The sequence below is a fragment of the Antechinus flavipes genome, chromosome 5 (assembly GCF_016432865.1).
Source record: "Antechinus flavipes isolate AdamAnt ecotype Samford, QLD, Australia chromosome 5, AdamAnt_v2, whole genome shotgun sequence".
In the NCBI taxonomy this organism is placed as follows: domain Eukaryota; kingdom Metazoa; phylum Chordata; class Mammalia; order Dasyuromorphia; family Dasyuridae; genus Antechinus; species Antechinus flavipes.
This window is the reverse complement of record NC_067402.1, coordinates 112,552,178-113,053,413: the sequence shown is the minus strand read 5'-3', so window position 1 is coordinate 113,053,413 and position 501,236 is coordinate 112,552,178. Positions and strand designations below refer to the sequence as shown.

General features: G+C 35.8%; 3 protein-coding genes and 3 long non-coding RNA genes across 10 annotated transcripts; 2 read left to right on the top strand and 4 right to left on the bottom strand.

Moving 5' to 3' along the window:
- Positions 1-19,479: 19,479 nt before the first annotated feature.
- On the bottom strand, positions 19,480-48,572 carry LOC127564360 (mortality factor 4-like protein 1). Its single transcript, XM_052000841.1, has 2 exons — positions 48,465-48,572; positions 19,480-21,248 (listed from the first exon to the last, which is right to left on the bottom strand). Exon 2 carries the CDS (start codon positions 21,164-21,166, stop codon positions 20,105-20,107), a length of 1,062 nt encoding a protein of 353 aa, XP_051856801.1. The 5' UTR covers positions 21,167-21,248; positions 48,465-48,572; the 3' UTR covers positions 19,480-20,104.
- A 30,042-nt stretch (positions 48,573-78,614) lies between these two features.
- Positions 78,615-133,765, top strand: LOC127538451 (uncharacterized). Its single transcript, XR_007947742.1, has 3 exons — positions 78,615-78,767; positions 131,438-131,485; positions 133,563-133,765. It is a non-coding gene; the product is annotated as an uncharacterized LOC127538451 (long non-coding RNA).
- Positions 115,460-173,341, bottom strand: LOC127538449 (uncharacterized). 2 transcript variants are annotated; one of them, XR_007947738.1, is made up of 4 exons: positions 173,247-173,341; positions 156,485-156,590; positions 119,496-119,606; positions 115,460-115,769 (listed from the first exon to the last, which is right to left on the bottom strand). It is a non-coding gene; the product is annotated as an uncharacterized LOC127538449 (long non-coding RNA). The 2 variants fall into 2 exon arrangements; XR_007947737.1 differs by lacking the exon at positions 173,247-173,341 and adding an exon at positions 173,112-173,200.
- A 67-nt stretch (positions 173,342-173,408) lies between these two features.
- Positions 173,409-403,940, top strand: MKLN1 (muskelin 1). Of its 2 annotated transcripts, none has more exons than XM_051962233.1 (18): positions 173,409-173,587; positions 202,339-202,408; positions 238,353-238,495; positions 239,987-240,075; positions 250,334-250,443; positions 257,887-258,079; positions 282,088-282,165; positions 284,619-284,684; positions 315,377-315,489; positions 329,516-329,728; positions 338,506-338,727; positions 339,575-339,704; positions 370,274-370,421; positions 371,619-371,733; positions 377,421-377,560; positions 383,726-383,828; positions 390,067-390,121; positions 394,782-403,940. In XM_051962233.1, the coding sequence occupies exons 1-18, from the start codon at positions 173,490-173,492 to the stop codon at positions 394,901-394,903; spliced, it is 2,208 nt and encodes a 735-aa protein (XP_051818193.1). In that variant the 5' UTR covers positions 173,409-173,489; the 3' UTR covers positions 394,904-403,940. The 2 variants fall into 2 exon arrangements, with proteins under 2 accessions (XP_051818193.1, XP_051818192.1); XM_051962232.1 differs by having other exon boundaries at positions 173,489-173,587; positions 329,513-329,728.
- LOC127538450 (uncharacterized) lies at positions 202,828-219,054 on the bottom strand. 3 transcript variants are annotated; one of them, XR_007947739.1, is made up of 6 exons: positions 218,945-219,054; positions 218,552-218,580; positions 218,141-218,359; positions 212,184-212,279; positions 205,814-205,898; positions 202,828-204,397 (listed from the first exon to the last, which is right to left on the bottom strand). It is a non-coding gene; the product is annotated as an uncharacterized LOC127538450 (long non-coding RNA). The 3 variants fall into 3 exon arrangements; XR_007947741.1 differs by having other exon boundaries at positions 218,141-218,165; XR_007947740.1 differs by having other exon boundaries at positions 218,141-218,162.
- Positions 403,941-406,661: 2,721 nt separating the features above from the next.
- Positions 406,662-461,198, bottom strand: PODXL (podocalyxin like). Its single transcript, XM_051962234.1, has 8 exons — positions 460,809-461,198; positions 419,046-419,450; positions 417,447-417,898; positions 416,875-416,946; positions 413,811-413,964; positions 413,580-413,641; positions 412,543-412,710; positions 406,662-412,028 (listed from the first exon to the last, which is right to left on the bottom strand). The coding sequence occupies exons 1-8, from the start codon at positions 460,870-460,872 to the stop codon at positions 411,828-411,830; spliced, it is 1,578 nt and encodes a 525-aa protein (XP_051818194.1). The 5' UTR covers positions 460,873-461,198; the 3' UTR covers positions 406,662-411,827.
- Between the last annotated feature and the right edge of the window lie 40,038 nt (positions 461,199-501,236).

Genomic DNA, 501,236 nt, shown 5'->3' with positions numbered 1-501,236 from the left:
AAAACCCACACGCTGTTAGAAATGACATCTCAGTATTTCCTATTTTATGTTTCCCTGGCCGTAATGAGTTCCCCAACAGATATGAGTCATTTTAAAAGGCTGAAAAAAATAAAATAAAATAAAATAAGACAAAAACAAAATTTTACTTTTCCCTCTGCAACTCCAATCTGATTTGTGGTGGAGCAGCAACGACCAAACAGTAAGACTACAGCACTAATAACCAGGCTCCCTTGAACGCATCATTACCAGCCCTAAAGCTTTCTAGAATTAGAATCCCCCCGGTAACTGTGTCGATGATGCATGAGGAAGGCAAAAGGCAATGCAGTTTTTCTCTTCCGCAGCTAAATTAGGGTTTGGGTGCTGACAGCAGTAAAAACTTGTTTGTGTCAGGAAGCAAAGTTCTCAGATATGACCCGGAAGGTACAGATGAAACTAAGGTGTTACTTTTTCTTTTCAGTTATTTTTCTGGCCATCTTCTTTCGGATAAGTGAAACATTGTAGGGTGTCTTTGTGGGATAAAATATCATTTAAAAAACGTATTTCATATAAAAATTTCATGCTTGATTATATTAAAATTAGGAAAAATCTCATGTAGACTAGATTTGGAAGCACTATTTCTACCAAGAGGACTTATGAATGTCCTTTGAAACAGTGAAGAATGTATTCAGTAATTTCAACATTCTGACATATTCTTTCCCAATATTTAACTTTTTAGTTCTCAAAATGTGCTCTCATTTGGTGGGTTTAGGAAACTGGGAGGAGAGGAAGAGAGGGAAAAAGATGGAGAGGGAATCTTTTAATCAACGGAGAGGGTTTTGCTGTCTGCGCTGATGGAGGAAGTTCAGTTTCATATGCTTACTTCTATACTGATGGATCACAGATTTCTTGTTACTTTTTATTTCTCCACATACCTCTGCACTGTCAGAAAATTTCAAACCTTTGAAAGAATGTCATTCTCCCTCCCCCTCCCCCCCCAAAAGTTAATGCTATGATGCCTTATGTATTTTGTAGGAGAAAAATAAGAAATATTCCCAGTGTAGACGGAATTATGTAAAACTTAGCAGAAACTCTAAGGTGGAAGAGCTCTGAGCATCCTTCCATCAGTTTTCCCCTCAGGCTGGCTCTGTCCTTATCCCATTTCCCATCAGTGATAAAACTTTTCCATTGCACCACTTCATATCCTAAAATGTTCCCACAGGTTCCCCCCTCCCTAATTAATGCTTTTCTTCCATATTTATATCTCCTTTCTCTTTCTCCTGGAACCAAATTTGAGTTTTTTCTCTACTAGCATCTTAACTCTGGCCTCTCAAAGCTCTCCATTCCCCTTTCTCCCTTCCTCCACCAGCTCATCTTTTCCCAAACCTTTTTATCTCACCTCTGCCTCTCCCCACCGCCACCATCCTCGAACCTCTCTGACTTCCCAGAAGCACTATCTTTCTCTTAGTCGCCTACCCAATTCCCTTGCCCACCACCATCTTCGATGAAGACACTCCTCCTACTGAGGTTCCCGTTCAGAATCCCCTCAAGCAGGTCTTCATCCATCGTGACCCCAATTGCCCATGCTCCATCGTGTTCACCGCCTTCCTCTCTCTGGCCTCTTTGCTTCTCACCTGCGAGGCCCTAGCCCCACCTTGCTCCCCTGTAGGTGGGCAGGAACGGGTGCTCTAGAAGCAGGGGAGTGGGGGATTCCCCTCCTTTCTACGTCTCCTTCTCCTCTCCGCCCCCCGCCCTTCCTGCGTTGCTGCGCTTCCTGGGCCACTGGGTTTGGACTACTGCAGCAGCTGCTGTTCTGCTGTGTCATGGAAGGAGGCAGCGGCGGTGGCTGGCGCTCAAGGGGGAGGAGGGGAGGAACCCGATCTCCGGTACCGAGGGGCTGGAGGCAGCCCAGCTCTCCCAGAGCCGCCTTATAGCGGGACAGGTGGCAGCCCTCCTATCCCGGGTGACACCCACCTCGGGGACCATGGTAAGTAGGGCGACCCAGGTGGGAGATGGGCAGGGAGGTAGGATGTGGAACGGGAGAGCGGGTCTTCGCCGCCAGCCCAGCTGAGATGGATACAGAGCTCTACAGCTTGAACCCAAAGCCGGACCACAAGAGGGAATGATTCACGGCCTGAGATGCCTCATCATCACAGTTTCATCTTATCCCATCAGCCCTGGCGCTTTAGGTGAACAGGAGGAGGAAACACTGGATTCCTGTAGACTGAGGCTTTAGTTTTGCTCCACTTGTTTATAATTTGCCTTGCCCAGGACTAGAGAAAGGGATGGGATGGGAAATCTGCCCAACCCCACTTTAGTCCCGAAAATAATATCCTTGGCTCAAAGCCTGAAAGAAACAGCCTTTGGTGCTATTAAACAATCGATAAGAAAAGCCTCACCGACCCCCTCTTAGTATATGTTTGGGGAAGTGTTGGATTAAAGGAGAAAGCGAATTCTCCTTCATTATTGTATTCTCCAACCCCTAGCAGTCTCACGGGTTGACATTTAAAGTCTACGGGGACTTTAAAAATACTGCTTGCTAACCCGTTCAGCTCCAAGGTCCTATACTGTCAGGGAATTGAAACACCCCAAAATGAAAAATAATGCATTTAAAAATAAACTGGAGCCATTGAAACATTTCAAATCTGTCATTAGTGCAGTTAATAACAATATTTTAAATAATTACCTAGTTCTAGGCTATCCTTCACCCAAAACTCTCAGCCCATAGTATTGAAGAGAAATTGCAGTACCAAAAAGGCTCAATTTCTGCCTCAAAAGCAATTGCTAGAGATAGAGGCCAGGTTCCAGATACTTTAATCATTATATTTTTATGTAGATCAGTATTTTAGGAGTGAGTATTAAAATCAGTGTCATTATTTAATGCTTTCTTGCTTTTGTATAGCATCCTGATTGTTTATATAAATCTGATTTGTTTTCCTTACTGGTTTTCTTTATTTATTTCATGGCTATGGACAAGCAGACTAGACTGGTGAGGCTGACTACTTAATTTGTCAAGATAGATTTATTTGTCTACAGAATTACAGCATCTTAGGATAACAGATCCAGAGCTGGAAACTTTCTTCTCCAAACTCCTAATTTTATAAAAACTGAGACCCAAATGTAAGAAGTGGGATAAAACTTTACCACAGATATTTTCTTGTAATTCAAATCAACTCAACAAACATTTATAAAGCTTCTAATATAGGCACAACATGGGAAAACAATCAGCACCTATGGTGCTCCAGTTCTGTGCCTGGAACTGTGCTAAGTGCTGGAGATATAGGAGTAGGAGTGGGGGAGAGACAAGTCCCTATCTTCAAGGAGTTTACATCTTAATGGGGGTGACAACACACTACTACACAAACAACTACATACAAACAGATATATACAGGATAAATTAGAGATAATCACAAAGGAAAGGCTTTTGTGTTAACTAGAGTTTAGGGGAATTAGGAAAGGATTCTTGTAGACTATGGGAATTATTAACTGGGATTTGAAGAAAGCCAGGAAAGCCAGGAAATGGAAATTTGGAAGAAGATAATTTCAAGCAGAAAGGATATGAAGTTAACAACTATGCTAAGTGTTGAAGATAGAAGGATGAAAAACAAAATACCTTTCTCCTTATTTATTGGTGATTTAATAAGGAGCATTATACATGTGCAAAATAAGTTTACTACAAGGCAGGTTGTTGTAATCCATCATCCAAAGTGTGATAAGGGGATAAAAGAACTAGATGAAGTACTATAAGAAAAATTTTAATATCTCTTTTAGTTGAAAGGATCAAAGTAGGTAACACATGATCCAGGCCTTGAATGAAAATATAAATTGCTATGATAAGTGAAAACATTAAGATTTTATACTTTTGAAATATATAGTTTCTCTCTCTCTCTCTCTCTCTCTCTCTCTCTCTCTCTCTCTCTCTCTCTCTCTCTCTCTCTCTCTCTTTCTCTCTCTCTCTCTCTCTCTCTCTCTCTCTCTCTCTCTCTCTGTCTCTCTCTCTCTCTCTCTCTTTCTCTCTCTCTCTCTCTCTCCTTGTCTTTGACTTCCTCCTCTTCCTTCTCCTCCTTCTCTTCTCCTCCTTCTCCTCCTCTCTCTCTCCTCTCCCCCTGATTTCAGAGCCATTGCTCTATCCACTGTATCACCTGGCTGCCCCCAGTTTGTTTCTTAAAGGGCAATTAACATTGAATCTCAAGAGTTGAAAGGAATTTCAGAGGTAATATAGTCTAACCCATATATGAAGTATGAATCCCTCTAAAACATATCCAATATCCATTCAATCTTAACTTGGAGTTAACCAAGGAAGAACTTACTAGCTTCTCCTTGGCTTCTCCACCCCAAGACAAATTACTTTATTTTCAGATGGTTCTATTAGGATTTATTTCCCTGTATTGAACTAAAATTTGCAATTAATAGGTTCTAGCTCTTCTCTTCAGAATCAAATAAAAGGTTAATATCTCTTCCAAATGATAGCCTTCCACATATTTTAAGGCAAGAATGATGTTTTCCTCCCTTCCTTCCAAAAAAATCTGTTCTAAAGTCATCAATATAACTGTGTATCCTTCATTTCCTAGCCTTGTACTCAGCAGATAGTAGGTATTTAATATTTGTTTTATAAATTACATGGAACTCATTGTGCTTTATACTTGGGCAGGTAGTCTCCGATGTAATGCATTTATTTAATTAGAGGAAAAGAAAGTAGATTTATATGATGAAATGAAAAGGGTATTGGCCTAGAAGAAGGAAATTTTGGGTTCTTGACCTGGATTTGCCATTCATTTATCCACTTAACAATTCACTTAATCTTGCTAAGCCTCGGTTTCTTCATTTGTAAAATGGGGACTCGAGCCAGATAATTTTCAATTTCTTTTCCAGCTCTAATATTCAAAAGAAACCATTGACCTAATCATGCCTTTCTTGTCACGTGCTTTCAACTTAAGATGGATCTAGGCATATTTATTCTCTTAGCACACAATTTTATACTTTGATATCCAACTCAAAAAGGCTTTGGGAGGAATAATAATGGGGGAAAAATGGGTTCCTGGCACATCATCTTTTTAGTGTTAATCGCCAGATCATCACTTTAAGTTTATGTCTCAGTACTCTTAGCTAAAGCAAAGGTCACTATTGTAAAAAAGATGGACTAAGAAACATGAAAACTTAATCATCAGATTTTACAACCAACTATTATGACACATCTAAGTTCTTTGATAAGAATGGAATGGTGACAATAAGGGAATTGATGATATGAATTGAACCCTCAAGAAACTTATCATCTACTTGAAAAGCTAATAATCTTGCTAGCAGGAGTAGGGTAACATTTCCAGTTCAGGCTTTAGAGATTTTAGGATTTCAAATGTTGGGCAAAGGCCTAATGTTTATTATCAGGGAATATGAACTTTTTTCAAAAACCAGTTCATAATTGACAACTCTGGTCATCTCTATTATGGAATTTAGCAGTTGAGTATTTCCTGATATTAAGAACAGGTTTTCTTAGTTGAGAGCACTAGACTGTGGAGCTCTTTACAGGAAGTTGTTCAACAGAAACTGGAAATTGATACACTTCAGAAAAGATGCAATGGCTTTGGCCTTTGAATGAGTAAACAAAAAAAAATGCAGATTCCTATTGATCTAGATCTAGAATAAATTTTATTTTAAGAAAAAAAATCTTTCTTCTCTTTATGGTTTGTTCTTCCACTAAATATTGAGATGTCATAGTATTCCAGGGTTCCTGGGATGCCCTTCCCCCATCTCTGCCTATCAAAATTCATTGATCCTTCAAGGCATATCACAAATTTCATTGTGGTCACTAAGCTTTTTCTTATTCTCTCCAATTAGACTTGATCTTTTCTTCCTCTGAACTCCTATAGGACACTTACAGATCTTATGACATTTCATTTCCTATGTTATGATATTTTTTAACTTTTCTTATTTCTCCAACTAAATTATAATATTCTTGAGAATAGGATTGTGCATTAATTATTTTTCATCCCTTCTAACTTGCCCTGAACTTAGTATGGCATACTATTCATAATAGGAGCTCAATAAATATTTGTTGAATCAAAGCATTTTGATGAGTAATACCCATCACCTCATCTTATCTTTATGAGTCACCATCCTTTTTTTAAGCCCAAGGTATTGATAAAAATAGGAATTTGCCTTTCTTCTTCTATTTGACTCCATTTTGTCACATGTTGATGAGAACTAAGACCATAGAGGAACCAGCTTCTAGTACTTCTACCTCTTTGTATTCTCAACAAAAGCTCACAAGGTTTGCCTAATGCTAGTTTCTCAACAGTGGAAAATATGAAGCCTGGAAGAATGAGATTGATAATCTCTTAGAAAACCCAGTTCAGCTTACCACTATTACTTTGGAAAGGCCTCGCTGCTCCGGAGAGAAGAATGCTAACAGAAAAGACATTGGCATTGGCATTGCTTAGGGGCTGCTGGGAGAGGCAGTCAAATGAGTAGCTTGTTCTCTCCCCATTGAGAGATCACCTTATGACATTAGTTTTGTATTCCAGAATAAGAAACAAATATATTAAAGTAAAATGATATTTTATATGTATATGCGTGTGTGTCTATGTATATTTATTTATTTACAGATTTTATTAAAGTGCCACTGTACCCTATTGTTATTTATTTTCACAAAATTGTACATTCTGATCATATCCTGGGTGGCTTTCAGTTACAGTTTTCTGATACTATCAATTTATGTTTTGTAGGAATCATAATTTTTATTCTTATATTTATTTGAACATATATTTGACCACATTTTACCTATTTTGGAATAGAACCAATGTTTTCTTACTCCGTTCAAGCACATCATCTCCTTATTATTATATATACATATATATTTAAATTAGACATGAAAAAATCTCTACCACTTGATTTTATTGGAATTTACAAACTGACATGATATTGTCTTTCAAATCACATTCTGGTGGATATTCATTCATTCAATAAACATTTATTACTTGTAATAATTGCTAGTATTTATGTAGTGTTTTAAGACTTATGAACTGCTTTACATTTACTATCTCTTTTGATCCTTAAACCTCTGCTAGGTAGGTGATATTATTAATCCCATTTTAGAAAAGAGAAAAGGGTCACTCATCTAGTTAAGTATCTAAGATAAGATTTGGAATCCAGCATTCTTATCAATGGTGTCACTTTGCTACCAACTAGTTTGAGCAACTAATACCGACATAGTACCATGCTGTATGCTTTGGTGTATACAAGAAAAGTTGAAGTTATACATATATGAAAAAGAAAATTATTCCAGAGTAACATGATGCCAAGTTAGGGATTCTGAGGAAAGATATTTATACTCAAATGATAATGAAATTCAAAATAAGATCATCATGAATAGGCAAAGTCAAGGAAGGCTTCACGGAAGAAGAAAAGCTTGAGATTAAATGGAAATTATGAATCAAACATTACAATGTGCCTCTGAAATTATTCAACCTGAGAATATTTCTACATGAAATGTGTTAGTTTGATACAGTATCACAAAACTTAAGATATAGTCTAATGAATAGATTAATATTCCTCTTCCTATGACAATAGTTCATTGTAGAATCTACAAAGCCATACAAAACTGACATATCATTATTTTTTCCTCTTGATCACTCTTGGTTTCATATGATTTCCTCCAAATAATTAGAACTTCAAAATGCTCAACAACCTCTATTACATCTCATTTTTATTCCCATACTTAAAGACAAAAACAGCATACCTTTAGGTTAGTCATCTTTAGAGTTCATCACTATTATTTCTCTGTCCACTAATCTATCCATTCATTTATCTCTTTCATTTATTGTAGCATCCGATAATGAACTTTATAACAGAAGACAGACATTTACAACTGATCTTAAAAATACACCACCATATCCAATCAATTTTGAGTTCTAATCTTTTTTTCCCTCCAATATCTCTCAATTTATCTTTCTTTTCTGTTCCTGTTGTTAATATATAGTTCAGGTCCTCATAGCCTCATTCTTAGCCTACCATGGTTGCCTCATAACTACTTTTCCCTATCTACAGTTTTTTTTTGCCCCTTCATCCCCATCAATCTATCTAGTACAGTGAATTTGATTAGTCTTCCTAAAACAGATTTCATTACGTTACTCCATGCCCATAATCTTTCAGTGACTTCTCATTGCCTGCATGATGAAGTGTAGCTGTTTTAACTTGGCAGTCAAGATTTCCATTAGCAAACTTCAGTCCACTTTTCTAGAATTTTCTAGAATTACTCTCATGCATTACCTGTCTCTTTTAGTAAAACTAGTTTATTTATTATCCCCCAAACACAATTTGTATGCTCTTGCTTTTGCTTACACAATTCCTTCTGCTTAGAATGTTCTGCCCACTTCACTAGCTCTATCCAAAGCTTCTGCATCCACCTCCTCCTTGAAGTCTTCCCAGATCTCTCTGGCCAACAGTGGACTCTGAACTCATGACATTTCTTTTGTGTCATATTCATTTAGCAATTGCTAGATTCCTTGTGTGCCTGCTCAGGTCCTACCTCTTACATGAAGTCTTTTCTGATTATCTCCCTTCATAAATCATCTCATATTTTCTTCTCTGTTCATGATTTGCATCCACCTGTTTAACATAAACTTCTTGTGTATCAGAGTCTTTCATTTTTATTTTTATATATTTAGTACTAAACACAATGCTTTATACATTACAGGTACTTAATGTTTGCTTAATCAACTTGATTGTGTGCTTCCAATGGCACTTCTTGTATTATTACATTATATTATTATATCTAGGTCCCTAGGATCAGCCTAGCTAAGCAGAGAGGCTTATCGATAGACTGGCTACTAGTTGACGAATTTGGCTAAGACGACCCTTAAAACAAAGAAAAGTACAAAATGGCTTTATGTTCATTTTATCCCCTCCATCGGTAACAGAAAAATGGTCAGTGGGTTTAAGAATCAGTTTTTAGATTCTCTATAAACATTAATATTGGTCCTCTAGTCTAAACAAAAGCATCTTATTCAATTACCAACTTGTTGATTTATTACTGGAGGAAGTGAATCATCAATACTGACATTTGCACTATAAATGAAAGCAGAGAAAATTACAACTAAATCGAAGAAAGGCTCACCAGTTTTTCTTGAAGAGGCAAATGAATATATTGGTGGAGTTGGTTATCTTGTTTGTCCAAAGGCAACAAGAAGCATCATTCTATGGAGCCCTTGTTCACTTCACATTCCAATGCTCATGATGAGCAAGCACAAAAAGACAAATGTGAAGATAACTGTAGTTTATTCATCAAAAGAATGAAGAAAGTTCAGTGTCAAGAGTTCTGTCACATCTGATAGGGATCAATTTCAGAAAATAAAGATGGACTCTGAAAGTGTTGTCAAAAGAAACAGAGTGTACAGTAAATAAATCATTAGATTTGAAGTAAAAAAAAAAAAAAAAGACTTGGGTTTAAATCCCAGCTCTTCCAGCTCTCCCATCACCTTTGTGATCTTGGACTACTGTCATTTCTCTGGACCTCATTTTTTTCATCTATAAAATTAGAGGGCTGATCTAAATCATTCATTTTTTAAAATTTCAAGGATCTACTATGTGCCAAAAACTGTCCTAGGCACTGAAAATACAACTCCTCACCAAAAAAAGAAAACAGCAATTGCTCTCAAGGAACTAACATTCAATTGGGGAAACAATATGCATAAATTTAAGTTAATGTTAATGTTTTTGATAGGGGAGGCACTAAAAATTAAAGGGATCTGGACAGGTTCTATATAGAAGATTGTACCCAAGCTAATCTTTGAAAGAAATATTCCAATAGGTAGAGGTGAGAACAGAATGCAAAGGCATAGATACAGGAAACAGAAAAACTCTAAAATCCTTTCTTGCTCAAAATCCATGATCCAATGATTTTTTGTTACAAAAGATAAATAGAAAATGTGACAACTGGGCAATCAAGAAACTCTAAATAAAATTAACATATTTTTATACTCCATGACTTAAACATAAAGGTAAGAATAGAGTAATATATTGAAAAATATGCTAGAAAATATGTCTGAGCATCAAGAAACAACATAGGTCAAAAGCTTGTAAATGAAGACAAAAGTTTCATACTCATCATTAATTCTTTTTTTCAAGAGGAGTTGGGATGTGCGAGATATGGCAAACTCTGAATAACCTCACAAAATATGACTTTGTTATAGCTTGAAATAACTGGTATTGATGTGGGAGTCATTTCACATATAGCTACTTATATACAGAAAAGCAAAAACAAAAACATCACATTAGAAGGGGAAAAAAGCAATCAAAGCAATTTCAACCTAAGCAATTTAAACCAGATATTGAAAAGGAAAATAGATAAAGGAACAGACATCAACACTGACTTATCATCACTTATGATGGACCGTTAATGTAAAGCAATCACCATAGAGAGGAAGCCAAAAAAAATATTGGAAACCAGATTAGCCAGCCAATACTTCATCTCTTTGACAAGCAGTGAGACATAGCAACCTAAAGAAATACCAATTTAAAATATAAACTTATTTGTGAAATCTTATACATAAGGATACAAGATAATTATGATATTAGAAACAATGTCACTTCATAAAATAGCTAGAAAAGGTCAAAGGAAAAAGAAGTTTATAGAAAGCTTGATGTGAGACCCCATTAATCCAGATCATCCAAAAACATTTAAATGTGAAATTCTAAAATAAAGATAAATCAAATAGATAAAAAAGTAGAAACAATCTGTAAAGTTGTCTATTTTTCCATCAATGATAGTGAAACTATTACATTTTAACTGTAACATCACAATCCCTGGTTTACTACATAAAGAAGTAGAAACAAAACTAAAAATAATTGGAAGCTCAGTTAGGCCAATTAGGCACAAAGAAAATACATTATGGAAACTCCACAAATTTAAAGGTACTGAAGGACGAGTTATTAAAATATCTGAAAAAGAAGAATAAAACAAATTGTTAGGAAAAGCTACAAGTATTATGATTACCCCCCAAAAGTAATTACCCATACCTATTTCCTTATCTCTGTAAAACCTCTATAAAAGTAACTTAAACATGTATCGAGGGGCTTTTATTGTTCATTCATTTCAGTTCTAACTCTTCATGACCCCACTAGTTTGTCATTCTCCACATTATTTTATAGATAAGGAAAGTAGACCAAACTGGGTTAAGTGACTTGCCCAGGGTTACACAGCTCTTTAGTGTCTGAGGCCAACTTGAACTCAGTAAAAGGAATCTTTCTGACTATAGGCCCATCTTTGATGAAAATATGAGAAGGAAACAGGCAGTCTTTTACTAATAGTGTTCTATAGTACATCATATCTTTATTCAATTGACTGACAATAAACAACACCTTGTTGTTTGTTAATTATAAAAAAGCATTTGTCCAATAGAGCAAAATGCTTCCTTAAAGATTCTCCTCCAAGTTGTCTCCTATGCATGTGTTAAGATCATACAAAATTCATTGACAAAATAAAGGTAACTTTTTTGAGGATCCTCTGATGGCCATAGCAAGCAAAAAATAAAATAGATAAACATAATAAGCACACCAAAAGTGTTTGCCATAGGTATGGGGGATTTAAAATTCAGGCTTCAAATGGAAGAATAATTTCATAAAAATGGTTTTGTTTGTATAGAACGTTATACTGATTACATCAAAAATTTTGCAGTCTCCAAAATGAGATCTATTATCACTCAGAAGCATTTAGCCTAAAACAATCTCCATTATTCTACCAAGTAGCTGAAGAATACTATCAAAAAAGACTTCTAAATTTAGTTGAATGGGCAACCCATAGCTCTTACCTTTCAGTATAGCTGCACTAGATATGTACTGCATTTGAACAATGAACTAGTCCCCGAATTTAACAGGAAGATTAGAGTAGATTACACTGCATTTGGGGAATTGTGCAGTGTTTTCAACAATGTCAATTTTTAACTTGAAACAAATTCCCATTCTTCTAATATAATTATCCTTACAGTATTATCATATGACTGGAATCATGGAATAGCTCAGTCTCTGAGCAATAAAAAATGTCTATAACTCAATAGAAAGGAATACAGTAGGAATAAACATTTGCAGCATTTTATCCACAAAGATACCATCAACAAGATGTATAACTAGAAAAGGAGATGATTCAATTAATAAAATAATAAGCATTTATTAAGTGCCTGCTATGTGCCAGAGAATGTTTTAAGCAATAGATTGTACACAGCACTGACACCCACATATTTTTCTTTTTTCCTTTAATATTTTATTTTTCTCCAAGTTACATATAAAAAAATTTTAACATTTGTTTTTAAAACTTTTGAATTCCAGATTCTCTCCTTTCCTCCTTCTCTACCTTCTCTTATTGAGAAGGCAAGCAATTATAATATAGGGTCCATATACTTTAAAGAGATCTAGGAGAAGGTCCCTAACTTGTTGAGGGGAGGAATTACAGGAGTATATGGACAAGGATTGCTAAAGAAAGGCAGCTATGGATGAGCTTTGTTCCATACCAGTGGAGGGTAAATTGGGGATCCATGAAAGTAAGAAGCATTGTTATTCAACTCTGTGTAGCACCATACTAGCACTTAATATTTTTTAGTTGATTTAACTCTACAAGTATATTTCAATATATCAACATACTTTCCATTTAAATTTCAGAATGAAGGTAGTTTAATTAAAAGTTTAGTTGAAGCAATACAAAACATAAAAAACAATCTAGTTTTGGTGCTATTGAGACCAATTTGTATCAATCATTTAACTTTTTGTGGGATTCAGTTTGAGTCCAGCTGAGCCTACCATTTTACTCCCTTCTGTGCCTCAGTTGGTTTTATGCATTATTTCTAAAATGACAATGACATTATTTACATCCTAAAAACATTATTGGTATGAGTTGGATAATACAAAATGGCTAATGATATCTTCTTTGAAAAAACAGGTGCATTATCACTTCATTTTTCCTTTTCAATCTTGTTAAATGGAAATGAAACTAAAACTCTGTTTAAAATAAACCCAATGCAAACTTGTATGAAGTGTTTTCAAAATCACCAGCTAAGAACTACAAGATCTATATAGTTTAGCTTATATGTGTATAAGCAAGAACTATAGAATTAATTTACAATATGTTTATGTATAGCCTATAATATGCCATTGTTCTTCATCTTGTCTGTGTATCGCATCACAAATTGCAGATAGTTAAGAGTTTCTGTTCTGTACATTTGAAAGCATAATACCCTAGTGTGAGTATAATTCCGAATGGAGGCTAAAATTAAACAAAGTCCATATGAGAAGCTGGCTCCAATATACAATCTCAATGCTATTTCAAGCCCCCATTGTCATGGCAGGGTCCTGGACCAGGATTAACCATTTATCTTCTTTTGTTAAGATCAAATTACTTTCCTATCACCACCAGATCAGCATCATTCACCCAGCATTCAGTATTCAATAAATATTAAGCACCTACTATGTGCATCACATTAGAGAAGATGCAAAGATAAATAAAGCCTCCAAAGCAGAGTTTTCATATCTCCCCACCAGCTAGCAGGGGTAAGTGTGGGGGGCCCACTGGTGTGCCAGGAGAGTAAGAAGTGGGGATAAACCAGCAAGCATGAGAGTGGACAGCAGGTGGCAGTAGAGTGACTGTGCCCTAAAAGGACAGCACCTGTGGTGACCACCTCCTTGACTGTATTATTGCAGGGCATGGCTGACCCTGGTCCACTTCATTAAATCTAGGTGTTCAGCTATATAAAGTCTTCATCCACATGTTTATGAATGGTTCTACATAACTGCAACTGAATCAGAGAAGAACCAAAATACTTGGTCTATCCAATACCCAGGGGACTTTCTTTACAAAAGAACAATGGAATGAGAAGGGTTTTTAGTAAATGGCCAATGTGCTAACTAGCCTGCGTCTTTTCATCTTCCCTTGTAACTGGGAAGAGGGAGGGGAAAGCATTTAAAGTCAGGACACCTGATTTTACTCCTGACTTACTGTGTGATATTGGGCAATTTACTTAACTGCTAAATGTCTCACTTCCTCAAAAGGTGTTGGGAGGATTCACAGCAGCTAGACTCTATTCTCTCTACCCACTGTAAAGCTCGGGAGAGTCCTATATCCCCTCTCATGTGTAGTGAAAATAAATTCTTCGCCCCCTCCCCCTTTTAAAAAAATTCTTACATTTTGTCTAAGTATAGAGTTGCATTTGGGGGGGACATTCTGACCATCAGCTGGCAAAATGCTAAAGTCTTTGCTATTGGGAAAAAAGAATAATTGCAATTAACTTCAAGGTGAGAGCTATTCTGTAGCACTTATAACTATGAGGTTGTGCAGCCTCATAGCCATGGTTGAGGCTGATCCTACATCTATTAGATGTAGTCATACGGATTACTATAGTCCTAGTCCTTCTGTAGTTCTATATATCAAAAGTTAACTAGTCCTAGCATTTAAGGAGATGACAACAATAGGCTGGTATGAATCCTTATTTGGTATTTTCTGTGGCATGCTAAAAATCTAATTTCCTAAAAATATATCACCTCTTCCCTGACACACTCTATCCTTGCCCAGCAGCCTGCTTCATATTTTCAACATTACAATCCTTATTTTGGATTAAGGCATTATTTCCAGAAGGCTGCTATAATAATTTGTATATTATTAGGCAGTCAGATAGCACAATAGAGTCCTGGGCTTGAAGTCAAGAGAATCCGAGTTCAAATCCAGTCTCTGACACTTCTTAAAAGACCTTAATCTCTGGCAGCTAGATGGTGCAGTGGATAGAGCACCAGCCCTGAATTCAGGAAGATCTGAGTTCAAATCTGACTTCAGACACTTAACACTTCCTAGCTGTGTGATCCTGGGCAAGTCACTTAACCCTGATTGCTTCAGCCAAAAGAAAAATCACTTAATCTCTGTCTGCCTCTGTGTTCTCAATTGCAAAATTGTTTATCTGATTTTTTAATTATAAAATGGGGATCGCAATAACACCTACCTCCCAGGGTTGTTGTGAGGATCAGATGAGATAATATTTGTGAAACACTTAGCATGATTCTTGGCACATAGAAAGTGCTATATAAAAGCTTGTTCAACTTCCTCTTTTTACAAATGAAGAAACTGGCTTCTAGTGAGGTTGAATGACAAAGTCACAGAAGTAGTAAAGTGACACTCAAGCTGAGTCCTAGCAGGAGGCATAATCTTGACAGAAAAGCCTAGAAAGGCTCTATAACCTAAGACAGGTATAACCAGCTCATGACTCCACATTAAGGATCCCAAGAGGCTCAATGCTAATTGATTTATTGATTGGGGGACCTGAGGCTGAGTGCCTAAAATGTAGGGTCAGTGAAAGGTACAAATGAAATGAAGGATGGAGAACAGTAAATAATGAAGATCTGCCTTTCCCATTTCACAATTTTGTCATATACAGCCTAGAATGATGGACTGCAGGAACATCCCATACCACAGCTCCTCTTCATCTAGTCATATGGCAGTACTAGGAGCTCATGTTCCCAGGAGCCACTGAGGAAACAAAAAAGTACTAAGTATTTTCATATGCCTCTTTTTCATTCCTGGGATGGAGATGTTAGGAGTGATTAGTAGGAAAAGTCCTACAATAGATGCTAAATGTTATCATTATGACATAGTTAAAAATAAATCTCAGATTTATCTTGAACTATTTATAATTACATTCATGAAGGCTATCCCTCATGACTTCCTCAACTATACCCACTATAATGCTTCCCTTCCCTCAAGGAAAGGCTCAAGTATGACTTCCTCTAATTTGATTCAATTTGACAATCACTTAGTAAGCTTCTATATGTGTAAGATGCTATTCGAGGAGCTGAAGGTACAAAGACAAAAATGAAACAGCCTCTGCTCTCTGTGAAATCCTTCCTTGGTTCTACTGGCAGAAAGTGGATAACATTTTTTTCAAATCTCACAGAATTACCAAGAGTTGGAAAGCCATCTTGTCCAACTCCTGTCTGAAAAAGAATTCCTTCAGCCATCCCCATTGACAAGCAGATCCCACTGTTTGAAGACCTCTAATGGGACAGAATCCAAAGCTCCTAAGTAATTTATTCTGTAATTTTTATTTCAGTGCTGATTCTTCATGAGTCCATTTGGAGTTTTCTTGGTAAAGATACAGGGGGAGCTTGCCATTTTCCTCTTCAGTTCTCTTTATAGATGAGGAAAACTGAGACAAATGGAGTTAAGTGACTTATAGTGTCTAAGGCTAGATTTGAACTCAGGAAAATGTATCTTTCTGACTCCATGTCCAGTGTTCTATATACTATGTCATTTTGCTGCTCTAAGGCAGCCCCTTTTACCTACTTTTATATAGCTGTTATGGTAAGGGAGCTTTTCTTTTCATTAAATTAGTCCTGACTCATTATTCCTATTTCCACTCACTGCCTCCAATCCTTTCATCTAGAACTACACAAAACAAATCCAATCATGTATATGTTCTTTATATTTGTGACGATTGTCCTATCTCTCTGAAGTCTTCTTGTTTTCCAACTTAAACACCTTCAATTTTTTCAACTACATAATGCTCTTGAAGACAACCTCTTTTCTAAAATTGCAAACCTGGACACTAGACTCCAAATGTGGGCTAACCATGGCCAAGTAGAGTGATTTATTCTCATTTCCATTGCTCTGAAGGCTGTACTTTTCAAGCCAGCCTAAGATCAAATCTCTAATTTTGTGGCCCTTATTATACTGTTGATTCATATTGAGCTTGTGGTCTTTTAAAACCCCCAGATTTTTTTCTGATAAAGTCTAGCTAATCACAGTAAACCCCATCTTATACATCCTTTAGTCCTTTAACTCTCTAGCTTTTTATACATACATACATATATGTGTGTGTGTGTGTGTGTGTGTGTGTGTATACACACACACACACACACACACACACACACACACACACCAAATCCCCTTAGTAAAGCATAGGTCTTTTAGGACTGAAACTATTTTTCATCCTAAGCATCCTAAGGTTCCAAACATGCATTTTTCAGTCATGTTTAACTCTTCATGACTTCATTCGGGATTTTCTTGGCAGAAGTACAAAAGTAATTTGAAATTTCCTTCTTCAATTCATTTTACAGTGAAGAAACTGAAGCAAACAAATTAAGTGATTTGCCCAGGATCACATAGCTAGTAAATTTAAATGCAGGTTTTCCTGACTCCAGACCTGGTACTCTACCCACTGTGTTATTTGCCAGCTCAGATATTTAATATTTATAAAAATAAATTCTAATCCATGTGCTTAAAAAGTATCTATCATATGTGTAGCACTATGCAAAGACTCAAAGATTACCTGCTCCAGAATCCATCCATGTTAGTCAGCTGTGACAGTTCCTTACATGCTCTGATTAAAGCTTTAGTGAATGAATGAGTGAGTGAATAAATGAACCAATTTGGCATGTCCTATATAGCCTCAGGAAGATGAACAGTTAGGAGAGTATTTCTCATTTGTCCCATTTAGGTTTCTTCTCCAGTCTTCAAAAATCTAGGCTCCTGGGGCTGTGTTTGTGGGTCACCCAAATAAATCTTGTGCTCTTGGCATTTTGTCTACCGTTGGATGCACAGTCCACTCCATACTTTAGAGGAACTGAAGCAGACCAATAGGAAGGATATGGCAAGTGATTGATTTTAAGTAGTTTAAATAGTTTTATGATTGATTAGTCGAAAACTTATTATATGAGTCATGATAATTTTTTACGAAGCATCAGCTATCACTACTCAGCTAGATGGCACTGTGGATGGAGTACTAAATATGAAGTTAAGAAGACCTTGGTTGAAATTCTGCCTCATAAACTAGCTGTGTGATCCTGAGCAAGTCACTTCTCTCTGTACTTCAGTTTCCTTATATGTAAAAATGTAGATAAGATTACCGATTGCCAAAGTTGTTGTAAAGATCAGATGAGTTAATACATGTAAAGTGCTTTGTAAATCTTAAATAAGAATATAAATGCTACCTATTACTATCATGCATGTGAACTCAAAAAAAGTGAGACATTATAATGAAGGCATAAATTGACTCTTCCCCTTGATGGAGCCTTCATTTTCAGGCAGTTTCCTACGCAGCCTCTTTGGAAACTATATAGACACAAGGAGTCTTCAAAAGTTCTCCTCAATGAATATTGTTTAACATATTGTTTTTATTATACATGACATGTCCAAGTTGTCTCCAATTTTGTAACAATTTTTAACTGAAATTTAAGTAGGAAAAGGTAGTTTCTAGAAAGTCAAATAGAAAGGCCTAACATTATTCTGACATGGGGTCATGAACACTAAATTCTAGTTTAATGAAAGAACTGTAAACTTGGATTTAGGACAACAAGGGTTTGCGTCCCAGCTGGGAAACTGCCTGCCCAACTGAGCCACCCAAGCAAGAAATATAATCTCTCAGAATTTTAGACAGTGATCTCCTTGAGATTAGGAACTGTCTTTAACATTTCTTTATTTCCTCACAACTTAGCACAGTGCCTGGCATGTTGTTATTATACAGTTATATCTGTCTCTTCACCCTGTGAACCATATTATGCCAATACTATGCCTGGGATTTTCTTTGGCAAAGATATTGGAGTGATTTGTGACTTCTTTCTCCCGTGGATTAAAGCAAACTTAGGTGAAGTCATTTGCCCAGAGTCACACAACTAGTATCTGATCAGGGTCACTTGAAATCGGGTCTTTCTGACTCCAGGCCCAGGAGATCCAAATCACCTAGCTTCCTGGCATACAGTAAATGCTAAATAACTGTTTGATGACTAAATCAGTTTATTCATAGATACTGACCCAAAGCTCCATCACAAGTCTCTACAGAAGCAAAATTGTGAAAATGTAAACTTGTTCATAACTGCACTAAGACTTTTGGGACACCCTGACCTTTTTGTACCACCTACCTCGGAGAAAATACTTTGTAATCCTCAAAGCATTAAACAATTCTGAATTATTAATACATGTGTGCAGTGCATAGGAAACTGGGCCTGAAGTCAGGAAGAATGGCATTCAGATATGGCTTCAGACATTTACTAGATATGGGACTCTGGGCAAATAAAACTCTGTTTCAGTTTCTTAAACAATAAAATAGGGTTAATAATAGCACCTATGTCCCAGGGTTGTTGGAAGGAATCAAATGAGATATTTGCTAAGTGCTTTGCAAATAAATGTGATGATGGTAATGATGATTTCTTGCTGGTAACAAAATGATCAAACCAAGAATTTTAATATCCCTTTGTGTCAGTTAATTTGACATACAAATCTACTTATCTATGGTGTCCTAAGAATTAAATGAGATCATATTTGCAAAGCATTTAGAAAGTCCTTAGACCATAGTAGGTGCTTAATAAATTAGACTTTCTTTCCTTATTACACAGAGCCAAATCCTGACACAAATTCTGTTCTTGCCAGTATATTGTAAGCAGCTCAATTGATCAGAAATTTTTAAAAATCCTTATAGAAAATTAAACACTTAGGTTTTTTTTCCCCCAGAGCATCAGAAATGGAAGGAACTTCAGTGAAGGTTTAGTCCAATGCCCTTTTATTTAATTTCACAGGGGGAAAAAGACTTGTAAAATAACTCCTACAAGACCAATTTTCCCAGAAAACCACAGTTATACAGCAATAGCATTCAGAAAGTCAGAATGTTCATTAGAATATAAAATTCTCACACACACACAAAAAAAGATTACCACTCTTTCCCAATCTAGACAAAGAGAAATGTCTATGAATAATACAATCACATTTCACAAAGGGGCTCTATTTACTTAAAGCATCAAAAAAAAAAAAAATGAGCACCAAAAAAAAAAAAGTTCTCAACTGGACCCCGTGAGTTAACTCTCTGAAACCAGAAATCATTGTTTTATCACTTTGCATTAACATAGAGTATAAAATCATTTAAAGAAATGGAACCATAGAATTCAAGCAAGTTTTGTCAATTACATAATGAAACATCCTTCATTGTGTCACTCTATATTCATTATCTCATATACTGGTTTAAAAAAAACTCCTTAAAGAAGGGACTAGCCTTTCACTTGGTTTCAAACAGAACACTTTAGAAACATACATGAATCCTGCAATACACAAACACAATTTTAGGAACTAACAAAACACCTTATAAACCCAAATATAACAGATAGGTTTATGCTCTTAGGCAACCTTTTGAACATATTCGGGAGGAGCATCCTTGTACTCACTGGCATTAAAAAAAGCAGACGGATTCTCTGCTAAGAACTTTAAGAAATCGTGCAGATAGCTGAACAACGAAGCCAGACTCCTCTCATCAAAAGGCGAGCGTGCCAGTATTGCTCCAATTGGAACAAACAATCTCAGTAGATGCGGAGCTCCGTAGAGTTGAGACATGGGGACACCAGGATGAGCGGCCACAATCTCAGCATACTGCGGCCTCTCGAACTCGTAGAGGAGCTGGGTGCCCAACAGGACGTTGAAGTGGGCCCGGATCCCATTTACCATTTCCTCCGCGGCGTACTCCGTGTTATCCCCCTTGCCACGTGCTTTCTTGTAGGCGACATACTCCTCCAGGATGGAGTCCACGTTCTTGTTGGCCGGAAGAGCGAACAGCTGTCTTTTCTGGGAGATCAGGTCCCAGTCCTGCACCAGCAGCGGCTTCAGCTCCTCGGGGATCTGGACTCTGGCCTCGGCATGGGTGGAGGACGCCCCTTCGTCTCTGGACGATGGGTGGCCTCGGGTCCTTCTTCTCTGGAGAGGCTGGGGGGCCCCCCTGGCCGGGCTGGTGCCGGCACCGCCGCTGCTCCCCTTCCCCGTGCCCGTTTTCTGCTTGCTTTTTCTGGTTTGGCGCCCCGGGACCTCCCAGGTGGCCGTGGCCGAGGAGGTGGAGGGCGTGATGCGAATGTTCTGGAAGAGCGTCTCCACGTTCTGCTGCTGCTGCTGCAGGGAGGCCGCGGCGCCGACCCGGCGGCCCTGGGCAGCCCCTCGCGCCCGCTGCTCCTGGTTGGCCCTCTGAAGGTCGCGCTGCTTCTGCAGGTTGGCCTCCGAGTGCCTGAGGATGCGGCTCTCAGGGACCCACTCGTCCCAGTTCTTGTTCCAGCCGCTGTAGTGGATCAGGTAGCGCACCTGCTTGTCCTCCGGGACCACCTGCAGGCACTTGGCCTCGTAGAGAAGCGGCCCGTGGAAGCACAGCACTCGCTCACCCTCCTGGAACGCAGGCTTAGGGGGTTGCTTGGGCGCCATGATGGAGCCTTGGTGGTCTCAAGCCTCTTAGGACACTCAGGGGCAGGCAGTGGCCCTCGGGGCTGCGGCTGCTGGCACAGTCCTAGGGAGTAAGAAGTTATTACTCCTACTTTCCTACAAGAATCTTAGGAAACTATATAGTAATTTCTTTTGCACCTATCCAGTTCTATTCTGCCTGTTGGTTTAAAAAACAAAACAAAACAAAACAAACATTAAAAACGGCTGGCTTTTATGCTCCCAGAAGATCAGAACATCCCAGACCTAAAGCTGGAAGGGACCTTAAAGAGCAGCTAATCTACTTTACAGATGAGAAAACTAAGGGCCAGCCCCCTATGACCTTATTCAAGGTAATAGAGCTAGTAAATAGCAACTGAGATATCTTCTCTAACTTCAAATCCAACATTCCTTTAACTTAACGATGCTAACTTTGGACAAGTAACAGCCAGGATTTCGCTACTTATTAAAAAAAAAATTATATCATTGTAATTTTTTCCCTCTGTTTTTTTCAGGTTTCATTTTTCGACCCTGAACAGCCACAATTTGGCACTGTTTGTTTGGTTTTTTTTCAAAGTCAGCAATCTGTACTCTAGGGATTTGGGTCTTTTATTAATAGGAGTTGTTGACTGGCACTGATGTAGCAATTTTTAAACTCTTTGTTTCAATTTCTCTAAAATAAAAAGAGACATGATACAAAACTTTACAACTAAACAGAAGATTAAATACAATGTATGTGGGAAAAGGAAACAGGGGAAGAAATTCTCACACCAAGGAGATCCCAGATCCAGCTAGCTAAATATCTAAGTTACATAAATTCTGCTTTCGCTATCCTAGAAATTGACTTTCTCTTGCAAAGACCTTCACCTGAGAAGCCCTAATCTCACCAAAAGAACTGAATGCTTGTTCTGGCTCTGCTACTAATGAGCTACATGGCCTTGGACAAACCATTTCTCAGAACTCAGTTTCTTTATTTGTGGAATGATAGTATTGGACTAAATGATTCTCCCAGGTCTAATTGTCTATGAGTGTTACCATCAGGTTTTTACTCTTTTTTTCCCAATGAAATTCAACATTTATCCAGTGCCTGCTATACTTAAGGTATTTGGAACACAAAGTTTTATTTTAAAAATGATCGTCCCTATCCTCCAGAATCCTGTAGTCAAATAGTAAAGAAAAAGTGTATTCCCAAAGGAATATGATACATGTAGACTATGAAAGGAGCAAAAAAGATATCTAGAGCAAGTGCTTTAAGAAAATTTAAAGGGAGAGATTGTTTTTAGCTGAAGGGATCAAACAAGTTTTTCAGAGGTGAGGGGTCCTTTGTTGAACCTGGAATGGAGAGAAAATTTAACTGGGAAAGATGAAGAGAGAGCAGGTATTCTGGGTATAGAGGTATGGCTACTGAATACAAATCAAGTTGAGACAACAAGCTTTTATTAAGCACTTACTGTATGTGCTTCAGGTCCCATGCTAAGGAATTGGGGATACAGAATAAGACAAAAATAGTCTCTGTCCTCAAGGAGTTTATATCTAAATGGGAAGATGGCATAGAAACAACTATATACAATCAAGATATAGATAGGGGAAACTGGAAGTAACTCAGAGGGAAGATATTAACATTAAAGGGGAGCAGAAAGTGGGATTTTAGCTGATACTTGAAAGTCAGAGAAGCCAGGAATCAGAGATGAGAAATTTGTGTATTATAGGAGTGGGAAACAGTCACTGAAAATGTATAGAGTTGGAAGATAGGTAATTTATGCAAGGAACAATAAGGAGGCCAATGTTACTAGACTATGACATAAGTGGGGAAAGGAAGGGAAAGATGAAAGAAAAAAAATAGGTAGAAAGAAGGAAGATAGGACGCAAGGGAGAGAAGAAGGGAAGAAAGAGGGAAGGGAGGAAGGAAAAGAGGAAGTAGAGGAGGAAGGGAAGGAGGGAAGAAGGAAAGGAGGGAGGAAAGAAGAAAGAAAGGAAAAAAGGAAGGAAGGAAGGAAGGGAGAGAGGAAGAAAAAGGAGAGGATGGAAGAAGGGAGGGATAAAGGAAACAAGTATTAATCAAATACCTACTATGTGCTAAGAACTGTGCTAAACACAACAACCCTGGGAGATAAGTATTCTTCGTCCCTAGTTTACAAATAAGGAAGTGAGGCAGACAGAGTTGAAGGGACTGACATGCCAGATTAGAACTCAGAAGATTGGAAAGATAGGAAGATAGGTTTGTGAAGAAGTCTGAGAACTGAACAGAGCATTTTATATTTGATTCTGGGGGAGATAGGAAGCTACTGGAGTTTATTGAAAAGACTGGTAACATGGTCAGTCCCGCTTTTTAGACAGATTATTTAATTGATGAGTGAAGGATAACCAGAATGAAGAGAAACTTGAGAAGTGAGCTGAATGAGTAAGATGCCACAATGGTCCAGGTGTGAGATGATGAAGTTCAACATAAGGTTGGGAAAATGGCCAAGAAAGAAAATGGCATAGCTGGTAATCCAATTTAGCTGTAACATAGACTTCATAGAGAGAAATTGTATGAAATAAGATTGAAAGATTAAGCTGGAGCATAATTGTGGAAGACTTTAAATACCAGGCACTTTATATTTTCTGTGCTATAAGCAATAAGAAGAATCTTGTTTTTGAATAAGGAAGTGAAATGGTTAGAACTATTTTACTTCCAGGCTGGTCCACTTGGTGGCTTTCCAACAAGCAATATTTCTTGTTTGGCTTCAAGCATACTTCTTTAGTTTCAGGTAGAAATTGTCTTCTCTCTACTTTCCCAATTCCTCATTTAAAAGTCCCCTTGGGTTTTGCCAATATTCTCTTTTATCAAATCGAGACTTTTTTATCCCTAGATTTTTTATTTCCTCAGACAAATTCACACAAGTTAAAGAAAGACCTTCTCTAAGTGACTTTGTTTTTGTAACTATCCCAATTTCCATCTCTGGACACTTACTTTCTTTGTATATTAAAATGGGCTTATCAGCTCAGCAGAGGAGAAGTCAGAAAGGTGTGGGGTGTCTGGATGGGTACATGTATTTATATTAGAATATGGCATGATCTAGATGCATTCCAAGCTTCCTTTCACCTCTAAAACCTTATGGTCTATGAGCATAACAAGGAGACCTGAAGGTCACTTATGGAGTCAGATTTAGGCTCCATATATTGGGAGGGAGTTAGATAATTCAGTGGATAGATTGGTGGATCAGAGAATCAGGAAGATCTGAGTCTGAATTCTGCCTTAGATAATTGCTAATTGTAAAACCTCAGTAAATCACTTAATCGCCCTAGATCTCAGTATCCTCAACTGTAAAATGGGGGTCATAATACCATCTCCCTCACAAGGTTGTTGTGAGGATCAAATAAGATTACATGTGTAACACTTTGTAAATGTTATGTACTATGTAAGTATAATCATTATTATTAATAATAATCAAAGAAACTTCCAAATAATGAGAGTTGCCTAACAATGTAATGGGCAACCTTCGGAGGTACTGCCTCCAAACCATAACTAGGTATTTTACGCAGTTTGGATGACCATCTGTCAGGGCCCTTTAAATGGGATTGCTTCCTCTGAGTAAAAGATCATCTCTGAGTTCACTCCTAACACAAGGATTATACGATTTTATGAGAAAGAGAAAATGAGAGAGGGAACACATAGTTACTCAAATTGTCAAGGGTCTATCTCTAAAATGAAATACAAAACCAAAAACTTTGAGTTAAAAAAAAGTCAATCCAGTACTTTTTGGGGGAGGTGTCAGTTCACTTGGTTTGTTTTATAACTATTCTAACTAAATATACAAATATATTTAGTATTTTTCTAAATTGCTGAAGAAATCATCTCAACCAAAAAGTCCAGTTAATGGCTGCTTATAGACATGAACTAGGTGGTCTAAGTACTTGACTATAGTTTTAAGACTACTTCTCCACTACTATATCTGGAAACCTAGTATCTTTATGGAAACTTCTAGGGTTAGCAGCAAGAGAAAAGAAAGTATTCTTTACTTCAAAGAGATTTTGAGTTTTTGTTTTCTTAACAGACATATATCTATTTCAATGCTTGGCTGTTTTGTGCCATAAAGTTCTGTTTTCCTACAATCAAATGCTTGGAGACTCTGTTCTTAAAATGAAAGAACTAAGTGGTAGTAATAGAATTTCATTATGCTATTGTCAGTCAACAAATGCTGCTGACAATGTGCCAAGTACTGTTCTAAGTTCTAGAAATATAGATTCCTAATCAAGAAAAAAAAAGCAAGTCTTTTCTCTCAAGAATCTTACATTCTATTCAAAGAAAGCAGTACATAAAGCTAAAAAGCTAAATAGGAGGAGGAGGGGGAGAAAAAAGAGGGGTGCCTAGGACATAGTAAAGAAATCTGGAGATTATGTATAAGGAGAATCTGGAAGAGAAGTGAAGGCATGAGCATGGGGCTGTTATAAGGCTTCCTCATAATGGAAGTTCATCAATTAGAAGATGAGATCATAGAAGCATATGGAGAAGTCCAGAGTCAGGAAAGCCATTCTCTTTAAACTCTAAAATTCCAATCTCAAACTTTAGTTATAAGCACACTTCTATGAAAGTTTCCTAGAGTACATTTTCCTGGTTGTATCTATTAAGTAAATATTGTTGGAGGAGGATATAATCTTTACTGATGTTCCATAAAGACTCTTCTATTATGCTATCAGTATATCGAACAAGGATACTGATGGAAATTGCATTTTATTTCCCTAGAATAAAAGGTTTTGCATGGTGTTTTGTAGATTCTTTATCTTGGACAAGTCATGTATAAATTTGTCAGGGACCAAGACTTCTGAAATGAACATATCCTCAGGATAAAGATATAAGCTTTAGTAAGAAGTTTTAGGCAAATAGTAGGAAACTGAGTTTTTTTGTCAGTCAACCTGTCATTGATCACTTTGTCCAAAACCTTTTGCTTCCATTGTCCAAGTTAGAAAACTGGTACTGCAGAGTGATGCTGGGCAACCTCTTGAGGTAACAGACACTTCCATATCATGTCATAAAAAATTTACAGAGAAGGAAAGGAAATAAAATGTTCAAGGACTACCATGTCCACATTGACTAATTTGTTTCAGAAAGGTCTTCAAAACCTTCCTTTAGAATTATTCTATACTTCCACCTTCCCCTATGGAATGCTATCAGTCAGGCTAGCTAACACCATTGGTTTACCATTTCTAAAGCTTATTCCTAATAGACTACAGGTAATAATTGCCTTTGCACCATAAGATTGGCACCCAGATTTTCCCAGGGTCCAGATTTGTAATCAGGCTACTCCTCCTTCCTGTGATTCTAGGGGCCCAGAGCTTCCTTTTATCATATGTTATGGTTTGGTTTGTTGTTCAATACTTTTTTTAGTTACAAGAAACCAAAATCTCACAAATGCACACCTCTCACCATCAAGTCAACAAAAACTGGAAAAATTTTCTCAAATTTTCCATTTTTGACTAGATATGGAGGTAAATTACTTTGAAAAACCACAACTCACATACAATTCCTCCTCCCCATCCCCCACAGGATTATGAGCAAATGAATACTATGCTGGCATTTAGGCCACAACTTTAATTAAAGTTCTCAGTCCCCATACTATGTAATTTGCAGAAGTTGAGGTTTTCAGTGCTTAACTATGAATTCCTTGGGGTAAAAAAAAGTCTAGAAATCATTTCCAGAACCAACTTGTTCATGTTTATCTTTTACTTGTTGGTCACTATTTATTCTTAAGTCGAAGGAAGTATAAACATTAGGTTTGGTTTTGTTGGGTTTTTTAAAGATGAAGGCAGGAAGCAGCTACCTGTTTGCTATAAAGAAAAAGCCTCTTAATCTCCCTTCTCTTCCTAATGTTTTTGGCAGAGAGTTCTTAACCTCTGGATTAGTCCTGGCTCCAAAATGCCCATCAGTAGCATGTCACATCCTTGTTTCTTCTGAGGAAGTGAAGAACCTGGGTCTTTGCCTTTTGGAACCAGGTAGATTAAATGTTAGACTTTAAACAAACCTGTAACTTTATCATGTGCTATTATGGAGGTTTATATGACACACAATACATATGTTAGCCTGTATTAGGGCAGTGAGATAACAAGTTGATAGAGGACTGAAATTGGAGTCAGAAAGACCTGAATTCAAAGCAGGCCTCGGGTACTTTCTAGTTGTGTGATCCTGGGCAAAACACTTGACTTTTTTGTGCCTCAGTTTCCTTATCTGTAAAAATGGGGATAACAATAGCATTTATTGCCCAGAGTTGTTGTGAGGATCATATGAGATAATATAGATAAATTGCTTTGCAAATCATAAAGTGCTATATAAATATTAGCTATTAGTGTTACTAACTGCTCAGATTTATATAGCTATCTGTCATTGGACAAGACTCTTTATCCCTGCCTCAGTTTCTTCAACTGAAAAAAGGATTTAATAATAGCACTTATCTCTCAGGGTGATTGTGAGGATCAAATGAGATAAAATTTTGTAATGTGTTAGCATGATGCCTGGCATATAGTAGGTGCTGTAGAAATGTCATTTCTCATTATCATCATCATTATTATTATGTAACATTTAATAATGTGTTTTCCTTGCAACCACACTGTGAAATAGGTTGTTTTTAAACACCATTAGCCTCATTTTATAGAAAAGGAAACTGAGATTTGTTTAAGTAAAGTGACTTGCCTAAGATCACACACCTGGCAAGTCAAGAAGAGTTATTAACCTGGATCTCTTATTTTCCATTGAAAAATAGCAATTCCTTCTCAGAGAATTAAGTATAAAAGAATAGAAATGATACAGTTCTTTCATCAGAGGTCCTCATGTTTGAAAAGGGAAATAGGATAATTATTTACAAATGTACATGGAATTCAATGGAAGTATAGGTGAGAGAGTAGAAAACCCAATCCTTTAAGTAGCACCATAAAGGAAGACTGCCAAGTGGATGATGGAGATTATATCAATGCAGTTAGATGAGCAGCCCATTGAGTTAGTCCGTCAAGGCATTTATCTTGAAGGTGAACAGTGAACTGAAACCAAAATTGAGCAGAAAGCAAGAGAGTTGAATTTACTTATGAGAAATTACAGTGCCTTCAATGATTCCAAAATGCTTCTTGACTTCATTTTTTAGCACAGGTATTCTCTCAATGATGCTGTATGGGAAGAGTAAGAGAATACTATGATCTCTGTAAAATCAAAATTATAGCTAGTCCAAAGGTTAATGGAGAAATGCATAGTGGGGGTAAGGAGGATTTCAAATATTACTAAAAAGAACTTTTATGAAAGAAGGAGCATAAAAACATCACTAATGATTGAAAAAAGGAAGTGGGTATAGTTAGGTAGCAAGAGAGAGGAATAACAGATGGCCAGCCCATATTACACTGATACCCCTGAACTATTTTTAAAAAACCATAGAAATATCTTTAGTCCATTGGGGGAAATCCTCTATGAAAGATTTGCTTTTTAAAAAACTGAACAATCAGGCAAGATGACAAGACATGGATGTATTGCTGCTTTGGTGTATGGAATTATCAGATAAATAACTTTACAATTCTATCAAAATAGAGAAGTAATTCTCTCAAGCATTTATTAAATAAAGGGCTTCTTCCAATAACTGAGTAAAATGGTGGAGTTCAAAACGTGGAGTTTACTGTAGATTACACATGTAAGATAAAAATACTACAATAAAAATGCCAATTTATTTCATAATGGTCCTCATAAGAATAAAGTCAAATTTTAATTGGGAAAGAAGAGGTAAAGACAAATGTGAAAGAAGTTCATGGAAAATCTTATCTTGCTACCATCATTCAAAATATAATTTGGGGAAAATAACAAAGTGCCCTGGAAAAAATACTGGACTAGTAATTCTCTCACTAATCTATAAAATTATTTTAATAGTTGAGAACAGCATGTAGCCATGAACTAAATTGTCCATTTATTCAACTATGGTTCCAAGATCACCTCTCTTCTCATATAGCCAGCGTTCTAATACTCTTGCTGAAACCATTAGTACAGGAGACAAAGCGGGGTAAGAATATTTAGATCCACACTCTTACTCTGGAAACTGTATATTTATTTTTAAACACATTTTTATAATGGTATTCCAATAAAACTGGTTTCCCATGAATTTTTATTTTATGCATTTAAAAACAATTCTGAAAGAGACTGTTTCATTGTACTGCCCAGTGTTTCATGATTTTAAAAAGGTTAAGAACCCCTAAATTAGAATACTATATAATTGTTGTGGTGATCTACTTATAGCCATTGAATTTACTGGGGAGAAGAGAGGAATGTTCAATTATCTAAGTAATTTTTTAAAATTGATTAGTTCAAATTTAGAGTGATCCAAATCAGCTATTAATATGGCCAAAACTCTCAGATTGACTTTTTCAGATCTGTTTTCCATCAAATAGCCGTGGCCTTGGATCTACAATAATTTCACAAATGCAAGGGGAGCTAAGGGTGTAAACTTACAGCTTGTTGATATTTTTTAAATTACCAATGCATCTGAAAACAAGAAAAAGAAGAAAGCTCGTCTTCTGACCCATTTAATTTTTTTTTAAGTTTTGTCCCCAGCTGCCCATAACTAATGTTGTAGTTAAAATTGCAAGAGAATTTTCTTTTCTTTAGAAGCTTGTTCTCATCTGTAAGTTATTTGACTGAAACCTGAGGTGCTTGGTTTCAGCACAAAGGTGACTTTGGAGGGGAAAGTTTATGCCAGACTGGTTCAGTTGTTTTTGTGTTATGCAAGCATAAGAAAAAAAAATTAACTGTTTACTCCTGAGTTATAAATTTCAGATTCGTTTTAGGGCAAATGGCAAAATGTCCAAGCTTCAAACCTCAATTTTGTATTAGTATGTAGATGGAATATCATCTGTTTCTGTTCAAAACTAAAACTGAGACGCTGAAGGATATTAAATAATAGGCTTTTGCCCATTTAAGGAAACTATTTTAAGGTCTGACATTTCTTGCAGCAAAAATAACAATGAATTACTTTTTAATTGTGATCATTTAAATTTTTAAATGTTTAAATTTACATAAATAAATTTCTATCATTTGGGTATATCAGGTAAAGTGATTTTTTTTAACTTTTTCTCCCAGAAAAACTTTGTGAAAAATCAAAACAAAACAAAAGATGTCAAAAACACACTAAGAGCTAAACATGGTAGTATATGCCTGTAAGCCTGGTCTGAGATTAAAGAATCTCTTGAATTTAGAGGTCCTGAATTAAAGTGGACTTAAAACCCATCAGCCATCTTCATTAGGTCTGGCACTAATATGATGAGCTTCTGAGAGCAGAGGATCACCAAGCAGCCTAAGAACGGATGAATTGACTTTAATCTATTTGGAAACGGAACTGGTCAAAACTTCTATATCAGTCAGCAGGGATTGGACCTATGAGGAAGTACATCCTACTTCCAGCATGAATGAGATAGAAAATAAGAAGGAAGGAAGGAAGGAAGGAAGGAAAGGACTAATGTATTTAGCATTTAAATTATAAATTATGACCTAACACATTACAAAGATTGCTATTACCCTTATCCAGTCTAATGTATGATAATGAGCTAATACACTACTATTTTGGTTTCTAACCTAATAGTAAAGAAGATTATATGATGCTGGTGATGTTAATTTAACTGTAAAATTATTTACTATTTCATTTTTAGATTTGTTTTTAGGTTTAACTTTAACTTCGAATAGATATATGTATATATGTGATTTTTATATGTGTGTATATATAAATTAAATTTGATATGGATACTATTTCAAGTCCTCCCTACTTGAAACAGTCTCCCTATTCATCTCTACCTTCTGACTTCCCTGATTTCAAGTTTCAATTAAGAAGCGTTTTCCAATTGTCCTTAACTTTAATTCCTTCTTTCTGAGATGACCTCTAATTCAGCTCACACACACATATATACAACATGTATGTATGCATAAATACATAAAATATATGTTGTTTTTAATATGGTTGTTTACATGTTGTCTCCTCCATTCAATTATGAGCTCCTAGAGAACATGGGCTGTTTTTGACTTTTTTTTTTAATTCCCTGGCACTAGTACCTGGAACACAGTAGGAGCTTAATAAATGCTTGTTAACTTTACATATATCATAGCATGTAAATGAAGCCTTATTTGTATGAAATAATGTATGGAAAATTCTATCAAAATTTTAAGTACTATATTTATTATTTTTTTACTGTTTACTGCAGAAACTTCTATCTAGTCAAGTCAGCATTCTTTCTGCAGCTTAGAGCTTTGTAGAATTGCCTGAACTCATTGATAGAAAGTGCTCAATCAATGTTTGTCATTGAAATAGTGATATTGACTTAGGAAATGTCACCTCAGGAATCAGTTTCTATGATACTTTCCCTGCCAATTAAAATTATTATGAGTAAAAAAAAAAGTATTAGAAAAATTAAGTTTTCTCCCCTAACTTATGGAAGACACATAAATATATTATGGAAGAGTATTCTGTTGCAAAGCATTTGGCAGTATAGAACTATGTGATAGAGGCTGCTTTACTTGGGTGTATCAATACATATATAAATCATGATTTAAAAATCCCTCTACTTATCTGTGTATGTCATCATATATTTTCAAAACAACAAGGCAATTAGGAATTCTGAAGAATGCAAGTTAGTAATTTATTTACAATTGAGGGAAAATTTTTAAATCTAGTTTCCCATATTATTTCCACTTACAGTTTGAAATTCTACCATCAGAGATTCATTCCTTTTGATTCTATTGCAGGTCTTCTTTTTTTTTAAATGCAAGTTAATTATAATACATTAAGCTAATTCACATGAAGGTATCAGTGACTCATCAGATAATTTCCTCTGGTCAGAAGAATGGAAACAGTGAAAGAATATTGAATACTCTTAGGAAGCATTATAAAAGTTATTTATGGGGGAAAAAAAGAAAGGGTCACCAAGAATAACCTTAGCCTACTTAATAATATTCTCCTGGTATTCCCTTGTACTAGGAGGAATTAATCAAAGCAGTTTCTGATATCAGTTAATTTCCCCAGCATAATCTGATAACCCATCCACAAAGTTGGAACATTTTAGTTAGAAGCTATATATTTCCACAGCAGCATGTAATTATTACTACTAATCAAGTTCTAAGGATACTACAAAAAGGGCATTCGCTATGTCTTAGAGATGGCAGCCACTGGCAACTCATACTTTTGCCTGGACTTATTTAAGAAACCTGAGGACCTTCTCCTGCTGCAGATGTTTTTAAGAAGCCTGGGAGTAGAAACTTAGCTTCTGGGTGTGGTTTTGAAAGTGATCCAACCAGGGCAGAAGATCTGTTCTGTTGACCTTGGCAGGGTCACCAAAGAGTTGTCACAGGGAGATCCAAGAGAAGAGAAGCCTTTGGGAAGGTTAAAAAAAATAAAATAAACCAAAAACCACTTTTAAAAATATGCAGAAGTCTTATTATAATTGACTAGCGTACATAACAACAGCTTGTTAAGAATCTACTGTTTACAGACCACTCTTAGGTATAGAGAGAGATATATGAAGTTTAAATATAGGATCTCTGCTCTCGTGGAACCAAAAATTATATAACTACTAGCCCTCAGATGGAGTTTACATAAATTGCAATTTGAGAGATTCAGGTTAGCTATAAGAAAGCACTGCCTGAAGGGAGATTTTTAAAATGCTAAAATGGAGGTAACAGTAGGGACTTTTATTTAAAACAAACTAACAAAAAAAAAACCAAAAAAAAAAAAAAAACACGTTGAAAAATCAAAACACCAACTCTGTGTTTCAAATAGTTGAGGGGATAGTTTATCAGAAGGCAGAAATGATATAATAGTCTACCCTCACTTCCATTACATTCAGCTCTTGAGATCCAATGGAATGAGTGAAAGTATTGATCCCTTTTTTTTTTTCATTTTGTTTGTTTTGTTTTGAAAGACTTTCACTTCAAGCTCATCTCTTTTGAGCAAGAAATAAAATTTATGAGAGTCTCCCCTGTTTTTTCTTTTACTATATTTGCTCCCTCTCCTTAAGGGAGTAAATGGTCAGAGGTAGGTAGGAAAAAGAGAACCTTGCCACATCATTGGTTTTCCCCAGCCATGAATTCTGCCTTTCTGAGAAAACAAATTCTACATTCTGTCATCCCATTCTTTCTTGCAAGGGCAGCAGTATTTGTTATTTACAAAGAACATTTATTTACACATGATTAATACCAGCTATTATTATCCTCTTAATAGAATTATTTTACCCTCCTTCTATACATATTAGCATATGTTTGTTGCATGCATCATATATATAAGTGTGTGTGTATATGTAAATTAATGTAAAATTTCATTATTTAAATTCAAATACAAAAGGGCAGGTTCAGTTTGTAAAAACAGCCTCTTGAGCTAATTTTCAAGTTTAACTGTCTGAATTAGGACAAATTAGGAAAATATGTTTAGCCTCAAGCTCTTCTTCCCTAAATTTTAGGCTTTCTGAATATTTTATGAGGCATGGAAATGTTGTGGAGTTGTTGATTGATCAAAATCCTATGAACTGATTTTTTGTTTGGACTCGAATCCCCAAAACATTTAAGTTTAGTTAAGAAATCAGACTCTGAGAAGTTATGAGATTTCAAAACATGATAAAAATCAGTTGTGTTATGATTTTTTCTTGTAGTCATTTTTCTGTGCCTCAAAGATGTTCTTTTGAAGTTTTAGCCACCAGGACTTGGGAGACAAATTAATGAGGTTTTTACCCTTTCTTTCTTTTAAAGCTCATTTATCAGTTAATTAGCCATCCCACCACAAAAGGGTGATGGTTCCATCATATTAATATGAAAAATAGGTCTAAGTGAACATACATAAAGGAAAGGGATATTTGTTAAATTTTTAAAAACTTCCTTGGCAATTCCAAATAATATTTAAATGAACTAGGTGTAGTTCATTTAGTTGGAAAGGCAGTAGATGTAGATCACATAATGGTCTGGACCTCATGAGAACCAGCTTCTTGACCAAACCTCCATTAGGAGGTCTTTACTGATCTCTCATAGCTTGGAGACTTTCCCATAGAGATGAAATACTTAAATACATACATACATATATATATACACACACACATATATATATTTGTGCATATACATAAGTATATATAAGTGAGTACATAATATATATGTGCATAAATTTTGCATTGTATATTGTGTATGAATGTTTGTTGCCTTATATACGTGTTTATAGAAAATACTTTTTTTATATATATCTATATATCTCATACATACATACCTATATACCATACATGCCTAGTTCTTTACATGTTCTCTCTCTCATTAGAATGTGAGCTTGGCACATAATAAGCATATCATAAATATTAATTGATTATTAGAATATAGGAAAATCTCCTAATTTCTCTGGGCTTCAGTTTTATCAGCTATAAAATGAAGGAGTTGGACTAGATGATCTCTCAAGGTCCTTTCCAACTCCAAAATGCTATGATTCTATGAAATAGACTAATAAAATTTTGCTTGAACTACCAAATTTGAATTTTCTCAGCACAAAAACTGTGTGTAGATTTGTTTCTAACCAAAACAATATTGGTCTAAAACTAATGTGTTTCACAGATTGGTCTATCCAGAAGCACTTTTCAACATTCAAAATATCACTCAATAGAGACATCTAAAAAAAGTTTATTTTTATTATCTCCAAATATTTGTTTATGCAAAAATGTTTGAAGCAAACTGCCACTCCAAATTGAAAAATAGACATTTTCCTCAGGAACAAACATTTTGGCAGTTAAGGGCCCCCTAATGAAACATTTTGTTGAGAAATGGGTATTTGATTTGAGAGATGTTTGCCAATGTCATTCGTGGCCTGAATGCTACCATCACACAATACTGGAAGCTAGAGCAAAATATATAGCAAACCCCTGGGAAAAACTCCACGACTGTGCTATCTATGGCTATGTGTATATCCGTACACAACAGGATAGGCTTCAACTTTTCATGAAATTATTAATGTCAGTAATTACGATGACTAATAATTACCTTGGTTACGTATAGCCATGACTTCTATCTACATCTCTTGAAAGAATGTGGAAAATTTAGCAATGGTCTGAATAACTCAAGCTAAAAACTTCTCCTTATATATCTAGATAATTGAAGTAAAATGTCTTTTGGCCTGACCAAGATTCAGTTATCCTGTTCTTGCTATGTGTAGTTAAAACCTCAGAACTTCCTGTAAACCACCCCCATCCCCTTAATTCATGATTCTTTGCACTTGAAGTTGTATTTTCCACTACGGTTGACTCAATAGAGGGAAGGCTAGATAGATTTTCAGTCAAGAAGTTCAATTCCTGCCTCAGAAACTATGTGACCCTGGGCACAGCCTCTGTTTGTCTCAGTTTCTTCATCACCAAAATGGAGTTCTCTACAGCCCCTACATCCCAGAATGGTTATAACAATCAAATGAGATATTATTTGCAAAATGCTTTGCAAACATTAAAGCATTTTATAAATGTTTTTATTATTGCTGTTGCTGCTATGTCAGTATTTCATTGGATCTATGGTCTCTCTAGTGCCAGAGCTCTCTCCATTGGAGCAGAACATAGCCTTTCCATATTTTCTCATTCTATGTGATTCTTCCCCATTGTTTTCTGTATATCCTCTATATAACGTATGCTCAACATCCTGGGTTCCTTCTTCCGGTCCTTTCATTATGTCATGGCTACCAGTATACCACTCAAATATTTTAACCAGTCATACATATCACCTATTCCTCTGCCAATCACCTATGTCCTTTATGATGTGTTTTAATGCCACTTCTCATGCACACATTATTATTGGTAAAGTGTTGAGGTCTATTTGTAACACTTTGTGTCTTTCTATTGCCTTTTGGAGCACCTATAGCTTTGATTCTTCTGATACTCTTATATTTCAACAAAGTCATACAGCAGCATTAAGTTTTCAGTTTAAAAAAATCAGTTGCCTCAATTCTAGATGTTCCATTTTTTTAAGTTTTCATATTCTTTAAATAAAATATTTCTCTTCTTCCTACTATTACTACTGAAGATGATGATAAGAGAAAGGAAGAGAAGGAGGAAGAAAAGGAGAAGAAAAAGGCTGATAAAGATAAGGAGGAAAAGGTGGCAGAGGAGGAAGAAGAAGAGGAAGAGAAAGAGGAGGAAAAGGAGATGAGGAAGAAAACAAGGAAGAAGAAAAGAAAAAAAGAAAATGAAGAAGAGAAGAAGAAGAAAATTAAGAAGGAAAGAAGAGGAAAAGGAAGAGGAGGAGAAAAAGGAGGAGGAGGAGGAGGAGGAAAGAAGAAAAGGAAGAAGAAGAAGAAGAAAAGGAAAAAGAAGAAGAGGAAAGAGGAGGCAGAAGAAAGCCAAAGAAGATGATGACAATGAAGATGAAGGCAAAGATAACAATGATGACCTTGACTTGAGTTCAAATATAACCTCAGACAACTGTGCTCCTGGACAATTCACTTAACCTTTGTTTACCTCAGCTTCCTCAACTGTAAAATGGAGGTGTTAATAATAGCACTTACATCCCAAGGTTATTGTGACAATCAGATGAGGTAATATTTGTAAAGTGTTTAGCAGAGTGCCTGACACATGGTAGGTGCTTAATAAATGCTTGTTCCATTCTTCTCTTCTCTCTCCTTTCTATTTGACACCTTAAAATTTACAAGATAAATTTATCTCATTTGAACCTCTTAATAACCCTATTAAGTATTTTTGGAGGAATTCCCTCTACCAAGGCAACTTCATCGTAAATGTGCAACCTTAAGGACTCTAAGAGGTTAAGTTAAGCTTGCCTAGAGTCACACAGCCAATATGTATCAATAATAATACTTAAATACAAGTCTTTTTAATTCTAAAACCCTTTTTCTGTTCCCGACATTACAATGCTTTTTAAGATAGGTTATTTTACTACACCTGTCTAAATAAAAGTAAATTAAACCCTTCATTTTATTAAATGATTAAATCATATTTTGTTAACTAGTTCTTTGTTTCTGACTAGATATTGAACATATTTGCAAAGCATTTCATGTTTTACAAAATGTTTTTAGACTTTTGACCATGGAGGACAAAAGGTCAAATCCAGTTACAATAATGGAAATATTTGTCTCACAAAATGAGTTGCCTAAATTGATGACCCATTTATTTCAAACACTCCTTGATTCACTAAAAGAATCAGACATTCTCTTGGAGTTTGTTGTAATGGGATTTAAAGAAGCTGAATTAAATGTTCCAAGAAATTTTTCCCTTGATGGTTAAGGGAGGCTCAATCCCATTATAACTGTTGGACAAAACTCTTATCAATTTTCTGTGGCTACAGCCCTATCTAGAAATTGACTTTACTTCATTTCTAGCTTTGAATTGAGAAGCCAGAATCTAAGAGCACTATGAGAGAAAATTACAAGAAAAATTAAATGTAAAAGTGCATGTAATGGTTGCTTTTCCTTTTTGTATAATGCTGAGTACATTTTTTAAAGTTTAGCTTGAATCTATAGCTTTTATGTAAAAAGTTCTAACTAATGCTCAGTTATGGTAGAGGTAAATTTCTATCCAAAGGACCAGCTCAGTAAAGATTAAATTTTAGAAATCTAAATTTTATTAAATTGGGAGGGAGTGCGTAGATTCACAGGATCTAAGAAATAATCAAAAGAAATCAAATCTTGTCATTTTGTTTTGTACCAAATGAAGAGGTGAGGAAAAGTCTCACACTTGATTTTTTTAACCGTCTGAAAAAACATGTCCCTGCTTTGATAATCTGTATTTTCACTAAAAGCTAAGAAACAAAGAAAACATTTTGGAATCCAGAGGTTTGCTACCAAATATTTGTCTTTTAGCTAAAAGGAAATAAGAAGGTAAGAAACTATCTTAAGTCTGTGCATGGAGGCTTTGGCTGAGATCTTGTCTTCCTTCCAAAGGTTTTTAAAAACAGCTTCACTGGAAACCATTAACTCATCTGGTGGAGGGGTGAGGAGGAAGTTCCAAAAGAAAAGACAAAAGATCCCGAATCCTTTTTTTTTCTTTATCAGTTCAGTTGTTTTCCTTATTCCATTTGCACAGTCATCCTCAGGATCAGAAGATAATTCATTCATTTCATCAAATAAATATTTGTTAAACATCTATTCTACCCTTAGCACCTACATACTGTGGGGAATTCAAACAAGTATAATATGTGGTCCTTGATCCATCTCTCTATGTACACATATGTTAATTTATAGTTATGTACCAGTGTACTTGAAGATATATATGTGCACATACTTATATATAACACATGCATATATGTGTGTACATATACATATACAAATACTCATAACTGTGCCAATAAGGAATAGGACAGACAATAAGTTCTCTAGGTTCAGAAGGAGAAAGTATTAGATTGAGTTGGAACTTCATGGAATACATACTTGAATTAAGCCTTGACTGAAGGTCAGAATTGAATAAATCAGCATCAATTTAAATAGAATAAGGAATGCAATTTGAGGTGAAAATGACAGCATGAAAGTGGTCATTCATATAGGAAGTTCTAGGAATAGTAAATAGCCCAAGTTAGTTAGAACAGTAGAAAAATAATGAAAAATAAAATGGGAAAAGTTTATTAGGTCTGGATGATACAAGACCTTGAAAACCAGGATAAGGAATTTGGACTTTGTTCTGTAGTCAGTAATATATTGAAGGTTTTTGAATAGAGAAGTGACATCATGAAAGCTGAGCCTGAGGAAGTCTGGCATCTGGCAATAATGTATAAAACAGATTGAAAGGGGGAGAGATTTTGGAGCATCATCAAAGCATTAAAATTATTATCAAGTAACTATGATGGCCCAAATGAAGTTAAGAAGCTAAAGCTAGTCATAGAGTCTAGAGCTAAAAAACAAACAAAAAAAACCACCTTTGAGATTATCTGTTACAATTTTCTCGTTTTATATCTAGGGAAACTAGACATACTTTCCCATCATCAACAAGGTCACTTCATTCTGCCATAATTAATTTCAATTAATTCAAACCTACATGTCTAAAAGGCCTGGCAAGACTAGAGGGCACAACTTCTGACATAATAGAAGTTGTTGAGAATATAGGTAGAAGCAGACAACTTTAAACCTAATGCTGAATTTTCAAGAAAAGATAAAGACTTGATACAGTTCTCACATGAAAATTGGGAATTGATGATTGATCTTGACCTATGGTATTAATTCTTAAAGAAATACCTATATAACATTTTATCTGTTAGTATATCAGCTATAAAAGATGTAAAGTCTAAATAGAAATTCCTTGTCAGTTTTTGTAAAGTAAGTGAAATGTTTTATGGAATTTATTTTTAGGAAATTTGTTTTTTAGATATGTTAGTATCATGTTTATTTTATATACTGATAGTAGTGATTACATTTACATGCATAATATATAACTACATTTTTAAAAAAAACCTTATTTGCTTATTCTTATAAGCCTATCACCAGGGCAAAAAAATGGTAGATGACTTATTATTTTTACAAGCCAACCTGCCCAGAAATGTGGAAAAGGAAATGAAGAAAAATATTCTATCCAGGCAAAATTTAAATCATACATTGAATTCACTTGTTTACTGATGTGAATCAATATCTGGTGAAATTTCTTTGCTGATTTCTAATAAATAGAAAATAGCCTAAGAATAGGAATATATAGGCATACTTAACAGGAATGGAGTAAGCATGATAGGAGGGGATAGTATGGTGACATTTGAAAAGGTTCTTAATTTTATTGATATCTTGTTTTTATATCACTTTCCATACTGAAAAATAACCCTTCCCTTTCCATATCTTTTAAAGCACTCCTTGTAACAAAGAAAGAGGATAAAACAGTCTAGAAAAACTTACCAAAATATCAACTGAATATGACTGTAGATACAAAATTTAATACCCATAGTCCCCCATCTCTTCAAAAGAGGGAGGAGGAAAGTGCATTTTTTTTTCATTTTTCCTCTAGGGAGTTTTGATCCTCTATCCTCTAGTTTTGATATGTTTTTTGTTTTTTCCGTGTGCCTTATTGTAGTCCTTGTGCATATTGTTTTCCTGACTCTACTTACCTCATTCTACATCTGTTCATATATTTTCCCATGCCTCTCTGAATTCTTCAAAGTCATCATTTCTCATAGTAGCAATAATATTTCATTACATTTATGTACCACAACTTATTTAGCTATTTTCCTATCAATGGACATTGTCTCCCTCCCTCTCTCCCTCCCCCACCCAATTCTCAGTTACCATAAAATGTACTGCTATCAGTATATATCAGATCTTTCATTCTGGATGACCATATTCTCCAAATCAAAAATCAGGATGCACATTTTATTTTCTTTTTAAATATGCATTTATTTTGATAAACATTTATTACCTCTCCCTCCCACTTCTTTCATCCCAGTTGAACAATAAAAAATCCCAAACCCTCATAAGAAAGCTATGTAGTACAGCAAAAACAATTTCTACATTGGCCATATCCACAAATGCATTTCTCATTTTGAATTTTAAGTCCATTACCTCTCTGGCAGGAGGTAAGTGGTGTGATTCATCTTCAGTCCTCTGGACTCATGGTTTATAATTGCATTAATCAGAGTTCTAAAAGAACCCACATTTTCATATTTCATAAAACATTTTAACAGCTTATCAGTTGTTGTTTTCTCCCCCCTTCTCTGAGCAGTTAAGCATCTTCATTCTTTACATTAACAACAGCTGGTTTGAGGTCCTGGATTAGGTCAGAAATAAGTTTTGTTGGTTCAAAATTAAAAATGATATATATATTGAACTAAAAGGATTTTTCATGTTTCAAAATTTATGTACACTTCTTGCTTTTTGTTTCCTACTGTACTTATTATTGGCTTGCCAGTAACATGCTAAAATAAAGCTGGGACTAAATTTTCAATAATTTCATTGATTCATATTCAGCCTTCTTTAGCAGGGTTTACTCAATATTGTTCTCCATTCAACTACTACCCGAGCTAACTGAAACAGTTTGTTGTCTGAAATGAATAATTAGAAACATTGCGCTTAATTCGTTCTCTGAAAGTAACAATTCATCCATTTAGTGCTTTTCTGGTGATTCTCAGTTCTGTGCTGGGGCTACCTGGTATCTGATGCTCAGCTAGGATGAGTCCCAGGAAGAATTACTTTCCATCCGGAGATACGCCCTCGCAATGTAAACTGGCAAATCAATGCAGTGCACCACAGTTCTTCTTTAGAGATGCATGGTAGCTCATTAGTATCGTCCTCAGGGAACTAAGTGAAGAATTCAAAAATTCTAGACTAGGAGAGAAAATTTTTGGCTTTTGCTATCATTAGGCAAATCCTGTCACTCATCTCGTTGTCTTGCACCTATACCATTTGTTGAAACCTGCTTGAATAATACTAACCATATTTCTGCTACTTATCAAAAGATAGCCTTCAATTACTGGAAAAGATGAATAACCCCCATAGCTCAACAGTGAGATAGCAGGAATACAAAAAACAGCCTCATTGATTCTGTGTGACAACTGACATAGTGTAGCAGGCAGTGGCTATTATCCTCCCCCATTTAACAGAATGATACACTGAGATACAGAGGAAAGTTTCTACCACTTAGTATCACAGGCAAGATCAGAAATGAGCCACGTGAGACCCAATTCCCCTTCTTGTGTGCTGCAGTAACACTAAGCCATGTGAGGCCCCATTCTCCTTTCTATGTGCTGCAACTGATAATGCTTTACAGATAATATTCAGGGTCTGCCTTTTTCAGGAAAAATAATATATAACCCTGGCTATTTTCATCATAAAATTTCAGAAGCCCTTTATAACCTTGAATTATGATAGCTATTCATCCTTCCACTTCTCTATATATTCTCTGGAGAGCAAATTATTATCAATGATAATCCAATAATAGTCATAAAAGTAATGTAATCATATCAGAAGAGGCAGCAATGGGTTGTTATGCTGATGTAAGTAAGCTTTGGAAGCCCCTCTAAAGCAAGGGGAAGAGAGGAAATAAGCACCTATTGTGTGCCATACAGAGCTCACTATGCTAAACACTTTACAAATACTTCATTTGATCCTCACAACCATCTTGGGAAGGAGGTGTTATTATGATCCTTATTGTACAAATGAGGAAACTGAGGCAGGAATGTTAATAAGTAACTTACCCAGAGTCAGATCACACAGCTAATAAGCGGCTAAGACTGAATTTGAATTTGAATCTTCCTGACTACAGGCCTAGTGCTCTATTCACTATACTACCAGTTGCTTTTAGACAAAAGCAGGGTTCTAAAAACTGTTCCAGAAGAACCCAGAGTCCTAGCTTATTTGGATTCCAAGGACTATTTCATATATGAACATAAGTGGAGAAAGATTTTCGTTGTCTTGTCCTGTCACACACAAGTAATTACTTGTGTAAGAGTGCTATTTTTGAACCTAGTTTTCTTTCCTTCCTTGTACTGTAGCTCCAAATAATGCTCTCATCTTCATCTTGATGCAGGTTCATTTGTTCCCAAAGGGCAACAAGTCTACACTAGGAATAGTGCAAGTGTTACCATTATAAGGAGAAATATATTAAAATTTATTTTAACCTGACCCAGATACAGAACCACATAAAAAGGAAAGAGATGTCATTTAAAATCTCCATACTTTGTTGCCTTAACATTTACTAACTTTTATTGTTTCATATGCATCCATGTTAGGATGCATGATTGTTGATTATAGATTGTTGTGAAGTTAGAATTATGCAAATATACCTTGCTTATCATTAATTCTTACTCATGGTGATACATATTACCTTAACATGTGAAGTAATGGATTTGGTACAAGTTGAGACTTATTTTTTTGACCTAGTCAATGTGTTATTGTTACAAGGTTTTGGTTTTTGTTTTTTCAAAATGGGGAGGAAGAATTTTTTTTTTTTGGCTGAGGCAATTGAGGTTGAGTGACTTGGAAGTGTTAAGTGTCTAAGAGCAGATTTGAACTCATGTCCTCCTGATTTCAGGGTTGGTTCCCTAGCTGCCCCAGGGGAGGATTTTTTAATTGAAAAATAAATAAAATTTAATTGAAAGAAATAAAAAAGTAGGCACTTTTTAAAAGTTCATATCTCTTAATCAAAAAGTTTCCTTCACTTCAAAAAGTTTGCATGGCTCTACTCTAAAGGATAAGTAATTCCTATATTGCCCCAAGGGATAAGACCTGATGATTTTTAAATTTGTTCAATTCCAGTTTTTTCTCTGATACACTTTTAGGAAGCAGGTGCCATCCTAATTATAGGAAGGAAGATGTGAGTGCTCAGCAAGACATTTTCTATTATTACATTTTCATAAAAACAAAAGAGAAAATGTCTTAAAAGCACTCAATTTCAATTTCTAGATCCAGGCACTTTCTTCTCCATTCATTGTCAAACTATGGTCCCCTACATAGAAAATACCACCAGAGATCAAAGAGAACACAGTTTTAATCCTGTGTTTAAGCAGGATTTGGATCCTGCAACAGTAAGTATATGAATCCTATCCCGCCCCACCCCCAAGTCTTGAATCTCCAAGTGCATCTTTAAAAAAGAAAGAAAACTATCAATGTAATCTCAAAGTTTAGTGCATAATGAGGCTCCATCAGAATAATTTGCCAGGCTTAAATTCTCCTCTGGAAGTTCCAAGAGTTTGGGAATGGTTGTGATGAGTATAGTTTGGGTACTCTGAAAAAAAGAAAACCATTGTGGCTCCTGTCCACAGGAAGGGAATTTCCATACTGAATGATCGTCCCTAAGGAATCCCGGAGAGATTTTTGAGTATGTGAGAAATGTGTATGGGAAACTTGATTTTGGAAAATGATACTTTCCAAAATGGCAGCAATTTTTATAATAGCACAGCTGCTTCTGAGAGTTATAGACTTGCATAGTGACCAAGAATAGCACATAAATATAAACTTACAGCAAGGCTTGTGCCCACCTGAATGTATGTTCCTTTGGATTTTTCCAGCATACACTAAATACTTTCTTTCCCTCCTTCGCATTTTCTTCTTCCTTTTGCCAATTAAATTCCAATAAGCTCTTTGAGGACAGGCACTATCTTTCTTTTTCATATTTCTGTCTCCAGTGATCAGCACAGGACCTGGCATATAGCAGTAAATAATTAATAAGTGTTTATTGATCAACTGTCCCCTTATTTCCAGGTTTGGTCCTGGCAGCGTAACCCTGAAGGGTTGGTTTCTTAGGTCCTTTGTCTCTAGGGGGTGTATGGGGGATTCCTGAATAAAGTTTAGGTAAATCTTGTATGTGGGTAAGAGAATTCTAAATTTAGATGTGGAAGTGACTTCACAGACCATTGAGTTCAAATCCCTCATCTTAGAGGTAAGGAAACTGAGGCATGAAGAGATTAATGACTTTCCTAGAGTGATAGCTATTTACATGTCTGAGGCAGAATTTGAATCCAGGTCTTCTTGATTTCAAGTTCATTGCTTTATCCTCTATTCCCACATGTAGGTATTGTGTTATTTTACCCACCACAGAAAATGAATAAAGGACTCAAAGGAGACCAGACACAAATATAGAAATATAAAGCACTCCAATAGCCCATTAAGCTCAACATCTTGGCAAACATTCTTTTTCTGGGACTGATGAACAATGCTCCCCCATTTACCCCAGATCCGAATCATTCCAGCAACCCATAGCAACAGCAGGCTTGACAAGGTCCAGATCTCTCTCCCTATCATGGCACAGATTTAGTCCTTCAGCTGTTAAGGATCGTCTTTTCTTCTCTCAATAATACGTTGGTAAGACAAACTTCTCCTTTTATGAAAGTCAAACTGGAATAGAAAATCAGTTCTCAGGAACTTTGATCTCTTACCTATGTTCAGAAAAGGAAAAAGAAAGGCAGAAGAAATTGCCCAGAAACTAGGGGTTCAGAAACTCCCCTGTCAGCCAGATGTGTACTCTTCCTGCAAGGACTCTTTTTTTTTCTCTTGAGGGAGAGAAGGGAGAAATCCCCTTCACTCCTTCTTTGCTGAATTCCAGGCTGGAAGTTCAAGGAACTTTGGAATCTTGGGAAAAGAAAGCATGAGTCATCTTGTATTTCATTTTTATAGACCACAAAGGAAGTGGTCCTAGGTAGGACTCTATTCCTTTGAAGTTGAGTCAACAAGTCTAAATAATAAGGCTCCAATAGATGTAGAGAACCTGATCAACCCTTTCTTCCCTACAGGTATGAAAGCCAGTTCGTGAATTCTAGTTGTTTATTTATTTTATTTGAATTTATTTCCTTGCGAGAAGGGATTGTCTTTTGCCCTTTGTATCTCCAGCATTTAGCACAGTGCCTGATAACAAAGAAGAAGTTTAACCAATGTTTGATTGATTGGTTGAATAGTAAACTAGAATTTGAGGAAATGGCTCTGGTAATGAATGGTACATATGTGGTAAATTCTAAGCAAGTTGTCTGACTTCAGTATCATCATTTTTTTTTCATCTTGACAGTGAAAAAGAAGAAGGATATTAATGAGTGATGTTTTGAGAAATAACTGAGTTTAAAAAGATTTTCGAGTGTATCATGTAAGATTCAGATGGTACAGAGAACTGAATAGAAATTGCATTCTGTTAGTAAATGGAGGAGAAAAAAGAAACCTAAAACATCTGTTTGAAAAAGTATCTCTTCTTTTTAAATTTTTTTCTGCTTAAAGTGCAAAGGCTTCTTTCATTTTTCTCACACTGTTAGGGACTATTGTTGATACTAAAATTAATATTCAGTCTTTCAGCAAATATTTTGAAAGAATCTACTTGTGCAAATCATGGGTGCTAGACTTTAGTGGAGGTACAAAGAAAATAAACATATATCCTCTGTCCTCATGAAGCTTGCAATCTACAGAGAGCATATGATGCACAGATATATAAAAATTGTGGTTATTCCAATAACTAGAATGCAGAACATATAAAAAAGAACATAAGAAAAGAAAATTACTAGGCAAGATCAGTGGAAGAAAAGATTATTTCTAATTGGAAGAAGGGGAAAAGTTAGGTGGATGTATCTGATAGACAATTGACAATTTTGACTGGAACTCTGGGGAGAAATTGGGGAGAGATGTAGGTTTGGGAGTTCATCTGCCTGGTGGTCATAATTAATAAAACAGGAGTGAATGAAACAGCTAAAGGAAAAGTCAGAAAGATGAGAAAAGGTCAAGGACAACTCTTTAACTAAACTTTATTAATAAGGCAAGCATATATATTTAATTTAGCACAAGACACAGACCTAGACTTAGGTCTATGTTGTTTTTTTTTATGTTCTTATACTTGAATTAATGTTATAGTGTTTGAACTACTTACCAGTAGTAAATTCCTAATTACATTATAATGGAAGGCATGAGTACTCCAAAACAGCAGGAAAAGTAAACAAAAATTTAAAAAATATATTCCTTACCATAGATCATTATGGAGAGAATGCTCATGATACATCTATTTTCTCAAACAAACAATGCCTATGGATCAGAATCACCATTTAGAAATTTCACCTTTGAATAAAGGGACCAAAATCTTTCAGGTAATGATGGGGGTAAAGAGAAAGTAGAGAAAAGGGAGGAAGGAAAGAAGAGACTGTCAGTACACCAAGGAAATCTCTTTAAATGTCATATTGGTCCAGTTCAACATTCTTTGATGGACTAGTTTTCTTTTTGTTTGGTTTAGTCCTTTTTTTGGGAGGGGGAAGAATAGGACTAATATAACTATTTACTGAACTTAACTAATCATTGGCTTTTTGAAAAACCCTGGAATCATACATATGTCCCTTAAGTTTCATACCAGAATAACCTGGAGTTTAAGGAAAAGAAGAATGTTGTGCTCACTTTCTATTATTTTAGATTTACATAATTGTCTTTAGAAAAAAAAAAGATTGTGCATACAGTAAGCACTTAATATATGTTGAATTGAGTCAACTGTTTTCAGTTGCATAAAAAAATACAGAGGAAGGTAGTTAACATTTGATAATAAACCTGGAAGTCCGAAGACTTGAGTTTGAGTCATAGTTTCCTGATGTTAGGCAAGCTCCTTTCTCTTTCTGAGACACCATTTTCTTATCTTGACTGTCTATGATTCTGTGAATTTAAGGAGAATCAACATAAGTTTACTTGCCTACAGTCTCTAGCTCCCTTCCACTTTTCTCCAGAGCAATATGGTCCATTGAATTCAAAGAAGACCCTGCTAATGGTGATTATTATCTCTCAGATTAGACCAGAAAAAAAAAACCCAATATGGGATGCATCTTTACTTTTGCACTGAATTAAAGGAAAATTACATTTGCATTTCTTGCTGTATTACTTTCTGGATTACTATAAGGACATTTAGTTGCAAATATTAAGGCAATAATCACTTTGCTTGTCCTTTCCCCCCCCCCAAAAAATCCATGGATTATTATTAGCAAGAAAGCAATAGAGACTGCAGGATTTAAAGTTAGAAGGGACTTGGAGATTATCAAATGCAACTAGCTTACTTATAATGAAGGAAACAAAATCCCAGAAATTCTGTGTAGTTTACCCCAAATCATATAGGTCATAAATAGCAGAGCCAGGATTTGAACCTAGACATTTGTACTCCAACAAATCTTTACACTGCACCACGATGCTTCATCCAAGTGGCAGACTCATATTTATTGCTTCTCAAAGGAATTTAGTATGTTGAAGGAAATCAAAAATCTATTCACCCTACCCCACCCACAACACCCATACACTCCTCCCATAACCTCCCCCACACACACACACTCACACACTCATGTGCATGTGCAAACCTGGAACATTCTTTCTGGGATAAATACTTCCAGCCACCATCCTTGATCCCATTTGCCAATTCCTCTATTGCTAATTGCTTTTGAAATCACTGCCATCACTGAGATTTCTTTCTTTGAAGTAGCTGCTAGGCGGGGAAGGCCTATGACAGATTTGAAGTTTTTCTTTGGGTGCCTATTGAATCAGAAAGGTCAGGAAGAGCTGAGATGGAGAATTTCTTTGAACCTACATATTATGAAAAAGAATCTAGTTTTGGGAGGGACACAGATGCTTATAATTGACCAGTTAAGTGGGTGCTTTCGTAAACACCAGGAGCTCTCAAATCTATAGGGAATCTAAAATCTGCATGCAATTTCAATAAAGAAGTAAAGGGAAGGTCACTTAAGAATGGTCTCGAGAACCCTGCAGGCTGCCAGGGAGAGACTGACAAATAAAGGTGAGAGGCTCACAGGTGTTAGCAGTCAGCAAAACTCACCTGCTCACACCCAGGTGGATGGATGGAGCAGTGACTGCCTTTTTTTGCCTGTCCCCACTGGTCACAGTTTGGAGGCAGGACAACTATACTCCCTCCTGCAGAGGAAGGGTTTGGCTTCTCCAAGACTTACCTTGGCATTCCTTGATGTCTTGGGGAAGCAGATGACCCCAACTGAGCGAGACAGTCAGCAGAACAGCAGCCCTTGATGCTGCAATGGGAAATTTCCATTCTTTGCTTGCAGCCCTGAAAAGAAAAAAAAAATCTAAAGAGCTTGGTAGCTGGGAAATTTCCATCATGGAAAATTTTAACATATTCTTTAGCTCTAAACTCTGCTGGTTTACAGGGACCCTTCTCTTCTCTTTTGATAATTTCTTTCTTTAAAAATTATTGTGAAAATGGCAAAGCTAGAAATATGATCCTCTGAGGCTAAGGAAGATGATGTGATGGGGAAAAAAAAGTTCAGGGTCAGTCTAGTACTGATATCCACCTTTGTCTACCAAAGCCTTAGAAATGTAAATAGCTACCAGACCCACTGTTTGGGAACCCTTCCAAAAGAACGAAGTATCTTCTGTTGGAGCACAGCAAGTAGCAGATGGATGGATGGATGGGTGCAACTTTGGAACATGACATAGTGAATGAACTCTGCTGTTGGAGAAAACAGTCCCAGGCAGACCCTATAGAGTTCCTCAACTTCATGAGACCAGCTTATCTTGAACTGAAAATCCCATCCAGAGCTAGCAGCAAGTGAGCTCCTGAACTTAATGTCTATTCTTCCAGCAGGTGAGTCAAAATAGGAGTTCTTAAGCTTTTCTGAGTCACAGACCCCTTGGGCAATCTAGTGAAGCCAATGGACCCCTTCTCAGGATAAGGCTTTTAAATGCATAAAATACATAGAGTTACAAAAGAAACCAATTCTATTGAAATACAGTTTATCAGAATGTTGTTTAAAAAAATAAACAAAAATAAAAACAAGTTCACAGACCTCAAAATAAGAGCCCCAGATCTAATAGGAGGTGCTCTGTCCAGACTGGATGAGATGATAGATGCTTTAATGAACTGTGAAGATAGAAACCTGGGACCCAAAGGCTGCCTGACTCCACCCAGGTGGAAGTTGATGGATGACCTCTAAAAAAAAATAATGCCATGCCAGAGACAGCCTCCAATTCAAATTGGCCACAGTTCCCTTATTGCATCCTATATTGTTCCAAATATAAATTGACTCTGACTCTTAGTCAACATTTTGGTGTCTTCATATACATTTCAAGGGATGGATTTAAAAATGTGGCCATGAAAAGGATGAGAGAGGAAAAAGTTAGGACTTGATATCTGTCTCAGAAGGTTGTTCAGAGAATCAAATGAGACAATGTATATAAACTTTAAAGTTACTAGATAACTGTTATTGTTACAATTACTAATAAGAATAAATTACTTTCTAGTTGGTTCAAAATATTAAAAACATTTTTATTCTTATAAAAAGAAAAAAAATGAAGAAGGAAGGAAATCTTCCTGGTGCCCAAGAGCGTCTATCCTGACTAACCCACGTGTGCCTGTAACATTGAATCAAAGTGAAACAAAAGCTGCCCAAACCTGTTATCATTGTGTACTAGCAGCTGGGCTCTGCCTCTGACCTCCAAGGTCATGCCTAGGAAACCTGGACTGATCAGTAATGCACATGCTGCCTGGGCAGATATTTTAAGCACCGTTTGTTCTCTTCTTTTTGCATTCAGTAAATTCTTTGGCTGGATTATTATCAATTTTCAAATCAAAGTCCTCAGAGTAGCACAGTGAGGGAGGGGGAAAGGATGGAAGAATAGGAAATATGGCAATGCAGCACTAGATTCTGACAAGCATGAAGTCAATATTTTTTTATAAAATGAAAAAGAATAAAAAGAAATACATTGGGAGGTAACAGCCCATCATCAACATATTATTATCAGGCTTTTGTTGAATAATTTAGGCCAACATAGATCAAATGAAACCTTTCCTTTCAAAGTCTCTGGTTGGAAATATTGCTGTGGACCACAGAAAGAGAAATTGGGATGAGTTACCTGATCATTTAGCTTGAAATGGTTGTGTTATATTTCAGATTGAACCATTTAATTCCTCTGTTTCTTCATTTACAAAATAAGGGTTTTAAATTAAATTGTGGCTCATGACTTTTTTTTTTATCATGGATCCCTCAGGTGGTTTGGTGAAGCCTATGAACTGGACTCCCTTTCAGAATAATGTTTTCAGAGGCATAAAACAGATTCATAGGATTACAAAAGATACAATTAGATTGAAACATAGTTATCAATATATACTTTTTTAAAGTTCAAAGGCCCCAGGTAATGAAGCCCTTAGACTAGAAGAGAATGGCTAAAGTCTCTTAAATTCTGTGGATCCACAGGTCTTATGAGGGCAAATATCCAACTTCTAAATCAATTTGTGGAACTGACTCTCAAACTGCACACATTCAAGAGGAAAATTCATTTGACTGACAGAAATAGCTGACATTTATATCACACTTTAAAATAAATTATTTAATGTGATTTTATCAGAATCTTGGAAAGTAGAATGTTGTTGTCTGTGTAGGGACCTTGGTGTGGGAACATAGACACTCCCAGTACTACAGATTTACCGCTTATCAACCACTTACATTTTACAGAAGGACCTGCGGCACAGGAAGGCCAAGTGATCTGCTAACAGCTAGTGTTTGCCAGAGACAGCATTTGAATCCAGGTTGTCTTGATTTCAGATCTAACTTTCTGTTTACTAAACCATATTGCCTTTGTCCTAAGACAACTTAACTGTCACTTCCCTATGGTCAACACATTTAGTGTTTGCCAGAGGCAGTCCCTGAACAAGATCTTTGGGACCCAAGAGCCAACAGTATTTACTACATCAAAATCTTAGGGCAAGTTAGCTCCTTACCAATTAAAAGAATGTAATAACCTGAGCCATTTTCTACTCTAGACCATTAGAAATGGAAAATAAGGCATGGAAAAGTTAAATGACTCACCCAAGATGACAAAGCTAGATTAGAACCTGATTTCCTGATTCCTGAACTAGTGATCTTATCTACTCCATATTGCTTCCATAATATCCCTGGAATTATATTTCCTTTAAATTTGATCCCAGAGTATCCTAGAGTTTAAGGAAAAGTAAAATATTTTGCACATTTTTTGTTGCTCTTTGTTTATTGAAATGATTTAGTCTAGTCTTATTCTTTGTGATCCCATTTGGGGTAGACTTATATGATTATCTTTTTTATTGTTTGTGTGTATATAGTAGACTCTTACTGTATATTGAGTTGACTGTGATCATTTGCATAAATAGATAAGGAGGCAGGTAATTGACATTTGATAATTTAGGGGCAGATTATACCTTAGTAGATTATGTGGCCTCCTGGCTTCTCTTAGAGGCTTGTCTTCCCCACCCCCCTTTATCTCAGTTCCTGGAACAAGTAGAAGCTCTAGTTAATAGATCATACTCTTTCTTAACACCTTTATTGGCAGAAAAAAATCAAAACAACTGGGTAAATAAGGCCTGAACTAATACAGATAGCTTAAATTTATACAACCCTCTAAGGTTTACTCTTCTTACATCAGCTTCATGAGGTTAGGACCTACAAGCTTTATTATAGAAGAGGAAATTGAGAGACAGGTTAAGTGAATTGCTTATTAACCACAAAACAAAGGAGTATAAGAAAGGAGATTCAAATACAGATCCTTTAACTCCAAGTCCAAGTTATTTTTGGTTATTTTATAGTTCTTCCCACATCCATCCCTAGATGTGTTGTTCAGTTGTTTTTCAGCTATGTCTGATTGTCCATGACCTCATTTGGGATTTTCTTGGCAAAGATACTGGTTTGTTGTGTCCTTCTCTAGCTGATTTTACACGAGAGGGAACTGAGGTAAACAGAATTAAGTGACTTGGCCAGGATAACACACCTAGTAAGTGTCTGAAACTGGATTTGAACTCAGGAAGAGGAGTCTTTCTGATTCCAGGCACTTTATTCACTGTGTCACCTAGCTGTCCTAGGTGATTACAGTCTGGTGCAGATCTTACATGAGATTTCCCCACTGTTCTTCCTCCCAAATATCCTTATATAGCCAAAATAAGATTGTAAAGAATGTTACTCTTGAAAAAGTAGTAAGGCCATCTAAATAGTCAGGCCATCTAACTGTGAAGATAAAAGGTTGACCTAGACCAGGATGGGGAACATCTGATTCGCAAACCCTAGAAGACCCTTGAAATCATTTGCTAAGGCAACCACAGGCGATGATGAGCTGAAAGCTAGGAACAACAACCTCTCACTGATTGAGTTCCTAAGTTGAAAATTTTATATGATCCTCAAATGATGTTATAAATATCCAAATGGACCTTGGCAGAAAAAAGGCTCCCCACTCCAGTCTAGACAAGTAGTTCCCATTTAGTGGTTCATTTCCCAAGAATGGTCCAAGGGGTTCATACTAAAAATTCTTTAATAGTGTCTTAAGCAGTGACTAATTGTAAAGAATATTTATTATGAGTAGTTTTTATTTCCCTGGGGATTTACAACATATATTTTTTATTGTTGTTGAAAGGGATTAGAGGAACAAAAAATGTTGAGAATCACTGGTCTAGAGCACAACTTCTTAATCTTTTTTTTTTTTTTTTGGATGCCTTTAACAGTTTTGTGAACCTATGGACTTCTTTAGATAATGTTTTTAAATGCATAAAATAGGATTACAAAAGGAATCAAATATTAGTGAAAATAAAGGTGTAACTTTTCTCACTCAAGTTCACAGACCCTCTATAATCTATTCATGTACCTCCTGAAGTTTTATGGATTCCAGATTAACAACCACTAGTTTAGGAAAACATTATGAAATGACTAAGAGCATTCAAAAACCTTCATTCATTGGCTCCAACCTACAAATACAGTTTTCTTATATACATAACTCCTTTTCTAGTTCTAGCCACACTGAATTTCTTACTATTCTTCTTGTAGTATTCTCCATCTCCATATTTTTGCCCAGGCAATACTGATGCCTGTAGCATGAATATTTCCTTACCTCCAGCTTTTAAAATCTGTCGTTTTCTTAAAAACTCAGCTCACATACCACTTTCTATATGAATTCTTCCTTGTTTTCTCCAACTAACTGCTCATGTCTCTCTATTCTGCTCCCCATGCTACATCATTCCCCCAGCCCTAAAATTCATTTTGCCCATACTTGTCTGGATTCATTGATTCCTGCTTTAATAAAATGTAAGCTCTTTGAATGTAGGAAATACTTTATTTTTGTATTTGTCTCTATAGTGCCTATTATAGGACGTAGAGTAGATGCTTAATAAATGCTTATTGATTGTATATATGTCACCTATAGTTTCCCTTCTTTTCTGAGCTCACACAATCCCCAGGGCTTGACTCCTTTTAAAACAAGATTAGGTATAGTCTTTTTTTAATCTACAATTTCCCTATATGTCAGTACTGGGGATACTCTCCCTTAAAGGTATTTATTCAGTATACAAATGAGTATTAGGTATGAGACAGCTTATTATTTCCTCTACTACAGAAAATATATAAGACACAAAGGCCAGACAGTCTTGTATAAACAAATACAGGAAACATAAAACATTCTAATAGTCTATTATATTCATTAAACTCTCCTGGAAGATACTTCATACTGAACAAATATCCCCATTCACCTGGAACCTGCTTCATCTGACAAATAAATTTCATAAAGAGGGTAGCAGGAGGCCCCTCACCACACAACTTTAGCTCTCCATCTGTCAGCTCTCATCTCCCTCTCTGAGAAAGGTGTCTGCTTCTCCACTCAGGAGTTGTTGAAGGAATTCAGCTTGGCCAACAAGGTAAACTGCAAGTCTGGAAAAATCTCTTCTTGGGATCAATATTCACTGACTAATACCCAGTAGAGGAAACAGAAAAGCCAAAGACAGCCAGATTTAGGAGGTTTAGAAACCACCCTCCCAGAAACTGTGCTAACCCATGTTTTCCAGTGTTCTGTATTTCTATTGTAAATCACTATTGTTGCTACTGATAGGGAGGAAGTAGAGAGAAAACCCTTCTGCAACACCCCCCCCCCCCGCCCAATTTCTCTAACCCAGTTTGCTATATTGTAGTCTGGAAATCAAAGGAAGAGAAATGTAAAAGTGGTGGCTTATTCTTATAAACGACAAGGAGGATGGTTTCTCTGAAAAGAGATGATCTTCATTCTACTTCAGTTAACCAATAATTAGGCAAAAGCCTTAGTCCCTAGTACCAATACTGTACTGTCAAAGAGGTCCAACACATGGCTAGCTCCATGAGGGGGTTCTCCCTTCTATTTTTCTTTGTTGTTTACATTAAATTTTATTTTATTTTCATGAAAATTTGCTTTCTCTCCTCCCCACCCCATTGAGAAAGAAAAACAAACAAAAACTAACCAAACAAAAATCAACCTGCTACAAATATATACATATTCAAGCAAAACAAATTACTTAATTGTCCATGTCCAAAAGAAAAATCTCTCAATCTGCACTTTGAATCCATCCCTTCTCTGTTATGAGGTATGCCTTTGTAAGAATGGTGCAAACTCTATAATCTTATGAAATTGATTTTGGAAAACTCACTAAATTGATTACAGCATTCCCTAATCAGCCCCTGGATTTTTTTTGTGTGTTTATAAATCATATTTACACTCTTTTTATACATACTCTTCTCCCCAATTATAATATGAGTTCATCATAAAAAGGAATTTTCATCCTTTGCACTTATATTTCTAGCATCTAGCATAGTGCCAGGTACATGGTAAATCCTTAATAAATACTTGTTGATTGATTGATTGATTTTAATTATTGACTTAGTTGGTGGTCCTTTCCCCCCTCTCACCTTTCTAGTCACTGTCCAATAGTTTGCATCAGACTATCATTCCAAAGGCAATCCTTGATTCCCTATTGGCTCTGCTTCTTCCCTATTACAACCAATAATATAGAATTACCAACAGCTATAATTAGCTTCTAGATGCACTCATGTTTAAAAAATTGAACAACCTTTCCTGTCCCCTTAGAAAAAGGCCTTTCAAGAAAGCTGGAGCCATTTCAGTAAGCAGTTTTCAGAAAAAAATTATAGAATCATAGAATTTTCTAGCTGGAAGAGATCATTTAATTCAATCCTTTCATTTTACAAAGGGCAAAGCTGAAACTAGAGCCTAGGCTTCCTGGCTCTGTCCAATCCCGACTACCTCTAAACTGCACTGTCATTATTCCATGCTGATAAATGCCACATTGCAAGCTTTAACAATTTCATAAAGCCTTATTTAAATACTGTATCTACCATTAGCTTGTTGCAGCTGCCTTTTCAGTAGCAATGCATAAAGTCCAGGCAAACCCTTTGGAAGAGATGATTATAAACCTGGGAAAATGAAGTCTAAGAAACAGGTGCATTCATCAAATGAAAAGCAGAGGATTATGTTAATGTTATATTCAGGTGGCAAATTTAAAGTCGCTAAAATCAGGGGTATAAAAAGATTTTCAAATCAAAATGAACTAACTCCCTCCTTGGTGGGGAATTTGCTGTGTTAAATGTATGAATTTGCAACAGCCTATAGGGGGAATAGCAGTGATCTTGGACTCATTCTCATGTTTGCAATCCATGTTCTTTTTCCAATTTCTTGGCTCTCTTAAAGAAAAGAAAGGCCTGGAATGAAACAGCTATGGATATAAGTGCTCTTTTATAGTAGGATTCTGGCACTGATTTCACAAGCAGAACAGTAAGTTCTTTTGGAAGAGAAAGGGCATCTTAATGGAGACTTTATAAATTTCTGGGAAGGCGCTTCCAAGTTTGGGCTAGATAAGAAGTCACATTAATAGTAATAGTAATTAGTATTTGTATGGTACCTACTATGTGACAGGCACTGTGCTAAGTAAGCGCTTTACAAACATCTCATTTGATCCTCCCAACCCTGGGAAGGAGGTATTATTATGATCCTCCTTCTGTAATTGAGGCAGGCAAAGGTTAAGTGATTTGCCCAGGATTGACTCTCAGGGGAAATAAATGTCTGGTAGAATTGAATTCAGGTCTTCCAGCTTTCAGGCTTTATCCATTGTTATATCTATTGTGCCATCTAACATAAAACACTTTACAATTTACAAAGTGCTTTATTTTTTAAAAGTGCTTTCATCATAATGATCTTGTGAGATAGATCAAATGTTATAATGCCCATTTTACAGTTAGGAAATTAAGATTCATCAAGATGACATTACTAACCTACAGCCACACCCAGCTAATTAGTGAGGGAGCTAAAATTCAAACCCAAGTTGTCTGTTGTTATTGTTGATGGGGGTGGGGGTGGTCCTTTGTTTCCAAGAAAACAGATGACCAGTTTTTCTAACATCAAATCCTGTGTTCTCCTAATTATACACTATACCACAGTTGCCTCTCTCACCTCCACGAGGTTGATAGTACGATTATTAGTCCTATTTTACAGATGAGAAAACTAAGCCTCAGAGTAGATAAGTAACTAGTCTTAGTTGACATGAATAGTAAGTGGCAATGACAGAACTGAAGGGATATTCAAACATCCAGGGTTCAAATCCAGTACTTTTTCCACATTAAGATGGACCAATTATCTTCTTTTTCCACTTCAGTTCTTTATTGTAAAATTGCAAATCAATTAATATTTCCTATTAACTCTTTTTTCTCTGGTGCAAAATACAGATTTAGCCTTATAGAAAGGCTGCACACACAATCTTAAATCTTCTAATTCCTTTATCACCTAATAGAAACCCCTAACATACCATGTCACTTAGGAAAAAATAGAACGTTTAGAATTTTGAATAAGTCTCAATCAAATGAATATTTGAACCTGTGAGCTGTAGAGGCAAAAGATTTGACAAACATAAGTATTTTGTAGGGATGTGCTGGCACCTGCTCCACCCAGTTCCCAAGAGTCAATGGTTAAATTTTCAGTGTAAGCATTTATACTTCAGAAATCAGCAAATGCTATGTAAATCAAGGCTTGACTTACTGTTTCGTTGATTGTTTAGACTTAAGAAAGTGATGGAGAAAATGTTAATAATACAGGAGGCCTGATTTTATAGAACTTCTGAAATGTTTTTGGAAAATTTCTCTTCCTTTTGAGATAATTTTGAATTTATTCATCTTTGTACATGTTGTATTGTGCTGATTAAAAGAAAAGACAGGTCTTTGAAAAAAATTTTGTCTTTGTATCATCAGTGCTCAGCAAGGTGTCTCACATATAGAGACTAGATGGATCCACAAGTGACTTCAACCAAACATTTAAAGAAAAATTAATCACAATGCTATATGAACTATTTGGGGAAAATAAGTGAAGAAAAAAATCCTACTAAATTTCTTTTATGATATAGATATCACCTAAACCTGGAAAAGCCAAAATAGAGGAAAAAAATTATTGACCAATTTCCCTAATGAATTTTGATATAAAATTTTTAGATAAAATACTAGTAAGGAGATTGCAATAATATATCATAAGGATTATACACTATGACCCGGTAAGGATTTATAACAAAAATGTAGGACTGGTTCAATATTAAGAAAACTATCAACATAATTAACTATATCAATAACATATAGTGGGAAGCTATATAAATACTTGTTAAGTTGAATTGAAAACTATTCTCCCAATTCAATTCAGTAGGTATTCATTGAGTATCCATTATGTGCCTAGTACTGAGCAAGATTCTTTCCCTTACATCTCTGAGAACAATCTGGCTCTCTTTCCAGATAAAGCTAACTCCCTTATGCCCTTCATGCTCCCGTATGTACAGCTCACTCGGCAACTTCTTGCTCCTCTGAATATAAGCAAAACAAGTCTCAATCCCTTTTCTACATAATAGTTCTTCAAGTTCTTGAAGATAATTGTTATTGTTCCCCCCTAAGTTTTCTCTCTTTTTTTTTTCTTTCTTTTTTCCCCCTGAGGCAATTGCAGTTAAGTGACTTGCCCAGGGTCACATAGCTAGTAACTATTTAGTGCCTGAGGCCGAAATTGAATTCAGGACCTTGTGAGGAAAGGGACAGTTCTCTACAGACTGAGCCATCTACCTGCTTTCTCCCCCCCCCCCCACTTCCCTCTTTCCCCCTCCACACACACCTGGCAAGTTTTCTCTTCTCCAGGTTAAACATCTCCAGATCCTTCAGGAAGTGACAAGAATTGTTATTCAGATCCTGAGCCAATCATTCATAGCTTAATCCAAGTATCATTTTTTCAAATAGACACTTTCTCCATTTCCCAGTGCTTCCCCCTCTCCTCCAAAAAAAAAACAAAAAAACCACCACAACCCTTGTATTTCTTTTGAGTATGTTGTGTATATACACACATAAATCATAATGTCCCTCCCTTAGAAATTCTTTGAGGATAAAGATTATTTCATTTCAGTCTTTGAATCCCTAGCATTTAGTGTAGGACCTAGAATGTAATACCTAGTAGATACATAAATGCTTGTTGCTTGATTAATTAGATTTCCTCAAATTAGTTTTTAATAATAGGTCTAGGGCTCCAAGGCCTCCAAAATTTGGCTCCAAACTCTCTTTCCAGGCTTATTTCACATTACTCTTGGTCAGGTACTCCTTATTCTAACCAAACTAGACAAGTCTTCATCTCCCAAACACTTCCCAAGCTTTCCCATGTTCCCACATAAAATTTTTCTTTATCTATGAAATGCCCTTTCCCATACTCATGGATTGAAACCCTATTCAGCTTTTTATACCCTTCTCAAATATTGCCTCTTCATTCATTTGTTCGTTCTGTCAACAAGTTTCTGTCTGCCAGAACAGCTGGAAGTGAATTCTTCCTTACTGGATCTCTTGGTACTTTGCACTTCTCTTATGTACTTTCTTGTATTGTTTACCATTATACAAATTTATCACTCTAACTAGATTCTAATCTTCTTGACAACAAGACCTGTATGTTATTAATGCTTCTTTCCAAAGCCCCTACCACATTGAGTTTTACTGTGCAGCTCACAACTTCCTAACAAATTTTTATTAGATATTTTTGTTGAATGTGAACTAATAGGTATTAGTCTCTTGCTATCTGAACAACATAAATAATAAAAATAATAATGCTTACACTATATATCTCACAGGTTTTTTTGTGGAAAGTGCTTAATGCTCCACAAAAATATGAATTTTTATAGTGAGGCTGCTTAAAAAACCAGGAATGAGGATTGTTTGTCACAAGCCACTTACCCATAATAAAGACAGGAAGTTGAAACAAAGAATTGAAGTGGAGGAAGGTGATACTTATCCTGGCTCAGTCTAGGATATTTTACTCTCTTCATTATCCTTCCTTTAGCTGCATGGGCAAACCAAAGCATCTTGAAGAGATGAGAAAAATTATGGAAATTCAGGCCCAGATAGATTTTAGGAATCTATTGAAGGGCAAGAACCATTTAAAATTTTATTTTGAAGGAGGGTAGGGTGGCAATCAGAAAGAAGCTGGTGAAAGTTAAAAGGAACTTTCTAACCTTAAATCAGATACTGGCTTGGGTTTAAAAAAAAAGTTTTTCCCAGTGAATATAAGAAAGTATATTCAAAGATAGGACTAAATCTATGGATTGTACTTAGCTTGCTAGCTGTTCTGCATTCCAAAAGAACGTCACCCCTAAAGGCATGACTCTCCTGGTGAGAATAATATTAGTAGAGATTCTAGGATCTGACAAATTCTTCTCCTTAGGGAAAGAGAGGAAAGAAAAGTTTCTCCCTCATCTTATAACTAGGTGTGTGACAGACCTGTCCTCTCATTAAAAAAAAAATAAACAAACAAGATGGATGTTTAAGTCTTTGTGCTCTAAGATAAAAGAAAGATAGATGACAGAGACCTGTCTCATGATGAAGAAACATCACTTCATCTGCAGACTCTAGTTGAAGCCAAAAGCTGTTAGCAGAGAAACAAGCTCAGCAACCATATGCTCAGTGGAGCAAAGTCTCCAGTGATGATGAGTCTAGCTGATGCTGTGTTCCAGGACTACATCCTATTAGAGATCAACAAGAAGCAGGATCAGCAGGCGCTTCTTTAGAGCATCACCAGAAGACATTGGCAGCCTCACAGTGTCAACTACTTTCGTTTCTTCTTTGTATACAGGGGTCACATAAGATACTTTGGTTCTCCCATATAAACATAAGGTAGGGAAAGTCCTTCATGTATATTCACTGTGTATTTCTACTTTAATGTTGCACACATTTGTAGGAGAGTGTGCCCCAGATTTATAGGTGAGATGTTTGAATCCCAAGCACTTAGTATAGGACCGAGGATCTGACACACCTAGTAGATACTCTATTTGCTTAACTGCTGTAGTATTTTATTAAATGCCTTTGCTATGAACTAGTTGCTTGGGTCATAAACTATGAGGTTCTTTCAGTAGATGTGAACCCACAGAATATCTTTTATGGAAGAAATTTTTTAAGGCCCTAAATAAGGTGTGGGTGACTTTGGTGCTGTTATAATTGTTGTCCTTCTTGCTCAAAAAAGATCAAAATGACATCACTGTGTTGGGGTCAAGGTACAGTTTGTCCAACTTGAGCACAAATAATTCACGTAAACATTTGGAATGGAAATGTCTCTAAATCTGCATATCTCATGTTTCTTTTGAGGTACTTCAATTATGCTTTGTCATAAAACACAGCACCTTCTTTGATGTGGGGATGCCATGCGGGGCAGTCCTGTGCCAGTATTTCCCATGTCTCACAGTCAATTCACAACAGTAACAATTCTATTTGTACAATCAACCATCACTGCTCTTTTGTAAGAGAGGCAATTCAAAAAGTGCTCAGTGAATCATAAAAATGGAAATATTACTGATTACTATTATATTTTTGATTAGCTACTTGAGTTTTTTATGCTTAGTACCTTAAATGTAGATTAAGTAAGGAGAGGTCAATAATTATTAGTAAAAGTATGAATTGAAAAGTTGAGGCGTTTGGGGGAAATGAGTTTTTAAGGACGAGTCAAAGATGATATAGGATTTACATATAGAAAGAACCTAGGAAATCATCTTATTCAACTCTTTCATTTTGCAGATGATGAAACTGAAGCTCAGTGAAGTTAAATGATTTGTCCAAGATCACACAGCAAAGTTGGAATTTAATCAAATTTCTCAGATTCTTTAGTCTACCATACCTGGTTCTCAAATAACCAACTACATTTGACTATTGACTGCCAAGTACAATTTTTTTTTCCTAATCCTTCTCTACTGAACAAATGAGACCCTAATATAGTCTGTGTAAATAAATGTTGCTAAAATATTGGAATTTATTTTAGAAAGCATCATGGAAGGCTGACTATATACTTGGCACTAGGTTAGAATATAGTTTGTCTTCAGGAAGTTGAGCATTATCTCTATTGCTTTTTACAATATTTTGCTTGGCAAATCCATTTTTTAAAAGCATAGATTTGTAGTTGCAACAAAGTATTTCAACTCCAAATAAGTGTGATTTCATTGGTCATGGACATGTTGAATATAATTTTTTAACCAAGGACCAAAATCAAGCAAGTAATAAATAAATTATTATTGTCTGGTTCTTTGTGATCCGGTGGACCATAAGCACCTCAATATTGAAAAAACCCATGAACCCATGAAAATCATGGGGTTTTCTTGACAAAGATACTGGAGTGGTTTGCCATTTTCTTCTTCAGTGAATTATGGCAAAGAGAAGTTAAATGACTCATCTGAAGTCACACAACTAAGTATCTGATGCTGGATTTGAATTAAAGTTTTTCAAGCCCACCACTCTATCCACTGATGGATAGCCTCCTAGCTCCCCTAGCTCCCCTAGCTAGCATTTATATGGTGCTATAAGATTTGAAAAGCACTTTATATGTACTATCTCATTTGATTCTCACAATAAAGTCATTGAATCAGGTGCTATTTAAATTTTTTTTTTTTTTTTTTTTTTTTTTTTTTTACGAATGAAGAAAGTAAGGTTAATAGGTTAAGTGATTTTTGCAGAATCACACAGCTATTAAATATTTGAGTCAGAATTTGAACTCGGGCTTTCTGGCTAGCCTTCCAGATGCCCAGAATAGATTCAATGGGGAACACAAATGTGCAAGACATTCTGAGTGAATTCTGTATAAATTGCAGATAAAAATGAAAATCATTTCCTTAATCTCTGGACCACATTCTTCAAAATTAGATGGAAAGTTTAGTTATTTTTCTGATGTGGGAAATCAATTATCAAAAAAGCCTTCCCAATGATCGAAAAAATTCTGGTTTATTTTGGTTCCTGGAAATTGCCAGAAGGTCTTAAAGGAAGAGAAAAAAAAAAAAAAGGTGGGGTAGGGGATAGTGATGAAATTTTCCCTGTGGGCAATTGAGGAAAACAAAAAATGTTTTTATACTGGTGGAGAGTTCTTCAGAAAAGAGGGTTGGCCAGTAGCAGCCACTTCTGTGCAAGGGGAATTTCCACATTTGGGAAAACATGGTCATAATTAATGACTTAGAAAAGCCAGGAAAATGGACTGCTGTAGGAAAATGAGATATTTAATGACCAAGTCATTGTCAGAAGATTGGGCCAGAGAATTGGTTTGAGAAGGTGTTTTCTATTTGTGGATCTCAGGCTGCTGCCCCTTCTTGCTGTGGGTCTAATATGCACCCCACCCAAGCTCCAGGATTCAGCTTCCCAGATCCAGCAACTTCCTTTTTGTCTCTGCCAACCCTAAAGGATTGTCTGCATTAAGGCTTCTGACCTGGAATCTTTTATTCTAGGCTGTGATGCTTAGTCTAGCCAACAGGGCAATTAAGCTCCATTTAGAGTAGAAAGATGAACGTGTTTGTCTAGAATTCCAAGACAAAACAACAGAGAAGAATGCAGGAGAAATGATTATGAACATTCAAAATAAGAATCCTCCATTCTCTTGGAACTTGGGGCCTATCCTTAGAAAAGTCCTTTCACACCCACTACTGGAATTTCCTCATTCTGTTTGCAACCTCTAATTTGCTAAACTCCTCTCTTCTTCTTCCTCCTAGCCCACTCTTCTACGCAAAGGCAGCTAATGCAACGGAAAGAGCACTGGGCCAGCAGCCAGGAAAACCCCAGTCTCACACACTTACAAGGTGTGTGACCTTAGGTAAGTATCTTAACCTTTGCTTGCCATAATTTACTTTCCCACTCCATGCCCCCAGACCAAATCCATTTGCTGTGTCAAACTTTTCAAACCAAATCATTTCAAAGAGGTTCTGGTAGTCAGTCATTAAAACAAAAACCTGATCAACAGGCTCAACACTATTCATTACTTTTTTTTTTTTTAATAGCAGGACCAGTCATATAGCCAGAAACACTGTGTAGCTCATATTTCTCCCCCTATCTGTATGATCACTTTTAAATAAAAACTGGTTTTGTGACATTTTGACCTTCTCTTGTATAATTTTCTCAGAAGTATAAGATGGCTCCAATGTAAATCATCAAATATTAGTTTTGTTAAGCACCTGCTGTATGCCAGAAACTAAAGATATCAAGACAAAATAAACAATTCCTGCCCTCAAGGAACTTACGTTCTAATTATTTGAAATAGCATGTACTCAGATAAGTAAGTATAAAGTAAGTTCAAGAGAAAGAGAATATTTGCAAGGGCATAGGAAATCATCTTGAAAAGCCTTGCATAGGAGGTGGCACCTCAGCTGATACTTTAGGTTAGGGATTTTAAGAACTGGAGGTGAGGTGGGAGTGCATTGAAACTTGGAAGACAGGGAGTACAAAATCACAGAGGTGGGAGATTACATGTTAAGTTTGAGAACAGCTAGAAAATAGCTAGTCTGGCTAGTCTAGTCTGACTTGACATTGGAGTGTTTAAATTAAGAGTAACATGACATGTTTGGAAAAGCAGATGAGATGCTAGACAATGGAGAGCTTTAATGCCAAATTGAGGGTTTTGTGTTGTGTTCTAGAGGCCATAAGAATCCACAGAAGTTTTCTGAGTAGGGAAGTGACAGGGTCCAACCTGTGTCTTTAGGAATACAGATTTGGTAACTGTGTGGAGAGTGCGTTGGAGAAGGGAGGGATTTGAATTAAAATCAATTAGTTAAGAGACCACAAGAGATGATAAGTACTTGAAACATAGCAATAAATGAGTAAAACAGAAGAAAACATGTATTGGTGGAGGTAGAATCAGTAAGACCTAGAAACTTTCTAAATACAAAAGCAGAGTGATGAGTCAACATTGATTCCAAAGTGGCAAAGAAAGATGGTGGGCAAGAAGTTTGTAGGAAAGATAGATTTAAAGGAAAAATGAAATCTGTTTTAGATATGTTGAGTTTGAATTGCCAATGGAGATGTCCAGGAGACAGTTGTCAAAAAAGAAATTTCAAAAAAGAAATAAAAACTAGATGGCTTGTTGTATTGTAATGTATTTTCTAAGGTAAAGGATCAGACTTTCTAAGATGGAAATACAGATGAAAAAGAATGGCATCCGAGTCGTAGATTTGAATTTAGAAGACCTGATTTTGAGTCCTAGCCTCAGTTTCTTTGTCTTTAAATGAAGGACATTGACTGGGTGATCCCTAAGGTTCCTTCAATTTCCAAATCTAGATATCTATCATCAACCACGTTTTGAAGATTTCCCCAAATTAAAATTTGAGGGAGTTGGGCATTTGAATCAAACCTCTAAGCAGAAAAATGTAGGGAAAATCTCCAATAAACAATCAAGAAGTCCATTATCTGTGTCTCATTGTTATGTAAGTATAGCTGCAGCAAACACTTTTAAGTGTGGGTGGATTAATGGAAGTTAAGAACCTGAGTAAAGCTAGAGTTCATTCACTTAGGCATCAGTGGCTTTAGATACTCCATTGCCCTAGTCATCTAACTTTCTCTTTGTATTCCTTATCTTAACTGACAAACCCTCTATTGCCTTCAGGCCTGGTTTGTATACTTCAAATCTACATTCCTTCCTTTTCCAAATGACTTTGGGATTGTCGGGTTCATTCCAACTTTATTTTCACTCACTCACTGGCTTCTTTAGCTTTCAACATCTTCATGTGATAACTGGGAATCTCTTCTCCTTTCTCTCTCTCTCTCTCTCTCTCTCTCTCTCTCTCTCTCTCTCTCTCTCTCTCTCTCTCTCCTCTCTCTCCTCTCTCTCTCTTCTCTCTCTCTCTTCTCTCCTCTCCTCTCTCTCTCTTATTTTTTTCCACGTACATGTAAAGATAATTTTCAACATTCATTTTTGTAAGACTTTGAGTTCCAAATTTTTCTCTCTCCCTCCCTCCCTTACTTCTCCTCTCCCCAAGATAGCAAGCAATATGATATAGGTTAGTATTGCAGTCCTTTAAAAATATTTCCATATTTGTCTTGATGTATAAGAAAAAATCAGATTAAAAGGGGGGGGGGGAACCCAACCAAACAAATAACAAAAAAGATGAAAATACAATATTTCGATCTACATTCAGTCTCCATAATTCTATCTCTGGATGCAGATGGCATTTTCCATCCCAAGTCTATTAGAATTGCTTTGAATCACCCCATTGTTTAAAAGAGCCAAATCCATCATAATTGATCACCACATAATCTTATTACTGTATACAATGTTCTTTTGGTTCTGCTCACTTCACTCAGCATCAGAAAGTCTTTCCAGGCGTTCTTGAAATCAGCCTACTCATCATTTCTTATAGAACAATAATATTCCATTACATTCATATACCTTAGCTTATTCAATCATTCAATTCATTCAATTTCCAATTTTCTGCCACCTCAAAAAGGGCTGCTACAAATATGTGTGTCCTTTTCCCTCTTTTATGATCTCTTTGGGATACAGACCCAATAGTAATACTGCTGGATCAAAGAGATGCACAGTTTTATAGTCCTTTGGGCATGTTTCCAAATTGCTCTCCAAAATGGTTGGATCATTTCATGACTCCACTAACAATGTATCAGTGTCCCAGTTTTCCCACATCCCCTCCAACATTAATCTCAAAGTTGTTTTAATTTGTATTCTCTAATCAGTAGTTATTTATAGTTTGTTTATTTATTTGTTGTTGACGCAATTGGGATCAAGTGACTTACCCAGAGTCACACAGCTAGGCAGTGTTAAGTGTCCGAAGTTGGATTTGAACTCAGGTCCTCCTGACTTCAAGGCTGGTATTCTATCTACTGCCCCTAGCTGCCCCAATTTATAGTAATTTTTAAGAATCTATTTGACCACAATTCTCAGATTAAAATCTGTCTAGTTGAAATGATTATCAAATCTTAGATACTATAGGTATGCTCTACTGCCATTTTTTTTTCATCCAACAAGCATTTCTTAAGCACTTACTATGTTCCAAGAACTATGCTAATCACAGGGGCACAAAGAAAGGCAAGAATGGTCCTTGCCCTCAAGGAGCTTGCCTTGGAATGAGAGATAGCATGTAAAGAAAACAATAAATGAAAAATACATACAGAGTAGATAGAAGGTAATCTTATAGGGAGGATGGCTAGGTGGCATAGTGCGCAGATTATTGTGCCTGGAGCCAGGAAGACTCATCTTTGTGAGTTCAAATCTTAGCCTCAGACACTTACTGGTTGTATGACTCTAGGTAAGTACTGTTTGCCTCAGTTTTCTCACTTGTAAAATGAGCTGGAAAAGGAAATGGCAAACCACTCTGTACCTTTGTCACAAAAACCTCAAATGGGGTCAGAAAGAGTTGAAAGTTACTGGAAAATGACTGAACAACTACAAATATTATAAGAAAGGATGCTTGTAGCTAGGGAGATGAAGGAAGGTCTCCTATAGACGCTATTTGAGCTGAGCCTGGAAAGAGGCACTGGTAGAAAGTTGAAGGAAAAGAGTATATTAATATCCCCTTGAGTTGAATGTAAGTTTCTTGAGGAGAGGGACTGGTTTATTTTTATTTTTATATCTCCTCTTCCCTCCCCATCCCTCAATCTTGTTAGCACAATATCTTGCTTATATCAGACACTTAATCAATATTTATTGATCTGAATTAAATACTATAATGGTATATTAGGTTGGAGGACAGAATATTTGTGTTTGTGTATCAGATCTGTCCCTGACTTTTAGGAGTTGTATAATTTTGAGCAAGCCATGATATCTCTATGAGCCTTGATTTCTATTTATGTGTTTATACATATATATGAAAGGGAAATTGAGATAAGTGATCTCTAAAGTTACTTCCTATTCTAACATCTTATCATTCTGTATATTAAGCTTTCCTAAGGCTGCCAGTTCACTGCATGTAGATGCCGATCCCATTCCAAGTGAAGCAGTGACATAAGGAATTTCTAAAGCAGAATTCCCCATGATCCTCCTTCTTGTTTTTCTTGTTCAGTTATGTTTCAGTCATTCCTTATATTCCTATTTTGGATTCTCTCAGCAAAGATATTGAAGTGGTTTGTCATTGCCTTCTTTAGGTTTTTTAACAGCTGAGAAAACTGAGGAAAACAGGATTAAGTGATTTGCCCGGGATCTTGCAACTAGTAAATATGTGAGGTCACATTTGAACTCCACTTTTCCCATCTAGCTGCCAACAATATGCTCGATGATCCTTCCTACAATTCACTTAAAGTGAAGAAACAAAGAAAAGCAGGAACTCCCAAAGCTAAGCTACAATAAAGTTCTGTACAGTATGTAAAAGAATGCATTTATTATATATTACATCTTTGGAGAAAACTACAGACTAAAACCTTTCCCTCAAAGCTACATTTTTGTACAATAAAGTAGTACAATGAAGTAGCTCTTTAAAATGAGTATTAATCCTTTCTGGCAACTATTTTAGTATTTTGAAAGCATTCCAGTGGTTACAAGGGAAAAAATTACCTGATTATAGGGTCAAAAAATCTAATTCCTCAATGTTTATGCTTTAATACATTGGAAATTAATAGTTCAATGAAATTAGGTTAATATTTGTTAGTGAAATTACTAATGAAAATCCAGAGCACCATGGGAAGTAATAATAATATATTATATTGTACTTTCTCTTCTGTGGAACTCAAAGCACTATATCAATACTTTGGAAGTAGTCACATGCTATCATTTTTATTTCTCAATTTTTGGTCTTCATATGTGATTTCTCAGTAAGAGAGAACTTGTAATTGGAAACTCCCTCCATAGACAGAGGTAAACACCCCCTCTTTGAGTGTCTTTGAGAGTTTCCTGGGGCACTAATAGGTTAAGTGACTTTCCCATGGCCACAAAATACTCTACTCTTCCTGTCATCTTTATTTTATAAGTGGGAAAGCTGCCTGGGGACAGGAGCATCAACAGCAGAGAAAAGGTCATTCAGGAACTCAACTCTACCATCCAGAAATAATAAAAAGAGACCCTAGGTGTCCTGCATCCTAGGACTTGTTCAGACGAGAAATGTTCCCAAGGCATTTATAAAAATGAACTCTAACGACAAAGTACCTTTGAAAGTGAAATCCTTCTGTTATGTTCTGTGTGCCAGTTCAGAAAGTCTCAAAGGCTAGGAATCCCTTGTGAATAAATTGTGGGAGGTATTTGGGGGCAGAGCTTTTTAACAGAGACGCGTTTTGCTATCTGCTGCAGTCAACATCACCAGGGAGCAATGCACCAAATGTCCTAATAATAATGACTGTGGGAGCTAGAAGGTCTCTTAAGAGATCTTTTAATCCAGCTTAGTCATTTTACAGATGAGAAGGCTACGGTCCAAAGGAGACCTTACCCAGCATCACAGGGATGGGTAAAAATAAATGACAGAGCTGACACTTGAACTCAGCTCTACTGATTCCCACCTCAGGATTCTCTTTCTATCATTGTATACTGCCTGTAATAATACTTTATTTTATTTTATTTTATTTATTTATTTATTTATTTTTTTACCAATTAGCACTTTAGAGTTTATAAAGTACTTTCACAACCATCATCCCCCTTGACATGTGACCTTCCCAAGTATTTTTATTTCATAGCACAATGGCCTCCCCACTAAAGTTTTCCTCTGCTGCTTTATGGTTGTGGCAATGTCCCTGGTGTCCCCAAGGCTATAGCAAAGGAATGTATGCAGTCAGGGATTTTACCACTCTCTTTCAGCTGTCTTTTCCTTCCCTTCTTTGTGGCATCTTCCTCCCATTGGTGAATTCTCCCCAGCATTTCCATTTTGAGAAAAAGCCCAGACAGCCATTCTTTATTCCCTAATTTTGCACTTAAACTCTATGAAGGTTTTTCTTAGTGATCTTTTTTATGTGTTAAGCTCCAATTAGGATGTAAGCTCTTTGAAGTCAAGGAATGTCTTTCTTTTTGTCTGTTTTTGTATCTTTAGCACTTCACATAGTGCTCAGAATAGAACAAGTGCTTAATGAATTCTTGCTGGTTTGACTTGACTACCACGCTGGACAGGCTTTAAGTACAAATCTAGGAACAAACTGTGTTACCCCCAGGCCAGCTGGGCTAAATTTGGAAAGGCATGTCAATAAAAAGGTGACTGCCTAGTGATGGATTTGGGAGGTCCTGACAACTCACAGAATCTGTCAACTAAAATGTGGAGGGGTTGTAATCTACATTAGTAGAAGGAGCACACATGATGATGAAAGACAGATCTCATGGAGTCATTATTGATGAAGCATAATTATAAATTCTTGATTTTGTCACGGCATATCTGGTAGGCAATGGATATATGTATGTATCTGTGTCCCAAATCTTGTACAGTATACAACAGGTTTGTACTGTCCTTCAGGGAAGGGTCAAGTGGAGCACTGTATTTTGGGGAGGAGTCAGAGGAAGTGAGGGAAAGCAGATAGCTACCTGAGGGATGGGAGTGGCAAAGAATATGAAAAAGTTAAGGGAAGCACCAAAGGGGGAATAGCATCTATTCAGGGTAAAACTCTCTTTCTTTACCATTTCCCTTAACTTGTAGCTGTAAGTATACTCACTGATAACAGATTAAATTTGGAGAGTATGCCATAAGTTGACCTTTAAAAATAATGTTCTTTTCACTTTAAATAGTATTTGATTTTTTAAATCACATTTAAAGATAAAATTTTTAATTTTTTAAAATAAAATTTTGAATTTCAAATTTCCTTCCTCCCTCCCTTTTCTTCCTCTTTCATAAGAGAGTAAGCAATTTGATATAGGTTATATATGTGATACATTATTACATGCATGATATAGATTTTATATATATATATGTACATATATATATATGGGTAGTAAATATATATATATGTTCAATCATGTAAATATATTTTCATGTTAATCATTTTATATTAGAAGAAACAGAGCAAAAGGAAAAAAACATGAAAAAATAAAATGAAAATATATACTTTTATCTGTATTCAGAATCCAGCTCTTTCTAAGGAGCTGAATAGCATTTTCCATCATTAGTCTTGGACTTGTCTTGGATCATTGTATTTCAGAGAAGAGCTAAATTATCTCACAATGTTGCTGTTACTGTATACTATGTTCTCTTGATTTTGCTTGCTTCACTTTGCATCAGTTCACATAAGTCTCTCTAGGTGAAAATAATACCTTTAAAAGGAAAAAAAAAGCAATTAAGCAAATCTAACCAATACATTGACTGTGTCTAACAATAAGCACACTGCTCCATATCTATAATCTTCCACCTCTCCTAATTGAGAAAAATATATATTTTCTCCACTGTCCTCTAGGGTCAACCTTGACCATTATAACTATACAGGATTCAGTTTGATCTTTTTTTCCTTTGAATTTATACTTTTATTATTGGATATGTTGTTTTCCTGCTTCTGTTTAATTCATTCTCTATTCAATTCACATAGATTTTTCACGTGCTTTCCTGAATTCTTCATATTCATCATTTCTTATGATATACTACTACTTCATTATATTTCTTTCCCAAACAATGGGCATTTACTTTGATGCCACAAAATTCAAAGTCATGAAAAAAAAGAAAAGAATACTTTTAGAAACATGAGACTCAAGAAAATAAACCCAAAATTTCATGGATTTCTTAGAATTTCCATTATGGACTTTTCATATTTTTCTCTTCAAATAAAATTTTAAAAAATAAACCTGAAAAATAATTTCTCCCCCAAATTATACAATCTTCTTTAGTCCTTCATGTCTCTAAATATACCAAACATGGCAGTGATAAATATGATCATTTTAATGAACAAGCTAAGTTTTATACATAATTATTTATGTTCCTCAGCAAATAATGACTTCTGTTCCACCAAAAATATTTTAAAATATGGCAATGTTTAGATTTTGCTCAGAATTTCCAACTGAAATTTTTTTAAAAAGAAATTTCTCCTATGACATTTAAGTTTCTGTAGATTTAATATTTCTACATTTGACTCTGATGAAAAGGAAAAAGGAAAGAAAGATTTAAGAGAAAGCCATTTGTTAATCTGTTTTGTGTGTGTGTGTGTGTATGTATACACACACATATATATAATATATATGCATATACATATACAATATATGTTCTCTTTGAGAATAAAAGAGAAACAACAACAATAACAACACAATAGACATACAAACAAGCTTATAGAAGTGAAATTTTTGGAATAATATACAATTTTATTTTTCCGTTCTTTTTGTATGTTGAAATGTTCATGTTTGTTGATTCTTAAGTTCATAATAAAAAAGAAAAGAAAATTTAATCAAAAAGGCTCCAAGAGGCCCTACTGATTTGCCTCAGTGACTTTAGAATTGCATAAGTGACAGAGTCTTAATTTAAACAGGTGACTCCAAATGTCCAGATTTACCAGATTTCTACTGGACTGTCCTACCCACCTCTAATTTTCCCTATACATAACTTTATTTCAACGTCTTTCTTTGTATTCCTGTAATAATTTTTAAAATGTTATGTGCCAAATTCTAAGTCATCTATGACTAGACCACATTTTCTCAATATTTTGTACTCCTTTTATATTCCTGTACATATGTATATTGTGAGGTACATTTGGAGGATTTCAATAAGTATTAATAGAAATAGAAAGAATGAAAGACTTCATGACATTTTATCCTGCTGACCATAATTTTATTTTCCCATGAGACAGTAGTATATACAATAAAAAGAGCATTGCCTTTGAAATCAAAGGACTTGAGTTCCAATACTGCCTTTATCATTTACTACCTTGTGTCTCTACATAAAGAATTGAACCTTTCAGAATTTGTCTTTCCTCATTTATAAAAGAATGAGTTCGAATTAGATGGTTTCACAGGTCCCTTTTAGTTCTAAATCTATGATTTTATGAAATGTCATGCCCAAAAACTTTAGCTAAAATACTGACTAATGCTTATGTATTTGGGAACTTTGGATCAACTTTAGCATTCTTCTCTTTCACTATAAGAGAATGATAATCGCCTTTAAGGGATATGTGAAAAAATAATGAAAGAAATAGATCATAAGGAAACCCTTTGAAAGTATGAAAATCTCGAGAAATGATAAAGTCATCTGGATCAAACAAGGCTTATCATAACTATTCCCTGATCCCTTAAGCATTATTTACTACTGTGGAGGTTTGCTATCTGAACCTGTCTGCTGGGGAGTGATTGAGCTCTTTCTTTTACCATCTCTGGCAGCAGTTATGTCTTTTTCACTTAAGCCCTACTTGATCAGGTTGGGTTTTCTTCCAAAGTCAACTTCCCAGGGTAGTTTTCAATATGTCATGCAGCTCTCTAACAATTTTTTCTTTTATACTAGAGCAGGCTGACTTCCTTTCCTAGCCACCCCCAGCCCTTACTTACACATTTTAACTTCCTGGCAGATTTCCCTTCCAGAAGGTAAGGACCACTTTCTTAGTCTGGCAAGGACCCAAGCCCTGTGGTAACTAAAATAAGTTCTCATGTACATTCCATCACAGCACTACTCAGCAAACTCCATTGCCTTCAGAGAAGCTAATCTCTTTATCTTACCTCTTTGTATTCTCTTCCTGATTTGTTCCAAGAGACTTCAGGCCCCAGGAATAGGACCATGGACAGAGGAAAATGCCTACCCATTTAGCAGCAGTAATTACAGGGAAGCCAAGATTCATCATTCCTAATAAAGATCACTAAGAATAATCTTGAAACGAACAAAACTCCTCCCTGTCAAAGATAAGATTTTTCTTACCTTATTCCCATTTAGAGGACATATTTTTCCCCTAATACTCTGGGTCTCCCTCCACCAATTTATTAACAGTATTAGAATTATGAAGTAAAAAGAGTTTTGGTTCTAGTCCTGCCTCTGCTATTAATTCTGTATGACTTTAGGCAAATCATTTAAGCTGTCCAAAGCTTAGTTCCTCATTATAAAATAGAGGTTCTAGGTGAGGTGAACTCTAAGGTTCCTTCCACTGTACTGTATTGGAATTTTGAATAACAGTCGTCTGTTCCTGGAGTGAATGGAAAACTATCAGAATTACAAATGTTTATTTTCTAAAAAGTCTTTAGAGACTCTTTCTATGATTGATATGGCATATAGAATTGTAATATTAACTATATATAGTTTATCCTTTGTGACTTTTGCCTCTTTATTCTTCATAAAGATGAAGGTTATATAGTGTATGGGTAATCAGCATTTCTCTTCACTGCACACCTAGGGAAATTGCAATCTATTGCTGGCATGTGGCTCAAAAAAGACCAATCCAGACTCATGCATGCTGTCTAGCCCAGTGGACTTGCACTTAACAGATTCACTGTGATGAGTGAAAAAGGAGGTCCTGATGAGTGGATGTAGGAGCTGTGCAAAGTGCCAGGATATTGGATCAGGAAGGAAAAGAGGGGCTACAAAGAAAAACAGCAAAAACTAGATAAAGGAATGGAATAGAACTCTCTGTGGCATTGTGCCTGATAACTGATTTTGGATTTATATTTATGCCCTGGAATTTTTATAATTTAATCTTTGGTTAAAAAAAAACTACTTTGAGATGTACATTACATTATTAAGCTTGTAAAGTTTATTTAAAATATGCAAACAAGAAAACAGCCAGGACTGTTGTGACTAACATGAAAGGAAAAGAGAGAAGGAAAAAGACAGACAGACATACAGATAGGCTTAAAATCTTTGATATAGTTGTATGCAGCCCCTTCAATAGGAGATGGCTTAAAAAAGGTAAATTTGTATCAAGGTCATAAAATGAAGACTTTAAAGGATGAAGTCAGAATGAAGCCTTGACTTATCCCTAAGTCATCTAAGGGACTTTTGAGATACTGAGTTAGTTCTGGGGCTAATCCACTGTTCAGATCTACTTTAAGCCATCAGTCAGTCTGAGCCGTTCCATTGCATTGAGGTTTCTATAGAACCTTGCTTTTCTAGTCTTAAAGTCCAGATCAGGACTAGAATTGTCCAAGATTTATGGAATTCTTCAGATCAGTTCTTTGAACACAAACTGACACTTTCAGAACCGATCTAGATTTGGAGCAGTAAACAATGTATAATGTGACAAAGATAGCACTCCTTCCTTCAAGTAGGCTGAATCAATGTACTAAAAGTAGAAGGCTATGCATATTTACGTCCTACCTCTTAGAAGTAAATTCACTTCCACAAATATTTATAAAGTGTTCACTATACTTAAAGAAGATACATAGCAGAGGGTGCTTAGGCTGCAAGTCAGAAGACTTGGTTCAAATTCTGCCCCTGTCACTTACTGAGTCTGTGACCTTGGGTAAATTCTTTAAGTTAAATTGTCTCATATGATGCTTTGTGCTTATCTGCTAAGTCATAGATGGATAAAAATTTGCATTGGTGGAGAAAATTCCCTGGAAATTCCCTGCAGTGATGAAATCATAGAGCCTTTTCATATTTGTGCATATACAAGGCACTCTTCTAGAAAGATACAAAGAAAAGCAAATAACAGTATAAGTCATTCCATAGGCAAGTAATTCCTGAGAACTTTTGGGGGGAGATCCCCTGCTACCACTACTCAATACTTCCTTTGACGTCACCATGACAGTTGAATCATTTAAAGGGATATTAAGCTATACACAGCTGTCTTGGAATTTTCTTGGACAATTATCTCAGTCTGATTGATGAGATATGGGTATACATTTTGAAGGAAACAGAAGACTGAATGCAGCTTTCTTCTACCTTAGTCAGAGAATATTAAAAGAATTCCCATTGTGAACCAATTTTAGGAAATTAAATCCTCATTTCATGAAGTAGCAATAATGTGGTCTTACTCATACATAAAGATATGACTTCTGATTCATTCCTTTTTCCCTCATCAATAAGAACATTAACTTAAGTTTGTTTTTCTATTAATGGAGTTGATTTTGTACTGAGCAACCCATACCATCTGGTTCCTCTTGTGATCAATGGCACAAAGTTTCAGATGGTTACTGGAGATCAAAAGTACATCAGTTAATCTGGAAGAATAAAATATTATGGACTCTTTAACCTAGAACTACAAAACCTTTTCACATTACTGAACATTTCAAGCTTCTGCTCTTTTTGTTCACCAAATGATTTTTACTTGTTAAAAATTTACATTAATGGACATAAAGAAAGAATTAGCATAGCTGACACCTTTATAATCTTGATAGAGGCAGAGGGCTTTTTGAATCTGTGAATTTTAATCTCACCCATTCCTGAAATCTTTTCCAAATTTCCTCCTTTAACATCCAGATATTTGTATAATATCTCATCCCCATAGAGTTGGCTTTTCTCAGGAAGTTGACACTTTGAAAACTAATCCTGGATATTATCAGTAGCTGTTGAATTTAGGCCATTGAACACACCCAGTAAATATTTATATCTTAATGTGGTGTCATTGGACCCAAAATATTCAGAACAAAGACAATTCATGTGCCATCAAGGAATAATCTTCAGTATTAGAACAGAAGCTTTATCCATAGATGATAATAAAGACGTATATTTCATATAGGTCAATATCAATGTTAATGACACTGCTAGTCTGGGATGCAACCTCCCAAATTTTATCAGCTATTGCATCGACTGTATTCCTGAATCCATTGAGATACCAGTACTGCTGAGATCTTTTGTCTTTGGGTTGCCAAAAAAACTCCAGAGGGAAAAATATTTAATGGAGATTATCAGGCTAGAGGCTAACAAGTAATTTTTAGCTAAAGTAGTAAACATGCTAATCTAGTACAAATTGAACTAACAAGTACAAAATTCATGAACCATCATGGAAATCCTTAGTTTAATAACATATATTCCCAAGGAATGACATCTATAGAAGCAAAAAGTAGTCCTGAACAATAATACTAAACATACAGTACACAGTTATTCCTATGAACAGAATGGTCCTGGACTACTTTCCTAGGCTCATTGGGCATTTTTAGGTGGTGAGAGAAAGAAAGAGAAAGAGAGAGAGGAGAGGGAAAAGGATAAGGAGAGAGAAAAGGAGAAGGAAGAGGAGGAGGAAAAGGAAAGAGGAAGAGGAGGAGGAGAAAAAGGAAGAGGAGGAGGAGGAACAGTAGCAGTAGTAGTAGTAGTAAGAGGAGAAGGAGTATGAAGACATAGAGAAGGATAAGGGAGAATAATCAGAAGGGGATTAAAGCCATCAGTCTCCTGTTCTTTCTGCTCCCTTCACAGTAGTAAAGTATGGGGTAAAAGTAGACTTCATCAATATGAACATTGACTTGACTTGACTATTCTCATCATGGTTAAGGGAAGATAGCAACAGAAAGAAAGTTTAAGGGCTCAAACGCCCCAAATCCTGTCTGTACTTGGTGCCATGCTCAGTAATCTCAGTTATCTGTTTCTTGCTAGCTTCCAACTCCTTACAGGTAATAAAGACCCTGCCTAGTCATGTTGGCTACATTGCCTTTGCTGCCAAAGGTCAATATTAAATGAAGTGGAATCTGCCTTATGTCTATGATAGGAAACATATCTTCTATTGGATCTTCTATTGGAAAAAGCTAGTTTAGAGATAATCTGAGGAAACATTGGGACTATTTGGGGCGGGGGGGAATGTACTCACACCCATTCAAATAGCCAGAAGTTATCAATTATTAAGCATGACATTGCAGGGGATAGGGGAACTAGCTGGGAGCAATTCATAGCACCCCCACTTGGTAGTGTAATTGCTACCCATGCTAATTGGTAAGCTAGTGCTGCCCATGAACATGCTTACATCATTATCCAAAGAATGGGAAGTAGGGATACCCCTAGCATCATCAATATGAGAACAAATTACTCATTCTTTCATTTTGTTATCCTGGGTAGCGGGGCAATTTAAGCAGAAAGAAGGCATGATGGCATGGATAGAATCCAGTCACCAGAAACTGGAAGAGCTGGGTTCAAATTCTACCTCTGACACAGATTGACTCTGAGACACTGGACAAATCATTTAAAGCTTCAGTGTCCCTGAAGTTGCAGAGAAGGTTTTAATATTCCTAGCAGGGAGAGTCTCTCATTGGAAGTTCCCTATTCTGGTGAAATCATAGTTATGGAATAACAACAAAAAACATGAACTTGTTAAGTAGGGAGTTAACTTCTGCAACAGAGGAACATACCCTATGTGACATAAGACACTGAAAAAACTTTCAAGGAACCAAAGAGGGAATCTCTAGTAGGGAATTTCTTCCTATTAGATAGGGGACTCATTTCAAATAATTCCTCATGGGTGATTGCCTATTATATGTGCCAGGGTGATAAAATTTACAAGTTCCCAGGTGAATTAAGCCCCTTGAATGAGAAGAAATGTCTGAAATTTTGCCCTAAGTTTTCCCAGTCTTTCAGGATCTGAGACCTCCCATCCTAATCAGTTCAAGGCCATGATAACTGGATGGGGGTCCTTTTCCAAGTGGGGGATTTCCTATGATGTCATGGAAATGCTCAGCATATCCCAGAAGTGGGAGTCCTGCCAGGAAAGGCTGAAGTGGAGAAGAGGCTTGGCCTTCGGGGAAAAGGGCTGGTGTCATTGAGGGCCGGAAATGTCTGTTCCAGCTGGCTGCCTTGTAATGGCAGGCCTCTTTCATCAGCTGATTGCTTGCATTAATACACTTTTGACCCAGGAAAAGAATAAGGGGATAAACAACAGAGGCTTCAGTTATTGTCAGCAGTGAAAGTCTGGTATTGGGGATATGGCCCAGATTCTGGACCACTGGCCCAGGTGTCCGACTCTCTCAGTTTGATTTAAGAAGTTCTGGAGCCTGCTTCCATGCAGCTAAGCATTTATCTTGCTCATCCCTTTTCTCTTCTCCTTTTACCCTTTTATTTACTCTTCTCTTAGTTCAGAGAAGATGGAGAGATAGTTCCTTATTTCCCCACCTCCCTCAGCTATTGGAATCTGCCATCAACTTATGCTGGCTGCTGTCTCTGGCCTACCATGGTTTTATAATTGTCTCTGGTTAAAATTTAAATAGACGTGTTTCAGCCTGAGAGGGGAAAAAATGTAAACAAGCCCTTTCTGCAGTGTTTCAGAACTGCTGACTTCTAGTGCTTTCAATTTCTGCACTGGGAGACTCATTCAGCTCCTAATAATCAGGGAACTGAGAAGTGCCACAGGCCTGTCTTTTGAAAGGAGCTCTGAATCCATTAAGAGACTCTGCTATGCTTTTGCATCACTTAAATTTTTGGGATCCAGCTTCTATTGGGGAACATCTTTATGGTGAGTTGAGGGAGACCTAATTTATATGCCTTCATAGAATTATAGGTTTCAGGTAACTGGAAGCAACCTCTGAGATTCTAGTCAATGCAGTGACTCAAGACCTCTAGATTAAGAAGTGATGGGCTCAAGATGCAGAGAGAGACATGTAGTTTTGGCCATGGTAAATGTGGGGATTTGTTTTGTTTGACTATATATATTTACTAAGAGCGCTTTGCTTTTGTTTTCTTGGTGGGGTGGGGAGAGGATGATCATGAATGGAATCTCCTCCTTTTACCCCAAAAGAGAAAAAAAAATAGAAGGAAGGCCAGACAAACAGGACAGCTGTGAAAATTACATGTTGAATTTATTTAGTGCTTTAAGAAAGTAACAAGTATTGCATAACAGAGATTATCAGTTTCAAGTGCAAGCCTCTTCTTCTGTCCCACAATGTATAAGAAATATTTATTTTATTTGGTGTTTATTAAGTTCAGAAAGAAATAACAACAAAAACCTCAGAGGTAATCTAGGAGTTCTGAACTTTTTAAATGTTTTAGATTTCTTTACCATTCTGGTAAAACCTATGAACCCCTTCCCCCAAAATGTTTTAAAAGACATAAAACTACAAGATTACAAAGGAAATAAATTGAATTAAAATAATTATCTTAATATTTTCTAAAAATTCATCCTAAGTTCATGGACTGCTGATTAAGACCCTCTCAAACTATCATTATATAGAGGAAGAAAGAAGTACCCAAAGAAAGGGAAATGACTTGTATAAGATCATACAACCTGTTAGTGGTAGTATTGGTATTTGAACTCGTCTCCTCAGGCTCTTTCCACTACCCCATTTTGCTTCATCCCTGCGCTATCCAGGCTTTCTGAATAATTTGGGGAAAGAACTGCCAGTTCTTTCCCTGCTGAGATTTTTATTGTTGTTGTTGCTCTATCCTCATGAAAAATGGGTCTGTATTTCTGGTGAAATAAGGGCAATAACTAAAACAACAACAATAACCCTTCCAAACCCTGGAGAAATAACTGATTCATGTGTCAGCCTCTTCCTTTCTACCTTCTTTTTGTACCAGAGTATGAATCTATTATGACTCAGTTGGTTCTCTAGAATTGGGGGAAGGGTGGTTCTCCTCCTGGTGGAGATGATGATTTTCCTATTATATTTGCCTCTCAACTGAGCAACAGACATAGCTTTTCCTGAGAATGGGTTTGTCATTGTCCAGTTTAGGGAATGGACAATTTATCCAGGAGTAGTCAGCCTACTTTTTGGAATCTCAATCAAGAAAATTGATCTTGTGCATTTTGCTTTTTTAATGTCATATATTGCTTTGTTTTCTGATAGAAGGATAGACTCAGCACTAAATTGGGAGGTTTTTTGGAGACAAGGATGTGGTCAAGTATTTCTACCTTTATGAAAGGTTGGCAGTACAGATAGAAGGACTGCTGAAAATAGATTTTGATTCAGGAAACTTCTTACCTCTGATAAGGAGGGCAGGAATAGGAATCTTATTCTTCCAATTAATAGAACAAAAACTTTTCCACTGGTGATATAGCCATGCATGATAAGAATATTTCTTCCCATTGGTATAAAAAGATCAGTTTTCCACCAGTAAAGTTGGATTTGTTTTAAACCCAATTTATCAACTTAGACAAAGGTATCCATATATGTCCAGGACAAAAAATAAATGAAAATTGTTCTATTTGAATATCTATACCATCATGATGATCCATATCATCTACAAAAACAAATAGAATTAAAAAGTGACCTTACTATATTTTGAATCTTCCCTGATGTTCTGCTGGCACATGATAATATTTTAGTTTTTTTAATTTTCTTTTTCTGTCTTTTTTCTAAAATAAATAAATAAATGGGGGGAGGGGCAGTGATCTTACCAGAAGGGATAGAGAGAAAGTTTAGGCAACCCCCAAAAGATGTCAATGAAAATTTATGTTAAAAAATAAAAGGACTCTTATATAAAAGCATATGGTTCATATTGTTTCTATTTTGTTTTGAAAAGCTATAAATTAACTTTCATAAAATGAAAACACTGCTGTCCTGATATAGTATCAATTAAAGTAATCTTAATATATTCCTTCTGATATTATCCCATATTTATATGTACACATACATAAACACATACATAGATATATATCTTCTATGTAATTGGTTGCTTGTGGTCTCCTTCATTAGACTATGAGCTCCTTGGGGACAGCAGCTAGTTTTGGGGAGTTGGGTTTTTTTTTGCCTTTCTTTGTATCCACAATGCTTAGCAACCTGGCATATGTTGTTGTTCAATCATTTCAATTACATTCAACTCTTCTGACCTCATTTGGTATCTCCTTGACAAGGACAGAATTGTTTGCATCTCCTTTTCCAGCTCATTTTATAAATGAGGAAATTGAGGCAACCAGGATTAAATGATTTGTTCAGGATCACACAGCTAATAAGTGTCTAAGGTTGGATTTGAACTCAGGAAAATGAGCTTTCCTGATACCAAGCCTAATGTTTCATTCACTACGGCATCCTCTAGCTGGTCCTGCACATAGGTGATTAATAAATGTTACTGTTTTCTGACTGGAAAAGGAAAGGATTAGTCCTATGGTAAGATGACTTTACCTGGACCATTTTAACTGCCACCCTTACAAAATGTTGCAAGACCTAGGAAAAAGCAGTGGAAAGAGTGCTGGTTCTGGAATCAGGGAATCTGGGTTCAAGTCTCATCCCTGACACAGTACCTATGCAACCTTTCACAAGCCACTTAAAACTCCCAAGACCTCAGTTTCTTCAACTGTAAAATGAAGGAATGGGACTCCAATGCCTTCTGAAATCCATTCAGATTCTAGATTTATGGCCCTGAGATCTGTAGCATAGTGGATGTTTTTATGGAGCATGGACAAGAATCACAAGGGACAAAGACTATATAAATGAGTTGCCATTTTTACTAAGAGGAAGGAATGCTCACTTTGATGAAATCACAGATACAGTTTAAAATTATTAGTTCAATGATTTTTTACTTTTTTCTCTTCCTAATGTTTTTTTTTCTGATTAGAGGTAAAGATAGTTTTCAACATTCACTTTTATAAGATTTTAAGTTTCAATTTCTTTTCCTCCCTTCCTTTTTCCCCTTCCCCAAGATGGCAAGTTATCTGCTATAGGTTATACATGACAATCATGTTAAACATATTTTCACAGTAGTCAGGTTGTGAAAGAAGAATCAGAAAAAAAATCACAAGAAAGAGAAAACAAAAAAGTGAGAATAGTATGCTTTGATCTGCATTCAGATTATACTGTTCTTTTTCTGGATGTGGATAGCATTTTTCCATGATGAGTCCTTTGGCATTGTTTTGGATCATTTTATTGCTGAAAAAAAAGTTAAGTCAATTACAGTTGGTCATCAAACAATGTTGTTAGTACTATATATAATGTTCTCCTGATTTTGCTTACTTCACTCAGCATAAGTTCATGTAAGTCTTTTCAGGTTTTTCTGACATCCACTGGCTCATCATTTCTCATAGCACAGTAGTATTCTATTAAATGCATATACCATAGTTTGTTCAGTTATTCCCCAATTGATAGAAATCCCCACTGTTTCCAATTCTTTGCCACTACAAAAAAAAGCTGCTGTGAACTGATGCTGAGTGAAACGAGCAGAACCAGGAATACATTGTACACAGTAACAGCAAAATTGGGCAATGATCAACTCTGAAAGACTTGGTTTTTCTCAGCAGTGGGTTCAGTGATCCAGGGCAATCCCAATAAACTTTGAAAGGAAAATGCCATGTGCATCCAGAGAGAGAACTATGAAGATGGAATGGAAATCTGCATATATTATGTTCACTTTTTTCCTCTTTTTCTTCTGTTTTTTTTTCCTCTTATGGTTTTTCCATTTTGTTCTGATTTTTTCTTTCCCAACTTGATTCGTAGGATATGCAAAAAAAAATGAACATACATGTATAACCAGAAAAAATATAAAGGTTTCTTTGTTTAAAAAAAAAAGCTGCTATGAATATTTTTGTACATGTGAGTCCGTCTCTGTTTTTTTTTTTTTATCTCTTTAGGATACAGACTAAGTAGTAGTATTGTTGGATCAAAGGGTATGCACAACTTTATAGCCCTTTGTGTATAGTTCCAAATTGCTAACCAGAATGGTTAGATCAGTTCATAATTCCATCAACAATGCACTAGTGTTCCAATTTCCCACATTCTCTCCAACTTTTATCATATACTTTTTCATATTAGCTAATCTGATAAGAGGTGGTACTCTGGAGTTATTTAATTTGTATTTCTCTAATCAATAATGATTTAGGGCATTTTTTCATATGACTATAGATAACTTTAATGTCAGACATATTACCAAATCTTCATTTGCTTCCATGATCTTGAAGAAAGCTAATCTTGAAATCAGGAAACTCTTCATTCAAATTCTGCTTCTGACACATAATAATAGTTTGGCTCTGGGCAATGCTGACCTGCATTAGAAGAAGTCTATTTGTTTGTTTGTTTCAGAAGTTTCCTATATAAGTGAAACTATCCTATTTTGTTTTCTTTTTTCTTCTGGCCAGAGAGTAGTCCCTTTTATTTTCTGGAGGTGAGGAGCAGAGTTTCTAGGTTGCTGAAGGGGAATTATGTCTAGATTAGAAATTTATGACAGCTTCTTCCTCCACTCCTTACCTGGCTAGAGATCCATGACCTACTTAACCATGAACACTGGAGAAAAAAGATTGATCACAGTGGACCACTGGTATGAGGTTAGGAGCAAAATATGGATCATCAGCAAAAGTCATATGAGTCTGAGATGGGCTGGGAGAGAAAAGGGGAAATCAGGAAATAGCTGAAAAAGGAAGACAAGAACATCCCATTTCCTTGTCCCTCCCGAGACACATCTGGTAACTTTTAAATCTTAAAATACTAATTAAATGCTAAAAAAGCAAAACAACTTACAAATAAAATAATAGAATAATGTTTTTCATTAAAAGGGATGGCTTTGATATTATTTTAATTTGACATACTTAGTATAATATCATAGTTTTGAGAGGTTTTTAAAGTTATAAACTCCAAGGAAAGACTTAAGGTAAGTCATGGAATCCAGTGACTCCAGAGGATCTTAATTCAATCCTGACTCATACCTTCTTCAACTGGGGCAAATCTCAGGGGTGGAAAGGATCTCAGGGATGCCTTGACAGGGTCATGGCTGAGCCAGTTCCGAATACCACCACCCTTATCTCTGCTGTTCACCCTCATCAAGGGGTGGAGAATCCACTGGGTAATGAATGGAATCCTTAACTGAGATTCTGAGGGACTTACATTCAAATCATATTTCAAACACTGGACAAGTACCTCAGGTGTAAAATGAAGGAATTTGATTTGCTGGTCTTTAAGGTCCTTTCCAGCTCTAAATCTTTGATCCTGTGCTCTTCCGTACTACTGCTACTGACCCCTATAAATGTCAATGCAACTACTTTCTCTAAAGGGAGGGAGTTCAGTGGTAAAGTGGAGAGGACCAGCTCTTGAATCAAAAGGACCTAAGCTTAAATGAAGCCTCAAACATTTACAAGCTATGCAATCCTGGACTTAATCCCGATTGCCTCAAACCAAAATAAATAAACGAATTAATTAATTAATTAATTAAAGTTAAAAAATAAATAAACGAAAAGGGGGAGATGTGCAGAACCACTGATTCCAGCTTCTACCTCTCATTCCCTACTCCAGCTCCCTACTATTGCCATCACTGTTGCCCTCACTATGGCTCTGGGTCATTCTATTCAGAATAGTCTAGTGTTTTAAAAACAAAACCACAAAAAAAATTAATATAAATTTTATTTTAAAACATTTATTTTTGCATGGTAAATGCTTCATAAATACTGGCTGATGTACATTTATCATTTGTTTCTCCTACTGGTTACCCCTTCATTTTTTTAAAACCAACAATCTAAGCTTTAAATTTTACTTATTTGTTTTACATATTTGTTTAATCTATCCTTACTGCTTCATTCTTCCCCCATCTGTCTCAAGTTTCATTTTTTTAAAACCAAAAATCTGAACTTTAAAAATATACTTAGTTTACATGCATGTATAATCTGTTTTTACTGCCTTCTACTCCCAATTGGAGTTTCTTCTAAAGCCCTTAACAATAACTGCAGCCACTAAGAGACAATTGAAACTAAGAGGTTGGTTGCTGCCCCAGGCCATGTCTTTGTGGCTAAGTGGAAAGAGAAATGAGTATGTATTCTATCAGGTGCATTTGGACTGGGGAGAGCATTTGCAGCCACCTGCACCTTCAGAGAAGACAAAAGGGGAAATTCAAGAACCTGAAATGGAAGTCACAATCTTGAAGATCACAAGAGGGTTCAAGATGGGGCTGATCAAAATACCCTCTACCAAAAGAATGAGAAAAAGGAAAGGAAGTTGAATTTGAAGAGGAAGAAGGTCAGTGTCATATTGAAGAACCACAAATGCCACAAAATAAAAACAAAACATGCAATTCTTATGGGATGGGGACTACTGATCATGCTGCTGGAATATCTTATATCATCATACACTGAAGAGTTCATGACAGTATTTGTTTGGACTGTTCATTTACAAATTACATATAACCTATAGGGTGCCAGACTTGGGAGTCAGAAAGACCTAGCTCTGAGGCAAAATAATTGGGGAACTAAAGGCCAATGACCTAACCTCTTAGTGACCTGTTATAGACAAGTAGCCCATATCTATTTATGGAGGAAATTTTTGCACTGAGTTTCCTTCACTGATAAAATCATAGTTCTGCCCTGTCCTTTTTTCCTCCTGACTTTTTTCTTTTATTTTGGTATGAAAGAAGTTTTCTACTTATGAGGGTATGAGAGCTAGGTTCTGGGGTAAAGGTAAAAGCTGATGTTTAATTTGCTCTTCATTGATTACAAAGACCCCCTTACAAAAATTATCTCACCCAAGCTCCTCATTGACCCCAAGAAGTTGGTATTATAGGTAAAAAAAATTACAGTTTAGAGGACTGAAGTTGAAAGAGTTTAAGTAATTTGCTTATGTTTTAATCAAATGGTGCCACATGAAGGATTCGAAATAAATCCATCCTGAATGTAAACCCATTACTCATCTACACCATGCTTTAACCAAAGAACAGAGAGCTTTGTGATTATGAGCACTATTAGATGAGTTTAGTACATACTTCTAATGATGATGAGATGATTGGGAATGTCAGAACAAGACAGCTAACCCTAGGGGTGCTATTAAAATGGTCGCATCTCTAGTTCATGTGGAAATATTCATTCCATTTACCAGAACACGTAAAGGGGGGTTTTCATTATGATTAAGTCCCTACAATTGTAAAAAAGTGTAATTTATAGAGGGAATATTTTTCTTTTAAAAATGGAAATGTCACACAAGAACAGGTTGGTTATGTAGGGATTGGCTGGATTTCCTTTGAATCTCGTATTTCAGAAATTTGGACAGACATATGAAGTAACCTTGTAGCTCTTCTCCTTTTCTTTCCTCTTTTTTCTCTTTTTTTCCTTTCTTTTTCTTCTTTGCAAAAACTTTTTTAATAGCAAGGCTTTAGTACCTTAGAGAGTTTTCCTTTTATTCACAGTTTTAGTATTCTGGGAACATTTGTAAAGTGCTGCTGTGGGTCTTGAGACAAATGCAGTCCCCGACTCACAGGTGTTTCTACTCAAATGGAGAAAATGAAATGCAGACTGTCTCTCTTCTTTGATCCCCCATTGAACATTACTTATACTTCTTCCATTATCATCCCAGTTTGCTTCATATTCTGGTTATTTGTGAACATATCTTATTCTTCTGTTTGTTCCTTGAAGGCAGACTCTGGTCTTAGTGACTCAGTAACCCCAATAAGGCTAGCAAACTCTGTGGCACATAATATAGAAGCTAAATATATATATATATATATTTCCATTAGCCAAATGAACTTGTTAGGATTGTGGGGTTGAAGAAGTTCCCTTTAGTATCCTGTCTATTTCTGGGCTATTGTCTCATATACCCTCTTGTGTCCTCCATCACTTTTCTAAGGTTTTGATAGCCACTTGAAATGTTTAACTGGTCTGTCAGCTTTCCAAAAAACCAAATAAAATACATTTATTTTTGACAATGAGTTTTAGTGGCGTTTTCTAAGTGTGCTATTTTAACTTTAACAGTATTTTCCAATTTTAATAAATTCTTGGTACATTCTCAAAGATGGACTCCTAAAGGAGGGAAAAGCAGGAGGATGTAAAATGGAAACAAAGTGAAGATATCACTTCCTTTGTTATATGAATAAATATTTGTTGGAATGCACAAAAGCATGAATGAGAAGCATAACAAGATTGGTCTAAGCCGCAAGGTGACAAAGATTCCAAAGCAAATTTGAGTTTTATATAATGGCCCAAGCTATTTCTTTGGTTAGACCCCAATTGATGCCTACTTAAGACCCCATTTAGGAAGGTGTTGGTAGATGCTAATAAAAGCCAGTACTATACAGGGTCTGGATATAACTTCAATGTGTTTTACCCTGAAATCTGTTTGTCCCTCGCTGCCCCTGATGTTTGCTTTGGGATTCCCTATAGACTTTTTATTTACAAAGCTATCTTGACCTGATCTATTCTTAAGCCTAAGTTTTGTAATGTTCTTCCAAGACTGAAAAATCAAGTGAGTGAATGACTGTGGGCCCTTTATGGTATAAGAAAACAGCATTAGAGCTAGAAGATCTGAGTTTAAATGATGACTCTGCTGCATACTACATATATGGGCAAGTTACTTAATTGGTTTAAGTCTTGTTTTCTACATTTGTAAAATTAGAAGATTGGATTAGATGAGCTCTAAACCTGTGATACAATAATTCTCCCCTATGATGCCATAAAAAAGATCTAGAGATGGGAATTTTTCAAACTATAGAGGATGCCATCCCACTATTGTTTATTGCTTTTTATTCCCATGGGAAGAAAAGAAAAATAGCACATTTTGGAAAAAATGCAAATATATTAATAATTCCCATTTATATAGTAGTAAACAATTAACATATATTATCTTGAATCTCACAATAATTTAATGAATAGTAAACTGAAATTCAGAGAGATGTAGCTACTTGTCTCAAATCACATAATTAGCAAATTTGATGGGGTCAGACTTAAAACCAATTTTATTTTATTTTTCCAAAGACATGTAAAGATAGTTTTCAACATTCATTTTTGTAAAACTTTGTGTTCTAAATTTTTCTCCTTCTCTTCCTTACCTCTCCCCTCCTCAAGATTGGAAACAATCTGATATAGGTTGAATATGTGCAATCCTTTTAAGCAAATTTTCAAATTTGTCATGAAAAGAAAGAAAAATCAGACTAAAAGAGAACTTCCCTACAAACAACCAATCATAAAGATGAAAATACTATGCTTTGATCCACATTCAGTCTCCATAGTTCTCTTTCTGGATATGACTGACATTTCCATCTCCACTATATTGGGATTGCCCTCAATCACTGAATTGTTGAAAAGTCAAGTCCCTCATCAGCTGATCATCACGTAATCTTGTTCTTACTATGTACTATTTCCTCCTGTTTCTACTCGTTTTACTCAGCATCAGTTTCTTGTAGGTCTTTCCAGCCTTTTCTGAAAGCAGCCTGCTCATCATTTGCTATGGAACAATAATATTCCATTACTTTCATATACCATAACTTATTCAACCATTTCCCACCCAATAGGCATCCACTCAATCTCCAGTTCCTTGGCACTACAAAAAGAGCTGCTACAAATATTTTTGCATATATGGGTCCTTTTTACTTTTTATCTTTTTATCAAACCCAAGTTTTTGATTCTCATTTTAGTACTCTTAATATGCCCACATGCATGCACATATTTGTTTATGAATGTACCCACATATATGTGAAATTATATATTCAATAATTTACTACTCTATATAGCTCTGAAGTCACCTTGTTTATTTAGAAATAGGAAAAAATACATTACCTATAATTTGATTTGCTCATAAAATATTTATGTTTGGTATATTGAATTTTGGAATAGTCTGTATTCAGGGAAAATATTTGAACTTATATGAAAATGTTTTAAATTTTTTATAAATGGGACTACAATCAGGTGAACTTTAAGGAATATGGAAACTTTTATGTTTTATCAGTGTATGAGTAGTAGCAAAAACCCATATGAAGAATCCATTTAATAGGAATAAATGTAAAGTCTTGAATTAGGGTACAAAAAATCAAGTACAGGATAGGGATAAAATGCCTTGAGAGAGAACAATGGAGAAGCTTAGCCTAGAGAAGAGGAAGCTTGGGGGGGAATATGACTGTGTTATTCAAATATTTCAAAGATAGTCATATGAAAAAAGGATTCGATTGGTTCAAGTTGGCCCCAAAGGGCAGGACAGAACTAGGATCAGTGGGCTCAAATTACAGAGAACAAGATTTTAGTTCAGTCTAAGAGGAAAGAATCACCTAGAAGTGGAATGATGTATATTACCTTTGGAAATAGTGAGTTTTCCCCTTTAGAGACCTTTAAGCAGAGGCTGAATTGTTATTCTTCAGGGTTGTTGAAAAGAAGATTTACCCCTTACATAGAGATTGAATTAGATGGTCCCCAAGGTTCTTTCCAACTCATATTCTTTATTTTTTCATATGGATGTCCTTCACAAACCCAAGAAGATACAGAAAGCACTGATTTTCAGAAAGGAATGAAGCTGATAATAAAATGAGAAAAAAACTCCCACAGAACTATCTGAATATAACATTTACTACATGTTCTGTAGCCCAATCATTCTCATTGTCTGAGCTGCTGTAATCAGCAGTTTCTGCTGCCTCCCAATGCTTCATTTTAGTCTTTTCTCAGGCTTCTGAAAATGGAAAGCTTGCTAAGAATGATACAAGCTCCTTTCCACTTTACATATTACTCTACTTCTTAATTTAATGCAAGCATTTACAAATGTAGGCCAGTTTCTTCCAAATGTAACCCCCCAAAAAAATCAGGTACTTCAAAAAATGAAGAATTATTTTGCAATTTATTTTCAGTTCCATATTCTCTCTCTCCTTCACCCAGTTGAGAAGGCAAGTCCCATGGTAGCCATTATACATACACAGTCATGCAAAATATTTTTGCATTACCCATGTTCTGAAAAAAAGCAAGAAAAATATGCTGCAATCTGCACTCTGAGTCTAACAATTCTCTATTTGAAGATGATAGTTTTATATATATACATATATATATATATATATATGTATATATATAAATCATGAGTCCTTTAGAGTTATGGTGACTTATTGTATTGATAAGTTACTAAATCTTTCACAGTAATTATCATTATGATTTTTGAAGATTATTTTCCTGGTTCTGCTCACTTCACTTTGCATCAGTTTATACAGTTCTCCCAAAGGTTTTCTGAAACCATCCCAGAAGATGGATAAATCTGAAGCAAGTGAGAAATGAATCTGCTTGATTCTTTGACTTCTTGAGAGTTTGTCTTTTAAGGATCCCATCACCATATTGCAAGGGGGATGTCATTGGGAGGTACAAAGGCCAGTTAGCAATATATAGCCCTTATCTTAAATATATTGTCGTCATTCTGAAATTATTTTCCATCTTCTAAAAGAAATCCTAGGTGCAGAACAGGAAGGTTCCTACTTCTTCCAATTTATTTTGATTTTCCTCACCTAGAACTTTATACTTCAAATTGTGCCCCATTAATGAATATTATTTAATTTGTTTTTTAAGATAGATACTTTAAAAATCAGAGAACTAGAACTAGTGTTGTGACTATTGCTGTGTATTTTTGTGACTATAGTTTAACCTCTATGAGCCCCAGGCTCCTCATCTAAAAAGGAAGGGAGACTGAATGAGATGAGGTCTTAGGTTACTTCCAGCTGTGGCATTCAATGAGTCCATGTGTTTCTAAGTCTCTTGGCCCTCCCAGATGATGCCCATAAACAACCTCCTTCATCTGGGAATTCTTGGAAGCCCACTATCCCTGATGGGATAAGAACACCAAATATGTGTTATTCAAAGGGAAAAAAATGGGAACAAAGGTAAGATGAATAGGTAAAGTTTTGTTTCATTTTTTTCAATGATAGAACTCTTCTATGAGATTTCAGGTTTTATAATGCTAGAATTTCCTCCTAATTTCTAGTTATGAAAACTACTGTAGAAAATATCTATTTCCTCTGACGTTGCAAGGAATTTCACTCTTTGCCAATATACCCCTCTCCAGAGTAGTTTCCCATTTTTTAAAGTAATGCTGCCATGTCATATTGCACTGCCCTTGAACCAGACAACTTTCTCTGCTTGTCTTCATCTGTCTAAATAAAGCTAACCTACATTTGCTGTCTAATTCATTCTGATGCTTACTGATGCTATTTAAAGCATCCCTTAGGGCCTGGTGGAAAACAAAATGCATTACCACAAGTAGGGAATTTTCACATTTTTTGGTCATTAAGAGAACTTTAAAGAATTGTCCAAGTTTCCCATGCTTTGGATACAAAGGGTAAAGGAGTTCTTTGTGTGTGTGAAGAAAGAAGCACACTCCATCTTCCAAGTTTGTGAGGTATGGCAATATCAACATACCTGGAAAGTATGTTCTCTCAGGCAATCTCTCTCCCTCCCTCTCTCCTTCTTTCTCACTCTCCTTCTTTCTTCTTCTTCTTCCTTCTTCTTTCCTCTCCCTTTCTGTCTCTTCCCCCCTCTGTCTCTTTCTCCCTTCTCCCTCTCCATCCTCTGAGCTCCTATTCAGTCTCACGTAGTCCAGCCTTCCCAAAGATTAATTGCTCTACAGAATGGATTTTCCTCTCTGCATTCAACTATTTGTTTAGTCCATTGTGGGTTTACTTTCCGCTCTCTGGGAACAAACAGTGTTGTTATTACTTACCACTGAAATGAGTTCCCCAAAGGGTGGAGACTCAGAACAGATTTTAGAGGTAAGCCTAACACAATCCAACTGACTGACTTATTTGTGAAGCCTTCAATGTGGTGGCCAGTTGGGTAATCAGGCTTTGGGGGAGCTATTGGGTTTTGTTTTGCTTTGTTTTGTTTTCCAGTCTGGCATTTTAAAGGAACCTAGTGCGCTCACATTCCAGGGAGGGGAGAGATATTAAGCAGGGAAAAAGAACAATGTAATGGAATGATAACATGAACCTATTTGAGGACTAACATTTGCCTAGGTGCTCTTCAGCATTCTAGGTCTGGTGCTTTTCTTGTTTGGATTTCATACTTATGTTGCTCTGTTGGCTTAGTGAGAAAGAAACCTGGAATGAAGGGATTGTTTTAACCATTAAAGTTTTGACCCTGCTATTGTCTTTCAGGACATGTGTTTATCACTAACAACTGCAATTCTCAATTCTAGAGTCCAATCTAAAGACAAAAACTTTGACTGCTACGGGTCTGTTCCTTCAAAGTATTCCCTGGGAATTACCTTTGAACCATCAACCACAGGAAATGCAGTATAAAATCTTGGGCTTCAATAGGATATTTGCCCAGAAAGTTTAAGAGAACAGGCAATAATGCTTCCCAAAGTTACTAAATGATAGTGAATTCTTCCTTCAAAGAGTCATAGGAGAGACAGCTTAGTATAGTGGGTGAAAAAAAAAAAGGGCTTGACCTAGAATCAGGAGATTGTTTTTGTCTTTATATTTTCAATGCCTAGAACATGCCTTGTACATAGTAGATACTTAATAAATGTCTATTCAATCAATACACATTTATTAAGCATCTACTTTGTGCCAGGCATTGTGCTAAGTGCTGGGGCTACAAAAAAGAAGTAAAAGACAACTTTTGCCTTAAAAAGTAGAAAATCTAACCAGGGAGACAACATATAAACAAATATATAAAAATAAGAAAAAAAATTAACAGAAGGAAGGCATAAGAATTAAGAAGAGATGGAAAAGGTTTACTGACCAAGATGGAATTTTAGTTTGTATTTTAGTTGATGCTGACTTTTTTATTATGATTATTAATCTTGCTAAACTTTTTATTCTTATTATTTTTCTATTATAAAAATGACTTTGGGAGGAAGAGAAGAAAAAGAAACTTAAATAATATAGTTGATATAAAAATAAAATAAAAGAATACCAATAAAATTTATTTTAAAATACATTTTAATTATAAATATATAATCATATTTGTAATGCCACTATAGTCCAAAGGGCATAGCAAGGGACATAGAAACAGAAGAAATTAAGTTTCTAAGGTAAGAGATGCATTCCCACTCCTGGGGAAAAGTGAAGGAGACACCATTAAACAAGGTCCCTGAAACAAGGATACTCCTTTTCTCTTGGTATCCAATGAATAAAATGTAGCAACTAGGATTCCTCCTCAGATATGAGCCCCAGAAAGCTTTTCTAAGTTTCTAAGTTTCTGTAGGTGACTACTCCTTCAAAACATAAGCTACAACTAATGTGTTTACTTCTATCAGCCAATCAGAGAACATTAGTTCAAAGCAAAAGACATGAAATCAAATAATCTAGCAAATAAAGAGTCACTAAAAGAGTCCCCTTATGAATGTATGGGCTATAGTTTGTTATAGGTTACCATATTATCAGTCAGGGAGAGAACACACAGAGAATCTACATGGAGAGCTCAAATAAAGTTAACATATATGGCTAGATGTTTTGCATGTTGCCCAATTCCTCTGCTAATAGAGCAGTTCTCAAGGAGTAGGAATCCCTGTTCACTGGGAGCATGAACTTAATGTGTGCCATAAAGGATGGGTCAATCCCAATCTTGGTTAGCAACTCATGAACTAAAGAAGGTGGAATTCCCTGACACTGGGACATAAAATTAAGACCCACAATCCTTGCATTCACATCCTGCATCACAACCCCATGCTCATCAAGATAATAGTACAATTGCTGTAGATATTAGTCCTAACTTTGGACAGTACCTCATATACTTACCTAACACTAGCTCAGACCTGATTCATTTGGATGCCAGCAACATCTAGCTGGAACAATGAATTGCGCTCTGGGCCTAGACTCAGGAAGGTGTAAAGACGAATCCAGCCTCAAACATTTACTTAACTGTGTGACCCTGAGCAAGTCACTTAACCCCCTTTTTGACTCAGTTTCCTCATCTGTAAAATAGGGACAATAACACCATCTATCTCATATAGTTGTTATGCGAATCAAATGAGATGATTATTGTAAAGCACTTAGCAAAGTGCCTGATACATAGTAAGTACTATGTAAATATTCGTTTATTATTATTATTATTATTAGAAGGAAGGTAGAGTTATTGATATTGCATTGCCACTTACCATAGCCAGTGGTTGGCAACAATAAGAGGGTGATGAATTGGGGGAGTAACATAGCAAAACTAGGAAGGGACAGCTTTCTCCAGCATAATCCAAGAATGGAGAATACTCACTTAGTCCTGGGGTCAGAGAAAGAAGCTATCAACTGGGAAGACACTACAAGGGGTTTTTAGACTTTCCTGTGGGTGAAGGTCAGTCTTCTCAGAGATAGCAGGTTATGGTTTCTGGATTGTTTGGACCAGAAATTTCAAAGCGGGGTCTTAAAGTGGGGGTTCTCTTCTGTACCCATTTTCCTGACACCTGTCAAGAAAGTGTGGTATCTGCACCTTACAGGCCACCAAGGATGCTTATTTCAGCCTTCTAGATGAGCATAATGGGGTACAAGCTGTGCCCCACTAACTACAAGAACATACAAGCCACTGAGTTAAAGAGGAGTACAAGGAAGCCTGGGGATCTTGCACATCTTTAGAGGAATTCACAGAGAGCCAGTATCAATGAATCATAAAAGCATTACATATATATCACAAGGGAATGTACATAAGGGAAACATGGGACTAGAGTATATTCATAACCAGGAAGACTTACACCACTATAACCAGACAATTGCCAATGTCCTCTAATGAGATTCTCACGCTGCTCTCTGCTTGTTATCTCTGGTGGCTTCATGGTCATTGAACTGCTCTTCGCTACCATGTCCTGGACATCAGGCAAGAAGATAGTCTCTGTGGGGTCAGCTAGTCTCTTTGGGGCTGTCTACTGTGTTCTGCTACCAAGGGCTAGAAAGAGAGGCTAGTGCATGGTTAGGTCTCCGAGTCATCAGGGCATTTAGGTGGTGTAGTGGATAGAGCAATGGGCTTAGAACAGGAAAGGCTCACCTATCTAAATTCAAATCTGGCCTCAAATATTATTAGCTGTGTGACCATGGACAAGTCACTTAATTCTGGTTTCCTCATCTATAAAATGAGCTGAAGAGGAAAATGCCAAATGACCCTAGCATCTTTGCCAAGAAAACCCCAAATGGGGTCATGAAGACAAGAGTAGGACACCCAAACAACAATATCAAATGAGTCATTGCACCTTACCGGGAGGTAAACAAATTCCAGCAGGATACTCCAGGCATTAAAGCTATTCTTTTCCCCCCATCCCAGAAAGCCAGGTCTTTTGTCACAGGTAATTTAATAATGATGATGATGGCAATTAAAGTATATGTTTATATAGTGCTTTAAGATTTATACAAAGTACTTTATATACATTATCTCTGGAGAAAAAAACTTCCTTTTAACTTATGTGACTTTCTTATTTGTCAGTCTGTATTTCCAACCCTTATTTAAGGAATTTCACTCCCCCTCCAAACTTGTAGGAGCCAAGGTTGCCCTCATCTCCAGCATGCTCCTTGATTGACATGAAAATGAAGCAAGAGCAAAAACAAAAGGCTAGGTAAATCATGGCTTCACCTCTGTTTCCAATTCCTTCTTTAATTCTGAACTATACAGTTTGTCTGTAACAATGAGGGGAGTTGAATGAGATGGCCCTTCCAACTCCAAATCTAGGCTGCCAGGTTTCATGATTGCACACAGCAGTCTGTGATTTGTGTGCTCCATTTTGGCCGACACAAACCTTGCCATTCTCTTTGCAGGAAGAAAACAAGGTTTGGTTGTTTTGTTTTTTTTAAACCATTTATGTTGAGTTTTGTTTAAGACTATACGACATAGACTTCAATGCCTGTGGAAAACTTTGAGTCATAGAGATACAAGAACTCAGCTGCCAACATCGGAATTATAAGACTGAATAAAGGCAAAAAAGCTATAAACCCTTTGAGAGTCTTTAGTTGGACTATGCCAGAGGGCAGTCAACTCTGACCTGTGGGCACTCTTTGCACTTTTATGTTGTGTTGATGAAATATGGAGTTAAATATTCAAATTGAGCTTGTGCCACATTGGGACCGTTTTAGAAAACCATGATCCTTAGTTCCAGCTTTTTCTTCTTACTCATGATCCTACTAGCTTCTCTACTGTTACCACATTCTCCATTTGCAAACATTACTAAAGAGCATGCCATTGTTCACAAAGACCTCTAAGCAAGAAACTGTGGATGGGTCAGCCAGACCTTACTGTTATAAAAACAATTCAAAGCACCTACCCCAAGCATGACGGATTGATAATGTCATTTCAGCACTTGTCCCAGGTGTTTTGTGTCAGATCCGTAGATGAAACCGACTGTGTTGACAGGTCCTGGTAAGTAAGGTAATGACTAGGTCTGAGAGGAAACCCTTCCTAAGGATAGGTAGGAACTGGGATGAAGTTGAAATATAAAAGGGGAATAAACTGTGGGCCAGAACAGGTCATAGTGTTTTAGGAAGGCCAAAACTAGAGAAGGAAACCAGAGGCAAAGTAAATGTTTCAATCTAGGGGAGCCTTTACCATATTAGGAGGCTCACAGAATTGGGGCATTAGTGAAATGACAGATCTTTTAAAATATTTTTTTCTTATTTCCTGAGAGGAGAAGTAATAGCTTCTGGGCTTGCTTGTATGAGCTGAATTGACATAGTCATCCCAGAACATGTACTAAAGGTATACTTTGCCTCTCCCATTAGAATGTAAGGTTCTTGAAAACAGAGGCTGTTTCATTTTTGTCATTATATCTCCATAGCTTAGTCCAGGGTTTGGAACATAGTTGTTATCTAATATTGATGGACTGATTCCTGGCACATACTTGATACCTCTGTCTTGTGCTGGCAAGTTGGTGTATATATAGGCTGGGGAGGGAAGCCATAGGATTGGTCCTCGAGGGGTTGCCAAATCCTTGCTATATGACTTTAAGCTTTTTGCATGACATCTCAGTTTCCATCCCCCAAAATGATGATTATCCCTGGCCAAGTTTTTATAATAAAAAAATCTAAACATATTAGATTATTTATGTGACATACTCAATCATTCATTGACTGATTATAAATAAACATTTATTAAACACCTGCTCTTTGGTGGCACCCTGCTAAGCGCTGGGGATATTGAAAGGCAAATGAGACAGTCCTTGTTCTCAAGGGGCTTACAATCTAATGGGGGAAAGAAAGAGAAACACAGGGCCTTATTTCCCTGATTACTATGTCATTTGTTTAAAAAAAAAAAAAAGCAGCGTCAGTTTCATCACCTTTCCTTCTCAGGGATGGGATGACAAAGCGATACAGGTGGGCATTCTAAGATCCTGGGAGGTCCTCGTCCCTGGAGAGGATTCAACATTTCTCCAAGCACAGGAGGTTCCAGATTCCTTTCTCTCATTCTCTGGCCTCAGACGCAGTTTTCTCCCTGTGTTTTTCTTGCGGATCTCCCCCTCCCTCCAGCCCGAGGGCCCGTAGGCTGTGCTCTGAGTAACATCGTGTCCCTGGCCTCCCAGCTCGGTTTGAACATTTGCCTCAGCAATGCTCCTTTGAGTAATTTCCTCCGCCACCCCCGCCCCCTTTCCATGCTAATCTTTGTCTGATTCAGTCAATGAGTCATCCCGTTCATTAGCTGAACTCTGAATGTCTCTTTATCCGCTGGATCTCTTTCAACCTCTTCTCTATTAACTGGTTTCCTGGCAGCCTGAAGCTCCTCCTCTGCCTCCTTCTCTCCCCTCCTCTCCATCTATCCCCACTCCCAGTCCCTTTCCAGCCCCCCATTCCCCCCACTCACACACACATACGTCTGCTGGGCTGCTCCTTCTTCGCCATACCCTAGACAACTCTGAGAATAGAGATTTGACCTGCCCCTTAGGAGGGGCTCCTAAGGAAATAGGCTGACAAGCAATGAGGACTTTTTTTTTCCTTTTTAATCTCACACAAGCCTTCCTGAACAGCCACTGTCAGAGTTGGCGTGTTTTTGTCAACAGAGGCTCACAGAGGAACTGGAAGCTCAGGGTACTTTCCATCTAGAGCTAGTATTCTCTCACTTTCCTCTTCTCCCTTTATGGGCAGCCACACACACACACACACACACACACTCTCTCTCTCTCTCTTCTCTCTCTCTCTCTCTCTCTCTCTCTCTCTCTCTCTTTCTGTCTTCTCTCTCTCTCTCTCCCTCTCCCTCCTCCCTCTCTCTCCTCTTCCTCCTCTCCCTCTCCCTCTCTCTCCTTTCTCTTCCCCCCTCTCTCTCCTTTCCCTCCTCCCTCTCTCTCCTCTCCCTCCTCCTTCTCTCCCTCTTCTCTCTCTCTCTCTCTCTCTCTCTCTCTCTCTCTCTCTCTCTCTCTCTCTCTCTCTCTCTCTCTTCTTCCCCCTGCTTTCTCTTCTCTCTTCTTTCTCTCCTCTCTTCTTCTCTCCTCATCCATTTTCTGTCTCCTCTCTCCCTCTCTTTTGGTCTCTGTTTCTCTCTCCATCTGATTCTCTGTCTCTCTCTTTCTCTTTTACCTTTTCTTCCTCCTCCTCTTCTTCCTCCCAACTCTTCCCCTATAAAATACAGAAGCAGATTTTCCCATGCTGCCCATGTTCCTAAACTGCCTTCCTTTCTTCCAGACTTGTTCTCCTAAGCCTATTGCTGTCTATTCTTCAGGGCTGCCCCACCCCATCCCCTAGTAGGAGCAGCACACAGGGCTGAGAGCCAGGACTCCTGGGTTCTCTTATTGACACTGCACCTTCCCTTCCCCCTCATTTTAGGTGAGTAACTTCCTCTCTGTGGCTTTTCTATTCTTTTTTTTTTCTTTTGTGAAATTTGGATAAAGAGAGCAGAATTAATGCCTCTTTGGTGCCTCTAAGTTGTGGTATTAATGCTGTGCTTTGAAGAAATGAAAAAATAGTCATGACAAAACCATGTGTTACTATTAACTTATTACACTGGTCTTCCTCTCCTTGCATCCTCTCCCCCCCAACACACACATGCGCGCGCGTGCACACACACACACACACAGAGGTTTCATACTTTAGTGAACTGGACAGTGACTAAGGGAATCAAAGAATGTAAGAGCCGGCAGCAGAGCCAACTAGAGTCATTTATTTGTAGGCCTTAGGCAAAATTTGACAATTGTGCCCCCTGTGTATTAGTTTCTACCAAAGCTTTGAGCCTTCACAATAATACATGTGATTTACTACAAGATAAATACCCAAAGGGACTGGCAGTTTTAGGCATTTAAAACATGTTCTTTTATAACAGTATTTGTAGCCTAATTTGTTTGAATCTTTCTTCCAAAAAGACTTATGATTTCTCCAGTGTAAGGAAGTCCTAATTAGTAAACCTCCTCTATCAATGAAGATTCACAACTGTTATGCAACTTATAGCATTTTGTGACATGATCTTAGTTGCCTGGGGGTACCAATAAGTAAAGTCACATGCCCAGGATCATATACAGTTAATAATGAGTAAGAGATAGCTCCTGAACCTATCATCTTGCTAATTATCACAACCCTTCCCTTCTGTTCCCCACTGAATGAATTGATAATTTCTGGAGTTAATGCCTGTTTGGATTATTCAGTTCCATACCTTAGCAAACTAAGTGTATCATTAAGCTGAGGAACATGAACTATTTATGCAGGACAAAATGAACAATAAAGCAACATAAAGTAATAGAAGGCCATATTCATAGTGAGTGCTATCTTTTACAGAGAAGCAAGAATGGGGTTGACTGGTAGGGTTTTGGAAATGCCTTTTTATGAAGGCAGTGACTGTATGGCTGATCAGATCTCAATACTTTGCAACATCCAGTTGATTTCCTTTCTTTGCTTCTCTACTCAAGACTGCTTTGAAGCTGGCCTGACAGCAAAAGCCCTGCCTGGCCCCCTTTCAGGGAGCCTCCCTCATGGGATCCTCCTTTCCAGAAGTCTTCATGTCTCTCCAACAGTCAGTGCCAGACTCAAGGCCATACAGCATCCTGGGAAAGTGAGATCCTGCTCTTTTCTAATCAGCAAATATGCCTTGAGACCAAGATCTCATAAGAAAGGGAGGCTTCATTCACCATTACCATATTTTGTACCCATTCCATGTGCATTTCCCTGCCTCTGTGCAAAGATAGGAAAAGAAAAATAAGATTATTTCTTATCCTGCTTGCTACATACTATAGAATCCCTTTTTGTGACTAAATACTTTTCCTTCCCTTACTTTCTTCTCTGCTGGGGATGCAGTGTATTGTTGTAGAAAAGGCATTAGATTTGGAAAATGAGGATAGTAATTCAAAACTCAATTCTACATACTATGAGGATGAGATCCAGCAATTCATTTTATCTCTCTAAGCTTCAAGTTCATTATTTGCAAAATGAGAAAGCCGAATGAGATAGATCAAACTCACAACTTTTTTTTTTGCCATTTTTTAAAGCAGCATTAAGGATCTATCTAAGTGCCATTGGAGCCAGATTAAACAAAAAATAGATTAAAATGCAATGTATTCTAGACAATGTTAATTTGTGTTTTTTTTAAGTCAATATGCAGTTTCCAGGTGTAGAGGGCCAGAACTCTGGAGAAGTATACTTGAAACAAGGTGTTAACTCAGTGGAATTGATGAGATGATGATTCTCTAATTCACATATATACTTAGCACATAGTATGGTGATATAATGGTTCTATAATTCACACATAATCAGTATGCTGTAATGATGTAATTGTAATAAGGGCTAAGAAGGACTGGAAGAGGGAGATTACATTTTTGATCATCCTTCTGGTGGCTCTCCTGTCTCCTGCATTAAGATCAAGGCTGGTCCTGATGTCCTTCAGAAAGCTAGATCAAACATTACATCCAGGGATCTGTTTCTATTTAAATTTGACATCATTGGATTGGACAAACTCTACAATTCCTTTCAGCTCTATCTCCTTTGGAAGTATTCTTGTCCAACTTCCTTACCTATTGTAGAAATTAATTCTGTTTCTAAGGATTTGAATAAATTTGGTACTGGTTAAAAAATAGAGTGAGTGATTAATAGAATAGACTAAGTATACAATATATAGAAGCAAACAAGCCCAGTAGTCTAGTATTTGATGAACATAAAGATCCCAGTTATTGGGACAAAAACTTACAATACTAAAAAAAGTTGGAAAAACTGGAAAGTTGTCTGGCAGAAACAAGGCACAGATCAACATTTATCAATATATACGAAGATACCAAGATACTCAAAATGGGTACTAAATATAGACATAAAGGGTGCTATTTTAACAACTTAGAGTGATATGGAAAAGATTACCTTTAAGATGTATGGCTAGGGGAAAAGTTTATGATTAAACAAGAGATGGGATTGTGAGAGATTTTTGATTATAGAGAATTTTGATTATATTAAGTTAAAAAGGTTTTACAGAATCAAAACCAATGCAGTCAGAATTAGAAGGAAAATGGGAAACTGGGAACATGTTTTCATAAGAAGTTTCTCTGATAAATGTCTTATTTCTCAAAAATAGAGAGATCTAAATCAAATTTATAAAAATTAAGAACCATTTCCTAATTAAAAACATGGTCAAAAACCAGGCAGTTTTCAGGCAAAAGAATCAAAGCTATATAATCATATAAAATGATTAAAAATCCAAGTATATAATCATATAAAATGCTCTGAATTACTATTAATTAAAGAAATGCAAATTAAAACAACTCTGAGGTATCACCGCACATTTATCAAATTGACTAATAAGACAAAAAAGAAAAACGATAAATGTTGAAGGGAATATGGAGAAATTGAGACACTAATGCATTGTTGATGGTTATGAACTGATCCAACCATTCTGAAGAACAATTTGGAACTGTGTTCAAAGGGCTATAAAACTATACATACTTTTTGACTCAAAAATACCACTACTAGGTCTATATCCCAAGGAAAATAAAGAAAAAAGGAAAAGGTATGTATATGTATAGCAGCCCTTTTTGTTGTTGGGAAAGAATTGGAAATTGAGGGGATCTTCATCAATGGGGAATAACCGAACAAGTTATATTATTTAATTCGGATGGAATACTATTTATTATGCTCTAAGAAATAACTAAGAGGGTGGTTTCTGAAAAATATAGGAAGATTGATGAACTGATGCAAAGTGAAATAAGCAGTACCAGGAAAACACATATACAATAAGAGTATAATTATGATGATAATAAATTCTTCAATGCAGATTTTAGCAACTCTGATTAAGACAGTGATTCACAGTAATTACAAAAGATTCATGATGGAAAATGATATTCACCTCCAGATAGTGATCTGATGGACTCTAAATGTAGATGGATGCATTTTTTCCTTTATTTTTCTTGCTTTTTATCCTCTATATTATGAGTAATATAGAAATATTTTATATCACTTCATATGTATAATGAATATTATATTTCTTGCCTTATCTATATGTGGGAAAGGGGATGGAAAGAGGGAGAAAATTTAGAAGTAAGAATAAATTTAAAAATTTTTAAAAATCTGACAACAGTACTTAATGATTCTCAATTTTCCTCATTTGATGTTTATTAAGTATATACTAGGTGAATGCAATTAAATAAAACAGCATTGGTCTAAGGGAAAGAACATTTAGTAGGGCACTAGAGAGCCTAAATTTTGCTCATCATTAACTAGCTGTGTTACCTTGAGCAAGTCATTTTACTTCTCTAATCCATAGTCTTTTTATCTACAAGTAGGAAGAAGGAAGGAAGGTAGGAAATAAACATTTATTTAGTATCTACTGTCTTTTGCACTGTGCCTGGTGCTTTACAAATATTTTCTCATTCAGTCCAAGTATTATTATTCCAATTTTATACTTGAGAGAACTGAGACGGAGTTAAGTGAATTGCCCTGGATCACATAAGATCAATGAAACAATGTGGTACAATGGAAAAAAAATGCCAAATTGGAATTATGGCTGTGGGCAAATCATGTAACTTCTCCTAGCCTGTTTCCTCATTTGGAAAATAGGAATGACAATAAATACAGGTAGATATATACCTTATGTAGGTGTGAGGATCAAGTGAGATGCTCAAAAGGTAAAAGTGCTTTGAGCCAGGAATTGTAATTCCAGCTACTGGGAAGGCTGAAGGTGGTGTATCTGTTGAGTTCTGGATTTGAGATATTATGGGGTAAGCCAATTAGATGTACTTGCTAAGTTTGGCATTAGTATCATGAGCCCCTTGGAACAAGGGGCCATTGAGTTACCTAAAGAGTATTCAACCAGCCTATACTGGAAACAAAACAGGTAAATATTCCTATACTGACCTGACTGGGACTGGGCCTTTAAATAGCTCCTGTACTTTCAGCCTAGGTAACATAGGAAGACCCAGGCTAAAAACAAAACAAAACAAAATAAAAGTGCTTTGCAAATCCTAACATACTACATCAATCGTTATTACTATTCTTTAACTTATATGATTGCTGAAGGGATAAAATAAAATAATCAGCATATTGTCATATATTCTAAAAAGGTAAGGCACTGATTACTTCATTTTAATTATTCAGAATAATCTGATAATTACATCTTAATTGTATGGGCCTCCAATAAATACATCACAAGAATCTGTTGGAACTATAGTCACCAAATGATTCAGCAAATATTGGCAAGTACCACCTTCTGAACTGTTATAAACATTATTGCATCATTATTGCTCTGTAAGATGCCCAGTTGATGCATTTCTAAAACCCCCCTGGTGGCTGAGATGATGATAGTAACAAGCTTACTTTTACATAGTGTTTTACAATTTACCAAGATTTCATCAGGGCAGACAGTATTATCATTTTACAGATGACAATTGTAATTGTGCCTATTTAGGGAGGAACAAATGGAATGGGGCTGAGTCCATATGTTCTTTATTTCCTCATTTTAAACCCCTTTGTCTGTCTAACTTCCTGGGTGAAAGCTGTCTTCTGTCACCAAAATTATCTTCCTAAAACATTTATTTTATCAAGTCATTTCCCTGCTTAAAACCTACAAGGAGCTTCCATTGTGCATGGGCTAAATTCTGACCTCTTCAGTCTAGTATCCAAAGCTTAGGGTAATCTTAGCCTACTTTCAAATACCTTCTCTAGGCAGATCTTCCATTTTTTGAAATACTGGTCTCCTCTTTATTCCCTAGCTGTGCTACTCTCCTTCCTAGGCTCTTCCCTTCCCTTGGATTGTACTTAAATTCAAATCTTAACCATTCTTCAAGATCTAACTAACGTTTCACCTGTTTTATGAGATAGCTCCAGACCATAATGATTTCCTCATCAAAGCTCCTCTAGTTTTTACTGTTTATATCACTATTTTATGCCACTTAAAACGTCTTAATTATATTTTTTCTTATATTTTTGTCTTTTTTCAATGAGAACCTAAGCTCCTAGGGGGATAGGGACTAAAGCTTATATTTCTTTTGTATCCCTCATAGTTCCTTATACAATTCAATTCATTTCAATTTAATTTAATTGCATTTATTGAGTAATTCAAAGAACATAGGAAGACTTATATGAGCTGATACAGAATGAAGTTAAATAGGACCAGGAGAATGATAGTCACAGTCACCTAAGTAATATAAATATTAACATGACTAGAAGTTTAACCAATTACAGTAATCCATTTCAGTCACACACACAAAAAAAACAAAAAACAAAAAAACAAGTGATATAACATATGTTGTCCTACAGGAGAAGAATGGAAGGGTATGGTTGTAAATGGTATTGATATGTTGGTTGGTTTTTCTTAGCTATTTTTGGACTTATCAGAGTGGGTTGGGGGTGGAGAGACTGTGTGCAGAGGGGGTTGGGAAGATTCTATATTGGGAAATGTCTATGATAGAAAAATGAAAGTCATCAATAAATTTTTAAAACATCTTTATTAAGTAAGTTCATGTGGAAAGGATTTTATTTGAGACTGGGAATACGAAAACAAAAAGTAAAGCCATTCTGTGAGAATATATGTTCTATAGCCAATGTACAAGTGAGTAAATACAAAGTAAATTGATAAGGGAGAGAATATCAACTACTGAGGAAATAAAGGAAAGTTTATTGAGTGAAGTCAAAGATGTGGCATGTGAGCTGAGCCATGAAGAAAGATAATGATTCTAAGACAAGTAAGGATGGCTTACATTCCAGGCATGTTGAGATAGATAATCTATGCAAATTCACAGAGGCAGGAGATAGCATGCTGAGCTAGGGAAATAGCTTTCTGTTTTGTTTGGCTTGACAATGCATATAATAGGTGCTCAACAAATAGTTGTTGGACTAATCCATGAGAAATTTATAATGCCCTGAATTTATAAATTGGGAGTCCCTAAATTCCTATAGAGCATCTCTTCTATAGAAGACAGTAAAAGGTAAATAAGACATGTTTGAGATGAAGGACATGAAAGGATATTAAAAACTATTGATCTAGTTAGAGATATTAGTGAATCTGCATAATAGAATAAGCACGGATTCTAGACTCTAAAATTAGAGAAGTTGGGTTCAGATCCTATTCTCAAATATTACCTGCATGTTCTTGGAAAATTCAGCTATCCTTTTGGACCTCACTTTCCTTGTCTGTAAAAAATAAGAGTTTGGGCTAGATGGTCTCTGCGGTAACTTCCAGTTCTTGCTCAATCTACACATAAAGAATAATAGAGTGAGTCATATATTTCTGATCTGAGTTTAGGTCAATAGTAGGAACATGGATTTGTAAATACAGATAAATAAGCAGAAATATCAGAAAGAATGGTTTCAGAAGATAAAAGGGCAGTTCTAGGTTTGAATCTTAGAGCAGTAGTATCAAACTCAAATAGAAATGGGGATCACTAAACCACATCTAAAGATCTCCATGGGCCATGTATTGACTTGATTTTCAAATGTAATGTTTATGTTTTATTGTATATTTATTTTGTTAAGTATTTCCCAACTATATTTTAATCTGGTTCAAGTGATACTCCAAAGTATTATAGACTATATGAGGCTGTGTGTTTAATGCTTGTATCTTAGAATATAGAGTGATTGAGACAGGCTAGTTAATGATTCAGTTGAGTTTTTGCAAGGTAATAATCAATGAGGCCATGCTGATGGAGAAGTTAAATTAGTGTAGTACCCCCTCTGGGCTACCTCTCCAACTTGGCAATTACAGTTTATAAGTTGAGTCCTTCATGGAAGGACAATTCTCAGGTTTTAAGGCTCCTTTGGGACTACTCTTCTAAAACTATGATTCATGAGCCCTGACCAGTAAGTTTTCTATTAGCAATCAGCCAGTAGACATAATTAGCTCTTAGCAAAGGCATTTACTAAGATGGTATAAGAACAATAGTTACAAAATATTCTTGACACTCCAGAAACCTGGCCATACTCTCCCACAAATATACGTAGCACCCATAGAAAGAAAGAAAGGGATAGTGTATACTTCTAAGAAACAAAACTGAAACAAACTTAGAGCATAAGGGAAGTGAGGCACATGTCAGGAGCACAAGGGGGACCAAGCCAGCTTACAATTCCTAATACTACAGAACCTCAATATTTCTTCTTTCTTGTGGAATTCTAACAAAACCTGGCTTTTAATTACCAGAAATAGCTTTTTTGAGTCCATCACCAGTCTTTTTCTTTTACTAGAAGTCCTTCTCCTTGAAGCTACCTCAAGTGACTGCCTTTTTGTACATATGTCTATCTAGAATGTGTCTCTTCTCCCTGTTAAATATGATATATCTTACTGTTGAGTAGCTCCACAACTAAGTAAAATGACCTATGAAGGTAGGGAGATTAGAAAAATTACTGTCTTCCAACATGGGGACAATTCCATCTCAGGGACCAAGTTCTCTTTCCTTTGTTGGCTACAAATGAATAGCTCTAAATGTATATGTGTGTGTGTGTACACACATATACTCACAATACATATATAAATAAAATACCATATATTGTGCATATGTATATGTCTATGTATGTGTGTATAGAGTGAATATATGTGTGCCTGTATACACACATACATATGTATGTAAATATATGCATTATATGTATATACATGTGTGTGTTTGTTATATTCCTACCTCACTTTCTCCTGCATCCCTAAATCTTAAAAATCTACTGGCCATGTACGTATTCTTGGAAAATCAGGCAGTAAGATCACAGAATCTTCATGTAATCAACTGTCACTTCTCACTTGGAGTTTGTCTAGATGTCTACCTACTCATTCTCTGAGTTGGTTTGCTCATTCCACCCTGCTGTCACACTAGCACATCTAGGTTCCCAGAGATAGATCACCACTACATAGTTAAATGCAAATTCTCTCAGGGTCCTATAGGTAACCATGTTGAGAGGAAAAACATTTCTCCTTTCCACCACTATAACTTCTGAGTACTAACTGATATATTTCTATTTATATAAGTAATTATTCATAATGTATCACATCACACTGGGCTACAGTGGGTGTCGACAGCCCATATACCAAGTTTTTTATTTATACAAACTAGCCATTCATAATAATAATACTTTTAGATCTTAAACACAACCATTTTAGCAGTAACAAAATAAATAACATCACAATTATTAAAGATATATATTATCATCTATTAAGTAAAATGCATGAATAATAAATATACATTGTAATTTATATATAAACCTGAATCACACTTTGCCAGCAATACAGTCCATATTGTGGGGATAAGTGGGTCCACACTTACAGGGATCTGGTAGAAAATCATATGAAGGAGAAAAATCAATGTACTTTGGATTACTCACAACTCTGGACTTCAGACTTTAATGCCATTTTCTGTTGAGAACTATCTACACCCCTGAAACCTCATCTCTATTAACTGATTGTTTGTTGGTCCTCTCTAGCTATACACATCATCTTCCCTTTTATATATGTATATAACATTCAAAATCTTTCGACTTATAGTCACTCTTATAAAGCCAATTAGAAAAATCTTACTCTTTTAAGGTAAATAGCAGTAACCTTTAAAAGGCAGAGAACTGCAAAGCTAAAGATATCGGTTCTACTAAGAACAAATAGCCAGGCCCAGCCAGTAATTAATTCACTCACCCAGATGCTGCATTGTCCAATCAGAATAGAACTTATTAGCAAACAACTCAGGTTGACTCTCTGAGCATGGCAAACAAGCCTAACCTGCTCTTTCAATAAAGCAGCAACAGATAGATAGGTAGATAGATAGATAGCCAGACAGAAAGATCAAGAGAGACAGAGAGACAGAGATAGAAACATAGAGAGAAATAATTCTTATCCTTTTCCTTTACTGCTTTCCCCTTCAAACCAGAGAAGGAAAGAAATAGCATATACTTCTAAGAAATTTTACTTCTCTTAAGCTATTATTAAGATAATGCTGAAGAGTAGTAACTAAAACTACATTCTTCATTCAGTCAATTAAGAATCAAATAACTAGGGGCAGCTAGTAGGTACAGTGGATAGAGCACCAGCCCTGAAGTCAGGAGGACCTGCGTTCAAATTTGACCTCAGACACTCAACACTTCTAGCTGTGTGACCCTGAGTAAGTTACTTAACTCCAATTGCCTCAGCAAAAAAAAAAAAAAAAATTTTGAATAGCTAAAGCCTTTTGTCAGTTGACTTTCTATTGGTCAAACCCCTTTTCCAAAAAGTCCAACAAATTGCTTTTCTGCTCCCCTTCTGTTTCTTCATTCTTTATATGCCAGGTTCTTCTTCCTTCAATCTTAGGTTCTTATCTTGTCTCCAATATTTTTAGTGATTTAAATCAAAGCCTCCTAGTTCTCTGTAACTTTCTTTTTATTAAAAAAAAATCCCCATATTTTCCCTTGGAAATTTTTCAATCATATCTCAGTCTCCAAATGTTTACAGATTCTTTTTTTTTTGTTTTATCCCCTTTAGTTATAAAAGTTATTTGCTAATGAGCTAAAGGACCGTAATGCTTTGCAACTCTAGATTCTCAGCATGTTCCTCCAACAGATTTTGTTTCCTTCAAACTATTTCTTTATACTTATTTCTAATTTCCAATAAACAAAAGTTATCTTGGCCCCATTAAGCTATCAGTGTGTTCATATACACATGAGGCATCATCTTCTATCATTCACAAGTTTTAGTAAATGTTCATATTTATATCACAATATATTTTGTGGTTTAAAAAAAAACCCAACAATCCTACTAAAATCCCATCTGAAAGCTGTGTTGCTTCATATACATATTTCATAGTTCTTATCAAAATAACATTCTTCCTGCTCCTTTCAGGCATATTCTTATACAATAAAGACAATAATTTATATACTTATATGTGACTTAGATGTTTTCCTTTACCCCAAAAGACTTTCTAGACTTCTCAGCACTAAACTGATGAAAAGAGGCAACAACAGGCTCAGCAAATGGAGTACAATGCCTGGAATTAGGAAGATGAGTCTTTCTGAGTTCAGATCTGACCTCAGATACTTTCTAGTTGTATGATGCTGGGCAAGTTCCTTAATCCTGTTTGACTCAGTTTACTCACCTGTAAAATGAGCTGGAGAAGGAAATAGCAAACTATTCCAATACTTTTACCAGGGTAACTCCAAATGGGAGTCACAAAGAGTCAAATACGACTGAACAGCAACCATAACAAATTACAATAGGCTCATAAATTTAGGGTTAAAAAAAGAATTTTGAGGTCCCTTTGGATTAGATGATCCAATCCTGTCATTTTATATGTGAGAAAACTGAGTTCAAATACAATGATAGAAATGAGGCAAAGCTGGAATTTGAATCCAAGTCTAGTTCTAAATTCAGAACTCTTTCCACAGCATTATAAGATAAAGGGATTTTTTTTTCTCTTCCACTTGCAAAGTGGATTAAGATAATATCAGGAAGCACTTTGAGCTCTACTAGGAAGAAAGATACTGGAGAAATACCAGATTGTAGTGTTATTATTAAGCAGTTCAAAGAACATTCTGGACAGGGAGCCTGGCACGAATGCAGTCCCAAGAGCTCTAAACAGCTTTATTGTGCTCTGAAAACATTGCCCCACTAGCCAGGATATGAGTTTGGCAGCTGCATGTAGGAGAATTGGGCTGTTCTTGATATTGGTCTGTTATTTGCAGCTCAGACCTGAACTATTATGCCAAAGAGAAACCTTCATGCAGGTGAGCTCTTAAACTTTAGTCTCTAAGATAGAACTGTTAACCCTTTGTTGATTACTTTTTCTATCCTCTTAATAAAGGATAGAGATTATTGACCTTGGCATCCAAGGTCTACAGGTGGCTAATGACAGTGTTTGCCTGTAGGAAGTCAGAGAGAGTCAGTACAAATTAAGGCAAGTCCATAGGCAGTAGTAATAATCCTGTAGGATATAAACCCGTGCTGCAAAGACAGCTGAGCTATAAATTGAGAAATGACTTTGTGAAGCTGGAAACCTGCTGGCAGCCTTCTGCCCTAAATAGCCAAAGGAGGCTGTTTCCCAGTGGGGAGAGTCTCAGTATTGAGCTTATAGGTGGTAGGGGGTGGAGCAAAGAACCAGGCGCAAGAATATAGAACTAGCAAAGGGGTGAGAATAGAAATTATTTATTCTGGGAAAGCTACCAGTTCATTGCTAGTCAATTGTTTACCTATGATACAGCTAAATCATTTGCATATGGATGTAGCTAGAAGATTTGTAATCCCTATGTGTCTTTTCAATGATTAATAGCTTCAAGTTCTCTGTTTATTGGGTTGTAATTTAAGATGGATTTATTCTTTCATTGGAATAAGGTGCTAATAAGGTGAAGGTCAGTAGTTGATTGTGCATAGAAGTCAGTTTAAATTGAGAAAATCTTGATTCCAAAGCCAGGGACAATCAAGTCTAATTCCTAGACCTCAGCCAGACATGTCACAAGATAATAGAAAAGGAATAATAATGACTCAGTTCAAGACCACCCACTATGACTTAAAGCACATATACTACTAACAGTGGGAGGCAATAAATAGAATGGAAAGAAAAAAATTGATTTGAAGTCATAAGATCTTGGTTCCAATTTCAATGATGCTTTGCAAAATTCCAGTGACCTTAGACAAAGTCCATTGATCTTCTGGGAAACTCAGTTTCCCCATTTGTAAAATGAAGGAATTTAGTCTGTAAGATCCCTTCCAGCTCTCAAATCAATTAACTACAAATCTGAGTGTGAGGGCTGGTTCTGCCACCTATGTGACACTTACATGACCTTGAGCTATTTAACCTCTCTGAATTTCAATTCCATCATCTATAAAATGGGAATAAAAATGTCTGAACTACTTAACATATAAGGATATTATGAGAAAAACACTTTATTAACACTTCAAGGTTAGAAATAGAAATAGGGTCAGTGAAGTGGGGTCAGTAGGGTTAACCATAATGTCATACATATTCAGCTGGATCTATGATCTTACTCATTTTGGATATTTCCTCCAAAAAAAGCAGATAGCAACCAATTTATGCTTTATGGCTATTATCCATAACACTCCATAAATTTATCATAGGGGATTTACCCAGTGTATTGGGAGCCTCTATTGACATAAGAATTATATTATCACAGTATGACTGATATAAAGATATGTCTCCATTTATCAAAATATACCATATGATCCATATATCACAATAAAACGAGGCAACAAGGGAGTGAAGTGCCCCACCCCAGGGCACTGAATAAGAAGACTGGTCTCATGATTGATCCTGACTGGTATCTGCTGCGTACCAGCAATATTCTCTCTCTTTATTTTTTCCACTTGGAATATACCAGGGAGATTCTTCTGGGAGCTGTTATGTAAGGCTTCAGCTTGGGCAAATGTGATCTTTGAATGTTTTTTTTTATCCTAGCATACTAACCCCCAGACTACCTCCAATTTAATTGTCAGATGTCTTTCCACATAAACCAATAACCCCATAGAAGAGAGGAGAGAATAGTGATAAGGATAAGAGAAAAGGAGAATCAGCAGGATGGGGGGCAGGGGAATAAAGGATTGACCCAAGCAGAATGCTTCAGTGAAAGAAAATGTTTCAAACTACCTTATCAATCAAAAGCCCACCAGAAGGAGCTGACTAAAGATTTCTAATCAAGATGTTAACATCCGGGAAGGAAATTGCAAAAGTACCCTGATTAGGCATCCCCAAAAAGGTCACAAGTGATTTGGGTTGTTTAATGTAGACAAATAAGAAACACTTATGGAAACATAATGTTTTGTGAGCCACGCTGGATATCTTTAATCAAGGAGGCCATTTATATTACCAGAATTTAGCAGATATACCACACAATTTGTGCCTCAGTGGACCATGCTATCTCCCTCTCTGAATAGCTCAGCAAACTTTTTGAGCAGAGAAAAAAGGAAATAGGGCTGACGTTGTAGCAGGAATCATAGGAGACACAACCCTTGACTAGCTTGCTAGTGCTGCGCTTTGCTTTGCAAAAGGGAATCATAAGTGTTAACCTCTATACAGTCTACTGGATTGTGTATTATCCCCTTTTATACTCTCTGCTCAGGCCCCCAACGGAGCCATGAGTCTGTGCACACTCAGAACAGCGTGACAAAGCAGTCCAAACAAACCCCAAGGGAGGATGTAGGAGATGAGGCAGAACCAGCTGCAGGAGTCCAGACTTAGAGAGCTAGAGCTGTTGATGTTGTTGTTATTGTTGTTGTTTTCCCTCTTTCCTTGTACTTTCTTTTTGGCTAATTTTTAGCAGCTCCTTGCTTTTTTTTACTCCCACAACTCCGATCACTGAGCACCCAGGATGCCTCACATTATTGGCATTGTGCCTTCAAGCAAAGCTGGCTTTCCAGAGAGCACAATTCTGTTTTAGGAGAGAATTTCATCTTTGCATTTTGAAGGATCAGTATCTGGTTTTTGCAAGACATAGCATGTAATATCAAACAACATATTCTCTGGGTTTTCTTCATGATCTTTTCCCACCCCAAATATTGGAGACAATACAACAGGGGATTAGGCATTTTCCTAGGTCAGAAAGAGCAATTAAGAATTCAAATCCATTTTGGAGCTCAGAAGGAACAGAACAGAATATTTTATAATCTCGGAATAATCCTGTTATATAGAGGCTAGATCCAGTCCAACACTGGGATAAGAGAGCGAATATTTTGTTTCATGATCTGTTTGGGATAGGGGGTGAGATTTAGGAGGATTATGAAATCATCTTTTTTTAATGCTTCTGTGTCCTGACACTCTTTAGTGAGTATAAATTGGTAAAAATATTAATTTGATACTTTGTTACCACTGTCTGCTTTGATCAAGTGTATGTTTTGCCAAATGATACTCATTAAAGATCATCCAGAAATAGAAAAATTATTTATATGTGGTTTAAGTACCCTCAAATAAAGTAGCTAGGGATGCAGGTGGTAAATGGTTAATAACTGGAGTTCTGGGGGAAACTGTATCACATACCTTTACGCTTAATTGAATTATTTACACTTTATTAAATCTAGATTATAAACAATAAGTCAAGACTTGATGTGTAGTGACTGAGATTTCTGCGTTGTAAATGTTCACATTGCAAATTTAACAATCAGCTCTCACAAAATGGCTAGAGCTGGCTCCAGCACATCCTTGCTTGTACCCTGGATTACTGAAAGCTAAACCTAGTTTCAAAGCACTGGCTCATCACCTTTTCAAAAATATTTCTCGAGAGCCTCTTTTCATATGATGATACTTTTCATGATACCAAAACAGAGTCGTATTAATTCAAAGTATTAATTTTAGGTTCAATTAGATTACTCTGAACCTTCCCTTAGTAAGACTGCAGGGGGTGGATGAAACCTTTGTCCTGAATTGCTCCAGTGGCACCCAAGTTAGTGCAGTACTATTTATTTTTCAAACTATGTTACATGGTATTTAGGACTCAGCTTGGGATTTCTTAGACACTCAAAAGCCAAGAGCAGAATTTTAAGAACCAGAGCAAATGTAAACTCAGTTGAACAAGCAAATTCTGTGAGCTCTGCAGACTAGTTTCTAGCCCTAATCTTGATGAAATACTGAACCCACAACCCCATCCCCCACCTTCCAACCCATCCATCAATCCACCCACCTCACCTTCTAAATTGACTTATATATCCAGTATATGTAAATGTACCTTTCTCGTTTGTTATTAGTGTTCCTTGAATTAGTATAGTATAGAACAATCCCAGGACCCATTTATGCTCTTAAAAATTAGTGAAGATCCCCAGAAGAGTGTTTATGTGGGTTACAGTATTGATATTTAGCAATTTATAAATTAAAATGTCTTCATATTAATATGAAAATACTTTCGACTCCAGACGTCCCCTGAAAGATTTCACTATGAGGGCTGCTGGTCTGTGTCAAGAATGTCAAGATCAGTATGATTCAGTTCCTCCAGAAATGTGTCCATGAGTAGGTCATTGGATAAATATCTCACATTTAGAGTACCAACAATCAAATTAAAGTCTGTTGATGATCTAAACATAGATTCTTAGTATTCTCTGCTTCCCTTCTCTTTCTTCGTCCCTCCTCCCTCTCCCAACAGCAGAAGTAGACTGCTGGTCTGAGGGTACTTTTAAATTTTTTTTTGTTTCACTGATTGCCATTATATCCTAGGTTTTTAAAAACAATGTGATTTTCATACATGTAGATTATTGATCCATTTGGAATTGATTATGGTACATGGTATGAGATACTGGTCTGCTCACATTTTTTTCCTACCAAACTTTTGACTAGTTTTACCAACAGTTTTTCCTTCAAATTATGAATACTTTCCATAGTATTTTTTGATGATGAGTTTACTGTACATTAAATTAATATATATGTATATATATGTATACACACACACACACATATATATGTCATTCTAGTTCATTACTATCTAATCTTTTCCATTACCAGGCAATTTTAATAATTATCTTTATAATATAATTTGAAATTTAGCAGTACATCTTCCCTGCATTTTCTTTTTCACATTTTCCCCTTGATTTTTTTTTTTTACTTTTTATGCTTCTATTTTTAAAAAATTAATTTATCTAGTTCTATGAAGTATTCCATTAGTGGGGCGATCATTAGGGATGGGGATTGAGACTAAACTTGTAGTTTCATTGCCCAAGATAATTCTTTCTGGAAATGTTGCCTTGAACCTTCTTTGCAGCTTCTAGTCTTTTAGACTAGCAGGGATTAAGTCTTGTCTAGGATTATATAACTATAATGCATTAGAGGCCAGACTTGAACCCAGGTCTGTCTTCCTGACTTGGAGGTCTCTCCAATTCCAGGCTGCCTCTTAAGGAATTTTGATCAGCATAGCATTAAATTGCAAAAGCATTAAAAGCTTTATGGAAAGAGGACTAGTTTAGAATCCAAAAAGTAGCATCTGAATCTCTGGCTCTATCACTTTCTAAGCTTCTCTGGGCCTTAGTTTCCTTAAGTATGAAATAAGAGACTTCTTTTCAGTTTTAAATCTGAGATCCTATCAACAATGAATATCTCCTCAATGATTAGATTTTTCCTTAATTTTTAGATTTGTCTTTAACTCTTATGTGTCCCTTAATAGGTTAATTCCCAGCTACTTTGTTAAAATAGTATTTCTCTATAAGTAATGTTTTCTGATTTGAATTGGTAATATATAGACATGCCCATGATTTTCGTGCATTTATTACCTTTTAATTTTTAATATTACTAAATAGGAAAAGGAAGCTAACTAGCACAACAGATAGCGCACTAGAACTGGAGTCAGGAGGACATTGAGTTCAAATTTTATTTCATACTTACTATATATATGACTCTGGACTGATTGCTTAACCCTGCTTGCCTCAGTTTCCTCATCTGAAAACTGAGCTGGAGAAGAAAATGGCTTTTAAGAAAACCCCAAATGGGTTCACAAAGAGGCAGATACAACTGAAGTGACTGAACAACAAGTAGGACAAAAGTATAACTGATCTTTTATCTTCTCTTCTTTTTAATCTCTCTTCTTGTCACTTCATTTCTCTTCTCTCTCATTTCCTCTTTTTTTTGTAGCTCTTCTTCCTCTTTACTTTTAGCTTCCTGGACTGGAAACCAGAAGAACAGTTCATTAAAGTCTTACCCCTTCTATTTACAAGCCAATTTAATCATGTGCAAGTCAGTTTCCTCATCTCTAAAATGGGAATAATAATAATATTTGTTTTGACTACCTTACTGTGTTCTTATGAGGAAAGCATTTTAAACTGAAAAAATACCATATTAATTTATTAATTTAACAAACATTGAATAAGCATCAACTATGTGCAAGGCAGTGTGTTAGGTGACAGAGAACCAAAGACTTAAAAATGAAAAAGTCCTTCCCTTCAAGGAACTTACATTCCCTTGGGAGTGGACATTGTAACATCACATGTACTGAAGTACACATATCACGTGGAGAGTAATGGGGTAAAGAATACATCCAGACAAAATGCCTTTATAGAAATTTGAGAAGGGTAAGAATACTTTCTACTAATGGCATCAGAAAAAGCTACATGCTAGAGGTTCTTTCTAAGGTAAGCCTTGGAGGAAGAAGGATTCCAAAAGTGGAGATGAAGAGAAAATTCATTTCAGGAGTGAGAGAGAGCCTACATGAATGTGTAGAAAAGGGAGTCTGCTTGTGAAGTTTACAGAATAGCTGAAAATCTTGTTTGGCTAGAATGTCATTTGCAAAGCTGATGTGAAATGAAGCTATAAAAGTGGGTTAGTATCAGATTGTAGAAGACTTCCAGAGCCAGGTAATGAATTTTTGTTTTATCCTAGAAGCAATAGGGAGCCACTGAAAATTGCTGAGCAGGAGTGTGATATAGACAGCTGTGCCTTAGGAAAATGTTTCTGGCAGTTATTTAAATGATAAACAAAAGAGAAATGCAGGCAACATGACCAATTAGAGGTATTGAAAGTTCCTTCATGCCCTTCTCTTTCTTCTCTTTTTCTTTCCTTCCTTTTTTCACTATTATATAAGCCAGGACTATATGTTGAAAATCAAGTCCCAGGGGGAAAGATCAGCCAGTCAGTGATAGGGGGCCACTTAGGAGAACCCAAGGGAAAGAATTCTCCCAGGAAAGAGGGTGGGGTCCAAAGTCTTAATAGAAGAAAGTAAACAGAAAGCCCTGCCAAGTAAAGCGGAGATCATGGGGCCCTACGCAGGCAAATCCAAGGAGTTAGGAAGCAGAAAAGAAATTTGTAGCAGAAGTTCATAGATGTAGAGATTGTCTATAGCTAAAAAGAATGCACTACTAAGAGGAGTAGTAGATATGAGTGAGATGATTGCTCATCTATCCACAAATTGCATGATAAACTTTTTCTCCAGGTGTCATGCACAACTCATTCTTTTTGCTTCTGACTACAATAACATTGGATGATATGGAGCAACATATATCTTTTTTTCTTTTTTTTTTTTAAGGACTAGAATCTCAGCTTTAATTAACTTCAAATTCTATTAAAAGGAACACATTAAATCATTTTCAATGTAAAATTCATTTTTAAATTGAAATAGGATAGGAATATAATAGATGAAATTTCAGTCTAGAGTTCTAATTTTCCTGGCTCACTAGCCTCATAAGATACCCCTCTTCCATTTTTAAAAACATTTTTATTTAAATTTTTGAATTCCGAATTCTCTCTTCCTCCTTCTATCCCTTTGGTAAGCAATCAAATATAAGTTACACGTGTTCAATTTTGTGAAACAGTTCTATATTAGTCATCTTGCACAAGAAGACTTGAATAAAAGAAAAAATTGAAAGAAAGAAAATGAAAAACAGCATGCTTCAGTCTATATTTAATCAATATCAGTTCTTTCTCTGGAGGCAGATAGTGTGCTTCATTATTAGTCCTTTAGGATTCTCTTGGATAATTGTATTGCTGAAAATAGCAAAGTCATTCCTAGTTCTTCATCCCACATTACATACAATGTTTTCCTGATTCTGTTCACTGTGTATTAGTTCACATAAGTCTTTGTGGTTTTTTTTCTGAAATCATCCTGTTTGTCATTTCTTATGGCACAATAATATTCCACTGCAATCATATACTATACCTTGTGTAGCCATTCTCCAATTGATGGGCATCCCTTTAATTTCCAGTTTCTTAGCCACCATAAAAAAGCTGTTATAAATATTTTTGTACAGTTTTTGGAATTTTTAGAGATATAGATATGGTAGTGGTTTTGCTCAACCAAAGAATATTCACAGTTTTGTAGCGCTTTGGGCATAGTTTCAAATTGTTCTCCAAAATGGTTAGATTAATTCACAACTCCCTGAACAGTGCATTGGGTCCCAGTTTTCCCACATCCCCTCCAACAGCTAACATTTTCTCTTTTTGTCATATTAGCCAATCTGATAGGTGTGAGATAGCGTTGTTTTGATTTTCATTTCTTTAATCAATAGTGATTTAGACATTTTTCATATGACTATAGATAGCTTTGATTTCTTTATCTGAAAACTATCCACTGACCATTTATTAATTAAGGAATGACTTATTTTTAAAAATAAATTTGCTTACTTTTCTGTATATTTGAGAAACAAGGCCTTTATGAGTTATACTTGTAACAAAAATTTTTCCCAGTTTTCTGTTTTCTTTAAATTTTGACTACATTGGTTTTGTTTGTACAAAATCTTTTTAGTCATAAATTAAAATTATATATTTTACACTTTTGATATTCTCTTTTTTTTTCTTTGGTCCTAAATGTTTCCTTTACCCATAAATCTGACAGATAAACTATTCCATGCTCTCTTAATTTGTTTATGATGTCACCCTTTACAACATATATCTTTCAGTGGCTTTGCCCTCTTTATCATCACCATCACCATTAGCAGTAGCAGCAACTCTTAGCTATAATTTTCCTGAAGTGTCAATCGGACCATGTTATTCCCTTTCTCAATACACTCCAGGAGCTCTCTATTATTTGTTTGTTCTTTAGTCATTGCAGTTGTGTCCAAACCTTCAGGACCCCACAGGGTTTTCTTGGAAAAGATCCTGGAGTGGATTGCCATTTCTATTTGATGATGGGTTCATTGTAAATCATACTAATATATAAAATTCTAGTTCATTATTGTCTATTCTCTTCCATTACCAGACTTTAATAATTATTATTTTATAGTATAATTTGAGATCTGGCAACACAATAGTTTGCCAAATTATTACCTTTAGGATCAAATATAAACTCATCTGTTATTAAAAACTTCACAACCATAGGAAAGAGTGCATTTCTATAATGCATCCAAAGTGATGAGGTCTTACTCCAATATTCTCTTTTATACACCCATTTATAAACCTACCCCTATTTTGCTCCTCAGTTTCAATGTCCTTCCTTAATTTTTCAATTACCAAGCATTTATTTTCTCTCCTTGAAAAAAAAAAGAAAGAAAAACAAAACCCTGTAACAAATACGCATCGTTAAGCAAAACAAGTACTCACAATGGCCATGTCCAAAAATGCATTTCTCTCCAATGTCCTTCCAACAAAGATCACATTACACAGCACTGATAATGAACTCTGGGAAGCATAACTGTTCTTGGATGTGCTCTGCCTCTGGAATATCCTCTGGGGCTTAGAGGAGACAAGCTTTGGAATAAAGGTATGGGGATGCTTTTCCTATAGCTAACCCTGACCTTGGCCCTTATCCATCTATCACTTAATTTTTTGGAGCTAAAGCAAAGTGGGGGAAATCATGGTAGAGGAAAGAACTATTGAATTGAATTGAAAATTTGAATTGAAGGTAGTGCCTGAGTTAAACCTTGAAGGACAGTAATTGTGAGAAAGATACTAAATGTACTTACTGTGAGTATCAAACTGCTGCTGGGCTGAAAAGGAGTTTCTCAGCCTTCTCCTTCTCCCTAGAAGCCACTGCTATTCTGGACCCACGTGGTTTAGTCCTGAGAAAGTCTGACCTAAAATGAGAAGAGTTAGGTTCCCTTTTCTCAAAGTCTTTGTTTTGTCTCCACAACCCCATCCTCATAACCTTGAAGAAAAATTACTTAAGACTTATGTTTGAGCTCCTTTCTAGGATCTCCCCACAGGGGAGAATAGAAAAATACTCTGTGCATGGTAATATCAGTCAGATATAGGATAGGTATTTCTTTCCTACATACAGAAAAGTGCTAATCACAAACACAAATGTGCAATGAGAAAAACATAAAAGAGAATTCAATAACTTAACTCACAACTCATTAAAAATACTCATCACATCTCAACATCCCACATTCTGTGGAATAGCTTAATGAATTGTTACATATCACAAAGTCTTTATCTATTGACCAGCTAGGGCAAGAATTGAGCACCCCTACTTGTTGGTGGTCATATCCAATAAAGAAAAATTCCTCTGCCACCAATCAACTCCACATAGTACTTCTGGATCTCTCGAATCCACCAGGTCACCTCCAAATCTGGGCACATCCATAGAAAACATAATTTTTTTTTCACTTTCTCAGGAAAACAAACAGGAGGATCCCAGACTCAAACTTAGGTAGTTGAATCTTACTGCTCTAGCTGATATTTGGGAGGAGTCACCATGATGTGGTAGTCCATCAAGAACCAGCCCTCCCTTTTCCCTCACAGAAGTTTCAGAGCTACATGGTGTCACCTGAAGAGATAAAGGAAAAGGGCAACAGAATAAGAGTCACTCCATTTTTAAAGATCTATTGAGTCATTGTCTCTCCTTGCTCAGTTGTTCATAAAGGGACTGTTTTAGTCATCCCGAAAGCTTACTCCAGTGTTGAGTCAACATGGAAGCAGATAAGGGACTTTGTTATCCCTAAAGTACCTTACTCATTTTCTAGCATCTATGATCAGCAAGAAGCTGGAAATACTAACAATAACAATGATGATGATAATAGTAGCTAACATATAGCCCTTTTATATGCTATATAAATACTATGTAGCAGGCACTGTGATGAGCGCTTTACAAATCTTATCTCACTTGATCCTCACAATAACTCTGAGAGATAGGTGCCAATATAATCTATTTTTACAAAAAACTGAAGCAAAACAGGGTTAAATGGGTTATCTAGAGTAACATAGTAAGTGTCAAAGACTGCATTTGAACTTGTCTTCTTGACTCCAGGCCCAGTATTCTATCTACTGGGCCTCTTACTTGCCCTCAGAGAAGCTCTGGGTATGCCCTATGTAACTGCTAGATAAAAGTGCTTTGCATTCATTCAGAATTTAGTTCAATTCAGCAAATATATATATATACATATATATGTATATATGTATATATATATATATATTCTCATTAGTATTTTATTTTTACAAATGCACATAAGATGGTTTTCAGCATTCATTTTTGTAAGACTTTGTGTTCCAATTTTTTGTCCCTCTCTCCCTTACTTCTCCCCTCCTCAAGACAGCAAGTAATCTGATATCAGTTTTACATGTACAATTCTTTTAAACATAGTTCTATATTTGTCATGTTGTAGAGGAAAAAAAAATCAGGCCAAAAGGGAATAACTACAAGAAAAAGGGAAAAAAATAGATAAAAATAGTATGCTCTGATCCATATTCAATTTTCATAGTTTTGCATCACAAGTCTATTAGAATTATCTTGCATCACTGTATTGCTAAGAAGAACCAAATTCATGACAGTTGATGATCACATAAACTTGTTACTGTGTACAATGTTTTCCTGGTTCTGCTCACTTCACTCAGCATCATTTTATGTAACTCTTCCCAGGTTTTTCAAGAAATCAGGCTGCTCATCATTTCTTGTAGAATAATACTATTCCATTACATTCATATACTATAACTTATGCAATCATTTCCAATTGATGGGTATCCATTCACTTTCCAGATCTTTGCCATTACAAAAAAAGACTGCTACAAACATTTTTGCACATGAGGGTCCTTTCCCTTCTTTTATGACTCTTTAGGATACAGACCAAATAGTGACACTGCTAGATCAAAAGGTATGAACAGTTTTATAGCACTTTGGACATAATTCCAAATATTTGCAAATGTATTAAGCAACTACCTAGGCAGTATTTTGTGCTAGGTTCAATGCCAAGATTGTCTTTTCCTTCAGGTAGCTTGATATTCTTCTATGGAGACACAATAGTAACAGAAACTAGATTAATGTTTCAAAAAAAAAACCAGGAGAGATATTGAAATAGATATTACTAGCATTTTCCCCACTCTTTGCTAAGTTTTACAAAAGATTCTCCAGGACATTCAACTTTAGTCAATTATTTCTTATGACTGGAGCTCCTAGAAACCCCATAGATCATCTCTTTCCCTTTGTACTTCTGTGAGTCTTAAGATCAGCCATTTATTTTTATTAATTGTTCCCAAATTATTCCTATTTAGGGGAATCAGAAACCATTGGGAATTTTTTCAGAGAAGGTCCCCATATCTTCAGTTTTCCATTCTATGGAGCCTCAATTGGATGTGTGGCACATGAGAACCAGTTTTTAAGTTCTATGCTATATTGAGTTAGCCACATCATTATGAAATAGACTATTTTAGGCTTCATTTATCCCTTACTCTTTTTAAAAAAGTTTCATCGAGTTATTTTTTAAATGTTTTCAATCAGCACATCTTTATTTATTGTCCTTACACCCAGAGGCTACTTGAAGGTCTCAATTTTGAGAATCTGGTAAACAAATAAAAAAATTTCCTAATGACCCATACAGGCAAGCATCCAGGCTCCTAATTGGTCACTGAAATGCTCAGCTTGCCAATAATTGTCCCCTAACAATGTGTTTAGTCACAGATTTTGTAATCATTAAAAGTACCACCACTGGAAAATATAAAGTTGCTTCTTAATTCATTCAGTTTTTCAACCCTCCTCCAGCCTGTTATGCTGATCCAAAAAAATAAAAAATAAAAACCCCAACCATTTGTTCACTTCCTGTGGACATTTGGTGCTGCTGGGCAGGGCACTGGACAAACAGGATTTAATTGGCCTTGGTGCAGGTAGATTGTAGCATTCCAAAAAACTTACCTGGTTTGTTTTGTTTGTTGTTTTGAGGTGTACTATCCTTGCTTTAGGCTATACCCCCTCCTCTTGCCTGACATTTCTTGCCTTTCTCAATTCCTGGAGTTCTCCAAATCTAAAAACCTCCATACAGAAGTTTTCCTTAATCAAGTAATCATAATGGAGGTGAGGAAGGGAAACTGGAACTGGCCAATGACAGCCCTGTTTTATGAACCTATGCATCATGTTCTGCTTGACAAATTTCTCATATGGTATTTGGAACATGCGCATGAATTTCTTTTCTTTTCCTTTTTATTAGTCTGTTTACCCCATGAAGAAAAGGATTCTTTTACTTGGCTGCTGAGCCAGATCAGAGAGTGCTTACAAAAGACACTAACCTGATCATTCTGCCCCTTTCTCCCTCTGATCAAGGGAAAACATATGGTCAGCTTCTGTATGGTAGGGAAGACTTACACTTTGATTTTTGCACTGGGAGCTAATATATGACTTCTTGTCTTTGTTCTTTCCTGTTTTTTTGGGGTTTTTTTTTTGGGGGGGCAGCTAGTGGCAACAGTGCCAGGCCTAAAGTCAGGAAGCTTCTCTCTGAGTTCAAATCTGACTTCTGACACGTAATGGTTGTGTGACCGTGGGCATGTCACTTAATTTTGTTTGCCTCAGTTTCTTCATCTGTAAAATGAGGTTGAGAAGGAAAAGGCAAACTACTCCAGTTTATTTGCTAAGAAAACTCCACATTGGAGTCACAAAGATTCAGACACAGCTGAAAAATGACTGAATAACAACAACATAAAGTAGGTTGCAACATTTAGTCTTTGAAAGACCAGCAGACTGAGTCTCCAGAAATTTGAGAACTAGAGTCAATGCCATATTTTGTGGACAGCCAGATCTGGTGAGGAGCAAAGCCCCCAGAACCATTGTTTGACCCAGAAAACCAGTGGATTAAAAATGTCCTAGAGAGAGTCAATGCATTTCATTCACTGACCAAGCCGCATTTAGAAATGGACTTGGGAAGGGCCAGTGCTTCTAGCAACTGCTTTAAAGCTGAGCCCACTCTCCCCAAGATCCAAGATGGTATGTGGAGATTTTGCCCTGAGATATTATGTGTTTTGTAGTTCCTGTTCTTACTCTATCTTCTCAGTAGATAACCCTGTGTAAAGCTAGTTGATGCTAATTAGTTAAATGATGCTGGATGCCAATTACTTAAAACTATTAAAAATATGAGGGAGAAATGAACTACATTTAGCAATTAATATAGAGACAAGATATCAGAATGGGCCCGAACCACTGTCATTATAGAAAACTCCCACTGTCCCTCTGCAGTACCCCTAGAGCCTTGAGGGGAGAGATATAGATGATCTCATCTATGCAATGGGACATCTAGTCTACCCAATCAATCAATAAACAAGCATTTATTAAATACTTACTATGGAGCAGGAACGGTGCTAAGCAGAAACAGATAAAAGTTAAACAGTCCTTGCCCTCAAAGAAGCCTACATTCTAACCAAGAAGGCAATATGTGTGATGTATATGATTGATGTGTGTATACATATATGTATATATGTATGTGTGTGTACATATACATATATACAAACACAAACATGTAAATACACATGTAGAATATATAAATTAATATAACAATTTTGAGAGGGACCATACTAGGAATGGGGAGAGAAGCAAGACTCAGGAAAGGGACTTGAATTGAATTTTGAAGGAAATAAGGGATTCCAAGAGATAAAAGAGAGGAGGGAGAACCCTCCTGATATGAAAGGCAATCAGGGCATTAGACTCATACTGGAAATTTTCATGTGCTATGGTACTTTGGGAGCTTTCCCTGGCCAATCTCCCAGAGCTCCCTACCTATGACATCACAGGGGGGAAATCAACTGAACATATGAGTGGCAGCCCTGCCCTTACTATAAAATCCCTGGCCCTCACCAGTTTTGTTCTCACCCTCTCAGGAGGACAAAGTTACCCTGGTATAGAAAAGTCCATTTTGAACTAGAGGAAATGAACAGTGTTGGATATGACCTGAATACACCAAAAATGGAGGGAAGTCCCTCATGTTATCAGCTTTGACTCTTCCTTCTTTTCCTGCTGCAGCCTGATGATCACAGAATCTGAGCCCAGGGACCTCCCGTTCTGATGCCTGACATATTGATATATCTCATTCTCTGAACTCCTCCCTTGCCTCTGTTTTTTACCCCGTGCTTTGGTCCTTGGGTCATCAAGTCAGGCCTTACTTATGTTTTCCCTCATGTGAGTTAAAAGGATCCTGTAATAAAGGCCTATTGCCTTTAGCATCACTACTCTGGCTGGCTCTTTTATGAAAGCCTCTAAATCCCAAAGCAGTTGCAGTAGGTTGGGATATGGATGTACAAGTAGGCACAGAAGTGACTGTTTACTGCCTTCTCAGGAGGATAAAAATGATCCAAGAAAAGGTTAGGCAGAAGAATTTCCTGAATCTTAATAACCACAGAAGCTAGGTTAGTGAAACATACTCTGTAGCTTCCTGATACTGCCTCACCTCTTGAAGAAGCTGACCTCCATCCTTTTCCTCAAAAGCCAATGATACAAGATGCAAAGAATGCTGATTTGGAATCAAGAGATTTTGATTAGAAGTTCACTTTTTGCCCTTAATTATGTGATTTTACACTGACCACTTAATTTTCTGAGGCTCAGTGTTTTCTACCTATAATGGGAATGAAAATGATTTATATAGTATTAAAATATTGAATTTAATATTTGAAACTATATTTTAACATTTAAAATATTAGATTTAGCATTTAAATAAAGTATTAAATTTACATAGTATAAGTTACTACTATTTATATAGTAGTTTAAAGATCATAAAGTACATAATACAAAATATATAGATTATCCTCACAGCAATGCTGTGAAGTAGCTGCTATCATTATTCCCATTTTTTAAGTGAGGAAACTGAGGGTGGGAAAGTGTGACCTGTCTAGGAACACACAGCTATTAAGTGACCAAGACATGACTGAGATAGGATTTGAACCCAGGTGTTCCCATTTCTAAGATGGACACTTGATCCACTGTACCCTTTGCTGCCTCACTCTATTTACCTCATAGATTGTTGTGGGGGAAAGTGCTTTATAAAACAAAGTTCTATGAGTTGTTGTTGTTGTTGCCTCCTCCTCCTGAGGCCCTGCACTATTTTTCAAGGTACTGAAGTCTTGCTGTAACATTCTGTGGCCATGCCCCGGGGCACCTTTCAGTAATCCTACCCCCTCCTTCTCCTCAGCTCCAATGCCCTTCCAAAAAGGATCACATTACACAGCTTTGGGGAGCACTGCTATTCTGCGACATGCCCTCGTTCTTTATGTCTATCTGCAGCCAGGACTTCTTTCAACCTCTAGCCTCCTCCCCTTCACCTCTAGAAGGAAAAAAATGTGGGGGAGAAAAGAGAGAATTAAAAAATAGAGAGAGTTGGTTGAATGCACACCAGAGATTTTCAATTTATCTTTAAAGACATCTGGAAAAGTCTGAAAAACAAATGTTCTAGCATCACATCATATAAAACTCTTATTTCAGAGCCTTCATTGTGTCATAGTTATTTTTGTATTCCTTCTATTAGATTGTCATCTCCTCAAAGATAAGCATCATTGTCTGTTCATTTCTATATTCCTCTTTCTGACAATCCCACCACCACTACTAGTGCCTAATATAGTGTCTTGCATATTATGTTCAAATACCAGAAAGAACCATGTTTTAGGCAACTAAGTGGTACAGTGGATTAAGCCCTGAGCCTGAAATCAGGAAGATCTGAGTTCAAATGCAACCTTGAATACCCTATAAGCTATACGATCCTGGGCAAATCACTTAAACTCTGTCTATTTCAGTCTTCTCAATCTGTCACAGATTCTTAACTGGATCATAATAGCACTTGCCTCCCAGGGTTGTGAGAATCCAATGAAATGTTTGTAAAGTATTTATCACAGTGCCTGGCACACAGTAGGCACTTAATCAATACTTATTCCCTTCCCTTTCCCTCTCCTTATCACCTATGAACATTTCCATAGATTGCAAACCATCTGTGATTTGATAGTTGTCTTGAAGAGTTGCAAAAGGCAAAAGAAGTTAATGGCTTGCCTAGAATCACATACATAGTAAACATCAGAGATAGTATTTGAGCATAGGTTTTCTTGATTCCAATCCCACTGTCTATTCACTATGGGACAATGCCTTTACTTATATTTGAAAGATACTCAACACATTTGAGTTGAATTGAATATTAGCTCTTGGAGAAATGACATGTCATCATCATCATTGTCACTCCTACCATCTTTAGAGAGCATTCTGAAGGGAGTGCTAGCCATGTCTGTCATGCTGTGCTTGACATTTCAGTGTCCAGAAAGACCTGATCCATACCCTTTAAAAGGTTCCAGTTTTTAAAAAATCTGCTACCCATTTTTGTTATATCTCAAAAAAAAGTTCTCCAAAGGGACTGAGGAATAATGGTCAACCCAGAGCCAAGATTATTAAATCAATAAGACCACAGGATTTACAAAGGTGCAAAACAGTAACATTCATTAAGAACCTACTGTGTGAGGTGTATTAGGCCAAGTGCATAGAAAGAAACAAAGTTCAGATAAAACATGGTCCTTGCTCTCTTGTCACTAAGTGTAGTAGGGGAATAAACTCCAATTGTGATATTTAGTTTTACCTGTAATTAGAGGGACAAATATTAACAAGAAATGTGAAAGAAAATACTCTGCGGGGGTTTTCTCTACTACCTAAATGTAGGCCCACATTTCTCCCATTTAAAAAAAAGTACATTTGAACCTTCCTATCTCAAATTTCTTGCCAAATGTTTTATATTGTTGTTTTTCTGAAGCATAGACTTCTTTTTTTTTATTAAAGCTTTTTATTTTCAAAACATATACATGGATAATTTTTCAACATTGACCCTTGTAAAACCTTATGTTCCAATTCCCCCTTCCCCTCACCCCCTCTCCTAGATGGCAAGCAATCCAATATATGTTAAACATGGTAAAAAATATACATTAAATTTAATATATGTGTACATATTTATACAATTATCTTGCAGCATAAGAAAAATCAGATTAAAAAGGAAATAAATGAGAAAGAAAATAAAATGCAAGCAAACAACAAAAAGAGTGAAAATACTATGTTGTGATCCATATTCAGTTCCTATAGTCTTCTCTCTGGGTGTAGATGGCTGTCTTCATCCAAAATCATTGGAAAAGGCTTGAATCATCTCATTGTTGAAAAGAGCCACGTCCATCAGAATTGATCATCATATAATCTTCTTGTTGCTCTGTACAATGATCTCCTGGTTCTGCTCATTTCACTCAGCATCAATTCCTATAAGTCTCACCAGACTTCTCTAAAATCATCCTCCTGATCATTTCTTATAGAACAGTGATATTCCATAACATTCATATACCATAACTTATTCCCCAACTGATGGGCATCCACTCACTTTCCAGTTTCTTGTCACTACAAAAAGGGCTGTACATTTTGATATATTTAATTTGGGCATAGTTCCAAATTGTTCTCCAGAATGGCTGGATCCATTCACAACTCTACCAACAATGTATTAGTGTCCCAGTTTTCTCACATTACCTCCAATATTCGTCATTATGGTTTCCTGTCATTTTAGCCAATCTGAGAGATGTGTACCTCAGAATTGTCTTAATTTGCATTTCTCTGATCAATAGTGATTTAGAGCACCTTTCCATATAACTAGAAATGGTTTCAATTTCTTCATCTGAAAATTATTCATACCCTGTGACCATTTGTCAATTGGAAAATGGCTTGAAATCTTATAAATTTGAGTCAATTCTCTATATATTTTAGAAATGAGGCCTTTATCAGAACCCTGGAATGTAAAAATGTTTCCCAGTTTATTGCTTCCTTTCTAATCTTGTCTGCATTAGTTTTGTTTGTACAAAAACTTTTAAACTTAATATAATCAAAATTTATATTGTGTTCAGTAATGAGCTCCAGTTCTTCTTTGGCCACAAATTCCTTCCTTCTCCACAAATCTGAGAAGTAAAATATCCTTTGTTCTTCTAATTTGCTTATAATATCACTCTTTATATCTAAATCATGAACCCATTTCCAAAGTATGTGATATTATCTTGGCATATGGTGTTAGATATGGGTCAATGCTTAGTTTTTGCCATAGTAGTTTCTAATTTTTCCCAGCAATTTTGACCAAATAGTGAGTTCTTAGCCCAAAAGCTGGGCTCTTTGGGTTTGTCAAAACTAGATTACCATAGTCATTGGCTATTTCGTCCTGTGAATCTAACCTATTCCACTGATGGACTACTCTATTTCTTAGCTAGTACCAAATGGTTTTAATGACGTTTGCTTTATAGTATAGTTTTAAGTTTAGTATAGGTAGACCACTTTCATTTGCATTTTTTCATTAATTTCTTTAAAATTCTTGACCTTTTGTTCTTCCAGATGAACTTTGTTATTATTTTTTCTAGATCTGTAAAATAATTTCTTGGGAGTTTGATTGGTATGGCACTGGATAAGTTGATTAATTGAGGTAGTATTATCATTTTCATTATATTAGCTTATCCTACCCATGAGCACTTGATATTTTTCTAATTGATTGGACCTGATTTTATTTGTGTGGAAAGTGTTTTGCAGTTGTGTTCACATAATTCCTAACTTTGCCATGGCAGATAGACTCCCAAATATTTTAAATCATCGATAGTTGTTTTAAATGGAATTTCTCTTTTTATCTCTTGTTTGAAGTATAGACCTCTTGTTCAAATGACTCCAGTGGCTCTCTCTTACTAGAGAGCAAATATAGAATTCTATGTTTGGCCTTTAAAGCCCTTCAGAATATAGCCCCTTTCTACTCTTTCATAGTTCTTAAACTTTATTTCTCTCCACACTCTCTATGATTTAACTGTTCTGGGTTAGGCGCTGTTCTTAACATAGGACATTTCTATTCAGACTTTCCTATTGGCTCCACTTCCCCTGAACCTCCTATATTCCCTGGCTTAATTCAAAACTCAGTTCAGATTCCATTTAGTTTCTTCAATTTTCCCTCCCTCTACCTCAAATCTTCCTTTGAGATTACTTCTCTCTCTTCACATGTGCCTTCTCAATGGAAAAGAAGGAAGGGAGAATCTGGAACTCAAAGTTTTAAAAACAAATATTAAAATTGTCCTATATGTAACTGGGAAAAATAAAATATTAAACAAGATAAAGAGGAAATAACCTTCCATTTACTTTATATGACTTGTATGTACTGCTGTGCTCATATTATCTTCTCTCCTTTAGACTGTGAATTCCTTGAGGGCAAGGACCATGTTTTTCCCTTTCTTTGCATCTCTAGCCCTTAGCACAGTGTCTGGCACATAGTAAATATTTAATAAATGCTTGTTAAATTAGTGAGGGGAAAAGATACCAGCAGCCAAACCTGCTTATCAAGATGAATGTCTATGAGCCCATCCTTACACATTGCAGTGAACTAAGGGGAAAAATAACCTAGCCAAGAACCAGATTGCTGTTGTTGTGTACCTCCCAGGCCCCTCTGTTCTCTCTGCATGCACTTACATTCTCATACATTCTCACACATCAAAATGCATGACTCTCTGACTCTCCTACGGTGCATATGCTAGCAGCCAGGCTTGATTCTAGTCCATTTCCTTTTGCTACCAACACCAGAAACCTTTCTGCTTCCTACTGTCCCTAAATGCCTCCCTATAGAATTGCAATTTCTTTTCTACCCAGCTGTTCCTCCCAATGCTGAGACTTGTCCAAGGAATCTGGCCACACTAGTGACAGATTTATTGCTTCTCTTCCCTTTCCAATTCTGCATTGAACTTCTATCTTCTGACACAGAGACCTTTGACCTTACTTGTCCATCACATTGACGCAGGTCTCTGGTGCCAGCGGCACTGGGAGAAGCCTGCACAGGATGGGTCAGAACTAGAAGCCAGGCTAGTCTGGCATGTCCTGAAAAATAAATAGTGCAGCCCAGAGGCAAGACAGTGTAACCAAGAAATTCAGGTAGAAAATGGAAGGTCCCTGGGCACACTGAATCAAGAAAATGAAGCTCAGGTCATGACTCTGGGGATTTGTAGTCTGGGTAGTTGTATTAAAGTCAGCATCAGAGGATTTAATCCAAAATGAATTCAGTTCAGTTTGACTTAATTAAATAAACATGTATTAAATATCTACAAGTGAGACAATGAAAAAAACAGCAAAAGGCAGAGTCCAGAGAAGCAGGTCTGCTCAGTCTTCAGAGATCCAGATGTAACAGAAGGCATGCTTTGAATGCACAGCAAAGACTGGCCCCAACAGAAAAGGAAGAATGGAGAACATGGACAAGCCCAGGTGTCCAGGAGCATCTTTGGATCTGGCTCTGAGGGGTTCTCCAACACAACAGCACAGCTGACCCGTGACTTGATCTTGGCATGGACCAGTTTGCTCTCTGCCCTAGTTCTAAGCCTATCTAGATCAATTGGCCCCAATCTATGAAAGTCATGAGAGTCCTGGCTGATCTCTTTTCCGTATTTCTTTTTTTGTTGTTGTTTTGGGTAGATGAAGGTTAACAGGGATGACTCACCCTTCAGAAAGAGGTAGGACTTTTTCGGTTTCTATCAGCTGATGATTTGCCCAACACCAGAGGTCTCTCTATCCTATGTCTTCTGAGGCAGAATCTATTATTGTCTTTATAAATCATGACAGCTGACATGCATATCACACTTTCGAGTTAAAGAGGTGCTTCTGTTTGTTCCCCGCAACAACCCTGTGATGGAATCATTGTCCTCATTTTTACAGATGAGCAAAGAGTGGCTCAGAGAAGCCTTTCCCATGGTCACCCAGCTGGTAAGTGTCAGAGGCAGGATCTGAATCTGTGTCTTCCTGATTCCAAGCCTAGTACTCCTTGCACTACAACATGCCACAAGAACTCCTACACCTCTTGAGGATCACTGATTTTGAGCTGGACTGGAGTAAAGTATCACCATGTCACATCAAGTTCCAGCACTCTAATTACTGCCTGTGTATTTCCTGATGTGTTTGGTTCTGATCTCTTGCCAGAGTCCCCAAACCTTTGACACAAGCACATCCAAAAAAAATCCAAAGGGTTCAGAAGATGGGGTGTTGTCAAATGCAGCTCTCACAAACTCTGAGAGTCATTCTTTTTGTGTACTCTGTTAGGCAACTCATAGGACAACTATGACAGCAAATCACTTGATTTCCCATGGGACACACACACACGAGGTGAAATACAGAAATACACAGGACAAGTCACCCAGGAATAACAGACCCCTAAAGCCACACTGTTCTGCCATTAAAAAGACTCACATGATTCATTGCCTCTGTCCCTCCTTCCAAGATGAGTTCTGCAGCATCAGTAAATTAGGCCAGCTGTACAAGCAGCAGTCCAAAAGTCCTGCTTCTTCCTTCTTTAATCTGCTGTCTGTGGGCAGACTCAGAGGGAAGGATGGTCTAGTGCAAGCTGCAGGACTATTGCCTACAGCTGCTGCTGCCCCAGTACCCCTAAAGCTCAGATGCTCTGACTTCCTAAGTATAGGACTATCTCCTAGCTCTTAACTTCAGTTTCAACTTCAACAATTATGTATTATGTGTTTACTGTGTGCAAGACACAAAGCTAACTGGCTACTACAGGAAATACTAATATTAAAAAAAGACAAAGACCCTGCCTTGTGGAACTCACAGTCTAGGAGAGGGATATTACATATACGCAAATGAACAACCCATGGCTTGTGAGCTTGATGATGCAGTAGACAGAGCACTGATCCTGGAATAAGAAAGAGTTGAGTTTAGATCTTGACCTCATCCACTTACTAACTGTGCCTGGGACATAGTAGGCTCTATATAGATGCTCATTTCTTCCTCCTCTTCTTATGAACTCCAGCCGTCATTTTTTGCTTAGCCCTTGAATTTTCTTCCTCTTTGTTTGGGACTTAGTAGCCTTGGACTTTGCCTGTGTTTACTGTTCAGCCCCATTGATCTGTTGACTGCCTTCATTCTGTCCTGCCAAGCTTGTTTACTCACTTAATGGCCCTTTGATTAGACCTGCCCTGCATGCTTGTTCATTTCCAGCACAAACCTAGCGCTTCTTGTCCTTGCCTACCCCTCTTGCCACCTGAGGACCAGATCAGACACAATGATTAGTATCAATAGCATCTTTATATAGCAAGAAACTGCAGGGTTTTGGTTTTAAGGAAAACATAGTTTGGAATCACAGTCATGACTCTAGAGAGACTTTAAGAGAAATGACATTCACAAGAAGTTATAACAAAGAAATGTGTCATCTGGGAACAGAGGGACATATCACTATCCTACATAACAGTTTTCTAGCAGGATGCCACACCTTTTCAGCAACTAGAAAATCAACTGAGTCATTCACGTTTTTTTGTTTTATTTTGTTTTGTGAAATATTGGCTGAACTGGGGATTTGAGGAAGCAGAGCTATTACCAGGACCATAGATACTGGGCTAGAAGGAACCTCAAAGACGATTTAATCTACCCTCCCATGTTATAGATAATGAGAGGGTACATTACCAAATCACCAAATCTCAGGATCCAAAAGGGCTTCAGAAACCATCTAGTCCAAACTATACCTGAACAACAACCTCTTCTACACAATACCAGACAGGTGTTCATCCAGCCTCTGCCTGAAAATGCCCAATGAGTGGAAAACCATTATCTCTAAAGGCAAACCATGGTACTTTGGGTCAGCTCCAACAGGTGGGAAGGTTTTTTTCCCTCCATCAAGACTTAATTTATTCTCCATCTTCCATCCATTGTCCTCTGGGATTCAAGAAAAAACAAGTATAATCCCTCTTCTTTATAATATTCCTTCAGATACTTGAAGATAGTTATTATGTCCTCCCTTCCTCCCCTTCTCCAGGTCAAACATTCCCATTTCTTTCAGCAGGTGCTCATTTGGTTGCTCTCCCCTGGATGGTCTCCAGCTGGTCAATGTCCTTCCTAAAATGTGGCACCCAGGACTGAACACATACTCTGGGTATGATCTCACCAGAGTTAGGTACATTGGGTCAATCACCTCTTTAGTTTAGATACTGTGACTTTCTTAATGCAACAATATTATAAAAATAAACTGGAATTTCTGATCATTAGCACTGTTTTTAAGTGTTTGAAGATTTTTTTAAAAGGTGCCACATAATCTTGGCTTATATTTAATCAATGATAATATCACATATAAGTAAATAGAAGCAAAGAAAAAGTAATCACCTCATGTAATTTAAAGTCAGAATTCCACTAAAATTTCTCATCAGATTTGCTCATCCTCTGGAAGATAGCATTAGAATGATTTCAAATCAATTGGAAAATGGTTTCATAAAATCAAAAATCATCTCCATAGGGACACATTTAAGATGGTGTGTCTAGGATAAGAAAGACACAGATACTGGATAGGAAGAGCTGTCCAGAAGAGAATTTTAGAGCTGGAAAGGACAATAAAATAATGTGAAGCAATCTGATGTGGGAAAAGTTCTTTCTGGGTCTCTGGTTTTGGGAACTGGATTAAAGGAACTGGGTTAGCTTTGTAGCTCTGCAATTTATTGCTGACCTTGAGTAAATCAGTTGATAATCTCTGGATTTCAGTTTCCTTTTCTGTAAAATGAGGTGGTTGGACACCCTTAAACCTATAATTCTACCCTCTTTCTAGACCTTAGTTTCCTTATTTGTAAAAATGAGGACATTATTTAGATGATCACTAAGCTTGCTCAAAACTCTATGATTCCAATACCTTATTGACTAAGAAAAATACAACACCATCAAGGTGTATTTGTTAGAGAAACCTATCCACTCAGATTGAGTTTACGAAAAGGAAAAATGATAAGGGTAAAAGATCATGTGACTTCCTAGTCCATTATGTGGTACTTGCTCTGAAATCCAAGGTTGGGAAGTGGAGAAGGGCTGGAGAAGAACCTGGGGCTGTGGTCTGTGGCCAAAATAATGGAAGTCCTGCCCATGGGCTTGCTGCTTCAGAAGGCCTGAGTGTGTCAGATGGCTCCTTAGGGGGTGCCGCAGTGCATAACAGTTGTAGCTTTTCCAGAGCTCTGAGGAATCTAAGATACAAGTGAGGGGAATGATACATGAAAACAAAAGTCAGTGGAAACAGTGACCAGCCAGGAGGCTCAGGCAGAATAGAACGCTCTGTCCTTGTTATTGCTTCATGAAGTTGCTACTCTCTTTCTGCTTGGCAGGCTTTGGGTCCAGTGAGGGACGTGCAGGCGTCTTAGTGAAGGGATAACCAGAAGAGCGTGTTCTCTTGTCATTGGGACATTTGATTGCTGGGTTTACAATTTTCTACTGGAGCCTCCTCCCTCCTCTCTCAGGCTTCCAGCAGGTTCATTCCTATCCTTTGGCACCTTTCCCTAAAGCTCTGCCCTTTCTACCCTCTGTTCCCTCTCTCTCCTACCCCCCACCCCAGGCCCAGGAAGAGGTTGTTTTTATTCCTGAGACTCAGTTGGCGCAAGACCATGAATGAGATGGACCTCCTTCTCAAGAGTTGTCAGCCTATGGGATAGAAGAGGCCTTATCCTGCCTAGAAGACCACCATATTTTAAAGTGCTCCAAATAAAAAACACAAATTCAAACAGCATAAAAGTAATAAATATGATAAAAGTGATAGCAAAACCACCTTGTTGGTGGAGCTGTGAAGTTGTCCAGCCATCTTTGAAAGTGATTTGGAAATATAACCCCAAAGCCCCCATTCTATTTTTACCTTTTAACCCAACAATGCCATTAGTAGGCTTATATCTCAAAGACAGCAAAGACAGATGAGAAGAACCTATACGCACAAACATATTGATAGCATATGTTGTAGGGAACATTGTTGTAGGGAAGTAATGGAAAGAAAACGTTCATCAATTGGGAAGGGGTGGAACAAATTATATTGTAGGCATGCATGGATCATTTTTGTGCTATAAGTAATGGTGAAAAGGATAAATTCAGAGAAACTAATACAGAAAGCAGAACCAGAAGAACAGTTAATATATTGATTACAACATAATAAAAGAAGGCAACTGCAAGATATTTGAGCACACTGAACAATGCGATGACCACCCACAATTCTGGAAGACTGATGATGAAGCATTCTTTCCAGCCCTTGGCAGAGAAAGGTGATGGGCTACAGTCATAGAATGAGATACATTTCCAGACAGAGCCAACATGACACATTTGTTTTTCTTGATTATACTTGTTACAATGAAGAGCTTTATTTGGGGGTAGAGGTGGTAAGTGAAGAGGGTTGTGATAATGATTTAAAAAAAGGAAAATGGCATCAATTAATATTAATTAAATGATATTAAATGATAAATTTGATATAATTAAATTAATTAAAATATTCAGCAGAGAGTTAAAAAAAAGTTAAAAAGTGGACACAGACAGAATATAGTGTTGACCCTACTCTGTTAAATTTGATGCATATTTTTAAAAGACTAAGCTTTAATTAGAGTTATGGTTTCACGATGCAATCCTCTTTTTCTGTATTTGGAAATATTTCTGTATATGGAAACATTCATTTTTGTTATTAACTGTCAAGTTCATAATAAAAAATTAAAATGTCACTTGCCAAGTCACTTGCCTCAGTGTCTTTATCTACAAAATGGACCAGAGAAAGAAATAGCAATCCACGCCAATATTTTTGTCAAGAAAACCCCAAATGAAAAAGAGTCAGGCACAACTGCACAACAGAAATTATTAAGAAATTTCTGCTTATATCAAGCCCAAGTCAATCTTTCTCTAATTTCCACTGGTACCACGTTCTGACTTGGTGCCAAGCTAGCAAAGTCTTATCCCTTTACTCTGTTATAGAAATTCACATCTTGAAGACAACTACAAATCCCCCTTTTCTTTTCTCCAGACTAAACATTCCATAGTTTCTCCAGCTTTTCTTTCTATGGGCTGAATACTATAGACTTTGCCATTTTTGGGTTAGCTTCCTCTGGGCACTCTCCAGCTTCTTCCCTCAAATGTGGTGTCCAGCACATAGTATTTTGAATGTGATTTGACCAGGTAGAGTACATTGAGAACATCACCTGCATATATAGTGCTTTAAGATTTACAGACCTCTTTAAAAATATTATTTCAGGGCAGCTAGGTGGTGCAGTGGATAGAGGACCAGCTCTGAAGTCAGGAGGACCTTAGTTCCAATCTGGTCTCAGACACTTAATACTTCCTAGCTGTGTGACTCTGGGCAAGTCACTTAACCCCAATTGCCTCAGGGGAAAAATATTTCATTTGAACCTTACAACAGCAATGTAAAATAGGTAACACTATTACACAGGTGTCACACAGATAGTATTTGATGAAGGTTTTTAATTTATGTCTTCCTGACTCCAATTCCATCACTATATCCACAATGCCACTAAGTTTCCCCCACTCTGGACACTATGCTCTTCTGTGTAATCTATGATTGTATTATTTTGTTTTGTTGCTACCACATCACATTGTTGACTCATATTAAGCTTGTGTTCTACTAAAACCTCCAGATTTTTTTTCAAACAAACTATTGTCTAGCCATGTACCCCTTGTTCTATATTTAAAAAGTCGATTTTCTAAAGCTAAATGTAAGGCTTATATTTATTCTTATTAGCTTCCATCTTATTACATTTGGCCCAGTGTTCTCTACCTGTCAAGAACTTTTTGGATTCTGATTTTGTTTATCCAACATGTTAGCTATCTTTCTTAACTTTGTCATCTGCAGATTTGATGAGCATATCAAGATCCAGGTGCAGCAGCAAAAAGGGGACAACAGATAATCACTGAGCAATGTATACAGAAGGTCTCTGAATAAAAGGATCCCCAAGGATCCTCAAACTGGAATTTTGAGATCATCAAAATTAAAGAGAATAAAAGAGCATCTCGTTTAAAGTCTAGAGTTTTTTGGGGGGATTAGTGCCAAGAAGGCACTGACAAAAGCTCCTTCAGGAAGTTTCAGGAAGTCATCTATGCCCCTGCCCTAAGGGGTCATCCCCAATAGGCAGTCAGTTCTTTGAGCTACATGATTGGAAAATGTTTATAAATACAAGATGTTTAAAGATCTCAATGTCATGCAGACTGTGAAGCTGTAGCACATTAAATACCAGAGGCTGAGAAAGATGATGCAAGAATAATTGGCATAGAGGATACTCCTGGTTTGTAATGCTCTTCTGCTATTCCTGAAGATTGTTCACCAAGGAAAAGGAATATGAACTCCTTTTATTCAGTCAGTGATTCTGAAAACTGGAAAACTACTCTTGCAAGTAAGAAAAGATTTTCACTATTACTCATCAGAAAACCAAATTACTGCTATGTGTTCGTGGGTAGAGAAAACCCCCCAGCAGTTTATGGTGGGTCTAAGTATTCAGATCATGTAAGTTTCAGAACAGCTTCTAGGAAATCAGTGAGAACTAAAAAAAAAAAAAAGAAAGAAACCCAACAAAACCTGGTTGATAGCATAAAATTCCCAGGCATACTGTACAAGAACTATCACTCATCTTGGGAATCCAATGTCCTCTAAATTCTAAAAAACGTATGTAAACTCCAAAGTATAAATTTGTTGTGGTAGTCAATGAGATAGAAGTATGACTAATAAGGTACTTCAGATTAGTCAGATTGTACATCTCCTATAGTATAGTGGATTGGGTATTCAATTTGAAGTCAAGGAAACCCGGATTCAAATCTTTCTATAAACATTTGCTAGCTGTGTGATCTCAGTCAGATACTGAAGTTTCTTCTTTTGTAGAATTTAGCTGACTTTCAAGAACCTTTTCCAGCTCTAGATGGATGATACTTTTTTGTGACTCCAATGAATACAAAAATTCTGCTCTTCTACCTATTCCTCCCTATTGGAAACTTAAAGTACACATCTGCAAAGTCAGATCATCACCTTTCTTCTTCAAATGATGTTTGTGTGGAATAACTAGTGAAAAATAACAGGTTTGGTTTTTTCTTCCCCAAATGAGTTTCCATGGAAACAATTATACTGCTTTGAGGGTATAGTAGATGTGGCAAAAGACACAGACTAAAGTTTAGAGGGGGAACCAACAATTTGGCACCTTATGTTACCTCAGTTTTCTCCCCACTCTTCTCTTTGCCTGGCAAGCTGTTTCTACTCTTTTGAGAGGAGCAACATTTTTGTTTTCCTTTAGCAGTTGCTATAGCAGGAGCAAGTGTGCCAGGTATCTATTGCTAATATAGGCACAGAAATTTCTCTTGGTAAATACAACATCATTTTTAAATCTATGGACTAAGTCAGTGGGGAGTGTTTTTTTTTTATTTTTACAGATAGAGTTATGCAAAAATTTGTTCAAAAACTCTTTACTGCGATACAGAGTACACATTTGCCATAGAGTACCTACTATGATCTAGGCACTGTGACTGATAGCCAAGTTATGTTTTTCTTCAAATAGCTTATGATTGAATAGGAGAGTAATAGATATGCAAACAATTCTAATAAAAAGAATATAGCTTCTGAATAAGAGATATACAAATAACTTGATAAAAAACAACAATTGAGATATAAAAATGAAATTTTGTAAGGCTGCAGAATAATAGAAGGCTAATTCTCAGTTAAAGAAATTTGGGAAGAGGGGCTGCTAGATAGCGCAGTGGATAGAGCACCAGCCTTGAAGTCAAGAGGATCTGAGTTCAAATCGGGCCTCAGATACTTAACACTTCCTAGCTGTGTGACCTTGGGCAAGTCACTTAACCCCAACTGCCTCAGCAAAAAAAAGAGAGAGAGAGAGAGAGAGAGAGAGAGAGAGAGAGAGAGAGAGAGAGAGAAAAGAAATTTGGGAAGGCATCAGGGAGGAGACAAAAAAAATGGGGTAGAAGATTCTATCATTAATGGAATGTAGGCTTTTTGAGGGAAGGGGCTGTTTTTGGTTTAATCTTGTGTCCCTATTCCTTGATAGTACATGGTACACATGGTAAATACTTTTACATATTTTATAATTGGTTAGAGTGATTTGGATTGTCATTAATGCTTGAGGTAAGACTTACAGGATGAGTAGGGATGATGGACAGGATTTCTTTTGGTGGAGGTAGGCAAGTCAGAAGGGAAATTCAGGTAGCAGTAATTCAAGGAGCAAAAGTATAGAAATAAACTGAAATTTACATTTGAGAAATAGCAAATAGCTCAGACTGGGTGGAATAGAGAGAAGAGGTTGGACTGGATTTCTAAGATCCTTTCTAAATTTAAATCATGCAATTCAATAATTTTATGTAAAGAAGCAGCAAGCAATATAGCTGGAAAGATAGGTTAAGGATAGAATAGAATGGGCTTTGAATTCTAAACATAAGCCATGGGAGTAGCTACAGATTTCTGAGCAGGAGATCAATACAATCAAAATAGTACTTTTAGGAGAATTAATCTGTAAAATGAATTGGATGAAGAGAAAGTATGGAGCCAGGAAGAGTTGCTAGAAAGCTATTGCAATGTGACTAGAGATGATAAGAGCTTCAACTACAGCTATGGGAGTGGCAATGGAAAGGAAGAGACAGATGCAAAAAATATTGCCAAAGAAGAATTTACAGGATGTGGATATTGTATGTGGGAGAGGAGGAAATAGAGGGACTCTAAGGTCATAGCAGGGCCTAGAGCTTGGGAGAGTGGTTGAACAGAAATAGGAAAGTCAATAAGAGATGATAGAGGATATCATTACTATTTATCATAGCAATAATAAATTTTATTCTGGACATGTTGAATTGGAGATGCCAACTACCAAGAGGTAGTTGGAAATGTGGGATTGAAGCTATTCAGGGGAAGGTATGAAATGGCAATTGAGGCAGGTTTAGAACTGGAAGGTGCTGTAGAAGTGATTTTGTCTAACCTCATTTTTTAGGAAGTGAGAAAATGAGGTCCATGCAGTCATTTGTGGCTTGCCCCAGCCAGAAATCAATTAAAAAGGTTTGGTTAGATCCAGGTCTTCAGAATTCTAGTTTAGCAAACTTTTGCAAGACTCCAAAGCCACACAGAAAACAAATGCAGGTCCTCCACAGTCATTTTTTTTAAGACTTTCAAAACACAAGTTTGAGAAACTTTATTAATTTTAAATAATGGAGAAAAGAGGATAATCTGAAGGAGAATATCAATGAATAAACACTTCTTAAGATCCTACTATGTGCCAGGCACTATGTTAAATATGGGTAAAAATCTTTTTTTTCCTGGTAAAAAAATCTTAAAGATAGTAAAGATACTACAGAATATGTAGTACAAAAGTGCTGTTTTCATTATTTTCAGAGGCATACAGTAATGGAAACTAACTGGTAGGACATTGTTACTAACAGAGCCTACAACGATGAATCAATGACTCATTTATAATTAGCACCATTTCTTGCACAGAAGGCTTAAAAACAGTTTGTTCTCTGAAGCAGGTTAAATCTACGTTCTCTTTTAGACTAACCATTTGATTACTTATTCTTTCTGCCTCTCTATGTCTGTCTCTGTCTCTGTCTCTGTCTCTCTCTTTGTCTCTGTCTCTCTCTGTTTCTCTCTCTCTTTCTCTCTCTCTCTCTCACACACACACATATAACGTATAGGTAAACTTTAGCTCAAACTTAGGTCAAATTACCTTAGATTCTATATTAGTAGAGTACAAATTAATGAGGTTTTATTATGCATCCAACTTCCAATTATTCTCCTGGGGATTATCTGAGCTTGGTCTAGAAGTCCCATCATTAGAAGGAGGGCATAAAGTGATGACCCCATTTCCAAGGATGAAATTATTTCCCATAGGGAAGCAATAGTACTTTTTTCCTGCTACAAAGAACAGAACTTAGCCCTGATTCAGCTGGGCATCTAGAAATCAGCATACTGGGGATAGGAGTTGACTATAAGGACGAGTTACCTAAGTATTAAAATTTTATCTTGAATGCTGATGTTCCTTTGCATCCAGAGCCAACTGATTTTTAAATTAACTCTTTACTGATCTCATTTGCAATTATACACTAGGTATTGGGATGACAGGATAGCTCAGTGGATAGAATGCAAGGCCTGGAGTTAGGAAGACTCATCTTCTTGAGTTCAAATCTGGCCTCAGACACTTACTAGCTATGTGACCCTCAGCAAGTCACTTAACTCTGTTTGCCTACATTTCCTCATTTATAAAATATACTGGAGAAGGAAATGGCAAATCACTTTAGTATTGTAGCAAAAAAAAAAAAATCCAAGTGGGGTCACAAAGCATCAACATGACTGAAACAGCTCAACAGCACTAGGTAGAATTTTTTTCAATATAAATTTTATTTTATTTATTTATTTTTAATTAAAGAGATTTTAATGAAAGAGATTTTTATTTTCAAAATATATTTTCAACATTCACTCTTGCAAAACCTTGTGTTCCAAAATTTTTCCCTCCCTTCCTCCCATCCCCTCCCCTAGACAGCAAGTAATCCAATATATGTAAAAGATATAGAATTCTTCTATAAATATTTCCCCAAATATCATGCTACTCAAGAAAAATCAGATTAAAAAGGAGAAAAATGAGAAAGAAAACAAAATGCAAGCAAATAACCACAAAAAGAGTAAAAATACTATGTTATGATCCAATCTCAGTTCCCAAATCCTCTTTCTGGTTGCAGATGGCTCTTTTCATCACAAGACCATTGTCACTGGCCTGAATCATCTCACTGTTGAAGAGAGCCACGTCCATCAGAATTGATCATTGTAGAATCTTGCTTTTGGCTTCTATAATGATCTTTTGGTTCTGCTCATTTCACTTAGCATCAGCTTATGTAAGTCTCTCCAGGCCTCTCTGGAATGATCCTGCTGATCATTTCTTATAGAACAACAATATTCCATAACATTCATATGCCACAATTTATGCAGCCATTCTCCGAATGATGGGCATCCACTCTGTTTCTACTACCACTACACAAAGGGCTGCCACAAACATTTTTGCATATGTGGGTCCCTTTCCCTCCTTTATGATATCTTTGGGATTCAAGCACAATAGAGACACTGCTGGATTAAAGGGTATGCACAATTTGATAGCCCTTTGGGCATAATTCCAAATTGCTCTCAAGAAAGATTGAATCAGTTCACAACTCCATCAACAACATATTGTGCCCCACTTTTCCCACATCCCCTCCAAAACAGAATTTTTAAAAAAATATGAAATAATTTGGTTCATTTACATATCTTGCAAGAAACAGGTGATCTATCTAGGTGCATGAATGAGACTAGCTAGAATTTCAAATGAAAAATTTCTTATTGATTTCCATTATGATACTTAATATATTTGCTTTTATGTTTTCTCAATACCTCAGTTTTTTCCAAACATATTTTCTATTGCTAAGTGAAATATTTAGGAGGAATTATGCTCACTGACTCTTAGAGAATGTTTGGATTTTGAAGAGGCAAGAGTATATTCTCTCTTTTCTGTGTACAAAAAGTTGTTCTTCACCTTGTCTTGCAGAGATGTTCAGATGTGTATATTTTTCTTAGGGTTCCTTTGAAGGATGATTTTTCCCAGCTTGGTTTTTGTAAGAAGAATATTTGAAAGAGATTGACTTTGGTAAGATTCATTTTTTTTACTCCCTACTTTTGCAGCATAATTAATATTTGGGGTACAAGTGCATTTCTACTTACCTTTGCTATAGCATATTTTATTCTCTTTTCCTTATTGATATTAATGCCTAATCCTGGCTAGCTGAATTTGGGGTTCTTTATTTATGATCTGTTAATATTCTATCCTTATCCCTAAATATTTAATATTTAGCTCTGATTTAGAAGTGCTGGAATTTGGCAGTCCCAATTTCATCTCTCTCTGGTGGTAATCTGTGAATTTTATCACTTCTTTCCCCTCTAGTTTCAATACTTTTGAACAAATCTTTTTATGACTCATAGAAATAGTGTGTTCAGGTTTTTTTTTAATTTCAGTGTACTTTTCTGGGAGCCCTCCATTTCTTATATTTTCTCTCCAATCCTATTTTCTAGGTCAGTTGTTTTTGAAAGTAGATTTTTCCCATTTCCTTCCAGTTTTTCTTTCTTATGATTTTGTTTTGTTATTTCTTATTGTATTAGTTTTTGAGTTCTGTTTCTTCCATTCTTTTTTTTAAATGCCTCACTGTTTACTAAGGTTTCTTAGCTTTTGTTCTAAGTTTATCTCTTTCATCAATTTTCTTTTCTTTATTTTTTCCTTTCTTTTCTTTTTTTGGTCATTCCATTTCTTTTTTTCTAAACTTCTGGTTGTAGTTATCTCAATATTATTCTATTCTGGGGTTTTACCTTGGGCCTCCCTTATCCCACAGTATTGCTTCATTGTATCATGAAATCCCTTTTGCTTTATTTTATCTCCTTTCTTTTTTTGTTGTTGCTGTTTTTTGTTTTCCTTTCTTACCCTTTCCTATTAGAAGTACGAGCCTGGCTTCTGGTCAACCAGTGAAGACACTAGTTGAGCCCTTACTTAGTGTTACCTTCATTAAGGACACTGCTGGGCCCTTGTTGTTTCTGAGGAATCTGCAGCTTGAAGTTGGGATTGTAGGATGGACAACCAGACAGAACATGGCAAAGACAAAGAAGTGCAATAGAATACAATGAAAGACCACCTCACTTCCAGCAAATTCTAAATTCTCATAGCAATAGCTCACATTTATATAGCATTAAATATATGCCAGGCACTGGGAGGTAAGTGCTATTAGTATCATCCCCATTTTACAGATGAGGAAACTGAGGCTAAGGCATTTGCTCCAGGTTATATAACTAGTATCTCAGGCGGGATTTGAACTCAGATCTTCTTAACTCCAGGTCTAGAATTCTATCCAACATAGCTATTTCTTAAACTTGAAGCTGCTGAATTCTTGAAGTAACGAAACTAGTGTTTTCAATTGGAAAATAACTCCAAAACAATTTTAAAACTCCTTCAGGAAGTGCTTTCAGTCTTAAAGCTGGAGTGGTTTTTATGGTCTCTACTAGAGAAAACAAGCTCCAAGTATTTCACATCCCCAGCTAATGGGGCTGCTTTGAAAGATTGTACTGACAGAGAGAGGAATGCAACAGAATAAAGTTGAATAAAAGTTGCAGCGGTTTGGGAGGGGCCTTACTTCCTTCTCTCCAAAGCCAGCCCTAAACTTCTCCTAACTCTAAAGCTGATGCATAGATCCTAGTTTAGGGAGGAAAGAGTTGATTAGGCACACTTGTATTTTTCCCTTTCATTTCCTGTGAGGATTTTACCTTAAAGTTTTTTTTTCTCTGTCTCTCTCGTTTTCTCTTTTTCTTTCTCCATCTCTCTTTTTTCTTTTTTTCTCCCTTCATCCTTCCTTCATTTAGAGCATATCTCACTGCTTTTGAGGGGCAGCAAATCCTTTTTGTCAGAAAGGTCTTTCTGGCCGCTGTGTCAGGTGAGAAACATATTAGGCCTGAGTCCCAGTCCCAACACTTACTGGCTCAGTGAGTATGGTCAAATAATTTCTCTGACCCTCCATTTCCTCTTCTGTAAAAAGGGAATAAACCCACACAGGTACTACTTATCTTATGGGGATTTGTGAAAAAATCACTTTTGAACTCCTTAAGGAATCTAGAAATGTGTTTTCAATAACAATAACTTCTTGTTGTTAACAATAACTTGAGGACTAAGCTATTGTAATCAGGACCATAATTTCTAAGACTTTCAAAGACTTGATGAGAACAGTGAGTACTTCTTTAAGGTGCTGTTAACAACTCTTTGAGAGCTCCTCTTTTTGAGGCTTTATGGTACACTGGGAAGGGCACTGGATTTAAAGTTCAAGGAACTGGATATGAAACCCACCCTTATGGGGAGGGTCTAGTGGTCGAGAATTGGGGTGTGAGAATCCCTTCTGGTCTGTGCATCCAATGTGAAAGAATTCACAAACCCAAAATTTGGGGGATTTTTATTGGCACCGAGAAGCTAGCTTAGCTAGGAAGACAAACTTCTTAGTGGCAAAAAGTCCTGTCAGGGAAAATTGCAAAGGTTAACACCGAGAAGAGGGTATCTTCACAGCAGGCAAGAGTCCTGGCAGGCAGCTGTGCCAAGAAGAGAGGTCCCTTGGCAAAACATAATCCTACTTCAGATTTCTGCAGAGATTTGGAGTTCAAAATTGTCTTTTTATAAGAAGACTGAGGCTGGGGCTTCTCTTGAATGAGATTCAATGCCTCCAAGTCTAGATTTCCAGTTGAAAAGAGAGTACTTATCTTGGAGTTTTAAGCCACTCAATAGCAAGATCAGGCCCAGATCTCCAACTGAATGAGACCACTTGAGTTCGAGTTACTGGGAGTGGTTCTGGGCTAATCTTCAACTCAACAGAGGGTGCAGCTAGTCCCTGCCAAGATTTCCACCTGAATGAAATCACTTAACTACCCTGAAAGGTGGGTCTCAATCAGAGGAGAGTTTCAAAGTTCACCCCCAAAAGTCAAGGGGAACACAATTTGCAATCCCATGTGTAACTTTTAATGCCTGTGTACCATTGACCAACTCAACCTCTCTAGGTCTCAGTTTCTTCATCTATAAAACAAAGGGATCATAGGCCTTTTGGGGTTCCTTCTAACTCTTTTTTTCTTATTCACTTATTTTAATTGTGTCTGAATCTTTGTGACCCCATTTGGGGATTTCTCAGAAAAGATACCAGAGTGGTTTGCCATTCCTTCTCCAGCTCATTTTACAGATGAGAAAACTGAGGCAGACAGGATGAAGTGACATGCCCAGGTTTATATAACTAGTAAGTGTCTGACATTGGTGAACTCAAGAAAATTCTGACTCTCTGTCATCTAGCTGACCTTATAGTCTAGGGTAGTTTTTTTTTTTTAAGTCAGAGCTATTTACTTCAATTACTAATAAGCCTTTTGGAGATCCTCTGCAGCTGATAGACAAAGCAATTAGTTTGGGAACAGGAATTTTTACCAAAACTGGAAAAAACTGAAATACTCAAGGCAATTTTGGTGGGGATAGAGAGGGGAGAATATTTGAGTTAATACAGAATTGCTTTAGGAAAATAGAGATTTCTACTGAGACATAAACAGCATACAAGAAGATCCTAGTACTGTTATTTAAGAGGCTTGAATTCTTTTTGCTTTGTCTATAGATATAGTTATAGAGATAGATTATAGATATGTTGATGTTGAGAAGGGGGCTACTCCAAAAGTCCCACACTACTGTCACAAGGTGTCTCAAAAGTAGGCTTGAACCCATCTCCTAGTCAAGGGACAAAGATTTTATTGAAAGTAATATATGCCATTATCAGGCAGACTGAATTGTAAGGGAATTCAGTAAAGAAACTGAAGCAAGGAGATACACTTATACAGCTTTCAATCATAGATATATTAATTCTATGACCTGAGGACAAGATTAAAGAATAATCTCCAGATGAATTGAGGGTGGTCTCTGATTATCACTGACTAGATCATCAGTCAGCAATGAACTGAGAAGTGGTCTATTCAGAATCAGACAGACTGGGCAGGAGTTTCCTGAGGTCAGAAGCTATCTGGCTAAAGAGTGGTCAGACTCAAATAGACTGGGAGTTTCCTGAGGCAAAATTCCAATGCCAGAAGACTCAGGACCCACTGACCCATTAGAACACAAGCCCCAAGGTCAGGGGACCCCCAAATCGCATCACATCAGATATATTTCCCCAATTACATGTTAAAACAATTTCAAACTTTTTTAAAGTTTTGAGCCAAATTCTCTTTCTCCTTCCTCTTTCCATCCCCCCAGACAGAAATCCTTTAAATGTTATACATGTTTTGCTTTGTTTTTTAAATATATACATATGTATTTTTATCTGGTTAATCTCGATTGATTACCTAAGGTGCTCTTTTGAATGAACATTGCATATCAACATTTTTTTTTTCATTCCTAATAAGGAGGCACATTTAGTCTCTGGTTCATGCCCACTTGAATCTGATTAGTCATTTCACAGCTGTATCTTGGGAAGAGAAAACCTCAAATATTTTTGGTTGATTTCATAAGCAAAATAAAAGCAAGATCTTTTCTTGCTTCCTTACTGGTCCTCTTTGCTTACAATTTGCAAGCCAATAAGTGAAAAATGTCCTTCTTCACGGTTATGTTTCTCATCAGTTGTTGTTGTTTTCCAACAGTTTTTTCTTCCTTATTTTCCATGACTCTTTTTAGGAGCTGACAGAACTGTCCTTACCTAATTTTACATTCTTCCCCTCTGTATTATGTACCTCATTTTACTCTTATAATGCTTCTTGCCTGTGGCCTACCATACACACCTGACTATCATTGACTCTGTCTGCCCCATCTTTGCCCACTAATTTGTGATCTTCAGGGTTGTTCTGGGACAGTTGCTTCAAAACACAGGTCACTCACTGGGAGAGATACAGGATCTGGAACACAGGTTAGTTTGTCATTGGTAGGTGGTTTGAGGACATTAGATGAGAACACAAATTTGTTATTGTGGGGCTGCTGTGAATGCTGGAGCTGTGTATGCTTGATTATTATTATAGAGAACAGTTTATGACAGCTGGCTCTGATTTAGTTATTTCCTGAAGAAGACACTTTTGAACAATTATTTAAATGCCTCTCTTAGTATAATTATAATAATAATGATGATGTTAATTTTGCAACTGAATCTGCCGTCCAGGGTGTGCACGCTTGACAGCTACTGCTTTTAGTCCAGCTTCCTTTTATGTACTGATGTCAGCTGTTGTTGCTTAGATTCTTTAGAGCAAGGAACTTTTTTTGCCTATTTAGGGTTACTGCCCTGCAGGCAAAAAAAACATTTTTTTTAAAAAGAAATAATGAGATCCACAAAGAAGAAACTACTAAGTTTTTATCCTTAGGAAAAGAAACATAATCCATTATGGTCTGTTTTAAAAATTGAGAACAAAAAACTTCAATAAGTACATTAAACATTATGAAATAAATTCCATTTCCAGTAAGTGGGTTCAAATCTGGCCCCCAATAGATAATTCTGTGATTTTGGAACAAATACAACATTTTAGTACCCCCAGACATCCCTCTCAACTATGTGAGGATGAGTAAAGTGTAGAAAGACTGCACAGTTATGGATCTTGGGTGGAGGTAGGGAGAGACTTTTGAGGCAGATAACCAGTTAAAAGTCTATGGCAGAATTCCAATAGATTTGTGCTAGTGAGAGCCACCAACACCCAGAGAGAGGACTCTGGGACTGAATGTGGATAACAACGTAGTATTTTCATTTTGTTGTTGTTTGCTTGCTTTTTGTTTTCTTTCTCACTTTTTCATTTTTGAACTGATTTTTGTTGTATAGCATGATGATTGTGGATATATGTATAAAAGAATTACACATATTTAACATACATTGGATTACTTGCTGTCTAGGGGAGGAAGTAGGGAATGAGAGGGAGAAAAAATTTGGAACATAAGACTTTGCAAGAGTGGATGTTGAAAAGTACCTTTGCATATATTTTTAAAATAAAAAGCTATTATTTTTAAAAATTAAATTTAAAAAAATCTATGGCAGTAGTTCAACTGTAAAGTCATGAGGGCTTACGCTAGGTGGTGGCAGTGTCAGAAGAAAGATGAGGGTGAATACAAGATATATTATTACAGTAAAGATGCCTTGACTTGACAACTGATTGGACATTTGGGTAGGTGGATATGAGAGAGAGTAAGGAGTAGAAAATGACAGGTTGTCAGCCTGGGTAACTGGGAAGATGGTGGATTCTTCAACAGTGATAGGGAAGTTCAGGAAAAGAGAGGGCTTAAGGGGAAAAATAATGAGTACAATTTTGGACCTCTTATTTTAAAATGTTTATGAAACATCCAATTCAAGATGTTCAATAAATAGTTGTAAATGTGAGACTAGAGGTCAGAATTAGACAAATAAAACTCAGAATTATTAACATAAAGATGATAACTAAATCCATGAGAGATAATATGATTACCAAGTAATATAGTATAGTAGGAGAAAAAAGGGACCCCATGACAGTCTTGGAGGCTATTATAGAAACACCTGAATGAATGAATGAGTGAATGAATGAATATCTAATGAATGAATGAATATCTAATGAAGGAGACTGAGGAGAGGATGAGAAATAAGAGGAAAACCAGATACAGCAGTGAGGATGATCAATGGTGTCAAAGGCTGTAGGGAAGTTAAAGGAAGAAAAGTGAGAAAAGGTCATCAGATTTGGCAATGAAGAGATCACTGGTAAATTTGGGCAGAGCAGTTTTGATTAAATGATGCATTTAGAAGCCAAATTGTAGAAAACTAGGAAGAAAGTGAGAGGAAAGAAAATAGAGAGGAGAGATGTCTCAGTAGGGATGGATGAATAGAGTAAGTAAGGATTTTTTGAGGTTGGGGAAGACATGGGCAGCTTTGTTGGCAATAAGAAAGTAGCCAGCAGATAGAGAAAGATTAAAGATAAGTGATATTGGAGACGACAGAGAAAGCAATCTGCTGGGGAAGACAAGGGATGTTTGCCTTGGCAAGGAGGTCTGGAAAAGCCAAGGCATGTGCTGCTGTTCTGAACTGCTCTCCTGGCTTTCCAATCCATTGTTCTCCTTTGCCCTGGGGCCTGTTGGGTTCCTCCATGGACCCAGCTCTGCTCCATCCCCCAACTAGCTCTGACTTACTATGCTGTGTCTTGCTGTGACATCAGCTATGTCTGTCACTACCATTTCTCTGCCATCTTTCTCTTTTCATCTTACTTTCAAGTTGTATCCCAATTAAAAGATATGAATGACCACTCCAATTTCAGCTTGTCCTTCTTTTATCTCATAAGGACAGTTCCTTGATTTTGTATTGCTAAGCAGGATGGTCATTGGACAGGACTAATTGAAAGTGACGATTACTGACTAGTCAGTATAAGATAGAAGCGAGTGGTATTAGGCAGAAGGGGGTGAAAAAGCTATTTAATAAACTCCAGTGGCTCCCTGTTTCCTTCAGGACTAAATATAAAATACTCTCTCTGGCTTTTAAAGCCCTTTATAATCTGTCCTTTTCTTACCTTGCCAGTGTTCTTACAACTCACTCCCTTATGATCCAGTGACTCCGACCTCACTGCTGTTCCTTCCACAGACCCTTCTCACTCCATGCATTTTCACGGGCTTCTCCCATTTCTAGATTCCTTTCATTCCAAATTTCCATCTTTTGGCTTATCTGGCTTCCTTCAAGTCCTAGCTAAAATCCCACTTTTCACAAGAAAAATCTTTCCAATCCCCTTAATGCTAGTGCCATCCCTCTGCTGATTACTTCCAATTGATCCTTGTTTGTATTTTCTTGTTTCCATATTATGTCCCCATTAGATTGAACTACTTGAGAACAGGGAATATTTTTGCTGTCTATTCCCAGTGCTTAGCACAACATCTGGCACGTAGTAGGCACCTAATAAATATTTGTTGACTAATTGATAGCTTGTTATACAGTTGTTTTTCGATTGTATTGGACTCTTTCTGACCTCATTTAAAGTTTCATTGGCAAAGATACTGGACTGATTTGCCATTTCCTTTTCCAGTTCATTTTACAAATGAGGCAAAAAAGATTAAGTGACTTAACCAGCTCACATAGCTAGAAAATGTTTGAGACCAGATCTGAACTCATGAAGAGAGGTCTTCCTAATTCTGGCCCTACACTCTATCTATTGTGCCAGCTAGCTGCTAATTGAAAGCTAGTTCCCCCTTTTCCATAGACCAAGTGTTCTTTCTTATCCTGAGATTTGTAAGGCTTTTTTCAAAAATGGTTTTTGATAATTGTGTTTTAATATCAGTGGTTTCCTTTATAATACTTTATATTTTATTTATGCATTTAAAAACATTTTTTCTAAGAAGGCATCCTTAGGCCTTTTGCCAGGTGTCAGTGGAGTTCATTAGACAGTAAAGTTTAAGAACAGTTGTCATTGTCTCTGGACTATGTTGGAATCAAGGAATATCTCCAAACCTAGACTACTAAGAGATCATCATCTGAGGCAATGGATAAATGTTCTCTAGAAGGCCTGTTTGCTAGTTTTAAATAACTGTGGGAAAGGGGATGCAGGAAATTATTCTTGAATTGTTTCATCAGCTTAGATTAAGTATGGATTACACTATTCATCAATTGGGGGGGGGCAATCAAATTGTTCCTGGTCAATTAAATTCAATAAATATTTATTAAGTGCCTGCTATACACAATGAATTAGAGATACAAAGACAAAAAAAAAACAAATGGGAAAACAATTTAATTACACTGGGGTACAACTTGTACAAAGAGAAGTAAACATAAGGTCATTTGAAAAGGGGGATAGTACTGAACTGGAGGGGATCAAGAAAGGCTTTCCATAAGAGTTGTTGCATGAGCGAAGCCTCAAAGGAAGCTAAGATTTCTAAAACAAGCAGGTAAAGACAAAGTATTCAGGTATGGAAGGCTAATCATGCCAAGGGAAGAAGATGGCAAGTGTACCACCAATCTGCAGGAATACCGGGCAGACCGTGTGGGCTGGAACAGAGCAATCTGTATGATTCTCTTCATCAAAAGACTGTTAGTGCTGCAAGAGCCCTTAAGAATCTAGTTCAGACTCCTGGTTTTATAGATGAAGAAATGACAGCCATACGTTATTCATGTCCAGTTAAACGGGTATCTCAGACTTAGACCAATTCAAGGCATTGGGGGCTGGGTGTGGGAGGAAAGGATAGGTATGGAGCAGAGCTGGAATATTATGGTCAAGAGCCCCCCAGGGGACAAAGGAGAGCAGTGCACAAAAATAGAATGCTTTGCTGTTTTCCTAGGATTTTTTCTTTCTTCATTTCCAGAAAGGAGAGGACTCAAGCAACAATACTTACTTAGTTCAGAAAGAATGTAGTGAGCTGAGCCAACCAATGAGCTCCACCGGATCTAAATTTTGCGTGAGTATTTTTGCTTAAGTCACTTCTTGCAGCGTTTTTTTTTTTTTTTTTTAAGCTATTTCTCCTTCTTAACATGACACTGGTTTCCCTGCTGCTCACAAAAGCTTCAAGGTCAAGCTCAGATTGAAGTATTTACGGAGTCCAGGCACTTATAGGGAGAATCATAGCCAATTCATTCCTTGACCTGGTTTGAACCGGTAAAATCAGTAGACTGTGGAGAGGAAGGAACAAGTGGCCTGACTCTAGGGTCAGGGATTTCTGAGTTCTGAGGTGAACAACAAACTGCTATTAAATGCAGAAAAAGCTTTTGTGTTAAACACTTTAAATAACATAAGCACAAATAGACCTTTTCTGAATATGGTAAACACTAATCTAAAACCAAAGAAGACTTTTATCTATAATGAAGAAATGCTAGAGGTCTTTCCAATAAGATTAGTAATAAAGCTAGGATGTCCATTATGCCAGTATTATTTAATATAGCTGTAGAAATGTTAGATATGCCAATAAAGCAAGAAAAAGATGTTGAAAGAATAAGCATAAGCCAAGAAGAAAAAATATAACTCTTGGCAAACGATAGGGTGGTTTATCATATCACCTGATACCAAGGTGGCATAGTAGTTAGAACCTTGGGATTAATGTCAGGAAGACTTGAGTTCAAATCTGTCTGCCTCAGCTTCCTCAACATAAAATAGTAACTACATCTGAGGCTATTGTAAGGATCAAATTAGATAATATTTGCAAAGTGCTCAGCAGAATGCCTGGCACATAGTAGGGGCATAATAAATGCTTATTCCCTTCCCCTTCCCTTATTTAGATAAGTCCAGAGGTTTAATTAAAAATTAACTGACATAATAACTTCAATAAGTATCCAAAAAATCTGCGTTTTTGTATACTACCAACAAACTCAGTATAAAAGAAAGAAGAAAAGAAATTTTATTTGCAATAATTACATCATATATAAAACATCTAGGAGTCTACTTACCAAGACACATATAAGAATTATATAAATAAGGGAATCCTTTTGACAGAAGACTTGAGAAGAATTAATCACTTATGTTTGGGCTATATTAATATAGTAAAAATCATAATGTTACCTAAATTAATCTATAGTTTCAATGCTCTACCAAACTACTAAAAGATTAATTTATAGAACTATATGAAATGAAAACAAAATTCATCTAGAAAACTTAAAATCAAGAATATCAAGGGAAATAATGGGGAAAAGTGGGAGGGAAAGGTATCTAGCACTATCAGTTCTCAAACTATACTACAAAGCAATAATTATCAAAACAATTAGGTACTGGTTAAAAAATAGCAGTGGAACAGACCGAGTACACAAAACACAAAATCATAGTAACATAGTGTTCACTAAATCAAAGAGTACTGATTAATGGGTGAGGGACTCAGTATGCAACAATTTCTGGGGAAATTGGAAAATTCTCTGGGAGAAATCAGGTTTACATTAACATCTTATACTATCCACAAAAAGCTCCAAATGGATAGATAAAAAGTTTATACCATAAATGAACTGGAGAAGAAAATAAATATCTTTTAGAATTACAGATAAGAATAATTTTTGGCCAAAGTGTTAAGGGACAGATCAATTCTCCGAGAGCCTCCACAGCTGTGGATCATAACATCTGAAGGAGTTGCAAAGCAGCCTTTGTTGACACAGGTGTTGCGGACTGGGAATGAGCTAAATTGGTGGCAGAGGGAAGAGGAGAGAGATCAGAGAACAGCAACAGCCTCTCAATCTCCTTGTATCATCCTCTCACAAGAGGAGATCCATTCTGCGTTGGATCTCCAGCAGCCACTTTCAGATGGCTCCTATGTATCCAACAACAAAGGACAGAGGGAAATGATCATTAAAAATGTGCAATTTTATTACATAAAATTAAAAAGTTTTGGTTTTTTTAAGGTCAGCTAGGTAGCACAATGGGAAGAACACCAGCCCTGAAGTCAGGAGGAACTGAGTTCAAATCTGGTCTCAGACACTTCTAACTTATTAGCTGTGTGACCCTGGACAAGTCACTTACCCCCAGTTGCCTCAGGGGGAAAAAATCAATAGTCTAAAATAAAAAGGAAATAGTTAATTGCGAGAGTAGTAAATTTTTCTGATAAAGGTCTGATACCTAAGATATATAGGAAATTGATATAAATTTATCAGAACAAGAGCCATTTTCCAACAAATAAAGGATAAGAATAGAAAGTTCTCAAAAGAAAATGCGCAAAATATTAATAGTATGAAAGAATGTTTTGAATTATTGATAAAAAAGGAAAATTAAAACAATACTGAGGTTCTACGTCATATTCATCTAAACAATAAAGAAGACAAAAAAGGAAAATCACAATAGTTATTTCTAAGAGGAAAGACCAACTGATGCACTTTTGGTAGAGCTTGGAATTAATCCAACCATTCTAGAAAGAAATTTGAAACTATACCTGTAAAATCACTAAAATGTATATTGACCTAGTAATATTAATATTGAGCATATACCCCCAAAAAAATCAAAGACAGGAAAAGATACATATATACTCTTTAAAAAAATTTAAAATATATACCAAAAATATTGATAGCAGCATTTTTTAACAATAAACAGAAAACAAAATGGATATATATCAAATTGAAGAACATCTCAATAAATTATAGTATATAATAAATTAAATGAATAAGATATAATTATGGTATACAAAATGATCAATGGAATGAATTCAGAGAAACCTGGAAAATCCCGTATGAATTGATAGAAAGTAAAAATGAATAGAATGAAGAAAACAATCTATGCCATTACAACATTGTAAAAGAAAACAATTTGGAAAAATTTTTAAACTCTGAATATATAGTGATTGGTTATAATGATAAAGGATGCTTTTCACCTCTTGGCAGAGAGATAGTGGATAGACTATAGGTACAGAATGAGATCTGCATTTTTAAACATAAGCAATCTGTGAATTTGTTTTGTTTGACGCTTATTTATTATAAAAGAAGGCTTTTATTTTTACAAGAGGGTATAGAGGAGAACAAATATTGATCTATTTTTTTAAAGAATAAAAGAAAGGAAAGACCTATTGCAAGGAAACATTTTTAAAATACCCAGAAGAGAGGAGAATGAATTTTAGAAAGGAACGCAACCAAGTAACACCATGTTGGTGATAACATGTTAAATTTAACATATACTTTTTTAAAAATTATACATAATAGAGATTCACTAATTCACATGCAAGTCTTTATAAACACACACACACACACACACACACACACACACACACACACCAAACAAAGAAAACCAAAACCAGTAAATTGCTCAAATGGCAAAACCTTCTGACCTCTTGGGTGGTCTGAGGTTGCTGCTGCTGCCACCTCCTGGGAGAAGAGAGACCAGCTGCAGTAACTTAATTTCTCAGACACTAAGAGAATTCAACAGGACTAAGATCTCTTTCTGACTTAAAATGGGTCTTTTTCTTACACAAAATTTTTTCCTTCCTGTATCTGCCCTTTGGACTTCATCTTTAGAACAGATAAAACATCTCAATTTCTTCTGATCTTTCCAGCAATTTTATGTGGACTGATGATCAAAAGACTTGGATTTTAGTCCTGGCTCTGCCATTAATTATTCATATGACTTTGGATAAGTAATTTCACCTCCTGGGTCTTCAAATAAAATTTATAGTTAGAAGGGACCTTAAATGTAATTTTATCTGACCTTCTCTTTTTATAAGAAAGAAAAATGTTGGCCAGATATGTTGTCCCATATCATTTATACAGCTAGCACCGAGAATCATAGGATCATAGATTTAAAATTAGAAAGGATCTCCAAGGTTGTCTAGTCTATTTCCCTTCATTTTACAGGTGAGGAAACTGAGACATTTAGTCAATAAATAACTTGTCTAGGGTCTTAGAGGTAAAAAGTGGAAGATTGATTGTTGTTGATCAGTTGGATCCAACTCATTGAGACCTCTTTTCAAGATTTTCTTGGCAGAGATACTGGAGTGGTTTGCTATTTTCTCCTCCTGCTCATTTTACAGATGAGGAAATGGAGGCAAACAAATTTAAGTGACTTACCCAGAGTTACACAGCAAGTAAATATCTGAGACCAGAGTTGAACTCATGAAGATGAGTCTTCCTCTTAACTCCAGCACTAGAGGCAGTATGGCTTCATCTGGTTACCCTACAAGTTATAGAAACAGGTAAAATTCAGGTCCCATGATTCCTTTATGTATTTTAAGTTCTACTTTCTTTCTATCACATCATATATATATATATATTACATATACAAATATATTACATGTACACTACATATATGTATATATCATATTAAATAATAAAATAGGGAGTTGAACCTAGGCTTCTGATGATGAATCCGTATTCTTTCTTTTTTGCCATGTTCCTTCCTAGTATGCTCAACTGTAAAAATAAATGGGTTAGGATCATTGCAAAAATCTCATTTAGTTCTAGCTTTCCATCATTGTCTGATTAATTTTAACCATAGAGAAATTTAATTAGAATAGCCTTCCAAAATGGGTTCTGTTAAAAAGAATGAATTATGTTTCATATCAAAAAAATAAATAAAGACAAGGTTCTAAGAATGCTTAACTAGATCCGAAATAGTTGTCAAAATCTTTAATAAACCACAGATTCCCTCCCTGGTTGTTGACTTCTCTTTCCTAAGTAGGAAGCCAAGAATATATATGCATTTGGGCTAATTGGTTCTTTGAGTTGGAAACAGTAGGTGTTCCCTGAGCCCTTCTTGCCCTTCTCAGATCACCAAAATTACTTCTAGAAGCAGCCATCATTTATTCACTCCCAACATAGGTCAGAATCCAATTTTCAATGCTTTTTCTTATCTATACAGGGTAACTCTAGTGTGTTAAGAAGCAAGGAAGAACTTTGAGGCAGTGTGTTGGAGTAGGAAAAACTCCACACTGTGAGTGAGGAGACCTAAGATCTAATAATTGGTGATAACCTGGTTTTTCTAGAACACTGTTATCAATATTTCAAGGACCACTTGTGATCTCCTTTTCTATATGTTCACAGCATGTTTGGCATTTTGCCAAGAATCAAAGTCAACTTCACTGTCCTATAACAAGTGCAGATTTTACTGCCTTCTCTATCCTGAAAACTAGGACATTCACTTTCCTTCAGTCTTATGGCACCTCTTCTGCTCTGCAGTAGTGTTCAAATATCACTGATAATAACTCAGCAATCATTCCCCAGGCGTGTGAGTAATACTATGTCAAAAGCCTTAGAAACTATAGTATTCTGACCTTGCAGAAAATTAGCAGAGTGTGCTTATCAGTTCTATGGGTACACTGCCAAAATCTCTTCTAGGGATGTTTCCACTTTGATAGATAAGAGAGGTTCTGTTACCACTGTGACCTTGGGGAGGTCACAACGTATTTTGCCCTTATTTTCCTCATATATAAGATATGGGATAAGCGTGGATTAGATGAGTGTTAAGGCCTCTTTTAGTTCTGAAGCCTATTATTCTATGACCATGACCATAAGATATTAATTTCTAGCTCTGTTAATTAAGAAGTATGGGACTTTGGATAAATCTTTTTTTTCCTATAGGGTATCATTTTCCTTATAGTTAGAATCAGAAAATTCAATTAGATGATTTCTAAGGGTCCATCCAATACCAATATTTTATGACTTTAAGAAAATATTACTCTTAGTGGCATGCTAGTTAAATGTTTAACAATGGACTCTAAGTTCATTCATCATTACATTTTCTTAAGTCTAGACAATTGGTAAAACAATAAATTAATTCCTGATTTGTAGCACTTGCCAGTTTACTCCAAAGTGTAAGTGCTCATGCTAAAAATTTAACAACCAGCTCTCCCAAACTGGCATGAGCTAGCTGCAACACACTCCTTTAGTTCAATTATCAGTTTTTGTTTTGTAAAGAAGCTAATTCCACATTGTCCAGTGGTGCTTCTTTTTTAGGTAAAAATTACTTGTTTTATTTTGTTTTCTGTTATACTGTCTCTGTGTATATCATGTTTTTCTAGTTTTACTTTACTCTGAATTATTTTTTATATCATAGGATCAAAGAACAAGAATTGGACAGTATCTTAGACTAGGCCCAATTCCTTTTTATAAATAAAGAAGCTGAGGTTGTGACTTGTCTAAAGGCACAAAGGAAGTAAGCAGTTAAGATAAAAAACAATAGCTAACATTAAGAAATGTTTTAAGGTTTACAAAGCACTTCATTCATATCATCTCATTTGAACTCAGGTTCTCTGACCTCCAAATTGTCATATTTGTTATTTCTTAAAGAACAATAATTTATGTTACATTCAAGTACCACAATTTATTTAGCTATATTACAAACTAATGAGAAGGGAAGGGAAGAAAACAAGTATTTATTAAGCACCTGCTATGTGCTAAGATCTTTGTGAAGTACTTTACAAATATTATCTCATTTGATCCTCTGAGGTAGATGCCATAATAATCTCCAAGTGACCGATCCAAGGTGATAGAGCTACTAAGTTGCCTAAAACTGAATTTGAATTTAGGTCTTTCTAATCCCGGACCCAGTTCTCCACCTATCTTGTTTCTAGTTCTTTGCTACTACAAATGAATGAACGAATGAAAAAGTACTTCTTAAGTAGATGTTTGTCCTTTCCAAAAACAAAGGAGGGATGAGAAAGACCTGAGTTCAAATCTTGCCTCAGTGCTTCTGAACTTTATGACTGGGACAAAGTTATTTAATATATAGCTTGCCTCAGTTTCCTTATCTGTAAAATGAAGATAATAATACATTTATCTCTTAAAGTTGTTGTGAGAATTTAATAAGATAATATTTGTAAACTGTTTTGTAAACTTTACAGCACTAAATAAATATTAGCCATTGGTGTTTATTTCTAGAGCAAAAAAAGAAGTTGGTGGGTGACGGTGGTAGTGGTGATAATGGAATTACCCATGCTCATGCAGGAAGATGGTTAGAGTGAGATGTGGTCAGGGGCCAGAAGGCATCAGGACAAGAATTTGGTAGGGAGATATGGAAGGAAGATGACCATGGTGAACCATTGCAGGAAAACTGGGGGCAAGATGGATATTGTTTTGGTTCTTGCTCATCTGGTCTACTCCATTGATCCATTTTTCTATTTTTTTTAACCAATGACAAATAGTTTTGATGATTATTAATTTTTAATACAGTTTGAGTTCTGAAAGTGCTTCATTCCTACTTTTTCCCATTATTTCCCTGAATATTCTGGACCTCTTATTCCTTCAAATGAATTTTATTATTATTTTATATAGCTCTATAAAGAAACCCTTTGGTAGCTGATTGACATGGCATTAAGTGTGTAAATCAATTCAGGTAGCAGCATTATTTTTTATTATATAGCTGCAGACTAACTATGAATATCCCTTCAATTATTTGTTTTTCTTGTTCTCTGTCAAGACTGCTTTGTACCTTTATTTATAGAAGTCTTGAATATATTTTTGTAGATTGATTCACGGAAAATTTTATGAATTATTTAGTTATTTTAAAATGAGAATTCTCTTTTTATCATTCCCTCCTGGCTTTTGTTTTTGGTATATCTGATAATACTGATTTGGGTGAGCTTTTAAAAAAGACATTATTTTACTACTTAACTGCAAATATTCATTGTCTCAATATATTTACTCATTCTTTGGGAATTTTAAATTCCAATAGAAAGGGGGGTCAGTATTAGTGAAGTTCTTAAAAGGAAAGATATTACAGAGTCAACATGGTTTTATTAACAAGGGGGTCCTGCTTGACTAATTTCTATTTGTTTACATGACTACCAAACTAGTAGATGACAGACCAAACTAGATAGGATATACTTTATCTAGATTTGACTGAAGCTTTTGATAAAGTATCTCATTTTTTTTTTTTATTGAGACCATGATGAGATATGGTTAAGCAAAAAAGGATAAGTTCTATTTCATTTTGTCTTAAAGTAGTGCATATTTTAAAATAGACAATCATTCACTTATTTTAAGTTTTCAGTTTGCTAGCATTTAATTATGAATAGTAAATTCTAATGCTAATTTTTATTTCTTTCATTTTTGGTAAATTCATCTTAATTTTTTATTTTAGTAATTTGATATTCTTTCCTCTCTTTTCTCTAATAAATCAAAGGTTTATTAACTATTACTTTTTGAAGAATTAGAATTTAATTTTTATCATTTCTATAGTGTTTATTTTATTTTTAACTTTTATTTCCTCCTCTGAATTTTTACCTTGTTAATTTGATGTTTCCCTTCTTTTAAAAATTGTAAGTCTAGCTCATTAGTTCTTTCTCTTGTCTTAACTTTCTAAATGTATGTTTCCTTGAGTAACGTTTTAGCTGTATCACTGAATATGTCAAAAGGCTGATCATTATTTTTATAACATAAGTGCTAATTGCTTCTTTGGGTTTCTGTCCCACTCATTATATAAGATGTCATTATTAAGTCATTGTTTTGGTCTTATTTTTTGCTTCTATTCCCTGTGTGAACTATTATATTTATTTTATTATGGCTTATAGATAGTGTATCTAATACTTTGACCTTTTTTTACATCTGTTTACTTTCTCTATTTAACTTTCAATCACATTGTCTATTTTTGTAAATGTATCACATGATGCTGAATAATATCCATAGTCTTTATATTTCCATTTAGAAGAATCTATGTTTTCCAAATCTAACACTTCTAACATTCTGTTTGGTTTTATTTTATTTTTCCTTTATCTTTGTTAGATTGATATAGCCCTAAAAGGAGAACAATAAAGTTTTCTATAGTTATTATTACCATTTATATATTTTAGTAATTCAGTTAATATTCCTTTATGAATTCAGATGTCCTATGATTTAGTGTATGTGCTCAATTTTGATACTATTTCATTTTGAAGATTAACTTTAGGCATAGTATAGTTTTCTTTTTTATCTTTCTCAACAATGCAATTTTTTATTTTTGCTTAGAACAAGAACATGAATGCAGCCTGTTTTTTAATTATATTAAATATTAAATACTGTTTGAAACTCATTTTAAATTCTCTTTGTTTTTTGGATTTTTTTTTTGTATGCAAAAAATTGGTAGATTTTGGTTTCTTACCTATCCTCTTTTTTATTGGATTGCTTAATCCATTTCCATTTAAAGTAATTGTTAGGTTTGTGTTTTTCATTTACTTCTTTTGTATTAATTTTTATCCATTTATTTTTTAAGTAAATTTTTTTTATACTTTTGTTTAGTTTTGCTTATATTACTTTGATCCTACTCTAGTTTCATAGGCTCTTCATCCTGGCTTTTTTTTTTTAAATTTTCCTGCTATTTTAAATTACTTGAATTTACTTAAAATATTAATTTCTCCTTTAAAAACATTCCAGAATGTTTCTTTCACCCCTAATTTGGCCTTCTTTTTCCCAGTTCAGATAAGTATATGGTTCATAATTTTTCTGTTCCCTTCCAACTTGTTAGATTAAGTCACATTCTTTTATTTTTCTCTTCTAAGAAATTACCATTTGTTTTTGTTTTTTTGTCTGTTTTTCATTCTGTATTCCTTCATTATATAGTCTATTCTGAGGATGAATTCCTTCTTTAAGTAGTTTATTCTCCCATGCATTAGTTTTACATTTACTTACTGCTTTTTTATTCTTTTTCCTTCATTAAAAATAGAACTTCTAGAGTCCCAAATCTTCTATTCTACTTCTGGAATTGCCTTTACATATGCTACCCTATCTTCCTTACTACCAATTCTTTTATATATGTATATATTAATTTATCTTATTTTATATTTTGTTGTTGTTGGTTGCCTCTACTGTGTCTCACTCCTGGACATGATAATGAAGAGGGAAGCATATAGTGATGAGATTCACTTTCTAATCCAGATGGGAGGTTTAATCCTATCTCTGTCCCTTATTATGATCACTTACCACTTTTTAGACTGGATGATTCTGTCTTCAGATCTCCTTACCCCTTACCAATTTGAGTGTTGACTGCATTTAATAATTTGTTCAAAGTTGCCCATTCTGCCATTTTTTTTCTGAAATTCTGTTGAGATCTCTAACTTCCAACTGAATTTCTCTTCTAATATAATTTGGATCCCTCTTAACATTCCAATCTTCTTATGCCTTACTCCCCATGCACTCTGCTTTTTAGTGATACTGATCTTTTCTCAAATGGATTCTTCATATCCCTCCTGCCTAGTAGGCTCTCCCTTCTTATTGCTGCTTCTTAGTTTCCTTCAAATCTCAACTAAAAGCTCACCGTCTACAAAAGCCTTTCTTGATCCCCCTTAATACTAATGCCTTCCTTCTGATAATTACCTCCAATTTATCGTTTATGCGTAGTTGTTTTCATGTTTTCTCTCCCACTAAACTGTTTCTTAAAATCAGAGACTGTCTTTTGCATTTCTTTTGTAGCCCCAGTGCTTAATGCATGACTGATACATAGTAGGCAATTAACAAATGATTCTAAACTAATATATTTTTGAAGTTTTCAAAGTTAAAAACTACTTTGAAATTAATTTTTATTGTTCCAGAATCTCTGAGGTCTACAGAAATTTTTTTCCTATTGGGAGATTTTGTCATTTATTTCCCTTCAAAGCACAATAGTTCATTGTGTAATGATCTGTCTTTTATTGTTGTTGTTGTTTTTTAGATACATTTTTCTTTCTTTTACTGTTGGTCCATCTGCTTAATAACTAGGCCTGTACCCAGACTTTTTCTTTTATTGTTTTTGTGTTTCAGCCTTTTATTTATTTTCTTTACAAAATTTTTCATGTATTTAAACGTTTCCCGCAGTTATTCTAAACAATTTTTTTACATTTGTTTTTAAAATTTTTGAGTTCTAGGTTCTCTCCTTTATCCCCACCTACAGTTAATAAATCACATGTGAAGTTATATAAAACATTTCCATAAAAGTCAAGTTGTGAAAGAAAATGAATCTCCCACCCTAATGAAAATAAAAACCCTCAAGAAAAATTAAGATAAAAAGAGAGATAAAAAGAATGCTTCAATCTGTTTTCAGATACAATCAGTTCCTTTTCTGGGTATGGATAGAATTTTTCATTATAAATCCTTCAGAGTTGTCATAGATGATTATACTACTGAGAATAGCAAAGTCATTTACACCTGGTCATTCCAGAACATTGTTATTACTTTGTATACAGTACATTTCACTTTACTTGAGTTGATGGAGGATTTTCCATATTTTTTTTCCTAAGAGCATCCTACTCATCATTTCCCATAGACAATGATATTCTATCACAACCGTATACCACAGTTTATTGAGCCATTCCCCAAATGATAGGCATCCAATTTTTTGCCCTAAGTGTGACCTATGTTATAGGTCACATTCCTTTATGTTTTCCCCCATATCTCTATTGATATTCATGCCACCAGTGATATTGTTAGGTCAAAGGAGATGCATGAATTTATAGCCCTTTGAGCAGAGATCATATCTTTTGATCATATACATATACACACATATATATATGATTCATTTCCATATATGTTTGAGAAATAAGACCTTATCAGAGAAATTTGCTTCAAAATTCTTTTACAATTACTATTGCTAACTATATTTCCTCCCTCCCATTTATTTCCTCTCTCCTTTCACCTTGTTCCTCCTCAAAAATGTTTTGGTACTGACCACTCCTTCTCCCAATATGCCTTCCCTTTTATCACCCTCTCCCCTTTTCTTATCCTATTCTCCTCTTATTTTCCTGCAGAGTAAGATAAATTTTTATACACCTATTGAGTATCTGTGTATATATATATAATTTCCTCTTTAAGCCAATTCTTATGAGAGTAAGGTTCACTCACTTTCCAGCAAATAATTTGCATCATTCCACTCTTCTTTCTCCCAGTACATTCATCTCTTACCCCCTTAATTTCATAAAATTTTTAATTGAAGTTTTTTGTTTTCAAAAAATATGAAAGGATAATTTTTCAACATTGACCCTTGAAAAATCTTGTGTTCCAATTTCTCTCCTCCCAATTCCCCCTACCCCCTTTCCCTAGTTGACATGTAATCCAATATATGTTAGGTAAAAATATATGTTAAATCCAATATAGGTATATCTATTTATACAATTATCTTGCTGCACAAGAAAAATCAGATCAAAAAGTTAAAAAAAAAGAGAAAGAAAACAAAAATGCAAACAAACAAAACAAAAAGAGTGAAAATACTATGTTGTGATCTATCCTCAGTTCCCACAGTCATCTCTATGGGTGTAGATGGCTCTCTCTATCACAAGTCTATTGGAATTAGCCTGAATCAACCCATTGTTGAAAAGAACCATGTCCATTAGAATTGATCTTCATATAATCTTGTTGCCATGTACAATGATCTTCTGGTTCTGCTCATTTCACTTAGCATTACTTCATGTAAGTCTTTCCAGGCCTCTCTGAAATCACCTTGCTGATCATTTCTTATAAAACAATAATATTCCATAACATTCATATAACGTAACTTATTCAGCCATTCTCCAACTGATGGGCATCCACTCAGTTTCCAGTTTCTTGCCACTACAAAAAGGGCTGCCACAAACATTTTTGCACATGTGGGTCCCTTTCCCTCCAAGATTTCTTTGGGACATAAGCCCAGTAGAAACATTGCTAAGTCAAAGGGTATGCACAGCTTTTTGAGCATAGTTCCAGATTGCTCTGCAGAATGGTTGGATTCATTCACAGTTCCACCAACAATGTATCAGTGTCCCAGTTTTCCCACATCTCCTACTACATTCATCATTATCTTTTTTTGTCATCTTAGTCAACCTGAGAAGTATGCAGTGGTATCTCCGAGTTATCTTAATTTGCATTTCTCTGATCAATAATGATTTAGAACACCTTTTCATATAACTAAAAATAGCTTCAATTTCTTCATTTGAAAATTGTCTGTTCATATCCTTTGACCATTTGTCAACTGGAGAATGGCTTGTAATTTCATCATTTTTAAAAAGATATTATCCCTTCATATTCAACTCACACTTATGCCTTCTCCTTCTAATTTCCATAATAATGACAAAGTTCTAATAAGTTACAAGTATCATTCTCCCATGTAGGAATGTAAACAGATAAACCTTATTAAGTCTCTTATGATATCACTTTCCCAATCATCTCCTTATGCTTTTCCAGAATCTGTATTTGAAAATCAAAATTTCCATTCAGCTCTGATCTTTTCATCATGAATGCTTAAAAAATCCTCTGTTTTACTGAATGACCAAAATTTCCTCTAAAGGACAATACTTAGTTTTACTGAGTAAGTGATTCTTGGTTTTAATTCTAGTCCATTTCTCTCCAGAATGTCATATTCCAAGCCCTCCAGTCCTTTAATGTTGAAGTCTGACTGTGGTTCCACTACAATTGAATGGTTGCTTTCTGGGATGCTTATAATATATTTTCCTTGATCTGGGAGTTCTAGAATTTGGCTATAATATTCCTGTGAGTTTTCATTTTGGATTTTAGGAGGTGATCAGTGGATTCTTTCAATTGCTATTTTACCCTCTGGTTGTAGAATATCAGGACAGGTTTCCTTGATAATTTCTTGAAAGATGATGTTCAGGCTCTTTTTTTATGACTTTTAGGTAGACCAATACTTTTAAAATTATCTTTCCTGGATCTATTTTCCAGGTCAGTTGTTTTTCCAATGAGATATTTCATATTTTTTCTTTTTTCTTTTTTTTTTTTTTGGTTTTGCTTTAGTGTATCTTGATTTCTCATAATTGTTAGCCTCCATTTGCTCAATTCTATTTTTAAGGCATTATTTTCCTCAGTGTGGAATATATTTGAGAAATGAGGCCTTTGTCAAAGACACCCACTATAAAAAAAATGTTTCCCAGCTTCTGCTTTTCTTCTAATCTTGGTTGCATTGGTTTTGTTTGTTCAAAAACTTTTTAATATAATCAAAAGTATCTACTTTGCATTTTATAATGTTCTTTATCTTGTTTGGTTATGAAACCTTTCTCTCTCCATAAATCTGACAGAGCAGAGAATTTTTTGCTCTTCTAATTTGATTGGGGGGGTATCGTTGAAGAATCTGGATGACAATCCACTTGCTGCACATATACTTAGTATTGATATTGCCTCATTGTCTTTGGTACCTTTTAGTAAAATTTTATCTCTTTATCTTTATTTCTTTCAATTCAGTTTATTTTTGTTTTTATATTGTCTGAGATCAGAATTGCTCCTCTTGCTTTTCTTTTTCATTTCAATGGATGCATAATATATTCTGCTCCAGCCCCTTATCTTCACTTTGTATGTGTCTTTGCTTCCGATGTATTTTTTATAAACACACATTGTAGGATTCTGGTTTTTGATCTATTCTACTATCTTCTTCTCTTTTATGGGAGAGTTAATGCCATTCATATTCACAGTTATAGTTATTACTTGTATATTGCTCTTCATCCTATTATTCCTTTCTTTGTCCTCTCTTCTTTCATCCTTTCCTTCTTTATCAGTGTTTTCTTTATCCTCCCTTCTTTCAGTCCCTGGACCCACCTTTACTTAATCTTCATCCCTCTCACTTTTCTTGTCAGGTAAGATAAATTTCTACATTCAACTGACTGTATATATTATTTCCTTTTTGAGCCAAAACCAATGAGAATAAGGTTTAAACAATTTTAAAATAAAATCTATTCTCTCATCTTCCCCTTCACGATAATAGGTGTTGCACACCTCTTCATGTGAAATAATTTACACCATTCTACCTCTCCCTTCATTCTGATCTCTTAAATTTTTTTCCATGTCATTTCCTCAAATTCACCTTATATCTGTAGGCTCTGTGGTAGCTGCACTATAGTGATATATTTTTTTAAGAATTATAAGTATCATCTTCCCATGAAGGGAAGCAAATAGTTTAGCTCTGTTGAATCCCTTATGTTTTCTTTTCCCTTTTTACCTATCTATGCTACTCTTGGGTCTTGATATTGTAAGTAAAATTTTTTATTTGATTCTGGTGTTCTTCTTATGAAAGCTTGAAATCCTATTTCATTGAGGGACCATTTTTTCACCTTGATGAATTATGCTTAATTTTGCCAGGTAACTGAGTTTTTGGTTGTAGTCCTATCTCCATTGCCTTTTGGAATATCATGTTCCACTACCTTTGATTCTCAAATGCTGCAGCTGCCAAGACTTGTGTAATACTGATTATGGCTTCTTGATGTTTGAATTGTTTCCTTCTAGTCATGAGTAGTTAAGGCTTTTTCCTTGACCTGATAGTTCTGAAATTTGGTTATAATGTTCCTTGGAGTTTTGTTTCGTTTTGTTTTGTTTCTTTTTTTGAGGCTCTCTTTCCTGAGGTGATCTGTGAATTCTTTCAATGCCTATTTTCCCTTCTGGTTCCAGGACATCAGGGCAGTTTTCCTTAATAATATTTTGATTTTGGCTTTCAAGTAGTCCAATGATTCTGATTGTCTTTCCTGATTCTATTTTCCAAGACAGTTGTTTTTCTCATGAGGTATTATAATTTTTTTTTATTTTTTTCATTCTTTTGAATTTGATTACTTCTTAGTATCTCATAGGATATCAAGATACCTCACAGCTTCCACTTGCCCAAGTCTAACTTTTAAGGTGTTATTTTCCTCAATTAGCTTTTATACTGTTTTCCATTTGGCTAATTATATTCTTTTTTTAAAAGATTTTGAAAATTTTAATATTTTTGTTTTCCCCAGTTACGTGTAAAATTTTTTTTAAATTTGTTTTTGTAACTTTTGAGTTCTAGATTCTCTGGCTTTCTCTCCAGCCTATCTCCTTTCCCCATTATGAAGATACATGTGAAGTTATCTACATGTTGCAAAAGATAACATAGATCTCTTCCCCCCTCAAAAAAAAAAAACCTCTCAAGAAAAATAAAATTAAAAAAAAATTATGCTTCAGTCAGTATTCAGACTGTATTCAGTTCTTTCTCTGGATATGGATAGCATTTTTCATCATAAGTCCTTCAGAATAGTAGTGAATGATTGCATTGCTAAGAATAGCAAAGTCATTCACAGCGTCATACCATAACATTGCTATTACACAGTACATTTCACTTTGCTTGAGTTCATGGAGGACTTTCCAGGTTTTTCTGAGAGTATCCTGCTCATCATTTTCCATAGAACAATAATTTCCATCATAATCTTATACCACAATTTATTCAGCCATTCCCCAATTGATAGGCATTCCCTCAAAATCCAATACTTTGCCCTGAGAAAAACCTGCTATAAATATTTTTGTATATATAGGTCCTTTTCCTTTTTTTTTTTTAAATCTCTTTTTGGATTCATGTATTATTATTAGTAGTTACTAGTTAGTTCAAAAGGTGTGCCTTATTTATAGCCCTTTGGGCATAATTCATATCTTTTGATCATTTATCAATTGGAGAATAGCTTTTTAAAAAAGTAAATTTCATTTAGTTCCCTATACACGTGAGAAATGAGTCCTTCATCAGAGAAACTTGCTTCAAAATTCTTTTCCCAATTATATTCCCCCCATTTATTCTATTCTCTCTCCTTTTACCCTGACCCTCCTCAAAAGTGTCTGATCATTCCCTCCTTCATTATGTCCTCTGTTCTATCCTCCTCTTCCTTTGGCATATCACCTTTCTCTTCTACTTTCTTGAATAGCAAGATAGATTTCTATACCCATATTGAGTAGATATGTTATTTCCTCTTTGAGTTACCAATTGTATTCTAAGGAAATGTTTCCTTCAGTGGATTTTTATATATTCTCTCCCACTTGACCACTTTTCTACTTTTTAAGCAGTATTCCAAGTTAACTCTTTTTTCATAATTCTTTTATACCACTCTCATTTCTCTTCACATTTTTTTCTTCTACCTCTTTTATAGTTTTTAAGCTCCTTTTTGGGTTTTTGCATGAGTTCTTTCTGGGCTAGAGACTACTTCCCATTTTTCTTTGGAGTTTTGCCCATAGGCATTTTGACATTGTTCTCTTTTGAGTTTGAGTCTCAGTCTTCCTTGTCACCATAATAATTTTCTGGAGTCATTTTCTTTTGCTTTTTGCCTTTCCCTTCCCTCTCCTTTCCTTTCTTTTGAATTTGAGCTCTGCTTCTCAGTTAGGAGTACTGTCTCAGGCTCTTTGTGCTGGTGATTGTAGGCCCTAGCTATTTATCTGGTATGCTAAGGTTGCCCTGAGGCCTAACAGAAACTCTGCCCAGAAAGGGTGAGATGAGGATGGCTGGTGCTACTGGAGGCTATAGAGGTCTGGCATCTTACTTAGTGCTAGGTGGGCTAAGCTGGGCTCCTAAAGGTGGTGTCTAGTGAGGTCTAGTAGATGTTTTTGCATTTCCCTGAGCTACACTGAAACACTTGGCAGTCTGGGCTCTGGAGCCTGCCTGTTTGCCTCAGGGCTACACCAAAACTTGTGGAGGTTCCTGGAGCTGGAATCTATCCGCTTCTTCAGCTATACCAAGGCACACGTGGGGTCTTTGTGTCGGTACTCATTACACTAGGGCTCAGGATCTCCTGCTGGTTTATTAAAATAGGGCTTGTTGCCAGCTTACTGGGAAGTTTCCTCTTTTGGACTGTGTCCCCCTTTGCCTGAGTGAGAGACTCCTTGTGTTGATCTTCCAAGTTTCCTGGGATAAAAGATTGTTCTATCCCCTTGTCCTTCCTGGTTCTACTGTTCCAAGACCTGTCTTGGGGCACTATTTTGTGCTTGCTCCAAGGTGAACATGGAAGAGTTAGAGATTCACCCCTTACTCCACCATCTTGGCTCTCTTTCAGCCTTTTAAAAAATTATATTTTTAGCAACTTGTCTCTGGCATCTCCCTTCATTCTTGTTCCTTTGGCCTTCTATTGCTATGGCACAGAATGTTCTCATCCTCTTCTGTTTGGGGAATGTGGGGGATTTGCTCCCTGCCCAAAGTAAACTTTCTTAACTCATTTAAGAAAATAGTTCAAAATCTTCCTTCCCTCTGTGGATTTACATTCTTTCAAGTGGCTTGGCAGAATTAATTTCTTCTGCCTCTTGTGATGGGGGAAGGAGGGTTTCTGATCAAGTCACTACTTTTCAGAGACTGGCAAGGCCTCCATAGAAGGACCCTGAGACATAAAAGTTTGTGAGGTTGATTGCACAGGAGCTAGCCAATTGAAGCTTTATGTGTTTTCATTCTATCATGTAATTTCTTTCTTTAAAGCTTGTTGTCATCTTATGAATTCAACTTTATATTAGGCACATGTTTTCTTTGAGTTTTTTTGTGGGTTAAAGTTATATATGGAAAATAAACTATTTAGTCATCTGTTTGATCAAAGAGCCACCCCAAGTTATTTGCCTTTTACTTGATTTATTATTTATTTCTTCTGTAGTACTCCACTTTTCTGTTTCATGCTATACTGTTCTCCTTCAACTGTTCTTTCAGGGTTTTTGGGTTGAGATGGAGGACAATTGTCCAGTGCATCATTCCAGTTTAGATGTTATTCCATTGTTATAATTTTGCATTGTATAGATATGTATATGTAAATATGTGTATATATGTATATATTTTAAATACATTTGTTACATATATAATTATACAAAAAATATTCTTTTAACCATTTCTTGAGGCATGGGCCATTTTAGGGGAGACTAGGCTTCTTAATGCTTTCCAGGAAATGGGGAAATGGTAACTTGAAGAAATGTGGGTAGTATAAGATGGTTATAGAAGCAAACAAACATGGTGTAATAAAAACAATATTGAAATAATATTGGAGTGGGTATCCACAGACCCATATTCTATACTATCTTTCCTATAGGCTAGTTACAACTTTAGGTGAATTACTTAACCCCACTAGGCTGAAATCTTTTCTACTCTAAGGAGTCCTACAGGTACTTTGTGAAGACTGGCTTTCTAACCTGAGATGAGGGGATGATGTCAATTTCTATCTAAAATTCTGTTTCTGTAAGTCTAAATTTCTGTTGCAATAGCCAGCCACCTTTGCCAGTTAAGCTGCTAAAAAGGACAAGTCCTATGTGACTCCCTAAAGATTTTCTTGGCTGTTCAGTGAAGACACTAAAAGTATCCCTCTCATAGCATTTCCTTATTTATAAAATAAGAGCTATATGAGATAAAGAATAGGAGTATGATACAATAAGAATATGAGAGATCTTTTAGAGCTTAGGTTATAGCTAGAAAGAACTTTAGAGATCAACTAGTCCATCCTCACATAAAGATTAGAAAATGGATATTCAGAAATTGGGCTTGTCCAAGACCACACATATAGTAAGGGCTCCATTTACATAGCATGTAGCATTTTCCTACAACACTGTGCTAGGGTCTCATCCAGCTTCACAATTACATGATTCTATTTTTTTATTAAAACTTTTTATTTTTCAAAACATACGCATGGACAATTCTTCAACATTAGCCCTTGTAAAACCTTGTGTTCCAATTTTCCCCACCTTCCCCTAGATGGCAAGTAGTACAATATATGTTAAACATGGCAGAAACATATGTTAAATTCAATATATGCATACGTATTTATACAATTATCATACCTCACAAGAAAAATCAAATCAAACCAGTAAAAAAAAAAAGCAAAATAAAATGCAAGCAAACAACAACAAAAAGGGTGAAAATGCTATATAGTGAACCACAGTTCCCACAGTCCCTTCTCAAGGTGCAGATGGCTCTTTTCATCGCTGAACAATTGGAATAGGTTTGAATCATCTCATTGTTGAAGAGAGCCATGTCCATCAGAATTGATGATTCTATTTTTTTAAAAGCATATTGATTTTGTCATTCATTAAGAAACCATGCATAAATAATTATCTGTATCTAAGTTTCCTCTTCTGAAAACTCCAAATGATAACAGTGATAGTTTTTTGGAGGTAAAAACAGACTAGAAAATCAAAGAAAAACAAGTTTTTGTTCTGAGACTAGTTATCTCTATCTTGCTGAGGCTGGAAGGCCAGAGGTCATTCCTGATCCTTACCGATCATTAAGACAGCTTCAACCTCCTAAATTTTTCCCACCTAAATTTTTGACTCCTTCCTTAGAGCATATTCACCATATTGATGCCAGACTTACTTCTGCACACCCCACTGACTTTAGCACGTAGCACAGAAGTACAAATCTTAGACTCCCTCGGTTTCCTAGCTTCAGCCTCCTCTGGTTGCAGGGATTACAGCCTGGGCACCAGGAAAGTCGCAAGTATTTTTAGCATTCCAAAGAAATGATCATCTGGCTAACAAATCTATACAGTCTAAGAATATTCTTTAGATGAGTAGAAAGAAGACCTGGTCTAACCAGCGTCCCACAGGTACTTTGTGAAGGCTGGTTTTCTGAGCTGGGGGGTGAGGGTGGGGGAGGAGAGGGGATGACGTCAATTTCCATCTAAAATTTTATTTCTCTAAGTCTAAATTTCTGTTGCAGTAGCCGGCCACCTTTACCGGTTGAGCTGCTAAAGAGGACAAGTCGTAGGGAGACTCCCTAAGGGTTTTCTTGACCATCTTGTGAAGACACTAAAAGGCCGAACAATCCTACAGTACAATTCAAGCCGCATTCATTCAAATGCCCATCACGTGCCTGCACGATGCTGCAGACAGAGGATCCTAGGATGAACCACCGGTGCTTTTGAGCATCTCCCTCCCTCCACAAATTCCGGTGGTCTGGTCCTCGTCCAGAACCACTCCTGGCCAAGCCCCCCTTCGGTTCTGGTTTTCAATTCTAGGCACACGGGCAGAAATGTAAGGAGGGGGGAAGGGAAGGAGAACAGAAAAAAAAATAAAAAAGGTGACCATAATGGGAGCATACCACCTTTTTTCTTTCTATCTCAGACATCAGTCTCTCTCCTCATTCCTCTGCACCTGTGCCCTCTTCCTTCCAGATCCTTAAAGTCTCTTTTCCCTAGGTATCAACTTAATGAAACACAAGAATCATGGTTCGAGATACCCTCGGGTAGAAGCGAAGACGGTGTCCCCCCGGGGGCTCAGTGACTCCAGGTGCACCGGAGGGTAGATGCTGGGGAGAGAGTCAGGAGGCGTGCGGCCACTAAGCACAGCAAGGCATTGAGCCGCGGGGGCGCGCCGAGTGGGGAGGCGGCTCCTTTAAGAGAAGGCCCCGCCCCCGTCCTGCCGTCCCTTCGGCGCTTCCAGCGTCGGCCGCGGCCTCGGCGGCGGGTAGGGAGCTGACAAGATGGCGTCTGGCGGGGCTGGCGCTGCGGCGCCCGAGAGCCGGCTGCTGCCTTACGCGCTGCACAAGTGGAGCTCCTTCTCCTCCACCTACCTCCCCGAGTGAGTGCGGGAGCCACCCGGGGGCTGCGCCTCGACTCCGGGGATGGTGGGACGGGGGAGGGGTGGGCGGCGAAGAGAGGCCCGGGCCTGCTGCTGCTGCTGCTTGAGCTGCTGCTGCTGCTTGGGGGGAGGGAGGCGCGGCCTTCTCTGCCCCCCTGGGTCGGGGCCTGGCCTTGGCGCTCCGGCGGTCCTCGCCCGCTCTGGCCTGGGCGCAGGCGTTAGGACCGTCGCTGCGCTCGGGCCGGGCTCGGGCTAGCTTGGCGGGGGGCACGGCGTGCGGCCCGGGAGGCTCTGGAGCGGGCGGAAGGAGAGATTTTCACGGGGAACCCTCGGGGTGGGGGGGCGCGTAGTTCCGAGGGGAGCGCGGCGAGCGTCCCTGAAGCTGGGGAGAGCGGAGCGACTTCAAGTTCTTCGGGATCCTGGGAGGGGGAGGAGCCGGGGCTGGGGAAGCTGCCGGCGCTCGGGCTCCTGCTTTCGTGGTGCAGTTGTAGATGGGTCAGGGTCACACCACCAGGTAATCAATAAACACTCAGCAGGCTCAATCTTTGTAAATGTAGAGCATCCCTTTGAGTCGAGAGCAAAAGGGGGCTTCGCCTCCGACCCATTCCCTAGAATAGACAAATTGAGGTTGGATGTTCCATAGAGATCACAGGGAGTTCATGTCCTAATCTCAATAACTGGCAGTGAGAGTCTTGATTATTCCCCAAATATAAGTGAAGAAATTAACTCAGATTTGGACAGTGAAGGCTCAAAAAAAAAAAAAAAAATTGAAGTCTTATCCAGTCCTCCTCCCCATCTCGAAAAAAGTTTTTATTTCAAGATCTTTTCCCGTCTAGATTTTCCCCAGGGGTCTAAAAGTGTGCCAGACATGATTGTTTTATAAGCAGACCCAAGTTATTGTGTAATGCAGAGAGAGGAGTCAAAGAAGGTTTGGGTCAAATGAGCAATCACTGAGCCTCTGTAAAATGAGAATAATAGCCATATTTTACCGTTGTGGTGAGGATCAAACTAATGTCAGCTATTAGGTTCCTAATTTGACTTGGAGCTTTACACAGGTATCATCAATATGATATATAGATAACATTATTTTAAAATGTGTCCATTTTCTTTCCTATCCACCCAAACTCCATAGTTTCATAATGTTTAGAAATTTTACAGCTCTAGTGTGGTATCCAAAAGTGCATCATGAGGAGAACAGCTCAGTTCTTTTCTCTCTGAGTCCATTGCTATGTCCACCAGCTCCCAGTTTGGTTGGAAATCCTTTGCCTGTCACAGGATTCAGCTCAGTGAATGATGCCAAATGACCTATGGTCATATTAGATTTTTGGGTTATGTTGATAGCTGCTCCCAAAAACTTTTTTCTCCTCCTGATTTTGCTATCTCTGCTGGTGTCTAGTCTTTTAAATAGAAGACTTTATTTGTTGCCTTTGACTTTTCTTTCTTTTATATCTTTCAATCTCAAGATTTCTGTTGATGCAATCTCGGAAACTTTCCCTTGAAGAGAGATTGAGTGTTATGGTCATGGCCACTCAGATAGTGAGGCTTGGAAGTAGATGTCTTGGGAAATATCTGTTTGCCTCTCTTTGCTCATGTGACAGTACCATAGTTTGGTCCTGATCACCTCCACCCTTGGACTCTACTGTTGAATCTTATTTGGTTTCCTCTCTACCAATCTTGTCTCTCTGTAATCTATGATTTAGTAGCTGCCTGAATAATCTTTGTATATCAATCTCTTGCTCAAGAATTTTCAGTGGCTCCCTATGGCCTCTAGAATTAAAATATAAACCAAGATGACTACCCTACATTTTATTTCAGCCACATTGATCTACTTGCTGTTCCCCTAACTTGCCCAGTTTTTGCATAGGTTTGTGCTGGAAATTTCCAAACTGGAAATGCAGTCTTCTTTCCTGATACTTATAATCTTTATCTTCCTTCAAATTTTTCTACAGGAAATGATTCTGGAATTCCCTAGTAGTTTTCTCTTTCCTCAAATTTTAAACTTAAAAACTTAACCTATTTAAGCATCTCTTCATACTGCCACCACTTTATTATCATGCTCTTCATTTCCATTTATTTGCTTCAATTATTATAATGACTTCTTAATAGGTCTTCTGATTCCAGTCTATCCTTTCATATTCCCACTTTATTATAGTTCAGTTTTTAAAATTCTTCAATTTTCTCCCTAATATGTACTGAGTCAATTTCATCTTTTCCTTGTTATATTACTATGCCCCAACTCCAACCAAACTAAAACATGAATGTACATTGTAGTTCATGTTTTTCCTTATGCTGTTCCCAATGTCTGGAATGTTTTCCCTTTCCTATTCTGCCAAATTTCTGCATATTCTTTAAAATATTTGGTACTCAAATTCCAATTTGAGGATGAACTAAGAAAAGCATCTTGGCCCTCAGTTGGAGTAGGGGCATCATAGTTGGTACATTGCCTTTTCTTTCTTTAGCTTTCTCATTCTTGAAAGGTGTAAGATCAGGGAAACCAATTAAATGTTATTAGCAGGAATTTGGAATGGGAACTGCATGCTTTAATTTGGTGATACAATAAAGGTTTGTTCCTTCTTTGGAGGTAACATGATAAATGTAACTTTGTGGAAGAAAGGATAATACCATATTGAACTGACGATAAAAGGCATGGGCTTAAACAAGTGTACCTGATCCTGCAGCTATGCTTAAAGTTGGGTGCTAATTCATGGTTGTTAGTGAATTCCTAAATTGTTTCCTAAATTGTTTTGGGTCATTACTGACTTGTATAAGAACTTGGACATGATGTGGTTGAGACCAACAGTGTTTTTAGTGGAGGACTGAAAAATCTTGCACTGGAGGAATGCAAGGGTGGTGGCAGTCATATTAAAGAATAGCTTATTTTAATCATTTCCCTAGGTCAGCAAAGAGAAATGGGAAGAGAGTGAAGGCACTCTAATACTTTTCCAGTATTAGAAATACCAAGTAGGTTGAAGACCTTTAAGGAGCTTGTAATCTAGTTTAATTGTTTGCTGGGGGAAATTGGAGTGTGTGATAAAGAGGGAACCCAAACTTTTTTCTTTGTAATTTTTTTAATCCTTTGGAGCAGGTTGCTGCTGGTTTTGTTAGTGATTCCTTTTTGATTATTGTTTTCTTGGCCTTCAGATCTCTAAATATACCAGATTTGCTAATTTTATAAACAAAAAAAAGTTATATATAATGCTTTTTATGTTCTTTATTTAATAAGCTTCTTTGCCAGATTTTAAAAGCAGCCAAGCTTTGTTTTTTATGTTCTTAAAAGTATTATAAAGTGGTTTTTTTGCTCTGTAAAGATTGCTTTTAAAAAATGTTCCATGTATTTCTTGGTTTCCTACAATTTTTTGCTTCTTTTATTGGAGCAGCAGGGCAAATCTAAAAGATAATTCATAATACTTAAATTTATTTGTGATTGAGACATGTAGGTTGTACAGTGCATAGGGCACAACACGTAGAGCGAGGAAAGCTCAAATTCAAATCCAGCCTTAGTCACCACTATCTGTATGACCTTGGGCAAGTCATTTAGCCATTCTGTCTATCTCATTTTCCTCATCTAAAATGGGAATAACAGTAGTACTTACCTTCCAGGGTTGTTGAGAAGATCAAATGAGATAATATTTGTAAAATGTTTGACATAGTATAATATCTGGTACATAGGTGCAATCTTTTCATGCCTAGTAGTGGCCTAATAAATGTTCTACACAGGGGTCCACTCAAGGTGCTAGAAAGTGTCTTTTTGACTTCAGGAGGAGACTATGAATGCTCTGACCTTCTACCTGTTAGCTCCCATTCTGTGACATGTAAGTCATGTAATTCTTTAGGGTTGCTTTTTGGTTACATTAGTGCAGCCTGCTTACAGCTACCATGTGCATTTTTCATTCCCTTCTTTGTGTTTGTTTTTAGTCCTTTGTTAGTAACATTTTTTGTTCCAGGTCTTGCTTGCATGCAACAACACTGGCAAAATGTTTTTATTAAAAGATGAGCCTTTGCCTTTATCTGAAACTTGAGATCAGTAAAAGTGCTATACCATTTCCCAAAAGCAATCCAGTCCATTCTCCTTTTTAACTCTGGACTCTGCTCATTGTCCATTTATATCGTCTATCCCAAATATACATTCCGTTGGACAAATTTTAGAGCATGTTTATTCATATCTTTATTGAAATCTATATAATAGATACTCTTCATTTATTTGGTCTTATGTATATGGATGGGCCAAATTTTTTGAATAATTGTTTAAAGATCTCTTCCTAGTGGCTCTGAAATGTTGTGGAGCTTGATGCAATCAACATAGTGTCATCCCCAAGGAGCATCTGGAGAACCTCACCATCCACAGTATAATTCATAAGATAAGACAGTATATCATAAATGTCAAATGAAGCTTTTATAGATAATGAACATTATGGTGCTTGAGAATATTATTTCAACATGTTAAATCTGATTATAATGATAAGAAAACATGAAAACTTAGTTATTGAGATTCTTTCTGTACAATGTGGAATCTTGTTGACAAACTGCTTAAATAATATTGGAAATAATTCTAGTAAAAATATATATATTTATATATTTTTTTCAATGTGCTCTTAATCTCTTGATTTCTTCATGACTAAGATTCTGAAATGAAACTTCTTGAAGCCCTGGGGCATATTCATACACAAGGAAGCAGGATATAAATGAAGAACCTTCAAAAGAGCATTGAAAAGCATCAGTCTAGTGGGAATGTGAATGACAGTAAAGCAGGGTTAGATGTATCAAGCATATTTTCTTGGTAATATGTGGCCTGCAAGACTTTTAAGTGTGGCTAAAGAACTAGATTAAAAGTAACTGAGAAATATTTGACACACTGAAGATACAATAAAACATATATAATATGAATGTGTTTTTCTAAGTCAATATATGGCCCACAGGCATCTGGGTTTAGTGGCCACTATTTCTATTTGCGTTTGATGTCACTGATCTAGAGCTAGGGAGACAAGGATATCTGGAAAGAGGATGGTCAATAGTAGCTAACATTTATATAGCACTTTTAAGACTTTCAAAAAAGGCTTTTCAACCTGATAGATGCTTAATATTCCCATTTTACAGTTGAAGAAATGGAAGCAAAGGTTAAGTGACTTGCCTAGGATCACATCGTAAATGTCTTAAGGGCAGATTTAAACTGAAGTCTTACTTCAAGTTTAGCATTTATTCCACTGTCACTTATCTCCTCCTGATAGTGGTCAACAGTGTCAGATGACATAAAGATATTAAGAATGATCAGGACTGAGAAAAGCCCTAAGATTCAGTAATAGGCAGTTGGTAACTTTGGAGAACACATTCATTGGACTGGTCGATAAGGAAGCCAGATTGCATAAAGTTGAGTGGTGAGTAGGAAGTGAGAAAATGCAGGCAGTAAGAGTAGACTGCTTTTTCTGGAAATTTTGTTCTTAAAAGGATGGAAGAGAATAGTTTGAAGTGTATAATATTAAATGAAGATTTGTTGTTGTTGTTGTTGTTGTTTTGTTTTTTTTTAATAAGAGTGGGGAGATCTAGATGGATTTGGAAGTCTAGAAAGGAAAACCCTCCTTTCTCCCTCCCCTCCCCAAACTGTTAGGTGGTCTGATTCATAAGAGAGCTAATAGTCCTTGAGACCTTAGGTGTTTTGAATCTAAAAAAACCATAACTACCACCCTCCATTCTGCTGGGTTTTGGTGTCAAGGAGAACAGAACTTCCCTGAAAGCAGAAGCAGTAGAATTTTACATCCTTACAGCAAAGACTTGAGTGGTAGAGATGGAATGGAAGCAGCTGAGAAGTCAGGATGCTCTGTTATCTCTAATTTACCATTATAGAAGCAGATCCTGGTAAATAAGGCTGGCCTGGAGAGCTCTTCCATCAGTAATTCAAGACATTTCTCTCTCCATCTTCCCTGTATATGTGAACTAGTGAGCAAGAAACTTACTGCCAAAGTGTTCCACTGACACCATTAGGTAGATCTTCCAGTGTCTTTAGAAGATAGGGTTAGCTAGGGTTCCCTTATCCTGAAAATTTCCCCCCTTCTCCATGGTTTATAGAAAAAATTATTTTCCATTGGTTTATAAAGGTTTTAGTGATTTTTTTTTGGCGGGGGTAGGGGGGGAGTGGAGGATGTTTTCCTTTTGTGTTTTTTTTAGAAAAGTTGTATTTGATTTTTGGCAATTTACTTGGTTAGAAAGGAAGTTGAGTCTGCACTGAATGAGGACTTGAGCTGAGAATGCATTTTCCATTCCTGACTGTGAGCTCAGATAAATGATAAGAAGTGTTTCTACTTAGTTGTTAGTAGTAGTGTGGATTCCCTATAGTAGGAAAATAACTAGTCCAAGATTGTATTGGGAATCATTGACTAATGACTAAACTCCTTCATTTCTGGTCCTCTTCTATATAGTTCCTAAATTATAATCTGAAGATAAACCTCATTGCTATTTATATCACAATACTTTGAGTTGCTTACAGTTTTACCTCCTCCTATTCTCACCTCTGTTACTTGTACAACCAGTGAGTTACTAAATTCTGTAGGCCTCAGCTTTTTGATCAGAAAAAAAGATAATTAAAGTAGATGGTCTCTAAGGTCTCTTCCCTCTCTAAATTCATGATTTTGTGTCCCTTGTATAGAACGCTTATGTGTAGGTTGTCTACATCCTCTTTGAAAAAGAATATTGTTTACTGATGCTATACACAACCTATAAATACATAAAGTTAGAAATGACAATTTAGGATTCTAGGTACTGAAAGGAACTGCTAGGAAATTTAAAAGGTATTTTTATTGTTTCTCTTAGTTATGCTTTGTAAGTTCAGATAAAATACCTTCAGGTTTTCTAGTAACAACTTTGTATTAAAAATAAATTTTATTGATTTTTTTGTTTGTTTTTATATAATTTATACTTCTCAATTTATTCTTTCCCCCCTAGAAAATGAAAGAGAAAACAAATGGAAAAAAGCTGTTACCATCTGGACTTTTCTATACTCATAATTCTCTAGCTCTGCAAAGGAGGAAGGGAGGTGCCTTCTTATAATGTCTTCTTTTTGGGTCATTATAATTTTATGGTATTCAGTTTCAAATATTTTGGTTTTGTGATGTTGGCAGTCTTTCCACCTAACATTATTGTAGTCTTTATGTAGTATTTTAAGTTTTATGAAGTGCTATACCTGTGTTACCTAATTTGATCCTCACAACAACCCTGTGAAATAGGTGCTCTTATTATCTCCATTTTACAGATGAGGACTACTTAGACTGACAGAGTTTAAGTTACTTACTTTCCTGGAGTCATATAAAGTTGTCTTCATTTGTCCAGTGTTTTTACCTAAGTTTTTATCTTCGCTGTTTATCTTTTCTTATAAAATTTATTTTCCTGTAGCATCATTTAGTTACCTCCAATTTATCCTCTTTATATTTAGTTGTTTATAGACTGTCTCCTCCATTTGAATTTGAACCCCTTGAGTGCAGTGAAGTTTTTTGCCTTTTTCATAACAAAATCCTTAGCACAATTCTTGACCTATTGTAAGTACTTAATAAATTCTTGTTGATCGTTCAGCTGTTCCCTAGTTGATGGGTATCTACTTTGTTTCTAGCTCTTTGTTACTTATTACAGAAAGCAATGATTCCAATTCCCCTAACATTGGTTAAATCTCTTTTAATGTTTGTATATGATATATGACAGTTGTACAGTTCCGTAGTGCTTTTCTTGTTTGGTTTGGTTTCCAAATAAAGTGGGGAAAGAATCTAGCTTATCTTGCATTGCTACATTATAACACATTTGGCTCTTACAATGTTGTGTATATCTCTTCAAATCTCTGGTCATAGTTGTCATCATTACAGGATCCTATCTCATTTGAATACTGTCATGTGTTCAGTGCTGTGCAGAGGTGCTGGGAATACAGAGAACATTATCAGTGTTTTCAAGGATATAAAGCCTAGTTAAGGAGGCAGGAGAAAAACCTTGGATAGGACAAATGATTGTCTTATGTGGTTATCACAAATTGTGGAAGATAAAAAGGAAGGAAGAGTAGAATTTCCTGCACAGGAAGGAGGAAAAGAAAGATATGGAAGGGTTTTCCAAGTTAGAGGAAGTTTAAAAGTAAAAATTATAATCACATGTCTGGAAAAGACAATAGACCAGTTTTTGTTATATAATCTCAATTGGTCTCTCAGTGGATCAAGACAGTTCTTTTACATCCTAACTGTCTTTTTGATAGCAACCTACTCAAGCTTTTTCATCCCTCCTCAAGGGTCTCACATCTCCCCTTCCCTGGACCTTCTCTGCTGAGAACTTTGCCTTATGATTTACCAAACAGTTGAGGCTTTTTGCAGGAGTTCCCCTCTTCCATAATCCTCAGTGAAGTTTGAAGGGACGGCAGTAATAGAGATGGATGGAAAAGAGCAAATTGTGTATGTGAAATCATTAGAAGTGCACTAGTTTAATTTTCATCCCTGTTTCTTACCAGCAGTGACTAATTGTTTCTAATTGTTTTGTCAGTGACAAATTGAAAGAAAAATTAGAATAAAGTCTTGCTTTCAGATACTACATATGAATTTTTTTCCCTTTCCTATTCACATGTAAAGATGTGTTACTCTTTTGAATGAATGAACCTGAAAAATTCGGTACATTTGAAACTTTTTTTCTATACTAGAATTTAGAAAAGGAAACTTTTTTTTTTAAACAAAAAGTTGATCAAACACTTTTATTTTCTGTCTGTATTTATTTGGATTTGAGAATATAAATTTTTTGAAGTCAGAGACTTTGTATTTGAAAATTACTTTTGTTCTCTCAACTAATAGAAAAAAAAATTAATAGGAAGTCTGTGAAGTGAAATAGCCATTAGTACCCCAATAGATCCTGTTCTCTAGTCATAATCACATCATATCTAAAAACTATAGCCAGAATTGGGCATTTGCAGTGTTTATATTTCTAATATTTATCTTTTATTTTCCTTCTTTGAATTTCTTGGATCTATGAAATGGTAATCTGTAGAAAGGGAGATATACTTGACTAGATGAACTTCAGTTTCTGCCATTTCTATAAAAACAAGATACTTTTGGGCATGCTTGAATCCCTAGAAGTCCTGTTCCTTTTGCTTGTTTTCTGTCACTTCCTATGGAATTTTAGTCTTGTGTTTTACTATTTACCAGTCTTCCAAAGATAATTAAGTTAGATGAAGATTTGTTGCTACATTTATTTTTTTTAATTGATGAAAAAGTTTTATTGACTTAAAACAATCAGTATTTAGTTGATAAATCTTTCCCACCCTTCTTTGGCAACAAAGGGAAACAATTAAACAGAAGCAACCAAAGTAGTGATTTTGTATGATGACTATGCAACATTTTACCTTTTTGATCTCCTGTCAAAATGTTTCATTATCTCTTCTCTATGAATTCACTTTTCACTTATTTCACTTATTAAGAAAACTTTAGCTTTTTGTTTAGTGACCTTTTGTGTGTGTGTGTGTGTGTGTGTGTGTATGTGTGGCATTTGAGGTTAAGTGACTTATTTAGCATCACCCTGCTGTTAAGTGGCAAGTTTCTGAGGCTGGCTTTGAACTCAGCTCCACCTGACTCCAGAGCTAGTGCTCTATCTATTGTGCACCTGTTTGCCCCTTTAGTGACCCTTTTATTTGTTTTGTTTAGCTGTGTATATTTTGCTTTTGTTTATTTTACTTTTCATTCACTCATGCAAATTTTAGTATGTTTTTTCTAAATTGCTCAGATTTTTTTTTTTTATTTCTTATTGTTAGTGAGTTTGTTACTGACCATGCCATGGGCTTCTTTCCAAGCCCTCAAAGTGTCTATTTGTTACACAGTATTTACTTTAATTTACAAAAGCTAATACTTGCTCACATCTTTTCCTAGATCCCTCCAGATGTTTCAGGCCAGATCATACCATTTTGCTCTTCTGTTTTTGGTTTTTGCCAACCATATACCTGCTAGCATTTACTCTAATAATATTTATTTATAATATTAGCTAAAATTTACTATGTGCCAGACATTGTATTAAGCTCTCTACAATTATTACCTATTTTGATCCTTACAACAATCCTGGGAGAAGGATGAGGAAAATGAGGCAAACAGAGGTTAAGTGATTTGCCCAGAGTCACACAGGCAGTAAGTATCTAAGGCCACATTTGAACTCATCTTTCTGACTGCAGATCCAGTGCTATATCCATTGTGGAACAAATATATTTTTTTAAAGTTGAGAAAATATAAGTTCTACAGTAGAATGTTATCTTGAGTATTGGACCTATATCAGAGAAATTTGCTGTGAAGATGTTTTCCCCAATTGTTTGCTTTTTATTTGTAATCATATTGATTTTGTTTATGGGAAAAGTTTTTCCCTAGTAGATCATCAGATTTGTTCATTTATATTTTGTGATCTCCTCTATCATTTGTTTAAGAATTCTTTCCCTAATTCAACTTATTAAAAATAGCATATATCTTTCCTTTTTCTACTAGTATCCTTGTTATATAACCCCTTAGATTTGGTCTATTTTAAAATTTATTATGTTTTGTTTTTATTTTTTGGTGTGGGATTTTGCTCCAAATGTTTCTGTAGGCTGCTTTCCACTTTTCCCAATAATTTTTGCCTAATAGGAATACTAATGACTCTAATAGTACTATGTTCTGTTGTTTTGGGGTCTTGTTTACCTAATCTGTTCACTTGATAAATTTTCCTACTTTTAAACTAATGCTAGAGAATTTTATAGTTTTATCAGTACCTAAGGCAGCGTGACACAGTGGATACATGTAGTTATAGAGAATGTGGCAGTCTGTTTTGATAGACAATTTTCTCAAACAGTGAAATTACAGGTTCAGTTACTATTTCTATTCTTATCAGTTACATTTGGTAATTTCTGCTTCATAAATCTGTTAGGTTCTGATCATTCTGCCCTCTTCCCCAACAATTACTTCTAGTTGTATAAAGTAATCCTTTGATAATTTGGTTTGGCACTAAGTCTTTAAATTGATTCTCCTCTTCCTTCCTCTTTCCCCTTTTGATATGACTCAGCATTATTATGTTGGTATGAACAATTTCTTCAGTTGTCTAAGTTTGTATTTTTTTAAAAGAATGTTTTATGGTTGTATTTTTATTAATTTCAAGTTTGTTTTGGTAGCTGGCCTCCTAGATATTTCATATATTTTGTAATAAATTTGAGTGGAATTTCTTTTCTATAGGTTTATTTTATAGCCTGCTACTCTACTAAATTAATTGTTTGAATTAATTTTTGTTGCCACTAGATTTCGCTAAGTAAACCATTCTCTCATCTTCAAGTAATGATAATTTTCTTTCCTCTTTGCCTGTTCATAGTCTCTTAATTTGTTTTTCTTGTACTATTGCCAGAGATAGCATTTCTTATTGATAGCTTCTGAAGAGATTTCTGAGAATCTTTGTAAGTTAATGAGAATTCAATGAGAAAGGAGAGCTTGAAAATGCCTGAGAAGTGGGATGATTTTTGGAGCAAGGTCTTGGAATAGAACAGAAATCAAGAATACAGCTAGAAGAATTAACTTTAATTAGGGAGAGGATTGCCTTTTTTCTGATGAAGAGAAGGGTAATGTATGGTGATACTGAGAAGCTTTGAAGAATAGAGGAGTATAATGGAAAGAGTTCCCATAGAATGACCTCAGATTTCTCTGAGAGGTAGGGAGTTAGTTAGTTGGGTTATCTTTATTCTCTTTGGAAGGCCTATGGTAGGAGACCAGGGGATGCTTCTTGGTAGCAGAGGAAGATTCAATTTCTGAGAGAATGTAGAAGATCATTAGAAGTTATGTAAGTTAAAGTAGTACTGAGAGAAATGAGAAGGAACTCCAAAGTGTCCCTTATTTAAAATATAAAATTTTTTTTTGTTGTTTTATTTTCGTTATCGCTACATCCTTTATCAAGCCATGCTAGGCTTTTTTTTTTTTTTTTTTTTTTGGTGTAGCTACATTGATTCAGTGTAAGAAGTCTTAACCTGTATTAAGATCCTACATCTGCCTATTAGTTTGGATAAAGCATTTAACATTTTGGGGCATTTTTTTTCTTCTGTGTTCTGCGGTTCCAATTCTGTGATCCTTTGAATTGTGGCTGGTGAAGATTTAAGGGAAGAACAGAAGGCTTAGGTATATAAAATAAGATAAATCAATTATATTGTAATAGAAGACCAAAATATTTATATTAGTACTTTGTGTGTTGGGGGAAAAAACAACTGGAGGCAAAGTAGTTTTCCATTTATTGGGGAGTGGCTAAACAAATTGTGCTATATGAAGAGATGGTTAAAATGATGACTATAGAGAAGACTCACAAGACATATGAAAACTTGTAAGATTTAGGTGAACTAATGCAAAGTAAAGTAAGAAAAACCAAAAGAATATGTAGAACCATAACAATGAAAATGGAAAGAACAACAATTGAAACTGAAAATAGCCATGAAATTTTAATATTTCAACTTGGCCCCCAATAAAGAAGTATGATAATTCATTTTCTCCCTCCTTAAAAAAACAAAACAAAACAAGACAAAAACAAAAACAAAAACCAGTTGAAGAATTGTTAAACAGTACTGAAATTCCAGATGAGGTTATGAACTGTATTTATATTGAATGAAGTTAATTCATTCTATTGACTTTTTCCATTGACCTTTAATAGGTAAGTTAAAATTTGATGGATGTTATCCAGGGATCAGGATTAGCAGGTTGACATAGCATTAAGTCAAGAGAATAACTGATTCCAGGATGATGACTATTTCATTATTACAGTGGCAGGACATTTGTAGAAGAGGTGAGAAAACCCATTTCACTCCCTCCTTTATAAAATTGACGAGTATGTTAGTTATATTGCATTGTTTGTTTGTTTTTTCTCTTTTGCATTATCTATTACAAGAGTTTGTTTCTTGGGGAATGTGACAATAAGGATAATATTCAGAAATTAAAGTGATAGAAAAGAAAAATAGTAGTGGGTTTTTTTTTTAATTCAGATTGTAGAGTCAGGACTGAGCATGGAAGCAAATAAAGTCAATGAGTGGGATAGACTGGAGAATAGGGATGGGTCATCCTAATTCAACAGATGTTATTAAAGAACTGGAAATCAGGATGTGAACAAAGAGCAGGTTGAATGTAAAATGCAGGAGGGAGGAGAGAGTACAAAGTTGGATTTCACAATATGAGGCTTTTAAGCTGTGACAGAATTTGAAATTCCTAGATACTTTTTTTATTTTCTGTGTCATTTGATTGAATTGTAGGCTTTTTTCATACTCTAGAGCCACTTCTTTGAGGTACCATTGAGATACCACTTGTTCTCTGCCATTTGTATTATTTCTAGAAAGGAAGCATGATATACTAAGCCCTAAATTTACAGTCAGATGATCTCAATTTAAATCCCGTCTGCCTCTGACTCTGTGATCTTGGACAACTTGCTTAACTTTCTTGGACCTTGTTTTCTTTAAAAATGAAGTTTGTTTTATGTGGCTGCTAATTCTTAATTCTGTAAAACTTCTGAGAAACGATAGTGCCAAGTTTTGTCCTAAGTACTAGGGTCAGAAAGAAAACCTTACTCTTTTTGAAAATTAGTTTTTTAATTTTCCATATATATGTATAGATGTTTTCAACATTCATTTTTGTAAAACTTTGGAAAGAAAAAAATTTCTTTCCATTCATTAATTACCTCCCTCCTCAAGACCACAGTCAATGTGATATAGGTTAAATATGTGCAAATCTTTTAAATACATCTCCACATTTGTTGTGTTGTACAAGAAAAATCAGATCAAAAGGGGGAAAAACCATGAGAAAGAAAAAAATTTAGCAAGTCAACAACAACAAAAGATAAAAATCTGCATTCAGTTTCCATAATTCTCTCTGTGGATGCAAATGACATTTTCCTTCCCAAGTCTACTGAAATTGCCTTGAATTACTTCATTGTTGAGAAGAGCCAAGTCCATTACAGTTGATCATCATATAATCTTATTTATTTATTTATTTTATAATGATTTTTTATTGACAGAGCCCATGCCAGGGTAATTTTTTTTTTTGCAACAATCCCTTGCAATCACTTCTGTTCCGATTTTTCCCCTCCCTCCCTCCTTCCCTCCCTCCCCTCCCCTAGATGGCAAGCAGTTCTATATATGTTAAATATGTTGCTGTATATCCTAGATACAATATATGTTTGCAGAACCGAACAGTTCTCTTGTTGCACAGGGAGAATTGGGTTCAGAAGGTAAAAATAACCCGGGAAGAAAACCAAAAATGCAAATAGTTTACATTCGTTTCCCAGTGTTCTTTCTTTGGGTGTAGCTGCTTCTGTCCATCATTTATCAATTGAAACTGAGTTAGGTCTCTTTGTCAAAGAAATCTACTTCCATCAGAATACATCCTCATACAGTATCGTTATTGAAGTGTATAATGATCTCCTGGTTCTGCTCATTTCACTTAGCATCAGTTCATGTAAGTCTCTCCAAGCCTCTCTGTATTCATCCTGCTGGTCATTTCTTACAGAACAATAATATTCTATAACATTCATATACCACAATTTACCCAGCCATTCTCCAATTGATGGGCATCCATTCAATTTCCAGTTTCTAGCCACTACAAACAGGGCTGCCACAAACGTTCTTGCACATACAGGTCCCTTTCCCTTCTTTAGTATTTCTTTGGGATATAAGCCCAGAAGTAGCACTGCTGGATCAAAGGGTATGCTCAGTTTGATAACTTTTTGGGCATAATTCCAGATTGCTCTCCAGAATGGTTGGATTCGTTCACAACTCTGATCATCATATAATCTTGTTGTTACTGTGTGCCATGTTCTTTTGGTTCTGCTCACTTCACTTAGCATTAGTACATGTGAGTCTTTCCAGTATAGAAAACCCTACTCTTGAAGATCTTATTATACTCTAATGAGATGCATCATTATGAAGCATTATCCTTAATAAAAAATATTATTGACCTTAACATTGCCTAAAGAGTATGACTGAATGACTGGATTCAATTCAGCAAGCTTTTTCTAAAACACATATTATGGAACTTTATCCCTTTAGAAGTCAATTGTTAGGCTAAAGTTTCACTTTGTTTCATTAGAGGCCACTTTTTTGGCCATTGCTGGCTGTAGCATGTACTTTAAAAGTTATAGATGCCTTCCAGAGGCAGGAAAGAAGTTCACATCCTTTGTCAAATTGTTTGGTTTGAGACAGCATTAAATTCTGCCCTAATGAAGAGAGGGGATATGTTGTAGTATTCTAGTTTTCAAGTTAAGAGAATCTAAAAGTACCTAGGCTCTTCTACTCTGTTTAGGTGATTTTTAAGCAAGCTTTTTGGGGTTCATTCTCCTAGTCTATAAAATGAGAACATTGGACTAGCTAAACTCAAAGTTATATTTTAGCCCTAAATATGATTAAGAAATGAATTAATCTAAATATAGGTTTCAATCTTTGAAAAATAGTAGCAATTGTAAACTGAATTCAGGTATTTATATGTTACATTTAAGAGGATGGGATTGTAGAAGTGCAGCTTGTATTGAATCAAGATAGTTTATAGGATTTTGAAGTGAAAATATACTAAAATTTCATTAATTTTTTTGTGGTCATTGTAAGAGGAAGCCAATCTGAATTAATGGAGAATCTGATTTATAGAGTTTTTTTTAAAGAAATATTTTATTATTTTCAAGTGCTAGGTGTGTCTGATTAGGTTAACCAGTTTTTGCCTTGTGAAAGACCTTTGAAAACTTAATCTAAAATAAGATTGATGAATAATTACTGTATTGACTTTATGAGCAAATGGTATTTTAAAATATTCTTTTAAATTCTATTTTTGTAATAATAGCTTTTTGTGTTCAAAATATATGCAAAGATAGTTTTTAACATTCACCCTTGCAAAACCTTGTATTTCAGATTTTTCTTCCTCCCTTCCCTCTATCCCCTGCCATAGACAGCAAGTAATCCAATATATGTTAAACATGTTCAGTTCTTCTATACATATTTGTACATTTATTATGTGGCACAAGAGAAATCAGATCAAAAAGGAAAAAAAAAAGCAAGCAAACAACAAAAAAGGTGAAAATATTATGTTGTGATCCACATCCAGTCCCCACAGTTCTCTCTCTGGATGCAGATAGTTCTCTACATCACATGTTATTGGAATTGGCCTGAATTACCTCAGTGTTGAAAAGAGCCATGTCCCATCACAGTTGATCATCACATAATCTTGTTGTTACTGTGTAAAATGTTCTCTGGTTCTATTTACTTCATTCAGCGTCAGTTCATGTAAGTTTCTCCAGGCCTTTTTGAATTCATCCTGCTGATTGTTTCTTTTAGAACATATAATATTCCATACCATTCATATACCTTAACTTATTCAGCCATTCCCCAACTGATGGGCATCCACTTGGTTTCAAGTTCCTTGCTGCTATAAAAAGGGCTGCAACAAACATTTTTGCACATGTGGGTTCTTTTCCATTTCATTTCCACCTTTGTCTTCTGTATCTTTGGGATACAGATCCAGTAGAGAAATTATTGGATCAAAGGGTATGCACAGTTTGATAGCCCTTTGGACATAGTTCCAAATTGTTCTCTAGAATGGTTGGATCAGTTCACAACTCCACCAGCAGTGCATTAATAACTCAGTTTTCCCACATCCCTCCAACATTTATCATTATCTTTTCCTGTCATCTTAGCCAATCTGAGAGGTGTGTAGTGGTACCTCAGAGTTGTTTTAATTTGTATTTCTTTAATCCATAATTATTTAGAGCATTTTTTTTATACGACTAGAAATGGTTTTAATTCATCTGAAAATTGTCTGTTGACATCATTTGACCATTTAATAGCAATTGATGTTATTGATATATTTTAGGGTGATTAAAAGTAATTCCCCTCCTCCCACTCCCCACCCCCCACCCCCGAAATCTGGTATCAATTGCAACCCTTTCCAAGTTTTAGCAATATATATTATTTACTTGTACTACTTTTTTTCTTTTAGTTTTCTTTATTTTTCTGGTTATACATGTACATTAGTTTTTTAAAATACATTTTTCTTTATGAATCATTTTGGGATAGAAAAATCAGGAAAAAATAGAAAAATCATGAGACAAATAAAACAAGAAAAAGAAAACAAATGAACATAGCATAATAGCATGTGTTAATTTATATTCATTCTCTATAGTTCTCTTTCTGGATGCTTTCTATCCAAAATTTATTGGAATTGTTTTAGATCACTGAACAGCTGGGAAGAAGCAAGTTTTTCCTAGTTGTTGATCACATAATCTTGCTGTTTCTATGTATAATGTATTCTTGGTTCTACGTTCCTTAGCATCAGTTTGTATAAATCTTTTCAGGCCTTTCTAAAATCAGCTTGTTCATCATTTTTTATAGAACAGTAATATTCCATTACTTTCATATGCCATAACTTATTTAGCCATTTCCCAATCTCACTTTCCGATTTTTTGCTCCCACAAAAAGAACCACTATGTTTGTACTACTTTTGAGGAATACTATTTAATAAGCTAAGGTAAATTTCGTTTCAAATTTAGTTTTCCTTTCTTTCTTGATCAAACTTAATTTTCAGATTCTTTCATTTGCGAGAAGCAGAAATTTTAATTCCTAGCAAGATTGACACAAATTTGTTTTTCTGAGATATTCAGAAATTGAGTAATATATATTAACATAGTCTATATCTTTTAGCACATCTTTGTTTTGTAGAGATATTGTGAACTACATGGATTTGATTGTGGTTAGTGAGAGTTTCCTATCTCCACCTCATCATACTATAGTGTTTGTTTATTTTGTTGCTATTCTTCTTCCCCAGAGGAAGATAAATTTCAGTGATGGTGATGTATGCGTAGGTATGATGTTTCCAAAGCCCTTTGGAATCCTTAGAGAAAAATTGAAATTGCTTAAGCATCTCTATTTCCTCTTTGGAGACAGAATGTGGGCATTAAGTTGATTATTTAAACAAAAAAAACCCTAACATTTAATATATACTATCCTTTTAGAATGAAGTTGAAGACAGTATATCATACTAATTATTTGTATTTATTTTACACAGAAGTAAGGGGTTCAGAATTTCCTTTCTGAAGGTTTGCAAAGTGGTTTTTCTAACAAATTTTGTAACAAGTCAGTATTGATCCAGAAGTGCTGGCATTTAAAAAGCTGCAACAGAAAGAGTATTACATCACTCTCTATATTAATGATTTTCTATCTGTTTTATAAATTTCATTTGGGACTTTTCTGGCTCTTAAAAATTGTGGGTCCCCAAATGACACAGTGCAGTTGTTCATTATTTTCCTTACTGTGTATAATTAGCCATTGTGATGGTGGTTAGACAGGAAACATTGCACCATCCCCATGTTTGTGGGGTGTGAGGTCTCCAACATAATCACAATGGCTCATTTTTGGACTAACACTCCCTTGCTTTATTTCATGTCTGTAAAATCTCCCAACTTCTCTCCTTCTGAACCATAGTTGTCTCCCTGGAGTGATTAGCTGTAACTTAGGTACCCAAAGCATCAGTGATTGAGATTCCATCCACCTGTCCCCTAAGTATATTCACCCTTCTAGATCCTTTCATATCTGTGGAGGGTGGGTTTCTAGGCATGTAGGTTTGCACTTTTGTTTCATCTTTGACTGCTTCCTTTATTTCATTCAGTGTATACAAGCAGTTGCCAAATCTTATTTATGTCTTTTAAGAGATCTTGTACCCAGCTCTTTTTCTTCACTTATACAACTTCTACCCTAGTTCAGGACCTACATTATTACCTCTTTCCTGGACTATTACAATGTTCTCTTAGTCTTTTCCCCTTTCTGTATGCATTCTACATACTGCTACCAAAGTGATTTTCCTAAACTTAGATTTGATCATTTCTTCCCTTACCCTAATAATTTTGATTAACTTTAAGATCAAAAATAAACTTTTTTCTTTGATATTTAAAGCTCATGAGACTTCAGCCCCCAACTTACCTTTGCAATAGTGCATCTCATTCTGTAGTGTGATCCAAACAAACTGGCCTTTTTACTATTGCTCACACTCATTTAAAATCAAAACTAAAATAGGCAAATGTGAATAGGAAATTAAGGAATAAATAGCATCTACCCACTAAATGAAACCACATAAAGAAGAAAGAATGGATTTATGTGCTGAATTGAAATCAGGCAGCTGAATTTTGCTTATTGTTTTTGCATCATATTTGGTAAATATAAACATTCAGAGGAATATGGCACCTAATGAAAGACAGTTGTTTTTGTTTTATGTTTCATGATATTTTTTGGTTGGTATATTGTATAACATTCATTAAAAAACATCTAAAAAAAGAAATTCACCCTCTTGGCTAATGACATTGATCAAGTTAACTGAATAATTGTTATTTAAAATTTTTTCCTATCTCCAGGACCCTCAGATTAACGTAAAGTTTAATCAAATAATAGAATGGTACATGAATGTATATACTTTCAGTCAGATTGCTTTCCAAAATTTTATTAATTTTTCTCTATCAGCAAAAAAAAAATGCTTTCTCCATCCCTCAGAAAAAGAAAAATAAGATCATGTTACATTAAATAATAGTCAGCAAAACAAATTTCCTGAATTGATCATATCCAAACAAAATTATGTCTTAATTTGTATCTACTTCCTCTCTGTCAGGAGGTAGGGAGAATGTTTCATCATGAGGTTGCTGGAATTATAGTTGATTTTTTTGCATTGACCTAAGTCTTTCAGAGTTGTTTGCTTTTATACTATTGGTGTAATTGTATAAATTTTTCTTGCTATTCTGCTCATTTCACTCTATATTAACTTATTCAAATCTTACCAGTTTTCTCAGAACTATTCATCATTTCTTATGGCACAATAATATTTTATTACATTCATGTACCATAAAAATGTTCAGCCTTGACCCAGTTGATACGCCCGCCCCCCCTTTCCAAGTTTTCAATTCTTTGCCTCTGAGAAAAGACTAAATATTTTTATATATCCTTAGTTGAAGTTAATTTTACTTAACACTCATTTTTCTCTTAATTTGAATTCCTTATTCTCTTCTTTCGCCTTTCCCCTCTTCTTTTTCCTCTTGTTAAATGTATTGCAACTGTATATGTGTATGCTCCCTTCCTTTGACCAGTTCAGATTATAGTGAGGTTCAAATTTTGCCCACTATCCCCTACTATTCCTTCTTTTGTGTAATCTTTTTCTGCTTGTTACTCTGATTACATGGAGTAATTTTCCTTGTCCTACATCCCCCCTTTCCTCTTTAGTGTCGTCCTCTGTACCTCTTTTTTCCAATTTTCTTTTAAGAACATGAAGACTTAACAGAACCTTTCCCAGGCACTGTGTCTAATTATGACTTTATGACTTCTGATAATGATAGGGTTCTGAGGGAGATATATGTATCATATACCCATCTTACAAAAAACCAGTTTATTCCCTTATAAATTCTTTGCTTATGTTTACATTTTAATGTGTTTTTATTGACTTTTTGTATTTGCTGTTCAAAGTTTCTTTGTAGTTCTCAATTTGACCACATGAGTCTTGTAATTAAGGCAGAAAAATCCCGATGATGTGCTTTGAGAAATCTGAACATAATGGTGATACCTTTGAATTTGGAAATGATTAGGGAGACTCCAGAGAGCCACTGAGTGAATCTTTAAAGGAAGAGAAGGCTGTTTAAAGAGAGATAGTCTTTTATTTTTTTAAGTTTTCTTAATATCTTTTTAAAAAAATCATCTACACTTCCTTCACCAAATAAATTTTTTCATCTTTATTCAGTAACTCTCATTTCTTTTCCCAGTTTTTAATTCTCATTTATAGAATATTAATTTTTAAAAACTCTTTCCCTCATTTCTCTTAGTAATTCTATTTGAGCTTATTCGAAAACTCTAGTTTTCTTTGAGACTTTGCTTGATATTTTAGAATTAGTCTTCCCTGCCCCCAGATTGAACTCTTGAGTATGACAAAGATGCTTAATAAGCAAAAAAATCTGACATAGTGCCAACATCTGACAATAAATAAATTTTCCATCCCTATATTTTTGTTGTGAGGTAAAAAGTATATTTCATTATCTGCTCTTTAGGACCTGTGGGACCTGCTTTAAGACCTTAGGATCTATTCTTTAGGATTTTTCTGTTCCTTAAGAATTCGATTTTCTTTTCATTTACATTGTTAAATCTCTTCTAGTATTTTCTTGAAAAATTTTACTGCAAAATAATAAACCATGCTTTCCATATACCATATTAGTGGATTTAAATCTTCCTTCCTCTCTCCCCCCATTCCCTTTTTTTCCCCTTCCTTCCTTTTCTCCTTCCCTCCCTCCTTCTCTTTCCTCTTTTCTTTCCTCTTTCCCTCCCTTCCTTTCTCCTTGCTTCCCTCCCTCATTCCCTTCCTACATTTTTTCCCTCATTCCCTCCTCTCCCCCCTTGGGTAGTAGATAGAAATCAAAGGAACTGTTAGAAATATTGATTATTTCAACCAATAACTTATACTATATACCACTATAAACGCAAAAAAGTTTATACAGTTATCTCTGAGTTGTACACTGGTACCAAACCACATTTTCTTTCTTAGTGGCGGTTAATGTTAGATGTATGAGCCCATGTCATAAAAGCTTAACTCCAATGCTTGGAGTTAGTTGCAGTAATTTGAAATTGGCATTTCTTTTTGTTAAGTGTTCTGTGGATTCCCTAGATCAGTAATTTGTTATCAGTTTCCTATATTTCTTGGAGGATGGCTTTATTTATTTATTTTTGGTGATTTTTTTTTTTTCTGGAAAACTCGTGATACTTAGATTAGTTCTTTATCTCCTATCTTTGCTTTGAGTATATATTTTTTAAATTCATGTTTTCTAATCTTTTTGCTGCTTTGGGCCATTTTTTTCCCTTCTAACTTTGCATTTTTGCAAAGTATTTTTGTTAACTATTTTAAAGTACCCTGCTATCATTACTAGTGTCTTTTTCTTTTTTGTTCCAAATTAACTAATTTTTGACTACATGAGTTAACTTCTTACTTAAGAAATGTAATTTATCTCACTTAAATTTTTTTTCTTAAATGATTGCTTTTTTGAATCATTCTGAAGTTGTTGGAGATATTCCACCATGATTTTATCATGGTATTTTCACCATTTGGGGGGAATTTTTTTTTTTTTTTGGGTACAAAGCAATTTTTCTTTTACATGGCCTTTATAAAAATGCTTCTTCACTTTTCCTTAGTTAGCTTCTGTATATCATTTATAGCTCAATTTTCTATGGTACCTTTGCTGAAAATCTAGTTATTGCAGTCCCTTTACTGTCAGCAGGCCTAGTATTTTGGTGTCACCAGCTCTGCATGATTTTTCTTTGTTCTGTCACAGCATCAAAGTTTGATGAGTTTTCTTTTCCTCAGATGGTGAGGGTTATCAGTTGAAAAACTACTAGAGGAAGATTCTGATTTGTCACTTTAGTGAAGTCTAAATCTCATTTTTTTTTATCATTCTTTCTCTTCTGGGTTTCCTAGTCCTCTGTAAGTGTTTTTCAGGCTAAGCCCTTTGCTAAAGGCCCAAAATTATGGTTATGAGGGGTTGAAGAGGATTCCCTAAAGCACAAAAGAAGGGGTACTCTTAGAAGCCTTTATTATTAACCTTTTTTATTTTCATCCCTGTAGTGTTTGTTTTCTCCCATGCTAGGGATGGGTCCTTTCATTTCTCATCTTCACCTCTGAGGTTTCTGCATTTTTGAGTGTTTACTTGTATTGTTTGGTCTCATATCTTGCCCTAAGGAAACCTTTAGAAACCTTTCTGAGATTCACCCATCATTATTCCTGGTTATCTGGAACTTAACTGGTAGGTATTCAAATTAGGGGTCAGGACCAATTGATATCAGTGTTATGAAAAATTAATTTTCTTTTTTTTTCCTTTTAAATTTCTCTTTTGTTATCTGTTATCTCCCCCCCCCCCCAGATTTGCTTTTGGCTTATCTTTGGTGGTAGCTTTGAGGGTCTTAATGCTTGTATTGTCTTACCATAGAAGTTTTGTTTAGCACTATTTATTCTTGTGGCCCTTGAAATGTTTTCCTTCACTGGATATGTCACTAAAGAAATTTCTCAGATTTTCCAGAAACAGGCAAGAAAGTTGGGAGTAGGATGATTGTACATAAAGTTGAGAAATTGAGTGGGCATTCTTTTTACATGCTAGTGCCCAAGAAAGATTGAAGCTCTTAATCCCAGAGGGTAGACAGTTCTTGGTAGGAAGGCTAAGGTTGGTTGTAACAGGGGATGGAGTTCTCAGCGGATCATTTGAAGCTTCTTTGATTACTGCTGTCATGTTAATCTCTTTCCTTTTTTAGTTTTTTTTTTTTTCTTCTTCTTGTTTTCCTTAAGCTGAAGGATATTTTGTATAGAGTCTGAATAGTAATGAGTTTGATGATGAAACTCAGAAGTTTATTGGTTCCTCTGCTCCTTTTTTATTACTTTTTTTTCTTAGTGCAAATGTTTAGAATGAATTTTTCTTCCAGAAAGGGTATTCTTTGCTTCTAGACTATTCTCATCTCTTCTAGTAGTATTCCTCCAATTGCTCTGTTTACTGTAGTTCATCCAGTAAATTGAAGTGTATAGCCATTTAAGGTAGAAGAGTCTAGATCTGTGATGTCCTTGGCATAGGGAATTCCCAGTGAGGATACGTTTTCTACCAACGTCAGCTCTTAGAGAGTTGCCTAGGTCACTGATACTAAGTCATTTGTCTAGAGTCATATAGTCATTATTATATGTTACTGATTTCAATCCAGCTCTGATATTTCTTACTACCTCTTAAAATTACATATAATGAATTAAACTGTTAGGGTTTTCCCCCCATTTTATTCAATTAGTGGGACACATTTAACAATACTAAATTCCAAAGAGGAACTTTTTAGTTCAGAAAATCCCTTTCTTGATTCCTGACACTATTCTTTCTAGTTAATCTTATTTTTATTTGCCCACATTAATTGCTTATTAAGTGGTTTCCTCATTTATTCATTTCAGTTTAGTTTTTTTGAGAATTATAAAACTTTAGAAGTTTGTAGTTGTAAAGAGCCTTATAAACCATCCTGTCCAATTCCCTAATTTTCCAAATGAGGAAACTAGCAAATGAATATTATGCAATATGATTTATTTTAGTATGGTATAATTATAGTACATGCTATAGTTGTATTTTACACTCTTGTGTGAGCTCATCATCACATCTACTTCCAAGTCTTTTTGGGGGGGTTAGGGAATGACAACTAAGACTGCATTTTGGGAAACATGATGATAAAATTTAGTAGACATAGGTTTCAGTACCTTGGAAAGGGGAATTTCCTCATTGTTAATGAACTATGCAGTACTCCCACTTGCCACTAGGTGGTGAGAGATTAATCCATCTGAGTAGCTCTATGAACAGAGAGAATGGCAGGAATTCTATTTATCTTAGACTTATAGCCATGGAATATTAAAAACTTTTGTGAAACCATTTTCTTCATTAATTTCTACAGTTTGAATATGGTACCCATAAAAATCCTAGTCCAGTAATTGATACCTTGACTATATTGTTTCTAATTTCATATTATAATCAATAATATTCATATCATTTTTCTAATTTTTTTCTAATAATATTACCTAAGTCCTTATATTTCTTCAGGTGGCTCCAGAAGGGCATTTATTTGTAATTTATTGTCTTACTGGCTTTTTTCTTAGTCCCTCATTCTTATTTCTAATTGTTGATATCTTAATTCTCCCTCTAATATAATATACTTTGTGAAATTTGACTTTGTTTCAGTTTTGAAATTAAATTTCATTTGACTTTCTCACCATTTGCTTATTTTCTGAAAAGGAAGTTCTTTAAAAGTCATATACCCTGGGTTTGAATTCTGACTGTTGTTGCCATATAATTTTTCTATGACAGTAGGCACATTATATTACATCCTTAGACTTCATTTTTCTAACAGGTAAAATAACAGGTAAAAACTTCCAAAAGCATTTCCATTTCTAAACTATGATTCCCCAACTGAAAGCTCTCTTTTCTTTCTCGCGTTTATTTTTAGTACTTTTTCTGTATTTTGTTTCTTTTCCATGCCACTTAGTCAACTTGGTAAGCACTATGTGCTTACTATGTACCAGGTATTATGCAAAGATGCAAAGAAAACCCCTTACCCCCCCAAAAAAATCAGTCTGTTTTTAAGGAGTTCACAGTTTAATAGGGAAGACAACATAAAAATAATTGTGTGCAATGTATGTGCAAAATAAGTAAGGAATAGTCTTAGAAAGCACTAAGACTAAGAAAGCCTGAGAAAAACTTCTTGTAGAAAGTAGAACTTTAGCTGATACTTGAAATAAGCAAAGGAAACCAGGAATTGCAGATAAGGGAGAAGATTCTAGATATAGGGGAACAGCCAGTGAAAACTCTCAAAATTAGGAGATTGTGTCATGTGTGAAGAATAACAGGAGATCCAAATGGAGGGGAATAAGATGTAAGAATACTGGAAAGATAGGAAAGGGTCAGGTTGGAAGAGTTTTAAAATAAAAATAGGATTTTCTGTTTGATCCTTATCATTTGACAGTAGGGAATCACTGGAATTTATTGAATAGGGTGATGCTATGGTCATATTTATGCTTTAGAAACAACAATTTGACACTTAAATGGAGAAGCTTGAATCAGAGAAACAAACCAAAAGATTATTTCTCTAGTATATATGTGAGGCAATGACAACCATCACCATGGTGATGACAATAAAAGAGAAGAGGATAAATACAAAAGATGTTATAAAGGAAAAAACTGTAGGAATTGACAATTGTTTAGATAACAAAGGTGAAAGAAGGTGAGGAGTTGAGGTTGGCACCTGTGGTTCAAGCCTGAGTTAGTAAAAGGATGGTGCTGCCCTTATCAATAATAGGGCAGTTAAGAGAGGCAAGTTTGGGAGGAAAAATGACTTCAATTTTATACATGTTGTTTAAGGTATCAGAGGGATATCTAATTTGAGATTTCTCATAAGTAACTGGAGAATTGAATCTGGAGTTTAGGAGATTAGAGCTAAATAAATAAATCTGAGCTTCATCAGCTTGAAGGTCATTGAATTGACATGAGCTGATGGAATAGATCCCCAAGTGAAATAATGTAGAGGGAGAAAAGAAGAGGACCCAGGATAAAGGGGTGTGACCCCTAGCAAGTGTGACCTCAATGCAGATTCAGTAAAGGAGACTGAGAAAGATCAATTTTTGTATCATCCTCAACATCAATCTCATACATCATCTGCTGTGTTGGTTACATCATCAGATTCCACAGATTTAACTATCCTCTATATGTAAATGACACCTCTTTGGTTCTACTCAATCCCCTCCCAAAGGGCTCCAGTCCTACCTTTTTAACTCACCAAATGCAAAAATGAACTTAACATCTTATTCCACAAATCTTTCCCAAGTTTGTAACTGTCTCTTTAGAGTTAACTGCTCATCATCCCTCCTCTCACATTTCTAATCAGTTGCCAATATTCCCTTTTCTATATTTTCATTCTCTCATCTGACCCCTTCTCTCTACTCCATAGAGCTATTACCTGAGTTCAGCCCCTCTCACTTAGATTTAATTTTTTTTTTTCATTTAACTTATATTTTCTATCCTCCTGTCTCCCTCCATTTCCTGAAGGCAGAGGAGAGGGGAGCAAAAGGAAACTCTTGTAACAGACATGCAATTAAGCAAAACAAATTCCCACATTGACTATGTTTTTTTAAAAGTGTCTCATTTTATATATTTTAATTTGCCATCTCTCTTTTAGATAAGTGTTCTTTATCATTGATCCTTTGTAATCATGGTTGCTCATTCCCTATACTGATCAGAGTTCAGAATTTTTTTTTTTTACAATGTATTTACAATGTATTACAATAAATTTTCTCCTGATTCTGTCCATTTTGCCCTGAGTCCATTCATACAAATTCTAAATACCTTTGAAATCACTCCCTTCATTGTTTCTTACAACAGTATTATTCCTTTATATTAATATACTATACTTATATTCCTTTATATTCATATATATATGTATATATATATATATATATATATATATATCTTCATCTTCAAATGTTCCCCAGTTAAAGAACACTTGTTTCCAGATTTTTGCCACTATTAAAAAAAAGTTATTATAAATACTTTATTTCCTTTTCTTTTTGCTATGATCCATTTGAATTATAGGCATAATAATGGCATTATTGATCCAAGGATTTAAATAACTTTTGAGGCATAGTTTCAAAGACCTCCAACGTTTGTCATATCCCTCTTTTGTGGCCTTTGCAAACTTGTTGGAATCTCACGTTTACATTTCTCTAATGTAACTTAACACAATTATATTCTCTATCATAATGTAAACCAGGAGTCCTCAAACTTTTAAAATAGGGGACCAGTTCACTGTCGGCCGGACTATAGTAAAAACAATTTTGCATCTTCCCTCCTTTATTTCCCCCATCCCCAAGCAATCTGCATATAGGTAAAATATGTACAGTTCTTTGAACATATTTCTATATTTGTCATACTATGCAAGGAAAATCAAATCATAAGGGAAAATATCACGAAAAAGACAAAAACAAACAAAAAGGTACTATGCTTTGATCCCCATTTAGTCTCCATAGTTTTCTGTCTTGATGCGTTTGGCATTTTCCATCTCCATTTATTGGAATTACCTTGAATCATCTCATTGAAGAGAGCCAAGTTCATCACAGTTGATGATTCCATAATCTTGTTGCTGTGTACAATATTCTCTTTGTTCACTTCACTTCACTCGGCATCAGTTCATATAAGTTTTTCCAGGCTTTTCTGAAATCAACCTGCTCATCATTTTTTATAGAGCAGTAATATTTTATTATATTCCTATTTAGCCATTACCTACTTGATGGACATCCATTCAATTTCCATTTCCTTGCCCATCACAAAAAGAGCTGCTAAAACATTTTTGTATGTGTCGGTCCTTTTCTCTTTTTTGTGATCTCTTTGGGATACAGACTCAGTACAAACACTTTTATCAAAGGATATTCACAGTTTTATAGCCTTTTGGACATAGTTCCAGATTGCTTTCAAGAATATTTGGATTATGTGCAAAATATTTTAAATTTTATATAATCTTAATTATTCATTTTATCTTCTGATCCTTAGTATCCCTTGTATAATCATGAACTCTTTCTTATCCACAAATATAAAAGATAATTTCTTTATTCTCCAATTTGTTTATGATGTGTTTTTTTTATATCAGAATCATATATCCATTTGGAGCTCATCTTTGTGTATGGTGTGAGGTATTTGTTTCAATCTGATATTTATTAGACTACTGCTGATTTGCCCAAGGTCACATTGTAAGGCAAAAGTATGTAAAAGATATTTTCTTTATTCTCCAATTTGTTTATGTTGTGATTTTTTATATCAGAATCATATATCCATTTGGAGCTCATCTTTGTGTATGGTGTGAGGTATTTGTTTAAATCTGATATTTACTAGACTACTGCTGATTTGTCCAGGGTCACATTATAGGGAGAAAGTATGTACTTTCCTCTTGAGGAGTAAGTAGAGCCTGATCTGATGAAAGCAGTTCTTCCCACCTGAGATATGGGTGATTCCACTGAGAGGCCTGTAAGGAAAGGGATTTCTGTTTACTAGATAATGAGATTGTACTGCATTGGTGTTTGGGTTGTTGTTCTGTGGTGTAATTGCTTTACTTTCAAGTATTTACATATTTTTTTTTGCTATTCATGATAAAAGATTCATTTTTAATATCGCCAATAGAGTCAATTCTTAAGAGTGATTTAAACTTAAGGTGTTTTTCTTTTCTTCTATTTTAGGAATATTTTAGTGGATAAGCCAAATGACCAATCTTCACGATGGTCTTCCGAGAGCAATTATCCTCCCCAGGTAAGAATCTGATTTTGCTTTATAGGCATAGGATGGTTGTCAGTATTCATAAGTCAGGATTAATTTAGCACTATCAATTCTTGAAATTAAGTGGGTCAGTTGGCACCTAGAATGTGTTGCTTCTTTTGTAAATTTTTCCCAGACTTCTGCACAGCAAGGAAATTAACTTTACCCTATTCTTAAGTGTTGGAAAACTTGTCTTGTTTGATGGAAGTTAACCTGAAGTACTTTTTAGAATCCTCTTTACTTTTTCTAAATCAGTAATGAAAAGATGGTACTGATTTTATATAGGACTCCATTTTTTCATGTACTTTAGGAAATGTAGTTGATGTATATTTGATTGATGAATAATTTAGTTGATGTATATTAAACCATAGCTCTAAAGTGTAAGAATATTTATTGGGACAGAAGTTTTCATTTTTGTCTTATCTTGAGTTTATTTTTTCTTCTTTGCCTAATTTAGTCCATCTGTAAATTATAGGTATTGTTAGTAGATTGGAGTTTCATATTGCTAACTTTAATTTGAAGTTGATTCTGTGAGAGTACTTTGTAGTGGGAAACAAATATTTGTAATAAGTACTTTTGAATAAGTACTTTTTGAATAAATATTGATTTATTTAGATAATGTTAGGATCTTTTACTTTTCTGACAGAGAGGCCCAAAGTTGTCTCCTATTACTGAATTTACTGCAGTAGAAAATAACATTGAGTGAGTTTTTAGAAAAGTTGTAGTGTAATTGGTTGTCTTGTTCTTTTTGTGATTTTTTTTTTTCATGACAAATTTGCAGGTATTTTATTTTTCTTGTCTTAATTTCCCATTTTACTTTATTTAGGAGCTCCACTATATTCTCTTGCTTATCTAACTAGATTTGACTTTTTCTCATCTTAATTGGGAAAAAAAAATTGTTCTATTAGTAATTCTTGACTGTTATATTAAATTTTTATATTTAGTTATATTTTGAAGAACAAACAGATTTTATAATTTTTTATTTATAACTTTTGAATCCTAGGTGGTTATTAAACATTAGACCTTTTCTAACCTTTTTACTGTTGTAGAGGAATAACTTTGTTTTAACATTGTTTGATTTTCTATATCGTAATAACCTCTATAGTTTAGAGCAAGTATTCTTAATCTGGAATCCATAAACAACTTCCTCTCTTCCTTCCTCCTCTCCCTCTTTTCTTCTCCTCTTTTTCCTCCTTCCTCCTCCCTATCTTCCCTTTCTTCTTCTTCCTTTCTCTTCCCCCACCCCATGCTCCCCCTTTTTCTCCCTCCTTCCTTTCTCCTTCCTTCCTTCCTTCCTTCCCTTTCTCCCTTCTTCCCTCCCTTTCTCCCTCCTTCCCTCCCTCCTTCCTTTCTCCTTCCTTTCCTCCCTCCCTTCTTCCTTCCCTCCTTTTCCCTTCCTCCCTTTCTCCCTCCCTCCCTCCCTCCCCTTCCTCCCTTTTTCCCTCCCTGCTTCCTTCCCTCCTTTTCTCCCTCCCTCTCCCCTTCCTTCCTTCCTTCCTTCCTTCCTTCCTTCCTTCCTTCCTTCCTTCCTTCCTTCCTTCCTTCCTTCTCTCTCTCCTCCTTTCCCTCCTTCCTTCCCTTCTTCCTTTCTTCCTCCTTATTCTTTTTCTTTGGCTAGGCAGTTGTGCTTAAGTGATTTGGTCAGAATCATACCGCTAGTAAGTGTCAAGTGTCTGAGGCTGGATTTGAACTCAGATTCTCCTGACTTGAGGGCCAGTGCCCCATGTGTCCATGAATTTAAACATTTTTTTTTAATAATTGTACTTTCACATAGCTAATTTTCTTTCTAATCCTGTGTATTTTATGCCTTTAAGAACACCATTCAGAGAAAGAATTTACATACTTTACCACACTATCAAAGGGGCCCATGACATAACTCCTTGAACTTCCTGGTCTATAATCAAAAAGAATCTCTTCCTCAGTTCTCTTGGTGGAGAAAAGGGCAAGGAAGCTTCTCTGCAGCCAAAATATAGGTTACAAAATCTGTAAAAAAAGTTTGTGCACATAAATCATCATAAGCTTTTAGGTCCTCATTGCGTTTATTTTAGATGTAATTCTAATATACTTTCTTATATCTCCCTTCCTAATTCCCAGCACTGTAGAAATGTTTCTATATATGGAGGAAGATGATCAAGGAGTTGTTAGAGGCAAGCAACTTGGAAGGGAAAAATAGTAACTGCAAATCCTGAAAACAGAAAGAAATGAGACTTTTTTTTTAACTGCTTGTTTTTTGTCCATTCTTGAAGACAACCATGACATCAGGGAGCTGATGGAAGTGAATTGTATTTAAGTGAGAAGGGGCTGTGCAAAGTCCCCGGCTTTATTTTCTCCTGCCATCTGGGTCCAGTGGCCAGATGTAGATCATGATAATTGGAGATGGTACTGATGCTGAGGAAACCTTGAAAGCCTTTTAAGTTAAGGTCTTTAACAGATCTCATTTGAATCATGTAACTGCCCATTATAAGGCTAGGTAAGAAAGAAATGAGGCTAAGAATGGCCTTTTTTTACCTAGTCAAAAAAAATCATTTATTTTATTTATTTCATTTATATTTATATTTATTCTGAGGCTGCCTGGGCCCAAACAAAAACCTTGTGGGACTTGGCCTAGGACCTTAAAAATAAAACTAGAACTAATTCAAAGAATGTAGTAATTAGGTCTATGTAGTGTAAGAAAAAAGATCTTTCATATCTAAAAAGTAATTACCATACTATATTGCCATATAGTAATTACTATATATGCTATTCATGGTGATGAACAGGAGCAATTAAATTATAGTCTTTTAATTCTTTTAAGAAAACATGAGCTTTCTTAGAGGGAAAAAACTCCCCATGTGTTGATATACTTAAGGAAAATTTCCATTGAAAATTTCTGGAAAGGAGAAGATTGCACATACTTGGGGGGTAAAGGCTTCATTGACACACCCTCCCCCCCCAAAAAAAAGACCAAATAAGAGACAGAAAATACCAATATGCCTACTTTGCCCTCTATGTAAAATCCTGATGAGAATTAACTACACATCACATAGTTTATGAGCTATAGACTTGATACATTCCCATATATCATTCCCATATATCAAGGGTTTTTTATTGATTTTTTTTATTAAAGTTAGAAAATTTTTTGGAATTGGCAGATTTGCAAAAGGTATTCTGTTGCAGATCATATTATTGTAGTGATACAATTTAATAGACATTGTAGAGAATACGGTTTCTTAGATTCTTATCATTGTTTTCTTTTAAAAAAATGGATTTACTAAAGCAAAATGTTATTTTCTCCAACAATTTCCCTTGCATGTTAAAGTAATACATAATTCCTTTAAGAATGCAACAACATAAACATTGCTTAACCACCTTTGTATTAATATTAATTTAATCATAAATCAGATAGATGTTCTTACTTACCAAAAATATTTGCCATTGACATGAAAAATGTTTTGTTCAAAGGAGGGAGTCATTCTCTTTGGATGACGAGTTCTTTAAGATGCCCCTGTTTGTAGATAATGTTATGCTCATTATCCATACTTGAAAAACCTACTATTTTCCAGATTATGATATGCAATTGGAAGGTTTCGACAAAGCATATCTATAAGTCATCCAATTTGTTGGATAAGACCCTGTGTATTGACAATGAAGGAGCTTCCAGTTGAAAAGGAGAGTGAACAGGCTGGCTTGCCTTTGAAAATTGTTCAAAACTTTTTAATGGATTATGTTTCTCTGTGAAACAGATGCCTCATTTTTTCATACCAACATTATTTCAAGTAGTGCTCTATGATTGAAGTTTTGGGACTGTCATTCTCTATAAAATTGTGGATCCGCCCAAAGGGCAGGAGGAGTAGGAGGGGTGATGCATAGTGAATATGCATGGGCAGCAATATATTATTGACAAATAATTACTGAAGAGAAACCATGTAACAGATATCATCAGAAGGATCTGTAATTGATAAGGTATATGAGTTTGTCATAGAGCAGGAGAGGATTAGGTGGAAAGCTCCATAGATGGCCACATAATGTCATGAAATTCAGAGGAAGAGGTCTAAGAGTAAAGTTGGGTGGATTCCTTGTGGAGAATTATTGCTAGGCTTGTACAGGATGAGGAGAAATAAATGGATTGCAGTCTGCATCCATGGTTTGATGAGTGATTGTAACATAATTTTTAGATCTATCAAAAATATTCATAGAAAGCAAGGGTGGGGAATGCTCCAGAGATCATTTGGTTTGGCCCCATTGAAGCAACTGCAGATGACAGCAACCTCCCCCTACTTATTTAATCATTTTGAATGGACCCCAAATGATACTATAAATAACCAAATGGCCCTTGGCAGCAAAAAAGGTTCCTACACCTGTTATACAAAGGAAGTTAGTCTCCTGAGTGGAAAGACTACTCTATTTGATCTCAAGAGATCTGTGTTTGAGTCCATTCCTGCCCCTAACTGCCTTTTTGAATGTCACTCCTTTGGGCTTTATTGAGAAGATAAGTTGGTAGTACGAGAGGATCTTCAGGGGCTCATTCAACTCAGAACTTCCTGACTTCCAAATTTGGTGCCTAAAATGGCCAGCTTTGGTCATCTGAAAAAATGACATTTTGCTTATTAATAAATATGGTTTTGCTCTATATCTTACTGAAGAAATCAGGAATATTGTTTGTTTTCTAAATGGATTCCAGACCATTCTGAGTACCTGCTTTTAAGAATGGGAGTTTCTTTTTTATTTGAATTAAAATTTTTCATCTATGTATTTTCTTTTTTTCCCCTTTAGACTTGACATTATTCACATTTTCATAAATTTCATTGGAGGAATTTTTTTTCCTGATTATTATTTTATTTTCCCATACCAGAAACTCCAGCAGTAAATAAGAAGACTCTCATTTGAATTTTATTTTTTATACCTACCCTGTATTTGTTCTTTTTCCGAATATTGCAAGTATTGAAATAGCTGTTAATTCTTCATTTCTCTTATGATAAATTTAGCCCCAATACACTTTGCACACTTTAAAAAAAGATTGCTGCTTCTTTAAAAGACATCACCAATATTTCTACATATTTTTCTGCCCTCTCTTTTTTCCTTTCTTACCCTGTTCTGAATTTAATTATCCTTTCTAACCCAGAAAAATAGTTAAGAAAAAACAGTTGAAACAGTAACTGTCTGGCATTAACATTTTGCCCCTTTAAACCCTCTACTTGCCAAGAGAAAGAAGGAATGCTTCATTATCTCTTCTCTGGATCTAAAATTGTTATTATAATTACTCAGAGACCAACTTCCATTTATTGCTCTTTTCAATTTCATTATTATAGTCACTGGGTATATTTTTCCTATATTCTGAATACTTTTCATCTACATATAATCTATGTTTATCTGAATTCCTCATATTTCTTATTGCATATTAATATTCTTTTACATTTAGATAACCTAGTTTGTTCATCAGTTTCCCAATTAATAGATACACATTCTATCCAAGCTAAGTTTAAATTAGTAATTTTATCTTTTCTAAGTACATGCATTTCATAAGGGCCACATAGTTTAGGAAAACATACTTTTCAGATGAACTGGAACATATCCTAGGTCATACAACAGGTAAGAAAAATTTTTTTAAATTATTATACACAGGTTTTGTTCCAGGTCCCTTGTTGTCATTTTGGTCTCTTTCTGAGAAAGTTTGTTTAAAAAAGATGTGCCCTATACTTTTGTTACTTGTCATTTGTTAGTAACATGGTAAACCATGATTTCATTAGAGCATTAATTACACAGATGACTTTAGTGATTTGCTCTATGGAGAGTTAGCATGGTTTTGTAAATGAAGAAATGAGCTTGGTAGCAGGAAACTTTGCTTAGCCTAATATAGCTTTGGGCTTCATTTTTCCTTTTCTGAAAAATGTAGAGGACAGTGTTTTAAGCCTTTGCTTTAGCATTTGTGATTATTTGACCTGTGGAACTAAAGACAAATACATGTTTTATTAGATTACCAGGTACTAAGTATATTTGGTAAATTTTTAGGATGTTTTACAATATTTTGTTGATTTTTGTTTTTTAAATGAAAAGGAGCACAGATATTATTCACTACTCCTCTTCCCCCCGATTGAAGGAAGGTGTATTTTCTTAATTCTGTTCTAAGGTCAAACTTGGTCAAAGTTGTTTTATTTTTTGTTCTTTCCATTTACATTGCTGTCATAATTATTCTGGTTCTGCTTACTTTACTCTGTGTCAGTTCCTGTAAGTTTTTCTATGCTCTTCTGAGTTCTTCATATATTTCATTACTTATGGTGCTACAATACTATTCACTATGACCATATAATAGAGTTTGTGTAGCCGTTTTTTAACCAGTGGGCATCTATTTTATTTCCCATGTTACTGTTTTGTTGTCACAAAAAGTGTCAGTGGGACTATTTGGGGAGTGTTGATGTATACATCCATGTGTGTATACATGTTTACTTATATATATATGTACAATATATGAAATATAATGGGGAAGAGAGGAGAGACAGACAGATTTTTTCTGTCTTTGACTAATTAGTGCTGGATTTGGAGTCAGGAAGATCTAATTCAAATTTTGTCTCTGACACAAAATAACAACTTTTATAATGCTTACTGCGTGCCATGTTCTGTACTAAGCACATCATAATTATTATCTTATTTGATCCTCACAATAACCCTGGGATGTAGGTTATAGTATTATTTCTGTTTTATAGATGAGGCACAGCATCACTTGAAAGATTATTTAATTTTATTTTATACTCAGTTTGGCTGATTTGAATAATACATTTTTTTTTTTAATTTTAAGAAGATGAGTGGATACCCTGTTATATAATGTAGATGTGTGGCAGTTTTTGAAGACGCTTTTTCAGACCATGTAATCTTGTCTTGCCACTCTGATCAGCTGATCTATCTCCATTAGACTTTTTCTTGTGGGGTCACACCAAAATCTGCCCTTTCGTACCTCAAAGCCTTTGGATGACTATAAGCCTTTGGATGACTATAAGGCTGGGTTATTATAATTACAATCCTTACTGAGCAGCAGCTGGTAGAAGTTTTTACTAAATTAAATCTACTAGAGTGATACAGAGGATAAGGTGGTGGTTATGTTGAAATTTAATAAGAAATACATCAATATTCTAAAATTTTCAATAACCTTTCAAATATTGTTTTTGTATATTTCTAAAATTTATACTTTTGAAGTTATTAAAACTTAAACTGCCCTGAAACTTCTCACTTGCTGAATGGGAAAAAAAAAAAGTTCAATTTTATTTGGAACTGGAGTTTCTGAGTTTGATTTTTGACTCTGTCACTTCCTATGGAACATTTGAGTAAAAGGAAGAGAGAGGAAATATGTTTTTATATGGCACCTATCATGGGCCCCATGTTGTGCACTTTTGTCATTTGATCCTTACAGCAATCTTGTTAAGTGGGTGCTTCTATGATCCCTATTTTACAGTTGAAAAAAATGATGCAGATAGAAGTTAAGTCTCTGGCCCAGACCTACAAAACTAGTGTCTGAGATCTGATTTGACCTCAGGTTTTCCTGACTCCAGGCCCAGTAACTGTCAACTGTAATACTAATTAAATAATTCTAAAAAAACAATAAGCACTTTAAAATTGTCATGTAGCTTCTTTTGGACTCAGTTTTCTCATCTACAAAATGAAGAAGTTGGAAAAGATGACCTTCCAATTAAAATCCTGTGCTCCTTTTAATAAGAAACAAAGTTCTTCCTTTCCTGAGAACACAGAAGATAATGTGTAGCTCATTCTCTTGATGAGTAAGAGAGAGGGAGAAACTAAATGCTAAATTTTTGGAGATCATAGAAACACAACTTTATAGTTTAAAGGGTCTTTGAAGGGTCTATCTTTTCAATTTTGTAGATGAGGAAACAGATTCAGAGAAGTTAACCAACTTAGTCACACAGGTAGTGACAGAGCCATAATTCCACTGACTCACAGTGCTGAATTGCAAACAGGATTAGAATGATGAAGATGCTATTTAGCTGCTTCTTAATTGTTAAATTAAAAAAAAAAAAGCAAAAAACAAATCAACAAAAAAAAAAAAACCTTTAACATTTAGGAAACCTGTAGTTAGTTAGTAAAATGAAAATAATGATCTAATTTTCATAAAGCTTTGGTTGGGCAGTCTTAGGATTCTCTCTCTGTCTTTCCCTCTCTGACTCTGGTTCTCTCTGTCTTCTCTTCCCTTTCTCCTTCCCCTCCATTCTTCTCTCACAATGCCATGTGGTATGCTAAACCCCTTCTAGGTATGATTCCTGTTTTGTTATTATAGGGAAGTCATGGCAGATAAAGTGACTTTCCCAGAATTATAGATTACTGAGTGTCAGTTGCTTCTCAGCCTTATGGATATGAATAGAAAAATGAAGTTGGACTTCCTCTTGAGTATATAGTGGGATAAATTGAATGGAAGAAAGAGTCCCATAAGAATTTTAGTTAGAGCTATCACCTAATTAATTTATGTGCCATACATGTAACTATTTTCACACTCTAAGGCTTTATTAACAAGTAGTGAAACACATTTTCTTTCTCTTCTCTTTATTTGCTCTCTGGTGGAAGTATGAATGAACAGTGAAATGAGTAAAAGATAGGTGGCAGGACAGAAAAAGATGAAAAGCCATGGCTCATCCGCAGATTGGGTCATCAGAAGAAATAAGGTGCTAGGTAAGCACAGATAAGTATCATTGTTCCAGTAAAAGCAAAGAATTTATTAGTTCACAAAGCCAAAATGATATTTAATAAACATTTCCTAATATGGGACTTATAGATAAATTTTTATGGAGAAATGTAGTTCAAAAAATAAAATTTATGTAGTATGAAAGCATGTTTTATTAACTTTAGGAATATTGAATATGATGTCTTAAAATTTCTATTAGGTGACTATATTCTTGTAGAATTCAAAAATAATAATTGTTTTAAATAAACAAAGTAATCGGATGGGTAAGGCAATTATATCTTTTATTGAAGACTCAAGTTTCTTTTAGAGACTAAATTATGATGTATTAAGAATGTTTAATGAATTATAGTAAGCATATAAGTAATATCTTGAATTATGATGTTTGCATGCTATTATTAATAATTTTAAATTCATGAATGTGGAAAGGAACAAATTAATTGTTGGTTATCACTTTTTGAGTTCTGTACCTATACAAAGAAAGTTAATTTTTATTTGATAAGCATTTTAAACATGTAAATAATGCTTTGATAATAATGTGAAACAGAAACAATAATAGCATGCTTTTAACAGTGGTTAATAGTAATTAGACAGGTTCATAATGCAGATTAAAATATTCATGTACTCCTTGGCTTACTCAAAAGTAAACCTGTGACAGTTTTTTAAATCGAGTAATTTATTAAGTAAGTGTCCCAGAAACAAAGCTAAGAAAGCATTAGGTTAAGAAAGCATTTTGTTTTGAGCAGTTGATAATGTTCATCTGGATACTAAATAGTGGCGATTAAAAAGAAAACAAACTAAAAATAAATAAACTTAGCTTCTGCACAGTAGAATTTTTTTCTTGTTTTAAGAAAGGTGAGCATGCTAGAAAAGAAAATCAGAATTGCTAGACAGAAGAAGCTAGTCATTTGTTCAATAAATGCCTCAGATACTAAAATCATAATAAAAAATTAAACAAGTTCTGTGGAAGTTTTCTTAAGAAATCTAAATCCTGAGATTTTGATCACAGGATTTATAGTTACTCCTGTGTAGTGTAGGCTTAATTGTCCTATCTGAATTGCTGTCATTATTTACAAATTGGGAGGCATCTTTGCAATAGACTTTACTTACCAAGTATGCAAATATCCTTTTGTCCTATATTACTGGATTTCCTCCTAGAGGTGTAATGGATTCTCCTTTTTCTTTGTCCTCTGCCTTGTCCTATTGCTGAGAAGAGGGGAAGAGGAAATTTGGTAATTTGGTAATTTGGTCTGTCCCTTTTAATTTTGTCCTTCTGCACCACCTCCATTTTCTGTTTTCTTCTTTCATGCTTGACCAATATAGCATGGATACATAATCCATTTTTTTCTTTTTCAAGTCGAATTTCAATCATTTAACCAATACAGTACTGTAATTATTTTTATCTTCCTGCGCTGGCTCTTATGCTATTGAAAGATATCCTATTGATGCTATGCTTTGATGCCTCATTGGAAAGGTGACTGAATTCTTAAAGACTACAGATATGCCAGACTGCATATCTATTATTTATGAACAACTGAGCTAAGTTTGGAGAGGCTTTCCACCAGATCATTGACCACCACATGAGGAATTTTTTTTGGCCACATTGCTTATGAAGACCATCTACTGACGTGCAGGTTGCATTCTGCACGAATTGTTCCACTCTATGGTAAAATGACTTGAAATTTTGAAGTGTAAACATTAAGACTACTAGTTAATTACAATTGAAAATTATCTGGTTTTCTAAATACTTAAATCAAGCTCAGTTTCAAAAAGTGATTTTTAAGTATGGATTTATTTTTTCGTGGATTTGTTGAGCTCCTGTTGATTTTAAAATTTTTCATTATTTGCCTTCAATAGAATGTTTAAATTTTGTGGGAAATGATTCTAGGATGAAAGCCCATGTTTTAAAATTGTATATATATCATTTCCCAAATTTTTCTACTTGCAGAAGATTATTTGTTTCTGATCATTGTAGAAATTTTTCTTGAGCCATTTTTGAAAGTGACCAAATTTATTTACTTTGATGTTGTCTGAGGTTCCAATTAGTTTGGTGCCTTCTCTTTATTCTCTCCTCCAAATCTATCATTTTTATCTACATTATTTTTAGTTATTTTCTGATTTATTTGTCTCAGTGTTTTATCTGCCATTCTATGTTACATTCTTAGTACTTTTGGTTTATACATTTATGTTTCAAATTCCTTTGTTTTCAATTTTTATGAGTTCTTCCTGAAGGAGATTTTTGTTAGCCCCTGTTCCCCCAACATCTAATACCTTCCCACTAAGATTACCTTTATACTACATATATTTTCTATGTACATAAGTTGTTTGTATATTGTTTTTCCAAATGTAATAGTGAGTTTCTTGAGGGCAGGGATACTGTACTTTCCTCCTTTTGTAATTTCAGTGCTTGGCATAGTGCCTGACACATAGTAAACACTTAATAAAATGACAGATTGACATTATCTATCCAAGTATGTTATAAACTTGAAAGAAATTCTTAACAGATGCTGCTAACTAAAAAATGATAAAGAGGCAGACTCAAGGACAGTATGAAAATGAAAGAATAATAATATGAGTAAAAAATATAAAAAAGGACCATACTGAAATAATATATAGATACTATTATAGTATAAAGATACATTAGAAATTCCAAGACTTATTTAGATAACATGAAAGAGATTTAAATATTAAGGTTTTAAATAATTTTAATATACATTTTAATAATTTATTATTAATACATTAATAAAAATTTTTAAATAAAAATAACAAACTGTAAGAAAAGCAATATTTGCTAACTTGAGCATTAGAGAGGAGGATAGATTGAAAAGGAAAAGAAGGGGAAAGATTTGAGGAAGGGAAATCAACCAGAGAGCTTTTTCATGTGTGAATTGCTAAGGATTTATACTAGATGGTTTCTAGATAAGTGGAGGCAAGGGGATACATAGTAGAGGTGTTATTTCTCCCCCCACAATAAGATTTGGCAAGAGATTACATAGAAGGTGGATATGAGTGCAAGAGAAGAAGCAAGAGTGACACCGAGGTTGTGAGTTTGACACTGAGGTTTTGAGAATAGTAGTGCCCTTGACAATAATTAAGTTTTGTTTTGTTTTGTTTGTTTTTTTAGTCATGTCCAACTCCGTGACCTATTTCGGATTTTCTTGGGAAAGTTATTGGCATCATTTGCCATTTCCTTCTCCAATTCAATTTACATATGAGGAAACTAAGGCAAATAGGGTTAAGTGATTTGCCCAGGGTTATACTGCTGGTAAGTGTCTGCTGTTAGATTTGAATTCTAAGCCAGGTAATCTATCCACAGTGCCACTTAGCTGCTTTTGACAGTAATAGGTTAGAACAAAAGAGGGAGGGATGTGGAGTTGTATGCTGGATTAGGTAGAAGTGTTCGAACTGGAATTTTAAATGGTGAGGCAATGTATTTTTGATGCTTTAAAAAAATAAACAAATTAAAAGATTATTTTTCTTATTTCCAATGAATTTCAATACCAAAAGTGTGATTTTTCACCCAGGGGAGATGGTTGAGGTGTGCATATAGATTGTCAGTGGTTAGGTATCTAATCTTACTTTGTATTTGGGAGGCATAGTTTTAAAATAATGCCTATATTAGTGGTTAAGAGTCACAAACATTAACATAGTTGATTATGTTTAATAACATATATGGGGCACATCCACATTGAAATGGTTAAGATCTCAGCCATACCCTAAAATTCAAAGGGAGAATCTAAAGTTGAGTTCAGGTTGTTGTTCTTGAGGCATGCTTTGTGGAGACACTTAGCTTAAAATATTTATCATGGAATTTGAAGAAATGTTAATAGCCAGTTTATTAGTGTAATACCATAACAAAATGAAGAGTGAAATTATAGTATACCAATAGTGCCTTGATTTACTTCAGTATTTATTTTTGTGATAGATGGATAAAATATCTTCTTTCCTGAAATCCTAGTATGTCTTAAGAGTTCAAATAATGTATAAAACTAATTTTCTTCACTGATCTTTCCATGTGTTTAGAAACATGGAACAATATCTTTGTTTCTGAGTCATAAGGAAAGTGGAGGAGTACTGTTATATTAACTATTATAGATTAATAGGCATCTAAGAAACTATTTACTGATAAACACCATTTTGGATAGAGGGCTACTTACTCAGAGTTCTTGGGGCACCACCCAGTGTCAAAACTGAACATTGCAGCATGTTTTAATAAAAAAACTTCAGTATGCTTGCAGAATTGTGGACTCCTTTGTTTCTTTTCTCCTTCCTTCCTTCCTTCCTTCCTTCCTTCCTTCCTTCCTTCCTTCCTTCCTTCCTTCCTTCCTTCCTTCCTTCCTTCCTTCCTTCCTTCCTTCCTTCCTTCCTTCCTTCCTTCCTTCCTTCCTTCCTTCCTACCTTCCTTCCTTCCTTCCTTCCTTCCTTCCTTCCTTCCTTCCTTCCTTCCTTCCTTCCTTCCTTCCTTCCTTTCTTCCCCCCCCCTCTCTCTCTCTTTCTTTCTTTTTTTTCTGAAAAGAACCTCTTAGAGGTAATCAGTTTTTATGCCTCTTGTCTAAAACCTTTCCAAATGCATCTATATTTTCCATAGATTTTCTTCTAATTTGACAGTAGCCAGTTAATCTTTATTTCTTCTAATTTAACAGTAGATTTAGTATTCTAAATTGTTGGATTACTCAGAGTTCAACATTCTGCACATTCTTACATATTATTTCATGCTTATTTTGCTAATTATTTAGTCTGAGTGTGAAGAAGCCACTGGATCGTTTGTATAAAGAAATGAAATACAGCTTGGTGGCCTAAGTCTTTTAGAAAATTAGTTTTTTAGTTACCCATTCCCTCCTGTGACTTTATATAGATAAATAACTGAACTCTTTTGGAGGAAGGAACACATGTACTGAATGAATAGTAAAAGTGAACTAATGAAGAAAAATATGACTGAAGGGTTCATTACATTGCCAGATACCAAACTATTACAAAGTATTAGCGATCATAAATATTTTGTATTAAAATCAGAAAGTCTATTCTTTTGTAAGTGTTATTTTTTTTAGGTTGAATATGTGCAGTCCTTTTAAATATAATTCTGTATTTGATATGTGCAAGAAAAATAAGACCAAAAGGAAAAAAAACATGAGAAAGAAAGAAACAAACAGAAAGATGTAAATACTATCCTTCAATCCACATTCAGTCTCCATAGTTCTCTTTCTGGATGGAGTTGTCATTTTCCATTCATTCCAAGTCTATCGAAATTGCCTTGCATTGTTAAAAGGAGCTAAGTCTATTATCGTTGATTATCAAATAATTTTGTTACTGTGTACAGTGTTTTCTTTGTTCTGCTCACTTCACTCAACTTCAGTTCATATCTTCCCAGGCTTTTTTTAAATCATCCTGCTCATCATTTTTTATGGAACAATAATATTCATTATATTCATATACTTTAGCTTTTTCAGCCATTTTAAGGGGAAAATTTTTAATCAAAAAAAAAGAAAAGGTGATTATAAAGACTAAAATAAACAATTTCAAATTATATAAAATTAAAGAGGAAATCAGTATAGACAGAATAAAAAAGACATATTATTAAACTGACAAGTGGAAAATTTGCATTAGATATTGCTGATAAAAAAGACTGACATCCAAGATAAATAAGAAATAGATACAAATTTATAATATCGAGCCAATCCCTAATAAATATATGATAAAGAGATATTTTTAAAAGAATTGTAGACTATAAATTACAATTTGAAAACATGTTCTAAACCACTAATAATAAGAGAAGTGCAAATGAAAAGGTTTTGCTGAGAGGTTTTGCTTCACACTGGATAAATTGGCAAAGATGATGAAAAATGGGGACAGTTGATATTGGGTTTTGAGAAGATAGGTTTTTTTGGAGGGGGTATATTTACCTATTGATTAGGGACAAGAAAGTAACTAAACTTTTTGTTATTCATAAATTGAGTAATCCCATTACTGGACCCAAAGGAAATTAAAAAACCAAAATTATAATGAATACCAAAGTACTCCTAACAACATTTTTTGTGTTAGCAAAGAAGCAGTAGTCTGTCACTTGGATCATGCCATAGTAGAGAGCAGACTTCAGAATCAGGAAGAGGGCCTCAGCCCTTCTTCTAACACTTAGGTCCCATGTTATGCCTTCTGAGCTAGTCACTTAAATTCTGTCTCCTAAACAGATCTCAGGTTAATATAATCATAAAAGTTTCTTCACTCTTAAGTTTTTATAGCAGTTTAATCACTAGTATAGTCCAAAAATAGGAATGTAATAGAATATTATTATGTAGTAAGAAATGATGAAAGTAAAGATCTAGATAAACCTAGGGCCATTTATACGGCTTATTTCTACCTTCATAACATGTCTAATGTAAGTCTCTACTCAGAGTCACCATCTTGCTTCAGGTTCTTCTCATCTTACCTGGGTTATTATTTTTCATCCACTGGCCCCCCTCTTTTACCTCCCTTTCATATTCTTCCATACACTCTATGCTCCAGAGAATCAGAAACTTTTACTATTCCTCACACATCCCATCTCACATCTAGGCGGCAGCACTGACTGTCACCCATCTCTAGAGTGCTCTTCAGAGGGGAACTCTTTGCTTTTTGACATCCCTAGCTTCCCCTATGACTCAGCTTAAAAACCACATTATACAGGAGATTTTTTCCTTGTATACCTCTTCCTGCCCCTACTTGACTGCTAGAATCTTTCCCTTTAATGTTGACCTTCCTTCTATTTTCTTTGCTGTGTGTCTACTTATTTACCCTCCTGTTTCCTTGTCCCCTCCTCCTATTAATATGTAAGTTCCTTGAGGTCAAGAGACTTTATTTTTGTGCTCCTATCTTTTCTTTAAGTCCTCAATACTTAGGACACCACCTGGCACATCTCTTACTAAATACTATACTCCTTCAGCCAATGAGGCATAAATCAAGAAGCATAATCAAAATCACAATGACTTCAGCATTGTAACTCTTGAAAATATTACTTGGAGAAAAGCAAATTGTGAATGTTTAGAAAAACCTATCCTTATGTCAGATAACCAATAATGAAACATATGACTCACCTGATAGCAGAGAAGCATGGGACTGCTTGGGAAGATATTGTACATATTATCAAATATGATTGCTATATGTAATGTTCATACTTGTTTTTCATTATGAGAAGGGAAGATTCAATCCTGAATGGAAGAGTCTGGATTTTTGTTTGTTATGGAGTATGTCCATCTTATACCCTCACACCAAAATGGGGACCAAAGGACAAAATCTATTACAAATTTGGAGACCTGCAGTTAAAAAGCATGCACACAAATCAGTACTCAACTATTTTCCTTTGCAAGTATTTTGGCTAAAACCCTTATTGAATCACGGAATTTAGAATTAGAAGAGATTTAAGGTCATTTAGCCACCATCTTTTACTATATAAATAAGAAAATAAATTGTAATTTAGAGAGATGAAGGAATTTGGTTCAAATTACCTGACACACAAGAGCAACATTCATGGGTCCTGAAAAATTAGGAAACATGATTAATAAACCAATGACAATAACATTTGAAAGATCATTGAAAATATTTGTTATTCTCTAGGGTACTCTCTACCTTATCAGTATCTCTTTTTAAACCATGGTGCCCAGATCAGAACCTGTTTTGTTACTTCATATGACATCTGATAACAACAGTTACAGTGTTATCACTCTCTGTTCCTAGAAACAGTCTCTCTTATTATGGTCCAGGATCACATTTAGTTCTTTCTGTTTTACATTGCACAGATGATTTATTTAACTTGCAGTTCACTAGAACCTCCTGATCTTTTTCAGGACTAATAACTATCTTTGCCTCTTCCCTTATATACAAGTTGATTTTTTTTGTACCAAATTACAGGATTACATCTCTGCCTATGGAATGTCTTCTTATTAAATTCATCTCAGTGCCCCAGCTTTTCAGTATTCTTTTAGATCTTGTCCTTCCCTCCGGTGTTAGCTCTTTTTCCCAGTTTTTGTCATCTGCAGTTTGGATTAGCATACTCTGTATGTCTTCATCCATTATTAGATAATAATGTAGTCATGTGGGTATTGAAGTGGGTAACCATCTGGACTCAGTGAAGAGTTGTCAATGGTTCAAATTCATCTCATATTTATATTGGTATTATCTAATCTGTACCACACTTTTCCATAAGAATAGATATTTGTGAAAAACTTTATTAAAATGTAGACAAACTATATTCACAGCTTTGTCTTCATTTATTTGGTTAGTAATCCTGTCAAAAAAAAGGAAATGAGGTTAGTTTGCCACTTGGGTTCATTATAATCAGTGTTTCTAGGTGTTTCCTAACTATCTTTATCTGATCTAGATAATTAAAGTTGAGTTCCCTGGATCACTGCTTGCAGATTATTTTTTTCTCTTTTTGAAAATTGGGACATATTTGTTCTTGTGGTATCTTTTCCATTTTCTATGATCTTTAAAATATTGCTGTTATTGGTTTATTAATTATGTCTCCTAGTTTTTCAGAACCCACAAAGATTGTTCTTGTGTGCCAAGTGACTTGAATTTGTCAAGGATAGATACATATTCATTTACTATCTTATTTAATTTGGATAGTAACTCCCATTTTTCTCATTTTTGTTCTTTTCATTTCCTGTATACATCATTCTCTTTTGTAAAAGAAAAAAAATGAATTGATTAGTTTCCTTTCTTTTTGTTGTCAGTTACCATGGTCCCATCCACCTCAAAAAGTCCATTAAGATTTTTTCACTTTCCACTACGTAAAAAATTATTATTATGAATTTTTTGTAGTTCTTTGTTTTCCTCAGATTACTTTAAAGGACCATGATGTACTCTTTATTTTTGCCTTCAGTTATCTGGCTTTGTTTCCATTTCCATTTCCTTTTTAAATCTTAAAAATAGTTGGAGAGTTCCCTGTGTATCCATATCCATCTTTTCTAACAAACCTTATTTTTTCTTATTGGATTTGTTTCCCTTTGTGTTTTCAAAATTTCATTCTTGAGCACCTCTTATCCTTTGGGGCATTTTAGTCTTTGTAATTCTTTCTATCTTTACAATGAAATCTTTGAAATCTGCTTTTTCTAAATCTAAGGTACATGCTAGGCTACGTTCATATTTCTTCTCTACCAAAAACCTTGAGATGGATGGAGAAACTGCTACTCCCTACAGTTCTAGAGCTGAGTTTTTCTTTTCATCTCCTTTTTCTTTTCTTACCACCCTAAGTATTAGAGAGAAATTGTAGGGGTGAATTGCTTGGGGGAAAATTAATAATTGCCTACAGTCATTTAAAATATGTTGGGGGAGTCATTTGATTTTTTTTTAATTTTTATTTATTTTTTTATTTTTATTTTTATTTTTTTAATAACTCTTTATTGATAGAACTCATGCCAGGGTGATTTTTTACAACATTATACCTTGCATTCACTTCTGTTCTGATTTTTCCCCTCCCCCCCCCCCCCGATGGCAAGCAATCCTTTACATGTTGAATAGGTTACAGTATATCCTGGATACAATATACGTGTGCAGAACCGAACAGTTTTCTTGTTGCACAGGGAGAATTGAATTCAGAAGGTATAAATAATCCGGGAAGAAAAACAAAAATGCAAGCAGTTTATATTCATTTCCCAGTGTTCTTTCTTTGTGTGTAGCTGCTTCTGCCCATCCTTGATCAATTGAAACTGAATTAGCTCTCTTTATCGAAGAGATCCACTTCCATCAGAATACATCCTCAAACAGTATCATTGTTGAGGTGTATAATGATCTCCTGGTTCTGCTCATTTCACTTAGCATCAGTTCATGTAAGTCTCGCCAGTCCTCTCTGTAGGGGGAGTCATTTGAAAAGAGAGTTGTTTTTTTTTCTTTTTGTGAATTTCAAAGTCCTATAAAAATATGAATTATCAGTAAGTATCCTTTAAAAATAGTTCTCTGCTAATAAAGATGGTATGGAACAGAATTCTGAATAGTATCCTCCTCCCTAAACAGTGCCCCTGGAAACTTGAAAAAATTTTCTGATGACAGCTTACATTTGAATTACTTTGTTTCTAGCAAAAGTCAAATGGATAACATACATCTGCACGAGCTTTTCATTGGTATAATAAGTGTGTATTTTTATAAAATTAATTATTGGAATTGTAAAGCTAAAGCTGCTTCCCTAAGTGGTTTTTCTAGGGGATAGGGACTAGGACCTTTGATAACATTGGTACAAATAGTGAGCTCCTATTTACAATTCTCTTTTCCAAGGTAGGTTTGATTCTGAAATTTGACTTTCTAGAGCATTTTAAAACATTACTTTTGATTAGCTAAATTGATATCATCATTCAGTACAAATAGCTCTTTGCCAGTTTTCACCTAGCCTTTTTGTTTTGCTATTTCTCCTAAGATTGGTCTTGATATATGAAGGGAAAAAATCCTCAAAATTTTAAGATTTTGTACTAAAATGTTTTAGGGTATTCTAAAGCCTAAAAATTTTCAATTATCAGTTGAAGAAAGTGACACTAATGCTGCTATAAGCAAATCCTATAATTTCCCCCTAAGCTTTCCTTAATATTTATCTTTTTAAATTCCTACAGCAGTCAGTTTTAAAATTGCATCTAAATTTTAAATCAACACTGTAAAGAGCTTGCACAATGCTTACACTCAACTTTTCCATGAAATCACTTTTGTAATAACATTTTATATTCTGAATGTCATCTTTCACTGTTGATCTTTCCTTGTTGATCAGGCAAAACAATCTTGAAATTATTAAGAAGCACTAACTTCCTTAAGTTGAGCCCTGCAGTTGTCCATCAGCTAACTTGCTCTTTATCATGTTCTGAAATGATCTTTTACTGATAACACATTACAGAACTATATTACTTATGAAACATTATCTGATTTTCTGTTCATTAACAATTGTGAAATTTTCTAATTATCAAAGAGTTATGTTACAGGTACTTGAAGCATTCATGAAAAAACTGATAGGCTTTCTGTTTTTTCTTTAACGTAGAGATATTTGGTCCATAGATATCCTATAGGAGTAATAGATGGAAATTATTGCTCAAACTGACTATGTTTAGTTCATATTTTGAAATTATTCAAGAGATAGTACTTCAGAAATGAGTTCCTGAAAAGCCATAGACTTCTTTTGAAATGTCATATTTTGCTGTTTTACCCCAGCTATATCTATCTTCTAATGGAAGATCTTTTATCCTCCGAGGATAGCTGTGTTGTCTTTAGATAAAAATTCAACTAGTCAGGTTCCCTAAGGAGTTACTTAGTTTCCAAATTAGATTTGAAATTAGGAAGGTGTAGGTTCATATTTTGCCCTGGACATTGATGTACCTATGAAATAATGTTCGTTGATAAAGTAACAGATTTTAAACTTCCTGAGGGCAAGAATTATTTGGGTTTTTTATACTCCCCTTCCTTTCTGTTTGTCTTTTGAATATAAAAGCATTATCCATTTTTATTTGATATATTGTAATGAGAAATAATTTTCATAATAGAGGATTAAGAATAAAATTATTCAGGTTGAGAAACAACAAAGATCATAAAAGCTTTTTTTCACTAACTTATCAAATTACAGTTTTGATCAAGATATAAAAATGTGGTTTTTGATATATGGAGTATTTAAAGTTTTGGAACATACTATTATTTAAAGGTTTTGTTGTTTTTTGTCTCCCCCCTACCCCTCTAAATGACTTGATAATTTACTTAGGCATAAAAGAAAAGAAATAAATCTGGCTTTAAGAATTTGTGAGCCCTGTATGTTTTCTAATTTAAATTGCTTGCTTATTTAATTACTTGGCTGTCCTACAGAAACAATTTTCATTTTAAAGATCTAGATAAGTTCTTAACATAATTTTATTAAGCTTTCTTCCAGCTGAAGTGGAAACAAAGCAGATGCAGTAGTCTTTTCTATCTATTAATAATACTACTGGCAATTTGAAATTTTACAAATAAAGTGACTGTGACTTTGACCAGAGACTCCATTACTAGGTTTATGCCTTAAAGAAGCTATTGATAAGAACAAAATCCCCATATATACACGACGATAGTAGCATTTTTTTGTGGTATCAAAGAACTGGAAACAATAGAATTTCATTGATTGGGAAATGGTTAAACAAATTGTGGTTTATGAATATAATGGGATATTAATGTTGTTAGATATGATGAATATAATAAATACAGAAAAGCATGTTAAGTTCTGCATGATTTGATATAAATTGAAGTGAAATAGTCAAAAAACCAATCTACATATCTATAGCACTGTAAATGTAAAGAACATATATACACATGCAAAAGACAAAAGTAAATGCAACAAAATTATAAAAAACAAGCAGCATTTAAATGAAGAGATATGAGAAGATATTGCACGTTGCACATGCTTTCAGACTTTTTGCAGTGTATTGATTGATGGTATTGATATTGATCCCTCCCTTTCTCCTTAAAAATACTTCTAAATTCCAGATCATGAACTCTTGAGTACAATTGGAAACATATTTTTTCACTTTCACTTTCTTTTTCTTTTGCTACAGTATTAATATGGAAATGCTTTTTTCATGCTTCACATGTTTTATAAATGTCATATTGCTTGCCTTCTCAATGGGTAGGGAAGGGGAGAATTAGGAACTCAAATTTAAAAACTGAATATTAAAAAATAAAAAGCTTGGGGAAAAAATACTATTATATAACATTGTTTTCTAAGAGGAAGAAGAATCCTAGAGAAAATTATGATGGTGTAAAAACCAAAAGACATCAGTGAAAAGTTATTTAATATTATACTGCTTACATATCACAATCTGCGTTTTATTTATTTTTTTCTTTGAGACCCTTTTACTTTGATTCTTTTGCAACTTAAACTCTCTTATCTATGATTGTTCTCTAGTTTGAACTGCTGCAGTGTTTTTCTTTTCATATCAGTCATGTAATTATTATAGAGATTTTACTTTTTTGAAATTTAAGGAAATTGACATAGTTTTACATTCAAATGTTGAAATTTTCAAATGATTATAACAATTCTTAAAGTATTCCAATTTTCAAAAAGTTCAATTTGGAGGGGGCAATTAACTTATTTTTGTTCTTACTAAAATTAACAGTATTTAGTACTATAGTAAATATTACAGTACTTTTAACTTTCACATATGATCAGTTGGAGCAAGCATCTTGATGATAAAGATCATCTATATCATTAATCTGTGCTGATTAATCATAGTGGTAGATTTTTTTTGAGTTTCTCACTAAGCAGTAATTCAAATTTGAATTTATTTGTACATTCTGTATCAATTGATGGGCCTGTCATTTAGAATAAATTCATTTTTAGTGTCACTTTGATTATTGTGGTAAATTTAATAATGTCATTTTTTTAAAAAATTGCACAACCTATCCATGAGCAGTTAATAGTCTTAAAATTATTTAGATCAACCTATAAAGAGTATTTTGTAGTTGTAATTACATAATTCTTGTCTATATCTTGATAGTAGATTTCCAAATATTTTATATGTTGTATAGTTATTTTGAATGTAATTTCTGTTTCTTCTTTATGGATTTTGTTGGTAATAAGAGAGGGAAAGGAATACATATTTAATTAGCACCTACTGATATGCCAAGTACTGTGCCAGGTTCTCAAATACGTAATATATAGAAGTGCTGAAAGAAATCAGCAAGTTTGCTGAATTTATTATTTCAATTGATTTTTGGTTGATTCTTTAAATTTCTCTAAATGTACTGTCATCTACAAAAAGAGGTGTTTTTTTTTCTGCTCTTTGCCTTTGTTCCCGTGATTTTTTTTCTTATCGCATTTCTATAGTAGCATTTCTAGCACTGTTAGGTTTTATTTTTTAGTATCTTTTGATATGATTATGTAGATTTTGATATTATTTATGTGGTTTATTAAATTTATAATTTTAGTTGAATGGGACCAATCCTGCTTTCCTGGTAAAAATCCAACATGGTCATAGTGTATAATCTTGTCAGTGTTTTTGTAGTCTCTTTGCTTATATTTAATATTTTTATGTCATTGATATTGACCTTCAGTTTAACATTTTCCCCCCCTTTTGTTAAGATAATTAGTAGCACAGTGGAGGGAGTGCTGGCCTGGAATCACGAAGACCTGAATCCAAATCTGGTCTCAAAAGCTTCCTAGTTGTGTGATGCTGGACAAATCACTTTCTTTCTTAGTTTCTTGAATTGTAAAATGGAGATCATAATAAGACCTGTTTGCCAGGGTGTTTGGGGGATCAATGAGATAATATTTATAAAGCTTTTAACTTAGTATATAGCACATAGTACTTATGTGCCAATTAATAAATTCTTCTTTTCCTTTCCTCTTCCACAGTTGTATCAAAGAGTTTGAAGAGTTTCCTTTTTTCCCTATGTTTACAAAGAGTTTATAGCATACTGGAGTTAAGTGTTTTTGAATGTTTCATAGAATTAATTTCTCTATAAAATTTTTTTTGAATCTTTTTTTTAATAGCACTATAGTTTTTCCCCAATATCCTTCTACCTTCCTTCCCAGAGAATACTATTTTTTTTTTTAAGAAATAAAAAGGAAAAAAAAAAGCAAAAAGAGGAGGAAATGAGCATAACTGATTAGTGTGTCAAAAAAAAAGTCTGAAAACGTATGCAATGCTCACTTCTACAAAGGAATGGTATAGGAAGTATTTTTTCATATCTCTTCTTTTAAGTTATGCTTATTCTTTATAGTTTTACAAAATTCACTTTTGGTTGCTGCTGTTATTGATCTTTCAGTTTCTTATTGTTTTAATCATCATGCATGTTGTTTCCAGGGCTCTCATTACCTCTCTATATATCAGTTCATATAGATCTGCTTCTGTCTATGCTTATCTGTAATAGTGCCATTTGTCATTCCATTATATTCACGTACCATGGTTTATTTAGCCATTCACTATTCGAATGGGCATCTGTTTTGTTTTCACTTCTTTGCTACTGCGAGTGTTGCTGCAACTATTTTCACATATAAGAAGACTTTTTTTTTCCCAGTAATATGTAATAATCCTAATAATGATATTTCTAGGTCAAAGCTTATGAATATTTTGGTCACTTAATTTGCATTATTACAAATTATTTTCCACAATGGTTGTACTGATTTATAGCACCATCATCTGTGTGCTAGTGTGTGCCTATTTTTCCACAACTACTTCCAAGACCAACCATTTCCGTATTTGGTCATTTACACCTCTTTGGAGCTTATGAAGTGAAACTTCAAGGTTGCTTTAATTTTATTAATAATTTGAAACATTCTTTCAGTAAAAGTTAGAATATACTTCTAAATCCATCTGGTCATGAAGCATTTAAAAATACTTATTTTTTCCAGTTATTTGTTAAAAAAAAACAATTTTTAACATTATTAAAATTTTGAGGTTGAAATTCTCTCTATTTTACCTTTTTCTCTCTTCCTGAGATGCTAATCTGATCCAATTATGCATGTGGAGTCATGTAAAACATATTTGTCTGTTGTAAAAGAAAACAGACTCAACCCATTCCTACCTCCCCCAAGAAAGAAAAACAGGGAAAGTAAAAAAATTTCCTTCAATCTTCATTTAGACTCCATCAGTTACTTCTCTGGAGATGAGAAAACATTTTTCATTGCATAAATACTTTGAAATTGTCTTGGGTCATTGTGTTCTGAGATTAGCTAAATCATTCATGGTTTATCATTTCATAATACTATTGTTAATAGATATACTTTTCTCCTGATTCTTCTTACTTCACTTTGCCTCAGTTCATGTAAGTCTTTTCAGATTTTTTGTAAGCAACCCACTTATCACTTCTTAAGGCACAATAGTATTCTATCACAATCATATACCACAACTTGTTCAGCCATTCCCCAATTGAGGACATAAAGGTCAGCTTGGTATTGTTTTATCTTTTTTTATTTTTATTTTATTTTTTTCTAAATCTTAACCTTTGTTATAACAAGGCAGTAGTCTGATTATACAGTTGATTCGGGAGTGACTCCTGTATCAATAACAAGTCATTTCTGTTAAAATATAGAGAGTGTGTGTGTGTGTGTGTTGTGTGTGTGTGTGTGTGTGTGTGTGTGTTTTGGTACTTGTCATTTTCAGCATCAGACTCCCCTCTTCTTCTTTAAAAATCATATACCTTAATATTCTTAATAGCTAATACTCATGATAACTAACATTTATATAGCATTTTAAGGGTGTTGTTTTTTTTTTTTTTTTGCTGAGACAATTGGGGTTAAATGACTTGCCCAGGGTCCACAGCTAGAAAGTGTTAAGTGTCTGAGGTCACATTTGAACTCAGGTTCTCCTGACTTCAGGGCTGGTGCTCTAACCACTGAGCCACCTAGCTGCCCCAAGCACTTTCCTTTTGCTTAATATCTCATTTAAGTCTCACAACAGTTCTGCTAGATCGCTGATATTGTTAATTGTTTCTAATATACAGATGAGAGCACTGAGACATAGGGAGATTAAGTGACATTCCCAAGATTACATAGGTAGTAAAAATGAGGCCATGTTTGAAATCAGATTTGATTCTGGCCCAAGTACTTTATTCATGGAACTACCCAGCTGTACTATTTAATTCTTAGAGTAGGAGTAGTTTATCAATACCTTATCAATGAGTATTAAATCTCTTAACTTGTCAAAGAAGAGTTCAAGAAATTATTTCAGAGACTTGTTAGAGCTTAAAAACTGAAAATGTTTTTTAAAAATACATAATATTCTTGCCTCTTTTCAAATGATTAAATATATGGACCAGGCTATCTGATTTTTATGCCATTAACATTGAAGCTGGCAACTTTAGCAAATTGTTAGCAATATGTCCTGGGGAAAAATCAAGTTGCTTTTCATTTTGAATAGATGTAATTTGGTAATATCTTGAGAAACACTGTACCATTCTTTTGATACCAGGTATAAATCCTTCTAATTATATTTCAGTTGTGAAAATTGAACTTAAAGCATGAGACCATTTTTGTTGTCACTTTATTCAATTGGTTTTTAATATCTAATTAATGTAAGAAAAATGATCAATTCAGGATGTATGTGCATATGTAAATGTGTCTACACACTTATTCACATACTCACACATGGCACTAGATCAATTTAAACTAAACTACTTTTCTTTAGTGGTCATCTCTATTCCTGTACTTGAGGCAAGAGAGCAAGTCATAATTTTTAAAATATATTTATTAGTTTCTCCATTATGTCTTCCTGTTGGAGACATAGTAGTACAATGCTAATCACTTTTTTTTCCTTGATATTCTCTTTTCTCTAGATTTTTAAGATACCACTTTCTCTATTTCTTATTTGACTGTACTTTCTCAGTCTCCTTCCCTGAATCTTCATGCAGGTCATAGCCATTAATTGTAGTGTCCTATAAGTTACTGTCCTGGGCCCTCGTCTTTCTCTATACTGCTTTACTTCATGACTTCATCACCTCCCATGGATTTAATTGTCATCTCCTTGCTGATAATTCTCAGATCTACTTATACATTCCTAATCTTTGTATTGAACTACAGTCTCACACTTCCATTGCCTTTGGGCAATCTTGAGCTGGATGTTAAATAGACATTTTAAACTTTCTCCCTAATGGAATTTATCTTTCTCCCTAAACCCTCTCCCCTCTTAACTTCTTTGTTACAGTTTTTGGTACATCACCGAACCAGACTTTCAGATTCACAAACTAGATGTCATCTTCAACTCTGAATATTTCTTTCCCTACTGCAGACCTTCCTTCATGTCTGGACTATTGCAGTAGTTTGCCTAAACTATTGCAGTATTCTGCCTGAACTGTTGTAACTTCTTGACATAGGTTTCTGCCCACTGTGGTTCATCATCTTTTCAGTGCCAAAGTTATTTTCCTAGTCCTGATCTCACCATTTTTCTCCCTACTTAAACACTAAAGCTGTTTTCCTTATTTCTTTCCCACAATTATAGACCTATTACTTGAATCAAAAACAATGAGAAGAACTTGTTGTACATAATAGATAAAACACAACTGTAAATCATGTAATCTGGTATTTTCTATGCACAAATAAGCCTTACTTTTCATCATAATGCCCTTCTGGCAGCTAAACTGCAAAACAAATCATCATAAAGTTAGAGTGTATTTTTCCATAAATATAATGCAACAATTTGGGGTGGTATTCTTGACCAAAGTCTCAATATAAAAGTCATAAATAAAATGTAACTTGGGCAAAAAACATAGACACTGTCCCATTATGGTATAGAAATTTTCTTTTTTTCTTCCAGATTTTAATTTCTATTTATTTAATATTGTATTTTTCACAATTAAATGTAAAAACTTAAAGCATTCATTTGCAAAATTTTTGAATTCTAAATTCTTTCTATCTCTTAACCTCATTGAGAAGGCAAGCAACTCGATATAGATTATATGTGTGTAGTCATGCAAAAAATTTCCTTATTGGTCATGTTGTGAAAGAAAACAAAGCACACCTCCCTCCCTCCCAAAAAAAACTATGCTTTAATCAACTTTCAGGTGCCATCAGTTTTTTTCTTCCTGGAGATAGGTAACATTTTTCATCATAAGTCCTTTGAAATTGTCTTGGATCACTGTATTGGTCAGAATAGCTAAGTCATTTACAATTGATCATTGCACACTATTGCTATTACTGTGTATAATGTTCTTCTAGTTTTGCTTATTTCACTTTGCATCAGTTCAGGTAAGTCTTTTCTGAAATCTGTTCATAATTTCTTATTACTCAATAGTGTTCCATCACATTTATGTACAACAATTTGTTCATCTGTCCTCCAGTTGATGATCAACCCTTCAATTTCCAATTCTTTGTAACCACAGAAAGAACTACTATAAATACTTTTGTACATATAGGTTCTTCTCCTTTCTGTTTTTTTTTTTTTTTTTTTTTTTAATCTCTTTGGGATATAGACTTGGTAGTTATATTGCTTGGTCAGAGAGCATATTTTTTATAGACCTTTGGGCATAGTTTTAAATCGTTCTCTAGAATGGTTGGATCAGGATCAGTTCAAAACTTAAATCTTTGGTCTAATTAGTCATTCTGATAATGTGTGAGGTGAGTTCTTTTAATTTGCATTTCTTTGTTCAGTAGAGCTTTTGAGCATTTCATATTACTATAGATAGCTTTGATTCTTTTATCTGAAAACTTTCTGTTTATTTGACCATTTGTCATTTGGAAGTGTTGATTCTGTTCTCTGTGTATTTGAGAAATGAGTTTTTATCAGAGAAACTTGTAAATTTTTTTTCTAACGGTATCGTTACTAACTATATTTCCCTCCGTCCTATTTCCCCTGTTTATTCTACTTTGCTCTTTTCCTCCTGTCTATCATTTCCTTCAATCTTACCTTCCTTCTTATCATACTGCTTCTCTCCTCTTCCCTCCCCTCCCCTTTCTTCCTTCCTATAGGGTAAGATAGATTTCTCTACTCAACTGTATTCCCTCTTTGAGCCAGATCTGGTGAGAGTTTCATTTGCTGTTCCTTACTTCCCCTATCACCTTTTCCTCTATAAAAAACTGTTTTGTATCTCTTTTATGGAGAAATAGTTTTCTCCATTGTTGTTCTTCCTATATATGAATTTAAACTCTCCTATGTACCTTTTTATGTTTCTTTTGAGTATTTGAAAGTTAGATTTTCTATTCAGTTATCACCTTTTCATCAGGAATGCTTAAGAGTCCTCTATTTCATTAAATATCTATTTTTCCCCCTGAAGGATTATATTGTTTTGCTGATTATGTAATTCTTGTTTGTAATCCTAGCTCCTTTATCTTCTGGAATATTTTATTCCAAGATTTTTGATCCTTTAATGTAGCAGCTGCTAAATCTTGTGTAATCTTAGACACATGATAATTTAAAAGGTTTCTTTCTGGCTGCTTTGGAATTTGGTTATAGTATTCTTGGGAGTTTTCATTTTGGGAATCTCTTTCAGGAGGTAATGGGTAGATTTTCTTTTTCAATGTCTATTTTACCCTCAGTACAGTTTTCCATGATGTTTTTTTGAAAGATGGCTGTCTGGGTTCCTTTTTTTTTTTTTTTTTGACCATGGCTTTCAGGTAGTCTAATATACCTTACATTAACTCTCCTGGATTTATTTTCCAAATCAGTTGTTTTTCTAATGAGATATTTCACCTTTTCTTCTATTTTTTCATTTTTTGGAGGAGTTTTTATTTATTGTTTCATGATGTCGTATTAGCTTCTGTTTGTCCAGTTCTAATTTTTAAGGAATTACTTTCTTCAGTGAGCTTTTGTACCTCCTTTTCCATTTAGCCAATTCTACTTTCTAAGGAGTTCTTTTCTTCTGTGTATTTTTGTACATATTTTTCCATTTGTCCAAGTGTACTTTTTTAGTTGTTTGTAAGATTTTTGTGCCTCTTTTTTATCATTTACCATTTGATCTGTTCTATTTCTTAAGGTTTATTTTTGTTTATATATACATGTATTTTCTTTACCCAAGCTGTTGATTCTTTTTTTGTGCTATTCTTGCATCACTGTCATTTCTGTTTTCCAATTTTCCTCTAGTTCTCTTATTTGCTTTTCCTTTTGAGCTCTTTCAGGAATTCTTTTAGGGTCTGAGACCAATTCACATTTTTCTTTGAGGTTTAGACTTGGTTATCATTTTAAACTTCCCTGTCATCAAAGTAACTTTCTGTGGTCAGGATCTTCTTTTGTTGTTTACTTATCTTTGACTTTTAACTTGATGTTACAGTTGTTTTTGGAGTTGCTCATTCTGCTCCCAGAGTGGAGGAGGCACTGTCATAAACTTTGAATGTTTTTGTGCAACTAGTTCTGGGGCTTTATGAGCTTTCAGTTTTTTCAAGGTGATATGATCATATGAAAGGTGTGTTTACTACTCTCCTGGCTTGTTCTCTGGTTTGGGAATGACTAGAAGTACTCTATTGTACCTTGGAACTATGATCAGGGTCCTCACTTCTCTAGAGTCTCAAGCCCTGATTTGCTAGTGCTGGGGCTGGCACTCAGGACTGAGACTTAGATCTGAGTATGGGCAATATAAGAGTCCTGTACCAGTCCCAGCAAAGGCAGCCCTGTAATTTCCATGTGACCAATTGCCCGATTTAGCTGCCATTGCAGTTTATTCTGTCACTTCCAAGGCCTGCTACTGGACTTGTCTGGGCTGATACAACCTGTACTCCTCTCCCACTCTAGCATGATAGACCTTTTCCATTGATTTTCTAAGTTGTCTTAAGCTGGAAAATTGTTTTGCCTCATTCTTTTGTGGGTTCTGCCACTACAGAATTTGTTTTGAGGTGTTGAAGGGGAATTTGGGTGAGCTCAGGCAAATTCCTTCCTTTCCTCTTGGCTTCATTCCATTTTCTTCCTCCCCTCCCTCTAAAAGAAATACCATTAATTAAAGTGCATTATTATGCAACTATGAACTTGTTATGTATAGTTTGACATTTTTTGAAAGTATATATTAAATTTAACATGATAAAAAAAAAGACCCTCTTTTTTTTCTTTCTTCCCTTCTGAACTTCCTTTAATATTAAAGTTGTAGAGGGCTAAAACTATTGAGTCGATGCACTGAGGTCAGGAGTACTTGAGGCTAACTTACTACTGATTGGACAATACTCTATGGGCATATGCTTGGAAAATGGTCCTTCCCACTATCCATGCTGGCTCAATGATTGATGTATAGAGGATTGTAGGAGGGACTACGGGGTGAAGACGAGCCAGAGTCACTCTTTGGCGGTAGACAAGGGAGAAGGCCTTAGAAGAGATTCTGCTTCCATCCTGTTCAGTCCTGTGTCTAAGGACCAAGAATAAAGACAGAGGACTTTTGTTTATCCTGACTCTGGTTGATTCAGAGGTATCCTGGGGTGCTAGCACAGTCGTCACAAATGTAGATGCTCCTTCAAAGTTATGAAACTCCTACTTCCTCAGCTTTCTTAATTCCTGTGACACATTGCTTCACTTTACTTCAGTCACATGTAAGTCATACACAATAAATCTTGCCATTATCCATGTCTCCTCCATTTATTTCTCTACTTATTAAGTACTTTGGCATTCTGTTTTACCATAACCTGCTGTTATTCTGTGCTTCACCCCGCTTATTCCAATTATTTTCTCTTAGCAAAATCTCTGTTTTCCCTTACCTCTTTCACAGGCTGTTAATCCTGCAGTGATTTCACTTTGGCCTCTGTCTAGTAGTTTGCCTTTTCAACTTTACACTATTCTTTGACCAGAACTGAAAAGAATGGGTTTTGGTTTAGATTGGCTTTGATTGCTTTTGGGGAAATTGCAGAGTCTTGTTATTGATGCCAAACTTCCTAAAACAGCAAAGCTCTGTCTTTGGATATACATTTTTTACCTGTGGTCTTTGGTAATAAAACCTGGAATATCAGTGACTCCAAAAAACTGAAAATAAGAATCACCTGGAGAACAGTGGAAAAGTAAATGAATTTTAAGTACTTGTCATGTCCAAAACACTATGTAAGTACTGGGGAAATAAATATTAAAAAAGGATAATTCCTGTTCCCAAAGAGTGCACACAATATATACATTAAATTTAATTTCAGGTTATATGGAAAGATCTCATAATCCTTGACAAAGCAGATGGTATAATAGTTTTTCCTTAATGTCATTTCCACTGATAGTGAAAGTTCCAGGAATTTTGATAACAAGAATTTTCTTTTTTTCAGTAGCTGGCACCTACAGGAACAGTTGCCAAGCTTCAATTCTCTAGAAGTCACCTTTCATGCAGACTCTAGATTTTATTGCCATTACAAAGGCTATTGCATTCCCATTTAGGATTAGAGATAGTCAAGCTGGTTTGTAGTTTGACTTGTCTGGTACATGCTATCTCCCAGTTTCTTCAGTTAGGCTGGCTTGCCTGCCCTGTTGATGCCATATGGTTGTCAGTTGGGAATGACGGGCTCCTTACCACATGAGCCATCTCCTCTAAGGTTAGCTGTGGCAGTTGGTTTGAAACAGGACCAGTGGTGCTGCCACTTTCAGGGCTCTTGTGCCTTTTGATATGGTATAAAGTAGATTGTAGGTGTGAGCAGTGTACAGCATAGAACCAGCAAAGAACTTCCAAAAGGAGTGAGGGTAAAGGATGTCATTAAGAAATTGTATGATAGAGAAATGGGCTGCTCACATAGTGAAGTTGAGGAACAGATAGATAGTCAGAGACGTCTGCCAATGCCCTCTCCATCCATATTGGGGAGAATTGAGGAAGGTCTGTAGCATGTTTTATGGATTTTTTTGTTAACTTTTGAGAGGATGTAGATGGCTGGCCATCTGTTACTTGTGATCATCTAAAGGATGTCCATATTGAAGACATCAGAGGACTGTTATGATGTTGAATTTTTTTGATTTTTCATTTATTACTTTGACTCATTTTCATTTCATTTATCTTATCTTAAACATGGATTCTTTTAATGTTGATGATTTTTGTTCCTTTTCAAGATTTTCTTCTCTTTGGTATTTTTGATTTCAGATATACTAATCTCTCTTTTACTTAGAGAATATTTCCACTGTAGATGCAATTTTTTTTTTTAACATTTGTATGTGGGTTAAAATTGTCCCATCTACCATAAAAGAGACTGAGGTAGATTTCTGAGCCAGTGTTAAATGAAATCTACCTCAAGTCTTCCTCATGATCCGAGATGATTCTTCCTTTTAAGGCCTTATTTTTATATGGCTTAGATAACTAGACAATCAGAAGTACAAGTACCAAGTACAAAATAATTCTGTCAATTGACATATGATACATAAGCTAGGATAAGGAAATTGATATATCAGTAGGGTAACAAGTTGGGTGAAGAAAGGAATATCTCCCCTCAAAATGGATGGTGTTTTTCTTAAGTTAGGCAGGAGGAAATTATAGAAACTATCATAGTTAATGATTTAAGTGGTCATAAGATGGTTACCTGTTCATGTTGGACAAGAAAGAATGGTCTGGAGGTACAAAAATAAATTGGAATGACTTTTCATTTGTTTTTCATTGAGAGCCACTTCTTCCACACTAGGTTTGGTCACTGTGACAAGGAAAAAGAAGGGTACCTCTAGTTAACTTCTTATAATTAACTGTAGTTCACAATTTTAGGGTCTAATTACTTTTCACATTTGCTAAATTAAAAAAAATTTCATTGAGAGTTCTGAATTTGAATCTAAGTTCATTAAGACCTTCATTTCATTTCATTCATTTGAACCTCATAATTTTTTATTTTATAGTTTTTATTTATCTTTTGAACCATTTTGAAAACTTTTTATTCCATGCTATTCTGAGAGTATAGAGGATTCTGGATTTCATTAGTCATTTGTTCTTTTGAGGGTTTCATAATTTCCTTGAAGGTTTAGTATTTATCCTTCATTCTAGTGAGTTAGGATCCTTTCTATTGACTTATTTATTGGTATAACCTGTTTTTGATTTTTTTTTTCTTCCTGCCAAACTCCTGGAAAAAGCTGTCTACACTTGTTACCTCTACATTGTTTTTTTCTTATTTTTTAATTAAGCCTTTACTATTTGGCTTCTGATATTCCAGACACTGCAAAATTACCAGTAATCTAGTGATTATCAAGTCTAATCATATTTTCTCAATCTTTATTCATTTTAATCTCTCTACTTCATTTGATGTTATTGACTACCCTCCTCACCTTTAACTCTGTTTCTTCTCTATGTTTTTCCTCCATGGTTTTCCTATGTGTTTGGTATTTGTCAGTCTATAGCTAGATGATTATTCTTACTGCCCTATCTGTGAGTATTCCCCAAGCTGTCTTCTTTTCTGAGCATTGCTCTCTTATCATAAGTCAGTTTTGTTATAACTTAAGATATATGTTCCTAAAAGTCATCATGCTATGTCAAATTGCACAATAAAAAAAATAAGGATTTATAGGGAAAATGGGGTTAGGAAATAATACTCAAAAACTGAGTGACATGTAAAAAGAAGATGGGAACCTAATAAACATGGCAGTATAATTGTTTACATGTTAAATGGTAAAGAAATGCATAAATATTACAATAAATAACTGCCTCTGTAGCCTTATGCAGTTGCTTAGCTTATACCCAGGTCTGCTGCTATGGGCTGGTGGAGACTATGACTAAAAAGGTGTGTGTGGTGTGTGTGTGTGTGTGTGTGTGTGTGTGTATGTGTGTTATGGTGTGGTAAAGTACACAAGTGTGGACCAGTCCATATCACATAGTGTCTTCAACACTAGAAGATAGCCAATAAATATGGTACTTTACCTTGAAGAAATCCAGAAGTTAGTTTGTGGAAAGGGGCTTTTGAATACTTTGTCTTTTATACTTAATGTTTTCCACTGTTCCACTGCTCTGTTTCTTAACCAGTACCAAATAGTTTTGATGATTGTTTCCCATCTTTTTACTTCCCTTCTAAATCTTGGTTGCATTGGTTTTGTTTGTGCAAAAAACTTTTTAATTTAATGTAATCAAAAATCCATTTTACTTTTCATAGTATTCTCTATTTCTTGATCATTAATTCCTCCCTTCTCCAAAGATCTGACTGGGTAAACTATTTCTTGCTTTCCTAATTTGCTTATAATATCACCCTCTATGTCTAAGTCATGAACCCTTTTGACCATCTTGGTCTCTACCTAGTTTTCTCTATACTATTTTCCAGATTTCCTAGAAGTTTTTGTCACATAGTGAGTTCTTATCCTTGAAGCTAGGGTCCTTGGATTTATTTTTTATAAATAATATAATATAAATTTATTATATTATAATAATATGTCTTGTATGCCTAACCTATTCCACTGATCCACCACTCTTTCTTAGCCAGTGTCAAATCGTTTTAATGACTATTGCTTTATAAGACAGTTTTATGTCTGATACAGCTAGGTTACCTTTCTTTGCATTTTTCTCCCATTAATTCCCACGTTATTCTTGAACTTATGTTCTTTCAGGTGAATTTTGTTATTTTTTCTGATTCTATAAAATAATTTTTGGTACTTTGATTGGTATGGCCCTGAATATGTAATTTAGGTAGAATTGTCATTTTTATCATATTAGCTTGGACTACCTATAAGCATCTTATATGATAATAGCTTTTACATTTTTCTAAATACTTGTAAAGATAATTTGAACATTCACCTTTGCAAAACCTTATGTTCCCAATTTTTCTCCCCCTGTCTCCCCTTCCCCAGACAGCAAGCAATCCACTATAGGTTAAACATGTGCAATTCTTTTAAACTATTTCCATATTTGTCTTGCCGTGCAAGAAAAATCAGAGAAAAAATCACAAGAAAGAAAAAACAAATAACAAAAAGTGAAAATACTGTGCTTTGATCCACATTCAGTCTCCATAGTTCTTTCTCTGAATGTGGATAACATTTCCTTCAGAAGTCTATTGGAATTGTCTTGAAATGTCTCATTGTTTACATGATTTTTAAAATTCTTTTTGAGCTCTTCTATTGCCTGGAATCAATTTATAATTTAATTTGAGACTTTGGATCCAGGAATTTTGATTTTGCTTTCTTCTCAATGTGTTTAGATCTTCCTTATCGTCTTAGTAGCTTTCAGAATTTTCTAGTCTATTCCTTGACTTTTAAGTTTGTGCTAAAATGGGGCTTTTTGCCCCAAAGAGAAGGGGCACTGTCCCAAGCTTCAGGTTTTCTATACAGAAGCAGTTCTGGGAACCTGTAAGTTTTTGACCCTGAGAACTCTCCTGTACTGTGTACTGATTTGTGAGTGACCACAGGAATGCTTTTCAATCCTGGAACTGTGACATGGTCACACTGGTCCCGTGGTGACACACAGTTGCTAGTGTTCCTCATACTGGGACTAAAACCCAGGACTGATAGATGTTCAAGTACAGGCAACTCAACAGTCTTGCCCCATGGTGGCAGCAGAGGAACTGTTGTAAATCTCCTTCTGATGCATTGTCTGATCCCCTTACACCTGTGGCTTACTGTTGCCACTGATTCAGTCCTTTCAAGGCCTGTTCCTGCTTTCCTGGGGCCCTGTCTGCCTGGTGCAGACTGTGCTGGACTGTTCTCCTCTCCTGGTACAACAGATCTTTCCTGTCGACCTTCTAAGTTGTCTTGAGCTAGAAAAAAGTTTCATTCCATCATTTTGTGAGTTTTGTGGCTCTAGAATTTGTTTTAGAATCCATTATTTAAAGGTATTTGTTGGGATTTGGGGTAGAGTTCAGGTGAATTTCTGCCTATACTCTGTTGTTTTGGCACTGTCTTCCAACCCAGTTGTCTTTTAAAAAATTTCTCTCTAACTTTTGAATCTAGTGGGATACTGAAAACTTCTTTAATATTTTTGACATACAAGTTCAGTAGATACATACTTTTTTTGTTTGTTTGAATAATTGATTTTGTTGTTTCTTATATTTAGTACCTGATTCTCAAGCTTGAAAGGCCTGCTATAGTCCAGAGCATCACATTTGGAAAATATGAGAAGACTCATGTTTGCAATTTAAAGAAATTTAAAGTCTTCGGTGGGATGAATGAAGAAAATATGACCGAGCTTTTATCTAGGTAAGTTGTGATTTGGGGAAGTAAACAGTCAACATAAATAATGTGGTTGACACAGCACAGTTTTTTAATAGTTGTGATTATTCAGGGTTGAACTTATTTGACTTGATTTTTTTTTCCCTCTCAATGTGATTTGTAATATAGTAGCACCTTAAAATTAATGTTTTAAAACGTTATTTTAGATAGTATATTTACCATAACCAAAGAATTTTTCTTTACTTTTTCCCCCTTTTATTATAAAAGGAAAAAAATTAATACTTTAGTAGTTCTCTATTAATTTTAAGTAATCATTACTAAATAAAGCAGACTTTATTATAGTGATGATATGCTACATCGATCATTGTTTCCAGACTTGAAAATTATAGTGAGATCTACAATTTTCAGTCTAATGTTAGTATGAGGGAAGTCATATTATGAATTTGGGCTAACAGAAAAGAACAAAAATTACAGTGAATGGATTTAGATTTTTTTCCTTTGCATTATCTTCTAAGACCCCAATGAATTAGTTACAATCAATTTGAATTTACATAAGTCACTGTGGAAATTTAAGGCCACATATGAGCCATGACACTAATCTCATATTTAACATATAAGTAAAATATTTCATATCCAATGTAAATAGAAATTTGTGATATCTTGTTGTTAACTATTTTAATTTCATTGGTGTTAAGATGATGTCAGTTGTTTAAGGAATTATTTGAACTTAGGAAGAAAGAATGAGTATTATTGGAATGACTACAACCAGTGGACAATAGAGATTTGAAAATGAGTGAAATTGAGAAAGAAGCAGTGAATTAATGATTAGGTTTGAATCATTTCATTTTTGTGAAATATCTAATATTAATTGTTTATCAAAGTTTTTTAAATCAAATAAATAAATGGGATACATTTCCTACCTTTTCTATAATAACTGATAGTCCCTTCCTTTGTGTCATCTATTTTTTAAGTCTTTGAGATATGATTTTCAAGAGATTATGTTGTATAGATAAAAGCAGTTGAACTTAAGGTACACATATTTTAGCCTTACATTTGTATTCTTAAATTCACAACAAACTTTTGACATTATAAGTAGTTATAACAGTAATTGTTTTGTTTCATATGATGCTAAATTGGATTTTGACATAGTCACATCCAAATTAGAAATTATGACAATGCATTATAGAAATTTAAGTATTTCAAACATCTCTTAAAATATCATGCGATTGCTGAGTGGGTTCATGTCAATTTCACATATATTATAAATGGGAGAAAAGGAGGCATAGAGATGTTAAATAATTTGCTCATTGTCATACTGGTTCAGTGATAAAGCTGGATATAGAATTAGGAGTCTTAAAGTTACAGTCCCATCCTTTAACAACTAGTTCCACACTGCCTTTAGCACTTACTAAACATTAATGAAATGAATCTAGCATCATAATACTTTTTCCTTTATTGTATCTAGTAGTGTTGAGCAATGAAGTCAGATTTGGTAACTTTATTTATTTTTTCTCACAGTGGCTTAAAGAATGATTATAACAAAGAGACATTCACCTTGAAGCATAAAATCGATGAACAGATGTTCCCATGTCGATTCATTAAAATAGGTAATTTCTTTTAGCATTCTGGGATAAAAATAAATTTTCTATATACTATTTCCCATATTGAAACTGATAAATTTTGTTTTATTCAAGTAGAATGTTTCTTTTTGTAGCTTCCCTATTTGAAAGTTTCTTGTAAAATCACTTGAGCTATATTATAATTCAATAGTGCTGGTCTTGGGTAAAATTAGCTACTTCTATCATATCTGGACATCAAATGCCAGTGACTGCTTGAAAGCCCATATAACTATTTAGCCAGCTCTTTTTGGTGTGGAAATATCAACACTTGCTGCCTTCAAATTAGATCATTTTTAGAATATTTTGCACTAATTTGAGTTTTCCAGGAAAGTTGAGTGTCATTGTTATAACTTTCTAAATATTTTTTGTTGTTAAAATGAGATGGGGTTGCCCAGATTCTTCCCAAATAAAAATAAAGCGATTTTGTGCAGATGGCAATAATTTATCTGTCAGGGATTTTTTATGTAGCTGCTATTCTTTCTTAACTAAGAATTTTTCAGTGATATTTAAAAAAAAAGAAATATATGAGATTTCTCAAGACCAAATATATGGGAAGAAAGGAGAACCAGCACTCACAACAACCCTCTCCCTCGTTTATTTTACTTTTTCTTCTGTGATTAGCTTAGACCCATGTATTAATTAGAAAAAAAAATCTTGCTTCTGGGATAGTATTTTTCATTTGCAACTCTAGTCATTATTCTAATAGAGAAGCAGTGTGGTATAGTGAAAGGAGTAATGTACTCAAGAATCAGAAGATGTCAGTTTTAGTCCTGGGTCAGCGTCTTACTGATTGTGTGACCATGGGCAAATCATTTAACTACTCTGATATAACATGGGAGTAATAGTTGCACCATTTCACCAGGTTCAGATGAGAAAGAATTTTTTTATTGGTACTTAGGTTAAGGGAATTTACTGTTTGACTAAATAATTAATTTTTAATATATTTTGTTATTTATTAATTGTATTATTTATTAATGTAATTTGATGTTATAGAAGGTAGTAATCAAGAGCTATATTTTTGCTCAGTATTAGAAAATGAATACTGCTTTTCACAATTGCTTGAATTTGTGTGTCAGGTGAGAGTTGGACTGGATGGCTTCTGAGGCCCTGTCCAGCTCAAAGGTTCAATGACTATGAAACTAAACCCATACTATTTTTTATTGAAATATATTTGACAACAAGTTAATGGAATATTTACAGTGACTTCTGAAATTGTTTTTCCCCAGATATATTTTCTTAATATAGACAAGAATTTTTCTATTGCATAGGGCATTGTAGACATATTTTCCTGCACTGTTGATAAACCTATTGACTAATAATAACAGCTTTGAGGATCTAAGGACAGAAAAAAAATAATTCTGCTAAAGAATTACAATCCATGAGCAGTGTTGAAATAGTAATATACTTGTACTGTTGTCTCTTGATTAGAATTTCATTTCTACTTGAGTTCTTTTTGACCTTATTTCCTACTTCTCACTTATTAATAGGTAGTTACCCTCATTTAGTGAGGAAGCAGCTGCTTTTAACAGCTTAGTTTGCTCAACTCCTACATTGTATTTCTAGCCTTAAATTTAAGTGTTTATCTACTTTTCTTAGATTTTGTAGTACTTTTTTGTATTTTATATAATTTTATTGGTCTTATGTTGTATCTTTTTTATTGTGTAAGATCTGTGAATTAATATATTTGTATTTACATTAAATATATTTTGTATTATTCATTGTTTTACATTTTTCCAAATGTTTTATCTCACCTCATTTTGAAGAGAGCATAGAATAAATTGTCAACGGCAATTACTTATTTTTTGTTATTGAAAATTTTCAAGAGAAGTCAACTTTTTCTTCTTGGTTGACTAACTAAATAGGTATTTTATTAATATTCTGTGCATAACAACATATTGTCTAGGTAAAGTATTTTAAAAAATAAGAAAGGAGCAGGAATCAGTAATACAACCAGAATGACTACAAGCTAATCCTCTTGATGCTTATGCATGTTATGTCACTAAATTTATAGGCGAATTACATTTGTTCATTTTTCTTTCCTACCTTTGTATACCTCATGTTTTCTTAGGGTTAGGGAAAAGCTTTTTGATAACAACAAACATACAGAGAATGGTCCTTATGATAATACATTTTCATATAGCTCTTAAGTTTTTCGCAGCACTTTGGTCTCAGCAACCCTATGAGATACCCAGTTAAAAATTATTATTCCTTACTTACAGCTGAGGAAATTGAGGTGAACATAGCTTTTGGAATTGGACCTAGTTTTTATGACCATAAGTCCAGTATGCCTCTCTTATGCAAAGTGGAATTTCACAAAGCTGCCAGAGTAGTGAAACCTATCTTATAATAAAGAGTATCAGTTCTATTAATTTCTTTGTAAAATAAAGAAAAATATATTAAGTTATTGGGGATAGTTGCAGATGATCTCTTGAAGTCACCTGTAGTTCCAAGATCTGAGTCTTCACAAAACAAAGTCATTTTTTGGACTTTGTTTAAATAGCATTTGTTAATATTGATTTGTTCCATTTTCAGTGTCTTTTAATAATTGCAATTTTTTTTTTGCCTAAGTTTCTGCTTCCATGTAGTTATACCATGTAAATATCACCAATCCTGCACTTCTTATTTCAGTCTTTCATTTCATTTCACTGAGGATTTAATGTTTTAGGGAAAAAATGCCTAATTTAACATTCTTGTTTGACCTGGTTGACTGTGGAGAGAAAAAAGCTGTAAACAGGCCCAAATGGGACCTAATTTTTAGCACCTACACCAACAAATTTGAGGCTTTGAAAAACTAAAATGGTAACCAATCTCTGCAGAAAAGTTTGGGGACCTTTCAGATAGGAAATATAAAATAAAATATTTTGAAGAGTTTAGAGTTATATTGAAAAAACAGGTAAAATAAATAGAGAACATTTCAAGACTTGTGGTCCTCCTTGCTCTACCCATAATGCTTTAATTCTTCAAATTTCACTAAATTTTTTTATTTTAAATATGTATTAGTTCCAAAGAGAGAGCTTTAAATCACGTATGTGTGCAAAATTATGAAACTGTGACTTCTTAGATTGAGAATTTCTTTGCATTGGTAATGCAGGAAATTTGCAATTTAAATTTAGTGAGTGGATTCATTTACCCATATTTTATATACTCAAGTGATTTGAAGTGGTTTTGTATGTTGATAAAAACAGGTTTTTGTTCCTTAATTTTATAGGGATATTTTTTTTGGTTATATGAGAAATTCTTTTTATGAAAAGATAGAATGTCTATAGGTTTCTATAAATGTATTTTATAGAAAATTGATGGCATCTTTTTCATCCTTTGACTGGATCAGGACAAATTTTCCCTGTACCTTTTGTTTGTCTTGTTGTCTTCCAGAAGGTAACATTTATTGGCACAGGTAATATACTCCATGGCAATTTGACTAGGTCAAATTACTAGAAAAGAGATCTTGTGAGTGTTAGTTTTAAATTATCTGTTTATCAAAAATTAAGGATAATTTGGCAGACTTTTTTTTTTTTAGATAACTCTTATGTTGTGGCAAAAGCACTGAAAAAAAGTCAGAAAAACCTGGATTCAAATTTTGGCTCTGTTATCTATTAGCCAAAGAATTGTAGGCATTTTATTTTATTTTTCTGATCCTCTTTTTTCATCTGTTAGATATATCATTATGACTTGTAGGGATCAAATGAAACACTATAGTGTAAACCTTAAAGCTATCCAAGTGTTAGCTAATAATATGATTATAATTTTTATTGGTGGATATGTTATTAGTGGGATGTCTAGAATACATAGACCGCACTGATTTTTTTATAGGTCATATTTGCATATGCATATTTGTACTTTGCACTGAATTGTTTTGTCATTATTCCAGGGTTGTGATTCTTGTTTTTTCAGATAAGCAGTATGAGAGTAGAAAAAGAATGTTGGCTGCCTTTGGTCAGGAAATCTGAGCTCATTTCCCATTTCTTACTGGCCTCTTTTCTCTCTTTGGTACCGTGGTCATGGGCAGATCACTGAGCTTCTGTAGGCTTCCACTGCCATGTATATAAATATGCGTGATAATCTTGCATTTCCACTTCCCTACTTCCTTGTTTTGTGGAAGGTACTTAGTAAACTTTAAAATACTGTAGAAATGTAAGTTGTTTTACTATATTGTTGTAAAAAACCTTGAGCACATCAGGTGTATCATAAACATTCAAAGCATCCAGCTGCATGCTGAGCAAATGAATCACAAAATTCAGAAGTAAACAAGTGCAGTGAACTCATCAAAATTCTGTTAGTAAAATGTATATAAATGATAAACTAGAAAAAATGAGGAGCATGATGGGATCACTGGTAATTAAATTGGAGATAGTTGATGTATTAACCTGCATTATTTTGTTGGAATAATGCCTATATCTGTCCTAGAACACATCATCTTCTCAAAATCACTCCTACTCCTGACTTCTCCATTTCAGTTCATTGTGCCACCATTCTTCCAGAAGTCCAAGTTTATAACTTAAAAATCATTCTTCATTTTTCACTCTTATCTTGCTTCCCATTGTGAAATCATGTTAATTTTTGATCAGTGCCATGGTCACCTGTTGCATTCCCTGGTCTTGCATCTTCATACAGCTACCAAATTGATGCTCTTAAAAGCTCAGGTTTCACTGTGCTACCCAGAAAATTGCAGTGGTTCTCTATTGTTTTTAGAATAAAATACAAATGCCTCTATTTATCATTCAAAATCTGACTTCAGGCTGTGTTTCCAAGTTGATTACATGTTCTTCTCTTGCACCCACTCTAAGTTCTAGCCAAATTGGCTGTTCCCCATATAAAACATTCCATCTTTTTGGCTCCATGCCTTTTCACAGTGTGTGTGTGTGTGTGTGTGTGTGTGTGTGTGTGTGTGTGTGTGTGTGTCCATCTCATGATTGATTAGAATATACTTAATTCAGTTCATTTGAACTACATGCCAGGCACAGTGCTAGATGCTAGAGTTACAAAGATGAAAATTAATTTGTAAGAAATAACGCTTGCCCTTAAAGAACTTACATTCTGCTATCTGCAACTTGTACACAAATCAGCAGATAAGAGATAAATACAAAGTAATTGGTGGGAGAGGGCAAGGGGAGATGAAGACTAACAACTAGGGGAATTAGGAAGATCTTCTTTCCCTCTTCTATCTATTCATGTTCGTGGAAGGCTCTGAAATATAAATAATAAAAAGATGGCTATTTGTGCTTGCCTTCTTAATCGCACCACCACCACCACCATTCCCCACAATCAAATGACCTATTCCTATAATCCTGTCCCATTTATCTTTGCACATAAGCCCTCCAGTTGCCTTTTGTCTTTGTACAGTTTATTAGGGTGCTGTTTATCACAGCTATGGCACCCCTCCCCTTCCAGGCAGGGAGTAGGTAGAAAAGATGCCCATGGCCAAAACCTAGTGGTTGATTTCCTCCTCATTCTTCATTAGTTGGAAGTGCTCCTTCCTACTGCCTATAGGATTTCTTTTGAGTTTCATATAGCCTGTTGGTCTAGCTCATATCCCAGAGGTCCTAGCAGTCCAGCTTGTACCTGTGTAGGAGCTTGGTAAGGAAGCTCCACATAGTTGGATCTGTCATGGTTCACAACTCAGATGGTCTTCTTTCTTTTGCAACCTATCGGAAAACCATCTACAATTTAAAACAAAACACAATTTTCTTTTTGGAATTAAACCTTTTAAAATCTTGACACCTTAACAAGTAAGGATCGGAGACAGTCCAAAAGATTTGAGAGAAAGAAGGAACTAATTTTGTACTCATAAGGGAAATGAGTTCTAACCAAAAAGAGGGAGATTCCCTCTAGGAATCCTGAAACAGAGCTTTAATCTTTTTTGCATTAAATAAAAATAGAAGGGGCTCTTGCTGAATATTTCTCTCTCTCTGGGCTACAGTCCAACTTCAACTCCCAAATTTTCTGGGCTATAACCTGACCTCAACCCTTAAATGCTTTACCTCTACTTTTTCAAATCTTTAGTTTGCTGAATGGTTCAGCTCAAGTGCCATTCCTTCTTTCCTACTGAAGCCTTATTGCTTTTATGTATATTTACTTATCAATGGATATATGTCTCTCTACCTCCAACAAGGTAAACTATTTGAAAGCAGGAATTATTATTATTATTATTAGTCTTTTTATTCCTAGTTCCTAGCATAGTCCCTGACACATAGTAGACTTTTAATAAATATTTGTTTAAATATAATTGACTAATTGTTTAACTTTTAAATAATTTGGTCTTTTGGTCATACTTTTTGTATTCTTAATTTCATTGAGCTTACCTATATTTGGAGATGGGAAATCAAATACAAAATAAAAAAGTTTTTTAAATTTAGTTTTAAAACTCTAAAATTTTATAATATTAAAAATATAAAAAAAATTTTTTTTGGAGTCCAGAGGTATCTATTTTGGATCTCTTTCTTTGTTACTTGTATAGTACTCTATCTTTGTAGTGTTCCTTGTCTCTGCTCTTGCAAATATTTATTTTGTCTTCCTAACTAGGTTATAAGCTCCTTGAGGGCATAGATAAACCTTACATGTTTTTCCCCTCCCGCTTAATGGTATTTTATTTTTTTCCCAATCACATGTAGAGATAGTTTTCAGCCTTCGTTTTTGTAAGATATTAAGTTCCAAATTTTTCCTCTTTCCTACTCTCTTCTCAAGACAGTCAGCAATATGATTTAGGTTATACATGTACAATCAGTTGAACATTTAACATGTTGTAAAAGAAAACTAGAACAACAAAAAAATGAAAATAGTATGCTTCAATCTCCACTCCAATCTCTCTAGTTTATTCTCTGGATGACAATGGCCTTTTTCATCACAAGTCTATTGGAATTGTCTTGGATCACTGTATTGCTGAGAAGACCTAAGTCTTATTATAGTTGATGATCACATAATATTGCTCACATGATGTTCTCTTGATTCTGCTTACTTCACTCAGCATCAGTTCATGTCTATATTCCTTTCCCCTTCCTTCAAGAACATAAATTGTTTGAGGGCAGAGACAATTGCAAGGTGTAATACAAAGTAATTTTTATTAGGTGGCAGGAGGAAAGACACCAACAACTGGACAGATCAGAAGAGGCATTGTTTGGCACTACTGCTACAAAGATGCAAAGAGGAGGAACGGAATATTAGATAATCTGCAACGTGGAGTGCATAAATTGGAGCAGAAGGCAGGTTTTAAATAAAGTTCTGAACAGGGAAATTTGTATTTTGTTCTGGAGACAATAGAAAACCACTGCTGCATTTGGGGCAGAAAGAATTCTTTGACATGGTCAGCCCATTGCTTTAAGAATATAAATTTTAACTGTTTAGATAATGAATTGGTAAAAAAGAGGCTGCAATATAGGAAGTCTAGTTAGAATGCTTTTGTAATACTACAAATGATAGGTGAGGAGAGCTTGAATTAGAGTAGTTGTGGTCTGAGGAAAGAGATTTGACAGAGAGTGTGGAGAGAGAATGAACAGATCTTAGCAATTGATTGGCTAGGGAAGAGGAAAGTAAGAGTGAGGAATAAAGAATGAATTCTAGATTGTAAATCTTGGAGACTAGGTGATATATCACAGAAATTAGGGAAGGGACTTTAGGGAAAGATAGTGAGTTCTATTTTGGACATGGTAAATTTGAAATGTCTGTGGGACATTTTGGGGCAACTAAGTGGGGCAGTGGATTGAACACTTGGAATCAGCAAAACCTGAGTTCAAGTCTAGCCTCAAACATAGCTATGTGACCCTGGGCCCAGAGTTAGTCCTTTAACTCTCTTGGCTTGTTTCCTCATCTTGCAAAAGGAGCTGGAGAAGGAAATGGCAAAAAACCCCAGTATCTTTGGCAAGAAAACCCCAAATGGGGCACAAAGAGTTAGACACTCCTGGAAGTACTGAACAGCAAATGGGACATTAAGTTCAAAATATCTAATAGGTGATAGAAGGATTAGAAGAGAATAGAATTGGGTATGGTTTGGTTTTTTTTGTTGTTGTTGTTGTTTGATAGTCATTTGTATAGTGATGATAGGCAAACCTATAAGGGGCTAACTGAGGACTCAGAACTATATTAAATATCCATAGAATATTTATAGGATTTGGGGTTAAGAATAGGACTTTAAAAATCAAGCAACTCCTTTATTTTAATAATAAAGAAACAGACACCAGGAGAGATTATGTGCAGTCATCCAGTAGTAAATAGGAAACACAAAGCTTCAAACCCAGTTTTCTTGACTCTTTTGACTATACCATATTGTTTATTGCCATTTTACCAATGTGAATGCTTAGATACAGAAAAGTTAAATGACTTTCTCCAGAATACAGAGCTAGTGAGTATATGATCCTAGGCTTTGATTAATTTAAGCATTTTTAAAGTATTCTTGAGGTGTCACTTTACACAGTTTATAGTCAGTTGCCTGTTATTTCTGTTCTACCACCACAGTATCTCACACATCTTATCCCTTTCTTCCACTCATGTGGTTACTATCCTAGTTCAGTGTTATGTCTTAACTATTGTATTTATTTGCCTCTTAATTGGTCTTCTTGCTTCAAGTATTTTTCCTTCTTCATTTCCTTCTTTATTTAATGCAAAAGTGATTTTCCTAAAGCAAAGATCTGATCATATTTTCCCCAGACTCCAGTTTTTCCTTATTTGCAAATAGTTTCAAATAGAAACTCTGCTCTGTCATTTACACCTCTTCACAATTTGACTCAACCTATTTTTTCAGCATTATTATACATTATAATATTATACATTATACATCTTTATGTAGGCTTTTTTTTTCCCTGAGGCAATTGGGGTTAAGTGATTTGCTAGGAAGTGTTAAGTGTCTGGGGTCAAATTTGAACTCAGGTCCTCTTGACTTCAGAGCTGGTGCTCTATCCACTGTGCCACCTAGCTGCTCCTTTATGTACTTTTTGATGGAGCTAACTTGCTTTCTCCATCTTGTGTACTTTTGCCCTGACTGTGTCTTGTGCCTAGAATTCATTCCCTTTTCACTATTTCCTCTTAAAATTTGTTTCCTTCAAAACTCATCTGAAACATCATCCTTAACCCGAAACATTTCTTGATTCTATCTACCCTTTGCTGCTGCTATCTTTCCTCTCAATTTACTGTTTATTTTGTATGTATTCTATAGATATATGTTATCTTGTTTGATTTAAGATAACGTAATAAAAGATCTGTGAGATCTGGAACTGTTTGTTTCTTTTTTTTTTTTTTTTTTTAGAATCGTTCTTTCCTCAGCTTCTAGCATAGTAGTAGCTATTTAAGAAGTTTATTGGTTTATTGGTTTGTTGACTTGATTGGAGGGCCAATTGATTTGTTAATTTGATGTTAAGAAGGGAGTTTCATAGGCATTAGGATAGCAGGGAAGGTTTTCAGGGAGATAATATGACAAGACAGTTGTAAGCAAGATTAATTTGGCAGTGGTGTCAGGTTTGGATTAGAGCAGGAAGAGATATGAAAATTGACTTGAAGGATATTTTATTAGTTCGGGAGGATATTAATGAAGGCCTGTGTCTTTATGTTAACTTTCAATGTGAGAAGAAAGTGCAGATATAAGAAAGAACTTCTTGTCCCTCTCTTTCTCTCTCCCCCCCTCCCCCATTCTTCTCTCTTATTTCTGTATTTAAGTGCATTCTAGATTGAATAGATTTTTGTGAAACAGACTTTTAAAAACCTTATCACCATCTTTAACATTCTGAAGAAAGATGTGGTTTAAGGGTTCTTTTGCTTGTCATTTGAATATTGATGCGACCGTTTTTTTTTTTTTTTTTTTTACTTATGCTTTTGTAGAGATTCATTTTTATAATTCAAATACAAAAAAAGGTAAAATGCCTTGTTAGATGTATCTTTCCTTGAATCTCACAGTTTTTGTGTGTGTGAGGTCTATATAGTAGAATGGCAGAGTGAAGAGTATTCTGAGTTCATTGAATCCAGCAGATCTGGATTCAGATCCTCACTTACTAGTTCTGCTAGTCTTTTTAGGCAGGTAAGACACTGTATCTCTATCTTTCCTAGGCAGCTTCCTATAATTGATCTACTAAATCATAGTTTGGATGTGATTTATCTTCTGATCTATCCCATTGGAGAAGGTTCCCATAAACAAATCTCTAGATTATAGATTACTCCTGGGTTTCCTATACTAGTAGCTTTTTTTTTGTTTGTTTGTTATTTTGTAGTATTCTATTTGGAATGTACAGATTTTAAAATGTTTCCTTCTCTTTTCCTTTCTCTTAAGTTCCACTCTTGTCCTGGGGACCCAGCTTTAATTTTAGCATCTGGTATGTTGAACTTAATGGCATTGATGATCCCGATGTTGTGCAACCCTGTCTCAACTGGTATAGCAAGGTAGGACTTAATTTAAAACCCTTTTATTATATTGCCAAAGCCCTGTAAGTTGTTGGTCAATAAAGAAATATTTGTTGAGAATTATATACATTTGACACTGCATTTTCATCCAGAAGATCACTGTTAATTATCATTGCTAAATCAAGAGATAAAATATATATTGACTGTAGAAGAATATATTTAATACACAATATATAAGCTTGTTCTTGATCAGTATGGCACCAGAGTAGAATCTCTAGTCAGTAAATATTTCTTAAGCTTCTACTATGTACCAAGTACTGTACTAAGTGTTGGGAATACAAATAAGAAAAAGATAGCCTGTACCCTCAAAGAACTTACGTTCTCATGAAGAAATACAATTCATTAAGAAAGTAAAAAAAAAAAAAATGGGGGTGAGGCGGATGGTACAGGTATGATAATGATATCTAGAAAATCTGAAGCTAGATTGAGAAGGGAATGAACTTTAGTCTTGGCCCCTTCCCAGAAGGAAAATCTCAGGAGGAACTCACTAGTGGGAGGAAGATGGCATAACAGATATGTTCCAAGGTCAAGAGGACTGAAGGAGCAGCTAAAATGAACAGTGCTTGAACATAGCTCAAAATGGGGGAAAAGATTGTTTTACTTGGTACTCAACTGACCCTTTTAGAGGTTAGACTTCTATTTTATTAAATAAAATGATTATTATAGATTACATCATATTTTGTGCATTATACTTTGAAAATACCATATGTTCATTTCTTATTGGACTTCATTTAACATTGCTTCCAATATTTTAGCTTCCTGTTACGGGAGCCACCTGCCAGTGGCTGCTGGGGATTCAACTCAGACCAGCAGAATAGATCCCTTCGTGTGAGAGGATGATAATGATACAAAGAGACTGAGAAGCAGTTGCATTCTCTGTCCTCTCTCCTCTTCCCTCTTGTCTCCAATTTATTTCATTTCCTATCTACAAGCAACATCTGCATCAGTAAAGGCTGACCTACAACTCCTCAGGGTTGTTATGATTCACAGCTATGGAGGCTTTTGGAGAATTGACCTGCCCTTTCACACTTAGGCATGGTCCTTAACAGCTTCCCTCATCTTCACTCTCTTTTTCCTACCATAACAGATGATATTGAAACATGGATAATAATAACAGTAAGATTTGCTTAGTGCTTTTAAGGTTTAACTGAACACTTTCTAAATGTTATTTTATTTTTTTCTTTTAAAATCCCTGGGGAGTAGGCACTATTATTATATCCTTTTATAAATGAGGAAACTGAGGCTGTCAGAAGTTGTGACTTTCCTAGAGTCACAAAGCTAGTAAGTATCTGTACCGGATTTGATCTTAGGATTTCTTGACTCCAAGCCCAGGACTCTGTCTGCTGTGCTACCTAGTTAACCAGTTCTTTTTGTATAAAAGTACAAACAGCAATTACTTTTTATTTACAAACAAAATTACTTTTTACTTAAAAATAGAATTTCATATGTAGTCGATTTTTAAAAACATATCTGTTATGCCATCCTCCTCCCACTAGTAAGTTCCTCCTGAGGTTTTCCTTCTGGGAAGGGGCCAAGGCTACCCAAATATGTAGCTATTTTTTCAATAGCCACTGTTCAGCTTTGCAACAATAGAAAAGACCCCTCCCTCATCAACAGATTTGCCCAACTTTAGATTGATATTCAAGACAATTTCTTGAGATTCAATTTCCTATTTCCTTCTATGCTTAGACCTTCTTACGTTTGTTTGCTAACCCAGTGATATTGAATCCCCTAAAAACTAAACCACTTTTCTTTTCTGAAGTCTAGAAGATAGCTCCTAGGGAAGTCAGGATGTTTGTTTTATACTCTTATAGACCTTACTGTCTTTATGCCCTTCTGTTTGTTCAGTAAGGGAAATGATTTGTGTCTAGGTCATAGTGATGATAGAGATAAATCTTTTTCAGTTTAGTTCGTAGTTCTCCCATATTAGCAGTTTTGTCCAGGGTGGCAAGAGTTTGAGAACTAATCACTTTTCCTTACCAATGAGTTATAGGGAATGTTCACGGAGGACTAGCATCTCTGGTATAAGGACTTGCCAGGTCCTTTTGAAGGCTATTTATTCACTTTTGGCTGCATTTTATATAGCTTTTACATTAGCATGCACACTCTGATAAACTATCTTGGATGGGCCTTAGACTTGTTGGTGAGTAAGGTGTCTACTCAAGCATGTGAAGACTTTCTTTAGCAGAAGAGGCAAATGAGAATACTTTGTTCCAGTGGTCATGAAAGCAGCTGAAGCAGACACTGGAATGCTTAGCATTTGATCAGACACTGAAGATGCCAAAGCCGTCTTTTACATCCTGGGCCATTGCTATTTGTCCTGACTTTAGTCTTGCCATTGGACTTCAGTGACTGTACAACTCTGCCTCACTTAAGTCCAGTTAATGCATGAGTTAAGTTACCACCTTGGGATGTTCTCTTTAAAAACAAAGAAAAAAACAACAATTATCCTCTGTATTCAGAAACTCTTAAAATACTTCTTATGATAGTCACTAGAGGTGTTGACTTAGTTTATTGGAATCCATTGGTAATATCTCCCAATTGTCAATTTGCTCCTAACTTGCTTCTTGTGGCCTTGAGCTTATTTTCCTTGTGGCATATTCATGAGAATGGCTGAAAAGGCAAAATTGATAGATGATTCTTAGGTTGAGAAAATGTTACTTAAAAGAGATAGGAAAGCATGATATTTTTATATTTTTACCTGTGGAATTCTTTTGTTCTCTCTTAAAACGGTTGCCCTTTTTGGCATTATCCATTTTGACATTTGATGGTTTCATATTCTTATCAGGCAGCTAAGTGTATAGAGCTCTGGATCTGGATTTAGGAAGACCTAAAATTCTCCTTTGGCCTCAGACACTTACTAACTTTGCTCTTGGCAAGTCATAACCCTATTTGCCTAAGTTTCCTCACCTGTATAATGAGTTGGAGAATGATATGGCTAACTTAACTAGTATCTCTGTGGAGAAAACTCCCAATGGCACCTTAAAGAGTCAAATACATGTGAAAACAACTGAATAGTATGCTTATGTATTGTTTCTTGTCTTCTCCATTAGGCTGTAAGTTCCTTGAGGGTTTATTTTGTGTGCGTGTGTGTGTGTACTGTATTCCTTAACAAATGTCAATTTTAAATGTTCAATGAATACTTTACTTGTATAGTTGAATTTAATTGAATCTATTAATATTGTCTTACATCTGATGGCCTTTCATTTTTATTTTTTCTTGTTCTTTAGCATGGTTTTCTCCTTTTAGACCACAGGAATTAATTTGTATTGTTTAGATTTATATATTTGTATTCAGTAAAGTATAAGCTTCTTGAGGCTTATGATTGTTTTCTTAATTTTGTTTTTATATCCCCAGGGCAGAGGTTTTTCCATTCTCACTCCCACCACACTCTTGCAAGAATTTTTGTCACTATCCAGACCAATAGACCTGGAGAGTGTGATCTGAGGACTCTGAGGACTCCTAGGGGCTTTGGAGTCACTTTCGGGGTCAAAAACTTTTTTGAAAATACTAGCATTAATAGTGCAAATACTCATTTGCCTATTAAAATACTCTTCCATTTTCCATTTATATATCTTGACAAGGCCATATTTTCTCCATAGACTTCAACCAGGATAGGTAATCTCAACAGACTAAATGTAGAAGCAACTATGAGAATCCATTATATAAAAATGTTACTCATAGTAACATATAATAGAATTCTCATTTTAATTTTTAATGAAGTAATAAACGTGTTAAGCTGTTTACAATTTATTTTTCTAACATGGTAAGTCTGAAATGGACACAATCCATATAAACAAAAATTCTTTATAGTGCTCAGTAATTTTTTTTTTCTTGAGGCAATTGGGGTTAAGTGACTTGCCTAGGTTCACACAGGTAGGCCGTATTAAGTGTCTGAGGCTAGAGTTCAACTCAGGTCCTCCTGACTTCAGGGCCAGTGTTCTATCCACTGTGCCATCTAGCTGTCCCATGTTCAGTAATTTTTAAAAATGCATAAGGAGTCCCAAGACCAAAAGTTTGGGAATTGTTGGCCTAGGCCAAACTCCCATCAATAAAACATTTTAAAGAATCCATGCACACTGTATATATGTTTATTTATAAAGTATATTCATATACTGGAATACTAGTATATATTCAACATTTAAAAATCACAGTTAAATGATATGATAAAAGTGAACAGTTATTTGATATTAGAATCAATAAGGTTCCCTTGGAGTTTAGTAGGAGAATGCCATAGTCAGACTTATACTTTAAGAAAATTATATTGAGAATTATGTTTTCACATAATTTGGTTTAGAGAGGAAGAGATTTGAATCAAGGAAACCAATAAGTAGGGTATTGCAATAGTTTAGATAAAAGATAATGAAGACCTGAACAATAGTGGTGGCTGTGTCATTAGAAAGGGAAGGATGCAAGAAATATGAATAATATATAAGATTTGGGAACTAATTGATTCTATGAGATTAGGGAACAGTAAAGAGTGAAACAAGACACTGAGAATATGAACCTAGTTGATTAATAGAAAGGATTATACTTTGAATGTGGATGTTTTGTTTGGGGGAGGGGGAAGGGAAGATAAAATGCATGGTAGGTCATAAGCCATCTGTTTCTATTCTTTTCTTAGTAATTCTCCATCCAAAATGAAATTGGATAAAGTCAGCTTGTAGTCACTGTCACTGTCTGAAGGGTGGAACCTCAGAGTTGGGAATGGATATATTGGGAATGAGTTGTAATTTTCCTTGTATCTATAAAGATATGGGTAGTAGTAGTAGCTTGGGTAGTAGTTTGATTATAAGTATGTTGTGGAACCCAATAAGCTCAGAAGGGGGAAGATTGAAAGCTGATACACTAGAGGAAATAGGCAGAATACAGGGATGTGGAAGAGTAATCATAGATATGGTTGTGTTGGAAACAAGCCCTTTAATTGGCTATTGCTTCCAATTGGTTGATCACATAACCCTTGAGGTCAGGCCAGATCCCCATTTGGAGACAACTGACCCACACTTTTTACTAAAACATTTTATTTTCTCTGCCCATTCTTCAGGCTGATCAAACAAATATTCTAAGTCATACATACATACGTATATACATATGTATATGTATGTGCCTTCTTCTCAGAAACCATTATAATATGCCTCTTATTCCCCAAGTATTATTCATATTCTTGTTTCTCCCCTTTCCCCCTCACTCTCATTCTCTGGCTCATTGCCTTGTTGTGGTGGAGAGGCTCATGCAGCTCATTGACACTATGAGCTATGCCATGCAAGGTTCCCTAAGATCGACAGGCTATAATGGAGAGTTCCGATGCATTGGAGAAGTAATGCTCAACCCTTCAGTATCTTTGCCAAGAAAACCTTATAAATATTATTAAAATGATTAAAGCATTGAATTCAGAAGATGAATTCATCAGGTCAGAAGGTATCCAATAAGTTCCTGGTAAAGAGGGGAGGACAAGTACAAAAAACTCCAGTACTAATGAAGCATCTGTATCAAGTCAAAAGGTACCTTAACTGTGGCTGCATCTGGTGACAAAAGAAAAGACTGATATGGTAAAGAGCGATATTGTATGGGTATCTGAAGTGTAAGGTCTATGAACCAAGGTAAGTTGAATGTTATCATATAGGAGATGGAAAGTTTAAACATCAGCATCTTGGATGTCAGTGAATTTAAATGTTGAGGAATGAATGAATTTAATTCAGGTAGTCATTATATATATGTGTATGTATATATATATAAAAGGATGAGAAATGAGAAAAACCATACTGGGGTATAATTTGAAAAATGAGAAGATGATGTCTGTCCAAGTCCAAAACAAACCCTCTAATGTTGGGAGAGGCTAAAGGTGATCAGTTTTATGAAGATCTGTAACATCTTGATGAAATTACACTAGAAAAAAAAATACATCACATTGATCATAGGGAATGGGAATGCTAAAGAAGGACATTAAAAGAAAATTCAAATCACAGGCAAATTTGGCTTTGAAGTAAAAAAATGAAACAGAGCAGAGTCTAATATGTTGTCATGATAATTCACTGATCATGGCAAATAACTCTTTTTTGTTTTTTGTACATAGTCAAAGGTATGGTTTTTCCTGTAGCAAGGTATGTCTGTCAGAATTGTATTATAAGGAAAGCAGAGTGCCACAGAATTCATCTTTACAATAACTTCCTTTTCTGAACTTAATGCTTGTGTTTTGTGCTTCTTTGATGAATTTCAGTCTATGGATATATGTACATACATACAGTATATATCATACATACAATACATAATACATGTGTGCACATGCACAGAGAGATATTTATATACATATATTACTAGATTGTTCTCCTATGAGGGCAGATATGGTGTCTTAAGTATACACAGTATATACCTTCAAATGTTGCATAAATTCATTTAATTGGATTTTCAAATAAATTATAAAGTCATAGAAATAGATGAGAGAGAAAATTGAAAAATTGAAAACGAAAAAGGGCTATTGGCAGAGTCTTGTATCCTATCTTTTTTGTTCTGTTTTGATCCTTTTGGGGCAAATATTTTTCAAGAGTTTTAAGTGATATTATTGCCTTACTAATTTAGAATAGCAATTGAAAGTTTCTTCAAAGCATCTTGTGTTTTTTTTTTTTTTTTTTTGTCATCATTTTTATGATTAAATCTCATTGTATAGTATGATAGCTTTAGAAAGTATAGAATTTCTGGCTTCAGCATCCTCTTTGTAGCAGTATATTCTGAAGGTAATTTGGGCTGGGAAAATCAGTTATTTGTTATACCTTGTGCAGGGGAACATATCTGATAAATTTAAGTTTTAGTATACTATGTTTTTGTAAATGTAAATAGTGGGAAGCAGAGAAACTGAATAGTTCACATGGTTGGTATTTGCCTTAGCTTGTTTGGAGTGTAGTACACTTTTTATGTAAAAGTGGGAGAATGTATATGTCTGGTAATAATTTGTTTTACTGAAATCCTGAGAGCTCTTTTGTAATATTTCTTAAGCAGCAAAGTGCACTAAGCGTCATGGCCTACTTTACCTTTAGGATATAATGAGGCTTTTCCCATATTTATACTTACTCTTATGTAATCTTTACATATATTTGCTTTTCTTTTAGTGAAAAAGACCCACTTTTTTCTTGCAAAATATAAATAATCACTGGAATACTTGTATAAATAATTTCAAATAGTTCTAGAAATGATTACTTATATTACTTTCTCTTATGATGATTGTCAGGTTTTTGGACAAAAAAGTTACTGGCTTGGTATTTATATAGAAAAAAGACATTTATATTTTAGGAAAATGGGGCGGGGGAGAATTAGTGTTTCTCTCTTGTTAGTAGTAGATCTCCTGGCTTTTAAATTGATTTTTAGTATCATTAGGAATTGCAACAAAGCAAATCTCTCTTCCTTTTAATTTTTCTTGTGTTCTAGTAGTACCGTGAACAGGAAGCCATTCGCCTTTGTCTAAAACACTTCCGTCAACACAACTACACTGAAGCATTTGAATCACTACAGAAAAAAACCAAGATTGCACTGGAACATCCCATGTTAACTGATCTGCATGACAAACTGGTATTGAAGGGTGATTTTGATGCTTGTGAAGAGTTGATTGAAAAAGCTGTAAATGGTAAGGTATTTAGAATGTAAGTTTAGATTTGCTTTTGCAAAATGGAACCTCAGTTGTGGCTGTGTGTGTGTGTGTGTGTGTGTGTAAAATTAATAATTCAATTTATATTGACCATATGATGCTTAAATGTTTGCATCTTGTACTCTTCATAAAGTAGTATTGGAGAAAGGGGGTTTTATTGTAAGGATCAAAAAAGTATTCACAACAAATGATAGTAATATTTTCATATTCAGATGAGTATTTGTACTCAGTAAGAACTAGGATAGGCATCTTGGAAGGATACACATTAATTTTAACAGTGTGGTCCTTAGCATCTTTATTTTCACTAACGTCCAATTGAAATTTAGCATTTCCTTCAATTATTTAAAAACTGGTATTTTGTAAAGGGATCCTAAGCATCATCAGAGTGCCAGAAAAAGGATCATGACTACCAAAAAACTCTTAGTAAACTTCATTCTTGATTTTAAAAAAAAAAGCTTTCTCATTAGTGAAGATTTGTTTAATGAGTAATTATGATTTTCTTATGTAGACTATAAGATCATTATGAAAACAGTTCTAAAACAAAATGTTTTTAAAATGTTATGCAAAATTGTAAATAAAATTATAATAAATATATTCATATAATCTGGTTATAAAGAGTCAAGAAACCACTAAAAATCCATCATTCCAGTTCTGAGTTTCCACTGTAAACTTCTTCTTGCTCTTAAAGAGGAAAAGTCTTTTTTTTTTTTTTTTTTTTTTTTTTTTATTTAATAATAACTTTATATTGACAGAATCCATGCCAGGGTAATTTTTTACATTATCCCTTGCACTCGCTTATGTTTCGATTTTTCCCCTCCCTCCCTCTACCCCCTCCCCAAGATGGCAAGGAGTCCTATATATGTTAGATATGTTGCAGTATATCCTAGATACAATATATGTTTGCAGAACCGAACAGTTCTCTTGTTGCACAGGGAGAATTGGATTCAGAAGGTAAAAATAACTCCGGAAGAAAATAAAAAATGCAAATAGTTCATATTCGTTTTCCGGTGTTCTTTCTTTGGGTGTAGCTGTTTCTGTCCGTCATTTATCCATTGAAACTCAGTTAGATCTCTTTGTCAAAGAAATCCACTTCCATCAGAATACATCCTCATACAATATCTTTGTCGAAGTGTATAATGATCTCCTGGTTCTGCTCATTTCACTTAGCATCAGTTCATGTAGGTCTCTCCAAGCCTCTCTGTATTCATTCTGCTGGTCATTCCTTACAGAGCAATAATATTCCATAACATTCATATACCACAATTTACCTAGCGATTCTCCAATTGATGGGCATCCATTCATTTTCCAGTTTCTAGCCACTACAAACAGGGCTGCTACAAACATTTTGGCACATACAGGTCCCTTTCCCTTCTTTAGTATCTCTTTGGGGTATAAGCCCAATAGAAACACTGCTGGATCAAAGGGTATGCACATTTTGATAACTTTTTGGGCATAATTCCAGATTGCTCTCCAGAATGGTTGGGTTCGTTCACAACTCCACCAACAATGCATCAGTGTCCCCGTTTTCCCGTATCCCCTCCAACATTCATCATTATTTTTTCCTGTCATCTTAGCCAATCTGTAGTGGTATCTCAGAGTTGTCTTAATTTGCATTTCTCTGATCAATAGTGATTTGGAACACTCTTTCATATGAGTGGTAATAGTTTTAATTTCATCATCTGAAAATTGTCTGTTCATATCCTTTGACCATTTATCAATTGGAGAATGGCTTGGTTTCTTATAAATTAGGGTCAGTTCTCTATATATTTTGGAAATGAGGCCTTTATCAGAACCTTTAACTGTAAAGACGTTTTCCCAGTTTGTTGCTTCCCTTCTAATCTTATTTGCATTCATTCTGTTTGTACAAAGGCTTTTTAATTTGATATAATCAAAATTTTCTATTTTGTGATCAGTAATGGTCTCTAGTTCATCTTTGGTCACAAATTTCTTTCTAAGAGGAAAAGTCTTAAGGGGAAATTGGGAATTACTTTTTTTGAGAGACATATATTCGAGGAATATTTAATACTGCTTTGGATTCTCCTCAGCTGGCTCTGCAGAATTGTCTAATTAACAGTCATTCCTTCCACATTTCTGCTTGCTTCATTGATGATGCTGTTGGACAAATAAGGAAGTAAAATAGCAGTCCTTTTGGCTTCTTTTCTTATTAAAAAATATAGTAGGAAAAAGCAGAAAGGCCAAATTGGCTAACTGGAAAAGACTTAATTACAGAAAGTATTTCCAATTTCAGTTTTTTTAAGAGAGGAAAACAAATAACTACTATTTAAGATATTGTTCCAGTGCCGCCATTTAAATATAGTCCATATTTAAAAACTATAGATCTGCATTACACTTTTTTTTCTCCGAACAGAATTCTTGGTATTTTAAGAGTGTTCTCTAAACTTACATTCCTTTAAATTACTGAGTATTCCTGAAGTAATAGTTGCTATCTTTTGTGTAGTATTGCTAGGGAAAAACTATGCCCAGTACTCTTTAAAAGACAAAACTGACTCACTGAAGATTGCAATGTTACTTCCAATGCAGAAAAGTCATACTAAAACAGGGCTACTTTTGTATTTCAGAAAAGAGGGAAAAATAGGTATTTATGAGGAAAGGGAGTTAAGTGTAAATTTCTGAATTCTTGAAATCTGAGTTTGAAATACTGACAGATTATATATACACATTTGTATTTTCCTTCTGTACAATTTTCTTGTATTTTTAACCTGTATAGCTTTACTTTCCTTAGTATATTGACTTGCAGTTCTTTTCAGGCATCCATATTTAAAAAGACATTGTTTCCTTTCCATCAACATTTGTCAAATGTTGCTGTATTTTCATAGATGGAATTTGGAGATCAAATAATATTCCCTTCCCCCCGATCTTTATATAGCATCTGTGTGGCATTTTATAGTCTACAATGCATTTTTATGTATTTCATTTCATTTGCAAACTGTCAAACACTAAATAAATATAGACTATCACTAGAGCATGCCCTTTTGAGGGAGGTACAGCAAGTTGTGATGCAGTGTTATGACAGGAGGAAGCTGAGGTCCAATGAGATGGTAATTGGCATAGTGTGGAGCTGTACGTTTGTTCTGCTGTTTCGAACAACTTGCTGTAAGTCCATTAGTCTACTTATGTTCTTAGTTCTTTTAAATGGTTTAAATAGGTACTGTATGTGCCAATTTTACAAGGATCCTTGTTTATTAAGGTATCTGCATAGTTGTTAGAATTTTGCTGTATTATAAATGACCCCAGATTCATATGCTAATTCTGATAAATGTTAACTGAGCATAATTAATGGTGATTCTTACTTTTTACAATGTAGAAAAACTCATTGAGAGAATATGATTTATGTGGCTGAAATCTCTTAGAAAGTCTCATCCAAGGAAATTTGACCGTTATGCCTTATTTTTCTGTTGATAATTTAACTTGAAACAACAGTGATGCTGACTGGGATTTGATGCTGCTCATAAATGGTATTTTTCCTCAACTCAAAAGTATTTTTTGAGAGAACATTCATATGTCCTTATTTAAGTGTTTTCTAACTCTTTAATTTAAAATTACAGTATGACCTTATGATCATACTAAAGAAAATATTCTCATTCAACAAATAAAATACTTTAAAATAATACTATTAATACTATATTAATAATACTATTAAAGCATTTTACTTAATTCTTTTTAAGTATTTAACATTCAGAACTTTAGAGCTTGAAGAGATCTTAAATTACATCTCTTTTAAACCCCATCCCTGTCATTTTACAAATAGACACTTGAAGTTTGAAAAAGTACAATGACCAACGTCACCCTCCACCTTAGTGTCAGAGCTTGAATTAGACTCCTGTTCTTTTTTATTGGAACATTAGTGGTCAAGAAAGATGATTAGCACAGGCTTGTCTATTTTAGATTGAGGAACTTCAAAATATTTCTCAGAGAATTGTCAAAATAGCCACAGAAGAAAGCCTACAAGAACAAGATTTGTGAGTATTGAGGAAGCTATAATGTGAGGATTCTGAACATTTCATTAGAACAGTAAAGCAGTGTTTCTCAGCAGATGAGTTAGAAAAGGCTCATGTTAGAAAATGGGCAGATGAATTAGAAAAGGACATGTCAGATTAATTGAAGCTGTATGTGCTTTTGTCGGGGAGGATCATTGTCATTTCATATTTGCTGTGACACAAAGAAGTTGACTCCTTATTCTTTCTTAGTATTGTTCACCAATGGGAAAGATTTTGGATGACCATTAAATTATTGTTCTAGAGCAATAACCTTTTTGTATGTGTGCTAATGACTTTTTGAGTAGTCTTAAGAATCCTGTGAATGCCTTGTCAGAGCTGTTTTTAAATGCATAAAATATGATCATTATGATCATAAATGAAACCAATTATGTTGACTAATTATCAAAAGGCGAGTAGGTCACTTAGTGGATAGAGCACTGGGCCTAGAGTCAGGAAGACCTGAGTTCATACTAGCTGTGTGAGTCTGGCAAGTTACTTAACCTCTGTTTGCCTCAGTCCACTTGAGAAAGAAATGGCAGACCACTCCAGAGTGTCTTTGCCAAGAAAACTCCATAGACAGTATAACCCACAGGCATGAAGAATCCGGCATGACTGAACACTATCAACAGATTTATTAAAATGTTAAGCAGATCCATGGATTCCAGATTAAGATTCCTTACTTAAGAATAAGTATGATGTAAAAAAACCTTAGCATCTTATTTACTATGGTGACCCAAATATATATGCTATATCTATAAAAGAAACTCAGTGAAAGGGAAACATTTATCCAAATATAAACTGAAAATCATACAAAATTATTTACCTAAAGTAAGCAATATAGCATTTCTTTAAATTCATATAAAAGTATTTTAATTTTTTTTTGTTTTCATTGTTTTCCTCACATTTTCACTGACATTTTTTCTTCTTGAAATTTTAAATAGTATGGCATTCATTACTTTCTGTTGCTCAAAACAGGGATGGACCAAAAACAGCCTTTTGTTTTTGTATGCCATCAAGCTTAGAATGGTATTTTACAGTTTTAAAAAATAAAACCAAAACTTTATTTTAAAATGTAAAAATCACACTGATTTCACAGACTAACCACTGTCTTAGAGAATAACTACAGGCTTCTTATTTTATTATGCTAAATAGCTGTAGGAAATCAGTGTATCATATGTTGGGGATAGAAGGAGAAATGGTATATGACTATGAAGACATGTTTTTTCATGTCATGTTGCAGTTTTTGAAAACTGTAGACTTTTAGCAGGTTAACTAGTTTGTGGTTGTTTAAGCTGTTTCTTAACCATCTCCCACTGGGTTTTTTTTTTTTTTTTGACATTTTTCTTTATTGTTTTGTCATTTGCAATGTTCAAAAATGAAGATCAGTCTAGTTTTGTTACTTTTAGTAACTAAAACATGTTTGGTAGGCAAGGAAGTTGTGTTTTAATTTGTAAAGATTGTCTTCATTGGTGTCATTGACAAGCATGTTATCTAAATTTTGTTATTGTTGCTTTATATTTATTTCAAAGAATAGAAAAATCAATAAAAATATGTCTGGTATACACCTTTTTAAACAAAGCATTTTATTTGGCTTTGCTCACATGATCTTTGAGCTCTACTGTCTAGTCTTTTTCCTTTGACTTTGGTGAAAACTCTGTATAGATGATATGTAAATTAGAATTAACAAGTTCTTACCTTGTGGAAATGCTGGACTAACGACACTGATTGTACAAGTAATAGCATATTCAAACACATGGATGTGTTGAGTCTTTCCGATAGGTCTAATGTGTGTGGATATATTCTCTCTACCCTTAATTTTGACTTGCTTTTGTTTTATATAGTCTTTGGCAGCCAAGTTCTCCTTTCCCATCTCTTGTGGTTTCCTTTTGTAAATTTTATCAGAACATAGGTAAATTAAAACAAAGGTATAATGAGATTTGGAAGGGATGCAAAAAGATTTTTTTTTAAATAACTTTTTATTGATAGAACGCATGCCAGGGTAATTTTTTACAGCATTATCCCTTGCATTCACTTCTGTTCCGATTTTTCCCCTCCCTCCCTCCACCCCCTCCCCCAGATGGCAAGCAGTCCTTTACATGTTGAATGGGTTGCAGTATATCCTAGATACAATATATGTGTGCAGAACCGAACAGTTTTCTTGTTGCACAGGGAGAATTGAATTCAGAAGGTAGAAATAACCCTGGAAGAAAAACAAAAATGCAAGCAGTTTATATTCTTTTCCCAGTGTTCTTTCTCTGGGTGTAGCTACTTCTGTCCATCTTTGATCAATTAAGGCTCTCTTTATTGAAGAGATCCACTTCCATCAGAATACATCCTCAAACAGTATCGTTGTTGAGGTATATAATGATCTCCTGGTTCTGCTCGTTTCACTCAGCATCAGTTCATGTAAGTCTTTCCAGTCCTCTCTGTATTCATCCTGCTGGTCATTCCTTACAGAACAATAATATTCCATAATATTCATATACCATAATTTACTCAACCATTCTCCAATTGATGGACATCCCTTCATTTTCCAGCTTCTAGCCACTACAAGCAGGGCTGCCACAAACATTTTGGCACATACAGGTCCCTTTCCTTTCTTTAGTATCTCTTTGGGGTATAAGCCCAGTAGAAACACTGCTGGATCAAAGAGTATGCACAGTTGATGCAAAAAGAGCTTTACCAATTTTAAGATTGCTCTGGGCTTCTACCTGCCAATTTTTTTTTCCTTTTTTGTGGGGAACAGGGCTAGTTGGAATTTGGATGGGCATATGGGGATGCTTTCCTAATATAATAAGATTAACAAACCTAAAATATGATTTTTTTTCTCTTTACATGTTATATGTCATCTTTTTTGTTTGGCTGACTTTTATAATACAACTTAAGCATGTATTATTGCCGGTCTACAAATTTTTTTTTAATCTCTTAATGATTTAACATTTTATTTTTTCCTCAGTTACATGTAAAAACAATTTTTAACATTCTTTTTTAAAAAATTGGAGTTCCAAATTCTTTTCTTTTTTCCTTCTCTTCTTTCCCTCCCTTATTAAGAAGTTAAGCAATTTGATATCTTATACAGTTGCAGTCATGCAAAACATTTCCATGTTAGTCATATTATGAAAGAAAGCACACATTAAAAAAATCAACCCAATAAAGAAAAAGTATCATTGTCAGCATTTACACTGTATCAGTTCTTTTTCTGGAGATGGATAGCATTTTTTCTATCATCAATCCTTTGTTACCACAGTAACTTTCTATAGTTAGAATTATTTTCAATATGTTCATTTTTCTAGATAGTTTTTAGCATTTGTTTTTGTACAACTTTGTATTCTAAATTTTTTTCCTTTCCTCCTCATGATAGCAAACAATATGATATAGGTTAAATATGTTCAATCCTTTTAAACATATTTCCATTTTTGTCAAGTTGTGCTAGAAAAATCAGACCAAAAGGGAAAAAACTGAGAAAGAAAAAGTAAACAAACAAAAAAAGGTGAAAATACTATGCTTTGATCCACGTTCAGTCTCCATAGTTCTCTCCCTGGATGTGGACAGCATTTTCCACTCCCAAGTCTATTGGAATTGCCTTCAAACACTTCTTTGTTGAGAAGAGCCAAGTCTATCACAGTTGATCATCACATAATCTGGTTGCTGTATATGGTGTTCTCTTAGTTCTGCTCACTTCACTCTGCGTCAGTGCATGTAAGTTTTTCCAGGTTTTTCTGAAATCAGCTTGCTCATCATTTCTTATAGAACAATAATATTCCATTATCTTCATATACCATAATTTATTCAGTCTCTTAATTTCCAGTTCTTTGCCCCTACAAAAGAGCTGATACAAACATTTTTGCACATAAGGATTCTTTTCCCTATTATATATTTGGAATACTGACCTAGTAATGAGATTGCTGGATCAAAAGGCATGCACAGTTTTATAATCCTTTGGGTATAGCTCCAGTTGCTCCCAGAATGGCTGAATCAGTTCACAACTCCACCAACAATGCATCAGTGTCTCAGTTTTCCTACATCCCCTCCAATATTTATCATTATGTTTTCTGGTCATCTTAGCCATCTAAGAGGTATTGGATGGTGTAATGTTCTTTAAAAGCCTACCTCTCTCCTTGGTTCCGAGAACTTGAGCTCTTGCCTGTCTTCTCTGCCCTCTGAATCTCTCCAAATCTCTCCAAATCCAAAGTTTTTTGCTTCAGCCTTCAGTCACCACAAAGATGGATGATGGAATAAATGTCTCAGCCTCCCAGAGCTTTTAGTGCACTTGTCTTCTGGCTCTGGATGCTTCCCTTCTGTAGCTCTCAGTCCCTGCTTATATGCTCCACATTGAGTATACACCAATCATTATATCACAAGGAAACCATTATTTGTTGTAGGATTAAATCAAGCCTAAACTAGATTTAACCATTGTCTCCTCAATTCCACTTAGTACCTTCTTTCAAGTTCTGGTCCTTAACATTTCCCGCTTTCTTTTGTTTTTAGAACATAGGTAGTCATGACTTCCCTGACTTCTCAAGGATGTGAGAACCCCCCAAAAAAGAGGTGATCATGCCTTCCCTGATTGATCAAAAAAGGGGTGAAAACACCATAAAAAGGGGTGATCACGCCCTCCCTGATGTCTCAGGAAGGAGATGAAAACACCAAAGGAAATGGGGAATCAAATCAGATTAGCAGATTTCTGAAAGTTCTCACTTGAAACAGCTATACATAAATCCATCAATATGGGAGGTATTATTACATAAGCACATAGTAACACAGGCTAGTAGTGGTGTGACAACATGAATCAACATGAGGAATTATACATGTCCATAAGTCCTAGAAATAGTCCAAAAGTGTGTAGGGAATCCAATGATTCCTGCTGGTTTTGAAGTTCTGCAACAGTCTTATCAACAATTTTTTTATCTCAGGAAATCCAATGATTCCTGCTAGTTTTGAAGTTCTGCAACAGTCTCATTATCAGCTATGCTCTTTCAGTGTCAGATTTTTCTTTTTAGGTCTTCTTTGTTTCGAGGTTTTTCTCTTTTTTTCTGTCTGTCTCCAGGTGCTCCTTGGCATCCATCTGATTCCTTCTCCATCTGTAAAGATACAAGGAAACTCTTTCTCCCAAGCAGTTAACCTATTTGGTTCCTTCTGTTTACCACTTTCTAAATCTCTCCTCATCGTCTGGCAATTACATTAGAGCTGCTTGTACTGGACATTGCCCTTCTGTTGGGTTAAAAAGCCTATATATTCTCCAATTGTAATTCCTTTCTGCTATCTAATTGCCTTTCTGCTAATTGATCATGTAATCTTTCTCCCATCTGATTGCTTTTTTGCTGATTCATCACATCAGAATCCTGACCTTCTAAAGGTGCATCTTTGTGTAGTCCCCATATAATTCTTCTGCAAACCTTATTAGCATTTTCCTTAGCCAGTTGCCAGATCATTATTCTTCTAGCTGCATTTTCTCCAATAGTTCTTGTGACAGTTGTCTGCAGACATCCCACAAAATCAGTAAAAGGTTCATTGAGACCGTGCTCTATTTTTGTGAAGGCTTCCCTTTGATTTTTTCCTGGGAGGGAACCCCATGCTTTTATTGCAGCAGTAGCAATTTGCTCATACACTACTATCAAGGTAATTAGTCTGTGCTGAATTGCCTGCATATTGACCTTCACCTTCTAGTTGGTCAAAGGTGATCTGTATATTAACTCCCCTTTGCTTATTGTATTGGGCTTGAATCCTACATAAATCATGATACTCCAAAAGCCACAACAAGTTTTGTCCAAGTTCTAGACATGTCCTTGCTATGGATTTCCAGTCACTAGGGGTTAAGATTTCATAAGCTTCAAACTATCTCATAACATTTTAACATAAGAAGATGTAGCCCCATAAAGAGTGCAACCCTTTTTCAAATCCTTAATTTTTTCCAGATCAAAAGGAGTGTATCTTCTCCTTTTTTGACCTGAAAAGTCAAGCTTTTCAATAACAATGCATTTATTAAATTGGATATATCCTGTCCTTCTTTCTTCGCCTTCACCAGTGCCTTTTGTATTCTTTTCATAGGCTGCTTCATAGGTGATGCTGATTGTGTTACTGCCTGTCCCCCTCCTCCTTCTCCCTTCACCCATGAAGAGTTAATTGAGGGAAGTAGGTCAGGGGATGGGGAATGCCCTAATGGCTTCTTCTGTGAAGCACCACACTCAGAATTGTACTTAACTCCATTCTTATCTTATTCTTCATTCTTTTCACCTAGTTTATCTGGATCCTTCTCCTCCTGCACCTTCTTCTTTTTCCTTATTCTATAACTTATATAATTTCCTAAAGCCAATTGTATTAAGTTATATGTATAAAGTGTTTCTTTGGAAATTGAGTCAGGTCCATTGTCATTGTAGTATTCACATAGTTGCTCTCCTATTAATTTCCACTCGTCTGGATTTAATTCTTTTTTTTTTTTTTTTTTTTTTTTTTTTTAGAGAACCAAGGAGATGTGTATTGTGATGTTTCTAAAAGTTCAATCATCTGCTCCCAAGTTACAATCAAACTTTGGCTTTTAATGAGTTTAACCAAGCTTCTGACTTTTCTCCCATTTTAACTGAAATACTATTTTAGCCCCTTACAATGTTTCCTTCTTGTACTTACCCTAATTTATGGGTCACAGATGAAGGTAATTGGTCCCATGTTTGGATGCTAAAATGTAATGTTCTCTTGTTTGGTTTTTCTTGGGGTCTCTGGGTTCTTGGGATCAGCCTTCATTTCAGTTCAGTAATCACCACAAGAGTAGCCAGGGGTTAAAATCCAAATCTTTTATTGTCTCTTTCAACGTCCTATCTCTTTAACTTGGGGCTCAGCTAGTTTTCTTAAAGGCCTCCCTCTCTCCTTGGTTCTGAGAGCTTGAGCCCTTGGCCTGTCTTCTCTGCCCTCTGAATTTCTCCGAATCCAGAGCTTCGGACCACAACAAAGGTGGAAGATGGAATGAATCTGTCTCTGCCTCTGAGAGCTTCTAGTACGCTTGTCTTTTCTGGCCCTGAGAGCTTCTCCTCTATGATTCTCAGTCCCTGCTTATATGCTCCACACTACCAGTCATTATATGGAAACCATTATTTGTTGTTGGATTAAATCAATGCTAAACTAGATTTGACCATTGTCTCCTCAATTCCACTTAGTACCTTGTTTCAAATTCTGGCCGTAACAGGATGGTACTTCAGAGTTATTTTAATTTGCATTTTTCTAATCAATAGTGATTCAGAGCATTTTTGTCACGTGATTAGAAATTGCTTTAAAGTCTTCATTTCAAAATTGTTCATATTTTACGTCATTATTCATTTGAGGGATGGCTTGTATTCTTTTGAATTTGAGTCAGTTCTCTTTTAGAAATGAGGCCCTTATCATAAACACTGGCTGTAAAATTGTTTGCCCAGCTCTCTGCTTCCCTTTTAATCTTGTAAAGAGTGTGTGTGTGTGTGTGTGTGTGTGTTGTGTGTGTGTGTGTGTGTGTATGTGTGTGTGCACATGTCTGTGTGTGTATGTATGTTTATATATGTGTGTTGTGTGTATATATATATATATTTTTTTTTTTCCCCACTTTTAACTCTGTGCTAAAGTGGATATCTGTCTTCAGGATGGAGGATACAATTTCCCATGCTTTATGATTTTTCTTCAGTTTTTTTCAAAACTAGTATTGGGGTTTTTAAGTTTTCATTTCTTCCAAGGTGGTATGGTCTAAGATGTGTTTATTACTCTCATAGCCTGTGCTCTGATCTGTGAGTGACCACAAATACAATTTTGTGTTCTGGAACTGTGACCAGGGCCCCCACTCCCTTCTGGTCTGTTAGTACTTCTCCTTGTCCTGGGGTTACAATCCAGATCTGAGGATGGGCAGTGCAATAGAGTCCTGCCACTGGTGTCTACTGCTGGTTTGTTGGGGGTCCATTCTGTATGGACAGTACTTCACTGTCGCTTTGGTATGACAGACCTTTCCTGCTGTCTTTCTAAGTTGTCTTGGGTTGAAAAGTTGTTTTGCCCCAACCTTTTGTGATTTCTGCTGTTTCAGAATTTGTTTTCAGGAAATATTATAAAAGTTTTTTTGGGGGAATTTGGAAGAGTTCAAATGAGTTGCTGAGGCCTTTTCTCTGCCATCTTGACACTGCCCCCTCTGCAGGTCTTATACCTAAAAACATTAAATTGTCCCCATTCTCCTTGTAAAAATAAATGTTGATTTGTATGAAGCAAGCTGTCTTCAAGGAAGAAAGTACAGGATTTTCTGTTTGCTAAATTTGTAATGTAGATTGCTGTTCTGTTCTCCTTTTAGTCTGTCTGAAAATAAGGTCCATAACTAGTACTGTTTTATTAGAACTAGCTAACTAAAATCCATTCTGCCCCATATTTGATCCTCTTCATTTATTGTTTATTCAGCCTTATTTGAAAAAGTAGGTTCTCTTGGCAAAAGACAACAATGGTGTATTAAGTAGGTTAGAGAGTATTTTTAGTTACAAAATAACATCGTTGTTATTAACAAAGCCTCATACTAGTTTTTCTTTGAGGTAGTTAAATGACTTAATATAATTTTTAACAACAGAGCTAGGACCCAAATTTATTAACATTACACTCTCAAATCTTTACTGATTATACTGAGCCATACTTTCTCCAAAAATAGATGGTTCTTTCATGGATAGATTGAACAGGTTTCTTTAAATTTCTTGTGGCCTATTCAAATATGAGGAGGCGAAATAGGGAATTTATCCCAGTTCGTGAAAATGTTTCTGGTATCCAAGATAGTTCCAGAGAAAAAAGGAAGCATTATAAAAAAGAAATCAAAGACCCAGAGGAAGAAAATTTTCATGTTTTGATAGGTATATTCTAAATAAGGCAGAAGTTATATTTTCTTCTTCAGTTATGATATGATTTCTCTCACATTTGTTCTGATTTTGAAGGTTCAGAGAATATTACTTTGCATAAAAAACCTAAATATTCTAAATAAAACATCTCGAAGCTTTCACATGTTTCAATCAAAAAAAATTTCCTAAGCCTCATCATGTAATATTTTACCTTAAGTGCAGGTAATCAGAAAAGGATAATATATAATATTTAAATGTAATCCATTGTCCAACCTTGGGATAGTAGAATATAGAAGAGAGGCCTTAGAAGTCATTTAGTCCATTTGCCTCCTTTTATAGGAAACCCCAAGACCCAGAGATTGAATAACTTTATGACAAAACCATATTCGTAGTAGGTAACAGGACTGAATTACAACCCATTTTCTCTGACTCCAGAGCAAGCATGTTGTTAAAGTAAGAGTTATATCTAGATTTGAAAATAATTACATTCAAATAGCTGAAGATTGTTGTTTACCCAGATTGTTTAAAAAAAAATGTCCTTCATAGGGGCAGCTAGATGGTTCAGTGGATAGAGCACCAACCCTGAAGTCAGGAGAACCTGAGTTCAAATCTGGTCTGTGTGACCCTGGGCAAGTCACTTAATGCCATTGCCTCAGCAAAAAAAAAAAATAATAATAATAATAATAATTAATTTTTAAAAAAAGTCCCTCAAGCTAGAGAAGACATTAAAACTCATTTAAGGAAAAGAGAATAATGACATTCTTTTTCTTCAAATAATACATGCTAAATGGTATGTGATTTGTCAAATTTCCATTATGCATTAGAAATATGTTTTATTTGAAGTGGGTGTTTTATGAATAGTTTATTTTAATGCAAGAAACTTGATAATATAACTCAAAGGAAATGTCAATCTTATGGTCAGAGAAGAAAATTTTTTCTTTTAAAAAGCAAAAGCATCATGCCTTCAGTAATGCCTATAGTCCTAAGTACTTGGTAGTCTTTATTACCCATAGATAGGTCAGTCTTATTTCACTCAAAGAGCTCTAAAATTGTTGATTTATTAATTTTCATTTATCATAAAGCCTAATGTTTTTAGTTTTGCTATGTTTTATATTTGAAGTTGTAGAAAAAAAGCCCTGCAAGGTTAAATGTAATGCCTTTGGGCATATTTGACTTTTTCCTGTTAATTTTGACTATAACCTGCCAATTCTAGTAAGTAGGGCAGACTTTGAAATTGTCAAGCTGTCTTAGCACAGATGGTAAACTACACTAAGGGTTGATTTAAGACTTGGATATTCTGAGTAATAGGGAGAATTATTCTATCTATATGTTATATTGTTCAGTCATTTCAATCACGACTGACTCTTTGTGACCTCATTTGGGATTTTCTTGGCAAAAATACTCTTAACACATTTTATAAATGTGGAAGTTAAGCCAAAATAGGGTTAAGTGACTTGTCCAAGATCACATAGTAAATGTCTGAGGGCAAATTGAAACTTAGGTCATCCTGAATCCAGGCCTGTTGTTCTATCTACTGCACTACCTAAACTTTTAAAATTCAATTCCATTAAGAGACACAAAGATATGACCCTTACTACTGGAAGCTACAGTACCATAGAAGGTTAAATAAAGCCTGCACCTGGAAGACTTGATTTCAAATTTGGCCTCACACATTCACTAGGTTTATGACTTTTAGCAAGTTATTTGACTTCTGTATACTTTGGTTTCCTCAATTAGCTGTATGGTATAGATAATTATTAATCCTAACTCATAGAATTGTGAGGATCAAATGATAATATTTATAAAGTGGTTAGCACACTGCCTGACATAAAAGGTGCTTAATTAATGCTTGTTTCCATCCTTCATTGAGCACAATCCATTATTAGAAGCTTATTTTGGGGGCAGTGAAATTTGCCACTTTACAGGTTAGGAAATTTTTTTTTTTGAAATTTTAAGGACTCATTGCATGTTGAATATAAATTAAGTAATTTGGGGTTTATTGAGAGAGATCTGAAAGGAAAAGTAGCACTGTGTGGTTGAAGAGGCAAGCAGAGAAGATAGTTTTGATTAAAATGTTCAGGTTCGATCACAAGGCATTTGAATTGAGAATCTCTTAATTCAGCAATTTATATCTCACTTAACTTTTATTTTGACTTATAAGGTATTCTGGTTATACAAGCTTTTCAGACTCCATTCTCCCTCATAGACTGTATACACTATTCTATTTAGAAATCTCCAAAAAGTTTAAGATTTTGCCTAATTACATTAAGAATTATGAGGACTAAAAATGTCAGCAATGGTGAATCAAATTATTATTATTGTAGAAGCTAATAATAAGAACTTATGGGCTCATAAGATCTTTTGTATTTTTAAATGTTATTTTAAATTAAAAAATTAATATTAGCTTTTTATTTTCAAAATACATGCAAAGATTTTACCACTTACTCTTGTAAAACCTTATATTCCCAATTTCTCTCCCTTCATTCCTCCTATTCCTCTCTCCTAGATAACAAACAATCCATTATAAATTAAACCAAGTTCTTCTATACATATTTCCACATTTATCATGCTGCACAAGAAAAATTAGATCAAAAAGGGAAAAATAAGGGGAAAAAAAACCAAGCAAACAACAAAAAAAGGTGTAAATACTGAGTTGTGATCCACATTCCTCTTTCTGGATGTGGATGGTTCTCTCCATTACAAGTCTATTGGAATTGGCCTGAATCACCTCATTGTTGAAAAGAGCCAAGTCCATAGAGTTGATCACATATAGTCTTTTTGTTGCTGTGTGCAGTGTTATATTGGTTCTACTTGTTTCTCTTAGTATCAATTCATGTTTCTTCAGACCTTTGTGAAATCATCCTGCTGATTATTTCTTATAGAACATGTTTTTTAAAATTTTGAACTTAAATGCTTAAAAAACAAAACACTTTCTATATTCATAGCAGACCACGAGGTATTTGCACAAAATTATGAGTATTTTATAAATCTTCATAATCTTAAAAAAAAGATTAAATAATAAATTCCAGAAATATTCTGCTTGAAAAGAACCCGACATGGTGAATTAAGGGAGCATTCTAGTACAGTTCTACTATTCTACTATAAATAAACAACTTTAAAGTGACATCAAATTGAATTTTCACATAAAAGAGGCATGGAAGGAAGAACTTTTACAGTGAGAAGAGGGGAGTACAATGCTCAAACCTCATTCTCATTTAAACTGGTTCAAAGAGGGAAGAATGTACACATACACACACACATATACATATACATCCATCTACTTAGAAATAGAAATCCATCTTACCCAACAGAAAAGTAAAAGAAGTGACTAAGAAAAAGTGGGGGAGAAGAGTGGTGAAAAGAGGAGGAATAGATTAAGGGAGGCAGTGATCAGAAGCAAAATAGATATATAGAAGGATGGAGGGAAATAGTTAATAATTATTAAAAAATATTAATGATTCACCATAAAATAAAAGTGGATAATAAAATAATTAGAAATTAAAATCCAGCAATATGTTATTTACACGAAATATAACAGAAACAGAAAGGCACACAGAGTTAAAATAAAAGGTTGGAATAGAATCTTATTCTTCAGCTGATGTAAAAAAAACAGGAGTAGCAATTATGATCTCACAAAAAACATTTTGCTAAACTGTTCACTTGTCTGTTCTTCGTTCTAAACTTTTGTCTCTTCAGCAATTAAAAATCAATGATCCCTCTTTTTTTGTACCAGTATTGTTAAAAGTTCCTTTCCCCAAGCACCTTCATTTCCTTAAAAGAAGTAAGAGAAAGTTAATATGCTTTATAACACATCAGTAGATTCAGGCCAAAATAATATTCACAATGACCACGTCCAAAGATGTGTAATTTTTCCTATACATTTAGAACATTACCTTTGTTGGAAGGTAGATAACATGCTTCATCATATATCCTTGGGAAATAATGCATGATTATTGTGTTGATTATAGTTCTTGAGTCTTTCACTGTTGTTTTTCATATAGTATTATTTTCTTTGTATAGTTTGCTCTGCTGGTTTAACTAATTTTATTTTGTATCACTTCATGCAATTTGGGATTTTTTGATATTATCTATTGCCATTTTTATAGTATAATAATATTGTGTTACATTTATATATATACATACACACACACACACACACACACACACACACACATACACACCCCACCTCTGTTCAGCCATTTTTCAATTATCTAAGAGGAGATTTAAAGTATTCCCTTGAAAATTTAGTTCTGTTCTTCCCTTTTAAATCCTCCTTCAGCATCAGAAAGTTTGTTTTATTTGCAATAATTCCCTTCTTGGTTTTGTCCTTTCTATTAATATCCTTTAAACCTATCCCCTCTAGTGTCCCTCTTAAATTTGATGTAGTTCTACACAAGACATTATATGTTTTCAATTCTCTTTTGTCTGTTTCAAAGAATATTCACATAATGTCTGTTTCTCTTACCTCTTATTCCATGCTTGTATATTCGTTTCTCATAAATCCCAATTAGGAGAAGTGGCAAGTTCCTCCTCTATACATTCCTCTTCTTCCTTTTGCTCTCCTTTTTCTTTTCCTTCTTCACACTATAAATAGAAATAATTCACTTCTAGGAGCTCTGTTTTTCTTATTTAACTTCCTCCATACTTTTTGAAAACATTAAGATTTTGAAGAGAAACACAGATCTCTTTCTACTCCCCTCTCTTCAATTCACTATTAACACCTTCCAGTTGCTTAAATAAAGTTATCTTTCTAGCTTTCTATGCACACTGGTGTTTGCATTTTGATTTCTATTCTATTACAGGACTATTTTCTTTCCCATGGCTTTATGCTGATCCTTGTACAGTCATTGTTCAGTTATTTCAGTTTTTTCTGAGATTCAAATTGAGATTTTCTTGCCAAACATATTGGAGTGGTTTGCCATTTTCTTCTCTAACTCCTTTTATAGTTGGGAAAATGGAGGCAAACAGGGTTTGATGACTTTCCCAGGGTCAAATATCTATCTAGTATATGTTTGAGGCAGATTTGAACTCAGATCTCTCTGACTTCAGGCCAGGCGTACAATATAAATTATTCTTGACTAGAAGCCTCTTTCTTTTGCCTTACTGTATTCTCAGATCTCTTCTCATTTATTGTAGAAGCTGCCAGGTCTTGTGTGATCATGATTGTGGTTCTTTGGAATTTTAATTGCTATTTTCTGGGTGCTTGCAGTATTTTGTCCTTTGACATGGGAGTTCTGAATTTTGGCAATTATATTCTAGGGATTTTTCCTTTTGGGGCTTTTTTCCTAGACAGTTACTAGTGAATTATCTGTATCTTTGTTTTATTTTCTGTTTCTGATAGCTCTAGAAATTTATGATTTCTTGAAATATATTTCAGGCCTTTTTTTTTTTTTTTTTTTTAATCATGGTTTAGAGGGAATCCAACAACTTTAAAATTATGTTTCCTTGACCTGTTTTCCAGATTTTTTTTTGATCAAGATGGAAATGGACTGGGTAGGAATTAGATCTCCTTTTCTTATTTAGACTAGAAGTAGGGCGGCCATTCATAGACCTGATCTTATTGCTGATTGATATGTATTATAGATTATCAATAACAACAAAACAATAATAAGCATTTCTTTATTACTTTAAGTTTTATAGAAACTTCAAAAATATTATCTCATTTGCTCCTCCTATCTGGAAAGTAGATGCTATTATTAGTCCCATTTTATACATAAAGAAACTGAAAGTGGGAGAGGTCAGTGTGTCTGAGGCCAGATTTTGAATTTAGGTCTTCTTACCTTGTGGTTTGGTTTCAGTTGCCTATCTCCCTCCCCTAAGGTAATGTGTTCAAATTGATGTAGCCATGGGTGGCAGCTAGTTATTTTCAAATTATGATTTTCTCCTCTCTTCTCTTGTAAACACTAAACTAAAATGAAATTTGTTGTGTTCCTTCTGTTACTTCACTTTAATTTTTTTTTTAAGATAGCCTTGCTCTCATTGCCTCTCTTCCCCTTATCTCTTATTTCCTCTTCTCGCTTGTTATACCTCTTTTCTTTTATATTAGTCTTGCTTTTATCTGGTTATATATCTTCTCCCTCTTTTTTTCTTCTCAGTCAAGTAGATTTCCCTTTCTTCTCGTCTCTTTCAACTAGTCCTTTTTATTGTTATTGTTGTTCAGTCCATCAATTGTGTCTGACTATTCTTGACCCCATAGACTATTGCACACCAGGCCCTTCTTTCCCCCCACTATCTCTTGAAATCTGTCCAAGTTTGTATTTGTTGTTTCATGACATTATTTCATCCTCACCTGTCCCTTTTCCTTTTACCTTTTGTCTTTCCCAACATCAAGGTTTTTTCCAGTGGATTATCTTTTCTCATTATATGGCCAAAGAATTCAACTTCAGTATTTGCTTTTCTGATGATAGACGTTAATTAATTTCTTTGACTGTTGACTGATTTAGTCTCCTCACTCTCCAAGGGATTCGCAAAAAAAATTTTCTAGCACCACGATTTGAAAGTGTTGATTGTGTGCCACTCAATTTTCCTTATAATCCAAATCTCATAGTCATACATTAATACTGGAAAAACCATAGCTTTGATTATATGCATCTTTATTGACAAGGTGATATCTCTCTTTTTTAGTATACTGTCTAGATTTGCCTTAGTTTTCCTTTCAAAGAGCAAGCAATTCATGATTGAAGAGCCCAAGAATATAAAATCTGATATTTCCCATTTTTTCTTTCATTACTTGTTAATCTTTTCCATTGGTATTTTATTTAAATTTTTTCGTGCCCCTTTTCAATAAGAATTACTTTTACTTTCTTTATTATTTATCTTTTCTGTCTTTTTATTCTAGAGGCTCATTCTCTCATTCATGACCCCTATAATTATCTGATTTCTTCCTTTTCTCTGTTTTTTTTTTTTTTTTCATCACCTCCCATCCATAACTGGCCTTAATCTTTTTCCCCTACTTACTTCAGTTGACCACAGAGATCACCTTCTCATTGCTAGCCTTTGATTTGGCTCTGACACCTCTCACTCCTCTATCCCCCTGCTCTTCTCCATGCTTTTCACATACATTCCCATGTCATATTGTATTCCCCAACCCCCACCCCACCCCCCCCAAAAAAAAAAGCATTCACTGAGAGGCAGGATGATAGTCTATTTTGTCCATAGTGTCCCTTGTCCGCCTCTTTATTGTTACTTCTTCCAAATTTCCACCTTCATATCTCTTTCCTCCTCCCCTCTACTCTTCTTTACATTTAAGCACTCTTCTTGATCTGTTCACTCCTTCTGCATTTGTTATTTGGGGTTCTGGTTTTTTTTCTAAAAATGTTTTAATCTCTTCTTTTTTGTTGAATGTCCACTTTTTGTCGAGATTTACAGGGTGTACCCTAGACTGTGAGCTCCTGTGCCCTTTAGAACATATAATTCCATTCCTCCTTTTTCTAGGAGTATGGAATAGTCTTGCATTATTCAGATATTGTTTCCTTTGTATTTTAAGGTCTTTCTCCTAAAGCTAACAGAATTTGTTTCTGAATTGAATCGTTGAATTTAACTATTCTGTGTATTGGACTTTGCAGTATTAGGTTTTGTTTTGTGTTGTTTTCTGAAAATGATCCTTGATTTCTTTTGATTGGAAATTCAGTTTGGTAGTCAGAAGTTCTGGATGGTTATGCTCTTCGATGCTTTCTTCATTATGGTGTTAAGGGTTTTTGTCCTGTAATGTTCTTCTGGGAAACTTATGATCCTTAGATTGTCTATACCTATCCTTTCTTCAAGATAAGTGTGTTTTGCTTACATGGCAATCCTAATTTTTTTTTTTTTTTACATTTTTTATTATAGTTTTTTATATACAAAACATGCATGGATAATTTTTCAACATTGAGCCTTGCAAAAATTTCTGTTTCAACTTTTCCTCTCCTTCCCTCCACCTCTCCTAGATGGCAGGTAGTCCCATACATATTAAATATGTTAAAGTATATGTTAAATACAATATATGTATACATATTTATATAGTTATCTTGCTGTACAAGAAAGATCGGAGGCAGTCCTATTTTTAATGAAGTTCTTTTTTGTTGTTGTTGGTTTTCTTCTTCTGTGTTGTCCTTTGCTTCTTTGTATTTGAATTACTAATTTGTTTTTCTCACTTTTGTTTATTTGGGGAGGCTTGTAGATTCAAATTTTTCTATTAGTATTTTATTGTGTAAGGTATAATTCTCATCTTTTAAACTACTTCGGAATAGAGTGTTGTGGTTACATGTTTTCAAATTCTACAGGATCCTCTGGCTCAACTGTTGATTTATTTTCCTTTATTTTGCAGTATTTATTCTTAGATGCCCAAACTCATTTATTAGAGCTGAGGCCATATTTCCTTCTATTGTGCTCTTTTTCCCATTGATTTTTCTATGTAAATTCAAAGTCTTTGAAATGTCTTCTTCCCTGAAATCTTTGGGGCCTTTAATCATTTTTCCACCTTATTTTCCTTATCACTTATTTCTTGACTTCCTTCCCTTTGATTATGGTCTCAGCCTCCTCCCTCTCTGGGCCTAGGACATTGTCTCTATTGAATGAGGGGAATGGATTAAAAGATGTCTAAGGACCTTTTCCACTCTGATCTAATGACTTATATGTGGCCTTTTGTTAGGAGTATGCTGTACCTTTTTTGTCATAAGTGGCAATACTTCCATTTGGATTTAATTTTTGGCCAGCCATCAGTAGCACTAATTGGGTTCTGTGCTCTTTCCCTCAGGCTTGTTGGAGTGCTGCACAGCTCCCTACATGTACTCCTTCCTCTCCTAGTGACCTGTCCCACTCAGAGCTCAGAGCCTGTTTTCCTGCAATTCTTCGCTTTGCAGCACTAGTACATCTGGTTGTAGTCTTTAGCAGGCTTTTGCTTCTGAGGCGCTATTGCCAAATTGGCTAATTTTGCAGATTTCCACAACCTAGATCTAGTATCTCCATGGCATTGGGATGTGGAAATAGGATTTGATGTAGCCTTATGTTGTGTTCTTGGATTTGCCTAGTGCACCTTTGTTAGTGGTATGGAAGATTGGAAGAGTGCTGAGTGAGCTCAGGTGAGCTTTAGTTCCTAGGTTTAAAAAAAAAAAAAAAAACTTGCTTTGGGATTTTGAGTGCCATATAGGGTTATGTAACTTAATGTGGGGATTTGTGGGGGAAAAAAAATGTGGCAGGGATTTGTAAAAAAAAAATGTGGCAGCAATTAAAGGTATCATAATCTACCAAAAATTAATTCTTTATATAAAAATAAATAAACACAACCATCTAATTAGTATGCAAACTTGTTTTCATTTTTAATAATTAATAAAATGTATATATATACCAAATAGTTTTTTTTTAAATTTATGATTTATAAGCAAATATTTGATTTGTATACCCACTTTATATATCTGTATACCTGGGGTTGCATAAAAATTTCTTGGGCAAAAAGGAATTGTGATATCTGAAAAGTTTTAAGAAGCCATGTCATATACACCTTAGAAATAGCTGAAATTGCGTTATTTTTGGTGTAGTAGTTTCTCTTTTGGAGAAATTTGAGAGGTAATGGGAATAAAAGAAAATGCTTAGTCCACCATCTTGTTCATGTGATCTGGAAGTCTTGGCAATTAAACTATCTCATTTTCACTTCTTCTCATTCTAATTCAGTCCTCTATTTCCTTTTTACTTGATCGTTTCTATGTCCTTCACCTTTATTTCCCCGAGTTGTTAATAGGGATTGGATTAATTTAGGGGTTCTTAACTTGGAGTCCATGGTTTTGCCTTTTAATATTTTGATATATTTCACCATAATTGATGGTAAAAGAAGTATATTTTATTGCATTCCATTTCCTTTGTATTTTATTTCATGCCTTTGAAAATATTATTCTGAAAAGGGGCCTATATGTTTTAGCACCTTGCCACAGAGGCCATGACACAAAAAAAGCTTTATAACCTATGTATTGGATAATCTTGTAAAGTTACTTTAAGTTTGGATTCTATGCTTTATAGTACCTGTCTGTACTTCTCTTCCCTTTTCCCTTGACTCCACACTTGTCATAAATTAAACATTTTAAAATGTTATGTTTATTGATTGTCTTATCTTAGAGAATTATGTAGAATTCTAGATTCCACAGGATTCAAAGCTATAAGTGACTAATATTTATCTAGCCTAATGGACCTCATTTTAGAGTTGAAGAAATCATGAGCCAAGGAGGAGAATAATTTAGAGAAGGTCACAGACATAATAGTTTTACAAAAAATACTTAGAAACTGGAAATTTTGAATTTCAAGTCAGAAAATCTGAGTTCAAATTTTGGTTCTGTTACTTATTAGTTCAGCAATTTGCTCAACATTTGTAACCTTTCATTGATCCTCATTTTCTTTGTCTGTGGACTAAAGGATCTCTCAGATTCCAATTCTAATCCAGTGATCAGTGTGGCCTTATATGTGAAGTTTTTCATTCTTTTTTTTTTTTTTTGGGGGGGGGGGCACAAGGGGCAGTACTTTTTGGTTACAATCTGTGCTCTGTTTAGAAAAAATATATTAGAAATGAGGAGGGTAGCTGAGAAGTTACCATTAAATATTCCAATTAGATTTTCCCAGTAATTATTGTGTGCTCTCCCCATCCCCATAGATTCATAAATTACATTAATGTTAAAATTTATTCCAAATATCTCTTGCAATGTAGGGTATTTATTCAGATTATTGACATTTTTTCTTTTTCTATTAGCAGCTAAACATAACAGGGTTTGTTCTTCCCAATGCCTCATTTGTGTCTGTTTCTCCCTTCAGAATGGCTATAGAAGACCTTTTTGCTATTTGATCATATTAGTGTTTTTCCTTCTAATTTAAATGTAGTAACATATTTGTAACTAACAGGTGTCAGATAATGAGATGCATACCAACTATGATATGAGCTGCCACTCAGGCAGAGTTTCTGAATGATTATGGCAACTGATGTAGTATCATTTTATTTAGGATGGCATGGAAAATGAAATGAGACATATTTTGTGAAAATATGCCATTAAATTGACTGACATGTTATATGTTTTATATTATGTATTCCTGGGGAGAAAATCTTGAATAGTAATTTTGTTTAATATAGACTTATAAAATTCTGTCTTTTCTACTAGAATAACACAGAAGTATAAGCAAGTTAAGAGGAATTTTTTTTTTTTAATACTAACAGATGGCTTATTCAATCAATATATCAGTCAGCAGGAATATAAACCACGGTGGAGTCAGATCATCCCTAAGAGCACCAAAGGTGAGTCATACATTTCAGAATTGAAATGCTTTTGTTTAATAAACTGTTTTTGCAGTTTTGCCATACTAGGAAGCCCTTTAACATAAGTAGTAAGAGTAGAATTTTAAATGGTTAGGGCAACTAACAGTGCTCCCCTTTGTGCTTAACCAAATATGTTTTTGTTATTTTTAAAGCTGGTAAAGATTTAATTTTTATTGTTGTTGTTGTTGTTGCATTGTCATACTATTATATATGTTCATTTTAGCCTATGCTACAAACAAAAGGTTTTTTTTAAGCCTACTATAGAATATAGGAGCAGCATGGATAACAGTGAAAAAAAAATTAAGCCTTTTTTTTTAGACATTTTTTTTTTTTTTGCCAATCCTGTCCCAAAGTTAGAAAAACTAATCAATTGAAGCTTTATCTTCCTTATTTTCCCTAGCTCTTTACTTCAACTAAGATGAAAAATCCTCAAAAACTGTTCAGTAGAAAGAAGGAAGAAAAACAAAGTTTTTGTGGATGATCAGCCTTGAATAGAATTTGTCGCTGACTTTTCAATCATCTACTTGATTTCTTAGGAATTAAAAGTTAACATGTCATCTTTCTGCTCACTAACTATTTTGACATAGATGAGAAACATGCAATCACTAAAAAGCTGAAACTAGGGACTCTTACTTGTCAATATATGTCAGTATTTTTTTGCATGAGCCGAAAATAGAATCCTAAGCTTTCAACTTCCTGGTCAGGCTACATTAGACATTATAATCTCTCTTCTTATTAAAGTAGAGGTTGTGCCTCCATATATATAAAATTGCATTTCTTGATATTAGAAACCCTTCTAATAGAAAAATATTTGTCCCTTCAAAATATTAATTCATTTTATTGTCTCTTTTGTTAATTCTACTTATTTTACATTCTGTTATTTCATCTAAAGTTTCTCCTGTTTGTTTGATTTTTCTATGTTTCTTATAGTCCAGTAATATCCTCTTATATTCATGGATCACAATTTGTTCAACTATTTCCCAGTCAATGTGCTGCCTTTTGTTTTTATATCACATTCTTTTCTATTTATGTTTTTCTCTTTTCACCTACCCAGTGATATCCTCAGAGGGATATATTTAAGTGAATATGTTTAAACCTTTCCAGTAAGCTTAGTGATGAGCATAAAAATCACAGTGAATCACAAAGTTCATCATTTTACTTATGAATTTATGACATCATTGCTTAGCCCAGATTGAAGTTCCTCAGTGATTTAGTAGACTGTCTTCATGAGTTCTAGAGGTTGAAGAAAAAATTACCTGTCAATCCACTTTAAGACCTCACAAAATATCCTTTCTGTTAGCTTAGGTTTGAGAATCCAGGGGCATCTTCACACCAGAATGAGGCAACTGTCTGTGACTTCATTTGAAAACTAATCAAATCAAACATAGTCTTTAAATTGGTGGTAGAGTGAAATAAAATGAACAGTGAATTTTTTTGCCACCAAATTAAGGTATTATTGAAAATTTTAAAGCACAATAACAGTGACCCTTATCCAAATTAAAATCTGAGACTCTCAAGGTAAAAAGCAAAAAAAGGTTTTATTATGATTTTGCAAGAAAGGGCAACTCTCAGCAGCTAAGATGTTGTCAGTAAACGAGTGTAATGCACAAATTGCAAAACACAAGATTATATAGACCCTAACACAGAAGACCCTACCCCACCTCTGAGTTTTTCTCCCATTATCTGGGGGAGTCTAGGCTTATACTCTTTAGAAAACTATCACAGAAACAAAATACTAGTAAATAACAAGCTCTTTACATCAAGTACTTAAATGCTAATTAAAACTGGGGAAATAGGAGGGGAAATGTTCATCTAAGACAGTTAAACACCTGCAGCTTTATGGCTGTATCTCAACTTGTTATTGCAAAGTCTCAAGTCACAATTAGGGCATAGGTTGAAGCCACATTCTTATGAGAGGTCTCCACTCATTTTATATCATTCACTTATCTTTATAATAGCTTGGTTTTAGTTGTTACTATACTATGTTCTGAAAAGTTTAAAACTTGCTTATTTCACCTTGTTTTATTCCCTTAAAAAAAATCTATACAACCCAATTATATACAGTCCATAGACAGTGAGAGATCATTATAATTGCATTATATTTTTCCTTTTATTTGGACTGGAGAATTTGGCCAAAGTTTTTTGGGGGGCTGCTTTTGTATCTGAAGTATCATAGAATGCTTTTCAATAAATAGAAAATGGCCTCTAATGACAATAATGTTTTGAAAGTAGATTGAACAGTGAATCTCAAGGTAATGCAGTTTTATGTTGATTGGTTTACACACTGCTCATTTTTAGAATGCTTCTAAGGGAACAGTATGGGGCAATTTCCATAAAGTATTGTTTGCACCTGCCTATAAAGAGAACCCTTTTGTTTTTTAAAAATCAAGTGAAAGGATTTTCCAATTGTTGATACATGTTTATCATCCTAGGAGATGGAGAAGATAGCAGACCAGGAATGAGAGGTGGACACCAAATGGTTATCGATGTTCAGACAGGTAAGCATTATTTCTGATAGGAAATTTTTATTAAAAGTCAGTTAACTTCAGTGTGTTAATTTCCTTTTTTTTTTTTTTTTTTTTTTGCTGAGATAATTGGAGTTAAGTGACTTGCCCAGGGTCACACAGCTAGGAAGTGTTAAGTGTCTGAGGCCAGAATTAAATTCAGGTCCTCCTGACTTTAGGGCTGGTGCTCTATCCACTGTACCACCTAGCTGCCCCAATAATTTCCTTTTAAGTGTGACTATGCTTTTTACCAGGATGCATGGGTATTGTGGACGATACCTAATTGAGAACTAAAGAGGGAACTTACAGATTATTTGAAGCAGTTATAAAAATAAGCATTGGCATATGACTTAAATGAAATTTACTGTGTGGTATTTTATCTTGTTTCTATTTTTTGGTTGGGTTTTCATGTATTTTTGATATGATTATGTGGCTTTTAGCCCAGTAAGCTGGGAATTATTAGAATGAGGGCATTGGATCAAGGGATATAAATAAATATGTAAGATACAGATTTGGTGGCCCAAGTTTATTTGCAAGCATACTTCATATTGTTATTATTATTTTGGCATTGAAGAGGTTTGTACTCAGGATGTATACTTATGTTTCTTCAACCTATTTTAATGAAAGTAGATTAAAGTCTATAATATTTTAGTGGTTCAAAATTAAAATACAGTTTGATATTACCATCTGGAAAAGGAAAAATACCAAACACATAGAATAATGGTATTTTATTATTTGAGTTTTGAAAAATCTCATCTTGGTACCTAGATGGCCTATAGTCAAGGTGTGTGTGTGTGTGTGTGTGTGTGTGTGTGTGTGTGAGAGAGAGAGAGAGAGAGAGAGACAGAGAGAGACAGAGAGAGAGAGAATATATTACTGAATTTAGGTATTCAATTAATCTTTGTCATCACTTTTTGAAACTTTCTGAAACTTTCTGCCAGGTTAGGAAAAGAATAGCTAGCACTTACATAGTCCTTTAACATTTTCAAAGTTATCTCATTTTGATCTTGCCCAATCCTGAAGGGAAGGTGACATCATTATCTTTATTTTACAGATGAGCAAATTGAAGTCGACTTTCTTAGGGCCACACACATCTAGTCAGGATCTAATGCTACATTTGAACACAGGTCTTGGGTTCTACTCCCTATACCACCTAGCATAAGATCATATTGAATATTTGAGTTTTGGGATCTTTATTTCTAGTCAAATTAAAAAAAAAAAACGAATTAAATTTTTACTTTTAAAATTATGGTCCAAATTTTTGGATCATATTTTTTTGTATCAAGTGCTGTATTTGTTTTGTGGGATGTCATAAATATGACTGAGGACATGTACATAAACCTAAATCATAGAAACACATCATCTAATAACTTCTAATAGCCAGGTGCATGTGCAGGAGAGGTAAAAAGAAAGAAGCTCAGCAACTCCATATCACTATGCCTAGATTGCTTCACCATTACTAGGAACATTACTTGGCCATTTTTCCTCAACCATCATATGTGCTTCTAATATTGGCCATTTTCAAAGACAAATCAGTGTAGGATGGCAGGTGGTATAGTGCATGGACTGCTGGACTTGGAATCAAGAATACTTAAACTACTAGCTATGTGTTCCAAATGAAATCTCATCTTTTACTGGAAACTTTTCTCAACGTTTCTTAAATCTAATGCCTTTTCTGTTGTTTCCTATTTTTCTTCTATATACATTAGAATCAGGAACTCTTGGCAGAGGGGAGTGATACACATAGTATAAACTTAGTCTTTGATTAAATTGGTCTGGAACTGTGATTGAGAATTTGTTATGTTGGACCCTTAATATACATATATTTTGTTAAATTAACAGGGACAACTTGCCCAAAATATAGTCTGGAATTTGGGATTCTGGATTATTAAAATGCCTGATATCTAATTCCTGGTGTCTCCTGACACTTGATTTTGTATGGTACTTCCATAATCTGTTTCTAAGAGGAGAAAAAATAGATTTTAGGCTTCCACAAAATCTTGAGCCAAGTGATTGTTTGACTTTTACTAGTTTAGAAGTTGACAGAAATGTTAAGTATTTTATCTATAAAATTCCATCATTTCTTTTTCCCTTTCAGCATCTTACTCTGGTTTAATGCTCTTTTCTGGCTGCTAAAGGCCCATTTAAAAAAAATAATAATAAAACTTTTTATTTTCAAAGCATATGCATGGATAATTTTCAACATTCACCCTTGCAAAACCTTGTGTTCCAAATTTTTTCCCTTTCTTCCCCCATTCTTTCCCCTAGACAGCAAGTAATCCAATATATGTTAAATGTAGTTCTTTACATATTTCCACAATAATCATGCCGCACAAGAAAAATCAGATCAAAAAGGAAAAAAAAAAATGAGAAAGAAAACAAAATGCAAGCAAATAACTAAGAGTGAAAATATTATGTTGTGATCCACACTGAGTTCCCATAGTCATCTCTCTGGGTGTAGATGGTTCTCTTTATCACAAGATCATTGGAACTGGCCTCAATCATCTCATTATTGAGAAAAACTATGTCTGTTAGAATTGATCATTTTATAATATTGCTGTTGTTGTATACAATGATCTCCTGGTTCTGCTCATTTCACTAAACGTCAGTTCATGTAAGTCTCTCTAGGCCTCTCTGAAATCATCCTGCTGGTCATTTTTTACAGAACAATAATATTCCATAACATTCATACACTGTAACTTATTCAGCCATTCTCCAGCTGATGGGCATCCACTCAGTTTCTAGTTTCTGCCACAAACATTTTTGCACATGTGGATCCCTTTCCCTCCTTTAAGGTCTCTTTGAGATATAATCCCAGCAGAGACATTGTTGGGTCAAAGGGTATGCACAGTTTGGTAACCCTTTGGGCGTAGTTCAGAATTGTTTTCCAGAATAGTTGAATCCATTCACAGTTCCACTAACAATTCATCAGTGTCAGTTTTCCCACATCCCCTCCAACATTTATCATTATTTTTTCCTGTCATCTTAGCCAATCTGACAGATGTGTAGTGGTAGCTCAGAGATGTCTTAGTTTGCATTTCTCTGACCAACAGTGATTTAGAGCACCTTTTCATATGACTAGAGATGGTTTCAATTTCTTCAGCTGAAAATTGCTCATATCCTTTATGAATTTATCAGTTATCAATTGGAGGATGGTTTGAATTTTTATAAATTTGAGTCAGTTCTTTTATGTATATTAGTAAATGAGATAAAGGTCCAATTTTAGGGGATACTTTGGGGCTGCCTCTTCTTTGAGTCTAGATGTTTATGGCTCATAATAGTTTTTCCTTCCAGATAACATTTTATTTTAACAAATAAGTGAATTTCAGATACCTTGGAAATATCTTTTCCTTCCTCATAGGAAATTGCTTCAAGTTCAAGTCCATATTTTGAAATGATAAGTTTCTTTTTCCACTTGCATCCTAAAATATACTTCAATGTATTTTTTTTCTTTTCTTCCATTTTGAATTTTTTTAGAGAGAGTTGGCTAATAGAATTGGTATGGATTGAACAGAGAGAAACTGTTTTGTTATAGTAGAATGTGATAATCAAAACTGTTTTATGGCTAGCCTTTAAAGGGTTCAAACAATTAAAAGTATGATATTTTTGAAGTAACTTGTAATTGTGAAAATTAGCTATATGGATCCATAGACTCAGTGAAATAATACTGAATTTATGTATTACTCTTTGAAGATTAAAAAGCACTAGCCTTGTGTTGCCCACAGATAAACTTTGTTATTGGGAGGGTTTAAAGTTGGCAAATGAAACCCCTTACATGGATATTAAAGGGATGACATAAGGATTTTTGGTCTGCAAGCCAAATTCTTTTATCCTTTTCATGGGGTTTAAAGGCAGCTATTTAAGAAGGGTCACTATATGAATCCAATTTGTGTTGCAGTTTAAAAGTTTTTTTTCTGGGATATACGATTCAGGAAGAAATTGCGAGGCTATTTATTAGTTCTAGTATACATCTGAACAGCTACAATCTCTTTAATTTGTATAACTATTGTATAACTATTCTGGCCTTCGTCTTAATCTTTTTGGCATTCCAGCCCAAAACAGCAGTGTTTCTGACTGTTCCCTGAAAACTGTGTGGATACTGGTTTGTTTATTTTTTAGAAAGGTTGTGCACATTGAGTTGCTGTCTGTGTTTTGGAGGGAATGGTGTAGAGTTGTGAGAACAGTTTGAGGCTGTACTCAGACTTGAATCTCAGTCTTTGGTAAATAGATTGTATTAATAGATATATTTTTATTTTTTGATTTTTTGGGGGGGAGGAAAGCAGTAGGGAATTCATTTTTATGCTCTCATATTCTTTGAACTTTAAACTTTGCAATGGTCTTTAGCTTTCCCTTTTTACTTTTATATCAGATACATGCTTGGAAGAATTCTGTGGTTATTTTTGACTCTGAATTGGTTTTGGTCTTGAATTAAATAATGTTTTATAGCTTTTTGTTATTTTGGAGGACAGCATCTGGTGCTTCCTCTATTTAATTTGGCTTAAGATCAGAACCAAAAGGAATTCTAATTTTTTTTCCTCTAAAAGTTCTTTTATTGCTGGCCTGGAAAGGAGTTGAAAAGAGCATTTATCTTATTAAAATATGAGATACATACACACACAAGAGCCTTCCAGTGTTCAACCATTTTGTCTTAATTTCAGGTTCATCTTGGTTCTAACCAAAAGAGTAGATAAATCCTTACAATCTTATATTTATTATAGCTGGCATTTTGGTGCAGTACAAAGAGCACCAGACTCAGAAATAGACCTATCTGTGTTCAGGTTTCTGACACTTATTTGCTAGATGCTTTACTATGAGCAAGTCAGATGAGAAAGCATGAAGATAATATTTGTAGTGTCAATTCATTGGGTTGTTGTGAGGAAAATACTTTATTAGAATTTAAAGCAAATATAAATGTAAATTGTTGTTAATAACAAGAATGTAAGAGTCTGTGCGGCATACCCTTAAGATAGTGTTAGAGGGAAAGTGCTAAAGAAATTTTTTAAAATATATTCAGATTATTTCACCTAAAACGTTTAACTTATTTTTAGGGAAATTTAGGGAAATTTTATTAACTTTTTCTCATCCAGGAAGATTACAAATTAAAGAACGGTAGTGATTTGATCAAGTGGCTGTTCGAATTCTAAAGTTGGGACTCATTTTTTGGCCGAGTATTTTGTCACATGAGTTTTTAGGTTTCTCAGCCAAGGAAGTGTTTAATAAGCTAACTGCTTTCTAAGTGGAAACATGTCTAGTGACTTTTTTTTTTAAGTTTTTATCATTTGTATTCTTAATTTCTAAAATAAAATATTTCAGATGCTCATAGAGTCATAGATCTGTTGTTGAAAAAAGCCTCAGAGGTACTCTTTGTCATTTACAGAGGTGAAAATCCAGTGAAGTTTGGTGACTTGCTCCAAATACACAGGTAGTCAATTCCCTCAAGACAACATTTGAAGCAGTTCTGTAGATAGTCTTAAATTCCACTTTTATATTTGTTACATCCTGAAAAAATATTTGCTATTACTTTCCTCTTTTTTTTAGACACTGACAAAAGCTGAATTAGTAAATCATTAAATTAAGGAAGCAAGAAGTGTAAAATTTATTGGGCAAATAAGTAAATCCTTGAGAACCAAGAATCTCCTGTGTTATGATGACTATTGGGAAGACTTATCTTGCTTTTACTGAAGTGAGATTATAAACAGTCTTGTTAGCTAAAAATGAATTTTAAATGGGCAACCATTTTTCTTCAGTTTGTTTTTTCCTATGTTAACTTTACTATTTCCTTTTCCACTTTTTGTATAGAAATTTGAATTTAGTGTGACTTTTAGAAAGGAAGGAAAGCCGCAAGAAAATTTTTTAAACTAAAGTTTATTTTTTTAAAAAATCCAAGAAAAGTGGGGATGATTGTACCATTGTCTTTTACTGGTGTAAAGAGTAATGGTTTTAGGGCAGCTAGATGGTGCAGTGCTCATACTTTTGAAAATTTAGAGTTAAATAAATACCAATTTATTTGAAATTATTCAACATTTTAAATAACAGCTGCTTCCCAATTGTTCCCAAACATCCTCTTGTGTGTTTTTCCTGTTTATATTACTTATTGATAGTTTTTTAACCTACAATAGTAGTTTCAGATTGATACAATTCTAAGAATGGAGAACCTGTAAAGAAAAACTCATCATTTCATGGATTTTCCTTTTAGTTTTTGTTTTGTTTTGTTTTTTTTAACATTTCTTATGAAGTTTTGTTGGAGTAAATTATCCAAGGGGAATCCAAACCTCAGTAGGATGATGATTAGGAAATAATGTGTTATTCTATTCATTTTGCATGTCTGTCAGATTTGTTTATTATAATTCCTATAGCCTGTCCCTTTACCCTTACATTATTTGTATCTGGTGATATGTAGGGTCTAGTAGGAAAGCAAAAAAAGCAGTGTTCAGACTTTTACTATGAAAAAGAATAATTTTTTTTACATATGAAAAGTATGCTATTAGCTATTTAAATGTCTATTGCACCATGTAGTTTTTTGTGAGATTTCCGTAGGAATTTAGAATGTACAGTTAGAAGCTTTTTATTTCATTTTCTTGGAGAATAAGTTTTAGTGTTCTGGTAAAACCCTACTATTACAAAAGCAGCCACGAGGGATTTTAAAAATTCACTTTGGAAACTGTTTGTTGGCTCTTTTTAGTAATTAAGAGAAAGTGGTGTTCACTGTCTTTCTGATGGCACTGTGTATGTTTACTAGAGTTATCTTATAGAGTCTTTTAAAAGATAAAGAATTTGAAGGGAACATGGGAGTTAAGCTCCTATATTACAAATGTCTTTGTATCTCTGCTTTTCTGTAGCTATGTGTTGCATAAGAAATATTTGAAGCATGCATTTGTGCCTTTCATCTGATTACTCAGAATTAAGGAATTTCTGGGCAACAGACTTATTAATTTAAAGACCTTTTTGGTAAACTTCAATGGTTCTCAGTTACTGCCAAAATAAAAAAATATATATTAAAAAAACTTCATTTAACTTTTATAGTGCTTCATAAATTGGTTCCCTCCTACCTTTCCAGTCTTATTATATCTTTTCCCCTTTCCATTTATTCTTTGATGCAGCAACCCTGACTTCTTTGCAATTCCTCAAAAAAGATACTCTTTCTTATTGGATGTTTTCACTGGCCATCCCTCCCCCAGGGCTGGAATTCAGTCTTTTATCTCTGCATTCTTCCTTCACCTGATTTCCAGTCTCAGCTAAAATCTCACTTTCTTCTATCAGCTTTCCTGGTGTCCCTGTTTCATCTCTATATAATTGTTTTCACATTATCTTCCCCATTAGATATGAAATATTTGAGAGCAGGGATTGTTTCTGCCTTTCTTTGTCTCCCCAAAGATTAGCATAAGTGTCTGGCAGTGTCTGGCACACAATAGATGTTTAACAAATGTTTATTGACTTGACCTGAAACAGACACAAAGATAAAAATACTTCTTATCTTCAGGTTGGTAGCTTTCTCTCGGGGATGGTGTTCAGGGCAGCATGTACACACACAAGAAAATAGAGAAGACTTACAAAATCATTTCAAGAGGTATTAGCACTTGGGGAGATTGTTATATACCTTTATTATGGGCTGGTATTGAGCTGAGGTTTGGGGGGGGATCTGTGAACACTCTAAGAAAGGGAAGTAAAAAGAGAGTGAGTTGTCTGGTTATATAAAAGTTATGTCATTCCAAAACTAACTGAGGAAAATCCTTTAGAAGACGAAGATAACAGCAGTAATAAGGCTAGGGGCACAGCATTGCAAGGAACTTCTTGAACAGAGAAGTAACAGGATCAGACCTCATGCAGGAGAGAAGAGTGATTAAATGCAGGGAAGCAATCATGGTTGTGTAGTGAGAGATTGTGAGAGCCTCAAATAGTAATGGTTGTGTGGGTTGAAAGAAGAAGAAATACAGACTTGGGAGAGTCAAGGATGTTTCTTAAGGTTGCTGACTTGGGTGACTGGAAGGATGGTGATACCCCTGAAAAAAAGAGGGAAATTCAGAAAAGGGGTGAGTTTAAGGGGAAAGGTAATGAATTATGAATTGGCATTGGAGATGCCTGTAGAATATCCAATTGGAAATGCCATAGTTACTTTAAAAAAGTTTAAATACCAATTATATATCTGGTCTGTGCTAAGTGCTAAGGATACAAGGAAGGGTAAAAGATAGTCTCTGCTCGCAAGGAAACACCACATGAAAAAAAAGCTGAAAAGTCATGGTTGGGAGGAAGGTGGGGGCTAGGAGGAATAAGATGAAATCTATGAGGGCAGCAGGGTAAAAAAGGATCTGAGAGGAGTTTTCCACTGCGCACCTTTCACCAGTTGGTGATATAAAACTTGGCTCTTGCGTGAAAGACTGAACCTGGATATAAGACATAAGAAATATTATTTGAATGCATGGAGATTATGAGTTCATCAAGAAAGTGTGTAGAAAGAACATAGAGCCCATGACAGAGTTTTAGCATGTACATAGGGCATCACATGCATGATGATCACGCAATGAAGACTTCAAAAGAATAGTCAGATAGGAAGAAAACTAAAAGAAAGCACTGTAACAATCTCCCTCCTTGCCCTCCCAAAAAGAAAGAGTATCCAGGTAGACAGGGATTGTCAGCTACATCAGATGCTACAGAGAGGAGGAAAAAAATGAATGAGGATTGAAAAAAGGCCTTCAAATTTGTCAGTTAAACAGCTCATTTGCACAGAGCAGCTTTAGTTAAATAAGGCAGTCAAAAACTAGATTGGAGAAGGGTTTCATAGGAGAGAAAAGTGAAAGTTATGAAAATGAGCAGCTTTTTCTAAGCTTTTGTGAAAAGAGAAAACTATATATAGAGCAATAGCTTTAGGAGGCAACAGGGTCTAGTGAGAGTCTTTAAAGGTAGGAAAGATTTGAGTGCTTTTAGGCCTCAAGGAAACAAGTCAGTTGCTGGATCATCTGAGGTCTTTATGGTTTCTATTTTCAAACTTATCAGTGATTGTTACCCCATTAATGTGATTTAAAGTCTTAATTGCTTGATCTTCAAATTCAATCCAAATTCCATTCATTGTCAAGATAACCTGAGGGCAAAGAGTCTAATGAAGTAAGTGGAAAATGGGTATATTTCATGACTTGTATCCCTCTCTCCCAAACCCTTCCAAAAGCCAAAGAATTAAGATTGTTATAATAAATGCTAGGAAGGCAATTTGGTGTATTGGATGGAGAACTGAGGTCTTGTAATCCAGAAAAACTATGTTCAAATAAACCCTGTACTTCTTAGCTGTATGATCCTCAGTGAGTTATTTAATCTCTTCATTCTATAGTTAATCAATAAAATTAGAAGTTTACCCTCTATCCTTAAACTAAATGCTATATTCACTGTACTTTTAGTCTAAAAAGGAATTTTGCTTTTTCTTTAATTCCCAAATTAGTATTAAGTAATCTTTCCAAAGTAGATGAAGAAACTTAGTGCCAAAGAAATTAAGTGATTTAACCTTAGTCACACAAGGCAGGAGTAGCAGAGGGACTACAAATCTAGTAAATAATTATTTTCTTTTAACAATATTACTTTACATTTGGAGTTATGCCCAAAGGGCTAAAATTGTGAATATCCTTTGATCCAGCAGTGTCTTTACTGAATCTATATCCCAAAGAGATCATTAAAAAAGGGAAAGTAAACCACATGTGCAAAAAAGTAGCAGCCCTTTTTGTAGTGACAAGAAACTGGAAACTGAGTGGATGCCCATCAGCTGGAGAATGGCTGAATAAGTTATGGTATGTGAATATAATGGAATATTATTGTTTTGTAAGAAATAATGAGTAGGCTGATTTTCAGTAAAAAGATTTACATGAACTGAAGCTGAGTGAAGTGAATAGAAACAAGAGAACATTGTATACAGTAACAGCAAAATTATATGATGATCAACTGTGATGGACCTAGCTGTCTTATGATTCAAGACAGTTCCAATAGACTTGTGATGGAGAGTGCCATCCATATCCAGAGAGGACTATGAAGACTGAATGTGGATCAGAGCATATTATTTTCATCTTTTGTTGTTGTTTGTTTACTTATTTTCTTTCTCTCTTTTCCCCCTTTTGATCTGATTTTTCTGTGCAGCATAATAAATGTAGAAATATGTTGAGAAGAATTGCACTTATTTAATCTATATTGGATTACTTCCTATCCAAGGGAGGGAAGAAGGGAAGGGAAGGAGAAAAATGTGGAACCCAGGATTTTGCAAGGGTGAAGTGAAAATTATTTTTGCATGTATATTAAAAAATAAAAAGCTGTTATTATTCAAAAAAACCCACACAAATAATTACTTTAATGAGAAGCAGAACTGCCTTCTCAGGTGTGTTACTGTGCTAGCTAACCGGACTTTTCTTGACAATCATTGAATGATCTTAATTCATATTTCTTGCTACAAATAATAGAGTAGATGAGTTGCTGTAATTTCAGAAATGAAATGACAGTATGCCAACTTGTAGAGTATTATGTACTTAAAATTAAGCCAATAAGAGCATAATTTATCTTCAAATTGCAGAATCTGCAGGCACAGTTGTAGTTTGAACCTTTGAGTCACTTTATGATGGTATAAAGAGTATATAGACTAGAAAGTACAGTTGCCTTGAAATTTCTAAGATTTTTTTCTTTTTTGGGGGGGAATAACATGTTTAGGTTAGTAATAAGCAAATAGTCTCCTTTGATCCACATTCAGTCTCCATAGTTCTCTCTCTGAATGTGGATGGCACTTTCCATCACTTGAAAAGAGCCAGGTCCATCAGAGTTGATCGTCATATAATCTTGTTGTTACTGTATACAATGTTCTCTTGGTTCTGCTTACTTCACCCAACATCAGTTTGTATTCTTTCCAGCCTTTTCTGGAATCAGCTTGTTCATTATTTCTTATAGAACAGTAATATTCCATTATATTCACATATCATAACTTATTCAGCTATTTCCCAACTGAGGGGCATCCACTCAGTTTCCAGTTCCTTTCCATTAAAAAAGAATGGCTACAAATATTTCTGGACTTTTGGATCCCTTTCCCTCCTTTAAGATCTCTTTGGGATATAGACCCAGTAAATGGCACTGCTTGATCAAAGGGTATGCAGTTTTATGGCCCTGGGGCATAGTTCCAAGTTGCTCTCTAGAATGATTGGATCATTTCACAGCTCTATCGTTTTTTGGTCTAAGTAATGGTTTAATCTTGATCTGAGCTAGAACCCAATTTTAAATTTAATTTTTATATATTTATTGAAGTGTTGGGCATAGATTGTTATAATGGCTTTTTAATTTTTCCACCTTTGTTTATAGTCTTTTCCACTTCTTTATATCATATATACTTTATATCATTCACATTGCAATTCTGATCACAGTGCTCCTTATCTCAAAAGCCTTCAGCATATGTTTATTGTGTATGGAATAAAGTATAAATGCTTAGTCAGAGTTCCTGCCCTACATACTTTGGCCCTTCCCTCCCTTTCTAGTTTTATCTTCTCCCCTCATTCTGCATACACTTCTTCCTGAGTTTTGATAACATTGTTTTCCTCTGGATTTTTTCCTTCCTATCCTTACATTCTTGACCAATCTCTTATGTTAGAGCATCATCTATATTCTTTGAAATATCAGTGTGTCCCAATGTTTATTCTGGTTCTCATTCTCTATACCCTCTTTCACTGATCTAATAAGCTTCTGTGAGTTAATGTATTTGTATACAGATTTTCTAAATCTCTATATCTAATTTCAATTTGAATGTCCTATAGTCTTCCTTTAGACATATCCAAAACAATTCATCTTATTTAAAAATACACCTTCTCCAAACTTTTGTTTTCTATTGAGGTATCACCATCACCCAGGTTTGCAGCATTAATATTATCTTATTCTTCCTTCTCTGTAACTCATTTCACCCTTCTCCCTTGGGTTGCTGTGGTAGCTGCATGGTTGGAACATTGGCTTTCAGTTTCCTCTTTCAGATTCAGTGTCCCTATAGTCACCAGCGTGACCTGAAGCACAAACCTGTCTGTGTCATATCTATGCTCAAAAACTTTTGGCAATGCCCTTTTGGCTTCTGGGATAAAACATAGGCTCCTAAAAGCCCTGCACCATCTGGTTCAGCCTACTTGTTCATGTTTATTTCACACCTCTTCCTGATTTTTTTTTTTTTAAATAACTTTTTATTGACAGAACCCATGCCAGGGTAATTTTTTTACAACATTATCCCTTGCACTCACTTGTGTTCCGATTTTTCCCCTCCCCCAGATGGCAAGCAGTCCTATACATGTTAAATATGCCACAGTATATCCTAGATACAATATAGGTGTGCAGGACCGGACAGTTCTCTTGTTGTACAGGAACAATTATATTCAGAAGGTAAAAAATAACCTGGGAAGAAAACCAAAAATGCAAACAGTTTGCATTCGTTTCCCAATGTTCTTTCTTTGGGTGTAGCTGTTTCTGTCCATCCTTGATCAATTGAAACTGAGTTAGATTTTCTCTTTGTCAAAGAAATCCACTTCCATCAGAATTGATCATCATATAGTGTCGTTGTTGAAGTGTATAATGATCTGGTTCTGCTCATTTCACTCAGCATCAGTTCATGTAGGTCTCTCCAAGCCTCTCTGAAATCATCCTGCTGGTTATTTCTTACAGAACAATAATATTCTATAACATTCATATACCACAATTTACCCAACCATTCTCCAATTAATGGGCATCCATTCATTTTCCAGCTTCTAGCCACTACAAACTGGGCTGCCACAAACATTTTGGCACATACAGGTCCCTTTCCCTTCTTTACTATCTCTTCGGGGTATAAGCCCAGTAGAAACACTGCTGGATCAAAGGGTACGCACAGTTTGATAACTTTTTGAGCATAGTTCCAGATCGCTCTCCAGAACGGTTGGATTTGTTCACAACTCCACCAACAAGGGGATGCGGGAAAACGGGGGCACTGATGCATTGTTGGTGGAGTTGTGAACGAATCCAGCCGTTCTGGAGAGCAATCTGGAATTATGCCCAAAAAGTTATCAAACTGTGCATACCCTTTGATCCAGCAGTGTCAAACACTATATTGCTATAGTTGACTATTTTGTCTTGTGAACCTAACCTATTCCATTGATCGACTAATCTATTTCTTAGCCAATACCAAATGGTTTGGTGACTGCTGCTTTATAATATAGTTTTAGATCAACACCTCTTCCTTATTAAGCAAGCTATTGTCCGGCCACATGAGCCCACTAGCTGCCTCTAAAGCTCTGCCTTTTCTCTCCTGCCTTGAGGCACAAGCTGCCTTCCATTCCTGGAATGTACAGCCTTCTCACCTCTCTGGCTTAGAATCCCTAGCACAAAGTTAAATTCATACACTACCTCCTATGGGGACCTTCTACTTCTGCTTCTTGGTGTTATATTCATTCTTAAATGAGTATGTATACACTTCTTTATTTACATGTTTTGTGTCTCCCTACCAGACACAGAAAAACATAAACTCCTTGAAGACAGGAACTATTTATTATTTAGTCATTAAGCTCAGTGCCTTCCCCCAGTAAGTGTTTTATAAATGTTTGTTGGATTGGATTTATAGCACCAGTGCTCTAGTCAAGCTTAAATTTGTCAAATGTTCTCTGACTTTTCATCCTACACACACACACACACACACACACACACACTTACTCTCACTCTCTCTCTCTTTCTCTCTCTCTCTCTCTCTCTCTCGCTTCCCCCATTCTATTTCCTTTGGCTTTCCTCATTCTTATAAATGGTCTTAGCACTCTTGGATAGGAGAAATCAGAAATCAATCAACTTATTTCTGTATACTTTTATTTTTTTTGTAGCATTTGCATGCTATTTCTTTTTCTGGTGTTTGCTTTCATGCCAATAGTATATTCCTGAATGATTCCAAATGATTTAGTTTTTACTAAATTTTCATTCAGGTATATGAAAAGGTCCTATTTCTGTCTGTTTCATTCAGATTTATTCTTAAGCTTTAACTGGGGCCACAAAGCTTTCATGGGCCAGAATGACATTTTGGCTGGACTCCAATAGGATGCTAATTCTCTGCCAGATTTTATTTTGCTCAGCTATCAATGAGGCTGTTGTGGTAAATGTGGGGTTTTTGGGGGTTTTTGTTTTTGTTTTTGTTTTATTTATTTTTTGCTCTGTGAGAATTTATGTGTACAAAGAGACTTGCTTTTCAGAAGGAACATTGGGAACCAAGAGCCCAAGAGGAAAGGTTATTAAAGTTAACGAACTAGGGTAACCTTATCAGAAGGATGCCCAGAAACACTACTAAACAAAAGGTCAATTGCTGTTTCAATTATATACATCTTTTTTTTTCCCCTCTATTTTCATTTTTTCCAGAAATTCATAACTCAATTGTGTTAATTAACTTTGTGGCTTGGCAAATGATTTTTATGCTTGATAAAAAGTCTTTTGAAGAAAAATTCTGTAAAATTCTCAATGTTCTGGAATTCTTTTAAATGTTAGCTACCTAATAGCAAAAAGTATGTTTTTAAGGCCTGAAATATGATTGTTTTGCTATTTAATTTTTCAAATTGTTCAGTATTTATTAGGTGCAATAAAGGTTCTGGATTCAGTATTTATATATAGTTAAATAAAATTCTGACCCACTGGATTTACATTCTAGGTAGACGTTTCAAAAAAATTGGGAAAAAGCTGGTTAATACTTCACATTAAAAATCTATCCTTGATGACCAATGCAATTTTTTTTCTTGAAGCTTCCTTACCTCCACTGGCCAAGCTCACTTGATAAAGCTATCCAAAAATATAAGAATATAAGTTAGCTGAAACCGAGGCAATATCCAGGCAATATTCTGGTGGTGAGTGTCAAATTCTTTCTTGTTGAGAGAATTGGCTAGGATATCTGTGGAATATAGAAGTGTTGTAGAATGGTAGAAATAGGAGATATGTTGGAGATCATCTAGTTCAACAACTTCATTTTATTTACAAATGAAGAAAGTAAAATTCAGTAGGCCTTTTTGGGGGCTTCAAAATTATGCCTCCTCAAATTTTGGCTTATCCTGGAATTTCCCTTAGTCCATGGAACCTCTTCACTCTCCTATCTTTGAAAGTCCTGATCCTCTTTTCAACTGGGCAGTTTTTCTGGAGACTTCCATTTATGGAGAGCCAGGGCTGGTCTGCCTTTGTTCTGTGCCTGGCTTTGTTCCTAACTTCTGCTGGACCTCAAAAACATCATTTCCCCTTGATTTCCTTCAGCTTCCTTTTATTTGTTATTTCCCCCCATTAAAATGTAAGAAAACAGCAACTGTTTTCTTCTAGCTTGCATTTGTTTCCCCAGTGCTTAAGATAGTACTGGCACATAATAAACACTTAATAAATGCATGTGTTCTCCCATGTATTTTCATGATCTCATAACTTTCTATAGAGTTATAGTCTGTATATAGATGATATTTTATACTGATATTTTCTCTGACAAGCAGTATGTGCCAGGTACTGAGATTCAAGATTCAAAAAGTGAGATAGTCCTTGTTCTCTAGGACTAAAATTGAGAAAATAAAGGAAATACCATCAAAAAAAATAAAACCCCTAGTATCTCTGAAGCTGTGGTAGGTTCTTAAATTATTCAATTTCAGAAAAGGAAATTGAAAAGGAACTATCAAAGGAAAAAAAAAAATTCCTGGCTATGATGGATTCTCAGGACCCATACTTCACAAATTATTCTTAAATATTAAAGCATCCTACCAGTGTCTTTTTATTTTTTTCCATTTTTTTAATTACAGCTTTTTATTTCTTGAAACATATGCATGGATAATTCTGCAACATTAGCCCTTGCAAAATCTTGTGTTTCAGTTTTCCCCTACCTTCTCCCACCCTCCTCACCTAGATGGCAAGTAGTCCAATATATATTAAATATGGTAGAAATATATGTTAAATCCAATGTATGTATACATATTTACACAATTATCTTGCTGTACAAGAAAAATCAAATCAAACCAGAAAAAAAAATGAAGAAAATAAAATGCAAGCAAAAAATAACAAAAAAGTGAAAATGCTATGCTGTGAACCACATTCAGTTCCCATAGTTCTCTCTTGGTGCAGATGGCTCTCTTCATCACAAGATCATTGGAACTGACATCAATCATCTCATTGTTGAAAAGAACCAAGTCCATCACAGTTGATCATCAGATAATCTTGTTATTGTGCATAATGATCTCCTGGTTCTCTTTACTTCATCTAGCATCAGTTCATATAAGTCTCTCCAGGCCTCTCTGAAATCATCCTGCTGATCGTTTCTTACAGAACAATGATATTCCATAACATTCATATACCACAATTTATTCAGCCATTCTCCAATTGATGGACATCCACTCAGTTTCCAGTTTCTTGCCACTACAAAAAGGGCTGCCACAAATATTATTGCACATGTGGGTCCCTTTCTACCAGGATCTTTTTATGAGGCAAATACAATTCTGATACCTAAGCTAAGGAAAGTTAAAAACAGAATACTATAGGGCAATATCATTAATGAATATTGGATAAAAATTTTAAACAAATTCCTGCTAAACAAATTATAACTATTTATTGAAAAACTTTTTCTTAGGACCAAATAGAATTTATATAGGCAATGCCAGGATGATTCAACATTAGGAAATTAACATTAATCATTTTAAAAACTAGAATATCCCCAAACCATATGATCATTTAAAATCATGCAGAAAAGATCTTTGACAAAGTATAGCACTCTTTTATGCCAAAAACTGTATTAAGTATAGACATGGAAAGACTTTTTTTTTTTTTAAATATCATAAAAAGCATCTATTTAAAACCAAAAGCTTATATACTTTTGGAGGTACAGTAAAATTCTTGCTAGTACATTCCAGAGGGAAGCACGGACTTTTTACTATCCCCATTGTTAACTGATACAGTTTTAGAAACATTAAAAAAGACAAGATAAAGAAATTAAAGGCACAATCATAAGTAAAGAAGGGAAGAAACTATCCCTATTTGCTGATGATCGGATGGCATATCTGGAAAATTCTAGGGAATCAGCAAGGATATTAATAAAATAATGAAATAGGTTTACAAAGTCTTGTTCTACAAAATTAATCCCCCCAAATCAACAGCATTTCTATATAATAAAAAACGAAAAATAATAACAATACCCTCAAGAAGCAAAAAACAGGAGAATGCCATTCCAAATAACTACAAAATACTTAAAATTCTATATCCCTATTGAGTGTGTGTGTGTATGTGTGTGTGTGTGTGTGTGTGTGTATGTATATATATGTAAATTCCCTCTGAGCCAATTCTAATGGCTTCACTTCTCTCTTCCCCTTCCCTGTAAGAGCTTTTTCTTGTCTCTTTTTTATGGTAGATCCTTTGCCAAATTATCTGGGGATCAGTCTGCCAAAAAAAAGAAACCAAACCAAAAAAGACTTGTCCATATTAAGTTAGAAAGTGTTTCTTGAAGAAATATAGAGGTGAAGCCAAGATGGTAGAGTAAAGATAGGAACTCATCTTACCTCTCACCCATACTATTCAAAATTCTTTTAAATAATGACTATAAACAAATTTTAGAGTATCACAACATCCAGAAAGATGGAGTAGAACTTTTGCCAGCCAAAGGCAATTTAGAAGATCAACAGCAAAGGTCTGTGTCCCCAGAGAGCCCAATATACAGTTTGACCTCGCCAGCACAGGCCTGGTCCTGGCCCAACCTCTGACTCCATGACAATTCTGGAGACTTCCAGATCTCTCAATCCAGAGGCAGCAAACAGGACCTAGAAGGTTAGCAAGAAAGGTCTATGGAACCAGAGTGAAAGCCCAGTGCGCAATCCCAGTACTGCCTGCACCAGCATGGCCCTAGTCCCAGCTCTGACAGAACTCTATCATCAGTAGGGTGGGACCTCAGAATCAGCATCAGTGCTGAAGGCTTCTGAATCTCCCTGCCTGGGGACACCAGGGAGGACTTGGAAGGTCAGCAGAGGTCTCTGGCAATGGAATGGTAGTCTGGTGTGCAATCCTAGTGTAAGCTACCATCCTGACATTCTAGAACCAGAGAGTAAAATAGAAATGGAAAGAATCCACTGATTATCTCCTGAAGGAGATCCCAAAATGAAAACTCTCAGGAATATTATAGCCCAATTCTGAAACTTCCAAGTCAAGGGGAAAATATTGCAAGCATCCAGAAAGTGTAAGTATAGTGGAGCCACAGTCAGGATAACAAGATTGAGCAATTTCCACATTAAGGGACTTGGAATATGATATTCTGAAGAGCAGTGGAACTAGAATTACAACTAAGAATCACCTGCCCAGCCAAACTGAGTATAATCATTCAGAGGAAAAGATGATCATTCAATGAAATAGAGCATTTTCAAGCATTTATGATGAAAAGAACAGAACCAAATGAAAGATTTGATTTTTAAAAACAGGTTTCTGGAGAAGCATAAAGAGATAATCAGGAAAGTGAAATCATAAGGGACTTAATTAGATTTATGTTTACATTCCTATATGGGAGAATGATATTGTAACTCATTAAAACTATTGTGGCAGTTATAGAAAGACTATATAAAGACAGAGAGCATAGGTATGAGTTGAATATGAAGGGATATCTTTTTTTTTTTTAATGATGTAATTAAGGGATGAAAGAAAAAAAAACTAGTAGAAAGGGAATGGGAGAAGTGCAGTGGGGCAGATTATCAACCATAAAAAAAGAGGCAAGAGAAAGCTTTTATAGGGCAGGGGAAAAGGGAAATGAAGCCATTAGAATTGGCTCAAAGAGAGAATTAATAGCAGATATAGGGGTATAGAAATCTATCTTACCTGTAGGAAAGCTAGAGGGGAATAAAATATGGGAAGGGGGGGAGGGTGATAAAAGAGAAGGCATATTGGGGGAGGGAGTGGTCAATAGCAAAATATTTTGAGGAAGGACAGGGTAAAAGGAGAAAAAATAATTGGACCGGGGAGGGTATACATTTAGCAATAGTAATTATCAAAAAGTTTTTGAAGCAAGTTTCTCTGATGAGGACTCATTTCTCAAACATAGAGGCAACTGAATCAAATTTATAAAAAATAAGAGCCATGCCCCAATTGATAAATGATCAAAAGATATAATCTTTTTTATTATATTATATAGCCTAAAGGGCTATAAATTCATGCTTATCTTTTGATCTGATAATACCACTACTAAGCATGAATACCAAAAGAGATTCAAGAAGAAAAAAGGAAAATGAAGTATTATGTACAAAAATATGTTCATAGCAAATCTCAGGGCAAAAAAAAAAAATGGAAATCAAAGGGATACCTATCAATTGACAAATGGCTCAATGAACTGTATTTGTGATGAAATATTATTGTTCTATGGGAAAAGATGAGCAGGATGCTCTCAAAAAAAAAAAAAATCTGATAAGTCTTCCATGAACTCAAGCAAAGTGAAATACAAAGTAATAGCAGTGTTCTGGAATAATCAGATGTAAATGACTTTGCTAATTCTCAGTAGTACAACTATCCATGATTACTCTGAAGGGCTTATGATAACTCCTATCCATACCCAAAGAAGGAACTGATTGTGTCTGAATACAGATTGAAGCATTCTCTTCCTCTATCTCTTTTTCTTTTTAATTTTTCTTAACAGTTTTTATTTTCATTAGGTTGGGAGAGCTGTGTTTTCTTTCATAACTTGACTTTTATGAAAATGTTTTGCATAACTTCACATGTGTTTTCTTAATTGTGAGTGGGGATAAGGGATAGAACGTAGAACTCAAAAATTTTGAAAACAAATGTAAAAATTTTTTTTTTGCTTTGTATGTAACGGGGGGAAAATATTAAATAAATAAAATTAAATTTAAAAAACCCCAAATAACTTTACTAGATGAAGAAATATCCAATGAACTTAACTATGTTGTGTCGATATAATAAATAACAATATTCCCAAAGTTAATTTTTATTTTTAATGTTATACCAATTAAATTATCAAGAGGATACTTTGTAGAACTTGATAAAATAACCAAATTCGTTTGGAAAAGTAAAAGGTTGAAAACAAATGGGAAATAATGAAAATAAATAGGGATGAAGGACATCAAAATATATTATAAAAAAGTAGTCATCAGAACCATATGATTGGTTTAAAAAAAAAGAAAGAAAGAAACACATCAGATAAATACATCAGAAACTGTGTTTGCTAAAGTGAAAAGCAAATTACCTAAGAAAAAAACTACTTACGTGATAAAATCTGCTGGGAAAACTGAAAGCTTTTTGGCAGAAGTTAAATCGACACCTTATACCATATTTCACAGTACATTCTAAATAGACATATGACTTTAATATCAAAAGTAATTATTCTTAAGAATTGAAAGGAAGGGGCAGCTAAGTGATGCAGGGGAGTCATGACCCTGGAGTCAGGGGGACCTGACATCTGTCCTTAGACACTTAACACTTACTATGTGACCCCCACAAGTCAAGTAACTCTGATTGCTTTGCATGAGCCCCCTCCTCCCCAAATTCAAATAGAAGTATATCATATAGCTCTTACAACTTTGAATTGGAGCTGTATTCTAAACTAAATAGAAGAAGCAATTACCAGTGATAAAATAAGCAATTTAAATTAGATCTACAGGAACAAAAATCAATGCATCGAGGCTAAGAAAGGAATTGGTTGAATGGGAAAGTTTTTATATCAGAATTTTCTGATAATTATGAGGTGTTGTCTTATATATATGTACACAAAGACACATACTCTAATGGCCATTTCCTAATAGATAAGTGGGCCAAAAAAGTGTGAAGAAACACTTTTCAACAAAAATTTCAAAGTATTCAAATCACATGGAAAAATGTTCAAAATCACTAATAATACGAGGAAAAGGAAATCAAAATAATCCTGAAGTTTTATCTTATAATTTGAAAAATGACAACACATCAGTAGTCAGTGTTGGAGAAGTTGTGAAAGAATAGGCACACCATATATTGTTGGTGAAGCTGTGAAATGATAACCATTTTGGAAAGCAATTTGGAATTATGCCAAAAAGGTGACTAAAATGTCCATACCCTTTGAACCAGAGAGTGTATTACTAGGTATATATCCCTACAAATAGTTAAGAAATAAGTCCCCATGTATATCAAAATATTTATAGCAGCACTTTCTGTGCTAAGATTTGAGTGTCAAGTTATAGAACATAAATGGAATGGAATTGTTACTGTGGTATAAGAAATGGTAAATGGCATGTAAAAATATACATGTAAATAGGACCAATAAATAGCATACACAGTGATTGTAGCAACATAAATGGAAAGCATACCAAAATGACAAAAATTTAAAAGTAAATAAATCAAAATCATAAAGGTCAAGCATGATTTGAATGAAAAGATAGGAGAGGACATGTAGTTAAATATTGCACATGTTTTCAGACTTTTTCAATATGTTTATCAGTTGTGATGATTTTTTTTCCCTTTTTAAAAAAATCTCTGCCAGATAAAAAGTAAGTGTTGCTAGATATAACTATAATGATGTAAGAAATAAGACTTTTTTTTTTAAACAAACTGATGAAGGGACAGTTGATGAATAGAATGCTAATGCAAATATGGTCTCAGACACTTAGGCAAGTCACTTAATCCTGATTTCCTAGCACTCTTTCCCCTCACTCCTCAAAAAAAGCCCAACCAAAAAACAGTCCAAAGCAAAATAAAAGCTGATGAAATAGGGAAAATTGTAGTGAAAACAAAAATAAAGGCTTTTGGTTTGTTTTTAGTGATTGTATTGGGGAAGCAGCCATTGAGGAACTTCCTCTACCAATGTAGATTGGTACCTTTTCTGAGTCTTACAATCCTTTAGCAAGTATTCAGAGGTTACAAACAGGAAAGAGTTTTGTGAAAGATAATTGTTCTTTATTTTTAATTTTGGTACTTCTCCTCCTTACTTGAAAAACACATGCTTGAGAAGACATATGCATGCACATATACCCCCCTCTCTCTCAGCAAAACAACTGTGCAACAGAGAGAAGTTAAATAATTTTGTGATAAAATATATAATTTACTTCTGGGGGCAGAGCCAAGATGGCGGAGAAGGCACACACGGCTCTCTAAGCTCCTCTCATTCCCCTCATAACCAACTATTTAATTCAGCCTCAAAAATAGCTCTTCACTGCTTAAATTCATGAAGATTAGAAGCACTACAACTTACCAGCCGAAGTCAGTCTGGAAGATCGCCAGGAAAGGTTTGTCCTGAGGGGCCAGGAATAGACTAGCACAGGCAGCGAGAGACTAGCGTCCTGAGCAGAGGCGGCGGGGTGGGGGTGATCTCTGTGGCTAGAGAATTTATAGAGACGACTCTGCTATAGGCTAACTGCTCTGCCTTGATTACACTGTAGTAAACTGGCAGAGAAATTAAAGCCTAAAACAGAAGGTACTCTTAAAAACGCCAGAACTTAACAAGATCTGGCTGTAACCACTCAAATCCGGAAGTGACTCGGGCAGACTGTAACACAAGCCTGCAGCCATGTCCTGCAGTTTGGGGCTTTTGCGGGGGCAGTTGCAAATCTGCATGGCAGGGGGGCACAGCCTGGGCAGCCTCTAATCGGCACAGTGTGGGGCTCGGCCTGGGGCAATACAACTTCCCCAGAAGACTGCTTCCTGGGCAGACACTTCCAGTCCCTGCAAATCCATTCACTGCTCAACTGCTAATACCCACAGCCCCAGGGTGCGATTTGGCTTAGGGTAGTGAAACTCTCACTGCTCAGTGTCTAGCCCCACGGCAGTCGTTATCTGACACTGTGGGGATTCTTTGCAGGGCACTTTCCCAGCTGCGCCCTGCAGGCCTGAGTTACTCCTGGGTGGGAAACTCTTTCCCAGAGCACTCCAGTACCTTGCTGCTTTTGTACCCAGTTGGCAGGATAGCTACTCGACCATATACCTTTCACTGCTCTGCAGAGGAAGCTGGTAACCTCCTGGCCCTGAAGGCAGATCCTACAGGCTTTAAAAAATGAGTAAAAAAAAAATCAAAAGGACGATTGATAGATTCTATACAGAAAGAGAGCAGCTTTTCAACCCTGAAGAGACTAACAGCAGACAGTCTCCAGAAAATTGTTGGTCCTTAACATAAAAGCCTCTCCTAGAAGAGACTATTAAAAACCTTAAAAGAGAACTAGAAGAAAAATGGGGAAAGGAAAGAGAAGCTATGCAAGAGAGCAACAACTTCCTGAAATGTGAATTGGAAAAGATAAAAAAAACTCCCAACAAGTGCAGGGACACAGAATTTGTGAATTGGAAAAAGAAAACAACTACTTAAAAAAAAAAAAAATAGTAGAATGGAAAAAAAAAACTCCATAGAGCAAAAAAATTGAATTGAACATATACAAAAAAGAAGTTAAAAAAAGCTAATGAAGAAAATAACTCACTAAAAATCAGAACTGAACAATTAGAAATGACTGATTCATTGAGACATCAAGAATCAGTAAAGCAAAACCAAAACAAAAAAAAAAAAATGAAAGATTGGAAAAAAATGTCAAATATTTACTTGGAAAAACAACAGACCTGGAAAATAGATCTAGGAGAGAGAACCTGAGGATCATTGGACTACCCGAAAATCATGATGGAAAAAAAAAAAAACCTAGATACTATTTTACAGGAAATCATCAAAGAGAACTGCCCAGAAGCAATAGAACCGGAAGGTAAAATAGGCGTTAAAAGAATTCATCGAACATCTTCTGAAAAAGACCCTAAAATAAAGACTCCAAGGAATATTGTGGCCAAACTTGAGGATTTTCAGACTAAAGAAAAATTTTTACAAGCAACCAGGAAAAAACAGTTCAAATACTGAGATGCCACAATAAGGGTCATGCAAGATCTGGCTGTCTCAACATTAAAGGATCGAAGGTCCTGGAATCAGATATTCTGAAAGGCAAAAGAGCTTGGAATGCAGCCAAGAATAAACTATCCAGCTGAATATTTTTTTCCATGGAAGAAGATGGACATTTAATGAAATAGAGGAATTCCATTTGTTTCTAAGGAAAAAATTAGACTTAAACAAAAAATTTGATCTCCAACAACAGCATTCAAGAGAAGTAGAAAAAGGTAAAAGGAACTCTTGAGAATTGTATTTCTGTTGTGGATATACATAAAAACCATATGTATAATTTGATTTTACCGATATAACATAAAAAAGGGAAGTAGAAATGGAAAGGGGATAGTGTAAGAAAAAAGGGAAAAGGGGAGATAAAAAGAGGGAAACTACATGCGACGATGAGGCAAAGGAAACCTATCATATCTGAGAGAACTTAGAGGGAGGAACATTGTGTGAATCCTACTCTCATCAGAGTTGGCTCAAAGAGGAAATAATTGACATTTGTTTTACAGAGATTCTTCTCTCACTTCATTAAAAAGTGGGAGAGGAAAAGGGAAAAGGAAAAAGAGTAATAAGGGAATGGTACAAGAAAGGGGAAGGGATTTAAAGGGAGGAGAGAGGGATAATAAAGAGGGAGAGCTGCGTGATGCAAGTGGGATCAATAAGTTTAATGCTAGGGAAGAAGGGAAGGAGAGCAGGAAAAAGAAAAGTATAATCTGGGGATATTAGGATGGCAGGAAATACAGAATTAGTAATTTTAACCGTAAATGTGAATGGGATGAACTCTCCCATAAAGAGGAGGTAGATAGCAGACTGGATCAAAAGTCAGAACCCTACAATATGTTGTTTACAGAAAACACATTTAAAACAGGGAGATACATACAGAGTAAAGGTAAAAGGCTGGAGCAGAATCTATTATGCTTCAGATGAAGTCAAAAAAGCAGGGGTAGCCATCCTTATCTCAGATCAAGCAAAAGCAAAAATTGATCTAATTAAAAGAGATAAGGAAGGAAACTATATCTTGCTAAAGGGTACTATAGACAATGAAGCAATATTAGTATTAAACATATATGCACCAAGTGGTATAGCATCTAACTTAGGAGAATTTAAGAGAGTTGCGAGAAGAAATAGACAGCAAAACTATAATAGTGGGAGATCTTAATCTTGCACTCTCAGATTTAGATAAATCAAATCACAAAACAAATAAGAAAGAAATTAAAAAGAGAACTAGAATATTAGAAAAATTAAGTATGATAGATCTCTGGAGAAAACTGAATGGTGACAGAAAGGAGTATACACAATAATTGACCATATATTAGGACATAAAGACCTCAAAATTAAATGCAGGAAGGCAGAAATTGTAAATATTTTCTTTTCAGATCACAATGCAATAAAAAGTACATTCAACAAAAAGTTAGGTGTAAATAGACCAAAAAGTAATTGGAAACTTAAATAATCTCATCTTAAAGAATGATTGGGTGAAACAGCAAATTATAGACACAATTAATAATTTCACTCAAGATCATGACAATGGTGAGACATCATACCAAAATTTATGTGATGCAGCCAAAGTGGTAATAAGGGGAAATTTTATATCCTTAGAAGCTTACTTGAATGAAATAGAGAAAGAGAAGATCAATGAATTGGGCCTTCAACTTAAAAAGCTAGAAAAAGACCAAATTTAAAACCCCGAATCAATTACTAAACTTGAAATTCTAAAATTAAAGGAGAAATTAATAATATAGAAAGTAAAAAAAAAAAAAACCTATTGAACTAATAAATAAAACTAAGAGTTGGTTTTATGAAAAAACCAATAAAATTGATCAACCTTTGGTAAATCTGATTAGAAAAAGGAGAGAGGAAAATAAAATTAGTAGTCTTAAAAATGAAAAGGGAGAACTTTCCACCAATGAAGAGGAAATTAAAGAAATAACAAGGGGTTACTTTGCCCAACTTTATGCCAATAAATTTGATAACCTAAGCAAAATGGATGACTACCTCCAAAAATATAGGCTTCCTAGATTATCAGAGGAGGAAGTAAATTGCTTAAATAGTCCCATTTCAGAAAAAGAAATAGAACAAGCTATTAATCAACTCCCTAAAAAAAAATCCCCGGGACCAGATGGATTTACATGTGAATTCTACCAAACATTCAAAGAACAATTAGCCCCAATGCTTTATAAACTATTTGAAAAAATAGGGAATGAAGGAGTCCTACCAAACTCCTTTTATGACACAGACATGGTACTGATACCTAAAACCAGGTAGGTTGAAAACAGAGAAAGAAAATTATAGGCCAATCTCCCTAATGAATATTGATGCTAAAATCTTAAATAAGATATTAGCAAAAAGACTACAGAAAATCATCCCCAGGATAATACACCACAATTAAGTAGGATTTATACCAGGAATGCAGGGCTGGTTCAATATTAGGAAAACTATCAGTATAATTAGCCATAGTAATAATCAAATTAACAAAAACCATATGATCATCTCAATAGATGCAGAAAAAGCATTTGATAAAATCCAACATCCATTCCTATTAAAAACTCTTGAGAGTATAGGAATAAATGGACTCTTCCTTAAAATAATCAGTAACATCTGTTTAAAACCAGCAGTAAGCATCATATGTAACGGGAACAAACTGCAACCATTCCCAATTAGATCAGGAGTGAAACAAGGTTGCCACTATTACCATTACTATTTAATATTGTATTAGAAATGCTAGCTCTGGCAATGAGTTGAAAAAGAGATTAAAGGAATAAGAATAGGCAGTGAGGAAACCAAATTATCACTCTTTGCTGATGATATGATGGTATACTCAGAACACCCCAGAGACTCTATTAAAGTTATTAGAAACAATCCACACCTTTAGCAAAGTTGCAGGATGCAAAATAAACCCATATAAGTCATCAGCATTCTTATATATCACTAACAAGAGAAATTCCATTTAAAGTAACTACTGATTGTATAAAATATTTAGGAATCTATCTGCCAAGGGAAAATCAGAAACTTTATGAGCAAAACTATAAAACACTTTCCACACAAATTAAGTCTTATCTAACCAACTGGAAAAATATTAAATGCTCTTGGATTGGGTTAGCAAATATAATAAAGATGACAATACTCCCTAAACTAATCTATTTATTTAGCGCTATACCAATCAGACTCCCAAAAAAACTGTTTTGATGACCTAGAAAAAATAACAACAAAGTTCATATGGAAAAGCAAAAGGTCAAAAATTTCAAGGGAATTAATGAAAAAAAAAAATCAAATGAAGGTGGCCTAGCTGTACCAGATTTAAAATTATATTATAAAGCAACAGTTATTAAAACCATCTGGTATTGGGTAAGAAATAGACTAGTTGATCAATGGAATAGGTTAGGTTCAAAGGACAAAACAGCCAATAACTTTAATAATCTAGTGTTTGACAAACCCAAAGACCCCAGTTTTTGGGATAAGAATGCATTATTTGACAAAAATTGTTGGAAAAATTGGAAATTAGTATGGCAGAAACTAGGCATTGACCCACACTTAACACCGTACACCAAGATAAGGTCAAAATAGGTTCATGACCTAGGCATAAAAAATGAGATTATAAATAAATTGGAGGAGCATAGGATAGTTTACCTCTCAGACCTGTGGAAGAGAAAGGAATTTATGACCAAAGAAGAAGAAGAGATCACTGTTGACCACAAAATAGAAAATTTTGATTATATCAAATTGAAAAGTTTTTGTACAAACAAAACTAATGCAGACAAGATTAGAAGGGAAGCAATAAACTGGGAAAACATTTTTACAGTCAAAGGTTCTGATAAAGGTCTCATTTCCAAAATATATAGAGAATTGACTCTTAGTTTATAAGAAATCAAGCCATTCTCCAATTGATAAATGGTCAAAGGATATGAATGTACAATTCTCAGACAAAGAAATTGAAACTATTTATAGACATATGAAAATATGCTCCAAATCATTATTAATCAGAAATGCAAATTAAGACAACTGTGAGATACCAGTACCAGTACACACCTGTAAGATTGGCTAGAATGACAGGGAAAGATAATGCGGAATGTTGGAGGGGATGTGGGAAAACAGGGACACTGATACATTGTTGGTGGAATTGTGAACACATCCAGCCATTGTGGAGAACAATTTAGAACTATGCTCAAGAAGTTATCAAACTGAGCATACCCTTTGATCCAGCAGTGTTTCTACTGGGTTTATACCCCAAAGAGATACTAAAGAAGGGAAAGGGACTTGTATATGCCAAAATGTTTGTGCCAGCCCTGTTTGTAGTGGCTAGAAACTGGAAAATGAATGGATGCCCATCAATTGGAGAATGGTTGAGTAAATTGTGGTATATGAACGTTATGGAATATTATTGTTCTGTAAGAAATGACCAGTAGGATGAATACAGAGAGGACTTTTGAGACTTACATGAACTGATGCTAAGTGAAATGAGCAGAATCAGGAGATCATTATATACCTCAACAACTATACTGTTTGAGGATATATTCTGATGGAAGTTAATTTCTTCGATAAAGAGAGCTAATTCAGTTTCAATTGCTCAAGGATGGACAGAAGCAACTACACCCAAAGAAAGAACAATGGGAAATGAATATAAACTGCTTGCATTTTTGTTTTTCTTCCTGGGTTATTTATACCTTCTGAATCCAATTCTCCCTGTGCAACAAGAGAACTGTTTGGTTCTACACACATATATTGTATCTAGGATATACTGTAACCTATTTAATGTGTAAAGGACTGCTTGCCATCTGAGGGAGGGAGTGGAGGGAAGGAGGGAGGGGAAAAAATCAGAATAGAAGTGAGTGCAAGAGATAATGCTGTAAAAAATTACCCTGACATGAGTTTTAAAAAACCCAAAAAACTATGATTGTAAAAATAAAAAAATAAAAAGAGCAAAAAAAAAAAAAAAAACATAATTTATCAATATAGTTGGCAGATTAATCAGAGTACAAAAGTTTTTATACCAGGAATGATTTCTAGATTCATCTGAAGTGGCAAAACACTTAATAATTTAAGTTACTATGGGGATTTTGTTTTACCCAGTTTTTGGTCATACCAGAAATGTGCATTTTTTGATATTTATGAAATTAATGAAAATATTTGTGACTTTATGTAATGGAAAGAGTCAGAAAACTAGAGCTGAAATCAAATTTATCTTTGTCACTTTGGGCAAATTGCTTCAATTCTATTTCTTCATGTGTTTATTGAGGGTTTGTTATGAGGGGGTAGCTAACGTCCCTTTCAGAAAACCCCACATAGGGACATGAAGACTTAGACATGACTGAACAGCAACAAGAATGTTTTGGATTATATTCCTAGTATTTCACTTTTTAAAAAATTTACTTTGGAAAGAATCTGCAAAATTAGCCACAGTAATGGCAAAATATTAATGTGTTGTTGTTGCAACTTTGGAGAAGCAAAGTTCTTCCAAGAGACTTTTAATGTTGTCCAGTTCAGTTTCTTTATTTTGTGGAAAAGAAGCTAAAGATCAGAAAAAACATCTTTGGGACTTCTTTTACTACCAAGTAGAGTTACAGAGTTTAAAAAACAAAAAGTTGATAAATGTGGATAGGTCTGATGGAAATGCTATGATGATAAATTATTGACCTGAATATAATGTGAAAAATCTGCTGTGTAAAGCTGTGTTTGGGTGTCTTAATTTTCTCTTGAAAACTACTGGCTAATTCTCCAATTGAGAAATGGTCAAAGGATATGAACAGACAATTTTCAGATGGTGAAATTGAAACTATTTCTACCCATGTGAAAAGATGCTCCAAATCTATTGATCAGAGAAATGCAAATTAAGACAACAATGAGATACAATACACACCTGTCAGATTGGCTAAGATGACAGGAAAAGATAATGGCGAATGTTGGAGGGGATATGGGGAAACTGGGACACTGATACATTATTGGTGGAGTTGTGAATGAATCCAACCATTCTGGAGAGCAATTTGGAACTATGCTCAAAAAGTTATCAGATTGTGCATATCCTTTGATCCAGCAGTGTTTCTACTGGGATTATATCCTAAAGAGATCTTAAAGAAGGGAAAAGAACCCACATGTGCCAAAATGTTTGTAGCAGCCCTCTTTGTAGTGGCCAGAAACTGAAAACTGAATGGATGCCCATCAATTGGAGAATGGCTGAATAAATTGTGGTATATGAATATTATGGAATATTATTTTTCTGTAAGAAATGACCAGTAGGAGGATTTCAGAAAGGCCTGGAGAGACTTAAATGAACTGATGCTGAGTGAAATAAGCAGGACCAGGAGATCATTATAACACTTCAACAACAATACTGTATGAGGATGTATTCTGATGGAAGTGGCTCTCTTCGACAATGATAGGATCCAAATCAGTTCTGATGATCAGTAATGAACAGAACCAGCTACACCCAGAGAAAGAAGACTGGGAAATGAGTGTGGACCACAATATAGCATTTACACTCTTTCTGTTATTGTTTGCTTACATTTTTGTTTTTCTTCCCAGGTTATTTTTACCTTCTTTCTAAATCACATTTTTCTTGTGTAACAAGACAACTGTGTAAATATGTATACATATATTGTATTTAATATACACTTTAACATAATACGTATTGGATAGCCTGCCATCTAGGGATGGGAGTGAAGGGAAGGAGGGGAAAAGTTGGAACAGAAGTTTTTGCAAGGGTCAATGTTGAAAAATTACCCATGCATATGTTTTGTCAATAATAAGCTATAATTTTAAAAAGAAAAAAAGAAAGAAAGAAAGAAAACTACTGGCTAAATATAGGAAAGAAAGGAGTTAGTCCCTTCACAATGTCTGTCTTATTTAAAATAACAACACTATATTTTTCCAATTATTACAGAAACTGTTTATTTGTTTGGTGGCTGGGATGGAACACAAGATCTGGCTGACTTCTGGGCATACAGTGTGAAGGAGAATCAATGGACTTGTATATCTAGAGACACTGAGAAAGAGGCAAGTTCTGAAGTATTTCATATATCATCTTGTTAACGGTTTGGAAAATAGTATGTGTGTATGATATATTCTGATTTTTCAGATGATTTTGTATATTTTATCTTAAGTATAATATGGTCAGATTTAGTTCTGGTACCATATACTGTAGTAAAGAGGCACAGTGGATGGATGGACTGTTTAGCCTAGTCAGGAAGATCCATATTCCTGAGTTCAAATCTGGCCTCAGACACTTAGTAGCTTGTTGGCCTCAGTTTCCTCATTTGTAAAGTGAGCTAGAGGATTAGCTAGATGTTAGAATGAGTATGGCACCAAGTCTGGAGACAGAAAGACCTTTTTCATGAGTTCAAATATGGCCTAAATAAAGAATATATTATAATATATGTGTATAAATAAAGAATTTCTCTACTGTTTTATCTGCAAGTCCCTTTGTCTTGGACACTAGGATCTTTTTGTTCTCCAGGCCAGGAAGTTTAATAAGGGAAGCTAAAGTCAATCCATTTTCATGGGAGGAAGAAGTCAAGAAACTTAGGAATCTTGAGTTAAGAAAATGTAGGATCTGTCAAGTTTCTCTGTATTTTTCTTTTATCATTTTAAAATTTAAAATAATTTCATTATATGATTTATTTAGTGCCCCATTTGAGGGGCATCCATTTTTTTTTTTGTTTGTTTTTTATTGTTTTTGTTTTGCTTTTGGCTGCAACAAAAGATGCTTTTATAAACATTTTTGTATATATAGATACTTTTCCCTATTTATGTTTTCTTTGGAACATTCTAGTAGTAGAATCTCTGGGTCAAAGGGTATGTATAATTGTTTTTATTTTTTTAGCCATTATTCCAAATTGCCTTTGCAGGATGGTTGGATACATTCACAGTTCCAACAAAGCATTAGTGTGCCTTTCTTCTACCTGACATTATTTTAAAACAAAATTAATTTTAATTCATGTTAATTTTAAGAACTATATTAAATAGCACTTTTTAAGCTTTAGAATATATTTATCTTACCAAATATTTGTATCAATATACAATACATATATACAGATCTAATGGTGAAACCTTTTCCCTTCTCATACTATCATCAGTTCATTGCAAGGGCTAAAAATGTCTGTTTTAGAGAGTGTGACATATTTTGTATAGATATCATTTAGAATTCATATATACATGTTACCTAATATTTCTTGGATTCTTAAAAAAATGATCAGAAATCTGATAGGGAGGGGCTAGGATAGAAGAAGTGCAGAGGAAAAATTGTCAGTGTACAATTAAATAAATAGCATTACAAACAGGTTTGGTGACACTACAGAGGAATTTGGATGTGTGTACATTTGTGTACATTTAATAATGCACAGATAAATGCTATTTTGAGATAATATTGATCAAAGCATCATAAGTTGGCAGATTCCAGACTTAAAGAGAAAATATATCAATTTGGAGGAAATAAATTTCTGTAGAATTTATCAAGCTTTAGCCAGACAATATTACTGGGCACTGAATATACAAATACATAGAGTGAAATGATCCCTACTTGAAATGAGCTTACATTCAGAGAAGGAAAGCTGTTAAGTACACTTAAAGTATATACAACATAATTATAAAGTTAATAAATACAAACACATACAAAGCAGTTAAGTACAACATAATTTGGGAAGAAGAACACTAGCAGTTGAGGAAATCAGGAAAAGCTCTGAAGGTTTTTGAGCTGCATTTTGAAAGATAGGAACTCTGAAATAGAAGTAAAAGGAAATGATTATTTGAACTTTAAGACAATTTACTCAGGAAAACAATACATTGCTTAGGGTAAGTGCTGAAAAATTACTCATTATATATCTTGTAAATAAATAGGTATAATTTTTAAAAAAACAATACATTTCTTAATGATTTTTAGAATGTGATAAATTTTCGTAGATTCAGAATAATTTGGAATATTAGTGATCTTTCCTTAGGATTTTGACTTAAGATATATGAATGTTCTTGTCCCAGTATTAAAATTAGATTAATGGAGAACTCTCATTTTTGTCTTTCACCCACTGTAGTTTGCTCCAAACATTCATTAAGAGAGTGATATGTGGTTCTACAGTTAATAATCTCTCCTTAATGTTATGTTCTATTTGTCTAAGAAGCTTTTTTCATGATTAAATTGTTTACAGACTTATGCTGACAATGGAGCATAGTTTTGCAGTGAAGAGAAAGATTAGGATTCCTTCTTTTGTGGTTCCAAGTTTTTAAAAAAAATATTCTGATAAAGAAATTATATGACTGGACAAAGTTTTGTGAGCTGTTTACCTTTTCTCTTTAATAAAATTTTACTATTCTCTTAAATCTTTTTTTCTTAGACAGTAACATTGATTTGAATTCCAAATCTTTGATCATAGTGTTATTTAAGTGTGCCTAGCTCTAATTCAGTAATTTGCTTACATTAGACCACAGATATTTCATCTTTGTATTTTTTCTTTTTCTTTCTTATGTCCTTGTTTTCATAGAACAATTGCTGTTCATTACCTCTTTTATAGGCAGCTTTCTGAAGCTAGTGAGAGTTTGGTACAATGCATCTTTCTTCAGGGAGTAATCTAAATGATTTCTACCATTTCTGCAGTGAGGCTTAGTGGATATGGAACTTGACTCAGAGTGGGTAAGATTTGGATGCGAATTTGCAGTTCCTACCTCAGAAGAACACTAACTGTGACTTTGCAAATCAGTTAACATCTCCACGTCCTAGGCAACACTAAGATTAAACTACAAAATAGTTACCAACCTGCATAGTAAGTTTCTTCATGGGGATTTTTTGACCTCATGAAATCATGGTCCCTTTCCCTCTTAAAAAAGTGGGAGGAGAAGGAGCACATATTTTTTAAAATTTCATTTGCAATTTTTTCCCAATTATCAAGGTATTTTTCCCTCCTTCCACCTCCCTGAAAAGAAAAAGAAAGCATTTTTTTTTTAAATAGGTGTAGTCAAACAAAGCAAAGTATCATATTGGCCATGTTCAAAAATATATCTCATTCTCCATATTTAGACTATTACCTTTCTATCAGAAGATGAGTTGCATTCTTTATCATTGGTACCTTCGAATCATAGTTGATTACTGCATTGTTCAGAGTTTGTAAGTCTTTCAAAAGAAATTTGTTTTTATGATATTTTTAATGTTGTGCAAATTGAAGAATCATAGGATTTTTAAAATGTTTTCTTGGAGATGATCTAATTCAACTCCGTGATTTTAAAGATGAGGAAACTTTTAAACAGAGATGTTAAGTGATTTGGCCAATACCACACTAATGAGAAATCATAGAACCAGAATATAAAATGAGCTTTTCTGACTCCTAGTCTAGAACTTTTTTTCAGAGAAGGCAGTCTATTATGTTTATCCCTTGGAATCCCTCATTTCATTCAAGACTCAGCTTAAGCACTACCCATATATAAAGCCTTTACAATTCTGGTCAGTTCCTAGTTTCCTTCCTTCCAAAGTGATATATTTATTTTTGTATATATTTTCATATAGTCAATAAAATTGGAGATTAGGGCTGTTTGATTTATCTCTAACTACAAATACAGTATCTCCTGCACATAAAAGGGGTGTGTGTGTGTGTGTGTGTGTGTGTGTGTGTGTGTGTGTGTATGTAACTATAGGTTTAAATATAGATACAGATATCTCCAACCACTTACCTACTGGATTTAGAGTTAGGAGAAAACAGTTTTATCATCTGTGAGTATCTACTAATTGAGCAGTTCTTTGTACCTATTAGTTTCTGTTTTTTTATCTATGAAATACATAATAGGATAAAAATACTTATTATATTTAACTCAGAAAATGGTTCTGAGAATCAAATGAGAATTTATTGTATGCTAAGAATTTAGAATTTGCAAAGTACTACATAAATGCCAGCTGCTATTATGATTCTAGTATACTACAATTATTTTATTTTTAGAAAGGTTTGTCTTAGATATTTTTAGTATTCCATAACATAATTTCCCAAATATTTGCACAAAAGGGAACTGGTATTTATGTGAAATATTTGATTCTTGTCAGATACTTTAAAAAGTTTTACTTAATTAATCTTAAATTTCTTTATAATTATTCTTCCTTTATCACCTATTAAAGAGAGAAAACAATGAGTAAGGACAAAAAGGGGAGGCAATTGCTTATGTGTTGTTACTTTTGCAGGATGTTTTGTGTTTAAGGCTAAACTGGAGCCTTGTAACATAATAACTGAAATGACAATCATAAAATTCTCTATGTCTGCCCTCCTTATCCCTTTCTCCAAAGGATTGTATAAAAATTAATTTCATTTCTTCTGGCTCTGTCCTTTATTGGAGCATGAAAGAAATCTAGTTTCATATCCTGGAGAGTGTTGCTGGGGATGAAGGAGAGCTAGATTTCTGTGTGTTTGCAAAGAAATGAAAGGAGCATCACTATAATAGGTTTAATATGAAAAGTTAGTAGCTTGTTTAAAAAAAAAAAATAAGGTTTAGTAGAAGAACCTGTATGGTTGACATGAATTGGAATCTGAAAGTGGAGGTCAGGGAGTTAAACCAAGACATTTGTGCTGGAGAAATCCCTTAGAAGGTTTGTTGTGAATTAGAATTAGAATGTTGTGAGTTACATTAGGCCTCTTTTCATAGAGGAAAAAAGGAACACAAGTATTCTGAAATAGATAAAATGATTGATAACTATGGGTTACAGCCTTTCCTACTGAAGAAATAGTACCCACTGCTGTGTTATCTTTAACTTGACATAGTCATGAATGATATATTTAAAATTTTGTTTAAGGTAAACTAATGCTTTTGTAAAGCATATATTGCCTTTGTGTATATCTTAGTATGAAACAGACTATAATCCTCCCTGGTTCAGTCTACACTCTGAATGGAACCTATTATTTAGTGTGTGTTTACATATGGAGATATATTTTTGAGCTAGATCCCAGAGTGGCAGTAATATGGTTGCTCTGTTACTCCTTTAATATTCTACTAGTTGATCATATATCAATTAACGATGCATTTAGCTTAAAGGCTAAGTTTATACTCATTAAAATTCTAACCTAGAGTAATGCAAAGACAGTTATGACTATTTGACAAGAGTCATCATGACCTGAACTAGTTTTGTTGTCAGTGGGAATGATAGTCAGAATTGATTGGGAAATGGCTAAACAAATTATGACTAATTAATATAATGGAATAATTTTGTGCCATAAAAAGGCTAAAAAAGATGGGTTTCAGTGAAACATGGGAAGATGACGTCATATAGAATTAAATGAGCATAACAATGAGAATAAATAATAGCACCATAAATTCAGACAATTTTATAATACTTAAAAACTGATTAGTACAGTAGGCAGTCATAAATTTCAAAGAATTGGTAATGAATCATCCTTTTCTCCCCTCCTTCCTACTGTCCAAGGTAGTGATCCAGGCAATGATTTAGAAAAGGAGAAGTTCTATAAGTAGGAAACCCAAGGGTAAGAAACTCTAGGAAATCATCAAAAAGTAGTCAATAATTGTTATAAGTATTGAGGAGAATGAAGCTGGGGATGGTGAGGGAAGGGGGGAAGGGAGAGAGAGGGAACTTTTTCAGTTTAGCCATTACAAAAAAGGTTGATGAAAATGTTTTTCTAATCATTGTTTTGACTTGTGTATGGCTAATCCTGAGGTTAATATCTATTGTTCTGAGGGTTATAGTTTTGTTTTTATTTTAGTCACTTAGAAGACATCTCTAGATCACCTGTCCCTGAGTTAGCAATCCTAAAAACTCTTGAGATATTCTTTGGTTTTTATTCAGACATACTATCAAATCAGCTGCTGTAAGCATCTGATTTACTTCACTGTTTAAAAAAAAAATGTACTACAGTAATTTGATTAAGGATTTTGTGTTTATGATTGTCAGAGTTATTTTGTGTCATTACAAATATATTATTCAATCTAAACTAAATTTGCTCTTTAAATGGTTGACAGGAATAAAAGCCTACAAATGTTGACAGTTATCCTTTAGGTCAAGTACTTTGCTAAGATTAAAATTTTTACTTTAATGAGAAATCAGGATAAATTAAAGATGTGGCATGGTTGGAGTTTTTGAGGAAGGAAAAGCAAAGTTAGGAGGAAATCTATAATTTTTTATAAGTCTGTTTGGCCTGAGAAAGCTGTCTTCGACCTTTTAAATTTGCCATTCATACCTTATCCAAATTTATGGTAGCTAATTGAGGGTAGGAATTTTTTTCTTTAAAAAATTCAAGGATATGATCTAAAATTATATTATAAAGCAGCAGTCACCAAAACCATTTGGTATTGGCTAAAAAATAGATTAGTTGATCAGTTGAAAAGGTTAGGTTCACAAGACAGAATAGTCAACTATAGCAATCTAGTGTTTGACAAACCCCAAAATCCTAACTTTTGGGATAAGAATTTATTATTTGATAAAAACTGCTGGGAAAACTGGAAATTACTATGGCAGAAATTAGGCATGGACCCACCCTTAACACCGTATACCAAGATCAGATCAAAATGGGTCCATAATTTAGGCATAAAGAACAAGATTATAAATAAATTAGAGGAACATAGGATAGTTTCTCTCTCAGACTTGTGGAGGAGAAAGAAATTTGTGACCAAAGATGAACTAGAGATCATTACTGATCACAAAATAGAAAATTTTGATTATATCAAATTAAAAGGCCTTTGTACAAACAAAACTAATGCAAACAAGATTAGAAGGGAAGCAACAAACTGGGAAAACATCTTCACAGTTAAAGATTCTGATAAAGACCTCATTTCCAAAATATATAGAGAACTGACTCAAATTTATAAGAAATCAAGCCATTCTCCAATTGATAAATGGTCAAAGGATATGAACAGATAATTTTCAGATGACAAAATTGAAACTATTACCACTCATATGAAAAAGTGTTCCAAATCACTATTGATCAGAGAAATGCAAATTAAGACAACTCTGAGATACCACTACACACCTATCAGATTGGCTAAGATGACAGGAAAAAATAATGATGAATGTTGGAGGGGATGCGGGAAAACTGGGACACTAATGCATTGTTGGTGGAGTTGTGAATGAATCCAACCATTCTGGAGAGCAATCTGGAATTATGCCCCAAAAGTTATCAAACTGTGCATACCCTTTGATCCAGCAGTGTTTCTATTGGGCTTATATCCCAAAGAAATACTAAAGAAGGGAAAGGGACCTGTATGTGCCAAAATGTTTGTAGCAGCCCTGTTTGTAATGGCTAGAAACTGGAAATTGAATGGATGCCCATCAATTGGAGAATGGCTGGGTAAATTGTGGTATATGAATGTTATGGAATATTATTGTTCTGTAAGAAATGAGCAGCAGAAAGGCTTGGAGAGACTTACATGGACTGATGCTAAGTGAAATGAGTAGAACCAAGAGATCATTATACACTTCAACAACGATATTGGATGAGGATGTATTCTGATGGAAGTAGATTTCTTTGACATAGAGACCTAATTCAGTTTCAATTGATAAATGATGGGCAGAATCAGCTACACCCAAAGAAAGAACACTGGGAAATGAATGTGAACTATTTGCATTTTTGTTTTTCTTCCTGGGTTATTTTTACCTTCTGAATCCAATTCTCCCTGTGTAACAAGAGAATTGTTCGGGTCTGCAAACATATATTGTATCTAGGATATACTGCAACATATTTAACATATATAGGGGAGCGGGTGGAGGAAGGGAAGGGAAAAATCTGAACAGAAGCGAGTGCAAGGGATAATGTTGTAAAAAATTGCCCTGGCATGGATTCTGTCAATATAAAGTTATTATAAAATAAAATAAAATAAAATAAAATAAAATAAAATAAATTCAAGGATAACTTCATATGTGGTTTCTTAAAGTTAGAGGTGGAAATAAGGGAGAGAACCTGGAACTCAAAAGTTTTCAAAAGAAATCTAAAAAAAAAATATTTGAAATGTAACTGCGGGAAATATTAAATAAATTTAAAAGGTTCAAGGAAAGAACAATAATCGAGTTCTTAAAGTTCAGTACTTTACCCATTTTGATTTCATGTAATCAAAAAACAAAACAAAACAGGGATTGGCATTTGTAGGAATCCTGACAATCTACTGGTTTTTGTATACAGTTGATTTGCTATTGTCTGAGGATTTCCACCACCATTTAATTACTGTTTGCAAATTGAACTATACTTCTTTATTAGTAGCACATGTCTTTCTAACTTCCTTAAAATCTCTTACTTAGAATCATACTTGAGTGTTGAAAATATATTTACAGCAACACAGAGTTTGCAAGTCAGAATAGCACCATAGATCTTATAATTCAGATCTTTCATTTAAAAAAAAAAAAAAGAAAGAAAGAAAAGAAAAAGTAAGTCTTTTGTACTCCTAGGAGGACAGAATACATTGAAACATTGGTACTACTGTATGTTGTAAAGCTGATGACTCATTACTGCTTACTGAGCCATGTGGATAAGTGAGTTCCAAGAAATGTAAATTTCAGTGCTTACTTTAAAAAATGTCTTTTATTCCTTACAACTATGGAAACACTGAATTGTGTTTTTTTATTTTAATCTGTCAGCATATCATAATGCATTTAGTTAATGGTAATTTTAGGACAGATTAGTAATCATCTTAGGGCAAATATCCATCTGTAAGAAATACAATTTAAGAACAACTCATAGATTTTTTAGAAGTCTTTTGAAGAACTCTGACTGCTAAACTGAAAGACGTGGCAGAAACTTTTAATCTAGACACGTTGGAGTAATATTCTAAGTATTCCAAAAGATCCATGATCTTAGAGATTTAGAAATTTTTTTCTAGTGAGACATTGTAACCCATCCATATATCCTATTCTGTGTGACTCTTATCCGTATCTTCCTAAATATATGCAACAGGAAGGTCCACTTAACTTCCTGGAGACCTTTTTCAAATTCTTTTAACATAGAGTAGATATTGTTGGAACAGACAAGCTTTCAAATCAGATATCTCTTACTCTGGCTCTGTGACCAGTCCTTCTTCTCTTCCAGTTATCTCATATCTATTATGTTACTTTTGACCAGTGTAATGTAATGTTTTATAGATAACTTATATCTACTAGGTACCTGTATTATTCTTTGCATGAGCATCACTTTGAGTTTTCAGACACTGTAGTATTCCATGACATGGGCAGCCATAGAACACCACTAAGAAAAAATAAAAACAACCTTGGTATTAAAAGGAAGGGTTTTAGTCAGAATCAAAATGAATGAGTGAATGAAAAGTCTAAACTTTTAACCCTCCCCAAAAACCTCTTTTATAAAAATTGAAACTGAATTCGGTGCAGGAAAGCCAATTAAAAGTCAAAGTGAGGTATTTTTATATCCCAGGGCACTGTAAGAAGACAGAAATGTCTTAGAGAAGCTAAGGGGATTCTACATGCATTCAAGAAGAGATTCCCAGGGATCTCCCCTGTAAGCATTGAATCCAGGGTCAGAAACCATTTGACAGCTCTGTTGTCCATTAACCATAGTTCCACGGTGGAGAGGAGAACTTGTGATTGTGAGAGAGTAGGGTGTAGGGCTCAAGTATAGAGAAGAAGGGCAGTTATCAAATCTGTCCCTGGATCACATCATGTTGAAAGCACCAAAACCTTACAGACCCTCATATTGAATTGTGAAAGCAGCAGGACATAAAAAAAAATGAATTGGACATCTCCCCAAGGGATGAGTAGAACCCAGCTCTGACAAAGTTCAAAGCCAAGAAATAGTCTGGGAAAATAAGCAAATAACAAAACAACTGACCCTAAAAACCTACTGTGGTGACAGAGAAACTCAAGAAGTGTTTCAGAGGAAGACAGTGACTTGAAAACATCTACAAACCTCAAAAGAAAAATACAGATAGGACACAAGCCCCAAAAGAATTCCTAGGAGACCTAAAGAGTTTTTTCTCTTTTAAGAGGAAAAAAAAAAGTTTAAAAATCATATAAAAATAATTGAAGATAAAATTTGTAAAATAAATTGAGAGCCATGCAAGAGAAGTATGAAAAGAGAATAACAAAGAAGCACAAAAAATATTGAAGTAATTCCTTAAAAATCAGAATTGGCCAAATTGGAACCTTGAGTCTCCTTGAGACATCAGGAAACAATAAAATCAAAAGACTGCAAAAAATAAAAGAAAATTTGACGTATCTTATTACAAAACAACTGAACTGGAAAATAGATTTAGGAGAAATGAATTTAAGATTTTTATTATTTAAAAACCAAGGATTTTTTTTTTTTAAATAAAGGAGCTTAGGCATCATAATTGAAGAAATTAAAAGAGAAAATTGTCCAGATATCTTAGAATCAGAGAACAACATAGAAATTGAAATAATTCAGCAGTAAACTGAAAGAGATCCCCAATTTAAAACTCCCAGGAATATTTTATCCAGTCTTCACAATGCCTAGCTTAAGGAGGAAAAAAAGGCAAACAGTCAAAAAGAATTTAAATGGCATGTTGCCACAGACAAGATCACAAGATTTAGTAGATACTGTGCTAACAGAGCAGAGCTCTTGAAATATTATAATACAAGAAGCAAGAGATCTAAAATTACAACCAAGAATAACCTAACTATCAAAACTGTGTGTAATCCTGAGGGGTTGAAAGAGGGAGATGGATAAATAGTTAATATAGAGAAGTTTCAAGTATTCTTAATGAAAAAGCCAAAGCTAAATAGAAAATTTGACATTCAAACATAAGACTAAAGAGAAACATAAAAAGATATACAAATGAAAAATTATAAAGTACTTAATAAGATTAAGCTGATTACATTCCTAAATGAGAAGATGAAATTTGTAACCCATAAGAACTTTGTCCTTATTAGTGTAATTAGGAGTCCCTGGTGTGAATCTATTGGGTTGAAATGATTTCAAAAGAAAAATGGAAAGTTATAATGGAGAGATAATCTCCTATAAAAGAGGCTTGCAAGTGATGAAATCTGAATGCAAAGGTTTCTTTTTGGCTAGTTTTTTTTTTCTCTTTCCATGGAAACATGGAAACAGGTTTTTTATGCACATGTGTAAACCTCTATCAAATTGCTTGCAATTTAGCAAAACTACAATTCTCCTAAAAGATACCAGTCAATTAATTAATATTGATACTGAACATAGGGGGAAATGGAGATATGTGAACAGAGTGTTCTTGCTCTCATTAGAATTAATTCAAAGGGGGAGAAATGCACATACACACACACACACACACACACACACACACATATACACACACACTTACTCACTCACATATACCCAAAGGGTAGTAATAAGAAAAGGACATGAGATATGGGAGTAGTTTTAAAAAGGGAAGGGTTGATTAAGAGAAACAGTGGTCAGAAGCAAAAGAGACTTGAGGAAGGACAGAAAGAAAAAAAGATACAGAAGAAAATAGGATGAAGGGAAATTAAGAATAATCCTAACTCTGAATGTGAATGGGATGACCTGTCCCATAGTGGGATAACAGAATCGATTCAAAGCCAGAATCCAACGTTAAAGAGACACACTTTAAATAGAAAGCTACACATAAAGTTAAAATAAAGGACTGGAACCCTATAGTTCTATTATACTTAAGCTAAAGCTTAAAAAAAGCAGGGGTAGCAATCATAATCTCAGAGAAAAAGAAAAAAAATACCTGTTTAAAAGAGACAATCAAGGAAATTTCATTTTGCTAAAAAGTACTAAAGACAATGAAAAAGTTATAGAAGGTTTCTCTGATAAAGGCCTCCTTTCTCAAAATATATAGAAGAATGAGTCAAATTTATAAAAAAGAAAAGCCATCCCCCAATTAATAGTCAAAGGATATAAAGAGACAGTTTTCTGAATGTCTCAAAACTATTTGTAGTCATATGAAAAAATGTTCTCTCACTATTGATTAAAGAAAAAGCAAATTAAAATAACTGTGAGGGACTACCTCATTTCTATCAGAAATGGCAAATGCTAAAGGAGATGAGGAAAAAAAGGAACATTAGTGAATTCTTGGTGGAGTAGTTTGTCCAATCATTCTGGAGCATAATCTGGAACTATCCTTCAAGGGCTGTAACACTATACATAAGGCAAAAACTATATGAACAGATGCAGAGTGAAATGAGAAGAACCAGGAGCTGATAATCAACTGTGAAACTCTTGACTACTCTGAACAATGCAGTGATCCAAGATAATTCCAAAGGACTCAAAATGAAATAATGCTGTACATCTCTAGCAAGAGAACTGATGAACCCTGAGTGCAAATTGAAGTATACTTTTCTCACATCTTTATTATTATTATTTTTTGCCACTTTCTGTAATATGTTTGTTTGATTTCACATATATAATTGATATATTGATTTCTCATTGTGGGGGAGAGGTAGGACAGAGGGGACTATCTGGAACTAAAATTTTTTAAAGAAAATGTTAAAAATAAAACAAAAAACAGTAAAAACTGATCCCTGTATTAAAAAATAAAGTAATGAATGTATGTGTACTAAATGATATACCATTCAGATTGAAGGAAAAATGTAATGAGTTACAGGGGAAAATAGTAAAACTATACTATTGGGAAATTTACCCTTTTCAGACTTAAAAATATCTAACCACATAATTAACAAAAAAGTAAAAGAAATGAAAGAATTTTAGAAAAGTTAGATGTGATAGACCTGTAGAAAATATAGAACGAATATAGAAAGGCATATCCTTATGAGATATGCTCTTCAAGGCACCTTTACAAATCCTCATTACCCTTGTTAGTAAGGTTTTATGCCCTCATTCATGGCCAGACTTTGTAAAGATGCCTTGGGTATCCTTTTTTGGACAGTCAGGAATTAAAGATTACATTTAATAAGGGACCTTTGAAACATAAATGAAAAATTAATTGGAAACTAAGTGACTTAATCCTAAAGAATGAATGGGTCATATTATTTCTTGCTTAAGAAACTACAGTGTCTGTCTTGACTAAAATCATGTCTATATTCCTTAGCTAGTCCTTCAGAGTCCTTTCATCAACTACTTTTATTTTAGTATTCAACTTTAATTTCTCTACTCCCCCAGTAAAAACTTTTCATACCGTAATAATAGTAATAACAACTTCCTAATTTTCTCTTCTTTTTTCTCAGATCTGTTTAGCCCATATGTATTACTTTTATTCATGTCTCCAGTTTAGAATATTTGTCCTTTTTTGTTTCCATTGACAGAGTCTATACTGTTTTCATGATTCATTTTCCAAGAAAATTTCCCTTGCTTGTTTGTAATGATCTCTTTATCTAAATTCCTATAACATTTGGCTTCCGTATAATTGGGCTGTATTATTTGATGTACTTTGTTGGTGCCATCACGGTTCATATATTTATGAACATGTTCAACAAATATTTATGGAGCATTTTCTTTTTTTCAGGTTGGGAAGGAGGGAACTATTGAAGCTAAATGTAATTAGTTATGTTTTCCTTGTCCCCAAAACATTCACTATCAAATTATGAATGTAATCCTGTCTTTTTTTTTTTTTCAGTCATATTCAATTCTTTGTGACTCCATTTGGGTTTTGTGGGGTTTTATTTTCATTTTGTTTTAGCAAACAATTGTTTTTTAGCAAAGATACTGGAATGGTTTGCCATTTTCTTCTCCAGCTTATTTTACAGATGAGGAAACCACAGCAAATGAGGTTAAGTGACTTGCCCAGGATCACAGTATCTGAGGCCAGATTTGAACTCAGGAAGACAAAGTTTTCCTGACTACAGACCTGACACTATACACTTTGCCATCTGACTGTCTGTGGAAATAACTATATATATAGAAAATAACTTTAATACAAGACAGTACATGAAAAGTAGCATGTAAGCACAAAATACCCATAAAATCTAACTGCTTGGCAGCTTTGGGACATCCTGTATACTGTAGAAATTTTAAGGAACCTTCTCAGCCAAATAATAAATATGTTGTCATCTTTTTTTGTTCTATTTACTGGCATAATAGTATCAGATAAGAAAATAGTATTCATCAGTTTAATAAATATTTCTGAGTTTCTTAATAAACGTCTGTTTCTAATCACTATCCCATGATTCCTTTCCCTCTTCCTCCAGCAGAATGGACCTAGTGCCAGATCTTGTCATAAAATGTGTATTGACATTCAACGAAGACAGATTTATACACTGGGACGTTACTTGGATTCCTCTGTGAGGAACAGCAAATCTCTGAAAAGTGACTTCTACCGCTATGACATTGATACAAACACATGGATGTTGTTAAGTGAGGATACTGCTGCTGATGGAGGACCCAAGTTGGTGTTTGATCATCAGGTATAGTAGAATGATAAAAATATGTTATAATTGTTTCTCTTCATAAGTTTTTGCTCTTCAGTTTTACTTTATGTGTAATATCTGGGCTATTGATTCTCATCTTGAGTATTCTCAGATAACAGCCCCAAAAGGAACATATAGAACTCAGATGAGGGGGGGAGTCAGTAATCAGACTTTGCCCTAGATCTGATCCCTTTGGGAACATCAAAAGCTCGGAGATCCCTATCCCATGGTATCGCTGAAATCCTAGAGTAACACAACATTCAGTACCTCAAGTAAGCAGCAACAGAATGAGCCTAATCTTAAACTCCAAAAGTGTAACAACCCAACCCTTTCATTGATGTAAGAAAGCAGACTGAAAAAATGCACCAACAAGAAAATATTACCACTATAAATAGGTGTTATGGTGGGCAAGGAAACTTAACACACAAACGCAGAAGAAAAAGAATGATTCCGAAATATAAGTAAAGCTGCAAAGAATAACATAGCTTAGGGACAAATTCAACTAGAATTTTTGGAAGAGATGCAAGAATTTTTTTTTAAGAAAAAATTTAAAATGTTTTTATAAATGAAAGCATTTAAGGAAAAAAATTGAAAAAGAAATGAAAACCATTGAAGAAAGAATTATGAAAGGAATTAAACTCTTTCAGAATAAGACTAGACCAAAACAATGACTCCCAAGACAAAATAAAAGACTCAAAAAAATTAGAATGAAATGTAAGGGTATCTCTTAACAAAGGTTATGAAAACAGATTAAGGAGGGAGGGAAATTTTATTATATTGTCTGAACATTGTGAACAAAAAAGAGCCTAAACATATTTCAAGAAATCTTAAAAGGAAAATGTTCATGTATTTTAAAACTAGAAGGCAGAATGAAACTAGAGTCTATAGTTACTTCTTGAAAGTAATTCCAAAGTGAAAAAGCAACATGATAGCCTTTTCATCAGGACTGTTTAGAATTCTGTTTAATTCGAGGATAAACTGCTTACATTCAAATTACATTCTTCACCATGGCTCATAGAAGGAGTCTAATTAGACAGTGCCTGACAAGATGGTCTGTTAAATCTTGATGATCTTAAGGGAAAAAAAGAAAAGAGAAGAGAAGAGCAATTCACTGGGGAGAAGGAAATATTAATAATTAGGCTTTGCAAGTAGATATCTACACAGTCAAGGAGATGGGAGGTAAGGGCACACAATTTCCATTTTAATCTCATTTGAACTGATCAAAGATGGAAAAACCATACTGATTTGGGTACAGAATTATATTCCTATCAACAGGGAAATGGAAAAGACGTAAAGGGAGAACAAATGAAAAGAATGGCTTGTCTTATACAAAACAGACTCTAAAGATGTATGAAAATTTTTTACCTCTTTTTGAGATAGCTAAGAATGAAAAAGGGATGAATTGCCCATAATTGGGGAATGAATGAATAAGTTATATTATATAAATGTGATAGAATATTATAGTTGCTATAAGAAATAATGAAGTAAATAGTTTCAGAGAAACGTGGGAAGATTTGTATGAGAATTGCTACAGAATAGTGAACGTAAACGAAAGCATTTTATACAGTGACAACAATATGATAAGGACAAGCAACTTTGAAGGTATTAATAAATCTTGTAAATATAGTGATCAATCATGATTCCAAAGGACCATACCACCCACTTCCTGATTGGGGGGGATAGCAGGGTTTTAAAGAACTCAGTGTACAAAATGAAACAGCCATGCCTAGGACATGACCAATCCGAAAATTACTTTTGCTTTACTATATATGTTATATGTGTTTATCATAGGTTTTGTTTTTCTTTTGTTATTGGTGGTCATAGTAGGAGAGTGAAAAGGCAGATTTTTGCTGAATATACATACACACATGATTTTGTTTCTCTAAAGTATAAGAAACATCATGATCAGGGAGTCAGGAAAGCATGTAACAACATGTAATCTATTTTTGCTAGAGCAAAGCTCTAGCAGCCTCGTTTGAAATAAAAGATGGATAGTGAAAGTAGTAGGTCACTGAGGATCTTGGAAGCCAGGATAAGAAATTTGAATTTTATTTGTGGAATAATTGGGAACCATTAAAAATTTTTGAGTTGAATTATAGGACCACAATTTTTGAGATTTGTATGGAAAACAGTGTTGCATTATTAATTTTTTTAAAGTGCAAAATTTCATTATATTTGACATATTTACAAAAATACTTATTTCATTTTGTGGTGGCAAAAAAATTTAAAATTGAGAGGATGCCTATCATTTGGGGAATGGCTGAAGAAGTTGTGGTCATATGATTGTAATGGAGTACTATTGTATTATAAGAAATGTTGAGGGATAATGGTTTTAGAAAAAATCTGGGAGGACCTGTATTAACTGATGCAAAGTAAATGAGCAAAACCAGGAGATCATCATACATAGTAATAACAATATTGTAACCATGATCACCTGTGAAAGATTTAGTCTGATAAATGCAATGATCCAAGACAGTCCAAAAAAACTCATGATATAAAACGTTATCCATTTCTAGATAGAGAACTGATGAATTCTGATTGCAAATTAAAGTATATATTTTTTCCCTTTCTTCATGTTTCTTGCTTTTTTTTTTTTTTTTTGGAATGATATAGTTAATACGAGAAGTAACATTTTAAATGATTTCACATTATTTCTTGTGATCACATGAAGAAATCACATGATTTCTTATTATATTCTTATAGTTGCTTACTTTCTCAGTAAATGGAGGAGAGATGGAAGGAAAAGAATTTTGGAATTAAAAAAAATTTTAAATGTTGAGACTAAATGCTTTTTAGAAGGGAAAAACATCATCATATTTGTTGACTTTAAAGGTTCATATTCAGAGTATAGTTAAGCCGAGTTTGGAAGAAAGTTGTCAGTGTAAGCCAAGAATGATTGACACCTATGGATTTCTTAGAGATAAAGTAAACAGGTTAATATTGCTTAGTGCTTGAATCGAAATGACTTGTTTCTTGGAAATAACTTTTCTGGAAAAAAGTTAAGATTAAAAATGAATATTTACAATTTTCAAGAGAGGATAGAAAAACTAATTGAAATATTTGAATCTGCGTGACTTGGATTGAAAAATGCTAGAGTGGAGACTTATCCAAGGTAGAAGAGTGAAGTGAGCGTTTCTCTTGAACTCTTCCAACATACCTTCAGAATTACTTTAAAAGGCAAGTTAACCCTAATTCTGAGTGTAAAGTTAAAAAAAAAAAGTAACAATGATATATTTAGTACACCCGTGAGAGTGATATATCTAGTACAGCACAGTTTAGGAGGCCCAAAAGAGTGGTTTGCGAATACTGGTTTGATGTTTAGCCAGTAGTGTGGCACAATGGAATTAGCATGGGCTGTGGATCTTGGAGGCAGTAACAGTGCTAGAAGTCCCTAGGCTCAGAAAGGAGATTAAATACCCTGGGACTCCTCTATGAACTCTGGAAATAGGATCAGGCAGCATTTGGCATCTCTGTCATCCATTCCTATTTACAGTTTGAAGTCCCAGGAAAGAGAGGAGCAGTTGTGATCATAAAGAAGCAGGAGCCCTACTAAGGTAAGGACAGAGTAGAAAAGAAATGACCAGAACTCTTTTAAAATCATACCACTTAGAAGTACCAAAAACCCACAGGTCCCCAACATCTAGCTATGAAAGCAGCAGAATATAAAAATGATAAGCTTGGGCTACTCATCCCTTTCAAAACCAAAGGTGAACAGAATCCAATAAAGTCCAAACAAGAAATAGGTTGGAAAAATGAGCAAATAACAAAAAAAGAAAATGACAATTAAAAGTTCTAAGATGACAGGGAAGATTGAGATACAAACCCAGAAGACAAAAATGACAAAGCATCAAAGAAAAAAATGCAGATTAGGTAGAAATTAAACAAGAATTCCTAGAACAGCTAAAGACGTCACTCCTCAAAAAAGGCAAAAAACGTAATAGCAACAGAGAGAAAATGGCAAAAGGAGTAAAAGCTATGAAACAGAATTCTTAAAAGAAGCAGGAAAAAAATATAACTGTCTAAAAATCATAATTGGCTAAATGGTAAGAGAAAGATAAAACCTTACTGAAGAATATAACTCCTTAAAAATCAGAATTGCAAAATTAATGACCTATGTAACTTGTCTTTTAATTCTCTTAGTTTTTTTATCAATAAAATGAAAGTTTGTAATGGGCTGAGGCTTGAGTTGGTGCACTGAGGTCCCAAGCACATGAGGCTAAATAGTAATTGGACCATACTCTATTAATATATAAGCTTGGAGAAAGAATGGCCCCTGCCCACTCTTTGTGCAAGTCCTGATATGTTGTATAGGAAATGACGATTCTGGTGGGTGGAGGCAGGGGAGTGAAAAAGGAAGGGGAGGAGAGCTCAGACCTCTCTCTCTGCTAGCTGTTTGTTTCTCTTCTTCTTTTGCTTTTTGCTGAGGCAGTTGGGGTTAAGTGACTTGCCCATGGTCATACAACCAGGAATTGTTAAGTGTCTGAGGCTGGATTTGAACTCAGGTCCTCCTGACTTCAGGGCTGGTGCTCTACTCACTGAGCCATCTCCTCCCCTTCTCTTCTTCTTTTTGCTGTTTTGCTGAGGCAGTTGTGCTTTCACCTCCCTTCCTGAGAAGTCAGGGGGGTCGTGATCACCTCCTTTTCGGTGCTTTCACCTCCTTTCCTGAGAAGTCAGGGAGGATGTGATCACCTCCCTTTGGGGGCTCTGACCTCCCTGAGGAGTCAGGGATGGCATGATCACCTGTGTTCTAAAACAAAAGAAAGCGGGAGATGTAATGGGCTGAGGCTTGAGTTGATGCACTGAGGTCCCAAGCACATGAGGCTAAATAGTAATTGGACCATACTCTATTAATATATAAGCTTGGAGAAAGAATGGCCCCCGCCCACTCTTTGTGCAAGTCCTGATGTGTTGTATAGGAAATGACGATTCTGGTGGGTGGAGGCAAGGGAGTGAAAAAAAGTTGAACTAGAACTGTTTCCTTCTATCTCTTTAATATGTTTATATTATATTATTGCAACATAATAATATGATAATGGACTTATATTTGATATCTCGTGAAATGTCAAATGTAGAACAAAAGGCATGAAAATAGAAAAAAAAGTTGAGAACTAGTCAACTAATGAATCCATGAAATAATCAGAAAAAAAATAAAACAACATAAACAGATTTTAAAAAATAGGAGAAAATGTGTAATAAGTACATTGGAAAAATAACTGACCTGGAAAATAGATGAAGGAAAGATAATTTTTAAAGATTCAAGAGAAGCATAAAAAAGTAAACGTGAGTAAGAAATCATAAAATAGTTAATAGGATCAAACTGTTTATATTCCTAAGTGAACAGAACTCTATGATCATGACAGCAGTTTCATGTAACCCCATAAAAATTTAATCATCATTAAGATTGCTTAGACAGATCCTCCGATGTGACTGTTGTGTTGAGATTATCTCAAAAGAATAATGAAAGGGTGAGAAAGAGAGAGAAGAAAAGGAAGAATAGGAGAATTATATCAAATAAAAGAGACCTGCCAGGAATTTTTTAGATTGGAAGGTATGGAAGCAGGCAACACTTGAACCTCATTCTCATTTGAATTAGTTCAAATATGGCAACACAAACACACACGCACACAAATTGAATATAGAAATTCATCTTAACCCTACAAAGTAATAGGCATTTAAGAGGATAAGAGAAAGCACTCTGCAGGTGGGGGGTTGAGGATTGAAATAAGAGGGAAGAGAAGTTAAGGAAAGCAGTAATCTAAAGTTAACTGAATTCTAAGAGGGCCCAAGAGTTTTAAAAAGGAAAAATAATATGATGTAGATGCTTTTCTCAAGGACATTAGCTGAAGAGAATTATAGGAGAATAATTAGCATGAATGGTAAATGAAGGTTTTCTTTTTTTCCTTGTTTTAAAGGATTGAGAACACAAAGACGTACTTTTTGGCAACTGAGAAAAAAATCGTTAGATAAAGAGATTGAGATTGAAGAGAGAGTAAGAATGATAGAAGGAAAATCTGCTAAAAAAAAAAGATATGATAGGATCAAAAGTATCTGTAAAAAAAATTTTTTTAATAATTTTTTTAAAAAGCCCAGACAAAATCATGAGACAAGAGGATGGAGGAAACAGTACCAGACTGCATTCCAGTGATGAGATGAGAGTGGAAGAAGAGGGAGCTGTTGGTACATGGCTTCAAATTTTTTTTTCTGTGAAATATGAGTCAAGATGCTTAGTTAAGAGTAAAAGATGAAATAGAAAGTTTGATGAGGGATGAAGAGGTTTGTAATGGCTCTTCTGGTGAGTGGGAGGGTGAATTGATTAGAAAAGTATAAAAAAAGGGGTTGCCAGCTATGGGAAGGGCTCACCTGAAATTATGCAAGTTATATTTGTAGTATACTTAGAATAATTTCAGTTTCATTTTGTAGCACATAAATGGAAGTAAACCAAGACTGAGACTTTGTAAGGCAAAATCAGTCATAGGATAAAAAGACAGGAATTTCAAAGGAATAAGATAATGTGAAGTTGAACTGACTCACCAAAATGTAGCAGTAGGGAAGGGAACAGAGTATGACTAGTGGAAGCACTCTTATATTAGTCACCCTATTGAAAACCTGAGGACTTTGGGGATTGAACATCATGGTAAAGATAACAGAATTCGAGATCATAAAGCACAAGAAAAGGTGAAATGATAAATAATGGTCAGATAAATGAGTATCAAAGTATATAGACAGAATTGAAACAATTGTGGGTTATTGGAACATCAAGAGTATGACCATGTTTGTGTATGGTCTTACGGACCTTTCTAGAATTAATTTTCATCTGTCCTCATCTCTACTTCCTTGAATCTTTTTCTTTCTTCAAGATATAAATTAGGTGGCATCCCCTCTATGAAGTCTTCCCTGATACTCTAAATTTTTTAGGACTTTCCTCTTCCTTGAAATACCTTGTATTTATTGATCTATATAAATAATGTCTCCCCAGTTCAGAGGAAATTCCTTGAAAGTAATCTCATTTTTGCTTTGATGTCCTTATCACCTGGTACAGTACCATGCAAATAAGAGATGTTTAAGCAGTGTTAGTTGAAATGAACTGACTTCTGCATAGAAAATAATTATATATAATGAAAAACACAATTAAATGATAGTACATAGCATATGAAATGTTGTTAAATTGTTGCAAATACATTAAATAATAATATCAGAAAACAGAATTGCAAGAGTATTTGAGAGCACTGAATAAGCCATTAAAAAGGAACAGTTTTACAACTCTTAAGGTACCCTTCACACCTCTCAAATTGGCTACAATGACAGAATAGTGTGCTGTGCCAAGAGCCAGAAAAAACCTGAGTTCAGATCTAACTTCAGACACTAGCTGTGTGACTTTGGGCAGGTCACTTAGCTTCTCTTTGCAACCAGTTTCCTTATAGATAAGGAATTTTATAAATAAAATGCTGATAAGAATGACACCTACTTCCTGTTGTGAGTAGTGCTGATCAAATGAGATGATAATTATAAAATGCTTAACATAGTGCCTGGTACACAATAAGTGTGAGGTAAATTTTAGTTATTTTCTCATCATCATCCTCATCATTCTCCTCCCCCACCTCTTCCTCCTTCTCTCCACTATCCATTCTAATCCTTTCATTAAGGCCCAAAGAGATGAGATTTGAGCACATTTTCTCTGACTCCAAAATCAGTGCTTTTTATCTGTAACTGTGCTTCTACTAAATCAGTCAATCAGTAAACATTTATCAAATAACTACTTTATGTCAGGCAAATTAAGTACCTTCTACATGCTAAGAGCTCAAGGCCCTATACTTAGTGCTGTTTGAAATACATATTAAATATAGCCTTTACAAGAAGAAAGAGATATACAGTATAAGTGGCGTTTTTCTATGCACGTTTAAAATTTTAAATATAAATCCCATTCTTGTTTAGATCTACTTTCTGTTCTATTCTATTTTAACTTGTGAATACTTTGAAAATGAATTTTATTCTGACTTGGAGTCATACAAAAGTGACCATTAAAACCTTATGATATTTAGCTAATCTCTCTTTAGGTAAATTCTCTGAATTGTGAGGGGAGAATAATAGAGATAATGAGTTATTTGAAAAATATGAATTGTAAAACCTAATTCAGAATAACCTAGAATGAGCAATGTCATATTTAAAATCAGTCATATTATAAAAATCATAACTTTCAGACTTCCTTTTAGGGATCTGCTATCTGTTAGATGAAAAAATTAGATTACATGGCATCAGAGGCCTTTTCCTGCTGTAGATTGAAGAATCTGTGATTTGTAAAATGTTTAATATATATAATACCTCATACTGTAAAGAAGTTAAGTGACAAACAAATGAAAACTGATAGTATTTGTGGTACCAACTCAGATAGATGGTAGCCCAGGACAATAATAAAAATAAGTTAAGAACAAAAAGATAAAAGGGGCTATGAAAGCAGTGTTTAGCTTCAGTTATGTCAGTAGCTTCTGTTGCTTTGATAAAAGCTGTTGAACAACTTGAAGGAAATCTTTAGCTTTTTAATTCAAGTCTTCGTTCCCACTAGGAAAAAAAAAATCTGTGTCAGTATTTTAAAAACAACATTGTCTTTGTTAAAAAATATTTTTAATATTTTTGTTATTCATGAAACTCCATGGTAGTTTTCTTGAGTTTTAAAACCAAACCACGGGTTCTCTGAAATTCTCAAAAGTATGGAATCACATGAAGTCCTTAACATGTTGGCAAAAACTTCCTAAAATAAATTTATTTTCTTCATGCAGATGTGTATGGATTCTGAAAAACATATGATCTACACATTTGGTGGAAGAATTTTGACTTGTAATGGCAGTGTGGATGATAGTAGAGCCAGTGAACCTCAGTTCAGTGGTTTATTTGCTTTTAACTGCCAATGTCAAACATGGAAACTTCTTCGAGAGGATTCTTGTAATGCTGGACCTGAGGACATCCAGTCCCGAATAGGACATTGCATGCTTTTCCACTCAGTAAGGACAATTGAAATTGCAATATAAAATCTGTACATTTTTTCCCCACTTTGGTCAAGAAAGGGTAGAATCTTAATTTTGTGCAACAAAATTTTAAATTTATATCTTTCTAATGTTCATATAAATAATGGATACAGCTCTGATTCTTCCTTATTTTTGGCATTCTAGTGATTTCACAATGGAAAAAAAGATCCTATTTATTTATCAATTCATTATTTGTTTATGTGGGAGTTTACCTGTCAGACTGGAGACTTATAGTTATATATTATTCTCCATTTCTATAGTTAGATATTCTTAGATTAAGGTTCACTGTTAGCCATCTGAATACAGGAACTATTTCCTTTCTCCATCTTAGTGCTAATTCATCTCACATCTTCACACTAATGAAAGGGAATAATAAATTATGTTCCTCTTAATTATTTTTACCCTCTCCCTCTTATGATTTTTATTCATGTCCTTGTGGAGGAATTCCTGCTGCATATAACTTTAAAGCCTTAAAGACTTGCCTATGATGCTTTAAAAATTATGACTAACTCATCCAGTTATGCAGATAATTTTGTGAAATTTGAACCCAGGCTCTTATTGACTCCCAGACATTTTTCCTGTCCACAGGTTCTCTGCTCTGCCCTTTTAAGTTTATAAACCTAACAACAATTTTCTATGTAACGTGAGCAAGGTTTGTACCTCTACTTCACTGCTCACCAGACAAAGCTTTTTCTCAAACATTAGAATTATTTCTTAAAAATCTGGTCACTAAAGAGTAGGTCGAACTGATCACTTCAGTTATCATGCTACATCATTACTTCCCTCTTCACTTATTTTTCCCTGTTTTTTTTCTTATTCTCAGAAAAATCGTTGTTTATATGTATTTGGTGGTCAACGATCAAAAACCTACTTGAATGATTTCTTCAGTTATGATGTAGACAGTGACCATGTGGACATTATATCAGATGGCACCAAGAAAGACTCTGGGATGGGTAAGAGATTTTTAATGAATTTTCTTTTCTTGACTAGTGGAGTTAGAAAATGAATTTTCTGAGAATAGAAGGGATATGAAAGTTCATAAGTTTCATTCTTGCTTTTGCTAGCATAAAAAGAATCCTTGAATATGCATGAAATCTACTATGTCTAGTAGAGAACAAAGACTTTTTCTAGAACACCTAAAAAAGCCATGTTGTATATATGCAGAGTTCCAAAGTTCCATCTTTCCACCACTCTCTGCTTCTTCCACAGTGACCTTTCTAGTCTGTTTTCTAAAGTGGTTTTTTGTGTATTTAGCGAGAATTTGAAGAAGTTGCTCTCCTCTAAAATCTACAGAACTTGTTGGGACTTTTGGAGTTGCAGATCATTAAATTGTACTAAAAAAAAAAGTTAGAATTTGAAATTTCCTGGAGGAATCACTAGTGATTTTAATGGTTATCTAAGAATATTGTGGTGTCTAGTAGTATTTTATATTTTTAAATAATCATTTTAACAAGCCCAGAAATCTAGTGCTAACAACTTAATGAGCTTTGATACACAAATTTTGTATCTCCACCTCTGTTAAACATGAAAGAAAGCATAAAATGTAATTTTAACTCTATTTCTGCCATAGTTTAATATTTATCCCCAAATATCTATATAGATATACATAAAACTATATTTATTGAGAGTCAAATTGTGTATGTGTGCATTTATGTGTGCCCATATGGGCATGTGTGTGCGTGCACATGCATGCATACATACACATACAAAAGCCTTCTGAGGCTTCTTGTAATTTTTTGTTTCCTACTGTTTTAAACAGTGTTCTGTAATATTCCTAAATCTATTTGTACATTTTGTACATTTATATTTGTACAGAAAACCTCTTTACAAGTCATATTCTTTAAAATAGATGATAAAATCATTATTTTTAAGATAAAATTTTTATACATATCTTTTTTATATATCACTAAAATTTTCCCTAGTTTGTCCTCTCCTCTTTCCCCTTCCAGAGAGCCATTTTATCTAACAAATAATATTTTAAAGGAAAGAAAGAGGGAAATATTTGCAGTATATTGTACCTGTACACTTCTTTACTCTACAAAGAAATGGGTATCTTCTTATATCCTTTTTAAAGCTGTATATTTATACATTTCACAACATTCACTTTTGTTCTTTCCATTTATATTGTTGTAGTTATCATACATGTTTTCTTGTTTCTGCTTATTTCATTCTGTATTTCATGAAAACCTTTGCTTCTCTGTATCATTGCATTCATCTTTTTTTTTTTTAAATCCACATAGTAATACTCTATTACATTCATGTTCCACAATTTGTTCAGTCATTTTTCATTTAATGGGCATCTACTTGGTTTCTAATTCCTTGCTGTCACAAGAAGTGCTGCTATAAATATTTTGGCATAATAGGGACTTTTTTCTTTTAATGGCCTCTGAAGAATTGTCATTTTACTTGCATTCATTTAAAATTGTTTTCCAAAATGAATGTACCAATTCACAACTCCCCCAACAATGTACCAGTGTGCTTATCTTTCCACAATGTCTCCCAACATTAACTGTTGCCTACTCTTACAGTTTTTGCTAATTTGCAGGAAATTGTGTGTTTGTGTTGTCATTTATTGTAATGACCGCGTATTTAAAATCAGCCAGAGTCAGGAATTCAGGTTAAGGGAAAAATCTTCAATCTTTATTGAAGAGGTGAATAAGGATTGCGATAGCAAATATAGGCAAGAAAGATTGCGATAGCAGTATGGGCAGCTGCGACAGGAAGCCAGCTAACAGAGGGGGAATCTGAGCTGAAAGGTCGGCGCAATGGCAAAAGCAAGCAGTCTCTCCTCCCCTTCCTTTTCCACTCCCCTGCCTCCACCCACCAAAATCGTCATTTCCTATACAACACATCAGGACTTGCACAAAGAGTGGGCGGGGGCCATTCTTTCTCCAAGCTTATATATTAATAGAGTATGGTCCAATTACTATTTAGCCTCATGTGCTTGGGACCTCAGTGCAAAAACTCAAACCTCAGCCCATTACAATTTATCAATAGCAAGATATAGTTGTTAACATTGGTGATATAATTCTGACCTTGACTTTTTTTTTTAACTAGTTTTAACTTTCTCTTTTGATTTACATTGTTGCAATCATCATTTATGTGAGGGTTTTGTTTCCTTGCTTTCTTCTACTTCATGAGGTTTCCTGCTTCAATTAGTCATGTTCTTAATTCCTTGTGGTCCTGTCACATTCCATTCTACTCCTATGCCATTCCTCAGGCTTTGTGCACATATTTTTCTTTGTCAGCTTTTTGATTTTCCAAATTACCTTTTGGTAAAGGTGGTTTTGTGTGGTTTTGTTTTTACAAATGGAACTTTTCTTGCTAGCAGTAACAGAGCCATAATTAGAAATTTTTATACCTGGAACATCCACTACAAATTGTATTCAGACCAAGAAGCTAAAAAGTATTTTTAGTTATGGGGAGGGTAGTAGACACCGTTCCATGGAGGTAACAAAGTCTTGAGAACCATGGGTACAATATTGAGAATGGGAAGCAAGGAAACTTGAGCAGTTAACTATTTTAATTAGTTATTTTTAATAGCTAAGTGCTGGGATCATTTCACATTTTTCTGTATATACCAAGTAACTGACTTAGACTTAATAAATGCTTGTTAATTGTTATTTACAGTTTCTTCCCATTTAATATCTAAGAAGCCTATTTAAGTGTGATCAGTGTCTATTGCAAATCGGTACATTTTGGGAAATTGCTAAAATAAGATCTGAAGTCATTTTTTATGATGATCGCTTTAACACCCCAGACACCCCAGAATCAGCTGGAGTCAGGATAAGCAAAAGTCCTTTATTCTTGATCTTTAGACACAGGATTGAACAGGATGGAAGCAGAATCTCTGCGACCACCTTCTCCCTTGTCTATCACCTTCTCCCTCATCTACCACCAAGAGTGACTCTGGCTAGTCCTACTCCACCCCGTAGTTCCTCCTACAATCCTCTATACATCAATCATTGAGCCAGCATGAATAGTGGAAAGGACCATTTTCCAAAGCATATGCCCATAGAGTATTGTCCAATCAATAGTAAGTTAGCCTCAGATGCTCAGCCATCCTGACCTCAGTGCATCAACTCAATAGTTTCAGCCCTCTACAAATTTTCTCTTTCAAAACTGAATATTTTGAAGAATGTTAACAGCCAAAGAGGACTTTAGGAGTCATCTAATTTTTAAACTTTTATATGTGTTATGGACAACTTCTTTTGCCATTTTTATAAAAAGCCTTTGGACCTTTTTTCATAATAATGTTTTTTAAATGTCTAAAATACAATGTTACTATGTAAAATACAAGGAGTTTAATTATATTGAAATACAGTTATCAGGATATTTGAAATAAAAAAGTTCACAAATCCTAAATTAAGAACCACTGATGTAATCCAAGTCCTTTATTTTACCAAGAATGAAGTTAAGGTTCCAGAAGAAAAGTAGATTTGGCTGAGGCCTCAGAAAACTCAAATGGACATTGAGACTGAAGTGAAGCAGCATAAATAGAACCAAGATCTCACTGGTTCATGAAATGTTAGCTTTGGGAAGGATATTAGACACTCTTTTGTCCAGTTCTCTTCTTTTACAAAGGAAGTTGTCAGAGCATAGACAAGAACTTTGTTCTCCTAGGTCTTTAGTTCCTGAATCTTCTTTCAGTCAGTTTGAGGGAGTATGACCCTCTGAGATATGAGCAGTGCTCCCTTGGGAGCATCAGCCCTTCCTTTAGAATTATCTCCTGATTCACATTAAATAGTTTAGCAAAAACAGTGCCCCTTATTCCTTCTAGAGTCTACTGGGCTTATCCATCTCAGGGAGGAAAGCCAGCAGTCTTCTGCATTGGAAATAATGACCTGGATATGTCTTAGTCTGTAGCAGAGTAGATTCAGTATGTGTAGTACATCCATGGTCCTTACCTGCCTTCTCTTTCCTGCTGCTCAGGGGCTTTGAGTCATAGTCTTTGAAACGGGGGATGCCAATTAAGCTGGGACTGGGGCTGAGCCTGGGCCTTCTTTCCTCCCCATCTGAACTTCTTCCAGCCATTTGTGACCTCTACCTTCTCTCACCCCTTCCCTTTGAGATAGAACTGTAATGGGCTGAAGCTGAGCAGATGCACTGAGTTTTGCACTTAAGCCTAATTAGCAATTGGACAATACTCGATTAAGATATGCTTGGAGAAAGAATGGCCCCTCCCATTTCTCTGGGCAAGTTTGATGTGTTGTACAGGAGATTGCGTGGAGGATTTGGTGGGTGGAGTGTGAGAGCCAGAGGCACTGCTGATCGGATTCCTGTAGGATTGCTCTCTCTTGGTGTTGCCATTCCCCTTCATCTCTGCAAAAAATAAAGATCAAGGATTTTCCCTTATCCTGACTCTGGCTGATTTTAAAATACTCTGGGTGCTAAACGCAGTCATCACATAGAACCAGCTAAGAGAACAAACTACTACTCTCCTTTCTTCTTTCCTCCCCAACTCCCTACTTCCTTTTAGAGAAGTACTATCAAAGCCTTCTTAATTTCTTACCTGATTTGAAGTCTCAGATTTTATTCCAGTTACATTCAATGACCCACTTGGGAGATAGCCCAAACATTACAGTCAATAGGCACACATAATTAAGAATTTTTTTTTGCATAATTATACATTTTTTCCAAAAATACCAATTTATGATTTTATTAATATTAAGAGTGACATCCAAATGGCTTGTTATATTTATGAATAGATGACCTCTATTGTTTTGTCCTTATTCTTTTAAGAAAATAAGCAACTTTGAACTTTTCTCTTTTTTGCAAAAGAAAATTTTTTTCAATCTGGAAAAAAATTCAGGTTGAATTACTTTTAATCAGCTGAGCAAAAGCTCTCCCCCTCAAACTATACAGACTTATTCTTAGTCATAATAAGCTCTTGATAATTAATGCTTCTTGATTAACTGAGTTCATAAAGTACCATCAGATTTTCTTACTGTTTACTCGTATATAAAAAATTATCCTTTTTTCCCCCTGACGCAATTGGGGTTAAGTGACTTGCCCAGGGTCACACAGCTAGGACGTGCTAAATGTCTGAGACCAGATTGGAATTCAGGTCGTCCTTACTTCAGGGTTGGTTCAATATCCACTGCACCACCTAGCTGTCCCTCATCACCATATATAAAGAGTAACATTTTCCACGCATCATTTAATTTTTCATTGTTTCATGTATTTTTAGGGTTATCAGGTAAAGTATTAAATGTTCATTTATCTGTTATTATGAAGAAATATTTAATTGCTTGCAACTTTGTAAAGTGAGTAAATACAAATGCACCTAAATCCTAGAGTTGTTTATTTAGTTTGTTTTTGGTTCAAGTTACCTGCAGATTTGGGGAAGTATTTTCCTGATAGGCAAAAACAAAATAAAATCACAAAAATCTTTTGTTATTGCAAATTCATCATTTTCTCATAGACTTAGAGCTAGAACAGGACCATATGTTATCTAAAAGTCATATGTTTCACACTAAATGGCAGATTTTCTACTTTACCTTTGTCCTGTAGTTCCAAGCTAGGAGTTCTTTTCCACAGCACTGTACATTCCGTCTCCAAGTAAATTGCTAGATACTTGATTATACCTACTAAACATGTTCTCTGTTTTGTACACCTCTGTGACATTTAGCAAGAATTTTTTAAAATTCTGGGTATGTACAAAGTCATCTTGAATCATGGGAAAAATATCAGAACTCCATATTAAAGTTTGCTTATGCCCAGTTATTCAATATATGGATAATATTACCTAGTTAGTGCAGAAACAGTGGGCCAGGAAAATTGCTAGCTATAGGCACTAACAGGAGAATGGAGTTCCTGGTTTGGGATTCTAGGCCAGAGGGGAAAAGGAGGACCTTAAATCAGAGGCACCCACCACCCCAGGTCTAGAGATAATTACACCAACAGTCTATTCCTTTGCTACAGGTAAAGGAGAAAGAACCCAATTTTGGAAAGTTATTGTGGGAGTAGGGAAGACTTCTCTTCAGAAGAGAATGCTAAAATAAGAAAAGCTTCTCCTGTTCCAAAGAGTAATGTCAAATGGTCACCTGTCCAAAAAGAATTCATAGAATATCCCAAAAAAGACTTTAAAAGACACGAGAGAGAATGAAGAAAAAAAATTTTTTAATAATATTAAGAACAACCCAAGAAAAAAGAAAAAGATTATATAAAGAAAGTCAACTAGAAAAAGGAGATCCAGAATCTTAAGAAAATGACTCCTTGAAAACTAGAATTGGACAAGAGGAAGTCAGCAAAGTTATAAAAGATCAAGAAATAATAAAATAAAATGTGAAGAATGAAGAGAATGTGACACATCCTATAATAAAAACAACATATCTGGAGAACAGATTAAGAAGAGAAAACATAAGAATAATTGAGCTACCTGAAAGCTATAGTTTAAAAGGGAGAGAGGTTGATATAATACAAGAAATAATCAAAGAAAATTGTCCTGAAGTGTTAAAACAAGAAGATAAAGTAGAAATAGAAAAATCCACAAATCATCTCTTAAAAGAGGTCCTATAAAGAAAACTTACAGGAACATCATAGTTAAATTCTGAAACCCCCCAGATCAAGAAGAGAATATTATGAGTAACAAGAAAAAAAAAAAAAATCAAATATGCTGGAGTCACATTTAGAATCACACAAGACCTAGCAATAATTACATTAAAAGATTGCAGGTCTTAGAACACTATAATCAAAAAGAGAAAGAACTAGGGTTGCAGCCAAAAATATACCCAGGAAAAATTAAGCATAATCCTGAATACAAAAAAAAAAAAAATTGCAATGAATTGCCAGACCTTCAGGATTTTGTTGCAAAAAGACCTGAACTTAATAGAAAATTTGACATAAGATCTAAGAGAAATATCAGATAAGCATCAGAGATTAATTTTAAATAACTTTATTTTTTATATGTGGAAATGTAAGCCATATGTCTAAGATTGACAGTAAGTTGGTAGTTCAAAAGAGATATTGGGGTAGAGCTAATTATTATTTGATTCTAAAAGGCAAAAAACTTGTGGGAAAAGATTTAAAAAAATTAAAAAAAAAAAGAATAACTAGGACATACGGATGAAGTGTGAGCAAGAACTGGCACAGAGAAATTAAAAAGGGAGAAGAGAGTAAGTAGTTCTGGAATCTCACTTATTCTCTGGAATGATTCAAAGAGAACACTATATATATGTCTATAAAAGTATTTTTGAAATCTTATGTGTTTATTAAGAAATAAGAGAGGGAGAGAATAGGAAAAGGTGGAATATAGAAGAATATGTAAATTAAGGGGAATGGAATAATCAACATCAATTCAAAAAATTCAGATACAATCCTTTTAGACTTCAGCAGTAAGAAATCATTCCTTATAATTAAAACCTTTAGAGCCACAATTATCTCAGTCAATGTGGGGAAAAGCCATTAACAAAGTATAACACTCGCTTATGGAAAAAGTCCTACAAATTATAGGCATAGAAAGATAGGAAAATTTTTTAAATCTCTCATACCAAAAGAATGCATCACTTGCCATGGAGACAGACTGGAGTATTTGCCAAAAAATATAAGAGTAAAACAAGGAAGTCCATTGTTTTGGGGTTTTTTACCCAATAGAACTTTTTTTTCTTTAACTAGGTTAAGAGAGCCAGCTCTTTTATTTCTTTTTATTATTCTTATTCTTATTATAGCTTTTATTGACAAAATGTATGCATGGGTAATTTTTCAATATTGACCCTTGCAAAAACTTCTGTTCCAACTTTTCCCCTCCTTCCCTCCACCCCCTCCCCTAGATGGCAGGCAGTCCCCTACATATTAAACATGTTAAAGTATATGTAAATACAACATATGTATGCATATTTATACAGTTGTTGTAAAAAGAAAAATCAGATTTAGAAAGAAGGTAAAAATAACTTGGGAAGAAAAAGAAAAATGCAAGCAAACAAGAACAGAAAGAATGCAAATGTTAGTTGTGGTCCACATTCATTTCCCAGTGTTCTTTCGCTGGGTGTAGCTGGTTCTGTTCATCACTGATAAATTGAAACTGATTTGGATCCTCTCATTGTTGAAGAAAGCCACTTCCATCAGAATTGATCCTCATATAGTATTGTTGTAGTGTATAATGATCTACTGGTTCTGCTCATTTCATTTAGCATCAGTTCATGTTTCTCCATATTCATATACCCATGACATTCATATACCACAATTTACCCAACCATTCTCCAAAAGAATGGACATCCATTCATTTTCCAGTTTCTAGCCACTACAGAGAGGGCTGCCACAAACATTTTTGCACATACATGTTCCTTTCCTTCTTTAAGATTTCTTTGGGATATAAGCCTATTAGTAACACTTTTGGATCAAAGGGTATGCACAGTTTGATAACTTTTTGAGCATAGTTCCAAATTGCTCTCCAGAATGGTTAGGTCCATTCACAACTTCACCAACAATGCGTCAGTGTCCCAGTTTTCCCACATCCCCTCCAACATTCATCATTGTCTTTTTCTGTCATCTTAGCCAATCTGAGAAGTGTGCAGTGGTATCTCAGAGTCGTCTTAATTTGCATTTCTCTGATCAATAATGATTTGGAACACCTTTTCCTATTGGCAGAAATAGTTTCAATTTCATCATCTAAAATTGTCTGTTCATATCCTTTGACCATTTGTCAATTGGAGAATAGCTTGATTTCTTATAAATTCTCTATATATTTTGGAAATGAGACTTTTATCAGAACCTTTGACTGTAAAAATGTTTTCCCAGTTTATTGCTTCCCTTCTAATCTTGTCTGCATTAGTTTTGTTTGTACAAAAGCTTTTTAGCTTGATATAATCAAAATTTTCTATTTTGTGATCAATAATGACCTCTAGTTCTTCTTTGATCACAAATTCCTTCCTCCTCCAAAAGTCTGAGAAGTAAACTAACCTATGTTCTTCTAATTTATTTATAATCTCATTCTTTATGCCTAGATCATGAATTCATTTTGATCTTATCATGGTGTATGATGTTAAGTGTGGCTCAATGCCTAGTTTCTGCCATATTAATTTCCAATTTTCCCAGCAGTTTTTGTCAAATAGTGAATTCTTATCCCAAAGGCTGGGGTCTTTGGGTTTGGCAAACACTAGATTGCTATAGTTATTGACTATTTTGTCCTGTGAACCTAACCTATTCTACTGAGCAACTACTCTATTTCTTAGCTCATACCAAATGGTTTGGTGATCTCTGCTTTATAATATATTTTTAGGTCAGGTACAGCTAGGCCACCTTCATTTGATTTTTTTTCATTAATTCCCTTGAAAGTCTTGACCTTTTGTTCTTCCAGATGAATTTTGTTGTTATTTTTTCTAGGTCATTAAAATAGTTTCTTGGGAGTCTGATTAATATAGCACTAAATAAATAGATTAGTTTAGGTATTTTCATCTCTATTAATTCGCTTGGCCTATTCAAGAGCACTTAATGTTTTTCCAGTTGGTTAGATCTAACTTTATTTGTGTGGAAAGTGTTTTGTAGTTTTGCTCATATAGTTCCTGACTTTCCTTTGGCAGATAGGTTCCCAAATATTTTATACTATCAGCAGTTATTTTAAATGGAATTGCTCTTTGTATCTCTTGATGATGGATTTTGTTGGTGATGTATAAAAAACTCTGAGGATTTATGTGGATTTATTTGTATCCTGCAATTTTTTTTTCTTTTTTTTTCTCTCTCTTTTTTTTTTTTTAATTGTATTTAATAATTACTTTATATTGACAGAATCCATGCCAGGGTAATTTTTTTACAACATTATCCCTTGCACTCGTTTCTGTTCTGATTTTTCCCCTCCCTCCCTTCACCCTCTCCCCAAGATGGCAAGCAGTTTTACATATGTTAGATATGTTGCAGTGTATCCTAGATACAATATATGTTTGCAGAACCGAACAGTTCTCTTGTTGCAGAGGGAGAATTGGATTCAGAAGGTAAAAATAACCCGGGAAGAAAAACAAAAATACAGATAGTTCACATTCATTTCCCAGTGTTCTTTCTTTGGGTGTAGCTGCTTCTGTCCGTCATTTATCCATTGAAACTCAGTTAGGTCTCTTTGTCAAAGAAATCCACTTCCATCAAAATATGTCCTCATACAATATCGTTGTCGAAGTGTATAATGATCTCCTGGTTCTGCTCATTTCACTTAGCATCAGTTCATGTAAGTCTCGCCAGTCCTCTCTGTATTCATCCTGCTGGTCATTCTTACAGAACAATAATATTCCATAACATTCATATACCACAATTTACCCAGCTATTCTCCAATTGATGGGCATCCATTCATTTTCCAGTTTCTAGCCACTACAAACAGGGCTGCTACAAACATTTTGGCACATACAGGTCCCTTTCCCTTCTTTAGTATTTCTTTGGGATATAAGCCCAATAGAAACACTGCTGGATCAAAGTGTATGCACAATTTGATAACTTTTGGGGCATAATTCCAGATTGCTCTCCAGAATGGTTGGATTCGTTCACAACTCCACCAACAATGCATTAGTGTCCCAGTTTTCCCGCATCCCCTCCAACATTCATCATTATTTTTTCCTGTCATCTTAGCCAATCTGAAAGGTGTGTAGTGGTATCTCAGAGTTGTCTTAATTTGCATTTCTCTGATCAATAATGATTTGGAACACTCTTTCATATGAGTGGTAATAGTTTCAATTTCATCCTCTGAAAATTGTCTGTTCATATCCTTTAACCATTTATCAATTAGAGAATGGCTTGATTTCTTATAAATTTGAGTCAGTTCTCTGTATATTTTGGAAATGAGGCCTTTATCAGAACCTTTAACTGTGAAGATGTTTTCCCAGTTTGTTGCTTCTCTTCTAATCTTGTTTGCATTAGTTTTATTTGTACAAAGGCTTTTTAATTTGATGTAATCAAAATTTTCTATTTTGTGATCAGTAATGGTCTCTAGTTCATCTTTGGTCACAAATTTCTTTCTCCTCCACAAGTCTGAGAGATAAACTATCCTATGTTCCTCTAATTTATTTATAATCTCGTTTTTTATGCCTAGGTCATGGACCCATTTTGATCTTATCTTGGTATATGGTGTTAAGTGTGGGTCCATGCTTAGTTTCTGCCATACTAATTTCCAATTATCCCAGCAGTTTTTATCAAATAATGAATTCTTATCCTAGAAGTTAGGGTCTTTGGGTTTGTCAAACACTAGATTGCTATAGTTGACTATTCTGTCTTGTGAACCTAATCTTTTCCTGATCCACTAATCTATTTCTTAGCCAATACCAAATGGTTTTGGTGACTGCTGCTTTATAATATAATTTTAGATCAGGTACAGCTAGGCCACCTTCATTTGATTTTTTTTTTCATTAATTCCTTTGAGATTCTAGACTTTTTATTGTTCCATATGAATTTTGTTGTTATTTTTTCTAGATCAATAAAATATTTTCTTGGAAGTCTGATTGGTATAGCACTAAATAAATAGATTAGTTTAGGGAGTATTGTCGTCTTTATTATGTTCGCTCAGCCGATCCAAGAGCACTTAATATTTTTCCAATTATTTAAGTCTGACTTTATTTGTGTAGAGACTTTTTTATAATTTTGCTCAAATAATTCCTGACTTTCCTTTGGTAGATAGATTCCCAAATATTTTATGGTATCAACAGTTATTTTGAATGGAATTTCTCTTTGTATCTCTTGCTGTTGAGTTTTGTTGGTGATGTATAAAAATGCTGAGGATTTATGGGGATTTATTTTGTAGCCAGCTACTTTGCTAAAATGATGAATTATTTTCAATCGCTTTTTAGTAGAATCTCTGGGGTTCTCTAGGTATACCATCATATCATCTGCAAAGAGTGATAATTTGGTTTCCTCATTGCCTACTCTAATTCCTTTAATATCTTTCTCGACTCTTATTGCCAAGGCTAGTGTTTCTAATATGATATTAAATAATAATGGTGATAGTGGGCAACCTTGCTTCACTCCAGATCTTACTGGGAAAGATTCCAGTTTTTCCCCATTGCATATGATGCTTATTGATGGTTTTAAATATATGCTCCTGACTATTTTAAGGAAAAGTCCATTTATTCCTATGCTCTCAAGTGTTTTTATTAGGAATGGATGTTGGATTTTATCAAATGCTTTTTCTGCATCTATTGAGATGATCATATGGTTTTTGTTTGTTTGGTTATTGATATAGTCAGTTATGCTAATAGTTTTCCTAATATTGAACCAGCCCTGCATTCCTGGTATAAATCCTACTTGGTCATAGTGTATTATCCTGGGGGTGATTTTCTGTAATCTTTTTGCTAATATTTTATTTAAGATTTTAGCATCAATATTCATTAGGGAGATTGGTCTATAATTTTCTTTCTCTGTTTTCAGCCTACCTGGTTTAGGTATCAGTACCATGTCTGTGTCATAAAAGGAGTTTGGTAGGACTCCTTCAATCCCTATTTTTTCAAATAGTTTATTTAGCATTGGAATTAATTGTTCTTTAAATGTTTGGTAGAATTCACATGTAAATCCATCTGGTCCTGGGGATTTTTTCTTAGGGAGTTGATGGATAGTTTGTTCTATTTCTTTTTCTGAGATGGGACTGTTTAGGATATTTACTTCTTCCTCTGTTAGTTTGGGCAAGCTATATTTTTGGAGGTATTCTTCTATTTCATTTAAGTTGTCGAATTTATTGGCATAAAGTTGGGTAAAGTAACTCCTAATTATTGCTCTAATTTCCTCTTCGTTAGTGGTGAGTTCTCCCTTTTCATTTTTAAGACTAACAATTTGATTTTCCTCTTTCCTTTTTTAAATCAGATTTACTAAGGGTTTGTCTATTTTGTTGGTTTTTTCATAGAACCAACTCTTAGTTTTATTAATTAATTCAATAGTTTTTTTACTTTCAATTTTATTGATCTCTCCTTTTATTTTTAGAATTTCAAGTTTAGTGTTTGACTGGGGGTTTTTAATTTGTTCCTTTTCTACCATTTTTAGTTGCAAGCCCAATTCATTGACCTTCTCTTTCTCTATTTTATACAAATAGGCCTCTAGAGATATGAAATTTCCCCTTATTACCGCTTTGGCTGCATCCCATACATTTTGGTATGATGTCTCATTATTATTGTTTTCTTGGGTGAAGTTATTAATTATGTCTATGATTGGCTGTTTCACCCAATCATTCTTTAGTATGAGATTATTTAGTTTCCAATTATTTTTTGGTCTGCTTCCCCCTGGCTTTTTCTTGAATGTAATTTTCATTGCATCATGGTCTGAAAAGGATGCATTTACTATTTCTGCGTTACTGCATTTGAGTTTGAGGTTTTTATGTCCTAATATATGGTCAGGTTTTTTTATAGGTTCCATGATGTGCTGAAAAAAAAGTGTATTCCTTTCTGTCTCCATTACATTTCTCCAGAGGTCTATCATATCTAACTTTTCTAGTATTCTCTTTACCTCTTTGACTTCTTTCTTATTTATTTTGTGGTTTGATTTATCTAATTCTGAGAGTGCAAGGTTAAGATCTCCCACTATTATAGTCTTACTGTCTATTTCTTCTTGCAGCTCTCTTAATTTTTCTTTTAAGAAATTAGATGCTACACCACTTGGCGCATATATGTTTAATAGTGATATTGCTACATTATCCATGCTACCCTTTAGCAAGATATAGTGCCCTTCCTTATCTCTTTTAATTAGATCAATTTTTGCTTTAGCTTGATCTGAGATCAGGATGGCTACCCCTGCTTTTTTGACTTCACCTGAAGCATAGTAGATTTTGCTCCAACCTTTTACCTTTAACCTGCATGTATCTCCCCGCTTCAGGTGTGTTTCCTGTAAACAACATATTGTAGGATTCTGGCTTTTAATCCATTCTGCTAACCGCTTCCTCTTTATTGGGGGAGTTTACCCCGTTCACATTTATGGTTAGAATGACCAATTCTGTATTACTTGCCATCCTGTTAACCCTGGTTTATGCTTTTCTCCCTTCTTTACCCTTTACCCCCCTTCCCAGTATTAAGCTTGTGAGCACCACTTGCTTCTCACAGCCCTCCCTTTTTAGTATCCCTCCCCCCGCCTTAGAGTTCCTCCCCCTATCTTACCCCTTTCCCTCCCAGTTACCATATTCCCTTCCACTTAGCTTATTCCTTCCCTTTTCACTTTTCCCTTCTCACTTTTCAATTAGTTGGGAGAAGTTTCACCATATATTGAATATGTCTAAGATTTTTCACTTAAAGCCAATTCTGAAGGCAGTAAGATACCCATTATATTCATCCCCCTCCATTCTTTCTCTCAGAAATAATAGGTTTCCTATGCCTCTTCATGAGATGTACTACCCCCACTTTACCCTTTTTCTGGTACAATATCCTTTCCACATCAGTTTCTAGAACAAGGTATACATGTATTCTTTATACATCTATATAGCCGAAATATAGTTCCCAAGATTAATCTTTACCTTTTTAGATTTATTTTGAGTTCTATATTTGTAGATCAAACTTTTTGTTAAGTTCTGGCTTTTTCATCAAAAATAGGTGAAATTCGCTTACTTCATTGAATGTCCATCTTCTTCCTTGGAAAAAGATGCTCATTCTAGCTGGGTAAGTTATTTTTGGTTGCATACCAAGTTCCTTAGCCTTTCGGAATATCATATTCCAGGCCCTTCGATCTTTTAATGTGGATGCTGTCAGATCCTGGATGATCCTTATTGTGGCTCCTTGATACTTGAATTGGGTTTTTCTAGCCGCTTGCAATATTTTTTCCTTCATCTGAGGGTTCTGGCATTTGGCCACTATATTCCTTGGTGTTTTGATTTTAGGATCCCTTTCAGTGGGTGATCGATGAATTCTTTCAATGTTTATTTTTTTCCTCTGTTCCTATGACTTCTGGGCAGTTCTCTTTGATAATTTCCTGGAAAATAGTGTCCAGGCTCTTTTTTTCATCATGCTTTTCTGGGAGTCCAATGATTCTCAGATTGTCTCTCCTGGATCTGTTTTCCAGGTCTGTTGTCTTCCCCAGAAGATATCTCACATTCTTTTCCATTGTTTGAATTTTTTGGATTTGCTTGACTGATTCTTCTTGTCTCCTCGAGTCATTCAATTCCAATTGTTCAATTCTGATTTTCAGTGAAGTATTTTCTTCACTCACTTTTTTAAAATCTTTTTCTAATTGTCCCATTGAGTTCTTTTGTTCTGTGGAATTTTTTTCCATTTCGCCAATTTTGTTTTTTAGAGAGCTGTTTTCTGTTTCCAGTTCACCAATCCTATTTTTCAAGGATTTTACTTCTTTATCCACTCTCTCTTTAACTGACTTCTCCAGGCTCTTTTGCCAAGCCTCCCTCTCCTTTTCCCAAGCCTCCCTCTCCTTTTCCCATTTTTCTTCTAGTTCCCTTGTGAGAGCCTTTTTAATTTCCTCCATGAGATTCATCTGTGCTGAGGAACAGATGATCTCCTCCTTTGGGGATTCACCTGGGGACTGTCTGTTTTTAGTCTCAGGATTTAGAGTCTGCTCTCTATCTGTATAGAAACTGTCAAGGGTTAAAGTCCTCTTCAGTTTCTTGCTCATTCTGTCTAATAATCAAAGACAAACTAGCAAAGAAAAAAAGAAAAAACTGGAGTCTTTCTTTGGGGGAGGGGCTGGGTGTGTTACCGAGCTTCCTCTACAGACTGCGGGGGGCAGCAGTGAGGCACTAGCCCGACTGTGCTGCGCCTGCGCTCTGAGATCCCACAGCGTGCTGAGTCACTGGGGGGTGGGGGGGAGGGAGAAGAGGGGGACGGCCAAGTCCCGAGAGACTCCAGCTGTTTGGGGTTGTATTCTTCACCCCTGGTGTTTTTAGCTTCTCTGCTGGGCTGCTGACTTGCTGCCAGGGCAAAGTATCCAGTCCTGTAGCGAAGCTCCCCCCGCAGAGACGGCTGCAATCACTCCCCACCCCCTCTCCAGTCTGCTCCCGTGCTCTCACTGCCGCTGCCCGCCACCTGCGCCCGATCTAAAACCGTCCCAGCCCTCCAGTAAAAACAGACCTTTCTTGACGAATCTCAAGGATGGCTTCTCTTGGTAACTATTTGTGGCTTTTTTTCAGTCAAGCATTAATTCAGAGGCTTGTCATGAAATGGATAGTGAGAGAAAACGCGGAGCTACACAGCTGTGTGCCTCCTCTCCACCATCTTGACCGGAAGTCTGTATCCTGCAATTTTGCTAAAGTTTTGGATTATTTCTAATAATTTTTTTGTAGAATCTTTGGGGTTCTCTAAGTATACCATCATATCATTTGCAAAGAGTGATAATTTGGTTTCCTTATTACCTACTCTAATTCCTTTAATCTCTTTTTCATCTCTTATTACCAAAGCTAGCATTTCTAATGCAATATTGAAAAGTAATGGTGATAGTGGGCAACCTTGTTTCACTCCTAATTTTATTGGGAATAGTTCCAGTTTATCCCCATTACATATGATGCTTACTGATGGTTTTAAATAGATGCTACTGACTATTTTAAGGAAAAGTCCCTTTATTCCTCTACTCTCTAGTGTTTTAATAGGAATGGGTGTTAGATTTATCAAATGCTTTTTCTGCATATATTGAGATGATGATATAGTTTTTGTTAATTTGGTTATTGACATAGTCAATTATGTTAATAGTTTATCTAATATTGAACCAGCCCTGCATTTCTGGTGTAAATCCTATTTGGTCATGGTGTATTATCCTGGGGATGATTTTCTGTAACCTTTTTGCTAATATTTTATTTAAGATTTTTGCATCAGTGTTCATTAGGCAGAGTGGTCTATAATTTTCTTTCTCTGTTTTTGTCCTGCCTGGTTCAGGTATCAATACCATGTCAAGGAATTTATTTGGTAGGACTCCTTCAGTCTCCATTTTTTCAAATAGTTTATATAGAATTGGAGTTAATTTTTCTTTAAATGCTTGGTAGAATTCACATGTAAATCCATCTGAAACTGGGGATTTTTCTTAGGTAGTTGATTAATAGCTTGTTCTATTTCTTTTTCTAAAATGGGAATATTTAACCAATTCTTCCTCTGTTAATCTGGTCAACCTATATTTTTGAAGGTATTCTTTCATATCATTTAAGTTACCAAATTTATTGGTATAAAGTTGGGCAAAGTAACTCCTGATTATTGCTCTAATTTCCTCTTCATTAATGGCAAGTTCTCCCTTTTCATTTTTAAGACTTACAATTTGATTTTCCTCTTAACTTTTTAAAATAAAATTTACCAAGGGTTTATCTATTTTGTTGGTTTTTTCATAGAATCAACTCTTAGTTTTATTAATTAATTCAATAGTTTTTTTACTTTCAATTTTATTAATCTCTTCTTTTTAGAATTTCCAATTTAGTGTTTGTTTGGGGGTTTTAATTTGTTCTTTTTCTAGCTTTTTTAGTTGCAAGCCTAATTCATTCATTTTCTCTTTCTCTATTTTATGCAGCTAAGCCTCTAGAGATATAAAATTTCCCCTTATTACCACTTTGGCTACATCCCACATATTTTGGTATGTTGTCTCATTGTTGTCATTCTCTTGGGTGAAATTATTAATTGTGTCTATGATTTGCTGTTTCACCGAATCATTCTTTAGGATGAGATTATTTAGTTTCCAATTACTTTTGGTCCATAACCCCTGGCTTTTTATTGAATATATTTTTTATTGCATTGTGTGCTGAAAAGGATGCATTTACTATTCCTGCCTTTCTACATTTGAATTTGAGGTTTCTGTGTCCTAATATCTGATCAATTTTTGAATAGGTTCCATGAACTGCTGAAAACAAAGTGTACTCCTTTCTGTCTCATTTAGTTTTCTCCAAAGAGCTATCATATCTCCCTAATATAATTTTAGAAATAATAACAGTAACATTAAAATGAGAAAGGCATAAAAATGGATATAGAAGAGATTATAGGCAGCTAGGTGGCATAGTGGATGGATTTTGCAGGCCTGGAATCCGGAAGATACCTCTTGCTGAGTTCAGATGTGATCTTACATACTTATGAGCTTTGACTCTCAGCAAGTCACTTAACTTTCTTTTCTTCAATTTTTTTATTTGTAAAATGAGCTGGAGAAGGAAAGAGTAAACTCCTCCAGTGTCTCTCCAAAACAACCACTACTGACCCAATGGGGTCACAGAGTCAGACACGACTAAAAAATGACTAAACAAAAAGAGGAGAGTTCTTCTATAACAATGGTTTAATTAGAAAATTCCAGAGAATTAGGAAAAATACTAATTAAGACAGTAACTTTAGCAATATACAAGCTACAAAATAAACCCACAAAAGTCAATAAAATTATAGCAGTCTGATCAGTAGTTGAATGGGTAAAATCTTAGACTTAGAGTCAGGAAGGTCTAAGTTCAGGTGCAGTCTCAAACATTTCCTTTGTGTGTGATTTGGGCAGCTTAATCTCTGTTCTTTCATCTCCAAAATGGTAATAATATTAACACTACCTCCCATAGTTGTGAGGTTGAAATAAGATATTTGTAAAGTATTTTGTAAGTAACAAAGTGCTATATTAATGCTAGTTATTATGTAATAACCATCTGAAAGACAATAATGGGAAATGAAATGCCATTCAAAATAATTGCATGATGCATAAAGTACTTGAAAGTTGGTCTGCCATCATATCATGCAAAATCCTTATATAAATTCAGTCATAAAATATTCTTTAGAAAAATAAGAAACGATCAAAAGGATGATTTTAGAGAAGCCTGGAGAGACTTATATGAAATGATGCGAAGTGAAATGAGCAGAACCAGGAGATCATTGTACACGGCAACAGCAATATTATATGACTATCAATTCTGATGAACTTGAATCTTTCTAACAATGAGATAATTGATGCCAGTTCCAATGATCTTATGATGAAGAGAACCATCTACACCCAGAGAGAGAACTGTGAGAACTGAGTGTGAACCACAATGTAACAGTCTTATTCTTTTTGCTGTTCTTCATTTGCATTTTGTTTTCTTACTCATTTTCTTTCCTTTTTGATCTGATTTTTCTTGTGCAACAAGAGAATTATATAAATATATTTACACATATTGGATTTAACATATATAACATATATTGGATTACTTGCCATCTAGAGGAAAGGAGGAAGAAGGGGAAAATCTGAAACACAAGGTTTTGCAAGGGTCAACGTTGAAAAATTATCCTTGCATATGTTTTGAAAATAAAAAAGAAAATAAATTTAATTTAATTTAATTTTTAAAAAAGAAAAAGAAAAATAATAAACAAGTTAAAATAGTTGGAGGAATATTTAGTACTCTTGACTTGGTCGTGATACTATAATAAAAAGGACAATACTCAAGTTTTATTCACAGTTTTAATGTCATACTGATGAAATTAGCAAAAGAATGCTACACAGAACTTGATAAATCATATTAAAATTCATCTGGAATGAAAAATTATTTAGAATATCAAGGGAATAATAAAAGTAAGTTACATTGAAGGGGGAATGACACTTCCAAATCTCAGGCTATATTATAAAACAATAATTATCAAAGCCACTTGGTATTGGTTAAAAAAAGTATAGGAGGTAGATGAGTTGAATAGATTAGATGAGAAAGAAATTTACCTTCAGGAAAAAAAATATATATATATATATTGCCACTACAGTAGAATAGAGAAGCAGGCAACAAGCATTTATTTAAGCTCTTGTATGTGTCAGTTCTTGGAAATATAAATGCAAGCATAAATTTGAAGGCACACCCTCTCCTTAAAGCTTATGTTCTGATGGAAGACAAACAGAAAAAGGAAGCTGAAAGAGGGGATATAATAGTAAGGAAAGTCTAGAGAGCCTCATGGGCAGTCTGGAGAGAGAGACATGAAGATATAAAACATGAAGCCTTGCTGTCTCCTTAAAACAGGTTCTGAAATGATCCTATTAATTAGATGAAGAGTTTTACAGTAGGGGAGAATATATTCAGTGTGAGTTTTCATGGGGCATAGGAAGCTTTCAGCATAAAGCTGTGTCTGGGACATACTAGAGAAAGTGTGGTGTGGAATGGGGGGAAAAAATTCTACCAATTTTCTTAGATAAGGGGTTGGCATCCAAGAAAAACAAATAACTGAAATACAGATTTTGGTATTTGTATGACCAAAAGTCTTCCTTCAATAAGACTGGTCAAAGGATATGAAAAAAATTTCAAAAGAAGATCTACAAACTACCACATGATTAAAAGTTCCAAATTATGAATAACATAAGAAATGCACATCAAAACAACCTTGAAATTTCTCTTTACACCTTCTAACTTGGCCACAAAAAAAAAAAATAAATAAAATAAAATATGAAAATAGTGTTAGGGAATTTATAGATAGTCACATTATTGATGGAGTTGTAAATCAATGTGGCTTTTTTAGAAAACATTTTAGGATTAAATATAAATTGACTAAAATATCTACATGTTTAACCTAGAGATTTCATAAATGGGCTTATTTTCCAAGGAGGCTATTATAAGAATAAAATGCCCATATGTCCCAAAATATTTATAGCAGCACTTTTTCTATAGCAGAAAATTGGAAATGGAATAGATGCCCATCAAATGGAGAATGGTTAAACAAATTGTAGTACATGAATATAATAGAATATTATTGTCCAAATGAATATGAAAGAAAACTTACATGAAGTGATAGAGCAAGCTGAGCTAAGAAAACAACATACACTAATAATACAATAATGTAAATGAAGAGAACACCCACAAAAAATCAAAATTGAAAGTTACAAAATTACAAAAAAAAAAAAACAAAACCTTATAAAATAAGAGATCTGAGAAGACCACACTTCACCCTACCCCCAGTCATTTGCAGAGGTGAAAAGTCCATTAGTGTAGTTCACTGTACTATTTTCAGATTTATTTGTTATGCTGATTATTTTTTTTCTTTAAAAATATTTTGTTATAGACAATTCTCAGACGAAGAAATTGAAACTATTTATAGACATATGAAAATATGCTCCAAATCATTATTAATCAGAGAAATGCAAATTAAGACAACTCTGAGATACCACTACACACCTGTCAGATTGGCAAGAATGACAGGGAAAGATAATGTGGAATGTTGGAGGGGATGTGGGAAAATAGGGACACTGATACATTGTTGGTGGAATTGTGAACACATCCAGCCATTCTGAAGAGCAATTTGGAACTATGCTCAAAAAGTTATCAAACTGTGCATACTCTTTGATCCAGCAGTGTTTCTACTGGGTTTATACCCCAAAGAGATCATAAAGAAGGGAAAGGAACCTGTATGTGCCAAAATGTTAGTGGCAGCCCTGTTTGTAGTGGCTAGAAGCTGGAAAATGAATGGATGTCCATCAATTGGAGAATGGTTGAGTAAATTGTGGTATATGAATGTTATGGAATATTATTGTTCTGTAAGGAATGACCAGCAAGATGAATACAGAGAGGACTGGCGAGACTTACATGAACTGCTGCTAAGTGAAATGAGCAGAACCAGGAGATCATTATATACCTCAACAATGATACTGTTTGAGGATGTATTCTGATGGAAGTGGATCTCTTCGATAAAGAGAGCTTATTCAGTTTCAGTTGATCAATGATGGACATAAGCAGCTACACTCAAAGAAAGAACACTGGGAAATGAATATAAACTGCTTGCATTTTTGTTTTTCTTCCCAGGTTATTTATACCTTCTGAATCCAATTCTCCCTTTGCAACAAGAGAACTGTTCGGTTCTGCAAACATATATTGTATCTAGGATGTACTGTAACCTATTTAACGTGTAAAGGACTGCTTGCCATCTGGGGGAGGGGGTGGAAGGAGGGAAGGGAAAAATCGGAACAGAAGTGAGTGCAAGGGATAATGCTGTAAAAAATTACCCTGGCATGGGTTCTGTCAATAAAAACTTATTTTAAAAAATAATAAATTAAAAAATATATATTTTGTTATATTGGGTGGCTTTCTTGGAAAGGGGGGAAAAAAGATACTGGTTAACTTTTTTGGTATTTCAAAACAAAACAAAACATAAAATGCCAATCTATCATAATTTGAACTCTCCAGGCATAGCTTTTGGGAACTCAGAATCACTAAACCAGCAGATTTAAATGATGGCAATAAAATATTCTTTCACTATAATCAACAGGGTATATAAGGAATTCAGAGAAATGGGAGATTTGTACTATATGTACAATATGTATTTATGAGTGTATGTGTATATGTATTATTATGTATAAGTATATATGTGTATGTGTATATATATTATTAAAAAGAAAAACAGAAGACCCAAGAGTACATATTCATGACAATAATTTTTTAAATTAAAACAACACTGTAAGGCAGATGAACTCAAATGAATTGAGGTGAATAATTTTAGATCCAGAGGACAGAGGATGTAATAAATCCCTTCTTTTTAGTAAGATAGAGAATTATGTGAGTGTGAAGTGTAGCATATTTAGTCAGACTTAATTGCTTTGTTAGCCAATTTGGCTTAATTGTTTTTTTTTTTTTTCTTATGAGGAGAGATTCATTGTAGAGGAAATGACTGATGTGAAAGAAAAACAAAAGACATTAAAAATGTTGGGGAGAAAAAGAAGTGAGAGTCAATTTCATGCCATGATGAGACATTGGAGCAGTACTTAATCAAAAGAATATGTTATTTTTAAAATGACCTTTTAATGATTTAGTATTTCACAGGTTAGTTTAAAATACTGATTATGGAAGATGATGACAAAGTAATATAAAATGCACTACTGTAATTCCTCAATGATTTTAGATGAATGATTGTTAAAAAACATATTAACTATACAGGGAAATACCAGTGTAAATAATAGTATTTTAAAAGGATTACCATGTAATTATCATATTTTGCTGTGGTTAAGTAATCTTCATTATTTGTTAGAAATTACTATTAATGAGTCACTGTGATTTTTTTTCAGATCTTACTGTTGAAACCAAAGGAGAAAATTAGTTGGATTGTTACATCTCAAATTAGGTGTTACACTTATGCATTTGTAGAATTTTGACTTCTTGTAGTTTTATGTTACTTAGTCATATTTAGCATCAGATTTCATACAAATTTCACTTATCATCATTGTATACTGGGTTATCTAAGCCAGAATGTCTAATGTTCCAAAGAAACTTTAGTTTAATTTTTCTTTTTGGTAGCAAGAAATAAATATTTAAAACCTCTCAAATTTCATCTCATCTAACCTTCTGAGGCTGTGTGCTATTTTCTTCAGTATTAGTATAATATGATCTAAACCTTTAATTTGACAATTTGGTTTGTTATAAACTGTGTTCTCCCAGGGAACAGGTTACATTTTTGGATGTTTATGTTTCAGAGCACATATTGATAAGACAAAATAAAGGCAAATGATTTTGTTTAAAGAAATTGGAAATTTTATTTAAACAATTAAAGCTAATTAATTATATCTCTCTCTCCCAGAGAATCTTCCTATATAATGGGGGGGGGGGGAAGAGAGAAGGGAAAATCTTCAGCAGAAAAATGTTGAACAAATCTGATTTTACCTCTGTAGAGAAGTAGATATCTTTTTATGGCCCAAGCTTGATCTTTCTAATTTTGCAAGAATTTACCATTCTTTCCATTTACATTGCTGTATTCATTTTATGTAATTTTCCTGCTTCTGCTTACTTTACTTGGAATTTGTTTAACACTTCCTTTTTTAAAAAGTTTTTATATTCAGCATTTCTTAGAGCACCTCACTGGTACATTTATGTACTACTCTGTTTAGCCATTTCCTTATTAGAGGGCATTTACTTTACTTCCGGTTCTGTTGTACTACAAAAACTGCTGCTATAATTTTTTTATAAATATATAGGACCTTTCCTTTAATTACTGACTTTCTCTGTATGTGTTCTAAGAAGTAGAATCTTTATCAAAGTAGGTTGACATTTTATTCACTTTTTCCTCAAAATTTGAAATTGCATACCAAAATGTTCTGATTCAGAATTCTGTAGGTTTATATCCTAAAGAGGTCAGTGAGTAGAAAGTAATATATGTCAAAATATTTACAGTAGTACTTTTTTTTTTGCAATAGCAAAGATTTGGAAACAATTGATACCTAGCAGTTGGGAAATGATAAAACAAATTGTGGTACGTTAATGTAATTGTTCTATAAGAAAGGATAAATGTAATGAACATGGAAGCATGGAAGCTCTTAATTATATAATAGAGTGAAGTAAGCAGAACTAAGAAAATAACATACACAGTCACTACAACAATAAAAATGGAAAGAACCACCATAATAAAAAATCAAAAATAAAACGCTGTAAAATTATAAATAACAAACTTAGTTTCCCAAAAAAGCTTTGAGTAGATATACACACTCTACCCTTTTGTATAGGTGGAAGGTCCATAATAGCTACACATATTTCTAGACTTTTTTGGTAATTTTTTTTTTCTTTTTGTCATTGAAAGATTTGTTATTTTGGAATGACTCTTTGGGAGGGAAATAAAAGATACTGGGATATTATGAGATGTTAAAAAAAAAATCAATAAAAACTTAAAAGCAGTGATCATTAATCAAGATCATTTATCAAGGTATTTAGCAGTTTTATTTCTTCATTAGATAATCAAGTTTTGGTTTAAAAAATATATCCTATCTTTGAAACTCACATATTACCTGACATTCTATAGTATTTGAATTTGTAGTAAAAATTCCAAATCTCCTAATTGTACTTTCTAATAATACTATTTCTGTTTGTTAGAATGCTGATCTAGAATAGTGCTGTGATGGTAGATTAAATTCTTAATTTGTGGTTCTTTTTTACCTTCTTTGTCTTCATAAAAAGCTGATTTATCTAATGGGGCTAGTGTAAAATGAGAAAAACTTTTTCCTACTCCTCCATTTACTTCTGTAAAACTTTGTTTAGCTTTTTAAGAATGACTGGCTTATTTGTATTTCTGGGAGGGGTGGGGGAGGGCAATATGTGTGATATAAAATATCCAGTCATTTTGTTTCATGTCAACTATGCTATTGAAAGTTTTCAAATTTTTAATAATAGAATAAAAAGTTGAAGGGATGGGAGGGTTATCATCATCATCTCCTAAAGAGTTTCTATGAAAATGGGTTGGCAAGAGTAATTGTTATATAATTCTTAATCCTGTTTCCCCAGACAATCATCCTTTCAGAATGTGTTCATGACTAACATGTGATATTTGTTTACTTATTCTGTGTCATTTTTCTTTCTGGGTCAATTTATAAAGATTGGTAAAGTCTCTGGTACTCAGTTATGTTTCCTAGCAGCAAAATTTAAAGACTTAAGTTTCTTTTCTTATCCATGTTAAACTATATTTCTACATATAAATCTTGGTGTTTTGGTAAAAGGGAAGAAATAACACTCTTCTAATAATTATTAGAGTGAGGGTATGTATGAAAAATCCCTTTTTTCCCCCTTTATTTCTGTGTATATATTTGCACACACACATTTAATATTGCATTTCATTTAAAATTTTGGTTGAACTTTTCATTATGTTGACCTTGTTACAGTTTAGTCACCCTTTTAATCAAGAAGAAATTGTTCATACTGGGAGATGAATATAAACTGCTTGCATTTTTGTTTTTCTTCCTGGGTTATTTATACCTTCTGAATTCAACTCTCCCTGTGCAACAAGAAAACTGTTCGGTTCTGCACAGATATACTGTAACCCATTCAACATGTAAAGGACTGCTTGCCATCTGGGGGAAGGGGTGGAGGGAGAGAGGGGAAAAATTGGAACAGAAGTGAATGCAAGGGATAATGCTGTAAAAAATTACCCTGGCATGCGTTCTAGCAATAAAAAAGTTATTTAAAAAAAGAAGAAGAAGAAATTGTTCATTAGGATAGCAAAAAAGGAACTCCTCCAGTTTCTTTTCTTTTTTTTTTTTTTTTTTTTTTGAGAAATAGTACTATGTGATTTCACATTCATTTCCCATTAGTAAAAAAATGTATTTGAAGTACACAGGAGTGACTTCTGTCATTTATTAAAGCAATAATTTGTTTAAAAAAACTTATATTTGAGGAAGGATACTTAGTATTTGTTTTCTTGTTTTAGAAATAGCTTGAATGCTCAACTGTGGATAAAGAGATTGAATACTTTTGTTTTCCTTTTGTGCAATTTTTGGATTATGAGTAGGGATTGGGATTGGAATTGATTTAGAAAGAACTATTTGTAAACTTTGTACAATAAGTCACTAACATGGAAATGTATAAGTAATATATTGACTCAAATCTTCCAGCCACAGCATTTCATATCTCTGTATTTACATTCTTATCTGTATCCCTGGGGTGATAAACCTAAAATATTTTAATATTGCATGTAAAAAATCTTCACCTTTGTAGTTATTACAATTACAAATTCTTATATTTTATGTGAATACTGGAACAATAAATTCTATGTGTCAATGAAAACAGTATCACAAACTTTTTTTTAACGTTTTAAAGAAATTTTAGTAATTTGTTCCTGAACAAATTTCCTTTTACAGAAAAACCTAAAGATGCCTCTTTTTAGTTATACTTATCTTTATATTAGTGTAATGCATTGTGAGGTGCATTGTGTAAACTATATGAAGATGGTTTTGCTGGAGAAATTCATCTAGAGAACTGAGGCTGGTCTCTATGCAGATTTCAGTAAATCCTTTTTTTTTTTTTTAATTAATATTTTCCCCCAGTTATAATGTAAAAACAATTTATAACATTTGATTTTTTAAAAATTTTGAGTTCCAAATTCTCTCCCTCCACTCTTCCTTTTTCCTAGATTATATATGTGTACTCTTGTAAAACATTTCCATATTAGTCATGTTATGAAGGAAAATACAGATAAAATAAACCTATCAATAAAATAAAGAAAAAGTTTAAAAGTGTGCTTCAATCTGCTTTTAAACTCCATCAATTCTTTGTCTAGAGATGGATAGTATTTTTTATCATAAGTCTTCAAATGGTCTTGGATCATTATATAGCTGAGAATAATTGAAGCATTCACAGTTGATAACTATACAGTAATGCTATTACTGTGTACCATGTTCTGGTTCTGCTCTTTCTGTTTGCTTGCATTTTGTTTTCTTTCCCAGTTTTTTTTTTTCCTTCTTGATCCAATTTTTCTTGTGCAGCAAGATAACTGTATAAATATGTATACATATATTGGATTTAACATATATTTTAATGTATTTAACATATATTGGACTGTCTGCCATCTGTAAAGGGGGGGAGGAGATAATTTGGAACAGAAGACTTTTCAAGGGTCAATGGTTGGAAAATTACCCATGCAAATGTTTTGTAAATAAAAAGCTTTAATTTAAAAAAAAATCCTAGAACAGTCAAAAAAAATTTATTTGCCACAACAAAAAGAGCTGCTTTTCTTTGATCTTTTTGGAATACAGACCTAGCAATAATGTTACTGTATGTACAGTAGTATAGTATGTAATTATACAAGAATATGTACAACCTTATAACTGTTTGGGTATAGTTCCAAATTGTTTTTCAGAATGGTTGGATCAGTTCAGAATTCCACTATCAGTGCTATCAGAAAAGTCTTTTAAAGATCAGTTGTTGCATTGTAGGGAGGGGAGAAAAATGAACCATAGACTGGTGACCTTGGAATTTTTTCTTTTTTAGGTTTTACCTTAAAGAAGAAGGAAAGCAGAGAGATTAGGGGAAGGATACAATTGGTGAACTTAATTTCACATTTTCAAGGGGCTTCAGTAAGAGCAGGGATCACGTGAACCTCACTTTAAACTGAGAAAAATGAACAGAAGAATCAGGAGAATAATTTAGACTATAACATTATAAAAATGAACAATTTTGGAAAATTTGACTCTCTTTGATGTAATGATCAACCACAATTTTAGAAGATTAATGATTTACATACTGTGCTTCCTACATTCTTACAGAGAAGTGATGATCTAAATAGATTGAATGAGAAATAAGTTTTGGACAGGAAGGTTGGGGTTGGAAAAAAAGTGCAGATATTTGTTAATTGAGAAAAAATAAGCTTAGTTTTTTTAATTTAAGATAAAATGGGCAAAGAGAAATTCTTGTAATAAGGAAAAAAATTTTTGCTCCAAATAACACTAACAGAAGTCTAAGAGCCAAAAATAGACAACTGACAAAGCTATATAAGGCCAAGAGCAGTTTCCACTGATTAGATGATCAGAGGACATGAAAAAAGAAATTTTAAAATTCTTACAAACTAGAAAAGGTCTTTGAAAGTATGCTCAAATAATTAATGGTAAGATAAATAAAAATTAAAACAGCCCTGAGGTTTTACCTCACTTCTTATAGTTTGTCAAAGATGATACAAAAGACAAGAATATTCAATGTTAATACATCTTTGGGAAGACAGGCATAATAATATCCTTATTTGGAGCTAGAAGTTGATCTGAGATAACAATTTGCAATTTTGAGTTTAAAAAGGGACTAAAGTTTTCCTATCTGTTTAACCTACTTTTCCCTTTAAACTAATTGTTCGTATAACCTAAGGAGATTTAAAAAAAAAAAAAAGGCCCAAAATATATGTATATATGTATGTATGTATACTTTTATTGGTAAGAAAAGACTATTAACAACATTGCCATCATTTGGGAGTTAAATTTTAAAAAAACTGACATATAAATAAAACAGAATATCATCCCATTAAAATATATACAACAACTATAAAAATGTAAATTTTTAAAATCACTAAAGGAAGCCAGAATCTGGGTAATTAAGAAACTACAGATAGTGAAATAAACTTGTTTCCTCACAGTAGAGCAATGAGGCACTTCTCAAGCATTTTATACACTAAGAAACATGGAATTTATCTATGTGGTTACATATTCAACTTTTATTAGGTTTGATCCCATCTTCTAGGCTTTGAAGAACTCCATTTCCATTATGCTATGCTGCCTTTCTAAATTAAAAACAAAATGTAATTTTTAAAAAATTGGACACCTAAAAATATTATGAAGAAATACTCAACATTTATAAAAGTTCTCTGGTTTTTTTTGCACATTTTAAAATGTTTTCTTGGCCATCTTGTGTGTGTGTGTGTGTGTGTGTCACTATTAATTCTGTCTCTCCCTCTATCCCTCTCTGTCTCTCTGTCTTTTTCTCTGTGCCTCTATCATTGACTCAAGAAAAAAAGCCTCAAAACAAATAAGCATCATCAAATCAAACAAACCCACATGGTGGCCATGTGTTTCTGCACCTTATGTCCATCTCCTCTCTTGTCAGGAGGTGATTAGCTTGCTTCATCGGAGGTATTCTGGAGACATGGTTGACAATTGTGTTGATCAGAATTCTTAAGACTTTAAAAATTGTTTTTCAGTATTGTTCTTATATAAATTATTCTCCTGATTCTCTTCATTTCACTCTTGTTTCAGTTCAGACAACTAAGGATTCTCTGACAGTCTCTCTTTTGTATTCCTAACAATTGGTAATAATAGTCCATTACATTTATAGTCAAAATTTGTTCAGCCATTCTTCACCTAAGAGTCAGTCTAAGGTCAACTTTTAGATTTTGATTCTTTGTCCTCTCCCACTTCTGATTTCCTTTTTTAAAATCATGAAGTTTGTTTTGCTTTAAATTATTCCCACTTCATTATTTTGCTCCCTGCCTGTTTCTTCCACACACATAGACACTTTAAATGCATACACGCGTGCACACACAAATATCATAGTACAGAAATATATCTAAACTCAGGAAAATGGTAGGGGTGTGTGTGTGTGTGTGTGTGTGTGTGTGTGTTCGTTCAACATACCCCTATCATTTTCCTGAGTTTAGATATATTTCTGTACTACGATATTTGTGTGTGTGTGTCTGTGTGTGTGTGTGTGTGTGTGTGTTTTCAACCCTCCTTTATTCTTTTGACATGAAACATTCTCCACTTCTCAATTTGGATGTATTTCAGCATGATAAGTGGATGTGGGTATGTGCACATAATAACTGGTTCAGGTCCCACCTTGGACATGTATTGGTTCTGTGATCTTTAGCCTTTCATTGTTTAAAGCACTATTATACATACGTATGTGTATATATATATATATACGTATCATGTATAATCCCAGTAAAAGTTTTCAGGAAGAGAAACCATGCCCAAGAATCATCTACCAATATGTTTGATGAATTATATAAGATACTATGTGTTGTCTACATATAAAATATCAATGGCATACAAACTAGCCTCCCCCAAGATATTTTGGCTATTGGTTTCCTCTCAGTTGTATAAAATTTGAAAAAAAAAAAAAAGTGTCGTATAACTATTAGTAGAGGGATTTTTTTTCTCATGCTTAGAGTTCCTAAACCATTAAAATCATAGTCCAAAACAAAACAAAAAACACAGAAAACTGTTCTTAGTGGACTTATATGAATTATAAGAACTTGAATGTGCCCCTCTCTCTACCTTTCATCAAGATTTACTTCTTTCAAGTCCAGATTTGGATTCTTATTTTCAGCCTGTAAATTGGACATTTGAACATTTGCCTTTTATCAAAAGTGATCCAAATAGCAAATTGTTCTCTTTGCTCAATTTTCCCCCCTTTCCCCACTAAGTCAAGAAACAAGTGTATTTGTCTTCTTAGAATTCATTTTTTGGCGTTGTACCCATTATCTAATATGAATTTCTGTTATTTTTCCTTCCCATTTAATAGTCCCAATGACAGGTTTTACACAGAGAGCAACCATTGATCCAGAACTGAATGAAATACATGTCCTGTCTGGACTCAGCAAAGACAAAGAGAAGAGAGAAGAGAATGTCAGGAATTCCTTCTGGATTTATGACATTGTGAGGAATAGTTGGTAAGAAACAGTTTCGTGAGCTGAAATCCCAGGACAAATCTCATTTGTAATAGGCATCTATCCAGTCTTAGGAGAAAGAATGGAAGATCTATTAATTTATAAAGAAATACATGTAAAAGGCTAGTACTTTTTTTGTGCCAGTTTCCACACAATACAGTTTGATTTTAAAATATTTATTAAATACCTTACACTTTGTGTAGAGAGATGAAAAGATTGAATACATTGCTGGATAGCACCTAAAAGTCTTACACATGAAAATAAATTTGTCATCATGCTTAAGTAAGCATAGAAGAATATTGGGCTGGGAGTAAGAAGACCTGGATTTGTATTCCCCGCTCAGGTTGATCACTGAATTTCATCATCTGAAAAGTGATAAGAGTTTACCTAGATGGTTCTTTGATTATTCTTTGATCTATGAACTGACACGCCAATGAATACAGAAGGTTCAAAAAACCCCAACATAATTTAGGCTAGGACTCAGCAATAAGAAAATTAACTACTTTCAAAATAGGACATTTATTTGGTAAGGGAAAAGCAAAAGAACCTAAATGCTAGCCTTTTATTTCCATTAAGCAAAACATTCCTTTTATTTCTTTTTTTCTGACCTTTCCAAAGACGTTTTTTTTTTTTTTTTTCTCAGTACCTTAGAAAATGCCCTGGAAATGAGTTGTTTCAATTTAGCATATTATTAAGCACTTACTGTTTAGAAGATGTTATAATAGGTGCTGATTTCTATTTGGAATTCTTATATATTACTTCTCTAAGTATTCTTGAAGAGGCCTTGGGCTTTAGGAACAAACTTAAATGAGAAATTTAAGATTGCCTTTCTGATTAAGATCTGAAATTCAAAATGAACTGGTAGCTTATACTTTCTTCCATTACATAAGGTTCATCTATTAGTTTTGCTGACCTGCTTCTTTCTTCTTTCTTTTCTTTTATAATAAGGGATGCCTCACTGAGCAAATGGAGGAAGTATGGGTCTTCTAAGAAATAAAAGATGTTGTAAAAACCAGTATATCAATAAAATTTTTTAAAAAGAAAAATCACACAAAAATAGAATTTCCCATCTGTCAGCATCTGGTTTTATTAATTGCTCATTAAATATGTAGTTTTATTAATGTGCTTGAATTCCATTTGCTGTATGTTTGTAACACCAATTTTATTGAGGCAATGCTTTAATGGCAATTTGTCTTGCAGGTCTTGTGTCTATAAAAATGATCAAGCTGCAAAGGATAATCCCAGTAAAAGTCTACAGGAAGAGGAACCATGCCCAAGATTCGCCCACCAACTTGTGTATGATGAATTACACAAGGTACTGTTGTGTTGCCTACAGATAAAATATCTGTGGCTTACAAACTAGCTTCCCCAAGGTATTGTGGCCATTGGGTTTCTCTTGGTTGCATAAAATTTATTGGAGAAAAATATAAGCAGCATGAATGGCATTTGATATTTTTTCTCCCTGAACTTTTTTAGGATTCAATCAGTGCTAACAGTACTGTGAGGTATAGGACATATTTTTTCTTAGTAATTGTAAACTTCCTGTCAGCTGCTCACAACTGATAAATGATGTATCAAAGGGAAACTTTTACCATCTCTGCAAAAGCAGGTAAAAGTTGAGTTTTTCTTTTTTTCATAATTATATGATGTAAATTCTAGTTTGCATGGAAATAAATCATATAAGTTCTTACTTTCATCCAAAGGAATCATTTTTATACTTCTGTTGGTTGGAATGAGTCATTTGCTCTTCTATCAGCCCCAGTAACAACAATGAAGCCAAGGGTAATTTATAGCTTCTGACATCTAATAGTGCTCAAGTGTTTCAAAAGATTTCTTTTGACTTAACAAAGCCATTAGCTCTAGTTTAGTGGTTTGTATTTTCACAGAACCAATAATCTTGCTCTTAGTTGGAGAGAAAGTGAATAAATGGGCCATGATCTGACATCTACAAGTGAAAGAACAACATCGGATTTCAGTAAGAGTTCTTTATCTTAGTCTTGAGTTGAAAGTAAATAATTTTTATTCTACAAGAAGCCACTACTCCATAATGTCATTGAAAACTAGTTAATATTTTTGAAATTTCAGAGAATGCTTATATATAAATGAAAAGCTTGTATATAAGTAGCATGCCATTAATACTATGGCTAATAATTCCTAGATTCTTTTTATTGCAATATGTAGTTATTGATATTCCTTTTAAACAAATTTTTTCTTATTTGGTCTTATCCAAATAATAGCATAACATTTTTAAAAAATTTTTTTCCAAAAGTGTGCTGATAGGCAATATGATTAATAGAAAGCTCCCATAGGAACCCTAAAATTAATTTGCTTAATCAGATCATGTACAATTACAAGCTATGTTTCCATTACAATTATGATTAAATTAAATACGATTAAAAGTACTTTTAAGGATCTACAGTTCCCAATGATTTGAATACTCGCTCCACTGACAAATCATAGCCTTATCATAATATTTTTCATGAATAGTTGTGGCCCCAAAATTCATCTTATGGTTAACCTTCTCTTGATGAATTTCAAGACCACAGAATCTGGAGACAGGAGATCAGCGTTTCTATCCAGATTGTATTAAGGTTTCCTAGTTGTGTAATTATAAGGAAGTCACTTATCTTACTGTTGCTTCTTTAGTGGTACAATGAAGGGATCAGATTGGCTCACCTCAAAAGTTTTTTCTAGTTCTGAAAGAGTAATTCTCACTCATCTGAGCTCTCCGAGTTCAGTGTCCTTTAAAAATATCTGCCTCAGGTTTGTTGTGAAGAAAGTATTTTATAAACTTCAAAGCCAATTATTAATAGTTATTGTTAGGTTGGCTTACCCTTGGATGACAGATGAATTTTCCATCATTAGTCCTATAACCTTTTCTGCTTGGTAGGATCCAACAAAGTTTACTATCATCTGATTTACCTATAGCAGAGGTGTCAAAATTCATGGGGTGAGCCACGTGAAAATATAATTGGGAAATATTTACATAGAAATATAAAAAGTCAGTACAACATAAGTGTTACTACTTTGTGATTTTCTAACTTGGATCTAGGATCCAGTTTGATATGAATTTAACACTATTGCCCTAGAATCCTGGGCATTTCTATGCTATGCTGGGACATCATTATGGGATTTCAGTAAATTAAAAGTGAAAAATATTGTCACTTTTGGAATCAGATTTTGATTAGCTTTGTGTAAATTTTTTATGGCCTCTACAACATGTTTTCAGATCACCTTGTCCATTTTTAGCACTTTTTCTCTAATACATAAATTCAATTATTAATGCTGTTCTGGAAGGAGGGTGAATGGTTTAGATCCTAATTTCTTTAATGTAGAGAACTGCTGCTGAAGATAGTGTTGTACAGATCTATAGCTGTTCTGCAACTTCTAATTAAATTAAAGCTCAAATCATGACAAACTTAAGTCACTTTTTCTCACTTGGAGAGCTAAAAAACAAAATGACTTGCCCAGAATCAGTCAGTCACCACTGAATCCAGCTCTTCATGGTTTGGAAGCTTTTCTTCCTTACTGCACCAAACATAATAGGTAAAAAAAAATAATCTTAAAGTGTGTATTCTCAAGACAACTATAAATAGTAAAGATAAATGTTGAAATTTTATTTTGTTCTTTTTAAAAATCCTCTACCAGCAATTTAGTTTCAGAATCATCTCTGACATTATTTTTCTCCTTTAACATCATTGATAAGGAGAAGCAACATAGTAGAAACTAGAGCCACTGGACTTAGAAATAAAGACAACCTTGTTTTTGAATTACTTCTTATTCTTGACTTGGAAGAAGGAACATAACTTAGCAGAACTTCAGTTCTTTCATCTATAAAATGGAAAGAATAATATCCATGCTATTTTAGCAAGGGTTTAGCAAGCCTAAAATTTTAATGAATGTGTGTAAAGTGCTTCATAAACTGTAAAACACCATAGGGTAAGGTAAATTACCTATGTAATTTGCATATTAATGTAAGAATTCTTAGGGGGGAAAATAAAAAACTAGAAGAAAGAAATGAGTTTTTTATTTATGTATATATATTTGCTTTGTTTATATTTATATTTGTTTGTGTGTGTGTGTGTGTATTGTGTGTGTATGTGTATTCACATACAGTACCTAGCAACTTGTACCTAATAGACATTTAATAAATGTTCCTAAACTGGATTGGAATGCAAATTAATAATATTATTGATAGCAGATTTTCAGTAGTGAATTTTAAAGTTTTTTAATACATGTTCAACAACTTATTTTTTGCAATCTACAGGATCACTTTAATAAATGTCTTTTAAGTCATGTTTAGAGTTAAGAGATCTTTACCTCTCAGATTCTTATATTTAAAAAGATGTGTTGTTTTCTACATATTTTACAGACATGATTCTCACACTAGATTCTCTTATAAATTTTAATGTTAGGTTTTGGTTTTGGTTTTGTTTTTTGGGGGGTTTTTTGTTTTGTTTTGTTTTGTTTTTTTGCTGTGGATTTTATTCTCTTCCTTTAAAAGAACATTTCCTTGGAAAGATGCCAAAAATATGTGTTTTGTCCCAAGCTTTAAGGGAGCTATTTTTTTGGATGTAGAAATTTGGCTCAGAATATAGTGTGAGGGCGAAAGAAGTTCAGTTTTCACCTACTTGAAAGAAATTGATGTTTGTGCGGAACTAAATATGGACAACCATATGGTTTCTTAGAAGAAGAGGTAGTTTTGTAAGAAAATAATTAAAATAAAATTATTTTGACGGTATAAAAATTGCAGTTTCATGATCCTGTATGAAAGTTGTCTTTGATTCCTGCCAGCTCTTATTGAAGCCCAACATGTTTTAGAACCTGTTTCAAAAATGGTAGTTGATATAAACAGAGCTAAAAGTTGGTGTGAGGGTGCTGACATGAAGTTTATGTCCATCACTTTCTAAGACATAACTTGAGATATCTCCTATAGGAATCTTTTTCAGTTAACTTAGTCCCATGTGGTAACTACTTTGCTCTGATATTCTCTTGGTGCTTTTTATATATGCTGTTTATAGTCTCTGGTCTATTTTATAAAATATATGTATTTCTTTAGTTGGATTATAAACTTTCTTATGAGAAAGGGCTCTCTTCTTATTTTCTTATTTTTATTATTGGGGGTGGGGGGGAGGAGGGGGGAAGAGGCAGCATCCTGTAATTGATAAGTGTTGAATGTGCATTGAGAAGAGCTGAATTCAAATCTATTCTCTGATACTGGCTTGGTGACTATGAGCAAGTAATTTAACCTTTCTGGGCTTCATACATGTTCCGAAATTTATCTACTAAGTTACAAGTCAGCCAAAAATAATAAATACCTGCTTTGTACTTGGCACTAGGAGTACAAGACAAAAATGAAACAATTCCTGCCTACAGGAGTTTATATTCTCTCAGGGGAAATAACATATACAATTATGGACAAAATAAATACAAAGTTATTTGTGCCTGGGAAGAGAAAGGAAAACTAGGAGTCAGGAAAGGTTTCATGTAGATATTGCTTCTGAAGCACAAAAACTAGGGTTTTTTAAGAGGTGAGGTATAAGCTTATGTGAGAAATGGGGGACACCTGGTGTCAGGGCACAGAGGCAGGAGATGGAGTGTCATGTTTGAGAAACAATTTAGCCGAACCAAAGTGTGAAGGAAAGAATTGTATAAAAAGTGAAACAGATGTTTCACTAGTGATGGGAATGTGTGAGAATTTTTACTGTGTAGGAGAGTGATATGGCCAGACCTGTGCTTCAGGAATATCTCATTGGCAGCTTTGTAGTAGATGGGGTGGAGTGAAGTGGAGAAAGAGATTGTTTAGATAAGGAAACCAATTAGAAGATTATTAAAGGATGTCCAGGCAACAGGTAATAAGAACCCTAAACTAAATGGTTGTTTGAATGGAATGGAGTTGGGTTCAGGATATGCAATGGGGAAAGAAATGACAAGATTTAGCAAAAAACTGGCTATATGAAGCGAGGACCGGTGGTCTTTAGAACATTGCTATTTCTGTGTGGCCCTCAGGTTCAGGTCATTTCTGTTCTATCTCCCCCAGGGAGAAGTGCCTTCCTGGTACATGCTGCCTCCTCTCTGTCTCTTGGGCTAGCTTCCTATATTAGCTAGGGCAATTCACATTGGTAGTGATGGAGAGCGACTTCTGTAAATGATAACTACAAGAGCTTAGTAGAAAAAGGGCTGAGGGAGTAACTGCTAGTTGTGGGGCTTATGGACTTAACCATTTCCCCTAAGGATTGCTTCCTTCATAAATGGCTACAAGGGCTAGCTTGGAAATAGAACCACTTTTCATCTGGTAGCAGCTTCCAGAAGTGAAAGCATAATATGCTGAAGCAGGAATAAATATTCTCATGTACAAATACTATTTTTATTTTCTGATATGTTTTATATTCTATGTACTTGCTTAGCTGGATTGTAAACTTGTGAAAAAGTTATCTTTTATTATTATGGCTCTCTGTATTATTTTTTTGTATTATCACAATAAACATTAGATGATCTGAGAACTTGATGAACAACCTGTAACCCCTTATGTTAACTTCTACATTGCTATGCACCTGCTTTTGTCTAGACATTTAAAAATGAATTCTCAACTTGTTTCCAATTTAGTGTTACACACTGAAGTATAAACTACTTCAGGAAGGGGTTGTCTCATTTTCTTTTCTGTTTGTCTTTTAAACTATCTTTATACATAAAGAAATTTATGTAGCTATCAGCAACACATATTTTGCCAAGCAAAATGGAGACTTTGAGAGGTATAGAAATAGAACTTTTACACAAATTAACTAAGGAGAATAGAGAGTTAATTTGTGCAGAAAATTTTAGCTTGTTTAAAAAATGTTTAGTTTACTGATGTAAGGAAATTTTCTGGTAGTCACTACCAGGAAATTCTGGTAGACTTTAGTGGTTAAGTCACTAAACTTAAATACCTAAATTTACTATGATATATGGACATTTTTGAGTACGCAAAGTATTTTGAAATCTCATTTGTTCCTTCCATTGTAGGTTCATTATTTGTTTGGTGGAAATCCTGGCAAATCCTGTTCTCCAAAGATGAGATTAGATGACTTCTGGTCACTAAAACTCTGCCGTCCTTCAAAGGAATACTTGTTGAGGCATTGCAAATACCTCATCAGGAAACATAGGTATAAAAGCAATAGTCAAATGAAAGATTTTCTTTTTTCCAATAAAATATTATCTTTTGAAGCTACCATACCAGCCAATGCTATTTGGAGACATATTCTGTAAGAAAAATCAAATAACCTTACAGTGTATTTGTGTTGTAATTTATCATAAGTTTCATTCACTTTCCTTTGCTCCCACCTTGAAATTAAGATTAAAACATTATTTCCAATGCTCATAACGAGAAAAAAGTGACTAGTTTATTTCTAAGATGTCATATCATATGCACAATGCATCTTAAATTTAGCATATACAGAATAGTACTCTTTCTTTCTCTTTAACCTAACCTTTTTTCTTCCTTTTCTACTCTGTCCAAGGCAACATGATTTTTCCAGTCATCTAATTTTGTAGTCTCCAGGTCATCTCTTTAACTCCTCTCTTTCCTTCCATTCACATGGCCTACTTCAGTCCCTCATCACATCCAATTTAATTGTTATGATATATTTTGCTAATTGGTTTCCTTGCCTCTGATCTCTCCTCTCTCCACTATGAAGTGCCACAGAGTGGCAAAATGGCTTTTCTAAAATGCAGGTCTGGCTGTGTCTCTTCTCTGTTCTGTTAGCCCTAGAGTTATCCTTATTGATTATTATTCGTTGAGGTTCAGTATCCAAGTCTTACTTTCAATAGTTTTCCATAGCTTTACATGTGTATTTTTTTCCAGTTAATAGAAAACATAGCACAGCTGCATAAACTGGGGTAACATAATCAAATATTATCAGTTGGTTAACTTTATAAGTGCATCTTTTTTTTCCCCCTGCTACCATTACATTAGGCTTTTATAGAAACTTCTAATTGATGGTAAGTGAAGGGGAAAAAAAACAGGTCCTGGACTACAGATATGTATAAGAAATAAAAACACATATTAAATACTATATGAACTTAAATTAAAATATATGGGACTTTCACTTTATATTTTCTTATAGGGATATTTGCCTTATATCTGTGGGCCCACAAAAGCTTTATCTTTCTACTAAATTTTCATTGGTTCACTTACAATTTCCATTTCCTATTCACTCTAACAAATGACAAAATAATGGAAAATAGATACCTTTTAAAAATATGTGGGAAAAATACATGAAAAATATATTGATGACAATATATTGTCATGAATGACATGAGATTTCTACTTCATCTTCAGGATGTGAGGATTAGGAAAAAAAGATAAAGCCATTATCTTTTTTAAAAAACTAATCATTTAATAAGTATAAATAGATAACTTTTAAAACTCCTCTAAAGCTTTTGGGACATAATGTTTGCAGTCCAACACTGTGTTGTTCTCCAGGGGAAGTAAAGTTTGTAGGAAATGTAGGTCTTGCCTTCCTATTTATAATTTATTAGGAGGAAAAGAAAGGAACATTGTAATATGATGGAGGGAAAAGTAGTCTCATTCCTAGTCCTTAAGATTTCTTTGAGAATATTCAAGTTTTTAGTTTGTTTTTTTTTTACATGTAAAATAGGGATAACACCTATAATACCCCTCACAGAGGGTTATGCAGGTAACAAGATGTTTGTAAAATGCTTTGAAATATTAAAGCCATGTATATCCTGTCAATAATAATAATAATAATAACAGCTGGCCTGTGTGTCATACATGTTTCAGCTATTATTGTGATTGTTCTGCCTAACTTCTCTTGTGATGGAAGGTAGGGATGATAACCTGTTCTCAACTTTAAATTATAATAAAAAGTATCTAAAGATCCATGAAATGATTTGTAAGCTGACTCAGAATTGCAAGTCATATAAACTTTTTTAAAAAGCATATTGACTACTGCTGATTTAAAATCACAAAGAAAAACATAAAAATGAATTTTTAAAAAATATATATGATCACCATATTTATTATTTATCCAAGCCAGAACACAGAAATTTGATTGCAATGTCAAGTAGAAACAGCTGGAATCCATAGGACTGCTTTCCCCCAACAAAGATTAATGGACCAAAGAGAGTGAATCTGGGATTTTGAAGGCATACTGAGCAGAAGTTTGTTTGATAATATTTTTAAATTTGCCCCTGGGGTTCAGTACTTTGGTACTTCAGTGGATTTGTGATCACATTAATTTGAGTGCTCCCTTCAACATTGAAGATTTTGATTCAGCCATTACTCTCCCACACTGTGGGCCTTTTGCCTGTGTCTTCCTAGAAATCCTCAATGGAAGCCATTCCCCTTGCTGAGGACCTTCCTCAAGTTCTTTTAACCTTATTAATTTTGATTGATTTGATTGATACTATCTAATATCAAAAGATACCAATGCACACTGTTCATCTATCACTCTCACTGCTTGTCTAGTTGACTCTCTTTCCAGACGTACATTTCTCTGATTATATCTTTAAAGCTACTTTCCTTGCATAATGTTTTGCTGGTGATGTGTTGCAGCTTACTTAGTCCCATGATGTGTCTCTGTGGACCTCTCAGTGACTCAAAACTATAATTCTTCAGAGCCTATGCTATCCCATGAACTATGCAGCATTACTGGAAGAATATTAATGTTAAAAAGACGGATCTGTGTTTCAGATAGAAGCTTGGGGTCATTTTTAAAAAACATACATTTTTCCAGAGGCAGTGAGTGCAGCATTCTGGGCTCAGTACATTGTCCATCTGCAGCACCTGTCCATTTATTTTATTTATGTGCTGATGGATAAATTGTTTAGATTGCTCATTCAATTGCCTATCGTAATCTAATATTAGGCATCTTCATCCACTTGATGTTTGCCATGTAGATAGTTAGGCAGAATTCTTAGTTCATTATGTATGTTCACTCTTCACTGTTCTGGGACTCCTTGCAAATCAGCACAATGTTCTTCATAAACATTTGGAGGATATCTTCAGTTTGGATACTGAACATTCTCCTTGAAGGAGAAGATTTTTTTGCAAGAATAGGTCTCCTTGTTTTATATTTCACATATAACCAGATGGTTATTGAACAAAGATATTCCTATTACATTTTTCAAGAATCTCATATAATTTTGACATGTGCATGAGAGTTCCCTTTTTGGATTGGAAAAGAGAGTACCCAGAGAATTTTGATTTGCCAAGTCAAATGCTTTTTCTTTCTTTCTTTTTTTTTTTTTTTTTTTTTTTTTTGAGGCAATTGGGGTTAAGTGATTTGCCCAGGGTCACGCAGCTAGGAAGTCTTAAGTGTCTGAGGCTGGATTTGAACTCAGATCCTCATGACTTCAGGGCTGGTGCTCTATCCACTGCACCACCTAGCTGCCCTGTCAAATGCTTTTCTTAGAAAATAGTTAAGATCCCAGCAGAAGTGGTCAAATATGAACAGTTCCAAAAGAAATTGTAGGCCATTAATGAATATATTAAAGAATGCTCCAAATTACTTCTGAGAGACATGCACATCAAATCAACTCCGGGATGTCATCTCACACCCAGAAAATTAGCAAAGGTGACAGTAGAGAATAATCAATGTTGGAGTGATTGTAGAAGGACTGGCATGATAAGACACTATTGGTGGAACTCTAAATTGATTGAGTCAGCCATTCTGTAAAGCAGTTTGGGATTTTTTGAAGAAAGTGACTGAAATGTTTCTTCCCTTTGACACAGAGTCTGCTGGTAAGCATGTTTCCAAAGGATGTCAATATAAAATAAAAAGAAAGGTTCTGCACACAACAAAGTATTTGTAGCAACATTTCTTGTAGTAGTGAATAACTAGAAATAATGTAGGTACCAATTCACTGGGAAATAGCCAAACAGACATAATATGTATCACATATAATGGAATATTACTATGCTATAGGAAACTATTAATATGATAAATATAGAGAAACATGGAAAATATGTTTACCAATACACAGTAAATAAAACCAGGAAAACTATAATGATTGACTACAACAATATGAATGGAAAGAATAGCAACAGCAAAACAACAGAAACAGAATACTTTGGAACTCTGATGACTAATCTCTGAAGAAGAGCTGTAAGATGGTCTGACTCCCTGCTCTTTGCAGAGGTGGGGCCCTAGCTTGTTGGGTGCATGGGGCAGTATGGCTGGACTTTTCTCTTTTTTTGTCATTTTTGTTACAGCTGATGGCTCCCTAGAAGGCTGAGGTGATAGAGTAATAGAGTGAGAATTATAGATGCTATGTAAACAAAAGACAACAATGAAAATGTATTTTCAGAAGAAATTAAATATTGTGAAAATGTAACTCCGGGGCAGCTGGCGCAGTGGAGAGAGCACCAACCCTGAAGTCAGAAGGATCTGAGTTCAAAACTGGTCTCAGACACTTTATACTTCCTAGCTGTTTGATCCTGGGCAAGTCACTTAACCCCAATTGCCTCAGCCAAAAAAAAAAAAGAAAGAAAGAAAGAAAGAAAAGAAAAGAAAAGAAAGTGTAACCTCCCAAATTTAATTCCAGAGAGGAGATATGAGAAGACACCTCCCTTCCATCTTTGAAGAGGTAGTTAGTTGACTGTGGTTATAGACAACAGAAAATATTATCAGACTTTTTTGATGTATTTGTTAGTTTTGCTATACTTGTTTTTCTTTTTTTAAAAAAAATAAAATAAGACTTGGAGATATTGAGAGGGATATATTAGGAAATGTAGCATATATAATTATTTTAAAAATAATGCTCAGTAACTTCTTTTTAATTGATATCTTAAGCATAAATAAGATTATTGATCAGAAAAGTCTTTTAGAGGTATGTTAGTCATGTTTTCTGTCATCCTTTCATATAATGATAAGATCAATGATGTTTTCCTCCAGATTTATTTCTTTCAGTTAAACTGAGAATTTTGCAAGCTTATTATAGAACAGTTATCATCAAAACTAATTAGTGCTTATTGAAAAATAGAAAAGTAGAATAGACTGTATTAATAAATGATCAAATATAATAGTCTAACATTTAACAAAACATCAAAACAAACTATTAGGGTAAAGGTTACCTATTTGGTAAGACCTATTGGGGAAAATACAACGTAGAAATACATTTTAGACCAGTATTTTATTCTATTTAAAACAATTTGTTAAATAGGTGCTAGACTTAAATAGAAAAGATCACATCATGTAAAAAATTTAACAGCAGAATGGAAGGAGTTAACTTTTACAACTAAGGCTATAAAAGCATTTTTAAATAAACATGACATAAAGAGATGATCATAAGAGACAAAATCTATTATATATTATTATATAAATTATACAAAATTATATAAAAATTATAAGTATATACAAATTTAGTGCAGCTAAATCAAGAAGAGTTGATTAGAAGAAAATCTTCATAGCAAATCTCCAATAAATATCTGATATAGTACATTGTTATAAGCTTATGAATGAGAACTTAATCCTAACCCAACAGGTAGTAGTAAAAGAATATAGACAGGCAATTTTCTAAAAAGAAATGGATACCATCAAGAACCATGTGGAAAAATATTCCAGATTACTAATAAGAGAAGTGCATGTTAAAACAACTATGAGATTTTTTTCTAAAAATCCATAAGATTGACAAAGATGATAAAAAACAAAAAAAGGATAAATACTGAAAGAGCTTTGAAAAAGTAAGTAGTGCTGCTGGAGCTGTGAATTGATCTATGAGATCTTAGCCAAATCACTTAACTTTTCAGTGCCCAAGGCAACTAAGACTCTAAGACAGATGAGTTGCTGAAGCTTTATGGTTGCAAGGGCTTTCCATGGTAGGAGTTTTTGAGGAGTAAAAAAAAATCACAGATTCATTTCTCCATAGGAGACATTTTTTAATTTGTCTCTTTTAGAATGTTTTTTCTGTTTTATCTTTCTACTATTATAAACAATATTTAGTGTTTTAAGTTTTATAGTGTTTTATAACCCACCTAATGGTATTATCAAAGAATAAACTTGACAGCTTTCATAAGGAATGTTCCCACCCAATCACTGGCAGATTTGAAAAGTAACTTGGGTTTAATGTCACCAATACTAGATGACCTAAGACCATCTTGAAAACTACCTCTTGCCTTAGAACACTATATAACTCTTCCATCCTTTTGGCTTCAATCCTCATAACAGAAATTTGTAAGCAAACTACATTCATTGCTTAATATTTACAACCTCCTTTCCCACTGCCCCTACTTTCCCTGTAATTGAAGAACATCTCCTATATTACTGATTATATCCAATTATCCTTTTTGTTTGTTTATCATTTTCTAGGTTTGAAGAAAAAGCCCAGACTGATCCTCTTAGTGCTCTGAAATATTTGCAGAATGACCTTTATGTTACTGTGGATCATTCAGACCCAGAGGAAACAAAAGAGGTGAGGAATAAACCCCAGAAAATTATGTTGAAATCTAATTAGTTTTCAATTGTATTTTTGTGAATTATCCATTTTGTGTACTATCTTTTCAGTTCTCAGACAGCTTTCATCCACTGCTCGGCATACCAATGGGTTGCTTTCCCCGACTCTGAACCCAAAACTGTTATTTGGTATATTTGGAGAAAATGGAAAATTATTTTAGCATAGGAATATAAATCTGGTTCTCCAAAAATCATAAATTCATTCCAACACTAAATACAAACTACTTGATAGGGTAGCTTATTCCTGATTTTTGTGTCTTCTGTGCCATAATTCCTTTCTTTTAGTAGAGATTACAAAGAGTTGATCATACCAATAACTCAGGAAGTTGTTATTACTTACAATGGTTCTAACATACTATTCCATGATTTTGTTTTTATTGTTTCAATATAATTGTTTTATTTACATGAAAAGAAGTAGGCTGTGAGCTCATTAACAAAATGTTCTTAAAGGTGAAATATCATGATCCATGCCAAATTAAACGAACTGTGTGCTTGAGGCTGCCCCGAGACAGTTTCAGTTCATTATTTTTACCTTTCTCTGGAGTTGTTCTTCCTCTTTTACTTTTTTGTATTTTCTCAAATGTTCAAATGTCTATAGAAAACTTTATTTTTTTCCCTTTTTTTCCCTACTATCTTTGTCTTTGAATCTTTTCTGAGTTTCTTCTCAGACATTTAAAAATCTCCTTTCACTGCTTTCTTTTTGACAAATTTGCTTCAATGTGTTCCAGAACTACCATCTCATTTTTTTCTTGCTTTACCTTTTGGCACAGGTGAATAATCCCATATCCACGGTCCCAGAAGAGACATGATCAGTCTCTCTCCAAAGTAGTTATATCCCTTTACTAGGGACGAGGCAAAAGGAATTATAATATCTTTCAGATATTTCTCCATTCTAATTTGAGTCAGCTGGTACAGTGGATAGAGTGCTGGACCTGGAGTCAGGAATACTTGGATACAAGTCTTCCTCAGACACTTAATAGCTGTGTTAATTTTGGCAAGTCATCTAATCTCTTTCTGTCTGTTTCCTCAACTGTAAAAGTAGGAAAATAAAAGCACCTACTTTTCAAGATTGTTGTGAGAATCAAATGAGATAATATTTGTAAAGTGTATAGCACAGTGCCAGGCATGTAGTAGGGCTATATAAATTCTCATTTCTTTCCCCCAATTAGACAAGCTCTGTAGATAATTCAGAAATTTGTTTTTGAAGCAAATGAAGTAAATGAGATATCATAGACCATTTTATAAAAACATTTTTAAAAGTATATTCTCATAGTTGATACTGTAATAAAGAACCATCTTAATCTGATTATGATAATTGGTCATTTACAATCTTACAGTTTTCTGGTGTGTTTTTCTAAGGACTATACTAATATTGGGCATTAAATGGTGAAATTTTGATAGGATCAAATTTGACTAATTTTTCTCATTCTTAGTAGAAGAAAAAATTAAGCCTAGCAACCAGAATGATAAATTATGAACTATTGCATGCCTTGTATGAAATTCTTGGGTGACTCTTGGGGAAAACTAAAATAATATTGCTTTGTTATAATATTTTTGTTTATCTTTATTGTGAAGAATATTAACAAATTGCTGTGCTGGTTTACAAATATGCCTATTACTTTGTGGTTGACATCATTTGGAATTCTTGTAGATAAACCCCCCCAAAAAGCAAGGTTAATCTTATTTTCATCCAATAATGTAGAACAATTGATACAAATTAGAGAAAAAATCCAAAAGTTAATATTTTTAGATGACTATTAAATTCAATTGTAAGTTATTAATTTGTGTCCCAAACTGAGAATCCAATATATTCTACAGGATCTTTAGAAAACAGAGAAAGAATACATTTTCAAAACTTACATTAACTATAGATTTTATATTATCTTTTTCCTTTAATTTACAGATGTCTCAGTCAGGAATATGATTTTAAAGAAAGATGGAAGGAAAATGTGATGTCACTAAATGTCAAAATGGCATATAGGAGAGAACCTCATTGAATAAAAATATTTTATACAACACATCTTTGTAAATCGCAAATAACAAAGCAAAGATTTGATCCTCACAGAAAGTCTTTCTGAGTATAAAGTTTTGCTTTGAGAACTTTTTGCATGCAGATGTAAGAAAAAACCTCAAAATTTTCATTTTTCATTTCTTCTACTTAAGGAGTTGCTAAGTCGTTTAATATGTACTCTTTTTTCTGGTTCTGAGGAAATAGAAAGAGGAGGAATGCCAATAGTCACTGTAGCCAAAGTAACGGTTACCAAGTTTGCTGTAATATAACAGTCCAATTTGAATATAACCAAGTTATGAGAAATATCTGTTTTATACAACAAACATAAAGGGCAGAATTCTTCGAGATTATTTTGCCTGTTTGCCTAAAAGGTCATATTTAGCTTTGCCTAATGAGTTGCATTACAGCCTCTCTATCAGCTTCTAAGATTCTGCTGTTGTGCTTTTTGCTGTCTTTACTCATTCTGAAGACACTACTCACAACTCAATCCTGCATCATCTGGACTGCAGTTCAAAATCTTTCTGTCTGCCACTTATAAAACTAGTACTGGCTGAACAAAATTTTGTCTCTGGCATTCATGCTTCCAAACTATCACTCTGCTCTTTTTCTGGTATCTGGACAGCCTCATTGCATGGTCCTTTGCTCTGTTCTGCACTAAGACAGGTTTCAGATTTCTCAAATCACTTCCAAGCACCAGGTAAATTGCGATTGCAAACACCAAGGTCTGCAGGTATCCTAGCATCAAAACAAATGAGACTATCTCCTAGCTGTGTCCTGTGAAAACAAGAATCTGATAGCTTATCACTTAGTCCCTTCTGGTTAAAAGCCTGGGCTATGGGATGCCTGGCATGTTTCCATTTAGAACTCATCTAAAAGGAAATAGTCTTCTTTTCCCTTTGAATCTCCAGACAACTTAGGATACATGGGAGAAAGGAAAGATTGTTATGGTTATTCCCAGTGGCAAACTATTCAGTCCCATTCCTATTATATCTTATGCCTGCCTTTTTGTTATGGAGGATCCATTTTATAAATCACAGATTGAGGTTTAGAGAGAGGTCTCTGCATTTTCTTCACACTGATATTTTGTAGAGGAAGAATTCATAACCCCGAAAACTGTTACTAACTTTTTTCTTTCTTAAACAATAAAATAAAAAACCAGACCAAAACAAAACAAAAACCACAACAGCATTGCAAATAAATCATTTCAGCTGTGTTGGCTATTAGTCGGCCAGAGAAAACAGACAACTTGTTCTTAAGGCACTTGTTTGGCTCAACAGTGCAAATGACTGATAATAAGAACAGAATAATATAAGAATAAAATAAGAACAGAATCAGAACAGGATAGTACCCCAAATTAAGACACAGCTACTTTTTATTTATGTCTTAATTGTTCTCTTTATTGATTGACAATAGAAAAGGTGAACAATGTCATCTAGAACCTAGATGGTAATCTTTCTCAAGCAATGAGCCCATTTCACTAAATTTTTTTAACCCTGCTAAGGACTACATTCTCATTCATTTGTTGTTTTCCTTAAGTGTGTGAAAAAAAAAAATACAATATATTATTTTTGGGCCAGCAATCTGGTAATATGTGTAAATATCTGGAGATAATCATCTTCTGAATTTAACAATTTAACAAAGCAAAACCCTTTAGATCTCTTGTTTGATAAGTTCAACTAGTGTATTAGAAACTGCCTAAAAATAACTGCCTGTACTTTTCTGTGCCTCAATTCTCACTGTTTTGTTCCTCTCTGCTGAAGTTATGCTATGTTTTGTATATATGTTTTCACATATATGGATTGTTATTTCCATTGTCATGTTAGTTTAGTTTTCTTCCATCTTTATCTCTTTAAGTCTCAGTTTCCTCACCTAAAAATGTGTTGCTCTAGTTAATTGCTTAGATCTCTTCCAATCCTCTAAAATTTTTCATTAATCTGCTCCTGACTGCCAACCTCTTACTATTATGTATTAGAAGTGGCTCTTTATTCTGTTGCTGTCTGTAAAATCTAAACCCTAGATTAGATAGGATTGAATTCTTAATCCCATGAGAATTTCTCCAGAACATACCATTAGAAGCAATATCCAGATCATTGGTGTTATCTACACTTTACAGGGGGAAGGAATCAGTAATTGATAAGAAACCAGAGCTGCTTGGTGAAAATTATTTTTGTTTGCAACTAACATAGGAATTCAATATTCCAAATAAAGCAATATTTCTTTCTCCCCCAAATAACCTATATTATCTAGCCTTCCATTTTTCATAATGTTGTCTATTTGAATTATTAATAATTATCTATTATACCATGGCCATAGTTCCTACTTAATTATATGTTCTGTAGTTTTTCTCCCTATGTTCTTATGTAATTTAATAGTTTTGAAAAGATTTGTGTTTTATTAATGCAGTGAATTGAGAAATAATATTTAACTATTTAAGTTGCCAAAATGGAGAGGTTATAATGATGTTGCAGAGTTTAGGACAGAAACAAAAAAAAAAAAAAAAAAAAAGAATATATCCTTTGATTTTAGAAAAATCAATTTGGTCATTAATTATAAATAAAAGGGAGCCTATTCGTGAGGGGGGGAAAGGCATTTCTTTCTAACATTTTGATTTTCAAAGCTTCTTAGAGTTAAAAGAATCATGGACAAAGGGATGATGTGTTGATGTATGGGAAAAAAAAGCAAACAAAATACTAAAAGAATTTAAGGCTCATAAATCTTAGAAGAGACAGACGATGATAAATATGTAACTAATGGGTCCAGAACAAGACAGTTTGTAAACATCTTCTTTCTTCATAAATGAAGCCTTAGAAAACAGTAGGGCCAAATGACATGACATAAAGCCAAGACAAGCTTCATTATATGTAATGTTAAGCTGGAGGTAAATTCTTAATAGTAGAAACAGTTCCATCAAATGAGATATTATCCTTAGGACAGGATGCAGGGCCAGTTAGTGATCAGGCAGGAGCCTGAGAAGATCTGGTAGTTCTTTGCCAGTACTGTATCCTTGCTTTTCAGCTTGAAGTCTCAGTTGTTCTTTTCTGTTCTTTTCCTCCTTTGCCCTTAGCCGTGGACCAGCTCATGTCTCAGTGAGGTGCTTGTGTGTGTGTGTGTGTGTGTGTGTGTGTGTGTGTGTGTGTGTGTGTGTGTGTGTGTGTCTTTCATCATAGTTCCTGATGAAGCAAATTCTTGGAAATCCCAAATAGGCCTCATAGAAAAGAAAAAGCAGCATATCTAGTCTTTAATAACTACTTTGTATACATAATTTAATAATTATTTCATATGCATAATGATTTGTCTAAATTTTAAATTTCTACAATTTTAATTTATTTAATAATTATTTTATATATATAGCTATCATCAAAATTGATATCACTTCATTTTCAATTAGGACCTTGCCAAATCTCTAAATAGTCCCTGAGTTTCAAAGGTTTGGCCTGTAAGCACTACATATATCCAAACAACTGAGACCAATTACTCATCCCCAGTAACTTTTAACTGCCTTAACCTAGTGACACTGGTGTCTCAAATGAAGAACTATATGAACCCACTTTTTAATTAACCCTTTTCTTCAAATGCCAGCTTTCAAAGTATATTGAAAAGTTTTCTTTTGCACACTTTTGCTTGATTGCTAGTATTCTAAAAGTTCCCATCATTTTTCATTGCCTGGTAAAATTTGTAATAAATAATAAAATATATGATAGCTTTAGTAGGAGCTGGAGAGATTTGCTGTATTGCTCTGAGCACATGACCATGAATTTACAAACAACTTTCTGGAAAATATAATCCATTTGTTAGTTGTTGGTTTGATGTCATTTTTTTCTTCTAAAACTGTTGTCTTTTGTGCACTGTTAATGAAGTTATTTTTAGAGTAAGATGACAGGGAAAGTAAGAATGTGTATTCATGTAAAAATTAATAATTATTGAAATCCAAAGACGTGCTACATATGAATACATTAATATACTATTGATTTTTAAGAGGAAATAAGTTCTGCTTTGTGGTACAGATGAGAAGTGGTCCAGCAGCAAAATAAGCATATATGCTACTTGTCCTTCCACTTTTTAGTGATAAAGTTGATCAAAATTGTACAGATAGGCCTATTCAATTGCTGTTCAAGGGTTAGAGTTATCAGGATTATTGCTCTAATGTGAGCTTTTACACTTGGTTCTAATTTTTTCTTCTTTCCAGTTTCAGCTCCTAGCTTCAGCTCTGTTCAAATCTGGCTCAGATTTCACAGCACTGGGTATGTATATCTTCAAGTGCAATTCATTTATTAAGTATGTCATACACTTTGGGGAAGACTGCATTTGGGTAGCTTTCAAATACATTGTCTTCGAGGTTAGATGTTAATCCATCAAACAAATGGCATTTCTCCTTTACTATCTTAGGGTGTGGAGTACACACAATTTCAAGGCAATATGTCTGGTCCCTGTAGCATTCTTGCTTTAAGTTTATTTTCCAAGTGTCAGTCACCAGTGTTCTTAAGATCTGGGTCTCCATGGATCAGTTTGCAGCTCCTGTTACACCAGATGCTGTGCTATTATGCAAACAGAAGGCAACAGAAGCTTGGTCAAAACAAAGTAATTTGTATCACGTTGCTTTGGAATCCAGCGGCAGTATTGCTAATGCATTTACTGTGATAAGTGTGCAGATGGTTGAAGCTTGTTCTGTGGGCAGTGAAATTGAAGGTAGCAAAGAGCGTATGTAGGACAGACATGGAGACTGATTCTTCAGAATCGCACCAGCTAATGTTTGAGAGTACTCAGAAATATCTTTTTTCAGAGCTTTGTTTTGTACATTTTGAGGCCTCCATTGTTGATCTGATTTAGTTAGTGTCTTAATATTATGTTAATGGTTTCCAAGACCAAAATATGAATTATTTGTAATATTGTAAGCTATAAATCATAAATCTGGGTCAATTAACTGGGATGCAAGATAGACTGCTGGGCCTAGAGACAGAAAGGCCTAATTTCAGATAGAACTTCAGACTGCTTTGTGTCGCTGGATACATGGCTTCATTTTATTTGCCTCAGTTTCCTCAACTGTAAAGTGGGCATCTTAATAGCACTATCTTTTATATGATAATAATTGTTAAGTGCTTAGCAAAGCACCTGGCATGTAGTATTTGATAAATGTTAACATGTTGTTATTATTAATAATGATAATTTATTATCTAGCACTCATTTTGTTTTTTTTTTCAGTTTTTATTGATAAGAAAATGCATTAATTGCTATCTCACTGTTCTGAGTTTTAATCACTAATCTCTAGACACTACATGTTGGAATTCTACAACTTTCATGTACTAATGTAAACTATATTCATGAAATAATTTTACTTGACCCACTGTTGTTAAGGAATTATTTAGTGTTAGCATTTGGCCAATATTTGATCTATTGAATTAATTTTACAGTAAAAGTGAACTTACGGTTAACTGATTTTATAACTACTTTTCTTTTGGAATACCTATTGCAAATGACAATTTGGGGCATCTGTTAAATGTCTTTTTTTTTCTCACATTATTCTATTGAAACAATTTGATTACATTTTATTGTTTTCTTCATTCCACTGTTTTTAGTGGGATAGAGAGAGAAAAAAGGTAGTGAATGGCTGCAGTAGAATCAACGCTTGGAACCTCCCCTAGTACCTAGAAACCCTTAGCCATGTGCCCTTAGCTTCATTTCAAGTAATATGCTGCAGGAGTGTCTGACACCTGCCTCTGCAAAGTATGGTCCTGGTGAGTTCTTAAGAAATATGATAATAAAGTAGTGGTGATTCCCCATCACTTTGGGAAGTCACAAGAATTTTCTAGCTCAGTGCTATGTGAGAGACCATTGGGTCCCATTCTTTAGGAAGTACCCTCTGCATGTTTATTAATAAAAATGGAGTGTCTTGGTGCCTAGTTGTGGTATAGCAAAAGAGCCCAAAGTACCTCAACCACCTGCCATAATTTTTATGATATTAGGAGATGGTCTGCATGTTAAAATATCTTCATTTGGTTTATTAGAGCCTCCAGGATAATAATCATTTCTAGATAGTAACTGGATATAAAGTGGTTGTGGGAAATAGTTTTAAATGCCAGGAATTTTGCCTCAAAAGAGTTAGTTTTCACCCCGGTAGATAATATATTTTATACCCAGTAATATCTCCTGTTCCCCTTGGTATGACCCAACATAGCCAGATTTATTGCTAGTACTTTGGGGAGACTTTATTGATGTGAGTAGTCTCTATCTTGATGCAGAACTAAGTGCTTTCTCATACTATGCAATTTTCCCAAATACTCCAGAAAGGATCCTACATAGTAATCTGAAAGTTATCTTGTTCTTTTACTATCTCAGAGGTATCAGCTGGTGGTTCAGTGGATAGGGGGAAGGGCATCAGGTTGGGAAAATCAGAATTTGAATCCAGCCTCATATAATTTCTAGCTTTGGGACCCTGGGAAAATATCCTCATCTGTAAAATGTAGATGAAAGTTAACTTGTTTTCCAGGATTTTTGTGAAGATTAAATTAGGTAATATTTGTAAACTGTTTTCACAAACCTCAGAGTGCTATATAAATGCTAGTAGTAATTAGAATAATAGTAATTATTAGTTATTATTATAGCACTCTAGTTGTCTATGTGTTCTCACATAGTGAGAATAACACACAATGTGTTATTCTGATGTTTCATTATAGCACCAAGGCAATTCTAGTTTCTTGAATGCTCTACATGTAATACTTAAATTTTAGACCAAACTAGCTAAATGTGAATGTTGGCCACAGCAGCTCATGAAACAGTACAAGTTTAGCAGAAAACAGTACAAGAGGAGAATCCCTACCATGTTTTCCACGGCCTTGTCCTTTTTACTTGTAATGTCTCATTTTTAACACTGGTGAATTTGAATGAAAAGCATGAAGAAATCCAGTATGAGAGCTCAAGAATTGAGTTTGCATTCCAGCTTTACTATAAGTAAACATTTGATACAATAATTCTCTTTCCACCCCTTTTGTTTCTCCTCCCCTCACCAATACTTGCTGCATTCTAAAGATGAAACACTTCTTTCTCTTCATAAGGTTCTACAACTATTAGATATCTCTTTTATATTGGATGATTGTTTTTTTTTTTACTATCAGGAAGCTCAAAATTAAAATCAGATGTTACTCATCATTGCTTTATACTGTATGGTTTTGATGTATAGTGCTTTTACTTCACTCTCAAACTGCTGACCTCAACTACATTCCCAGTTTGTGGGTTTGTTTTTTTTTTTTTTTTAAAGATGTACCTGATTCTTCTTGGTCAGATATAAACCCAAATTACACATTTTTCTTTGGTGGATTTAAATAATATTTAAATATTTTCCATTGTCTATACAGTTGTAAAGGTGAAAGAGTAGAAAATAGTTTATAGATATTAGTCATTGTCATATATTTTCAAAGTGAGCTTCTTTGAGGAACAATTAAATAACATATGAGCCTCTTTCTTTGGTTATTTTTGGTAAAATAATGACATTGCAAGAATGTTAAGATTAGACTCAGCCCATTGTTGGGAACTATGTCCTGTAGAGTTCTGGTAAAGTCTGCAGACACTGGTGAGATTTAGAAAATTGTTTTGTTTTTTGCAAGGCATGTGCCAAATAGGAAAAATCCAGAGTCTGAAGGCATATTGTTATTACCTAGTTTTCACACTATCCTTGAAAAATTTACAGTCCTGGAATCCTATGACATTTAATAAGGGGTGAATTGTTACTATCTCATGCTACATAAGTGCATAACTTAATGAAATTTATATTCTCTCTGTGTTCTCTCTCTTTGTTACTTCTGGAAGGGGCACAGTGTCTTTTGGCAAAAGCATATTAACAGTCTTAAATGAAAGCTTTATAAATTTCACAGATGACAATACTACTGTGCTTGAGGCTTCACTTTTTTACTGTTAATACCAGACTAAAACTTAGCCTCATGCTTTTTTTGGTAAGTTTCTTGTCCATAGATTTAGAATTGAATGCAGGAAGCATAGATGAAATAATTGGTGTGCCATTTTGGGAGGAAAACGAGATTTCCTGGCATTAGTCCTTTTTGTTACAAACAGAGCTAAAGGTAAACCGTCAAGATCAAAATCACAAGTCTTTTAAGTCAATTTTAGTCATTGAGTAATTTGTTCTTCACAAAATACCATAACACTAGAACACAAAAACTGGATCCATATTTTCTTTCTTAAAATTGAATGGACTTATCTTGCTGTAATGATTATTTTTAAACCATTATTCTTGCAAAGTTATGTTCTGCTCCTGTATTTTGTAAGGTAAACTATAGTAGACTCATAATTGTACTCCTGAGTCTGATCTTCCCAAACTTCAATAAAAATCGATCCATTTGAAACAGCCTACGTGAAAAAGTATGATTTGTATGGCTCTTTTGTGGTACCATTTCTGAATAATGCCAGCTATATGTATACCTTCATTGAGATAACCCATTTTCCAAAAGAATTGAATACTAAAGAATGAGATGAAATCCAAGAATAAAATAGTAGAGAAAGATAAAGGGAAATACATTTTTGATAAGTTGTTGCTCACTTTGGGGAAACTTCAGTCATTTTTTAGTATCTCTACCTGAACCAAGTGTATTTTCATTCTCAGAACTTCTTAAAACCATTTCTGGCTGACAGTTTGCTGGTTTTTAGCCTCTCCTCCACTCCCAGAAGTTCATTTCATTTAACTTCACTACCTTCTTAATTAACATCCTGGGGAAATTTTTAGTATGTCTGAAAACAAGCATGAATGTACATTTTTTTGTATGAAAATTGAGAAGTAGGAATGTCTTATGACTTCAGTGGCCCACACAAGGAGAGTTTGGAACTGTTTTTACTGTTTCTCATGGGTTGAGTTCTCAAATAGATTGGACGTGTTTTCTTTGTGCTTCTTCCCATTAGGTTTTTCAGATGTGGATCACACCTACGCTCAAAGAACTCAGCTCTTTGATATCTTAGTAAATTTCTTTCCAGACAGCATGACCCCTCCCAAAGGAAATCTGGTAGACCTCATCACACTGTAACTGAAGAGTCATTTGACGCACACCTATGAAGAAAAGAAGTCTACGTTCAGTATTTGGGATTTTGACTGTGTTGACTGACAGGTTGCAGTGATAGAGGATGCAGATCTTTGAAGGGATCTCAATGTTTTAAGTTTTGACCCTCTTCCTTCATACCCTCAGCTCACCACACTTTCCTCACCCTCTACCTAAATTAGGCTAATAAAACAGAATTGGTATTCTTTCCATTTAATTTTTTTTCCTTTGACTTTTAAGAGTTATTGAATGTAAAAAAAAAAAAAAAATTCAGGTAGCTGTGTCTTTTTATCTTGAGGAGGGAATGGTTAGGGCATATGGGATAGGCACCACTTAAAATACTTTTTTTCTGCAACAGACTGTTTTGTGTGTCTTAATTAGCTGTTTTGAGTCCTCATGCCCTTTCCCCCTTTACTCTATTTCTCACAGCTATTTGTAAGCAGCTGTGTCATTTGCTTTAACTCCTGACATTGTTCGTGGTGATTATGTAATTCTGCAGGACGCTTGGTATTTGTTAAGGTAATGTATACATCCATGTTGACTCGAGTCTTACATTGTACAATATGAGAAAAAAAAACAGAGGGCTCAGATTCCTGCTCTTCTCAAATAGAATGTGAAACTTTGACCTGGGCACCTGGCTGAGTTTGACATATCATCTTAAAATACAGTCTATTTTGTAGTTACTGGCGTTGATAACATCTGGCTTTTGCTCATATAAGCCTTAAACTGAGAAAGTGGAGGTCAAGTTTGAACAAGGTAACCAGTTGAGAAATAGCTGACAGAAGGAAGGAAGCCTGCTTGTTGAGTCCAAGGGCCTCCATGGGGTAACTTTGAAATAGGTCTCACTCGCTCTCCTGTGGAGCGTGCAAGGCAGCAACTGCAACCTGCCCTTCTGTATGCCATGGCTTTTCATTTGGACTGGCAGAGTCACACACCTTTAACTCCTTGTATTTGTTTCTCTGTGCTTGATTTGTGAAAATAGTTTAAAAAGGTAAAAAGGCTCTTTTTGTCATTGTCCAGTAGAGTGCAGTTTACAGTCATTTCCCTAAGTACCTAGACCCTTCTTTTAAATAGGAGAAAAGAAATGGTGCAGAGATCCCTTAATAAATTCAAATACAGGTATGACAAGTAGGTTTTTCTACTTTAACTTTTTTTTTTTCATGAAGTTTTTCATATGTGGTGCTGTGAGTCAATGGAGAATAATGTCAGAAGCCTGCATTTGGCCTTATGCTCATCCTTGGATAGTATGTTTACGGCATATGACTTACTATGCAGGCTCAACTAAAACAGGCTCAACATAAAAAAAAAAAAGAGAGATATTGCTCTTCAGCATGAGAATCATTTAAAGAAATTATGTCCCTGGGTAGCAGTATTGGAAAGGAAAGAAGAAACTGACCTGTACTTTCAAAAGATATCATGTAGGAATAAAACTCAAAGGTCCCTCTTTTAATCTTTCCTTAACACATGATTTTACCTCTCTTGAAAATTAATAGCAGTACATTTCCTCTCACTATAATGGATTCTAATTCTTAAGTTTTTTTTTTTTAATTTTCTGAACACCCCAGAGCAATCAGAGATTTATTAAGCAGTTAGATATACATCTTATTTTGTGGGAAAAAAATTATTTTAGATTTTAATAACTTAATGGTAACATAGATTATCTGTCAAATGATCGTGTGGTTCATCATCAATTATGTCTGCAAAACCAACTGGCTTTCCAATTGAGTAAATGTAGTTTACTTACACATTTGAGAAATTTGATAAAATTCATTGTACTCTTATGACATTTAGAAACATAATACTTGGGCTTTGCTACCAACCAATTAATTTCATTATATCCCATTGAGTTTTGTTTCAGATGAAGAAAAATACCTAAACTTGATGGTTACTTTATAGTCTACTGAGTGCTTAATCTTTAGAGTCCCTAATAGGAATTGGCTTATTTCACTTAATGTAATGATGAATCATAAGGTACTTTAGATAAATAACTAAATGAAATTCTGCTGTACTCCATTGCTTATAATCACAGTGCTTTATAATACCTTTATTATATGTCATTAACTCATTGTGGATCCTGATGTTGTGGAAATTGAGTTCCTATCCTTAATGATTTTATCTTTTTGCAATTTTTTCCTTAGCATTTTTATTGGGGGGAAGGGGAACAGATGAGCTTTTCTTAGCTTCATCTTTTACTGAACTATACTTGGATTTTATTCTTTTCCTTTTCTGATGTTATTTTTACATAATTTTCTTTCAGTGAGGTGGTGGGTTCCAAGGAAATTTTAAAATATTAGGCAGTCAGGGAAAAGGACATTGCTTAGATGTCATCAAAACATGATATTTTTGATATCTCTGCTTGAGGGTTTAATAATGCCTAGTAATCTCAGGAAGATGTGTAGTCTTCATTTTGTACGTGAAGCCCGATTTGAAACCTGCAGGTGTATCTGTGGAAGGGGTTATGTGTCTATTTCCCCAAAAGAATGATTGTCATATTATAATTCAAATAGGGAAGCCAGTTTGTTATAACAAACATATTGTTCAGAGTGCCTAACTTATGTAAATTACAACTTGATCTAATTCCTTAGTTTAGTGCTTCCAATATTGATGGGAGAAGCATTAGTGACACTTTTGTTATACTCCCAAACAGACTTGGTGATCACTTTATTCCAAAAACTAATATATATATATATCTTTCAGCTCAGTCCCATTTCTTTTTGCAGTGAAATAGGTACTTTCTTCCAGGAATGAATCAGATCTCTGAAACTATTAACAGATTTTATGCTTTATGAGAAATGGTTTTATTTGCAGATACACATCCTAGTTGCACTTGCAGCTTTATAGAATAGAGTGACAGAGACCTCATGTGGCCAGCATGGCTAATTAAAAGTTGACCTTTTCTTTGGTTGAGCAAAAGGAATTCAGGCTGATGTACCTACCTCTTCTTGTTAAATGTGACCATCAGTATTAATGTAAGTATCAAACAAATCATTTTCTTAGGCTAGCTTTGTGTCTAAGCATAAGGAAACTGTTTCATTAATAAAAGTGGATAGGAAACATTAATATAGTGTTGATTTTATAGCACAGCATGGTGATTTATTTAAGCCATTAAGACTGCATTCTTGAATGGTTTTCATGGGTACTAAATGTAGTGGGGGAAAAAGAATTATTTTGTAGACATCGTAATCATTCCAGAAAATTTCTCTGTCTGCTTTATAAGAGCCACCTCAGGAGAACTTAGCAGAGAAAATGCCTTTTCAGAGAAAAGAAATTTGAAAACAAACAAAATTTCAGAAGTTGAGCTAGAAGTTTTTAGAGAAATTATGTCCAACTCTTACTCTTAGTAGGGGACATAAGTAGTTCATAGGGAATGTGTTTCAGGTTTAAGATTGCTGTATTATTCTACCTTGTGATAGTAGTTACGTAGTGGGTTTATCCTGTAATCTTATTTGTCAGCACTTGAGATCTAAATGGTAATTGTAGGTCATTTAAGTGTAAGTAATGTGAAGAATATTTACATAAAAACTGAATATTGTAAAAGTGAACTTACCTCCTTAGTCATTTGAACATTTTTAATACCAATTGAGGAATGATTGATTTCTAGTGATTCAGAGAAGAGCACAAAACTATACACCTACAACTTGAGGAAATGATAGCAATGGCTCTTACTACAGCAGTACACCATTCTTGGCACTAGTTGTTCATTAAAACTTTTTCAGTTAATCATATCCTAGTCTGCTTGTTTCCTGAGATTCACCTCAAGAATTCACCTAGTTGGCTCAGTTATATCTTTTCTTGGATTTAGTCCATTTGCATTCCACTAGGTTTAAAATTCCTGGGAATTTTCACATTTCCTTCAGCCAAAGGCTTAGTTAGTGATACAATGTTGTAAATAGAGAGGGTCTTTATAGCTTAGAGATGAAAATTTAAATGTTAAAGAGCAGACTTCCATGTCCAAGCTAGTTTGGCAGCTTTGTTTCCTTGTACTTTGGGAATAATGGCCTTTTTTTTTTTTTTTTTTTTTTAATATTAGACAACCCTTAATTATTTGTTTTTTGCTTTAATCATTTTGATTTCCTATGTTTCTTTGAAGAGGTAACATTTTGGGAAATTTCACAAAAAGTTTTAATAGTGACAAAAAACATCATTTTTAAAGAGAAGCCTTATTTCTCTTAGTTTTTTTTTCCTTGGTTTCCTCAAGTCCATATTAGCTTGTCAGCATTGCTCAGGAGAGTGAAACTATCTAAAGAAAAAAAGAAGAAGAAGAAAATAGAAACAATTGTTCTGATGAAACAAACCTGCTTCATTTGTTTCTTTATATGCAGATTAAAGGGGAAAATATTTCTTAACATTTAGGAATCATCTAAAAGCAATAGTGGTGGGGTCGGTTAGTAATGATAAGAGTTCCCCAGGGCAGGTAAAAAAATTTAGCTTTTAAGACTCATTTGCTCTATATCTTAGTAATTTGTATGTTTGAGATCAGAGGTTGGTGAAACTCAAGTCACAATGGGGGTGGGGGGGTGTATAGTTTCTTATATGTTCTTTTTCCTATGTTTTTAATAATGTTTCTTCTAATCAAACTACCTCTGGATTTTAAGTGTCAGTGGTATTTTGTCTTGTCTTTAAAATTAGCCACAAAAGTAAGTAGATTTGAGAGATCTGTGACTTGAGAACTGTTTCTTTTTATTTCTGGTAAGTGTTAAATGTGAGCAACAGCACAATTAGCTGTGGATTAGTCATCATATTCAGTGGTTCATTTTTTTTTTCTTTAAAAAATATGTACCCTTTCGCCAAAAGAATGGAAGGGAGTTTTGATAGTAGATGAAATTTTGGGTGGCCACAGTTTATTTTCAACAAAGATTCTAATCTTCAGATAAGTGTCAGTGTCCCTAAACTCATAAACTATAGCATAAAGGCAGTAAATCAGAGGGATCCCCCTTCTTCCAAGGGGGAAATAATAATCTATGTTTATTGTCCTAAATAAAGCCTTCTAGAAATTGAACTGAAACCCAGAATTAAAGATGGTGTTAATACATCCTCCATATTGGGGTATGTTGTTATTTGTAAATAAGATCTCAGCATTTCTCCAAAAACTGTCCCGTTTGATCAAGGGGAAAAAAAAGTTAATGGTTTTTTTAATTTGTCAAACAGTTGATTGTTTTGACAAGAACTTGAAGAAATAGATAAACTTTAGAGGACAAAAAATTATATGTATGCTAGTGACCTGGTCAATACTGCCCTCCTCTATGCTAAATGTTTAAAATGGTAACAGAGGTACCATATATAGAAGCTGACATCTTGCTTACCATTTCAGAATTTCACTTCCGGTAATCAGTTTGCATTGGTTCATCCTCCAGTCTAGGTTTGGACAAGGAAAGAATCTAGAAGGAGTCATGGCTTACCAAGAAATATGAAATAGAACATAAAGGCAGAATAAGGGATTGGGAAAGACCATGTTTTGGGTTTAATGTTTTACTCTTTAGGCACTAGGAGTGCTACATTTCCACATGATTATATTTTGGGGAATGTTAGCACTCTTTCCTGAGCAAGGTGGGGTCTAAAAGTATAGATGCCAAGAAGTAATTGAAATTAACACTGACTTTATTCTTCTGGAAAAAAAAAAAAACTTTTCCTTGTGAAAAATTTGTTAATTTTCTGAGTAGTCACCAGAAAGATAATAGTTTAATTTGGACTAGAAAACATTGATACAAATGATTTAGTAGGATTAAGGAACTGGAACTTCTGGTTTGTGCTGCAGTGTTATGGAAAGAGGTGACTAAAGGGACTTTTTTTTTTCTTTTTGCTTCCAAAATGTCCATTTAAACACTGTAACTTTGGAGAATGGCATTTCATTACTGGTCTGATGTGGAAATTGTTTGCCTTATACTTGAAATAGCTGTTAGAGGTCTTGATGAAGGGACAGGGACACAAGTGCTGTGGAGTCTTGATCTGACCTAGGTGAGAGAGCATTTTCTGATGAATAGTCATGCAGACCTTTGCTGATAGAAAACAGAAATAAAACTTTTCTTGTGCAAATTTTGGTGTCCCAGAGAACTTAGTTGTCTATGGAACCCTGTGCTGTAGTGAGCTGTGTACCATCTGGGTGGCTGGCATTCATGGCAGTTGGTCTGGATCTCTGTGCTGTCTGCCACATAAATACTAGCCTGACAATATCACCAGTCTTCAGTTTCATTTGATGCTTAATGAATGCGAATGTCACCAGTCTTCAGTTCCATTTGATGCTTAATGAATGCCAAATTAATTGGCAACAAAGAAAAAGTGTTCTGATATACTAAGCAGGCCTGTATTTATGATTAAGGTGGCTGCTCAAATAGCCAATCCAAATTCTCTGCCCCTCCACCGCAATTTTCAAACAGCTCTCAAAAAAAAGTAATTATTGCATTTAATTATTGGCATCTGGTTAGCTTTCATTTTCTAGCTGGATGAAGAGGGGGAGGGCAAAAGGAGAATTGTCATTTCGTGATTACATAAATCCTAAACTAAATCCTTAGAATCAAGCTGGTGCCCATGTTTTAAAATAAACTAATCATATATAAATTCAGGGTGTTTGTTTATTTTTTCCATGAAATGTATGAATTCTGACTTTGGCATCAAGATCCTAAGTGATTTTGGTTTTGTTTATCTTTCTCCTTTTAAGATGATTACGCCTCTGTCTGAGGCATTAATTGGAAGTCATAGAACAGAAGTTCTTAGCCTTTTTTTTTTTTTTTTTTTTTTGTCCCAGATCTCTTTTCAGAAAAATGTTTTTCAATGCACAAAATGCAAAGGATTTGCTCTTGCATTTAGGGTGGGCTAGCCAGATTCTTCTCCCCAGAAGCCCTGAAATTGCTTTTGTCAGTTTGGTAGCTCATTGTCATACATGTGATGGCACTATGAAAGCCCTTCAATAGCTTCAGAAATCAAGTTTACAAGTTGTGTGATCACAAGGACAGAATCCTGTTGCCACTTGGTGATATTGGGATTTAGTGAAATGAATATCTGCCCACACCTGTCCTAATTCACATGCGAAAGAAGCTCATCTGCTTTTTAAAGGCTTTATTTTGTTTTTACAACTAAATTGGGGTGGAGGAAAGCAAAAAAAATAGAATTCACCTAGTTGCATCCTTCTGAAGGCAAAAGCAAGGTGGCTGTTTTAGTCTTTGGTTTGCAAAATGTGTGCTTTGTCAGTTGAAAGTATGCCAGAGGAAAACATTATTTGCTTTTTTCCTCTCTCAAGAAATTGACTCTGCCCCTGAGATGTGGTGTTTGTGGTGGTCCTCAAACCAACTTAAACTTTTAGAATGTATGAGGTGCCTTTTGAAAGGAATGATTTCAATGTTAGTTATTGCCTCATGGATTATACAGCCCAGTAGAAGTTTCACAATAATGTCATTATTTTGATCTTCTTAATTTAGAAAGTTACATGTGTGTTTGATCAGCTTTCTATATGGGCTTGATGTTCCTGCATTTAGTCCTTAATAAAACTCTATTCGGTGTACTCAAAAGACCATGTGTGATAAGGCAGGGCCTTGTTTTTCAAAAAACTGACTTGAGGGAAACTGACAGTCAAAGAAAGCTGACTTCAATACACGGAGTCATATTTGTCTTTTTTCTTGACTTTGGCATCCTGATATAAAATAACATGTTTGCTGGCAAGTTGGAGATACGGTAGAATAAAAGAATCAACTCTTTCCACAGCCAGCAGGAAGAATCTTTAATACTTTCAGGTGGAGTTAGAGCCCATAAGCCACGAAAATAGAGGGCCCAATAGGGAGATCGCATGGAATGTATAGCCAGAAGCCTAATTTTTTCCAAAATCTGTCTTGACACCTCGACACATTGTAATGGATCTTAGATCTGACAGACATACTTCTAGATCTTATGACTTTTTAGTGCTGAAATTTTTTAATGACACTTCTTAGTTTTACATTTCCTTTAGCTTTTTAAGCATCCTAGAAATGATAGAAAGTTTGTGGTAAACCGATTTTACAAGAGAACTTTTATTTGTAGTCTCATTGTTAATACTTGGAGATTCATTCATTGGTGCCTATCAAGGATAAAGCTTATGTACTTTGAAGTTATTCCCATTTCTCTTGGGATCTTGGGAAATTTTTTGCCAGTACAAAATCTTTTGTTGGTTGTGCGCTGTCCTGCACATGGTAGCTGTTGCAGTTTAACAGGTAATTCTGCCAAGTGGTTGGACTTCAGAATTATGTATTGGCATAAACATCTGAGTCATCTTCATTTACAAGGTGAAACTTTCAGATAGAAACTACCCATTATGGCTTAAAAACTATAAATGTCTCTTTAAAAAAAAAAAAAAGTACTTTTCTCTTCACAGGCTGTCCAAGTTTTTCTCTTAGAGAAACAGAGGTTAAATTATGTGGATGAGAAATAAAGATGTTAGTGAAAGCCGGTAACTTTCTCCCTTTAAGAAGTTTGCATTGATGACCTGGACAGAACCCCACATCTTTATTAGTATGGGACTCATCACTGTATAGAAGAGAAAAACCACTGTGGTCTGTCTAGTGCTCGAATCCTGCTTCCCTGCACCTATGCACTCAGGGCTGTATCAACGGTGCCCCAGCCATCAATGAGAGGCAGGAGGAACTGTAAAAAGCCAAAACAAATAGGAGGTGGGCTTGCACCTGGAAAACAGGTCAGATTCTAGTACACCAGATCTCACTAGACATCATTATCTTGCCTCACTGAGGGTTTGGGACATCTGTGCTGGGCTCTTTTCCCGGAACACTCTTTTCTCATTCCTCTCTCCCCACCTCTCCAACATTTCTTGTTTCTCTTGTGAGCAGTAAAATACTTAATTCTTTGTGGGTTTTTCTTTTTTTCCTTTGAGCACAAATAATTTTCTGATCCCTGGTTTGGTGAATATGTGAGCACTACTCTGTGAATAAACGAATGAGCGATCTGCTGAACACTTAATTGTAGAATTCTGTTGTATGTAATGTACATATGGAGAAAGAATGTATTTTGTTCATTTTTTTTCTTAATAAAACATTGTATATGGGAACTGCTGGATGTGTCTTTTTTCCTCTTGTTTTTTAAGAGTTCCCTTTAAAATTGACCATTAAATATTCCTTGGGCTCTCCTAACAGGGAGATCAAGAAAGTAGGGGAGGAAGATAATTTATGTCCTTAAACAAGTTATTTAGAATTATCTAAACTACAAGACACAGGAATAAAGAAGTAGGTTTTAAAAACTCACTTAACACAACAGACATATTTGGATTGAACTTATATAAACAATTAAGGGGCTCTGTAGGTTTAAGGATCCTCTGTAGTAAGTTCTTTTGTGAAGTTAATGCAAATAAATTAAATAGCCCGATTTCACAACCAAATCCTTATATACTGAGTTTTCTTTAGGTAGAGCTTATCTCTTTTACACTACATCCTATAAAAGGAATTTAAGTCAAGAGTGTAGTGATCCTTGAAGTTCTGTGGCTCCTCGGGGAAAGAAAAATATTCTAGAAATGGGGTGGGATGGTCATAAACATCATGAGCTTTTAAAGAATTGTTTTTAATTGCTGCACTAATTCTCTAGGTTCTTGTACAAGGTTCAGATTTGGCTGCATGAGTCATGTAATCCAGTAAACTACTTCTAGGCTAAAGATTTTTCTTTTTCCTATCCTTTCTTATCTCGCTTGTGTTCTTCTGTGTTTGTCATAATCTAGCTCTTCTGGGATGAGAAGTTTGTTTCTTTGGGGCAGAAAATTTCTTAAATTTGTAAATCAATTTCCCTGCTTCGTTTGGGAGCTGCTACAGGAAAGACTGATGTAGGATAAAGCCAGGAACGTGGGAAATAAATGATCTGTTCTCCCTTACTTTATTTTTACTGGCTCTAGTTAGGATGACTTTTAGCAGTCTCAATAGTGTTGGCCATAAATTCTTCCCTAGGATGGAATCCCTCATCATAGCAGGCAAAAAGTAGGAAGACTTCAATAGGCATAAATGCAAATCCTTCCTAAGAGAATCTGCCCTCTCTCCTCAGAAGTGCTGTGGTCCTACTAGAGAAGTCAGGAAAAGCGACCAGCCTACTCACTATTTCACACTTAATATAGTGCTGGAGCACAGCAACATCTTTTTCATACAAATTCTCACTTCATCCTCAAAGCAATCCTGGGTATAGATGCTTTTGTTCTTGGTTTTTGATGAAGAATCCGAGACTTAAGGTTAAAAACCTTGCCCATGGTGCCGCAGCGTCTTAAGATGTGGTTCTTGTTTTTATAAACCTGGGCCTTCCTGACTCCCAAGCTCAGAGCTTCATGTGCTCTACTTTGTGTAGGCTACATTCTTTATCGACAGTCCTTTGGAATGCCTGAGTATCTGCAAAGTTATGTTCCTCTTAAATCTTTTAAATCTAAATGAGCCTATGCACATTTGTACCATTTTGATACTGGAATGGAAGGTGGGGAATTTTGTGTAGTCCTGGGATTGTTTCTAGTGGCCAAATTCAGTGATCAGTACCACTCTGCCTCATTTACCACTACCACTCATTTCCTCTGCCTCCCTAGTCAAGTAGCCAACATCGAGAGAAGCACCCAAGCCATCTTTCCCTGCTGCAAAAGAGGAATCAGAAATGGCCAATGCAAGATCTGTATTGTTATGTGGAGGCAGCTGGTGACCCCACAGAAAGGCAGAAGATGATAGCATGTTCCCAGTCTTGCCCACCAAGCTGTGTGCAGTTCTTTTAAAAACTGCCTTTAGGACAGACTTGACAGCACTTATTTACTGGGTCAGATCTGTCCAACAAGTATTATCCCCAACTCTACTATCAGTGATGCTATGGCCTTGAACAAGCCATTCAACTTTTCTGCCTTGACTTCCATTAAGAATCCGTTACACATCTGTCAGGGAGACAGAGCTTAGTTGACTTGCCTAGCATTCTGCCCACTACAGCACCCAGCTGCTTAAGTATCCTTGAGGAATACAAGATAGGGTTATACCAAGGGTTGCAATTACTTTTCAAAAGTTAAAAGCAGACTAAGAGCTTTTAAATTGATTGATTACTGGATTAAAATAAGCACTTCACCAAACCCTTTAGTGACTAATCCAGGACACCTTAGGGATTGTCAGAACCCAGGCCACATAACATGAATAGCACTAGCTGCTTTCCTTACATTATTTTTGGTACAGGAAAAGCAAGCTGCAGGGTCAAAATAATACTTAGAACCTTTCTTCTTGGCTAGCAGGAAGTAAAGGTGTTGGGTTTGTTCAGGAACGCCGTAGAGCCTCTGGTCCAATCTGTGACCAGCAACAAACTGAGTCTTTTTTTAGAACAATATCTGCTATCTAGATGGCCAAGATCCTGCCCGCTATGTTCCTTCATGTCTACATAAATCTCCTTCCTGGCACACTTTGAAATTTTATCTCACACCCTACTGCTAACCTACTGTGGTAAAGTACGTGCTGAATCCCAAGCAATGCCCTGCTCCAACCATTCCACATTAGGGTGTCCCATCATTAAAAATAAATATAGTTCCTGCGGCTGAGCCATTAACATTTTTCTCCTTTGTGAATCAGCAAAGTTAATATTCAGCTGGATGTTGAGATCCTGTAGCCCATCAAGGTTACATGATGGAATATAGTTGGAGACTCTCTTCTGCAGTTCTTCATAAGGATGTCTTTCCAGATCTCCCTTAAAATTACACAGAAGAAAGGAAATTACCGGACCCCCTAATACAATCTTAGCAGTTTTAGTCAATCAGAATGAAACATCAGAGCTTGAGACCGACTTTACACAAAAGAACTTTAATTGACAGCATAGTTTTCCAAAATATAGTTTTATAGGAAAATGAAAGGATTCACCATAATCTCTACAATCCAGTTTCTCAGTAAATTCCAGTGTACTTCAGACGTCTGTTCCTGCTCACTCTCAGCAGCCAGGAGAGTATAGATGACATTAAAAAAAAAATGTAAGGCCCCTCTGAACAGTTTTTTTTTTTTTTTTTTTTTTAGTTTTGTGTCTGGGCCTTATGTGTTCTATAGTGAGAAAGCTAAGGAATGATTCAAGTTCCCTCCTCATCCCCCACCCATTTCTAACCTAGCTAACCAAAATGCTGGATCTGAACAGGGACTCTTTTCCCATGTGCAATTATGAGAATGATTTTAAAGAATTCAACCACCCAAAATATATCTGAAAAACTTTGCTTTTTTTTTTTCAAATTCCATCTGCCTCGACTCTTCTAACCAAGAGTCTCAAACCTGTGATCTAGGGGCTGCTTGATTCAAGAGGGAGCAAGAAGGCAGCGATTGATGTGTATTTATCTTTTTGTGCCCCCTTGAATCTTTGCTCAGCCTTCTGGGTCCTTTCTCCTCCCTTGCTCAGATATATCAATCACACTATTCTGCCCCTCATGCACATCTCAGAATTCTTAGATCTAGAGAAACCATTAACAAATTGATTTCAGGGGGAAATTTTTTTAATTGATTTCAGATGGATCAGCATTCATACCTAATTCAAAAGATCTGGTGAGCCACAAGGAGGACAAGCTCTCTGTGGGTGAATGATTAGACCACAGCAAGTCTGAAGCATATACCCAAGTATCAGGAGGAACTCCCCAACTTGGGCTGGAGCTTTGCCGGGAGAAACTAAACCAGTCTCAAGCAGGAGACCCCCGGCTATGAGATACCAGCCTTGCCAATATTCCAGAAACCCTGCTATCCCACTTGCTGAGTCACCATTGAGCTTCTTACTTTGTTACTTCATAAAGATACATGTCTTTGCAGTGACCTGAAAGTTTCTGAGGCTCCTAGAGAATAGGAAGAACCTTTCTTTCCTTCTGGCCAACAAGGCTGGAAGGAGTATGATCTAGAGTCAAGACACAAATTGTAGTTCTGTGAACCCTCCAGGACAAATCACCACCTCCGTGATTCATTCTCACCAGGCAGGACATTGGCTTTCCTCCATCACTGATAGTCCCTCTGGACATGCTATTGATAAAAAAAAAAAAAAAACCTGGAGGGTAGAGAAGAAGCCCTGTAACGGGGGTCTCCCAGAGGGAATTCTAGGTCTGGCCCAATGCATCATTTAATTTTCCTTTTAATTTTGACAGAATGATAGTCACGTGTAGTGCATATATCTATATCTCCAAAAATATATGTGTACACAGTGGACTTCACCTCCCCCCAAAAAAAAAAAATTTCTGTCTACAGCTCAAGTTAGGAAGATCAAGAATTTGGGCATTTAAGTAACACTTCTCAGAGTTTCGCTGATAGTAGCGAAGAAACCAAAAAACCAGTCTATATGCTGACTTACAGATAACGACTAGCTTCCTTTAAATGGGAAGGAAAGTTCTATATTTCTAGTTAGTGAGCTGTCAATACTCTCCCCAGTTTACTTTGCTGAGGCTGGATGGCAGCTGGTGGCTTGTTCATGACATCTAGCTCAATTATCAGGCAGCCTCCGGAAACCTGTCATCTGCCAAGTTTCTTTTTTCTTAAAAAGAAAAAAGAATGCTTTGTTAGGAGACAGATTATGGGAAGAGGAAGGGAGGGGGAAGATCCAGAGGAAAACTGAAGCAATGTAAAAAAAAATAATAATAAAGACAATTTTTATTTTTAAAAAACAAGTTCAAGATTCTTTAACATGGCCTTCTTGGGTACCTATGCTTAATTGTTCCTCAAACCAAAAACTGAGATCTTAACCTCCCAATTGGCTTTTCTTGGGGGGGGGGGGGAAGGAGGGGGTGCAGAGTGAATTAGATTTTGTGCCCTAGGCATAGTACTACCCAGATTAAAAAAAAACTTCCAGATCCTGGAGCCTTCTGGGGAATTTCAGAAGGGTGCCCATGATTGAGAAGGTCTTCCAGCCTCCCAAAACTTCTTCATAACAGAGCTATATATTGCTGCTTTTCCCAGTCAATGCTTCAGTTGCTTTAGCCTAAAAAAAGCTTCCTGTGATTCAACAAGAGTTCCTCTGGTTTGGTCTTCCCAGGAAAGTAAGCCAATTTCCAGAGGACAACACAGACTTTTTCACCCATTAATTAAGGCATGGCCACTTGAGAAAGGGCAAGTCTTAATACTGAGCCCAAGGGAACAGACCTCTTCATTTTGTACCAACTTACTCAATACATCTCCTTTCTTTGTTTCTCCAGTCTGGCCCCAAAAAGCAGCGAAAAAGAGGCACGTGGTTGTACGTAAATGGGTGCTGGCTGGCTTACCCTCCCTCTAAGTCCGGACTTGCTCAAAGGGCCCATTAGAACCCTCAAGTCTGAAAGCCACATGTGGGCTGAAAAGATCCTTTTTGCCTGGGGTTGTCGCGCCTCACGGTCAGAGGTAGGAGGCCATGGGGGCTGAGGAGGGCTTTGTGCTTTGGAGCCTTTAAACTTAGCCCACGAGAGGTAACTGGCAGTGGCTGATGAACAGCCTGACTCAGAATAGGGAAGCTCTATGTTCAAAATCTGACAATATGCTCTGTCCTGAGTCATTGAACCTCCAAACTGCTTATCTGTCCAAAATCTTGACCAGGAATTCTCCAAAGCAATCACAAGTCTGGTATTAAAAAAAAAAATCTCACCCCTAAAAAGGGTGAATTCAGCCAGAATTCTGATATCCCCTACCTGATGATACGGACACATCCTTCTCTGGGTAAGTCATGTTCACACGGACTCATCAGAGCTGTATAAAGGGCCTGCTGCCTCCTGGACAAAGAGGCACTTAAAAGACCACCAGCTTGCATCCCCTAGAATTAATGCCACGAAAGGCACTCAAACAGCTCCTTCTCCACAACCTCCAGAGCCTCAACATTTGGAGGCATGGGGCACAGGTGCAAACTCCATGCAAAACTCCTCTGAAATTCCCGCTTCAAGAAAACCAGGAGAGCGTGCTCTGCCCTAGTTCCCCAAGAAGCCTCTCCTCCTCCCAGCTGCCCCCAGGACAGAAAGGCAGCTTTAGGAAATGGGCAGGCCCCGGTCAGGGATGGCGAAGTTCTAAAACCCTCAGGGAAACTAGAGCGGATCATCAAAATAGGGCTGAAAATAGGCTAAAAAATAAATACTGAATATTAATTACTGCTCCCCAGGACTCAGTGGTGCTCAACTGTAAGAACTGACATCCGCCATGTTTCTGGAACCTGAGTGCAGCCTGACTTAGCAACTTAAAAGTAGTAGTAACATTAATAATAATGACCTCACAGAAAACTTGGCCAACTTATTTTTGGGACTAATCAAGGCCATGACTGGGATGCTTAGGTGCACTGATCTTTCCAGAGTCTCCTTTCTTCCTGAAAGTCCATAAACTGAAGCTCTAAACCACAATCAGTCATAAAGGCCTGAAGTCAGTTTTGAGATGACGGGCCCCAACTGAAAAGGTTCCGAATTCCCACTGACTCGCACCAGAGACTCAGAGGCTGGCAGCAGATGCACTCCTGTCCGTTGTAAGAACATGATGTGGATAAAAGCTGCCCTCTCTGGTAACTTTGCAGTGACTACAGGTCTTAGTCTTTTGCAGTAGAGGTTTTGCCAGCATCGTGATGCAGTCTACACTTAGGGATTTCTGAGTAGACATCGTCCCTGGATGCGACTACTCCCATCCCTAACTGTGCACGTGCTGTTTGGGGACTGAAAATAAATCTTTTAGTGTGACTCGCACGGATGGCAAGCATAAATGGGCTCCCAGACACCAGCCAATAGTGAGCAGCTATGTAACAAGTAGCATCCTGATATCTACCAGAGGAGATTAAAAAGGAAAAAAAAGGAAGGGGGAGGGAAAGGTGCTAACCCACTACGTAGATTTTTGTAGGAAAACTCTAGAGAGGAATATGGACAAGAATGGCCCGAAGGTGTTAAGGACGGCTTGTGATACCCACCAATGGAGACAGAAGACCCATACTGAGGAGATGCACGGGTGCATCTTGGGGCGGTTTGTGGGGGAAGAGGTAAGGGTCTGCTACTTGCTCTCCCCTCCTTCATAAATAATTCCCAGCAACTTGGTTTAGTCCCTGAGTTTCACACGGAGGGTTGGATGGGTCCTACCCTTTCCTGCTGCATTGATTGTCTCTTAGAAGACACTGTGCCGACAGATGATGCTCAGGAGTGGGGAGCTTCGGCCCCAAAAGCAGCTTCTCTTTCAGTGGTTGGAGAGAGGGGCCACGTGGCTTCTGGGATCCATTCTCCCTGGCAGGATCGATGTGCACATTAGCGAGCGGGATGTCTGCAACGGCTTCAGCAGAGTGGAGAGATGTCGGCTGGATGCAAGGCAGGCACCCACAGGGGAGGAAGTGAGAGACGGGGGCTGGGGGCCCGGGGTCCTGCCGGCCAGAGGGTCAGTTCCAGAAGTTTCAATCCTGCCTCTCACCTGTGGATGGGTTTCCTTGAACAGGAACAGTTCACACTTGGGTCTGTCTGGTGGGAAAATGCTCCACCTCCAGACAAGTGATGAGGACACCAGAACCTGGCTTAGGAGTCCAGGGGCAAGGAGGGCCCCTCAGGAGGCTAAGGAGGGATGACAAATAGCTTTGCTCCTGAGAAGGGGAGAAAAGACTAGAAAACGGGTTCCATCCACCCATACTTCCACATGGATATAAACTGCCACCATCTTTGCTTTCCATTACATCTTTCTGGCTTGTCCTGACCACAAAATCCAGGGCAGTTCCAAAGAGCAGTGGCCATTTCCCCATCCCCATCTCCATCCCCCTCCTCCCCCCTCTAGAATATTAAATTGAATCGTTTCCATTGGCTAGAAAATGAAAAAGTGAAAGCCCCCCCTGAAATGAGGAGGGGTGGAGAGGGAGGGCAGCCAAAACGCAGCAGCATCTGCTCCCTCCTGCTCTCTTTCCCTGTTCATGTCTCTCTCAAGGTGGGAAGGAGAGTTGATTTTCCTCCCCCTGCTCAAGTGGCACTTTGGGTGATTAAGTCTCAAGAGTCCCGGGGCGGTGGTCCGAGCTGGCGGACCTGCGGCTTTTACAGGTGCGTGTCCTCCTCCTCCTGGTCCAGGTCGTCCTTGGTCAGGTTGTCGAGGGGGACTATCCAGCTGTCCCCCAGCTCGCCATTGAGATTGGCCACTTTTTTCTCCTGCATTTCGGAAGAAGTCTCCATCACTTCCAAGGTGGGGTTGTCATGGTAACCATTCTCCACAGTCTGCAGCTCCTCGGTCAGGCGTTGCTGGGAAAGGGATGGGAAGATGACTAAGGGAAAGCCGGGGAGGGGGCTGGAGTGTCTCACGAACCGGGCGACTGCAGCCCCCTCTCCCGTGACAATGGCCAAGTCTCTGGCTACAACATTAAGCAGCCGGCTCCCTCTAGAGGCAACGCTAGGCGGTGACCTCCAGAGAGAGCTAGGCAAGTTGTTTTGTTTTGTTTTCCTGGAAAGGGGAGGAAATGAATCAGGACCGGCCCTTTTTCTTTAAATCCTTCTTTCAGCATTTTAATGGAAGCCTTCAGAGACACTGCCCTTGTCTTTTATATTTTTATTTTTATATATACATATATATTTTATATACATTATTTGTCTTTAACTTGAAAACACAAGCATCCTCAGACCATTTAAGAGAAGAGAGAGGCCTGAGGCCCTTTGGAGGTGGGAAGGGGCAGGGGGAGGGACTGGAGGGGAGCAAATGCTGGGGTTCAGCCCATATCCAGGAGGGAGGCCGGGGGAGAAACGAGCGGGGGGCTCTCACCTGGTCCTTGCGCTGAGTGAACCGCTGGTGGAAGCAGCCGTACAGGGCGGCCACGAAGAGCAGGAAGGCCGCCATGCAAACGATCGTGATGATAAGAGGCATGCTGAATCGGTCCTCCACGTCCTTGTCCAGGCTTTCCTTTCCGTAGGTCATGTTGCTAACTCCCAGCTGCGCAGGAAGGAATTCATTAGTCGGGTTCTGGGGCCCCCCCACAGCTGCACCAAGCATTTAAGCCTCGAGCCTGTCCACTAAACAGCCGTGGCTCCCGGTGCTTCTGGGGCTATACAGAAAAGTCCCTCTTTCCAGCCTCCACGGACATCTGCCCCCTTCCTGCACTCTGATCCAGCCAAACTGGCCTTCCTCGTGGAGCTCGATGCCGTCTGGGACTGCCCGCTGCTTGGAACAATGTCCATCCTGACCTTTACCTCAGCTCCCCCCAGTCCTAAAACTGGACTCAAGCACTATTCCCTGCATGAACCCCTTCCGGATCCCCCCAAACAGTACCCTCCTCCTTCCTTCCAAAACCACCTTGGATTTTTAACAACTTTGCATGTTCTTATTTGTATTTGGGGAAATTGAGTAGGGAGAGACAATCTTTTTGTGTGTCATCAACCCCTTGGGCATCGAGTGGGGTTTCTCAGAATGCATTTCTGCATTTTAAAATGCATAAGCGATTGCAAAGGAAACCACTAATAAAGTCATCACGTTTTCTTGCTTCCTTTAAGCTCCTTGCCTTTTTATTTTATTCTCTGTCCCTGTCCCTGCATCCCCACTGTCTGGCATATAGCAAATACTTAATAAATGCTTATTTGAAGAGTTCCTTGACTCTGTTCTTCTTCCCTTTATCTTCCACACCAGCCTGAAGCTGGCCAAGAGGAAGCAGCTGCGACCTTTCCTCCCCAGCACCTCGCTCTAGACGTGTCCTGAACCCTTAAAGAGGCAATGGTGAGGGCCGTCCCTTCTCCAAGACCCTGGAACAGGGGAAGAGACCCGGGAGGGGAGGGTGAGGAGCTGTCAAGTGCCCAGGGGTTGCTCACCGCTTTCAGATCATCCCATCTCTTTTTCAGTACTTCATACAGCTCCTTGGGCTGCAGGTGTGCTGTGGAGAGAAGGGGACGTTGAACAGGAGGGCGCCGGGTTTGGGGGGACTGGGGGCAGGGGCCCGGCGCTCATTGCCTGAGGCGCCAAAGAGACCAGATGGGGAAGGGTCTCTGCGTGGCTCAGTCGGGGGAACGAAGGGCCGCCCTCGTGTGCGCACACCCACTCACTTTGCACAGACACATTGAGGACCGCCACCTCTTGCTTCTCTGGCTGGGAGATCAGCTGCACGTGACACAGATCCCTGTCCTTGTTGAAGCTGGGCTTTCCTGCTCGGCACAGGGCTGTGTAGAGGGGATGGTTTCGGGAATCCTTGACGCCATCCTGGGCCGGAAAACAAAGGGAACTCTCCTAAGATTAGCTCCTGATCCTGGCGCAAACAGGAATGAATTATCTTCCCTTCCACCCGAGCTCCCCCCGGTGCAGTTAGCAACTAAAAGGGGGTGTGCTGGTCTAACTCTTTGCTCCAGTTCCCTCCTTTGAACCATAATTTTTAAAAATTTAAGATTTTTAAAATATCACTTAAACTTTCCTAAACACTCCTGCCATCCACCCCTCCAAGAGAGCCATCCCATGTAAGCAAGAGGAAAAAACATTATTTCGAAATAGTCTGAAGAGATATGCAATGAATTCCCTCTCTGGACACCGCAAAGGCATGAGGAGGAGCCTGTGCTTGTTCTCAGGGATTTATTACTGTCTTGTGATGGTTCTTTCTATTTTCAGCACCAAAGTTAAACCTTCTGTTTGTCTTTTACTTCTAGCACCTCGTCCCTTCCCTCGGAGGGTGGCTGATGACAAACCTCCTGGCTTCTCCCTCATCCCAAAGGAGAAGCTTGGATTGCCTCAGAAGCCACCTGACCAGCATCTGGAGGCTTCACAGCTTGACAGTGGAACCTAATATTGTAGGTCAGAAGTCCTGAGTTCAAATCCCAGCTCTGCTGCTTATTTCCTTATGAAAAAATTTTATCTAGATATAAAACTGGGGATAAGGAGTCAGACCTGATGACCCACATCTGAGATACTTCTATATTTAATCTCAGCTAAGTGATCCAGTTGTTGTATTTAGAAAATGTGGTTAATGCTACCCTCCCAAACTACTACATATAACGGTCAAGATCAAAAGATGGAGGACATACCAAAATAAAATAAAAGGGTTGCTACAAATGCTAAGGATTGTTACCCTCTCTGCTGTCAGAGTGGCTGGGAGAAAGAGCATCAGGAAGACCTTTATTCTTTCTTTCTTTTTCTTTTTCTTTTTTTTTTTTTTTTTTTTTTTTTTGCTGAGGCAATTGGGGTTAAGTGACTTGCTCAGGGTCACACAACTAGGAAGTGCTAAGTGTCTGAGGCCAGATTTGAACTCAGGTCCTCCTGACTTCAGGGCTAGTGCTCTATCCACTGCACCACAGGAAAGGCAGAGAAAGCTCTTCCACTAACCATCTTCCCCCATCACATCCTGAAATGTCTAATCTCAGAAAAGAATTAATTTGGAATAGTTAAGTCAACTCTATAGATGGGAAGAATAGGGAAGGTCTTATTTCTTTTCTAAAAATCTAGAAAACAAAAGGATGAGATAAAGGAAAAGTGCTAGGTAGACACAAAACGCATGGAATTGCTCCCTTGGCCCATCTGGCCTAGTTTTTCCTAATCCCCAGATGATAGGAAGGACCTGAATGATATTTGGGAAGAAAACAGCATCTCTTGTTCCCTAAGATGCCAGGGGAGTTCACAAGGAGGAGAATGGACCTTAGTGTGGCCCCAAAGCAAACCTTTCTCTTTCTTCTCAATAGTATTTTATTTTTCCAAAACACTTAAAGATAGTTCCCAACATTCATAAGATTTTGGGTTCCAAATTTTTTCCCTTCCTCCTTTATTTCCTCCCTCCCCAAGGCAGCAAGCAGTCTGGCAGTCTAGGTTAAACAGAAAACTAAACTTTCTCTTGGACCTATAAAGCATCCCCTTGGGATCCCAGTTGAGATCTTGGAATTCCAAATTTTTTGTAGAGCTGCAATTTCTCTTTTGCAGAGCTGTATTTCTCTGTGATTTGTAACCGATTCTACTCCCTAAGGGCAGGTTATCAATAATTTAAGACAACAGTCTTAGGTACTTTTTGTCTCTGTCTTAGACTTTTCCATATTGCAGGTTTGTAATAAATGATTGTTGAACAAATGTGGATCTGGATGCCTAAAGGCTTTCTTATCTGGGGCAGGCAGCTACAAAAACAGAAGACTGCCAGCAGAGGGGAGCATTGAGCCACTTAGATGAGAAGCAAGAAGCTGATGGTAGAAGGGACTGAGGTTACAATGATGAAAAATGACTCCACTCTGCTCCCCTCAAAGAAAGCGAAAGGGAGTGAACGAGGGGAGGCTGTGATATACACAGTGTAGATATAGTAGAGCAGGATGCAAATTACAGTGTGATGAGGGCAACGCTTGTGATGATGATCACGTTTCTAGAGCTCCTGCTATGTACCAAACACTATGCTGAGTCCTTCACAATTATAATCTCATTTTTTTCTTTCAAGAACCCTGACAGGTAAGTTTAAGAAACTCAAGCAAACAAGGGTTGTGATCTCCCAAGGAAAATACAGCTAGTAAGTGTCTGGGACTGAATTTGAACTCCAAACTGGAGTTTTATTTAAAGTTTTAAAAGTGTTGGTTACTAGGAGGTTGGGTGGAGGGCACACAATTGCATCAAATTTTTTAAATGCACTGATAAAAATTTTAGCATTCTAGCCTCCATTTCTTACCCTTTTAAAGAAAATTTTGTTTTGGATTTTATGGATTGATATTTGGAGTGTGTGTGTGTTTTAAAAGCGATTACTATATTAGGCTGTCCCTAATCTTAAATCCAGCAGCACATGGAGTAGTGGATGTCCACTTCCTCCAGAAAATCTGCTTCAAATTTGGCTGTATAATCCTGACAAGTTATTCAATCTCTCAGTGGCCAGATAATTTTTCAGGTTATAGAACAGGTGCATTTACACTGGTAAATGATGCCCTCACTAGTTCCTTTCCCTAATAAAATAACAGGTCCAGACCAGAGGAATAAAACTCCCTGAAGGTTGACGGGGAAACTGATCCAACATCTTTCTAAGTTGCTTTCAAGCAACTTCCTAACTGCATTTGGATTCTCCGACCCTATTGAAAGGACCAAGATGAGGAGATAGGGGTAAGGAAAAGACCCCTGACTCACAGCACTAAAGCTGGCCCGGCCAGGTGGGCGAGCAATACTCACACAGACACTGAAGTTGGCGATCTTCAGAATAAGCAGATTCTCTGTTGTGTAGCTGTCAGGTTGACAGGTTATCTGAAAGCAAGCAGTCGTGAATTTAGCACCAAACCCGTTAATTCTACCCCCACCCATCACTGCTCCCAGCTATGATCCTTTCGGGGAGAAAGCCCAGTCAATCTTGTCCTAGGTCAAGGTCAAGTCACTGCATGAGGATGTCTGAAATTCAGACGACTCTTATTGTCACGAATAAGAGAATAAGCAGTCACTCCGACCTAGTTTTGATCACCAAATGATTTCAGGGTCTTGGAGGCACCCATGGTATAGAAAGAAGAGAAAAGGCACTGCTAAAAATGGCCTCAACTCAGTGCTGGGGTTGATTCCTATGTGGGATTAGGGTCAAAAAAGTTCGACAAAGTTAGAGGGGGCTCCACATGATTTGCTATCATTTAGAATGAAGATGATTCATTTTTATAAGGAGGAAAATAAAGAGAAATAGTCTCTTTCACCTAAATTCTATACAAGTCTCTTCTTTCCACCCCAATATTCACACTCCTTAAGCCACCGGCAGTAATTACCTTATTGGGGATGGGTGAAAAAATATCAGCTTCAGATGTCGTGGCAGGAGGCTCGCTGTGGGAAGAATAGGGGCTAGTGGAAAAGGAGGTAGAACTCTCAGAAACTAGCGTGGTCTCCCTGGGGACCATCTCAGGGGTAGCAGAAGCCGAGGGGCCCTCAGAAGTAAATGAAGCTGGGGGACCCTCAGAGGAAACTGAAGCTGGGGGATGCTCAGAGGAAACTGAAACTGTGCTCTTGGGCACTGGAGTCTCTGAGGTATTTTCAGTTGGCTGAGTTCTGGAGGTTACGCTGGTCCCCGTCGAGACAGGATAAGGAAAGGCTCCTGGCACTGGGGTGGCACTGGTCAGAGAAGGTGGACTCTCAGATTTGTGGGTGGATGCAGCGGGATTCAATGTGGTCTGTGGGGTGGAAGCGTCTGGCAAGGTGGTAGCCTCCTGGAACTTTGTTGTAGCTGCAGAGGAAAGAAACAGTTGTGTTGAGGGCCCTGGAATGAGGAAGACCCCCCGCTTCTCTTATTTCCACAGCCCAGAGGAACAAATCCTGACCCCATCTCTCCTCTTGTTGGGAGCACATGCGCCAGGCCCTGTGCTGAGTGCTTCAGAATCCCATTTCATCTTCATAACTGCTGGCAGAATCCTCATATGACAGATAAGGGAACTGAGGCAGACAGACTTGCCTAAGTAGGGTCACAATTAGTAAGGGACAAAGATCAACTTCAGGTCTTCCTTTCAAAGTCAGATAGATCTTCCTGAATCAAGACGGGAAATATGGGCTTCAAGACCTGGGGAGGCTGCGGTGTTGAAGATTACATCCCCAAAAGGATGAGACCAAATTAAAATCTCTAGTCTATCTCACACAAGTCTTATAATCAGAAATATCAGAGCAGCTATAGCTTTTAGTCAAGTAGAAGCTTAGGTGATAAATTCTCATTGAATACTAATTATTGGCAATGTGGGAGAGTAAGTTTAAGGCTTAGGAGGTAAATACTCTTCAGTTCTTGGATTTACAAAGAAATTTTAATTAAATATCTTTGCTGTGAACTAGATCATGTCTTACAAATGATTATTAAGGGCATTCTCATGTTAATGGGGACTCTTCAAGAGTGAGGGTTGGGGCTGTCATTTAATCCTGTTGGCCCCCAAAAGAAGAAGGGGAGAAAAAGCTGATTTCCAGAGGACATGAACAATCTCTCACAAAACATCTAGGACATGAAGTAGTTAACTTTTTTATTTGGAACCAAGTTAACTTTTTAAATTTGGGACAAGGGGGTATGTCATTACAGGTTACTGTGCGTGTTAGGAGCCCTGGAACCAATCCCTGTGGGATGAGAGACCGAGAGAAGCAAGTCTGCTCATTGTTCCATCAGACTACCTCCAGGAGTACTGGTTAACTTTTTTATTTGGAACTGAGACAGAGAGAGAACAGGCTACCTCCAAGAATTATTTTAATTCAATTCTCCACCCTACTAAGGTGAGAGCGGAATGAGGTTCTCGCCTCAGAAGGGTAGAAGCAGAATGAAGGTTCTCACATTTTCTTACTGCTAGGTCTTTATTGGAACTCCCACCCTCCAGCCCGTACAAAAAATAACAATGGCCTACCTGATGGTGAAAGCAAGGGCTCTGTCGTCAGTGAGGAAAAAACGGGTGTCTGGGTTCCCAGAGCCCCGGGGGCTGCAGAGGGTGACGCGGTGGTGTCCTCCTTAGTCTCCACGGGAGTACTTGTAGCCCTCACGCTGGAAGGGGCCTTAGTGGTCGGCTCTCCCCTCACTGTGGTCAGGCCCCCCCCTTCCTGGTTGGATTTGGAAGTGGTCTGGGAGATGGGAAGTGCTGGACTCATAGATTGCAGAGTGGTGGGCCTTATGGCAGCGGTGGTCGGCTTCTCGGTTTCTGAAGGGCCCGTCGGCTGTGGGGAACTGAGGGTCTGAGGTTTGCCGGTGGTCTCGTGGCTTACAGCAGAGATGGTGGTGGCAACCGTCACTGGGCTGGAGGACGGCTCATTGTTTCCTGTTGATAATTCCAATAAAAAAGACAAGTGAGTGACAAGCTAGATCACCTGGAATTGTCATCCTTGTTCTGTAATATGTTGATGAGGTGACTTTTCAAAGCACTGATCGGCCATGCTGTTTTTATTCTTCCAAATATTATTTATTTTAGGGGATGGTTCTATGGGAGGAGGAAGGATACCAGGGGAAAATTGTGATAAAGAGGTGGAGAGAGACAGGAGAGAAGGAGAGGGAGAGAAACAGAGAAGAGAAATAGATACAGAGAGACACAGAAAGATCAATACATTTTTTAAAGTACTGATGAATTTACCCTCCATGTTTCTGTGGTTTTCTACCTTTCTCTCTCCCTTACTCATACACAAATGTACAAAGGCCAGAAAGAAGCTTACACAACTCATACCTGATTCTTAACTTGTGCATCTGAAGGAGGGAAAGAAACATGGCTCTAGATAAAGCTGAACAGTCATTGTTTTTTTTTTCTCTGCTCCTAGGTCCAGAGCTCATCCAGCCTGACCCCCAACTGTCTGAATAATTCCTCTTCATTTAAGATATCACCGAAGGGTAATGGTTCTCCACCAAGACTTAATATTTTATCCTGAAGAATCTATCTCTAATTTGTAGAAGAGCTCATGATGGATCAGCTTTAGAAATTTAGGATTCTTCCTTCCATTATATCCCTTGCTTATCCTGATATGCAGAATAGGATATTCGCTAACAATTAATATTTTGATAGTACGTTAAGGTTTGCAAAGCAATTTACACACAATATCTTATTTGATCTTTACAACAACCCTGTGAGGTAGGAAGCAGGTGCTATGATTAACTTCATTTTCTAGATTATTAACAGGCAAGGAACTGGCTTCAAAACCAGGAAGGTATACATGGAGAACAATCACCGAGTACAGAGTATGGAGTCTGCCAGTTCCTAGCCTGTCCCTAATGGAACAGTGGACACTTACTTAAATATATATACAGTCAACTAGGGATCCTTTGGCCTTTTATGCTCTAGTCAACTACTCACAATAGTGGCTGACACACAGTAGGGCCTTATAAAAAGGGCCTGACAGACCACAAAAGGTGGAAAGAACAATGTCTAATAGGGTTGGAAAGACAGGTTGGGGTCAAGAAATGAAAGGCAGAAAAAACTTAAAGCCTATCTTGCCTTTCAAAGTGTCTCATAAAAATAATACTAACAACAACATCATTTACATGGCACCTACTATGTGCATATGAGTCAGCACACTGTCAGGCACTGTGTTAACACCTTTCAAGTATCTCATTTGAACCTCATGAACAATCCTGGGAGGAAGGTACTATTATTATTCCTAATCTATCAGTAAGGAAACTGAGTCAAATTGGAGTTAAGTGATCTGCCCAGTATCACACAACTAACTAATTTCTGAAACTATATTTGAACCTGAGTTTTCCTGACTCTAAGCCTGGTGCTCTATCTACTGGACCCCCATTACAATCAATTAGAATAAGGAATAAAGACTTTTTTTTTGTTCCTAATTAGCACAGGGTTTGATCAACAGTAAGTGTTTAATAAAAATTTTTCCACTCACTTCCCCCCCCCATTAGTTTTCAGCATTCATTTTTATAAGATTTTGAGTTCCAATTCAGGCCAATTCTGATAGATTTGTGATGGGAAGAGCCATTTGCATCCAGGGTGAGGATTATGAGACCTGAATGTGGATTCCCAACATAGTATTTTCAACTTTTTATTGTTGTTTGCTTGCTTTTTTCCCCCTCTTTTTTCATCTGATTTTTCTTGTGCAGCATGATAAATGTGGAAATGTTTAGGAGAATTGCACCTATTTAACTTATATTCGATTACTTGCTGTCTTGGGGGAGCAGGAGGGAGAAAAATTTGGAATATAAGGTTTTGTAAGAGCAAATATTGAAAACTATCTTTCCATGTATTTTGAAATTTAAAAAAAAAAACTTTTAAAAAATAAATTCAATTAGAAAAGCTTTAAAAAAGATTTTGAGTTTCAAAGTTTTTCTCCCTTTATCCTTTTCCTCTTCTCCCCACCGGCCTCATCAGACAGCAAGCAATCTGATATACATGTACATGTATATCATTTTAGACATATTTCCATCTTTTCACTCATTTGTCTTAACAAGGTTAGTCAATCGTTTTTGGATATGGCCAAAGTGGAAAACCTTCCCATCTCCTTTGGGAGCTCCACCTGTCAGGAAGGCCGGAATGGAGCCGGGGAGAAAAAATCGGCCCAATTAGCTCTCTTTGTTGGGTCCCTTCTCAGCCCTCCACCCTTAGGGGAGCACCAGCTTCCTCTCACTTCAGAGCTGGATGCTTTCCTCCTATACCAGGAGTAACTCTGGGACTATTAATAGCTGGAAAAGGAAATATGTAAGAATGCCCCAGGATGTGGGGGCCTGGTAGTGGGAGTGACTGTTTTGGGGGGAAGTGGGAGGTGGAGGGATGAGGGAGGAGGTTGTTGCTGGTTCTGAGCCAGCATTTCCATCTCTCTTGTCTAAGGATAAACCTATAGAAATCAAAAAATTTAGTAAAATAGGAAACGAAATCCCCCCCATTCCCTTTTCCCAAGCAATCTGAACTTTCTAATCCTGGTTCTGCCATTAACTGGCTCTTTAATCTCTAGTGGATCCCTTCATCCTTCTGGATCTGTTTCTCCTCGTCCGTGAAAAGAGGGGCTGGGACTGGATTAGTTGTAGGCCCTTTTCCAGCTCTGCCCTAGTACAATCCTTTGATCCTAGAGCAGTCTGAGTACGTTTCTTAAGCGTCATGAAAACCCAGATTCAAATTGTCAGGCACTGGCTTGTGACCCTTGGTGAACCACCTGAACCTCTATCGGCCTCAGTTTCCCAATCTGAACGATGAGGACAACTTCACAAGGTTGCTAGGAAGTCCAAATGAGAACTCATTTAGAGGGACTTGGTTGTCTTGAAGACCAGTTTGAATCTCATTTCAGCCCAGGTCATTTAACTTTTAGGGTTCTCCATTTCCTTATCTGTAAAATAGAAATAATAGCGCCTACTTCAAAGGGTTATTGCAAAAATCAAATGCATTAACATATGTAAAGTGTGTTGGAATAATAATTAAAATTTTCCTTATGTGTATCTACATGTGTAGGCATGTATGTGTATATATGTATGTGTATATGTGTACATGCACATAAACACGAATGGCCAGCTCTTATTACTGTTACATAAATCCAATTCTTACTATTATCTGAATGGTTGTCTCTATAATGGAGCAAACGGCTGCTCCTCCAAACCAAAGCTATCATTCCCTTCAGCAGCAGCACAAACAGGGTTTGGCGAATGGGAGGAAAGGGATGGTGGGGATTCCTGATCCTCATCACCCCCCTGAAGAGACAAGAGAACCTTATCTAACGCCATCATTTTACAAGAAAATAATTCTTTGCCAGACCAAAGATAGCAGGTGATTAGGTAAGTAATCTCTTTACTGCAAATTCCACGTTCTTTCTACTATTCTGCGGCTCTCCAGCAGATGGAGATCAGGGTTAAACTTCATTAACTTGGGTCTGGCCTTCCCCAGGGTCTGCCAGATTATTTAGCCTAGCATTCTTGTTAACCATATTCTTATTTCCCTTTCTACGAAGCTAATTTGTCTGATTCTAGAAGACATCCAATCCCTATCACCTTGGTCTCTACTATGTTTCTCTCTTATTTCAAAACTTGCTAATATACTCATTACTTCCTAGGAAAGCCTTCTGGATACAGCAGTTAGAGCTGGATCTGATCTTGCCCGATAAGCTTCTGCTATTCCTAAAGCACGCGTAGAATTTTCCTAGCCAGATCCCTAAGTTCCTGCAGGGGCCGGGAAATTCATCTTCTAAAACACCAAAAATCCAACACTGCACATATTGCTCCTAGATAAATGCCTGTAAAGAGCAACTGCTACGAGAGGCCCTCTCCCTGCCCCAAGGGGAACTTGACCATCTTCTCAGCTGACATCCTCCTGGCTCTACCTGCCCCTTGGACCATTATTCTTAAACCACAGAGCAATTATTTAACCTTTTGAACTACATTTAACAAATATAGCCGTCCCCTGATAAAGCAATCTAGTCCACTTGGCCTGATCTTGATGAAGTCCTGCTATCTAGAAGATCACTACAGAGATTCACTAATCATCCCTTTGGGGATGTTTATAATTTTTCCCAAATGATGGAAGCTCCAAGAACACATTTTCTTCTGTTTTATTTTGTCCAAGAATAAAAATGCAAGGTCAATGTGGGAAGTTTTTCTGGAAAAATTCTGAGCCAGGCTTTAAGTGAAAATTGGTTTGTGTTTGGATTTTTACTTCTAGGGAATCAGACCTCCTGGGAGGGGATTTGAATTCAGAATCTCCTGGAAATTTGCATCAAAGTGTGGGGTGTTTGGGGGAGAGAATTTGGCCAGCCCAGTTGGGCTGGAGCATTATCAAGATCAGAGGGAAGCAGTATGAAATAATAATGTCCTGCCCAGCCGGCCAGCCTCTGTCTAGGATCTCTGTCTCCCCTGCTAGTTTCTCTGTATAAAGTGTTGTCTGTGACTGCTCATCAATGAACAGCTCCACATCGTGCCCTCCCATGCAGTCACCATTAAAGACTGAGGCAGCCTCTCAATGCTCGGACCTCAGCCTGTTCCCAGAGGAGTCCCGGGTTCTTCCCCTCAGGGGAGATTAATTCCTGGCATTCTTCAAATGGAGAATTGTTCTCGCTTATCTCTGGGCTCAGCTGGCTGGCCAAGCCCCCCCACCAGGGCAGGGACTCCATCTGATTGTGTCCCTGCCTCAGGGAGAGGGATGGATACCCGGGTGGAAAAACTCCTCCAGGCCAGGTGAAGGTGCAATCCCGGCCTTCGGCCCTCCCTTCTCGGAAAATCCCCAGGGGATGCCCAGAGCGGTCCTTCATCTGCTGGGCCGCCATCCTTCCCCAGCTACTTCCTGAGGCCTTTCCCTTTCTTCTTGTGCTTTATCAGCTTTCCCCCACAGCCCATTCTTAATCTTATCTCTCTCGTACCTGTAGCCCTCCCAGACACAACAGGCACACAAATCCCTGGGAAAGGCTGGAGTTGGGAGCATCCCACGTCCTCCACACTGCTCCTCTCTGCCAACTCTCACCTCCATCAGTCCTACCCAAGCTCGGGTCTAGGGAAGCTGCGGCCCAAGGATGTTCCCCTCACACACCCCACACACACTGGGACTGGGCATCGGGAGGGAGAGAGCGGCTCGAGAAGGCCGGGTCCCGGGGTCTTGGTGAAGGGAGGCTCAGAGTCCCGCAGGGATGGAGAATGGGACCCAAAAGGCCAAACCTGGCCCGGAGAAGCCAGGAAAGAAGGGCCACGGAGAGAACAAACTTAGCTCCTCCTTCCCCTGCCCTCCCCCTCAGAGAGGGCCTGGCCCTGGCAGCAACCTCGGGGCCCATTCTTGGAAGAGGGAGAGGCTCCAGGGGGAAGGGGGACCCGCCTGAATCGCATTTCTATTGAAAGCTATTTAAAGGTGGGTGGAGGAGAGCGCAGGCGCCTGGGAGCCCCGTGGTGGGGCCCAAGCATCCCCCGCATCCCCCGGCATGGAGGCACAAAGGCCACGGTGTCCACGGTGTCCAGGGCCCTCTCCCGTCGTTCCCATCTTATCTGGCCACCGCACCCACAGAGAGACAGACGGGGACCTGGCCCTGTCTCCCTCACTTAAATCCGATTCACTTGGGCGTCCGGAACCAAGGACCACGCTTCCAAAGGCAGGCCAAAAGGCCGGTGCGAGGGGCTGCCTCCATTCTTGGGCCGCCCCACATGGGCCCACTACGACAGCTGGACGAAAGAGATGTCGTGTCTGGCCTCCCCTTTGCTGACCCTGGGCTAAGAGCACAGGATGTGGGGCCTAAAGAAGCCTTTAAAATAGTCCAAAGTGGCTCTACAAGAATGAGGTGATTGAGGCTTGTGTTGGAGAGAGCCTTCTGTATCCAGAAAGAGAATTATGGGGACTGCGTGTGGATCACAACACCGAATTTTCACCTTTTTGTTGTTTGCTTGCTTGCTTTTTTTCCTCTTTTTTTCCCTTTTTGATCTGATTTTTCTTACCCAACATGATAAGTATGGAAATATGTATAAAAGAATTTCATGTGTTTAACCTGTATTGGATTACTTGCTATATAGGAGAAGAGACGGGGGAAGGGAGGGAAAAAAATATGGAACACAAGGTTTTGCAAGGGTGAATGCTGAAAGTTACTTTTGCATATATTTTGAAAATAAAAGGCTATTATTTAATACACACACATACACACAATCCAAGCTCCCTATTTTTCACCTGAAGAAATTGAGACCCAAAGCCTCTTGCCTTCTGACCTGAGAGGTCTGGACTGGAAGGGTGCTCAGAGCCATCTAAAGTCCAATCATCCCCTGTACATCAGAGGTTGCCTACCCTGTCTTTTCTGAGAGCTGTTTTAGGAAAGGCTCTAATCCAAGAATTTACAAGGGAGTGCTAATTAATGCCTTACCTTATTCAATCCACTCTACTTCTAAAAAACTACTGCAGTTTGTTGGTGGAGTTGTGAACGAACCCAACCATTCTGGAGAGCAATCTGGAATTATGCCCAAAAAGTTATCAAACTGAGCATACCCTTTGAATCAGCAGTGTTTCTATTGGGCTTATATCCCAAAGAAATACTAAAGAAGGGAAAGGGACCTGTATGTGCCAAAATGTTTGTAGCAGTCCTTTTTGTAGTGGCAAGAAACTGGAAAATGAATGGATGCCCATCAATTGGAGAATGGCTGGGTAAATTGTGGTATATGAATGTTATGGAATATTATTGTTCTGTAAGGAATGACCAGCAGGATGAATACAGAGAGGCTTGGAGAGACCTACATGGACTGATGCTAAGTGAGATGAGCAGAACCAGGAGATCATTATACACTTCGACAATGATATTATATGAGGATGTATTCTGATGGAAGTGGATTTCTCTGACAAAGAGACTTAACTGAGTTTCATTGGATAAATGATGGACAGAAACAGCTACACCCAAAGAAGGAACACTGGGAAACGAATGTGAACTATTTGCATTTTTGATTTTCTTCCGGAGTTATTTTTACCTTCTGAACCCAATTTTCCCTGTGCAACAGGAAAACTGTTCGGTTCTGCAAATATGTATTATATCTAGGATATACTGCAACATATTTAACATATATAGGACTGCTTGCCATCTTGGGGGGGGGGGTGAAGGGAGGGAGGGGAAAAAACGAAACATAAGCGAGTGCAAGGGATAATGTTGTAAAAAATTACCCTGGCATGGATTCTGTCAATACAAAGTTATTATTAAATAAAATAAAATTTAAAAAAAAACTACTGCAGTTATTTAACAAGGAATGAAATTTTAATTCAAATGACTGGGGAAAGATGGAACTTTATGGGCTTTATTCAAGGAAATCTTTCTGATTAGGAGAAAAGGGGACAACAACCTTTGACTCCCGCTCTTCTGTGCCTCTGGGAAGGGTAGCATCTGCCAATGGAGTTTCAAAAGGATCAAAGCCCCAAAGAACTTCAAACCACTTATTCGTCACTTCAACAAGATTTCAGAAAAGCCTGGAAAGACTTACATGACCTGATGCCGAGTGAAATGAGCAAAACCAAGAGAACACTGTACAAAGAACAATACTGTGGGATGTTGAACTTTTTTGTGGTCTTTCCCTTCTGTTCTATTTCTTCTTTCACAACATGACTAAATAAGTTCAACATGATTGCACATGTATAACCCATATGAGACCCATATTGTCCAACTAGGAAGTTGGACAAGTTAGGTTTAAATCAGTATTTTATACCAGGAAATAGGAATATGGACTGGTCAATATTAGATCTGCAGGCTACTTAAGTCTGCCTGGAACGGGGGTGTCCTATTCAAATTGCAATGGGAACTACTATATTATAAATAAGGATCCCTGCCTGTAGCCTACTGATTTAGAAAACAACTGTTTTATGATATTTGTTTTGTTAAATATTTCCCAATAACATTTTATTTTACTTTAGGTATATTTAATAATAATCATCAATACCTCTTTCTTGGCTTAAACCTGAAGAGAATTCAATGATAGAAAATTCTCATTACAAAAATAACCTTTCTAGTACTATTGGTGATAAAGAGGGAAAGAAAATCCCAGAAACAAATTTTTGGGAGAGAATGAGCTGTAAGTACAAATTATGTAAAGGAAGCAGGGAGATGGTGAGCATTTATTAAGCACCTATAATATGCCAATCGCTGTGTTAAGTGCTTGACAAATATCACTGAACCAAGAGAAACAAAGAATGAGGAATTCAGAGAAACAAGCATGAAGTGGTGCATAACAAATAGACAAATCCCACAATGATGCAATAATGTAAATGCAAACACTAAAAGGCAGCCAACTCAGATGAAATGTAATAAACCATCTGGGATCCTTCCTCTCATTTGGAGAAGCAAACTACAGGGGTGAGATGTAGGAAGTGGTCCCTGTGCCAATTTGTTCTTTGCTGTTTTTCTTAGAAGGGAGGGTTCAGTAGAAGAGGATATATTGAAAATGGGGTTATTGACCCTATTGGGGGACTTTCTTGACAAAGATACTAGATATTTCCTTTAGGTCATTTTACAACTGATGAACCGAGGCTTTACTTACTCACACAGCCACTAAGAGTTTGGAACAGAAGAGAAGTCTAATTTCTATATGCTTTTCCCCCCAACTGCCCAGAGAGCTAGAGTTAATGACTGATTAATGAAATACAACCTATTCTGGATCCCACTGACTTTTCAAGCTGAAAAACTTGCTCAATTCCATTCAGTAGTACTTAAAGACCAATGGAGTTAGTTGGGGGTAGATCAAGGGAGGAGGTAGAAGAGGGGCACTGAATTAATAAGACCTGAATCCTTTTGAAAAGTAGAAAGGAAGTTCTGAGAATGAATAGGACACTGGGAAATATCATGGTGATAAAGTCCCAAAATATAACCCTGTTGTTCATCAGTAAAAGATTTAAATAGTAAAGTTCCAGGCCTGGGGCCGTTAAGGCTAAACTCAATGTGAACATTGGGGATAAACTAGCTGGGGGGGAAGGAGGGAGGAAGGTCTGACAGGGAGGGAAGCTAATCTAAGCCCAATTCCTAGACAAAAAAACTAGGAAGTCCCTGAACTAATAAGCTATGAGGCACAGAATCATGGAGGAACATACCTGTACCCAAAAATGTGTACAGTGCCGATTGAAGGAGGACACAGATGAGATCTCTTCTTACTTGTGGGAGGCCTCCATGATAAGTTGTCACTATAACTACAGTACTGGGACTCACCAGGTATCCATGTTACTTGATTTCTTGACAAACTCAATTTTCTTTTCCCACAATGACAAGGAAACTCAAATACCAATTGCAATAATTATATACACAACTCTAAGAAAACTCGATCACTATCAAATAGTTTCTTAAGTCTTTGTATTTTGTGTATGTGTGTGAAATAAACCTGTTCTGTTTGATGCCATCTTAGACTCAACACTTGCAAAAGTACTGAAGGGAAAAACTCAAACCCTCCCCCCACTAATTAATGAACCATAAATTAAAGCAGTGCTTTATTATTATAAATATCAGACTGACAAAGATGACAAAAAAGGAAAATAGCAATTGTTGGATGTTCTAGAGGAAAACAGGCATATTAATACAATGCTAATAGAACTGTGTGTTGGTCCAACAATTCTCAAAAGCAATTTGGAACTGTCCCTAAAACGTCACTCAGCCATGCTATCCAAGATCCCATGCAAAGATTCTACCCAAGCAAAAAGGACTGCACATATTTCTCTCTCTTCCTCTTTTAGAGCTGCTTTTGTCTTAAGTTTCTCAATAACTCTGCTCCATACTCCCATCAAAAGCGTTCCAAGAACATCTAACTATATCTTCTCTAACTCAGTTCTTCTGTAAACATAAATCTGACAAAATATAAAACAGAGAACTTCTTCGACAAGTGTGATGAACACAGAGAAACCTGAAAAGACTTACATGAATTAATGCAAAGTGAAAATAAGCTGATCAAAAGAAACAACCATCACAGCGATCAATAAAAAAAAATGAAAGTCCTTTCTTCCATACATGTTTCTCATTTGGAAGTTTTAGATCCTGCTGTACAGGCTGAAATGAGTTCCAAATTTACATATACAATCCTAATAGCTCTTGAAAAGCAGTGAACAAGAACCTGGTTTGGTATCACTTAGATGAGATTTTTAACCTGAAGTTCCTAAATTTGGTACTAGGAACCAGAGGGAACTAGAGACCAAAAAAGTTAAGTACTCTGCTCTAAAACATACTTTTTGTCACTAAAGCTCAATGCCCCAGACAACTTTATAAAAAAGGTCTAGGTTCAAAACAAACAAACAAAAATAACCTCACCAACACAGGAGTCTTTAATTTGGGGGTAGAGTGGACATTTCATACTATTCAAAAAAAATTGACTCTTTCCCACCACTTGACCCCTCCCCCTCTTCTTACCCCTCCTGTTGAGGAAACCAACATCCTTCCAGTCAATCCAGGTCCATAACTTTTTAAGTCAAACTTCATTCTTCCTTCTCTCATTCTAGAAATTCAGTCAAATCATACCACATCTACCACATCTCCTAGCTTCTCATATTGGTTTCTATCTTAATTCAAACCCTGATCATTTTTGATCTGGACTACTTTGATAGCTCCTTTATTGAATTTCTTTGTGAATTTGACAAATATTTATTGAATACCTACTATGTGCAAGACATTATAATAGCTATTAATTATGTATTTCTCCAATCCATGCTCCAGAAATAAATATATGTGACCATTCTCCTGTTCAAAAATGTTCAGTGTCTCCACTTAAATGTTTAAAAAAGCAAGTACAAATTTAGGCTTGAAAGGTCCCTCAATCCACCTCCAATTTTAGATTAAAACTGGCTCCAGAAATCAAAGAAGTTTTCACCTCTCACTCAGCACTTTACCTCCTGACTTAGCACATGCTTGAAATGCAACTCTCCCTCAGAATCCTGGAAATTTCTTCAAGGTTCAGGACAAGTTCCTCATCTAGAAGAAGTTTTCTTCCCAAATCATGAATTGTCTTACTGCCCTCTTCTTTCTTAAATTTCCTTGTATTACACTTGTTTACTTATGAATTATTGCCTTTATTTAATTAGTTTTCTTTCTCTACTCCACCATTTCAACATCCTTCAGCCCTATATCTCCCACAAATTTAGCTTGGAAGTAGAGAATAAATTTAATATACACTAGATTTAGAGTAGGAAAGGATAAAAGATATTCTAATCCAACTTTTTCATTTTACAAATAAGGAAACCAAGTCATAAATTTAAATTATTTGCCCAAGATCATACAAGCTACTAAGCAGTTAGCTAGAATTCAACTCTTTCCCTAGTATTATAATCAATTTAAGACTACAAGCAAATTTAGAGACTAGGCAGACAGTCTAAGAGTAGGTAATCCAAAGAGCATTTTATATTTGGTTTTAGAATATGCTTTATGATTTCCTTGAGTGCATTTTGACAAGACAGGAGATTGCCTGGGGAGTGTGCTGGGCAAAAAGGATTTAAAAAGCCAGAGCTAGATGAGAAAGATCAATGTAAATTATTCTCCACTTAGCTTCAAGTCTCTCCCTTCAATCTTTAAGTGTCCAGACCTTCAAAGCAAAACTGAGTCTGAGTATTGATAATAGGACACATTTACTTGTTCCTCTGGACCCTATAGCATTTAAATGTCAAAATTCATCTGGAAGTTTCCCTATGCTATTAATATGACTTATCTTTTTATGTTCCTCTCAACTAGAGCCACTCACTTGTAGGATCTTTATAATTTCAAAAGGTGATTGCAGAATTGTTAATCATCCTTCCAGATTAACAATTCTGCAATCACCTTTTGATTTTTTTCTCACCTTTTTGGTCAATCTGCTGATGAGAATTCTAACTCAAAATCTCTCAATTTCACTCATAATTCATAATTTTCACCCACATGTTCTCTATCAGTTGGTACCTGGGAGATGGGATAATAGGTTCCAATTCAACTAGTATTCAGTTAAGTGGTTACCATATGTAAGGCACTCTCCTTGGTCCTGGAAATACAAACATAACACTTGCCCTCAAGTTTATATTTTACTAGAAAGATAAAACACTCAGACCCTCAGCAGGGTCTCCCTTAGATTATTTCACACCTTCCTACTCTCCAATCTAGTAAGCAAATTGGTATTCCACATCCATCACTTAACTTTTCAATGGCTCCCTAAACTTTTCAAATAGACAAGTTTGAGAGTGTATACACACACACACACTCCTCCCACAATGATTACCTATCTTTTCTGTATAGAAAAAATTGAAGAAATGAAAAAATGAGAAAGATCAATGTAAATTATTCTCCACTTAGCTTCAAGTCTCTCCCTTCAATCTTTAAGTGTCCAGACCTTCAAAGCAAAACTGAGTCTGAGTATTGATAATAGGACACATTTACTTGTTCCTCTGGACCCTATAGCATTTAAATGTCAAAATTCATCTGGAAGTTTCCCTATGCTATTAATATGACTTATCTTTTTATGTTCCTCTCAACTAGAGCCACTCACTTGTAGGATCTTTATAATTTCAAAAGGTGATTGCAGAATTGTTAATCATCCTTCCAGATTAACAATTCTGCAATCACCTTTTGATTTTTTTCTCACCTTTTTGGTCAATCTGCTGATGAGAATTCTAACTCAAAATCTCTCAATTTCACTCATAATTCATAATTTTCACCCACATGTTCTCTATCAGTTGGTACCTAGGAGATGGGATAATAGGTTCTAATTCAACTAGTATTCAGTTAAGTGGTTACCATATGTAAGGCACTCTCCTTGGTCCTGGGAATACAAACATAACACTTGCCCTCAAGTTTATATTTTACTAGAAAGATAAAACACTCAGACCCTCAGCAGGGTCTCCCTTAGATTATTTCACACCTTCCTACTCTCCAATCTAGTAAGCAAATTGGTATTCCACATCCATCACTTAACTTTTCAATGGCTCCTAAACTTTTCAAATAGACAAGTTTGAGAGTGTATACACACACACACACTCCTCCCACAATGATTACCTATCTTTTCTGTATAGAAAAAATTGAAGAAATGAAAAAATGAGAAAGATCAATGTAAATTATTCTCCACTTAGCTTCAAGTCTCTCCCTTCAATCTTTAAGTGTCCAGACCTTCAAAGCAAAACTGAGTCTGAGTATTGATAATAGGACACATTTACTTGTTCCTCTGGACCCTATAGCATTTAAATGTCAAAATTCATCTGGAAGTTTCCCTATGCTATTAATATGACTTATCTTTTTATGTTCCTCTCAACTAGAGCCACTCACTTGTAGGATCTTTATAATTTCAAAAGGTGATTGCAGAATTGTTAATCATCCTTCCAGATTAACAATTCTGCAATCACCTTTTGATTTTTTTCTCACCTTTTTGGTCAATCTGCTGATGAGAATTCTAACTCAAAATCTCTCAATTTCACTCATAATTCATAATTTTCACCCACATGTTCTCTATCAGTTGGTACCTAGGAGATGGGATAATAGGTTCTAATTCAACTAGTATTCAGTTAAGTGGTTACCATATGTAAGGCACTCTCCTTGGTCCTGGGAATACAAACAAAGCACTTGCCTTCATTTTATTTCATTTTATTTACCTTCTTGTACTTTTTATTCCAATCAAACTGGCCTGTCAGTTCCCTATACAGAATATTCATCTTCCATCTTCTCCAACATTTTGCACAAGTAGTTCCATTCCAGATTACAGCCACCACTTATTAAGGTAGCCCTATAAGTTTTCTGAAGCATTATACACGTTATTTCATTTTAAATTAAAGGGAGGAAAAGAATTAAAGGGCTGAAAGGGGGAAGCAAAGAACTAGCATCTAGGAAATGGCTGAACACATTGTTACACACAAATGTAACGAAAAATTGTTGCACTGTAAAAAAATAATGAAGATTTAAGAAAATCATGGTTATCTAGTTTGAAATGACAACAAAGTGAGAAAAATCAGGAAGACTGATACCAAAATGGCAGTATTGTAAAGAAAAACAACTCTGAAAAGCTTAAGAACTCTACTAAATGTAGTAACCAACCATGTCTCCAGAGGACCAATGAGGAAGCTTTTTTATCCACCTCTTGACAGGTGATGGATGCAAAGTGCAGAGAAACATTTTGGGACTGCGGATTCATTTTGTCACTGGTAAAGAGTAGTGGGGTGAAGGGTTTAGCAACAGATTCCCCCAAAAGAGAGCCACTGAAACACTTTAAAATGCATAGAAGGGAATAGAGTGGAACACAGACAAGCAGGACAGTTTTGAAATAGGACAGGTGGAAGGAAATTTTTAAAAGCCCCAAATGGGGTCTAGGGATAATCCATAATGATATTGGGGTCTCAAGAACCCTGGTCTCAGTTCAGCCACCAACAATTTGCTTCTCGGTACTCTCATATGTAAAATGAGGGGATATTCTGTTGTTTCATGCAAAAACTAGCCATACTTTTTTTTTAATGCAGTAAATGCCTTAATGACTCAATTTGTTCAGACCAGTTGCCCAATGAAACAGCCTTAGAGGGTGCTGCCAAGAAGATAAACGGAAAACACTCTGAGCTTTTCAGGAGGAAACTACAAACTAAATTCCTTGGATTATTCATTATTGTCACTTGGTGAGTGAAGGGTAAGGGGGACATGGTCAGGATACGCAACAATGGACCATGAGTCCATGACTCAGAATGAGCCAGATTTGCTTCCAGTCTCCTCTTCTAGGGCTAGACTGAGGAGGGGAAATAAAAGAAGGGCCAGTTCTAAGGGCCTCCCCTTCCCAAGGGGCCCAATCCCTTGCTGAGTGATTCCCCTCCTGCCAAGGGAGGTGTCAATTCTAATTTCTTAAGGGTCAGTCAAGCTCCAACATTCTGCCTGCTGGGTCTTGTCTTTAGTTGGAAAGAGCATATTAACCTCCTTAAAACAATACCCCTCCTGGTGCCTCCTAATCCCCTTCCTTGCTCCAGACCATGTGAATCCAGATATTCAACTGCTCTGTCTTTCTGGGCAGCATGCCCAAAGAGCAGCCAGCCTGGCCAGCATGCAGGGAAGGGCTTTGGGGAGGTGATGTGGTGGGAGGTGGGGAGGAGGTCCTCCGCACTGTGAGCACTAACCGAGCTCATCTGCAAAGGAAAACATTTCCTAGAGCCGTCCTGAGGACAAAGAGATGATGTTTGTAAAATACTTTGCCAATATTAAATATATATATATAATATATATATATATATATATATATATATGCATATACATCTGTGTATGTATGTTTATGTGTATTTGTGTAGATAGATAGACAGGGAATTAACTGTGACGCAAATTCCTCAAGGAAGGGCAGAACTCTCCACTTCCTTAACTCCCATCTCCCCATATAGGTTTTTAATAATAACTAAACATTTAAAATGCCCTTTCCATTTTATCATCTTATTTGAATAAACAGCCACACCTGGAGGAGAAACAGGGGATCAGGATATCAGAAAAGATCATAAGATTGATTTCTGGTATCAACTCTTCCTCCTAATAACTAACTGTATGAACTTGTGACAAGACCATGCTGTCTCAATTTCTCAATCTGTTCATGATCAACACTAACATCTTTCTTATAGACATACTCCAAAGATAAAATGAGATATGAATGAAATAATTGAGAGGAAGGAGGAAGGGAGAAGAGGTGGAAAAAAAAAAAAAGCAGACCTGTGTGTACAAGGAATTGTAGAGCAGGACCATTCATGTGAAACTTTTCCTGATGGATCCCAAAGCATATAAACACCTTTCCCTTTGGTGATGTGTGATTAGAATTCTGAGAGTGCTATATGATTCCAGGGACAGCCATCCTCAGAGGGGACAATTGATGGTCAAGAGTAAATTAGTGTCCACTTTGTGAGCTACATGGGCAGCAGCCATGGTTCCATAGGTGATTTGCCAGCCAGTTTTAGGGGGAAAACATATTGAGGCTATGTGTGATCAGAAAAAAAGGGGGAGCAGGCAGTCAGAAATCAGGTATTGAGGTAGTTGGAAGGAGTGCGAGCAAGAGAGTGAGAGAGAGAGGAGGAGGGAGAGAGGAGGAGGAGGGAGAGAAGAGGAGGGGGAAGAGAGGAGGAGGAGGAAGAGAGGAGGAAGGAGAGAAAGATGTCCAATATAACCAATACAAGACGAAAGGGCATTGGACACACCCTTTAGAAGGATTTACAGGCAAGCAAGGAGTCACAGGTTTCAAGAAGGAGTGGGAAGAGGATTGAAAGGGCACTTGTGGAGGAAGTCACCCATGGCAATGAAATCATGGATTACTCAGTGTGAAAGTATCCCAGTACATTCACCCCTCCCATACCTAAAGTACACATACTTTCAGTATCCCACACACAGCCCCCAGAGGAATCTAGTTTGAAAACAACCTTGCTCAGTTCCATCAGAACTCACCCATGCCTGGTCCCCAAACTACCCCATCCCACACACAGAGCCCAGGGCTTGGAAACAACCTGCCAGCAGCCCCGGCTCCCGTGCTGTTGCTAGAGATCTCACTGGCCAGGCTCCCATTCCTTGCCTTAATCCAACAGTCACCCAAGGCCAAAGGGAAGTCCCCAACAGACTGCGGGCGGTCCAAGGATAATAACTTTTGAAAAGCGCTGCTGGGACAGTGAGAAAGTTTTCTAAAATATGGCCTCTGAGTTCCCCAGTGACTGACCCTTTTCCGTTCAGCGGACACTAATGACCAAACCAGTCAAGCACAGCTTTCCAAGTTTCCAATCTTTTTTAGCTTTGTTTTGGAGGGAATCCTCCCCCTTCCAGGAATTTCCTGCAGGCTCAAGGACAATTCTTTACAGAATCTGAGTTGTTAGGGTCCAGAATGAATGACAGAATCAGATTTAGAGTTGGAAGGAGCCTCAGAAATGATCTAGACCTTTCTCATTCTATAAATGAGGCCTCCAGAGGTCACATAGCAAGGTGTGAAGTAGCAAAGGGAACCAGATAGGCCTTGAGACTGACTTCTGGTACTCCTTTCAGAGTATCCTTCTGGCTACAGAATCTAATGCCCCATGAATTTCCCTCAGGATAATCTTTGAATTCTCCTTTAACTTAACAAGCTCTCAATGGTATCTGAAGTTTTTCCTGAAGAACCTGGTCCTGTATGTGCCACAATAAGATTCAAGCCTTTCAGGAATTATTCTTTTCATGGCCCAATGAATTACTATCCTTTAATCTTCCAGCATCATCTCCCTTCCAGGAAGTCCATCTGATTGAGAAGGGGCAAAAGGATCTAACCCCTCCAATCAACACAAGAATAGCCCCTCTAGTATCATGCATCTAATAGCATAGCTTTTCAATAAACCACTGACCAGAGACCTAATCCTTTGCTTTTGCAGGATGCTCTCTGCAGGGTGCCTGACCTCTTTGTCCCACTCTCAGGAAGTAGGTAATTGGGAACACTACTCACTGATCCTTTGCTAGGCCCTCCCCAAGGCTCTAGGGGAAGAGAACCCAATGGAGGGTTCACTGCTTTCTTTGACTTTTAAATGAAAGCTTTCTAGTCCCTGCATTAGCTACTTTTCCATGAAGCTTTGACAAAGACCTAGTTCCCCAGGCCTAGTGTCAAGGAAGAAAGAAGTAACTGTAGTTTAGTAAAACTGCACCATCCTAGCTTGCCTAGGGCAAAACAATCCCATCCTACATTGCCTAGAGTAAAATAGTCCCATCCTAGCTTGCCTAGAGTAAAGCAGCCCTATCCTAATTTGGCTAGGGTAAAGCAGTCCCATCCTAGGTTGACTACTGTAAAACAGTCCATCCTAACTTGGCTAGGGTAAAACAGTCCCATCCTAGCTTGGCTAGGGCAAAACAATCTCATCCTACATTGCCTAGAGTAAAATAGTCCCATCCTAGCTTGCTTAGAGTAAAACAGTCCCATTCTAACTTGGATAGGGCAAAACAATCTCATCCTACATTGCCTAGAGTAAAATAGTCCCATCCTAGCTTGCTTAGAGTAAAACAGTCCCATTCTAACTTGGATAGGGCAAAACAATCTCATCCTACATTGCCTAGAGTAAAATAGTCCCATCCTAGCTTGCTTAGAGTAAAACAGTCCCATTCTAACTTGGATAGGGCAAAACAATCTCATCCTACATTGCCTAGAGTAAAATAGTCCCATCCTAGCTTGCTTAGAGTAAAACAGTCCCATTCTAACTTGGCTAGGGCAAAACAATCTCATCCTACATTGCCTAGAGTAAAATAGTCCCATTCTAACTTGGCTAGGGCAAAACAGTCCCATCCTACATTGCCTAGAGTAAAATAGTCCCACACGAGCTTGCTTAGAGTAAAACAGTCCCATTCTAACTTGGCTAGGGCAAAGCAGTCCTATCCTAGTTTGACTACTGTAAAACAGTCATGTCCTAGCTTACTAGGGCAAAACAGTCCCATCCTAGCTTGGCTAGGGCAAAACAGTCCTATCCTAACTTGGCTAGGATACTGCTTTACCCTATCCTAGCTTGGCTAGGGTAAAATAGTCCCATCCTAGCTTGGCTAAGGCAAACAGTCCCATCCTAGCTTGGCTACTGTAAAAGTCACATCCTAGCTTGGCTACTGTCTTGCTATGTGGCAATGGAAAAGTTGCATCTCATCTCTGGGGGCCAGTTTCCTCACCTATAAAATTAGGGGACTGACCTAGTTTAAGAATTGTGTAATTTTAGGACTAACCCGGGATCTATATACTTTGATAATTACATTTCATTGTTTTTTCTTTGTAAGCATATATGTATTTCAGATATATGTATTTATACATACATGTGTACATATGATTCTATGCATTTTAAACATTCTGAAAAGGAGCCCAGTTTTCAAAATATCATAGGGCTGGCTATGTTCACAAATCCTTTTTTCTCTCATCTTTCTGCCCTCACCTCTTCCTTCTTACCTCCTTATCTCTCCCCTACCTTTCTTCTATCCTCATATCCCTTCTTTCCTCCTTTTTTTCTCCTTTCCTCCTGGCTCTCCTTTCTGCTCTCCTTTTACCACCCCTTCTTTGCCTTCCTTTCCCCTCTTTCTTCATTACTTTTAGGAAAGAGTAGAGATAAGGTGTCAGCATTTGCTTAGCCCAATGTCCGGCACTTATTAGATAAAATTAATATTTATTGACTATTGTCTCACAAATAGTCAGTGGTGGTTTGACTAGCTTTTGTCCCAAACAACCACATCTTCAATCTACTTTCATGGTGGAACATAAATGGAAACCAAGAGTATGTATTCTTTGTGCTGGAGCTTACTCCTTTAGTTCCAAAGGGAACTGGATTACCATTTCTCTTGATACAAGCAGTAATGATAATAATAATAATCAGATTCATGCAGTGCTTTGAAGACAACTGAGGCAGCTGAAAAGAAATCTTACAGGTAAATAAATATCCAACAACTGAAAAATCGCTCCCCATTTCCCCATGGAGGGGGGTGGAGAATTCCGCTGCGAGCTAGGCAGGGCTCCTTTTAAACAAAGCCAAGGCGAGTAGTGTTCGTGAGACTTTGGAACTAACTAAGGAAGCTGGAGTTTCCTCTGGGAGCCGCCCAGGGAAGCGGGCTAAGGCTTGGGTCCCAGCTAGAATCCTGTCCTGGAGCCAGGTGTCCTGAGAGCAGGCAGCCAGCGAGTCTTCCACAAGCTGCCAGGGAAGAACCAGCTGCTTATGACATCATGGGGGACTCAGAGGAATGGACACCCCATACAGAATGACGCGGCTCTTCTCTAACCCTTCCTCTCAAAGGAAATGGGGTTCAAAAGGAGATATTCTTCTGTGAAGTTCTGTAAGTCGCAGGGGATGGCCCAAACACTCCAGCGCCTGCTCATCACCTCACTGCTGCTAATTAGCCCACAGGATGAACTAGGTCATCAAGACTCAGCTTTGAAAGGGATAAGAAGGCTGACTCCTCTTGCCCCTCATTTTCTTACTCTTCCTCCCTCCATTCCCTTTTCTTCCTCATCCATTTTCCTTCCTCCTTTTCTTTACTGGCCTGGCTGTCTAAATCTGAAAGGTCCTGAACCCCTAATGATGTTCAGTCAGATTCTGTCTGGCTACACCCTTACTCAGGGCACTGGGAGGGAAACCACCAAAGCATCCGTACCCTTTGAAGTGAAGGAAACACTTGAAGTGTCCATGAACTACTGAGAGCTTTTTCCCTGGGAAATAACCGTCCCATCCACAAAACAGAAGCAGACCACAGAATGTTAAAAGCAAGTCCTCTCCCGCTCCGAACCCTAAGACACATATTTTTGAGGGGCAGGGAAATTAAGTGATACACACCTAGTACATGGCAGAGGGGAATGAGACAGCCTACTCCTCCCCTCCCCACTCTCCCCCATCCCTACCATAATAGTACAGTTAACAGAGCCAAATTCCAATTGCTCCAGTGATCTTGGACCAATCAACTTAAACTCTTTGGGTCTCATCTGTACAATGAGTAGGTTGGAGGAAGAGAGAATCTGGAACTCAACATTTTAAAGGAATGGTAAAAAAAAATAATAAAAAGAAATGACAAGCAGGCTGATTTCAGAAAATCCTGGAAAGACTTACATGAACTGATGCTCAGTGAATCATGATCGACAGTGATGAACTTCGCTCTCCTCAACAATGCTGTGATTCAAGGCAATTCCAACAGACTTGGGATGGAAAATTCCCAATTTGGTCTGAATTATCTTACACAACATGACAAATATGGAAATACGTTTAAAAGAATATTTAACTTATATCAGATTGCTTGCTGTCTTGGGAAGGATGAGGTAAGAGAGAAAGAGAAAAATTTGAAACACAAAATTTTACAAAAACGAATGTTGAAAACTATGTTTAGATGTATTTGGAAAAATAAAATATTACTGAAAGTTTTTTTTTAAAACAATAGAAAATTTTAAATGGAGGGGATTAAATAAGTAATTTTATTGTCATTCATGGGGAAGAGATAGAAATTTAAGTAGGTCAATTGATTCCAAGGTGAATAGAATTCTCCATATTCCTCACTACCCTGAAGTGACTGTCTATGATGGCACCAAAGCTACAAAACTGGACACACTCTTAGACAACTATCTTGAAAAGCTAGGGGACTCAAGGGAGAATCTGAAAGAGAAAAATGACAAGAGAATCTGAGAACTAAGGGGAAAAAAATTATAGATGGGATTTTGAATTTAAACTGACCTAAAGATCCTACTAATAGGTTTTTACCACAAGGTGATCACTGAGAAGAAAAAAAAGAAGAAATCTCATACACTAAAATATTCATAGTAGCATCTTTTTTTTTGGTAGTATCCAAGAACTAGAAACCAAATAGATACCCACTGAGTGGGGAATTGTTAAGTAATTTTTTTTCTGGTGATACATGTATGTTAACTTTTTAAATACACATTTCTTTATGAATCATGTTAGGAGAGAAAAATCAGAACAAAAGGGGAAAAAACACAGGAGAGAAGAAATAAATAGTGAACATAACATGTTGATTTACGTTCAGTCTCCACAGTTCTTTCTGGATGCAAATGGTGTTTTCTATTCAGGGACTACCTTAGAGCATTAAACCACTAAGAACCAAGTCTTTCATAGCTGATTCTTGCTGATGCTGTGAGAGATATATTCCTGGTTCTGCTTGTTTTGCTCAGCATCAGTTCATGTAAATCTTTCCATATTTCTAAAATCAGTTTATTCATCATTTTTTATAGAACAATACTATTCCATTACCTTCATGTACCTCAATTTGTTCAGCCATTCCACAATTAATGTGCATTAATTGTCCAATTCTTCACTATGGTTAAATAAATGTATATTAACTGATGCATAATGAAATAAACACAGCCAATAAATACAGCACGTACAATGAAGGTGACAATAAAAAGAAAAAAGTCCCAAACAGAGTACAAAGGTTTCAAATTTATAAAGAATAAGCATGGTTCCAAAGAAGAAATATGTAAACACACCTCCCCCTTTCTACTTTGCAGGGGCAAGAAGTCCATGTTATTTGGCTGTAATTCACAGATTATTATTTAGAGCTGGAAAGGTTCTAACAGTCAGCTAGTCTAAACTTCTTTCCTCCATATGCCAGGTTCACAAGCCCAGCATTATCTTCCTAACTCTCTCCCACCTCACATCCTTTCCTCTTGTCTCACACCCTTATTATCTCTTCCCTCTTTCCCCCCATTAGTAAATCCCTCCAGTCTTCAATTCTCTAACCATGTCAATCAATTCTCCACACTACTGATAAGCTGATTTTCCTTAAATACATCTGACATGACAATCCCTACTTGATAAATTTCAGCTCCTCTCTATTGCCTCTAGAACAAAATTTAAGCATCTGCCTTTCAGTTTTTAAAGTCTTTCACAACTTGGTCTTCATCTAACTTTCCAGCCTTACTGAATATTTGGGACAAATCCCAAGAACTGTCTTTGCTTCCCATACAGGCTTGGGGATCCCTCCTTGGAATGCATCTTCTCTCTCAATTTTGCCTCAGTTTGAGAATCCTTACCTTGAAACCTATGCTGGAGTCTCAATCGCTAAGGCCCTCTCATTTAACCTACTTCATATTTAATTATATTTATTACCTTTACATTTATTCTATATATACTTATGCATCATTTTTTCCTCCAATTACCATTTAGCAGGGGGTTGTTTCACTAATCAAAGGCCTATCTCCAGGGCCTAGCACAGGGTTCCATGCATTGATGTTTAATAAATGTTTAATGAATGAATGTGGTGAATTACTGAACCATCTCATTCATTACTGAACCATCTCTCTTTACAGATTAAGAAGCCCAGAGAGTTCTACTCGTCTGTCCAAGGAACCAGAAATATCAAAGAACAGAGGTAGAATTTGAACCCAAGATGTGGGAAAACTGGGACACTGATGCATTGTTAATGGAGTTATGAACTGATCCAACCACTCTGGAGAGCAGTTTGGACCTATGCCCAAAGGGCTATCAAACTGTGCATACCCTTTGATCCAGCAGTGTTTCTACTGGGCTTAGATTCCAAAGAGATACTAAAGAAGGGAAAGGGACCCAAAATGTTTGTGGCAGTCCTGTTTGTAGTGGCTAGAAACTGGAAACTGAATGGATGCCCATCAATTGGAGAATGGCTGGGTAAATTGTGGTATATGAATATTATGGAATATTATTGTTCTGTAAGAAATGACCAGCAGGATGAATACAGAGAGGCCTGGAAAGACTTACTTGAACTGATGCTGAATGAAGTGAGCAGGACCAGATCGTTATATACGGTAACAGCAAAATTATATGACGATTAATTCTGATGGACCAGGCTCTCTTCAACAACGAGATGAACCAAATCAGTTCCAATGATCTTGTGATGAAGAGAGCCATCTACACACAGAGAGGAATGTGGGGACAAGTGTAGATAACAATATGGTATTTTCACCTTTTTTGTTGCTGTTCACTTGCATTTTTTCTTTCTCATTTTTTTCTGTTTTGATCTGATTTTTCTTATGCAGCATATTTGTGGAAATACGGATAGAAATGAACATGTTTAAATATATTGTATTACTTGCTGTCTAGGGAGGGGGGAATGGAGGGAGAAAAATCTGGAATACAAGATTTTGCAAGGGTGAATGTTGAAAACTATGCTAACATATATAGGACTGCTTGCCATCTAGGAGAGGGGATGGAGGGAGGGAGGGGAAAAATCGGAACAGAAACGAGTGCAAGGGATAATGTTGTAAAAAAAATTACCCTAGCATGGATTCTGTCAATATAAAGTTATTATTAAATAAAATAAAATAAAATATTAAAAAAATAAAAGTATATAGAATCAAAAAAAAGAAAGAAAGAAAACTATGCATATGTTTTCAAAATAAAAAGCTTTATAAAAAATATAATTTGAACCCAAGTCCAAGACGCAAGGGAGCAGCCAAGTAGCTCAATGGATAGAGTTTTGGGCCTGGAATCAGATTTCAAATTTGACACCTACTAGCTGTGTGACCCTCAGCAATTCACTTACTCTTAATTCCCTGGAGAAGAAAAAGGCAAAACACTTCAGTGTATTTGCCAAGGTAACTGAATGGAACAGTACTGGGGTGCTATGGTCCATAGGGTCACAAAGATACAACTGAACAATAAGAACAAAAACAACTTGTGGATGGAGCAATTTTAGAGATTAAAAGGGAAAATAACACTGTCCCGAATGTGATAGTCCTCGTAAAGTATAAGGGCAAAGCAAACCTCCAAAGTCAGGATGGGGACCCTTTAGAAGTGTTGCAAATCAACAATTTGGCTAATTTATTTCAAAGTATTCACTGCCCAGGAGAACGTGGTACACAGTAAAAGCAAAGCTGTGAGATGGTCATTGGTAAATGACTTAGTTATTCTGATCAATACAATGACCCAAGACAATTTCGAAGGACTTTGTGAAAAAAAGTTATCCAGAATTGTTGAAACATATTTTATTTCTCTTACTTTTTTCCAATATAGTTAATATGAAATATTTTGCATGATCTCTCATGGATGACTGCCTTCTCAACAAGTGGGGGAGGGTTGGGAAATTTATTTAAGAAACATATTCACTGGAGCCAATTTTCCCTCTTCAACTCAATCTATGGGCTATGGATGAGAGCACCATGGAGTGTCTCATCTGCCCCCGATCTCTTATCATTCTGCCTCTCAGAACTTCAGTTTTTCCTCTGAAATAAGACAAATTTTAAAATTCATGTTCTGGCTATTTCACGGAGTATCTGGGGGAGGGAGAGAGAAGCACTTAGGAAACCTTCTAGTATAGTAACACGAATTTCCTTTTTTCCCCTTCTATCTAGCTCCAACATTCTGTGTTTTGCATTGTCTGTAGTGTCAGACTGACATCACAGCCCTGACACAAACAAAAACTGGATTCTGAGCCCAGGCCTGGGATTTTTCCCGAAATGCAGAATTGGAGTTTCAGAGCAACAGGGGATAGGACAGGAAATAAGGCAGAAACAAAACTAGAAATCACTGTTTTGCCCACCAGAGCAGAAGAAGGAAAAGTCAGCACTGTGTTATTGTAAAACCCTTCCAATAAATGATCAACAGTTCACTGGAAAACCAGCCACCCCTACAATAGCACTGGGAGCTTCACCAAAATGGACAGAGTTGGGGGCAGGGGCTTGGGTGAAATGGCTGCTTGTTCAACAGGGAAGTGGCCGACAAGATTTATGAAGGAAATGTCAGGTTACTAAGGCTTAAGAAATAATGAATGAGGAGAGTTCAGGTCAAGTCGGGCAGACGTGTAAACAGAACAAGAAAAACAGTTTTAATGACCAAGGATGTAAAGGAAAACATTTTTGAAAGATGTCAGAATTCTAATGCAGTGACTAGTCTTGACTTGAAACAGAGATCCCTCCTTTTGGCAGAGATGCAAAACTAGGAATTTGCCACCAGACATGGACGACCCGTGTTTTTCTTAATTTTACTTCATTTTGAGGGAAGTAGGTAGGGGTTTATATGAGAAAGCTTTTGAAAGTCAATGAAAGAAGCTAATCATTTTTAAGTGTATTAATAAAACTTAATTTTAAAAGTGTATAATTTTATATTGCTTACATCTCTAAATCAGTTATATGACTATAAAGATGTGTGCTTACCAAATACAAAAAAAAAAAAAAAAAACAAAAAAAAACAAAAAAACAACCCTCTAACTTTCTCATTATTGAAAGGACCTCCTCATTTAATTCTACTACATTTCTCTGAACTTCAGGATTGCCCCTGGGCCTGGAAATGGTGTTGTAGGAGTATGACTAAAAGATCCTAATATAGGACACAATTAACTATATTTTGAAAGATATACTATGTATAGAATGCCCACTTCTATTTAATCTTTTCAGGATGAAGAAAATCGCCGCGCTCTAAGAGTTCACTTTTGCCATGAGTAAACTAAAGTATGAAACATCTCCTACCGCTAGACCCCTGCTAGGTAGCAAGATGCTACAGTACTGCATCTCTACCAAGTCCAGCTCTTCCATGACTTCCCCCTGTGGGAAAAAAAAATCCCCTTCCCAAATTCATAAAGAATGGCATTAACTCTTATAGCAAAAGTTATCCAACGTAAAAGATACATTTTTTAAAATGTTAACATCAAAACTAATAAAATAGTGATGACATAGAGAAGAAGCCAGGGATAAGGGCTGGGATAAGGGCAACAGGTAAGTGTTCCAGGTAATGTTAGACAGGACTGAAGTTGTGAGAATACCTGAGAATGGCTCAGGAGCTCGGAGGTAGGCGGTAGCATTTCTCCAGGCAGAGAATATAGAGAAAATGCATCTTTTAAGAGGTAGATGGACAAAATGGAGGGAGAGGAGAACTTCATGGCTTGGGGAAACCCAAAGTTATAGTAGGAAAACTATTCCCCACACTGAGCCAGCCCATCTTGAAAATGAACTGCACAGATCTGACCTGTGGGTCACTCTTCTAGTAACAAACTAGGGGCTTTCATGGAATGATGCCGAGTGAAACAAGCAGAACCAGGAAAACATCGTACACAGCAATTGCAAGATTGTGCTAGTTAAACTTGGTTCTTCTCAGAGATTCAGTGATCCAAGGCAATTCCAATAAAGTTGGGATGAAAATATCATCCACATCCAGAGAGATAACTATGGATACTTAATGTAAATCACCATGGGCTATGTTCACTTTTTTTCCTTCTGATCTTTTTTCTCATAGTTTTCTCCTTTTGTTATAATTTTTCTCTCCTAATATGATTTATAAGGAAATATGTAAAAAATGAATGTAATACTTTAGCATATTTAACATGTATGGGACTACCTGCCATCTGGGGAGGGGATGGGGGGAAGGAGAGGAAGAGTTGGAATAGAAGGTTTTACAAGGGTCAATGCTGAAAAATTATCCATGCATATATCTTGTAAATAAAAAGCTATAATTAAAAAAAGAGAAATAAGGCTTTCATCGGGAAAAAAAGAATGTAAATGCACAACCAAAATTAATTAATTAAAAGCAAATTAGGGGTTTCCAAGTACTCAGAGGACACTCTCCAAACAGCTCCACAATCTGGCTTTAATTGATTTTTTCTGACTTCTTCATATTTTCTATTCTATTTAACAATTCTATATTGCAATCAAACTGGAACAGAAATGTTACCTTATCTTGTGCCATTTTCCACCTCCTGGTACAAAAACCCCAGAAAGAACTTACTTATCTTGTATGTAAATAATTATTTACAGATTGTCTCTTATTTATTCTTTCAATAAACATTTATTAAACACCTATCACAGAAAAAAACTCACTTATATTATTTACATATATGTAAATCTTATATGTAAATAATTTACAGAATGTCTCTTATTCACTCTTTCAATAAACATTTACTAATATATCACAAGTATACCTAAAACAGAAACAAATGATAGTCTCTGCCCACAAGGAGCAGAGCACAGAATTTTTACGCTCTTCTTTGTAGGGTACACATAATAAAAATTCTATGTCCTTCTTTGGGTTTTGCATCAATGTCAGCTAGACAGCTTAGTGGTAAATGGTTGTGGACTCATCTTCTGCGATCTAAATTATATTCTATTTCCATCAAACTACCAAAAGATAACTTTACAGAGCTAGGGAGAAAAAAAAAAACAAAATTTATTCAAATGAACAAAAGGTCAAGAGTCTCAAGGGAAATGATGAAAAAAACAAGTGGGATAGAAAGGGAAGTACTGCAAAGCTGTAATCATAAAAATCATTTAGTGCTGGTTTAAAAAAAAGGAAAGAAAAAGAGATAAATCAATGGGACTGATTAAGTACACAAAATACCCAGGCAATTACTGTTCCATTTCTTTTTCTACATCCTCCATGGGCCAAGCTTCTGGCGCCTTTACTATCTGAGAACATTGGCTCCCTGGCTGTTGTTCTCCATTTTGATGGAAGATCCATCTGTCCCGTTCTCTGGTCCTGTGTTTTTAAGCTTTTTCTCTAAGACCAATCCTGTGTTGGGGATAATGGTGCAGTCTACTATATGTAACTATGCACCTTTCCACTGTCCGCTGGGTTACCTGTAATTCTTTTTCCCTTCTGAGACAGTAATACACCTGATGGTTCATATCCATAGGCTGACTGGGAATTATGGCTCGGTACTCTGGGGGTCAAGAATACATGAATTCATAGCCTGGTTTTGCCATATGCTGCCTGAACATTATTGAGTGAGCCTCGTGGGGAGGGTTTCCTTAACTACAGGAGGGAAATGATTCTGACAGTTTTGAAATCTATGATAGTATTTTTTTTATTTTAAACTTAAGCTAATAAGTTAAATAAAATTAGCTTCTATATACATTGTGGAATAGGAGGGAAATTGTACATGAAACTGAAAATCTTGTGTAGAGTTTTTCCTTTTTAATATACAATTAATTCAACATATAACTTTGATCTTGTGATAGGAAAGCAAGATTTTTTTGGCAACAGCAAGAATTTGGTACCAATGAAAGCAATGCACAGAAATTTTCAAATGCAGAGCAAATCTGGCTTCTTGTCAGTCAGCCCTTGGACCTGTCAAATTTCATGCTTTCAACTTACAATGTATGATTTTTATTGTTTTTTTTTAAGTTGATGGTTACTTATAAATTTTGAGTTCTTATATATTTTGCCATTAGAGGGAGCAACCCAATTAGTACAATGACATCTGCAGCTCAAAGCCATTTGGAAAAACCTCCCACAATCAGTTTTATGGTGGGCAAGACCTATGTTTTCAATGGAAAAAAAGACCTTTATTCTACTGCAGAGAGGAAACCCATCTCTAATTTATAGTCCTGGACAGAGTCATACTGCCCAAGGGCAATCAGCTAGAATGCCTCTTGCTCGATCAGTCAGGACTCTGCTAGACTACTAGAATATCATACTCCTGTTTTCTAACGCTTTAACTCGATGCTTGGTGAAATCCCTGAACAAAGTTATTTCTGTCGAGTCCCTTGTATCCCTGGAGCTTCTATCATTGTTAACACATGGATGGGAAACACTTTGTTAGAAAACTTCCCACTCAACAAGACACATTATATTTTTTTCTTTGCCTCTCAGTCGATTGTGAATCCCAAAAGACAGGAGATCTGCTGTGCAAAATCATTTTCCAAAAGACTTTTGATGCACAATATTCTGGATTGAAGAATGTTACTGACGTAAATGCTGGCTGGGTATGCCTTGACCAGTGTCACAAACACTGGACTTCAGTACAATCAGTCTGCAACTAATGCTACTTTTGCTGCAGTGCTTGGGGCTTGGGCAAATCTGTAGGCTGTCTCCTCAGAAAGCAGGACCTTGGCAGAGATGGGGGGTGGGGGGAGCCTGGTAAGAAGCATCTCCCACTGTGACCGAGATGTTCTGGGAAACGGCTGCTGACCGCCACGGGGCGCTTGGTTGGGATGTTCATATATTATAATAGTTTGTCCTTAGGAACCCGTGCATTTCCCAATTTCCTCAGGAGTTACTAGGAAGGGCTACAGTGTTTCTCGGAATCTGAAGAGGAATTCTGTTGCCTTCTAGTCCTGTAGTCTAGATGAGAATGTATCTCAATTCATTGAGATATAAACATTATAAGAGCTTATCTCCAGCTTTTGCTTTTAAATCTCCATTAAGGATGACCATGTCTCTAGGCAGCCATTCCACTTTGGAGTAGCTCAAATCTAAATTTGCTTCTTTCCTAAGAACAATGGCAGGTCTAGAACTCTGTGACTTGCCTGGAATTACACAGATAGAATGCTGGACTTAATAAGAAGTTCAGGATTCAGATTCTGGCACACTTAAACTTTTCTGAGTCTCAATTTTCTCATCTATAAAATGGGAATTGTAATACTTGCACTACAAAATAAAGAATTCTTATAAGGAAAATAAGCTGGAAATCTTGAGTAATTATTTTTTTAAAAAACCCACTTTGAATCCTCTTATTTTGATCATTGATTATATCTAACCAACAAGCTCCCAAAAGCCAGTTCCCCGGGCCCTTCAACACTCCTCTACCATTCTAATTCCCTAGCTCCCAAATCTCCAAATGCATCATTTTCATAGATCTTCTTCTCTCACTATGTTAAGGGGCATGGTCTTCCTGCCACTACAATTGGCGGATGGGGTGCAACCCAGAGCCCAAGGAAACACAGAGCCCAACTTGTGAAACAGAATGAGAACGCAACTGGGTGGAACGGCAGGAGGCTGGGTGTGGCCAATGGGCACACTGCTGGGTCAAGCCCAGGACCCTTCCCATGATTAGGGAGCCAGGAAAGGCTGGGAAGAGGCAATAGACTTGCAGCACAAGATTGGCACTTCAGTGCCTCAGTTTACCCAAATGGTAATAATTATATCTACAGCTGCATTTATGCATCCCCTATTAAGCCGATTTTCCACCTTTCTTGCACTCCAGAACTTAACACACTGCGGAGCATATAGAAGGCATTTTGATTAATACTAAGTGACTGCTTTTTATGTTCCAAAAGAGAAATGGATATGATGGAGAAAGGGAGCAAGTTGGGAGGGAAGGACTAAATTGTATATTATATTATAGTCCATGTGTTCATGTGCTAAGAGAGCCTTGTTCTGGAACTTCACATGATCCAAGTTTTCTTTTTTATTATTATTATAGCTTTTTTGATTTACAAAACATATGCATGAGTAATTTTTCAACACTGACCCTTGCAAAACCTTCTGTTCCAAATTTTCCCTTCCTTCCCCCCACCTCCTCTCCTAGAAGGCAGGTAGACCAATACATGTTAAATATGTTAAAGTATATGTTAAATACAACATATGTATACATATTTATACAGTTATCTTGCTGCACAAGAAAAACTGGACTTATAAATAAGGTAAAAATAACCTGAAAAGGAAAACAAAAATGCAAGCAAACAAAAGCAGGAGTGAAAATGCTATGTTATGGTCCACACTCATTTCCCAGTGTTCTTTTGTTGAGTGTAGCAGGTTCTCTTCATTATTGAACAATTAGAATTGATTTGTCGACCCAAGTTTTCAAAAGTTATACAAAATATGGCAGGATGTAAAAACTTGGGACCACATACCTAAAGAGTAGTCTATAAGCTACAAGATGATCACAACCATGTTGGTCTTCAACCACACGACTCATAAAGAGTTGGATGAGTGTCTAAAAAGTTTTTAAACAGAAGAAGAGATTCACATATTGGGCAGATACTTCACTTAAAGAAAAAATACTTCGTAGAAAAGTTATGGGTATCATCCAATTGGCAAATATGTCAAATCAATTCAAATGTTGGAAAATCTACAGAAAAGATCAATATTAACTGATGCAGAGTAAACTGAGCAGAACCTGGAGAAAAAAAATACATATGATAACCCTGAAAGTCTTAATAAGAACTCCAACAATGCAGAAATTTGACAGTATTACAAAGACCCAAATATGGCATTAATGCATGCTGCTCACCCCGCTTGATGGAGAAGTGATAGATTCAGAGTACAGATTGAGAAGATTTATTTTTTGGATACAATCAATATTAGAATCTGTTTTATTTGAATATGTAGTATTTATTTAAAGGTTTCCCCAATTCTTCTATCCTAAGATAACTTTTAAGTGAAAAAAATGAAAAATTAAGAATTCTGAAAACAAAAAACAACACAGAATTCTGATCAATGAAGACCAGTCAGGATTCCCCAAAACTGATAATGAATGTGCCATACTAATCACTTCCTAGTGGAGTAGTGATGATTTAAAATTAAAAAAATACATTTTTAGAGCTAGTGGCTAGAGATTTATTTTCTTTTACTCTATATACTTATTTAAAAATTTGTTTAAATGAGGGGGTGAGAAGTAAGAATATTTTAAAACAATGAAAAAGTTATGGTTTATGAATCTAGTAGAATGATTCTGCCATAAGAAATGATAAAAGGGATAATTTCAGAAAAATCTGGAAGAACATCTATGAACTGATGCAGAGTGAAGACAAAAAAAGTAAATTGTGCAAACTTTTATAATAAGATATTTCTGTAACACAAAGACTAAAAAATATCCATCTATTGGACTTGCTTCAAGAGAAGAAATCTATCCATCACAGCCACATCAGTCCTGCAGGACAGGTCACCACGGAAAGCTGAGATCTCCAAGAAGTACCTAAAGAGAGAGATTGCTCTGGCGATTTTACAGATAACCTTAGTGAATCCTGAAGATGCTGGGCTAGCTTCCAGCTCAGCTTGGAACACAGAAAACCCGTCGTTCTGTATATACAATATCCTTTTTACTCTCTTGTAAGGAAGGAGAACACATGAGAAGGCAACCAACCACTTCTTTTATATAGGAAAACAGATGTGGAATTTTACATCTGCCTTCAGATTTTGTTGACATGTTGGGTTAGTTTTGCTCCAAGGTTTGAATCTCTTGGGAGAGGTGGGAGGGCAGGGGGAGAAAGGGAGGGACAGAAGGAAAGGCGGCCACATTTTGAATAAGAAAGCCACATTAAGTGTATGCTTCTGATCTAAGGCTTGCTAAATCCCTTTTCCAGGACAATAAGCTAATGAACCACACAGGTAGAATTGCAATCTGGAGCATCCAGATTTGGTAGACCAGCACTCTATGACCTCAGTTCCCCCTTACTAAGGATTGCATGGTTTTTAAAGCTCCAAAACACTTGTTGTACATCTTTTCATTTAACCTTCACAATGAGCAAACCAGGAGATTATTGTACACAGCAACAAGATTATACAATGATCAATTCTGATGGATTCAGCTCTTTTCAACAATGAGATGATTAGGGCCAGTTCCAATAGACTTGTGATGGAGAGAGCCATCTGCACTCTGAATGCAGATCACAACATAGTATTTGTACCTTTTTTCTTATTGTTTCCTCACATTTTGTTTTCTTTTTCATTTTTTCCTTTTTGATCTTTCTTGTATAGCATAATAATTCTGGAAAAAGTATAGAAGAACTGCACCTGATTAACATATATCAGATTAACTGCTCTCTATAGGAGAGGGGGTGGGGAGAAGTGAGAGAGAAAAAAATCTGGAACATAAAAGTTTTGCAAGAGCGAATACTGAAAACTATCCATGTATGTTTTTTAGAAATAAAAAATTTTATATAAAAAACAAACAAACAAACAAAAAAAAGGTTACAATAATATAGGAGTTATATCCAAGACAGCGTTGACTGAAAACACACTTCTCAAAAAAAAAAAAAAAAAAAAAAAAAAAAACAAAAAACAAAAAACAAAAAAAACCTCACATTTCAAAAAAATAACACATTTTAGAAGTTTTTTCATAATTGTATAATATTTGGAGTTATTCACATTACCTATAATTTATAAAGTAATCTTGAAATTACCAAAAAAAAAAAAAAAAAAAGAAAAAGTTTTATTTAAAAAAAAAAACCTTCACAATACAATGAAGGAGGAAATAATCAGCATCATCTCCATTTTACAAATGGAGAAAAGGCAGGATTAACAGAGCAGCTAGTGGCCCTATCAATAATAGTACATGGCCTGGGTTCAGGAAGCCTCAAGATACTTACCAGCTGTATAACTCTGGGCAAGTCACTTAATTCTGTCAGCCTCAGTTTACTCATCTGTAAAATGAGCTGGAGAAGGAACTAACAAACCACTTTTGTATCAAGAAAACCCCAAAATGGGGTCACAGAGTTGGGTGTAATTAAAAATAAGTGAATGAGTCAAGAGAATTGCGTTCAAAGGCCAGTCCTTCTTTGGGGACAAATCCCTAAGTTTTTCTTGGGTTTTGTAAAATGCTATCTGAGATCTCCCTCCAGATTCTAACTTCCTTACTGCTTTCAGGGTGTTGATGGAATGACAATTCTTCGTGGAGATGATGGAATCTTGGACATGTTAAACAATAATACCCTTTCTATTTCTCTAGGGGGAGGGAGTGTGCTGATAAACTAACTCCCTGGGAAAGAAAATGTGCACAGAATGTCTTTTTAAATTTAATCTGCATTATTAAAATTACAAACATTATCCTCTCCTATCACTTTATTAAGTCTAGACAATCAACAAAATGACAAATCAAGCCCTGATTTTTTTTTTCCGACTTTGCCAATCAGTTCAATTCAGCTGGCTCTAGGTTACTCCTTGTGGGGGTAGCTAAAATGCACCGAAATGGAAGAAAACAGAGGTTTTCCAGAGGTGAATCACATGATAAAAAACACTGAGGGGGTGGTGGCAGAAGGGAGGCAAGAGGTACAACATAAATTTAATTACATAATTATATTTGGCTTCAATTCTAATTACTAACTAATCTAAGCAGACCAGCATGACATCCTGGTGACAAGTCAATTACTCAAGAGTACCAGAGCAGGTGGTCAGGCCCACAGGTTCATGTGTGCCAGCTAATTAGATGACCACTTCTGCTCTCCCCCCCATCTGGACTAATCTTGGAGTCATGTGGCCCATAAATAGATATGCTCAGCTAAAAACAGAAGGAATTCAATCAGACCCCAAAGCAACCCTGGATGCATGTGGGATCACAGATTTAGGGCACAGAGAAACTTTAGAGGGGGCACTTGGATGGTGGAGTGGACAGAGCCCCAGCCCTGGAGTTACTGTGTGATCCTGGGCAAGTCATTTGCCTGGGAGGGAGGGAAGGAGGGAGAAAGGGAGGGAAGAAGGAAGGAAAGAAGGAAGGAAGGAAGGAAGGAAGGAAGGAAGGAAGGAAGGAAGGAAGGAAGGAAGGAAGGAAGGAAGGACGGAAGGAAGGAAGGAAGGAAGGGAGGAAAGGGGGAAGGAAGGGAGGGAGGGAAGGAAGAAAGGAAACAAGAAATCTTAGAGGTCATGTAATCTGTTCTCATTTTACAGATAAGGAAACTTAATCCCAAAGAAATTAAGCAGATTATTTAAGGTCACAGGAGTAAAATATAACAGGAATATATATATATAATATGTTGTATAATTTAACTTTTATACATATATTGTATAATTTAAATATAAATATATATCACATATATACAACAATAACATAACAAGGCCCAGCTGGCAAAGCCAGTACTCTTTCCAAGTACCAAGATGATACTGGGAGAATTGATCTCTAGGGAGACACAGCCCGAGGCTTGTGAGCAGAGCTTGCAGTGGAGGATGCACAACTCACATCGAAAGAAATCCTTTTGGTAGGGGCCTGAATCAGCCAGGAAACCTTCCTCTTCTAACTCTTAATTAATTCTGCCTCAGCGTTCCTCCAGTGTTTTTGCTCTACCCAATCCTCACCCCAATCTTCCCAATTCCCAAAGAGGAATCAGACGGAAAGCCCCACCCAGCAGGCAACTCAAGTCTTAGATCAAATACTAGTTTCACTCTAGTTTCCTTCACGGAAAAGCCCAAGAGGAACAGTACACAGTACTGAGAGTGATGTTAATATATAACTTTCCCACCACCTATAGTGGGACTCCAGGCTTGGGGGGCGGTTCCTTCCGGTATCAGCCAGGGGGGTTGCTCCTGCCCAAATCGTCACATCTCAGCCCACGTTCTTGATGTCCTCACACTCCAGAATAAACAAAGCTTCAGCATGCTGGGTCTGACACTGGCCTGCCTAGGTGGTGCACTGGATAGAGCACCAGGTTTGGAGTCAGAAATACTCATTTTCCAGAGTTCAAACCTGGGCTCAGACACTTACTAATTGCAAGACCCTGGGCAAGTCACTTAGCATTGCCTCAGTTTCCTCATCTGCAAAATGAGCTGAAAAAGGAAATGGCAAACCGGTCGCGTATCTCTGCCAAGAAAACTCCAAAAGGGGTCACAGAGAGTCAGACACCGATTGTAAATGCCTTAACAACAAACAAGTCCAACAATACTCACTGAATAGTTAGGAAAAGTTCCAAAAGATAAAGTAGATTGCTATTTAAAATCTCCACCACCTCCGCTAACCCACTATTTACAATTACACCCCACACACTCTCCCAAGAGTTCATCCGAGTCCTCAGTTTTGGAATTGTTGATCGAGTCATTTTGATCTGAGAACCTTCTTCATCTGTCACTTGATGGATCGGAGTTAGTGACTCTAAGGTGTCTGTGCTCATCTCACAAACAAAACATCTAATCTGCTCCTGATGTGCAGCTTCCACCAAGGGAATTCCCTCCCTCAATAGCCCATCACTCTCATTCATTCCCTTCTAGGCTTTGTGGTCCCCATCTTCCTAGACTGCATTCTTAGGACTCGGCTGCATGTCTCCCCAAGCCCCCTACCAGTTCCATCCCTTTACAAACCCCATTCTTTCCTTTGGAATGCAGTCACCATTATATAGTGGTTTACATTTACATAGGTTTACAAAGGAGCACTCTTTGAATGGGAATGCATTAATTCCCCACTTTTCCAGAATTCCCCACCAGACTGTGTCCGTAAACAGAAAGCTTTTTAGCTTTCTTTTGTGGGGTCATTCCCTTTCCTGCCCCCTCCCCAATTAAATTGCAAACTTCTTGAGGGAAGGGATGTCTTTTGCCCAAATCTTAGGAGAATTCCTCAAAAAGAATAGGTGATTAATAAACATTTATTGACTTGATATCCATTTTCTCTTTTGATTCTCACAGTAACTTGGAGGTAGAAGGTGTAACTTTTTCTGGAGAAACTCAGATGGATTAACAGACTTGTCCAAAAGGTTGGGCAGGAAATCATGTTTTCAGTCTCAAAAGGGGCAGGCTTGTCATCTGGAAGAACAGTCTTGAAATTCAGACTCAGAATTTTATAGTTTGATGGGCTACTCACTTAATCAGTCTGCCTCAGTTTCCTTAATCTTAAAATGAGCATAAAAGCCACCTCACAAGATAAAATGTTTTATTAGTAAAGAATTTTGCTTATATGCCTTCCTTCAAAAGTTCAACGCCTTGCCTACTGCACTACTGTTTACTAAATACACTCTAAAAACTTTCCATCTATCAAACCCAGAAAAAAAAAATGAGTCCGATTATGCCCAAATACATCCTTAGTTTCTCACTCACATTGCTTTTAGCACAATTTGAATAACTGTAGAAAGATAATAATAATAGCTCATATTTAGATGGTGCTTTAAGGTTATTTTATTTAATCACAATAGATCAATAAACTTTTATTAAGCAGTTACTAAGTATCAGGAATCATGTTAAATTAGAATACAAATACAAGCCAAAAAGTGATATTTTAACTGGCAACGAAAGTGATTTGGCCAGGGACAGATATATTCAGCTGAAGTGAGAGGTAGGGGAGGAAAGCAGATGTTGCTGATTCTTACCCACCCATTTCTCATCAGTGGACAGCGGTGACAGCCTAGCCTAGCAACTAAATGATGGCAAGTGTTTTAAAAAAACAAAAGCAAAAACCTTATGAAACTCTATGCTGTGACATTAAAAATGGCTAACCTTGGCTCCAGTGAAGAGATATGAGAAGGGCATTTCTTCTTCATAACACAGAAGTCTATGAATTTGGAGCATCACATATTCTATCAGTTTTGTTTTACCTGGTTTTTCTCAACTTGTCCCCCCCCCCCCCCCATTTTATTCCGTCATAAGTGACAGGTTCTCTGGGAAGGGAGGCATACTGGGAATTGGAGATGATGTTGTAAAAAAAAAAAATTAATTTTTAAAAGAAATACTCGTGGAGTCTATCAGGTTAACTATGCTCGCGGCTCATTTCAATATGCAAATATTTCTGGTATGTATGTAAGAAACTTGGTTAAGTATGGTGATCCAGCTTAGGTCTTATTCCAATACTTCCACTTGACAATTACCCTGTATTCTCAAAAACTAGGCAAACACTGCAGAATAGGCAACACTACCATGTGTTGTATAGTTGGGTTAGCCCACCAGAAACTCATGAACTCTCTCATTAAGTGAGGGTTAGGGGAATCCCTACACTGCTGAATGATAACCATTTTAAAAAATATTTAAAATAACCATTTTAAAATACTATGTGTCAGGAATCTGACACATAGAAAGGCAGCGTATAATTGTGAACAAAATCTTGGATTTGGGAGTCAACTAGACCAGGGTTCATTTATTTATTAACCATGTGATCTTCATCCAAGTTGCCTAAAACTACAACGTGACTCGGTTTCCTCATCTGTAAAATAAGAAGGTTGGATTATTAACCTCCCTTCCAGTATGATTCCATTAAATGTTGCAAATAAGAGGGAAAAGTACTGAAGGAGAAAAAGAAACAAAAAAAGAAGCTAAGTGAGAGTAGATACTAACTAGAACCGAGTCTTTTACTAAGGTGTACTTTTCACTGGACATTGCTGCCTGAGCTATTACCTGAGTTTGGAAAAAGTTTTTCTGCCAGACAAAGCAGTTGCAATGAAGTATCCCATCCCAAATGACCCCAACAGAGTGGAGTCCCAAGACTTTGGGGAATTATTCACATGTATTGGGGGAAAAACCCATCACTATAGTTAGAGTTGATTGGACCTGGATTCTAATCCAAAGTCAGAAACTTTCCTTCCTAGAGGATCTTGGAGAAAATCACTTAACCCCTTTGGATGGGTGTTTCCATTTTCCTTGGAGTCAGAAAGGGGGGGTCACTAACTGAGAAAAGACGCCTTTACCTAAATGGTTCCATGTTTCTATTCAGCCTTTTCCCAATTTGAGCAGAAGGGGCATGTTCTCAGAGCTGGAGTTTTCTTGGCAAAGATAATGGAGGGGCTTGCCATTTCCTTTTCCAGTTCATTTTATGGATGAAGAAATGGACATGAATATGGTTAAGTGACTTGTCATAGTCACAATTAAGTGCCTGAAGCCAAATTTGAGCTTGGAATAAAGGAATCTTCCTGACTCCAAGCAGGCACCTAGCTGCCCCAATGTGGGTTTAAATGGTGTCTATATAGGAATAATTTGTCTGGTTAATTTTTGGCATAAAACTTTGTTATGGAGAGAGATAACTGCCATCATCCCTTCATCCCACCTCCAGAAAATCCTAAATACTTGCTATGAATTAGGAAATATCTATAAGATGAGGTTCATAAATAAAGTCTCTGCCTTTAACACTAGGTGTGCAAATAAAAGCACAGGTTTTATTTTTATCAGAAAAAGAGGTATGAATCTTCGCTACATTAAACTTGTATTCCATCTTCTGGTTTTCTCCAGGGGCCACCCCAGGGATTCATGCAGCCGCCTGGCCAGAGACAGGCAGTTTACTGCAGCCACACCCTCCTCCCTGCCACCCTTAGAAGCTCCCAGCTGTTTGCAACAGTGGGTGATGGAGGTGCTGCTTCCAGACTCCCTCTTCCCTGTTCACCAACACCCAAGGGAGCATTCCACCGTCCCCACGGCAGACAAAAGGGGACAGAACCTCATAAGGTTTCCCAAAGGTTTGGCTGGCCCCTACCTTACCAAGGTGCTTCACACCCCAGAAATGCTGCATTCAAAAGCTTCCTCACCCCAATCCCCTTTCCTCAAGAAGTTTTCTTTCCCTCTCCATCCTACCCCCCCCCCCATTTTTCCCCAGGGCACACCCTGCACCCAACACTTTTACTTTGTGTTCTCCAGGGGAGGAGGTGGGCAGAAATGACACCTTTTCCACATGTCTTAACTGGGGATGGATATTTCGGGCCAAGAGAAACACTCACTATATGCCTGTTCTCAGTAAGAGTAACATCAGCTGACATTTGTGCAGCGGCTACGCTTTTTTCCTGTGGTTTCTCACGAGCATTTTATCATCTCCTCCACACAATAACCGTTTCAAACTGGTAGGGCGATTACTATTTAAAAATTAATAAAAACAACCATAGCCTGCACAAGACCCCAAGGTAGGCTGCATCTGCTCACTTTGCAAAGTCTGACAGCCCCGCCGGCATCTCTTTATGCATTGAACATCCAGTAAATTGGATTTATTAGTCTACAGAATTAGTCTCCCCTCTCTTCAGATCAGAAGGGCAAGTCTCATGTGTCTCCCTCAGGAAGGGAGTGCGAAATGCCCCATTTTAAAATACAATAAACTGAGGCACGGAGATGCTGGCCGGTCCAAGGTCACCCAGAAAGGACAAAGAGCTCTCCCTTCTCAGGCAGCCTTTCGGCCCCTGTGGAGCCCTGGACTGGGGCTTCCAACACAATCCGGACGGACAGATCCCGGGGCTAAGTGACCCTCACCCTATAACTGGACACCGGTGTGAGGGGCGCTGTGGGGTGCCACTTCCCCAGAACCTGTCAGCCGCATCAAGAACATAAGCTTTCCCCCCTTTTCTGCCTCCTGCCTAACCGATGCCAGTGGCGGAGAAGCTCCCCACCGCAAGCCCCCCTCGCCAGCGTTCCCAGCCTCAGTCTCTCTGCTGTTACTTGGTTTAAGCCCACCACCACGTCGACCTCTCAATCCGTCATTTTTACCACTTCTCTGTTTCTTCTTCCTTTCCTCCCCTGCTGTGTCACCATCACTCCAGCGGCTCCGGGGAGGGGGGGCACGATACCTAAGGGCTCTCCTCCCTCTGGAAATGATCACAGATTTCAAGTGTCCCTCCAACGGAGAGAGATGCCCCAGTGCTGACCTGGATCTCCCTCCCCCTTTCTCCCTCGGTTGCCCCAGGACAGAAGTAGAACTAGTGGGGAGGTACAGGAAGGGCGAAGCCCGGGTTCCCAGTGTGCCGGGGGCCCTACAGAGGTGCGGGAATTAAGTTCCTTTGTGTGGATAGAGGAGCTGGAGAGTCCCATCCAGGACCCCAGGTGGCCTCTACCTGCTGAAGGAGTTTGTTCCCTTGGGGAAAGCTCTCGCTGACCACGGTCAGCCTTCCCGATGCCCGAGTGGCCAGTCAGAATTATTTAACCAAAAATTTATCTACAACCGGCCCCACTACCTGCCTCCCCACATGCTCCGTGACTGAGGCGAGCACCTCAAATAGGCCATCTTCCTGCAGGTAAGTTACCTTAGAAACTTCCTTCCCCACCAGCTTGTGCTTCCTCAATTCCCCATCCTCCCCACCCCAGGGTAATCATGGGGGGCAGGGGGTGTATCGCCTCCGACTCACGAAAAGCAAAGTGACCAGTTAGGAGGAAGGCGGGTGGGAAAGCACGGATTAGAAGAAATCCGAGAGGCACAAGAATGGCCCATCAGCCCCAGAGCCCCTCTGCAGTTCCCAAAGGCCTTTTTCTCCCAGCTATTTCCTGGCGGGATGCACAGACTTAATAACGCCCGTGGAGATGTGCACCTGCTTTCTCGGGGCGGGGGTGGGGCGCCTAGCAGCGGTGGCAATCAGGTAGAGCCAAGGTCCGGACCCATCGCGTGGCCTTCGCCACGCTGGTCCCTTCTGGGGGGCGGGGGAGCCAAGAAGGCGCCCCCGCCCCGGGGCTCACATCGGGAGTGCGAGCGCCTAACGCCTGCCTGAGCTGCCCGAAGGCTGGCGTGGGGGATGGCAAAGGGGGGAGGTGGGCAGGAGGGTCTCTGCCGCGAGGGGACGGAAGAGCACCGGCCAGGGGCCGGCAGGCACTCACCCAGCCCACTGGGCACGAGCAGCAGCAGCACCAGCAGCGGCGGCGGGAGCAGCGCCGAGCGCATCCTGTCCTCGCAGCCGGGCCTCCGGAGCAGGTGGCTGCGGGAGTTGGGCTGGACGGGCTCGAGTCCCGGACTCGGGGAGCGCGGTCCGGGGCTCCGCTGCGGCCGTCCCCGGCGCGGCGCGGAGGACTCGGTCGGGGGCGCGTCTGCTCGGGGTGCCGCGCGTCTCGCTCTCCGCGACTGCTCAGCGGCCCCACTCTCCGGCTCCTGCTCCTCCTCCTGCTGCTGCTGCCGCAGAGCCGGGTTGGGCGCTCAGCGCAGTCCGGGCGCGGGGCTGGAGCCGCCTGGGAGCCTGAGAACTGACTGCTGCCGCGTCCGAGGCGGGGTGGGCAGTGCTGGGGCTGGGGGCGGCGGCTACGGAGCGCTTCTTCACGTAGGTCCCGTCCCTCCCCCCTCCCACACCCCCTTCCCTCCCCTCCCCCCAGGAGCCGCCCGAGGCGGCGGCGGCGGCGGGGCTGGGCGGGCACTCCGGTTTGGAACAATGAGCAGAAGGAGGAAACTCCGCCCTGGGCGAAAGGAGAGGAGCCGGGGGAGAGAGGGCTGGAGGGAGCTCGGGAGGGAGCCCGGGGGCCCCTCCCCGGGCGGGAGGGGGCTGCGGCTGCCGGGGCCGGGAGGGTGGGGAGAGGGGCGGCGGAATCCAAGCCCGGGGGAGCCCGCACGTGTGTGGCGCCGGAGCCCGCGGCGAGGGCACAGGTGGGGTGTGCGCGTCGCCCCAAGCCCCGGAGTGCTCGGCTCTCCCGTGCACGTGCTCCGCGGGGACCTCCTTTTTGGAGAACTCCGCACCGGGGATAATCAAACTGCCACCAAAGCCCATTCTCCATAGCGGCTCACCATCTTTAAACACTGTGCACAATACACTCAAGAAATACTTTACCGGCGGCTCACCAACACATAGCCGTGAGTAATCACAGTGGAATTCACTTGCATCCTGAGACCTCCCGGGCAAATCTTACCGAAGACCCGAGTAAATAGTAGGGCTTTGTTTAAAAAAAAAAAAAAATCGATTGCAACTTCTGAGTGTACTACAAGCTGTCCCTAAAGGAAAGTTGTAAAGTTGGATTTTACAAGTAAACAGAACTTAGTTCCCCCCAAGTCAGCTAAAGAAACATGATAAAGCAAGGCTTCCTAATACCTTGCAAGCTAGAAAAGAATATAAGATGCTGGTATCCCCCCAATTCGGTACAATAAAGATTTATTATACACACTGCTGACAGAGAAACGAGCTAACTCAGGAGAAATCAAAATCAATCAATCATCAAGCATTTGCAGAGCAATTATTATGTAGTACGTCGTGCCGTGGGCTGGGGTTCAAAAAGCAAAATGCGAAGTCCCAGCCTCCTGGGGGTTGACTTTTCTGTGGAAATTCCGTGGGAGAGATTGAGATTGAACACATTCCACACCTACTAGGAATTTATCTATCAAGGATAACAATAATACACACAATAAAACGCTAATACAAGTTAAGTCAGGTCCACACAGAGGTCAGATCAAATAGAGTGGTCTGAGTCATTCAAGTGGGCAGGGAGGGTCCTGGTGGTATGGATAGGGTGAAGAACAAGAAGGAAGTTGTATTTCCATTAGTCATGAAAATAGATAAGGGCCTGGAAACTTCATCAATTAATAAAGGACAATAATTCTCCCTGAGCAAGGCAAGATAACTAGTTGGAGAGAAGACTAGATAGTTAAGATGTAGGGTACCAGGCTGCCAGACAGGGGATAAGTGATGTCTTCAGACATGGGATAGAGAGGTTTAATCCAGGGGTCCGGGAGCCTCGAAAATCCTCTGAGCTCAGGGGTTTGAGCTAGGGATTCCCATCTGTGCAAAAGCAGCCAGACCTGCAGCAGTGTCTTGTTTTCCAAGCATGGGAACTAGCTGACTGGCTTGTTTTTAACAGGAAGTTTCTGCATGGCTCATTCTGGCCTCATTTGCCAGGTACCACATAGGAAGGAGAGAGGATGTTCTCTGCAATTCTCTCTGTGTACATATGTGACTTCAAGGGTTAAAAAAAAAAAATCCTATCTCTTCATGTCAGCAGATTTGCTTCTCAGTCCAGCCCACTCTGTGCTCACCAAACAAAATGTGTCAGATTCCAAACTCAAACCCAACAGTTCTGTATCCAAGGCAGGTTGCCTGACTTACAAAGCATAAGTTTGTGTATTTGTGTACAAGGACACAGCCACTCAACAAACCCATCCCACTAAAAATGGCAGTTATAGGCAATAAAGGATGCTATTTTGAAAAGATTGGAATTGGGATACGGGTGCTATTAATTGCCAAACTGTGTGAACTTAAAAATAAAAGGGAGAGGTAGAAACTAATAAATGTTTTGTCCTTCATCTATAAAGATGTTGCTGCCTGCCCACTGCTAATAAGACAGTGCTAATAAGTGCTAATAATTATGTGTTAATAAGCTACATAATAAAAATTATTTTAAAATTAGTTTTATTGTCTCCAGCAATAGAGATTGCTACTCTCCCTGATCTGTACCCCTCCCAATACTAACGGTGAAACATTTGCAAAACAGGGGCCAGGGATGGCAGATGTATTGAGTGACCAAAGTCATCCACTTTACAAAATGAACAGAATCAGAGTCTGTCACTTGGAAGGGATCTCAGAAGCCCCCTCATCTCAAGGGTTCCTAAATCGAGAATCTTCTGTAACAATCCCAACAAATTGGTCAGTGAGACATTATTTGAAGGCCTCCAGTGATGGAAATATTTATCCCATTCCCCCGAGACAGCCTTTATAGTTAGGAAATTTGTCTTTCTTTAGGAGGAGCTGAAATCTCTGCCACTTCTCCCACAGCTGCCCCTAGTTCTGCCCTTGGGAGCCACAAAAAGCAACTCGAAAGCGAACTGGATTTTGAGCTACTCTAACTCTGCCCCAGGAAACCTTATCCTGGAATACTCTAGCCTCTCAGCTCTTATTTGGACCTCCTTGCCTTCGAATTAAAAATAAAATACGGCCTTTTCCAGGAAATTTGTTAATTCCAGTGCCTTCTCTCTCTCTTAATTCCTGTTTATCCTGTTTAGAGCTTGATTCAGAGCGTAAGCTCCCCAAGGACAGGAGTGATCTTTAGCACACAGCAATGTGCCCTGTCACAGGGTGGGTATTTAATAAGTATTGATTGATTGATCTGGTAGAAAATTAAAGCATGATTGTAGATAGTATTCCATAAACTCTTTTGATATTCACAATATTACAATTAGTTGAATATATGTTTTCTCTCTGATTTTTCCCACTTCCATCCTGTCAGTCCCCCTTGTAATTTCTAAAAAATCTGAGCCATGACTTAGCAACTTACCTATTGCACTTAACATTTAGTCCAGTGAATCGCACAGAGTAGGTGCTCAATAAATACTTCCATGGTGAATGAATGCTGAAGGGGAGGAATTGGTGAGCCATAATTTACAGAAGGGGAAAATGAGGCAGAAATAAATTATTTTCCCCAGTGTCATATCAATGTCAGGATTACAGATGAAAGAAGCCAAACCCAATAGTTCTGAATTCTGACCCACACTGTAATGGCTGCTCTTTTTACACCATAAATTTCAATTCTACTTCCTCTTTTAAGGTAGCATACAGCTTGACAATTGACTTGCTCACAGCCTTAATTTAACTTTATAATTATCAGCCAAATAGTTTGTGCCCAACAGTTCAGGGGCAAAAGAGAAAATAAAGAGAAAGCCAGAAACACAAAAAAAGAAATACGCAAAAAAGTCCAAGTTGTTTCAACATCATGTCAGCTTTTGGGAACCACGGTTTTTGTTTGTTGTGGCCTCTCAGCCCAATCAATCACCACTTAAGTTGCTTGTCTGTTCCAGGAGTCTGTGCCAGACACTGGGGATGCACTTAGAAAGAACGAAACAATTCCTACTTACTAGGAACGAGTATTCAAGTGGGAAGAGTTGGTGATAATGGAGCAGTCTCATATAGATAGATAGATAGATAGATAGATAGATAGATAGATAGATAGATAGATAGATAGATATAGATAGATAGATATGCACACACATATCTAGCAAAAATAGGTGACATACTTTCAAAGAACTGGGCCTGGAATCATGAGGGCCTGAGATCAAAAATGGCCTAAAATGCTGACAAACCAGTGATCCCAGATCCTTGCCTGCCTCAATTTTCTTATCTGTAAAATAGAAATGATTCCAAAGTTGTTATAAAAATCAAACGAGATTATATTTGTAAAATGCGAAGCACAATGTCTGGCGCATAGGTATTATGTAAATGTTAAAGATCATTATTAAATATTAAATAAAAATAAAATTATATAAAATATAAATATAAAACATAGATATAAATATGTACAAATTAAAATCTGTATGCTGTGCCTTTGGGAGGAGGGGTTGGGAAACATCTCTCCGGAAAGAGTTTTAGTCGTCAAAGAAATGAAAATTTTAGGGTTTTGTAAATGAAGACAGATTCTCAGTTCATATTCAACTCAGATTTTGTCATAAAGAACTTCCACTACCAGCTAGGAAATTGCCCTCCCCGCCAAGATAATCAGATGAGATTAACCAAGGGGAAATTATCCCCAACCCAAACAGATCTGATCTTTAATGACTTTTGAGACAAGGTTAAAAATTTACAAATCCAATATTGAGCTGTTTATTTCCCACTCTCCCCCGCTCCATCATGTGACATCTTGTCTGGATTAATTTTTTTTTTCTTGTGATCCCATTTGAGGTTTTCTTAGCAAAGATACTGGAATGGTTTGTTATTTTCTTCTCCAGCTAATTTTGCAGATGAGGAATTGAGGCAAACAGGATTATGTGACTTGCCTAGGGTCACGCAACTGGCCATATTAATCTCTCAATAAACGGATTGAGCAGCTTCACTAAAAAGCTCTTTTTGCTGCTGGTAATATTGCCTGAAAACCCTGCATCTCTGTATATCTCACTTTGTTGTCCAGAGTTGCTACCTACCAAGCAATTGCCCATCAGTTAATGTTAATTAAAATTTTTGCCTTTTAGCCTGGCTCCCAGATTTATTGATTTGCAGTCAAATCAACTGCAATGGGAGGAATTAATTCTCCAGGAGGATCTTAGGCCCTCTGGATTGGGAGGTGGGGATGAGGACAGAGGGACAAAGAAAGGATTCTTGCAGAAGAAAGTGTTGAACTTTCCCTTACAGAAAGAAGGGCACTCCATGAGGCAGAAGTAAGGAGAGAGCATTTCAAGCAGTTTCAAGTAGTGTTTTATGTGAGCAAGAAAGAAAAGGTTTATTTGGCTGCATCACAGAGTTACATCCACTGATGTTGGAAATAGGTTGGGGACAAGATGTAAATTGCTTTAAAAATTAAATAGATTTTTTATCTGTTTCCTAGCTTTCCCCCCTCAAAAAACCACTCAAAAACCTCTTTGAGAGAAGGGAGTTTGGGTTTTTTTATCTTGTGTCTCCAGGGTATAATACCATGTTTTTGTTTGTTATTGGAACTGAATAGTCAACTCCACTGACGTGGGAGAATAATTCCTTTTCTGATTTTTTTTCCAGTGAGGTCAACTGATGAAGGTCTACTTTTCAACCCATCATGCTCTTGGACAGAACCGCAAGGGTCCAGGTGTCTGAGCTGGATTTGAAGGAAATGAGGAAATTAGGAAGATGAGTCTTCCTGACCCCAAGCTCAACCTTCTATCCATTGGGATATCTTGGGCTACAGACCCAGTAATGGCACTGCTGGGTCCAAGGGAATTGCTCTCCAGAATGGTTGGATTTGTTCACAACTCCACCAACCATGTATTACTGTCCCAATATTCCCACATCCCCTCCAACATTTATCATTATCTTTTCCTTTTGTCTTAGCCAGGAGATTATATTCTTTTGAAAAAGCCAGTACGTACATATATAAAGCGACCCTAGCACCATTTTGCTTAGCACCTGGTAGGTGCTTGATAAATATTTATTGATTCAGATTTAATTGCTCTAAACTCAAGTATCCTCAACCAATTTCCAAACTTTTCCTAAGACTGTTCTTATTTTTAATCCTCATCTTCTCCCTCCTCCATCACCCCTCATGTCAGACAGTGGAAAGGGGATAATCTGAGGTAAAAAGAAGAAAGGTAAGTTATTGTAATTGCTATGCAAAGTCAGAATCTAAGAGAGCAATAAAGAGGGAAAGGATAGACACATACACACCTATATATTGTTGCAGTTGTTCAAATGGAAGGAAATTGGGTGACTTCTAACTGGGGAACAAATTATGAACAAATTAAACAAATTATGTTATGTAAATGTAATAGATAATTATTGTGCTCTGAGAAACGATTAATGTGAAGATTCAAAGAAATTTGGGAAGACATGAATTAATACAGAGCTGAATAAGCAGAACCAGGATAACAATGAACACAATAATTATAATAATGTAAAAAATGATAATAACCCAAAATACTTTAAAACTCTCATCATTGGCTTTTAGAATTTGCATGCACACATCACTGGAATATTCCCCCAATTGATGCTCTGTATTAAAGGTGGGGAACATCTGGCCAAATCATTTGCTAAAGCAACCACAAATGATGATGAGCTGAAAGCTAAGTACAGCAACTTCCTATTGCTTGAGTTCTGTAAGTTGATAATTTTGTATGACCTTCAAATGATATAAATATCCACATGGCCCTTGGGAGAAAAAATCTCCCCCACTCTATATAGTGCTATGTCTACTAATATGTACTGCTAATATGTATTTGTGTACGTTTTAATGGTACCAAGGTTAGAATTTCCCCCCAAAAAATCTCTCATTTTAAAGCACTTTAAATTTAATTTTAGCATTTAAATTAAATTAAATAAAGCATTTAAATTTAGATGTATGTGCTTATACTGTATAGTCACAGGTTCTAGACTAACCCCAGCTGATCTTTACAAGGGCCTGAAAAGAATTTCAGTACTCCTGTACTGAGGAATGTAAGGAGGAATGTAACCTGAGTCCCAAAGTCCATCTGTGTGGGACTCTCTTCCTTGGTGGAGATCAGTGCTTCAAGTTTTTGGGAGGACCAGGGAAGGCGAGAATGGGAGAAAGAAGAGGTTTGCTTTCTTTGAGCTTAAGATTCTCTTTGGCAGTTCCTTCTAGTCGCTTCAGGTTCTGCAGTCACTTGGGATTCTTCCAGCTTCCAGCTTTGAGAGAAAAACTGGAAGATGCAAGCTCCACTTTAGATTGGTGAAAAAAAGACTGCGGGAAAAAGCCAGCAGGAGGAAAACTAGAAGCTCCATCATGTCCGTTTCCCAGGGTGAGATCTAGAACTCTTTTGGTTGAGCTTGTTCCAGTGGGAGAGTTCTTTTACTTTGTATTTTCTTCGGTTTATTCTTCTCTGTATATTTTCTATGGCTTCTATTTTGCTACTGATCTGGATCAACAAATTTATTGGCAAAAAACAAAATAAAATAAAATCTGAAAGAACAAAGTGCTTCCCTAACAACAACTATCTATTTTACAGAGGAAGAAAGGGGCATGAAGTCACTTAAGATTCCTCCTTTCACAAAGACCAGGGAAAACATTTATTGAAAGGGACTGGTTCTTTTACAAGAGTTTTGTGTATGTATAGAGGTTGGGGTGGGGGGCAGGATTGGCACAAAGCATTGCTTCTGTGGCCGTCCACTCATCTGGGCATTCTCAGAAATAGCTTCATTTTGCAAAATCCTTCTTCATACATGGATTCATTGAATGTAATTTTCCAGTTGCAGCTGGAGGAGAATATTATCACATTGACAAGCAGATTTTTTTTTCTTAACTCACAGGTATGTTTGATATATGCATATATTCTTTTTCTTTCTTTCTTTATTGTAGTTTTTTATTTATAAGAGATATGCACGGGTATTTTTTCAGTACTGACAATTGCAAAACCTTTTGTTCCAACTTTTCCCCTCTTTCCCCAAACCCCTCCCCCAGATGGCAGGTTGACCAATACATGTTAAATATGTTAAAGTATATGTTAAATACAATATATGTATACATGTCCATACAGTTATTTTTCCTATATGCATATATTCTTGATGCTTTTGTCCAAACCCCATCACTTCTATGATCCAAACTTGTCCTTCTACTCCACATAAAACAAAACAAAACAAAACAAAACAAAAAATCCACATTAATTCCACCGACATTTTAAAGCTCCTATTATAACCTAGGCACTGGGGATACTACAGCAAATCCTACCTACCCACGGGTGATAGCCAAATTATCTGGCATCTTTTAACATTCAACTGTTTTCATTAGCAGGTGATGAGCTTCAGAATGTGTGATGAGCTTGGTGCCTTTGGTGAGAGAGGGGGGTATTTTTAAGATAAATCATTCTAGATCTTTGAGCCTCTTTCCTCATCTTCCTCCCACTCCCTACTCCCACCTGTCCCCAAAACCCAAATCACATCTCTTCCATACTCCCATGGGTCTTTTAAGACTTTTGTGTGATTTTAAGTGATTTTAAAAGCTTTTTAAAAAAAATTCATACTTCCTTGCAGCCAACTTTGTAAAATCCAGGTCTGTCCACCTCCATTATCCCCCCTCCATCCCTTTAGTATCTACACTCCGTTCTCAGGGCTCTAAGTCTTTGGGGGGCAAGGATCCTTAGTAAATGTCTCTCCCACTTACTGCAAAATAAGTAAGCACTTATCAGCACAGTCAGGGTTCCCTGGCTAAGAGTACTGCAAGGCTACAGAGATAAATGGGTTCGCCATCCGTATTGACTAAAAGTAATAAACATGAGAGGGCTGGGGTTTGAGTCTGGAGGTTCCCATGACTTCATTAACCTCCAAAGCAGTGTTCTTATCGGGGTCACGACTACAATTTGATAACATTACAAGCTCGCAACTGCACAGCTTGAATTGCACCCTTCCCGCAACCTGCAGTCGGGAGATAGTCCAGAGCAAAGCGCAGATCTGCAGCCCAGAAGCTGAAGCATTTGCAAATAGGTCTATTAAAACAAAACCAGGAAAATACTTCTCTAGCCCAGATGGAAATCCAAAGAGGCCCCTTCAGGGGGTTGCACTGAGTCCGGAGAACTGGGCGGTTGACTTTCTTGGGGCACTTTGGGCAATGAAGAGACAAGCATGCATTTATTAAGCACCTACATGATGCACTGGAGAGAGTATTAAGATTGAAGCCAGGAAGATCTGAGTTCAAATTCTGCCTCAGACATGTGTAATCCTGAGCTATCAATTAACCCCCCACTTACTTCAGCTGTTCCTGTTAATCCCATTTGTATTTTTCTTGGCAAAAATGTTAGCATCTATCTTTGACAAATCCAAGGGGTCCTGTAGAGTGACTGGACAACAATTTTTGCCAAACACTTCTATGAATGACGTAGTCCCCAGCCTTAAGGAGAACTCACATAAGGCAAACGCTCACAGAGAGGTCAGAAGAAGGGATGTGAGGATGCTCTTGGAGGAGCTTTAGAATCCATCAGGGCATCGGAAAAAGTATGGTGTTTTCATTATAGAGGTCATAGTGATAGGGAGAAGATCATTCAAAAGTCCTAGATACAAGCTCTACTGGAACTTAAAACTTTGGTCTCTAAAGTTGGTTGTGGTCAGTGAAGTTCATCTCATTCAGTGTTTTCAAGGATCACAAGCACTGGAATCCTAGGAACCTGGGGCTCTTTGGGAACAGCCTAACACAGCGAAAGAGAATAAGTTACTTAACTCTTCCAAATTTCAGTTTATTTGTAAAATGAGGATTTTACATTTAATTCTAGAATTGACAGGGAGCCATTGGAGTTTACTGAAAAGTTTACTGACATAGTCAGACTCGGGTAAGAGGGAAGTTTAGAAGAGGGGAGTGTTTGGGAAGAAAGATAATGGGTTCAAATTTAGATCTATTGGGTATAAAATATCCAGTAAACAATTAGAGATACAAGTCTCAAAGTTAGAAAGGAGGTTAGGACTGGATAAGGAAATCTAAAAGTCAACAACATAGAAGTGATAATTAAATCCATAGGAGCTGATAAGATCACCACAGGAAACGAAAGTGAGAAGAAATCCCATAACAGATCTTTGGGGGATACCCTAGTTAACGGATTATTTGCTGTTGTTGATTGTTGTTGTTTTGTCACCAGGGAGATTATGCAAGTGAATTGGATTTAAGGGAGGGAGGTCTGTGCAAAGCCACTGCCTCACTTTCCCTTTCAGAACCATCTGGGTCAGTGACCGAAGATAGTCCTGGATGAAATGGGAGGCTGGCTTTTTAAGCTAAGGTCTTCAACAGGTCTCGGTTTGCCTGAGGCAGTACCTATTCTGTGACTAGAACCCAGATGAAGACCCAGAAAAGTAGATTGAGGAGCAGACATATTGAAGGAGAAATAGAAGAAAGCAATGTCAGGAAAATCTAGAGAGAAGAGAATATGAAGTAGAAAAGAGTCATAAAGTATCAATAGCTACAGAGATTTCAAAAAAGATGAGTACTGAAAAAAGGTCACTAGATTTGGCAATTAAGAAATCATTTAACTTAGGAGAGAGAAGTTCCGGTTGAACGATAAGATTAAAAGCCAGAATGTAGAGTTAAGAAGTTGAAGGAAGTAGAATCCACAAAAGAGAGCTAAGATTTGGTAAAATAGCTAGTGGGGATGGGTGGATCCAAGAAAGTTGGGTTTTTGTTTATTTGTTTGTTTTTTTCTGGATGCAGAGGAAGACTTGAGAATGTTTATTGGCTGTTGGGAAGCCTTCTACAGAAAGGAAAAGATAAGGTTGAATCTGTCAGGAAAGGTGAGATACCAGCAAAAACAAGGGTCAGTTCTTCATCTGAGACCAGTAAAGGAGGACATAATGAGACATGTCATCTGGGTGTATAAGATGAGGAAAGGAGAAGAGAGAGGGTGAAAAGTCTTTTTTTTTTTTTTTTTTCAGTGAAATATGAAGGTCATTAACTGAAATGCATCTCTTCCAAACACAAGCAAAAAACTTTGTGTTCTGAATCCAACCATTCTGGAGAGCAATTTGGAACTGATGAGGTATGAATCGTGGCAGGAAAATGGGTTGGTCTCCTAGTTCTCCAGAACACCAAGTTAGGGCGGTTCGCTGTGAACCGCTACACAAAAGGCTGTGATATGAAAAGGCTTTTATTAAAGAGAGAGACTCCAAGATGTTCTCTTGGTGGGCTATGTCAAAGAATTGCCCAAAGACATTTTCTCAGGGCTTACTCTTATACAGAAACAGAACAATTTGGGTTTTACATCCAAAAGGAACATACTTGAGATAGGGTGTGGGAAAGGAGTCTTTCCCAGGGAATGTAGGTTTTGCATCCAAAAGGTGCATAATTGTGTGGGAACAGAGTCTTTCCCAGGGAATGCAGATGCTCTTCCTGGGAGAAGCTGCATTGTCCTCATCAGAACTATGTTCAAAAAGTTATCAAACTGTGTATACCCTTTGAGCCAGCAGTGTTTCTATTGGATCTTAAAGGAAGAAAAGGGACCCAAATGTGCCAAAATGTTTGTGGCAGCCCTTTTTGTAGTGTCAGGAAACTGAGTGGATGCTCATCAATTGGAGAATGACTGAATAAATTGTGGTATATGAATGTTATGGAATATTATTGTTCTGTAAGAAATGACCAGCAGGATGAATACAGAGAGGACTGGTGAGACTTACATGAACTGATGCTAAGTGAAATGAGCAGAACCAGGAGATCATTATACACTTCGACAATGATATTATATGAGGATGTATTCTGATGGAAGTGGATCTCTTCAATAAAGAGACTTAACTCAATTTCAATTGATCAATGATGGACAGAAGCAGCTACACCCAAAGAAAGAACACTGGGGAATGAATATAAACTGCTTGCATTTTTGTTTTTCTTCCCGGGTTATTTATACCTTCTGAATCCAATTCTCCCTATGCAACAAGAGAACTGTTCGGTTCTGCACACATTTGTATCTAGGACATACTGTAACCTATTTAACATGTAAAGGACTGCTTGCCAACTGGGGGAGGGGGTGGAGGAAGAGAGGGGGAAAATCGGAACAGAAATGAATGCAAGGGATAATGTTGTAAAAAATTACCCTGGCATGGGTTCTGTCAATAAAAAGTTATAATTATTAAAAAAAAAAAACTTTGTGTTCGGAATTTTCCTCCCTCTCCTCTCTTTTCCCTCCCCAGGACAATGAGCAATATAAGTTAAACATGTGCAATTTTTCTAAACATGAGCAAGAAAAAAAAAGGATCAAAAGGGGGAAAATGAGAAAAACAAACAAACAAATAACAATAAAGGTGAAAATACTGTGCTTTGATCCACATTCAGTTTCTATAGTTTTCCCTCTCTCCCTCCCTCCCTCTTTTCCTCCCTTTCTTCCTCCTTTCTTCTTCTTTCCCTCTGTCACTCCCTCTCTTTCTCCCTCCCTCCCCCTGTCTCTGTCTCTTTAGTCTCTGGTGTCTCTGTTTCTGTCTCTCCTTCCCTCTCTCTCCCTTCCTTTCCTTCCCATCCACTTCCCTCCCCCCCCCCATCTCTCTCTCTCTCTCTCTCTCTCTCTCCTCTCTCTCCTCTCTCTCTCTCTCTCCTCTCTCTCTCTCTCTCTCTCCCCAGATGGCTTTTTCCATTACAAGTCTATTGGGATTATCTTGAAACACCTCTTTGTAGAAAAGAGCCACATCCATCACAGTTGATCATTACACGATCTTCTTGTTGCTGTGTACAGTGTTCTCTGGTTCTGCTCCATCACTTCATTTAAGTCTTTCCAGACTTTTTCTGAATTAACCTGTTCATTATTTCCTATAGAACAAATCCTTTTTCAACTCACTATCTTCCCCACAGAGACTTTTCCAAACCTCATCATACCTCCTCCAAGGCTCCCTTCCCCTCCCCTTCTCAGCTGAGAACCATGCCTCATATTGCCAGCTCCCTCTTCTTCCCTCTTCCTTCTCTTTATTCTTGCCTTCTGCCATTCTTTTCTTCATCACCCCATCTCATGTGAAAAGGTGGCTTATCTCTTCTCCCTCTACCTGCACAGCTGATCCCAATCCATCCCATTTCCTCCAAGTCGGCTGCCTATCTTCCCCCTTCTTTCCTTCATTCATCTTTAATTTCTCCACATCTACTGATTCCTTCCAATCACAGACAAACAGGCTCATGTTTCACTCATTCTCCAAAAAAATCACTTGATCTTCCCCTTCCCACTAACTCTTGTCCTATATTTTTTCTATTCTTTGTGGCTAAAGTCCTAAGGCTGTCTACAATTTGTGTCTCTATTTTCCTCTCACTCTCTTCTTAACTCAAATCCTGTTTCCAACTTCATCCCATTGGAACTGCTTTCCCCAAAGTTACCAGTGATCTCTTAATGGTCAAATCTAATGACCTCTTCTCAGTTCCCATTCTGCTCACCCTCTCTGCAGCCTGTGACATTACTAACCTCCCTATTCTTGATACCCTCTTTTCTAGTTTTTTGGATGCCACTTTCTTCTGGTATCTTATCTTTTTGCGCGCTCTTCAGTTCCCTTTGCCAGAATACTCATGAAGATCACCTCCTCTAATTGTAGGTATCACACGGGATTCTTTCTGTCTGGGTCTTCTGATCTCATATTTCCCGTTGATTTAATTACCAGCTCTCTGCTGATGATTCCCAAATTTACCTATACTTCTTTGCTGACTTCCAATCTCACATCTCCAACTGCCTTTTAGATACCTTGAACTGGTCATACAATAGACATTTTAAACTTAACATGTCCAAAACTGAAATTGTTAAAAGTTGAATTAACCCAGTTACTCACTGTTCCCAGTCCTGCTTCTCAAAAGTATCGGAGGAGTTCTGATGGGGAAGGAAACACTTAATCTGTAGTCTTTTTATCACCTGCTCTTTGTCATTTACCCCTACCTGCAAATTGTCAAGTTCTTTCTATCTTGGGGAACTGAGATGCAGTGACCAACTTTTTTTTTTTTTTTTTTCCTGAAGTGGATCTGAATTGTCTTAGTTACTTATAAGAACCATCCCCATCTTGAAGACATTGCTGATTTTCAGTGGGTTATAAATGTGTTGCTACCTTGATGTATAATGAAAGACTTAAAATGAAAATCTTTTTAATTCTCTTTGTCCTAAGTTTTTCCTCATTAATCAGGGTGAAAGCCTGTATGAAGAATTTTTCTTTCAATAAACTCAGTATCTTTTCCCCTAAAATTTCCCCTGCCCCCTTAGCTTCTCCAAGCTGTCCTTGGACCACCATCTCCCTTACTGTCCCTCATGTCTTAAGGCCTGCCAGCTTCACCTTTCCATGCCCACCCGCGTGCCCTCCATTGACACTGCTGGTGCAAGCTTTTGCACCCAACCTGCGGAGTGTTACAATAGTATGTCGGTGGGTTTGCCTGCCTCAAGCATCTACCATTCCAAACCATGCTCCATGGAGCCACTCAAGTGATTTTCCTAAAGTCCATTTCTAACTATATCACCTCCTTCTCCCAGCCCCCCACTCAATAAACTTCAGTAGCTCCCAACGCGCCTTCAGGATTAAATGTAGAATTCTCTGTTTTTGTTCAAAGTCTTTATATACCTCTCTCATCCTCTCCTCCATTTCTTTTTTTTTTAAGCTTTTTATTTTCAAAATAAATGCACGGATAATTTTTCAACATTGACCCTTGCATAGCCCCTTCCTCCATTTCTAGTCTTTACACCTGACCACATGCTCTTTGATCTAGCAATACTTCCCTTCTTGTCTTCTGCAAACAAGACAAGACAATCCATCTCTTGGATCCTGCATTGTATCTGCTGTCCTTTATGCATGGAATGTTCTCCCACTCATTTCCATCTCCTGGATCTTCTAAATTCCTTTAATTCCCAACTAAAATCCCTCCCTCTACAAAAACCATTCCCCAACCCTCCTTAATTAGAGACCCTTCTCTCTTAGGTTTTCCTACTTATCCAATATATAGCTTGTTTAACCACATTTGTCTTCCCTGTTAAATTGTGAGCTTCTTGAAAGCAATGGCTCTTTTGCCTCTTTTTGTACCTCCAGCATTTAGCTCTTTATTGTTACTCAGTATTTTTTTGTTTTTGTTTATTTTCAGTTATGTCAATTCTTATTGACCCCGTTCTTGCCAACCATACGTAAAAGGTTTGCCATTTTCTTCTCCAGTTATGATGAGGAATTGAGGGCAACAGGTTGAGTGACTTGTCCAGGGTCACACAGCCAGTAAGTGTCTGAGGCTAGATTTCAATTCAGCACATGCTGAGTGCTTATTAAATATTTGTTGACTGACAATAAAACCCAGGTAAGTTTATATAAGGTAAGTTGTAATGTACCTGGCCAGCATAGATCCTTTCAGCAGCACATGACTAGGATGGTGGGAATAATCCAAGTCTGCTTTTGGCAAGGCAAAATCAGTGACATATATATTTATATCTTGAAGATATAAAGTAATGGAATAGCCAATAAAATTTGTCGTCCCCACTGCATATCACAGTTCTGTCACTAGATATGTCTCATGAGGGAAAATAGGTCAGCCCCATTTCAGAGACTTTCCAAAATTTTAGGGCATGAAGAAATAAAATTCCTGAGTCTCCTCTGTAGCAAGGGCGACCAGTTTATCTCTACCTCCAGCATCACTCCTAATCCACAATGGATCCTTTCAATTAAGTGAATTTTTCCCTAATACAGATTTTGCTGGGTTATTCCTCCCATTGTTGTGTAGTGCAGGGGAATTAAGTAGAAACAGGGCCGCCAAACTGTACATTAGGATCCCTGTGGGCTGCATGCTTAGTTTTAACGTGTAATATTATCAGCGTATTATCATGTTTTTCTTTATTTAATCTTTCCTAATTACTGTTAATCTAGTTCGGGCAGCACTCAGCAATGCTGTGGGTAGCGTGCAGCCATCTGCTCAAGCGTTTGACACGTCTGCCCCTGTTTGTCCCTTTCCAGTTGGCCAGCAGCAAACGGGCCCAACAACGGTGGACTTTTGCAGACCAAAGGACGCAGCAGAACCTGAGAGAGCTTTCCTGCTCGCCATTTCCACTCCACTCTTCAGTGGAGGCTCATCCGCTGCAGCTACTCCAAGGAAATTTCTAGCTGGGGGAGATGTGGAGATGAGATGCTTCTAAGAAGAAAGGACAAGCTAACCTTGGACCTATTATTATTCAAAGCAATCCTGGGAGAAGTTAGCCTACAAATAATCATTAATTAGCCTCTGGGCTTTTTCCAGACTTATCATTCAGGTGCTAAATTTAGCCTAGAGGAAGAAAAAATTCATTGTTTTCCTATTGTTACTCCTATTATCTTTCTTTGTCATGAAAACCCCACAGTTTTAAACTGTTTTACTATAGAATTGATCTCTGATACTTTCTTTACTCTGCCCTCCAGGTGTGGAAGGAAGCTGCTTCAGAAAGTCCGATTCTAAACCATCCTAACCTTTCAGGACTGCATCCTCTACTCTGGCTTTTATTTTTTCTTTATTTCCTTGCCCCAAATCCACCTGGCACCGAATAGGTTGGAGTTCCTTCCTGGACCTTCAAGGGTCCTTTCTGATTTTGACTCCCCCAATACATTGGTATAATAGAAAACAAAAATTTCCCCAGAATTGTAACTCTTCTCTCTAGTCACTTAAGCACCCAATTTGCATCTCCTTCATAGTCAGAGTAGAAATTAATAATAATAATAATAAATTAGCATTTACACAACACCTAATAAATGCTAGGTACTGCGTAAAGCCCTTTATAAATACTATCTCATCTATTCCTCATCACAACCCTGAGAGCCAGGTGCAATTATGATCTTCCATTTTACAGTAAAAAAAAAAAAAAAAAAGCAAAAACTAAGGCAGCGATTAAATAATTTGCCCAAGATCACATTGCTAGTAAAAATCAGATTAGTGTTGAATTCAGGTCTTCCTAAGTGCAAATTAGGTTTTTTCTTCCCCAGGCCACCTGTCCAGCTGCAATTCAGATATCCAAAGAATTACCCATTGAAAAAACAACATAAAAAAACCACTCAGCATTTACTCATATGCAGCTTATGGTTCTAGCCCTGGGGAATACACAGATAAATTTAATATAGAATTACTTCAGCAACAAATATTTACTAAAATATTCTGTGTGCAAGACACAGATCTGAATACTGGACACATGGAAAGGAATGAGATGGCCAATATGTAACCAGAGCCAGCAAGTAAAAACTTTGAGGAGCCCCAGGTTTAGTGGGAAGTGTCAGTGTGGGTGATGGGTAGGGGGAAGGGATTAACAGGGAATAAATCAATAGCTCTAACACCGCGTCCCTCCCTCCCATCACTCAGCAAAGTTTGTCCAGGCTTGCCCCTGCCTCTACCCTCAGGGTAGACTCGACTTTGAAAACAAACAGGAATATAAAGAAAATGGATTTCTCTCTAGGAAATGTGGAAATTTCTTTCACTCTCTTTGTAGACTCTGGGAGTAACCCTTGTGTGTGGCTTTTCTTACTATGGTAACTCCTGAGCTCCTACTGTTGCATTTCCTCATTTAACAATCAACTAGTAGATTTAATTAGATTTTAGGGAAAAGCATTTATTAAGATGGCATAGTTATTTTTTTCATTCAAGTTTATTTTATTAAAATCAAAGCATCAGTCTGCTGAAAACAAAAATTCCACACATAAGAGTAACAAAGACTGATGTCTTTTACAATGAAAACGACAAGTAATTTGACAAATATTTATTGCTGTTGTTTTAATTTTTTTTCATAGTGTCTGACTCTTTGTGGGTTTTCTTGGCAAAAATATTGGAATGATTTGCCATTTCCTTGTCCAGCTCATTTGACAGATAAAGAAGTGAAGCAAATAGGATCAAGTGCCTTGCCCAGGGTCATATAGCAAATAAATTTCTAAGACCAGAATTGAGCCCACAAAGATGAGTCTTCTTGATTTCAGGTCTAGTGCTGCTCCAACTTGTTGCTTTTCTCTAAGTGACAGTCTCCCTAAAAGAGAGATTTGTTATTGTGGTTTCAAGACTACCAAGACTAATTTAAAATAGGAAAATAATAATCATTTATATAAGTACCCTCTATGTGTGCTAAGTATTTTATATACTTATTTTTAATTAAAGATTTTTATTTTCAAAATTTTTTGTACATATTTTGATAATTTTGCTAATTTTTTATAATTTTCAATATTCACCCTTACAAAATCTTGTAAGGCAAGTTGGCAAGTAATATAATATATGTTAAATTCTTTTATACACAAATATACTTGTGCTATGTATTTTATAAATATTATCTTATTTGATCTTCATACAATCTTTCAAAGAAGGGCCTACTTTTTGTATATTGAAGAAAAGGAGGTAAACAGAGTTCACACAGTTAACGGAATAATATTTATAGTCATAAATTATTTAGTCATTTCCTAATTGATGGATACAGCTTTATTTTCCAATTTTCTCCCAATATAAGGATGCTGCTATAAATATTTTTGTATATATGGGTTCTGTTCCTCTTTATTTGATTGCTTCGAGATAGAGGTATTACTGAGTCAAAGTATATGCACAATTTGGTAACTTTTTGCTCATGGTTCCAAATTCTTTCTAGAATAGTCAGACTAATTTGTAAATCCACTATCAGTGTTTTTCCCACAGTCTAACATTTGTCATTTTCCTTAAAAACAAAGTGTACTCATCTTGTGGGTGTGAAGTAGAATCTCAGAGTGGTTCTAAGGTTAACTTCTCTACTTATAAATGATTTGTACTATTTTTCTCTTGAAATTATAGATGTCTTCTTTTGAGAATCACCTATTCATATCCTTTGACCATTTGTTAATGGTAAATGACTCTCATTCTTATAAATTTAAAGCAGTTCCTTATATTATTTGGAAAAGAGACTTTTATCAAAGAAACTTCAAAGGCTTTTAAAAAATTAAATATTTTCTTGGTGGATCTACCAGGCTATAAATTCACAGAATATAATACCAGAAAAAAATCAAATTAGAGATTATCCAAAGAGAAATGGAAAAATGCATGATGAGTACAAATATGCTGTAGTACATTCCTAAAGATGATTTGCATGTGAGAAACAGCATCAAGGAAGCATATTATAATGGAAAGAATTCTGGACCTGAAGTTCTAGTGACTCACATTAAAATCTTGGCTTTTGCTCTAGAATTGAAAAATGTCCCTTCACCTCAATGATAATACTTTGTTAAGATGCTCCAAGGTTATGTAAATAGTCCTTATTGTTATTATAAATGTCATCATCAATAACATATGTGAACAGGAAAAGAAGTGAGCAGTCACTTAGAGAATGGGCAGCTTAAGTTCTGGTCTGATACCCCACAAAATAATAAAAAAAAAATCAGAGGAAAGTTTCTAGCATATTGGGTAGATTTTTTAAAATGAAAGTATTTTGGGAAGACATGGAAAAGACTCACATAGGACAAGAAGATAGAGAGTAATTGTGAGCTTGGTTGATGAAAAACATATCTGTAGCGATGAAATCAAGGATCCATAGATATTTTGAAGTGTAAACAGTAGCATATTATGAAAAGAAAGATATAGTACCTCTAAATCTATAAAATGCTAACAATAAAGTTAGGCTCTGTAACTTTTACATCTCAGAAATAGCTGTACTATAAACATTCTTTGTAAAAGGCCTTAAATGTATTATACTGTATATAATAAATACAACTCTAATGTATCATAAATTTGACCTAAAATTAATTTTTAGCTATAACAAACATTACCCAGACATTTAATTAACAATAGTTTGGGATTTGTTTTTTGACTTTTTAAAATTTAGAAAGGCTAGGTCTCATAAAAAAGTTGTTCAGCTAAATGAACTTTTTTTTTTTTTTTACCATTTATAATTTTTCCTTCCATTGACTTTAAACTCTATTTGCCATATTAGCTGCTTGATAAATATTTGGTATTAATGGCCATGATGATTGTACTATTCTCTTACTGAAAACATTTTCAAAAGTAGGACATAACCCAACATTTTTCCCTTTTCCCTTTCCTATTTCCTCAGTTTATTTAGACTAGGAAGCTTCTTGGTATTACTCAAATGGATCTAGCATCTCATTTATCTAATATGTCCCCTCAATGAAGCATATCATAGATTATCCATACCTTGTCATTTTGTTTGACTCTTATTCATGTTCTCTCAAGGGTTCTCCATAGGGGATCCATTCAACATGCTCAAAGACTTCCTTACTTTCTCCTAATATCTGTAGGGTACTAGTGGAATACTCTGATTGTTCACCTTTCCAACTTGCCCTTATCACTTCAACAATCTGTCTTCTCTTCCTATCATACATTCTCCCTCTATTAGATCAAATAAAGCCTGTTAAGAAATAGCAGTATTTGTCAATTAACATATCCGACATTTATCTTAACATCCTCACCAACACAACTAACTCTTTGATAACAAATTATACTTCACTGGAAATCCATGAAAACAGTGGCTAGGCACTCTAAAGAATTGCTAGTAAAGTTATTAAATTAGTACACCAATTCTGAAAAGTAATTTGGAATTATGCAGATAAAGTAATTGAAATGCCCTTACCTTTTGATTCACATATAAGCATATATAAGAAGGTCATTGAAAAGATATTTCCTATTATCCCTTTATAGAAAAGTTGGGATAAGTCCTTGGGTGTGGAATGTTACACAATAATATTAAAATTTTTCAATTTGTTAATTGATTTTGTTAAATTTTTATTCTCTTCCTCTTTGTTTTCTTTTTATTATATGGAATGGCTCCATGAGAATGGGAAGAGGGAGGAGTGTAAGGGGAAATTTAAGTGATGTAAAAGGCAAAGAGATCAAAAAGAATCTATTTAATAATAATTTTTAAAACTATGTCATTATCCTGAACTTTCAAAATAGGAGCACTTATTTATTTCTCATAGAGTTGGTGCATATTCTTAGCCTCAGATAGGTATGAAAACACTTCACTTTCTTTATATGAGTTATCCCTTCTTGTTTTGAGACATTTGGAAGTTCTGAGATAAAGGCTGTTCATTCTAGAGTTTGGAATTGTTTAAAAAGCTTTTTATTTTCAAAATATATGGATAGTTTTCAATATTCACCCTTGAAAAACCTTGTGTTTCAATTTTTTCTCCTTCTCTTCACCCATCCCCTCCCTTAGATAGCAAGTAATCCAATATATGTTAAACATGTACAATTCTTCTATACATATTTTCACATTGATCATAGTGCACAAGAAAAATCAGATCAAAAAGGAAAAAAATGAGAAAGAAAACAAAAAGCAAGCAAACAAGAAAAAAATGGCTAATATATTATATTGTGATTCATACTCAGTCCCCACAGTCCATTCTCTGGATACAGATGGCTTTCTTCATCTATTGGAACTGGCTTGAATCACCTCATTGTTGAAAAGAGCCATGTTCATCAGAATTGATTATCATATAATCTTGTTGCTGATGTGTACAATGTTCTCTTGGTTCTACTCAGTTCATTTAGCATCAGTTCATATAAGTCTCTCTAAGTCTCTCTGAAATCATTCTACTGATTATTTCTTATAGAACAATAATATTCCATAATATTCATATACCATAACTTATTCAGCCATTCCAAATGAAGGACATCCATTCAGTTTCCAGTTTCTTGTCACTACAAAAAGGGTTGCTACAAAACATTTTTGCACAAGTAGGTCTTTTTCCCTTTTTTATGATCTCTTTGGGATACAGGCCCGATAGGAACACTGCTGGATCCTTTGATGCATAGTTCCAAATTGTTCTCCGGAATGACTGAATTAGTTCACAACTCCATCAACAATATATCAGTGTCCCAGTTTTCCCACATCCCCGCCAACATTCAGCATTATTTTTTCCTGTCATTTTAGCCAATCTGAGAGGTGTGTAGTGGAACCTCAGAGTTGTCTTAATTTGCATTTCTCTGATCAATAGTGATTTAAAGCATTTTTCATATGACTAGAAATGGTTTTAATTTCTTCATCTTAAAATTATCTGTTCATATCCTTTGATCATTTATCAATTGGAGAATAGCTTGTATTCTTATAAATTTGAGTTGATTATCACTATAATTTTAAAATGAGGCCCTTATCAAAATTTTGAAATTGTACATTTTTTTTCTCCAGTTTTCTGCTTCCCTTCTAATCTTGTCTGCATTGGTTTTATAAGTAGAAAATCTTTTTAACTTAATATAATCAAAATTATCCATTTTGCATTTCATAATGTTTTCTAGTTCTTTTTTGGACATAAATTCTTTCCTTCTCCACAGATCTGAGAAGTAGACTATCCTTTATTCTTCTAATTTGCTTATAGCACCACTCTTTATGTCTAAATCATAAACCCATTTTGCCCTTATCTTGGTATATCATGTTAGGTGTGGGTCAATGCCTAGTTTCTGCCACACTAATTTCCAATTTTCCAACAATTTTTGTCAAATAGTGAGTCTTTATTCTAGAAGCTGGGGTCTTTGGGTTTATCAAACACTAGATGTGTAAGGAATGTTTAAAGTTGCAGAATGCAAATAGGGGGTGGGTGGGAAATTCCTTTAGCATGAGTTGAAAGGTATGCTGTCCAGGAGTAATAAGTGATTTTTTTTTTTTTTTGTATTTTGGAGTATTAATTATTTTTTGTTCTGGAATATACCTTTTAGAAAGGACATTGATAAGTTGAAGAGTTTGCACAGATGATATAGAGCTTCAAGGATCTGAAGGGCTTTCATCCAGAAGATAGATATGACTTGTGTGGCTTTCCTCAAGTAAACCAGGATCAATGAATATAAGTTGAAAAGAGCTACATTCAGACTTGGTAAAAGCATCCAAAAGTGAAATTGGCACTCTCAAAAAGAAATGGTTTTCCCCTTGCTGGAAGTCTTTAAGCCAAAGCTGGATGCCTATTTAGTGATATGAAATGTTACAGAGGGAATTTTATTAAGGTTTGTTAAGGATTAGGACCCTTAAAGTCTGTTCCCACTCTGTGGGATATTTAGTCCAGAGCTCCTCAGAATATCTTTGTCACAGAACAGACAGAGTAGAACTCTATAAGAGCTAGAAGAGATTTCAGCTCCTCTGTCCAACCTATACTCCTAATCTTACAAATGAGGAAACTGAGGCACAGGGTGTTTAGAGGGAGTGCTCAAAGGCAAGCAGTGGAGAAGTAGCAGCACTGGGCTTAGGACTCAGCTTCCTTCCTGACTTCAGCCCAGTGCTCAGTTTGTTATAGCCCTCATTTCTCTGTTGTTCTGTCATTTCCTCATGTCCAATTATTCACAACCCCATTTGGAGTTCTCTTGGCAGAGATACTGGGATGGTTTGCCATTTTCTTCTCCAGCTCATATTATAGGTGAGGAAACTGAGGTAAACTGAGTTAAGTGACTTGCCCAAGATCACACAGCTAGTAATATCTGAGGCTGGATTTGAATTCTGGTCTTCCTAACTCCAGACCCAGTACTCTTGCATTGCACCATCTGCTTGCCCATGCTTCCCAATCCATTTGCAATTTCTGGTTCAAAATAACCTTGTCTAATTTAGAATAACCTGAGGTCAAAATTCCTCTCTTGATCCTCTGATTTTTATTGTGAGAGAAAACAAAAGGAAATTCCCCACAAAATCCATTAATATCTTTTTCTTCTTTAGGGTGATAGGAAGGAAAAGAGTCAGATGCATTATAAAAGAGAGAAAGAGAAACTAAGCAATTTTCAAGTTTTAGAAGAATCAGTACCAGCATTATTTATGCTTCTGGATTCAATAGTTTCATTTTGGATGCTTCCAAAAAATGGTTTTTGGTAGGAAAGTTTAGCAATGAAGTTTGAGAGAACAGACAAAGATTTGAGTTGATGGAAGGGAAAGGATGTTTTAAGGGCAGAGAATTCATTCATTTAACAAATCTTTATTAAGCCTTCTACAATAAAAATGGGAAAAGGAAAAAAAAAGTAAAAGCAATGTTCCTTTCCTGCCCTTCTATAGAATGTAGTAAGCTCCTTGAAGATAGGGACTGTTCCCTTTTTATCTTTGTATGGATAGGGATTATTTCAATGTTGGTCCTAAATAAATATTTGTTGAATTGAATCAAAAGGAAAGAATCCGTAGTGTTTTTGAGATATCTCTCACACATGAAATTCCTTAAGAATATAAGATCTTCAAAGTTGGACAGAAGCAGCTACACCCAAAGAAAGAACACTGGGAAATGAATGTAAACTGTTTGCATTTTTGTTTTTCTTCCCCAGTTATTTCTCCCTTCTGAATTCAATTCTCCCTGTGCAACAAGAGAACTTTGGTTCTGCACACATATATTCTATCTAGGATATACTGTAACCTATTTAACATGTAAAGGACTGCTTGTCATCTGGGGGAGGGGGTGGAGGGAGGGAGGGGAAAAATCGGAACAGAAGTGAATGCAAGGGATAATGCTGTAAAAAATTACCCTGGTATGGGTTCTATCAATAAAAAGTTATTAAAAAAAAGAATATAAGATCTTCAATTCTGATGGATGTGGCTCTCTTCCACAATGAGATGATTCAGACCAGTTCCAATGATCTTGTGATGAAGAGAGCCATCTATACCCAAAGAGAGGCCTGTGGGAACTGAGTGTGGATCACGACATAATATTCTCACTCTTTTTGTTGTTTGCTTGAATCTTGTTTTCTTTCTCATTTTTTTCCTTTTTGATTTGATTTTTCTTGTGTAGCAAGATAATTGTATAAATATGTATGCATATATTGGATTTAGCATACACTTCTACCATGTTTAACAAATATTGAACTACTTGCCATCTAGAGGATGGGATGGGGGAAGAGAAGGGGAAATTGGAACACAAGGCTTTGCAAAGATTAATGTTGAGGAATTATCTATGCATATGTTTTGAAAAATAAAAAGCTTTAATAAAAAAAAGAATTCAATATCCTATGTAGAGTAGAAACCATAGATCATTGTAAACTGGGGAAGGAGAAAGGGAGAAAATGGTTTTTGCCTTTCTTTGTATCCCCAGTGCTTGTTAAGTAATAAGTACTTAATAAATGCTTATTGACTGACTGATATTTCTGTATCACATTACAATTTACAAAATGCATTCCTTCCAACAACCCTATGAGGTGGACAGTCCAAAAATTATACAAATGAGGAAATTGAAGCACAAAAAGGGTTTTTTGTTTGTTTATTTTTCCACTGTGACTTGCTATATAGTTATTTGCCAAGTATTCCAAAAATACTTCACAAATTGCATTTCTCACCACAACCTTCTGGCCAGGTGTTATAAGTACTATTAATTTCTCTTTACAGAAGAGGTTATATGATTTACCTAAGATTGCACAGGCATTAAGTGTCAGATTGGAGTCAGGATTGGAGCTCGTGACTTCTGAAGTCAAACTCATTATTCTTTCCACTACACTGTGGATAAAAATGTTTTATAAAAGGTGAATGAAAACATGCCGATAGAATGCTTGGATCGTCTTTACTTCAGAGGTATATAAATACCAGGTCTGATTATTATTAAGTCTTCATGGCCACATTATTTTGATTGGAAGATCCCGGCCTGGACGGGCACCTTGCCCAGCTCCATGCTCACATCCTGTCAATACGAGGGTCCACCCGTTTCTATATTGAGGTGCTTCTCTCTCATAAATAAAGGAAAAAAAAACACAGACACTCACATACAAAAGAAAATGCTGTTTGGAGTCAGAGGAAGGTTGTGACACAAGCCAACAAAGAGGAGGAAATGCAGTGTGGCGGCCCACCAGGCCCCAGCTCACCTGGCTGGGCCAGAAGGCCTTTGTGCACAAAATGTCAGCCTCAAGTCCTGAACTTCCTGCCCTTTGTCAGTCTGTGCTGTGACCCGAACTTCACTTAAGGCTCTACCGCTCCCAACAATACACACATGCATCCTTTGGAAAAGTTCTCTCTCTCTCCCTGTCCAGGGAGTGATGGCCTTTAATAGATGAGGCCCAAGGGAGGCCGGCAGAGACAGGGCTGGGCAGGGGGAGCAGCAGTGGGCCCACTAGGCTCCAAGGGGGAAAACCCAAAGGCCGAAGGGCTGGGCTCCACTGTCAACTCTGATAGCGACGCTCCATGGTCTTACGTGGGTTTTGTCCCCTTTTTCTGGCTCAGTTTTCTTATGTAGAAAACAGCTGACATACTTCTTCTCCCCTTCCAATTCTGACAAACAGCCAAAAAAAACCTCTTCTTCATAAACCGCCTGTCAGAAAATAGATGGATATCTGAATAATGTAAATTGATACTAGCTTTTTGCAAATAATCTTGGGAAAAGAGTTGGTGAGAAGGTTCTCTCTTAGTGCCATCATTCACTCATTTAGTCATTCATGCTCTAAATAATTTTAAATCTAGCAAGACAGCTCCTTCTTTCAGAATGGGATAAGTATACCTTCCCCTCAGGGTTCTAGCATACTCCTGAGAGTATGGGCCAATTTCTGGGTGCTTCTCCTAACTGCTAACCATCAGTGTTTAGCATTCCAGCTCTAATTCTCCAATTAACATCAATTAACTTTCATATGGGGTACTTAGTATGAAGATATGATAATAAGAGCATAAGAACAAATATTTCTCTTCAATTCTTGGGGCACATTCTTCCTTGTATCACCTCAATCAAATACAATCTGAATACTGAGGTAATAGTTACCATCTGGGGACCTAACCTGAAAGCCTGTGAATATCAAGTTGGGGAAATAGCTCAGATGGAGCGTTAATAAAAGCAGAATATTAATTGAATTGAGAATTACATTGAGGATACAATGCTAAATGGGAATTTAAGAATAGCTTTGACAGAGAACTTGCTCAAACTTATAATCTTTTAAAAAAAGTGTTGTTTAAGGATAATGATTAGCGTTGGAAGGGATGTGGAGAAATTGCGACACTACTACATTGTTGGTGGAGTTGTGAAGTGATTCAACCATTCTGGAGAGCAATATAGAACTAGGCCCAAAGGACTATCAAACTGTGCAAACCCTTTGATCCCAGCAGTGTCTCTACTGGGATTATATCCCAAAGAAATCATAAAATAGGGAAAGGGACTCACATGTGCAAAATGTTTGTGGCAGCCCTTTTTATAGTAGCAAGAAACTGGAAACTGAGTGGATGCCTATTAGTTGGGGAATGGATGAATAAATTATGGTATATGAGTAATATGGAATATTATTGTTCTGTAAGAAATGACAGCAGGATAAATACAGAGAGGATTGGAGAGACTTACACGAACTGATGCTAAGTGAAATGAGCAGAACCAGGAGATCATTATATACATCAACAACAATACTATATGATGATCAATTCTGATGGACGAGGCTCTTAACAATGAGATGATTCATGCTAGTTCCAATGGTCTTGTGATAGAGAGAGCCATCTACATCCAGAGAGAGGACAGTGGAAACTGAGTGTGGATCACAACATACAATTTCCCTTTTTGTTGTTGCTGTTTGCTTGCATTTTGTTTTCTTTCTCATTTTTTCCTTTTTTATCTGATTTTTTTTTGCGTAGCATGATAATTATGGAAATATATATAGAAGAATTGCACATTTAATATATATTGGATTACTTGGCATTTAGAGGAGGGGTGGGGGAAGGAAGGGAGAAAAAATTGGAATACAAGGTTTTTTACAAGGTTGAAATGTTGAAAACTATGTATGCATATTTTTGAAAATAAAAAAGTATTATTTATAGATGTTCTATTTTTTTACATTGCTGTTACTTTCTAATACTTCCAACTACTACCCTAATGTTTCCCTTGTAGCACAGAAATATAGTTAAATAAAATCTAAAAATACATTGGATGTGTGAGAAAACTTATATTCCAATATGTACTATTATTTATCATCATCTACCATCTTTTTGCCAAGAAGACAGGGATATGTTTCCTTATCAGTTCTCTGACATCAGTAATGGTTGTAGAATTGATAACAAGTCTTTAAATGTTGAAAAGTATTCTTTTCCTTTGCTTCATCTTCATCCTCATGCTCATCTTTTATATTTTCTCCTGATTCTGCTTCTTTTATTCTATATCAGTATATACAATTAACCCTAATTTTCTGAATTTTTCATATTCATCAAGCTTACATTTGTCTAGCACATGTACCCCAGTGAATAACATTCTCTCTCTTTTTATATACTTTGAAGTTCTGAATGAGTTATTACAAAATAATTGTTAAGATTATTATTGTTATTGTTGTCTATGGCCTAGTCGTCCCCTTCCCCTCAATGATTCTGGGTTCACATGAATGTGGGACCAATCCCCAAAGAGTCTTATAACCCTAAATTTAGAGAAAAAACTCCAGATAAATCTGAATTAAGGTTAATATGACTTGTATTTAGATTTTTTAACACATGGATAACTCTTGTTTATAGATTACCACATGGGTACTGGACAGCCTTTATTTTCTCCAACGTAGAAAGATGTAAAATACAAAAATTCACAGGAACCTATGGACAAGTAGACAAATATAAAGCCCATTAGGCTCCCCTAGGGAGATAAAGACATTTGTGAGAGTTCTGAATAAATGCTTCCTATTTACTTTGCTCCTGTATACCTACATCATGGAGATTTGCAAAGGTCTGAATCTTCTTGACCCTCATGGCAGGGCTTTAGTTCTTTAGCACAATACAGTCCTCTGTGGAGAATCCCTTTCCTTCCTCTTAAAGTCACGCTACTTTGAAAATACTTTCCTTCTGGTAATTTAATGTCTTACTCTTAGCTCAAGTACTACTGGTCTTTTGGGAGCTCTAGAACTCAGGGTTACTTATATGGTAATTCCCACTCTGGAAAAGTCTATTCTCAGACTCTGCTGTTTTTGACTTATACTCAGAAAAGCAAACAGGAAGGCAGAAGGTAGCCAGCAGATCCAGGAACTTCCCCTTTCAAGGACTCAATAGAGAGCTTGCTATGTGATTCTTTTCTTGGTCACCACCATTTTCTGCTTAGTAGAAGGTAGGGAAGGGAGGTAGAAGTTGATTGGTTGAGTGGAAGTGAAGGAGAAGGGAGAATCTTCATTTTTTTTTTAACTCACTTTGTCCTGGAAGTCTAAGGAATATACGGCATGGAAAAAGACTACAGGAGAACCATTTAACAGATTACTCTTTCTTTTTTTTAATAATAATTTTTACTTTCAAAATATATGCAAAGATAGTTTATAACATTTATCCTTGCAAAACTTTGTGTTCCAAATTTTCAGACTGCCGTTATAGACCATGGGGAAAGGCAGTTTTTCAAAACAGAGTTCACCCGTCTACTTCATTCTCTACTTGTTTTGGAGGCAGTCTCAATAGCTATGCTCACCATGGTAAGTCATTCAGCCCTTTTGCCCTAGTTTTCTCATTTAGAGAAAATTTAGATAATATCACCTGCCTCCAAGGACTAGTGGTAAGAGTTAAAACTGATTAATGTGTACTTTGAAAACCTTTAAAGCACTATATATATATAGACATTAGTTATTATTGTGTTTAATTCATCTTTTTCAAAGGGGTTCTGACCTTTCTCTTTTTTAATATTCTTTAAGAAAAACCCAAATCTCCAGATGGAAGAAATAATAAGATACACCTATTATCAGGCTTAACCATTGCTCAGTTATGTGATGTTTGCTTTTTTTCCCCAAAATTATTTTTATAGTTTTCAAAAACCTGGTTAAAAATAGCTTTCATTTCTCTTCCTCCTTTTTTTTTTTGGCAAAGAAATTCTGCCTTTGAGTGATGAAACCTTATGTTTCATTAATTTTGTACAAGTTTTTGTTTTGATACTTTCCAAATCAGGTATAATCTATTCTAAATTCCAAAAGTTCACATTAATGTTGGCATTGTGTAGCTGCTAATTGGAATTCGTACACACCAGGAAGGCCAGGAGCCTTCTGCTCAGACCTTGAGGTGCCTAATATGTTCAAAGGAGTGAGAGTCAAATATTCTGCCTGCAGATCTTCTTGAGGCTGGTACTGTTATTTCTGTTTTTTTTTCTTCTTTTTATTCCTGTCTACTCTCAAGCTTTAGTCAGCCTTAGTCAGAATGAATCCTGGCAGAGCAATCACACATGGAAACATTTCCCTACTACGCCTGGCAATACTAGAATCTTGCTGGTTCCTGGAATTGCCACGGGATGAGCTCTTCTCATTTCTTGGGGTCATCCCTCATTCTCTACTGAAGCACTACTTACCTAAGAAACTAACAAGTGCTCTTCAGGTAGTCTGGTGCAATGTGTTGGAAACTGGAGCAAGAAAACCTGAGTTCAAATTCTGATTCCGCTTTTTACTACCTATGAGGGCTTGGATAAATTGCTTAACATCTCTAGGACAGAGCTCAGCAATTGCAAATTGAGGGGGTTGCACTAAATGTCTTTCCAGACCCTTCTAGTTTTAAATCCACATTCCTTCAGACCTCTTTTCATATGAGATCACACAGATAACATACAAATTATTATAAGTAGTTTATATCATAAATAGCCTTTTCTACCAACTGCTGAAAAGTGATGGGGACCCAGAGATTGCTTGGGCAAGCGATCAAACTGGTAAAATCGCATTGGACAGATGAAGACCATCTTCTTGCTACCAACTGTGATTTCTGGAGTGTAATTCAAGCTCATTCCATGGATAATTTTTATGGAATGGCCAGGTCCCTGCATTGACTATAGAGATATGTGCTACATGTATCCTCCAGAGAATGGCTAAAATACAATTATCACTTGAGATTCAATGTCCATCAATAAAATGCCATACTGTGCTTTCAGTTCTTACTGCAGCTTGAGATCTTTCGAATCCAAATGTAAGGGATGCGGGAATGGTTGATAAGAGAAGGGCCTTCTCTTTGGAGTCTGGGGTAGCTTTCATCCTCAGTTCCATCTCCATTTTCCCTCTGCTGATTCAATAAAATTCAACTTTCTAGAAAACCAGCCTCAGATTCCTTTATCAATCAGTTGTACCCAGAATGTATGTATCTGTGATCAATGGAACAAAACAAAACTTAGCCCCTCTGACTGAAAAGTCACTGTGTTTGTGTGGGTGTTTTTAAAGTTGTTCTGTTCCTGAAGTGGGCTGCCCCAGCCTTGGATTCCAAATTCTTTTGTCTCTCTGTATACTAATCCGTTTTCCAGCTCATTTACAAGGGTCTATGGTAATCCAACACTTGATGTAATCAGGAAAATGGCATCTACAAACAAGGGCGTCTGGAAGAACTCATCTTCTCTGGGGAGTTCCTTTTCCACTGGACTCTTCACCTCTCCCATGACAATGACAAATACCTTTGTCAAGCATACCTGTCCCTGTTTTATGCCTTGCAAAAGGCACGTGAAAAGGGAGGGTGTCAGCAAGCAAAATTATTTCTGTTATATATTTCAAAGATTGAATTTTTATTTGCATGGGAAATACCTCGTTGGGAAAGAGCCTTTTAGAAAAAAAGACATTTTGTTTTACTAAATTACTTTTTTTTTAAGTAGTTAACACAATAAACTATCATATCTAGTATACATTTCAATCAATCATATGATGCAAAGATACAACCTTCTGTAGAATTTAATTTGTGAAAGATTGTTCATTATTTCTTTTTCTTTTTTTCTTTGGAAAAGGTAGATTATTTAGGGGAATAGGTTACAGACAACATGAAGGGATACAATAGACCCCAGGAATGGTTAATATGAAATAGAGTTAGGAGAGTGTATGAAAGCTAAATTCCCCAAGGGAAGTCACAATTAACTAGGAGAAAAGAAATACTCTGTGAGGTGGAAGTAAGCCATTGACTGGCAGGTTAGATTTGTAGAGGAGTATAACAGACTAATCAGAGTTAGCTAGAGTAAGGAGAAAGACACCATTAGAGGGAAGGCATTATGAGAAGGGAGAGAGAGAGAGTAACCTCATGGTGGGCTTAGTCCTGAAAAGAACTTAGCCTCATTATTTCCTTTTCACACATTCTGTAAAGATTCTCTCAATGCATCTGTCTCATAACTTATTCTCATATTTTTTTGTGGAGTCAAGAAAGTAGGCATATTGTTTGATACTTATTAACATTTGCCCCCTTTTTGTTACAGTAAATCTGAGTTGTTTTTTCCCTCCAAGTGCTAGATATTCTCTTTTTTAAAGCTTCTTTTAGAACTGATCCCTTGATGCTTTCAAAACTGTATTATCTACAATGATACAAGAAGGATTTATGATGGAAAATGCTACTCCTGCCTAGAAAAAAGAACTGATTGTGTCAGAATACAGATTGGAGCATTCTTTTTTTAAACTTTATTTTTCTTCAGGGTTTTTTTTTGGGGGTGAATCTAAGTTTTCTTTTGCAACATGACTTTGATGGAAATGTTTTGCACAATTTCACAAGTGCCTTCTCAATGGGGGTAGAATGGGGAAGGGAGAGAATCTAGAGCTCAAAGTTTTGTTGTTGTTGTTGTTTTGTTTTGAAGATAAAAAGTTTTGTTAAAAAAAAGAAATTGTCAGCATAGGGCCATTGGATACCAAATGTCACCATGGAAAAATTTGGTTAATAATGTCCATATGGTATGTGGTCTGGCATTTGTGTTCCCATCTTTCTTTCTTTCTTTCTTTTTCCTTTTTCTTTCTTTCTTTCTTTTTTATTATAGCTTTTTATTTACAAAACATATGCATAGATAATTTTTTGAACATTGACCTTTGCAAAACTTTTTGTTCCAAATTTTCCCCTCCTTTCTCCCACCCTCTCCCCAAGCTGACAGGGAGTCTAATACATGTTAAATATGTTAAAATACATGTTAAATCCAATATATGTATACAAATTTATACAGTTATCTTGCTGCACAAGAAAAATCAGATCAAGAAGGAAGAAAAAGAAAAACTGAGAAAGAAAACAAAATGCAAGCAAATAACAATAGAAAGAGTGAGAATACTATGTTCTGTTCCACATTCTGTTCCCACAGTTCTCTCTCTGGATGATGGTTCTCTTCTATCACTGAACAAGTGGAACTGATTTGAATCATCTCATTGTTGAAGAGATCAGAATTGATCATTATATAGTCTTGTTGTTGCTGTGTATAATGATCTGGTTCTCTGGAGCTCAAAGTTTGAAAAATAAACATAAAAAATTGTTTTACATGTAACTGGGGAAAATAAAAATATTTTAAAAAACCCTTTGCCTCAAACATGGACTTCTGCTATGTATATCTTGCCTAATCTTACTGCTCTTCCTCATCACATAGCACATTGGGGACTGTCATGTTGAGTTTAAAAATGGTAGCTTTACTGTTACATTGTTGAGGACGAAAAAAATAATATATTTCTTTAAAAATCTTTCTCATTTTGTTTCTTTGTTGCCTTTTTTTCCTGGTTTTATTCTTAAATGCCATTGGGATAATTTTGGATCTGTCAAGAAGCTTTCTTGAACATTTTTTTCCCTTGACTGCTTTTGGATGCTTTTTGAGATGATACTACTGTTAATCTACCACTATCTTCCTCTGCAAGATCTTGTAAATGACATTATAATGTTATCTTTGGCTGCTGTTATCTTTTCCCATGTTAAAGCAATGAAATATGTCCTGTTTGAGATACTTTCTTGTATCTTTTGATCTCTTTGTTGTGAATGATTTACATGGCTAAACATTCTTAGGAAATGCTTATGGGATCTGTCAGTCTTTGTCTATTCTTTATCTAGTTCTCATTTCTCAGCATAACTTAAATAGGTCAGATTAGAGTTAAGCCATATCTTTTTAAAAAAATTCCTTCTTCTAATTTGATATTGATTTACATGTTTTCTCTAATAACTTGTAGAAAAGTATGTACATAGACCGTTGATTGTGAAATATTTTAATATTAGTAATTTGTCATATCTTATTAATATACAGCCAATTTCATATTTTGTGATGATGTTTGGTGCTTGGCATTTCTAAGCACCAAACATCATCACAAAATATGAAATTGGCTGTATGAATATGAAATTCCTGACTCCTTTCTTTCTTTTTTTTTAATTAAAGCCTTTTATTTTTCAAAACATATGCCTGAATAATTCTGCAACATTAGCCCTTGCAAAACTTGTGTTCCAATTCCTCACCCCTTCCTTCACTCCTTCCCCTAGATGGCAAATAGTCCAATACATGTTAAACATGGTAGAAATAAATATATGTTAAATCCAATATAGGCATACATATTTATACAATTATCTTGCTGCACCAGAAAAAAATGAGAAAGAAAATAAAATGCAAGCAAACAACAACAAAAAGAGTGAAAATGCTATGTTGTGAATCATACTCAGTTCCCATAGTCCTCTCTCTGGGTGTAGATGACTCTCTTCATTACAAGATCATTGGGACTGTCCTGATTCATTTCTTGAAGAAATATTATATGTAAAAAGTTTTTATATTAGCTATAGATCTTAATGTTTATGTTTTCTAACTCTTAAACCATATTTCTCAACAAAAATTTTCATTGCTCATTTTTACATTTGCCTTTAGATTGAAGTCACAGAGTATTAAAGCATATGTTGGTTTAACTTCATACTTTTCATAGTTCTTTGTAGAGTTTTCCTACTTTCTCATGCTCTGCAATACATAAACGATATAGGCTACGATAATTTTCATGGTTATTTTCATGATCTTCTTGCAGATTTTTATAAGGACTACTGAAATATAGGAAATGACTGAATAAACCCATGAAATTTTTGTCCTTGGATTCATAGTAAAGGAGTTGATGAAATTGTTTTGATTAACTTCTCTAAGGAGAACCTATGAACTATTCTTCTATTTATTTACCACTTCCCTTTGTCTTTTGGTTTCGGTTATATGAAGAATGTTAAGACTAATACGATTTAATTCCCCTAGCAGTGAGTGATCCCATTGGCCACTTGATAAGGTTGTCACATTTATAGTGCCAGCAGACATTAATATCAAAACTGGGTAATTCTTAACCACCACTAGCTCTTTTTCTATCATTCTGATGCTATCACAGTAAAGAGGAAGGAGTTACCTAGGACTAAGAGTCATTTTGTATATTTTTTTGTTTCTTGACTTGCCTTGACTAAAGAATTCACTGGCAAGTTTACTGATGTGAACTTTTTTTTCAGGATCAAAAATAAAACTCTCTGTTTTACTTATGTATTTAATAATAATAGCTTTTTATACTTCAAAATATGTACAAAGATAGTTTTCAATATTCAATTTTGCAAAACGTGTAAATTTTCCTCCTCTCTCTCTCTCTCTCTCTCTCTCTGTCTGTCTTTCTCTTTCTCTGTTTCTGTCTGTCCGTCTCTCTGTCTCTCTCTTTCTCTCTGTCTCTCTCTCTGTCTCTTTGTCTCTCTCTCTCTCTGTCTGTTTCTGTCTGTCTCTCTCTTTCTCTCTGTCTCTGTCTCTCTGTCTCTGTCTTTGTTTCTCTCTGTTTCTCTCTCTGTCTCTCTTTCTCTCTCTGTCTCTTTCTTTCTCTGTCTCTCTCTCTGTCTCTCTCTTTTTCTGTCTCTCTGTCTGTCTCTCTGTCTGTCTGTCTGTCTCTCTCTCTGTCTGTCTCTGTCTCTCTCTCTGTTTCTCTGTCTGTCTCTGTCTCTGTCTCTCTCTGTCTCTCTGTCTCTCTCTCTCTCTGTCTCTGTCTATCTCTGTCTCTCTTGCTACCTATCTGTAATAAATAAATGAAAACAACACTATAAAAAAAGCTGAACTCAAATCTCTTTCCTAGAGAACAGGTGATAAAACATGCTGCTTCTTTCCCCTGGCACTCCTAAGACCTGGTGCAAGGCCATCTCTCCTTATGGCTGGCTGATCTCCCTGCCCCATGCCTCTTTCTATTCTAGTCCATCCTCCCCTCAGCTATCAAAGTGTCTTTCTAAAATATAGGTTTGATCATATCACTGTCCTATTTAAAAAAAACACCAGTAATTCCTTATCATCTCAGGATAAAATATAAAATCCTTTGCTAGTAATTATTTCCCTTTTCATCTTTGCTTCCTAAGCTTTTCTGGCTTTCTCTGCTATCTCTTGCAAGAACGCTTTCCTGGTCTTCCTTAATCTTAATGCCTTCACTTTGGGACTACCAATAATTTATCCCGTATCCATGTCTCATTTGTACATAGATGTTTGCATCTCATGTCCCTCCAATTAGGCTGTGAGCTTCTTGGGATCAGGAACTGTTTTTTGCTTTTCTTTCTACAGTCAATTCTTCTGTAACACTTACTTTAAAAACATGGATTTGTTTCAATATGATTGATATATTAAGGAATGGTTTGGGCACAATGTGAATTTTGTGTTTGCTTATTTCTTCTTTGGACTGGTTGGATGCAGGGGTGGGGGGAGTGAGGGGGATAGCCCTGCCAAGATGGGGTCAGCAAGGCCTGTTGGGGAGAGGGGGACCGTAACATTTGGAGGAGCCAGAAACAGGGGCCTGAGTGGAAGGGAAGGTTACTTGGGAAGACAGGTAACTCTCCTTTTTTACCCAAGCTCCATAACCAGATTGACAACACTCCCTCTGACTCCAAACCTCCAAGGGTTTGCTAAGGGAAAAGCTCTGGAGATTTTCCTGGCGTACCTGCGTGGAAAAGGTGTTCCTCCCATCCCCCATCACTCACAAAGGTCCTCAGACAATCTTCTCCTTAAGGGGCAGCAGCTGGAGTTGTCAGTGACCAGGAGCCTCTTGCCAAGACTGCAGCTTCCTATGGGACCTAGATATTCCAACGCCGACTTCAATCTTCAGGTTTTAGTGAAGGTAAAGGGCTAAAATTATTGTATATCTGCAGGTACATTATAAGCAGTGGGGGGAGGAAAAAAAGGACAGCATTAATCTGCCCCTCACCCCACTTTCCTCCTTATGACCTAGCAGCAGCCCAAGGTTGAGGATGGCAACACGATTTATGGTAGTGTATATAAATTTCTTAATCATTTAATTTATGTAAACCTGTGTAGTTTTTTTTTTTTTTAGGTTCCTGTCTTTTATTTATTTATCACCTGGATGTTTTGTTCCGAATCTCATTTTGCTCATAAAATCTGTGGTTTTAATTGCCTGATTTTGCATAAAGAGGTGCTTTTTGGGAATATTTTTGTTGGGTTATAGCAGAACTAATTGTATTCTCAGTCCTTAATACAGTGCCTGGAGCATAGTAGGTGTTTAATGAATATTAGTTGAGTTACAAATCAATTCCAAAGAGTAAGGAGATTATTTTTGAAAATGACTATATTTAAGCATTTTGAGGTTACCTGCCAGGATTTATTTTGATCAGGACTGAGATTTTGAGAGCAAGGTATTCAAGAAAATGCTCTGTCTAGGAGAAATAAAAAAATCTAGCACGATATATGCTATTTCTAAAGGAAATTGCATCTAAAGTACTTCATTATACCCTGAACTGGATGGGCACTTGGGGTTCCAAAACACAGACGTACCTGCCTTAACGCTATTTGGAATGACTCCACAGGCTTTCTCCTACACCTGTAGATCTGTACGTGGGCAGAATCTTTGCTTGCTTATTGACACTGCAGTCTCACAAGAAAGGAAAGACAGATCTGTGACTGTCTTGTCACTTGCTTGAATGCTCAATTGATGGAGGATTATTCTCTAATCCGTGGTCTCAATTCAAGAGAATAAACATACAAAGAAAACACAGTATAAAGGTTGAGAATTTCAGTCAGAGGATAGATCCTTGCTAAGAAATCTTGGCATCCTGGGGAAATACAAGATGGTGGATCAAGGTAGAGATATTTCATATCAGGGAGTGCAGAGATTGGATAATCCGTCAGTCAACAGAATAAGAGAGACTCTGGGACCCTGTAAAAATGAAATGTTGCTACCACCTATTGTATTTATTGTCTATTAGTCAAATTCTGGTAAATGAGAGAGTAGAACTGAGGGGAAGTTGGTGGAGGGAACTCTGAGATAAGTCTGTTCATTGTTCTTACCTGGACAATTGGTTCTAAATCATACCCAATGTGGAAAAAGTCAAAAATCCAGATGAAGAACAATATGAAGCATTAGGTGTGGAGAAAGCATACCAAGGATGTTTTGGTATGATAGAAAACAACCCCTTTCTCTCCTAATGCTCCCCAAGAAAACAGGCCCATTGCAAGATCTGACCTTTAGGACATAGAGACAGTCAAACATGGGTCCGGAATTGGGATTACAAAAATCCATTCAGTGAAATTTTACTAGTTTGAGCCAGAAGTCATTTGATTTCAGGCTGGGGAGCCTAGCGTGACATATTGGACCCTGCATATGACTGCCTATCTATCATCTTGTGATCCTATGAAACCTAAAGGTAACTATTAGCATCCAGGTAATAGAAGTATATAGTATACAACTAGGACACGTGATGTTAAATACTATGTGTCTGAATGTAAGCTATATATTTGGTCCAGTCTATACAGTTTTAACATCATTCAACGCTGTAACGTCAATCAGCTATCAATCTGTTATTAAGCTCCTATTCTCTGTCAGTCCCTATGATAGATTTTGGGGATACAAGAATAGAATAAAAGTCCCTAGTCGCAAGGAACTTATATTCCAGTGATGGAGATAAATATCTATAGAAGTATATACAAAAAATGTAAAGACAACAACTTAACTACAAGGTAATTTTGGAAGGCAGGACTAGTAATGGGGGTTCATATAGAACACACTTAAACTATGTCATGAGGGAAGACCATGTATACTTATATCTGTCTGTCTATCTATCCACCAGTTATATCTATCTTTATATCTAGAGTAATTTACATGCACCGGTTATAGACATAATTTGATGAATATGATATAATGCGTACCTATAGACCAGTCAGAACAACATGTTATAAAAGGAGTTTTTCTTTTTGACTTTCACCTTCTTGGAGTATATGACCTTGGTGTTCACAGGAGTAGTACTTGTGTAAACAAAGCAGATCCTTTTGATTGGAGAAGCAAGCTGGAGAATATAAATATAGTAGAACATTATTATGCAGGAAGAAATGACAGGTTTGAAGGATTCAGGGAAATGGCAAAGGGGAGGGGACACTTGGATGAAGAGATGGGTAATAAGGGAAGGAGAAATAGGAAAACTATATAACAGTATTTCTTAAACTCTTTCCACTTGAGACCCCTTTTCACCAAGAAATTTTTAATGACCCCTGGAATTTATGTATATAAAATAGATACAAATCAAATATTTAATGATCACAAATAAAAATTTCACAACCCACATATTCACTTGCATGTGACAGGCTGTGACTCATAGTTTAAGAAGCTTTGGTATGTCATGATTTATAATGAAGAGAATACTAAAAAAAAAAAAAATCAACTAACCAAAAAAACCTCCAACTCTGAGTAAGTACAATGACCAATTCTGATCCTGAAAGAAGTGGAGCAAAGATCATAAAAATGACCTTGCTTCTGACAGCAAAGAAATGGGACAGTGTTGCTTACACTGCCAAACATGGTCTCTTTATATTGATTGTTTTAGCTGGAAGGTTTTTCTTTGTTTCCGGGGTGGGTTCAGTGCTAGAGATGGGGGACAGCTGTATGTGAAAATACAGTAATATTAAAAATGAAAGGCACCAGTAAAACTTATTTTTAAAAAGTAAATAATCATCTTACTTCTCAGATAGCTAAGATGACAGGAAAAATAATGATAAATGTTGGAAGGAATGTCCGAAAACTGGGACACTAATGCATTGTTGGTGGAGGTGTGAAATGATCTAAGCATTCTCTACTGGGTCTGTATTCCAAAGAGATCATAAAAGAAGGAAAAATATTCACATGTGCAAAAATGTTTGTGGCAGCCCTTTTTGTAGTATCAAGGAACTGGAAATTGAGTGGATACCCAACAGTTGGGGAATGGCTGAATAAGTTATGGTATGTGGATATAATGGAATATTACTGCTCTATAAAATGATAAGCAGGCTGATTTCAGAAAAGCCTGAAAAGACTTATATGAACTGATCCTGAGCGAAGTGGACAGAACCAAGAGAACATGGTACACAAATAGCAAGATTGTGTGATGATCAACTATGATGGATTTGATTTTTTTCAACAATGGGGTGATTCAAGGTAATTCCAACATACTTGTGATTGAAAGTGCCATCTGCATCCAGACAGAACTATGAATACTCAATGTAGATCAAAGCATAATATTTTCACCTTTTTGTTGTTGTTGTTTATTTGCTTGCTTGCTTGCTTTTTTTTCTTGTAGTTTTTTTCCCCCCTTTGATCTGATTTTTCTTGTGGAGCATGATGAATATGCAAGTATGTTTAGAAGAATTGTATATGTTTATTCTATAACAGACTGCTTGCTGTCTTGGGGAGGGTGAAGAGGCAGAGAGAGAGACATTTGGAACACAATGTTTTGCAAAAATGAATATTAAAAACTATCTTTATATGTATTTGGGAAACATAAAACATTATTTAAAAATAAATAATCAAACACATTTTTAAGGTGAGGAAGAAGAAGAAAGAAGAAAAGAGATACAGAGGTTTGGAGAAGCAACTCTGGTGGGGTGGGAAGAACACGCCATCTGACATCAGGGGACTGTAACAGTTCTGAAACTTACTGAGTGACTAGGGGCAAGTCACTCTGTGCTTCAGTTATCTTGTCTATACAGTAGAGATAATGATACACACCCTGTTATT

Bases quoted from the DNA above. Each gene is read 5' to 3' on its own strand.
- LOC127564360 (XM_052000841.1), bottom strand. From the start codon at position 21,166: ATGGCGCCCAAGCAACCCCCTAAGCCTGCGTTCCAGGAGGGTGAGCGA.
- MKLN1 (XM_051962232.1), top strand. From the start codon at position 173,490: ATGGCGTCTGGCGGGGCTGGCGCTGCGGCGCCCGAGAGCCGGCTGCTG. The intron at 258,080-282,087 runs GTAAGGTATTTA...TAATACTAACAG, and splicing joins GATTGAAAAAGCTGTAAATG to ATGGCTTATTCAATCAATAT. The intron at 282,166-284,618 runs GTGAGTCATACA...TTATCATCCTAG, and splicing joins CATCCCTAAGAGCACCAAAG to GAGATGGAGAAGATAGCAGA.
- PODXL (XM_051962234.1), bottom strand. From the start codon at position 460,872: ATGCGCTCGGCGCTGCTCCCGCCGCCGCTGCTGGTGCTGCTGCTGCTC. The intron at 416,947-417,446 runs GTAATTACTGCC...GCTTGCTTTCAG, and splicing joins TTTCACCCATCCCCAATAAG to ATAACCTGTCAACCTGACAG. The intron at 412,711-413,579 runs GTGAGCAACCCC...CTTCCTGCGCAG, and splicing joins GATGGGATGATCTGAAAGCG to CTGGGAGTTAGCAACATGAC.